The sequence below is a fragment of the Eptesicus fuscus genome, chromosome 4 (assembly GCF_027574615.1).
Source record: "Eptesicus fuscus isolate TK198812 chromosome 4, DD_ASM_mEF_20220401, whole genome shotgun sequence".
Taxonomy (NCBI): domain Eukaryota; kingdom Metazoa; phylum Chordata; class Mammalia; order Chiroptera; family Vespertilionidae; genus Eptesicus; species Eptesicus fuscus.
Window position 1 is genome coordinate 102112921 of NC_072476.1, and position 576716 is coordinate 102689636.

The following is a 576716-nucleotide window of genomic DNA, read 5'->3' on the forward strand; positions in this document are numbered from 1 at the left end:
AAAGGCATAGGTGAGAGGAAGTCAGTCCATCAAATGCTGACCTTTCACAAAGTCCTGGTTTCTCTGCCTCCCTGTGGGAGCATTAAGGAGACAGTGATCTCATAGATTTCCACTAATGTTGTGACCTACAGCTTCTGACCCACATTTCTGCCAATTATGGAGACTTCCCTATAGTCTTCAGAAGATGCTCACCTGTTTTCTTATACTAGGTTGACAGCTTGTTCACTTCCCGTGGCCTTGACCTTGGCTTTGACATCCACAGGAGGTAGGCAGACTGTCAATACTAGATGAGAATAGTGCAAAGCCCCTAGACAGCTAGAATGGGGACAACTAAGGCAGCTCCTACAGATTTCTATTTTCCATGTAATTTTTCAGCTAGCTTTCCCCCCTCCAATTCTAAAATGATAGAATGCATCCCAATGCTAGAGGGCTAATACATGTAATTAGAGAGGCGTGGTTTTTGCTATTCCCATCCCATCTGCAACAGCTTGAGTACCACTGCATTACTCATCAGGAGTCTTCAGCCCTGGCCGACAGGATACCCAAAGGGCTCAGAGACTAGGGGTGGATGACTGGGAAGGGAGCCAACACTTCTCTGACCTTGGGTGGTCAACAGTCCAAATGAGATTTCTACTTTGCATCTCACATTAACAATTTTTTAAAAGATTCCACTTTTATGTATCATTATTTTTAGCTCTGTTTACTTTTCTTACATTTTTTAATTTAGAAAACAGTATAATTGTAGCAATATAGCATAGCAAATTAATAGTTTCCAAAAAAGATTAAAAAACAAGAAAGTATGAAAATGTATATTGGAAAAATACCCTCTAGTTATCATTTTCATACTAATAATAGACACATTAATGTTCATTGGTAATAATTAGGACTAAGACAAGTAAAACAGAGTCAGAAGAACTGAGTTTGCAACCCTTTTTTTTCATTCTGGAAATGGCTCCCACCACCTCATTAACTTTATAATTTGAGCAACTTAGAATTCTAAACAAGTGAGGTGGTACATACATGAAAACAGGTGTAAAAAGATCTTTGTCTTTGAAATTCTTACTCTCTATTTAACAAAAGCAAGAATATTAACTGATTTTTATAAAATGACGAATGAATGCTTCCCAAAATGCCTCTACTCATGTTCTTAATGTTGAAGGAATCTCCCAGAATAATTTCTCAATTGTGTCATTATGCCCGAATGCTGTCGTGGTCCTCTGTCCTCCCCAAATCATCACCACAGTGATGTCTGCAAAGGAGAAATGTTGTATGGACAGAAGGAACTAGGGAGGAAGAAAGGAAGAAAGGGAAGGAGAGTGAGAATGAGGGAGAAAGAGAGACAAATAGAGAGAAAGAAAGAAAGAAGAAAGGAAGACAAGAAGATAGATGCAGAGGAAAGGCACAAAAATGGAATAGGGACCTAGCCAGTTTGCTCAGTAGCTAGAGCATAGGCCCTGTGACTGAATGGCCCCAGGTTTTATTCTGGTCAAGAGCATATATCTTGGCTGCAGGCTCGATCCCTGGCTCGTTTCCATGTGGGAGACAGCCAATTGATATGTCTCTCTCCCATCAATGTTTCTCTCTCTGTCTCTGCCCGTCTCTTCCACTCTTTCTAAAAATCAGTGGAAAAATATCCTTGGTGGAGGATTAACAAAAAACTAAAATAAAAACAAAAAAAATGGAATAGGAAAATAGTACAATGAAGTAGTTTTACTTATTTATTTTGTACACATCAAGGATTTTTTTTTAAGAAATGTAAAAGCCACATCACAAAATCACCTTTTTTCTGACCTCTTGCATCCTCTCCCCTCCAATAACACCTATTCTGGAAATTTCTTAGCTTAGTAATTAACAATATCATTCTTGCAATTGTACAGAGAGAAGACCTTAGGATCATCCTTGCTTCTCTCTTTCTCTTACACCCACATCTGCAAATTCTGTTGCTCTACAATCAAAGCAAATTTCTAGAACCTATCATTTCTTTTCACTTCTACTGATATCATTCTGGTAAAAACTGCTATAATTATATGCTTGGATTTTTTTCATATTGTTTTATTTATTAAATTTATTGGGGTGACATTGGTCAACATGAACATATAGATTTCATGTGTAGTTTTCTATGCTACAAGATCTATATATTGTACCATGTGCCCACCAACAAAAGTCAAATCTTCTCCTATTACCATATATTGGATGGATGAATGATTAGAACAGGAAAGGCTGGACACAGGCAAAATTATAAAGGAAACTTAGCTCATTTTTGCTCTTCCTTTGCCGGGGTTCTTGTTCCAGCATTAAAAAGGGTTCAGCAACCTGGAGAAAGGCTGTGTGTAACTTAAGAGTCCAGACATGAAAGATAATTTTGAAAGGCATTGGGGGTCAGAGGAGCCTGGCTAAAGAAACTAAGTTCTCCTTGTTTCAGGACCCCTTGCTTTTTATTAACACAAATTGTCCTAAGGCAAGGTGGAGATATACACTTCAAAGGGTCGGGTTTCTCTACAGAGTCCATTATCAGATTGGGGAATAGCCTATGGCTGTTCAGGTGTTTGGACAGTAGGAAGCAATAGCATGTAGATTAAGATGCCCTCAGCTGGCTAGTAGCAAACAATCAATTTAGTGTATCCTTTTCAGGTTTGGGGAAATGCCTTTAGCCATTTCCAACATGCAATAACATATGTGACTCAGCCCTTGTTGAGTCCCCAAGTCCATCAACCCTGATGAAACTCTTGCAATTATGACATGCTGGAACTGGCTTCTGGCAACCCTCTATCCTCTTTCTCTTTCTTACCCCTCCCCTGGGCCGCTGGCAGCAGGGTGAATGAAGAAACATGGGATTTAGAATCAGAAAGATTTGTAATTGATTCCTGGTTGTAAGTCATTGGACAAGTTATTTATCTTTCTGAGACTTGGTTGCTCTCCTCTGCAAAACTGGAATAATAATTTTACACCTTAGAATTGTTTCAAATACTAAATTACATTAAGAATATAAACAGTCTAGTGCAGTTTTGGCAGGTTAAGGCATTCAATTAATTCTCATCTCTCTCTCTCCCTCACCCCCCTTTTTTTTTTTTCCTTTCAGAGTCTTTTTTACTCAATGCTACTCAAAATCCCACATTGGACTTTACTGGTAGGTTGAAACAAATGCATAAACCAAATTAGAAATAGGGGAAGCTGTTATTTAATATGTAGATAAGTGTATTGGAATATAGTTTTGGTAAATCATGGGCTTAAAACAAAGTCAGTCATAACCAGGATATTTTAGAGTGAACTGTACAGCAGACTATACTTGGAGGCATCCTTCCCATCACTGTTTTTTAGATAGTAGATATAATGATTTGAGGCCTTATAAATACTAGGTTTTTCCATTAGTAAATCCATTCCTTCTGCCAAGCCACATAATTCTTCCCTATGCCCTGCGGACAATTTATTAAATGACAGTTCTTATTATGGAAACTGCATTCTATCCTCAGAAAAGCTATTTAGGGGCAAGAACGTGCTTTGCCAAGGTGTCCAGTAAAAATGTGTTCCTGTAATTGTATGTGGGGCAAGCATTTGGTGCCTGGGACATATTAGGGTTTATTTTAAACTCTCAGAATGACTGGGGGGTCATTTTAACATTTCACTGTACACTTAAAGTGAACATTGTCAGGAAAAACTAACAGTACTTTATATTTGTGGATATAATATTTGGAAACTTCTTTAAATGAAGCTTTAAAATGAATTCTGTTCCCACATTTGTCATTCTAAGTAAGTGTGTTGCTGTAGTTGTTTTAATTCCTATAAAATGGCTTAAGCATTTAGTATTTGTGGCACAGAGAGAACAGTAAAGACTGATCAGAGAGAACCACTTCCTAATTATGTTGAAAGACGGATATTGTGAGATTCAGCTTAGATCAAACACCAGAGTCCTTTGGTTATAAGCTCCTCCTTCCATTGATCTGTGATCTAAGAGGGATAAATGTATAATACAATGAAGAGGGAAGAGGATTTGAGACAAGTAGGTTCCTTAATGTACTGCTTAACCAAAGTCTGTTAATATGCATTTCATGATTTATAAGGCAATATCCCAAGTGTTACATTGAGTTTTTACAAGAGACCTAGACTGTGGTAGTTAACATTTAACAAGTCAACCGTAAGCTGTTTTTTTGTAGACAATATGTGGGATACATTCTTAATAAATACTATGAATGTAATTGCATTAACTGCGCTATCCTCATCCTTAGTAGTGATACAGTAGACAGTCTTCGTAGCTCCTCAAGAATAGGGCAATTTGATATTTTATGACTTGTATGGAAGCTGCAAAAGAGATATTGATATGTTGTATTATCTTTATCTTCGCAATATTTCTCACATTTATTAATTGATTATAGCATCTCAGAAATCCCTCAGGGGAAGAAGTGTATGCACATTTACTTCTAAGTTAGAGAGGGTGCCTTTGAGATACACAGGTAAAGGTGATCTAGTAATGAGCTAGCTTTAAAAAAATAAAATAAAATAAATAAAAAATCACGGATGTAGTCCCAGATAACATTAATCCAGAGTTCTCTCACTCTAGGACAAATCACTGAAACTTATCACCACCCAGTCTCCTCCTCCATAAAACACAGAGCAGCGACCCTCCATTCATGCTCTCCGGAGTGATGTACTTCATGTGAGGGCTGCTCAGCACACTGGGGCTCCGAGCTGGCTTTTTAATTGTGTCTGGTTTTAAATCAGGACTCCATATAAAATTTGCTCAAAAATATATATTCTACTTTAAAAAAGAAAAATTATACTACCCTGTACAAGATTCTCTCTGGTTCCTCCCTGCTCCTTGGTAGTCTGATTTGTCAAAGATCATAGAGGGAGATCGTGGTAGGTCAGACACAAAAATCCTTCTAACAAGGAGTCAAGATTTTCTATTGCACATTTGGAACTATCAAAGGAAGGTTTTTGTTTGGTAACAAACAAGTTATAATGGTTCATTTTATCAATGAGAAGAATTAGGCCCAGACAGTTTATATATCTTAATCTATTTTTATTTTTAGTTGAAATTCAAGTGTGTATAAAGCCCCACATGAGAGGCCACTTTCTCTTAAAATAAGCTTACATTTTATAAAGGTCTTGGATTCAGGGTGCAGGAGGTATACAAGGTTAACCGGAAATACCCTGCCACACCACAAAGTAAGTGAGCAAAGGCTCAAAGATGAGCAAACACTCACAGACAGCTGAAGGGTGGTGAACAAACTCTGCAGGATGCTGAAGGATGAGGAGCAGGCTGCAGAGCCATTCTGAAGGTTTTTTAAAACATATTTAATCAGAAAAAAAATGTTAAGTAGAAAAGCAGAAGTGAAGCTCTTATGCATTGCACATATAACCTTTATTTTCCTTACACATATTCTCATTTAATCATTACCACCATCCTGGAAAATAGTATTTCCTGATTTTATAAATGAGGATGAAGAGTAGCACCCAGCCAGCTGTGAGCTGAGGGAAGGGAGATCTAACCTGTGTTGTCTGACTTCAAATGGGCTATCTTTACATACATTTCATACACTTTCTCAGAGGAAAAAATAATTTCTGAGTACCAGGTTCTGAAAGCCTCATTGTACATGATGAAGAATACGGTCATCATTTTTACATTGCCAGCCCTCCCATGCTTTGCCGGCACTTACAAAAGTCTACAAAACTTGGCTCAGAAGCAGCACACACACTACAAGGCAGCAGTTGTGTTGTGAGTGTTTGGGGAAGGAGGAGAGAGCAGAAGAATGCCTCGTGGGAGGTGGGAGTGTAGACAAGGAGAAGCATTCTCCTTGTGCAGCAGAGCAAGATTCCAAGCTTCAGAAAAAGAGTGGGAGACATAAAGCCACACCCAAAGTTGATCTCTGTTACAACAACACGTAAAGACAGAGAATTCCCACCACATATCATGCTCAGATATTTTTAAAACTTATTTCATATTAGTATACTGTAGAGAGCGCCTGGGAAGGCACATGGGCATTTCTTTAATTATTGTCAGCTGTTTCCACATCCTGGAAACACGCTTTGCCAAAAGACAGGAGTGTTGTCAGCTTGACCTTCAGCCCAGGTGCCAGGGGGTGGGTTTTGTTATTTAAATCCAGCCAAGCACCAGGAATGAATAGGACTCGGGCCCACCCAAGAATGCACATAATCTCCTTTGTCTTGACTTTTAGCAAAACTTCCTGTTTTTTGCTGTATAAAATAAACAAGCTGTATTGGCTCTGGGTCACTGTCCTTGTGTCTGTCCCAGTCAGACAGTGGTCCCACCCAGCCCCAGATTTTTCCTTCTATCTCTGGGTCTGTCTCTTTCTTTAATTTTCTCAATCCCCAGCTGCCCCTACTCAGGAACTAGACCACTCTCTAGCCATGCTGAACGCAGAAAAGTGAGAAATATTTACAGTATACATACCTCTTTTTTCAGTGGTATCAACATATTTATCCATAGCCTAGAATTAAGCAAAGAAAAATAGTGGAGCCCTGGCCAGTGTGGCTCAGTTGGTTGAACATCTCACAAAGAGGTTACCAGTTTGATTCACTAACAGGAATCCCCATCAGGGCACAAGCCCAGGTTTCAGGGCATGCAGGAGGCAGCTAATGGATGTTTCCCCCGCTCTCCCTCCCTCTCCCTTCTTCTTCTCTCTCTCTAAAATTAATAAAATATATTTAAAAGAAATAGTGGATAGATTACATACACATACCACTGAGGAACATGAGATGATGCCATCGAGGTGTCCAGTATAAGCTGGTATTGAAATCAGTGGAAACCAGTCCTGGACTGCCCCAGACCCTTGCTTCTTGGAGAAGTAGCACGGGTTTTAACCCTGCATCTGCTGCTTTGTGGGATTTGGGATAATTAGACTCTGAACCTAGTCTCTAACATGGGATGATTAAAGATTAAGTGAGTGAACATATAAAAGCTCGGTGGTTAGACATTTTATGATGATGGTTATTATTTTTGCCTTTTACCTATTTGGGAGGCAAGGGGTGAATGTGGAGAAAACAGAGAAAGGAAAGAGAAAGAAAAAGTAGAAGAATGGAAGAACAACAAATAAGTACATGTAGTGTTATTATATTACTGTATCTGAAAAAATAATTCAACTTCATCCAGATGAACACAGAATTCAAAGCCAGTGATCTAACAGACCATGGGATTTTAAAAATGTACCAGATGACAGGTGTCAATTAAGGGCCATTATCTTTCAGAAATGACTAATTCTACAACATTTCAATGCTGATCAAGCTCCCCAGATGAAAATAATGCTCTATTTTCATTATTTTGTGGGAAAAGGAAATGCTTTATAATTAATATTACTGTAAATGAGTCAGTTACACTGTTGATATTTAAATGAAAATAGTCTTAAAAGCAAGAAACAGGATTAGAGTTAGTGTTTAGCTATACTTTGCTATCAGAGTTTATATCAATACCATCTTATTTTCTTCAGGATTGCTTATATCTACAAAATTTCAACTATTTGAAAAGCTATACATATCTAAGACATATATACCATACCTATGGATCAATATTCCCAAAAATGTACAAAGTTCATTTTTATTAATTATTTATTAAAATAATTAAATTATAGCCCTGGCCTGTGTGGCTAAGTGGTAGAGTGTTGGCCTACACACCAGAAGGTTGTGAGTTCGATTCCTGGTGAAGGGCATGTACCTGGGTTGCCAATTCATTTTCAGACCTGGTGGGGGCACATTTGGTAGGCAACCAATACAGGTGTCTCTTTTACATCAATGTCTCTCTCCCCCGCTCCCTCCCACTCTCTCTCTCTCTCTCTCTCTCTCTAAAAATAAATAAATAAATAAATAAATAAATAAATAAATAAATAAATAATACACTAAGCACTTGGCTTTCAGAATAAGTTTGGTAGGTGATGTCAGTTTTTTTAATATAATGAAACAATAAATAATTTCTAAAATTTTAGATTTTCCTACTAGTCAAAATATCCCAGAAATGATTATATATCTACTGTAAAGTCTTCAGCATTCTGAGAAAAATTTTCCACAAAATGCCAATTTGGTACAGACTATCCTACAGAAGAAACACTGGAAATGTAAGAAATAGTTTAATATCCAAACTTTGTTCCTTTGGAAAGTGGCTATATAGCTTCTATCAGATTTAATCACAGTATCTTTTGATGGCCTGCAATTTATTAAACATTTTTCCAACACAAAATTCAGAAAATTAGCTTCCTTCAATAAGTCAGTAAGAAACACTAAATTTGAAAACACATATACATCCATATATTCATTGCAGCATTGACAGTAGCTAAGATATGGAAGTGACCTAAATGTCCATTGATAGATGATTGGATAAAGAACTAGTACATATATATAAAGGAGTATGACTAAGCCGTAAAAGAGAATCAAGTCTTGCCATTTGTGTCAACATGAATGGACCTTGATGGTATTATCCTGAATGAAATAAGTCAGACAGGGAAAGACAAATGCCATATGATTTTATTTATATGTGGAATCTAAGAAACAAAATAAACCAGCAGAACAAATAGACTCATAGATACAGAGAACAGACTGATGGATGCCAGATGGTAAGGGGGTTAGGGGGCATTTATATAACTTTGTAGGTTATATAAATATCTAATCACTGCGTTATATAAAATAATACTAGAGGCCCGGTGCATGAAATTCATGCACTGGGGAGGGGGGGGTCCCTCAGCCCACCCTGCCCCCTCTCACAGTCTGGGAGCCCTCAGGGAATGTCCTACTGATGGCTTAGGCCCGCTCCCTGTGGGTCTAAGCCGTCAGTAGGCCTCCCTCTGCAGGAGGCAACCTGGCTGATCAGTCCACTATCTGTAAAAAGCAGTGAAAAAACATCCTCTGGTGAGTATTAAAAAACAAACAAAACAAAACAAAACAAAACACAGAATAACAGGCCTCCTCCTTGGAGATGCTGAATATGTAGGCCTGAAAGAGAATTCTTGGCTCTGTGAAGATCCTTACATGAATTTTATTAACAATATTTGGAAAATTAGCCTAAACCACACCAATGATTCAAGTTTGTGCTTTTCTGTGTTCCAGGGAAGAATCAAGTGATCTTTTGTTTTATTGTGTCAAAACAAAATTTTGCATGTGTTAAATACGTAATTCTTATTTAAATACACATTAGCAGATGCAAAAGTTCTTTTTAACTCAGTGAAGGGACTCGCAGGATGATAATGCTGTTCAAAGGAGATTGCCAAACATGAAAGCCTGAAGTAAAACTGCTAAATTAGATACAATCTGGCTAATGTCCTATAGGACAATAAAGCCATCGCTTTTTGAATTGGTTTGTTTTCTAGACAGAAATTAGTTACATCTTTAAAATCCTAAAAATTCTTTTCATCTTCTCACTTTGCTGATCATTATATGTAACTATCCAGGACTGTAAAATGTCAAAATATATGGAACTTATTCAATTGTAAATAGTGTGTCAGAATTATGTGTTTCATAGAAAAGGAAATGATCATTCTGTGGGCCTCTAATGGCCCAATTATACTGAAAGAACTTGCTGTCAACATTTTACTCTGGGCCTGTGCTCAGCCACAGAGGCTGCGGGCAGGCCCGCCCTTTCCTCTCTGCACCTGCAATTGGCCTTAGAGGCTGCGGGCGGGCCGCCCTTCCTCTCTGGGCCTTCGATCGCCCTGTCCCTGTCCATGTCTGCTCAGGCTCTGGGGGGCCGGCCCCGCTGTCTCTGTCTCCATCTCTGCTCTCCTCACCTGCATATGCCACCTCCTCCTGTCCGGTCGTGACCCATTACGGCATCCTGGCCTAATTTGTATATTACATCTTTATATCTATATATATAAAAGCCTAAGTGACCATTACAACCAGATGACCAGCCGGTAGCTATGATGCACACTGACCACCAGGGGCAGATGCTCAATGCAGGAGCTGCCCCCTAGTGATCAGTGTGCTCCCACAGCCAACCTCCCGCAGCCGGCCAACCTCCCGTGGTCCCTCCCATGGCTTGCCAGTCCTGATTGGCCCTAATCTGGACTGGATGAGATGGCCAGGCCGAGGGACCCCATCCGTGCACGAATTCGTGTACTGGGACTCTAGTATATAGATAATGTTGCACACCAACTGTAATTGAAAAATAAAATTTATTAAAAAAATAAGTCAGGCACATTTGTATATATAATCTGTTTAATATTTTCAATGTAATTACTTTTCACATATAGCACAAGTTTGTTTTTTGTTTCTCCCCCCCACCCCATTTACTGGAATGCACTTGCCAGGAATGAGAGAAACTAAATATTATTGTTTTTCATCTCTCCCCAGCATTTTTATTCTCTAGAACCTCTGGTGATCCCAGGACTGGAATTAATTAAATACAAGGGGAATGAACAGAATGCTTTGCAATTTTAGAGATATCACTCCTTTAAGAAATGCCAAAAATGCCTGGCTGGTGTGGCTCAGTGATTGAGTGTTGTGTTATGAACCAGGAGGTCAGGATTTGATTCCTGATCAGGACATATGCCCGGTTTGTGGGCTCAATCTCCAGTCGGGGGCATGCAGGAGGCAGCTGATCAATGATTCTTTCTTATCATTGATTCTTTCTCATCATTGATTTTTCTGTCTCTCCCTCTCCCTTCCTCTCTGATATCAATAAATATATATATAAAGCCAGAAACAGCAGACAGTGCAGCACAGGCAGTGAGGGGATCTCTGGAGAAAGTTTCATAAATAAATACAGAGGTATGATTCAAAATGACCTGGTTCCTTTGTGATTGTTATAGGAAGCTCAGAGCATTGAAAGCATCACTGTTGTTGTTTTAATGATGGGGAGATGGGAAATGGGAGCAGTTTCCTGTGATGTGGGAGTCGTGTGCTGAAGTAAAGGTGGAAGTGAATACCACGGAGCAGCTGATTTCTAAAGAACGAAGTGAGCTCAGTAGTATAAGAGGGTACACAGGAGCTTTGTAAAAACCCTCTGTCCGTTTCATGTGCACCTCATTATTCCCAGTATGAGTTAGTGACAAGCTTATGGGAGGTGTTGAGAGGACAGGAGTGTAGATAAAAGGAGACACTTTCATTCTGCGCTCAATGTTTCATCTCCGGAGAAAGGACAAATAGGTGGTATGCTGTTTGATACTTATAACCAGGTGGTCATCTTCCTAGTACGCTATATTTATTTAGCCATCTATTTATTTATTTACTTACTTATTTTTCAATCACCATTCATCCCCTCTATGCCCTTTTCCACCCCACCCCACCCTCACCATCACCACACTGTTGTACATGCCCATGAGTTTTCTCAATTTTTCTTTCTTTTTTGCTAAATCCCTCCACTGGCGCTGCCCCCCCCCCCCCCCGCCCCCGCCCCACCCCGCTCCACCAGAGCTGTCTGCCTGCTCTCTAACTGAGTCTGTCTCTATTTTGCTTGGTAGTTCAGTTTGTTCATTCAATTCCACATCTGAGTGAAATCACATGGTGTTTGTCTTTCTCTGACTGGCTTATTTCACTTAGCATAATGTTCTCCAGGTCCCTCCATGCTGTCACAAAGGTTAAAATTTTCTTCCTCATTATGGACACTTGGGCTGCTTCCAGATCTTTTGAGGTCTCACTTGAATTCAGGGAAGCATAATGCCATGATCTAAAGATATGGGGGAAATGAGTGGCTGCTCTTTTCTAAGTATTCACCACTCCTGACCTGGAACGTTGCTAGTATTTGATGAATGTTGACCATCTCATGGGACAGTCAGTATTTATTATTAACAACTTTCTACTTCATCCAAATACAGGTCATGGAAAAATTCAATGTTTAGAGTTTTGTTGTGTTGCTAACTACCAATTCTCACATTTTCTAAAGATTATGATTTTGGTGATAAAACAAAATAGTAAAATAAGAAAATCATGAGTGTCTTGATAGAAAAAAATGATCTGTCCCACTGGTCCTCTGCATTTTCTCTCCTTTTATTCGACATCCCTTATGCTCCTCATCTTTGATTTCTCTTCCTTTTTGAACGCTATTATTTTGAAATGTTCCCATCTTTGAAGCAGCTAGCTTTGAATTGATGCATGCAGGATATCAGTTCCAAGTTTATCAGCAAATGCTCAGCAGGAAGCTTCCCCCTCAGGAGTGCATCCCGGGTCCCTGGCAGCCACTTGCTCTGGAAGACCGCCTCCCTCTCTCCTTGGTTAAATGATGCCACTCGACAGACAAGACAAATAGCACTATCACTTCTGTCGAGTGGGGACACCCATCTTCATCTCATGCACTAAGATTTCATGAAGATATAAATCAAGCTCACGAGATAAATATCTGAGTCAGCTGTTGCTACTTCTGTATTGAGTCTAATTTAAAGGCATGAAACAAATGCTTTGACAAATTCTGTTTCATTGAAAAATTAATAAATACCAAGACAAATACTGGGAAGGTAATGGCAGCTGGAATGACAGAAGATCATTCTAATCAGAGGGGCTTCAGTAAGCCCTCCAACATCCAGAAAATCAATTTAGCTAAAATTAGCATGATGCGTGTTAAACATATTCAATGTTGAAGGATTCAAATTAGTACTATGAGAAGATATTGGGATGGATGGCTGTCAAATTGTAGATGAATCTAATGTTACAGATATGCTAAGATAATAGAGTATTTCCCAGGTGTTCTTAGTTCATGATACAAGGCAGACTGGAAAATGCTTCTGTGTAACAAAGATTATGTCATAACACAGGGGAATATGTCACCTCAAAGTGCAACAAATTACTGTGGAGCTGTGAGGCCTTCTTTAAAATAGACCTAGGAAACGAAGCATTCACTGGGCTAGCAGTAGCATATGCCAGGGGTTGTACGGATCTACTCCAGCAGGGAGACCACATCTGGAACAGCAGCTGCGACGGGAAACACCACACTCAGGAAGCTTGCAGTAACCACTTGATGTTCTCCAAGAGCCATTATTTTTGGTGCTGGACAAACTAGAGAGTGAAATTGGAATATTCTAGAACCCAATTGCCCTGAATCTTTAGTCTTCATAGTGACACAGATTCCTATGACTCAACAAAGAATACAGCACTTCTAGAATTAAATTTTTGATTGGGAGAAGGAATTCTAGGTCCTAGACTTGACTTTTCCTACAGAATAGCTTACTCTTCCATAGGCCTGGAGTCCACCAAAGACTCCTGCCTGTTGCCCAGGAGTGCTGGGTCTAGCCAACCATATGATCAGAATGCAAACTGGATACAGAAAAGGGGCACCAAGAAATAAAAATTACTTCCTTTTTCAATATTTACTTATTAACAGACAAATTCCTTTTATTATATTGTTGGATTTATAGTTCTTTCCTCAAAAATAGAATCCTACCTAATAAAAGAGTAATATTCAAATTAACCATCACTCTGCTACATCCACCAGCCACGCCCACTAGCCAATCAGAGCGAGTATGCAAATAAACCCAACCAAGATGGCTACAGACACAGAGAGCAGGAGGGAGGCTTGGGTTTCCCAGGCAATGGAGGAAGCCAAGCTTTCCGCCTGCCCTTGCCAGACTAAGCCTCCACTCAAGGCTACAAAGTTTCAATTATAGAAGGTAAACAAATCCAAACAGAAATGACGGCAGCCACAGAGCTGGAAAGAGTGGGAGGCTAGGGTTGTCCCCGGCAATGGAAGAAGCAAAACTTTCCGCACACCCTGGCTAGCCCAGGCCTCCGCTTAAGGCTACAAAGTTTCAATTATAGAAGATACACAAACCCCAACAGAAATGGCTACCGGCCATGGAGCGAGCAGGAGGCTTGGCTCCGCTCCAGGCTACAAAGTTTCAATTGTAGAAGGAAAATAAATTCCAGATACCAGGGCCTCCGCTTCGGTTGCCAGGGGGCGTGGCTGGCCTGCAAACCACCACAGGCCCCTTGCTCAGGCCGCCCCACACCCCAAGGGAACTCCCATCCTGATCCGGGACACCCTTCAGGGCAAACCGGCTGGCCCCCACCCATGCACCAGGCCTCTATCCTATCTAATAAAAGAGTAATATGCAGATTGACCATCACTCCAACACACAATATGGCTGCCCCCATGTGGTCAAAGATCCTGCCCCCATGTGGACACAAGATGGCCAGCAGGGGAGGGCAGTTGGGAGGCACCAGGCCTGCAAGGGAGGGCAGTTGAGAGGGACCAGGCCTGCAAGGGAGGGGAGTTGGAGGCGATCAACCCTGCAGGAGAGGGCAGTTAGGGGTGACCAGGTCGGCAGAGGAGGGAAGTTGGGGGCAAACAGGCTGGCAGGGGAGTAGTTAGACATCAATCAGTGGTTAGTGGGTGATCAGGCTGGCAGGCAGAAGCGGTTAGGGGCAATCAGGAAGGCAAGCAGGTGAGCAGTTGGGAGCCAGCAGTCCTGGATTGTGAGAGGGATGTCCGACTGCACGCTTAGGCCCAATCCCAGTGGGGTCCCAGATTGGAGAGGGTGCAGGCTGGGCTGAGGGACACCCCCCGCCCCCGTGCACAAATTTCGTGCACTGGGCCTCTAGTTATCTTATATAAATATTTGTATTGATTTCAGAGAGAAGAGAAAGGGAGAGAGACATAGAAACATCAATGATGAGATAGAATCATGGATTGGCTGCCTCCTGCATGCCCCTTACTAAGGATCAAGCTAGCAACCCAGGCTTGCGGCCTCCTGGTTCATAGGTGGAACCTCCTGGTTTATAGGTTGACAATCACTGAGCTACACCAGCCAGGCTAAAAATCCAATTCTTTGCAAAAATCTAAAACAACATATCTGTATGTAATATGAAATATTTATGTTGATTATATGAATCTTAAAAAAATTAAGTAGAATAACATTTATTTTTAGAGAATTTTATCAACTTGATGTGTAAATGTTTCTGTCCAAATATTTTCAACCATAGCACCATTTTAAAATAAATATTCTACAAGCTAAAATTCACCACTGTTGTATCGATTAACAATTTATGTTTTATGAGATTTATGATTTTTTCATGCTGTTACCATTTTGCCAACGTGTAGGTGCTAGAGCATCACAGAACCTCTCAATTTCATTTCATTTGTTTACAATGTCACCCTCATGACAAACATTGTGCATGTTATTGCTCTGACTTCACCCAGTGCAGCTTGGTGGACCTGGGAACCTTGCACGGCTGTGGTGCACTGACCAGGACACCCAGCGGCTGCTGGTAGCAGCGTCATTGCCTGTTCCTTCAACTCTTCCTGGCGGCTTGCAAGTGGTAGGTGTTCCTAGCCTCTCATATCCAGGCACACTTGTGTCACCAGTGAATGCCTTCAGGCTGTCCTTGAAAGGGACGTGCTAAATGCATCTGCTCTGACAACACGCTAGGGGAAAGATGCGCCTCGTTTCTGGTCAGCTGGTGGATTTAACCTTGCATTAGAGGAAGAACTCAATTTACCACACAGTGTGCTTCACAGGCTACCACATGAGGCAGGTCTGTTAAACAATTCCTGATTTATTCTACTGCAAGCATTAATAACACACTTCAGGCTTTATTAAAAATGAAAAAACCAGAACAACTTCTCAGTCTAAGAGCACACTGGAGTAATAAGTGTGACCCACTGTCTTGGGCTAACAGGAACCTTTGGCAACAGATGGGAACTGGTTAAATAGTCATATTCATGGTTGCATTGGGCCTACTGTTACATGCATTTGCTTTCAACCTCCATTTATCAGCTTCATCTTCAGAGGCAGATCCATGTTCGATGGGGCCTCAAACTTATTAATATGAAGGGCCTTTTTCTTAAGAAAAAGAAGATAAAAATACCTTATGTTTACAAAAAATAAAAATAGTGACACACTGCTGGGGTCCTCCCAGGAAGGTCTGAAGTTTTTCAAGATTATTGTAAATCTACCAGTGATCCCCTTACTACATGCATGCCACACTGACCTCAGAGAGGCCCTAAAATTGCAGAAGCTGTAATCCTGGGAGCAGTTTTCTCTTTGCTTTGACTACATGACATTAATGAAGACATTAGCAAGGCTGTTTCAGTGGGATAGGCCAAAGTTTGGGCTGCCTGTTTTTTAATTACATCTCTCTTTTTTCTTCTTTATCTCTTGGTTTATTAAGTCATTGGCTGTCACAGTCATGAAATAGGCTGTCCAATGAAGGGTAGGGTTTTAATCATTGGAGTCAGAAATGGTGCCCTAAAGCCATGCTTTCCAGGCCCCTGCCTCACACAGATTTGCTGCTGTGTGTTTTTTTAACTGTATGTACCAAAGATGGACATAGGATATAACATAATGAATCTTCATCAGGCAGCATCAATAATTACCACCTCATGGCCAATTTTGTCTCACCCCATAGCCCCATCCCATTATGTTATTGTTAATATATTTTTCCATTATCGCCCCCCCCAAAAAAAAAAAAAATAGGAGTCATCTGAATCCCTAAGAATGGGTTTATTTGGAAATGGAGGCCACAAGGAAGAGAAGGGGTCAGTGAAAGACAAAGTAGAGAAATAAGAGAAGAACCATTGTGCAGGTAAGGAGGAAAGCTAGCTGAAAAACCCAGGGGATCCAACCCCAAACTATCCAATAAGCTCCATAATTTCATCCTTCTTAAAATGTAGGCATTCTCCTTGCCATTGAAGTTGTCCAGGCAATGACTTGGCTCTCTCTGGGAATTGCCTGTGAGGCCTAGACTCTCCGTGTGTTGGCTTAAATCCGTTCTCTGTTCATCAGACCTACCTTTGCTACTGTAACTAAGATCCGTGCGTACCAGATTGTGCAAAGAATGGTCTGGAGTCCTCCCTTCTCGCTCACCCTCCCTTGATCTAGGACTCTGACCTCCAGGGGAGGGCCTTCATCAACTGTGCTGGTATCTCTGAGGGAACATGCTGGGATGTCACTGGGTGTAGAAAACCTGTAAACTGGCACACCTGCTGCCACTAGGAACCCTGTCAGTGTCACGGTGGTTGGCCATGGGTGTGTGGTGGTGACAGGAACAGAAAGAAATAGGAGCAGTGTTTCCCTTCTCCTGCTTCCAGCTCCCAGTCCCCTCTCGTCTTCCCTCTTGGAGGATCCTAACAGTAACTCAGCTGGCACAGGGAGTCACGTTTTGAGAGGCCCGGGTCCAGTTATGGAGGACCAGTTTCCAGCGGAGAGACAGGGCCTTGACTGTGAAGAGCAGGCATCCCTCACTGCTCTGGAATGACTTTCCTCCTTCCACGTGTATTCTTTAATACCCACCGCATACCAGGAAATCTAGGTTAGTGAACAACATCAGCCAAGTCTCTGCCTTCATGGAGTGTATATTCTATTGGGGAAAGACCAAAGACAGCAATTTTGACAAAATAGTGATAAGTGCTGTGAACACAAAAAGGGAGATTCCTTGTGCTGTTTACATTGTTTATAGCAATTGCTACCTGGTTGCCCAAGCCTTGCTCTCAGTGGGCATTGGTGCTGAGTGGACACAGCCCAGCACTCAATTAGCTATTTTCCATGCCACCTGGTACTGTGAGTGTCCAGTTTCCATTATAGGGAGATGAATGGGAGTTTTGGTGCTTTTAGCTTCATCCAGCAATGTGATCAGTTTCAGATCTCCCATCTCTCCCTCATGGTCTATGTCTTACTCTGTTCAGGCTGTTGTAACAAAATACCACGGATTAAAACAACAGCTATTTCTTTCTCACGGTTGGAAGCCAGAGTCCAAGATCAGGTGTAGGCATCTTAGGGTTCTGGTGAAGGCCTCGTCCAGGTTGCAGGCTGCTGACTTGTCCCTGTGCCCGCACAAGGTGGGAGGGCAAGGCAGCTCCTCTGGGACTCGCTGGTAAGGCATTAACCACTTATGACGCTTCACCCTCAGGAACTGCTCACCTCCCAAAGGCCACTTCCTAGGCCCATTGCCTTAGGGGTTAGGGCTTCCACAGAAGAATTTTGGGGAATGCAATCATATGAACCTCAGCAGTTTATATTTTCATCCCACTTCTGGCACCGTATCTGTATCAAGATCATTGGTTACAAGCCATAGAAACTAACTTTAGCAAAAAGCAAATCCACAAGATTGAAGAGAAAGCAGAAGAAATCAGTGTGGAGAGCACACAAACCAAGTATAGGCAGGATATTTTGAGGCAGGAAGAGCTTAAAAGTCTCATTCATGTGCCGTTGCTGGAATGTGTAAGCAAAATTATATATATATATATATTTCTATCCTTATGGCACTCTACTGAGGATTCAAAATCTGCGGAGAGAAAGAAAGTGTTCCTTATTCACTTGGAATGGTGAGAAGAGAGGTGTGCTTCTAAAATCCTCCCCCTTATGTCAGATTTCACAGGGGGGACCAAGAAGCTTAATGCAGTGGGCCACCAACACAGCTCGTAATGCGGGAGGTCACTTGTCAAAATGAAATTGGAAGCCCGTTGGGTGTGAGAAGTGGATGCCAATAAGTAAGAAAAAAAAAATCACTAAAGTCAATTTCACCTGTCTCCTGGTATTCCAAATAACCAGAACTGACTTAATATCACTTATTGGGTATTCCATTTATATACACACTCTTGAGAGAGTTATTACTATCTTCCTAATGAAGCAAAACAATCGAAGAGCAGAACTGCTGTGCTGTTTTGTCGTCTGTATTTTTGTTATAAACCTACATTATTCACATTTGATAGAAGATACGTATCTTCAGCAATTTTCACATAACACATTTTGCACATCTTCACCTAGAGAATCATTTTCCCGATAGGCCTGATTTTGAAAGCCATTCCTTGTCTAACCCAGATTTCCACCTTGATTATCGGCTAGTAAATCTGAAGTTACCTTTAGAAATAACTCGCATTGCCTTTGTTCTTATCCACTTTGCTTCTGAGTACATTTTTCTGGGAGCCCCCAAGAGCTGTTGCCTTTGTGCTCACAATAAGTCCACTCTTGGTGGGCTGCTGCTCCACGGAGCTCAGAGGACCTTGCAGGGAGCTGAGCTGCCTCTGTGTGGCTCATAGGGCATCTCTGGTTGGACACCGGGACTCCCACTTCCCTCACAGGGTACAGCTCTGATGCTGGGGAGCCATTATGTTGTCAACACTGCCTAGTACCATGCATTTGGCAAGTGAATAGCCGAGTCCATGTGAGTCAGTGTAGACTACAATGGGTATTTCTCTCCCTTGGTGTTACCCTTTGTTGTAAAGAGCCCAATGATCCATGCAGAAGGGTGGACAGGTACTGATGCCGGCTCCAGATCACTACGTCCTTCTTTATCTTATGGCTATTTCAGTAGTGCAGGGCCATGGTGTCTGGCTTCTTTCCTAAGAAGTTTCTCAGGCTTCACACAGTGAGCTTCTGACGACTCATTCACCAGTTTTCTAGCCACTGTTTACTATCACTTCCGATTTGTGTTTAGCCCATCCAAAGTCATCCCACACCCAAAGAAATAAGAAGTGGTTTTCATTAATTCATGACCCACTGTGTCAGTGATTTCATCTGAACGCTAGGACCAGTACTCTAGTTGCCCAAAGTTGCTTCTGGCTCTGGGAATCTGTGAGTCTGTGAGTTTCTACTCTTTACACAACTAATATGCCTTATTCCCAAGCTTTGCTATTCCTGAGTTTGGTCAAGTAATGAGCCTGTATGAATAATTTTTGTATCATTTAACAATCTCCAACAGCCGATGCTTCATTGACTCATTTATTACACAAAGACCTAAATATAATCTATTAATTTCATTAGCTTCATCAATCTATTAATGCCATAATAAATTGCCACTTCTATTTCGACTGAAATGTTACATTTTTCAAGATATTGCTCATAAATAGGACTTTCCTTATCCTAATTCTAGTTGGACCTATGTAAAAATATATCAATATCTCTTCTCCTTTTTTTCCATAAAAAATATTGTCAAATCTAAAATCTAGGGTAATATTTTTCTTGCATTAAGCACTTAAATCATTTTTTAATTTTAATGTTGACTCAATAATTTCATTGATAGTATATTATTTGGCATGAAATGACCCTGGTTCTGTAACACAATATTTCCATAGAAAATATAGATAAAAATAGAAGACACAAATGAGGGAATTCTTGTGGGAAAAATTAGGGATTGAATCTCTACATTGTTATCACAGAAAATGCAGCCAACTGCCTACTTTCTCAGTCTGTGCTGAAGAGCTCAGAGTGTGGGCGAATAAACTCCATGACCTGGCTTGAGTCCAGCATCCATACCTGTGATGGGAGGAAGGGGCAGCAGGGTACTGCAATGGGAGCCTAGTTCTAACCAGTGGACTTAGGAAAGGGCTCTAACGCAAAGAAAGGGATTATACAAAGAAAATCGACATAAGGCTCCTACCAATTAAAAAATGTTTATAACCAATATTTTTAACCAAAAAGAATAAGTTCCTCTAAATGGACACCAATTTTTCAGAATGCAGGGATGCTGTTTAATTCATTTCTCCATTCCAGTGAGGTCAATTCTTTGTCCTTTCTGGGACTGCTTACCCTATTTTCTTTAGCCAAAATTTTATCCTAATTCCTGGCCATTTATTTTAAATTAAGTCCTTTCTTTATAAAAATATTAAGAATAGGGGATGTGAATGGATAAGTGTAAAGTAATTGACATTGCTGAGGTGGGGTGGAGGGTAACAAAACAAATAGGTTAAACAAACTGGAAATTTAGAATTTTTTAATCAATTGCTAGGGATGAGAAGAATCACAAAAATTAACCTCCTTTAACCAAATTTATGCATTCTAATTGATTCAGAGGCAAAACCAATAATAGCCTCTTTTTTTGGCGGGGGGTGGTAATAGTATGCAACTTCATTTTCAAACTTTCTCTGAGATTTCCTAAAGAGGTAGAGAAAGTCATCTCTGAGACTCAGAGTTGATCAATGACATCTTTGTCATAGTACCCACCTCTTCTCAGAAATGAGTCAGGAGGTTTGGCCTTGGAAGTGAAAGGTCAAAGGGGAACATGACTTTAAGAAGGAAAATAACATTCATCAGTTCAATCTTGGCAAATTATTAACCCCATTTCATCTTATTCATTCATTCATTCATTCATTCATCTGGCGATGAGACAGTCAATAATTTTCAAAGCCAAGACCCATGTGGGTTTGAAGAACATACATATAATTCTTACTAAAATAAGTACACCATTTCAGTTAGGGTCACAGACAGCATTGAAATCAGAGAGACTGAGTAAAAGGTAGCTCTACCACATAAAAGCTATGTCAAGTTTTTGTGTGTATAAGCTCTTGATGCTAGTGTGTAAATGGAGACAGAATTTACCTTACAAAGTTAAAGTGAGCTATCTGCGGAGCACACAGCATAGGGCCCAGCACAGAGTAAGCTGGCGTTATCCCTAGAAGTTATAACACTAGTACTGCTCACAGAAAAGGGTAAAAGACACAAATCAATAACTATCATGCACTGCAATCCTCCATATAGTAGTGAAAGGAATAGTGATCTACCAAGTGAATTAATAGCCAAAAATGTATCTAAACAAAACATAACTTCCAGTAATGTGCTGAATAAAATAGTGAAAGCAAGCACCCTTGTCTTAATTGTTGATCTTAGAGGAAAAGCTTTCAGTCTTTCACCATCGATATGATGTTTGCTGTGGGTTTTTCATATAGCTAAGTGGTTTTCTTCATCACTTGAAATAATGGATTTTGTCAAATGACTTTTTTCATCATTTGAAATCACCACTATGTATGTCCTTACATGTGAAATACTACATGTTTTTCCTTCATTCTGTTACTGTGGTGTATTACAATAAATGATTTCTACATGTTGAACCATCCTTGCATTCAGGAATAAATCGCTTGGTAAGATGTATAATTCTTTTAAAATGCTGCTATATTTGGTTTGCTGTTACTTGGCTGAGGACTTATGCATCAGTGTTCATAAGAAATATTGGTCTGTAGTTTTCTCTTCATGTAGTACATTTGTCTGGTTCTTCCAGCTCTCTTTGTGATTTCTTCTTTGATCCATTGGTTGTTTAAGAGTGTGTTGCTTAATTTTCACAAATTAGTAAGTTTTCCAGTTTTATTTCTGTTATTAATTTCTAACTTCTTGCTGTGGGCAGAAAAGGTACTTTGTATGATAGCTATTTTTAAAACTCAATTGAGAACCCTTAATTTGTGGCCTAGCAAATCTCCTAGGTGCACTTGAGAAGAAGGTGTATGCTGTTCTTGTATAGAATGTTCTGTTATGTCTAATTGGTTTATTGTGTTACTTAAGTTATCTGTTTCCTTGTTTATCTTCTGTCTGGGTGTTCTATCCATTATTAGGTGTAGGGTATTGAAGTCTTCAACTATTATTGAAAACATATTCATTTTCCCCTTTAATTCTGCCAGCTTTTGCTTCATATATATTGATGATCTGTTGTTATGTGTACAAAAGTTTATAATTGTTATATCTTTTTGCCGTATTATCTTTTATTAATAAATAATGTCCTTCTTTGTCTCATAACTTTATTTGTTTAATTTCTTGATGAGAGGAAAACACCCATTTGCTGTTCCAATTATTTATGCATTCATTGGTTGATTCGTGTATGTGCCCATCTTTTCTGATATTAGTATAACTACCCCTGCCTTCTTTTGGTTACTATAGTATGGACTATCTCTTTCCATCCTTTCACTTTTAATATAATTTTTCCATGTTGACTCTGTTTTTACTTTCTAAATTTTGTTATTAACTATAATGATTATACAGTTGATTCTTCTGGGTTTCCAGGGAAGCAATATTATCAACTAAAAATATTACACTTTGCAGCCATGCTGGGTATGAGTGTCCTGCTCTGACTTTAGCAGCTCTGATGCCTCACATTAAGCATGATATTGCTGGATGCTCTCCAGATGGATAATTGAGTTTTCCTGAGCATCAGACTCACAGAGGCTGAGGGGTTGCCTTTGGTAAACTATTCTGTTGCTGTTTCTTACAGTTGCTTTCTTTAACACAGACAGAGCCAACACTATTTCCTTACATGTGAAATGCATGTTTAACCTATTTCTGTATCCTACGAAGAGGACTAGCGTGTTTTATTTTTTAAACCTTTAAGTTCCATTGAGACTTTTTCAATAAGCTGTCAAACTTCAAGTTGCCCGTCTATCTTTTCGGTCTCATTTTATACGTGCTTGTGTCTGCTGCATGATTTTATTTTAGTTTCATATGAACCTTCTGCTGCTGCCTGCAGATTTGATCTTAAGCAGAGTATTAAAGGAAACAGGGAACTGTTTAAAAGATGCATAATCCTGGGATGTCCTGAACAGCACCCATTCCGACCACTGTTGGGACATTCTCATGAAATAAATTCATAATTGATGGTTTCAGATGAGTCCTCAGAAATTAGAGCCCTCTCAAATACCAGGCACTTTGTTTGACATCATGGACATCGAATGACATAGAGTCGAACATGATGGTAGTCCTATTTCTAAGATGACTGAAAACAACAACAACAACAACAAAACAACAACAAAACCCACCACTCTCATCAGCAGACAGGGAAACATGCTAAGAAGAGGTTATCCTCAAATTTCAGGCCTGTGTTGGGCTATGTGTCTGGAGTGGGTTAGGGAAGGGAGAGGTAACGGAGAAATGGAAATGACAATGGGAAAGTAAAACTTAGGCCTGGGGCTGGAGAGTGGGATGCTAAAGGAGAGTGGAGCCTAACTTGCTCTTATCTGTGATTCTCATCTCCTCACCCCTGCTGAGCAAATGATCATCAGCCCCTGATTTCTTTCTTGCCCAAAAAACTGTTCTAATTCATTCAGTGGGTTCAGAAATAGAATAGAACAATTAAACAATGAAAGAAATGTATCTGTTCTAGCCACGGAAGTCTAGTTTCACAACTGAATCCCATTTTAAAACGTATTTGCTGATTCTGCCTGTCTCATTGTTTTCATTCTTTTGTACTTTTCACTCCTAATCTTCTTGCCAGTTCTCTCTTTTCTGAGGGAGTTTTTTTGTTTAAGTCCACATTGTAAATGGCTTTTAGTCAACAATCTAAAAGTACAGTAAAGAAACTTGACTTTTTTTATTGCTGACAACCTTAATAAATGAATATCATACACATTCCCCAAATTTTAAAAATGCGTATTTTGAGAATGCGAATGAATGAAAAGTGACCTACAAGCTGCACCTGGACCAACCAATGACTTGTGACCCTATTTAGCTCTTTCTTTGTTCTATTTTGAAAACTTGCTTTTTAGTAGTTCTGTCATATTAGTTCAGTACAGACCTTGAAACTGAGAAAAATTCTGACTAAAATAACTGCCTGGTCATGAATAAGATGAAGTTGAAATAGAACAAATAGGATTGGCTAAAAGAAAAGAGAGAGTGACTTAAACTCAGTTAGCATAACATTTTAGATGGTATAATTTTACATTATTATAACATTTAAAATTTATGTTAAAATATACATTGTTCCACTCCTGGCTGAAAATAGAGGGGTTGGAGAAGCATGCAGAATGGTCTAATAACGCAAGTGCCTGAGTGCCTGGGCCTTCCTTGGGAAGGGCTGGGCTCTAGGCATGCTTGCTTCTTCCATCCCCTGGGCTTCTCTGGCCCTTGGCATCTGCTGTCCTCCTCTGACCTTTTGCGTTTCCAAAGTCCCTGCTTTGGTAGATCACAGCACAATATTGTTCCCATTTTCCCTATTTCTTACCATTGCTATTTAGCCACCTATACTATTTCCTTAGGGTTCTGGTTTTTGGTTAGTTGAAAACATTTGGCGTCTGAGTCAGGATGGGACTCCCTGAAAGGGTTCGCATAGGCTGTGGTAAGTAGAATGGTGAGGGAAATCATAAAAAAAATTAGAATGCAGTTGGGCCTAATGGCTTCTTGGTTCTGCTTCCTCCTGCCTTGTTCTCTGCTCTCTGCTCCCTCTCTCTGCCCTGTTCACCCCTTGTGAAGGCATCCAGTTCTCTTCCTTTGTCCTTATCCTCACCTCTCCCATTGCTAGTTGGCTTCCTCTCTGTCATGCCAGGCCACTGGTGGCCAGCGTGTCACAGATTCTCTCCTTGAGGTGCCCGCTCCTCTCCCCACACAATGTGGCTGTAGCAGACAGGACCCCATGAGACCAGGGACGCTTGGTGGGGCAGGGTTTCCTTGGAACAGGCCGCGGACAGGAAGACAATGCTTGTGTCAGAAAAATGCTGACTAAAATGACTGCCTGGTCATGGCTAAGATGACGTTGAAACAGAACAAAACAGGGTTGGCTAGAAGAAAAGAGAAGGTGACTTAAACTCAGTTAAGCATGCCATGTTAGAGGGTATATTTTTACATTATCATAGCATTTAAGATTTATGTTAAAATATACATTGTTCCACTCCTGACTGGAAAGAGAGGGATGTGCTGCCAGCTCACCAGCCACTCAGCAGGGCAGCCGGGGAGCCTGAAGACTGTTTTGGGACATGCGGGGCTGCCCTGCTGAGTGACTGGTGAGCTTGGCAGTACATCTTGTTTCCTTTCGCTAATCCGGGGGGTTTGGGAGACACCGAGGGGGGGAAAGTAGCCCCGGAATGCCTCCCTCAGCATTAGTAGCACGCTGTAGATTTCATTTGAGGGTACTCTTCTCCGTCTGAAGCGGTGATTGCATTCTGCCTAAATTCCAAGTCACCTTCGCTTCCTGGCGAGGTGTAGGTGAACACTGACCCACGCACACGCCTCTCACTGGGTTTCCCTGGTTACATAACTTGCCTGCAAGATAGGTCAGCTCCGGCCAGGTCTGCCTAGCACACTTTTGTCTCAGTAAAGGCGGCGGGAAGACCTACCTGCTCGCAGGTGTGTTGGTGTGCGTGGCCTCGGGGAGAACGAAATCCCATCCCCTGCTTAAGGAGGTCTGAGAGAATAAGCAGGGATAAGTGGAAAGAGGTCAGTTGTCTGTGGGTACAGAGCTTAATCGGGGTTACCCAGACATAGTAGCTTTTGCTGTCTGCTCTCGCCTTCCAATGCACAAATGCACACACACACACACACACACATACACATACACAAACACACACTGAACTTCCCTTCTGCTCATGAAACTTATCATCCATTGGCAAATCTTACTTTCTCGTGTACATCTAGCTTTACTCCTGCATTTTCTGCCTGCGGAGCCGGCCACCCCCTGACCCTTTCCCCATCTGTAGCACCATTCAAACAGGCGGCCCAACACGGTGACAATGTCTCGGTGAGTTTCAGGATGCTTGTTTCTTTTGGGTGAACATACATCCGCCAGCTCAGCCCGTCTCTCTCCTCTTTGCATACATGTACGCCCACTCTCCCAACGTGTAAGATTAAGTGTCTCCCAGGGTTCCGGAGTTCAATGTCACGCTGGGCAGAAGTGGAGCGAGCAGCAGTGTGCGGCGTGCAGACCCTTCCGGCCGGCAGGGGGCAGCCGCGGGGCGGCGCTGCGCGGGCTGAGCGGAGGCTCTGGCTCCGGCAGCCCCAGCCCAGCCCAGCCCAGCGGCAGCGCAGCCGGAGCGCAGCCACTGAGGGCAGCGGCGGCGGCGGGAGCGAGGCGCGCAGCGAGCAGCGGGCGGGCGGGCGGGAAGCAGCAGCCGCCGCCGCCGCCGCTGCCGCCGCGACGGGCAGCCGGGCTCGCGCGCAGCCGGCTCGGCCCCCGCCCCGCAGCATCGAGCCCCCGGCGAGTGTGCAGCCCGTGCCGTCTCCCGCCCGCCGCGTCCTCCGGGCATGGAAGGCGGCTGCAAGCCCAACTCGTCGTCCAGCAGCCGGGACGATGGCAACAGCGTCTTCCCCGCCAAGCCGCCCGCGACGGGCGCGGGGTCGACCGGGGCCGAGAAGGGGCTGGGCAGCCCGCCGGGGGGCGGCGGGGCGGGCGCCAAGGAGCTGGGCAACTCCGTGTGCTTCAAGGTGGACGGTGGCGGCGATGAGCCGGCCGGGGGCCTGGAGGACGCCGAGGGACCCCGGCGGCAGTACGGCTTCATGCAGAGGCAGTTCACCTCCATGCTGCAGCCCGGCGTCAACAAATTCTCCCTCCGCATGTTTGGGAGCCAGAAGGCGGTGGAGAAGGAGCAGGAAAGGGTTAAAACTGCAGGCTTCTGGATTATCCACCCCTACAGCGATTTCAGGTACGGGCTCCGCGCGCCCCGGGGCGCCCCGTGCGTCCCGCCGGCGGCGCCGCGCTCGCCGGGCTCGGGGAGGGGCGCGGGGCTGGGGAGGCGAGGGAAGCAGAGGCGCCGGGAGGGCGAGGGTGGCGCTGTGGGAGCCCCCACGGGGACTGAGCCCGTTCTTCAACTAGTTTCCACCCAGGACGGAGCTCCGGAGGCCCGGGAACCAGCTCCCCCTTGCTTCGCCAACTTTGCGGACCCAGCGGGAGAAAAAGGCCACAGGGACCCCGGTGGGAGGATGCAAAGTTGTGCCAGGAAACTTTTCCTTAGGAGATGACACTGTAAGGAAGAGGCCTGACAGTGGTTTGGGGGGGTTCCGTGCTGTTTTTCCCCCCGAAAAGTGCGTGCCTCCCCAAAAGGAAAGAGGCGCTCCTGGGCTGAGCAGAGGTTGGGACGGCCAGTGGGGGACAGTCACCCACAGGTCCCCGCTCCTCGGGCCGCTCTCGCCCGGGGAGTGTCCATCTGTGTCCCATGCACAGGCGCTGGGCATCCTAGTGCATTTCTGCCGACCGTGGCCGGCAGGCTGGGCGCGGGGTTCTGCGCTCCACACGGCGGAGACTTGAGAGTTGGGTGCCCGGGGCGCCGAGAGGGGCTGGGCGGGAGCGTGACCAGCAGCCGAGCCCGAAACAGTCGCGGGCGTTCCCAGACTCCCTTCCTGAAACCCAGGGACACCCGCCCTTGACCTTGACTCCAAGTCTATTTCAGAAACCTCCTTCCCGTTTCCCCAGCTGGAGAACTAGGGCAGGGAGCCGTCAGCTGTCAGGGTAGCTGCTTCGGAGACTTAAAATGAAGACATTTCCTGTTCTTATGTGTCACCCAAGTGTTCATTCGCTTATGGGCAACGGGTAGAGATTATCAAATGAAGGTCGTGGAGTAGATCCTCTTATGGGCGAGCGCACACCCTCAGCCACTTTATTTTAGCTCCCGAATAAGCTGGGCTTTCCATGAAAAACACACACACACGAAAATCTAATCACCATCAGGGTGGCCTTAATTAATTAATTAACTGAACTCGTTCGAAAAAGAATCAGGGAAAGGGGTGTGCGAGCACACTAAGCCGCCTAAGCAGGTGTCTGTTAAACAGCAAACAAGTATAGCAATACGAGGCAGATTACTTTTGAGTTATGTTTAGAAGCAGCACAGGGAAATTGCCATCAACTTCAGGCCTTCGCGGGAGCTGTCCGCGGTCCTGAATGGCATTAAGCTGTGGAAAAACCCTCACTCCCGCCCCACAGAGAGCCTTGGCGTGACGGACTCACTTTGTCTGAGAGAGGTTCTTTCTCAGAAATCAGGAGCCTCGATCGTTTGTGCGTAGAGTGAATGGATTTCAGGAAGTGCATCATTTTGAAGTTCTTATTTGCAAAGACACAGCAATATCCAGAGGAGAACTTATGAAACCTAATGGTATTTATAGTCCATAGAAAATTAGAAGAGCTTGACTGAAAGAATGTTCATCCTAAAAGGATCTACTAAATATTCCAATATGTTTCCTCCACTAGGAAGACACTAACAGGAACAAACTGGTAAATGACCTTGTCAGAAAGTATGTAACGTTGTCCTGTTCTTTAGAATTTTAAAGGTCAGAAATTATATATAGGATTATATAGAGGATACTTCCTCTCTCAGTCCTCAGTGGAAATATGTTGCACCATATATTACCATTTTTTTTCATGAAAAAAAAAAACTTTATATGGCAACAGTCTTCAGTCTTAATAACAAAAGTAAGCATGGTCTTTCCTGAAATAGATTTGGTTCAGTATTTACATGCAAATAAAATGCTGAACTTTAATTTCACCCTCAATGAAATTATTTCAAAGGATACGTGTATGTTTTTGAGCAACATGTAAAGACTATATTTTTCAAAATGGTGTCATATATCAAACAGTTAAACTTTTACCACTTACTGGATAAAAATATAGGGCTATCTTTCATGAATTGTAATAGTGTGCCAAAATCTTTTGAATGAATGAAATATATGAAATTGAAGATTCTCTACATTTTCCCAAGTAACTCTTGAAAAGACAAGCTATCTAATAAAGACAAGCTATCTCTTTATTTTTTTTTAAACATATTTTTTTTGATTTCAGAGTGGAAGGAAGTGGGAGAGAGAGATAGAAACATCAATGATGAGAGAGAATCATTGAATGGCTGCCTCCTGCATGCCCCACACTGGGGATCCAGCCTGAAACCTGGGCAGTGCCCTGACCAGGAATGGCACCATGACCTCTTGGTTCATAGGTTGATGCTCAACCACTTAGCCACACCTGCCAGCCACAAGCTATCTCTTTAAAAATAAAGAAATGTTACTAAAAAAGGGAAGAAATCTAAGTCAAATGATGGAATCATGCATTTCAAAGAAATGGGAGATGACAAAGAAGTGAACGGATACTCTAAACAAATTCCATTGTGGAGTAGTTTGGAATGTGTGAATAATTGCATTGGAAAGAAGAGAATGACAGACATAGATTAATAATTACTAACTTGAAGATATCTTAAAATTGATTTTTAAAATTATAATTACAGTGCTTCTAAAGCAACAAACTAAGGAGGTAATCATATAAATGCTTATTTGAAAGACAAAATTCTGACAGTATGTTTGTGTGAAGGAAAAGCAATGGTGAGTAATCTTCAACACAATAGGTATGTTGTGGGCAGGATCTGTGCACCGCAAGGCCCTTTTCTGAGGAAGACACTTTCAGGGAGGCTCTTAGCTTTGATTCCTGCAGTGCCAACCTGACACTCAGTCATTTATCCACTGAGAACGTGACTCTAAAGAAAACATTTCCATGGGGGAGGGGTGGGATATTGGAGATAAGGATCCCCAAAGTGTATTTTCCTTGACACTTTCGTAAGCCTTCATCTGCTCTTTGGTCAGCCCACACTGCTTGCTTGTAGCCCGAGCCTGCTGCTCCAGGGCACGTCTGGACTTGAACACTGTGGCTAATGATCTGGTATCTCTCCCTTCTTGGGATGCTTTCTCTCCACTTTCTGGCCCCTTGCCACTTCCTGGGACAGTGGTGGCGGGGCTGTGCTCCCACCGAGACTCCCGGAGAGCTAGCGAGGTGCCTCTCACTGGGCCCCGGAGACCTACTGCTGTGTCTGGCAGGTGGTTCTCTCCCTCCTCAGGTGGAAGTAGAGTAGAGGCTCAGTATTTCCCTTCTTCCCCTGGAGAGGATGTTAGAGAACGCCAGAGAGGAAAGTAGAGTCAAATACTATCAATACTGTTAGGAAAACTGGGCAGGAGCTAGAGAATTGAGTGAAAAAAAATCTTAAGTTTTTGTTTACACCATGGTTTCTAATCACCCAAATGAGGGCAAATATAGTTAAAGAATAAAATCACACTGACCTTTGCACAGCGAGGGCACGGTGTCAGTCTTATTGACTTTCTTGTGAACAAAATACACAACTACAGGGTACCGCCAAACAATGTATACACACTTTAACAGCAGATAGCTCAGTGTTGACAATGAAATGTATTTTAATAAAAACTGCCTTTATATTCTTCAAAGTGTGTGTATACATTGTTTGTGGATACTCTATATTTAACTTGGAGATAAAATTTGATTTTTTTTTATTACTAACAGTGATTATATGTTTATTAGCTAAAATTTTACTTTTCACTTATTTAATTAAAAAAAAAGAGTGACACAGGCCGGGCATTGTGCTTTCACAGCCAATCCATAGTTGTGATATAATCATTGAAATGGATTGAAAGAATACTACTGAGAGTACTTTTGCGGATGGTTTTTGTTATGTGATTAATTTACTTTGGAAGACTTTATCCCCAGACTATTGGCTATTTCGGGGATTCCAACATTATTAAAAACAATACTCCTTTTCCATATATATTGCCTGCCAACCTCTTGCTTCTGGTAGGGGAGATTTCATATCTCCATGTTATTTCTTCCTCTGCTTTTCACCAATTAGTCTGGATCACTCTGTGCCAAGCTTATTGCATCATCGGGTCCACAGGTCCCTGGAGATGGGAGTCGCTTCCTGAAGAAGAGACTTTCTGGGTTTCCACCTCCCAGTTGCATTCACAACTGTACTGGTGTCAGGGGTCACTGATGTGTCCCTTAGTGAAGGGAGCCTTCACCCAGATTCCACCGCTAATGGGGGAGACCTTTTGTTTCCAAAAGCCTCTCAGGAGGAAGCAATCCCACCCTCTGGGGTTTAAGGACTAATTAGCCTATTGTTATGTTATCTTTGTTCTCCCAGCAACACTGCCCCCTCCTTTCCTTTCCTTTCCATATCAACACAGCCAAAATTAACCTTAAGAATTTACTTGTTTTTTTCTGGTAGATGTACCTTTTTATATCTTAGAAATTCAATTACATTTTTTTTTCTTCCTGGCTCTAACAACTTTTAGGCCCAATTAAAATGAAATTATTGGAAATATTTGGAGGTATGCATTTTTTTTTCAGTTACTTTTTCTTAGTATACATGGAAGTTATGCAACTTTAAGTTTTATTAAATATTTTACTCTTTAATTGAATTTATGATATTACAGTTCTATTATATTGTTAATATGTTATGAGATGTTTTTCATTTTATTTCTGAGCAACTTCCCCTTTAAACCTACTTTTAAACCTACTTGGTATAATCTGAGTCATTTGGGAAGATGTACTTTCACCAATTCATATTTCAGTATATGGAGTTGTATTTATGAACTAGAATGTTGAATAACAATGACTTTTAAAAACATTGGAACTTATTATTAATAAAGGTTTATTTAACAAAGCCAAATTAAACTATATCTGCTTGATCAAAAACATAAACCAAAAAAAACCTCACTAACACCAAAAGTCAATTTACATAGTATTTGTAATTCTCCATTATTCCACTCAATGAACCTATGTCCCAAAGTGTGAGGCAAGCAGAATATATCTGATGTGATTTTCATGTGAACATTTTGCCAGTCTGGCTGTCATTTTTGTGTTTTACAGATAATTCACTTCATTATTTAGAAAAAGAGTTGGGCTTAAGATGAGGATTTTCTTGTTAAGGACAAGGACTCCTCATGAAGACGCTTGAACATTTTCGGGCTCTGTGACAAGTTTTCATTTTATCTTTCTGTGTAAAGAGGTAGCAGACTGAATTAGGCAGACACCATACAGTTTAGGAGCAGAGCCAGTGGGAATGAAGAAAAAAATCTGCATGCACTTAGGGAAAACGACTATTTCCACTTATACTACGTACTCTTCTAAAAATAATTTTCTTTGTGAGGGCATCTTGATGTAAAGCTTATTACTGTACAGAAAAAATGAGGGGAAAATGGTGATGTTAAGTGGAATTTTCTGTTTTTGCAAAGTAAATCTTCCTGGCTGTGTGTGTGTGTGTGTGTGTGCATGTGCACATGTGCATGCATGTTCATGTGTGTACACATGTATGACATAAACTATTCAAGGGACATCTGTGTACAATTATGTGTACATAACCATGGAGAGTGGGGCAAAACTAGGTTAATATTTGTGAGTACACGAAACACAGAGATTATTCTTGTATTATTATTTATTAATTATTGTATTATTTTTCATATGAACAACTATAACCCTACTTTTGCCCCATACTATATATAGGTGTTGATTATTTTTGAGTTGAGCATGTATCTGAAACATTTCACCACCGTTTGAATGACGACAATTGATTTCATGGCCCTTTTCAAGGTTATTAATTTCCCCCTAATATTCTTCAATCCTTTCACCAACTAGCTGACCACTCAGTGAAAGCAAAAGTAGCAAAATTCTGCATGCCCTGGATTTATAGTCTAAAAGTCTTATTTCCATAGGCCTGGCTTTATTTGCCGACATTAGCCATAACTCTAAAGAAGTAAGGCTAATTAGACACACAGTGTTAGCAGCTCTTGACACATTTTGTATATCCATGTTCATTTTTGGTATTTGGTATTATATACAGTGCTGCAGCAAACATCTTTGTGCATTAGTCTTCATTATATCCTGGGCCAAGTTCAGGGAGTAGAATCACTGCCTGTGAACATTTTAGAGATTCTATCCATAGGGTTTTTACCAGTTAATACTGCCACCAGTGGAGACACCTTGTGAAAGCTGAAGAGTGATGTAGGTTCACCAATGTGGATGTTCCTGTTTGGCTATGCACAGGCAGTTCTGGACAGAAACAGAACTGTCCTCCATTCTGTTCATCATAGAGTGGCAAGACGAGTGATGTTATATAACTAGCAAAATACTCATTCTGCTTAAAACCCTTTAGAGCAGCGATTTTCACCTCATGGCACACATAAACTACTAAAATTCTGCAGCAAATGAAAAAATATATACTTTTGCCGATTTGACAAAAAAAATAGGTATACTTTTTATTGGTTTACAAATAAATAGTGATTATCTACTTTTTTTGCTCCAGAGTGACTTTTAAAAAGTCAGGTGCCTATCTTTGTTAGGATTTCTGTTACCAAGAATTAACCAATCAGACACAACCTTACTATGTAGCATGACCAATAGGATGCAACTCTATCATATGACCTATGTATTTATAGTTTAAGACGGCATTCACACCTGATGACTACTGTTGTGTTGGCTGTTGTCATTTTTTTAATTTGATAGTTTAAGAGAAAAGAGGTCAGTGCCCCTGACTAAGTAGTCAGGTATTGCATGTTTTAGAAATTCTTGTGGCACACCAGTTGAAAATTGCTGCTTTAGAAGCTTCCCATTACTGTTAGAATGCATTTGACAAACCTTCCATTAGCTACAAGACCTTGCATAATTCCAACTATCCCTGCAACTTCGTCATACTCCACCTGCTTTCTCCCTGTCTTCCAGCCACATGGGGGAATTTGCAGCTCCTACAACACACCAAGTTTTCGTCTGCTTGTTTTATGTTTTAGTGTGATTTCACCCCACTGCCTGAAATTATCTTTTCCCTTTTCATCATTCTGCATCATAGCTGGTTTATCCTTGTCAACTGTATTTCAGTTTAATCATTGTGATCACCTTCGTCACCTTTCCCTTTCCATTTTCTATCTGGGCCTCTTGTTTCAGTAAGAATTTATAATTATGTTTTATGTATCCCCCCATTAGAACTTAAGCTCCATTCATTTTTATATTCCTAATGTCTTAAACATGTACATAGTGTCCTTTTTTCCTGCTCAGCTTTCTCAGATGCTTTATTTTTAAACAGATCTTGAGATATAATTCACACAGTATGCAACTCACTCATTTAACTTGTATGATTCAAGGTTCTCTAGTAAGGTCACGGTTTGCAACCATTAACACAATGAATTTTAGAGCATTTATCATGCCGAGAAGGAACCCCATACCCATTAGCATTTATTGCTATCTTCCTCCTCTCCTCCTGCCCCTATAGCTTTCAGCAAACACTAATATACTTTCTGCCCCTATAGATTCTTTTTATTCTGGACGTTTCATATCAATGGAAGCATATACTATATAGTCTTTTCTTATGGGATTCTTTCACTTAGCATAACGATTTCGAGTTTCATCCAGGTTGTAGCATGTTTCAGTACTTTATTCCTTTTTCTGCTGAATACTATTCCACTGAATGGTTATACCAACTATTATATATGCATTCATCAGTTGATGGAAATCTAGATTGTTTTTTGGGGTTTTTTTTTTTTTTTTTTTTGGGTCATCGTGAATACTATCCACAGGAACATTCTTATACATTTTTTTTTGTGTGTGTGCAGAGATATATTTCATTTATCTTAGAAGTGACATTGCTGAGTCAACATAACAGATTTTTACAAATATTATTGAATGAATGGACAAAGAATTAGTCTCCAACCAGGGTGTGCACACCTTTAATCTTAGCATTAATAAATCCAGACAGAGAAAGCCTTTTTTTCCCCTACAGTAACACCTGGCATGCCCTCCTCACTGCCACCTGCAAGTATGTGTCCCAGCTGCTACATTTCCCTGCCCGATGTACAGACAACTGACTGGAACTGCAGCTGGTTAGCAGCGTGAATGTGGTGACATAGACGGAGTGTAAGAACTGAGCTAGGAATTCGGCCCTTCTGAGTCTTAGTTCTCACACTCCAGCTCTTTTACCTAAAAAGAATCAACACTGCTAGTATAAAAAATTCTCCAAACCTGCAGAAAAACATGGTGGAAAAAACCTAATCATTTATTTTTCCTCCATCTTGAAATCATTGCACAATAATAAGAAATAATCACAGATACATAGACAAACAGAAGAAAGAGGAGAAAGCAGAGAACAAGAGATCTCAAAAGCGTTTTGGAAAACAGAAAGCTAATGGAAATATTATTCCACTTCCACAATCCTTCACCTTGTACCCCAGAAGTGTTCAGGATGTGAAATTACTGGTTAGGAAATAGTTTCCAGGAACGCCGGGCTGGACCCAGGAGGTCTAAATGAGGGCCTCCTTAGTGAATCCAGAAGACTCATTTCTGACATGAGAATACTCTGAGTCAGGTCCATTCTGCTCAGGCAGGAAATCATAGAAAAATGCCTCCAGTGGGAGACATTACAAGGTTTTCCAGTAAAAATGTTATCTATTCCCTAATGACCTTGCAGAAAGCCTCACCTATGCACATAGAAACTGTAATCATATCTTCATATCCCATCATCTAATATGATCTGAAAAGAAAAGATTACAAGACTTTGGAGACAAATCACCATCATAAAAGAGAAAACCTAATCATATAGCAAAATTAAATCCAGAGAACAGAGGCATTTGGGATAAGGAGAAATCACAATATTAAAAATGCTCTATCAATGATATCTTTAGGAAGGCATTTTATCTATATAACTAGAGGCCCAATGCACAAAATTCATGCATGGGTAGGGTCCCTAGGCCTGGCCAGTGATCAGAGCCAATCTGCGGGGTGTCCAGCAGGGCAGTCGGGGACCCCCACTCGCATCTGCCTTGGCTGGCCTGGTGCTGCCTGCTCACCAACCCCGCTCCCTGCACCTCCCTCCCCCGGCCCCGTCTCTGCTGCTGGTCAGGGCCTGCAGGCAGGGAACAGCTCCTGCATTGAGCGTCTGCCCCCTGGTGGTCAGTGCGCGTCATAGTGACTGGTCGTTCCATCAGTTGTTTTGCCGTTCGGTCAATTTGCATATTAGGGTTTTATACAGATAACAATGTGCTATAGCAAGGGTACCCCAAGAATAAAAAAGAGCCCTTGGATAAAATACGTTGGCACATAAAGTCTAGGAAACCTTTCATTGTTAAGGAAAAAAGAGAATAGAAAAGTATAAGCAAAATAAAGGATAACTTATAAAGTTGAAATCTGTGAGAAGAGTTCCAGAATGAGAAAAAATTGTGAAAATGGACATATGAATTAACATAGACATTTTAACCAATATATTTGGACAGCAGGGAGTGAAATGTCATTTTGAGAAACTCACAGAGTGCTCAGCTTGTGAAAGGCTCCACCAAGGATCACTGCACAGACGTGTCAGGATTCTACCCAACAGGCAAAAACCCCCAAAACTCTCCAAAGAGAAAGTTGCATGTTAGGAAGTTGGAAACATACAGTAAGCTAAATGCAATGTAACACAGTCTACAAAATTCTGAAAGTGATTTCTAAAATACTTGGTACCCTGCCATGATATGAAGATTAAAGACATTCATAATTCAAGAATTCTAATCTTAACCACTCCTGTATCCTTTTCATGATGTGCTCCAGCAAAATGAGGAACTACACCAAGATCATGTGAAAACAGAAGAGGAGACATGGGCTCTAACACAGAGTAATACTGAAAGAAAGCCTGAGGAGCAAGCTTGAGTCTTGAAGGAAACCAATCTAGATGCTAGATGGGGCAGGAAAGCCGAGGGTTCTGGCAAAAGGCCTTCAGGAGAAAGAAAAGAACTGATGAATTTCAACATTTGTAAAATAATGTGAATAGGTGTTCCAGAGATAATTTGGAACAAGATATCTTTGACATTGATATAAATACCTATAGCAGTGATGGCGAACCTATGACACGCATGTCAGCACTGATACGCGTAGCCATTTCTGATGACACGCGGCTGCCTCAGCGGCCGCATGCCAAGGATGAAACATTTGCTGCTCCTGAGGATGAAACATTTGCGACTAGAGTCCTGGAGTTAAAACTCCAGGACTCTAGTCGCAAATGTTTCATCCTCTCCTATTAGACACTCTGTGCCGGAGGTCTGTAGGCCAAAACAACAGAAGTCTAGCACAGAGCGTCTAGTTCTGGGACTTCCGGTTAAGCTGGGATCTTTGCCCTCACTTCCGCCAGCAGAGCAGGGAGCAGTGGAACGCAGCGGGGGGTTGCATCTCTGGGGGCCCTGCCATTACCAGTAACCAAATAACAGTTAACCACAGCAACCATTATCTACTGTTCTGGGGTGTCATGGATTTCTAATCCATCATTACTGAGATAAGTGAGGTGGAGGCTGGGAGAGGAGAGGGTTTGTGGCATGCTATGGGTGCCATTTCCCGCCATTAGAAATAGCGGCAGCCATTTTAATTCACATAAGGAACACCATCTTGCTCCATAGTGCAGGCTCCATTTCACCACTATTACTGTTGTGCATCCTTATTAACCCATATTTCTGCTTATTAACCCTGCCCTTTCCTAAAAGACAGTTATATGCACCATTTTGTGGTTAGTTAGACTAGTTAACCCCTAATTGCCTGCAGGCCTAACAAGCTATCTATAATTCTATCTTCTGTCACTGCCCCCCTGATGGAGAACCCAAAAAATAAAAAAACTAAGGTTAAGTAAAGGAAGTGGTAGTAGCAGTGGCCAACCCTTTCAAGAGACATGGACCAAGATGTATGGCTTTATAGAAAAAAATGGCAGATCATTTTGCATTCTATGTACTGAAACGGTAGTAAGCAGAACGTGGAATATAAATATACATTTTGAAACTAATCATTCCCAGCTCTTGGAAAAAAGTGAGGATGAAAGGAAGGAATACATTTCCAGGCAGCTACACCTTTATAAGAGCCAATCTAATTCCATCCTTAAATTTATGAAAGGCTCTACAAATTTAACATCTGCAAGTTTGAGCATTGCTCACTCTATAGCTCAGCATGGAAAAGCGCTCAGTGATGGAGAATTTATTAAAGAAACTCTCCTAAGATGTGCACCAGTTCTATTTCACGATATGTAGAATAAAGATGCAATTATTAAGAGAATATCTGAGTTACCACTCAGTAGAAATATCATAAAAGACCGAATAATGAGACTGAACACAAACGTACAACATCAATTAAAGAGAGACATAAGGAAATGTAAATATTTTTCGATCTCTCTTGATGAAACTACTGATGTCACATCACATGCTCAGTTGGCCATTATTGGTCGATATTCTGATGGTCTCACAATGAGAGAAGAGTTGATAAAGTTAGTATTAGTGTCAACAAGTAAATCAGGAAGCAAAATATGTAAGGTTGTTATACAAACATTTCGTGACTTAAGCATTGGTATCTCTAAAGTTGTGTCAGTGACGACAGATGGGGCACCAAATATGGTGGGGGGAAAAAGTCGGATTTGTCAAATTGTTTACAGAAGCTATTGGACATCCAATTGTGCCTTTTCATTGTATTATCCATCAGGAGGCTTTATGTGCCAAGGCAGGATTCACCGACTTAAACAACTTAATGTCAGTTGTTACAAAAATAGTTAATTTAATAGCTGCTCGCCCCCTTCACAAGTGAGAATTTTCGGCACTTTTACTGGAGGTTGATTCCACCTACAGTGGACTGCTGATGTACAATAATGTAAGATGGCTGAGCCGAGGCAAAGTTCTTGAGCGCTTTAAGAGTGCTTTGAAGAAATTAAGGTATTTCTTGACGATAAGGATCTGGGAAACTTTCCTCAGCTTAATGATGATAAGTGGGTCAACACCCTGATGTTTTTTACAGATCTCTCTGTTCATATTAATGAACTGAACTTAAAGTTACAAGGTTTTGGCAAAAGTATTGACGTTATGTTTGGATACATAAAAGCTTTTGAAAGTAAAGTTAAAATTTTCAAGCAAGATGTAGAAACTAAAACTTATAAGTATTTTCCTCGAGTAACAAAGTATTTTGAGAAGGCCAGTGCAGCTGTACAAAATGAAATGGAACTCTTGCATATGAAGTACCATCATGTTTTAGACTCGTTACTTGACCAGTTTAGTGATAGATTTAGTCAATTTAGAAGTCTAGAACAGACCATGAAAATAATTAAGTATCCTGATGTAGTAGTCTTCAGTAGTTTGGAATTAAATGGTTTCCAATGGATGCAAATTGATGATTTGGAGATGCAACTTGCAGAATTTCAAGACAGTATCTGGGCTCAGGTGTTTGTCGAGTTGAGGTTAAAGCTTGAGAATCTGGGAAGGTGCCGCTTGGAGAATCAAAAGGAGTGCCACTACGAACAGGAAATTTGGAGTGCCTGGAACCGACTACCAGACACTTTTAGCACCCTGAAAAATATAGCAATGGCTTTACTCACAATTTTTCCCTCTACATACTTTTGTGAGGCCTTATTCTCAGCGTTAAATAATATCAAAACCAACAAAAGAAACAGATTGACAGATGAAGTTAGTAGCGCTTGCTTGGGCCTGAAGTGTAAAAAATACCAACCTTCAATTGAAGATTTAGCCAATGAAATTCAGCATCAAAAAAGTCACTAATAGGCAGGTTAGTTAAAGAATTCCCCGTCCCCCTCACTTATCTTAGTTCACGGCACCCCACACAAGCTAAATAATATCAAGACCAACAAAAGAAACTGACTGATGGATGAACAAAGAAGTCACTAAGCAGGTAAGTTAAATATTTAGTTTTTGGTTTATTAAATACAATTATATATAACAATTATACATTTATGTTACTTAAACTATAAATATCGCGAAATAATGTTTTTTCCTCAAAGTGACACACTACTCGAGTTATGCTCAGTTTTTTGGCAAAGTTTGACACACCAAGCTCAAAAGGTTGCCCATCACTGACCTATAGGGTACACTGCATACAAGCAAATGAAAGACCTTTATCAACTCCAGAATGATTTGAAGATACATAAAAGGGGGGAAAAGTCACAGTACATTGTCTGGCTCAGTAGTGAATCCCACTGACCTGGTCACCATAGTCTCAAGAAGTTGACTGATTTAAGCAAAGAGTGTGGCCTATTTATTCTGGGAGGGCAAGAGAAAGGTGCATGAAGATTGGGAGCAGTAAGAAATCTAAATCCTCATGTGCCGTACTTGGAAATGAGCAGGTTTTACAGCTGATTTATCAATTGCAAATTAGAAATTAAATAGCCAAAGAAACAATTGAGGTGTTTGAATTAAGTGTGTGTGTGTGTGTGTGTGTGTGTGTGTGTGTGTGTGTGTATGTGTGTGTAGAGTGAAAGGAATGGGGCAGGGTTTACACGTTTTTTAATAATCCTTTAATACTATTTTACTTTAAACAAATACTATAGATAGGTTTTGAGGTAACATACAGTTTTTCTAAGAACACAGACTCTGGAGCCAGGATGTTTGGGGTACTATCCCAGCTCCACTACCCAGGCCTTCGTTTCCAAACTTTTTGAAAAATGTTTCCTCATTTTCCTCCATAAAATATCTGTATCGCATCAGATTTGGGGGAAGATCTGTATTTTATATTTATATTATAAATATTTTTATATTGTCTAGATAAGTAGTGCTTAGGAATGATGCTCTGCACGTATGCTATGTAAGTGTTAGCTGTTATTATGAAAGTGAAATGGAAACAGAATTAGGGCATGTGAACTACTTGAGGAAGAAAAGACTCTTCATACTCACTTGACAGTCTTCAGAACTCCGTCAGCAGATGCGTCTGTGAAGGCAGGGCCCTGCAAGTGACAAGCTACTGTTTCCTTTATCTCCGTGGAAGTCTGGTGGCAGTTCCTGTGTGTGCTTTGTGAAGTGGGATCACTCAGGAGGCAGCTAGCCTGGGAAACTTCTAATACATCCGCTATTTGCAGTGTTTTCCAGACGTAACAGTATTATCTTCCACTTTGGTCTAGAATACCACAGCATCAAACATTTATAAATAACTTTTAGAGAAAATTCGAACAGCATTGCATGTGCTCCTTTCTGTTCATCTTTATTTTAATCAGAAAATGGCATCATTGTGCCATTTGGGATCTCATTTCAAATCAGTTAAATGTTATATCTGAGCCAAATAAGATGATTCGTAACTTGCTATATTCTTTCACCTTTTTTCTTGTCAAAGTTAATAGTCATGAAAAACAGTTATTTAGAAATATGAGTTAAGAAAGATTGCAAATTTGAAATAATGATTTTTAAATCTTTTTTTTAAACCTCATTTTAGAGTAGATGCCACTTACTGCCCTTAGAGAATGTTTCGCCTTGTTTTTTTGTTTGTTGTTGTTTGTTTGTTTGTTTTTTGGCAGAAAATACCCCTAATTAAAATTACCCAGGCTTAGTTGTTTGAGAGGCATGATCAAAGGCTGAGAAAATGAATTTTGCAAGCTTTCTGAGTAGTACCTATAGGGAATGAGTATTAGCTATCTTTGCTGTAGAAGAGTCATTCATTGTTTAAATAATTATTTTTATAAAGCTTCTTTGTTCTGAGCAATAAATTTGGCAATTGTCTTGACTAATCATGTAAGTAAATTACAAAGAAGATTAATAACAGACATTTTGCTTGGGATTTAGATGTATTTTTTATTTATATAAAATAGTAGAGATCTATGCTAAACGTACCTAGTTATGGCTGTATATGAATTAAGCAATATAAATAACCCATAATTCTGTTAAGAGTAACTATTGATTATATTAATCATTCATGGGCATCCATTTGCCTTACTTAGGCTTCCAGGCTCATGAGCACTTAAAACATCAAATGAAGGCTGCGGGCCCTTTGCCCTGATAAAGTGCATATATCCATACAACACTCTCTGTGATTTCCAGAGGTCTGGGGTTCCCTTGGAACACGTTGATTTTTGGACCCCTAGTTAAGACCGCCAGAACTATTTAATATTTGTACACAGAAATATGATACTAAAAACAATGTATGGAAGATATGGGCAGGTAGCTTGGACAAGCCATTCGATAATCAGCGCTGTAGCTAGACAGTCTCACCTTGAGAGGGAGAGGATTCCAAATCAATCAAGTGGTTTAGTGTTGAGGCTCCAGACCTTGTCAGCAGGGATGGAAAAGATTTTGGTTCTGGGCAGGTCAGCCAGGGCAACAATGCGCAACATTATAGCTAGAAATATATTTGGGATGAAAGGAGATACATTTTTTGCGTAGGCTATTTACCTACCTTAAGAAGCTGGTTGAACCAACTGAGAAATGATAGAATTAACTCTAAAGTTTAGTAAGGTGGCTGATTATAAGATAAATATATTAAAATATATCAGTAACTTTCCTAAATGTTAATAACTGTGATGGAGGATATATAATAGAAAAAAGAATTACTGGATACAAAAGCCGAAAATATAAACTATATATCCAAATTTGAAAATTTCAAACATATATGAAAATAGATGTTAGATGAGAAATAGTATTTGACTAGAATACTTGAGTAAAATCTATTTTTATGAGCTTACAACAAAATTAAATCCATATAGGTTTAAATTTATAAAAGGTAAAAAACACAACTGAAATCAGTATTCCTAGAGAAATATTAGTGTACCCTATCTAATAATAGACAAATATGCAAATTGCCCATACCTCCGACACACCCACAAGCCACGCCCACAAGCCACGCCCACCACCCAATCAGAGCGAGTATGCAAATTAACCCAAACCAAGATGGCTACAGCCACAGAGAGCAAGGTTTCCTAGGTAACAGAGGAAGCCAAGCTTTCCGCCTACCCTTGCCAGGCCTAAGCCTCCACTCAAGCTACAAAGTTTCAATTATAGAAGGTAAACAAATTCAAACAAATGGCGGCAGAATGGAGCTTGAGAGAACAGGCCAGGGTTGCCGCCGGCAAAAGGGGAAGCAAAGCTTTCTGCGCACCCTGGCTGGGCCCACCCGCTTAAGGCAACAAAGTTTCAATTATAACCCCAACACAAATGGCTGCGGGCCTCGGAGGGAACCCCAGGCTTGGCTCTGCTCCAGGCTACAAAGTTTCAATTGTAGAAGGAAAATAAATTCCAGATACCAAGGCCTCTGCTTGGGGGCGTGGCCAGCCTGCAAACCACCACAGGCCCCTCGCTCAGGCCGCCCCACGTCCCAAGGGAACCCCCACCTGATCCGGGACGCCCTTCAGGGCAAACCAGCTGGCCCCCACCCCTGTACCAGGTCTCTATCCTATCTAATAAAAGAGTAATATGCAGATTGATCATCACTGCAACACACAATATAGCTGCCCCCATGTGGTCAAAGATCCTGCCCCCATGTGGACACAAGATGGCCACCACAAGATGGCCAGCAGTAGAGGGCAGTTGGGAGGCACCCTGCCTGCAAGGGAGGGCAGTTGAGAGGGACCAAGCCTGCAAGGGAGGGCAGTTGGAGGTGATCAACCCTGCAGGGGAGGGCAGTTAGGGGTGACCAGGCCGGCAGAGGAGGGAAGTTGGGGTCAAACAGGCTGGCAGCAGAGTGGTTAGGGAGTGATCAGGCTGGCAGGCAGAAGTGGTTAGGGGCAATCAGGAAGGAAGGCAGGCAAGCAGTTGGGAGCCAGCAGTCCTGGATTGTGAGAGGGATGTCCGACTGCCCTCAAGGGGTCCCATATTGGAGAGGGTACAGGCTGGGCTGAGGGACAACCCCCTTCGTGCACGAATTTCGTGCACTGGGCCTCTAGTTGTTTAATAATATCACTATTCTGGAGAGCTGTCCAACATGGGACTCCAGACAGTCCTGGAACCTTTCCAAAGGGCAGTGTGACCCTGTATAAAAATTATTAAAAATATAAAGGCTAGTAAATTATCTTTAAAAAATGATCCACTTGCAAATACATGGATACAGGATGAACCCTATAGCACTTTTTATACTAGTAGAAACTTTTTGAACAAATATAACCCAAGTAAAATTCCAACCCTGTCCAACCCTTATAATCTAGCATACTAAATGTGTTGTTGATTCAATTTAAATTTTATATTCCCTCTTCTGTAATTTAAGCCTCACTTAAGGTGAGGTTTTTTATAAAACTTGTTTTAAACCACTGTTTTCCCAGGGCAAAATGCATGCATGACACAAAGTAGGTACTCAATAAATTGGAATGAATGAAGACATTTTGGCAACATTATGCTCAAGCTTGGCTTTTATACACAATTTCCAAGAACCAGTTGTTCCTTTTCCCTGTATTTCCTACAAAATTTTAAATTTAGTGTTAATAGCCTAATCTAATACACAGAAACATGTATTTAGAAATAACATTTGAAGATATAAATTAATATACATCCATGCTTATATTAATTTTATTTACTGTACTTCTTGTTTTTAATGTAGTTTTTAAAAAATCGGGGCTACATTTTTTTGTGACTATCTTGGATGGCTTTTGTTTCTTGCAGCCTTATATTTAAATGTCATTGCTTTTGGAATCAAAGCTATCTTTATCAAAATAGACTGGAAAATATATTTATTTGGGCAATGACATTTAAGAAGAAATGACATTACTTTCTTATATATATTATTTGTTTTTCTTTTGCCAGATTGTGCTGCCTGTTATAACAGTGCACATTTCATTTCAGGTTTTATTGAGTAGGGATGGGAAATGAGCACTGTCTTTATAGGTATAATTAATAAACTACTGAATCCAAGTTTGAAAGGGGATTGACTTTTATTTTTAACTGCGCTGAGTAGATTATTTTATTGTAGTTACCAAACTTAAAGTAAAGAAAAAAATTCCAACCAAAATCTTTCTGAGTAAACACTCTTAATTTGGTCCTTGTATTAAGTTAATGGCCAAGATAGCATAGATCTTGATACAGGAAAATTGAAGTTGACATAATTTTCTTTAAAAAAAAATTTTTTTTTTAATTTCAGAGAGGAAGAGAGAGGGAGAGGGAGATAGAAACATCAATGATGAGAGAGAATCACTAATTGGCTGCCTTCTGCATATTCCCTACTTGGGATCGAGCCTGCAAACCAGGCATGTGTCCTGACCGGGAATCCAACAGTGACCTCCTGCTTCATAGGTCAACGCTCAACCACCAAGCCTCGCCGGCTGGGCCAAGTTGACATAATTTTCAAAAGGAAAAGGGACTTGAGTCTGAGAAGACAGTGGTAGCTTAGCTTTTGCACGTAAAAAACAGATCAAGCAAATAGATAGCAAAACCAGAAACACCATGGACAACTTTTACAGTTAAATTCTTCTCATGAATCTAAAAGATGAATAGATTGGAAGAAACCTGTTGTAAGACCTGGGTTTTTGAACCTCCACCTGCATTGAAGGAAGGCAGTCGTGGGAAGCAAGGTCACCTGATTGGCCTGAGAAGAGGTGGACCTCTCATGAAACCAACAGGCATTTTCTGGAAGAGCAGCTCAGAGTGGGCTGGAATTGTCCTGTCCAATAGTAAGAGCTCTGCCATATCCGAAGTCACATAATAGTAGTGTCTCTAAAAGATAGGGTATCGCCCTAACCGGTTTGGCTTAGTGGATAGAGCATCAGCCTGTGGAATGAAGGGTCCTGGGTTCAGTTCATATCAAGGGCATGTACCTTGGTTACAAGCTCGATCCCCAGCCCTGGTTGGGGAGCATGCAGGAGGCAACCAATCAATGTGTCTCTCTCTGTCTTCTCCCTCTCCCTTCCACTCTCAAAAAATCAGTGGGAAAATATCCTTGGGTGAGGATTAACAAAAAATAAATAAATAAGTAAAAGCACCATGGTATCATGGGCATGAATTCACTCATTCAGTAAATATTTGCTGAGTGCCAAGTGTGTATCCAGGGACTAGTAGATGCTTTAGCTACAAAAAACAAAAATCCAAGTCACAGTCTTACCATTCATTTCATAGATTGTTTTAAACCATCAGAAACAATCAATACTTTTACATGTATTTTTTTTTTTGGTGGAAAAAACAATTACTCTACTGGGGTAAAAATATCTCAGATTTTTAACATTTAAAGCGTTATTAGTTTATTGTCACACTGTTGTGATTCCAGAAAGAAAAGAAAAAAAAAGATTTTCAGGCTTATTTCCAAAAAGTCAATCAAGTTGAGAATTATTTCAGAACTGTGTGCTTGAAAGAGAGAAAAATCCATTGGAAAATAGCAGAGCAATTTACTTATTGACTGAAATATGGACTGCCTCTATATTTCTCTCCACTGTAAAATGAAGCTAATTGATATGCCTTCTGTGTCAACAAACCATGTTGGAAAGAGAGAGAAAAGCTCTTAACCTACTTTTTTTATCTTCAATTTTTAACTTTATCCTGCTTGTTAATTGCCTGGGTGTCCTTTAACCATCAATTTTCATGATTCTTTCCCAGAGGCTTGGTTTAATTTTAAAAGTGCAATGTATCCAGCCCTAATTACGTGAGAGCTCACTGCAGGCAAACAGCAAGAGATAGTGATGACCAAAATGTGGTCGTCAGGCAGGGCCATGGATCTCTCGAGCATGTGGCTGTAAACATTCAGTGACTGGGAAATACAACCACATAAAGTAGTATTTTGAAGCTAGTGACATTTGAAAGTAGAGTTTCTTCCTAAAATATAACTTCACTGTGATATATATATATATATATATATATATATATATATATATATATATGTGTGTGTGTGTGTGTGTGTGTGTGTGTGTATACACACACACACACACATTTGGAATTTTATATTTTTTACACTTCTCTCATTAAGCTGAACACCCACATGGTCTCAAATTCTTTCCATAAGCAATAACTGGACATGAAATGGTTCTACTTTATCTCATATAGAATAAAGTTTGCAAAATATACATTCTGTGTGCCTAGAAATGCTGTCCATTGTTTTTTTTGAGAAGCATGCTAATATGCTGACTTCCCTGTCTACAATTGATCAAACTTGTATGCATTATCTGTCAGTTATTTTTACATTAATGTAGGGGGAAAGAATTACTGTTAAAATGTCTTGCCCGGTCAGTCACACATGGGAAAAACAACAGTCAGTGGTTTATTCTACAAAAGATGGTCAGATGCAGTATTACCTGCTGAGTTCTATGTGCCAGGCACATTCTAAGCATCTTGGTTTATATGATCTCATTGAGTTCTTACAGCAAACCTACAATAAGTGTCATATTACAGCTCAGAAAACCAGATTATGGAGAGGTTAGGTGATCAGACAGCTTCTATGTGGAGGAGCTTGGATTTGAACCTAAGGATCTGGCTTAGAGCCCAGGATCTTAACTACTATCCTTTGTCCCAGAGGAATTCAATTATACCCTGATTCAGCAACTCAGTGGTTTTCTTGAATTTATACAAAAACTGGAGGCCCTGTGCATGAAATTCGTGCACGGGGGCGGGCGGGGTGTGTGTGTGTGGGGGGGGCAGGTCCCTCAGCCTGGCCTGCACCCTCTCGAAATTCAGGACCCCTCAGGAGATGTCCAACTGCCAGTTTAGGCCTGATCCTGCAGGGATCCCTGCAGATGGGGCCTAAACTTGCAGTTGGACATCCCTCTCGCAATCTGGGACTGCTAGCCCCTAACTGCTCGCCTGCCTCCCTGATCACCCCTAACTGCTCACCTGCCTGCCTGATTGCCCCTAACTGCTCGCTGGGTGGCGGCCGGCCGGGGTGAGGGGCCGTGGTTGTTCTGGTCTCTGGTCATTCTGGTCATTCTGCCGTTTCAGTCGCTGGGCTTTTATTTTATAGGATGTTGTTAGAATTTATATGTTCTTTTTCTGTCCTATAAGAATCATAGATATTTAGCTGATAGTCTTGAGTGGGAAGTGGTGCCTCATTAACTGAATATTGGCTGAGGTTTTCTAAGAGCTTTATTTCATATTTTGAGTTCATCATGTTGGATTGGATCCTATCTGTCAAAACCCAGTTATTCCAAATGTTCATTTATTTTTCTAAAAAGCTAAATATTTGAAAGTAAAGAGTTAAGAGTAAATTTTGAAAATTGAAATGTTCTTATCCACGAAAGCAAATAAAATGAAAATAGAACTGTAAAGATTACTTTTGATTCTACTTAAGTTTAATACTCCAGAAAATGTAAGTACTAGTGAAAACAATTATATTTCTAAAAATACCTTTAATTTCCTTTTATTATGTTTTCTCATATTATTTTAATTGTTAGTGCTTACTTAGCAAAATGAACAGACTATTAAGTGAAAATAGCAATGAAGAGCTGTACTTATAATGAAGCCATTGGGAATGGGTGGAAGTAAAAAGAAGCTGTAAAACTTTAGCTACAGATATTACTGAAGATAGACATAGTTATTACACAAAAAGGTAAACATTTGCCATTAGGTTACAATCTACCACCATATAAATGCTATATGTTACATAGCTTATAAATTGGAGTTTATTAGATAACTAGAGGCCTGGTGCATGACATCGTGCACTGGGGGGGAGGGGGGTTCCCTCAGCCCAGCTTGCACCTTCTCCAAGTTTGAGAGCCCTTTGGGGATTTCCGACTAATGGCTTAGGCCCGCTCCCCGTCAGGCCTAAGCTGTCAGTCGGACATCCTTAGTACTGCCGAGGAGGCGGGAGAGGCTCCCACTACCACCACTGCGCTCACCAGCCATGAGCCCGGCTTCTGGCTGAGCAGCGCTCCCCCTCTGTTAGTGCAGTGACCACCAGGGGACAGCTCCTGCGTTGAGCATCTGCCCCCTGGTGATCAATGAGTGTCATAGCAACTGGTCATTCTGCCGTTCAGTCTATTTGCATATTAGCCTTTTATTATACAGGATAATGGGTTACAGTTACTTGGGAAAATTTCAGAAGGTTATTATAAGAATTTGAATCTACTGAAAAGAGGCATATAAGAAAGGAAGAAAAAATATGTATGAGGTATTATGTGGCAGATGCCTGAGAAATTTCCCGCAACCTACAGCCCTGTCATACCTCTGAGATCACTCCCTCTAGCTTCTTGAGGTATGAGAACAGGCTCTTCCACCTAATGGTATCCCTCCATGGAAACAAGTATGTCACTCACCCACCTTACTTATTGGGAGTGTGGCACTATAGATATAACCCGAGGAAACTAAATCCCACACAGATTTAGAAGGAAAAAAGTAAATCCTGCTGAAACTTATATGTTTAAAAATAGCATTAATTTTAAATTCTTGGGAAAATGAGATAGGTGATAGTATCAAAATTTCCTATAATAATGGATAATTACAAATGCATTTCATCACTTATTCTATCTCAGGTAAACTTAATTTCTTTATCTATAAGAAACAAGCTCAAAACACTAAACATGAAATGAAACAAACCCTTGGATCTCAAGTAGTGTTCTACTTCCATAGCTTACCTTTTACATTTACAGACATTCCTCAAAAGAGGAATTTATATTCACCCTCTCTCCCTTGCTTATCATTTCCTCTAAACGCAACATTACCTGCTTTTCATTTGAGCAGTATTCTGAAAACACCAACCAAGAAATCTTGTAAATGTTACTTAACATACTTGCTTCTAAATTCTGTGCCCACTTCCCAGACCTTATTAATATGAACCCTATTGGCACTTGGCACATCTTGACTTCTATGACCCTTCTTTCCTCTGATTATCTTCCTACATCTCTGCCCACTGTTTCTTAAAGTTCCTATCAGGCTCTAATCCTTTCACCCTTAGCTTAAATGTTGTTGGTCCTCAAGGTTTAGCTTCCAAGCCTCTTACTTACATATTCTCCTTGGTAAATATTATTCATTACCATGTCATGAGTTGTCACTACCTATATGCTAATGAATCCCTGCTCTGTTTCTGTCCAGGCCATATTCCTTTGCATCAGACCACATATCCAAACTACCTCTTTGATTAATTATGTCAACTTCGACCTGATGGCTAAATCTGCCCTCCAGCTTATGTTTCCTTAAGGACTGAATGATTAACCCTAAATCTCATTAAGTGACGTTATCCTATTTTTGTGCTTGAGTTTTTATATCTAACTAGAGGCCTGGTGCATGACATTTGTTCACTGGGTGGGGGTGGGGGGTCCCTCAGCTCGGCCTGTGCCCTCTTGCAGTCCAGGAACCCTCGGGGGATGTCCGCCTGCCAGCTAAGGCCCGCTTTCCACTGCTGCTTGCCAGCTGTGAGCCCGGCTTCTGGCTGAGCTGCGCTCCCCCTGTGGGAGCCCACTAACCACCAGGGGGCAGCTCCTGCTTTGAGCATCTGCCCCCTGGTGGTCAGTGCATGTCATAGCGACTGGTCGTTCTGCCGTTCAGTGGATTTGCATATTAGGGTTTTATTATATAGGATGGTAGAAGAGAAATTGTTCACAATGGAAAATGATCAAATTACTTGGATGCAGGTAGATGACAGGAGCCATACAGAGATGACCCTTAAATCACATTAGGCTTCCATGGCTCTTCTTTAGGGCAAAGCTGATTTAATACTGTGGGATGATCCAGGGAAAGGTCAGAAGGTACAATTGACTATAACACATGAGGCTGAGAGGAGGAGCATAAATTTGCCGGGCCATCTGGGTGTGGGTGTGTGTTTTTTCTTGAGCAGTTCAGCATCTCTGTGTACACACAGAAACTTTAGGTTGTAGCCTAGATCCATGTGTGTGTGTGGCTGGCGGATGCGTTTGAGTGAAGGATCAATTGTACTCAGTGGACTAGGGAATGAGTGCTCCAGGTGATCCACCATGAGATGTAGTGTGTTTGGGAAAGAAATAACCAAAGAAGGTTTGGATGAATGGGTGATAGCTATACTATGACTAGCAAATAGAGTGAGAGCTAAGACTTTGCTGACCTAAAATATCTTAAGGGGCAAAAGTTGGCTTCATGCCATATCTGAATCAGGAGCAAAGGTAGTATCAGATCCCATATGACAGGGGTGCTGCAAATTATCTGGAAGTATGTGGCAGTATGTCTCATCTCCCAAACTATATATTATAAAACTCAGAGTAGTAATGAGAGTACTGGTTCCAGGAAGGTTATCTAATCATATTTCCCAGGAAATTATATTACCACTTATTTAGATTTTCTAAGTAGTAATAGTTGTTTGGAAATTCTGAAGTTATGTGCCTCCTACATACAACATACAGTAAGTGCTTTTATATCCACGCTTCCCTTACTGAAAATGCACTCATTCTCTACTTCTTTTAAATCCCACAAATATTTTTAATTGTACTATAAAATATATTAAGAAAACATTATTTTCACAATGTTGAAACATTTTGTCAATTTGTAACACCATTTCCTGATCGATATGTAGTGACTAAAACACAGTTAAGATCATGTTAAATTAATTCTAAGAGGTGGAAGAGGACACAAAACTTTAATTATATCTATTAAAAACACATTGCATTAATCCTGGTATAAGTCACAAAATATTCTCTATTTCAGTCTTACATAACTTTTTTAGAGTTCATAATATAAGCCTAACATTAAATCATTAACGAATACCATAAAGCATGCACATAGAATATATTTAAAGAAGTATATTTTTTGTAGAATGCACGTTTTTCTTATTTTATACATTATTCTTTTATTGAGAAGTTTTAATAATTGCTTCCTTAGAGAGTTGTGTGGCACTTAAAAAATATAGACCTCTAAGTTCCACTCATAAAATAGATTTAAATGATTAAATTCTAAATTTTTTAGTATTTATCCCAAAGAGATAATTTATGTAACTCATAACAAGTAGCTTAATTTAAGTCAAATTTGTGTATAAGTATAAAAATTAGCATTTTAATATTAAAATTGAAAGCATAACTATATCATGGAAGCTTTAGTACTATACTTAGAGGTTTACATTTATTATTAAATGTGTTAATTTTTTGTTTCATCAAAGAAAAAGAAAACATTATTTTGCCTTTAGCATTAAAAGAAAAATCACTTAAAATGTGAAAATAAATAATGGAAAATAATTTTGGGGACTAGATGTGTTCATGTTTGAATTGTGAGTAATGAAATAAAAGTTAGTACTAGAATGATTCTGCCGTGTCTTGTGGTTGCGAGCATAAAGTCAAGTGTGTGATGGTTGCCTAGAGGTCTATTTTAGAATGTTTTTATCAGTTTCTTGTAGCTATAGAAAACTTTATTTGAAGACAAACACATTTCTCTGTCACCTCTGACCCCCAACTTGTGATGCTGATACAAGCAAAGAATTGTGCTCCTTGAAAAAGCTACTAATGACTAGGGATGCTTGGGTGGAATTTGAAAAGATAACCTACAGAGCTGCAAATGACCCAAGTTGGAACAAATTGTGCAACTAAATAAGCTAGTATGGATTTATAAGCCAAAGTATGAAATCAGTATTCAGGAGTCCATACTGATGTAAATCACTGAGTTAAATCAATGGAGAAGAGGCAAAATTCCCTGCCCAAGAATTTCAAATAATTTAAGCTATTCAGCTTCCAAGGAATGCATTGTGACTCCCCATTCTCTGATTGTGAGCTGTCAATGGTGATTTATTTCAAAGAAAGAGTGAAAATAGGACTCACTGTACTGGTGAGAAACCTGACCAACACAATAGAGCCAGGTGATCAAGGTTATGTTGAGAAGCTACATTGCTAGTTGGGAACTCGCTTGACATGACGTGATATCAATCTCTGGGGTCTTCCTCCCCAAATCCCAGAACCCCAGTGTGATCATAAGAGAAACATCACACATCTAAATTATGGAGGGTATTTTATAAAATATGTGACCAGTGCTCCCCCAAAATATCTAAGTCATCACAATCAAGAACGGTCTGAGGAACTGTCACAATCAAGAGAGACTCAGACATGACAACAGAACTGTAATGTGGTATCCTGGGCAGGATCCTGGGTCAGAAAAGGGACATTTGGTAAAAAAAAAATAGATATGGATCTCTGAATAAAGTATGAACTTCGGATAACAATAATGTATCAATATTGGTTCACTACTTATGACTAATGTAAGATGTAAAAATAGGAGACACTGGGCATGGGGTAAAGAGAACTCTGTACTATCTTTGTAATTGCCTATAAAGTTAAAATTATTCTGAAACAAGGTTTATTTATTTTTAATATTTTGTTTTTAACTTTATAAATGTGTCACATTTTAAAAAATATATCTTTATTGATTTCAGAGAGGAAAGGAGAGGGAGAGAGAGAGAAACATCAATGATGAGAGAGAACCATTGAATGGCTGCCTCCTGCACACCTCCCACTGGGGACCGAGCCTGCAACCCAGGCATGTGCCTTTGACCACAATCGAACCTGGGACTGTTCAGTCCGCAGGCCGACTCTCTATCCACTGAGCCAAACTGGCTAGGGTGGTTTATTTATTTTTAAAGATGACCAGTATAATCTTTTAGCAACCAGAGACTCAGAGACCTTAGCAAAAGCTACAGGCATCTCTAATTAAATTATCAGGTCTTTTGCATAAAAATTTTCTTTATTTTTTTCATGACATCATTTGTATTTCTGAATTGTTTAATATGGCAACCATCTGTTCTAAACAAATAGACCAAAAGCAGGTACTTTCCAGCTAAATAAATCTATTTACTCTAGTCAGATATTTTGACCTAAGTCCCTAAGCAGTTTTTAATTACTTGACACCATTCAGTTCTTTTGTTCTAAATTGGGTTGATAATAGACAGGGTGGGGCAAAGTAGGTTTATAGCTGTTCCTATGAGGAATCCTATATAATAAAAGGCTAATATGCAAATTGACTGAACAGTGGAATGATTGGTCACTATGATGTGCACTGACCAACAGGAGGCAGATGCTCAATGCAGGAGCTGCCCTCTGGTGGTAAGTGTGCTCCCACAGGGGGAGCACCGCTCAGCCAGAAGCTGGGCTCATGCCTGGCAAGCTCAGCAGTGGTGGCAGGAGCCTCTCCTGCCTTCGCTGCAGCGCTAAGGATGTCCAACTGCCAGCTTAGGCCTGCTCCCCACAAGAAGTGGGCCTAAGCCGTCAGTTGGACATCCCCCAAGAGCTCCCGGACTGCAAGAGGGCACAGGCTGGGCTGAGGGACCCTCCAAGTGCACGAATTTCTTGCCCCAGGCCTCTAGTAATACAATAATTAAGAAAAAATAATACAAGAATAAACTGTTTCGTGTACTCACCACTGTAAACCTACTTTTGCCCAGCCCTGTATATGTGTAAGCTACTATTGTTTTTGGATTTGAAGATTTTTTTTGGAATCAATTTGGTCATGTGTGTTCACTTAATAGTAATTATTGGCTGGTCTAGAAAAATTAATCAGTTGTTGTGATAAATTATCCAATTATTTGTACTCATTTCATTACTCACTTCTATACATCTGATTTTTTTTTCAAAATATATTTGTATTGATTTCAGAGAGGAAAAGAGAGGGAGATAGAGATTAAAACATCAATGATGAGAGAGAATCAATGATCATCTGCCTCCTGCATGCCCCTTACTGATGATTGAGCCTGCAACCTGGGCAGTTCCCTCACCAGGAATCCAACCATGACCTCCTGGTTCATTGGTTGATGGTTAACCACTTAAACACACGGGCAGGACTATACATCTGATTCTTAAATCAGCATCTCTGCTTATGACCGTCTTGTTGGGTAAAGAACTATGCCATGCACATAAAAATGAATGTAGTCTTTATACACATTTTATGTGAAGACAATGTTCAAGCTTTGGGAAAATTTAATATGTACACTTTCAAGATTTGGCTATTGAAGTGTCTATAGTATCACATATAAGAAATTATATTTTCTGCCAAATATTCTCATCTACAATTTTTAATCATTCAATTAATTTTCAAAGTCAGGTTTCTGCAGTTTAAGTTTTACAGTGATTCTAGCCAACTCTTGGGGGTGGGCAGAAAACAATAGCCTCATCTATAACCAAAGCTCTCTCTGTTCCCTTTGATGCAGTCTACATTCTTATTGAATTATGTGTTTTTTCCAAGGCCTGCATGCAAATTCATTCATTTAATCATCCAGCAATACAACAAACATATTGAGAGCACCTGCTATCTGCCAAGAATAAGTCAGATGCTGAATCTACAGTGTCTGTATCTATACCCTCTAGGCCTTTCCTAATCCATTTTCCCTCATCAGAAATGCTCTCTCTAGCCCCAACATCATCTTCATCTGTCAAAATTCCTGGATCAGCTAAATCCCTTCTGCAGCTTCTAGCAGTCTTCTGAACTAATGAGTTTTCTTCTCCTCAATTTCCAAAGCGCTTTGTTCCTGTTCTATTAATTGTCATCCAAATTGATCATGTTGTACCTTGTATTTTTTTGTCATTTTCATACATCTTACTTGTACTTGTCATGATGTCTTGCAAAGCATAAAAGATCAAAACTTTTATTGAATTGAGATAAAATTGTGTTGGATTGAAATGAAAATTATGCTATTACTAATACTATATTTAGGTGTATTATTCAAACAGCATTTCACACTGATGAATATAATTGTATGACAACTTGTCCTTCTTTGGCTTAGGTTATTGAAATCTAGCCTAATGACAGACTTGTACAAATATGTATTTCTTCCTAAAGTGATTTCATTTTAGAAAAGCTAAACTATCACACTGCCAAGCCCCTTCCTCCTCCTCAGAGATTACGTCTCAGCCTCATTTCCTGTTGCCCAAGAGTGGACTTGGCTCGTGACCATCACTTTGGCTCTTTGCCCTTTTCTGTGTACAATTTCTCCCTTGGAGGACTTATGTTTCCCCAGGCTTTGGTTTTCAAATCTGTACACCGACTCCTAAAGTTTTCCCAAGCTCCGGCATCCCTTCTAAGTTTCAGAAGATTACAGTTCCAACTGCCTTCTGTCATGTGAACTTGAAACATATTAAACTCATTATCTCCAAAATTGAATTGCTAATCTCCCCCACATCCACTCTCAAAACTGTCACATTATCAGTTTCTAGTTTCTTTGGCATAAGACACAGGAGCTTTATTTGACTCCTTCAACTCCCTTCTCCTGGAAATTGGATAATCGTACATCTTACCTAGTGTTCCTTCATGGGGTTCTTTACCGCCTCGTCTTCTCTGCCTTTCCCTAATTAGTTTCCATATTACATTTCTTTAAAATTGCTGCGTTCTCCATTCTTGCTTTGATACACAACAAAGCTCTTATATTTGAGAAGACTGTTGGCTCCGTTCTAGGTTCATCTTCCCCAGGGAATAGACAGAGATCTAGACTGAGGGAGTTTTCTCCTAGGTATAGCTCTAGATAATACTAATATGGGAAGCTCAGCATTCCACATCTAATCTAGTCTTCTTTACACTGTGTCACACTTATTCATAAGTAGTTTTTTTGAGTGTTTTTTTGTGTGTTTTTTTTCCCCTAACACCAAGAATTTTTTTTTGGTCAATAATAAACACAAATATGACAAAATACAATAATAGCAGACCAGTATTTTGGCTTATATGCATAACTGATGTTTTTCCATGAAATTGTTTTAAAGGAAAAAGAAATTAAGGTGGAAAATATTCTATAAAATGCCAAAATTACCCTTATTAAATAAGACTCCTGTTATTCAATAGAATGCTTGATTGTTCATAATGGTTGGAATTTAATAAATGGATTATCATCTAAGTCCAAATTATGATTCAGCATCTAGGATGTTTATGCATCTTCAGGAGTAGGTATTTGGAGTGGAGTCAGAGATGAATATATAATTTTGCATTTGTGACTATTTTGATAATTAATATTATTTTCAATCATGTCATTCCACTCTGTCCAAGGAAAATTATGCTATGTCCATGGCATAAAAATATTTGTGTACATGTATAAAATACAAATAAATACAAATCAAAATAAATGTGATGCATGACAGAGACTGGAAAAAACCCTGGGTTAGTGACTAGAAAACCCTCCTTCAAGTCTCAGATTCCACTAAACGGTAAGTCACATGTCATTGTTTCATTCAGGTTTCTCATTTGTAAACTTAGGACTAATAAAACAGTTCCTTATGTCTCACAGAACTGTTGAGGAAATACAGTGAGAATGATTACTGGGAAATTCTTTATGAGTGCTAAGGTGGTTTTGTAGCTGTTGTCTGATAAACTCTTACACCGTCATAGTAGTTTGACAACTGAGTGAGAAGGTCCAAAACATTCTAAGTGTTCTTACTGCACCCCCTGAAGCTCAGTTCTTGAGTCCACTGGGGTTTATAGGACCAGCCAGGAAGGGTTGCGTGGCTCCTCCTCCACCTTCCAACTATGCTGGTTGAACTACAAGTCCTTGTTTACTTTTAAGAATGCGTGGAGTCTGTTTACATTTCTTTAGACTTTTAACCTAGACAAGATTTCTGTATTCAGTTTTTCAAGTTGTTTGTCACAAATTAGGCTTTCCATTTCTTTAATTATCTCCCCCCACCCCTATTTTTTCGGGGCATCTTCCAGCTTGTTCACATTTTCATGATATTTGGATGCCCCAACAGAAAAATATTCGTGACAGATACTTATAGACGGGAATTGTAATGCCATGTCTTCATTTCTTTGTTGATTCAGTAGATATTTAGAGAGTTCACTGTAGTTGTAGGCAATGTGTTCTACAATGCGACATAGTGGGAAGCAGAAACAGGTGTGGTCCCTGACTACAGTACCACTATAGTTGGAGAAATAGACCTGAAACAATTGTCCACATACACTTAAAACACAAAGCATTTGCCCAGCGGGGTCTGGTGCAGTGGTTGAGCATCAACCCAGAATCCAAGAAGTCACTGGTTCAGTTCCTGGTCAGGGCATATGCCCAGGTTGTGGGCTTGGTCCCCAGTAGGGGGTGTGCAGGAGGCAGACGTTCAGTGATTCTCTCTCATCATTGATGTTTCTATCTCTCTCTCCCTCTCTGATATCAATAAAAATATATTTTTAAAAAATCCAATGAAGCATGTGTATGTGCACGCATGTGCGTGCCTGCGCTCATGAAGGAAAAGCCAAGGTCCCTAGGGAAAAGCCAAAGTACTTAGGGAGTATAACTGGGCACCGGCCCCATCTGGAGCTCATTTCTTCATTCAGTCTCTGGACACTTCTCTAGGCTTATGATGTGTACGGTGCTGTTGCAGGGTGTGAGTGTGTGTGTGTGTGTGTGTGTGTGTGTGTGTTTATTTTAATGCAGTAGAACAAGACATGGTCATTGCCCTTCATAAAATACCAGGGCATGGCTTGTGAGAGTTATGCCCACCCAAATGTGTTCTGCAATCTTGTATGAAGTGTGAGTAAGTGACTTTAGGACATGTTGACGCTTTTTATTGACCAAAAATTAAAACTCCAAGGAAAAGCAGAGTGCTGGCTAACAAAATAGTTTTACTTGAAATCTTTCTACATTCATCTTCCACATCACCCATTTTCCCTACCCCCCTTAGTCCCACCCAAAAAGACCCTTTGGAGGTGCCACTGATTGCACCTGGATTAGGCTTGATGCATTCAAAGGTCCATGAACCACAAATATTCTGAGGGAAATGGGAAGTAACCATGGATTCGAGACGCTGGGCCATGTGCTAGGGGAGTTGCTTGTCCACTTAAAGATGGAGAAAGAGAAGATGAGGAGAATGGATGAAATGTACTCCCCATAGTCTCAGGGAGCAGTTGTGCAGATGAAATGAAGGGAAGGATGTGTGTAGGGGCCATGATTGGATTAGAGTCTAAAGCTCCATGACCAGGTTGAGGATTAGTGTGAGGAAAGGTCAGAGAGATTGGGTAGGAATATGAATTTAGACATTTATATCAATTTTAAATTGCCAGCAGTTTTGGCATGATTTAATTTTCATAACCATATTCTAGAGGTTGATATTTCTTTTCTTGCTTTATGTTATTATATAACACCATATGGGTTTTGAAATAATGACTTTTGAGTTAGTCATCTCAAGATACAACAAAATAATTATTTCAAGAATTGCTGTATTTGACAAATATATAAGATCAGTTCTTGAGTCCTTTATTTTTTTTTCAATTATCTCTCTGATACCAAGAGAAGCATGAGATTTTATTTCTCCACAGGTTTTTGTTTTTGTTATTTGCTTTTTTTAGCTGTTGAAGAAACCAAACACACAACCTGTCACTTTTCTGAAGGCAAAAGCTATGTCTTTAAAAAATGAACTGGAATGTATACATCACAGAAACCTCTTATAGAATTGAGCAAATTTCAATCAGTTTAAACATTTCCTGCAGGTCACTGGGGTACATAAAAAAGAAGGCGCAACTTCCACCTATTAGTGGGATTCAGTTATCTCCTGAGCAGCATCCTATTGTGGATATATTTCTGTTGAAGCAAAAAAAAAAAAGTTTAATAAATGCCACAGAAAAAAGAGGAAGGGAGAAAAGGCATTACAATTATGTGGAAACATACATATCCATTCTTGGTAGGAACTGAAGTGAATTGAAGTGCGTATTCATTCAACTCATTTGTAGGTGATTGAAAATTCCTCATAGTGCTGACTGTTCTGCTTAAAATATGCACCAGAGTTTGTGTGAATTGCCTAGACCAGTGGTCGGCAAACTCATTAGTCAACAGAGCCAAATATCAACAGTACAATGATTGAAATTTCTTTTGAGAGCCAAATTTTTTAACCTTAAACTTCTTCTAATGTCACTTCTTCAAAATAGACTCGCCCAGGCTGTGGTATTTTGTGGAAGAGCCACACTCAAGGGGTCAAAGAGCCAGATGTGGCTCGCAAGCGACAGTTTGCCGACCACTGGTCTAGGCCCGTGTTCGGCAAACTGCGGCTCGCAAGCCACATCTGGCTCTTTGGCCCCTTGAGTGTGGCTCTTCCACAAAATACCACGTCCGGTCGCGCACGTACAGAGCGATTGAAACTTCGTGGCCCTTGCGCAGAAGTTGGTTTACGGCCTGGGCGAGTCTATTTTGAAGAAGTGGCATTAGAACACTCAAGGGGCCAAAGAGCCGCATGTGGCTCACAAGCCGCAGTTTGCCTGCCACTGGCCTAGACAACTAAAGAAACTTGGTCCTCAATTCTTAAATATTCCCTAGCAAATGTTACTTTGCTCACACACCCTTGATACTTATTACATACTAGAGGCCTGGTGCACAGATTTGTGCATGGGTGGGATCCCTCAGCCTAGCCTGTGCCCCCTCGGGGGTAGTCGGACTGCCAGATTTCGGCCTGCCTGGGGAGATCAGGCTGAAACCCGGCAGTTCGACATCCCCCGGAGGGATGTAGCAGTGCCAAAGTGGCAGGCAGCTGGGGAGGAGCCCCAGCCAAGGCCAGGTGCAGCTCCACTGCTGCTCATCCTGGCCCCGCTGTGCCTGCTGCAGCCACTGGGTAGCTCTGCTGTAGAGGTGGGAGAGGCTCCTGCCACCGCAGCTGCACTTGCCAGCTGTGAGCCTGGCTTCTGGCTGAGCTGCGCTCCCACTGTGGGAGCACACTGACCACCAGGGGGCAGCTCCTGCATTGAGGGTCTGCCCCCTGGTGGTCAGTGTGCATCATAGAGACTGGTCGACCTGTTGTTCCGGTTTTAACGGTCACTTAGGCTTTTATATATATAGATGGGAATATATGCTTCTGTGAGAAGCATTTTCTTAAATATATAGCTGCCAGTGGGGGAAAACTTCAGTGGAATTCAAGTATGGAATAACATGTTTAAGTATTGTTGTTTTAGAAAAAAACATAAACTAAATGGAAATGGTATTCCTATTTCTCCATCCATGTACAACCTAAAATTCATGGAGGTGAATAATCTTTAGCTTCAAAAGTCTACTGTTAAAATAAATAGGTAGATATCGACTATTTAAAAATATTTTGAAAAAAATAACATGGTATTATATAAAATTTATAAAAATAAGCAGAACTTAACACCTTTTAATTGAGATTCTATTTTATCTCATTCTTGGCTATCCATGATCACGATCCTTCATTTTCATTGGGAAAACAGTGTTTTAAACTATATGTAGAAAAAACACTTTACACAGCCATGGGTTTGTTTAATATGATAACAGCTAAAGTAATAATTAAAAAGGTAAACATATCATACCTTTTAACTTTCATGGCATTTCACATCTTTTCTCTCTATATTGAGGGTCTTTCTCTTGGTATTCCTAGTGGCAATCCTGGTGGGTGTCTAGTGAAAACCTGATTTAGTGCTCAGTAAATGGCATGGTGGTCTGTGTACACCAAAACAAGCTATTGTAGTGTGTAGGTTAAATAGCGACTCAGTGGCTCTATGAAGCCCTGCCCACCTCTCCCATCCTTCCCCCAAGGAAGACTCCGGCACTTCTTTGTGTGCCCTGGGAGTGATTTTTCCATCATCTGTCATAGACTTAAAATCTTTTAGAAGACATTATTGTTTGTCTTTCCTCGACCTTGTTTTCTTGAGGACTGGGTTGTATGTAAGTTTCTTTGTATGACAAGCCCAGGCAGCAGCATTTATTTGCTGATAAATTCATGTGTGTGCCTGAATAGAATGCAAGCTCGAGTACTCCCAGCAAATCCTCTCTGAATTTCCTTGATCATAGCACTTTCTTTAAACAAAGGACCGATCATTTTTCTCCTTTGGAAACTCAGATTACTGATAGTTTACTATTTATGAATATGTCTTCAATTTTGTCCTTGTCTATTTTAAGTAAAAGTCTTCACTTTCCTATTAAGTTGGAAGTTCATGAGGGAAGAATTGATGTATAATTTGTTTGCATTTCTTAGAGTGTGTAGGACCATACCTGATATGTAGAAGATAGCCAATACACGTTTGTTGGAATGTTTATAATTGAACAATTTTGAAAAAAAAATACTTGATACCAAATTTCACTCTTACTTTCTAAGTGCTTTATGCCTTTAGAGAATCAGAATCCATTTTTGTTTAAATACGAGTGGGATATCTTTGTAGCCAAAGCAGAAAGGATTCAGAAATCCTCTTTTTAATAGACAATCACATAGCTCCTTTATTTAGAAGATGCTTGGTAACACATGGGCGTTGGAACAGGTGAGCTGTCACATTGATTCTCTGGAAATGTAGGTAGACCTTCAATGTTCTCTCATATTGAAAAGCACACAAACCAAAGACCAGCCACTGAATCCTATCTAGAGCATCATTGTCTGTTCCCCATCAGGGCTCAAACTTTCCATTGTGAAGACAATTACTTTTTCATTTCGAGGGTGATGGATTATAACTGGTAAAAGTGTGGTTATGCTGCTCTACTTTGTGTGGGAATTTATTTATTTATTTAATGTTACTTTAAATCCTTGAATCATTTACTCAGGCATTGAATATGGTGGAACGAGTGTGAGTGTGCAAGTTGGTCATGGGTTTCCTACCTGCATGAATTTAAAAACAGTCCTTAGCTAGATGGGTTTCTATTTCCTCTTGTTGAATTTAGATAATGCTGCCTACCTCTTTGCCTGTTTTGAGTATTAAGTGAGACAGTGTTTACACAGTGCCTATTATCTAATAAATGTTACTTATGCTTTATTGCCCTGAGGCTGCCATCCTTTTCAGTATTCAGTGAGATAAATTATTATACAGAAATAAAGATCATTACCACATTCCAAAACTCCCTTAAAATGTAGATATTTGCAGACTTAAGGGCACACTCATATGCTTGGGCATTGATTCTGTATCTGCCATCACACCCTCAAACTAGAGCGATAGTGCAAATGAACCTTGTGGCATTGACAGATTGAGGATGAACTAAGAGGCTATGGGTTTGTTGGAATCTGCAGAGTAACAAGAAACACATGGGAAGCGACCTATGTTATCAGTAACAAGAAAGATAAACTATGATTTGAAAACAAGCCATGTCGGGGAAAGGTTATGGTAGCAACGAGGGAAGAATAATTCTGAAATTAAAATCTCCAAACTGGAATAAGCCGTAACTTAGATATGCATTTAGACAGGGAAGAATTCTGTCATCTTCCTTCTTTTCAAAATCTCAGTGGTTGGATGAAAGTAATCAGCAAATATAAAGCCCAGAGCAATGGGTAGTCATTAATTGAGCTTCACGATAAAGGTGCCTTCAGTGTCTGTGTCATGAAACTACCTATCATTAAGATTACTAATGTCAGGTTTCCTTAGTTTGTCCTTGGAAACAGTTTAAAAATGGACATGAACTTACTGGATTTTTGCCTTAGAACGAATGGTCAGAAATGCGTTTTGGTTGACATGACCACTGACAATATATTTGCTTTCCTTTAAGGCAGCAATTTTCAAACTTTTTCATCTCGTGGCATACATACATACACTACTAAAATTCTATGGTACACCAAAAGTATATTTTTTTGCAAATATGACAAAAATAGGTATATTTTTGTTTCATTCACACCATATGGCTATTGTATTGGCTGTTGTCATTTTTTTTATTTGACCATCTAAGGGAAAAGAGGTCAGTGCTTCTGACTCAATAGTTATCTATTGCACGTTTTATAAATTCTTGTGGCATACCAGTTGAGAAAATCGATGCTTTAAGGAATAAAGTTCTGAGAGTCCCAACTAGAGACTTAAATTTTTGAAAATCACTCAGTGACAAATCAAATAAAAATACTGAGAAGCCAAGAAGTAGTTTTAAATTAGATTTTTAAAGTCCAATTTTTTTAAGTAAATTTAAACAGTAGGAACTGTTTTATATATTTTCTACTTTCCTTTTGTAAGTTCAGGATTTTTATGAAAAATCTCTGTTGTCACAAAGATAGAATCCTGCAGCGCAGACCTATTCAGTCCTCAGAGAGTTCTCTTCATTCTGCATCTTTGATGAAAGCAGTAGACTTATAGAAATATATTTTGTGCATGACAGTTAGGGGTAAACAGATGTTTTGATTCAGTGGAATGAAAGTTGTGGCCTTCATTTGAAGTGAATTTCAATGACATAATGAAAATGTCCTTGAATGACATCATTCTGCTGTCTAAAGCAAGAAAATTAGAAGTTTGAAAGTATGCATCATAATTCTACCAGCAAGGAGAAATAAAAGAGGCTTGTCCTTCTTTAATTTCAAAACCATCCAAAAGGACAAATTATCATATGTATATTAATTAAAATAGTATAATATTGCAGTACATCTTCATAAGCATAAATGTCATTAATTTAAAATTTGATCATTGGGGAATTGGCAGTATGTATATTATTTGCTAGGCAATTTAAATATAAAGAAGACTGCCATACAATTAGGCTAGGAAGAAGCACAAAAGCAGTATTTACAGTCATTTTTCATTAATTGATCCCTATTGCACTAAATTATGCTGTTCACTAGTAGGTGTCTGCAATGCTTAAAATCACATAGAGAAACTGAGATTGGAGTTTGGAGAGGAGAGGAGATAAACTCCAGCAGGACTGGGAATGTGTTATAAGAGGGTGGTGGGAGGCGCCTGGCATTGTACTTGACCCCTGAAGTAATGTTAGTAAATGTGGAGGATGAGTTTGGGTTTTCGGAGAAGTAAACCCCAGACATTTGTTGGGCAATGGCAAAGATGAGGCATCTGAAAAACAGTCTTTTTGTATTATAGCTGAGGACCATGTCCACACAAAATGATGAGCTTCAAGGTAAAGAATTGGGACAAGCCAGCCATAGAGGATTTTGAGTGATTACACTTCATTTTGCAAGCAGTAGGAAGTCTGGTGGCTATAAATAGGAAGTAATTTACTGGGGCAGGTGGAAACAGGAAAATTAGTAAGCAGAACAATGATATCATAAAAACTTCTTGGAGAATGATGGCAATGGAGCAAACATGAAAAGCTGAATAGGAAAGCTGTTGTATCGGAAGGAATATAAGACTGGTTGAATGCAGGGCTGGGCCCACAGGGGAGTCAGGAATCATTTTTAAGTTGTATGCCCAGTGGCTGGCTGAAAGAAGAAAAGCAGACATGCTATAATAAACAGAAATAAAAATGCCAGGATAATTAGTTTGAGGTCAAAAGGTAAAACTGGTTTGGGTTTTAGCCTGTTGAGACAGCTATTCTACTGGGACCTCCAGAGGCCACTAACAGTACAGCGCTTAGCTAGAAATGCATGACTCCATCTCAGAGGTCAAGGCCAGGCAGAGATCTGATAACCATTTACATTAACATTTTTGGTCAGCTTGTAGGGGTTGATGAGGCTAAAGGAGAGAGTGAATAGAGGGGTGAGAACTTGGGTGAGATGGTCACGGATGCATACTTTAATGTAGGAAAAATAGGACTTAGGTAAAGGTTAAGGAAAATAATTTTTTTTCTGGTATATAAATATGAGTGAGGAGTGACAAAAATACAGAATCATAGGAACCAAAGATTTGAGAGGGTTTCTGGTAGGAGGAATGAACAGAATCGTGAATCACAGACAAGAGACCAATATAAACCATGCATATTGGGAGTGGGGGGATTACCACACAATGAAAATGTGCAGTTACAGGGGAAGGGGGCTTAGTCTAGCTCTTCACACCCTCATATGGGTTATGTTTCTATCCCATCACTCATTTTAATGAATAAGATTAGCTATAGCATAGTGTAGCTCTCACCCATCTCATGTTCTCATTTGGAAAGTTGTTATGTTTATTGGAAATCATCTCAGTGTCTTCAGTTATGATTAAACTTTGTTTTATCCATAAGTTAGACTAAATTTTCCTACAATGGGGATGTTAGCAAGGTTTCACTGTATTAGAAAAGCTAGCATATTTTCCCTTCCAGATGTCTGTATTTGAATGATCTGTGTTTTCTGATACCTTTACTCCCTACCCATCCTTGACAATGAATTTATCCTTGAGAGACATCAAGGCATTAGACCAAATCACAGACCTAAGAAAAGTTCTTTGCACAGCTTAGGGCAGGCATGTCAACCCCGGTGTGAGTATTCTGTATGTAAATAGTGAGGTTTATAAGGTGGTGAAGAGTGTCTGAGAACCCATCAGATCCAAGTTCAGGGATTGGCTGCTGAGTCTTGGCGGGTGAATGGCCACTGATGGTACTAGGAGGAGGACGTAGCATTTAAAAGAAGGCACTTCATGTCATTTCTCAAGACCTGTGCTTAATAACTGGGCTATTAATTGGACTTCTGAAAGTTGAATCAGTTTTAAATAAAATTTAAAACTTTGTTGCAAGGACTGTGTGTTTAAAAAACACATTTTATTTTTTAAATATATTTTATTGATTTTTTACAGAGAGGAAGGGAGAGGGATAGAGAGCTAGAAACATCGATTAGAGAGAAACATTGATCAGCTGCCTCCTGCACACCTCCCACTGGGGATGTGCCCGCAACCAAGGTACATGCCCTTGACCGGAATCGAACCTGGGACCTTTCAATCCGTAGGCCAACGCTCTATCCACTGAGCCAAACCAGTCAGGACTAAAAAACACATTTTAAATGAGCTAGACATTTACTCATTTATATTGATAAATAAGTAGTTTAACAAACATATGCCCAATTTATGGTTGATATCTAAAAATATAATTTTTCAGAGGGAGTCTTAAGTATTAGTAATGGGACAGGTTTGACTCATCATTTGACTTCAATCATAGCTAAAATAATTGCCACATATAAATCTGCTACATTTCAGGGGTTTAACCACAAGTCTACTTAATGACAAATATTTATTTCATCAGAGAGAGTGGAAAATAGAAACTTTCATCCAATATTTAGAGAGAAAAATTTAAATCCCGGTAGCGGAATATGGAGATTGTTTAAATCTCTTTAAGGCTTTGGATTAGAAATGTCTGACATCAGATATTTTCACCTGGAACAGGTGTCATAATAGGGCATTGAACCTTGGGTACAGTGGGGAGTTCTTGTTACGGAATGGGGATTGTCTTTATTTACCAGGAATACAAGGAGGCAGAAAGAAGGAAGCATGACTAAATTTGAATTCTTCACAGTTTAGTATCAGGACCGAATCTTTATAATGCCACTTTTTCCCTTCTAAAATCTTAGAGGGGGAAATGGATTCTGAACATAAGAATAATTTATCTATCAAAATTAACTTATTAGTAATTAAAATCATAGCTATCAATGATATATTAATTATAATTATAATATTTTATCTATCTCCTTTAAGTAGAAGATAAAAATGATTACTTAGTTATTACTTTACTGTAATTATCAAGAAACTTTCTAACAAGTTCTATACTTTGCATACATCATTGCTTATAGTCCTCCTACAAAGAAAGTAATAGAAGAAAATTGAAGTTCACTGCAGTTACCTTTCTTGTCCAAAATCATGCAGCTAATAGAACTAGAATTTGTCTGCCTTCAAAATCTAACTAAGAGCTTTTACAAATAAATCCTGTTTCTGTAGAGCAGCATGAAAAGAAGAGGGGTTTTATAACATATCAAACCAACTGTCAAATCCCAAACTGTTTTGTTTTCATGCTGACTAATCTAAGAACATATTCTTAATCTGCTTTCTTACTTATTTAATTTATTTTAATGTATTCTATGTCATAAAAACTCTCAATGAATAAAAATTCAGTGTTATATAAAAGATAAGTTAAGAAAGTATTTACTGCATTAAAGGCTCTTGTTAAAAAGCATTTCTTTATCCCCACTGAAGTGTAGCTTTCCATTAAAGTTCAATGAATTTATATTCTTAGCATTGGCTAGTCTAGATCCTGTCCACATTACTGCAGAAATTAAACAAAAGACATGATATAGTTTTGAACTTTAATGAATTTAAATCCAGTGATGATGGAAGAAACAAAAATAGTACCAAAAGAAGTAATAATAGAAGAAGCATACTGAAAATATATGTTGCTCTGGTGAAAATATATGAAACTCATCACCAGAATGGGACCTGAGGGAGAGGTGATGCTAAGAGGAGAAATGATAGGCAGAATGGAAGTAACTATATCTCCTGTTCATGGACCCAGGTGCGCTTGGCAGGTACTCTCTTGCTTGACATATGAGGTACTTGCCATAAAGTGTTAAAACAGAGGCTGGGAAGGGTGTAGGAGGCTTTATTTCTTTGAAAATCAAGGCAACTTGTTCCTATTTAATTGAAAGTAATTGATGGCTTTTGTCCTGGCAAGTTAACCCGGGCACGTGCCCTTGACCAGAATTGAACCTGGGACCTTTCAGTCCACAGGCCGATGCTCTGTCCACTGAGCCAAACCAGCTAGGCCAGTGGTCGGCAAACTCATTAGTCAACAGAGCCAAATATCAACAGTACAACGATTGAAATTTCTTTTGAGATCCGAAAACCGACTTCTGCGCATGGGCCACGAAGTTTCAATCGCACTGTATGTGCGCGCCCGCACGTGGTATTTTGTGGAAGAGCCACACTCAAGGGGCCAAAGAGCCGCATATGGCTTTCGAGCCGCAGTTTGCCGACCACTGAGCTAGGCCCATATGCATTGTTTTAAAAACAGAAGTTGCATAACACTTCTGAGTGGATATTAACTATATTTTTCTTGGCTAGCAGAGAATGAATGGATGTATGTTAACTGAAGAGTTATATTATGCAAAGTCTATTTTCAGACCTGTAGTTGTATCTGTGAAATAGAGTCAATGATATTTTAAGAGGAAATGATAAGGATCAATGGACCTTCATGATGATGTCAATATAGCTAATGGCTTCAGACCATATTAAATCCTGGTAATAAAAAGCTATGGTGTGATAAACATTATTGCAATAATAAAGATTGGGTGGCACTTTATCCTTTTCACCTCTATTGACTAAGATGGATAGAATATTATTTTTCCTTAAAAATAGCTTCTTTCTTAATGACAAAAATACAAACATGCATATGAAAGGGAGTATTTTTCAATGGGCTCCTGGTTACTCCCATAAAAATGGAATTGTTTTGGAAAGGAAAGGTAAATTAATACTAAGTAGGCCACCAGCATTGTGTCTACAGTTTATTATATGCGAGGATCTGTAATTTGTATATATTATTTTATATTATTTATAAATCTGTTCACATTTGGTTCTATAATAATCTTCATTTTACAGAAGAGACAATTTGGTATTAGAGAATTTAAGTAACTTGTCTTCAAATTCAAACGCTTTAAGAATTTCTGGTTACAGGCAGCTGCAGTGGGAATGATAAAGGGCAAATGGGTGAATCCACCTTATGTTTAGGTATTAAAACCAAACAGCCACAGTGACTGAGCATGAGATTGAGTAGACTCAGGCCCGGGAATTATCTAGGATGGCTCCAAGCTTTCTGACTTGTAAATCAGGTATAGAGTTTTTCTTTTCCTTGACAGAGGGGGCATGGGGAGTACATGTGGGAGGTGAGATGTTGAATCGGGGCCTGGTATGCTGTTTAACCAGAGTGTGAGATAGGCAAGGGGGTAGGTTCAATAGGCTGCTGGTCATGAGGCTTAAAGGCAGCAGTGGATAGAGATAAAGCTTCTGGAGTCATCAGTTACAAGTGAACCATGGAAGACATGGATGGGTGTATGGTATTGCCCAAAGAGTCTGTGTGGAGTAGAAGGTAAAAGGCCCACTATGTCTGACACCCAGGGGAACAGCAGCCTTCTGGGGAGGCCAGAGACAGGAGCCCACAGAAAAGATTTAAAGTGGCCACAAGGTGGGGATCCTCGGTGCACACTCGATTTCACACTAGAGCTCAGGGACATCACTTCCTTGTGAAATGGCTATTACACTATTTCCCATTTGTCCTTAGTATATTAAGGGACACATTTTGCATATTTCCATTGAGGGAAGGAAAAAAAGAGAAAGAGAAGGTTGCATTGAAAATGGCAGTGTATGCTTGTCCCTAAATGTCTAGATACATTTTGATGGAAAGGCTGGTAAAATCTTTAAAATGACCAACGTTTACCTTTGACCTGATCTTGGGGGGCGAGGGGTGTGTGGAGACAAGCGGGGAGAGTGCCTTTTATAGTTCTTTCTTATACTACTTCTTTAATCCAGGAGCAATTCATAATTAGGGATGGTAGAAACTTTGATAGGTTTATGCAAATGTACGCCTTTCCAAAAGTGGCTCAAATAATCTAAGTGGGAGAATTAATGTTAAATAAAAACAGAACAGAAATTTCTATGTCTCTTATGCAACTGAACTTCCAAAAGAGGACACATATGACCAGGACAAAGTAACTCATGTCTATTCAGACTTTTCTTTACTAAAGAGTTATATCAGTGCATTTGCTTTTTCATTGTTATAAGTATATACTGTCACAAGTATAAATAGTCTATTTATAATGTCAATATTCTTTGCAAGAAGACAAACGAAAATTACATAATCATCTCTGAAGAATTTAGTTACAATAGATTAACCTGGAATAACCTGAAAGTTCCTGGTTTCCTCCCAATTTTAATGAAAGGTGAGATAAGAATATTTCAAAAGATAGTTAGTAAACATAGATTCTAGTTTCAAAGCTAGAGTAGAGTCTCTTCAATTATTTTTAGCCTCAGAAAAATATTAGTTTTCCTATTTCAAACAAAAGAAGAATAAAGCATACATATTTGGAGTACTGTGAAGCTAGGGACGGTTCTAGAATTCATATTTGACCTAATCTCCTATGGATAAATTTGCAGTACTGGTATTTTAGCACACCCTGTTTATTATTGTTTATTCTAATCTATGATTGGTAATTTGGCATATAAAGTTCTTCAAAACACCTTCAAAGAATCTTACCAAAAGCATTTTTTAAGTTAGGTCTTCTGGTCTTATACTTCTCCCTAGCTTATAGGGAGGGTGTTTTTTGGGTCTTTACCAGATAAATGGGGTTATGGGTGTTTTTTTAATTTATTTCTATAACACTTGATATCAAATATTTTTTGGAATTCTTCAGTCACAATACCTTGCTTTAGGAATATGTTAATTTTACTTAGATTTAAATTTGTGGCAATGGAAGGAGTTAGTAACCTTATTTCTAAAGCCAACACTTTGTCCTCTCACTCATTTATTAACCACAAATCAGTAATAACTTTTATGGGGGCGAGAGAATGGTCTGGTTGCTGCCTGCATCTAAAAATCTGATTGTTTTATTTGTTGTAGGTTTTACTGGGATTTAATAATGCTTATAATGATGGTTGGCAATCTGGTCATCATACCCGTTGGAATCACATTCTTCACAGAACAAACAACAACACCCTGGATTATTTTCAACGTGGCCTCAGATACAGTTTTCCTCTTGGACCTGATCATGAATTTTAGGACTGGGACTGTCAATGAAGACAGCTCTGAAATCATCCTGGACCCTAAAGTGATCAAGATGAATTATTTAAAGAGCTGGTTTGTGGTGGACTTCATCTCATCAATCCCAGTGGATTATATCTTCCTCATTGTAGAAAAGGGAATGGATTCAGAAGTTTACAAGACAGCCAGGGCACTTCGCATCGTGAGGTTTACAAAAATTCTCAGTCTCTTGCGTTTATTACGACTTTCAAGATTAATTAGATACATACATCAGTGGGAGGAGGTAAGACATCTATTTTACTTTTTAAAGTCACTATGTGGTCGTATTGTTAATGATGGCTGTTTTAAAATGAACAACTGGTCTATATATGAGGTTTATGAAATTCAAGGATAAATTTTTTATTTATTTTTTTGGTACATAAGTGATATATGTGTATCTTCAAAAGATATGGTCAAATATTAGATTTGAATGAACTGAAAAGAAATTCGTGATTTTAAAACTATTGTTTTATATCAATTTAGTTTTTTACCAACAATCCCACTTTAAGCAAAAAACTTTTTATTCAAACCAATACAACCCCTCCTTCCTCGTGAATGTCTCTTTTTTATTTTTTATCTGATATGAATACATCAGGACAATATTTGACAAAGATGTGGAGTCTATTTGCTAATCTAGTTTTATCATTAGCTCTATGAGATAATCTGGTATATGGTTCCTCTAATATTGAAATTTCAGAGAATTTGTGTTTGAAGAAAACAGATTTTGGGGGTGTTTCCGAATTACATATGTGAAGAGTGATTTCAGTATATTAATTTTGCTCTTTGTTGTGCTTTGCATGTAATTAATTATGCTAGTTTCTCCCTATTAGTTCATTTCATAATACTGAAAAACAGCATACCCAGGAGGAAAATTAGTACATAAAAAACTCAAATAACATAGCGGGTAAGTGCAGTCAACCTGGCCAGTATTTTTCTGACTAGGGGCAACTTTGTTCCCAGGCAGTCTGTGGACCGGAGAGGGCTCAGCAGCGCAGTTTCTTAGATCTGAGGGAATTGTTCCATCCCACACAAAGGAGTTCATGTCCCTACTTCCAGAGTCTGTGTATTAAACATCTTAACTTTCTTTTCCTTCTAAGTCTACCTTTGTAAATTACCACCTGAGTTTTATTGAAGGTTGAAAATGCTTTGAGAGTTTCTAAGTCTGCACTCAAGAAAACAATGTACTTGCTATGGATTGTCACTTTACTCATTACAGCAATTAATTTTAGCATTTTTAGGATGAATTGTGTTTTGGAATTTAGGTTTAGATGAGTCGGAAAATGGAAATTCTGTGAGCACCAGCTCTGCTTTCTTTGGGGCCACAGCCATGTTCTGTGCGTGCTTGTCAATGGCGTTTCAGTTCCTAGGATTTCAGGAAATGCCATGTGATCATGCACACTGTGTGAGACGTTGCTGAAAAGGCTGAGAACGGATGGTTCCTAAAATATGGATATGGGTTATATTTAAAATCCAGTGAAGCACATTTGAGAGATTGGATTCATCTGTGTCTATGTAGTACATTCTATCTGAAATGCAATTAATGTTTGGTTCTCAAACTTTATTATACCAATTTGAAATTGACATCAGACCAAGATGATTATGGATAATAGCTAATGTTTATTGAGGAATTATTATATGTCAGGTAATATATTTGACTCTTTACTAAAGCTTCCCGGTGACTCTGGTAGCTCGCACAGATTCATAGTAACAGGCTGGGCTGGGATTCTAACCTTGGCAGTTCCACTCCAGAGGCAATACTCCTAACCACAAAACCCTGTAGCTTCTTGCTGTAACCTGTGTGTACTCTTCTAATGACAAATACCTTAATACCCAATATTTTATGTATTAAATACAAATTGTAGATGAATAGCCCAACTGGTGTGGCTCAGTGGTTGAGTGTTGACCTATGAACCAGGAGGTCATGGTTCAGTTCCTGGTCAGGGCACATGCCAGGGTAGCAGGCTGGATTGGTAGGGGGTGTGCAGGAGGCAGCCCATCAATGATTCTCTTGCATCGTTGATGTTTCTAGCTCTCCCTCTCCTTCCCTCTCTGAAATCAATACAAATATATTTTAAAAATGTAGATGAGTATTTACCTCTTAAAACATGGTTTCACAAAACAATATTAATGGCTAGCCTGTGTAATGAAGAGTCACTGAGACAAATACCCAGTCAGTTAAAAATGCAGTGGGCAGTGCGACTGCTTTTCAGCGTCTTGTAGTTTTAACCCAGTTACCCTAGAGAACAGCATCCGGGGGAACAGATGGTGGCCTATCGGATGAAATGGCAGGCCACGCGGGCACAGAGGACACTCCTAAAAGGGATGTCCTCCGGCGTCTGGCAGCGGTCACAGGCACCTGGCTGTGTGTACCGTGATGGTGTTGTATAGATGCCATGCTATGCATGATTCAGGCTCGCGGCCACTGTGACTGAGAAATGCGATTAATATGCACTTACAGGCATTTGGTAACCAAACACACTCCGGCCAGAGCTGCGAGTTGGCAGGTTCTTTTGTATAAATAAATGACCTTGATAATAAATGAACCATAAGCTCATTTAAGTGAAGAATGTTTCCTTGATTATATGCCACCTTCCTATGATATCACACACATCATGGATATTTAATGTCTGTTAGTGATCCTGTTAAACAGGAAAGAGACAGTCATAATTAATCCAAAATTTAATATGTATTCATGACCTCACCACCTACATGATTCAAACCAAAATCACAAAGGATCTTACATGGTTCCAGGCTGGCAAATCTCTCCCTGACTTTGATAAATGCCACAAGGATGTGTTTACCAGTAGAAATACAACAACTAGCTTGGCAGCCGTTGCCCTGGGAGGGTGTAGAATAAGACTGTGCAGGGAGATGTGAGCTCACCCACATGTCTCTGAATTCTGGGTGTTTGAGTACCAAGCTGGCTGCTGCTAAATTCAGCAAATTTGGGGAAGTAATGCGTGAAGTCTGGAAACTGCTCTTGTTCTAACTGAATCATTTGCAAGGAACGCAGCTGCCTTCTATAGGAACTGCTTTGGTCTTCAGCGATACATGTTTTGTGCGTGTGTGTGTGTGTATGTGTGTGTGTGTGTGTGTGTTTTCTGGTCTGAATTAGTTCATCTGAAAAACAACAAGAAGCGCCAAAGCCAGATAAATTAGAGAAATCGTGAATGAAATAGAGAAACTTTAAAACTTAGTCCTTATGTTACTATCGTGACTAAAGTTGAATGTTGTGGCTACTGTACAAGGAAAAAGCTGATTTGGCCAACAGATTTGTGAAACACGTGGTGTTAAGAAGTCAGGAGGGACGTTGTTTACATAAGACAATTATAAGATCAATGGCTTTAAGATGCAAAAATAGAACTCTCTCTGAGTGATATTTTCAGTGTAAAGTTTCATGAAACTGCATGTATATATCGTCAGGTGAGGTAAAAACCTGGAACAATTATTTCAATAAATCAGGCCAGAAAATGCCTCTTTCTCTCATCTCTAGAAAACTGAGGTGAATCTTCCTTGTAGTTTGGCTTTTTAAAATTCATTTCTTTCATTCAACATTGCTTTTATCATTCTATTTCAAGTAAAGTCAGTGAGCCATGGCAGAATGCTCTACTGTAGCCTATCACAGGGGTGACCCATTCTCTCTGATCCTCCTGAGGGAGACATATGGTGAGGAAATCCTTGGAAATTAAATGGAATATTAACAATTGTTAGCCCTCACAAGCCACTGAAGAGATAAAGGAAGATTAAGAGTTTAGTGGGTGGGAGATTATTCAGTTAGTGAAGGTGAAGAGTCCTAGGAACCTTGAATGCTGCCCGGCCCATTGGGTTGTTTTTTGTTTTTTTATCAAAATTGGATGATCTCTGACATTATTAGATATTGGAAATAGCAATTGAAAACAAAAATACTATTCTGTAGAGGTTATCTGTTTTTAGGATTTAATGTCGTGGGAAATGAACAAAATAGTGTGGGACAAGCATGATGCTTATATCATAACTAAGCCTTTGGAACACATATCTATAATGCTTGCTCTTTTGTTCCTCATTTACTATTCCCTCAGCCTTCCTTGCATAGATTTTAGACCCATCGCAATGAACTAAATCCATTCTGGGGCAAGAGGGAGGGCTTGTGGTTTCCATCTTTGTATACGTCTATAGCAATTTCGGATGAGTAATGTGTCTGGGACATCACAATTTTCTACAAGCAATCGATATTAGATTTTTATGCAGACTGAGAGACAAATTGATAAACAGATGATGTTTAACAGCCGAGCGTTAATCAGGAAATTTATTCCACAGGGAGCTAATTCAGATCGCAGTTTCTGTCTTTGGTTAATTTTAACATTCTATTTGGTTGATATTCGAAACGAACTCTTGCTGTAAATTGCCTATCTACAATTACACAACACATACTGTAACTACTTCCACTTTTTAAGTATTCCAAGGCTTGCCATGAGCAAGCACCGTTGTTTCTGTAAAGCTGCCCTCTGCTAGGGTGTAGAGAACTTCCCTGTTGCCTATCACGTCAAATCTGTGTTTCTTCGCTGTGCCTTCCAGGCTCCTCAGCCAACCAGCCCGTCTCAACCGTGTCACTTCCTATTTGCACCCAAGGACTCCTTTCTGATTTTTGTGTTTTGTTTTTTGTTGTTTACAATGCCTCTTGCAGAGAATGGTTCTTTCTGCTTCTGTAATTTTGCATGTGCCACACCTCAGATTTAGAAAGCCTTTCTTTTTCCATGACTCCCTTAAAAAGTAGACTTAAACTTATTTCCAGAAAACAGTTTACATTGTCAGTCCCTCTACTGTGAGCGGTTCTACTGGCTCTGCTCTTGCATTTGTTCTGCTGATTGCTTGGCTGCTGATGCTTGCTTCGATGCATGTTCCTTTTCTCTTGATGGACATAAACGTCTATGGGGAAGAGGCAGTGTCAGGTTTTGCCATTGCATCTGCTTGTGCACAGCTACAGAGTTCTAAGCACAGTGGGTTATCAGAGCCTGCCTGTCCACTAGCAGTTCTCCATGCACTAAATCCACGAAGTAATTGCAAAGGAATATCCGTTCTTCACTCTCAAGCATGGACCAAGTAGCTTCTGTTTGCAGAGATAGCACATGAGAATACAAAGCATTCCCCAGCTTTGTAGGAAAAAACAGACATAATCGCAGATGGTGTGGTAAATGGTGGCATAAAGAAGGGAGTGATGCTGGCTTGTGTGGCTCAGTGGTTGAGTGTCGATCCCTGAACCAGGAAGTCATGGTTGGACTCCAGGGCAGGGCATATGCCAGGGTTGCGGGCTTGATCCTCAGTAGGGGACGTGCAAGAGGCAGCCAATCAATAATTGTTTCTCATCATTGATGCTTCTATCTCTCCCTCTCCCTCTCCCTTTCTCTCTGAAATCATTTATTTATTTATTATTTATTTATTTATTTATTTATTTATTTATTTATATGAATATATATACTTGGAGGGAATCAACAGAGTTTTCTTTGTACAAGAAGAGAGCTTCAGACATGCTTGAATGAGTTTCAGAGCTGGAGACTGGAATACCTGGCTTGGCAAAATGGGAGCAGAAGAGCACATTCCAGGAAGGCAGCCTAGCCCAGCAGTCCCCAACCTCCAGAACCCAGGCAGTAAGGCGGTGCATTGGGAGGTGCAGACAGGAATTTGTGCTGATGGTAGACTTCCTCAGGAAGGTGTCCTTGAGGCAGTGCAGGCAGGGGATTTACATGGAGAATGCAGAGTGAGGAGGAATGGAGGCCCCTGGGGATGGAGCTAAGGAGAAGTCAGGAGAGAGTTACCCCTCACTTGTGTTTTTTATATACAGCTAATGTCAAGCAGGATACTTTTCTAGATATCTCTGCCATGTATTCTTGGCCTTGCAGTGTTTGTATAAAATAAAATATGAACAGGACATATGCAAAGTTTATTTTGTCAGCTTTATGATTTAAATATCAATTATATTTGACATTATTAATATGATATTAATATAATTATATTATTGTGATACAATTATATTTAAGTCTAGAGGCCCAGTGCATGATTGAATCATGCACGTGTAGGGTCCCCTACACACTTTCGCTTTTCGCGGGGGGAGCTGGGTGCCTGTCCGCTGGTGCACCAGGCCTTTCAGAAGCCTCCGGCTTGGCAGAGGCTTCTGAAAGGCCTGGTGCCGGAGCAGACAGACACCCAGCTCCCCCACTTTTGATGGTCCGCGGTCGCTGAGGGGGGCTACCCTGCTGTTGAGAGGCGCAGGGGGCGGGAGTCGCCTCTCAACGGCCGCTGACACCTGGCTACCCTGCCTTTGAGAGGCGCAGCTGGGTGTCCGCAGCAGGCTCCCTCAGTGGCCGCGGATCTGGTCGTTGAGAGGCACAGGGGGCCACGCCTCTCAACAGCAGGGTAGCTCCCCTCAGTGGCAGCGGATCCGTGCCTCTCAATGGCCGGATAGGCCACCCCGAGTCCCGCCCCCCAGCCTCCCGCCGCCCAATCATGGGTGTAGCGGAGTGATGGTAATTTACATGTTACTCTATTATTAGATAGGAATTAGCATTTCTAACCACCAAAATATGGTGGTGTGAATTGGATCCTATACTAGAACCTAGTATTTATGTGTGTTTATTAAAATTGTGCCTTATATTTTCTATTTAATCTGGGTGGAAGTATTTAAAATGAGTGATTCATGACTAAAACTTAATAGAACAGTTGTGAAGTTTAAATTAAATGAGATACATGAAAATTACTTGTGATACATAAGTTGATGTGTGCCTTTGTGTAGAAATATAAGATCCTGATATCATCTTTCTCTGATTAGCCCACCTACTGAAATTATCATTATGATGTGTGTGTGTGTGTGTGTGTGTGTGTGTGTGTGTGTGTGTGTGTAAATATTTTTGGCAGGCTAATATTGATTCTGCTAAAGACCACTAGATGTCCTCTATTGGTTATGTTACTTTAGGATTCTAAGATGCCAACACTGTCTTCTTTGAAATTATTCATTTATACTGCTTCATAATCACCTAATTGCTTGGCTATCGATGTCTAGATAAAATAGATGACTTCAGATGGTCACATAGGTAAAAATTATTTGTTATATCTATAATTTCTTCTCAGATGGAACACAGTTTGTTAAGTTCCTTCTGCAGAGTCATTTGTATTCTGTGAGAATTGTTTTTAGTAATATACTGTGTGTTTTTAAAGGTATTTTAGCAGATATCCTGAAATTGTAAGGTACAATGTGATGGGATCTATTTGGATGTGAAATGTTAGGTCAAGACAATTAAGGAGAAATTGATGATATTGATAAACAATGTGTGGGTGTGGGTATGTATGTGTGTTAGAAGTAAGATACATACTTTATGAATGTTCTTGGTCAGTGCCCTGAGGCAGATTGGTATAGCCCAATGCTTTTCACATGGAAATCTCAGTGTAATGCCAAAGCAATCAGATCAAATTTAAAACGTTCACACCACTATTTCCAGATTAAAATATTAGACTTTCTTAATGCGTTGTGATTGGTCCAGTTTGTGTCCCTGTTTTGCATATTTTGTACACTTCCCTGGCTCTATGTTGAAAAACCCCAGACTTATATCCCAAGTTTCAAAACGATGTAACCCAGTGCCTCCAATATTCATGGCGATGATATCCCTAGAAAGATAGCTGCTGAGCTCCTCAAGCACATTATGTTCTATTTCTTCTCAGGGAATATTGGAAGTATTACAAATGCTATTTTGTATTTTTTTTTTTCTATACAAAATATACCACATGAGGAATTGAAGCAACAAATGAATCAGGCAACATTTAGGACAAAATGCATTCAGCCTTACACTTAACTGAAGTGTCTGGGTAAATGTCTCAGATTTCCCCCTTCATTGAGCTTGCAGATTCAGCATATATTATTACTACTGCTATTGTGGACTCATCTATGTGCTACTGGTGTACAAATTGGGAATGTCATTGGTTCGTCACGATTGGACACATGATTTGTGATGTGATTCTGGTTTAAACCCTAATTCTGGTTCAACTGCCAGAATGTTTCCTAATAAGCATGTGTTACTTTAATCTCTGGGGAATGATCTCAGTTGAACTGGTCACTTGGTTGGTCTTGTATACCACCTACAAACAAGACAGGTGTGATGAGACATGACATTACTGAAAGTGGTACAGTAGTGCCCAAGAATATTTTGTTGTTATAAACAACGAGGTGATGTTAATCTCATCTCTGCAGGAACTGTTGAGTCTAATTACCTAATCATTGGGCGGGGGCGGGGAGGGGGCAAATGGGTGCTTATTGTGTCAGTTTCTAATAAATCAGTCTTCATTTTAGTTAGATCCAAGTCAAAAGTATGTTTTACTTATTTGAAATATTTTGGGAAGCAAAATTAGGCTTGCATTATGTTAAAAGTAGGAGTTGATTCATATTTCATTGGGCAAAGCATTGTCATTGAAATATATCAGAAGTTGTCACAGAAAGTGTTTTATAAAACATTGTAATTGTTATGAAAATTCAAAGAATAAATCAAAGTAGATCCTTCATTTGCACCGGGTAATCACAGAGAGAGACCTACTTTGACTTCTCTTTTTGTCTTGCTGATGTATGCACTTTAGATTTCTTATGAGAGGACTCCTGTCTTAAGTGTGAAAAGGAAATGCATTTGGTTGGTTATATAATTCTGGTGGCTATTTTGAGTTAAGTCTGCCATTTAGGCCATTTTTTTTTTTCAAGAGAGTCAAAATCTTTTTTCTTATTACATCTTAAAGTGAAAGTAGACTTTGAGGAAGGATTCTGGAAACTAGTTCCAGGGTTCCATGTAATTTAAAGCAGTTGTGAAGTAAGCCAATAGTAGCTATTCTGAGATAATCTGATTTGTCAGGAGTGGTTTCCTATAAAGATTGGTCATCAGAGGGAATGTTTGCAATAATGCTGATTATCTTAGTGTGCTGCTCTTTTTGTTCTTAATGTTGTGGAGATGAGTTGGGTGAACATATAAAATAAAGGAAATTCAGCTAAATTGGAGTGAAAGTCAGAAATACCTTCTGTGGACACTTTTCTCTCATTTTAAAAATGTGGATGATGGCTTTTACTTGGATTATATGGTTGCTTTAAAAATCGAAGAGGACATTCATTTATAGTGCTTTATAAACTCTAAAATTAAAAGTCTAGAGAACATATTAGTGTAAGATGTAATTAGACAAATTATTTTATGGATTTTTTTTTCCAGAGAAGTTTTGGAAGAATGAAATTCTCATCTTCCTCAATATTCTGGGTCAGACCAGAGAGTAAAAGGTAGCAGTGAGAGCTTTGAAATTTAGAACCCCAGAGCTGTAACTACCTACGAGGCTCTAACAATCCTGTTTGGAGAATCACTAATGTTGTGGAGGTTGCGGTTCAGCGGGAAGCAGTTCTGCCCTGTGAGAACGTGCTTGTCTCCATGACACTGAAGAGAAGGACCTTAGATAGTCCTAACCTGGTGGAGAGTTACCACCCCTATCCCCCTCAGCATATGTTTGTTATAAAAGCAAAATAACTTTATAATGACTATAATTACCAAAAATTGCTAATACATTTATTAGGAAAGAGTTATTGAAGACCTTGTTGACTTATGATATTGAAGGCTCCCATAAATTATTGACTTTAGAATAATATCAGAGCATGGATGGCTGGATTCCAAAAGAAGTATATGTGTTCACTTTCCTGACTTACAAGGCCCAGGATGTGTATTGGACTCTAAAGTCCTACGTGACTGATGAGATTTCTGCTCTCAGGCATGGTTTCTTAGGAACTGTGACATTAACAACACCATTGGGGAATGATTCTCATATGTTCTATGGCTTTCTCAGATTCAAAAGTATCTGATAGGAACTTCAAATATAGTCTAAGCCATTACAGAGATAGCATCTTAGTAGGCTATAGGTTGACAGGCAGTGAAAGTAATTCTCAAATAGCTGAGAGGAAGTCTCTGTGCAAACGAGATAGATAAATGAATACGGGTGTCCCAGCTTGAGTGAGAGGTGCATTTGTATCAGAGAGGGGTCCCACCGGGATATGAGAAGTTCAGTTGGGCTGCAGAGAAGACGCAGGACACCAACAAATGATAAAAAAAAAAAAAAAATCAGTTTTGCTAGAGACTTTCCCTTCCCTTCAGCCAAATTACCAGTATTTGCCTAATGTCAAAGATGAATGTTTCAGTGTTTCAAAGTGTTATTGCTGGGAATTTTACCAAGTAAATCATCCCTCCCCCTTTCCATTTAGGTGAATTGTTATTTCAGATGTTCTAAGAATCTCCAGTGTCTTGAAATTAATTCACTATATGGCTCCAGATGAAAGTTAGCAAAATGCTACTGTTTTTGAAATAATTCTAGTTAGTAGCACGTTTCTTAAACATACAATTCTATATATCCAGTTAAGCATTGTATATGTAATTATAGACTACTAGAGACCCGATGCAAGAAATTTGTGCACGGGGGTTGGGCAGGTTGTCCCTCAACCCAGCCTGGGCCCTCTCACAATCTGGGACCGCTCGGGTAGGGTCCCTAGGCCTGGACAGCAATCAGGGCCTATTGGGGCTGCCACTGCTTGCCATCTGTGCAGCACTTCCCCCTCCTCCCCTGCCACCAGTTGCCTCCCTCTGCAGGCAACAGGCGTGGGGTGCGATCACTTGGCTGGACTGGGCCTCCCTCTGCAGGGCGATCACTGGCTGGCCCCGCACACAGCGCCATAGCGTTGCTGGCCGGTGGCCTGGGCCTCCCTCTGCCGGGAGATTGATTGCAGGCCCTGCAGATCGATCACCCTGCAAAGGGAGGCCCCGCCCACCTGGCCAGGGCTCCGTGATCGATCACCCAGCACAGAGGGTGGCCTGGGCCTCCCTCTTTGGGACTATTGATCGTGGAGCCCCCAATTGATCACCCCACAGAGGGTGGCCTGGGCCTCCTTCTGCGGGGCAATTGTGGGTCGATGGCGGGCCCCCCAACCAATCGCATCGCACCCTGCCTTGGCTGGCCTGGTGCCAGTGCATGTCATAGCATGGTCATCTGGAAGGTCTTCCAGATGGTCATTCTGCTGTTTGGTTGTTTGGTCGATTTGCATATTACGCTTTTATTGTTATAAATTATTATCCTATATAATAAAGAGGTAATATGCAAATTGACCATCACTCTAACACACAAGATGGCCATGCCCATGTGGTCAAAGATGGCTGCCCCCATGTGGACACAAGATGGCCACCACAAGATGGCTAGCAGGGGAGGGCAGTTGGGGGCAATCAGGCCTGCAGGGGAAAGCAGTTGGGGGGGACCAGGCCTGCAGGTGAGGGCAGTTGGGGGGGACCAGGCCTGCGGCAGAAGGCAGTTGGGGGGGACCAGGCCTGCAGGGGAGGGCAATTAGGGGTGACCAGGCCGGCAGGTGAGGGCAGTTAGGGGTAACCAGGCCAGCAGGGGAGGGCAGTTAGGGGCAGTTGGGTAGGCAGGGGAGGGCAGTTGGAGATGACCAGGCTGGCAAGGGAGGGAAGTTAGGGGTGACCGAGTCAGCAGGGGAGGGAAGTTGGGGCAACCAGGCCTGCAGGGGAGGACAGTTAGGGGCAACCAGGCTGGCAGGGAAGGGCAGTTAGGGGTGACCAAGCCAGCAGGGGAGGGCAATTAGGGGCAATCGGGCCGGCAGGGGAGCAGTTAGGCGTCGATCAGGCTGGCAGGGGAGTGGTTAGGGGGTGATCAGGCTGGCAGGCAGATGAACAGTTGGGAGCCAGCAGTCCTGGATTGTGAGAGGGATGTCCCAGATTAGAGAGGGTGCAGGTTGGGCTGAGGGACAGCCCCCGCCCCGTGCACGAATTTCGTGCACCGGGCCTCTAGTAAATTATAAATAAAAATAAGAGACTATGTAGTTAAATATTTTCCTGACTTCTCATTTGCAAATTTCATATATTTATATTATCTCCAAATATAGTATTTAATATATATTAATTGCCCACCCTCTAGATTCTGAGCACTGTCCTACATGTGGGACTACAACGATGAATAATTAATAACTACAGCTAAAAGGGAATTTGTAATTTAGTGGAGGAGTTAGAAAGGAAATCAACAATCATGTAAGCAGCTGTAGTTTGGAAATCCTTGCGTGGAAGATTTCCAGCATGATTCTCTGACGACATGTCAGCTCAGTTGGAGAGAGCTCCACTGTCAGTTCATAAAGCCAACTCGTGGAGCAGCACAGGGAGTGGTGTCTGAGCCAGATATTTACCATCCTGTCATTAGAGAGTGAAACAGAAAGGGCTGTTTAATGCCATGCTTTCCTATAATGTGAACTTTGCTGAGTTTTACAAACAGGAAAATCAATTTCATTAAAAATAATATTAATACTTCTTTGAGATTACAAAATGACTTCCTCGTTTTGGAATCTGAAAACCTTTCCTTTCTTTCCAATCATCAAAATTAATGGATGATTCTTAAATGTTGAAAGTTTATTAGGAAGAAGAACAAGTATACTTAAATTTCATACGCAGTATTACATGCTGTATAACAGTAAGAGAATTTAGCAAAAAAGGACCTAGATTGTGTCTCTCTTGCTCTCTCACTCTGCATGTAGTTTGGATGCTCTTGCATGAGACTCTGAACCAGAAAATGCATTATCACAGTTACTGAGTAGACAGTTCATATTAGATAGGAAGCAACTGAGCTGCATTTAGTGACATGAGTACCAACAGCGAATCGGTTATTCTGTACCACCTCCACTCAAGATGCTTGAATTTTCTCCACATTTTGCACTCATCACTCATTTTCATTGTGCTTCCTGTTTCCAGTGACCTTTAACATGATGGCCATGGCCGTATCACTGAGGATTTCCTAGGATTCCTTGAGGAATCATATGTTGGTAGATTTCCCTGAGAAAAAAAAAAAGGAAAATATTTCCACCGGAAGCTCATCTCAAATGTCCTTCAATCTTAGGACTATTCTTTAATGTTACTTTTGTTGTTGTTGTTGTTGTTGCTCTTGTCCAGAGAATCACCAAGCAGTGAAATTACCCCAATGAATCTCAGATTACATAACAATACCTATTCTTCAAAGAGGTGAGAGGTCTCTAATCACTGCCCTCAGGAAATCAACCCTTCTCCCTGCTCCCGGAGAAAGCAAGGCCCTGCGCCAATACTGTGAGTTCCTTTTACCACTTTTACCTTTATGGAAGTAGGAAATTTTCCCTGTCCTCCTTTTCTGTCCCATTTCTCAAGAAATTTACTAACAAAGAGTGTAAGAAAATACCTATTAGTCACTTTTTTTTAATTGTGGTAAACAAAATATATGTCTCTTATCAGGAGACACAGACACACACTGTAAACCTTGGAACCCGACCCACTATGTCTGTACAGTATTTTCCTGTTCTTTCATCTGATGGCTGGGGTGAATAAACCAGTGTGATCCCTGGTTGGAGCAACACTGATCTTATCTATTCATGAATCGCTATATAATTTTACTCCTTCTTTCCAAAATAGAGGAAAAATTTGTATGAATAAAACAAAAGTGATTAACAAGATGACTAAATTGGCAAAATAATTTAACTTATAAAACCAATCAGATGAATTATTTTCCTTTGTACCTACTATACACTGAGTGGCCAGATTATTATGATCTCTGAATGCATAATAATCTGGCCACTCAGAGAGTGTGTGTGTGTGTATGTGTGTACACACACACACACACACACACACACACACACACATATATATATATATATATATATATATATATATATATATATATATATATATTAGAGGCCCTGTGCAAGAATTCATGCATTGGTGGGGTTCGGCCAGCCTGGCCAGGTCGGGGGGACATGGATGGTTGGCCGGCCTGCCTGCTGGTCGAACTCCTGGTCGAGGGGACAGTTTGCATATTAGCCTTTTATTATATAGGATATACACTGAGTGGCCAGATTATTATGCGTTCAGAGATCATAATAATCTGGCCACTCAGTGTAAATCTCCAGGTGATAGTTTATATTATTTAATTATCTTACTTGACATAGGAAGTAAATACTTCAGGTTAAAAAAATATAACTTAAATATGACAGAATTTTACAATTACTTTATAAACATTTTCCAAATTATGCTATTAAAATTTTTCTAAAGGAAAAACATAATCCAAACAACATTTTCCTTAAGAAGCAATCAAAATATTTTCCGCGCAGTTCAGTCATGGAAACATTTTACACTACAAACTTAGGGATGCAAAGGAAAATTAAAATGTCATTAAATTTGTACAGGGTTTCCTTAGAGTGCTTGCCTGTGCTGTAAGAGTTTTTAGAAACCTCATTCAGCATTCCCCAGTGTGTTGTCTGTGAGTTGTTAATGGTTTTATGAAGACAACATTTTGCTTTTGTTTTTCAGTGTTGAAAGTGTTATCATTGTCTTATCTTAGCAGCTTCCCCCAGGGCAGAGCTGTTCATTGCTCCCTCTACCTATCCATCAGTGGCAGGCTGGTGGTCCTGCTTTTTGTCCCCTCACACCTGGGTGGGGACTGACTAAGCAGCTTCCCTCTTGACCTTGTCAGTCCTTTTCACAAGGGATAAAAAGCTCTAGGGGGTCTTGATGGGCAATTAAATGATCTGACCCTAAGTGATGTATGTCACTTGTTATAACTATTTGGCCAAAATTTGTCACATGTCCTCACCCAGCCACAAGAAATCAAGAAGAGCAATCCCACCACATTCCTAGGAGGCAAAGAACTGGAGCCATTTGCTTAATAGCCCCGTTTCAGGAGTGGGAATAGTTGAGAGATGGAGGCAGTTAGGTCTGCACTCAGTCACTCAGTTGGCCTGTCACTAACTTGCATTAAACTTGAATCTATTCAAAATAAAATCATGGACCTGCTTGTTATCTCATTGTTTTTTTTTTTCTCATGGATAGTTTTGGTCAAACTATGGTGGTGCTACCACATGGCATCCCTCCTAAGCTCACAAAGTGCTTAGAGAGCTGATGGAGATGCCTTTGGGCATGAGAGAGAACTGGCACCACCCTGGGTGGCTACCTCCGAGATGTTTCTTGGATGCATCAATTATAAAGGAGTCTTTATTTTATTTAGTTTTTCTAAGTGAGCTCATACGTAATAGGAATTTAGATTATTCTACTTATGGATCTACCAATTTCCAAGCCCACAAACATCAGATTTAGGTGAGTTTAATGTGGATGGAAATTTACATAATTTAATTTTCTATCCTCCACCCTAAAATGAATTACAATGCTAATTTATAGACCTTCGCCCAATCAAATAGAGAACAATAAGTGTTATGAATTTAAAGGGGATGAGCAGATGTAGGTTTATAGTTGTTTGTATGGAAATAATACAATAATTTAATAAAGCAAGAATAAATTCTGAGTTTCATGCACTCACAGCGGTAAACTTACTTTTGCCAACCTCTGTGTGATATAATTAGGATAATTATTTTACAGGGAAAACTAATTATGCTTGAAATTTTGAGAACACTTGAAATGCAATCATTAAACAATTAGATGTTAAGAGTGACATAATATATCTATTTTCCTTAAAATGTATTCCTTTTATTTGGACTTCATTTTTCAAACACTTTAGACTTTGAAAGTACTTAAAAATCAAATACAATTTTTGGTAAATACTACTACTATTATAACTTGAATTATTTTTAAAATATATGCTTTGTTCCAATTTATTGAGCCTTGTTTAATGTCCCATAGCAGGTCCATATTAGTGAGTGTTCTATATGCGCTCAAAAGATGTGTTTTCTGCTGCTATTGTTTGTAGTGTTTGATAGTTGTCAGGACAAGTAACAGTGTTATCACGTTGTCTTGTTCTAGCATTTCTTGAGCTAGGGATGTTAAAATACCCAATCCAATAATTTTGGATTTGTCAATTCCTCCTTTCAGTTTCATTTGTTTTTATTACGTGTACTTTGAAGCCATGGTTAGGATTTTTGTATTTTTTGGTGGATTGTTCTCATAAGATGACCTTTTTTAATCTCTATAGGCAATGTCTAATGATAATATAGCCACTCGACCTTTATATAGGTAATATTTGTATGGTATAGTTTTTCCACGCTGTATTTTCAACCTGTGTATCTTGTAGACACCACATAGTTGAAACTTGCTTTGTGCTTGTGTATCAAACCTGATAAACTAATTTAAACCATTTAAATTGCTGTAGTTGGGTTTAAATCTATCATCGTGATATTGTTTTCTATTGATCCCATGTTTATTTTGTTATTGTTTTCCAATACTCATGCCTCCTTTTATACTAATTTTGTATTTTTTTTACGAATCTTTTTATCTCCACTATTGAATTAGTAACCATGTCTACATTTTTCCCCAATGCTTGCTATAAGGCTTACTATATTCCTCTTTAACTTACCAAAGTCTACATTCAAATATTATTGTACCATTTCATATATAGTATAACAAATTTGAAATACTATATTTCCAATGTCCCATTGCTAGCAAGTTTTGTTATCATACAATTTACTATATGATATAAATTACTATAAATATATTACTATATTTATATTTGGTTATAAATGCCCAAATATATGGTGATTCTTTTTGCTCTCAATGGGTAATTGTCTTTTAAGGTATTTTTTAGAGAGTGAAAAAAATGCTTTTTAAACTTGTTGCTATTGCTTTTCATTCCTTTGTGTAGATCCAAATTTCTGCCTGGTATCAATTGTCCTTCTCTCCCAAGATCTTATAGTGCTGGTGTGCTGTTGATGAATTGTCTCTGCTTTTGTATGCCTGGCTGCCAGGATTGTGTTCTGATTTTTGAGAAGTATATTTGCTGCATATAGAATGCCAAGAGGACACTTTTCGTTTAGATAAGAAGATACCACTTGATTGTTCTCTGTCTGCCTTGTTTCTGATGGATGGGAGGACTGATGTCATTCTTTTATTTGTTCACTGGACATAATATGACTTTTTTCTCTGGCTGCTTTTAAGATTTTCTCTTTATCATTGCTTGTTAACAGTTTGATTTTTATGTGCCTTAGTGTGGTTTTCTCCATGTTTCTTCTACTTGAAGTTTGTTGAGTGCTTCGGATCTCTAGGTGATAGTTTTCAGGAAACTTGTGAAAATACTCGCCATTATGCCTTCATGTGTTTTCTTTTTTTCTACTCCTTTTGGATGGTTCTTTCCTTGGCCTTTGTAGTGACTTCACAAGCCTGTGCCGATCAGTACTCAGCCAGACTCCAAGGGATCCCTCTGCTGACCTTTGAGCTTTCTCTCTGGGCAGCTCCTCCAGCTGGTATTTTCCCTTACAAATCCCAGCCAGCAGGACCTCCCTGTCTCTCACTCTCACTCTCAGCCTCACTCTCAGCTCTGCGAGATTGCTGAGCTCCCTTTGTATCCCCTTTCTCTGCACTGTGTCCTCTCTAGGCAGGGAACTGGTGCACGGTTAGGGTTCACCTGATTTGTCCTCTTCCTCTAGGGGTTATTCTTTTGAGATCCCTGGTCCCAGATCTGAAAACCATTGTTTTGTGCAGTTTGTCAGGTTGTCTGGTGGTTTAAAGCTGGAGGGGAAGCCTGGTCCCTGTTATTCCATTATGGGCAGAATCAGAGTGGTATGCCTTGTTTCAAAAATCAGATTTCATAGAGAGGCTTTTCTTTTCAGAGTAGGGTATGGTATATTTGAAAGAACAAGATCATCCTAATTTTTGCAATGTAAAGTTACATTATGTGTGGATGGAGCACAGTTGTGATCTAGGGCATCATTTGCTTTCTGCAGTATGTCTGTATAGAAGGACCAGGCAAGCAGAATAAATGTGTGCATCAGAGAAAGCTTCTTCATGGAAAAAGTGACGATCATTAAGGTGACCTTGCTTACTCAGTGGCGTGCTTAACCAGCCATGAGTGGGCTTAAATTATAGCCCTTTAAATTTTAACAACTGTAGTGTGTTAGTCCTGCCTTCTACACTGGGATCCCCAGAGCTTTGGATGAATTTCAGCAGTCAGTTCGCTCAAGGTGGACAATGTGTGTGCCAAACATAAGGCTTCCCCCTTTTGTGGACAAAGGGTTCCAAAAATAATTCTCGGCCACAATACAAAGTAACACCTGCGTTCAGTTTGTCATCTCGGGCAGTCTGGAAGAGGCCCATGACAACTCACGCCTCTTTTCCCTAAGAATACCAAACATATTCAAGTGGCCTAGAGCCTATTTTATTAATTCAAATAGCTAACAATTTTATTATATATAATAATAAAAGCATAATATGCTAATTAGACTGGACATCCTTCTGGAGGAAGCCAGGGCTGCGAGGGAAGCCCGGGCCCCAGGTGCCTGCTGGCGGCTGGAGGGAAGCCCGGGTCCCGGGTGCCAGAAGGAAGCTTGTGCCAGCAGACGGGGGAAGGAAGGCCTACTCTTGCATGAATTTCATGCATCGGGCCTCTAGTTGTAGAATAAGAGTGCATTTATTTACCTGTCACTGATCACTTTTAGAAGGAAGGAGCATGAGGAAGCATGACAGTCCAGGCTAAAGTTGTTGTTGTTTTCATTCCATTTTTAAACTGATACTTTAAAAGGATTTTTTTTTTTACTATGTTTTCATTTCTACTATCAATAAGCATTTTCAGAACAGATGTAGTTCTAGCTCATTCTTAACCCCATCCTTCTGATCCTGAGGAGAAGTAGTTCTAATCTCAACCAAATGGTTCTGCCAGTACAAAAATACTTCAGGATAAAATGTATTCAGTGAGGGTAGTGAGCATATTTTAAAGTTGTATAATAAACAAAAGGAATAATCAGAAAAAAAATATGTTTATGGATCTTGGTTAAACTATAACTACCCTTTTTGGTGCCCCTTTGCAGAAACAAATGATGAACTCATCTGAAGAGTTAAGATATATGACATTTCACATCCATGGACTTACCCATTAACAACTGTCTTAGTTTCTTCTGGAATAGCAGCTCTTTTTAAGAGTTTAACTTTTTGCAAACAAGTATTGTGAAAATTTTCTAAAAAAAAAGTAGAAATCTTGAATTTCACAGTGAACACATATACCCGCCACCTAGATTCTTTAACATTCTACTAACTTTGCTGACAATTACTGTCTAATCACCTATCAGATTTTTTCTTCTCTGCATTTCAAAGGAAACTGCAGCCACAGCCTTCCTCCTTTAAATATTTGAATCTGCATCAGATGCTCAGTATTTAACCTCCCAGTATTGTGCATACACTATGACACACAAAGCCCTTTGTTTGATATAATAGTTTGTGTGTTTTTTTACTCTCCCCCGAGGATATTTTTTCATTGATTTTTAGAGAGAGTGGAAGGGAGGGAGGAAGGGGAGAGAGAGAGAGAGAAACATCTATATGAGAGAGACACACTGATTGGTTGCCTCCCGCATGCAGGAACCCGAACCGGGGCTGGGGATTGGACCTGCAACTGAGGTACATGCCCTTGACTGGGAATCGAACCTCAACCATTCAATCTGTGGGCCAGTGCTCTAACCACTGACCCAAATTGGCCAAGGTGATATAATAGTTTTATAGCATAACAAGAATAAAAATGATTAGGGAATATAAATAATAGTATGAGCATTAAGTAACCTTGAGAAATTGTAAAACATATCCTACTGACAATGGTTCCACCATGATAATGTTTATTCAGTGACTGTCATTTTCCTTGTAATGCCTCTAGCTCTTAAATCTGTATTCATCTTTCTGAGCACATAACTGAAACGGTCTTTAGATTAGATAATATTCTTAACTCCTTTCCTCTGGTCTGAGCTCCTTCACCTCTGTAGAGAATTAGTCTGGGTGAGTAATTTCAAATAGCTTCTCCAGGCTTGTCATTGCCTGGCCTTCAATCTTCTCTTCCCAATGAGTCAGGCTTTTGATCATCTGTGAGCTCATATATGTCATGAAAAATGCTCACTGAGCCTGGCTTGTATGGCCCAGTGGTTGTCGACCCATGAACCAGGTGGTCCCCAGTTCGATTCCCAGGTTGCAGACTCAGTTCCCAGTAGAGGGCGTGTAGGAGGCAACTAATAGGTAATGTTTCTTTTTCTCTCATATCAATGTTTCTATCCTTCTCTCTTCCTCTTTCTCTAAAAATCAATAAAACATATTTTAAAAAAATGTTCAGTGACATTAGGGAGACACTAACTTTTCAGGTATTTTTAAAATTTGTTTGCTGTTTTGAAGTTCCACTCCTGGTATTCTCTACCTTGACATTATAGGGCCAACATTTATTTCACCAAGGGAAGTATAAAGTACCAAGTTTGGAAACACAAGTTGACTGGCATTTTATTGCATATTTATGCTAAAGATGTTCTGGTGCTTTTTATAGACTGAAGTGTCCAAGAAGCTGCTAGTTTGCCAGTTTTGTATCCTGGTGGCTGTCCATATGTTGTTCGTTTTGTCTCTAGCTTATATAGGTTCCATAAACAAAATGCAATATATTTAAATAACAGTATCTACCATTTCACAGATACACTGAGAATATTACTAATACTTTGTTTGTTCACGGCTTATGAAACCACGGAATGATGACTCTTTTAAGAAATACCATATTTGGGATTATGGTATGACATTACTCTGCTACCCAAACTTATGGATAATGGCAACCAGTAACCTAATTGCCTCTCCTGACACTCAAAGTAAACGTAAGTTTGATGCCATCAAGCCTGTTTTACCTAAAGGTAAACATTATTTGATAAACACACACATGGTAGGCTGGATCTTATCATGACTCTGTGCCCTCAATCAGTGGTTCCTAGATTTTATTTCGTAGATGAGGAATTTATTTTCTTCTTAAAGCACATGTGTGACATAAGGTAGATAAGTTAGCTCTTTATTTGGACACCGCAAAATTCAGCCCTCTACTATTAGTTACAATTTTGTGTCACATGGAAATGTAGGAAGCACAGTTGGTGAAAAACTCTTGCTTCCTAAGATCAGTGAAAAACTCCCCGTGGCCGTGCCCAGTCCACGGAGCAGCACTTGGAGGGATAGCTCAGTTTCAAGCCAATCAAGAGGGTGAACGAGAACACGATGTGTCCATATTTCACCATGCCCCTGGTCACATGCCTTCATTCCCTGGTTATTCTGGGAGAGAAATGACACATGTCACTCGGTGAGAGGAGCCAGCCCTGCTGTTCAGATGTGAAGCCTTCCAGTGACGTGGCATGATAGAGGCTGATTGTGCAGGCTCTGCATTTCAGTGTCAGCTACCAAAAGAAAGCTGTCATCTAGAGGAAGAACAAGATGAAATCAGAATCACAGAACTGTGTTCCTTTCTGCCTGAAGGCACAGTCGTCTTACTCAGCATCAGCTCTTAAGCACCTGACTTTGAGAAATATATTTGGCATAGAAGTGTAGGCAAATGATTATCTACATATATATTATATCTACACACACACACACACACATATATGTAGGCAAATGATTATCTACATATATATTATATCTATCTAATCTTTCCTGTGATGTTATTTTACCTTTTTTTCCAAATTGGACTTGGCCTCCTCTGAATCCTCTGATTAAAACCTTCCAATAACTTATGGTCACATCCAAACACCTTAGCATGACTACCAGGACCCTGCCCGATCTGGGCCCCACGCACCCCTCCAAACTCAGCGTGTGCGACCCTCCCTCTTCTCAGATTATCCACTGGCTTCCTTAGATTTAATTCTGTTCCTCGAACCGTGGGCGCTCCTTAGGAAGTTGTGTGTGGCTTGTGTTCTTGGTGTCCCCAAACTTTGCTCAGATGCTCCCTTCTCAGAGAGGTCCTTCCTGCACACCTTTAGCTGAAGTTATTTACATCCCTCTACGCTTACCTTCTCACTAGGACGGGCCTTTCCTTCTCGGCATTCAGAGTGGCTTTACTTTTATGCTTTCTGGTTTGTTGCTCTGTGTCTATAGTAGAACATGCACCCGCTGTATTCGTATGGAATTCTCAGAGCTTAAATAGGACCTGACACAGGGTGAGCACTCAGTCGTGATTGTTGAAGGAGGTTTTCTGGGAGCAGCCTCTGCTGCTTGTGGTATTCAGTGATTTCTGCATCAATATTCAGAACTGTTGGTCTAGATCCGTGGTCGGCAAACTGCGGCTCGCGAGCCACATGCAGCTCTTTGGCCCCTTGAGTGTGGTGGCTCTTCCACAAAATACCACGGCCTGGGCGAGTCTATTTTGAAGAAGTGGCATTAGAAGAAGTTTAAGTTTAAAAAATTTGGCTCTCAAAAGAAATTTCAATCGTTATACTGTTGATATTTGGCTCTGTTGACTAATGAGTTTGCTGACCACTGGTCTAGATAGTCATGCAATTACTTTCAATAAAGAAGTGTTATTAGATATTTATTTGCCATTGACATGAATATTTGTTCACAGTCATCATAAAATTGGTAAGGGACAACAGTGTGATGTACCCATGATCTGGTTGAAATTTTGTTTCTGCTTCTTTTGAGCTCTATAACTTTGTGAAGCCTCCATTTCTATCTCTATAATAGGGGTAATAGATAACTCTGGGGAATGTTATAAATATTGGATGAGTTATTTTATAAAGAGCCCAGGACAGGGCCTGAATACAAGGCCCGGCACATAGAAGGAATTATATGAATCGTACATACAAAATTTTTGCCTGTATCATTCCAAATTTTCTTCTTTTTTTTTTATTGTAAATATGCCTTATATGTATACAAGGCCAGACAGATAATTAATTATACAGGTGTTGTGAAAACATGGGCATAGACAAGCCTGGGGGAACCGGGGTGAGTTACCTTATAGTCGTACTTGCTGTGGAGAAGGTAAATGAATCACAATAGTGGCCTAATCATGTATTGGAATATTTCTTTATCATGTTTAGGTATTTGTAGTAAAGTAATACGTTTCACAAAGTACCCAAAACTTAGCTCAGTGTAATTTTGCAATTTTATTTTCTTTGCCTTGTATTGATATATTTTATGAACATATTATTGATATGTTTTTCCATACCCTTTTATACTTCCAAAAATCTGTAATTATGGCTCTTTAAAAAACTTTTTCTGCTTCCAAGCTGAGTGTTTTGCATTCTTGGATTTTAGAGGTAAAATTTTTAAATTGAGCTCTGTATGTTTTCCCATCTCATATCTGGTTAATTACAGAGCCTCACGAGTTAAACACACACAGCCCTATAATATGTGCAGGCACAGAGTTTGCAGAGGGTAGTGGTGTGAGGTGTTGTGAAAACATGGGCATAAGACAAGCCTGGGGGAACTGGGGTGAGTTACCTTATAGTCGTACTTGCTGTGGAGAAGGTAAATGCTCACTGATCCTACATGCAGGTAAGTGCTTATCTAATGTTGACATGTATCCCAGTGCCTCAAATAGATCAAGCATTGCCAGGACGAAAACCAAGGATGCAGCATGTTGGTAGAGAGAGCATGTGCATTTCCATCAGCTGGGAGCAGCAGGGGCTCCTGGCAGGAAGTGGCCTATTTCCTGCAGCGCTGACTCACAGACTCATCACCAGTGGGCCCGAGACGGCATCCCACAGTGTGCCCACGGCCCACTTGCCTCTGCAAAGGCAGGAAGACTCAGACTGCCACGTGCTTCCCATCCCAGATGGTTCCATACACCCACTATTCTGACTTCCTCTCCTGCCCCTCTCTATCCCCTCCCCCCCACTGGTTCCTAAAGGTCTTATCAAGGAAATGCCTCTGACCTCCAATTCTTCATTAAACATTTAATTCACTTTTTTTTTTTTCTTAAACTGAAAGCTAGTTCTCCCATGAGGGCACTTGCCCTGTAGCCCATGCTAGTGTGACTTTTCCCTTTCCAATAGTCAGTTACAGCCCTCCCCCGCAGCCCCAGCTCATTGCTTACTTGATTATTCTTTCCCACCCTGCCCATATCCAATCCGTTGGCTCTATTTTAAAATAGTTCTGGGATCTGACCATTTCTAATTAGTTCCACTTTTACCATCTGTTTCAAGCTACTGTCATCCCACCTGGGCGTTGTAACACCTCCTAAGTGATTTACTTCTACCCTTGCACCCTTTTGTTATTGGAGAAATATGTGGATGGGACTTCTCCAATGCTAGTGCGAGTGGGGTATCCCTTTCCCCACTGAATGCTGGGGGTCAGGTCCTTATGATATCTCAAGAAAAAGAATTTTCTGAGACTTGCATGGGAGGATGAGTGATTTTTAATTGCATGGAATTACATCCTTGGGTTTCTAAAGTCCCATTTCCCTTATTGTAGACCTGAAGATATACAGCAGGAGACTCAGTTGAGCTAAAAGCAAAGCCAATATCCAAAGTTTCTGTTCCATAGTGAAGCTGGATTTAGTTTAGCATCAGGCTAGTTGTCGTCCGTTAGTCCATTGTGTTACTGGGCATGCCTATAATATTTGGTTTTCCCTTTGATCCTTTCCAGTTATTAATAAATAGGTTCATTACAACAGTATCACTTTGGGCTTATTTTCCCATACAGCTGCCAGAGCATTCCTCTGAAAACCTAAGTCAGATAAGGTCACTTCATGGCTCCAAACCTTCCAGTGACTCCCAGTCCCATGAAGAGGCCCATCATGTCCTATATCTCTGACTCCCCAGTTCCCTCTATATTCTTGTTCTCTATCGCACTGCCTGTTTACTTCCCTCTAGACACACTGTCTCTTCGCTGTAGCAAGAAATTTGCTAATAATGCCCTTGACTCGTGACTTTTTCACCAGCTCTTTCCCTTTATCTGGAATGTTTTTTCACCAGATATTCTCTCATCTGTCACGTCATTCGGAACTCTACTCAAAGGTCAATTGTGAGTGAGATCTTCCATGACTACCCTATAAAACAGTGAACTTCTCCCCAATGTTATCTACCCACCCTGCTGTTTTATTTTTTCTTCATAGCACTCATCACAATTTCATATATTATCTATTAGAGGCCCGGTGCACGGATTCATGCACCAGTGGGGTCCCTCGGCCTGGCCTGTGGGGATCAGGCTGAAACTGGCTCTCTGACATTCCTCGAGGGGGTCCTGGATTGCGAGAGGGCGGTTCTCAAGTGAAGCACCCTGGAATCGGGCTCCCTCCTCTCTGGTTCCGATGCGTCACCTGAGAACCACAGCTGCCAAGTCATGGCAGCTCGGCAGCTCCTGCATTGAGTGTCTGCCCCCTGGTGGTTATTGTGCATCATAGTTCCTGGTTGGACAGTCAGATGGTCAGACAATCCCTTAGGCTTTTGTATATGTGTGTGTGTGTGTGTGTGTGTGTGTGTGTGTGTGTGTGTGTATTTGCCCCACTTCACCCAGAATGAAAGCTTTATGAGAAATAAGACTTTGTTTTAGTTATTATTTTGTCCTCTTCAACTGGAACAATGTCTAGGATTTAGTAGATTTATGATAGATTTATGATCATTATCTATTGAATGAATGTTTAAATTATCTCATCATTCTTTAGGATTTGAACAGGATGAATTCTTCAATCACTAGGAGATGTTTCTCCCACCTGCAAAGGAGAGCTACCTTTACCCAGCTCCAGAAATAATAGAGAATGGGAAGGAAATGAATGTGGGACATAAATAATATAGTAGTTAAGATGAAAGTTTCTTGGAAATCTTATGTCTATGTCAAGATATAAGCTATTTATTAAAGATTAGAATTTATATGACTTGTTGATAAAGCTTGTAATTGTAGAGGTAAAGTTGATCTTAGGGGACACTGAGACACAAAGAGGCAAAGTGAATTTGTCCAAAATAATGGAACTAACAGTGACAGGCAAGGTTGCATCTCAGCCTCATTATTCTCCATTCAGGATTCATCCATTCAACAATGAATATTTACTGAGTTCCTACTCAGGGTTTGCTGTGGTTAATGAGATAAACGCAAGATCTCCTCTGAAGGATCTTAAAGTAGCATAAGAGATACAGGTTAAAATATTAAAATTAAGCAAATACATTCTTGGGCTATGTACTCTGAAGGAGGAAACAGTATATATTTTAAAAGTATATATTTATGAGAGGAAACGGATCCAATCTGAAGGATAAATAAGTCTCCCCTGGATAGGTGTGCTCATGATGTGAATGGAGTTTTGAGTGATGAGGAAAGGTTAGCAAGAGGAAGAGGAGAGGAGTATATTCCTGCAAAAAGACTAGATGTTTAGCCCCAGAAGGAGCAGGAAGGAGCCAGTGTTATCAACTGACTGAAGGAAGGCTTAGGTGACCCTTGACAATGCTCTGGTTTTATTATTGTTCTATTGACTACTTATGAAAGCATAGCAGATATTGAGAACTGTGTAATCTCATATGCATGTTCTGTGGTCTGCTCTTTCTTTTTCAGGAATCGGTTTACCATTAACTGAAAAGTTCAACTTCTTATTTGTGTTAATGGACTTATTTTCTTTCTTTCATTTTTTTTTATTGTTGACACTATTAGAGATGTCCCCCATTTTCCTACCTCCACCTAGCCCCCCCCCCCTTCCCTGGCTGTCACCACACTGTTGTCTGTGTCCATGGGCCATGCATATATGTTCTTTGGCTAATTCCTTCACCTTCTTTTAACCATCTCCCTTTTCCCCGCCCCTCCCCTCTTACAGCTGTCAATCTCTTCCATGTATCTATGCCTCTGGTTCTATTTTGTTCATCAGTTTATTTTGTTCATTAGATTCCACATATGAGTGAGATTATGTGATACTTGTCTTTCTCTGATGAACTTATTTCACTTAGCATAATAATCTCCAGGTCCATCCATGCTGTCAAAAAGGGTAAGAGTTCCTTCTTTTTTACAGCCATGTAGTATTCCATCATATAAATATATCACAGCTTTTTATCCACTCATCTACTGATGGGCACTTGGGCTGTTTTCAGATCTTGGCAATTGTAAATAATGCTGCTTATGAACATAGGAGTGCACATATTCTTTCTGATTGTTGTTTTGGGATTCTTAGGATATATTCCCAGAAATTGGATTTCTGGGTCAAAAGGCAGTTCCATTTTTAGTTTTTTTAAGGAAATGCCATACTGTTTTCCACAGTGCTGCACCAATTTGCATTCCCACCAGCAATATATTAGTGTTCCCTTTCTCCACATCCTCATCAGTACTTGTTGTTTGTTAATTTATTAATGATAACCATTCTGGCAGGTGGGGTGATACCTTATTGTAGTTTTAATTTGCATCTTCCTGATGATTAGTGACATTGAGCATTTATTCATATGTCTTTTTGCCATCTATATGTCTTTTTGGAGAAGTGTCCATTCAGGTCCTATATGTTATTGATTTCAGAGAGGAAGGGAGACGGAGAGAGAAATAGAAACATCAATGATGACAGGTAATCTTTGATTGGTTGCCTCTTGCATGCTCCTTATTGGAGATTGAGCCCATAACCCAGGCATATGCCCTTGACTGGAATCAAACCCAGGATCTACACTCTGCATGCCAATGCTCTATCCACTGAGCGAACTGGGCCAGGGCATCCTTTGCCCATTTTAAATTGGATTTAGTACTATAAGTTCTTTACATATTTTGGAAATTAACCCCTTATCAGATGTATCATTGGAGAAGATGTTCTCCCATACTGTGGGTTCCCTTTTCGTTTTGTTGATGGTTTCTTTTGCTGTGCAGAAGCTGTTTCCTTTAATGTAGTCCCATTTGTTCACTTTCTCCTTTGTTCTCCTTGTCCTGTGAGATGGATCAGCAAAAATATTGCTATGAGAGATGTCCGAGATTTTACTGCCTATGTTTTCTTGTATGATTTTGTGACTTACATTTAAGTCTTATCCATTTTGAGTTTATTCTTGTGTGTGGTGTAAGTTGGTGGTCTAGTTTTATTTTTTTGCATGTATATGTCCAATTTTCCCAACACAGTTTATTGAAGAGACTGTTTGGACTTATTTTCACTTTCTTAGTCTTTCTTTCAAGGAGCCCTGTCTTGACATTCTAGTTCTTTGTAGCTCATGCTTTTTCATACAGCTAACTTCCTATTTTTATTGCTGAATCATCCAATCAGGCTTAATTGTCTCTCCAGCTGGCTCTGTCCTTTTGCAGAAAAATTTCTGCTACAGGTGCATTTTTTAAAATTAGGCACAGATGAGTGCCTGCATATGGATACAATTGTGATTTCAATCATGAATTCTGAAGAGAAATATGATTAGTATGTTTTACCTTTCATCATGGCAACTAATCAATTAGGACCATCCCATCACAGGCTGACCCATAGTAATCAGTGAAAATACATATTTTTTAAAAGTTCCCTTTTACATGGTATTTATGTGTTAATTATTTTCTTTCTTTTTAGCAATTGTATATAAATTTGAAATTTAATCACACAGTCTTTTTTCAAAGGAAATATGGTTTGAAGTAAAAACAACTAAAAATTGGAAGCTTTGAAATTAATAAGAATTCATTTTAATTTCCCCTCTATTGTTCATGAAAAACTAGGTTTTCAAATAAATTCATTGTTTAAAAGTTGAAAGGGGGGATGATTAACCTATTGAAACAAATGGCTTATAATTCTTACCAGATGGAAGGAAATCTTTGGATGAATGTTAAGAAAAATATGAAGTTATCATATATGTAAATTTTCTCAATACTTTGTACTTTAAAATAAACAATTGTTTTTAATATACTTTATTGGTATTCTAAAATTAGTCCTAATTAGTGAATTGTATGTTAGTTAGTAAAATAAACATTTTTTTTCTGCTCAGTTTATTCAAATACTAATGTTCAAATATTTCTGTTAAGTTAACCTGCTTGGAAAAATTTCACTTATACTGTCCCAGATGATATGTTTTGACTGGTGCAGATCAAATCAAAGATTCAGATTGTTTGATACCTTATACTTTATGGGCACAGCTTCTGCACTTATATGATATTCAAAATGTTTCCAGAAAACATCATTTATCAAATATTTAATTTCTTCCTTTACTGTATTCATATTTACCTAGTTTTACACATGACTCTTGCTCATATTTTAAATTTGACATATAAGTCTAAAACTGATAGGGAAATAGAGGGAAAACTAATTAGTATATACAGATATTTTGCTAGCATGTCCATTATTTGATTATGTCAAGTAATCCACACAATAACTTCAAAGGCAGGTATTATTCCTTTCTGCTACAGGTGGGGAAACTCAGGTTCAGAGACACTAAGAAACCTGATCATCAGAGGAAATCAGTAAAAATGTCCTTTAGGAAAAATGTTGATGCTGTGCCTGTTGTAAGTTGCATTAAGCACATACTAATGCTCCATGCTTCCACATCGCCCATGCCTCACAGGGATACAGAACACTTCTCCCTGATCGTGAGAGCACTACAGGAAAACGGAAATTAATTCAGTGTGATACATGAGGTGAAATAAGGCAAACGGGAGGAATCGGGGACTTCTATTTTCAGCTTTGTCACTATCTCATTAAATGAGCTCAGGAAAACATTTAACCTTTCGAAACCTGAGTTTCTCCTTCTTGGGGAAAAAAAAGAAGTAGAACAATTATGCGATTTATCTAACAAGGGTTTTCTGATGATTAAACAGTGTGAGTTTCAAGTTCCTGGAATAAAGGTTGCTGGAAGTAAGAGCTCTTTAAATAAATAATCATCATGATCTCAAATCACCCTTAAAGGTTGGGGAATTTTTTTCCTAGTTGCAAAGGGAACAAACACCTTTAATACATTTCTCAGTGTTTCTCCTCAAGCCAGAAGCACTGTGTGTGTTGAGAAGAAAGTTCCTGAAAAAGAGCCTGATTTCCAGTCTACTTCTGTAGTTAGCTTGCTGTGTGACCTTGGTTAAATCATTTGATCTCTGAGACAGTTTCCTCATCTGAATAATCAGGGGTTGGATTAGGTGGTCTCTGTTATATATTTCAACTTGAAACAACATCAGTGTGTTCCAGTCTCCTAGAATAAAGTTTGGCAGGTAATATATGCTCAATAAATCATAGGTTGAGTGAATGAAAGAATAGATCATTGCACTGCCTTCATTATTTGAGGCTCTGTAGAGGTGTCAGGTAGAGAAACTATAAGGTTCCAGTGTTAAGGGGGAACATTTTAATGAAATTAGTGAGTTTTCTGTCTCTGTGATCATATGTGAAGGTTGGGCATAAAATCTGCTCAATCATCTCATGTGTGAATTTGTTTCTGAGCCTGTCCCTCTTTTGATGGCAAAATGTGATATGCACAGCAGAGAATTGACTGGCCTTTGTGTAATAGTCATGCAGATTTGCTATTCTCACTTCAGTTAGTCCCTTAATGCTCTCCATAGTTTAGTTGTCTTCTCATACCAATCTGATATTTTTTTTTTTACTTTTGATTTTGAAATAATGTTTAATTTACAGAAGAGTTGTAAGGATAGTAGATAGCATTCCTACTAGTAGACAGCAGTTATACCTTCCACCCATATTCCCCTAATATTAACATTTTGCATAACATATGGTTCCCTTTTCAAAAGCAAGAAACTAGCTTTACTTCCTGGTACACTGGTACAATACCATTAACCACCAGACTTTCTTTACATTTCACTAGTTTTTCACGTCCTTTTCATATTCTAGCACCCCAGGACCCCATAGTTAGTCATCATTCCCTTAGTGATATGAACTGTTCTGTAGTTTTTCATGACAAGGACACTTTGAGGAGTTCTGGTCAGACATTTTGTAAAAATTATTTTTCTGAAGTTTTCTTGTGATTAGACTTGGATTATGGCTGAAGTGAAGTATTCTTTTCATTACATCCTATTGGGGTACATGACATTAACATGACTTATCCTGGGTGACCTTGACCTTGATCAATTGATTAAGGTGGTATTTGCCAGAGTTTTTCCACTGTAAATTTTTCCTTTTTTCATACTCTGTTTAGTAGAAGCAAGTCATTAAGTACAGTCTACATTGAAGGGGAAGGAAATTAATCTCTACCACCTGAAGGGAGGAGTATCAGAAAATCTTTGGCCAGTGTGAGTCAGTTGGTTGAGTTTGCCCCATACACCAAGGGGTTGCTGGTTCACTTCCCAATCAGGGCACATGCCCCACATTTTGGGCTCAATCTCCAGTAGGGGGTCTGCAGGAGGCAGCTGGTTGATATTTCTCTCTCATCAATGTTTCTATTTCCCCCTCTCTCTTCTTCTCTCTCTAAAATCAATAGAAAACATAAACAATTAAAGAAATCTTTGGACATGAATTCAAATTACCACATTAAGTATTTTTGAGGAACAATATAGGCTATGTGACTATCCTGTTTACCCTTAGAGTTTGGTTCACTCATTTTACCAGTTCAATTGAACTTGGCTGAAACAACTATTACTGTAGTATTCTAATGGAGAATTCTCTTATTTCTTCCTGATTTTTTATTTGAAATTACTCTGTAATGAAAATCTGTCTCTTCTCTTATTAGTCACTTATTTAACCATTTGTCTACATCAGTATGGACTCAGGAATATTTATTCTATCCTTTGGGTTTCAATCCAATACTATCGTTACTTATTTTGTTGCTCAGCTTTTTCCAACGATAGACAACTCCTTTAGGTTGGCTCCTGTGTCCTTTTGACATGTCCCTAACATTTCCCCCTGGCATTACTCTCTGGCATTACGTGGTGCTCCAGACTCATCTTATATGTTTCCCTCTGTAGCCATTGAATCTGCAGTTTCTTCAAGGAGCCCTCGCTGTTCTTATTGGAATGATAGAAATTAAGATCTGTGCACCTGATATGCTTACTGCTCCTGAGGAGTCATTGCTCTGAGGCCCTCTGAGACAGACCACGGCAGCAGTTTCAGTCTAGGTTAGTGTCTCTGGGTGGAAACACTTCTGAAGAGGCTTGCTTTCCACTTCCCATTACTTCTGTCCCTTAAAGACTTGAATATGACTGATTCTAGAGTCCCCACTGTTCTACCAATTTTTCTGCCAATTAAATGTGCACACAATTTTTAAAGCAAATATTAGCAAGAAATAAGATTTCACAACTACCTAAATCATAATAACGTTTGGATTGCACCCTAAAGCACTTCTGAGTTTCAGACTTATACGCTCAACCTCTTGCTGAATTCTCCTACTTGAACATCTGCCTGGCACTTCAAATTCAGTGTGTGAAAGGCGCTCTCTTCACACACCCTATGAAAGGATCCTTCTCCTTTTTATATATCTTCGCAGCAAGACCACAACCCAGTCATTTCAGGTGGACTCTCCATCAGCTCACCCTTCCAATCAGTAACCACGGGGTATGTAGGACATATTTGGTGACTGATTAGTCAGTGGCATTTCTTGCTGATTACATGCATTCATGTCACTGAATATTTGTAACATGCCAAGAAGTCTGCTGAGCATTCCCTGTTTTCTTTTTCATCTTTCTTAGATGACTGTGTCATAGCTTCCCGTCTGTGCTCTGCCTGCTCTAGTAGACGGAGCTCTTGAAGATGTACCAGACCTGCCCTGTGTGTCTCACCCAAGCCCAGCACAGCCTCTGTGGGGGAGTAGGTCTGTGACATATTTTGTAGTGAATGGATGAGCAGACTGCGAAGCAGGCTGGGGAGGAGGGACAATTACAGTCTTCTCAGAATGTCCTTTCTTGAATTAAATTTATATTCCTAGAAATTCATCGTGTTTGCTGCTAAGATGGTGTGTTAGTGCAACAAAGAACACTGGTTATTCTGTAGTGAATATTTGCAATGTGGAAACACTTTTAAGTATATCGCATGCACTCTTTTCAATTGACCTTCACAAAACACTACCAAGTAGTTTTTCTTCTCAATTTCACCAATGAGCAAATTGAGCCTATGGCAGAGTTTGTGGGAGTTTCTCCCAGGGCTCACAATACCTTTTTGTCCATTCTACCTAAAGAGTAGGGCATGAAGCTCAGGACCGAGTTATCACCAATGGGATAGGAGTGAAAGGAAGGTGCTTCATTTTTATACTTTCCCACACATTCCCTTCCATCCTGCTTTCCTTTCTCTGGCTAGAGATGTGGTAAATGCTTGTTGGAGATCATGGAACCACTAGATGGGAAGAGCCTGAGTCCCGGAATTCCTACTTGGAGCAGAGGCACTTGTTAATGAGGGGACACTCTTGGGCTTGAAATGAACAGGACTCCTTCTGTATTGTTAAAAACCTAAGAGTTCAAATTCCGTGGTCACAACTGTTAGCATCACCCTAACTAATACAGAAATGGGCAGTGGTTATTTAAGTTGTCCTAAGTAATAGATTTTTTAAAAATTTCTTTATTGATTAAGGTGTTACATATGTGTCCTTATTCCCCCATTACCCCCCATTTATAAAATATGTACAAATAATTAAAAGTCGCTTTGACCTGAATTTAATAGTTTACATTCTCTTAACTTATATGGCATCTCTTACTACGTGTGAATATACATTTTTCTGTTTTTCAAAATTTTGTTTAGACATTGACAGATATTTTTCTTATTCCTAGTCCCACATTAAAAGCTTTGCCATTATATCTAATACCAGCTTTTCATGGTGGTGTCTTCATTGCAGACAACTTCAAGGTTAGGGTAACCACCAGGGTATGTAGGACATATTTGGTGACTGATCAGTCAGTGGCATTTTCAGGTTTTTGTGTATTGGAAGAATGGCTGTTGTGTGTTTATGGTGATAAAGTTACTCTATTTTGGTGAAAAGGTGAAGGAAAAATGGAGCTAGCTGATATATTTTAACAACCAGTTCCTTTGAACTTATTGGAGGAGCCACAGGATGTCTTTTCATCAACTTCTCCCTTTCCCTTTCCTGGATTTTCAGTGTGAAGTAAAGATCATGGTGTTATTAATGTAAAAGACTTGAATTTTGTGGCAGAGTTCCAACATTATTGAATGCACCACTTTGAAAATGTTCTTTAAACATCTGAACAAGAGTCTCATCAATGAAAATAATGAAATCTTACTCATAGGATTAACTCATAGTATTAATGTGAGGAGGGAATAAAGGAGGGAATGTCTTTAAGCATAGAACCTAACACATGGGAGCCAAATTAATACATATCAGTATTTATCATCATTATTATTTGTCTTAAGTTTTTATTCCCTTGGGCATAGTCTCTATACTTAGAATAATATGAACTGCTCACTCTGTATCCATTATCTAACATGGTTTCCTCGTCTTCCATTATATATAACATACTAAACATTTCTGTACACGAATAAGCAGAATCTAATAGTGATGTATGTTCCATGTGTTATGTCACATGTTGTACCCCATGGCTCCGGTCATTCATTGCTTTGTGCGGATTTGTCTGAGAGGAGTTACTCCCATAGCTTATTCTTTCCTTTTAAGTATAATATTTCTATATGAAACATCAATCTTCCAATATTCAGCTATATAAGTCTTTGGAGAGAAAGTCCAATCTTTTAAAAAAATACTTATTACATAGCAAATATATCTTTTAGATACGATTGTTAGTATATTTCATAGGTATGTAAAATCACTTGGAATAATACTTTCAAAATGTCTTTAAAAAACTTTTATTTTACTTTATCTGTTTTCCCAAACCATTTTGAAAAAACATTTTTCAGTTTTTTAAATTAAATGACTATTGTTTTCAACCCATTTTACAAATCATGGCCAGAAGAGGCATTTTCAGTGAGGATGCCTTGAGGAGGGAACTGAGCCTAGCATCCTGTTTATCCTCAGTCAGCCTGTGGATGGAGGCCTGCAGGGACACAGGTAATGAGAAAAGAGCAGGTGACTTAAAGCCACTTGTATATGGCTTTAAACTGAGTTTTATGGTTTTGAGGCAAATCTTTACTTTTAAATTAGATTATACTAGTATGTAGACATGTATTATTATGGTGTTTTTTCTTAGGTAATAATAAGTCATATCAAAGGGCTTTGGCTGAGAATTGTGACAAGAGAGGCTGGACTGACCCACTGAGAATGCTTTCACCTGACTCTTCTGGTTTGGAGTCTTGCAGTTCATTCCTGCTGCCTTCTGTACGGACCTCGGCATGTCTGTGTGTTTATAACAGACCTTTCTTTATGAAATGATGAGCACAATACATTTAGTTAGCATACATCGCCTCCCGTAGTCACAGAAAAGTTTATTTCCTTGTGATGAGAACTTTTAGAATCTACTCTCTTAGTAGCTTTCAAATATACCATTGATCAGTGTTAACTAAAGTCATCATGTTGTACATTATATCCCCAGTGTATATATGTATATGTATGTATGTATATATATATATATATATATATATATATATATATATACACACACACATATATATATATACACATATACACACATATTAAAGATAGATATATATGAAGAGATATATATATATATGTATATATATCTGTAATATCTGTATATCTTATTACTGAAGAGTGTACTTTCTGATCACCTTCATCCAATTTCCCCACTCCCCTAGCCCTAACTCTGATAAACTGGTAACCACCAACCTGATTTCTTTTGGTATGAGGCTATTATTATTTTTTTAGGCTCTACATATAAGTGATATTTGTCTTTCTCTGTCTTATTCACTTAGCATAATGTCCTCACGATTTATCCAAGTTGTTGCAAATGATAGGATTTCCTTCCCTTTTTTATGGCTGAATAGAATTTATTTAATATATTTTGTCTTGAATATCTATACTAATAAAAGCATAATATGCTAATTAGACTGGACGTCCTCCGGACACCCTTCTGGACAACCTTCTGGACAAAGCTGGGGCTGTGAGGGAAGCTTGGGTCCCAGGTGCCAGAGGGAAGCCAGTGCCAGCAGCCAGGGGAAGGAAGGCCTACTATTGCATGAATTTCATGCACCAGGCCTCTAGTTGTAAATAATACTGCAGTGAACATGTGGGTACAAATATTCCTTTGACATAGTGATTTTGTTTCCTTTGGCTATATACCCAGAAGTGGAATTGCTGGGTTGTATGGGTAGCTTTATTTTAAAGTTTTTTTGGAGGAATCTCCACCTGTTTTCTGTAATGGCTGTGCCAATTTACTTTAAGTACAGAAATCTTGCATATTGTAAATCATTCTAGCTTAAAGATTCTTGATAAGAATCTTTTACATTTTAAAAAGATAAGTTTGATTCTGTTGTAGTATAGCATGGATAATATAGCATGGATAACTACTGCTTCCAGCAAAGGTCATGAATATATTATGTGCTAATTATTATGCCTAAAAGGATTGCAGGAAGTAATGTAAATACCGTGATATCAATGAAAATTGGCACATTCTTTGTGAAGATAATTATTGGGGGTAAAGTGTGGGTGAGATCGTTTGGAATGTGTAATATGGAAATGGAATAATGGCCACAGTGGAAATTCCTGTGCAGTACTGCTTATGTGGACCAAATTGCACTGCGTTGGTTCCTTGTCAGTTTGGGCCTAGCTTATTTGGTATTAAAAGGGCCAATGTTTAGGGACATAGTCAAAGAGGAAAAATCAGAAGAGAAAAGAGAATCCAAAGGGATGATTCACAGATTTGATTATCACCTTCTAAATAATTGAGAGGTGATTAGATTTGAAAGGCTTTTCAATAACAAGAAACCCTTAGGTAACCTTCAACTTCTGATCCTTACCACCAGGGAGGAGTGGTCTAGTATTTAAAGTTTCCATTTTCTCTTTTTCATCCCCTTTGGCAGATCTTATGAATGAACACCATGGCATGCCCCCAGCATGAAAAAAAAAATCTACCTAATAAAAGAGTAACATGCTAATTGACTGTACCTTCACAACACCCACCAGCCAATCAGGAGTGAGTATGCAAATTAACCCAACAAAGCTGGTGGGTTAATTTGCATACACAGGCACTGAGTGGCCAGGGTTGGGGTGGCCCGCACCACCCCAGCCACTCTGGGCCTCTGGGCAGCGTGGGAAGGCAGAAAGGTGGCTCCAGGCCAGAGCAGAAAAGCTGTCTCCAGCCAGAGCGAAGGCAGTGCCGGCAGCCAGGGGAAGGAAGGCCCATTCTTGCACGAATCTTCATGCATTGGTCCTCTAGTATTGTATACGTGTATATATACAAGAGAACTACAGTTTGTTTTAAAACATGGATATTACAAATATCTCCCTATTTTTCAGGAATGCCTCGTTATATTAGTTATCTATTGCTACTTAACAAAGGGCCCCAACACTTAGTGGCTAGAAACAACAAACATTTACCTTCTCTCTGCTTCTGTGGGTTAGAGAGCCAGGTGGGGCTTAGCTGGGGGCCTCTAGCTCATGTCTCTGCTGAGGTAGCTGCTGAGGTGCTAGCTGGAGCTGCAGGCCAACTAGCAGATGACTGCAGCCACATTCTTACACTCCTTTATCAATTCTAATGTGTTTCTGTATTCTTGGGGTTCCCCATATAGATAGTCATATTCATGGTTAATAGGAGTTTTGTTTCCTGACCATCTCTATTTCTTTTTCTTTTTTTTTTAATTTCTTTATTGATTAAGGTATCACATATTTGTCCTCATCCCCCCATTCCCATCCCACACCCCTCCCCACACATGCTCCCACCCCCCTGTTGTCCTTAACTGCTGGTTAGACTCATATGCTTGCACACAAGTCCTTTGGTTGATCTCTCCCCTTTACCCCCACCCTCCCCTACCCTTCCTCTGAGGCCCGACAATCTGATCCATGCCTCCTTGTTTCTGGGTCTGTTCTTATTCATCAGTCTATGTTGTTCATTATTTCCCCTAGATGAGTGAGATCATGTGCTATTAGAAATACACTTATAAGAACCGAAAATGAGACAAGCAATAATGGTTATGGTGACAGGCAAATGAATCAGTCTATAGTGAGTTTCTTTCTGGGCCAACAGTTCTTTTGAGACCCAATTTCAATGTCCAACAGTTCCTTATGTGTACTTGTCAGCACTGACATTTCAGTTCTGGATGGTGGACAAATGGTGGTAATGCAGGTCCGACTCTGTCTGGTTTGGTCCTGGGCAACCTGCAGTGATGCACAGCTGCTAACTGCTAGTATGGGAAGGCCACATCAGTGTCTTCCATCTCTGGACTGCTTCTCTTCTGTCTTCATGGCTGGATTAGTCCTGTCGATTCCTCTCTGTTGCTGGAATCCACATGGTCTCGGAGTTTCTATTTCTTTTAATTATTGCATGGGCTAAGGCTTAACATACACTATTGACTAGGAAAGGTGATGGCACGTATTCTTCCATTATTAGTTTGTTAAGGATTTTCCCCATATATCAGTTGTTGGATTGTATTGAATGCCCTTTGTTCTCCATCTGTTGGTATTCAGAGAGAGAGAGAGAGAGAGAGAGGGAGAGAGAGAGAGAGAAAGAATAATTATATGGAAATATAATGTGTATAGATATCATATATACATGATGTATATATATTTCCCTCTAATCAATCTGTAATGTATTTAATTAATTACATGGGGAAATGTCCAGTGTTGAGCCAGACTTGCATCTTGTATTCTTAGAATAAATCCAATTTTTTTGTGGTATCTTAGGCTTTTTTGTCAAAATCTTCATTTTTCTTTGCTATTATTTTGCCTAGAATATTTGCAACTATTTGAGGCTTTTTTTCTTAAAATGACCTTTTCTGATTTGTAATCAAGATTACAGAAGCATAAAATAGGTTATTTCTCTTGTTCTATTCTCTTAGAAAACTTGGTTTAATTGGATACCTCTCTTCCCTTTAGCCATCAGACCCTAGTATTTTTCTTCTGGAAATATTATTTTTAGTAATGAATCAATTTTCAAACTGTTATTCAAATTTTTTATTTCTATGTGAGTCACTTTTGGTCTTTTATGTTATTTTTTCAAAACATGACTTAAAGTTTTCAAAGTTGAGTGCATAATGGTGCTCATAAATTATTTCATATAATCATTTCAATATCTTCTCTTAATCATATTTTTTCATATAATCATTTCAATATGTGCTGTTAATAATATTTTTTCTTTCCACTTCCTTTTAAAGTCATTAAATGTTTGGTTGCAGTCATACACACACACAAAAAAGGTACCCAGGTATTGGAAGCATCTACATATCCAAAAACCTGTCTCAAATATATTCCAACTAATAGGAAAATATTTTCCTTCTTTTATTTCCTATTTTATTTAGATTATATTCTTACACAGTAAGATAACAGGATCTTTTATGATTCTGTTTATTTTCTCATATCTTAAGTCAGGTGCTTGATTAATTTCTCATTTTTTCTAATGTAAGCATTAAAGTCTGCATATATACCTCTAAGTACCACTTTAGTACATCCGTGAAGTTTCATGGATATAATTTTTATTATTGCTCAGTTTTACATCTATTATCTGGAGATTTAGATTATCCTCATTTATTTAGGTTAGACTTTTTTAGATTCATTCCCAACAACTTATTTTGTTATTCTCCTTTCACAACTATTTTATTTTAGTGTTTTTTACTTGTTGTTTTTGTACTTACTTTTTTGTTTTTGTTTTTATGTTGTTGCTTCTTTGGAGTTGAATCCATTTTCTTCTTTATATTCCCCCCCCCCCACCCCCCACTCTGTAGCTAACCGTTTCATCCTGTTTCATTTCAAACCTGGGCCTGATGGATAGTCTCCTTTTGTAGATTGGGTTTGATTCAGATTTACCTACTGGGAATGTGGCTCTTGTCCTGGATTTTGTGATATTGATGGATCTCTGATTCAACTTCCACCTGTGGGGGAGCCCTGAACATTTTCCCACTCCACCCACCTTTTTCACTCTGTATATACTCTTTTCAGACATATTCCAGGCCATGAGAGTTTAGCATATTTCCTCAGGATGAATTCTAGCTCCTGAGTTGACCATTGCGAAATCCTGTTATTTTCTTGTTCTTATCTTTTAGTTGTTGTTGGTGTTGTTAATATGAGCTTGGATATAAGAGAAAAACATATCCCAAAGGTTCTGCTTCCTCTCCCCCACCATCACTCAATCTGCCCTGTACTGGGTGGAGTTGCTTCTTACATGCGCTTTGTCCTCCTGTCCAAACTAGCTGTCTGTCCTGTTTCCATTTGCTACTCTCTTTAAAGCAAATGAAAACTTGCAAGGTGAGACATTTCTGGGAGGGGAAGCTTGGACAGTGGGAGAGTCGTCCCAGACCTGCCTGCATGAGAACTGAGATTGCCCTGGAGATAGAAGTTTTATGTAAGGAAATTAAAGGCCATGAAGCTAATATTTCCCATCAATGATTTTTATCTACAAATTTTTATTTTGCTTTTTATAATTTCATTGTTCACACGTCAGAAATGTGAACTATGCTATTTCCTTAGATTTAATGATTTCTCTCTGTAAAAATTCTTTTGAAAACTCATCCTGTAATCTTCACAGGGAGTTAATTTTGTTTTTATTTTTCTATATAGTTTTAAAAATATTATTTTTAAAATACAAGAGTAATGCTGCTATATTAATTTTTAAAACTCTAAGCATAAATATGCTAATAAGCAAAACATTAAAGTCTTCATATCATTTCATCTATCTCAATTCCTAGATAACAACTGTTTATTGTTTTATGTATATACTTACAGATTCTTATTTATGAGTCATTTTCAATATATAAAACTTTATAAAATATGTAAATTTTGATAATGTTGCCCATATTATTCTGAAACTACTTTTCTTCAATTAAAATATATTATGGAACATCTTTTCCTATTACTCCTAGAGCTACCTTAATATTTCAAATAATTGCACAGAATTTTATTCTGTGTTTTTACACAATATAATTAATTATTCCTTAACAGATGGGCATGTAGATTGATTCCAATTCAATGATATTAGAAACCATGCTACAGAAAGTAGTCTCATATATAGCTCACTAATCAGTTTTACAATTATTTTTGTAGAATAAATTCTAGTAAAATAATTACTGAGTTAAAGACATGCATGTTTTTATTTTGTAGAGCCACCATTAAAATGAGATATTAATGTCATTAAATGTTTGGTTGCAGTCACACACAAAAATAGGTACCCAGGTAATTTGAAGCATCTACATATCCAAACACCTGTCTCAAATATATTCCAACTAATAGGCAAATATTTGCCTTGCTTTTATTTCCTATTTGATTTAGATTATATTCTTACACAGTAAGATAACATGCTCTTTTCATTTTCAATAGCTTTTGATAAGCCTTCAATGTAAAAAGTTGCAATGTTAATGTTCACTTTTTATTTCTATGAAAATATAGTGGAAAATATATCAGAAAACATTGTAAATAAAATAATTTTGTATATTTGCTTAGGCCTGGCAAGCTCCTCTTAACCCACTGCCCAATTCAGCCAGCAAAATACTGTTGTTTGATAAATTGTAATTAAATTAAACTACTGTTTAGATGCAGACATTGGGCAACTTGCTGCTTATAAAGCCATACTTTTCTTTGCCCATACCTAAGTGATGTTTTTATTGATTTCAGAGAGAGGAAGGGAAAGGGGGAGAGAGAGAGAAACATCAATGACAGAGAAACATCCATTGGGAGCCTCCTGCATGCTCCCTACTGGGGATTGAGCCTGGGTCCCTGTCATGTGCCCTGACCAGAAAGGGAACCTGAAACCTCCTAGTGCAGGAGATGATGCTCAACCAACTGAGCCACACCAGCCGGGCTCAATTGTATCATTTTTTAAAAGTTTGATATATTTAGCTCCTTGACCATATGACATGCAATTTCTGTCCCTGTATTATTCATACATTTTGAAGGATCATTTATCAGCAGACACAGAACAGTAGTTAATAGATGTTTTGTCACCTATGTGACTGGCCCCCTAATTCCTTACAGTGCCACCATTTATTGATAAGACCTTTTTAGTGTGTCAAAAACACACTTTCTTTAGTGTTCCTGACTGGAAAATTGAATAATGTCATTACTAGCAGGGTACTTAATGGTGTGCACCTGCCCCCAGAATGTCTGTGCTAGAGTCTTGGCCCTGGCACTCACTGGCCACCCCACCTTTGAACCACTGGCTTATCTTCTCTGGGTAATCAACCGCATCTGTAAAATGGGAGCAAGGCTTCTTCCTTCTGTTCTTGTGAAGAAAGAGGAAGGGAGGGAGAGAAGGAAGGAGGGAGGGAGGGACGGAGGGAAGGAAGTTTCTTTAAACCACTTAGAAGTGTATTGGCAGTTGGGTTGATTGTAAAATTATATTTATCATTCCTTTGAATCTCTTTATAGATTATATACCCTAAATCACTCCATTTGAATCTTGAATTCATTTCAGTAATTTTGTGAACAATTATTTTGGTAAAATTTTAAGTGGCTAAATTTTTGTTTTGAATTAGCTGCTATGAGGACTTGATAACTGCTAATAAATTAAATCAATTAGTAAAAAGCAAAAATGCATTAATCATTACATATCCTTGCTTTGTTTTTTTCTTTATGTTGACTCATATATGTTCAGAAACATAAAAATGAAGGGAACATTCAATTAATCATTAATCTAAATTATCTGAGATGGTAAAATGATGAAAACAGAGAAATAAAAACCTAATGTGATTATGATTAAAATATACCTACATGAACATAGATGCTAAAATCCTCAACAAAATTCTAGCAAATCGGATTCAGCATTACATTAGAAAGATCATATACCATGACCAGGTGGGATTTATTCCAGGGAGCAAGGATGGTACAATATCCGCAAATCAATAAATGTGATACATTACATAAACAAATTGAGAGACAAAAAATCACATAATCATATTAATCAATGCAGAAAAAGCATTTGACAAAATCCAATACCCTTTCTTGATAAAAACTCTCAGCCAAGTGGGAATAGAGGGATCATATCTCAACATAATAAAAGCCTTATATGAAAAACCTACAGCCAACATCATACTCAATTGGCAAAAACTAAACTCATTTCCCCTAAGAATGGGAACAAGACAGTGATGCCCACTTTTACCACTCCTGTTCGATATAGTAGTGGAAGTGCTAGCCATAGCAATCAGACAAGAAGAATAAATAAATTGGAAAAGAAGAAGTAAAACTGTCCTTATTTGCAGATGACATGATACTGTACATAGAAAACTCCAAAGACTCCATCAAAAAACTACTAGACCTAATAAATGAATTCGGCAATGTAGCAGGATACAAAATTAACACCCAGAAATCTATGGCCTTTTTATACACCAATAATGAACTCACAGAAAGAGAAATGAAAAAAAAAAATCCCATTTACCATTGCACCAAAAAAATTAAGATACCTAGGAATAAACTTAACTAAGGATGTAAAAGAACTGTACTCGGAAAACTACAGGACATTAAATAAAGAGATAGAGGAAGACATAAACAAATGGAAGAACATACCATGTTCATGGATTGGTAGAATCAACATCATTAAAATGTCCATCCTACCCAAAGCCATATATAGATTCAATGCAATCCCCATTAAAATACCAATGGTATATTCCAAAGATCTAGAACAAACTCTCCAAAAATTCCCCAAATAAGAAAAGACACAGAATAGCCACAGCAATCCTGAGAAAGAAGAACAAAGTAGGAGGAATCATAATACCAGATATCAATAATATATATTACCAAGCCACGGTTCTCAAAACTGCCTGGTACTGGCACAAGAACAGACATATAGACCAGTGATGGCGAACCTATGACACACGTGTCAGCACTGACACGCGTAGCCATTTCTGATGACACGCGTAGCCATTTCTGATGACATGATGAAACATTTGCTGCTCCTGAGGATGAAACATTTGCGACTAGAGTCTTGGAGTTAGTTTTTTTCCTCAAAGTGACACACTATCCGAGTTATGCTCTGTTTTTTGGCGAAGTTTGACACACCAAGCTCAAAAGGTTGCCCATCACTGATATAGACCAATGGAACAGAACAGAGAACCCAGAAATCAACCCAAGTCATTATGCTCAATTAATATTTGACAAAGGAGGCAAGAGCATACAATGGAGTCAATACAGTCTCTTCAATAAATGGTGCTGGAAAATTTGGTCAGATACATGCAAAAAAAATGAAACTAGATCACCAACTTACACCATACACAAAACAAACTCAAAATGGCTAAAGGACTTAAATGTAAGATGGTTTCCCATAAAAATCCTAAAAGACTCCATAGGCAGCAAAATAGCAGACATATGCCAAAGCAATATCTTCACCAATACAGCTCCTAGGGCAATGGAAACTAAGGAGAAAATAAGCAAATGGGAGTACATAAAAATAAAAAGCTTCTGCACAGCAAAAGAAACCAGCAACAAAACAACAAGAAAGCCCACTGCATGGGAGAACAAACTAGTATTTGCCAATGCTATTTCAGGTAAGGGTTTAGTCTCCAAAATTTACAGAGAACTCATACAACTTAACAAAAAGAAGATAAATGATCCAATCAAAAAATGGGCAGAGGACCTAAATAGACACTTTTTGAAAGAGGACATACAAAAGGCCCAGAGATATATGAAAACATGCTCAAAGTCACTAATTATCTGCGAGATGCAAATCAAAACAACAATGAGATACCATTTCTTGCCTGTCAGAATGGCTATCATCAATAAATCAACAAATGACAAGTCCTGGCGAGGATGTGGAGAAAAAGGAACCCTCCTGCACTGCTGGTGGAAATGCAGACTGGTGCAGCCACTGTGGACGACAGTATGGAGTTTCCTCAAAAAGTTAAAAATGGAACTTCCATTTGACCCAGTAATCCCATTTCTCAGACTATCTCCCAAGAAACCAGAAACACCAATCAAAAAGGAAGATTTGGAAACAACCTAAGTGCCCATTAGCAGATGAGTGGATTAAAAAGCTGTGGTACATCTACACAATGGAATACTACGCCACTATAAAAAAGAAGGAACTTTTACCATTTGCAACAGCATGGATAGAACTGGAGAGCATAATGCTAAGCGAAATAAGCCAGTCAGAGAAAGATAAATATCACATGATCTCACTTATATGTGGGATATAATGATCAACATAATTTGATGAACAAAAGTAGATCCAGAGGCAAATGGTAGGGGAGGTGGGCGGGGGGGAAGGAGGGGAGGCTGGTTAGAGAGCAACCAAAGGACTCGTATGCATGCATATTAGCATAACCAATCTACACTGACACTGGGGCGGTGGGGGCTTACCCGGGGTGGGAATGGCTGGTGGGGGAGGGGGGTTCAATAGGGGAAAAAGGAGACATATGTAAAACTTTAGACAATAAAAAATATATATCATACATGTGTTATGAAAGACACCGGCACGCATGTTAGACAAATACCTGGCATTCCGTTTCCTGCTCTTTCTGTAGTGGTTAAGCTGCATCACTGTGCATTGAATTAGAGGCTGCCTCTGACACACATGTTTTTTAGTCCTGTTAGAACTGGCAGAGCTTGGTTTCCAAGTATGAGATTGTTGTCAAGCTTGCTGTCATAGAAAAATTGATATAAAGGAGAAACATAGCTTCAAAATATGTGCCCTAAGAGTCTAAAAACTACATCTTTTGCAGCAAATGAGGACCAAAGAACACACTGCACTGAATACTCTGAGTGGTCAGGGACCTGCTTCTACATCACCAATGTTTAGCACTGACAGGTGCTGGAATATAATAGCCCTCTGGGAAAGGTTAGGTGCATTATGGAAAATGATCACAGGGCGTGTGTTGGTATCGGGGTGGAGCAGCACGAATTTGGCCTCCATCTTGTTATTGTAATTGGCTGTTGAATACACACTATTGATACAAATTATTAGCACAAAAATAATTGACATCAAAGAAACACACTTTGTGCCTGGCCAGTGGGAGCGGGGGGGGGGGGGCGCGAGGGTGGTAGTGGAGGAGGGGCTATTCAGGAGGCATCTGAAGAGCATAATGCTAAGTGAAATAAGCCAGTCAGAGAAAGATAAATATCTGGATAGATGTTTCTCTCTCATCAATGTTTCTAGCTCTCTTTTCCTTCCCCTTCCTCTCTCTAAAAATCAATAAAAACACATTTTATATAAAGAAACACTGTAATGTTTACATTATAATTGTAATACTGAAACTTCAGTTACAATAGTGTTTTTGCATACAAAAAAACTGTATTAAAAGACAACCTCCTTCCTTTAAGAAAAATTAACTATAAGATTTTCTTTATTGATTATTTTTAAAACTGTGCATAGATCTGATCCTAATATTCCAGCACAGCCATCATTGTTCCCTAAGTAATTACTCTATCTTATTGGCAGTATCATAGAGAGATGACATTGGCCACTCTCAACATGCTTTTACCTGGAATTATCCAGACATGATGACATTAAGTGGTTTATTTTTATTATCAAAATAGCAATCTTAATAATTCACTCTCTTTTAAATGTATAGGAACAGTCCAAAAGTGATTTTGGAAAATGAAGAAAAATCTATTCAATAGCAAACACTATTTTATTGCACTGATCAAAGAGAAAACCAAGAGCCATTTATTTTCTTTAGAAATGCTTGGCATTGTAGCTTTAAGCAGTAACTAATAGGAAAAGTCTGTCATTCAGCTAGTCCTGTTTTGAAGTCCAAACTGGCGTTGTTTTCAGTAACTGGCGAGGTTTCATTTGGCTTTTTGTGGTTCCTTTGGGCATGGCTCTCCACAATTGATTACCACGTTAATGGCTCTGCTGGCAAGAGAGGTTTGTGGGCAAAGCTTTCAGCTATAAATTGCCTGCAGAGCGCCATATATCTGTTTTGCTCTCATAACAAATGCAATCCTTTAATGCTATACTTAGAGTCCTTTTTAAACATACTATAGAGGATGGAATATTTTTTAAATAATAAAAGCTACCTGGAAGTTGTGTGGTCAACTACTTTCATCCAGTATTCATCTGTAAGAATTCATCTGTAAGAAGCTAGATGATGTCATGTTTCAATAGCCTTTCCAAGCCTAATTGTCATATTCACATTTATCAGTGCATGACATTTTATGATTTTTTAACATGCTTTATTCAGAAAAATGCTAGAAAGGAATTGGCAATTATTCTAGCCATTAGAATAGCTATGATCCATGTAAATCCTAAGGTTTATGCTTGAAGGGATGTCTGGAAACAAAAACGAATTGATTGGGAAATTTATTTGGGCAATAATAAAGCTAGAAATGAATTCAGAGTACGTAGGACACTATGACAATATGCATTTGAGTTATCACCTAAGATATTATAGATCATGTGGCTTCTTCAGATTCTAAAAGGATGATGTAGCAAACATCATGCCACTCACATTGACCAATGACAAGTTGAGATACATCCTCACATGGCCCTTCCTTGGTGTGTGTTTACCTCCCTGGTGTGTCTGAATTTCCTCTTTTTATAAGGACACCAATCATATTGGATTAGGGCCCACACCAAGGGTTCATTTTAATCGAATCATGTTTTAAAAGACTTTATCTCCAAGTACAGTTATATTTTGAGAATTGGAAAGAGACCGTTCAACCCATTAGGACTCACATTCCATTCTTTCTCACTTTCTGTTTGGAAAAGATCGATGCATTGTCAGGACCAGTAAAGGTTCTTTTATTTTTGCCATTTTAAACAAACCAAAACTTTAGGCGGTGGTTAGAATCCCTAGATATTCTAACTATAACATAACTGGAATTCTACTGTTATTTTTAAAAGGGTTCTTAGCCACCAAAATCAATGTACTGAAATCCACGTGCAGAAGGTGACGTGTTTGACTCATAGGAACACATTTTAGGCCTTCCCTCAGATCTAGTTTATTTTTAACTTGTGTGTGTTTGTAACACAAATGACAATCCCATTTCCTGGGATTGTAGCATTGGAAAGGGATCAGGTGAGAGCAAGCTGATGTCAGCTGTCATCCCAGCTCCTGGTGTCCAAGTGAGAACACAGGCCTGGAGGTCAAGGACAGAATCCACAGGAACCCTGCCTTCCTGGCTGGCTATCCAGAGTTCTCAGATGAGCTGCTTGCTGGATTTATGATTGATTTCCAGCATTTGAGCTCCCATGGACCCTTTCCTTTGAGATTGCCTGCCCATAGTGAGGCAAGAAACTTCATTAGATATTTTTGTTCCAAACTGTAGAAGACAAAAAAAAAAAAAAATCTACTCAATAAGACAAATCCAGTGCCATAGAGATATATGAGAAAGGCCAGACATGCTTGCCTTCCACCCCAAATGGACTAATCCATGTGAATTTTCTCTACTCTCTATTTCACTTATTAAAAAATTCAGTATTTTTTTCTGACAGTTGGCTAGAGAGTAGAAAAACAGAAATCTGGAAAAAGTTCAGTTCCGTACCCATGTCCTGTACCTTGTGCTTTTGTCTCATTTATCTAGCCATAGGGAGAAATAAAGTACTTCAGTTTCACTTTTTAGATTCTTCCCATCCTGCTGCCCAGTGGTCTTGTGTCACAGGCAAAAACTTGGGTTTTAAATGCCATTTTCCCAGGGAGTGTTTCCTAGCTGCTCTAAGCCACAGAGCTCTCTTTTCTGAGTTCCTAATAATACTCACTGACTGGAATGCTGGCTTGGCATTCATCTCAGGTGGTGTGTGCCTTTTTCCTTAAATGGATTGCAAAGCTCTTGACAGCAGGGCGTTTGTTCAATATCTCTATGAATTTGCTGGTTCTCAGGCCAGGAATTGCCAAGAAAGTGCATTTCTGTCCCTTCCAACTCTTTCCAGTGTGATAGCTTTAAAGACCTCTCTTTCCAGGTGAACTGGCTTGTAGATTTCTGGGGAGATCCCCTAATGGATGGTTTATTGCTAGTGAAATTTAACATGGAAAACAACTCCTTTATAACTACTCTTTCATCACATATGAGAATTCCAATGGCTCTACATTAGTTATTAGATACTGGAAACAGCAGGATTTTAATTAGACATATTTGGGTCTATGGTGTATGGGATTTCTGGAGAGAGGAAAACATTTTTGATTCAATCAATCAAAATTCTTTTGCTCAGGACTTATCTTCTTTCTGTTGGTTTTCCAGTGACATGGAGAAAGAGAAGGAGAGAGACCAAGCAGGGTGGGAATGGAGGAAGAGGGAGGAAAAGGGAGAAAGTACACAGTAGGAAATTGTGTTTAAAACTGTAACCATTTTTATAGAGCAAATCAATATATTTATTTAATCTATCCTTTTTATAAAATGACATAGCTACACATTTAGAGAAATTATGGTAGCTACTGTTGCTAGCTTGATGATGCTTTTTGTCTTTGTCCTGAAGCCACCTGCAGCCAGTTGGTTATGAGTTGTGAGCAGATCTGGGCAAATAGTCATGATCGAATTATCATTTCTTATCATCTCACTTCTCTGTATGCCCTTTATGGGAGAGAAAAAGAAAGGTCCATGCTAAGCTCTGCATTGAGTTCAGTCTCACTTTTGTTTACGTGAAATAGCACAGAAAATAAAAAGGTTGAAAAAAGAGAACATAATACTGTGTAAGCTGCCTACAGAGACCACTTAACTGATGACACAGCCAGTTACCCCATGGCAACTATCAGCAGAGTCTAAACCATCACAAAACCTTTTTCCCAACAGATAAAAACCAAGGCACTGACTCTGATCTTCCAAGATCCTGGAGGAACTTCAAACTGTTCTAACCTCCAAATGATAGTGATTGTCTATTTTTTTTTTTTAATGGAACCTCAGTAGTTTTCATCTGAATTCTCTAGGAAGTAACTTTCTTTTTTTAAGATAAACAAATAACTAATTAGCAGCCCAACAGATAAAAATACCTTTTGCAATGAAATAAATATTAAGCACCTATTCTTTTTTCTAGCTTTTTCTCATCTTGCTACAGACATCCTTCTCATTTATTTGGCAGATGCATGAGTTCTAGAGCTGTCCTGACTTAGTTTCTCCAGACAACAGCTTTCCCTTCCCTATGTGATTCTAATGCAGATGTCAGACTTTCTTCCATGGAAAGGATCGGCATAGCGTAACCGAGCTGTGCACGTAGCTTTGTGAGACTCTGACAGCCTCAGCCCCACATTGTTTCAAAACTGTCCCCAAGTGGCTGCTGGACAAGGAGAGCTCGCACCTTCCCCCAGCTGCCTGGCGTTATTTCCTGCTCTGAAAGGGCAGCTGCTGGAGTTTGCTGTTTGCCGCTCACGTGTTGCATGCCTGTCTCCACCTGTACCATTGACTCGTGTGTGACTGTGTCCATAAACTATTTACTCCTGTTTGCTCAGCTGAATTCCTGTTGAATGGGGGGAGTCAGGTTAAGGGAGTGATTTGTAGGTTCATGTCCATGTGCCAGGCATGGCCGCTCTGTATGATTACTGAGGTACAGCCATGGAATGACTAACATTTTGATCATCTCCTGTGACCAAGTCCCTGCTCATGTGAAGCCTTTAACCTCAATGAGGCAGATGCCACTACTATCCACAAGACACTGGGGCACACAGTGCCTTTTGGCTGTTTGGTTATTATTTGTTTCCTACAGAGGTAGATAAAAACTTAAGTCAAGTGTCTTATGAAGTGATCGAGCCAGAAAGAGATGTTGGGCTAAAGGATTTCAAAGTCTATGCTCATTTCACTAAGTTGTACTTTAAATATAGCTTTGAAAATTTTACAATGATTTGTTGGTATTTAATCGTGGAATAATTAAGAAAGAAACATATCTTCTTTAATAAGATTAGAGGGTGTTTGAGCATCCACTTCTCAACTTAGGTATCCCTTTGAGTATCCTTGGAGCTCCCATCTCAGGTAGAAGCAGGGAGAAGTAAGCAGACGCCAGTACTGCAGACGCCAGGGTTGAACGTCCCCTTGTGCACCCCTGGTCCTGGCAGCTCGGATGTCAGAAGGCTTGTGGCTTTTAGCTTTGGATCCATCTGCATGTCAATGTCTGTTGGCCTCTGCTAGTTGAAAAGAAAATCACCCTTTTCCCCCTGTTACCTGTTTGATCATCTGCACTTCTCTTCCTGGGTGAACTCATTCCACATCCATAGCTTCCCCTGAAGACATTGCATGTATTTTCACCCCCCGCTTCTGCTCTGAGCTCTGATTCCTGACTACTCATATATGTTGGGACTCAGACAGTCTGTGGGCCAGAATTGTCAGGTAACTTTCCTCCTCGTGCCCAGTGAATGCCACTCTCTGTACCCACACTGATGGGACTTCTGTCCTTTCACCATGATCCAAAGGAGAGCAGGTGGCAGGGGAGGTTATTTGGAGGTGAGGGAGATGATGAGTCTGACTGGTATAAGGAGAATGCAGTTGGGGTAAAGAGCTGGCTGCTGTATTAGAGTGGTAGTTTAGAGATATAATCTATGTGCGGAAGATGTGTCTATGTTTTATGCACCTATTCCTTCTTTCCTCCCTTCCACCCTCCCTCCCTCTCTCCATTCCTCACTCCATCCCTTTCTTTCTCCTTCTCCCTCTCCCATTTCTTCTCTTCTTGTGTCATTGCTAATGATGAGGTTTAATCACCTGAGAGTCAGGTAAATACTACAGCTAAAATTCTCCTTGGCAGTCACTCCGTCTAATGGTTTTGTCAGTTGAGAAAACTAGGATCCAGAAAAGGTAAGCACCGTGGGCAATATTTAGAGCTGGCACTACTTTTCAGGGCTCCTTGTGTTCAGTAGAGAAGTCAAGAATGCCTCAGTGTCGCCCTGACCAGTTTGGCTCAGTGGATAGAGTGTTGGCCTTCGGACTGAAGGGTCCCAAGTTCGATTCCAGTCAAGGGCATGTGCCTTGGTTGCGGGCACATCCCCAATAGGGGGTGTGCAAGAGGCAGCTGATCGATGTTTTTAACTCTCTATCCTTCTCCCTACCTCTCTGTAAAAAATCAATTAAAAAAAATATATATATATAAAGAATGCCTCAGTGGGCTGGCTTCACTAAAATCCTCATTATCTGTGACTGATTCAGCAACAGGTATGCCTCTTCTTTCATCCCAAAGAGAGAGTGCCAGGAGCAGGCTTTCTCTGAATTTATAATAGCAGAGTCATTTGCATCATGATACCGTGACACATTGTGGGCCCCCTGAAAGCAAAGAAGTGCATCCTCATCAAACAATGGAGAGAACCCTTTCCCCTCTGAGTCCTGGGACCCAGGGCCGTGGGGAGAGAGGCATGGGAGCACTTCTTCTCACAAAGGGCAGCCATTTCATAAATTGACACTGGATACTTTTAGAGTCCCCTGAACAGGCTGTAAGTGCTAATATGCCTCCCAAAGTGTTTGGCCCAGACCCAGAGAAAACAGGGATGATCTTAATTTAGGGAAAATTCGTGAATAATAATAATAATAATAATAATAAATTATTCTCTCTCATCCTCTTGTAGCCATTTAGAGAGCCAAGAACACATTTTCTTTGCTCCTCTGCATCTTAGTGTTGGCAGTCGCAAGGTTAAATGAGGCTCCGTGTCTGTCTTTTAAAGATGTGGGTATCCCCGTTGGAACACTGCCCAGGTGTTAACAGAGATTGACCAGCTTTGCTGTCTTGCTAAATATGGCTCACCATCAGGGGCAAGTAAGGATGCCATGAGCAAGTTAAACTTGTAGTTTGCTAATATGAATGCAGCACACAGGGTCCCATGTGGTGTGTGTGTGTGTGTGTGTGTGTGTGTGTGTGTGTGTGTGTAAGGACTAACAAAGTCATGCCATTATTCTGAAAATAAAAAAATGTATAGAACATATTTAAAAACAAAACAAAACATTTTTGTTTGGTTATCCAAAGGATTTGAGGGGAAAACTGGTTATTTCCAAATTAGTTTTCCATTCTGAAAATGAAATACTTAGTGATCTTATCAAGCAAATCTATATTATAAAAACCCAGTGGCCCTAACGCTGTAATAACCAAAGACTGGCGTGGGTGGGGCTGCGGGCATGGCAGGGCCACGTGATTTCACGCACTGGGCTTCTAGTTTTAAAATAAAAGCTCTAGGGTATATTAAGGCATATTTATTTTCTTAATATTTTCAAAATGGAAATAGTTCGATCCATGAAATTTAAAAAAAAGAAGTCACCAGAATTTTTTGTCAGTGCCTTAGGAAATGTATGTGGAGAATCTAAATCTTCAGTAGTCTTTCTCTTCTATTTACATGGAAGTAGACACTACCTGGCATGTTTATGACTATGACATAAAACATTCAAATAATTGATTACTTGAATTTTTATAGTTATATTAAAATGAACTACATTTCTTTAAGTGCATTCATATGTATTGAGTGAAGTACACAGAAATAAAACAATTCAAGAAAAAAATGTTGAGCCTGGCTGGTGTGGCTCGGTGGGTTAAGTGTCCACAACCAATGATTCTCTCACATCATTGATGTTTCTATCTGTTTCTCCCTCTCCCTTCCTCTCTCTGAAATCAATAAAAACATATTTTTAAAAATATTGATTCCAGGAAAATTTCTTAAGCAAAATCCATAATTTTGTTTCAGAACATATGTTTTAATGAAATACTATTTATTAAAGCCATTGGACTATGTAAGTGGAAGAATTCATGAATAATTGAAAAATCAATAGCTATTGAAATCCTCTGTTATTTATTTTTATTCTTAAAGATATTTGTGGCTCCTATGGAAAAATTACAGGCTATGCTAATATTGGCAGTCAAAACACAACTCCTGTTGATGTTCCACGATCATTCTTACTGGCAAAATAGCTTCAGTCATTTATATCTACACCTAAGGATTCTTCATTCTCGTTAATTTTCTTTTTCAATCCTAAAACCTTGAAGATTTTCAATACTTCAAAAAATTTGGGACCACATTCACAAAATAGTGTTTTACTTAATATGGCAGAAAATTGGTCTAATTTATTTTATGGGGTGAACTTTTATGCAAAGTAACATGGAAAAAGAGATTCTAGATTTAAAAACAAAACAAACAAAACATTTCTATTACTTAGAATCTACCTGAAACTACAGAAGCTACCCCAGATTTAGAATTTTATAGCCGGGAGAGGTTCAAAGTACAGTATGTTATCTTTATTAAAACAAGAAAATTGGCTGTTTCCAGAGAAGTCCTGTGCGGAGGGTCTGCCAAGATGAAGGTCTCTATGCCTTCAGGGGTCTTGTTTCTCCTCGCTGCTGTGATGCAGCCTCGTGCTGGGAATGTGCATAGGAAAATAACTTGTTCTATGGACTGGATGCTGATCCGTTATCCCACATACATACTAGTACAGCCGATATCTGTATATTCGCTGATGGATTCGTTATACCTGGGATCGGGCTGTTCTGCGACTCAGATACAAACATATGCATCATGGTTTCATATGTTCTGTTTGTGATGGTGGGATCAGGACACAGGCAGTCTGAGAAGATACTCTCCTTTTTCAAAGTGAGTTGTGCTATACCCTGAGGATATGCATCAGGATTGTCATCTAATCCCTCTGGAGTGTTCTGTTTCGAGGAAATCTGTGTGGCTTACACCAGTTTCTACAGATGGAATCGAATTGGATCCCAGTCCTTCGCTTGCCAAATGGGGACAACGCCAGAAGAGTTAGGATTATTACGTTCTAATTAAACTGAATCTCTCCTTAAGGAAAAATGAAAACTTGAAATTGGTGTCATGAATTTTGTTGGAAAACATTTTTTTGTACAAAAAATAATTGGTAATCTTTTCTTAGGTATCTGATCCCTAAAAATTCCTCAGTTAGTGAAGGTCCTGATTTAGTGATGGTGTATTATTTATTAGGTATATTTAGTGATGGTATATTATTCATTAGGGCTTATTAATTTAATGTTAACTATCAGGTACTTCATATTACCCATTTAAATGTTATTTTTTTGTTCTATATAATAAATTCAACAATATGCCCTCAATGACAATAGTTTGATCTATTGATATGAACCCCTGAAAACTATTCTAAGTGTTTTATTTTAGTAACAATAAAAAATAGAGATAGGTGTAGAAATGTGCCAGAGACTAAAATTTGTGCAGAATTTAAAATTTAATACACTAACTCCCAGGAGAGACAAAGTTCTTTTATGTGAAGATGCTTTACCTTGTATTTGTTCTCCTAATTTATCAGGAAAGCTGAATCCTAAATATAATGTACAGTAATTATTGCAGAAGAAATTAAATTTATATCCTAGAATGTAAGAACCACTCTCTTAACCGAAATTTGATGCCACATTTTCCTTTCTCCCCAATATGAACCTTTTATACTTGACATAATTGTCACCCGTAACATTATCCGGTCACTTAAGAGCAGTTCATTCCATGAGCACGTTTGTGCTATCTTCTTTTCAGTGAAGAGGGAGTCTGCCAGTAACACACCAAATATCACTTCTGACTTTGGGGAGATTTCTTATACCAGTTACGAGAATTAACTGTGCCATTTGTTATTCGGTTGTTCACTGAAATGTACATTTTGAGTGCTACTCCCTTCTGAAAACAGATTTTGCTGAGATATTTTTCATTAAAGTTTGAAAAAAAACATTAAAGTGCTGCTATCTTATCATTTTCAATAAAATGTTGCTTATGGCTGTTCACTTGTCCACAAAAACCCAAGAAAATTGAAAGAGAGAAAAATACAAGGTGGAGAAAAAAAAAGTAGGTTTAGTGTTGTTCATATGGAAAATAACACAATAATTAATAAACAATAATACATGAATAAACTCTTGTGCTTCATGCACCCATTACTGTTAACCTACTTTTGCCCACCCTGTACATACAAGTGGAATAATTACCACGCCCACCCAATGGGTGATTTGTCTCTGAGGATTGATTGAGAATATTAGCCAATGTCAAGGGTGAAGAACAAAGAAGCTGCAGTGTGAAATGTGTGCCCAATGTACCCATAGCATGCATACCTACAGATCATGGAACTGTCCTGGTTAGACAACTTGTCTCAGTGTCAATTTATCACTTAAAGGACCTTAACTATTAAGTGATTTTTCTCTTCTAATTAATTGTTGACACAACCATTGGAAAATAAGAATTATTAAACAGTATGCCAGAATCTGTTGAAATAGAACTACTGGCCATAAGAAACACCTATTCCCATTCACAAGGTAGTTTAAATTCTCTAGAAAGCACATATAGAACAGACAATCCCTCCCTCTTTTGGAACTTTTAACCTCATGTTTTGCCACCCCTTTGTTGACCTAAATTACTAGAAATTGCATTTATTCTAGAAAAGCAGAGGAATTGCAGTTTGGGAAACACATGTTGTCTTAAGCTCCACGTGAGTCCATTCAGGGTCTGGGGCGGGTTGTATTTACCTGGAAGGAGTGCAAAGAGGGGGCAGCCCAGCCAGAGCATGGACCCAGGGACTGAAGGTTTCTGGGTTTGATTCCGGACGAGGGCATGTACCTCGGTTGCAGTCACAATTCCCATGTGAGAGGTGTTAGGTCCCTTTGGCAACCCTAACGGAAGGCAACTATCACTGAGCCAAACCGGCTAGGGCTTTGTTTTTCTTTTTGTATCTATTATCTAAGCCTCACAAAACTGGATTGTAGATCAGTGCTCATTTAACTTCCTTTTGTGTTCTTTGTTGCTTGTATTGAGTTCTGTCTACAGCTAAATTCTCTTCACTCTTTGTTATTTCTGTTACAGGATGTCTAAGGGACCCTGGTAGGTATTTGTAGGAGACAGAAACATGACCAAAGGGAGAAGAAGGAACTCACTTCCAGTGTGTTCCCTGAGAAAGGTCATGTGAGGTTGACTCAGTTGGTCTTGGGCCGATTTATGAGCTAGTTTACAACTTAGAACTTGAAGATGATGGTAGTTCTGGGTATATTTAATTATTAGACTAGCTTTTATACACTTATATGTAAACATAAATGATAAAGTTGTGTTTAAAAACATATCTCCTGATGTGCGAGGCGACTTCGGGAAGTTCGAAGTCATGGGATGACAGCGATGACATCTGCAGACGTTAGTTGTACATGCTCATTAGTCCCGGTGAGTGAACAGCAGGCAGGAGTGATAGTGACATGTGGCACAGATGTCACTTTCCATTCACTCTATTATTTTCGGTTTGTGTGTCTTTTATCTCAGAATAAAGAAAATATCTTAACTTTTATTTTTATTTTTTTTTTTTTTGCTCTTTTGTAGAACAGAACCAAGAATTTGGCTCCCCATCCTGTTGTTTTAATTGTGTGGCTTTGACCAAGTTAGTTTCTCTGTACCTTTATATTCTCAGTGATGCAATGGGGATAATAATAGCACCTACTTTGTGGCGTGTTGGGAGAGGCAAGTGAGTTAGTACAGGTCACCACTGAGCACAGCACCTGGGAGAAGAGAATGCTCGTGCTGCTGAGCTCCTAGGACTCAGAAGTCCTGCCGTCTCCAAACCTGGCTAAGAGACTGAGGGACAGCGCAACGTTTGCCTCCCCAGCCCGCCTATCTAATGCTTCTTCCACCTGCACAATCCTACTAACCCCTGCACCCCATACATCTAATTAAAAATAAAATAAAATGCAAAAGGGACTGGAATAAGGTTGAGAGCACTCTGAAGAGGGGTTGATGAGGTGCGTTGTCTTTATTCTCTCTCTATGGCAACAAGGAAGGAACACTGTGTGCTGCGTGTCTGGTCAAAGGCTGCAGATACTTGACTGTCAAGCCTGAATCTCAAGTCAGTTTAACTCATTGCCAGGAAGACACCCCCTATCAGCCAGGAATGTGCTGGGGCCTGGTGTTGACATCCCTGACATCCTCCTGTGAGGCGGAGCACAGGCCTTTTACCCACTGACCTGGGCTGCCATTGGAGCCTGTGTATGCCCATGGGCTTTTCAGGACCCAGCAGAGGGCCGTCCAAAGGGGAGCAGGGAAAATAGTAGCGATGAAAACAACCAGATCTTTCCTTACCCTGCCAGTGAGAGGAGTCCTTCTTCCAGGGGTTCAGTAGGCTTGACTTTACTGTAACCAATCATACTATACACCAGTGGTTTCCAGTGTGGGGCACACACCCCACGGGGAGGCAATTTGATTTTTAAGGGGGATAATTGGAGAATGAGTTATTAACAGTGAATTTTTTGCATTTCTTATGGTTCTAGGGGCCTCATATGCAGTATATAAGTATATATTGTGACATATTTATGCATTTTAGTTCTCCATTATATGTTTTGAAACCTTATTTGCTATTTTTTCATATCACTTCATATTATTATTTTTAAAAACAATTTCTTAGTGATTTCTTCCTCAGTACTTAAACTGTCCTTTCGTTCTTTTATTTTTCTCTTTCATGGATGCCATGTTTTTTGGAAGCTTGTTTAGACCAACTTAATGGCCTTTTAGGCTTCCTCCACATGAATAGGAGTTCACTTTTTGAATAATAAGAATTATATGTCACTGGGGGCATCCGGATTTTAGAGATGCTTGGGTGGGGCATGGCCACAAAAAGGCTGGGAACCACTGCTGTACACGGTCTGTGAGTCGCTTCACTTCAGCGAGTGATAAGCATGTGTTCAAATACCATGAGTAAGAAATGGGACACTTCCAACCAGCCCAATTCATGAATAATGGGATTTTGATAATTTCTAGTATTTAATACCAATTCAGACAACAATATTATTTTCTTAATTTTTAGACACCCCCCCCAGATTCAGTTCAAAGACAGATGGCTTCATATTCCTACGAATATCTAAAGAAACTGGATCTTAGCCATAAGAAAAAAATAAGAAAAATACTTTATAAGACAAGGTTTGTAATGTCAGAAAGGTTCTTATAAAGCTCATTTTATAATTTGCATATTAGTTGTCAAGGTAAATGTGAATATAACTAGAAAGTTATGCTAATGACATTTTTTTTCTGCATGTGAAGATTTGTTGTTTAGGAACTGGAGGAAAAATCTTTTGTAAAATTGCAAATTATTTATTATGTAAATAACCATTGTAATATAGCTATGCTAGGCCTATAATTTTATATTTTCTTCATTCCTATGAGGACACATTTTAAGTTATAAGATTATTCACAAATTGAAAACATGATAATTTGTGAAACCTGTTTTATGGACATTTAACCTAACACAATATGATTCAGCACAGCTAACTCTCCATCTTGACATTTTAAAATTACACCCAACCCCAAGGCCCTGCACACCTGCCAGCTCCGCTATTAAGTTTTCTGGATCAGCGCAGCCAGAAGAATTTCATCTTCTCCTGACCTCTAGCAACTTGTGCACATACCACTCATGTTGCTATATTTCCCATGCATGTTTTTTCATGTGTCACGATATAATAGCATTGAAAGAAAGAATAATAATTTATTCATTTTACTTTTCTTCCACAACACTCCGCTTGCACTAGGATGTTAGTAGTATTTGTCAAGTAAGTGCCTTCGTAGTGAGAGTAACTGCTAGTGAGCAGTTGGTTGATACAGCCAAAATGAAGATGTAGATTCAGGAGGAGGGTATTGTAGATGTGGATAATGCCAGACATTCATTTGATACACAGACATGTAAATATGTGATTTGTAACATTAAGAATACCTTAAATAGAAGAATGAACGCCTTAGCAAATTTCCTGGGGGTTGAGAGAGGTGAAGGATTGGGTTTAGGATGATTCAAGAATGGGGAAGATGGACTAATTGGGAGTTGGGGAGAATTTTTTACAGATGTAAGAGCTATGTATCCTCCTGGCATCATAAATACATAGCAAATATTTGTATTATTAAGTGGCATTGTCAAATGGAATATTACATTTAATGATCAGTTGTAAGCTGTTTCAATATGCATGTGCTAATGTCTTAAATTGACATTATAAAAACTTGTAATATTATAAGAGTATATCTTAATTGTATTTCTTATGAATGCTTATTTTTTGTTCAGAAACCTCACTTAATGATTTTTTTAAAAAAATGCAAATCTTAAAACTATTTCTTATAATGTAAATACCATTTTTTTTTTCAGAAACCTCACTTTATAATTTTTAAAATACGACTTAGAGTATAACTTCTCAAGGCTAAATGTTAGCAGTCAGCAATAACAGATATCTTAAATCAATCATCTTCAGTCCCCTTCGTCTCTTCAGAAAGAGAATATAGTGCAGGGATGGCTCTGGATGAGCGCTTTGCAAGTCTATTTCTGGAAGGCACTATTTCTGCTAGGAGCAAACAAAACTATTTTTCTCTCTTCTATTGGCTTTAGTTCTCTGGCAAAATGAGCAAACTTATAAAGACAAAAATAAAGGGAGCTGGGAGGTAGCCATATTTGCACTAGGACAATATTAGCAGTGGGATTTGGAGAGGAGAAAATGCACCTTCCCTGATGAGATAATACCCTCGACAGCCTGGGCGGGGAGTTAGAGGAAGGCTTTCTAAATGACACCCAGATTTTTGAACTGCCACACACGAGTGGTTGCGCTTCTTACTAAATTGAAGAGGAAGGAGTGGAGAAATTGTTTTGGGAGAAGATGATGAGTTTGATTTTGAATTTTTGAAGCTGAGATTCTTTTGGGAAATTTGGAGAACTTTATATACGTAGAGACTATTATGCACGTGGAAATTTCTTAAAGCTAATAAGTTAATAACATCAGCCTCCCAAGCATGAATTTCTGGGCATCAGAAATATTTTGTACAACATGCCACAGCAATAGCTAATGTAAGTATATGCTCAAATGTTGTTTTTCAGTAAGGCCTTTCCTGACTACCTTTTTACAAAAGAGCAGCTTTCCCACTTATCTCCGCACAACATATTCTATTTTGTGCATTCTCTTCATATCACTAATTACGACTTGACATTTTATATATTGAGTTTATTTATTTTTTATCTCCTCCCTCCCACCTCACTGCAGAGTCCCTTCATGAAAGCAAGGACTTGAGCTCAGTGCTCTATCCTCAACAGCTCAGTCTGTGCCAGACACAGCAGGTGCTCATAATTCTGTTGAATGAATCAATGAATACTGAGTCAGTGATTAGTCCTTGAAATTCTTTATTAATTTGTATGGACAGTGAGATTATTTCACCATTAAAAGAATAAACATGTTTCTCCAATGTAGAGAAGTAATGTGATTATGTCACCCTCAATCTTGGCTCCCCATGAGCTGCGGGCAGCACTTTGTATATCCACACATAAAAGCGACACAGCCATGTTTTCTCATGAGAAAGACTTGCAGATATTTTCTAAATGAATGAATCCTAAATATGTTAGCCCTGGTTAGACTGCAGGAGATGCAAGTGCATTACCTTTAAAGTAATATGAGCACGCCTGAAAGAATAAGTTTTAAGGCCACAGGAGGGGCTAACGTAGATGCCGTAAAGAGAATATCAAAGGACATTGAGAAGTCCCTTCCAGTTTTCACAATTCGTTGACTAGATATTCCATTTTTCTTGGTTAAGGTCTGATTTAAAGTCCCCCTTTAGAATGGAAGTCCCTCTGGAAGGGTGTATATTTATTATTAACCTTTCAACATTAATTAGTTATCCAAACAATTTCTACAGTGAGGAATCTCCGAGTGAAAAATATCAATATATATCATACCTACAAAGGAAATAAGGAGAGAGTGGAAGACCAGTCACTGCTTAGGAAAGCAACAGGCTTCTGTTCTGATTGGATGAAATTCCATTGCCTAAGGAGGAAGGACATACATGTTTTCAAATGCTTTTTTAAATAATATGCAAATGGCATAACTGGTATTGACTTTACAACAATGATATCTGTTATAAATGATAATAGGTATCCTGAGATAGGGTAGGTAAGGAGTTGATTAATTCAATGACTCAAATTCTAAAGAATGACATGTATGGAAAAATTTGAAGATGTGAAATACACAAATAGCTCTTTGCACTCTTTTATTCAACAATACAAACATATAAAATATTTCAATTATCAAGGGAGCCAGATCATAATTCTCACCAGTGCTAATACCAAGAGTGTAAAATGTGAGCAGGGCATAAAAAAGGAAGATTTTTGTTTCAGGGACAAAGAATTATCATTCAAGAATTTTAATTCCCCCTAGCAGTTTTTTATACATTAAATTTCTTTGTATATTTGTGCTAAATACATTAAATAACTCTAATGTAAGGGTAATAAAATCTCAAAGAATTAGTCTCCAATTAATCCTTTGATCTCTAAATATTTGTTAAAGCCTTAATTTTTAAAGAAGTTAAACCAACAGTGTAAGGTGTTTTTGTTGTTGTTGTTGTTGATAGCTAGGCAAGTTCAACTATTTAGTTTACAATTTAGGGCGCAAAGGATGAAGGGATAAATGTTACTTAATGATGTAAGTAATGCTTTAGACATCCAGTATAGAAGATATTTGGTCTGCTGGTTTCCATATCTCCTGTGCAATCCATGATAAAAATAAATAAATAAATAGATTGCCTTATCTCTGTTTTAATTATTGTTTCACTAAACTTTCTTTTCCAACTGCTAAGTTAGTATGCAGGTAAAAAGACAATTGCTGAACATTTTCAAAAATAGATTAGCCTTCCTGCTAAACATGGAGACATATGAAAAATGAATGTGTCAGTGGATTCCATGCTCTGGAGGACATGGAATCTAGGAAAATGTTCAGTGAAAGAAACACAAGCAGAGACACCAGAAGAATCTACGTCACCTTTTGAGATGCAATGAAAACACTCTGGGGTAGGGGAAATAGAGAATGAGATAGGGAGGGAAGAGAGAGAAGAGAGAAGAAATATCTGATTCAATTAAATAAGGGTAAAATGGGTTTGTGGCCACATAATTTAAAAAATATATAATTTTGGTAATTAAAAATAGTGATAGAACTTATTCTATTTGCACCTAATATTTTATATCTCAATTTTAGATCATTTATTTAGCAATGACCCGCAAATTCCTTATTTAGCCCATTGGTTGCCACTAACAAAATCTCTCCAACTTTCCTATTTAAACTTGGTTTTCCCAACAAGTTATATAAATCAGTCATCTTCTGTATGTTAAAATGTACTAGCATAAAATGTATTATATTCTTGGTCCCACAGCAAGTAACAATAATAATTAGACCCACGTAATCCACTTGAAAACTATAGATTAATTAAAATTGTACTAGTACTTGCTATTATTAAGCTTCAATTAAAAACATTAAGACATAAAGTTATGTCCGTTCAAAAACTGGACATTGGAATTGTATGAGAACAATCAAAGACTGAAAATTAGATAAGTCTTCTAATACTGAAGAACTTTATAATGAGTAGTTGTTTTTTATTTATTTATTATTGTTAATCCTCACCCATGGCTATTTTTTCCATGTTTTTTTTAGAGAGAGTAGAAGAGAGGCCAAAAGGGAGATTGAGGGGGGGAGGGAAAGAGAAAGAGAGAAACACTGATGTCCGAGACACATATCCATTAGTGGCCTCCTGAACGTGCCCTGACCAGGAAGCCAGGATCAAACTGAAACTCAGCACTTGCCCTTGACCTAGAATCCAACAGGAGACCCTTCAGTACTTGGGCCAATGTTCTAACCACTGAGAAAACCGTCCAGGGCACAAGTGGTTTTTATTTCAGTTGTAAAATATTAACAGCCATAACAAAAATAGGACATTTAATCAAATAAAATATATCAAATGTAATGCTACACATGGTAAATGTTGTGCACTGAAGTTTCAGAGAGTGACCTCACAGAAGTCTTGGAGTGTCGCATTTCAAACAGACATCCAGCCGTAGGTCATAGTCTTAACATCCCTGAAGTTCCAAAGTAATGTTTTACATTATAAATCTATCTTTCCACATGGGCAAAAGCTTCAGAATTATATAATTGAAAAATAAAGCATCTTAAGAAGATGAACTTAATGCTTTAAATAAAGAATTATTTGTCACAAGGTCTCTAAGAATTTGGAGCATACTTTAAAATGTGATGGAGTTTTAAAAGTTTTTATATTTTGCTTACCAATATAGTGGACCATTGAGTACTTAATATGACTAGTTTTAAAAACTAATACTAACAAAACAATTAGTAACTTTTAAAAAGTGCTTACTCTGTGCCAGAAAGTCCTCTAAACTACACCTATGAAATAATTTAATTCTCCCAGTAATAGTGTCAGATACTGTTAGTTTGCCTATTAAATGATGAAGAAACTGAGGCATGGAGGGTCATTTTGTGACCAGTACTATTTTGGTCCAATTTACTAAACTTTTTCCAACTTTTGTTCTTTATAATTCTAAAAATATGAATGTGGTATGAAGGCCATGTACCTTTCCTGGACCATCTAGGGAAGAATGGATTGTGTACATGATACAATCCTGTTTATTAAAATATTTTGGGGAAGAAAGCTTTGTTCAAAATGTTATTTTGAAAAAAAAAAAAAAATCTGATATAAAAGTAACTCAAGAAGAATAAAATGACCTTTGATATCTCTCAATGTACAAATAACAATTATAAGTAAAATAGTAGAAATAACAAAAAATAAATAAATAAACCCTGGCTACACATAAGTGTAGTAGAAAGAAAGACCTATCACAGATGAAGTTAATACTGGTTTTATGTCTTTATGGACAATGTAATTTTGGGCAAGTCTCTTAGTGAACATGTGAAATACCATGTAAAAATATCTTATTGGACATTTGAAAGTATAATAACGATGGTATCAATTTAAACACATAGTCAGAATTGAAATGCTAGCCAAGTGGACCAGACTTTTAAAATTCATGCCGAGAAGGCTGAATTCAAATCCAAGGTTCTTTTTAAGGCATGCCAAGGACGATAAAAATGGCAGTGCTGGTGGGGTTCAGAATTAGCACTCAATTTCGCCCTCATTTGGGTGACAAGGCACTGGGCTAGCTGAACTCTTGTTCCATCGATATTTCCCACAGAACATTTTCCCCCAATCCAATCTTTTTGAGAAACTGTGTTCTTTTTTTGTCATCATGCTTTTTACACTTTCTTTTGGCCGAAAATAAATACCCTCTTCTCCCTTATCCTCCATGTTTAGATAACCTCTGCTAATCCTTCAGATTTAGGTCTGTGTGCCAACATTCAGTTCTGAAGATGCTCAGAGCGACCCTGCTCTCTGCTCCCACATACCCTTCATTTCTCCAGATACTCACCACAGCATTTCATGCTGCAAGACACTGCTTCATTCCCAGTCTTCTCCATTCCTTTATATGAGAAAGGAGCATTCTTTACTTGCCTTTACCGGGTATTCGCAGAGCCAAGGACAGTTTCTGGCACATAGCAGCTGTTGAATAATTGTGGAAGAGAGAAGGGAGCTACCAAGAGAGGAAGACCCAAAGAGAGGAAGAAAATTTTGTAAGTCAGGCAGATGAGCACATTTCAACTCAATATGACTTAATTCCATTTTGATGCAATTAGTTCCTCTTGATTGTCTTAATTCTTTTGTACACCACATGTAATTTCAAAAGCAATTAAGTGAACTTCCCTTATGAATTAGGGACAATATTATTAAATTCTGAAACATTTCATGATCTTCAAGTATACAAATATCGAGCCATTCAATTCCTCTGCAAGGTGGGCCTGAGTTCTTTGTTATTTTCAACCTGTGCCAGAGAAAAAACAAAAATGAGGGGGGCAGATGGACACTTTTACTGCCTGTGTGTATCTCACCCCAATATTGAATTTTTCTTATTTAAAGGCTTTCTGATTTTGTAAAGCTCCTATTATTAGTTGAACAAGAAGCCCCCTGAGGGTTCTTGCTCAGGCATTCTCCCTCATAGGGAGAAACCCATCGCAGAGCGCAGAAGGCTAATCTTAGAGAAAACCATGATGATGGCTTCCCACTAAGGCATGGGACCTGTAGTCAAAAATGTTTTATTTTTGTCTGCTTCAGTTGTCTTCTTTTTTTCTTTCTTACTTTTCTCTTTGTGAAAAATTACTATCAATGCCTATTTTGTGATTACTGATTAGTATTGTGCCAGTATATCCTTTTGTAGTTTGGATTTTGATTTATAAATCTGTGGTTGCCCTTGGACACATAGCTATTAGACACTTATTGCAAAATTTAATAATTTAGGATATATGGTAATATACTTGTGACTTCATTGTATGCTTTAAGTGGGAACATTTTGTATACTGAAATACTGAACTACCTAGTAGCAGAAATTATTGAGTGATGAAAAGCAAGTATTTGAGTATTAACATTCAGACTTCATAAATGTAGGAGAATAATGTCAAAATAGTGTGTTTACTTAAAATGGAATTACCTTCCCCAAATTAAGTTATTACACCTATTTTATTCCTAAAAGGGAGACAGATTGTTATGAAAGGAGGTCATAGATGTGTACAATCAAGGTAGTAGTATACTGGTCAGCACTCATAGAATCTCTGAATAATAGAGATGAGGAAAAGTGAGCAATTCCACCGTTAGGATGATAGAACAAATGCTGGTTTCTGTGGGAGAGAGAATAACATTGACCTGCTGTGAGAGAGATACTCAGTTCAATAGAACCACAGAGAAACAGCATCCTTTAGGTCCCCCCCACCCCACCCCCACCCCCCGCTTATACACCACCCATTACACCACTGCACCAAGTTAGAGTGAGCATGCAATTAAATTTTATTTTGTTTCCAGAATGACAGCATTTTTCAAACTAATTTTGACTCAAGGCTTTAAATTACTTACATATGTTAATCCTTAAACCGAGCGATCTTAAATAATTAAATGCTTATTTACTGTTTTTATAACTCCTTAACAATCTCACAGGTTGACTACTGTGCAAGCACAATTACTCCTCAAGGAAACAGTCTTCTGCATCCAGCATTGCTTAGGGATGGTAGGACAGACATCAATATGCACACAGTGTATTCTATGCAGAAAATCATTTCTCTTGTGTGGGTTAGTTTTTTGAGGCCACCCAAGGCTACAGGATGAGTAAGTCCTGCTGTACGGTGGGGAAGTTGTTGTCAGCTTAATGGTGACGCTTCCTCCATTCATGGCTCCCATGGTTTCTGCAGATAAGAAAAGCTAAAATGAATTTGCTATCACTCCCTGGAGAGAACATTAGGGACAGCGGAGGATTCCAGGGATGAAAAGAGAATTTCATTTCTGTGTATCTTAACTCCTGAGTTTATTGGTCATATCCATTGGATGAGCCTTCATATCTGACAGTTTAATTTTAATGTAACTTTTCTTTGCCTTTTCTCTGATATCTTCTTCCCATGATGAATTTAGCTTCAGTTCAATTTCACTAAAATACACAGAAGATTCTTCTGACAAGATAATTACTCTGGGCTATTTTATAAGGTATTTTTAGTTTACAGGGCAGAGAAAGAAAGGAAGCGCTTACCAAATACAAATATGTGGCTGCAGTGTGCTTTACAAATCCCTTTCTGTTTTTCTTCCTTGTCTCTTCCTTCTGATACAGATTAATAACAGAGGTAACTCAGGTGGCCACCTGTCCCCTGTTTATTTGAGATTTTTTTTTTATCATCTCATACTCTTCACTACTGATAATTATGGAAAGCTTATTTTGAAATGAGTTTATCTGTGAAATATGATCCTTTATATAAAAATGAAGAGAATGCTTGGCATATTTTATTTTATAAAATGAAACCTGCTTACAGAATGTATGGTCAGATCACAATTAGTTACTATTTTAAGAACACACTCTAAAACACATGTTGACTTTTTTATGTGACATGATAAGCATTGGCTAGGTGTTAGATTTGGAAGTGAGAGTTTTCTGATGATTGATCTGCACTTAATTTTCTTGTTCAAATTGCTTATCCTACATGGGAGATGCATTTGACAGGTACCAGAATGGCATTAGTTATTTAAAATGTCTTTATGGATCCCAGCTGGTGTGGCTTAGTGGTTGAGCATAAATCTATGACCCAGGAAGTCACTGGTTCAATTCCCAGTCAGGGCACATGCCCAGGTTGTGGGCTCGATCCCCAGTAGGGGGTGTGCAGGAAGCAGCTGCTCAATGATTCTCTCTCATCATTGATGTTTCTATCTCCCTCTCTCTTCCTCTCTGAAATTAATAAAAATATACTAAAAATAAAATAAAATGTCCTTGTGGAGCAGAATGAAATGAAAGGAACTGAGTGTTAAGTTTTGATTAATCAACAAGTTATCTTTTGTCAGATAAGAAGAATTTTACTACAAATATGATTGGTCTAAGGATTCACATGGTCAAAGATACACAGTGGTGAGGCCAATACAGGCAAAACCTAGGTTCCATGTCTTTGTACATTAGCACTTAAAAAGCTGTTCTAACTCATAGGCATAGTTGGAGGAACATGTGGTACCAAATCTAAATTGGACTAACTTAGCCTGGCTAGAATGGCTCACTTGAGTTTTGACATTTTTCATTGTAACATAGAGGTCAAAATGCTTACCTTGCAGGATTATTAGTAGGATTAGATAATGATTATCAGACATATTACAAAACATATCTGGCATAGGATGAATGTTAATAAACAGGTGTTTTTTTTCAAAGAGTGCTTGACTAATTTTGACATTTTCAAATTTTGTTTATGAATCAATGTGAAATGTTATTGGAAAACTTATATTCTCTTAATTTCTTAATTTGAGAATGCTTAAGTTTGACTCCTCTAAATGTAGGAATTCCAATGTAAAACTTATATTACTTTCAACAGATGTTCAACTGAAAAGTGAAGTGATATTGGGATTCTACAATACAGTTCACTACATAAATTTAATTTTCACATATGTGAAAATTAAATTACTTACACTGGGTTGATTAAGGGATTGTTTAAAGAAAAAACATCAACATACTTAAAATGTATTCTATTATTTTGTGTCTGTGAAGCGGAAACTATGTCACAGTATAGTATTTTTCTATTCAATATTATGCTATTACTAGAGGCCCGGTGCACAAAATTCGTGCATAGGGGGGGTGTCCCTTAGCCCAGCCTGCAGCCTTCCAATCTGGGACCCCTTGGGGGATGTCTGACTGCTGGGGGATGTCTAAAACGGCAGTTGGACATCCCTCTCACAATCCGGGACTGCTGGCTCCTAATCACTCGCCTGCCTGCCTGCCTGATTGCCCCTAACCACTCTGCCTGCCAGCCTGATAGCCCCCTAACCACTCCCCTGCTAGCCTGATTGACACCTCACTGCTCCCCTGCCAGCATGATCATCCCCAACTGCCCTCCCCTCCTGGCCTGATTGCCCCCAACTGCCTTCCCCTGCAGGGCTGAGGGAACTGGGGAACTCCAGCTGGATGAGGTGGGGCTGAGGGGACTAGGGGACTGAGGCTGGATGAGGCAGGGCTGAGGAGACTGGGGAACTCCGGCTGGATGAGGTGGGGCTGAGGGGACTGGGCACCACCATCTTGTGGCTGTGGGCACTGCCATCTTGTGAGGGCATGGCAGTCAATTAGTACATTCCCTCTTTTTTGGCTGTGGGTGCCTCGATCATTGTGAGGGCGTGACAGTCAATTAGCATATTTTCTCTTTATTAGATAGGATGTAGTACTAGAGGCTCTATGCATGAAATTTGTGCAAGAGTAGGCCTTCACAGCCCTGGCTGCCTTGACCCTCCCAGCCCCAGCTTTGTCCGCAAGGTCGTCGGAAAGTTGTCCAGAAGGATGCCCGGATGGTCGTTCCACTGTTTGGCCTTTCGGTCAATTTACATATTATGCTTTTATTATTATAGGTTATTATAGATATCCTTCCTATTTTCAAATTCTAGTGTTAGATGGCCCATCACATACCTTATATATTTTGTTTAATCAAATTAATGTTGCCTGTTATTATTTGTCCATTAAGAAGATAAAATATCAGCGCTGGCACTAGGAAATCATTAATTTTCATGAAGTATGATCTATTCAAGGTGGTTTTTCATTAAGCTATTTTTACTGAGCAGTGATCTGCCTAAAGGAAATGTAGCACTTCTCCTTTGGTCTGTTTATCACTTTCACGTTGACAATTCTCACTTCCTTAATATTCTAAATCCCAGGTTTCCTCAAGGAATTACCTTCCTGGCTGTTATTTTTACCTAGATATTTATTCACACCTTTTCATTGTAGTGTGTGTGTGTGTGTGTGTGTGTGTGTGTGTGTGTGTGTGAATTATAAGTCAACATGCTTTCCCAAGACCTCTTCTCTGATATTGTTCTGCTGATGGATGTTTAGAGTAAGGGGCTTGGGAAACATACTCTGGTGGATTAGGAGGCTGGGACATGTATACAAACACAGAGAATAATAAAATAAGAAAACGACAAAATGCATGCTATTGGGTATACCCTGCAATACACTGACCACCTGGCGTGGTGTCAGATGCCATCTGTTTAAGGATGTGGGACCCACAGGAATGATGCCACTTTAGATGATATTCACTAGTTTGGCTAATCTCCTGATTGCTCTTCTGCAATTCTGACCAAATGGACACAAATCCTGGTGTTCTCATGACTCCCATCAGATTTGATAATTCATTAGAATTACTCAAATAATTCAAGAAAGCTCTATAGTTATGATTGCAGTTTTATTACAAAGGATGAGGACCAGGCCCAGCTAAATGAAGAAACACACAGCGGAAGGTCTGGTAGTCTCAAACATAGAACTTCCCTGCCCTCTCCCCATGCATCAGCATGCCGCTCCCTCCGGGGACATTGATGTGTTCACAACCAGGAAGTTTCGCTGTCCAAATTTTTACGGAGGTTTCATCATGAAGGCACGGATTATTGAAATGCTGACTCACAGCCACATGATTGAACTCAATTTCTAGTTCCCTAAGCCTCCCTGGAGGTCTAATCTTCTAGTTGTTCTTTCTAGTGATCTGGGCCCACCCTGAGTAATCTCCTTAGTGTAGACTCAGGTGTCATCCAAAGGGCTCATAAATAACGAAGACCCTTCTATTACTCAGGTTCCCTCCCAAGAACCTGGGACAAAGCCCTGTGAAATTCTTTATTAAACAATAGTGATGAATGCAGTATTAAATATAAAAGTATATGTTTCATCTTGGTAATGCACATTTTCTCTTTTGCTACCCACGAGAAGTATGGTTTACAAAATATGTTAGCCTTTGAAGAATCACTTATTAATCAGCTTAAGTGTGCTGCAAGGGTATTTCAAAGTATGCTTTCTCTAAATTTTGCTTGCATTTTGGTTAAAATTGGAAATTTTAATGAAATTATTGAACAAATGATTTTCCAATAATCAGATGGGAAACTTTTAATTAATAAAAAACTATTAAAAATAAAGCTTGTGAAGAGAAACACATTAAGATGTTTCTATAAAAATCAAGGATAACTAAACAAATTAAAAACTGATAGCTCAGAAGCTTTGGAATATCTTGCTCTGCGTGACTAACTGGATGGAATTCCTTTGTTTATTTAGATCAAGTTGTTTGTTTTTCCTACCAGAGTAGAATAAAAATGAGAAGGCCTAAGATTGCAAAACATATAAATTTGGTGAAACACTCACAAGAATAATTAATAGGCAACTAATTTGACATGCTTTCTCTTTGAAAAATATCTTGTTAAAGGCACTCTGAGTAGAGGCAGAAAGATGTGACTTGCACAAATATTTGGGCTGAAAGAATTACACATTTTGATATGCAAAATTCAGAATATCTTGAAGTTACCAGAATTTGATATGAGATTAGCGGATACTTACTACCAGAAAAGATATTTTTTCTCAATTAAAAAAATTAGTAATCTACTGAGAAAAGTTAATGAAAATGTGAAGCAATGTCATTTTTGCTAACATAAAATGAACTGTTGAAGAAAATATTAAAAAATCAATATGACTATATAGCTAGATTTATACTAGCTGAGCAATGTTAGACTTAGATACAGAAATTTATTAAAGTATATAGGTACATATCAAGAATTATTATTCTACTTAATTTTTAAATGTTAGACACACTTAATTTCTTAAATTAGTATACATGCATTATTTTTATTTGTTAGAAATAATTTTACTTTGAAAATAATTTGATAGGACTATTTTTAGTTTCATCAATACAATAAAATTAAATCATTGTCAGGATACACATACTTCAAAAAATGATAATTTTTATTATTTTTAGGGCTTACTTTCACTTTTCAAAATTGTGTTAGTTTTTGACAAAAGATACAATGGCCCCCACCTACTTACAAATGCATATTTGCAATTGCTTATATAATGGATAGCTATGAAATATGACCATTTAGGAATTATAAGCATTCATGCCTCAGTAAATTACCCAATAAAATTTAATATCTCAGTGTTTCTTGTGTGGCATGCTGTTATTATGATTATAAACTCAACAAGTTGTTGTTGACATCATATAGCCTATCCTCCTAATAGAATAAATCATCCTAACAGCTATTTATCTATCTCATTGTAGATCATTTGGAGGAAGAGTGCATTCTGGAAAAAAAAAAAAAAAACCTTTTATTTATGCGGTTGTATCTCATTTAATCTTTCAGACACTTTATGTTTATTACTTTCACTTTCCTTTTAGCGGTTGCTGAAACCTCACATTCTGTGGGAATGATGTAGACATTGGATACTTTATCCCTAAACAGATCTTCATATGCGTATCAGGTTATCACTGCTCTCATGATGACGTTGTGCCTGCTTGATTTTTCCATGCAGACAGGCTAGAAGAAAGGTGATAGTGTTACGCTTTATTGAAAGGTAGATTACTTAATTGCCATCCTGAGCAAGACTTGGAGGCCACTTGTTTTTCCCAATTGTGCCAGCCTCTCAGCAGGCTTCGACTGACCACAGTGCCAGGGCACCTTCGCCGGAGTCTGTAGTGATTGTGCTCTGAGCCCAGTTTCCAGTTCAGGGCCAAGATTCCGAAGACCCACTGCTTTAGCCACGAGCCATGAACAACTCCACATAGTCATTTCCAAGTTAGAATTTTCCAGGTGCCCCATTTTCTAACAAAGATGTAAAAGCTGCGTGTTTTTTTTTACTACTGAAAATGTAAGTGGTTTAATAATGAGGACCTTAGAGAATTTTGGGTTGTCAGATCAAGGTGTATCATATCGAAGAAACAGAAAGAGAAGGAAAAGCAAACTAAGAACAAAAACACAAAAAAATTCCCAAACCCCGAAAGGGAACATCACTTCATTGGGAAATGTTAGAGGAATTTGCTATTTTTACCTTAATGGTGGTTAAAACAAACAAGGCTTTGGACTCTCCATGACCTTAGAGGTTGTGGTGAGTCTATGGGGAGAGGGGTGAGGAAGATACCTGTCCAGAGTGTGTAGAAAGAAAGCTTGAGAGATGAGTCCAATTGCAATTTAGACATGCAATTATTAAGTAGAGATGTGATCTCCAACGATGAACTTGATCTGCCAGTGGGCAATCCATAGAAACGACTGGGAAAGGAAACTAGGGGAGCAAAGGAATGAACAGTGCAATTCAATGGATTTTGGATGAGAGAAGTAAAGGGTCTTTAGAAGTTTACATACAGTCATGGGGAGATACATACAATGAAGGGATTGAGAAAGGATATTGAGCTGTAGACAGAGAACAGTGGTCATTTTAGTGTGAGAAAAAATGGAACATTATCAAAGGTCCTCACTTTCTATGCTGACATCCAGAGTTTCTTGGAAATAATGTTAATGAAGAGAAGTCACCTAAAGATTTGAGTTAGGGTTTCTGCAGAAGCACAGGAGGTTAGCTGTTTGGATTTTAACAATAGCCAGTGTACTCATTAGCATGGTTGACCCTTGAAAATACAGTTTTGAACTGTGCGGGTCCACTTTGATGTGGATTTGTTTTTTCAATAACCACTGTAAATATATTTTCTCTTCTTTTTTAGCTTTCTTTATTGTAAGAATACAGTGTATATTACTTAGAACATGTAAACTATGCGTTAACCAGCTGTTTAGGTTATTAGGAAGGCTTCCAGTCAACAGTAGGGAAGTTTTGGGGAGTCAAAAATTATAGGTAGATTTTCACCTGTGTGTGGGTTGGCTCATCTGTGTGGTTCTAGGGTCAAATGTAATTTAAAAAGATAAAATTGCTTGAACTTCTGGACGTAGGAGAAGAAAAATTCAAAAGTCTGAATCAAATAAGCCAAGATTAGTTACATGGTTATAGAAATGCTTCTGAAATTTTCTACTGTGCCTTTAAGAAAAAATGAGAATTTCAGAATTTCCTAAATGAACATTTTGCAAGGTTTTAAGGAAAGTGATTATCAACATGTGTTTTTTTCACACCACAGTGTTTTGATGTGGGTGTTTTGTCTTAGGAACATTTTAAAGTAGCTTCATTAAAACAGCTATAAAACTGTAAAAAAAAAAAGTTTTAAAGAAATCTTTATTTTGTATGTCTGCTCTCTATCCCCATCTCTGAGTCTCTGTTAGACTCAGAAAAAAGGCTAAATGTTATGGATGATCTGAGCTGCTGATGCACATGTTAAACAGTTTGTCAGACAAGAGGACCAGGGTTTAAGGTCAAATTAGCCTTAACAAATGCACACTGCATTCTCATGGGCAATTTAACAGCTCCTCGCCCTATTTTCCTGGACTTTTTGGTTTCCTGCTGGTTGCCTAAGGATTGTTCTGCATCCCCTCAGGGTGGATTAGGTTATGGGGTGTCCAGTGAAGTAGCTTTTCTTTATTGTGTTAACCAGGTTTTGAGATCTGCTAGATGCTGTCTCTGCAGGAAAAAGAGCAATATGGTCGCCCTGGGCTGAGACCCTTCCTCCTAGGACCAACCTGAATTCCATTAGGTTCAAAGTCTGCGAGCAAGGCAGTATTACATTTGATTAATAAGAGCCTTCTGTATTACATCTTATCCGAGTCATGAGACGAGAGCATTACAATTGCAAGGGAATTTAGGGGTCTTCCAGTTCAACGTTCCTCCTAACTTGAGAGCCTCCTTTACATCTCTGACCTCTAATTACTTGTTTTGCACACTCACTGCCTGAGAGTCACGCTTTCATGAGGGAGCCTATTTCATATTTCAGTGGGCCTGTCTGTTACTGATGATAAGCAATAACTGCTCGTTCAGTCCTCCAGAACTGCAGACTTTCTTTTCCTGTCTGGGCTCTGCTGGGCACAGGTGCCATGAGCTATTAGCTGGAGTAGGAAAAGGTAAAATCAGGGGTAGGCTGGGGGTCCTGTAACTATCTGTGATGTTGGGGTCCAGTAAGAATTTGAGGTAAGTGGGAAAAAGCAGAGATGTCAAACACATAAGTGACAATATTTCTCCCTTGCCATTCTTAAAGTTAGGGTAGTTGCAGTGTACTTCCAGACATATCTTTGTGATTAATTTTATAATGCTCATCTGATCTCGTAAGTCTATATTTCACTATGTTTGTCTCCACCAGCATTAAGAGGATCTGCATTTACAGTGCCTTTCATTGTTCATATACATTATGTCCTATAAAATACATTTATTCTTGTATGAACCAAAAATCACCTCTCTTTAACAGCTCTTCAAAGGTACTAATTTTGAGGATAGACCTATAAAATATATACTTAGTATTAAAGAAAAAATAGTCATGACACTTGTTAAAGCATTAAGGCAGACTTTCTTCAAGAGGAATATGGCCATAGGTGTAAGGGGGTACCCAAATGAGGTTTGTCCATGGTGGGGGGGGAGGACAGATGGGGCTCAACAACTAAGCCAACAAGGATTAATGAGGATATAGAGTGAAAGAGCCAGGCAAGGGTCAATGGGGGAAAATTACTAAGAGGAAACATCAGGGCTAGTGGGGAATTCTGGCTGAACTGACCTAACAGGACTCTTGCTGAAAGCAGGCCAGGGTGATCAGCCATCACCTCAGAGATGGGGAGAGATGAGGACTTGGGTAAGATACTGACAGCGACCGATATGGTGGGGAATTCTGACAAAACTGATTGAGCAGGATTTTTGCTAAAATGGAACAATCACAATACGAACCTGGATGCCCAAAAGTAAGAACCTATTTAAGACATCAAATCCTGCTCTGTGTCTTTCCTTCAGTTCTCCCTTTAAAGCAAAAAGCTGATAAATAAAAATTGCTTCAGGCATGACATTCCCAGTACAAAATTAAATGCAGCGATGATATCATCGTCATGGAAATCTGTCAGTTTACTCAAGAAATATGTTTCAAGGGTTTTACTGGATTATATTACATAAAGTAATAGTATGGACATGGTAGTGTTTGGATTGCATATTTGTAAGGCATTGCGACATTGCAAAGGGACACTTCAGTTGCCCGTTGAAATAAAACACTGTTAAATTAGTTGAATGTCGTATTATTTGAGTTCATTGCTGCTTTTTTTTTTTTTTTTTAAGCTAAAGGGTGTCAACAACAGCAACTTTCTAAATTCACAGTTTGAGACGGGAGTACTGCGCAGACATTAAAGGGAACATGCCGCCACTGAAGTTAACCGTGAAGGCAGATTTAATGAAGGCTTGGCAGTTCTCTGGAGAAATGTGATAGATTTCACTACAGAAGTTATTTATAGGCCAGCCTTTCTCCCAGCTGAAGCTCAGTTACAAAATTTGAGTGTTAACCACTTCCTTGTTCGTGGATTTCTCTTGAAGACTTGCTCTGAGAGACAGCAAATCAGCGGTCACTGTGTGAATATTTTAAAATCATTTTGGATTTGGATGTGTGCTAATATAAAACCAATGGCTTTATGTTTCATAACCAGTTACCTTTTTGGCTACTTAGGAATAATATAAAATTACTTTTAAAAAATAACCAGAGACTTTTGCACCTCCTATGTAATTGAGAAATAATCATTTGTTGAAAAATGTTCTCTAAATTACTATCGTAAATTTGTGGGGGGTTTCCAATAACCATTTTGGCTTTTAATGGTGGGGTATTATACATTTTTTATACAGTCATCCTCCACAGTTATTAAATTGTACAGATAAAAAAGCGAATAGATAATGACCAGAAATAGGTACCACTGTTGAAAAGGATATATGTTAAAATAAATATCCTTAAATAATTAGATTTCATATCATGATACTATTATCTAAATCAACAGTGTCCTTTGTAAAGCAGTATTTTACAATTTTTTAAAAAAATAAAGATAACTTTTACCCATCTTCAACTTTCTATCACTTTATAATACTCCCCAATTGTTCAACAATGTAATTTCTTTGGTGACATTTGAGAGTTCTATTAGTATCTTGAAACATCATTCATTTTTATCTATACTTGAACTTATGAATATAATTCTTCATGAAACCAAAAAAGAGCAGATTTTACTAAAAATCCTCGTATGGTTTCATTTTTCGTGTTTCACATGAAATTAGATGTGTAATCAATAGGAACATGATATATTTTTTACTCTTTGATCCTGGGTTGATTAGTTTTCCATTATTGTTCCCTGACCAATTCTCCATTGTGCTACCTAACCAGGAAATTGGGCAGAAAATTCTGACAGACATACATATCCCAGAATACGAAGGGACTTTCCAAAATTAGGCCAGTGAAGTAGAGAGCTATAATGGACCATTATGGAATGCAAGTACGTAGCAGAGTTTTACTTGAGAAGAGGGATAATGAGTTGCCACTCTGTGGATGATTAAGATCTGTATGCTTAAGATGATATAATTTACTTTTTTTGTGCATGGCTTTCAAAAATAGTGTGATCCCTCTTCTCTTTTTCTAACAAATGTGAAATCCATACAAATGAAAATTAGCTGCAGCTGTGATTTTATGAATGGTTTCCTAGAAACTACACTGAAGGAAACTTCAATCCACGGATGAGTTTTATATGTTCTTCTGAGGACATGCAGATGGGAGGTTTGTGAGTTTTCACTGTTGCTACCAAAATACATAAATATATATTTGGAATGATGATGTCACATATTTTCAGGTTTAAGTTAACATTTAAATAAGTACTGTCTTTATGGGATGGACAAATGCACATGTTTTAACAGTGGAAGTTTTAGTAGTTTTACATTAAAATGAAAAACTTGTTACCGGAGAAGTGTGTCAAATTGTCCAGTCTCTCCTGGGAGTAGAGTTTGGGGGGTGCCAATGAGACAAGCATTGTCAGAGACCCCCACAAGAGAATAAGATGTGGTAAAGGACTTTATCTGCGTGGAGTTACATTCTTTGGGTTTCAAAGTTCCATGGCCAGTGTCCGAAGTGTCCACTCCGTCTTGCAGCCGGGTCCAATACAGCATCAGGCTAGATGCAGTCCATCAGTCAATTGTGTGGGTCCCATATGGCCATGAGCCACATGGACAAATGCAGGGGAGCCCACCCCTGCAACAGGAGTCAAGGGCAAACAGTAAGAGAGAGAGAGAGAGAAAGAGAGAGAGAGAGAGAGAGAGAGAGAGAGAGAGAGAGAGAGAGAAAGAGAGAGAGAGAGAGAGAGAGAGAGAGAGAGAGAGAGAGAGAGAGAGAAGAGTGAACTCCCTTTGTCTAGGAGTTTAAATATTCAGGTTTTGTGTCCTTGCAGTGGCCACGCTTATTGAGGCCACTGACTTGTTCCCATGTGTGATGGACAGATAAACATCTTACTGGACATGCCTCCCAATTGCCTTTGTCCAGTCCCTTTCCCATGGTTCAGCGGGCAACTGACTTGGAGAGTGTTAAATTGCAGCTTATTAGCAAAGCTGTATAAATGGCATGCCTACAGTATCTAATCTTCCCTTTACTCCTTTCCTGTTAAATAATAACCAGATTATTACAATGGTATCAAACCATTGTATTACAATATTTATCTATGTTAAAAAATAAATTGAAGGGTCATTGAATTTTTTTTGTTTGTTCACACAAACAAGGAAATCCCATATCATCTTGTAATGTAAGGTTGTTATCACCATTTATTTCTTTTGTTAAATCTAGGCTTATAAAGTTCATTTAGGTAAAGTTTATTCTTTGATTCTTACTTTATGCAGGGCATTGGTACTTAGTAGTCTTGGTGAAAAAAATTAAACTAATCCAGAAACATGTCTTTTTTTAAGTTTATAAACTACTTGAGGAGATAAGAAATGTGTATAAACTAAATTGATGACAGGCCCTAGCCAAGTTATTAAATACATAATTTTGAATGCTGAAAAAAGATGTTGATGTTTATCATATTGTACTACTCGAACATGTCCTATTCAAATAACCACATTTTTTCTTTGATAAAACTTTTATTCTTTCTGAACAAAGACGTAGGAAGATGTATTAAATCTGGAATACAACATAGTCCCTGATTAAAAGGGTCACCAGGCTGAAAGATATTGTCTAATGGAAAGACTCTTTTCTCATCACACCATTTTATATATTTCATAGATAAAAACATTTAGTGTTTATTTATAAAATTTATAGACCACATCCAGAATTAGGACCTAAAATATTATAGCAACCAAGCATGATTCATCGAATCAAATCAGATAGATTTTAATAAGAATTGATGTATGTTCAGCACTTTGTTTCAAAATATACTCAATTTGTTAAAATATAGATAAGCAATATGCTTATATCCATGTCTATGACCATGAACCTGAAGCAATATGAAGAAGACCCAGTAGGCAGGACGTTCTACAATAGAGGTGGGGAACCGTATTTCTGCAAAGGGCCATTTGGGTATTTATAACATCATTCTCGGGCCATACACAATTATCAGCTTAAAAATTAGCCTGCTATATTTGGGCAAACATTTAATTACCTCACCCCTAATGCTTTGGCAGGGCCAGACCAAATGATTTCGGGGGCCTTATACGGCCCTCGAGCTGGACGGTCCCCACCCCTGCTCTACAGGAAGGCTCAGCCTGACACGAGTAGGCACACTAACTTGATCTCACTAAACTGCTTTAATACATGAATACGATCTCTGCTAGTCAACTGTTTATTCAGTAGCTTATATTTCTCTAAATATCAATACCTAGCCCATATTCAGCATATTAGGCAACAAACATTCACCAACCCCAATTGTTCATTCTTCTATTTTTACTGTTCTAGTAGCTTTTTCAACCATCGTTCAATAAAGAAACTTATAAGTTGGCCTCAGTTACTTCACTCCTGTCATATAATGAGTGAATGTGTCACGTGTATTCTGTCCGTGCAGTTGTGGTTATTTAGAGCTGGATTGGAAGTGAGCAAAAATTAGCAATGTTCATTTGTTCATTCATTTACTCATGCATTTCTTCGTCTAATAATTTTTAAAAATGGTAATTGAATACAGGCTATAACATTGAGTTTTCAAAGGTGTATAGCTCAGTAAGGAGATAAAAATTTGTAACAGAATTGAAATACAAAGTAGAAATTTTAAGTGCCAAGAGAAATATATAAGTCTAATCTATACTAATAAAAGGTTAATATGCTAATTAGACTGGATAGACTGGACATCTTCCGGACGTCCTTCTGGACAAAGCCATGGTGGCGGGGGCGAGGCAAAGGCAGTTAGGAGCGATCAGGCTGGCAGGGGAGAGCAGTTAGGGGCAATCAGGCCAGCAGGGGAGAGCGGTTAGGGGTGATCAGGCAGGCATGCAGAGTGGTTAGGGGTGATCAGGCAGGTGAGCGGTTAGGAGCCAGTGGTCCCGGATTGAGAGAGGGATGTCTGACTGGTGGTTTAGGCCCGATCCCTGCAGGTGGGGTCGGGCCTAAACTGGCAGTCGGACATCTCCCGAGGGGTACCAGATTGGAGAGGGTGCAGGCTGGGCTGAGAGAACCACCCCCCCACACCCCTCCCCCCCCATGCACAAATTTCGTGCACAGGGCCTCTAGTGTTTAATAACAGTTGAAATTATATCTAAAGCAAATGATTAGTTTTTTTTTTTATTTTGAAATGGCTCCTTATTAATTTACTCAATTAAATGAAATCCATAATCATTCTGAATGTACATCTAAACTCAAAATATTCTATCTTATAGGAATAAGAAAAATTTAATATCAGAATAATGATATTGCTCTTCAGAGAGGGAGAGAAAGATGTCACTTAGCAAATTGGGAGGACGTCTTCTATTCAGCATGTAATAAGATTTGGTTTTGGTAAAAACTCCGTAATGCTTTAGAATCAAGTTAATTTGTGCCACAAAAACAGTTTGACTGGACTTATTTTGCTTTGACACAAGTTGGGGTCAAAATAATAATAATTATATTGCAAAGACATAGTACAAGTACCTTTGTATTATTTTATTGTACAGATTCATATTCAGTCAAGCAAGCTCTATAATCAGCTCAACCCTTCTGAATGGGCAGAGTCTCCAAGTGCCTGAACACACACTCCTTTACACAGCCAGGCCATTTTAAGTGATGCTGTCCAATAGCTCAGTGTAATAGCTTCTCCGACTTTCATCAAGATCTGATTTCAGCCAAGTTCTGTTGGGAACACAAACCTCACAAAAATGGCAGAAATCCTGTCACTGGAAAATACATAGGACAACGTGGACCTCTCGGGTGACTTCCACCTGCCTAGTGCTTGTCACAGCTACTAGCCGAGTTCATTAGAGGGTGCTTAGTTTCTAACGGAGCTGCTGCTAACAGAGCTGTTGTCACCACTGTAGTGTTCATCAAGGTGTCGCCTCAGGAAGAAAGCACACGGATTCATTTTCATTCTGTATTTGAATTTACAGTTTATAAATTCTGTGTACTTTCCCCCTTACTCATTATCTATAGCTTATAATTACGGATCTTCCAATCGTCCCAAAAGAGAAAAGGTAAGACAGTGAACCGCAGCATCCTCTTTCATCAGTTTTGTGACAAAAATATTTGGGGATTGTGGAGTCAAATCACATTATGTCATTTAGATTTTGTAGCTCTATTGAGTATTCAAGGTATTCTATGCCACTGCTCAGCCCACTGCCTCATGGGAATAACAGACCCAAATAAACGGTGATAAAGTGTGGTAAGTGCCATGGTTCGAAGTTCAAGATTCAGTGAAAGGACACAGTGGCCTCACTTAACCAAGTCTAAAAGGAGCCTAGAGGTGTCTTTCAGGAGTGAACAGTTGAAGCAGATTTGGGGACGGCTAGGTTAAAGCAGGGGTGGGGCTGGGGTTCTAGGGTGTGCGAGGAAAGGCGTGACTGCAGTCACACAGGGCAAGGCACCTGCAGGGCAGTGGAGAGCAGGGCTATGGAGGATGCGCAGCGGGGTTTAGCTCTGGAGATCTGTGATAGACAGGCTTTGGGAATAAGAAATGATTGCATTTTGTACAGAATTAGGATAGCATTTAGGGGAACCCTATTAACATACTGTGACACTTCCATTGTTACTTTATAGATTCCTTTCTACAATGGGCATTTCGTAGCAATATGTGCAGAGCACAGCCCACAGATTTTATTCAGTTTGTAGTAGAGCAATATTTTGGGCCGTATCCTCTTAGATTAAAAATATGTTTTGCATAGATATAATGAAATGTTTGTAGTGAACATTAAGTAAACCATATTAACAAAGATTTGTGTGTTTCATCAGAGCAATACAGACATATACACACTGTACTTTGGGTTCCAATTTTGTTCTGTTATATGAAAAGGAGTTCAGATTCATTTTGCCACTTCATTTTATAGACATACATTTCTTTTCTTTTCTTATCTTAAAATTACATGATATTAGAAATGCCCACTAGAATTAAAAGGTAAACACACAATGAAATACTTTTATCAAGCAGAATGCATCAGGTATATTATCAGATTATTATAATTAGGACATGTGGAGTTTGAACAACTCAACAAGAAAAAATAAAAATACCAATAGCAAAATGTATAAAATAAAGAAATGTGTGATATATGTATCGTGAAATCTATAGAAATAACAAAAACATGGTATAATAATTACATAATTACAATAAAATAAAATAATGATAAAAATTAAAACCTAATAAAATCATGAGATAACATGTTTACTATTTTATCACCTATATAATAAAAGGCTAATATTCAAATCAACCAAACAGCAGAATGACCAGTCGCTATGATGTGCACTGACCACCAGGGGCAGACGCTCAATGTAGGAGCTGCTCAGCCAGAACCTGGGCTCATGGCTGGCAAGCACAGCGGCAGTGGTGGGAGCCTCTCTCGCCTCTGCGGCAGTGCTAAGGATGTCCGACTGCCAGCTTAGGCCTGCTCCCCATGGAGAACAGGCCTAAGCCATCAGTCAGACATCCCCTGAGGGCTCATCCTCCGAGGGTTCCCAGACTGCGAGAGGGTGCAGGCCAGGCTGAGGGACCACCCCTGAGTGCACGAATTTTGTGCACTGAGCCTCTAGTATATTATAAAATCAGAACAGCCCAGCCAGTGTGGCTCAGTGGTTGAGCATTCATTGACCTATGAACCAGGAGGTCACTGGTTCAATTCCCTGTCAGGGCACATGCCCAGGTTCCAAAATCAATCTTTAGTAGGAGGCATGTAGGAGGCAGTTGATCAATGATTCTCTCTCATCATTGATGTTTCTATCTCTCTCCCCCTCTCCCTTCCTCTCTGAAATCAGTAAAAATATATTTTTAAAAATCAGAACAGTCAAAGATAGAATAGCTTTGTGGGGGGAAAAAGTCATTCTCACATATTTTTGGTTGTTATAAACATTTTGGCATAACTTTTTGAAAAGTCATTAAGCAAATCTACCTAGTGTCTTAAAAATGTTATACTGTTTAACTTCAATATTTGAGTTCTATCTGAATTAACAAAAGTATACAGCAAAAGCCATTTTTGCAAAGATGTTCATTGCAGGATTCTTTACAATTATGTAGAATTGGAAATAACTCAAATACCTTAAACTAGAAGAATGATTAAAGAAACTAGGGACTATCCTGACAATTAAATATTTTAGAGTCTTTAAACATAACTGTATAAAATTGGGATTTTCTTAAATTGTTAAAGCAAATGAAGTAATTATATGTTGAGTTACTTAAAATTATAGAAAAGAATATACAGTATATGTGTGTGTTGGCATGAGCATGCATGCATGCAAAAATGTTTGTTTTCAAATAATGTTGAATCATGCATATATTTTTTACTTCTGCTTTCATGTTTTCCATATTTTCTATTGTGCATAAGTTCATTTTTATAGTTAGGAAATTCAAAAATAAGTTTGTAGATAAAACACATGGATATAAGAAAGGGAGAAAGAAAGCAACTGGGATTTATGAACATCTACTATGCCAAGGCTATGGGATATCATACTTAAATCTGAGATATAGATATTGTTTCCACTTGATAAATGAGATACTAATGTTTAGAAGGATTTAGAATAACTTGAGATTTATGAGACTAGTCGTTGGTTACAAATAGAAAGAATTGGACCAGGTTTTTAAACTCCAACCTGTTGATTTAATATGCCTTCTCTTTCTATATTTCTTCTCTAGGAAGTCAGAAGTTGAGGAAAGACTAGTAATTGTTACATGGAGGGGGGAAAGAAAGCCCACTGACACAAAGTTAATATGTTGCTTAGAAATTCTATCTCACAATATATGAGACTTGGAAACTAGCAATTAGATCTAACCACTCCAGGTCTAAGCCCATCTTAAAATTGCCTCTGAGGTTTTTGATAACATTGATGTTCTTTGGTTTTTCAGTATTACAGAAATATTTTTATTATTGGTGTGTGTGTGTGTGTGTGTGCGTGTGTGTATATGTGTGTTTTATACTGATTATCCCAGTATAATTAATCACATTGTCTTACAATTGTAAAGTAACAACTGGCTTCTTTAAATCAATTGGGTTTGTTGTTTTTTACCTTATTGCTTTTTCAAAAATATTCATTGGTATTGCATATAAAGTATGTAAACTCAGACTAAGCCTTTTTATTGGGCATTTAGAAAAAGCATGGGATATAACCTTACAGTTGTGTCAGATATCAGATCCCAGTTAGGCCCCTTACCAACAATATAACTTTGGGCAAATGATTTAGATTTAAAAAACTTTATTTCATAACTAGAGGCCTGATGCACGAAATTCGTGCCAGGGCCTTGGCCCCCGGTGCTGTTGTGGCCGCCTCTGCCTCGGCCCCCGCCCACTGCGACTTTGTCCAGATGGAAGGACGTCTGGAAGGATGTCTGGTCTAATTAGCATATTATGCTTTTATTATTATAGATAAGAAACTTTATAATAAAATTTATTTCACAGGATTGCTGCAGAAATTATCATGTATGTAGAGATCATCCTAGATATTATTTCTTACTTAGCAGTTATTCAATTCATGATTATTATTCTTAATGGAGTCAGTATTTTGTGTTTTATAATAATTAACTAGTGACCTGGTGCACGAAATTCGTGCACATTAAAAAATAATTAATTAGAGGAAAATTTGAATATTGCTATTTGCCCTTTCTCTATAATAGAAGTGTCAGAGATGAAAGAAAATTAATAAAATGTATATGAAAATCTTCCTCCTGTCAGAGTCTGGGGTACGCCATGGGAACCAGAGTCATGTCCCCGCCCACCCATGTGTGCCTCGAAATCACGCGAGACCCAGACCCAGCTGGCCCCACCCCCATTGGGCTAGATTCAGACCCGGCCAGCCCCACCCCCGTCAAGCCACACCGGGTGGGTGGCACAGCCTCGGGTCACCTGGCCGGGTTCTGGGGTCCCCAGTCAAGCCCTGCTGGGTGAGGGGCACAGCCTGAGGTCCCCCATCAAGCCCTGCCATGCAGGGAGGGTGGCCTGAGGTCCCCCAGCCTGGCGCCGGGGTGAGGGACATGGCCTGAGGTCCCCTGTCAAGCCCCACCAGGCAGGAGGTACAGACTCAGGTCCCCTGCCCGGCCCAGTGCCACACAGCTTCAGGTCCCTGCTAATTGCTCATTAAGGCTCGTTACAGGAACTCAGCCTCCACTGTGAGCACAGCCATCTTGTGTTACAGGATCCCTGCCTCTGCTGTGGGCACAGCCATCTTGTTACGGCATGATGGTCAATTTGCATATTCCCTCTTTATTAAATAGGATTATACTGTGAGTTTGTAATAATTATTAGATTTTTGCTCCCAAGGTGGAGAAACTCATAGCTTACTTTACCTAAAAGTGTCAATTCAACACTTCTCAATGCAGGTGAGATGGGAATTAGTTCATTTGGATAGAACAAAAACACAGAATTTACAACACTTGCAGTATTTTGCAGCCCTTCCCTGGCAGCCATGAACTTAACTGTGTGGATTGATCTTTACTAATGTTGCATAGAAAAAAGTGTAACCTCTAGCAGGGCCACTGATTATTCTATGGCAGTCATTCCTCTTTCATGTCACAGCGCCGGAAGGTGCCCTGACTATGCCTCCTTTCAGTCAAAGACCTATTAACCTGAGAGGCTAGTGCCGTACTTTAGTGCTGACATCTCCAGTTTCCTAGGTGATTCTCGGCACATCCTTTATATGGAAGTGTCAGAGATGAAAGAAAATTAATAAAATGTATATGAAAATCTTCCTCCTGTCAGATCCTTTATATGGTTGTAGTCGATGGCCAAAGTACAGAAGGCAAGTGGAGAAAAGGCAAGCAACAGAATAACCAAAGCAAACATTCAAGCAGCAAGGGAGGAGCTAAACCACAGAGGGACAAAAGGTCTAGTGGTGCCTTAATTCAATAGAATCAATGAAACAAACAGCAAAGCAAGGCCAATGTTTTGTAAGAGAATTAAGATCTAACCTATTTGGCAAGTATATTCAGGCAGGGTTACTACTGTTCATAAAACTCAAAGATAATATCATTGAGTATCATTGAGTCAGGCTTTTACACTTAATGACTTAAATAACAATTTAAAATACTCTATGTGAACATACATGTGTTTGTGTATACATGTATGTATATATATGTGTACATATACAGTACTTTTTCCATTGTAAGACTGAAAAGACATGGGTGGAAAATGCCTTGATATGCAAAGTAATTATTTACTGGAAAACAATGAAATGTATTACATTGTACATAACATTTCTGAACATGGAATGTTTGTTTCTCTATTATTTCTCTCACCTGGGAGGATTTCATTAAGGAATGTGTTGAGACATTGTCAACCACTGACTAGATCAGGGCCAAACATGTTTCTAGGTCTGTGCTATAAAACAGTCTCCAGTTATGTATCTCAGTATGGAAGAATCTAAATATCACTCATCCTTTTGCTTTCTGTAAAGATAACTTCCCTTGTTCTCATGGTTGTATGATTTGCATTCTGTCACAGTAAAGAGATACTGCTGTTGTTCCGTTTCATAGTGCCTGGTGTAGTTTCATGTAGATTTGGGCACCAAGTAGATTGCTGAGATTTTATTTCGAAAAGATAGGAATGCTAGATCTTATTGTTTCAACTGCTCTCAGGTCCAGCATGTAATTAATGTATGTGCTTTAAAAACCATTTTCTTCATCTTGAATCTTACAGTTTGCAAAAACTGTTTCATTTGGACCAGTACGTTTTCCCAGTCTGCTCTGAAAATAAACCATATGCTTTTAACCAATTAAAATGGGCTGTTTGTTAAAGGAATTCATGGCATTCGTTTAGTTCTATTATTTCCAAAAACCATTCCTCCCACTAATTTTGCTGAACCAACGGATGCATATTGAGCTTGATTTCCATTTTTTTCTTTTCTTAGCATTTCCCTACAGGCTATTAAACTAGACCCACAACTTCATCTGCCTCCATAAACTTATCAGTTTCTTACATGCCCTGTAAGTTAGTTATGTCTTTTCCCCTTTCTGGAGCATCTTGGGATTGTTTTAAAATTACAAGCACATGTGTGGTCTTACCCCAACCCCCTGGGAAGTACACCAATCCCCACCCCAGCCATAGATTTATAACTTTCCCTTCTTAAATAAACATCTCGTAGAAAATGATGTGGACATTGGGTAGTCATCGCTAGGTGGCTGAGAGCAGAAATCTGCACCCCGTATAACTGAATTTTCTTATAAATCTCAAACATGTTTAGCTGTGGTGTTGTAAAATAATGCCAGCACTGTGCCGCTCCTTGTTCTCCCCTCTTCCCTCCACTGTCCACTCAGCAGATGGCCTCCATCCCATCGGACTGTGCCCTGCAGCACCCACCCATCACCTCAATGTCAGCTCTCCTTCTTCGCAGGGATGCTGCAGTTTGCACATGCAGAGGCCCCTGTCTGAGGGATGAGTAGGGCTGAATTCCAGCTCAAGTTCTGTTCCAGGTTCATTCACTTGGCACGCTACACAAAGGGAAGGCTTCCTCCCCTGCATTCACTGACCCAGAGAGGGAGCCCTTCTCTGGTCCTTGCCACACTCCATGTAGTTTAGCTGTGCTCCTGTCAGAGGGTGCACAGGGACTTCTGGTGAAATGAAAATTCTTTTTTTTTAATTTCTTTATTGATTAAGGTGTTACATATGTGTCCTTATTCCCCCATTACTTCCCCTATCCCCCCCCTCATGCCCTCACCCCCCTGTTGTCTGTGTCCACTGGTTAGGCTTATAAGCATGCATACAAGTCCTTTGGTTGATCTCTCCCCCTTACCCCCACCCTCCCCTACCTTCCCTCTGAGGTTTGATGGTCTGATCAATGTTTTTCTGTCTCTGGATCTGTTTTTGTTCATCAGTTTATGTTGTTCATTATATTTCATAAATGAGTGAGATCATGTGATATTTATCTTTCTCCGACTGGCTTATTTCACTTCGCATAATGCTGCTTTCCAGGTCCATCCATGCTGTTGCAAATGGTAAGAATTCCTTCTTTTTTACAGCAGCGCAGTATTCCATTGTGTAGATGTACCACAGTTTTTTATTCCACTGCTGATGGGCACTTAGGCTGTTTCCAAGTCTTAGCTATTGCAAATTGTACTGCTATGAACATAGGGGTGCATATATCCAATGGAGCTCCCATTTGACCCAGTGATCCCACTTCTAGGAATATATCCCATGAAATGAAAATTCTTATACACTTCCTATTCCCTACAATACTGCACACATTAGTGAGGCTAGCAATCAACAGGTTGCCACCCACCTGCAAAGGCAAAGCAGCTAGGTGAGGCTGTCCCTGGAGAATCCTTGGCAAATAGGAAGACGTGTGCTTTATCGCATCACTACACTCAGACATACGTGAAGTGACATTTTAATAAGGCAGTTCCCTGGCATGAACCCATTGTCCGGGATATAGGAACTGGCTTAGAGTCCTAGACTTCCGTGAGGCGATTTTGCTTTTCTTTCCTTGTGTGTGCGTGTATTGATGGTATTTTTGAGTTGCTGTGAACAAGTCAGGATTTTTATTTCGCTAACCAGTTCTATTTTAACAAATGTGTTGTGTTCACTGAAAAGGAAGACACTATGTAAAAAGGCACACATCACACACACCAATGGCACTCATTCTCCAAAGCATATTCTGCACCTGACACATGTTCGGATCGTGCCCTCGGAGACGCAGCTCTTCCGAACAGCTCCGAGCCTTAGCTGCCACACTCCCCGGAGCTCATCAGGCTCATCTGTCTCTGTCGGTGACGCTCTCAGGTGCGGCTCAGGCCAGGCTGCTTTGTCTCCCAGCCACTTCGAATAAGGCCAGTTTTCAAGAAAGAGAGAATCGATGCTTTGGAACGCACTCAATCTCAGCGAATTACTTTTTTTTTTTCTTTCTACAGTTCCATTTGTGAGGAAAAGTGCAGGTTAAGCACTGTCTAAATAAATTAAATGGCATGTGATAAAAAATCCTGTATCCAGAAAAACTCAGAATATTGTACACTGATCCAAATGAACATAGTGGAGAGATCCCGACCGCCTTGGCTGAAGGTCAGCAAAGTGTGGCCTAATCTCTGAATTCTCAGTTTAGAAGCGCCTTAGTACCATAGGTTGCGATAAGAATAAAACATATACAACACTTTGTTTCAATTCAAGGATAGATTTTTCTTTCGTTCCAAAAATAAATGGTGGCTGGAATGAATATACCTAAAGCCATGATTCATAAATATGATCTATCTCAATTGAGTTTTTATGAACAAAATAGAGTGTAAATGATTCCTAGGTTATACTAAAGTGGCTGTAACTTATAATGCCAAGTTTTAATAGCTGAGTATTAAAGGTTGGAAATGACATTCTCTTATAAAAATGGAGTAAATAATAAAGAAAAAGGCCCAAACATGCTATTAGAATGATTGCTGTTGTTTTTGAACACTTCTGTCTGCTCTGGCATACAAGGACAAACTATTGAGGCTCCAGGTTCTTGTACTATAAAGCATGGCCACAAATAGTCCAGCCTCTCCTGTTTTGTTAAGATCCGTGACATTTGACTTTGAAGGCCTACAGGCTAGAAGTGAAGAAGATGATATTTAATAAACAAACTGGGATGAGGGCAAAAAATCATATGAAAAATGTATGATGGAAACATAGAGGAGGGAGGTTGACTATGCCCTGGAAACCCAGATCAGTATGTCATATTGGAATAGAACTTGACATCTGTCTCACTTCTAACTCCTTCATCAACATTGCTTCGTCTCCACAATGCCTCCAAGGTTATCTTTGTAAGAAAGTGAACCAGTGGAGGGTTGGGATCAGGTGTGTGGCTTCAAGGAGGACTCATTTCAGTGGGGAGGCTATTTGAAAAGCCCAGAACAAGGGCAATTAGAGTAGAAGGGGTAGAAGGAGGGAGGATCTAAGGAGAGAACAGAACGAATTAGAGAAACATTTAAGAAGTGGAATTAACAGTGTCAATTAAAGGGGAAGACTCAACAAGGAGAAACATGTATTGGGGATTACTCAATTTCACTGTTCCCATAGATTATTTATATGAAACAAGTGAATCTAGGGCAGAAGTAATTTTACAGTTTTAAGCATGATGATTATTGATTATCTATTATTGTGAGTTGATGATTTTGTATGTGTATTTCTTTAATTTTAGATCAGTAAACTACACCAAATATTTCTTGACATTCAAATTCCTAATAGATGTTTTACTAGGAAAGCCCTCACTCCCACCACCAGTCTCTGTGTCCTCCTTTGGTCCCCTGCCCCGAGGGAGCTAGGCTGTCTGGATCACTCCTGTTTCCACCTGTTACTAGATGTGTAACCTTGGAAAAAATATGGAAACCTCCCTCTGTCATCAGATATGTTACCTGTCAAATGGAGGTGATAATAACAGAGCCTATCGCATGAAGTCAATACAAGGTTTACACATGAACTTCTTAGTTTATTTATGTTTTTTGGAAAACAGAATTTAATTAAAGTTAAAATTTATTATTATGACAAGTCCTTTTGGGAGTGAGGAGTACTCTTCAGATCATAGTTACCTTGAAAGCCAAGAGCCCAAGAATTCTGTGGCTATAATATTTTTTACCCAAGCATACTATTCATAGAATCCACATTAAGAGTCCGAAGTTATGAAACATTGTAAAATACATATACTCATTAATTACATGATGTCAATAGTTTTTGCCCATCCAGAAAGCACCTGTGTTTTTTTAAATTAATATTTTGTCACTAATTGAAGGATGACTGGGTAAAATTGGTGATGCCAATTCCTTCAGATAGAGAATCCCCTCTTCTCTACTCAGAAATAGTTGCTTGTTTTCTCAAAGGAATATAAAATTATTTCCCACTTAAGTCTTCTAAAACTGCTCCAGAGCACTGAGAACGGTAAATGAGAGCGGTCATTCCCCCAAAGCCACCAATTGCCATATTTAGAAATGTAACAGTAGATTATCAGTTTACTGTATAATCTGAAGGCACTGTTGTTGTTTTTTAACTTTCTTTTAAGTATCACAATGACTTGAAGTAAGCCTGTGTTGATTTTTTAGTGTATCTAGCGCTGTATGTTTTACAGTTTTTAATCATGAATTAAGTCAGTGATGTAGGAGTGGGACCTCATTTTTCTTGATATTCATAACAGGGTTCTGAGAGGCAAAAGTCTTACCCTGAGGGTACATATTCAGTAAACAATGGAGTCAAAACTCACCCCATGTACTCATATTTCTAGTCAGCATTGCTTTGTCTGCTCTATTCATCTATCAGTTCATTGGCTTTATCTGGGCTCTGCTTTGCTCTCATTATTCATCACCTCTATTATTATGTCTGCTTGTATTGTAGAAATAGCAATACAGATAATACAACTATAAGTATGATAAGAGATAAGAAAATCCAGAAAATCACCTTACCACATTCTATATACTTTTTTGTTTTTTTAGGAATCTATAAAAATAGGTTTATCTATAATGTATCACCTTAATTTGGGAAAATTTAGCAAATTTGTAGAAAAAAATAAAGATTAGCCCTATTTTAAAAATGGAAATATTTATAATTGGTTTGTAATGAATAGAGGTGTAAAATTGCAAACCAAATCTTCATAGTAACACATAAAAAGTGATTTGGCAACAGTGGAAAATACTACATTTCCTTAAGAGCCTATAAGATGAGAAAATGTTTATCTTTAGCTGTTTCTAATTTAAATGAGTGCTTTTGATTTTGCCTATTTTAATTTGGTGTTCTGCCCAACACGTCATTTGGATCTGTTTGAAATGTCTTGAGTTCAATTTCACTCCTCATTCCCGGATTTTTCCAGTCACCATTAATTACTGGCTGCCTCCTTCCAAGCTTCACAGTATTTTCTCCTTTACTTTGGCATATTTTAGGTGAACAGTAGCCTATGCCTAGAATAAAAGGCCTTGGACAATGTCACTATTAGAATGAACCTCCACAGAGACCTTTGTACTTTCCTCCATCTCTCAATAGTCTAATGAAATCATGAACATTGGCCTTATCTAGGCTCTGCTTTGCTCTCATTATTCGGTTATTTAGCTTATACATATTGAAAGAGTAAAGTAAAATATAATGTTTGGCCCTAGCTGGTTTGGATCCTGTGGGCTGAAGGGTCCCAGGTTCAGTTCCAATCAAGGACATGCACCTCAGTTGCAGGCTCCTCCCTGGCCCGGTCCCTGGTCAGGGCTGTGTGCAGGAGGCAACCAATCTATGTGTTTCTCTTACATTGATATTTTTCTCTGTCTTTCCCTCTCTCTTCCACTCTCTCTAAAAATCAATGGAAAAATATCCGTGGGTGAGGATTAAAAAAATAATAATCATCATCCTATATAATAAAGAGGTAATATGCAAATTGACCCTCACACCCTTGCACAAGATGGCCATCCCCATGTGGTCAAAGATGGCTGCCACAAGATGGCCAGCAGGGGAGGGTAATTGTAGGTGATCAGGCCAGCAGGGGAGGGCAGTTAGGGGCAACTGGGGTTGCAGGGGAGAATATTTGGGGGTGACCAGGCCTGCAGGGGAGGGCAGTTAGGGGCAATCAGGCTGGCAGGGGAGCAGTTAGGTGTCGATCAGGCTGGCAGGAGAGTGGTTAGGGGGTGATCAGGTAGGCAGGCAGGCGAGCAGTTGGGAGCCAGCAGTCCCGGATTGTGAGAGGGATGTCCGACTGCCGGTTTAGGTCCGACTGTAGAATCGGGCCTAAACCGGCAGTCGGACATCCCCTGAGGGCTCCCAGATTGGAGAAGGTGCAGGCTGGGCTGAGGGACCCCCCCCCCCCCGTGCACAAATTTTGTGCACCGGGCCTCTAGTAATGATAATAATGTTTGTGTGTTTAGTTGGCTGATAGATTTTCTTCTGCTTTCTTTAGAGCTAGTTCATAGTAAAAGATTGAAATGTTTGGGAAAGGGCTTCTTGAAGTAAGTGAACTAGAGAGAAATGATAGGACATCGGTGCGTCGTGAGGAGCTTCTTTTTCTCCTTTATGTGAGTGAAGAAAAGATCTTGGGGACTTTAAGAATCATCAGTTCAACCGGAATGGAGGTGAAAATAGATGACCTATAATGTCCTACTTTTATTTTAAACCCTCAAAGTCTATGTCAGTCTTTACTGTGCATGAATTCATTTAAGAATATGATATTTCTTGCCCCATCTGTCTCTATTAAACGTGTAGATTCCACAAACCTAATGGCACCTTTACTAACTTTTATTGTCTTTACTTTCATAATCATAAGCAATTACCTTAATTACCACACTGATTAGATTTGCCTTCAGAGCGTATGCTTTCAGTTTTAATGACGTGGTCTATGTCTTTTTACTGAGACACAAAGTCACAAGCAAAGACATTGGGAAGACTTTTCTTGTCATAGTTCCTGGATTTTTCAGGCAGTGTAGGCCCTACAGCAAAATTTTAAAAGAAGCAGTATTTTCTTTGGTGTCTTTCTGTCTCCTCCTTCTGGAGGCTTTTGCTTGTTCTCAATGTTTATTAAGCAGCACGAGCTTTTGGAAGGTTAGTTAACCTCACTGCGAATGGAGTCAACATTGATAAAACCAATATAATGATGCCCACTTTACCTTCTCTTAAACTTGTTCAAAGAGCCAAAAATTAAACTTAAAAATTCCACATTAGAAGAGGGGTATTAGTAAAACTATTTGTTAATTCATAAAGCACAGTAATGAAAGGCATCTGACCATATGGGTGCCTACAGGCTACAAGTCAGTCCTGGTCCAAAACACTTGCTATAACTTTAATACTATCCTATATAATAAAAGGCTAATATGCAAATAATTAACCAAACATTGGAAAGACCGGTTGCTATGATGCTCACTGACCACCAGGGGGCAGACGCTCAATGCAGGATCTGCCCCCTGGTGGTCAGTGCGCTCTCACCGGGGGAGCACTGCTCAGCCAGAAGCTCGGCTCATGGCTGGCGAGCACAGCGGCAATGTCAGGAGCCTCTCCTGCCTATGTGGCAGCACTAAAGACCCCTTGGGGGATGTCCAACTGTTGGCTTAGGCCCCTGGGAATGGGCCTAAGCCAGCAGTTGGACATCCCCTGAGGGGTCCCGGACTGCGAGAGGGTGTAGACCGGGCTGAGAGACCCACCCCCCAGCCCCCATGCACAAATGTGCACCGGGCCTCTAGTATTTATATAATAAACTATTGGTAATGTGGTTCACAGGAATGTTAATAGGTAACTCCCAAAACAGAGAACTTTAATATATTCAATAACTGTGAGATTTAGAAAGGAAATAAGATAGGTATTTGAAGGAAAAGTATTATTCCAGAATGCATCATATCAGGTTGCTTAAGTAGTTAATTATTCTGTTTACTGTGTCTGAGAACCCACTGGTATACAGGTGATGATTTTCACTCTTTAACCTAAATTTATTTATAAAATTAAAACACCAGACTAACCCACCTACATGCTGAAAAAGGAATAAATGAAACTAAAGAAACTTATTGATTTTATTGTTAATTTAAAATTCTTTTTTTTCTAGGATAATAGCATATTGTTGGGTTAAAAAAACAATCATCTCTAACTTTGAAATCAAATGTAGTTTGGTTTAGATCCCATCTCCACCATTCCAGGCCATGGTACTTTCACCAATTTAAGCTACTAAACATTTATTTAATGTGTACTATGTGTTAGGTAATGATGACATAAAAATTAATATAACACAGTCTCTACTCCAGGTCTTTTCACATTCTATTCAGAAAGATAAATAAGGAATGAGATAACAATGATGTAAAGGAAATTTCTGTTCCCAAAGGAAGAGTATCTGTCTCAATCTATGTATAAAAGGGTGTGAATGTAGCTTTGGCTGGTTTGGCTCGGTGGATAGAGCATTGGCCTGCAGACGGGAGGGTCCCCAGTTCAATTCTGGTCAAGGACACATGCCCAGGTTGTGGGCTCAATCCCCAATTTGGGGCATGTAAGAGGCAGCCGATCAATGACTCTCTCTCATTGTTGATGTTTCTATCTTTCTCTCTTCCTTCCTCTCTGAAATCAATAAATATATATATAAAGCTAGAGACCCACTGCATGAAAATTTGTGCACTCATGGGGGTCCCTCAGCCCAGCCTGCGCCCTCTCACAATCCAAGGACTCCTCGGGTAGGGTCTCTAGGCCTGGCCTGAGATCAGGGCCTATCGGGGCTTTCCTTCCCCCGGCTGCAAGCAGCTGGCCCCACCCCTGCCACTGCCACTGCTTGCCTTCCTACCTGATCACCCCTAACCACTCTGCCTGATCACCCCTAACTGCTTGCTGGGGGGTGGGGCCAGCCCTGCAAGGGGCCCTCTGCCTACCTGATCACCCCTAACCACTTACTTGCCTACCTGATCACCACTAACCACTGGTCTGCCTACCTGATCACCCCTAACCACTCTGCTTGCCTTCCTGATCATCCCTAACTGCTTGCTTGGGGGCAGAGCCAGCCTGGAGAGGGGCCGTCTGCCTACCTGATTGCCCCTAACCACTTTCCTGCTTACCTTATCACCCTTAACCACTGGTCTGCCTACCTGATCACCCCTAACCACTTGCCTGCCTATCTAATCACCCCTAACCGCTTGCTTGGGGGTGGGGCCAGCCCAGTGAGGGGCCGTGGTGGTTCTGGTCTCTGGTTGTTCCAGTCGTTTCACTTATGGTGGCTGGTCTTTTATTATATAGGATAATAATAATAATAATAAGGTGTGAATATTAGCGTGTATTGGGTTGGTGTGTGGCAAGCAGGGAATGAACACTTTTCAGTAGAGAGCAGAAACTCAAGTTGGGCCTTAAAAATTTTACTTAGCTTTCCTTACATTCTCTACAATTTGGAGGAAATAACACTGAGGGTACTGCTTGAGGGCAAGAGGATTAAATGAGATAATTCATTGGAAGCCTGTGACTGGGCCTGGCTGCTCAGCTTGGAACATAGGACCTAAACCAAGACCCACAGTGGGTGGATAAGGAACCGAGAATAAAGGCTTGCATGCAATGGCAGTCCAGGAAATGCAGGCACAGAATCCCCAGCTCTGGGTCCAGGAAGGAAGCTATCTAGTCCGGGAGATGAATCGAGATAGCTGGAAGATTGGAGCAGTGTGACATCCAAAAGAAGGGCTAGCTAGCTCTGGGAGAGAAGAAATTTCTAAGACCAGGGGTTCAGAACTCATGGTTATCTACAGAAGAGCTGGTTGGCAAAGCCAGAGTCAGCAGCCTGGATTAAGGGGCAGAAGTCTAGCCTTTGCACAGAAGAAGTGGAGGGATTGGAACAGGTCACAAAAAGGTGCATTGGAGGATCTAGAAGACGACAGATTGTTCAGGATGGAAAGTTTAACATACTTCATGGAGGCTGGATGCCAAATTCTGACGCTGGGACCCATAGTCAGTGTCAGATAAACAGTGTCCACTTGTGGCTATGTCCTTGAGAACTTAGCCAAAGTTCCTTCATCTTTTCTGTTTAAGGCAGTGGTCAGCAAACTCGTTAGTCAACAGAGCCAAATATCAACAGTACAACGATTGAAATTTCTTTTGAGAGCCAAATTTTTTAAACTTAAACTTCTTCTAACACCACTTCTTCAAAATAGACTCGCCCAGGCCGTGGTATTTTGTGGAAGAGCCACACTCAAGGGGCCAAAGAGCCGCATGTGGCTCGCGAGCCGCAGTTTGCCGACCACGGGTTTAAGGGAAGCACTAATCTGGAAATTGCGGTTGGGTCACGTGTGAAAGAGGGGTTTATGTGACCTCAACAATGGGAGAAAAGGTTGGCAAAACTGGGAATTAGAATCTGATAGTTTATAGCAGTGGTTGGCAAACTGCGGCTCGAGAGCCACATGCGGCTCTTGGGCCCCTTGAGTGTGGCTCTTCCACAAAATACCACATGTGGGCGCGCACATACAGTGCGATTGAAACTTCGTGACCCATGAGCAGAAGTCGGTTTTCGGGTCTCAAAAGAAATTTCAATCGTTGTACTGATGATATTTGGCTCTGTTGACTAATGGGTTTGCCGACCACTGGTTTATAGTAAATTCCTTGAATGTCTGAAGGTTAGCCAACAAGAAGACCAAGACTGAATGAGCATCTAGGGACAGAGCAGAGCAGTAATGGACTTGAAACCCTAGCCATGCAGTTACCCTCTTGCATCCTCACATTCCTCCTTTGCATTTGAACTTGGTTTGGGGGATTTAATAATTACTTTTACACATATTTATTTGTTAATGTTTATCCTGACTGTCTTCAAAATAGGGTTTAAAAGTAATTAAGCTTGTATGGGACTTAATATATTGACTACTATGTAAAGTAATACCTTCTTTATTTTTTTTTTATCATGTTACACTTACTTGAAGCAGATGTTCAACTATCTCCAACTCAGAAGCAAAACAAAATATTGCCCCTTTTTTGTATGTATTCGTTGCAGAAAAGGCCAATTTTCTTTTACAAGTTTAATTTATAACAGTAGAAAAACTGTTAGATTTTATACGTTTTATTCTTAAGTTAGGAAAAAGAGAAATTTTACCAGAGTTAGGATAATAGTGCTTGCATTTTAAATTTTCTCTTCAGTATATTAATGAAAAGAAACTCATATTTTAAGAACTTCTTCTAAATCAAAGAATCTTCTGAGTAAAACTGCTGGCAATGTAAGCATCATTAACTATCTCTTCAAATCACTTTTTTTTTTCTAAACCAGGATGCTAAGGGAATATTAGTGATAAATGCTTATACTTTGAAATGGCTGCTGATCTGTGGTTCATTATGCACAGGTTTAAAATTCAATGTGAGATTTAATTCAAATTAGTAAATCTAACATTAATTTTTATGACAGTGGAGATTTTGGCCAAAGATTTTAAAGATAATTTTTATAACTTGTTAAAATTGACACAGATATTTAATTATTTATATGTGTTGAAAATGTTTTAAAATGTGGCCTAAAATGAAGCTGATGGTAATAAAAGCAAACTGGATTGATGACATTTGTAATAATTTAGGGGAATCAAATTAGAAAGACTGTTAAGAAAGTAAATTTCTTACATTTGAAAATAATGGAAGACAATCAAGGCTTTTACTATTAGTTAAGATAGGGGAGTACAGTTAAATGAGATTTCCAAGTCATTTAGCTTATAGTCTTTTAAAATGTAGAAATAATTTAAACTGATTAAAGTGATCTCATCCATGAGCAGCTAGATTTTAAAATGTTCTTAAGACCATCTGAGTTTTAGTTATACTGAAAGGTCTCTAATACTCTGTAAAATTAAAAAATTTAAAAAGTCTCTAATACTCTGCCAAAGGTGATAATTCCCTTCTTTAATAATATAGTGGATTCAAGATTATTGAAAACCACTGGGCTCTTTTTTGCTGACATGATTATGTAAAATCAAAAAAGCTAAAAATTATATATAGGGAACTTATACAACTTAACACTAAACACACACACACACACACACACACACACGCAAACACACACACACACACACACACACACACACACACACACACACACACACAAACTCCACCACCAATCTGGTTAAAGAATGGACAGAGGACCTGAACAGACATTTCCAGAGAGGACAAACAGATGGCCAATAACCATATGAAAAAATGCTGAATGTTACTAATCATTAGGGAACTGCAAATTGAAACCACAATGAGATATCACTCATCCCTGTCCAAATGGCTACCATCAGTAAATCAACAAACAACAAGTGTTGGAAAGGATGTAGAGAAGGGGGAACCTTTATAAACTGTTGGTGGGAATGCAGATTGGTGCAGCCACTATGGAAAACAGTATGGTGGTTCCTCAAAATAATTAAAAATAGATCTACCAAAATACCCAGCATTTTTACTTTGGGAAATATATCTGGAGAAACACAAGACACTAATTTGAAGATACATATATAGCCCTACATTAATTGCAACATCTATATTAATAAAAGGGTAATATGATAATTAGACCAGGAGACCTTCCAGGAGACCTTCAAGATGTCCTTCCAGACAAAGCCATGGTGGTGGTGCCAAGGCGGAGATGGTTAGGCTGGCAGGGGGGCAGTTGGGGGTGAGCAGGCTGGCAGGGGGGGGCAGTAGGGGACGAGCAGGTGGCAGGGGGGCAGTTGGTGGTGAGCAGGCCTTGGGGGGGGCAATTGAGGGCAAGCAGGCTGGCAGGAGGGGCAGTTGGGGGCAATCACACCAGCAGGGGGATGTAGTTGGGAGTGAGCAGGCTGGCAGGGTGGCAATTGTGGGCAAGCAGGCCAGCAGGAGGGGCAGTTAGGGCATATCAGACCAGAATGGGGGGCAGTTGAGGGTGATCAGGCCAGCAGGCAGAGTGGTTAAAGGCCATCAGGCAGGCAATCAGTTGAGTGGTTAGGAGCCAGCAGTCCAGGATTGCGAGTAGGATATCTGAGAGGCCTGTGGGATCAGGCCTAAATCGGCAGTCAGACATCCCCCAAGGGGTCCCAGATTGGAGAGGGTGCAGGCTGGGCTGAGGAATACCCCCCCATGCACGAATTTTGTGCACCGGACCACTAGACCTATATAATAAAAGCCTAATATGCAAATCGACCAAACAGCAGAACAACCATTGGAACGACCGGTCGCTATGATGTGCACTGACCACCAGAGGGCAGATGCTTAATGCAAGAGCTGTCCCCAGCTCACAGGCCCCAGGCCAGCCAAGGCAGGTGCCAGTAGGGGCCCCCCAATTGCTCTGTTGGTCTGCCGGTCGCCCCACAGATCGGCCCTGATAGCTGGCCAGGTCTAGCGACCCTATCCGTGCATGGATTTCATGCACCAGGCCTCTAGTTATTTATAATAGCCAAGATCTGGAGGCAATCTGAATGTACATTGATAGACAAAAGCATTAAGCTGGGGTACATGTATACAAGGGAATATTAACCATAGAAATGAAGGAAATCTTACCATTTGCAACAACATGGATGAACCTAGAGAGTATTATGCTAACTGAAATAATTCTGACAGAGAAAGGCAAATACATGTGATTTTGTGATTTTAGAAGTGGAATCTAAAAAAAACAACTGGTGAACAAAATAGAAACACATGGATAGATACAAAGAGCCTACTGATGGTCGACAGATAGGAGGAGGTTAAGGTGATGGGTGAAGAAAATGAAAGAGATTAACAAGTGCAATTTGCCATTATAAAAATAGTCATGGGGATGTAACGTACAGCATAGGGAACATAGTCAATTGTATTGTAATAACTATGCATGGTGTCAGATGGATCCTAGACTTACCCTGGTGGTCACTTCCTAAGGTATATAAATCTCTAATTTCTTGCTGTACACCTGAAACTTATATAATATTGTAGGTCAACTGAAAATGAAAAATGAATTTTAAATTTGTGGAATTTCTTGCTGTTATGGAATGAATTGTGTCTCCTCAAACGTATTGAAGCCCTAACCCCCAGTAGCTCAGAAGGGGACCCTTTTTGGAAATTGGGTCATAACAGAGGTAATCAAGTAAAAATGAGATTCATCAGCATGAGGCCTAGTCCAGTGTGACTGAGAGCCTATAAAATGGATGATCTGGACACAGAGACAGACCTGCATAGAAAGAATGTGATGGGAAAAAAACAGAATGTCATCTGTAATCTAAAAATTCTTACAGCTAATGGGACCTAGGAGAGGGGCCAGGGACGCATTCTCTCTCATGTCATCAGTAGGAACCAGACTGCCAATACATTGATTTTGGACTTGTAGCTTCTAGAACTGTGAGAGCATGCATTTCAGTTGTTCTGAGCCACTTGGCTGCCACAGCCCCTGGAGACTAATAAACTGGCCCCCTGGTTTTTTGTTAAGTGCAGCCAATGAGAGGCACTGGAAGGTAACAGGAAAGAATGAGCAGGCAGCCTCAGGGCACGTAATCCCCTGGCAAAGACCTTGGGGTTGGCTGCACTCTTCTTTAGGGTGCCCTTTCCATATAGGGTCCCCTCTGGATTCTAGGAGCCCCTCTCCTTGGATCTTCAGGCCGTGTTCACAGGGAGCAGGGGCATGCATCGTCTCTGCCTGTTCATCGAAATCTTTTGCACACCATTTAAAATGAGCCCTTTTTGTCCTTTTATGAAAGTATCTGCCATGTGTGGCACCTCTTTCTTGGCAGGACCTTGACTGATGTAGCACCTCTCCTCCCAAACAGAACTGGTGACCGTCTGCTCTCTCTGCTACTGGACAGTGTGCAGATGCTAGCACTGATTGCATTGTAGTCTAAGGTTCGCATGAGTCTTTGCATCTATAAGAGAAGTTCCCTAAGCCTCCTCATTCTCTATTGTAAAGACAGCACCTCACACACATTTTGACATAACGTAAGGCCTCAAAATGTACATATTGAGTGGATGCATGGAGGAATATTTATTTTTAAAATCGTTGCATATCCTATCTTGTCCACAGTAAAAGAAGCTTCAGTTAGCTAACAAAAGAAAGCAACACAACACGTTTAAAAATAATAGTTGAAGAAATTAAAACTAAAGGATAATAAGTTCGGGGGGGAACATGAATGTAGGAATAAGAAAAGTACATAAAAACTCACACTATGTATTTGTAAGTGGTGGATAACAAGTATGGTTACGTGCTTTTTACAGATAATGTAATGGTAAAAGAAGGTCAGTTACATGAATCGCAGTGTCCAGAAGTTAAATACATGCTATTTACTTAGGCAAAGCACATTTATTTCAGAAATGGAGACCAGATGCAAATATTAGTCTCCAGTGAGTCCTCCTGAACAGCGAGCATGTCCTATAGTGAACAGTGGCTATAATATGTTCCTACAGATAATTAAACAGTGAGTTCCATAAGGATGTTTTGCATCATATTCTCTTGTGGCCAGTGGAATAATTCCCAAATAATGTTCCTTAAAGACTATTCCGGTGAAGCAGGCTAAGCAAATAGCACTCAGAACTGATGACCGTGAGTCTTTGCATCTATAAGAGAAGGGTTGAGTTAATTAGGCATCCGCCAAAATGAGTTCATCAAGGCATCCATTCACAGCGCCTAGAATATATGCATTGGCTTTAGTAAGGTTATGATTTATGCCCATAATAACTGTATCATCGATATTGTAGGCAGTGATTCTAAGTCTGACAAGTACTAAGAATACTGATAACATTGTTAACTGGTAAGGTGAACATGTTGTTTCACAGAAAGTCAGGCTATGAGATAGAAACTGTTTAAAAATACAGGGTGGGACAAAAGGGGGTTTATAGTTGTGATTATGCGAAACAGTTTATTCTTATATTAATTATTTATTAGTTACTGTATTACTTTCCACATGAACAATTATAAACCTACCCTGCATAAATGGACGGTCCCCGACTTACGATGGTTCAACTTACGATTTTTTAACTTCGTGATGGTGGAAAAATAATGCACATTCAGTAGAAAACATACTTCCAGTTTATATCCCTTCCCAGCTATAAATATCCTGCACAATCCTCTCTCATGATGCTGGGCAGTGGTCATGAGCTGCAGCTCCAAGTCAACCATGTGGTCCTGAAAGTGAATAATAACCGGTACTACAGTGTATTCATTGTTAGATGATTCTACCCACCTGGAGGCTAACGTAAGTGTTCTGAGCACGTTTAAGGTGGGGCAGGCTAAGCTTTGGTGTTTGGTAGGTTAGGTGTATTAAATGCATTTTCCACTTACAATAGTTTCAACTTAAGATGGGATTTATTAGGTCATAGGTTGAGGAGCATCTATATGTACCTTTGTGTGTGTGTGTGTATGCCATGTTAATTATAGGCAGTATAAAACATATTATTATAAGGAATATAATGATTCTACAAGGAGAAACGAGAGCCAAAGCCTGGATCCTGGGATTGAATGACACTGGAGAGTCAGAATCTGAGTTTTCTCCTCCAAACTCATTAAGATAATGAGAAGACCACAGACCATCCGCACTACAAGAAGTTCAAAATGCCTGCATGAGACAGGGAAGCTGTTGGGTCCAGAAAAAAAGTGTGTTTTTTCCCTGACAAGTATAGGATACCCTGTAAGTACAACACACACACACACACACACACACACACACACACAACTTCCTCACTAGAACCCTACTAATTTGTTAGTAGATAGTGGGTCATGATAATTCTGGTTTTATATACAGAGATTTGTAAGAATGGTGTTTGTAATCTTTGTGGGAGAGCAAAAGGACCTGTATGGAGTGTAAGATTTTTTTCACATAGTGTGTGTGTGTGTGTGTGTGTGTGTGTGTGTGTGTGCGCGCGCGCGCGTGCATAATTTGGTTTTGATGGATTTCTTTTTGTATTACCTCTCAGGCACCAGGATGGTTTTAGTACCCTGTGGGAAAATTATATTTATATAAATTAGACATTATATCTAAATGCTTCTCCTTGTGTCCACTTTGGGCCCCTAAGAATCTTGTATGAAGCCATTTGCTCTGTTTTTCTTATCTCAGGAAACTCCATTGTGTCTGGGACCTTATAGAGTTCTCTTATTTTTTGCTCTTGATATACCAAGATTCCCTTCCTCTTCTTCAAAGCTTCTTGGCTCAAAGTACATTATGATATAGTTTTGTTGCTTTTACTGAGTCATGATCCCCAGGTTGAGCTCTTCCTCTCCCCGCATCTCCCTCATGTGCAGTTTTGTTTTCGTCTCCTGAAGGAAATGTCTATCAGAATTATCCCTTCCTACACCTTTCTCACCCAGCAGGCCCTTATCAATCTGTGTGGATGTTAGGGTTTCTTTGCTCTTACCAGGACCTCCTCCAAGTCCTGCTTGCCTTGCTCAGAGCCCTGGTCATCCTGTGACACCGGAAGCTTTGCCTGGTGCCCAGTGAGAACCCACCAGTTCTGTGACTGAGCTGCCACACCACATGCCTCTGCCCAGAGGCTGATGTGTTGAGCAATGCGAAGTGACTAGAACTGAGCTTGAAGGAAAAGCTCTTCAACTGCTCTGTTGATGCGGATAAATGTGATGTCTACAAATGGAATTGAGATTTTGCCCATAGCAATTTAAGGTCTGCTTTAATGCCAACAGAAATAAATAATTGTCTACATTATAGATTACATTCTCAATAATATTAGCCTGAAAAAAATTAAAGAATTATTGCCAGCTGCACTAGTTATCCAAAGGAAATGTTAATAAATTACACAGAGAGCCTGTAATTTAAAGAGAAATACTTTCTGGTAAATTCTTTAAGAAAAACTTGTCTTAGACTCACTCTCTAGGCAACTGAATAAATTAACTTGCAATATGAACCTTTTAACCATGAACCAATTAAATCAAGTGTCATCAATCCAAACTGATTTCTTGGGTTTAAGAGAAATTTATCTGAAGTTCTTATTACTGGCAGTACTTAGGAGGGTGTATCAATAAGGATTGCATTAGACTACATATAGCAAATACTGTAGATTACAATAGCTGAAGATTGATTTTTGTTGCTGTTGTTGTTTTTCCACATTGAAATAAGTCCAAAGATATGCAGTAAAAAACTGGTAGGATGAAAACAGTATTCCATCATGATGCAATAATCTCCCTTTAGCTTTCTGAGCCACCTTCTCAGGGTATGGTTTTTGTCCACCTGCCTACATGATAGTTGCTGAAATTCAAACCATTATGTAACCCCCTTTTTTTAAAAAAAAATGAAAGATAAAAAACCAGAGGTAATAGGATGCAGACCATGTGAGTCAGTCCTCCTTGATTCAGGAGAGAAGATGTAAACTGAGCCTAAAATAATGTGTCAGATTTAAAAAAGTCAACCTTAGTGAGGGCACATTGTACAAAATGGCAGACAGTGGAATGATCTGTGAGTTTGTTTAATGATAAAGTAGACAATCTCATTGGATGAGGTGTATGTGATGGATATTAACATGAAATAAGAAAGTAGATAGGATACTAAAAAAATCACTGCTCTTTTCCTACATAATGAAAAGTTGATTGTCATTTATATATCATCGAGAGTTACTTTCTGAATTCAGAGATAATGTTTCTGCATTTTTAAAAAGAATTTAAAAACAATCTTTGGTGATAAACTTAAGTATTTTGAGGGGTATATATTTTATTCTGTGAAATACATTTCAACTTTGCTTTTATAAGTTACATTCCAAAGTTTATAATGTTGAATATTTGAAATCAGTAGCAGGTGCTCTCAGAATTTGAAAGGATATGATATTTCATAATGTGGTTATGGATTAACAATAGAGAAGTGGCAGGCCAGTTCTCTGTATCCACTTTATGTGGGACTTCAGTAGAACTGTGGTCTCACTCATGATGGTACCATTGAATGAATACTACATCTATTTATACATTATGCTATTCTAGTTGTTATAATAGCATATACTTGGCATTCCTAGTATGTGATAATAGCCATGAAGGCAAGAGTGGTATCCTATATAATAAAAATGTAATATGCAAATCGACTGAACAGCAGAACAACCAGTCAGCGGGGGGGAAGGGGGGGCGGAGGCAAGCAGGTGACGCCAGGCCAGCCAAGGCACATGCCATTGATAGGGGGGAGGACAGCGGCGACCAGCGGTGGCAGAGGGGTGATGAGGGGGTGGGGCCAGTCAGTGCCATCCCCTGATCAGCCTGCCTGGTCGCCTCCTGCAGGACATCCCCTAAGGGCTCCTGGACTGTGAGAGGGCGCAGGCCAGGTTGAGGGCCCCCACCGAGTGCACAAATTTTCATGCACTGGGCCTCTAATCTTTTTAATAAAGACAATGATTTGTATAGAGTAGAATTGCAATACATTTTTCTTGAGTTGACTTGAATCCTACTTATTGTTCTATGATTTTGTTCATGTTTCTCTAAGACATCAGTAGATATTCAGAAACATATGGCTGTCAGCTGTGATTTTCCTTCTGTACTCCATATGTTAAAATGAAAACTGTGTACATATGGTCTGTATACCATAATAAGGTTTTGTGGGGATACTAGTCTTCTTTCTTTTCTGTATCTTTCTCTCTTCCCAAGCCTATAAGCATGGCTAGTTGAATTTTTACGTTTAATACACATGCAGTATACTCTAATATACAACACTTAAAAAAGAGAGGCATACAAAAAAGTTATTAATCTTTACACTATCATTGGGTAAACAGAAAATAAATAAGGAATCTTATTACCAATTAAATTTACCACAAAGAACATTTAAAACACTCCAATATCAGCATAATTTTCAGGGCAAACAGATGAAAGTTTCAAGAAGATTGTTTATAATGAATTGCCTCAAGAAGCAATGAATTATTTTTAAATTATTCAGGTAGAGGCCATTTTTTCAAGAGTTTCTTACATGAATGTGGAAAATATGTTTCAAACCAATTCTGTAAACATTCATCAAATGTATATTCTGTTCAAAAGTTTATTAAAAATATTTTCCCTCTGGTTGGAAAGATGGGTAGAATTTCAGCAGCTGGGGTGATGAGGCAAAAGTTATTTCAAGTGATCAGATTAACAAGAAGGAAATAATGTTGGGAAGGATAGATTCCTGATTAAAAATGATTAAATATTGGGAGAGAAATAATCCTTGAAAAATAGATTTGAAGCAGGTCTTGCAGTCAGCATGAAATTTGGTCTTAATTCCTATTTGAAGAATAGTCCTTGAAGGTTTTGAATTACATGATCAAGTTAGTGTTTATGGAGATCATTCTGACCACAGCCATAGTTTTGTAGCAGAAATACTGTAAGTGAAGAGAACGGTAAGGAGGCTAATTTTGAAATTCAAATAGGAATGATAAGGAGGTAGGAAGAAAATAGAAGGAAAGACATGACTTTAAAAAAGACAGCACGGGGCACTGGAGGGAGACTTTTACAACATGGGCTGCTGATTCGAAAGGATGTTAAATAATAGTGTAAGATTTTTAAGCAGCAGTAACAGGATGTAGGAATATATAAAGAACCATAGTTTATTTGTTTTTAATTCTGAAGTTGAGGAGGAGAAATTTTAAGATGTTTTCAACCTGTTGTGCTTGATATATTCCCCATTTCAGGGAACAATGAACACAAAAGAGCTTATTAGCCAGAAAATAAAGAAACAAGGCAACTAATCAAAATGCTAAATATTTTATCCTTTAGCCTCGGATAATGTGTGTCTTTTAAAGAAATATTTATATTATGAGAAACTTGCAAGTTTCTAATTTTTACTAATCTGCCTTAATGTGGGGGCTAATTTTTGGAGGTCTATAACATGAGTCTGTATATCTGCTTATACTAACCTGGACAATTTCATACATTTAAAGACATGTCTTTGGGCAGGTAAGGATTATTTTGATTTAGCAATTTAATCATGTAGGTGATGTAGTTTGGGCATATTTTTTTACCTTCCCACTCTCCTTCCTCCTTCCTTTGTACAATCTGATATGCTCTCCCATAAGCTTTCACTCCAAGGCTTCTCCTGAATTGTTTATGTTATCATTTTACTCTTTGTTGTTTCTTAAATAGTAGCTATTTCCAAAGCAGAAGTAGGTGACTTATTTGGTCTCTGTGTTTTCAAGATGTAATCTGCAGTCATTATCGGGATGTGTTCAGGTTTACTGGTAATGCCACGATCTATAGCATTTGTTTTAAATAATGCCACTGCCTTATGTTTTCTTACTGCTCTGTGGACATTCCTCAGAAGTAATCCACATTATATTATATTGTAATGTGTGTTTTTTATTAATCAGGGCAGTGAATTTTTGACAGATGAGACTATACTTTATTCATCTTTTAAGTCAGTGTGTGGCGTGAGTTGTAACTTAGTAAGTTACTCTTAATAAATTCGGAAATGTTTTTATTCTATTAAATATTCTTTCACTCTTTGCAAAAGCTCACGCTCACCTTTCATTGCAAGCTCACTTGTCTATATTTTGCTAAATCAACTCTATTTTACTGCAAGTTGATACAATTAGCAGTTCTTCCAATCTTTTTTTCTAGTCCATTTAAGATTCTGAGTCCTTTGTAAGATTTAGAATATGTTGATAGAATCGTTTTTTTATCAATGTGACAATGGCCACTGTGAATTCAGTGTAAGAGCATTTGTCCTCTGAATAATATTTTTAAAAGAAAGCCAACTCAATGAAAAATAAAAATGTGTGGGACATGAGTGTTTTTTTAAAGTGTTGTCTTATAGAAAAAAATTAGATTGCACAGCTCTTCATTTTACCTAAGGTATTGACGCGATACATATCAATAAAATCATCTAATTGTCTGTATTATACTAACCCGTTAACAGCTCCATGGGCCTGGAGATAGCTTTCTAATATGGCAGTCTGAAGTAAAAGGGGGAAAGATAAAACAGGGTTTTTGTGCATAGAGAGTGAAGAGACAGGGAATGCATCTAAGAAAGGCAGCTTGTTGTTCCCACGCTGACAGGACGTGAGGACCTTATGTGAGGGTGAAGGTCTTCTCCTTAACATTCCAGGCCATGAATTAAAGTCAGCTTCTGCCCAGCCTGCGTGGCTCAGTGGTTGAGCATCAGCCTATGAATCAGGAGGTAACGGTTCCATTCCTGATTCCCAATCAGGGCACATGCCAGGGTTGCAGGCTTGATCCCCAGTGTGTGGCATACAGGAGGCAGCCAATCAATAATTCTCTCTCATCATTGATGTTTCTATCTCTCTGCCTCTCTGAAATCAATAAAAATATATATTTTTAAATTCAGATTCTTTTTACATAACCGAAACTAAGCACTATAACTTTTGAAACAAAATTCACTTTATAATGGTTTAATATTTACAAAAAATGTTACAAAGATAGAACAGAGAGTTTCCATATATCCCACACACAGTCTTCCTACTTATTAACATCTTACATAGTTGGTGCATCAGGCAAACTAATGAACCGATGCTGATACATTATCATTAACTGAGGTCCATACTTTTATTTAGATCTGCTCAATTTCTTTTACTTAATCTTCTTTTTCTGTTCCAGGATCCTGTCCAAAATTTGCATTACCTTAAGTCCTGCATCTCCAGAGGCTTCTCTGGACTGTGACATTTTCTTAGACATTCCTTGTTTTCAATGGCAGTGTTGACAAGTTTTGAGGAAAATCTATATATATAGACAAGTCTAAGCAACTGAACGACCGAACAACTGGTCGACCGATTGCTATGACATGCACTGACCACCAGTGGACAGACGTTCAATGAAGGAGCAGCCCCCTGATGGTCAGTGCACTCCCACAGCCAACCTCCCCTGGCCGGCCAACCTCCCATGGCCAGCCACCTCCCTCCCCCATCAGCCCAGATCAGGGGGGCTGGCCGGCCAACCTCCTGCAACCCCTCCCCCCAGGCCTGCCAACCTCCCGCAGTTCTGCAGTTCCTCTCCCTGGCTGGCCAACCTCCTACAGCCCCTTCCCCGCACAAGCTGCCCCCCCCGCCCCCCCGCCGCAATCAGCCCCAATTAAGGGCCAGGCTGAGGGACCCCACCCATGCACAAATTGGTGCACCAGACCTCTAGTATTATATAAAGTGTCTTTCAATTAGGGTTTGTTTGATATTTTTATCATGGTTAGACAAGAGTTGTGAGATTTGGGGAAGACGACCTTGGAGGTAAGACACCATCCATTCTCTGATGGTTCCCTCCTATCAAGGGTATAAGCTGTGACTATGACATCCCTGATGATGTTGACCTTGATCACCAAGCAGAGGTAGAGTCTTCCAGGTTTCTCCACGTAAAGTTTATTTTTTCTCCCTTTCCAAGCGGTCTTCTCTGAAAGGATGCCACTATGTGCAGCCGACACTTACGGGGTGGAAAGTCATGTTCCGTCTTTTTGGGGGAGAATTATTTGGAATTCTTCTGCAAAGGAGATTTCACTCTTCTCTGGCATTTAATTTTTGACCCAATCATGTATTTACATTATTAAGAACTCAGGGACATTTATTTTATACTTTGGATTATGATCCACTGCTATGTTATTTATTTTATTGCTTAAGTTCTTCCAGTTTGGGCCATTGGGCGATCATGGAAAATCGCATGAAAAACCAAAATCTAGACACTGGGTGTGTTCATTGCTACTGGGGGTGCATTATCATTACTTTTATAAAGTTATCTCAAAAAGTTTCATCAAACTAAGTAAGTCCTTAGAACATGTTCCCCATAGGATCAAGTCCAAACTTCATTAAACTGGGTATGGGAGATTGTTAATTGTTTCCAGTATTTTTTCCTTACTAAGACCCCTAATTGTGAACTGTATCTGGATATCAACAATAAGTCCTACATTTCTAAGCCCCCTCGCATGTAGATGTGGCCATATATGACAGTTACTGAAGACTGATGAAGTTGATGTCTTTAAGTATATCTCTCTGATCCTTAAATGGAGGAGGCATGCCCTTCTGCTCCTTCTTCTATTTGCCTGGCTAGAATGTGAATATGGGGGCGGACCCAGAGCAGCTGTGATAAGTATGAGACCATGATACAAGGAATCGGTACCTGCTCTTTATGTCGGGAGGCCTAGGGGGCCAACACTTAAAAAAGAGAGGCATAAAATTTTCTTTTTTAATCACCTTTTGTTATTTGGGGTTTCCTGCCACACAAATCTAATTCTAATTACATTTGGTATAATAGATATTTTATGGTATGAATCTTTAATACCTCTTGACCTGTTACCCACAGCTTCCCACTTTAGATGATTATGTGATTCAGCCACTTACATCTAATTAAATAAAGATTTATTAAACACCTCCTGTGAGCTAAGTTCTGTAGTAGGAGCTAGAAAGAAATTTAAAAATCAACAAGGTAAAAAGAGTCTCTGACCTACTGAGGCTGTATTCTAGTCATGTACTAGGAAGGACTTTCCTGAGCACACAGTTCACTTCTTTTGTCATGTTTGTATACATGCTTCTCCTTGAGATGCCCTTCACTTTCTGTGGTCTGCATGGACATCTAATGGTTTGTTTAGTACTCAGCTGAAGCATCATCACCTCTTCAGGGAAGTCTTCCCTGATTTCTCCAGGAAGTCTTAGTCACCCCATGTTTCCTATAAACCTTCAGTCTCAATATTAAGTAATATCATTTATCCTTTAAACACTGGAATCGCACTTGGCCCACTGTGATGCTTCTACTGTGGGGGACACGTCCACACTGAGAGGAAAGAACCTGAGCATCTGTGAGGCAGGGCATGCACACAGGGCAGCAGGGAGGCCTGCAGGGGGCCAATGCCTGGAGTCCCCTACCGTTCAAATGTTGCTTTCTCTCTCTCACCCATTCTCTCTCTCTCTCCTCCTTCTCCCTCCCTCCTTCCCTCCCTCCCTTCCTCCCTTCCTCCCTTCCTTTCTTCCTTCCATTCTTTCTTCTTTCTTCCCTGTATGTATCTCTCTTCCCCAGCCTAGAAGCATGGCTAGTTGAATGTTTAAGACACATGCGGAATACTCTAATATACAGCTGTGTAACCCAACTAACCTAAATGTGTCTCACTGCCACAACAACCAAATCCCTGGGTCACTTTCACCTCTGGGACATTGCATTATTGTGTGATAATTTCACTGTACTTGTTTGGGTGGAGGTGCTCTCCTCGCAACAAGTGTAAAAGATTGATTTATCAGACAAGGACACAGTGCCAAGGACATTTTAAATGCTAATATTAAGAGTAATAATGCATAAGGCTCAGAGAGGCTGTGTGTTGACCATGTTGTGTGCTGATCATGTTTTAAGACCTTGAAATTAAGGAAAATGTGCCTCAGGCAGGGTGGATCCTTAGTAAATATTTGAAGAATTGACTGACTATAAGAGTGGCATTTGTAAAAAGCAGGCTGAACACTCAGATGAAATTATAGCGAACGAGATGAGGATAAAACCATTTGTTCCCCAGCCGTGGCTGTTTGGACTGTTGAAAGGCTTCGACCTGCAGGCAAACACTTGGCCTTGTGAACACTGTGCATCATTCACTATTCCTAGAAAACGGCACCCTGGCATTCTCTGAATGTCTCAAATGTCCATTATAACCGGCCTTTCTCTGGTTAGTCAAGTTACATGACTGGCTAGTACTGAGTCACAGATCTGATGAAGGAACACCTGGCCTTTAATGAGAAGGCGTGAAAATGTCAGTCTTCCCATCGAGGCTGCCCTCTGTCCTGAAGCCCAGCAGTGCTGTGCTTGCTAGCATCTCATCTGATCTTTCTCTTTTTCTTATTCTTTCACAAAAGACAACGCACAACGTTGATTATAGAAACAGAGGTAGTGCTAATATTTGAGGAAAAGTTAGTCATCTAGCTTCTATAATTTAAATTATAAAAAGGCTAACATTATGAACAAAGAGAATAATTTTGATAAAACAGGCAGCAGCATCTGACTCGCCGTGGCTTTCAAAGTAGGACAGGGCACCTTAACCTGGGGTGCTTCTGTAGTCCTACTTGGAGGTGAAGAGAGACAAGATGACCTTGAGGGATGCATTTCCAAGTCATAATCATCATAGGACCCTCAAGAGGCAGCAGTCCTCCTCCCTGCCAAAAGCCTGCACAGTAGGCTTTCTGAAAAATAAGATTAGAATTCATTGATTTCCCGTGTCCTGTAAGTTTTCAGTGTTTTGCCTTATGATGGCTTATCTTTCTGCACACGGTGTTCATATACCCCCCTCCCTTCAGTTACCCTCAGAACCTATACAATTAAAATAAGTTTTTGGTGACGTTCTGATAGGATACAGTTTTCTGGAAACATGAAGGAATACTGTATGGTTTTTTTAAAATCAGGAATTAAATATTGGTAATGATTTTTAACATGGAATTATAATAGCTAGAAAATGCTTACCTTTGCATACATTCAAATATCAATGTGGCAATTTGAGAAGTCGGTTTTTAGTTATAAAGGAATTTCCAGACATTGATCTAATACTAGTGCTTAGAGCTTGTCTTAGTTAAAAAGGAATTTCCAGACATTGATCTAATACTAGTGCTTAGAGCTTGTCTTCTCCCCTCCATCCATAGAGGCCTAAAAAGCCTCCTTCATGACCTTCACCCTTTCATCAGAAAGTCTATGTCTGGCCCTGGGCTGTTGCTCAATGGTTAGAGCACCAGCCCGCAGACTGAAAGATTGCAGGTTCAATACCTGGTACCTAGGTTGCAGGCTTGACACCCAGCCCTGACCGGTCTATGTGTCTCTCTCACATCAATGTTTCTCTCTGTGTCTCTTCCCCTCCCTTCCACTTTCCAAAAATCAATGGGCAAAATATCCTCCAGTGAGGATTAACAACAACAAGAAAAAAAAGTCTATGTCTTTCCTTCCGACTATGACAGGGAGCTCCTTCATTTTCTACTTGTAGGGTTGAAATGTTTCTTACTAATACATGCGTTTCTCTATGGTGGATATCTTTTCTGAAAACTATTTCTTCCGTCACAACTCTCAGTGTGCCTTGGAACCACTTCAGAATCTCAGTGAGAAGTGTGGACGTGGAGTGCCCTCCTCCTCTTCCCGTCCAGTCCTAGCCCTCAGCTGCTGCCATGGCAACAGTTGTAGCGGGAACCATGCTCAGACTGGGCCAGATGGCAGCGTCTCTGGGAAGCTGTGTGGAGCAGGGATGAACTGAACTTCATCAAAACTGTGTCCCTCTCCAATAGAGAGGCAGGTGGAGAGGGGAGGGAAAGGGCAGAAACCATGGGGCATCGCTAAGCTGGGCAGGTGTTCACCTGAGTATGGTCCATGTTCATGTGAAATCTAGATGTCCTGCCTAGTTTTTAAAAATTGATGTAAACATGCTAATGTCTATGCTCGCTCATAAAAACACATTCCATTCTAATTGAATCACTATGAAACGTTTTCTCTAAAAAATCCATTTTTGTCCTAGCTCCCTAACCTCGCAGCTAATCCTCTTATTAACAGTATATCCTGTATTTTTTTGATGGGGACTGTTGGACTATTATTTTCATTAAGAAATGTTGCCATTAGATAACATTTTAAGGTACATGTCAAATCACTATGGTGTGCACCTGAAACTAATATAATATTGTATGTCAACTATACTAAAAATAAATTCTTGAAAGAGAAAATTCACCATTAGTTTGCAATTTTGTAGCTGCTAAGTGTATTACATTTTCTGTTATAATGATTTTTAAAGGTTTTCTTTAGCGTTAATAAGGATTTTCTATTCTCAATGAGTTTTTATGACATAATAATCAAGATTTATATTAAGTTAATGGAAAAGAAGAATAACTATTGATTCAGTAATTAAACAGATCTCTATACAGGACTGACTGCTTTTTAAAATTTATCTTTATGGTTGAAAGTATTACAGCTGTCCCCTTTTTATCCCCATTGACCCCCTCTACCCGCCACCTGCTCCCCACTCCCAGCCTTCAGTTTATTTTGTTCATTAGATTCTACATATAAGTGGACTCATGTGATACTATGTATCTGTAAAAAAAGAAAGATATCTTACCCTTTGAGATAGCATGGCGGGACCTGGAGAGTATTATGCTAAGTGAAATAAGCCAGTCAGAGAAAGACAAGCATCACAAGAACTGACTTTTAAGCAAACAATTTGTTCTCAATGGGAGTTTTTAATTGCCTTTCTAACCCATTGATTTTCATCTCTATGCAAACTCCCTTCCCATATGATTATGAAGGCAATTTCAGATATAATACCATTTAGTTTATAAACATTTTAATATATAACTTAAAATTTGGATTTTAAAATAATGAAATGTTATAAGCCTAACATAAAAACTATTTCATTTTGATTACATATTCAGTACTCAGATTTTCCCCATTGTCTTCCCTTATTTGTATGTAAAACTTTCTTCTAATCAGAATTGAAATAAAGATGTCCCCTAAATATCTTTTCATCTAAATCTAGATCTAACATTAATCAACCTCTCTCTGTCTTTGTCTCTTTCTCTCTCCTTCCCTTGTTGTTTGTTGTTTTTGAGAAACCTACTGATTTGCTTTGAGAGTTTTGAAAGTCTGCTAAGTTCAGAACGTTCTTTTCACTTGATTTCTTTTACATTGGTAGTGAGATTCAGGTTTGATTTGGGGGCAAGGCTGTACTGCAGGTAGTAGTGTGTACTTATCCCAGAAGGAACATAATGTCTCTCCCTTTGTGATCTTAGCAGCCACTACCTAAATCCATTATTTCATGAACGGTTTCAAAACTGTAATTCCAATTCACATACTCTTTATTTATTTATTTTCTGAATGCCTAACATTTAATGAAATACTCTATTGACCTGTAATAAAGTTCATATTGGAAAGAAGAGATAAACACTTGATTCTTCCCATTAACTTACTTGTTTGTTCATTTTAACTATTCTGTTTTATTCTCTCATGTGCATATGTTTTTTCTACATGCCTGGCTACCCATCACATGAAATTATTACACATTCTCCCCCAAATCCAATGAAACTTCCCATCTCACTGCTTGATGCTGTACTTGAACCTTCTTTCAGGCCTTGGAAATCCTATTCCAAATGGGAACTCAGACAGAGCATCCTTGTCATCTGTGAAGCCCATCCGCAGTGTCCCCCACGCTCTGAACTCAAGATGAACTATTCCCTCCTTGGGACTTTCTTGAGGCCTGTCCTGGGCCAGAATCAATGAGGTGCATGCCAGGCTTGTCCAATACGTCATGACATACACATACACGGTGGGGGCAGAAATGTGGTGTGAGTGGGTCTTGTGGCAGGTAGTCAGTAACTCTTTTCCCCAGCAAATCGTACAGTTAAGGCTTTGGGGCTAGAACCTATCATGACACCAACCTTGGGACCTTTGAGGTGAGATGTGAAGGCATGTGGTTACCCGATTTTCCTTACATAACTGTGGTCACAAGACTCCGTATCACATCACAGACTAAGTGAAAATACTTCAACACCAAGCATCAGGATGGATGGAGGAATAGAATAGCTATGATATTTTTTATCATATATACAGGGTTCTGGGTATGTTCTCCCAGATTCCATGGCAACCCATCTCTTTTCCAGCACAATATGACTGAAACCTTTGGAATTTCTGAATGGCTACAATTTTCCCAATGTGAAGATTATCAGAACAGATTTTAAAGATTGGCTTTTATGAATTTTGGTAGCCCCTGAAAGCATTTTAACATTTTATGATATCATGGAAATACCATATATATTTTAAAGCAATATCATTCAGAATTCAATGAAGGAACAAATGACATGTGCTATTATTTTTGTATTGCGACAGGATATAAACATTCCATGCCCTTTGGTTTATATGAATTTCTGTAACATGGAAAAATTAAATATTTTTGCCCAATGTTCCTCAATGCAAAGTATTTGTCATTTAACAAATATTTATTGAGCTACTATTAAGTGCCTTTCAGTGGTTAAGTACTTGGCATCTGTCAGTGAAAAAGATAGAAAAAATGTCCATTCTTGTGAATGTTTATATTAATAGAAAGACATGTAGAAATAAACATAATAATATATAAATTACATGTTATGAAATTAAAAGTTTTATGTAACAAAATCCAATGCAGGGCAAGAGAATCAGGAGTATGGAAAGAGTAAGAGGGGTTGGGAAGTGTTAGGAGAAGGCAGTTTTTAGTAATAAACCAGGGGGTCAGAGAGGGCCTCACTGAAATGTAAAATTTGAGCCATGAATTGAACAAGGAATAATGGCAGGCGTTGGTGTTATGTCCTGTATGCATTTACTCATATTTTGACAATTCTCAACAATGCCCCATACTCCCCAGGTAACATTATATATTTACAGTGTTGTCCAGCTTCTCATAACTGAAAATTACTTTTATCAATTAAAAATAGCAAAAATTAAGACAGTATTTCCATTTCAAGACCTGTGTGTCTTCTCTATCACCCAGCCAAGTGGATCAGGCTGTGACCTTATTATCCAGGCTTCCAAGATTAATTCACCCACGTGGTACACATGTCAGTCTCGCATTTTCTATGAACTTGGCCTGAATATGTTGATTTGGTTTTATTTACCTATGCAGATATAGTTATATGAAAGAAATAATTTTGCTAAGTTTTTAATGCATTTTCTTCAAACCTGATTATGTAACATACTTATTCATAATAATATTCCTGGAATTACTTGAAAATATAAAAAAATGTTTAAAATCATAGAACTTAAAACAAGAACATTATTTTGCCTATTTTCCTAGCAGTCATAAAAATCAGAAAATGCCCTTGTATATGCACATTTTTGAAAGTGACTTATGACAATGGATCTTCATGGTCGTGATGCTCATATTAGGCAACGCCATGACTAAATATGCCTTTTAATTGTAAAACAGCCTGCCTCTATCATAGATAGTGACGGGGCCCCATGGATGCAGCCAAAATAACATCTAGAGATGATTCTGCACAGTATCTGTCCTCTTACTGGACTTTTGAATGTACAGTGCTCTTGTCAAAAATGTATTGATGTTGAACAAGCATATTTTTAAGAAGGTCCGAGTATGAGTTGCCACATAAAACGTCCACCCTCATATAAACTCACCAAGTGCAGAGAACAGCAAAAAGCATGTGCTCACCATTTTCAAATGCTTAAAGAGCCACTGATTTTATGTACTAGGTGTTCAGCCTAAGCGGATGAATCAGAAACATTTTTCAGCATCCACAGTGATTGCTGACCACATGGTTGACAGTGACCTAAAGTTCCGAACGTCGTGACACTGCTGTTTTGGCATTAGAATGTTTCAGGTTTTCTTATATCGTTTACAGTTGTGCAGCCTAAGAGAGCAAGAAACAATTACTGATAAAGGGGATGCAAGGCACTTGATGAATTGCAGACCACTCGTGGGAGCAGAAGAAATACTCATTAGAATCAAGAAGCAGAGACTGAATTTTAAACACCTGGCCTATAGGTATATCTGCTTTAGCAACTGAAATGAATGGTTTCATTACTATTATTGGCTTCATATTTGAAGATTTATATGAATTATCTCTTAATTTTAAAAACTCATAACAATTTTAAAAATAAATTCATTTCCTCTATAATTTCTTATACTAATATACCTTTACAACAATTCTAAAATATTTCACTTAAATTACACACTAAATATTTTGTTAAGAAACTATTACACAAATTATGGGAATTTAAAAAGCAGAAATTATTTGTAATGATTCAAACAAGTTGAAAACATTTTTTTAAATCTTTATTGTTATAAGTATTACATGTCTCCTTTTTTCCCCATTGACCCTTTATAGCTTGGGTCACACACACACACTCCACCCAAGGCCTCCACCACCCTATTGTCTATGTCCATGGGTTGTGCATCCGTGCACACCAGTTCTTTGGATGATCTCTTCCCTCCGAGATTCCACACTGTGGACCTTTTCATAGCACTCAGAGAACAGTTTGGTTTGTCCTGCTTCTGAGTTTTATTTCTTCATCATAATTTTTGATAAGACACGTAATTTCATTTTGTTATTGTTTTATATACTTTCGCCATTTTTCTTAGTAATGTCCCAAGATTTTTAATTATGCACCCCCCCAGCCAAAAAAAAGAAGACAAATCAGAAAACTGGGAAAGAGATAAGAAGAGGAAATGAATGTGGTTTTTATTCAATGTTTAACACTGAACAAAATACGCCTGAGGAAAAGGAACTGGAATAATGTGTGGGTGGGAGATATTCACATAGCACACAGTCATCACTTATTTGAAGTAAACTAATTCTTTTACAGCCTGCATTGAAGGGCAAACCAATCAATTGCTTTTGGATATTTTCCTAGAACAGCTTTTTTTTTTCCATTTGTAAATGTAATAAGTGATAACATAAGGAAGCTAAGCAGACGACTACTTATCTGAGTGAAGTCTCGCAGGAAATTAGGGCAGATGTATGGGTAATGAGTTTACCCAAATTGAGTTTTGGCCATGACTCAAAAGGCCAGGCCTCGAGGTGCCGAGGTGCCACCTGTGCCCTAAATACGGAAGGTGCTCAGACCTTCAGAGCAGCTCTTCCCCTAATGATTTCTGGGTCACACTCACCTGAGCTCAGGCACTGAATCAAGACTCACTTCTGGACCAAGCCTTGACATTCACCTTGGCTGTGAACACTTTCTAATCTCTTTCTTAAAAGAAAAACATTATAAAAGTGTAAGTTCTGCCTCAGTCAGGACAGATTCAGCCCTTGTTACTGCTGACCCAGAATGACACATCCAGTCCAGAGGACCCACGCAGCTCCACGTCACCAGGGCCTCAGGCCAGTTCTCTCTGCTCCACCAACCTTCACCCTCGGCTTCCATTATGAAGGTGGCATTATCGTCACCATGTAACTTCTGGAGCCCTCACCTTCATGTCCTCATTTTATTTTATTTTTTAATATATATTTTACTGATTTCTTTACAGAGAGGAAGGGAGAGGAATAGAGAGTTAGAAACATCGATGAGAGAGAAACATCCATCAGCTGCCTCCTGCACACCCCCTATTGGGGATGTGCCCACAACCAAGGTACATGCCCTTGACCGTAATCAAACCTGGGACCCTTCAGTCCCCTGGCCGACGCTCTATCCTCTGAGCCAAACCGGTTAGGGCCATGTCCTCATTTTAAAAGGAAGATGAGGAAGGGCAAACAGTGACCCGCCCCCCGCCCTTCGCTTCACCCCCGGCCCTTCTTCACGAGCTTTCCTAGAAGCCCTGGTTCATTGCTTCTGGTAGTATTGTGTTGTCTACTCCTAGCTATGAAGGGGCACGGAAAATGTAATTTCTGACTAGAAACATTTTTGACACTATCAACATAATGTTTCTTTAAGGAAGAAAGGGTGAAGGGGGATAGAATAGGCAACGGGGAATTTCTGCCATATTTTATATTGTAAGCTAGACCAGTTACCTAACACTGTTTCAGCAAATAGGAAGAGCTAGTAGCATATATATGGCTGTGCCTTAGCTTTGGGACAGTGTGCAGACACCAATAATGCTTAAAGTTTAGTTTGTGTAAGAACAGAATGGGTGTTTGCATAATATATAGCTTTAGAAAATTCCAGTCCACGGGGCTGGGGTGGATCAAAAATGCCCTTAGGAGTCCCCTGAACTGGCCTAGAGTCACTGACGCCCCTCCCTCCAGCCTTGTTGTTGTGGAAAGTCTTCTTCTTTTGATAGTTCTTAGCGGTGCCACATCCAGAATTTCTATGGAGTTTGAGAGTGGAGCCTGAGAGAGAGGCCTATGGAGAGTCGGCAGCTGCAGAAGCAAAGCCTTTTACATAGAAGAGAGGAAATTCCCTGGTCCGCATCAAAGACCTGGACAGACACAGATGGTGGGTCTTGAGCCCCCTTTCCTGCCGTTTGCTGCCACTGCTCTTTGGGAGCCTGCTCACCTCCTGATCCCCGACATCGCAGCACACGGAAGAGCAGCAAATGTCGGGAATGCTGCCAGCTCCACCTTGCGCTTTTGTCCATCTTGCCCAGATTCCTGACACTAGTGGGTTCAGAGTGTAATTTAGCAAATGAATGATAGCAGGACAAGAGAGATGCTGATAGGATAATGGGAGGGAAAATGGAAATAATAACAAACCTAGCCAAGATCATTCATTGTCTATCAAATGCTTATCTTCATTTTTCTTGAGGATCTCAATTAATCTTCCACATAACACTTCACAACGGGTAACGTTATTATCCCCATTTTATAAATAAGGAAACACAGACCGGGAGTAAAGTAACTACTCAAAATTACAGTCAGTGACAGACACGGGGAGACTCTTACCTGTGACTCTGCACAGTGATTCTTCTGCGGGAGGGGAGGGAGACACACCAAGAAACATCATAACCCTCCTCCCTCTCCTTCAATCAAACCCACCTCAGCTGATTGGCCTGATGGAAAAGTGGGCGCTTGCGACAGGAAAATGGAATGGGTACCTAGGACAGAGCACAATCTTGGAAAGCCTGCCCTGTCACACACCTGCCGCCTCCAGACGGTTCTCCTCTCACTCTTCATGCCATTTGTTCCTTAACATCCCAGGTGATTTCCTTTTAATGTCAGTGGCTACATCAGAGTTCCCAGTCCTTCCCATTCCTCAGTCCTCCAGGCACCAGCCCCACGGAGATTTTTCAGTCACTGCAGAAATCAATCCTCATTCGTCTCCAAACTCCACCGCCCTCTCGCTGACCCTCCCAGGTCTGGTCTCCTCTAGTCTGTCACTCTGCACCCAGAGCTTCCTGCCTTCCATCTGACACATGAGCAAATGCAAGCAAGGGGCAGGTAACTAGATTGGATGTCACCTCCTGATGTGTTGACAGTGGCTCATTTGAGTTACTTCAGGGTGGTCAGAAATGTATCCTGGAAATAGTATGGAGTGAAATCAGTTAGGTCTATTATCTTGCAAGTTTGTTTATCTTATTTTTAATTCACCAAATATTTACTATTTTATGAAAAGCTAAAAATACATGTAAAATACTAGGGATATAATGAAAAGCAAACCATAGTTTTTATGTACATGGAATGTACAGTCCAAAGGAGAGGACGGATAAACAGGCAGTTAGGCCCCAGCATGATAAGTGCTGAGATGGAGCTCGAGGTGCTGTGGGAACACGAAGGGGAGGATTTCCAGTACATGAAGGGGCACTGGGAAGATTTTCCAGAAGAAATAAAGGCTGCCCTGGGACCCGAGTTTGTAAAGGAGTTAGATGAAATTATAGAGAAGGGGACAAAGCTTTAAAAAAAATGCTAAAATGACGAGATATTTTGAAGTAGTTCTACAAAAATAAGTGGTGGTGCAACTATGACTCATTGTGAATAATATTTATTGTTTTTCTTTGTGAGCTTATTCTAGACGCATAGATATGTCATCTGAAAATGCCATTTCTGTTTGTGAATATTACAGCTTAGCCCCCTTTTCCCTGAGAAAGACAAAAACTCTGTTATTAAGTGGAGTAAAAAGCTACTTTGTTTTTCCAGCTTATATTTTTATGTAAGTATAAAGTGCTGAATAAAGAAAAAAGGTTGTGCTGAACAATATAATTAAGGCTTCTTTCTGTACATTCTAATTTATAGCTGGTGTCTTCTATCATTAGGGAAAGATATATCATCCATATATGTATTATATAGGGTGTCCCAAAAATGTATACATATACTTTGAATAATAAAGACAGTGTTTATTAAAATATATTTCATTTTCAAAATTGAGCTATCAGCTGTTAAAGTGTGTATACATTTTTGGGATGCCCCGTATACAATATAATGTAAATATACACATATGTAATATCCATAATGGAATACATGGATGCCTGTACTCATTCCTATTATTATATCCTAAACTTCTATTATTATACTCTAGTTTTAGTACAGATGATAGATTTAAAGACAAGTTTTCATGGTAAATTTAAATAGTTAAAAATGAAGAAGACGCTATTAATGAAGAGCAGGAAATTATCTTTAAATGCAGAATTGCATTGTCTTTATATGTTGATTCGATTTAGAATTAAATGGAATCATGCCTTGAAGTAAATTCTGTTGTGCATATTTTATATCATTGTGTGATATAATGAAATAAAAAGCAAATGTGTCATAGTGAAAGACACATTTGCTTTTTATTTTTAGGCTTTTATTGTGACAAGTAGGATATGAGCTTTCTATTGAAAATAATTGCCCACTTGAATTGCAAAGCACTTAAGCCTTTTTCTATTAACTTCAATGAAAAGGGCTTTTTAAAAATACTTTAATAAATTTTTATGAATAATTTGGCAATTGTTAGTGTTTGTGCGTTTTTATTCTTATACTTCAAAGATAAATATTTTTAAAACTAGGTTTCAATTATAAATGCAGAGAAACCAACGTGTTAATGTGCCTTTTCCCTTATATGATTTATTGCTTTGACTGAGTAAAAGCATCGTGAGAGATTTAGCTGAAAGATTTAAGATTAATTTACACTTGTTTCAGCAAAATATAAGTATAAACCAAAAATTGTCTTTGTATTCAAGATGATCAGGGATGTCTAAGATAAAAAGATAGATTACAAATGTGAGAAAAGAATAGAAACACACACACACACACACACACACACACACACACACACACACACACACACACACCGCCTCAGAGTATGTTGAAGGTAAAAGCCAGTTGCAGAGTTAGAGAAATTGATCAGGGTAAATGGGAAAGGCACTCACGGGAGTAAAAAGTACTAGCCTTGCTTTTTATATTTGTGATGGTTAAGGTATTGATTCTCTTTGGCTTCCATTCTTTCTACCTCTAAAAAAAGAACAAGTTGATGACACCTTTGCAGATGAAGGTTGCTGTTAAGAAACTATGATTTTAAGAGATGCTTGCTCATTCAGCAGCCTGCCTAGGACTGTATTGATTATGAACAATGAGCCTACCTTTCAGCGAACACTCACCACTATCAGAGCATGTTCTGTCTCCTCCAAGCCTCACAACCCCAGGAAACACGGCTGCTGGGTTCTGAGCTTATTTCTTGTGACTCTATTGGTGGCATGGACGTTCATGTCATAGGTCTTTTCACTGCAGCTGAACCGTGTCCCTCTCCCCAGGGGCACCAGGAGCCTGATGATTGACTCCTGAACAGCCTTGCAGTTCCCCACCAGCTGAAGGATGGGACATGCTCTCAAATTCGCCATTTCTTGGGGAAGTTATATTCTTTGATCTTTGTGAAAGGTACACATGCTTTTGAGGGGTAGATGTGTTATCTACTCTTAAGAGAAAGCTTTAATGCCACACGACAAATAATTGTTCTAAAATCATTTGTGTAAATATAAGTAAAAGGTTTATAATATTCACTTAAATAGTAAACTTCTTAAATATTGACACACTTATATAGAGCCATACTTGATTTAAATATTAAAGGCTAGACTAGTACAGCTTAGTACCGCTGAGGAAACACTAGAGCTGATGTCTACTCCTGCTGCCCTTCGTCCGCTGTGTGTTTCTGCTCCTGGTTGGTCTGTGACCTGTAGACCCACCCGGTTTACAGCTACCTCCTGGCTGCCTGCTATGCTCAGGAGCCTGTAGCATGGCCCCCTGCTTCTATCTGCCCCACAATCCTGTGTTCTCCCTCACCGGGTTGTTTTCTTTCCCAGTAGAGGAGCCTGTCGTGTGTAATTTTTCTAGGGCTATTTGAATTTTAACATTCCCTTGCTTAAACCAAATTAATCAAGCAGAACAACAGCTCATCTTACATGAGAATAAATGTTCCAGGGATGTGCTGAACTTGACCACCTGCCATGCTTCAGTCCTTAGCATAGGGTCCGCCTTCCAGGCACGAATGGATGAGTAAGTGACCTTGAATCTCCTCTTTGAAGCAAGTAACACATCAGTTAGCATTAAAATTATCCCTGTTAACAGATTAAAGTGATCTCCCAAAGGCATGCTTTACGTCAACTTTATCTGCATCTGTAGATGATTTAATTCTAGAATGATGAGAAATGAAACTGTTAAATAGAGGAGATGGTTGGAGTATCAGAGTCAGATGAGCAGAGCTGGGGACATTCATTGGTTTTTCCTCTCGTAGATGGGATTCAACTACAAAATTCTAAGCAGTGTTTAAAAGGGTTCACTAAATGTTCAGTCATAGCGGATTGATTGAATAAACTTTCACCCACTTATGCAATGAATTAAGAGGCAGATATTTTAGGCATATTAGCAATTAGAACCCATATGTATTATTGAATGAAAGACTGTTTACAAAAATGGAAGCACTGATTTCGCCACTAAAAAATATTTTTTTTCTTAGGGGTGCACATGGGAGCTTTTCCTGTCCCCTTCTCCTACCTCAGGGGCGTTCCCTTTGCCATTCCTTCTCCTGAGCGCCAAGGGCCCTTCTTGTGCTTCTGTAACTTGTTTCCTGAGCCTATGCAGCCCAGTTGGTTCACTTCTACTACCTCTGTATCTTTCTAAATAAACTCTCTCTTAAAATTTTAAAAAATATGTATACATAATTATAGAAAAATGTATATTAATAGACGTATATCTAGGAAGAACTATACCCAAATATTATCAACAGTTAAATAGTCACCTAGTCCAGATATTAGACCTGAATTTGCTCTACATGCTCTGGGAGACAAGTCTATTTGAACATAAAATTCAAACAATTTTGTTAGATATTTAAAAACACATATTTTACATGAATACATAATATTCACTTAATTCTGGTTTTATTGCATACCCCTCAATAGTGGTATCACTGTAAAGTCTCATTGCCAACACGTTAGTTAAATATTTAAAGAGGCATGACTTATTTTTCCATATATTGTTTATTCAAATTTGCTACTTGAATATGCCTATTCTGATTTGAAAATTAACAGTAAAATTAATACCTCTCTATTTTAGTCAGCTCAGGCTGCTGTAACAAAATACCATAGACTCAGTGGCTTAACCAGGACATGTAGTTCTCATAGTCGTGGAGGCTGGGAAGTTCAAGATCAAAGTGCTGGCAGATTGAATTCTGTTTGCAGATGACCATGTTCTTGCTGTCTCCTCACATGGCAGAGAGAGAGAGAGCAAACTCTCTGGTCTGTTGTTGTAAGAGCACTAATCCCCGCATGAGGACTCTGCCTTCCGGACCTAATCACCTCCCAAAGGCCCCAGCTCCAGTTACCATCACCTTGGTGATCAGGGCTTTAACACGAAATTTGGGGGGACACAGTCCAATCAGTTGCATTCCCTTTTAAGTACTGGTTACCTGTGAGATTGGTTGATGGCTAACAATAAAGTTTGTAAAATCCTTAGAACAACTTTGTGGCACTGAGAATGTTTTTACCCCTTCAGGCAAAAATGCTGTCCTCACCTGCTGCTCTTAAAAATTTATTTGTAAATATTTTTATTTAAAATTTAATCCTAAAAGTCTTAGAATTCCTCTCTTTCTGGATATGTGACTCAGAAATTGGGGCCTTGAATACACCACAATACAAAAGCATTCTCTTCTGCTAACTCTCCTACTACAAAAATATACCAAAGGAATGAACTAATGTGGAGCCGGAATCAAGGCTGAATTTAGCAGACAGCATGACAGTGATTTGTGAGTCTGAATTCTGGGTGAAAGCCTGGATAATAATGATAGTAACCTTCTGGATGCCTCCATTTAGGGCTTGTCAGAAGTACTGAATTCTATTGCATTTCACTCTTGCCAACTCAATAGGAATAAGTCCAAATCTCCAATTTTTTAGAATGTGTTTTGGCTCAGGCTCAGCATCTGTTACAGGGTTAGCCTGCTAGCTCAAATTGATAAGGGATCTGGAAAATACACTTAAAACACAATGGGGTTCATGTTGTCAGATTCAATATCAGAGGAGACCAATATGTCAGTTAATTTAAAATAGTCTCAAAAACTCAAAATAGTTTGCACCATTGTTTAAAAAAATATTTCCAATCCTGCAATATGTTTTAAATTCTGCAATGATAGCGTGCATTCAGAACATAGAAACTGAGTTCTTCTATTTAATAATAATTTTATAGTTATAGAGCCTGTGACAATGAACATAAAAGTAATTAAAACTGTTTTCATACAATCGTTATGTGTAATCAAAATTTAATTAATCACTAGTTTATTTTATATGCTTATTATACAAGCCACTATAACATTACTGATACTCAGACAACAAAGAAACAGATTTCAATTGGTTTCCACTGGAATTAATAAGAAAATAAATACAAGGTGGGGCAAAAAAAGGTTCACAGTGCCGAAACCGGTTTGGCTCAGTGGATAGAGCGTCGGCCTGCGGACTCAAAGGTCCCGGGTTCGATTCCGGTCAAGGGCATGTACCTTGGTTGCGGGCACATCCCCAGTGAGGGGTGTGCAAGAGGCAGCTGATCGATGTTTCTCTCTCATCGATGTTTCTAACTCTCTATCCCTCTCTCTTCCTCTCTGTAAAAAATCAATAAAATATATTAAAAAGGTTCACAGTGCTTTGTATGGAAAATAATATAATAATCCTATCTAATAAAAGAGTAATATGCAAATTGACCATCACTCCAACACACAAGATGACTGCCCCCATGTGGTCAAAGATCCTGCCCCCATGTGGACACAAGATGGCCCACAAGATGGCCAGCAGGGGAGGGCAGTTAGGAGGGACCAAGCCTGCAAGGGAGGGCAGTTAGGGGTGACCAGGCCTTCAGGGGAGGGAAGTTAGGGGCAAACAGGCTGGCAGGGGAGCAGTTAGGCATCAATCAGGCTGGCAGGGAAGTGGTTAGGGGGTGATCATGCTGGCAGGCAGAAGCGGTTAGAAGCAATCAGGAAGGCAGGCAGGCGAGCAGTTGGGAGCCAGCAGTCCTGGATTGTGAGAGGGATCGGGCCTAAAAGGCAGTCAGACATCCCTCGAGGGGTCCCAGATTGGAGAGGGTGCAGGCTGGGCTGAGGGACACACACCCCTGTGCATGAATTTCGTGCACCGGGCCTCTAGTTTATAAATAATACAAGAATAAACTATGTGTTTCACGTACTCACAACTTTTGCCCTACCCTGCATGTCATTTAGAATAGATCACTTAGATTTTTGAATTGGTTTTTGTACATGGGGACAAACTGTAGTCTAGTTTCATACCTCTGCATGTGGCTTTCTAATGTTTTCAGCACCATTTCTCAAAGAGGCTTTCTTTATTCCTTTGTATGTTTTTTAATCCTTTGTCAAAAATTACTTGCCCATACATATGTGGTTTTACTTCTGGGCTTTCAATTCTATTCCACTGGGCTGTGTATCTGTTTTTCTGCCAGTACTATGCAGTATTGATTATTGTAGCTCTGTAGTATAATTTGAAGTTAGGTAGTGTGATACCTCTGACTTTGTTCCTTTTTTCTCAGGACTGCTTTGTTATTTTTTTAATTTCTTTAAAAAATAAGTTTTTATTGATTTTTAAAGAGAGAGGATGAGATAGGGATGGAGAGATAGAAACATCGATGAGAGAGACACATTGATCGGCTGTCTTTTGCACAGCCTCCCACTGGGGACTGAGCCCCCAACCTAGCTAGGTATGTGTCCTGACTGGTAATTGAACCTGTGACCTTTTTGTTCCTGGGTCAGTGCTCAACCACTGAGCCCACACCAGCGGAGCTGCTTTCTTATTTTTAAGTAAGTGACACCTGGATGACAATCTTTGCCTGCTATTTATTTTATAGAAACATGAAATTGACTTAATATTGACAGGTGGTAGATTTCACACATTTATTATCCAATTGTTCAACATATGTTTATCAAAATTAACCCTGAGACTGTTCTGAGAAATTAAACTGCTTTTAAAGCAAACTCTAGTTTTTTTATTTAAAAAAATTAACCCTGAGCCAAAGACCTTGAGAAATTAAGATAGTTATATGTGATTCTTCCCGTTATGTTTATATTTTAATGGAGACAGTAGAAGAGAGAATCATAAAATGTTCAACTATGCTGACCAAAAGTAGTACATGTAGAAGCTCATGTTTAGGAATGAGATGGCAGACAGTTAATCTTAGAAGAGACTATTACTATGGGAATGCAACAGAGAAGGGAATTGACAATTTTGATAAGACATTGGTTGAAATAATGGCTTTTTGTGTCAGACCAGATAAGGAAGTGATAATGAGCAGAGAAAAAAAGAATGGAAGAAAATAGGACTTTTCAAAGATTAGCCATCTCAAACCAAAAGACAGTTTGGGAAGAAGAAGACAGTGAAAAATATAAACTAGACAAAAATAGATGTGTTCAGAGAAGTAAGTTTTGGTGATAAAAAGCTTGAATAAGTATAAACTACAATGATGAAAAATGTCTATATGAACATTGGTCATGTAACCAGGGTATGAAAAAGAATGACAGATGTTTTGGAATTAAAGGATACTAAAATCACAAACAGAATTTGCATGTAAATGTATTTCATTGCAGATACGGATTTGGATTATTTTCAAATCAGAATCTCCATTCTGTTATCACAAAGAGTATTTGGTAAAATATATAATAATCCCAAAGGTTCCCATTTAGGAAAATGTACCACTTCTTTCTAAACTGGGAACTAACTTCCCTCCCTCCCTCCCTCCCTCCCTCCCTCCCTCCCTCCCTTTCTTTCCTTCCTTCCTTCCTTCCTTCCTTCCTTCCTTCCTTCCTTCCTTCCTTCCTTCCTTCCTTCCTTCCTTCCTTCCTTCCTTCCTTCCTTCCTTCCTGAAAGAACATGCAGTTAGCCATTGGAGTTGAATAAGTCTTTTTATAATAGGGTTGATAATGCAAATAATTGAGGAAAGGATGCATTATAACTTTGCCAAAAGTTGTTTATTTTCTGAGTTTTTGGTTTCTTTTTGAGAAGTTGCAGTAATAATATGGTGTGTCTTTTCACTTACTGGGTTTTGTCAAATGTCAGAATATGGGACGGATTCACTGAAAATCGTCCTTCTGTTTTACTGTCTTCGTGCCCACAACACGAACCTAGTGGTTTCTTCCAGACGGCATTTGCCAGCACCACTCCTTCTTCCAGAGCATCTCCCACACACATCCACTCGAATAAATTAGTGTTTCAGGCTCAACTGACCCATGTGGCCAGCGCAGCCAGGTGGCATGCCAATGCGTGATGTAAGTCTGCTGGCCATGGCTAGAGGATGGGGGCAGTGCTGTTTTCATCTTAGCTGTATCTTCAGAAGAGGGCTGTCCTTCCTCTCGCCGCTCCTGGAGCCTCCTGGAGAAGGCTGCCACGTGCTGTTTTGCACCCGACTTTTCGAGACTGTCGATGTTGAGAAAGACTAGACTGGGCAATTTGTCCAAATATAATGGTGTCTACTGTATTTTATTTTACTACATTTTATCTGATGACAGCTGTATTATGAAGTTTTATTTATTTACTTTGTTAACAAAGGTTTAGGGACATGATTTACATAACCTAGTGTTTTACCTCTTGTGTACCTTTCAACTTGTGTGTGTGCATGTTGGCTTCCTTGTGTTTTCATTTCTTAACATTGTACTTTTTTCTTATTAAAATGAAGGGTGTGACTTGCTATAGCTCCTTTCTTTTCATTGAAAAGCGAAGGGGAAATTTTGGAAACTGATTAATGCAGAGTCAGGACCAGAATGCCAGTCCCCTGGTTTCAGGCCATGTGTGTCCCCAGCAGACAACTTTTGAAGTCCTGACGTGGCAAAATTTCTTGTTTGGTGCCTTTTTATTTCATGTGAACTTTGTTTATCTCTAATATTAAAAAAAGAATTGCTCAAAAATTAAAAAGATACAAAGGGTGTCCCAAAAAGTGTATGCACACTTTGAATGATTATAAAGTCAGTGTTTATTAACATACAATTCATTTTCAAAATTTGAAATAATCTACAGAAATGAATACTTTTTTTCAATGCCTTTTTTTCAAACTAATGACTGTTCTGGTCCAGGCACTACTGATAATGTGAAGCAATGGATCCACAAACATCAAGAATCATTTTGTTCAGTATTTGTGTGCCCTTAATCTGTTGACTGTTGCCGGTTTTGTACAGTAAACTTTATCTTTTATATATCCCCATAAAAAGTCTAGTGGCAGTTTAGGATAAATTTTCTTTATTCAAAGCTTAGTCTGGCTTCACCCATTATATCAAATCAGTTAAACCTGAAAAGGAATGAAAATTCAGTAAGTTATCAGCTGTTAAAGTGTGTATACATATTTTGGACACACTATATACTATGTAGTTAGCAATGTAATGTTTAATTAAAATATAGGGTGTACCAAGAAAATGTATATACACACTTTAAATAGTTATAAAGGCAGTGTTTATTAAAATACATTTCACTTTCAAAATTCAGGTATCAGCTATTAAAGTGTGTATACATTTTTTGGGACACCTTGTATATATAGCTAAATTTAAAAAATTTTTACCACCCTATTAACACTATGATTTTCAACATTTTAAGTAAAAAAAATTAGTTGAGGTGCCAAATATTATCATTACCTTTGTATTTAACAAAGTTTATGAATATGACACCTAAAACACTGGAGTGGATTCTTTCTCACAGAATTCATATAAAGTAGAAGAAATAACAACATTTGGGGTATACTTTAAAAATATGTTAGCAAGAGACCACCAAAATATATTATGCATTTTATATATGTCTTAGAGACAATTCAATAGAATTTGGTTAACTGAGGATTAGTGCAAAAATCTTTCTAAATTACATCTGAATGGAATGGAAAAATATGGCATATGCTTACTTGCTAATTTCAAAGCAATTACCAGATACTTACTGACTGTATATCTGTCAGTCTATAGGAGAACAATTTTCAGAGTACATAAAATGTGTTTAAACATCCTCTGCTCTGTGTGCTTTGATAGTTCAGTCAGAGCTTGGAGAATGAATTCTCTCTGTTTTAAGAGCATTCATTATTTAAATGAATTAAAAAATACAAATTGATGAAGTGAATTCTCCAAAGTAAAATATCTCTTCTTACCAAGTTTAGGTGCATTTCTCCATTCTGCAAATTTATGTGATTGGTTTTGTATACTGAGGAAATGAACTAGTAACAAAAACTAGAATAATTACACTATCTGTAGCTCAAAATGTAGAGATAACTAAGTTTGTACTTATTGGAGCATGTAACATTACAAATCTGATGAGACAGCAGTTATACAAAAGAGAGCGAGCAAAAGATTTGCATGAAACTATAAAAATACTAATGAGACTATTGTTAGCAATATGTTATGTCTAAAATGAATTATTCCTCAACCCTGTCCCAAAAACACAGTGTTATGTAAATATCATTTGAAATTCATTCACAAGACCTATGCAGAATTCATAAGCTATTGCTGATATGGTTATTTTCTTTTTTTACCCTCTTTCTCTACACACAGGCACACATTCACACATACTTATGTAGCCATTTCTGGTTGGTTTCTTATTTTCTACTATGTACTAAAGAAGGAAAGAGATTATTAAATTTTATATTAAAAAATTTTTATTTCTAATTTGAGTTTTCAAGATAAGATTTGCCAAAGAAGAATTTCAGGAAAAAATAGTTATATTTATTAAATCAATATTTTAGTGCTTACCTTAACCTGAAATTGTGTTTGGGGTAAAGCTAGTGTAGAAAAGTTAATGGTTCTGACAAAAAAGTAATGAAGTAATTATAGCAATTTGCTCTTGCCATCACCTCCAGTAGTATAATCAGTAGCTAGTATTACATCACGTTCCTTTTTTAATTTCATTTTCATATTGCTTCATTTGTACTATATTTTACAAAAGTGTCTGCCTATCTACAACAGAGAGGGGGGATCCTTTGGATTGAGGAACTCTGAACTAATTGTTTAGGTTTTTTGGGGAAAATAAGATCAGGTTAGTATTAAAAATTAAGAGGGACTTGTTTTAAATAGAAGACATACTATTCTGAGATGAGGAAAAAAAATAGTAAGAAAAGCTGCCGATATCTGTTTGTTTGAAGGGGTGGGAGGGCAGAGTTGAAGAATATTAAACATTAGAATGCCTCTTTCCTCTAGGAGAGGTAAAACTATAAGCCAAAACTGAGCACAACAGTCATGAGTTTAAGGGAAATGGAGAGAGAGAAAATATAGGATAGATGGTGTTAGAAATGGATCATAGCCAGGGGCCTCAAATAAGATTGCTACCCTTAAAAAAATGTTAGCAGCCACAGTCTACATTTTCTCTCCAGTGATCTTCAGTAGCTCAGGTACAGAAGGTGACTGTTTTGACTGATCAGAAGTTGACATTCTGATCAATGGTAAAACAGTCCTTAATAAATGGAAATGTGTGGTGGGTGGAGACCGAGAGGTTGATAAATGCCAGGAATGAGGTTATGGGTGGAATAGCCAAGTAGAGGAACACTAAAGAAAGAGGATTTTTTTTTTTTTTTAATACAGCAAGACAAATAATTGTCTGAAAGTGGCAAAAGGAAGATGGGAAGATGAGGGCACTGCCATCAGAAGCTAAAGCTGATGAAATATGAAAGAACTGAACCAACTCTTTAAGAAAACTACTGGAGTATCTTTGGGGAGACAGTGAGGGGGACCCACAAGCCAAGAAGGAGAGGAAGAATTTTATTAAAAGACTGGGGGTGTTGAATGTTAATAAATAACGTAAGGGAATTTTTGGAAGGGACAATGGAACAAAGAACCCAGGATAAAAGCACCCAAAAGCATGAGGCCCTGACCATCAGTATGTGAGGTTGGGGAGTGGACCATTGCATTCGGGCATTTACAGAGGCTTCTAGAGATGAGAGGCCCGAGTAGTTGACTTTTCTGACGGTATGGGTTGGCCGTTCCTAAGGAGATCCCAGATGAAGCAGGTGGCTAAAAAATTAGTCCAATGACGGCAGTCACCGGTCAGTGTCCACAGAGGTGACTGTGGAGACTGCTGTTTTCTTGTTTACCAAGTAAACCCCTTAATAAGGTTTCATCCACTCTTTGTACCTAAAACCTGGTAAGATAACCTGGATCATTTTTAAGCTTAGAATTGCAGAAAGTGCCGTAGGACTTTTACGATATTGATTTTACCATTGATTAGGACAATACATATTGAATCCTAGGTGGATGTTAGCTGTGAAACAGACTGAGTAGCGAAATGTTTATATTTCTTGCATTCTATTGTCAACATGGCATATAGCTGCTCCATCAAAAAGATATGTCAAGTAATGCAGGTATCCTATCTAATAAAACGGTAATATGCAAATTAACCATCACTCAGTCACAAAGATGGCAGCGCCCATAGCCACAAGATGGCGGCATCCAGTCCCCTCAGCCTGTCGGAGTGCCCCAGTCCTGGGGGGGGGGCAGCCACTGAGAGCAGGCAGCATGAGCGGCCTGGCGGAATGCTTGCTTCATCGCCGCGGATATGAGGCAAGCATTCCGTCCCCACTGCGGAGCAGCCAGGGCCAGACGCTTGCTTCAAGGCAAGCATCCCACCCCAGCCCCGGAGGGCCTCTGGGCAGCGCGCGCGCGCGGCCTTCTGCATGGAAGCTCAGCAAGCACGTCCCTCCTGGGCATCCCTTAGGCTTGCTGCTTAGGTTGTCTTTCCTCCTGTGTCTGGAGGGAGGCTGAGGACCTGCCGTTGCTGGGTATTGCTGTCCCTGGGGGCGCTGGCACCCTCCGGAGCTGGGCGCTGCTGTGGGGAGCAGTGCCCACTCTCTGGGATCCACCTGCACCTGGCATGTTCAGGGGAGGCAGCTGGGAGCAGACAGATCCTGGGCTCGGGGAGTAGGGGGTGGAGTAAGGAGCAAGCAGGAGGAGAGGAGGTCAGGGCGATTCATTCCAATGGATCTCACTCCAAGGCTTCATTCAAATGCAGAAAGCTCTCCAGTGATGTCAGAGCCTTGGACCTCAACTCAGGCTTCTCTGACTCCCCCACCCTTAGGCCGCAGCTCACCAACTTCAGGGAGGGAGGATGTTTGAGAAACCAGCCTGTCTGGGTGGAAAAGAGTGCGGGAGCATCCCTCTCTTTGCTTCTGTCTGTTCTCTCTCTGTAAATCCCATTTTCTACACTCTTTCTAAGGGTGACCTGGCTTTTGACAGCAAAAACAGACTCCTCTACAGTTTCACAGAAAACCTCATGGACTGATTCTGTTGCCTCGCCCTCAGAAACCAGCAGGTGTATACATTGTGTTCATGTAAACATTAAAACCTGTAGAGAACTTTTATGAGTTTACTTGACCAAACTGTCCACACTTGCCGGGAAGCAGAATCTCAAGGGGATGGGACAATGATCCAGAGAATGGCTGTTTTTTGCTTTGTTTTATTCATTCATTCTTCTTCTTTTTTTTTTTTAATTTAATATATTTTCATTGATTTCCAAGAGGAAGGGAGCGGGAGAGAGAGAGACAGAAACATTATCAGTGAGAGAGAATCACCGGTTGGCTTCCTCCTGCAGGGCCCCAACTGGGGATCAAGCCCACAGTGAGGCAAGCATCCCACCCTGGCCGTAGACAGCCTCTGGGCTGCAGAGAGCCTCTGGGCAGCGGGCCCGGAGCAGCCAGGCCCTGCAGAGAGCAGAGAACCACGGGTAGTGGGCCTAAGCCATCAGGGCTCCTGGATTAGAGAGGGCTCCCCTGAGGGCTCCCAGATTGGAGATGGTGCAGGTCAGGCTGAGGGACCCCCCCCCCCATGCACGAATTTTGTGCACCGGGCCTCTGGTAAATTTATAAAGAGAAACCAAAGAACATAACCATGTTTTATACCTTAACAGTAAGAATGTTCTTTGTCAAGAGAGCCATTCCTGGCCCATTTTATTTTCTTAACATTGCTTTGATTAGAATTCTGATGGTATCTTCAAACCCTTGACTAAATTTTGAGATCATAGAAGCAATCTAGCCTATAAATGGTCCCCTTCTGGGAAGTCAAAGACTAAGGGCAGATCACTGAATGCTATGAAAAGTGTTACATTGCTCTTCATAATTGTTGTGGTTAGGTAAAACATAGTAGATCAAATAAATAGTTAAGGATTGATTAAGGCCCACTGACTTCATAGGTGGTTTATTAGAGTGAGAGTCACCTGAAATCAGTGTATCAGGAAAGAATGTGGAAGCATTTGTAAAGAACTCACTAATTTATGAATATCTGCCAAATAGCAGTTTGGGATTTGGCCTTTTAGAAACAGAATGAATATACATTGCTCCTGGGAAAAATTTTACATATGGTGAACAATTCTGCAAACATTAGGGCAGGGTTGGGGGTTCTGAATTAAATTATCTTAATCAGAGCATTTTTTAATTTTGGAAAGTTGATTAGCTATCTTATCTGGAGTCATTGGACTCCAACTAGGCAGAACTCTAATATTATTAAAAGAATTGAGGGGGGCCCAGCTGGCATGGCTCAGTGGTTGAGCATTGACCTATGAACCAGGAGGTCATGGGTTTGATTCCCAGTCAGAGCACATGCCCGGGTTGTGGGCTCGATCCCCAGTAAGGGGTGTGCAGGAGGCAGCTGATCAATGATTATCTTTCATCATTGATGTTTCTATCTCTCTCTCCTCTCCCTTCCTCTCTAAAATCAATAAAAATTAAAAAAAAGAATTGAGGGGGGATTTGAGACCAGATCTATTCTTTCACTGAGTCATATGAACAACACAGAGTTCTGAGCTGGACAAATGTAAAGCAAGAGCCTTCCACTGATAGGTTTTGTAGTCTAGTTTTTAATGAAAAGGAAATGAAAGAGTTGCTTGTAAAACTTATTTTAATTCTTCTTTTTATCCAGTCAAGTCTTATAAATGCCACTTAAAAGCATATTGTTAGTGGTCAGAACGTCCTATCTTTCTGCCACCCACACCCTGAGCATGCAAATCAGGTTTTAAGTCAGATCAGTAGGAAGATAGAGAATAATTAACTTTTTAATTCCCTGATTGAAAGCACAGAAGCAAATGTCACACTCTTAAAATCATAAGCAGTTACTTATGCTCTTTCTGTTAAACACCTGCAACATCCTCATTCATTCATTCAACAGTTTACTGAGCGTCATCTGTGGTGTTATTTTTGTGTGAAGTCAAGTTTGCAGGAAATAGTATTAAAATAATTGATTTAGACAGGAATTTATCACTCCACAATAGATATTCACTTCGTAGATGGGGAAAAAAAACACACCAAAACACCCAGAAGCTATTGTCATCAATGGTATATGGTGCTTGACCAGAGAGTCCAGTAATGTCGCACTTAGATTTACGCCACACGCCGTACTTAGACACTGAGAAGTTGTGGCAATGCACAAATTATGTCAGATGTTTATGTCCTGGGTTAGCTTGACTGTCTACAGATGTCTGAGCTCCATAAGAAAATGATCTTCTCAATCCAAATATTCCATGAGCAAGGTTTTAACAGAGTCATTAATAATCTCAGCAGCTGGCCCCAGGTGATTGATGACTGTGCCTGTCAGAGTGGATGAATTATAGGAGCTCAAGGGACAACCAGGTGGGGCCCTGGCAGGCACTACACACACTCATGTGTGTAAACATCAAAATGAGCACTGTGTACATCGTGACGTTCTTCTGACAGGTAGATAAATCAGGATGGAGATACTTGGACTTGACTATTTGAAATTAGCCTCCAATACTAACCAGTGTCAAAATAGCCAGCTTGCTTCTGCCTCTTCTAAACTTAGGTAGTCCCAAAAAGTGGTATCACATTTGAACATATAATGTTAAAAGCCAAAAGGGGAGACAGTTTACAGTTTATGAAATTAATTATGTGAATTATTGCTGAGCGCTCTTTATAGTAGACTTAGTATATAAATCTTGGACAAGTACCGTATGCTAGCTTTGTGAGGTTGGGAATGGAAATGGGGTAGAGGACAGACTTGATTCTAGGGATTTTCCTGATATAGTAGGAGTTCCTTAATCACATGTAGCACCAAAAATAAATAAGTAAGTAAGTAAATAAATAAATAATAAATAAGTAAATGGAAACAATGTGTTTCTAATATGTTATGAAAGGCCTTATTTTCCCCCCACAACTTCCTTTATAAAAATAGTGCTTATGTTTCTCTGGAAAACATTTCAGAAGTAATAGGGTTTTTCTAAAGGCATTGGTGGATATTAGCATATGTTACCTTTAATTCACTAAATAATCCCTGAAGATTTCACAGAGAAAATCAAATTCCATAAAAACAAAATGGAAAATTCATGAAAGTCAGCTTTACTAAGAATGGCACTAGTCCCTCTAACAGCCCTGATCTCCCTCCAAGGTCTGTAACTGAACAATGACTGCTACCTGTGTGCTCATAATGTACAGACTTTGGCGAGGATTTCACATAGTTATTGTTTACTTCAAGGAATCCGGTTGAAAGGTAATTAGTTTCTTGTTTGCTCCAGAGTTCATATTCTGTAATTTTACCCTATTTTCCAACAATGCACAAACGTTAGATTGAACTATTTTGGCAGGAAATACTTAGGTATAAATATAGACTTCTATTACTAAACAACAAAATTTTAATCCATGGTGATTTTTTTCTACTTTAATAGTAGTAACCTTTTTTACTATGTTTTACTATATTACTTTTAATGAGAAATTTTTGATGAAAATGTTATACAATTTCTATTTACAAATTCAGTGACCAAGAAATATTACAGGCGATAACATCAAAAGGACTTTTCTATGGGTTTGCCAAATACAAAAGCAAATTAAAAATAACTTAAGGGAAAATAAAATTCTCAGTGTCTTAATTAAATTATGTGTATAGCTGTCTGAATGTCAAAATACATGAGCTGTTGCCTTTAAATCTAGGACCCCAAACTTACTTTGAAAGGAATTCAGAACAGTGCGTACATTTCCACAAAGCAAGATTATTTTATTTTGCTCACTGTAATTACTGTGTCAAAAAGGAAGATTGTTTAAAGGAAGAATTAGTGGCTAATAGAAATGGAGCAAGGTGGAAAACATTTAATTGAAGACAGATTTGGTAATTTTATAACAGAAAAACTCCAGCGATCCTGACATCTTACATCTATTAAGAATTATAGAAGTTTCCTTACAAAGATCTGTTTTCTAAATCAAAATACAAATTTTGTGGGGCTTTTTCTGTTCCTCAATTTTGCAATACTTGTCCTTCTTACTTCCAAAATAAGTTATTCTTTTGAGAATTATACAAAATGTGATTCTATATATCTCCAGGTGCTGTGTCTTTGCATATGTAGTGTAGCCATATTTATTAATTTCTTAAAAAGGTCAATTAGAAAGATTCCTAGAAAAGGGTAGCCTGTACCGTGCAAGCAATATAAATGGAAATAATGATTTTATTCTTTGTTAAATGTTGCTCAACTGTTTTTTTAACCAAATCCAGGGAATTGTTATCTCAAAGGCTACTATTTATGTTCAATATACACAGATAAAGAATTGCACTCATATAGCTAAAAATTAACTGCAATTAATTCTCAGTCTTTATATTTTACAATTAAACTCCCCTTGTCAGTGGTCTTTAGTTCTTAGCTTATTACTACTACTACTATTATTATTATTTTGTCCTTCAGTAAGTTCATTATCTTAACAAGGAATGAGACAAAAAAGAGGGTTGTTAGCACTTGTCAATTTTGCTATCATGTTTTAAAGCAGCTTTGCTGAAATGCCCAGAAGAACATAAATGAAAATTACTTGCAAAACCAATGTTTGTTTAAGTATGTTTTTATTGGTTTTCAGAGAGAAGAAGGCAGAGGGAGATAGAAACATCAATAATGAGAGAGAATCATTGATCTACCGCCTCCTGCACACCCTCCACTGGAGATCGAGCCCACAACATGGGCATGTGCCCTGACTGGGGAATCAAACCATGACCTCCTGGTTCATAGGTTGATGCTCAACCCCTGAGCCACCTTGGCTGGGCAAAACCAATGCTTTTTAAACGTGACCCATACATTTGATATATCTCTGTTATCTCTGTTCTTTGCGGAGGACCCACAGTCATTTGTAATATTCAGAAAGCGGAATGCCCGGTCTCAGGACAGAGAGAAAGAAATGGGATTCTGTTTCTCTTTGTAAAAGCCTTCTCATATGCTTATGAAATGAGTACTTACACTAGCTAATATCAATGACTACTGACATTGGTAGTATTCTTGACTTTTTAAAAATTTTTGATTATAAGAACCGACTTTATATTTTGGTCCCAGATTTTCCACATGACCTACGACCTGGCCAGCGCGGTGGTGCGCATCTTCAACCTCATCGGCATGATGCTGCTGCTGTGCCACTGGGACGGCTGCCTGCAGTTCCTGGTGCCGCTGCTGCAGGACTTCCCCTCCGACTGCTGGGTGTCGCTCAACAAGATGGTCGTAAGTCCCTCCTGTTATGTCCCACTCCTCGTTTGCAATGCCCTACCAAAGAGTTATCTGTTTCTGTTAGACTGATCTCATTTCCCCCCACCGATGTTTAGAGAAAACTTCCTTTTGCTTCCATGGATGGAAAATCAGATGTTATGTTTCTTTTCTACAACAAAATTTCATCTACGTGAAATGTTCCTGGGGATGTACTAGTATATGTTACAGCCTCTATTTTTAGTTATCTTACTCTGGTATCTTGAGGCATTTTATTTCAAAGGTACAGGTACAAACATGCACACAAGTAACCATAGTACAACATTCCTTTTAAAATGCCTACTCCTGCCTGAACCGGTTTGGCTCAGTGGGTAGAGCGTCGGCCTGCAGACTGAGGGGTTCCAGGTTTGATTCTGGTCAAGGGAACATACCTGGGTTGTGGGCTTGATCCTCAGTGGGGGACTTGCAGGAGGCAGTCGATCCATGATTCTCTCTCATCATTGATGTTTCTATATCTCTCTCCCTCTCCCTTCCTTTCTGAAATCAATAAAAATAAATAAATAAATAATAATAAATAAATAAATAAAATGCCTACTCCTGCCCTGGCCAGTGTGGCTCAGTTGTTTGGGCATCTTCGATTCCCAGTCAGGGCACAGGCTCCGGTTACAGACTCGATCCCTGGTAGGTAACATGATGTTTCGCTCTCACATCGATGTTTCTGTCTCTCCCTCTCCCTTCCTTTAGCTCTAAATTCAGTGGGAAATCTTTTTTCTTAAATGCCTACTCTTTAGAATAACTTCTTTCTTTCAACTTGATTTTAGCATTTACTATATTCATGACATGCAATTCTAGGCATTCTTAAACATACAGAGACATGTGTCTTAGTATAAAAGCAAATGAGCTGGTTATAAGGTGCAATGGTATTTAAAACAGTAATTCTTTCTAGGGAAAACTTCATGGCAAAGGTAGCATTTAAACTTTGCCCTAAAAGATATGAAAATGTCTTTAAAATATGTGAAGTATACATTTGATTTATAAAGTTAAATATAACCATATTCACATTAAGTCTAAGAGCATATGTTTTGCTCTAAATAGTGCAACACTCACAAAAGAAGTGAAACAATAGTGAATATTTTTCATATATACATTTGCAAATATTTGTTCTACTTATGTTAGTTCTCATATTTTCTTCTAGCATTACATTTTATTTATTTCTGTGTTTTCAATTAAACTTATTGGGGTAACATTGGTTAATAACATTATATGAGTTTCAGGTATACAATTTTATAATACAGTAGAGGCCCGGTGCACGATATTTGTGGACACAGGGAGTTGGGGGGTTCCCTCAGCCTGGCCTGCACCCTTTCACAGTCCGGGAGCCCTCGGGGGAGGTCCGACTGATGGCTTAGGTCGCTCCCCACAAGGAACAGGCCTAAGCTGTAGTCGGACATTCTTAGCGCTGCCACGGAGGCAGGCCGCTGCACTCGCCAGTGGCTGAGCAGCGCTCCCCCTGTGGGAGCACACTACCACCAGGGGGCAGCTCCTGCGTTGAGCGTCTGCCCCCCGGTGGTCAGTGTGTGTCATAGTGACCAGTTGTTCCACTGTTTGGTCGATTTGCATATTACCCTTTTATTATATAGGATTGTTTGTGTATTCAATTTTGTGCTCACTACCCAGTCGAGTCTCCTTTCATAACCTTGTATTTGACTGCCTTTACCCTTTTTATCCTTCCTCTTCCCCCCTCCTTCCCTGGTAACCACCATTCCGTTGTCTGTATCTATGAGTTTGTTTTCTGTTTCTTTGTTTCTTCATTTATTGCATTTCGTTTTACATCCCGCACATGAGTGAAATCATATGGTTCTTGTCCTTTTTCATCTGACTTATATTACTTAGCATGATACCCTCTTTCAAAAAAATAACAATTGTCTTTATTAAAAGGGTATTTTTGGGTATCCATACAGTCTAAATAACTGTACAATTATAATGTAGGGCAATATACTACTTATTATATTTAGTGATAAGTATATTTAATGAAGAAAATGTTAATGTTTGGTTTTTCTTTAGATTGGTCTGCATGTTCTCCTTTGTGTGTGTGTGTGTGTGTGTTTAATCTCACACCATCAAACCTTAATTATGGCCTAGTTGTTGTATAAAGTGTGTTTCCTGAGTTTACAATTTGCTTCTTGGGTCTTTTTCTGGCTGCAGGTTTACTTGTGAAATTGGATTAATTTGTTTTGCAATTACTTAGCATTATTTCTATGTTTAACTCAAACATAGAGGATGGGAAACATTTAAGTTGGTGTGAAAATTAAGCTAATTTTCACACGAAAAAATATCTGAAATTGTGAATATTGGTGATAGGAAAGAGATAAAACCATAAAAAAGGCATTTTTTACCAATAGAGAATCTTGATGGTGTCATTTACCTTGGAGATATTATTGTCTGTTCTAAAGCTTTTGTGTTCTAGAAAACTTTCCATAAAAAGTCATAAAGGAGAAGTGAAAATCTAATGTATGAAAAAAACTCCCTACATTTGTATGTCATGCTTAATATACATACACAATATGCTCTCTTATTGGTCCTCACAGCAACAGAGAGAGGTAAGCACCGTCCTCCCCTATTTTTAGAAGTTAAACTAATTATCCAATGTCACATCATGAGTATGGATTGTAGAACCAAGGTTAGAATGCCTATCTATTGATGCCACGATTTCTGTTCTAAACCACACTAGAATATCTTGTATGGTACAGATTACAAAGAACAGTTAGAAGTAATTATGAAAGCCGAGACAGAAGGCTCAGTGATTGAGTGTCGGCCTATGAATCAGGAGGTTGTGGTTCGATTCCCAGTCAGGGCACATTCCCCAGGTGGGTTGTGACTTGATCCCAATGAGGGGCATGCAGGAGGCAGCTGATAAGTGATTCTCTCCTATTGTTGATGTTCCTCTCTCTCTCTCTCCCCCGCGCTTTCACTCTGAAATCAGTAAATATATATATATATATTTTTTTAAAAGGTAATTATAAAAGATAGAATCTTTGGTCACAACACACAAGTAGCAGTAGAAACTCACTCTAAAATCAGCATTTGAGCTGTGAAACTAAAAAGTGGCACCTGATATGAGATGTAGATATAGAAAAACAAAATCAAACTGGGAAGGCAAACTTAAGGGACCAGACAAGGAGGAGTGCAGATGACACTGGTCATTCTTGGTTATTGGATTAAAAGTTATGCATTGTCCATATGACATTGATATTAAATTATTTATGAGAAAGTTTAGTGAATTCCTTGTGCCTTCCTTCTTTTCCACATCTTTCATTTTAAATCATTTATATCCTTAAATATTATTTTGAATCTTTCTTAACCATATTTGCATTTATAGCTATATTCTTATCTCTCTATATATATATTTTAAAAATTCTTCTTAACCACATTTGCATTGTTATTTATATCCATATACAAATATTTTTTTAAAATTCTCTTTAACTATAATCACATTCATATCTATATGTTTATGTATACCAATATATCACTAACTAATTATCCATATATGTCCTATGATGAGACACTCAGAGTTCATATTATAACTATTCTGTATCTTTAATGGGTAATTTATTCAATATATTTTTTCTTATATTAACTGTTTCTAATCTGCATTTCATTCCATAGAAGTAGGTTCAGTCCCTCTAAGCTATTTCCTTTGCAATCTTTATTAATTCATCACTAAAATAATTATTTAAATGTGTGTGTTTTTTAAGTCAGTCAATACCATGGTGGATTATTTGAATTGCTGAAATAGGAGATTTGACTAGCAAAATGCTTCCAGAAATGGAATTAATCTTGCTTTGCATTTGTAATATTTGCTTTTGTTTTATTCAAGAAATGTTTGAATTATAAAATTCTAGCTGAATGAAAATCTTATATTAGTGTGATAATTAATGTCTAATATAATTAATTTTTAAAATCTTGTCATTCCCATGGTATTTTGTGACTATGATTTAGGCATATCACACTAACATTGTCTTAGTTCATTATTCAAGGGATTAGAAGTAATGGTTTTTGGTTTAAATTACAAATATGAAATATTTATTTTAAGAATCTAAGAACATGAAAATTATGACAAATTTGAACTAACATTTTAATTTTTATGGCATTTAGGGAATGATTTTCTAGAATAAATAGAGAAGGATTTGTAGCTAAATAATACGTTCCTAGGGTCATGTTTCTCTCCTTGAAGTCTGCAAGTTTACTCTCAGGGATCCCACAAGTTTCCCCCAGCAATCTCGTAAACACTGGCAGTAGTTAGAAAAGTTTCAACATGAGCATATTATGAACATAGGGTCAGCTAAATGACCTAACTATGGAGTCTGGATTTGCTTTTGTTGAAGTGTGTTGTGTCATGAGGTGTTATTTAAAATAATTCTGGCTTATGGGTAAATAAATAAACAATCCATTTATACTAAATAAAAGCTAAATGATATATTAAATGTGGTACAAAATTTTCACTGGAGTCAAAAGGAGAAATGAGTTGGAAAACTTAACCATTTGTTATATAGCCCACGGTTGTATTGTGTTAAACTATACACTCTACAATAATTAGTGCCATAACAGCACTGTGTTTACACTAGAGGTTCAGTGCATGAAATTTGTGCATGGGGGGGGGGTGTCCCTCAGCCCAGCTTGTATCCTCTCCAATCTGGGATCCCTCTCACAATCCAGGACTGCTGACTCCCAACTGCTCACCTGCCAGCCCGATTACCCCTAACTGCCCTCCCCTGCCGGCCTGGCCGCCCCTAACTGTCCTCCCATGCCAGTCTGGTTGCCCCCAACTGCCCTCCCCTGCAGGCCTGGTTGCCCCCAACTGCCCTCCCCTGCAGGCTTCAGTCCCCCCCAACTGTCCTCCCCTGCAGGCCTGGTTGCCCCCAACTGCCCTCCTCTGCTGGCCATCTTGTGGTGGCCATCTTTGACCATATGGGGGCGGCCATCTTGTGTGTTGGAGTGATGGTCAATTTGATTATTTCCTCTTTATTATATAGGAGATTGTATGCAACTATCTGGTTTCAGCAAAACAACATCATCCATCACAGTAGATTTGTACTAAGATACATTTATTATTTTTTTTAGTGTTTGCTTTATAAATTTCTTTTTGTTTTTATTTTACAAGAGCTATAAGGATAAGAAATGTATTTCTAGTTTTATACTCATATTTATTTGAGAAATATAATCAATATATTTTAAGCCAAGTCAAGGTCATACATTATGTTTTATTTTGTTGTGATTTGAAGGAATCTACACACTATTTCCATCCTGCGATGCCACTCTAGAAATCAGGTAATATGCCTTATATGTATCCAGATATCACACAGATCCGATGCCAACCTTGCCTAGGTTGCTAACAATAAAATATTCATTGTTTATAATCAAGTGAGTAATTATTAACAGTATTTGAAAATGAGTTATTATATTACTTATGCATTTTCAGTGTTCTTCTTTGGATGACTTTTGCTTTAATAATTTGTACATCAAATTATATCTTCAAAAATAAGTAGTCACTTGACCAACTCCTGGGCAATATACACAAAATTCATAAAATTTTAATGCTCTTCAGTTCTATATACATAAGATAACAATATATTCCAGAAAAAAAGTAAGATGTGTGAGCCATATTAACTACGAATATCAGAGAAAAAAAGAGATATAAAATGTCTGGAGAGTCTAATTAATAAAACCTATGTAGAGAAAAGAAAGGATTTGGTTAGAAGATCTAGGTAACAATCCAATTTTGTTTTCGTCTGAGAGAATGTGTCAGGGACACTTACTGACAACCAAACAGTCACACCATGCAATCTTCCCAGCGCTCTTCCAGCTGAATGGGGCCCTCTGGTCAGTATGTTCAAGGGTCTCTGAATGGCTGTGTCACCTTTCACTTGCAGGTCTAGGCATGAAAAAGCTGGTGTGCAACCCTCCAGATCCTCTCCAGAGGCATGCGTTTTGTCACACACTCCCTGACGTAGCTAATCCATCCTAACTCATAAAGACGGCAGACTAGAAAGGGTAAAAGCTGACAGAATTGAGTGTAGAGACGTGGATTCCAGAATTGCCTCTACCACTGAAACATCGGTGTTTTCAGGCAAAGCACTGAAGTTCCTGTACTTCAGCTCTGAAACGAGTGTGTGTGTTTTATTCTTTCATTTAGGTAATCTCGAGTGCTGTCTCCCTGAGTGCCATCCTTTGGCCAGGCATGATCTTAAGCCCTGAACACACAGTAGGGAATGAGACGCAGCCCCTGCCCTCACCAGTGCTCACATTCTATACGGCTTCGTTCAGACCACTTCTTTCTAACTGAAAGCTAAAATTAAGAGATTATCAACATGTAGGCTCTTCTCTGAAGGAATTTATAAACAAGTAGAATAGGAAATTCCATGCTAAAGTCATTAGTACCAACGTGAATTGAGGTCTCTGAAATGTGTGCATAGCCCAGAGACTCCTGAACCCGGGACTAGCCCTCTCTCTGCCTGCCAAGCCTGGGACACATGAAAATTCAGCCTTTCAGACAAGCCTCTTTTTATCATTTTTTTCTAATTTAGCCACCCAGACAGTACTACTTCTCTTCACTTCACAGAGTGGTATGTCAGTGGCAGCCTCCCGTGGCCTAAGATAAAGTCTATGCATAGTATAAACTGAAGGTTGGGGGACACAAAGTGGGTAGACATTTATTTCAATGACTATCAGCTAGTTTGGGATCAGGAAATTTGGACAAATGGGGATTGAGACACGTCAGTCACTTCCAGCTCAAACACAGGTATAGTCACCACACGCACACTGGGCGCTAGAGTAGGAAGAGTTGTTTGTTGGTATCTACTTTAAGGGAATTATTTGGGGAAAAAGGAATATATGTCATTCATTTGCAAGTTTCCATACCCAAGCAGAATGTTGAAAACTAGGATTATTATATTATCTATTCATACTCTAGCAAATATACAAAGACAAAGTTAAAATTGGTTCACTTTTTCTTTTACAGAGCCCAGTGAACTACTTAGATAATGATTGATTGAAATAATATAACGGATTATATAACTAAACATGAAGCTAAAATATCTTAATTGAAAATATATGTCCTCTCTTGAGGTGTAGCGATGTATTGTAGATCTGTAATTCTATAAATTAGAAATTGTGTTAATACATTGTTGATTTTTTTCCTAAATAGAATGTATTGCCACAGACTTTTTTTAAAGTCCTGATAAGAAGTAACTAATTTGCTGACAAGTCACTATGTAGCTCTACTGGGGAAAAAAATGCATTCATAGGTCCTATGAGTTATAATAACAAAGTAGGTTAGCAGCCTGCTGAGTGCTGTAGTTCTCCTTCACCATCCAATTTCCTATTTCTGCCTAATAGGAAAACCAGCCTGGTGCCAGCTCTCTATTGAATAGAAACCTCGTCACAGAAGAAACAATTCGCCTACTGTATTCTTCCTTCTCAGACATGTACCCAGTTATGGGAACAATCCTATGGAAATGAGTTCTAATCTGGTCTTTTGTTTTCAAATGAAATATGTATGAGAAGAAAGTGTTAACATGAATTATCCTTCCATCTAAAGAAGGATAAAGGGTATTACTTAAATTACATGTTGGCTAAGACTACATTAAGTGGCCTTACCAGTACCAAGACCAATACAGAAGTTTCAAACGTGTTTGTTCTTCTTATGTAGACCAGCTCTTCCATTTTAACCAACAAATGGCTAGAAGCAGCACCATTCATGCCAACTAGCATAGCCAATTTATCAGATAAGACCTTGGGAATATGTAGTAGAATCATGAGCTGGTCTTCTCTATACTTTAAAGGCATAGAGATGGTCCAGTAAGACCAAAGTTAAATACTCTTCTAGCATCACCAGCCAGGTGCCTCAGAAACTCGGCTGCATCTCAGTGAGACTTAACACCTGGCCTCCCTGTATAACCTGTTGTCTCCTACTCCATGTATAGAGCTATGAGCATATCCATCTGTGGGCTCTAACCATTTACTTTAATTGTCTAAGGTAGATAAAAATGAAAGATTGCAGAAGAAAATTTGAGAATTCACCATCATCTTTGTAATTCATAAAAAGATATATAATAATGAACCACTGTATAGTGTATATATTCCAATATCATTTTCTAGAATATATTATAAGATCAAAAAAAGTTTTCTCTAAATATATTCTAAAGATAAAAGTAGATATTGATTATGATAGCTACTTATACTGACCACCAAAGCAATCACATACATACCGAGCACCTGTGTTAGCCTTTGCCATTGTGATCAGTGTGGTCACCTAAGATCCTTTTGCCTGCAAGTTAGGGAAGGGCTTCAGGTAGAAAAATCTTTAATTTCAGTTGTATTCAAATGAGAATATAATTCAGTTTGATGATCTCAATTTGCATGAACTGTATTTTTGTCCTTTAGATGACTTTTAAAAACAAATTGTGTCCTAAGTCCAGCTATTGATTCATATTCGTAAAAACTTATTTAGCTAAATGGAATTATAAGATGCTTGGGAAAATACCATTTCAGGTGGTTCCCATTCAGTGGTACCCATTGCTAACTCCTCACTACTCCCAAGTTGAAACTAAGTAATTAAAGCTCCATTAAATGATGATTATATTCTGTCTAGCACTTTTGTAATTCAGCTCTCAACTATCTTATCAATTCTTAAAAAAAAAAAAAGGGGGGGGGAGAAGTTTGGCATAGGTCAGTAATCAGTAAATATTAGGCAAATGAAATTAAAGATTTTATTAATCTTCAACTTTTAAAGATTTTATTCATGACTTCTCCTGAAGGTACTTTTATATGCAAACACCAATGAAAACATACATTATGAATTAAGAATGAGATATTCAACTCATCTGTCTAAGATCAAGCAGGAAGTTAGTGACAGAACTGGATCTAAGATAGCATCTAAATAACCTTTAGAGCGAGGGAAACATTGATGGCATTTAGCAATAGTTGGAGCAAAGACCAATAAATGATAGAGTGTAGGTGGAATACCTTCAGTCTTGTGTAAGGATGTCTTCTGTGAAGGTGAACTGAGTATACAGGGATAAACTCTAGGGAAATTGAACTCAAAGTCACTACTTTGGTATTCCAGGTGAGCCCAGCTCCCTGGCCCATGTGAAGTGCACCTTAAGGTGAAGATATCGTGAAGAAGAGATGGTGGGCTAATTGCACAGGATCTTTCACAAACTGAAAATTGGGATGAACCACTTGTCCATGGGGTAGGTAAATAATGTGTGAATTTATAGAGAGGACAAAGAAATGCTGCAAATTACAGCCTGATACATTGGATGTTGATTCCAAGCAAGACTCCGCATCCTATATAATAAAAGGCTAATATGCAAATTGACTGAATGGCGGAACGACTGGTCGCTATGACACACACTGACCACAGGGGGCAGACGCTCAACACAGGAGCTGCCCCCTGGTGATCAGTGCACTCCCACAGGGGGAGCGCCATTCAGCCAGAAGCTGGGCTCATGGCTGGTGAGCACAGTGGCGGTGCCGGGAGCCTCTCCCGCCTCCACAGCAGCACTAAGGATATCCGACTGCTGGCTTAGGCCCGCTCTCCATCAGTCAGACATCCCCTGAGGGCTCCTGGACTGCAAGAGGGTACAGCAGGCCGGGCTGAGGGACCCCCCCCCCCCAACTGCACAAATCTCGTGCACCGGGCCTCTAGTTAAATTATAAAAGAAATTATTTTTGAGCACTGAGATAAGGTAGTGTGTGGTCAAAACAAGCATTTGTTTAATAAAACCAAGTCATAACCAATCTGTCTTTTTTTAAATTCTCTCTTCATTTGTAGATAGCTTATCATGGGAGGAAAAAATATTGTTGAAAACTTTATGTACATATACCAGTGCACTTTTTTTTTCCTAAAATGATCATTAGACTAATACAAACAGTTTATACAATGCTTTCTACAGATTCTTCATCATATCTTATCAAATATTTGGATTAATAGAATATTTAACTGAGTGGGTTAATAGCTGGTTGAGTGAGTGTTGTGTGTTTTTTTTTTTTTCTTTCACACCCCAAAGTGCAGATTAATAGATAGATATCAACATAGAGGATGTTTAGTGTACCTCTGTGGGATATGACATTTTTCAACATAATAATCCAATGTCTTTTCAACATATTAATAACCCCCTGGTTGCAGTCACTGAAGATGCAGCTAACAGAAATCAAAAGAGAATGCTGGGTTATAGACTCATATTCAAGAAGGTCTTGTTTAAAAGAATGATGAACTGAGTCTAATAGAATGGAATTTTTATGTGGCAGAACAAAAGGTCTTTAATAATGTCAGAAAAAAGGGCAAGGGACAAGTACGGGAATCAGGCAAGGATGTGATAAATACATAGGGTTTTAGTAGCTGTAGTTTCAATATCCTATATAATAAAAGCTTAGTATGCAAATTGTCCTCTCAACTGGGAGGTCATCTGGGAGCTTGACCAGGGGATGGGGCCGGCCAGGGGAAGGGAGGGAGGCCCCAGGCTGTGGGGGAGGGGGAGAGAGGGGGTACCTGGCTGGCAGCCAGCTGCTGCTAGGGACCCTACCAGTGCACAAATTTAGTGCACTGGGCCTCTAGTATATCAATAATTAAGACCCATGTTAACTAGAAAATTCTAACCAACAGTATTTTTATAAGAAAAATATTTAGTTTAATTTGGAGCCTCCAGTTATAAGAATTTTAATTCTACAGGCAATTATTTTCTGACCAAAAGGTACCTAATTATCTCTTTGAAAGGTAAATGCTCACTGATTATCTACTTTTATTCCTGATATGATGCTTTTAAACTAATTTAGATCCACTTATAAATTTATTTGTATATAAGATAAATTAAGGACATTGTGACATGTCAATAATTAACTTGTTTTTCAATAACCACTTTTTCTCAAAGAACTCTCTTGATTATTTGACAGAGTATTTAGGTATTAAGGAAGCACTAAAGTGTGCCTGCAGATTGTAAAAACCCATGAAGAGTGTGCCAGGAAGAATGGAATCCTGCCAGATTGAACAAAAGAGATGCCATTATCTTTACACAGAATCATTTCAATTGTATAAACAGGAAAGGGGCTCATTGCTTTGCAATGTGTTTTTCTTTGCAGCACATCTCTGAAGGTGTAGCAGAACTTAGTTCTTAAAACTCTATCCCTCTTTGTGATAGGTCACAGGGATAAACTCCCCGAGAAACTTAGAAGTGTGTGGCCCTCCTTCAAAAAACTGTTAACATCTTATAAGTATTTATTCTATTTTTATTTATTACTAGTAATAAGAAAAATCTTTAAAATTATAACAAAAGTATTATTCTGGATTAAATTCATCATTTGCCAAATAGCACATTTCTCCGTGCTATTGGGAGCACAGAGAAAAAGATGGACTTACTGTTTAACTTGCAGGAAGTGAGAAGTTGCATATTTCACACTTGACTTCACCCAAAATAATGCCAAACCTTACATTGTGATGCAGCTGCTTGTAAAGTTGCTGATTATTTTCATTGCTACCAAGTTATGGAAAATTGAACCTACAGCTTCCCAAAAATGCTCGTCTTTATTTAGAGATAAAATAGATAATAAATAAGTTAACTCATTCTCCCTCTATAATTTGTGAAATTACATTTTCTAGAAGATCCAGAGCAAACCTTAGTGAGAAGGGTTAAATCTCTATGAAATAAACAACTGGTTAACCAAACATCTGTAACACATCTGATTAATATTAATAAAACACAATTAATCAAAGCCTTAAACAGCCTTACTTTTTTTCACTTATTTCCCAATAGCTTGGTGAAAAAGAGTTCAATGGCAAGAGAAATGGGGAAAGTGTCTGAGATTTATTCTAAAAAATAATTCTAGTACAAAATTAATGCAGGTTTAGCCCAACCCAGTGCTCAAGACTATGCTGCTTTGTAGCATAAAACAGCTGAATATTCAATGGTGATCCAAAAAAATCTTAAATGTCAAATAGTTATTTAACATTGTTTATAATATTCCACTTATCATGACAGAAAAGAAAAATCTTTCACCAACTTTTGAAACCAAAAAATACCCTATTACTAGCAAGATCTACTAAGTTAATAAAAATAATTAGAAAACGTTATTCTCTAAAAAGACTATTTAATATATAAATTTGACTGCACATAGAAAATTCTTTCAAAGGCTCTTGACAACTTGAGACTATCAAATGAAATTAACTTTTGAAAAATATATTTTTTAATGAAGTCCAATTTGTTCAAAGGGTATTACTCAACCATTGTCTGACCTAATTAAACTGATTTCAAAATGGATAGCAAACTTAAATGCCTACAGGAGCCAATCTAGTGATACTGAGGTGTGAATTAGACCAAGCGTAAGACGAAAAGCAGCTGCTTGCCTCTGGTGACCAAGGGACACAGCTGCTCCTCAAATCGAGCTGATGATTATCAGGTGGAAATTAATGCCCAATGGTGCCCAGCAGACCTTCAGTTTCCAACTTCTGAAAGTGATCAGTTAGTTCATAAGGTGGAAACCAGGAATATGGGCTTTGTCACTACAAGTATTGGTCTCTTCCTTCAGACTCAGGCCCGCACAGAATTTCCCATTCCTCCCCATTTACAAAGGAGAAAAGCAGTTAATGAAAGGCACCAGGAAAAATGAGAGAAAGGGGATTTGTCCACATTCGTGGCTCAGTCTGGACTTATCACACCGCTTACATGATTTCAATTTCTTTTACATGAATTAATTGGTTTGACAATTTCTCTAAATAATATGATAAACTATCAAAAGGTTATGATTTGAGAAAACTGGCCTTGACAAAATACATAAATAAAATGTAAAAAGGAAAGACCATTGTTAATTCAGCACTGTTCACGAGAATTCCCGTTTCACGGGAAAAATAATGCAATTTTGGTACGAAAAACAGTAAAAAAATGACCACTTGGATTCTGTTGTGAAGGGTTTTCTCGAAATTAAAAGCTATGGTCTTCACTTCCCCCGTTGTCTACTACCGAGAAATACCTGGTGAGCAACCCATTAATTAATAAATCAAGACCTAGAACTTCCCTGCAGCTAGGGCCATGGTTACCTGACTCAGGGGACCTGCAATTCAAGCTTTAGACTCTAAATATTCCAGATGAAGAAGAGCTTTATTAAGGATGATTATGAAGCATCATCCTTATGCCAGTAATAAAATTAAAAAATATATCCAGCATCTTAACTTTATCATAAAGAAGATTCCTTCCTTTGTAAGGATGTAGTGTTCAGGCTGGACTGAAAAAGACTTGGAGAAGTGTATTGTATACGCGATTAGGTGTAATCCCCCTCACCCCATACTGCGGGACTAATTTGTACCCACCTATTGTCATTAACTTGGGAGTATTTACGGATTATCTACTTACCTACCCCCCCCCCTTTTTTTTTTTTAGTGACTATTTTTGTACCTGCTGATGTAGTGGGAAAACAGATTGATAATAAAACAATGTCTTGCCCTCATGGTTGTCTTTTTTTCCAGGAAAATAGAAAATAAACAAAATAAAGAGCTGTAAAGGATAATTCCAGACAGCACAAATCCTATTAAAAGAATCTAAAGCAAGAGAACAGAACACAGTGACCTGGGTCAAGCAGATCTATTTAAGACAGCATGGTTTTTAGATGCCACCTCTGAAAAGATGGCATCTGAGCCAAGAACTCAAAGAAATGGAAGAATGAGTTATGCAGATATCGGGAAGGCGAGACATCCAGGAGGAGGGGACAGCCTGTGCAGGGCTGACTGGTGGCTGGAGAGACGAAGTTGGAAGGGTACCCCTGGGCCAGCCAAGTCACAGCGGGCCTTGGAGATTTGGGGACTTACGCTCTGTGACAGGGGGAGCTCAATGAGACCCAGTTTTCTGAGCTGTGAGAGCCCCTTCCAGGGCAGACAGGACCCAGAGGAGGGAATCCGATGTTCTTATTTCCCAGGGGAAATTAGAGTGCCAGGCACCGAGGTGCAAGTGTGGGAGCAGATGTCCTAGGAAGTCGGCATCAAGCGAGTGGTTGGGACAGAGCAGCGGAGCCCGGAGCAGCGCAGACTGGGCTGTGTGTGATCGAAGCTCAGGCAGGTGGGCACAACACCAGGTGGGCAGCAGCCCGTGAGCTTGACCTGAACTAGTGAGGTCTGGCAGTGGGGCAGCAACCGCTGCCCCCTGGGAGGGCAAGGAAACACTGTGAACTGCATACGTAAGTTAGACTGATTTGAGAACACGTGACATTCCCTGGCATTGGGGTAAGAAGACAAGCCTAAGTGTCTTGGGTCATGAAGTGGGGAGGAACAGTACTTAATTTAGATATAAACATTATCAGACCTCATGCTATTCTAAGGAGAGATCATTCTGGGAGATTCATTATTTCATTATGTTAGGCAGTCAACAAATGTTTCCTGATTGTCGGCTCTGCACCCAGCACTGTGGTAGGTCCATTATCCTGCCCTGGGAGTCCTATGTCCTCATTGAACTTGGTGCTATAAAAGGAATAAATGAGGGTAAGCTTGATTTCTTCAAGTATCACGTTTAGTGAAGAGAAACCAAAACAAATGTTGGATGTGTAGCTGTCTCGAATCTCCAGTGATGTTTGAGCTCTTTGATTTATGTTTTTGTTATTAGTATTTGAGAGTCTCAACCGTTATTCCAAACTGAAGCTGATTCTTAGTCAACATGTATAATGATTTTCAGATGTTAGTATTTGATTTTTCTTTTTAATCTCCTTTAATATCCTGTTAAAGAATTCAGTGTACTTGCATTTATATCAAATGAGGCCTTTGAAAACCCATTCTAAAATGCTGCTATGATGATAAAAGCCATATCCTGTTGGTTTCCTGGTGATCTGCTTTAACTGGAGAGGACCTTCCAGTCCCTGTGGGCCACATTCTCTATCTCGTCTGCTCATGTATTGCTGCAGGGTGCCCAGAATAACGTCATGGAAATAAAATGGAACTCTCGTTTAAAGGGAGATTTCAATTGGACTTGTTTCCCTCTAAAGAGACAAACGATAATATTTGCACTATTTTCCATTTTAACATATTATATTTCTCTATTTTCATGTGATAGAAAAGAAAACTTACTAAAAAAAACAAACAAACATTAAATCAAGGTCTTTAATTTGAAGGCTAAGGTATCATTTGGCCCATTACATTTCCCTGATATATTTTCCTTATCTGAAATTTGATTTTTAGCAAATATGCACTATAGCCACCTGATGTGTCTATGGAATTGTATTCTGTGTGAACCTTTGTAATTGCAATAGTGTCGGGGCAGATGTCCTACAGAGCGGATTACATGTGTCTCTAGGGATGTTGCAAAGAGAGAGAGAGAGAGAGAGAGAGAGAGAGAGAGAGAGAGAGAGAGAGAGAGAGAGAGAGAGAAAGAGAGAGAAAGAAGAAGAAGAAGAAGAAGAAGGGAGGAGGAGGAGGAGGAGGAGGAGGAGGAGGAGGAGGAGGAGGAGGAGGAGGGAGGAGATTTGAGCATCATAATTCAGTTCAAGGAAAGAAGTTACACTCAGGCCCCCTTTTGGTGTTTATCTCCTCCCTCCATCACCTGCCACTTGCCTGAGGAGGGGAAGCTGCACTAAACTGAGAAGGAAGCATTCCGTAGTGACCTTGCAGTGAAGTTCTGATGGACCACTGGTAGCTGAGTACATAAAATAATCAATATGTCAAATGGAGAGAGTGCTTTATAAAAATGTAATGATGTGGCAAGAAGGCACAGCAATTATCCATTGAAGCATATCTTCTAGTCACACAGGAGAGTTAGTTTCCTGACCAAGGCAAGATGCTCCTGAACCTGAGAAGTTCAGAACGTCACAGAATTCTCTCCTGTGATAGCTGTTGTATTAGGCATTTGGTGCTGTGCATGGTGATTTTCACGGAAGCTGCTATGAAAGAGACATCACTTAAAGGCACATCCTTCCCAGGGCTAGGACTAGAAGCATCATATTAGTCCCTATTGTACGCCAGATTGAAGGGAGTGCTCTTCTGCTGTGTGGTGCTTTACTTGGTAACGTGCTTGCTGTTTGTTAGGAGCCCCTATGTGCTCCTGATGTCATTCAGTCCTCTCCGACTCCACAGGGCCCATTGCAGATCCCAATTTTCCAGCGAGGCAGCTGGAGCTCGGAGTTGTTAATGTCGCCACTGTACATTGCAGAGCTGAGGTTTAACTCTGTGTGTCCAATTCCAAACCTCCAAAGCTCTTTCTGGGCTTAGCTATTTTCCTCAACATCTGGAACTCTGTCAGATATTCAGGGTCCTAGTCTGCTTAGCCTGCCATAAGAAATGCCATGCCCAGGGGGGAGGGGGAGGGGAGGAGGTTTAAACAACAGGTATTTATTTCTCACAGTTCTGAAGGCTGGGGATTCCAAGATCAAGGTGTCAAATTATAGAAATAATTCATAAGTTTTACATTGCACAGTATTTCTGACTGGCCTGATGAAATCTCACTGTCCTGCTTCGCCCCGCCCAGGATGGGTGTGTCCAGCTTATCTATAGTCACTGCCCACCAGTCAATCACTTAGTCACCCACCGTATTGGTGATCAGATCCACTGTCCTGGCACCGCCCTACTTGTGGTTAAGTAGCCTTTGTTTTACTTAATAATGCCTCATTCACCTAACTTCCCTTACAGTGTATCACTATAATTGCTCCATTTTATTATTAGTCATTGTTGTTAATCTCCTACTGTGCATAATTTATGAATTAAATTTTATCAGAGGTGTGTATGTCTGGGAAAAAGCAGATGATACATACGTAGGGGTCAGTGCTATCTTTGGTGTCCAGCATCCACACAGTGGAGCACACTTCTGCTGGTACCTGGGGATACTCTATATGATGGAGCTAACACTTCATTCTTCTTCTTTTCATGGTTTCAAAAACTCAGTGATGCCCACTCTGTTGGGTTGTTGTGATATTTATAAATGCTGTCTATAAATGAGCACATCTGGCAGCGTCAGCACTCGAAATATTAGCCGTTAGCAATATGGTCCTGTAGACCAAACTGTGGCAGAGCTGGCTGTTTTAAACCCATCCTTGCTCTTTATCATGGTTCAGACTTTGGCCAAATACCTCTCTCACCCTACACCGCTGCAGACTGATGATCTTCTCATTTAATATATCCTCTGGAAAATCTCAACTCTCTGCCTCCAGCCTATCTGTAGTTGAACTTCTGTTTTCTGTAGATCTGAATTTTGTTTCACTTTCCCTCTGGATTCCTACTGACTAAGTTCTGTTCAATGTGCAAAGAATAACAGTCTACTTCACCTCCAGTGTGAGCCTTTGGAATTGACATTGTGCCGGGCAGATGTGGTGCAGGGCAGACTCCCACTGTCCCTCTAGAGAGGTTACCAATAGACCGTAAACTTGAAAACTTTTAGAAAAATAAAAATGCTACCACTTTCTCCACAAATCATTACTTTGTGTCACAAGGCTCCAATATTAAATATATAAATCTCTCATAAGCAACTTAAAATTTATTTTTTTATTCTCTCCGGAGAAGTGAAAAGCACCTGATGCCTGCTGAATGCACCTCGTAGGAAGCGAGGAGCTCTCCCTGTGGTACTCGGTCACGGGGACACTGGGACACCACTCTCAACCGTCAGCTAATGCACCGCCTGGGTTAACGCTCCCCCCACCCAGATCATGTTGGTTAGGCTGGAGGGTGAACCAACATATTTCATAATGTTCTCCTCTGTGATATTATTTTTTCCAATTTGAAGTCAGGCGTTGGACAGACATTAACTGGGCACCTACTATGCACCAGGCAGGTGGTGTCTTACACGCAAAATGAAGAAAGACATGTTTTCCATTTTAGCTTCACTTCAAGTTCGGAAACCAAATCATTTGAAAAGTGTGTTTCCTGAACATTTCAACCTGCAGCAAAGCACCTAAAAATTGCATGTTTCACTGGCTAGCCACAAAAGAGGAGGTAGGAAGAGAAAGAAGTACAGGCGGCTACACCTTAGTGCCCAGAAACAATACATTGACTAAAACATGGCCTCATCAGCAAGTTGTGCATAAGGGATGTTATTGGGGATGTCATTGTGATCTGAGCTTTTTTAAATGAAAACTTCCCTAGCTATAAAACAGATTTCAATAAACAGAGTTTAGTCTATTATACTCCTTTAATTATCCAGGGGTAATTTACTCATTCCTGCCTTTATTTCTTTCTCCTGTATCAACCCCAGGCAAAATTTGATTTTCAAAAGCTGCAGAGCGGTAATAATGCATGAATTTAACAATACATGAGCGATATTAAATCATTACAAACCATACACAATGTTTAATATAAAAATGTACAATTGCCTTCATTACTAGTGAATCAAAATTAATAATTAAATCTTATACAAATCAGCTGTTAACCACTCGTTATACAATGCATAGTAATATATACATTTTTGCAAGTTTGATAAGGAGACCATGGTAAATTAAAGTGACTTGAATATTTTTTTTAAAAATGAATGTTTCTTCATTGCTTTAAGTTAGCACTAAAGTGATAAAAAAAAAAAAAAAGCAGATATTCTGACCAGAAGGGAAACAATGGCCTGCATGACTCTTGATAAGATTAACCAAAATTTTAAATTAGAGAAAATTCAAAACGTATTAGCACTAACCGCAGAAATGCATCCATAGCAGAAAATTTGAAACAGGCTAAAACGATTTCAAATATTACAATGTCACTTCATTTTTACAGAAGGAGACTTGTAGAATAGTACTCTTGTTTGTGGTATCCACAAGTTATGTTTCCTCTGTGTTCCAGGAGCTTTGCATGTGGTATCTATCTCTTTTAACCCTTGGAGTGACTCTGCACATTTTACGCACAGTCTGATAAAGGACAGCACAGGCCCTCGGGGAGTAAATGGCCTCCTCACTGTAAAACAGCTAGCGAGAAGCCCAGCAAGAATTTTACTTAAGAACCATCTCACTCCCAAGTGCATGCTCTTTCCACCATAATTTAGACTTCACAGGACAAAGACATAATGTTCTCCCTCAGATAATGCCCAGAAATTTTGAAAATGGAAAGTGATCAAGTACTACCTCCATACAGTCTTAGAAAAGCAGGATTTGTTCGCAGAGCCAAGGGCTCATAGAGCCAGAACATGAAATACTTCTTTGTACTTCAAATGACTTAGCAACAACTCCATCACATGTTGTACCATAATTTTAATCAGGTAGTTTTATCAATGGTAACGAATCAACATTTTTGTGGATTAATGATTAACTTGGAAGTGTTACCAGAGAGGAGAGGTCCTCATCTCCCTTGGTTGCGAGTGGGGGTGGATTTCTAGTGATATCCTAAGAAAAAGAATTTTTTTCTGAGACTCTTATGGAAGGATACCATTTTGTAGAAAGCTTTATTACTGTGGAATCAGACCTCCACGTTTCCAAGGTTTCACTTCCTGCCGAGGAACAAGTCCCATTTTGCCTTTAGCAGGGCTAAAATCAGAGCCAGGGCCCAGCATTTGCTTTCCATGTCTACATGGTCCAGTTCAGCATCAGCTGGTTTAATTTACTTTTCCCCACTGCTGTCCATCAGTCCATTGCACGTGGGGCCTCAGGGATTAAATGGCCTCCTCGCTTTAAAACATCTATGGAGGAAACATGGGTGAATGCGAGGAGACCAAGAGCGAGCCAAGAGCACAAAAGCAACATGAGAGAGAATTCTTTTGTTTAGGAGATTATGTATTCCCAAATTTTCATGGCTTTGCAGTGACCCCACCCATTGTGGCCAACCATCTCTGTCTCCAGGTTTGACCAAGTGTCAAATACCTCCCTTATGTCACCCCAGCTTCTCTGTGCATTCATCTGTCTCCCCTTTGTTGGACCCCTTCCCACAGGGATCTGCAGGGGATGGGCCAGTATTCCCTGGGGAGTGTGAAATTGTAGCTTCCTGGTGAAGCTACCCAAGTGACATGCCTTAAATGCCTGGCCTTCCCTTTACTCCTTTCCTATTATTAATAACTAGAGGCCTGATGCATGAAGATTCATGCAAGAATAAGCCTTCCTTCCCCTGGCTGCCGGCACCAGCTTCCCTCCTGCACCAGCTTCCCTCTGGCACCCTGGACCTGGGCCTTCACTCTGGCTGCTGCCTTCTGCCTTCACTCCAGCCGGAGCTGCCCTCCTGTAGCTCCCTCTACCCCATCCTCCCCACCCCCCCTCCCCGCCCATAGCAGGCATCCTGCCCTGCCCCGGCTGCTCCACGCCTGTGCGTGTGTGCTGCCCAGAGGCCCAGAGCAGCCGGGATGGGGTGGAACGCCTGTGTCATTGCCATGGCAATGACGCAAATGTCCTGGCCCGGCCGCCACCATCTTTGTCACGTCAATTTGCATATTCCCTCCTTATTGGCTGTGGGCACCGTCATCTTTGTCGTGGAGTGATGGTCAATTTGCATAATCCATCTTTATTAGATAGGACTAGCCAATTATAATTATAGCATAGTGTTTTCTAGTTTATATATCAAACTTCCAGATGATCTACATTCTTTACAAGCATGTTATGCTTTGTTTTAATTGTAAAGATTTTTAAAAATAACTTGTAGTCTGTATGCACACATAAAAATAAAAGCAAGTTAGTGGAACCATACATTTGCTATACAGGTTCATATCTTAGAAATATCTTAGTTTTGCAACACCAGTAATTGAACCAATGTAATGATTAAGACAATAAATTTTGTTCACAAATGATGTCTTCAAAAACTATAACTTGGTCAGATCTAACCAAACACCTGGTGTTTGCAAGCCAATTTGCAAGAGAAAGTAGGACTATCTGAAATGAAAGGCTGAATAGATTATAGAGAACCCAGAAATATTCAGATATCTGAAGAAGAAGCAAAAGAATGTCTCTCAGCAGAGCAATTATAAGGCTTAAATGTTAACCCTGAGCACAGCAAATTGTGGAAGGTTTTTACTTAATGATTCCTTTAACAAACTAAAAGCTTGAGACCACTGTTCACAAAAATTCTTTTTTAAAGATATGACAGTGAATAACATTCTGGGGACAGCCAATAGGTTTGTGTGGGTTTGTTTGTTTGACATTTAAGGGTAGACAAGTGTGATGTATTCAACTCTTGGTATCTTGGAAACAGGCAGCTGTAAAAAGCAATTTAGGAAGAAAAACATGCTAAGAAAAAATAGAGCTGACCACTGTGTAGGAGTCAGCTCAGAAAACACTGGTATGAGAAGCACACCCAGTATGAAAAAAATGAATGAATAGATGGTAGCCATAGAAATTATTATTCTTTTGAGTTATTTATTTAATCTTATATTGCATTTGTTAATTGAGATATAAAATGCTAAAGCTATACTTCTGTATTTCAGATAAATTTTCAACATCATTAGCAATAAACAAAGAGAAATATGTATTCTGGGCTTATGTTAAGTTTATTAAAGAAAACAAATCCCCAAATGCAGTTTGGAAAATAATTTAACAATATTTTTAATTTAACAGTAACATTCTACGCCATGTGACACAGTCCAAGTAAACATTTTCTCCAATGTTTGGAACATTTTGGTAAATTTGTGTTTTCCCCTCTAACTTTTAGGTGACCTTACTCAGAAGATAAATATCAATTTCCTAATTTCAACAAAAGCCATTAGCACTTGTTTTCTTGGTGTATTCATAAAAGCAAGGGAATTACTATGTTGAGGTATTTTTAATCACAATTTTAATGTTTATTTTTATCATTTTAAAGTACATAAGCAATGAACTTGGCCAGGTCAGGGAATTAAGTGATAGATAGACATAGTTTGAACTTTAGCTGGGAAAATAGAAGCATGCAATTTACAGAAAAGCCCAGCAGATCTGTGGAGGATGCTTTGGAGTCAGGCATCAGAAACTCTTACTGAAGCTGTGGTGGGCCAGATCCTACATAAGTCCTGGCAGACAGTGGCGAGCAAGTGAATTTTTCTTTACAAATAAAAATTATTATAGGAATGGTAAGGAAATATTGTTAAGGAAGAAGTGAAAGTTGAGCTGAATTTTGAAAGATGGATAGGATTTAAATTTTCAGAAAGGAAAGAGAACCTTCAAACATGTAGAATGTAGTGACCAAAAATATCCCTTAGGAGGAATGTTGGTGCCTGGAAGTGTAAGGGCTGGTAGGAAGTCAGAGCAATGTGATTGGGTGGAGAGTTTGTGGGAAGTGAGACAGAAAGTGAGAAAACCAGGCTGGAGCCTCACTGTGGGGTCCTGAGTGCTGGGCTGGGCGGAGCTGAGTTAGAAGATAGAGGACTCACTGAAGGATTCTGAGTTTCTTACCCTTATACCACATGCAGTGATCTTGCCTAGCCCCTGCATCTGAGCCTAATGGTCCTTCCATTAACATCTCAGCAACGCAAAGGAGGCTGGCAGGCACCCAAAGGAAGTCATGAGCAGCAGAGTTGTCAATCAAATTGTTTCCATGTCTAGAATAATAGAAATATAAAATCTTAGAGGAAAAAATAAGCCTGAGATTCCAGAAGTCTGCATTGGCTTGTTACAGACAAACAGATGCCCAGACTTGGAGTTGGTCGAATTGTTAGTGACTGATCTCCTGAGAAAACTTTCCTCGTTCTCGGCTAAGTGTATTTCCGTTTCCCCACGTGGATTCTCCTCTCGCTGCCCAAGGCCTGAGAAACACTACACAGGCTGGGACCCAGCAGAGAACAGATGGTGATCTCCAATGACAAAGTTGAGGGAAGGCTTAAAAGAGACTGCTTACCCAGCTGTGAGTGGGATGTTGGGGACCACAAGGGATAGCAGGGTTCCCAGGGAGAGTAATCCCAGAACTGTTAGTAGCATTAAACCCCAGAAAAGGGGAGTCTGTAGGTGGGGCTGCATCCACAAGAGAATAGAAAACCCCCCAGCCAACCCACACTGTTCAAAGTGGAGCCCAGAATCCTGACCACATTCCCCCTCCTCCCTCTGATCACCTGTCAGGGTCTCCCTGTGGACTGAAGCCAGCTGAAGTCAGTGGTAAGAGGACCTGTTGCTGCAATGTATTCTGGTCAGTTTCCTGACCAAAGAGCAGAGAGTGAAGGACGGGAATGGAGGCCAAGCACGTTTCTAGGAGGGGGCATATTCTCAGGTCTCCAATAGAAACCCTCACTCACGCCACTGTCTTATGGGACTTCTGGCTTTGATTGCTCCAGCATCCTGATCATCAGCACACCTCAGGGCTTCCGCCTGGCATCCTGCTCTTAGCTTCTGCATCTCTCATTTCTCATGATTTGAGGGTGTCACCTCACCCACAGAATCCTGATTTCTTGAATTGGAAGTCCTGTCTCCTAGTTGCTGCATACAAGTGCTAGGTCAACAGCCACTCTGTAAACTGCTGCAGGGTCTCCAGGCGACCCTCCCTTCCTCAGGACTTTGCCATATGTAATAATAACTCGGCATCCTTTAGGCTTATTCAGCACGGGAGGCTGGATAGTGTCATAGAGTACCAAATAAATCACGAGATATTCGATCCTCTTAAGGAAGCCCAGACTGCCTCAGTATGATGCTCATCCTAAATTCCTTCAAGTGTCCAAGATATGCTTGCAAAAGCATTAGGTCATCATTCACGTTTCCTGACATAAAGGGACACGTATGCAAAAGAAGCCCAAAGAAGCACTGGTTTCCTCCCCATATTCTCTGGTGAAGAGCATTCACTCCAATGGAAATGTGTCATTTATGCTCTGGTGTACTTTGGGGTCAGGTCATGCCAACATCATATAGCAGCGGCTGTTAAGCTCCCAATTTAAATAAAGTGCTTTTGCAAGAGAGGAATTAGAACTCCCTACTGGCGAACTGCTTTGATTGATACCTTCTGCTCCGAGAAGCGGTTCCCAGCTGGCTGATGTCCGTAAGCGCAGGCTTTGCCTCCATTTCCACAGTTGTGCTTCTCTTTCCACATCTGTCTTTAAGCCTGGTGCCCAGCTGCTGACAGTTATATGGACTTATCAGCGTCAGAGTCTAAATGGAATCTTACTGTTATTTTCCTCATGGGCTTGCCAGCCTGAACACATGACCTTTTTCCTACCATTACTTCGTTTAGCAAAGCTCAGATTGCTTGGGTTTAAAAGCTGCGTGCAAAACAATCTTAAATAGATTAGACTGCATGAATGCTACTAGAATGTATTATTATTTTTTTTTTGGCTCAGATGAGCTCTGTGATAGGTTACTGCCCTTGTTTCATATATGCATACATAACATGTATTTAATTATATATTTAAATAAATGAAAGTATATAATAGGCAAACATGGTTTATCTTTGTTTGCCTATTATTCAATAAGTATAGTTTAATGAACATGTTTTCTCACCTTTGCTTGAATTTTAACAGAATACATTATACTCACTTTCATTCTATCATTCTAAGTGTGAAAAGATAGGATTAAAAAATGAATAGGCAAATGCATTTTTATCACTTTGTGAAATCAACTCACAGACCTTAGTTGGCTTTTTTTTCTGAGATGAAGTGCACATGAAACTGCCACGTTAGAATACTGAGGTGCCCACTTTTCCAAACGCAGGTTTGTGTATTAATAACTCCATATGCCACCCTGATAAGAGGCAGCCCATGCCCGTCTCCAACCTTGTCAACCTTACTTTGTAAAACTATACATCCCGGTAGATTTAGAATTTCTGTTCTCTTCCATCTTCCCATTTGTCCAGTGGTCTAAATGAGATTTTGAGATCTGTCTGACAGTTGTTCCTCTTGCTTTGGGTTTCTTTCCTGTGAGGTGTTTGGAGGATTAAAATTTTCCACCATGAAGTCATACACCGTAGCATGACCTTCATTTCCTACCCTCTGCACTAATGAGACCCTGGGTAGCTCTTATTTAAGGAAGCTGCTTCTGTCTGCTCGGCCAAATTAAATTGATCATTGCCGACAATGAGTAACCTATTGTTTTACATATTTACATTTTTTAGTACATTGAAAAGGCCTTGAGAAAATTCTTAGTTTTGTTTTGGGGTGTCGCAATTAAGATTACACTGTATTCTCTTCAGTCACCTGCTGGAGGCAATGACCTTGTATTTATGTTGGCGATGAAACTGGATATGACGAGATCCCTTGCTCTGCAATAGGTGCGGCATTACAAATCAGCAGTTTAAAAGTCAAATACCTCGGAAGCCCAAACTACATAGATTCCACCCCTAACTCTGACCTTGACCTAAATACTGATACCGATGTTTCCCCTGATCATTGCTGTTTTTTTTCCAGACAATAAAATATTACAGAAACATTACGTTAACATAGGAGGCAGAAAAGTAGATTATTAGTGGCAATTTATCTAATACTAAATGATTAGTGGTCATTTCATCCCTCAGGCCATCCATCAAAAAGTCAGGGCACTGATGTTTAATGGCTACACACTACATGCCTGCCAACGCACCAAGGAAAAACTCACCTGAACATTCTCATTACCTTCCCAGTTCTGAGTTCTATACAAGGTCAAACCAACTTAGGGGTTGTTGGCAAAGGACATCCGAACTTCAATGTATTTAAATGCGTTCTCCATTATTTGATTGACACATGGGAGTGATTCTGGGAAGCCCTAGAAATTCTAAGATTAGGCAACTCAGTATTGACATTGCCTTTATCCCTTTTTAATGTGTGATGGGTAGTGAGCAATACTAACCATTCAGTGTCCCTGTTCACCAAAGATTCATGGCTTATTTTTATACAGAGAAGTCTCTGCTGCTTGGATTATCTACCCTAACCAGAAGATTGGAGCAGATTGAAAACAATCATATCTGATTAATTGTGTTTTGGAAAGGAAAAATAGTGTTGTTGTTGTTTTATATTTTGTTTGGGATATACACAAGAATCATCCGCCTCTGCACAGTAGACCACACTTCTCCCCTCAATGCCAATGTTAGATGTGGCATCCCCATTTGAGGGAAGCCAGAGCACCTTCCGGTAGATTGTCAGTCTCTGTATGTTGATAATGTGTTCCAGTGTTTCCTGAAGGAAACGTGTAAAATATGTTATTTGCACAATTAGAGTGTCTTTCAAATTCAACTCTTGACACTTGGAGCCCAGGACATTATAAAGATGTCATTGTGGAGGGACCTTTGACTTCATTCTGGGAGAAAACTTCTGAGGAGGGAAATATATGACAGTGTGTCTGAAAACCAGCCATGGATGCCACTCCATAGACAAGGCTCTCATGAAGGAAAGAATGCCAAATGCATTTGAAAGACTTCGCATTATTTCAGTTTTTATAACAGTTTTTAAATATATGCTGAGTTGTTTGTGCCATCTGCTGTATAGATATCAATTGGGAGAGTAGTTGCTCCAACTGCTAAGGGCATCTGTTTGATTTAATTTAATTTAAAGTTCACATCACAATCACAGTGGAAATGCCCTGAATCTTAAAGAGAAATTCTGGTTTCCTTTGTGGTCCAGGTGCAGGCATGTGGCTTTTCAACATCTAACATAATTCAAGGTAGCTATGGTAACATGATAGAACACTGTCACCAAGTCATTTACAGGGTGGGGCAAAAGCAGGTTTACAGTTGTCCCTATGGAAAATAATACAGTAATCCATATATTTAAAAGCCTAAGCGACTGGCTGATCGGCCGACCGGTAGCTATGACACACACTGAGCACCAGGGGCCAGATGCTCAATGCAGGAGTGGAAACCACAGGCATTGAAACATGGAACAGACTGATGAATCTCAGAGGGAAGAGGGGAGGGGAGAGGGCAGGAAGAGATTAACCAAAGATCTTATATGCATACTAGAGGCCCGGTGCACAGATTCGTGCATCGGTGGGGTCCCTCTGCCTGGCCTGCACCCTCTCGCAATCCGGGACCCCTCGGGGGATGTCGGAGAGCCAGTTTCAGCCTAATCCCCCCACAGGCCAGGCCAAGGGACCCCCACCAGAGCATGAATCCATGCACCGGGCCTCTAGTTAATAAATAATAATATGAAAATAAGCTCTGTGCCTTGTGGACTCACAGCTATAAACCTACCTTTTCCCCTCCTTCTATATTTTTCCAAGATTTTATTCATATAAGTCACTGCTGTACATTTTTGATACAAGGATGGTCATAGTTCACTCAATAGTAATAAGAATATACAGCAAATATCTGCTTAATCTAGTGAATAGTGTCAGAACTGCGGTGATGTCTTCTGGTTTATATTTTGATATGATAACAGTGGACAATTTGATATAAGGGTTTGTTTCCTGGAACTTCTTGCTATTTCAAATGGCCTAATTTGTTAATATCCAGAGTGTACAACAAGGCTCGTTGGTTTTCTTAAATTTTGAAGACAAATTATTGGGCTTTGAAATACATGAATTCTGCGTTTAGCTTAGGTTGAGTGAGTTGTAGTTTATATTCATAGGGATTTTTTTTTCCTTTTAGCTTCTTAAAGAGATACTTTACCATGAACTTATTTTATAAATATTTAGTCTAATTAGTAGATGATTGCCTTTCAAAGTGCCTTAGTTCACTATCAAATTTGTCTTAAGAAATGTTTTAGTGTGTTCTGAAATAATTTATTTCCCTGTATGGTTAATGCTATCAAGATCACTACTCTAACCCAAATGTCCTGCCCCTTCCCCTGTGATTATATTGCCATTCCAGATACTAAATATTCTGCTTTTTTTCTACCTCTCATAGTTCTCTAGCTGACTTTGTCAAAATACCAATTCATCTTACTTATGCAATAATGTGTTCCTGCATAGTGTAGCTAACAAACTATGAAGAAAAATAACCAAAATCAATTATAAATATCCTCAAATTTGCAGTATAATTGGGATACACAGGCAACCATGTCATTGCTAATGTGTAGTGCTGACTAATAATATTAACAGTAACACTGTCGTTTATTCTTTCATGGCACCTACTGCTTTATAACGAGTGTCACTACATTTCACCTCTTCAGGTAAAGCTGCCCTGTGTTTCAACAGTATTCATGTCTAGTAAGTTTATTGAAATAACTAAATTGAAAGATTTTAATATTTTTCTTTCTGACCTCTTTTGATACTTCTACCCCCCTTGCTCGGATTCCACCTTCATCTTGCATAATCAATGCTCTGGGATTTACTCTTTTGTGTGTTACTCATTTACTCCTCTAAGTTTCTCTAAGCTCTTCTATTCCTCATATGGCAACCGACCTGATTTTTCACCCTTTGCCAACCTGCTAGCGTAACTCCCTGCTAATCCAGCATGCCACTTCACTGTAATAGAAGAGAGCATGGAAAGGAATTCTGAGAGCCATTTTATTTTCAGTGATAGCTAAAGGCAAGCCATGGACACACCAAATCAACAGCAACCTGCCTGCAGCCCTCTTATATACCTGATACACAATGACTCTAATTTTGTCTCTTTTCAACTGGAAGGTCCTGCCTCTGATATTTTCTTTCAAGTTTATGGCATTCAATCCCTGCCTTTCCTTAAAAGAAAGAATTTGTTAGGGATGCTCCACATGCTCTATCCCCCCTGAGCCAGCCTATCTCACCCTGTTTCAGAGTCTTGGGAGTCAACCCTGAACCCTATTGGGACCAGCCAAGGATCCTATAGGCCTTGGCAAGAGGATGTTTGGATACTGACTTATAGGTAATGCACAGGCATTTCAACTGTGACCTTCCAGAGACAATGCCACTGACCTGACTTATGTAAAACAGAGACTCAAAGGACTTTCTAGCCACTTAGAAGGTAGGAGAGAGATTTTGAGTGGGCCAATCTTTATCTTAATTCTCTTATTGGAGAATTGGATACTCTCTTCCCCGTTTTCATCTTGAGTGTGATTGAAGTCACCTCACTGAGGTTTACTGCTTCTTCAGTTTCCACTATCCAGGGGCCAGGGATCACACTGCCCCCATGGACAGCACACTGGTGGTGCATAGGGAGACCGCTATGCTTCACCTTTTCTAAGCAAGCCTGGGTGGGCATACACATACACCCATATCCAACTACACAGAGATGATTTGTTAACCTATGTCACTTGTGTCTAAAGACACGTGAGGGTGGAATTGGAGCAGATCAATCATTTTAGAACCAGCTTGGGAAAATCTGGCATGAGTCATGGAGGTGGTGCACAAGAGAAACCATTAAGCTTTGAATGTTTGCTTCTTATTTCTGAACTGTGCCTATGGACTGACAGCTGCATGCTGCTAATTGTTAAGGCACCCTTGGCTTTGCCAGTAAGCCGTCGTGTCATTTCCTTCCATGTCTCATGAGGTGAAGGAAGACAAGTGTAGGACCTGTGTGGATGTGTTCCTGAAGGTCAGCCAGCCAGTGTGCCGCAAACCTGGCATTCTGCCTCGGATGGGATAGGTCAGTCTTCTATAGGACTTGCACCAAGCAGTGTCAGCTCCCCTCAGAAAACACCAATCGTTATGCCTCACACCCAAGTGGTCAGAGCTGCAGGAGGGGTTGGCAGTAGGTGATATTAGAACTGGACACAAAAAGGAATTCTACCAAAGGACTAAGGGACACCCCGTTTCTGGTAGCATTTGCCTTTTTATTATGATATTTTGTATCATGCAGAAATAGCGTGAAAAAAACTGCTTCTCTCCTAAAAGTACAATAACCTTCGTTTTCTTTTCTATGCATTAAAAAATTTATAGAATATCCTCATCAGCGTGATTTCAAATTGAATCCACTGCAGTTCAAAGGGAACTTGCTTTGCCCTGGCTGGGTGGCTCAGTTGGTTGGAGTGTTGTCCCGTAAACTGCGAGGTTTCAGGTTTTGTTTTGTTGTTGTTGTTGTTTCCATTTTATTTTTTTAATTTATTTATTGATTAAGGTATTACATATGTGTAAGGTTTCAGGCTTGATTCTCAGTCAGGGCACATACACAGGTTGTGTGTTTGATCCCTGGTCAGGGTGGAGGCAACCTATCAATGTTTCTCTCACCTTGATGTTCTCTCTCTCTCTCTCTCTCTCTCTCTCTCTCTCCCTCTCTCTCTCTCTCTCTCTCTCTCTCTCTCTCTCTCTGTGTGTGTGTGTGTGTGTGTGTGTAAATCAATGATGGAAGCATATCCTTGGGGGAGGATTTAAAAAAAAAAAAAACCACCTTCACATTAATATTTTCTTTCCATGGCAATGTCATAGTTGAATATGGGACAATTATCCATGTATTTTTGTTTTAATTTTAATTAATTGAAAGGAGCTTATCAGAATTGGAAATTATGTCTGAATCACCATTGTTTCAATCTTCTTGTAAGTTGATAGAATTAAAATCTGGAAGATGCCTGGTTCATGTGGCTCAGTGGTTGAGCATCAACCTATGAATCAGGAGGTAACTGTTCGATTCCCACTCAGGGCACATGCCCAAGTTGCGGGCTCAATCCCCAGGTGGGGACTTGCAGGAGGCAGCCCATCAATGATTCTTTCTCATAATTTATGTTTCTATCTTTCTCTCCATCTCCTTTCCTCTCTAAAATCAATAAAAATATGTTTATTTATTTTTATTTATTTATTATTTTTTATTTATTTATTTTGTGGTTGTTTTTAATCCTCACCCAAGGATTTTTTTTTCTTTTGATTTTTAGAGAGAGTGACAGAGAGAGAGAAACATCAATGTGAGAGAGATACATCAATTGATTGCCTCCCACATGCACACTGACCAGGGCCTGGGATCAAGCCTGCAACCGAGGTATGTGCCCTTGACAGAAATGGAACCTGGGACTCTTCAGCCTGCAGGCCAATGCTCTATCCACTGAGCCAAAGCGGCTAGGGCCAATAAAAATATATTTTTTAAAAGAGCTAGGAGAAAGGGAAAAGAGAGAGAGAGAAAATAAGGGGTGGAAAATGTCATTTTGAATTATTTTCTTTCTGTGTTATAGTTTCCTTTCTTATGAATATCCAAATCAGTCTATATTTGAATTCAAGGATATGGCTGAAAGAAGATAGTCTGAGTCTTAAAAAGCAATCTCTCCTCTCTCTCTCTCTCTCTCTCTCTCTCTCTCTCTCTCTCTCTCTCTCTCTTCCTCTCTCTCTCTCTTTCATTCACACACACACACACACACACTCACACACTCCAATGTAATGTGAGTGGAGAATTGATTTATCAGAGACAACTGAGACCCTGGGGATTTAACCTTTCTAAGTAACTTTACTAATAAAAACAGTATTAGGTTTGAGTCTACTGATCAAGGTGTTGCGTCTTGCCTCCCTTTATGATATTTTAATTTTCTTTGAAGTTGTACCTGAGATTACGGAGTCCACACATTGTAAACTTCTGTGTGTATAAGGCTTATGTGAATCTAGAAGTCAAAGAAAAATATTTGGTCAGAGCAGTACCTTTGACACAGAAGCCATACCACTAATACAATGAATGCACATCATAGGATAAGAGCTCTAAGTTGGAGGCTAGGTTTCTAAAAATAACTATGTAAGTGCTCGATACTTTCTGCGTCTTACACAGCCTTACACAGTGGAGGATTTCCTAGGCTTATCTTGTTAGATTGCATAATCAATACACCATGTTCTAGCATGTAATTGAAGGCTTGATTTGCTTGTCTTCAATGGAAGGTCAAGCCTCTAAAGTTAAGTATCATGTACCGTTCCTGATTTGTATGTTTATTTATTCACTCTAAATAAGAAGAAGAATTGTAAAAGTATTTTCTAATGTAACACAATAATTTTTCCTGGTAAACTAGTGATTGAAACAACTTTAGCCTAAAGCACCAAGAATTTTAACTGGTATGCGGCAAGAATTTTTAAACATGCAATACCTGACTGTTGAGTCAGGGGCACTGACCTCTTTTCCCTTAAGTTGTCAAATAAAAAAATGACAGCAACGAACACAATAGCCATTGGTGTGAATGAATCAATATTATACCTTTGTATAATTTTTTGGTGTGACACAGAATATTAGCAATTATTCTGTGTGTGCCAGGAGGTGAAAAAGGTTGAAAATCACTGGCCAACTGGGATGTTTTTATATATACTTAATTAGCCACTGATCTAATAAGAGTATATTTGCCTGAAATAGATAATTCTATGCCAGTGTTGAGCAATACAGAGAACAATAGAGTGGCTGTCTGCATCATTTTACCCAAAAATCCTACCTAATAAAAGGGAAGTATGCAAATAACCATCACTCCGCTACGCCCACGATTGGGCCGGCGGCAGGCTGGGGGCGGGACTTGGGGTGGCCAATTGGGCTAACAGGATGAGCGGGGGGCAGGGACTTATGAGTCCCCGCCCCCCATTCTTCCCGTAGGCCCCAACCGGCCAGCACTGCAGAAGGACCCATGCGGCCGGCAGAAGGCGCCGGTGGCGGAACTCGGGGTGGCCAATTGCGTAGCTGCCAGCACCAGTTTTCCACCAGCAGCAGTTTTCCTCTGGCTACCCACCGATCGGAGCGCCTCCCAATCGGAGTTCCTCTCGGGGTGGCCGATCGCACTGGCGGGATGAGGAAAACTGCTGCTGGCGGAAAACTGGTGCTGGCAGCCAGGTGAAGGAAGGTCTATTGCACGAAACTTCATGCAACGGGCTTCTAGTATTGTAATAATTTAACTTGTACTCTCACTTCAGAATGGAGATGGTTTCACCAGACCTTGGTTGATTTTTCCTCTTAAATGCCCATATGTGTACAGCGTATAGGATAGCCATTATGAAGGTACAGTTTAAAAGTGTTTTCACAATGGGCCAATGGAGAGATACCGCTTCTTACCATGAGGCCATGGGCAAATTAAGGAAACTTTGAACTTCATCATTATTAGTGAAATGAACATAATGAAAGCTGTGCTGGCTATTATAAGGTTGTTGTGATGATCACCAAGTCCTATTAGATTCTTATTGTAAGAGATCTACATAAACTGAACTCATTGCTTTTGCTGGTGGTGGTTTTATGGTTATTACTGTGATAATGCAAATAAAATTAAAGTGATACTGTCAGGCATCTAGCAATACTAAGATTTGTTTTTCAATTCTTAGACAAACCAGACAAGTCCTTAGGTTTATTGTTCCTTGCTTATTAGATAAAAATGAAGTTGGATGCTTTGAATATATATATGTATGTATATATTTACTTATGTATTTATTTTCATCTTATGATCATGGGGATTCTGAAACTCAGCTTGCTCATAGAAAAATCAAATGCATATTTGCTATGATCTCTTAGAGTTCCAAATTTCTATGAATGTATGAATAAAAGTCAATCTACTATAGGAAAACAAATGTTTAGTGCAGTGGTCAGCAAACTCATTAGTCCACAGAGCCAAATATCAACAGTACAACAATTGAAATTTCTTTTGAGAGCCAAATTTTTTAAACTTAAACTTCTTCTAATGCCACTTCTTCAAAATAGACTCGCCCAGGCCATGGTATTTTGTGGAAGAGCCACACTCAAGGGGCCAAAGAGCCGCATGTGGCTCACGAGCTGCAGTTTGCTGACCACCGTTTTAGTGGGTTGATTCTTTTATTTCATTATCCCTTCTTACCTCTGGTAGTGGAAAACCAGGCACAGTGGCAAATCCAAATCGAAAAAGAAAAGGAGGAGAAGTTTGTTTTCCATAACATCAAAAATACATGGATATCTAATAGCTTACAATTTTTTCTTTTCTTTTAATAAATCTTTATTGTTCAGATTATTACAGATGTTCCTCTTTTTCCCCCCATAGCTCCCCTCCACCTGGGATAAGCATTGAGAGAATGTTTATCTCCTAGTCTCTGCTTTAAAAAAAAATTAGGGTCAGGAGTGGGAAGGAGGGGGTCAATGGGGGAAAAGGGGACATTTGTAATACTTTCAACAATAAAGATACATTTAAAAAATAAATAAATTTATATTTTTCCAATTACAAAAACAAACAAACAAAAAACCTACATGGATATGTTCAATACTAAGGGCAAATTCTACCATTAAAAGGGAGGATTTCAGAATTTGTAATGGGTGAGAGTTTGACTTTGTGATAATGGAAAAGCTCTTTTGAATCTCAGTGTAAATAACCAAATATTAAGTGAGCTTGTCACCTTTCACATTTCTCTTCTCCGTGGTTTAAATTTTTCTGTATCATAGTTTTGCCTAACTCTGAACATTGGATTTTAATAAAATTCTTCAAGATTTATATATTGGTAGAGGTTGGAATTGTACCTAGCAGTAGAAACTACTGCTCTAAACATGTCTGTTAAATTAAAACACACACACATGCACACTATTAGTAAGTATAGACCCTCGTTTACAAAACTACTTTAGGTGGAAAACACTATACACATCACATTTAGTAGCTTTTTTATTTACAGCCACTTTATATAAAGCCTCTCAATTTATCTTCATAAAAAGTATAAATTCTTTCTACATGACACCATCTGTCCTACAAATTGACATGTAATTGGCATATATGCAAATTACCTAAAAAATCTAGTGCCTCATTCTTTTATCATTTTGTGTGTGTGTGTGTGTGTGTGTGTGTGTGTGTGTGTGTGTGTTAATTCTCACCCGAGGATATTCTTCCCATTAATTTTTAGAGAGAATGGAAGGGAGAGAGGGAGGAGGAGAAAGAGAGAGAGAAACATCGATGTGAGAGAGACACATTGATTGGTTGCCTCCTGCACACACACCCAAACCTGAAACCCAGGTACATGACTTTGACCAGGAATCAAACCCATGACCCTTCAGTTCAGGGGCCAATGCTCTAACTACTGAGCCATGCTGGCCAGGGCAAATGCCTCACTCTTTTATATGGTAACAAACATTTGTAGAAATAATAAGTAATAACAACCACCCAAGGGTTCCAATCAGGCTGAAAAGATGTTCTTATGTCTCCCGCTCCTCTTTCGCCTCTGGTGCTACCTTCTTTACTAAGAACCAAAGTTTGAGCCTGGCAAAGATTATGGTTCTTTGTTTTCCCTTTAATTTCAGTAGTTTTTACAAGGCTAATATGCTAAAGCCTCGTGATTTAATGAGCAGAGGTAAATTATTTGAGAATGCTATCAAAAGAGATGATCCACTAATTTGTAGCTCAGCAGTGCAGAGCTGTTTTACTAAAATCCAGAAAATTAATTTAAAGTGCAGGTTAAACAATAGCACTTGCACGACAGGGCATCCCGGCTTAGTTTACTTTGGCCAGGCGTTGAGTGAAAACACCCAGACCAACTGTGTCACATGCACCTTCCATGGTGTCTGGAGGATTAAGCCTCAGGCAAGGATTTCCTTCCAGAGCACTGTCCCCACCAAATGACAGGATAGGTGGCTCCACCCCAGGCTTGGGGAGAGGAGGGAAGGAGGAGAGCGCTCTGAGAGCTCTCAGCTAACAGGAAAATATAAACATGAAATACAACTGGATGGCCGAATCATCTTATTGACCTTGAACTCTCCAGAGAATTTTCCCTTAGAGGTTTTCTCTGATGAAAACCTGAGATAATTTTTCGTCTAAATTCCCTAACGGTGGAGCAGAGGTTCCCTTCTCTTGGTTGAACTGAAAACAAATACTTGAAGAATGTCTGTGCGATGGTTATGTTCTTAAAATGCTTGACAATACTGCATTGTAATTATCATGGATTTTACTCATATAAATGTTTAGTAACTATGTGGCTGTGATATTTGGAATGGAGAGCATTTATATTTAGTTCCAACAGACCTGTGATTGAATTCCAGCTTTGGCACCCAAAGTGTGTGGCTTTCAGTAATTTTTTTAATTTTTCTAAGCTCTGCATTTCTTACCTTAAAGAATAATATCGGGTTTTGAGAATGTTATAAGGAGCAGTGAGATGATGTAATATTATTTTGTAAGGAGTTAAGTGTTCAGTGTATGTTACTAACTTCCATTTTTTTAAATATTTATGCATTATATAAAACTAGAGGCCCAGTGCATGAATTTATGCACATTGAAAGGAAATTAATTAGAAGAAATATTTTAGAGGCCAGGGAGGGACCACGGGAGGGCTCCAGGGCATGTCTGGGCCATCTTGCCCAGTCCCAATCGGCCAGACCCCAGCAGCAAGCTAACCTACCAGTCATAGCATCTGCCCCCTGGTGGTCAGAGCACGTCATAGTGACCGATCGGTTGGACACTTAGCATATTAGGCTTTTATATATATATATAGACTAGAGTCCCGGTACACAAATTCATGCACAGGTTGGGTACCAAGGTGGGTGGAGGAGGCCAGAATGTGATTTGCCCTCCGGGCGGACAGTAGGATGCCCTTGCTGGCCTGGGATCTGGATCCATCCCGCTGACATTCGTGCCGGTTGTCGGAAGCCACCTGGCGGCTGCTTTTATATTGTTTCTTCCTTGCGGAGCATCTAGGGAGGGGAAGTGACTGCAGTGCCCGAGGCTGACTTCCAGGAGGCTGGTGGCGCTGTTGGAATCGTGCCAATGGCGCTGGTCCATTGGTGCCTGGCCCATTCTCCGGAGATTGGACCTGCAGGACTACTGAGGGAGTGAGTGGCTGCCAGCAGGCTGGTGGGCCACCAGGACAGGTCTCAGCTGAGCAGTGCTCCTGCTGTGGGAGTGCACTGACCACCAGGGGGCAGCTCCTGCGTTGAGCATCTGTCCCCTGGTGGTCAGTGTGTGTCATAGTGACTGGTCATTCTGGTCATTCGGTCACTTAGGCTTTTATATATTATAGATATGTTTATAATACTTACATGTGCAAAAATATGTAAAGTATGTGTGCTTATATTTACTTGTACAAATAAGAAAAGAGATAACAAATGAAAATATTTTGCTTAAATGCTCATTGTAATTGAAAAATTAACTTAAAAATCTTAAAATTGTGTCTGATTTGGGGCCTTTCTATAATAAGTGTTAATGGACGCTTAGTATAAAAATATGGGTTAATATATATGCCAAATTAAAAAATAATTTACTGATTATTTCATTTTTATTCTAAAGTATTACACTAACATTAAGAGAAATATGGGAAAAATATCCATTATCTCAAGCATCATTAAATTTTAATTTACAAATCTACTTAATGCAAATTTTGTGTTTGATCATCATTATTGAAGCAGGAAAGAGTACACTTAGAACTTGAGGGATTAATTGACCAGAAAACAAGTCTAGACTAAGCTCTAAAGACCAGGCCAGACATCATTCTTTTTATGGCAACAGAAGTTTAGTTATGCACCAACTTTACATTTTACTTCTAAAAACTGTGTGAACCCTCCTGTAATGAAAAGGGATTGGTGCCACAGGTACAAATGTTTGTAAGCAGGTCATAGCACTACAAATAAGAAAAAGAAATTACTCCAACTGAAAAATAAAAGTATGTAATTATTATTTTAAATAAATTTTATTAACATTTTAATATATTTTTATTGATTTCAGAGAGGAAAAGAGAGGGAAAGTGAGATAGAAACATCAGTGATGAGAGAGAATCATTGATTGGCTGCCTCCTGCACACCCTGACCTGGAATTGAACCATGACCTCCTAGTTCATAGGTCTACACTTAACCCTGAGCCACACCGGCTGGGCAACATAGAAATCATGATATTTAAATTATTTGGAGATATGCTATCAAGAATATATATATATACATACATTCCAAGAATAAAAGCACTTCTGTCTTATGAATTGATGGAAATAATTCAGTACTTCCTAATAGATTTTTAAATATAGTACTCATATGTAACAAGGTTGACAGATTGTGAAATCCAAGAAAGTGTAATACTGGTAGGCTCTCTTTCTTCCTGCATACTTTGGAGTTAATGCTTGCTTTGCACAGCACTATACTATGGGAAAGCCATATATATTTCTACTGAATAGGAATGCTTGTACTGAATAATATTCCTGCTGAATAATTCAATTTAACATGGCCTCATTGAGATGACCTCCACTTTTCTTCCCATTGACATTACAACTTAATATGATCTGTAACAAAAAGTCACAAATAATGTTTCATTCAGCTAAGATACAAATATTCTCAAAGATATTTCTGTTCATAATAAATATATGAATCTAATAATTCTAGGGGATATATTTCAAAGAATAAACAAATCTCAAATTAATACTTAAAAACAGTAGTAATTCTCTTTCAATCGCTAATCAGTATAAAGCTTGCTCCCAAAGTCTGTATTCATGGTTGTCATACTTTATCACTGTGAAATTGATAGAAACCAGCTGTTACTATCCTCACTGTTCTCTTATATACAGACATACAGACTGGGGGTAGGGGGGTCCCTCAGCCCAGCCTGTGCCCTCTTGCAGTCCAGGACCCCTCAGGGGATGTCCGACTGCTGGTGGGGAGCAGGCTTAAGCTGGCGGTTGAACATCCCCTGAGGGCTCCTTAGCGCTGCTGCTGTGACAAGGCAGGAGAGGCTCCCACCACTGCCGCTGCACTCGCCAGCCGTGAGCCAGGCTTCTGGCTGAGCAGCGCTCCCCCTGTGGGAGTGCTCTTGTGTTGAACATCTGCGCCCTGGTGATCAGTGCACATCATAGCGAGGTCGTTCCGCTGTTCGGTCAATTTGCATATTAGCCTTTTATTATATGGGATAGTCATTGCATATTCAATGACTGGAAACTCTTTGGGATTGGCAACCTGTTATGCTATACTTTTTTGTGTTTTCAGGCGGATTCTGCTCTGCTCTGTTCCTTTTCTGGAAAGCTTCTTAATGTAACTTTTATCTGATTGGTATTGCTGTAATTGATATTGGTGATAAATTTATTCAATGATTGAAGAAGTAAATTGAACAGAGTGATTCAAAGTTGGTAACCTAGCTCTGCAGGGCTCATTCTCTCCCTGGCTTTCTAGTTCCACTGCTGTGTATCTCTCTGATCCTTTCAGAGTCAGCAGTTGATGCATAGATGCTGAGCCGCTAAGTTTTATATGTTAGATTGTGCTAAGATTTTACCTACTTAACATATTCATACTTGCATTTGCTTTCAATTGACAAAGAAGAATTAATTCAGGTATTCAATAATAAAATATGTTGGCTACAAAATTAACAAAATATTCAGTTCAAGTGAAAGATGATGAACTGGAGAACTTTTGTTTTCATGGTAAAGATCTAAGGGCACTCTAGAATAAATGTTTTCTTTTTTGTTATTTCTTTTTCTTTCTTTCTTTTTTTTTTTTTTTTTTTTTGCCAAAGCCCATCACCCTCACTCAAATTCAATCACAATACAAGCAAGGTGTCAAAACAGATGCCTAGAAAGTATTTTAAGTTAAACCTTGAGAAAGCTCAAAATATACCTTTTTTCTACATGAAAGATCCCAGATGGGATAATCAAATTTACCTATGTATGTTACTGTTAATTTGGCTTAATATGTCTTCCTCAAAAAGTAATTAATTTCAATGATGCCTCAGAGAAGTAATGAATTAAATGAGTGAACACTTTTGAATAATAAGAAATTGATCTATAAGGAACAATTTGTTAATAAAGCCTTACCTAAAATTAAAAACAAGATAAACCCTAATTAAATCAAGATTCACAGGTAACTTATTCTTTACTTTTAATGGGATCCAAGTTGTATGTAAGTGGGTAACATTTAGATGATATCGTAAATCACTTTGAGTATACAGTCTCCCATGTGTGTTATTATTATTGATGTAGACTAAAATAGGATAGAGTCCATTTTAAAAGATGAAAAGAGAACAGCAACGTAGTAAAAGAAATGTGGTATATTGGTAATAGAAATGTCCCTGAATTTTCATAAAACCCTCTCAGATCCTAGCTTTTCCTCCTTTGGGTCCCTCTTTGCTTTACTTTAGTTTACTATATTAAATGAGAATTTAAATGTGAGATTTGGGCTGAGCAGTTAATTTCTCAGCCTTAATATTTTTCTTGTAATTATCAGTATGGTATGGTTATAAAACCAAGAGCCATATCATGTAGTGGTTAGTAGCATAGTCTTTAGAGCCAGAGCGCCTGGGGTCAAACCACAGAATCTTCCGCATACAAACTGGTAACCGTGGCAACCTTGTCTCCACAAAGTTATCCTCGGTGGAGAACCACTGCTCAACAATTCTTCCTGATCCATCTTCCTGAAGTAAGTTCAGTTGATATCCTTCCCTTCTGAGAAACTTTCAGCGGCCTCCTGGATTGCGTTGAAAAATATTCTCACCCCTCTGACTCTGGCCTCCACTCTGTTTCCTAGTGTATTCCTTATTCTCTTACATATCTTCTCTATAATTTAGAATGGCTGATCTATGAGAAACTCTTCAGGTAGATAAACGGACAGATAAGTAGATGGATAGATAGATAGATAGATAGATAGATAGATAGATAGATAGATAGATAGACAGACAGATAAATGGCAGCTTGACCTCATTTTAGAAGTAAAAAACAGTGAATTTCACTTTATGAAACTTAACTCTTTCAACCAAATGGGATTTGTTATTTTTGGCAGCATCTACATGCAAGTCCAAAGTTAATAAGGTTGGGCTTTTAAAACTTATAATGTTCAGTTATTTAAATTAAATTTATTGGGGTGACACTGGTTAGTAAGATTATATAATTTTCAAGTGTATAATTCTATGGTACATCATCTGTATATTGCATTATGTGCCCACCCCCCAAAATGAACTCTTCTTTCATAATTATAGAGTTGACCCCCTTTATCTTTTACTATTCTCCACTTCCCTTCCCTCCGGTAACCACCATACTATTGTTAGTGTCCACAAGTTTTTGTTTGTTTGCTGTATTTGTTGCTTTCAGTTTTATATCCCACATTTGAGTGAAACCATATGGTTGTTAATATATTCTGACTTATTTCACTGAGTATGATATTCTCAAGATCTATCCATTTGTCTCAAATGGCAGAATTTCACCTTTCCTTCTAGCTGAGTAGTATTCCATTGTAAGTATGTACCACATCTTCTTTATGCAATCATCTATCAAAGGACACTTTGGTTGTTTCCAAATGGCCACCAAAACATTTTTGTTACTTATCAGTTTGTTTATTGGGTTTCTAATTGACAAGCTTTTTTGGAACCCTCCAGAGAGTAAAGAAAGATACACGGAAGAATGAGAAGCATGAGCTCGGGGAATCTAATATGTTAACACACGAGGGCACACTTGGTGATGAACGCATGCCACACATTAGACAAGTCAACATTATTTATTTTATTGAATGTATTGGAGTGACATTGGTTAATAAGATTAACCAATACATGATCTGTATATTGCACTGTGTGTCCATCACGCCCAATATAATGTGCAATTTTTATATTCTATAAATTTGATTTTGGAAAACCCCATTGCAATATGAACAAAGTACCCACATATATTTAATATTTTTAAAATAACTTTAAACATCTCTGATCATGCAAGAGCTATTGACTGAGGCAGGAATGGCTTCCTGGGCGTGTGGGTGGGGTGTGACCTTGTAGTTGCTCAAGGACACTGTCAGCAAGACCCTGTGTTTGGTTTAATGCTCTGCTGCTACTATCTTGAAATTCTTAATTGTTTTATTTTTTATTTTATGTTTTGCAAGTGCAGTCCCCTGGGACAGTGGGACATGGACATGATGAGCAGAGGCTGCAGGGGGCAGCTGGGCACACACAGGGCCGGGCCTGCAGGCACAGGAGGCAGTGCAGAGCCAGCAGTTGGCCAGGCAGCAGGCTCACACAGGCATGCCTCAGCAGTCTGGGATGCTGTGTTCCCAGTGCCACCAAAGCAGAGCTCACCAGGCTAGCAGTGGCAATGGCAGCTGCAGCAGCAGCAGTGGCCGCCAACGAGATAGGAGGAGCTCCCCCCAGGTGGACGGGGAGAGAACCCACGGTGAGAGGCCAGCGGCCTGTCACTCCCAGGAGCCTATTCCTGCAGTTTCTACATAAATATTAAATCTTCTGCCTAAGTTCCAAGGCAGTGTCTGCGGAGCTCAGGCAATAAACTCTGCCAATAAATTATTACAAAAGAGAGAATACACATGGACATTGTAATAAAGCATTTCAGGGAGTTATTAGAATTCTTTATTGCTTACAATGCCCAGTTTTGAAAACAGCTGCAACATTGCAAAGCAAATATCCACCAGCCTAGAAATACAGAATAAATTCAAAGATCATCACATTTGATGGAACATAACACTATTTTCATGTGAAGCTCTAAATGAGCTAATTATTAACAAGGGAGATAATTTTTTAAATTAAACTATTTCTTATAATTGAAAATAAGGAGAAATAATATATAAACAGGAATTTTGGGTTATATACAAATCATAAAGCTACTTTTGGTTTTCTGTATGACTTCAACAAGTTACCAGAAATGTTAGAGAAAATATTAAAATACCATTGAGACATTTACATCAAATTCAGTATAAAGGCAGTAGAAGGAATGCAGTTGTTCTGTATCTTAACTGTGTTGATTAATACATGGACCTACACAGACAATAAAATTGTATAACACTAAATACATACACATATGAGTACATGTATATTATTAAAATGTGGATGAGATCACTGGATTGTATCCATGTTAATTTCCTGACTGTGACATTATATTATAGATATAACCTTTGGGGAAAACTGGTAAAGGGTACATCTCTATTATTTTTGGAAAGTGACTACAGTGTTTGGACAGGTTCAAGCCTCGGACTAATGAGAGGGCACGATCCTCTCATGGCAAAGCCATGTGCAAGTCCCAGCACAATTATAGCCAAAGGCTATAGTTGTAAGCTTGACCTTATGGTCCAAACCTATGGTCCCACATGGCTAAGTGATATGGGCTGCAGGAGGTGCAGCAAGTAAACAAAGTTTGATCAGGTGCATGTAATTGAGTAGATTCCAAACCCAGTAGATTCCAGGAGAACATTGTAAACATCTTGACCATGCCCTTACTTTGCCTAGTGGAATCTGGCTATAAAATAAAGACTTGGCTTGCAGCCCATGGCACTGTCTCTCTAATCAGAGGGCAGCATCCCACCTAGACCCAGCTTTATTCTCTTGTCTGGCTTTTCTAATCCTTCACCACCACCCCTCAGGTTCACCCATGGCCATGCTGGCGTGGCACAAGTATCCTATATAATAAAGAGGTGATATGCAAATTGACCATCACCCCAACACACAAGATGGCCGCCCCTATGTGGACACAAGATGGCCGCTACAAGATGGCCAGCAGGGGAGGACAGTTGTGGGAGATCAGGCCAGCAGGGGAGGGCAGTTGGGAGGGACCAGGCCTGCAAGAGAGGGCAGCTGGGGCGACCAGGCTGGTGGGGGAGGGTATTTTGTGGTGACCAGGCCAGCAGGGGAGAGTAGTTAGGGGCAATTGGGCTGGCAGAGGAGCAGTTAGGCGTCAATCAGGCTGGCAGGGCAGTGGTTAGGGAGTGATCAGGCTGGCAGGCAGAAGTGGTTAGGGGCAATCAGGCAGGCAGGCAGGTGAGCGGCTGGGAGCCAGCAGTCCTGGATTATGAGAGGGATGTCCCAGATTGGAGAGGGTGCAGGCTGGGCTGAATTTTCATGCACCAGGCCTCTATTTTTTTGTAATTTGCATTTTAAACTATAATTAACATACAAAGATTAATTTTTTAAAAATCGCATTTACACATACATGAAACTGACTTGTATGAAGTGTTTTATCTTTGTAGATAAATTCTTCTATGAGAATAAGCTCCAGCGTACTAATATTTATATGTTAAAATAATTATCAGAAATTTATCCCAATATTATCACCAATGAATACCCTTAATAACTCCAGGAAAAGGTTGCATTAACAAAAAGATCTTTCTTGAAATTAAAAAAAGCATCAAGAATTATTTGTGATCTTGTTAGCCAAAAGCAACTGATGCCACTTTTGATTTTATCATTAAAAATGAAATTACTAATTGAATGAATTTTGATATAGGAAGTGACTTTGCAGAAAATAAACCAGAAAAAGTGTGTGACCAATCAAGATATCACAATAATACAGTATTATTATTTATTGTATGATACATAATCATACCACAATATTATTTTTAAATGTATACCTTTATGTTGTTACTAATCAGTCACTATTACCCCATTAAGATCTGTAATAATATATTTTAATGGGAAAATATTTATATATTTTATCTTTAACAATGTTTTGTTTTGTTTTTCTGAGTTCTGAACTAAAACGTCCAAACTTTCAGTTTATAGTGGGCTTCGTAAATTATGTAAGTCCGGGCCTAGGGACTTTGATGCAAATTAAACAAAAAATAATAATTTTATCAAAGAGTAGATAAGTTATATTGAACAACTTATTTTTGGAGAATTGAGCTTGGAATAAACTTTTGAAATGACATCATAAACTGCACCTAATAACTAATCTCAGAAGTCATCTTTCTTTTTTTCTCCAGAGATTTGCCAAGATATTATTTGCTTATTTTAATCTATTTTAGTATTTTTTAAAAAGCCAATGAGATTCATCATCAACCCTAACATTTGTAGGGAAGTCTTTCCATTTATCAGACTTGTATTTCAAAATGCTTATTTTCTTATTTAAGAAATATAAGATTAAGGACTTCAAAACTATAAGAAATATGAGATTAAGGACTTTAGAAAGGCCAGATTTCCTGGAAACTTTGAAATGAGCTCATCAGCATTCATCCTTGGCATTTTTATGTGGTGCCCACACCATTGTCCCAAAAGTGATTTTAGTTTTAAAAACAACAAACCTAAAATTGAATAGAGAGGCCTGTCTGAACAGTGGACTAGTCTAGGTCATAGCGCCAGGCAGGCTTGGAAACCAGCAAGTCAGTCTATGAGCCATGAGGAGAGACACCTGTGCAAATGCTGCATTCCCAGGTGTCTCCACTGTCAGTGACTGGAATACTTCTGCGTAAGGCCATGCTCACGTTTTACTCTGCTCTCCTGCTGGCTCAGCCCATGTTCTCTTTCTCCTCTGTTCCAGAATGACTCCTGGGGAAAGCAGTATTCCTATGCGCTCTTCAAGGCCATGAGCCACATGCTGTGCATCGGGTACGGCGCGCAGGCCCCCGTCAGCATGTCGGACCTGTGGATCACCATGCTCAGCATGATCGTGGGGGCCACCTGCTACGCCATGTTCGTGGGCCACGCCACGGCTTTAATCCAGTCTCTGGATTCCTCCAGGCGGCAGTATCAAGAGAAGGTAATGTGTTTTCTCTCTAATATCTCCAACCAGCTAGTTTGTAAATTTAACTAATAGCGTTCAAGATAACGAAACCATCTCCTCTTTCAAACGTGTAATGAGATAAAATGGTTAAAGCAGGGAAACACAATCTGTTTCGATATTTTGAGGTTTTGTCAAGATGGCCCTGATAGCTTTCATTTGTTTCCAATTTCTCTCTTGAATGATAATTAAAAAAAAAAAAAGAAAGAAAGAAAAGAAAAAGCCTCTGAATTTGCACTCACAGGTAAAATAGTTACATGTTTCAAAATGTCTGAAGCTGATTTAAGGTGTTATCAAGGTTCGTGATCTTTCGTATTCCCTCAGTTAAAATAATTGAAAGCCTTCTCTAGTATATGTTAGAAAATGTTGGCTGATTAAATGGGGACAGGCGTCCATTGGCTGTGTCCCTCTGTGCCCCTGCGTATTGGCATCGTAATTCATATTACAATCCGTATGCTTAGCTCAACATATGTTGCCCTTGTGTCAATCTCTAGTCTTAAACATGCATATTAACAGCTGCTATCATGCATTCATATACACCATCTGTTAATTAAAATGATTGCCGCTCGAAATTGCTCAAAAGAGAGAGTAAAAGTAGATATATGCAATTATTTATTCTGGGATTTATTTTTTTTTTTCATGTGCTGAACAACTTTGGCTGAGGCTAGACCTTGGACTATCAAACAGTTCTTACATTCCTGACTAAACATCAGTAACGCTCTGAGAGATAAATAAGAATATTTCATCACTGAAGGAATAATTTACTCTCTAGGGGCTCTGTTGAACCTGAGAATATGTAGTATACACCTTGCCAAAGAGTATTTCTGAAAGTAACAGTTAAGAGAGTTCCAGAACACTACTTCTGGTGAGAGACCACGGCTTAGATTTATAATTCCTTACAAAATAGTCAAAGGTCGTTTCAGTTTCATTTGTGAAAGTTTTCAACACTGTACTCACACCATAGGAGAAAGGGAACCTGGGTACTTTATTTCTCCTGATGGTAATTACATGGCCACCCACTGTTATAAAAGCAAGTGGTATTTTATTACTAAAGCAATGAAAAAATGAACCATCAGAATTGCTTTGAGGTTCATCTATATATATAAAAGCCTAAGTGACCAGACGATCAGCTGGTAGCTATGACGCCCAATGACCACCAGGGGGCAGACGCTCAATGCAGGAGCTGCCCCCTGGTGGTCAGTGTGCTCCCACAGCGGGAGCGCCACGCCGCGCAGCTGACCATTGGGAGCCAGAAGCCGGGCTCATGGCTGGCAAGCGCAGCTGCAGTGGCGCTACCAACAGCCTGCGGGAATCAGGCCGAAACCGGCAGTCCGACAACTCCTGAGGGGTCCCAGATTGAGAGAGGGTGCAGGCCAGGCTGAGGTATCCCACCAGTGCATGAATCCATGCACTGGGCCTCTAGTTTTAATATAAAGCCTCCAATTAAATTGTAAAGAACAAAGCCCAAAATGATGGACAAGAGAAGGAATACAACTGTGAATTTGACTGAAAATTGTACCTTAAAGGAATTGGGGCTAAATTTATGGGGATTTAAGATAAGACTACAACACAGTGTATGTTTCTATTAAGCTCTTTCTTTTTCCCTCTTAGTTGATACTGTTTTTCATAAAAATGCTCTTTTCCTACCTCCTTTTTCTCCACAACATTACAACATATTTTCTCAAATACAAAGGAGTCTCCAAATTCCAGGAAAGCATTTATTACCATTATATTGCATATTAAGTGGGCTCACCATTTCTGTGTGTTTAGATCTACTGTATGAACCAGGTATAACTTGGAAACCTAATTCATTCAATGATGTAATCATAGACATTCACAAAGAAAGCTATTATGATGTTTGCCATAATTTAAATGATCAAGTTTTGGGTTTTAATGAAATGTATTGGAGTGATGTGGGTTAATAGGATTATATAGGCTTTGGGTGTACAATGCTATGACACGTCATCTGTACATTGCATTGTGTGCCCACCACCCAAAGTCAAATCTTCTTCCATCACCACATATTTGACCCTGTTTAACTTTTTACCTCTTCATCTTACAAGTGCTTAATAGAGGGCAAGCATACTGAGAGTGGAATTTCTGGGTCATATCATTATTCTAAGTTTAACTTCTTGAGGAACCTCCTATTTTGTAGTTATCAGAACCATCTGCCATGAATGCCTAACAAATTAATATTGATATTATTTTCACTGCCATATATCCATTAGTAACGTATTTTTTTATGTAAAAGAAGCAAGCTCTAATGAATACCTTTTATAGTCGCCATTAAGAATGTGCTGGTGTTCAGCGTTCACTCTGAGGTTTAAATTGGCAAGCCATCAATCCTTCGTCTTTCCTTGTAAATGAAGGACTATAATCAGGACTATCACATACATTTCTTATTCCGTAGAAATCATTTTTTAAAATCAGTCTAATCTTCCAGATTTGTAAAAAGCTAATGGTATAACCAGAGACAAAGGCTGGCACCAAGCTCTGCTTTCCTTTTCAATCCACTCAAGTCCTGTTTGCAATCAAGCACACTTCAGGCCATTGCAAATAAAGTGATTATGGTTAATATACTTGTTTCCCCCGTAATAAGACCTTCAGGAAGAATTTGGGTGGATGTGGAGTGGTGCCAAATCAACTTTTAAACTGTCTATTTTCTAACCAGACAATTATGATTATTGTTCTCTCCACAAACAAGATGCTTCTGACTTGCCCCTCCTTTCTTCCTAACCCCTTACATGCTTGTACTCCTGTGACTGTCTGATGCAGATCAGAACCTCATTGTCCTGAGGGGGTAATGATTAAGGGAGTGAATGTACAAGGGAGAAGGAGGCAGGTGAGACAGGTGCTGAATGAGGCCAGCTTCAATCAAAAGGAGAGAAAGGAGAAAAGGTCACATTGAAGAAATGATGTTTCTGTTCTGTCCTTCTCTCTGGAAGGCTGTGACGTCTTCCCTGGTTATTCCAACCCATAGTAATGTGTTTGTTGTGTATATTCTATCTGCCCAGAGGGGAATAAGCACTGTGGTGGCCAGATCTGTGTCTCTGCTGATGTGAATTTCAGCCCATGCATAGTAACCTCAGTACAGTGATGCTGAGGATACAATAGTACTCACATAGGATCCTGAGGAGTAAGAGTGACTACGGGTTGTCCAGCCTTTATTCTAGCGTAAATGAGAAGAAGGGGTCATAATTCGCGCTTTTCTGAATGCTGTTACTTGAGTATACATGACCGCGTCTTTTACAAAATATATTATGTATTTTATTGAGGCATATGTAAACATGTTGCCTCAGGGTTTCCAGCAATCGATGGCAGGTGTAAGTATACATGTGTTTGACATAAACACATCACTTTAGAAATTAAATTTTCAATATGCTTTTCCCTCTGGAATTCTGGCCTTGATTTCCCTGTAAGTAAGAGGTGTGTTATTATCTAAGTGTCTTTCATCGGGGGTGAAGGGATTTCTTAGTTGCTGGGTTGATCAGGAGTGTGTGTGTCTTTAGGCCATGATGGACCCACTGTCTCAGGAAGGTGGATGGGGGAGCAGGTTGCTGCTCTCATGTAATTGAGTCTTTAATTTTAAAAAATATATTTTACCAGAGTAATGGCAAAGCAAAGGGGAAACATCTGGAGTGACGGCCACAACGGTCTATAAATAATCCGATTCAGTTAAGAAGACAAAAGCAACAGTGACCGCCTGTTTTGCAACCTTTCTTCATTATATCAAGAAATTTAGCTAGTTGAGCTGCTAATTTGGTTTATTGATTTGGAGGCTCTGATAGTATTTGTCTTCAGAGAACAAAGGGGCTTTGATGTTATATTGATCTTGACCTTTGGAAAATCATATCGACCCAGAGCTTAAATGAAAAAGAGCTTGATACCTCATTTTCATGGGCAGCATTGTTAGGGGGGAGACTCAGCTCTAAATCCATGTGCATTCAGCAAACTGTTTCCCTTGCTTTTCTTTATTATTCGCAAAAGCGTCCTTCCTTCCTTTACAAATGAGAACGCCGCCAGCACAACTCCCACATGGCTCCTTAATTAGTTGGAAAGATTTCCGATTCTGCTATACCATATCCTTTTTCTTCCTGGGAGCTGAATTTATCCCACTCAAAGTGCTAGCTAGTGCCACCACGCGTTCTCTGGCCAGGAAGCTCCGAGGACAGGGGCTGTCTGTGGGATTCTCTCCTCGGGAACAGTGGTGCGGTAGCCCTGGAGTTAGGATCATGTGGCCACTTGAGTTGCTAACAAATTAGGCTCCTGGCAGAATGATGACAGTTTACATTCTCAGCTGGGAACTTATTTTTACATTAAGTAAGTACTGTTATAGAGTCACAAGTAAAGAGAGGGAGTTGGAAGATGTTAATTTAACTCAGGAGAAAAATATAATTTTGCTAATTTTAAGTATCTTAAACTACTGATTTTCTGCCTTTATATTTTAACTAGAAGCTCAATGCACAAAGATTCGTGCTAGAATGGGCCTTCCTCTCCCTGGCTGCCGGCACCACCTTTCCACTCCGGCCCAGCCCCAGAGCCGCCTCTTTCTGCTCCAGCCTGCCTTCCCATGCTGCCCAGAGGCCCTGAGAGACTGGGGATGGGGCGGAATGACTGCGTCGTCACTATGGCAACGACGCAAGCCTCCCGCCCTCCCCCCACCCGTTGCTCAGCACCTGTGTATGCAAATTAACCATCATATTTGTTGGGTTAATTTGCATACCACTGCTGATTGGCTGGTGGGCGTAGCGGAGGTACAATCAATTTACATCTTTGTCTATTATTAGGTAAGATATATCCCACTGAGAGATACGGTATCCCTTTTCGTGAAGTGATACTTTCTGTACCCATGTTCTCTGTTATATGTTGAAATTTCCTACATCTATATTGTAGGTATTCATGGTTTCAGGTGTGTGCAAAGTGCTAAAGATTCATCCTTGCCAACCCTTCATTTGGTACTTTACAGTTTACACTTAATCATGTATTGCACATCTAACAGATTCTTGTAATGGCTCATTGCATTTTCCACTCTTTTATTTATTGATTAATATGTAGATTTAATTTTTTAGAAATGTTTGAATTTTCATTTGAATCTACTCCCTGGAGTTCTCTTTCAAGTGGGTTTACTGTACTGTATTGATGTCTTTTGTGTCATAAGACATAAACATACTGCTAAACACATTCATAGGGCAGAAAGCCGGTCAGGGATCCACTAATCTGACAAGAATCAGTGCATGGTTTGGTAAGCAATGGAGAGCCCTTGGGGCTTTGAATTATGAGGCCTGACTCTATAATAAGATAGATGTTAGAGAATGGGCAAATATATAGAGCAAGAGGTGATGGAGAAATAAAATGGAGGGAGAACGTATGTCTTCCATTAAGCTCTCTGTTAGTAAACGTGGAGTGCATTATTGAGAATGCCTCTTATGTACTGTGTCTTAGCTGTCAGAGTAACAAAGACTCTTTAAATAAACATTAGTGAAGTCAGACTTCTTTTTCCTTCCAAAGAATGTATGAAATGAGGTAAATTACAAATTTTTAACCAAGTATGTTGAGAGTGTGGCTTAAAATACAATTTGATATGCAACTGAAGCAAGTATCAACCATTTTTATTTTTCTTATTTTTCAATTACAGTTTATATTCAATATTATTTTGTATTAGTTTAAGCATAGCGATTGGATAATCATATACTTCGCATAGTGTTCCTCCTGATATTTCCATTACCCAAGTGGCATCATACAGAGTTTATACAATATTATTGACTATCTTTGCCCTGCTATACCTTACATCCCCATGACTATTGTGAAACTACCAGTCTGTACTTCTCAATCCCTTAACCTTTTTCACCCAGTCCACCAATCCCTTCCCCTCTGGCAACCATCAGTCTGTTCTCTGTATCTATGAGTCTATTTCAACTTTGTTCATTTGTTTGCTTTGTTTTTTCAGATTCCACATATAAGTGAAATCATATGTTTGTTTTTGTCTTTCACTGACACAAAATATTTTCATCTTTTTATTCTGACTATACTAATATTTCACTTAAAGGAAAGAAACATATATTCAGATGATAATATGAGATAGGTGACTATATTCTCCATTTACCAATTAAGCTTTGCCAAGTGAAACTACGCTAGATTAGTATACTCATTTTTAAAGATTTCTCACTGTCCTCCTACCTCACCAAGTTATTATTAAAGTTAATGAGCTAAATTTTGAATGTTATTTAAGAAATTGGGGGAAAGCTATTATTAAAGCAGCATTAACATATTTAATGGAAAGTGATCTTTAACTTCAGTATCATAGTTTTATTAAGTGATGTTTAGAGAAGATCCAAGATGTGTTTTAAATGAGGCAAATAGATTATTTAACTTTTTCCCCAATGAGAACATAAAATACTGATTTCATTTTAATGTTGTAATTTCTTTTTTCATTTCCCAGTAGTTGGCTGATCATGAGAGCACTGAATTATTTTTTAGTTATTGACAGAATTCTCTCTCTTACTTGCAGCCCAGATTGCTAGTGGTAATATCTTTCTGAATCCTGAATTAAGATTTACCTCCAAATTTAGTGAAAAAGAAACATGTTAGAAGCAGAAGCAGAGCTGCTAAAAGCAGATGCATAGTGAGAAACAGCATCTACAAGCAAGAGCAGGCACAGGAAAATATAAAAACCACGTTCAGCAGCTAGAAAGCCTGCCACGTGGCACGAGGCAGTCTAGCGGTGTAGGAACACACCTCATCGGCACAGCTGGCCATCCCGCATCGGAGCCCCACCGAATTTTGAACAATTTATAAAATGTATTTTTAATTCAATGAGAGTTCCTTCTGTTTTGGTGTCATCTGGCTGGCAGATTGTACATCTGAGCTGGTCCTACAGACAGGAGAACTGTGGGTAGTAGGTGCTGTAAGAGCCGAGGAGGCCCCAAATCACACAATCACTGTACCCAGAAGAGGATGCCCAGCTCAGGCTTCCTGCAGGGCAGTGAGCATTCGCAGACCATGTGGGGCTCAAATGGAAGATGATAACTGTGCCATTTTGTTTCCAGTTTACCTAAACTTACCTTATTTTTAAAAAATTACATTGCTGTTTAATTCCTCCATATTTTTCATCCTAACTTTTTAGTACTTCGAAACAAACACAGAAATCCTGGCAAACACTGAAAGACACCTTTAAAAATGTTGTGAACATTGCTTGAAATATCAGGAAAATTTACAAGTGATGTAAGAAATGGTTATTTTGAAATATACTTAAATGCTTTCAAAAGGCGAAAGGATAAAAGCCTTAATTGTCTGGAAGTTTTCTTTTCTGGAACACTCTTCTCTGATTGGATGACTCATGCTTCCCAGCTTCTTGGCAATAATATCATAGCCTCCTAGTCATGCGAGCTCCAGGAAGTTGTATGTTGGAGAAATCACAAAATTTAGGAAATTAAATCTACAAATCAGTTCTCTCTTCTTTTCACAAATGATTGAGGTGACTATATTCCAAACTGCTAAAATTTAATAAAGTATTCTGTAGGCAATCACAGTGATAATCCCTTCTATTAGGAAAATGAAAAACCTAGAAGAATGCTCCAGCCTGGCCGGTGTGGCTCAGTGGGTGAGCATCATCCTATGAACCAGATGGTCAGTGTTTTTGTTCCAGGTCAGGGCACATGCCCCAGTTGCAGGCTCGATACCCAAAGTGGGGCATGCAGGAGGCAGCCAATCAATGATTCTCCCTCATCATTGATGTTCCTATCTCTCTCTCCCTTGTAATCTGCAATCAATTTTTTAAAAAAATGTTTTAAGGTCTTCACTGGTTCTATTCCTGGTCAGGGTACATTCCCATGTTGCAGGCTCAATCCCCCAGTGGGGGGTGTATAGGAGGCAACCAATCAGTGTTTCTCATCGATGGTTCTATCTCTCTATCCCTCTAGCTTCCTCTCTCTCTAAAATCAATAAAAACATACTTTTTTTTAAAACCAGAATGCTCCAAATTTTATAAAATATGATAGAACTAGAGGCCCGGTGCACGAAATTCGTGCACTGGGGAGGGTGTCCCTCAGCCCAGCTTGCACCCTCTCTAATATGGGACCCCTCGGGGGAAGTCCAACTGCAGGTTTAGGCCCGATCCCATTGGGCCTAAACCGGCAGTTGGACATCCCTCTCACAATCCGGGACTGCTGGCTCCTAACCGCTCACCTACCTGCCTGATTGCCCCCTAACTGCTCCCTTGCTGGCCTGATTGCCCCCTAACTGCTCCTCTGCAGGCCTGATTGTCCCCAAATACCCTCCCCTGCTGGCCTGATCACCCCCAAGGCTTTTATTAGTATAGATAGCATCCGATTTTTGTGTTTTATTCATTATATGAGTAATTAGAAGCTGAATCCAACACAAGTCTTTTACAAAGAAAATAACATTCTGAAAATGAGTGTCCATGGCACTCACCAGTATTAGAGCAGATCTGTAAGAACACATCCGCATTTTAAATGGCCAATTACCATTAAAATAATTAATGCTAATGTTAACATGAATATTTTCATAGCATAAAAGCTGCTGACTAAATTGTGTTGAAGTTTCCAGCAAGGGAAAGAAGAAAGATTTTTCTGTGTAAATATCCTTATTATGACTTTACTCTAAATTAATTCACCTGAGAAACAGAGAGATTGAATCATATTCCACCTTCGCAGGTCTAACTAGCAGAGTGGCAGAGAGACAAAGCACCATTCTTATTTCCCAGCTCTGTGCTTTGGAGAGATGCTCCCGTAGCTAAAGAGGATACAATGTGCAGAAGTAATTTGCAGGTTGGCCTCTGCATTTTTCTTCCAACCTCCCAAAATTACTATTCCAACATTGCCGCATTTGTAGAAACCATGTTCTCTGAAAAAGATGATACTCAAGTCAAACAATGAATGAGCAGATTAATTGCATTGCTCATTAGTTGAGTTCTTGTATTAGTGTACTAGATTGCCAATGGGCATTGTTTCCAAATATAAATAACTTTTCACTTAAAAAAATTATTTTGTCAGTGCAGTTTAGGTGCTTGTTGGCTTTATAAATACTGAATATACACTTTAGAAAATCAATTTTTATGATTCTTAATTACTGAATAAAATAGCACCCTACAGATTTTATATTGTTCCCAAAGTTTTCCTTTGGCTGTATTTGATATAGGCATAATTGAGATGTCTGAGAGAGTTATTAATATTTTATTATGTTTGTCAATCAGATGGATACACAAACCTTGCATTTATCTGAAAGCAAATGTACCTGCCACTGCGAACATCCTTTCAAAACTCTGGTACTGCCTAGAGATCTAACGGGAAACATGAGGCGTAATGCAGCTGTTTGGCATTTATCACTAAAAGCTCCCAACAAACTTTTAAAGGAGTCATTTTTCTTATTTAGTAGTTGGAGAAACTGGTATAAATGAATCATAGATTTTATCTCCAGATGCAGAGCATTTCACTATTTTAGAATGTGAGTAAATAAGTCAATTGATGGGTTTTGCTAGCAAATGTTCTATAAATTCTATTTTTTTTCTGGAGCAGAAGTATATGGAAATACTTCTTTTGTTGGTATTTTTATTCTTTTATATGTTAATATTAAAATGATGCTGACATTAATCATTGTTGACATTATCTTGATATACCCCATTACTGTTTTAAATGTTTTAATTAACTTTATTGGAGTGACATTGGTTAATAAAATTATATAGGTGAGGTATACAATTTTTATCATCTTTATATTGCATTGTGTGCCCACTACCCAATGTCAACTCTCCTTCCATCACCATATATTTGACCCTATTTACCCTTTACTACCTCTCATTCGTACCCCCTTGCGCCCTTTTCTCCTGGCAACCATCATACAGTTGTCTGTGTCTATGAGTTTTTCTTGTCTGTTTTTGTTCATTTGTTGCTTCCAGTTTTATATCCCACATATAATTGAAATCATATTGAGTTTTTCTGTCTGACTTATTTTGCTTAGCATGATATTCTCAAGATCCATCAAGATAAGTAATAACAAGTGTTAGAGAGGCTGTGGAGGAGAAGGAACTCTCATTCACTGCTGGTGGGAGTGTAAATTGGTACAGCCACTAAGGAAAACATTATGGATGTTCCTCAAAATTTTGGATTGGATAAAGAAAATGTGGTACATATATACAATGGAATACTACTCAGCCATCAGAAAAGATGAAATATTGTCATTTGTGACAACATGGATTGATCTTGAGAATACCTCATTATTTTAAATGAATAAAATTTAATAGTTTTATTAGTTCCTCATGGATTTTAAACCTATTTGTAGATTTTAAAATTATGTATTCATGTTTTAAAATAATAATTCTTTTTTTCATGAAAATTAGTACCATAAGTTGCAATGGTTTATAAGAAGAAGTGGTGGCATTAAACATACAAAAAGTATTACTGCATAATAACCTGTAAAAAATTACCAGGACATTTGAGTGATAATATTGGCTGTGGTGTTTCACAATATTGGGGGGGCGGGGGAGAAACCCTAGGATCTACTGTTTCCTTTATAAACTTACCTGAAATTCTTACAGAATAGATGGGATTCTGTGACTTCAGATAATTTCTTTCTGATTTTTCGGAAAAATATTAAGATATCGTCAAAGGCATAAGGTTATATGGGAATATAGCTTATTAATAGGCTATGTTCTTCCTTTCTGCACTTGCTAATCTTATACTTATTAAGACTCTTACATAAATTGATTGTAAGAATTACGTAAGAAATGTAGCTTTGTTCCCTTGAAAAAAAGCTTTGCGATATGATAACAACGCTTCTAATTGGAAACACCGTGTGATTTAGTGCAGCTGAAGATAGCTGCTCATAATTACCATGCTCACAGCACACTTACCCTTACTCTGCCATTTACTTTGGAAAAGGAAATAACATTTTATAATTTTTAGTTGTATAAAAAGTGAGGGAATTAACCTCATTTTGAACAAGTGGCAGGATGTCTTAATCCCTTAGTCCCAGGAATTTCCTGTGATGTAAGTGACAAAAAAACAAAACAAAAAACAAACAAAAATCACCTCATGATCCTCTGACATCAAAATATAACATTACTGTATCTATAGTATATGAAACATGTAAAAGGAGGTACAGGTCTAACAAGAGCACACAGTGTACAAGGAATTCGCTGGCGTGTTAGCAAATGTCAGGTTAATGAAATTTTGTGCTCGGTAGTTTTTCCTATTTTTGGTGGTAAAATATATATAACATAAAATTTATCATTTCAACTATTTTTACACATATTATAAGCATATTTAATAACCTAGAATGCAGCAAGTTAGAACATTAATTAATGCCCCAATAACATCACCCCAATATAATTTACATTCTTCGAGAAGGGCATAGTAGTGTGCACTAGCTATCCACAATATACAGGTGGGGCAAAAGTAGGTTTACAGTTGTTTGTATGGAAAAATACAAAATAATTAATAATAATACAAGAATAAACTTGTGTTTTGGGTGCTCACAACTGTAAAGCTACTTGAATTCACAAACTTTAACTTGTTCTTCAAGTTCTTACATTTTCACTTAATATATTTTGAAAATATTTCTAGCCCTGGCCAGCTAGCTCAGTTGGTTAGAGCATCATCCCAGTATGTCAAGGTTGCAGTTTGATACCTGGTCAGGGCACAAACAAGAATCAACCAATGAATGTGTAAATAAGTGGAGTGGCAAAGGGATGTTTCTCTCTCTCAAATCAATTAAAATTTTCAAAAATATACATTATTTTCTTTTTATAAATTTCATTGTTATAAAAACACATGTGATCTACCTTCTTAAATTTTTGAGTATATCCTACATTATTGCTGACTGTGTACAGCAGATAACTAGAGCTCATTCATCCTGCCGACTGAAACTTCATTCCTGTTCATTAGTAACTCCCCTTTTCCTTCTCCCTCCAGCTCCTGGGAACTACCTTTTCTTCTTTGACTCTATGAACTTGACTATTTAAGATACTTATATAACTGGAATCCTGCAGTGTCTTTCTGTGACTGGTCTTTCACTTAGCACAATGCCATAAATGTTTATCCATGTTCTTGCATATTGGAAATCTTCCTTATTTTTTAAGGATAAATAGTATTCTATGGTGTGTATATACCACTTTTTTTTATCTATTTATCTATTGATGGACTTTTAGGCTGTTACTAGAAATTGTCGATTGTGAATAGTGCTGCAATAATATAGGAGTGCTAATATCTCTTCCAGATCATTAAATTAAAACCTCCCTAAATCTTAGGCAAAACATTGTCAACATATAGGTATAAGGAGTGGTTGCATTCATTGCCTTCTCAAATACTTAACATCTCTTTGACTGGTTTTACCAAAAACCATTAATTTTGTTCTGGGTTAATTTGAACTGGAGTCTGACAAAGGCTGTAAGGACTTGGCTGCAGGTGATTGTGTGCAAAACAGACCCCTAAGTATTTGGAAAGTTACAGATAAAAATGGATCCTATCACAGGAAAAGAGCTAGAGCAGCATCGGCAGCAATTGGCAAGGACAATTTCATGGAAAGACAACAGGCCTACACATCTTGGAGCCACTGAAATGAGAAATGAATTAAGTAGAAGCCTCAGGAAAATGCAATACAGAAATATGGAAAAATCCAGGCAGTAACTACTCTACTAAGTATAGTATGGAGGTGTTATTCATATTGATTACCATGAGTCATCAAGGACCATTTAAATGGGATTCAGCATGGTTAGAGCACATTTCAAAGCACACCCAGTACGCTCTGGCCATGGAGTGCAGGGTTGGAAAATGACCTACAATACAAGGTTCTAAAGCTGTTTGAGTTATGGAGTGCAGAGATCTCCAAATTTGAGATCTTTGGGAAGACAAAGAAACACGTTTATGTTCCTTTTTTTAAAAAAAATTGTAATATGTTTACGTAATACTTTAATCTTGTACCCTTTCCTATTTGAAGTTCCTTGGCCATATTACACGCGTGTCATTGTGCCAGTGCAGGACATTGTCACTAGTTAGGTCAGACATATATTAGGAAACTAATATTTACTTAGCACCACTTATTTCATTCTCAGATTTGGTTTCTGTAATTTCTGTTTTGGAGTCCAGTTACTAGTTCAAGGCTATGTAACCCAAAAACAACAGAGCTGAAATTTGGATTCAGATCTGAGTGTCCCCAATGGGAGAGTTCTTTCCAACATATGCCATCTCTCTCCTAAAATACCCTTAAATGGGGACATGCATATTGGCATGATGGAAACACATTTTGGTCCATGCAAACACATTTTGTCCTAAAATTTTATAAGGCAGTATCAGTTATTTTTAAATGAGAACATTTTTTAAAAATTATTAATAAATAACAAATGCACAAAATTTGCAGTAATCACCAAACTGAAGAATGGAAATTAGGTTCAAGATAAATGAGAAAGTATAAAACTATCTCAAAATCTTAGTGATCTCTTCTTTCTCTTAATTTTTTCATGATTGGTTTCCTCCATGTCCTCCTTCCATAGTTGTCCATTCTTTACTTTCCTCAACACAGAGGTTACCACCTCATAGAGCACACATTTATTTTGAAATTAGAGGCCTGATGCACGAAATTCGTGCAAAGGGCTCGGCCCTCGCAGCCCTGGCTGCCTCAGCCCTCGCAGCCTTGTATCCCCACAGCCCTGCGGTCCCGCCCACTGGTCATTCGGGAAGGTCGTTCCTCCATCCGGTCTAATTAGCATATTAGCTCTTTATTATATAGGATGTTTGAGTTTGATGAACATCAGGCCTTCCATTAATGTGGCATCTGTCTCTAGAGTTTCTAGCTACTGTCTCTGGTTCTGCTGTGACTAGGTCAAACCCTGTCTCTCAATTGCTTTCTCCTCCAGGGTAGCATCCTGCCTTCCTCCAGCAGTTCTCAGAGGACCTATGTTCCTCATGTTACAAACTCCCGCTTGCTCTCTTCGTATTTTAAACCGGCAGTTCTCAACCTGGGCTGCACGTCTGAGTCCCCTGGAAGCCTTTAAAAAATAGTCATGTCAGGAAGTCAGAAGAGATTTTTACTGCTTCGTGAGCGATGTGCAATACAAAATTCACAGAAAACATGGGCATATGTTCAGTGTGTGAAGCACGTGGTTGAGAGTCCCAGCCCCACAGTGAAAGTACTGTTTGGCCTCAGGCATGCTATTTCCCTCCTATGAGTCTCAATTTCTCATGAAGATACAAGCATATGCAAGCCTGCCCTGCCTGCCTCCTGGGGTTGTTGGGAAGAACAAACGTTCTTTGGAAACTGGAAATCATCCTGGGAATGTTATCATCACTACTATCATCACCTGTTTAATTTTTAAAGCTATAGATTGCTTTCTAATAATGCTGTCCACATATCAGCTTACTCAGTGTAGTGCCTAACTTCTGTACCTTTTCTAGCCTTGAGATATTCTTTTCCTCATTATTTATTTAGATAAAAATAAGACATCCCAAGAATTCCTCAACAACTAAAGACACTGAAGGAGCATCAATAAAAAGGAGAGCCCAAGTTCTTAAATGGGCCAGTCATCACTCTGCTGCCCTTTATTTCTTTTACACGGTATACATAGGAAACAGTATTTATCTTTAGCATTTTTATGTGTTTTGTTTTTAGCTAAGAGCACAAATCTGCAGTCGAGAGAAAAGTATTCTAGGCTTTGCTCTGTCACTATCTTCTGTGACCTAACAGACTTGTAGAGAAAGTACTTGGAGAAGAATAAAGAGATGTATGACTATAATGAATAGTAAATGTTAGTCCACTATAGGAAAAAAAATTATAATTATAAAAACCTTAAATTAACAAGAATAATATATGTAGGTGCTACTACTTAAAAATGTGATTTCCATTTTTAGTTATTTATAACCTTCTAGTTATCTCTTCCTTCCACCCTTGATGCTAAAGTGCAGAAAAGATGTGAAAAATTTATATATCAATCATTTTTCTGATCTGAGCTGTATTATGTTGGAAATGTATTCAGTATTTTCTGAAGCACTAAAACCATCTGCTTTAATATCGAAAATATATAAAGTGCTGGAATGTTATTTTAAGGTAGGAAAATTGGGAGTCAGATGTGTCCAGTTTTTTTAGTGAAAATCTTATTAATCCCAAATTTATTTTCATTTTCAGGGGTTTTATTTGTATCTGCTTTTTTATTTGTTCAATGATATTAGAGGAATATATTTGTTATTATTCATATGTGTGACTAGTTGATTGCTTCATATAAAATTTTATCTGTTTGAAGAACTAAAACAGTCTTTTGTTTTTCACACTGTAGTGTCTTCAGACACTCGATTAGCGGTAAACCAGAGCCAGGGATATATTTTTAAAAGAACTATAATTCCCATACCATTTTCATTTTCTCCAAGTAAAACAGGGCTGTGTCTGTTTGAATTCCACCCCATGAAGGAACATTCCCGTCACACCAGAGTCCTCTTGCAAAGCATGGTTTGTTGCCATCATTGTCGTTGTTGTTAAAGACTTGAAAATTCGATTTAACAAAATACAGAGCTAAAATTATCCATTCTTAGAGGTTCGCCTACGTCGGTCTCAGCTCAGCTAACGCTGAAATTAAAACTCGTCACGCTCATGACCCAAAATGATCAAGTCCCTGACTTTCACACTTCTTTACCTTGTGCGACTAAAATGCAGAGAAATGTAAACACACACTGGAGTGTTCTGGGGTATAGGCCAAAGCCACCTGTCTCAATATGAAGTTAAACTTGTACACGATGTTCTACAATTTATTTTATTTAGAAGTTAAACTTGTACACGATGTTCTACAATTTATTTTATTTTAATGTCACAAGGCTTTCTATTTATCTCCACTGAGGGAAACAGGATGCAGGAAGATGTGGTGTATTTATTCCCTGTCTTCTCTGGGACTCTTGTACTTCCTGATACGCTTGATATTCTCCTGTATTTCCAGGCGAAGGACACCAATCAGATGGGAGCTCAGGGAGCAGGCAGGATAGTAGGAGAAGGTATAGGGAGCACGCTCACATGTGGCCTTGTAGGTTATTGAAAGATGTACATGTTTCCTCTAAGACTGTAATACTTGGAAGGTTTAAACAAAAGCATGGCATGGGCAGACTTACATTCTAGAAGGATAACACTGGCTCCTGGGCTGAGAAGAAATTATTAGTCCAAAGGAGAAGCAGAGAGATCCAGTGAGAAGGCCTTTGAAGTCACCCATATAAGAGATGATGATGACTTGGACCAAGTTTTCAGGAGTAAGATGGCTAGGTGAATCTATAATAATAAAAGCATAATATGCTAATTAAACTGGACGTCCTTCTGGATGTCCTTTCGTCCTTCTGGGAGAAGCCAGAGCTGCAAGGGAAGCCTGGGTCCCGGTGCCTGCCAGCGGCTGGAGGGAAGCCCAGGTCCTGGGTGCCAGAGGGAAGCCAGTGCTGGCAGCCAGGAGAAGGAAGGCCTACTCTTGCATATATTTCATGCATTGGGCCTCTATTATATTATAAAAGATCCAGAAATATTACTCAGCAATAGAAACATTACAAGAATATATACTGATATATGCAACATGGATATATCTTGGACACATCATGCTAAGTGAAAAAATGCCAGATGCCGAAGATTGAAGATGATATTGTTCCATTTATTTACAATTCTAGAAAAGGCAAAGCAAGTGACACAAAATAGATCAGAAGTTTCCTGGGACCAGTGTTGGGGAAGTGGGATAACCACCCAGAGAATGAGGGAACTTTGGGGAATGATGGAAATGTTCTAAAACTTGATTGCTCATGAAAATGTACACTTAAAATGAGAATTTTTACTCTATGTAAATTAAACTTTAACAAAGCTATAAATTAAAAAATATGTGCACAGAATAAAATTCACCGACAGAAGTAGTGTATAAGAGAGAGATATGGCAAAAGCAATGTTTCTAATCTCAGCTACTGGTAGAAAGTCATCATTATGTGATATGCAGCCATGAGCTATTCTATGGTGATAGGTGGTTTGGGGGAGGATTCAGCCTTGTATGTGTCAACTGTCAACTCCTTATTACACATCCAAGAGGAGATACCAATTGGGTAATTGAACATAAAGAATCTGATTGAAAGAGGTCTAGACTGCAGATATACTTTTAAGACTTCTCAGTGAATATATCCTATTATTGAAAGCTAGGAAACTCGAAGCTAACAATGTTCTCCATCGACGACTGTTGATTATGAAGAGAAGAGGGGCACTAGAATATTTTTTCAATTCCTCTATCACTTATCATTTCTATTGTAATGTCTACTTCCCAACTAAACTGTAGGAAAATGGCTGGCTACCCATCTAGCTAAAAAGATACCCATTAGCAATGACTGTTGATCAAGTGCGCCTCCTTAAGGTCATTCAGCACAAGAAAAGAAAAGAAAACCATTGAAGTGTTACCATCTTGAAGCCTCAGTTTATTTTGAGAAAATACAACTTAAGGCCATAAATACTTACCAAGTGAAACAAAAGCTGTACTTGTCCTATCAAAATAAATTAACAAAAAAATCTTGCTGATTATTAGAAGCAATGTGAACCTCTGGCCCCTTACCTACCATATGATAGAGTGGAACAGGATTCGAAACTCCTTCGCTTTGCTGTCTCTGCTTACCTGGCTTTGACTGTGGGTATCCAGTGGCTCATTGGTCCCTTTCTTGGATCTACCTCTTCACTTTCCTTGGCCAGTAACAGCCAGTCCATTCCCTGCCCAATAACACATAGGTCTTGACTCATCTTCATATGGTGGCTGACACCGCTGGCCTTGCAGAAGGTGCCTTATATTTTAGTGAACAGCTGCTCTCACCTACTGCTAAGGTGTTTCTCTTGCAAGCTTGTTTTATACTCTTGCTAAATAGTTCTAACTTTAACAAGGCACTTTTGAATTTATGCTAGTTAAATTGGAAGGTGTTGTCTTCTCTCAGCACTCCAGGAAATGTATGGTGGAACTTACGATGTCATCCTATCTAATGCAAATTGACCATACCTCCGACACACCCACAAGCCACGCCCACCATCCAATCAGAGTGATTATGCAAATTAACCCAAACCAAGATGGCTACAGCCACAGAGAGCAAGGTTTCCTAGGTAACAGAGGAAGCCAAGCTTTCCATAGCCGTTGCAGGCCTAAGCCTCCACTCAAGCTACAAAGTTTCAATTATAGAAGGTAAACAAATTCAAACAAATGGCGGCAGAATGGAGCTTGAGAGAGCAGGCCAGGGTTGCCGCTGGCAACAGGGGAAGCAAAGCTTTCCACACACCCTGGCCAGGCCCACCCGCTTAAGGCAACAAAGTTTCAATTATAACCCCAACACAAATGGCTTTGGGCCTTGGAGGGAGCCCCAGGCTTGGCTCTGCTCCAGGCTACAAAGTTTCAATTGTAGAAGGAAAATAAATTCCAGATACCAGGGCCTCCGCTTGCGTTGCCAGGGGGCGTGGCCAGCCTGCAAACCACCACAGGCCCCTCGCTCAGGCCGCCCCACGCCCCAAGGGAACCCCACCCTGATCAGGGACACCCTTCAGGGCAAACCAGCTGGCCCCCACCCCTGTACCAGGCCTCTATCCTATCTAATAAAAGAGTACTATGCAGATTGATCATCACTGCAACACACAATATAGCTGCCCCCATGTGGTCAAAGATCCTGCCCCCATGTGGACACAAGATGGCCACCACAAGATGGCCAGCAGGAGAGGGCAGTTGGGAGGCAACCAGCCTGCAAGGGAGGGCAGTTGAGAGGGACCAAGCCTGCAAGGGAGGGCAGTTGGAGGTGATCAACCCTGCAGGAGAGGGCAGTTAGGGGTGACCAGGCCGGCAGAGGAGGGAAGTTGGGGGCAAACAGGCTGGCAGCAGAGTGGTTAGGGGTGATCAGGCAGGCAGGCAGAAGCAGTTAGGGGCAATCAGGAAGGCAGGCAGGCAAGCAGTTGGGAGCCAGCAGTCCTGGATTGTGAGAGGCAGACAGAAGCTGTTAGGGGCAATCAGGAAGGCAGGCAGGCAAGCAGTTGGGAGCCAGCAGTCCTGGATTGTGAGAGGGATGTCCGACTGCCCGTTTAGGCCCGATCCCAGGGGTCGGGCCTACACGGGCAGTCGGACATTTCTTGAGGGGTCCCAGATTGGAGAGGGTACAGGCTGGGCTGAGGGACAACCCCCCTCCGTGCACGAATTTCGTGCACCGGGCCTCTAGTATTTTATATTAACCCATGACTACTAGTTTCATAGTGTTTGAGTTTATAAGGTTCAGATCCTTTCCTTTTACTATAAATTCCATGACTGGTTTTCTGAAAGTATCTCTTTTCACTAGTATTATTAATCGTAATGTTATGATGCTGGCACTAAAAACCACTTTGTACACTTATATTCAGGAATCATATTTCTGTATGTTGATAAGTATATTCATAAAATACAAACATATATATTTATGTTTGTGTGTATTTTCTTTTTAAATCAACTGACAATATTCACCTTTTGTTAAAATTTGACCTTGCTTAAACAAGACCTCTATGCTTCTTCTCATTATTATGCAGAGTACTTAGCACTTTCTTCTAACATCCCTTTATTCTCTGGTGATATTTCCCAAGGTTATTAGAGTTAGTACATATTGTAACTTCCCCCGTGGGTTAACATGGGTTTTAAATTGTTCCATGTGAGACTAACACCTGATCAATACTCAGGTCTGAAATGTGGGTTTTGACTGGCTGTGTTTAATATACGTTTGTAATGCTTCATTGCTTCTTAATAGCACATCCTGTCAGACATGATAAGTACTATAATCACATCTGTTTCAATCTTGTTATATATTATGCTCTTAACAAAAATTATGCTTTTAATTTGTATAGATGGGATTAGTCTTTGTTAGAATTACTCACTTTTGAAAAACAAACTAATACAGAGGAGTACTCATTTTAAGTATTGTAAAAGCTTCTTTCTTCATCAAGTATGTTGTTGCTCCATGGCGATGAGTCTTTAATTCATTGTCATCTTTTAATTATTCTCCAGATGATATTTACTCTTAGTTATTATTGTTTATCCTCAGATATGCAATTGCTTTAAATTTGGAAAGCCATGGACAGTGAAATAGAAACAGTTATATTAAAAAACAAGAGACTTTCAAAAGCAAATCAAGCTGTTACTAATGCTAAGAAATATTTTGACCAAAAATAATGAAGCATGTCCATGATATTTTTAATTACATCCTTAGTTTCAAAGTATTAATGTTTTTAATGCACATAATTATACAGGGCTTATGTAAATAACTTACCACCCATCACTGAAAGCTTAAAGAATTGGTTGAGGCCCAGCTGGTGGGGCTCAGTGGTTGAGTTTCAACCCATGAACCAAGATGTCATAGTTCGATTCCAGGTCAGGGCACATGCCCAGATTGCAGGCTCAATCCCCAGTAGGAGTTATGCAGGAGGCAGCAGATCAGTGATTCTTCCTTATCATTCAAGTTTCTACCCCTCTCTCCCTCTACCTCCCTCCCTCTGAAATCAATAAAAACATTTTTAAATGGTTAAGGGTATTGGTAAAAGAAACGTTCAGTTCTAGTACAGAGAGTGAATATATCTTTCCAATGTACAATTAAAAACTAAACTACCATCTTTTCATTGAATAATTTTACACACACACACACACACACAGGATATAATGTGACAACATTGAAAGCACACAATTTTTAAAAACTGTATACCATTTTAATTACACTAACCCAAATTATTAGTATAAAAACTGTAATTATGGGTAGCCTATAAAATTTAACCTTGGTGTGAAATATTACCTCTAGATTTATGACTAGCAGACTTCATAGTTTAGGAAACACTTTGTCCTTCAGCATCTAATTTTTTTTAAAATTAAATGACAAGTCATTTAAAGTAAAGTCAATTAACTAAGTTATAGATCTTTAAACTACTTCAAATAAGGCATATTATACTCCTGAGGAGGAGGGGGGATAAACATTTTGTCACAATAGGTGTTTGATTTTTCTTTCTAATGAATAATTAGATATTTTTAAAAAAGAAGTAAGGAATGTAAATGTTTTACATATATTTGGCCTTATCACACAAAACTGTCTGATGTCATGTTGGTAGTACTTCAAAATGTAATTTAAATCTGTTTCCCAATCAAGACTAAACAATATAGTTTACAAAAAAAGAATATTTTAGAAAACATATAACTAATCCAGCAAATATTGAACAGCTACTATTTGTGAGTCACTGTATTAGAAAATAGAGATACATCAGTGAAAATACAGTTCAAGATGCTTGTGGTCTAGTGGAGAATATAGAAAACTTAATAAGCAATTATGATAGTGGGAAAAGAGCCAGGGTGTAGGCTTGGTGTGGAGGGATACTAGCTGGTAAATGGCCCACCTAATCTAGTCGAGACCGCTCTACTGTGAGTTTCTGATAACTGGCATAAGCATCATCTAGGATATTGTTAGAAATGCCATGTCTCAGTTCCAGCATCACCCATCCTGAATAGGGATCTTCATGTTAGTGAGATCCCCATGTTATCTGAATGTTCATTAAAGTTTGAGTCAAGCCAGGTGGCAGGGAAAAATACTCAGAGAAAGTGGACTCCAAAAGTGGCAATGGGGTTAATGTATGGAGAATAAAGGTAAAATACATTGGAAACAGAGAGATGGTTATCCTCTAAACCAGATCTACAGCTTAGGCTGTTGGTTGGACATAGAAGGTGTGGGGGAGAAAGGAGATGACCTCAGTTGGGGGCATGTTGTGTTTGATGTGCTTTGAGACATGTTTTAAAGGTGGACAGATGAGTCTGGAGATCAGGAGTTAGTTCTCTGCCGGGGTTATTGATTGGAAATCAGTAGTATATAGTCAGGTGAGGGAAGGCTTACTCAAGGAAAATATGTGAGCTCAAATATGTTTAAAAGTCTGTAAGGATAGGCCTTTGAAACACCAACATATAAAGAGACGTCAACAAATAAGACTACAGAAAGCAGCCAGAGAGGAAAGAGGAAGCAAGAAGAGTATATAGATGGAGAAGCCAGGGGCTAAGATGCCTTCTGGAGGAAGGGATCAATAATAATGTTGTCTTAATTTAGGTTCTCCTAAAAGAGCCCGAGAAAAGGATTTGGGCGCAGGTAATTTATTGGGGAATAATTCCAAGAAGCAGAATACTCCATGAAGCAGAATGGGGAGCACAAAGAGTAAGACTTGGGTAAAGCCAATGAAGTATATTTGATTGAGTTGTTCTCCAACATGGACAAGTGGACTTGGTCCCACTGATGCCCTTGAGGAAAGATGCAGAATGCACCTGAAGGAGGGGAGGCTATGACATAAATCTGGAGACTCCAATTTCTCATTGATTGAATGTTACTCTGGGTAGTGTTACCTACATTTCCCCTATTCCCAAACTTCCATGCAACTCTACCTTAAGCTGAGCAAGTTTTCTAAATTTCTCAGAAAGTTCTCAGGCAGAAACCCTGAGATGGACTATCCAGCATAGGTATAGTTGAAGTTAGAGGTGGCTACCTGGCAAAGACAGGGGTTTACATGGGGCATCAGCAGGGTCAGCTACTAGTGTCCATTGCTGTTCATACCAAATAAGAGTATCTTTACAAAGCATCTAATTATCATGGTAATCATTGGGAAACCATTTAAATGTAAGAGTATTAGTGGAGTAGAAGGAATGGAAACTATGATTCTGTGTCTAAAGTTCTAAGAGGGATAGACAGTGAGATAATGAGTATAGACCACTTTTTTAAGAAATTGGTTGAGAAAGGGAAGGAAAAAAAATTGGGTGGTAGATTGAGGGTTGCTTATGCTCAATTGAGATCCTTTTTTTTTTTTTTTTTTTTTTAAGACAGGAATATCAGGTAATGAATAAGAACACAAACTGAATCCAGATGGCCTAGGTTCAAATCCTCACTTCAACTCTGATTAGCTGTGTGACTTTACACAAGTTATTTAAATCCTCTGTGCCTCAGCTTCATCATCTGTAAAGTGAAGATAATGGTACAATCTTATAAGGTTGTTGTGAGGATTAAATGAGTAAACTGTTTAGTTGAGTGCCTGGAAAATAGTTTGTAATATCTAAGGATTACTTATTATTATTGTTGTTGTTGTTCTTTGAAATGAAAGGCAAGTATATTTGAAAGCTATTTGGCTAGAACCAATACGTACAGAGAAAGATGAAGTTGTAAGATAGATACTATAGCACACAGGGTAATGTTCCTGAGGAGGGCTAATCTTTTAACACAGTTGAAAGATTAACTTCAAGTGAGAGGAAAGACACTTTTTTCATAGTTATAAGAGCAAGAAGAAAAAACAGGTATCTTTCTAAATGAGTTAATAGATGTTCTTGTTGGAAAGCTTCTACTTCTTTTTAAAATTTTAGGTAAGGTCATCATCTGTGAGTGAAAGAAATTGTTGGGGTGTTAAATAAGAGTGTTTAAAGGAACCTCCATACTGTTTTCCATAGTGGCTGTACCATTCTACATTCCTGCCAGCAGTGAATGAGGCTTCTATTTTCTCCACAACCTCTCCAGCACTTGTCATTACCTGTCTTGTTGATAATAGTCATTCTAACATGTATGAGGTAGTGTCTTGAAACCTACCTATTATGATCCTATTAACCAATGTCACTCCAATAAATTTAATTTTAAAAAAGAGTGTTTAGATAGCACATTATGTTTTAAATGATCCTATTGACAAATGAGAGTGTGATTAGGTTACCACAGTGTGTCAATCTGTAAATCTGTAATTAACAATCACAATAACTTTCATACGCACACACACTTGGAAAAAATGCAATAATAAAAATCAAAGCCATTTAGAGCAGTAAAACACTCTAAAGGATTTTAAAATACTCAAGCACAGATTTAAACTCTATTATAATGATAATGAATGTTTCAATTTCTAGCAATCATCTATATCCTTGACTTTTATTCTAAAACTAGAGGCCTGGTGCAGGAATTCATGCATGGGTGGGGTCCCTCGGCCTGGCTGGTGATTGGAGCCCATAGGGGCTGTCTCACCCAGTCCCGATCGGGGCCGATCAGGGCCGGCTGGCCGGGGGGAGGGACCATGGGAGGTTGGCCGGCACGGGAGGTTGGCTGTGGGAGCACACTGACTACCAGGGGGCAGCTCCTGCATTGAGTGTTTGCCCCCTGGTGGTCAGAGCGCGTCATAGCGACAGGTCGACCAATCGTTTCATTTTATATATACATAGATTACTAAAAATAACTTTCTAAGAGTGTTTTATAGGAATAATTTATTTACTTGGTAATTAAGTATTTTCTTCTAATTCTTAAATACACTGACATGTCATTATTTTTGTTTTTTCAATTACTTGCTTAGTTAAGTCTTAAACAGAGCTACCCTGACTTTTGGAAAACGTTTTGGAATCTGGTCATTTTCAAGGCAAGCTAAATAATAAAAAGAAGGAAGTAGTCCAGTCTTAGGTTACCAGGGAGCATTCACTGTCATCTCCAAAATCTTGGCTGCTCTCTGCCAAGGAGGCTCATTGGTGGCAATGACCTGTAATCATTGTTTCTAGAATCATTTGGAGTCTCCCTATATAAAAACTTTAAAAAGTGATGCAATGACAATTATTGTTGCCATCTCAAGTTACACAGAGACATCCCACAGGTTAAGTGTTTGCTGTCAGCATGGGCTACATTGTAAAAAATCTCCTGAGATTCCAGAAAGCACATTGTTGTACAGTAATGCCATGCATTCTGAGAGACAGACTTCAGTAAAAAGTTAACTACTTCTGTGAAATGTTTTATAGATTTGAAGACTAGAGTTAGAATCATAAACTAAGAGCTCCAGTTGACTTAACTTACTAATTTTTATTATTATGTCATTTGTTCTTGTAATAAAATTAAGAGTATAACTTGTGATTCCTATCTTCTAGTCATCTTCAGTGTATACAATGATATTTGGGTATCAAAAGACTATGCTGTTAGTTCTGAGGAGGATTACTACCTCATTTCCAAATTCACTGGACAATGTCCATTACCGCTTTAACTTAAGGCATATTCCTTTTGAGCATTCCTCTCAATTCTTTGTCCTTCTTTTGGTTCTGCTAGTCCTTTTTATTGGGTTCTGCTTGCATATCCTGCTGGCAAATGTCAGTTCCCTTACCTTGATCAATCTCCATGACTCCACTGCTTTTAAAATGTACGTTCTACTTTTTGTCTTTTCTCTCCTTGTTTGACCCCTTTTTCCTTAGTGACCCCTGAGTCATCAACTATGTGTATTTTCTGTCCTGAGTATCTGACCCATAGGTATGCATTAGGATGGGCCATGGGCATCTTAACCTTAACTTGTCAAAACTGAATTTCTTTTCTTTCCTGACTCTCACTCACAGCGTTTCCTTATGTCCTAAGATAGCACAGTAGTTGGCATATCGAAGTGGTTCTGATATTTTAGTGAATTGAGAGTCTGTTAAAACACAAACTGCTTAGAGTTTGCAATTCTAATTCAGTAGGTCCAAGTGGAGAATACAAATGTGCCTTTCTAATGTCCCAGGTGGTACTGGTATTTGACAACTGCCCTCTTGAGAACCATTAGCATACAGCAATCAATTAACATTTGTTAGATCAATAATTCCCATGTCAGTGTATGGTTAAAATGCATAGTATAGGCTCAGAAATCAAACTTGGCTCAGTATGAATAAATGACAAGAAATACCTATAGAAATTTTGTTCTGAAGGAACAAGGTAGATCGTTTGGCCTAACACCCTTTCGCTGCAGATTAGGACACTGAAGCCTAAAGGGATGCAATGAATTTTGTAAGGAAAAGAACTGGATTTCAACCAACGCCAACTTGCCTTAAAAATAAAATAAGTTTCACATGTGATATTTGTATGCAGCTAATCAAGGATTCGTTTTCCAATTCCAGAGACAGACATGGAGCAGCTAATTTTTCCTCTAGTTGACTAGGCCTTTGCACATAGATGCAGATTTCCTCCAAATGAATACCTCATGGTTAAATGTTAACACTGCCTCTTACACCCCTAAGATGCGAACAAAGAATTGAGAAATCTAGAGCTCTGTGTTCTGAGGTTGAAAATTCTCACCACTCCAAGCAGTGTTTGGGCAGGAAGCTTGTTGAGAAGGGTAAGCAGAGACTGCTGGACACCGGCTGGTAGTGAATTCTTTATTTGGCCAGAACGGAAAGGACTTTCATCACTGTAGTCAGTGTCCAAGCTGTAGTGGTCCTATTGTCTGACGCTGTTTTATTTTCCCAAGTCCGGGTGTTTGACAGGACTCATCAGATGCCAGACTTGCTCATAGGAGGCTTTTGTTTAAAAGCAAAGGGACCACACAGCAGAGAAAGAGACACAAATAAGCATCAGAAGCCAACGCCTTTCCCAGAGTGAGCTCCCTGTGGGTGAGCACCTGGGGTGAGCTGTCTCTGGTTTCTTCCATCAGGATCTGTGCAGGGAGCCTTGGTTTGGGGAGCGCTCACCCACAAAGCTCCCATAGCTTTTGATCTAGTTGAGCCAGACTAGTTAAACTGTTATCAGGGAAATTAGGTGTCCTCTTCCCCACTGGGTGCTGAGTGTGGGGTCCTTATGATATCTTGAGGAAAAGAACTTTCTGAGACTTGCATGGGAGGATGAGTGGTTTTTATTTGTGGAATTACACCCCTGGGTTTCCAAAGTCCCATTCCAGTCATAGAAGTGTAGCTGGGGGTTCAGTAGAGTTAAAAGCAAAGCCAGTGTCCAGAGTTTCCATTCCATGTTGCAGCCGGGTCCAGGTCAGCATCAGGCTACTTACAGTCCATTAGTTCAGTGTGTGGGGGTTCAACATGATCATGGGTCATGTAGGTCAGTGTCAGGAACAGGAGCAATAGAGCCCCACAAGGCAGGAGTCAAGTGTTACACTCCACGAATTCCAATGTGTGACAGATTAAATATCCCAAATTTCATGCCCTGCCATGGCCACGCCCATTCTGGCCAATGACCTGTTTGCAGGTGTGACTGACAGGCAAATACCTTCCCAATGCCACCCCAACTCCACTGGGCATGTGTCTGTTCTCCTCCTCCTGCAGTTCCTTGCCCCAGCGATCTGCAGGGAATAGACCAGTGGCTCCCTGGGGAGAGTAAAGCTTTAGCTTCCTGGCAAAACTGCCCAAATGATATGTCTATCATATTTGGCCTTCCCTTTGCTCTTTTCCTGGTATTAATAACTAGGTTAATTACAATGGTATCAAAATCAAGTAAGTTAATTGTAAGTCATTAATGCAGAAGTTAACCGTGGGGGTCTCCAGTGGCATTTTAGACCTGAAAAGTCCATCACATATTCCACTGCCCCCTTTTTGTCTAAGAGTAAAAACTAGGCACAGAAATGCCTCCAGAAATAAAGATAGAGCATTTCCAGATCAGTTGCAAATCAGCTTCACTCTCCAGAGTGGTCCGTAGAGAAGGCCATGGGAGTTGCTTTCCTATGGACCAGCTGGTGAGAGTCCCGCAGACCGAATCCAGGTTTCCAGAAGTGAGCTAGCATACAGAGGTTAGGCAGGAATATGGATTGTGAGCTCTTTGGGAAATATTAACCCTGTACTTCTCAGGTACATACTAGAAGCCATTTATAAACAATGGCTGTGACAGCATCGGTGCCTAAAATTCAAAATGCTTAAATCGTAATCTAGTTGCTTCATATATATATTCATTTGTGGGCTTTAATACTTCAAGGGGATAATCTGGTGACCAAATAAAGGAATTCTCATGACAAAATTGTATTTCATTAGATGATACTAATCTCTCAAAGGGAACATTCAAATAATATGAACTTTATATGTAAGGGAAGTATGTGGGAAAATTGAAGGAATTCAATTGCTGTTATTCATTAGCTGTGTCTGTTATCAATTACAATTATAATCACAGTAAGTGCAGACAAGGAGGCAGAAGACCCAGATTTTCTAGACTGAACTCTGCTATCTGGTAGATCTGAGAAAAAACTTTCCATGATAATACATCAAATGTGTTTTGTTTAAGGGAAGAATCATATTCCAGTATCTTTATCTGGTTTTATTACTTACTATTTTATTTTTATTATCAATTTTATTTCTGTACAACGAAACTAATTTTGAGAGCTTTAACTCTTTTTTTTCCAAGTATGGCATCATAACTACCTGTTTTTGAAATATTAAAGGCATTTTTCAAATGTAAAAGTGATGAGTCATCTGGGGTCCTTTTAAGATGTAGATGCTGATTTCATAGATCTGGGGTAAAGCCTGAAATCCCCTTCTAATAAGCTCCCAGGTAACATTGGTGCTACCATGTCCTGTTTAACTAGCAGGGATGTTAAAAAAAAAAAAATAGTGACTCTGTGTGTGTATGTGAGCATGTGTGTACAAGAGCCTGTACATCAAGGGAATCATCTCAGAGTTAAGCCTGAAAATCTGCATTCCCAAAGAACAACAACCCCACCTAAGTTTATAAATACCCAAGTTGAAGAACTTCTTGGTTAAATGAACTTAACTGTCTGAGTTAACTTCCTGCTATGAAATTAGGTGGATCTAGTCTCACCCTCATGTTCTCCTGGGTCCTAAATTGAAGCGGAACACATTCTCTTACTTTGCAAGGCATCTGTTTCTTGACTTGCGAACAGCTGCCAAGCTCTCTGCCTGGATGTTCGAAATTGAATTAGGTCTGCTCTTTCCCTGTAAGGTCTAAGATAAAACTTTTGTATTGTCCAAAGTTACCAGATTCTTTCTCCAAATTAAGACCCAAAGAGCAACTTCATACTTCTTTTGGAACTCAGCTAAAAATGAAATTTAAAAAAAAAAAGAATGTGTGTGTGTGTGTGTGTGTGTGTGTGTGTTTGTATAAAAATTTTATTTTTACCCCATCACTGGCTTTTCCGGGGCTATAACCTTAAACTCACTCTGAAATCCTTTCGTGCCTTCTCGCCATAACATCTCAAGTTATTATAGGAAAGATTTACCTAAATAAATACCTTCTACAATATGTGACACAGAATAGTGACATTAAAACCTAGTACATGAGTTCCTTGCCCTTAAAAAATTACTTCTTTTTGTTATTGTTATTCAGGTGTTATTGAATATGGCAAAGTAACATGACGATTTCTCATTCAGCCGAACAATGGTTTTTCATCTTCTTTTTTCCTTTCCTTACAGTATAAGCAAGTGGAACAATACATGTCATTCCATAAGTTGCCAGCTGATATGCGTCAGAAGATTCATGATTACTATGAACACAGGTACCAAGGCAAGATCTTTGATGAGGAAAATATTCTCAATGAACTCAACGATCCTCTGAGAGAGGTAAGGTTTCTAGTCCTGGACCTCCTTGGTGTGTGGTCATTGTCTGCTTTCTCTGTTCATGGGAAATCCAGAGGTCCATGCTATCACATTGCTCAAAAGAAATATTAGAATTAAATGATAAGACATCATTTTTTGCCCTTATTCTTTATTATTTTTTCCCATACACGTTTTTCATTGTTAAAAAAACATACTGGAAATTGCCCAGGCGGCATGGCTCAGTGGTTGAACATCAACCTATGAACCAGGAGGCCACGGTTTGATTCCTGGTCAGGGCACATGCCCAGGTTTCGGGCTCAATCCCCACTGTGGGGCATGCAGGAGGCAGCCGATTAATGATTGTCTCTCTTCATTGTTTCTATATCTCTCTTCCTCTTCCTTCCTCTCTGAAATCAATAAAAATATATTTAAAGTAAATACTGGAAATTGTTTTAATTATGATTCTCAGAACTGTTTATTTCTGTATCCCCTGTTATGAAAATTCCTTCATGTGTCCTGGTTGTCCACATCTTCCCAATCTTCCACCCTCTTATATCATTACTAGAGGCCCAGTGCATGATTGAATCATGCACGTGTAGGGTCCCCTACACGCTTTCGCTTTCGATCACGGGGGAGCTAGGTGCCTGTCCGCTGGTGCACCAGGCCTTTCAGAAGCCTCTGGCGTGGCGGAGGCTTCTGAAAGGCCTGGTGCCTGAGTGGACAGGCACCCAGCTCCCACACTTTTGCTTTCAATTGCGGGGGAGCTGAGTGCCTGCTGCCTGAGTGGACAGGCACTCAGCTCCCCCGCTTTTGATGGTCCGAGCCACGGGACGTCAGCTTGCTGCCCCAGAGGCCCCTTCTGTGCAGCAGCACAGACATGGCACAGACGCTGAGCTCGTGCCGCTGCTGGCGACGCAGCTCAGCGTCCCGCCGGCCCAATCAGCTACCCCGGCCACCCCGAGTCCCGCCCCCCACGCCTCCTGGCCAATCGTGGGCATAGCGAAGGTACGGTCAATTTGCATATTTGTCTATTATTAGGTAGGATTACATAATTTCTTTATCTTTCTGATTTCCACTCTTTTTCCATGTTTATTTTTCCTGTTCATCCCCTAGATTCACTCACAGACTCACCTCACCTGATGCAAGTAATTTCTTATAACCTCATTACAACACTTCTTTGCTTTGCATCTTCTTTCCATCCTTCCCCAGAAATCTCCCCTCTGCCTACTAGAATGTTCAGGTCACCCCTGGACTGAAAGAATATTCTCTTTAATGTTCATATTTCTTACAATGCTTTGCTTTATTTTCTTTCTTTTACTACCAACCTTGTTAAAAGATTCCCAATATAATCCTTGCATTGTGATTTGATCACATCTTTACCAAAACTGTTCCTTTGAAAGTTATCAATGAACTGTTAATCAAGGCCTTTGCTTTTGAGCCCTTGTTGGTAACATTTAAACTATTAACAAAATACACATCTGAGTTGTGTGTGTGTGTTTTTTTGGGGGGAGGAGCAACTTAAGCACTGAATCATTACTGAGCCATTGACTTGACATTCTGCCTTTCTGAATGTACTCTTTTCTATTTATTTGACCTCACATTTCCATTCTGTAAATATGAGCTCCAAGGTCTTGCCATAAACTCCAGTTTCTTAAAAGCTACATAATATCACCCAGCCTCATACGTATGATAAGCTATTTCATAAAGTAATGTAATCATTCAATGCTGAGACAATTATCTTTTGAAATCTCTATAAATGTTTTAGTCATTTTCTCACGTTCATGTGGAATATAAAACTTTGGTCCTTTCTTTGAATTTTTTTCCGCTCTTCACATTCAGTCAATCACCAAATGCTATCAGTTAACTGTGGTAAACATCTTATGCGCAGACCCTTGTCTCCTTTCCCAATACCATCACCCTAACTGTGTTCCTCTCAGAGGGAGTAGCTGCACCAGAGCTAGTTGCCTTCCATCCTTTAGTCTGTTTTCTCTACCACTGAAAATTTCACCAATGCCAGATTAATCTTCCTTTATGGTTACAAGCTGGTCATTTCTCTGCTCTGAAACTTTGTCTTTCCATTCCAAATCAAATCACATAAAGCCCCCTAAGCTCCCATCCTAGCCCTTCTGTGCAGGATATCTGCTATGCTAATGATTAGCTTGTATTCTCAATAAAATCCTCAATCAAATAGAAATATATAAATCTTTTTGCATTGGGAAACAAAACTCAATTATTTTTATATTAAAAAAAAGTAAGATATTATTTGTTTGTTTTTAAATCTCTTTACATGCTTAGCTTTCTCTCTTGGTTGGATTTCAGAATTTGTATTAAATCCAAATCCCCTTCACTGAGGGACAGAATCTTAGGACATTGGAAGCAGGTTGGGTTCTCTGAGGCCTGGAGAGATTCCAAGGAGGGTGGGTCAGGCCATAGCAGGGAGATACAGGTAATCCCAGAGACAGTATCAGGGATGAAGACAGATCAAAACACAGGAGGCTACAATAAAACTAAGGATTTATTTTAAATGAGCAGGGACAAGTAAGGATTCCAGAATCAAATGTTATGGAGGAAATACAGAAAGACGATAGAAAAAGTGAGCATAACATAAACCCTAAGAACTTGAATGCTTAAATGCAAAGCATTCCTCTGTGCTACAAATTCTCAATGTAATATAAAATCAGGATAACAAGAAAATGTTCCTAATCATGTGTTTTACTAACTACCTGCTCTTGCCATGCTTTCATTTATTCTGATCTTCAGTAGAAAATATTCCACTTTCATTTTCCCTCATAATGCCATCCACAGGCATAATTCCCATTTCCTCATTTCCTGCAACTGTTCCATCATTAAGTGGTGATGAATTGTTTTCCTTGTATTTTCAAATGTCATAGTTCAGGGTCTCAGCATCTTTTACTTCAACTGCTGAAGTGCACTCTCAACTTTTCTCCCTGCCTTTCATCTATGCGGAAAAAAGTAAGGCTACTATAGACTGATATAAAACTCAAGTTTAATGATCTTCCTCTGTTCTTAGAACCTGATCATGACCTTCTATCCATTGCAAGAAAAGTCCAACTTCTTGACATGGCACATAAGGTGCTCCATGGCATGAGTCATCTTCATTTCTTTACATTCTTGCTTCATCAGCTGAGAATTGTTAATAATTTGGGGGAGGGGTAGAGGGGAATGCTATTGATTGCCCCTTTGCCTTGCTTCATGCTACCCTCTCTATCTTCAATCCCTTCTGCTCAGCTTACCTTCTTCTTTTCATTAAACACTCTTGCAGGGCACAAAATTCTTCCTAAATTCTCCCTGACCACTCCTCTGTCACTACCCTTGTCTGTCAGTTTGTCTCTTTTCAAACTATGAGCTCCTACTTTTTATTTATTTTTTTTAATCCTCACCCAAGGACATGCTTTCCTTGATTTTAGGGAGAGAGAGGAATGGAGGGGGAGAGAGAGTGAGAAAGAGAAACATCAACGTGAGAGAGAAACATTGATTGGTTGCCTCCCCTATGCACCTCAAGCTGGGATCAATCCTGCAACCTGGTTATGTGCCCTCCCCAGGAATCGAACCCATGATCTTAGGTACATGGGATGACCATACTGAGCCACACTGGCTAGGGCAAAACTATGAGCTTCTGGAGTGCAGAGACCATATCTTAATATATTTGTCTCTCTAGTGACCACTACATACTAGGAACTCATTAAATATGTACTGAGTGAATGATCTTTAATAGAATTAAGAATGAAAAACAGGGTGAGAATCAAGGCTACTTAATAAAATAGAGATCCTAGAAGTGGAAGCATGAAATGCTCACACACTTAACACCTTAAAAAGGTGAAAACAATGTTCTCCAATTGTTTATTTGCTCCTCAGCCTTTGCTTTTCTGGCATTGGACTCACACAAAAGCCTAAATTTAATGTTATACTGAATTAAGAATTTATTAGCAAGGAAGCAGGATGAGCAAGATAGGAAAGTAGGGAAAGGCATCCACAGAGACATAGAAGTCATTATTCAAGTACACCTTGAATCTAAACAAGCCAGACATGTTTTCTGAAGAAAAGTTCAATAAGAACAATGGGGAATATATCTTGCTCCCTATTACATTGGAGTGCTATGTACCAGCTACCAGTATATTCAACTCATAGTGACAGATCATGAGACATATTTGGAAAATAGTGAAACACATTATTCCACCTTCCAAAAGCTGCATTCCAATTGGAAGATGAGGCACAAACTTTTGCAAAGGTGTATCTTGGTCACTGTTGTGCCTCTCGTGTCAGAAGGTACCTGGCACATAGAAGACATTGAATGATTGATACAACAAATGTCAGATTAGTGTAACTAGGACACGCAGAAAGGGAGAGTTGGATTCTTTGATATATGTCCTGTGACAGAAGGTAAAAATATATGATGTGCTTGGTATACACATACACACACCATGTACAATTGCTGATCGTGTCCGTACAGTTTTGAGTCAAAAATCATCATATTTGTAATAAGACTTTTAACTTAAAATGCTTTATTTTCTGGAAGGCTCATTTTTATGAAAGTATTTCACATAATTTCAGATCCTAATGCATACTTAAGAGCAGTGATTTTTGCTAATACAGCCTGGATACTCAGGAATGTATAAAAGTGAAGGTAAAGTCCTACCTTCAGACTCTCCAAAACTTACACAAAAAAAGCCTATTGCTTAAAAATAGAGAAGCTAACATGCAATGCTTAGGAATATGAATGTCATTCTATATTTATAATCAATTAAGTTCACATTATGTTTTATACCCAAGGCTTTATTTTCAATGTTTTTGAAGACTTTTAAGTATGAAAAAATTTTGAGTGTATAAAATGGCAGAAAGAATTATGAATGTGTGTGACCTTATAAAGCCTTGAAAAAGTCTTATATCATGAAGTTGCAAATGAATTCAGTTAGTAGATATCTCAAAAGCACTGCTTTTTTGAAAGCATTCTCCTATTTCCATTTCTGTGGCACAAACTAGATGCTTTACCTTATTCTTACGTTGGAGACAAATTGCTGAAATGCCCTCAACCTGGCTCATTTTTAATGCTCAAATCTCAACACAAATGTCACCTCCTTATAGAGGCCTTCCCTGAGAAGGTCATCTAAACTAGTTCCCCGCATCATTCTCATCACATCAGCCTTTTTCTTGTGTACACATCGCTCTATTGTCTTGTGGTCCCTTTATCATTATTTCTTAATTGTTCATTCTGTTATATGAACTCTGGACCCCAGAAAGCAAGGACTTTTTCTTAACTGCCACCATAATCCCAGTCCCTAGATAGTACTTGTTTAATAAATACGTGCTGAATAAATAAACAAAGGAAAATTAAATAAGGATCTCACACTTGGCAAATCATCTCAAAGAATCATTGACTGTTAGAGCTTGGAAAGAGCAAATACGGTGCTAGATGGCTAAGAAAGTGACACCCACAGCTATGCAGAGCTGTGCATAAAACTGTCTCGGTATCACTTCAGATTATGCTGTGGGCGGTGTTGTTTCTGACATCTAACAAACAGATGCTGGCATCTGTAGAGTCCTCTGTGATTTTGTTTGATGTAGGCACCGTAGGCCAGAAGGTCCTATTTTGCATGTGGTTGTTTGTATTTTCTTTTGAACTTCCTCTAGTTTTATGCATTAGGGATTTATTGCAGAGTTAGCGTGGGGCGTGAGGGCTACTTCAGTAGAGCACCATTGTAGGAGGTGTGTAAATACTCTACCCAATCTTTATAACCCAATAGAAAATGATTTCTTTTTCTTATATTGCTATGCCCGTCTGACTAGAATATTGTCAGTGGCTCATAAAACAAATGTTCCTGGTTTCACCATCCATACCTGAGTGTGAGCCACCTGATGGTGGTGAGGATTCTGAGCAGCAGGTACATTTGTGTGTTGATCTTAGGGCTAGAGTATGCGACCGACCGGCACACCCGCTCCAGGAGGATCGGCAACATTCCAGAAGGTGACTGTGATGTCATCTTAAAAAAAAAAAATGACCCTCATTCCACTGTGCACTAAAATACATGGGCCAGAAAGTAGAGGAATAACTCTAATTTTCTGAGAAAAATTCTTAAGATAGTACCAGAAACTTGGCATTGTAAATTATAGCTCTCACTTTGTGATGTATTATCTAGAATCTGGAATCTTCACTGTCAAGTTCTCTGTGTCTGTGCTAGTCAGAATTCGGAATCTGCAAAACTGGACTCCAGGGCCATCTAGAAGGATGGGCTGATATTGAATTGGATTACCTGACCTGGCTCTCCCTGGAGAGCCTTCCCCCTTCTCCTCCATCCATTTATAATACACTCCTCTTTTCCCCTGGCTGCGCAGAAGTAGTCAAAGGTTTATGTTTTGAATGGTTTAAATCCCTTTTGTGATATTCTCAGTGCCATCAATAGCTATACATATACTTCCAGTTATATAATAAATAATGAATGGAACCTACTAGGGAGGGGCTGAGAGCATGGCCCTGAGTCCACAACTTACTCTATATACGACTTTGGACTATTTCATAACTTACATGCATCTCATTTACCTCTTCTGCAAATGTGAATGATGATGATAACTCTCATAGCATTGTTATAAAGATTAGATGAGCAAAAATATATAAAAATTAGAAGAGTGCTTGGCACAAAGTGAATACAGGTAAATGCAGTTCTTGGTTTTGCTATGATTCCATGAAGAACAGGGTACAGCCCGAGTCCGCATGGCCGCTACACCCTGCCGAGAGACAGAGATCTAACTGAGCATCCATAACCGTGTTGTCAGTGCTGTGCGAGGATCCCTCAGAGGGTGTCCGGCCCACCCAGGAGGGACACCAAGTCTAGCCTCGTCCTGGCTCATTTCTGCTGGAATTTATTCAAACAATCTGCTTCTAAGCTCTCCCTTCATTTCAGCAGCCGGCTTTTAGGAGGCAATGTCTTAGCATTAAAACTTGGCATTGAGTCCTAGCCAGCTTGGCTCAGTAGGTAGATAGAGCATCAGCCTGCGGACTGAAGGGTCCTGGGTTCGATTCTGGTCAAGGGTATATACCTGGATTGTGGGCTTGATCCCCAGTAGGGGGTGTGCAGGAGGCAGCTGATCAAGGATTCTCTCTCATCATTGATGTTTCTATCTCTCTCTCCCTCTCCCTTCCTCTCTGAAATCAATAAAAATATATTTTAAAAAAAAAACAACTTGGCATTGAAACGTTAGGCTAATGAGACTATGAACACTTTAATGAAAGCAGGCAGGACAGTTAAAACTAAAAACCAATTGGACCAATTCAGTGAACTCCACAGGGCTGCTCATGGGAACCTGTTGGGATTTGTACAAAGTAAAAGTCTATTTTTAACACGATCAGATTTACACTGATTCGAGTAGAGCAAAACGGCAAACTTAACAGCGGAGAGAGAGGTTAATGCCCTCCTGAGCCTGTCTCCAAAGTTCAGAACTGATCTATTTTTAAACAATGAGTGTGAAGAGCCAGGGACTGAAAATAGGTTCCGATCATGTGTCCCGGGAGAATATAGGGCGTCAGTATATTTCATTCTCACAGAGCATGAATCGGGCTGAGAGCATAATACTGTCCTTCTGACCTTTACTTCTCCCAATAGACTGTCAGGGAAGACAGCATAATTTGCATGCGTATTTATTTAGTGCAATTCTAAATCATTTTTAAAAGTACATATTGATATTTTTAAATACTTTCTAAAAATGTGTTTAGTTAAAATGAACTAAAACAGGCTAGAGTCATAGTGCTGTAAAGCTATACAGAGATATTATAAATTAGCAGCTACTCATACAGCAGTCAAAGTAACAAGAGGCTAGAAAAGCTATGTAAGTAGCCTGGTCATTTCGTGGTCACATGACCGAGCAAAGAAATTAGGTCTTCATCTCTCTTCTGGCCAGAGCTTTTCTCCTGCATCCCTTGTTTCTAGAAAACAAATAGATTTATTAATGTGTGCAGGACATCAATCCAGGTGCGATGGGAAGGTAAATAATAAAATGTCATTTCCAGTCTCAAAATTCTTACTATATGCTTGTGGAGACAAGATATAAAGACATTAAAAAAATATGAAGCAAAGTTAAAATGCATTACTAAAAATAGAAGACATGTAGGAAGTCGCCTATGACTCATTACCAGAGAAATGCAGGTACTATATACTAAATTTCAAAATAGATTGAAGAGCCCTGAACGGTGTGGCTCAGTTGGTTGGATGTTGTTCAGTGCACCAAAGCGTTGCCAGTTCAATTCCAGCTCAGGGCATGTGCCCAAGTTGCAGGCTCGATCCCTGGTAGGGGGCATGCAGGAGGCAGTTGATCAATGTTTCACTCTCACATCAATGTTTCTCTCTCTCTCCCTCTTCCTTCCTATTTTTCTAAAAATCAACAAAAAATATTATAAAAAATAGATTAAAGACTTAACCATCTTGACATGGGTCTTGGCAATTATTTTTTTCTATATAAAACCTAAAGCACAAACAAGAAAATAAAAAATAAATAAGTGGGCTTACACCAAACTCAAAGCTTCTGCAGAGGAAACGAAAGAAAATGGAATGGGAGAAAACATTGGCTTACCACACACCTGATAAGGGGTTAATATCTAAAATATATAAGAAGCTCATACAACTCAATAGCAAGAAAACAACTAGTGCAATTAAAAAATGGACAAATGACCCGAATTAACATTTTTTTCCAAAATTCAAATGACGAGCAGGTACATGGAAAAGTATTAAACTTCACTAATCGAAACCCATGAGATATCATTGCAAATGATTTCACCAAATGCAAATCAGTGCGATATCACCTCACACCTATTGAATGGCTGTGCTGAAAAAGACAAGAGATGACAGGCGCTGGTAAGGATGTGGGGGAAGGGAATCATGGAAACTGGAAGGGAGTGGAGAACTAATTACTGTAAGGAGGGAGAGCCAGACTACGGGCCTTTTCCTTGAGTTTTCCTACCATTGCTTCATCACTGCCTTCACCCCAGTATTCCTCTGAGTGGCATTCTTTATTACTAGGACTACAAAACCTTGCTAATATGTATAATTTCACTTATGTGAGATCCTGGAATAGGCAAATTTACAGTAACAAAAAGTATAACAGCGGTGACCTGGGACTGAGGGGCGGGAGGAGGGAGTTCTTGCTGAATGGCTATAGAGATTTTGTGGAGGAGGGTGAGAAGGTTTTAGGTACAGACAGTGGCGATGGTTACACATTATGAATATGTTCGTGAAGTGCACAGCTAGGAATAGTTCAATAGGTAAAATTATGCATATTGTTATATATATTTTAGGAAAATTTAAAAATCAACCTTATAAAATAGCACCCAATCCTACTTCACTCCTCCAGCGCCATTTCTATCCACGTGCCGCTCTGGTCACCTGAAGGCCCAAAGCTTCACAGTACCAAAGTAAAGCAAAATCCTGTCTTCGTTTGACAACATATTCTTTTTAATTTCTTCCCCCTGGATTTGGAAGATCTCAGAGGCTGAAGTGTGTGGTTGTGTTCCACACCCCGCAACCCCCAGCCTCACCTTCAGGGCTGCTGCTGCTGAATCTGAGTGGATACCCAGCAGGGGAAGCTCCATCCTTCAGCCACACCCACCAGCCCAGCCTGTTCACTTTCCGGGAACAAAATACAACAGCCAGCTTCTTTTCTCACAGTCTGGAAGCTGGAAGGTTAAGGTCAACGTGTTGGCAGATTTGGATTTTTCTGAGGCCTCTTTCCTTTGCTTGCGGGTGGCCGCCTTCACCCTCAGTTCTCCCATGGCCTCTTCTCTGTGCCCACACACCCCCCCCCCCCCGCCCCTCGGAGTCTCTGTGTGTCCAAAATTCCTCTTTTAAAGGTACCAGTAACATTGGATCAGGGCCTACCCTAGTAGCTTTCGTTTAACGTAATTACCTCTTTAAAGGCCTCTCTCCTCCAAATGCAGTCACATTCTGGGGGGCATTGGCCCTTAGGCCTTCAGCATGTGAATTTGGGGGGAACAAACCCTTGTCAGCGCACACAATGCTCCATTGGAATCTAACTACCTCTACATCAAAGTGAGTGTTGAGTGGTCTCTGTCTCCGGACACCCACCTGCTTCCCGCCATCCATGCACATGTGCCTGTCTTGTTAGGCACAGGTTATTTCTATCCCTCACCTGTTAGTGATGAAAATGAATTTATGTGGATTATATGAAATTTCAAATGTAGGTTTTTGTCAAATTCTCCAAATCACCTTCTCTAAGAATTAATTCACTCTACTGTCCGCTGGTCCTGTTTTAAGAATTTTTTTTTTTTATTTTAACGCACTGATGGCCACCTTTGTGTTGTGTTGGACAGTTTACATCCACCTGTTTTTACTCTGTCAAGTGGGCTTAACTCTGTCAAGTCGAAGCTTGCTTACAGCTTGCAGGCTGCACAGACCCTTGTGTGTGGCTCAAATACAGTCCATAACAAACACTTCCGTTGCCGATATGCAGTTTTTTGATGTAGCCTTTTGTTCTTTTTCTACCTCTTTTTGTTCTTCTTTTATGATCAAATTTAAGTGAGTGCTATGAGAATGTTGTGTCACCTGCTGTAATCCTGCGTGGCACCTAACAAAGCAATATGCTCCTGTGTTCTAGGAAGGCAAACCAGTAGGACTAGGCTAAGGCTAAATTCATCTCAGACTTCCTTTACATTCACACTGGAAGGTTTAAATGTGAGTTCACTCCTCAAAATCATAGTAGATGCTTATGAAAATTGCAACTACAGAAAACATTAATACCATTGAATCTCTAAATTAAGCTCAAAATTCATCTTGTTCCCATCCATCTTTTACAAGCAGGCCGATTTCACTTAAGCCACTTAATCATAATGGGCCATTTGTATAGGCAGAGATTTTAGGCTAATTACTTTTTAGCTCATAATTTGAAGAGACTATTAATCTAGCAATTAATGATATAGGTGGGTTTCAAAACAAGTTATGGTGAAAATGCTAAAGGTTGCCAATGTTGAAGAGGCCACTGTGTATTCTTTATAGCTATTGTATTTTTCTTAATGTAACTATGAGTAATGCAAGATGGAATATTCTGTGGCCATTGAAAAGAATGGCAATGAGACCCAAGTCTTATAATGAGAAATATTTAATGTTATAAAAGTGTAGGGGAAAAGAAGCAAATACTGAATGTATATTGTGATAACTATATTAAGGTGAATAAAAGATTATTTTAAGGGCATACATAAACACATTAAATTACTTTTATTAAGGAGATGAGAATACAAAGATTTTTTTCTTTTTATGTATTTTAAGAAATGTGTGTATATTACTTTTGTTTTCAAAGATTAAAAAAATACAATTTGTTTGCTAAAACAAAAGTACTTTAATAAGATGAAAAACTATAATAACTAAGAAGGAGGTACTCTATGTTAATTCAGCAAGTCTTCCCTTCTATCACTAACTCCTTTAATTTCCCCAACATAAATACAGGGTGAGACAAAAGTAGCTTTTTATTCTTGTATTGATGTTTATTAATTATTGTGTTCTTCCCATACGAATAACTGTAAACTTACTTTTACCCCACCCTCTATTAAAGGGAAATACCTCTTACCTTTGAAATTCAGTACATAATTTTTGATACTCAAAATATTTAGAAGTTGCAATAAAAGTTCCCTTTACAAACTAAGACAAGATGATCACAACTAAAGAAATAGCTTGTTGTAAATGCTCCCTGCTAGGACACAGAAATCTAAGGACATGCTTTGAGTTTAGGAAATTGAAGTAGTGCCTAACTTATAAGTCAATGTTCAGATAAATGTTTAAGCAGTACGATCTGCTTGTATGGCTGGATTTTCTTATACATTCAGTCAACATCGTGCAATTTAGAAGACAAACCACCAGATCAATATAATCCACTTGGGCATGCTGAGGAAAATCTACTTCTTAAATTATTTCTATTTGTTTCCTTTTTTATTTAAAAAATGAAATGTGTATCTAATTTACAATTCACTTTTCAAATTTATTGTATCAACAGGTCAGCTTTATCATAAGAATCCTGTATTTTATGCCTGGATTTTTGCCAAAAGGGAGTTTTATTTATTAAGAACATCTTGTCATTTCTTGGCACCCACCTCAACTTTGGTCTTTAATACAGTCCCCAACTCAACTTTTTTTTTTTTTAATCAGACCTATATCTCCTTACTAAATTACATTGAAATCATTATTTCTTTGAAATTTTATAGAATATATATTCTCTACCATTTATTTGATCTTAACCAGATATTGTTTAATAATTATGAGGTTAGTAAAAGAGAACATTAAGTGAACTTTGTTTAATCATGGCAGTCATCTACAATAGAGTTGCTAGTGTTCCCTCTGGTTTATAGATGAGAAGGTTAAGATTTCTAGAGTTCGAGTCCCTTTCTGTGGATACAGAGCAAGTTAGTTTTGGAATTAGGGATTAAGGTCAGACATGGAGGGAGGGTGGGGAGGGGGAAGAGAAACTAACCCATGTTTATTTTATTCTTTACAATTATCTTACACAGAATATACATACATACATATATATGTGTATATACATATATCTTCCTCAACTAAATGTAAACTCTCAGAACTTCTCTATTTTAGGAACCATAGTTTCCACACCACCTCTTATAACTTGGAATGTGTTGCTAAAAGTAGAGATTTTGACTCATATCCCCTAAAGGTTTATATTCAGATTCTCTGAATCTGGATTGAAGCCTGGTGAACTGTATTTTAGAAAAATACCATAAATATGTCCCCAGGTTTATCATCTTTCTCAGAAAAATACAAGAGAATGCCACCATTGGCAGGCCATTAAAGCCATTTTTGTCTTTATTGATGCCATCTCCATGTGAGAGCCATGATGAGGGTGAGGTCCCACAGAGTAATGCTGAATACGTTGTGCTATTTCCCAAGAACGGTCCTGCATCACACCCACAAACCTACACTTCCCCGCCTCAGTACCATCCTCTGCACTGGACACTCAAGTGCTCTCTCCTGGGACGCTGAACAGCTGCTCAGAAGCTGACAGGAAGGTTTTTGTTATATTTATTCTTTATCACCTCACATGCTTCATGTATTATTGCCTTAGAGCTTTCAGGGAGGTCTCTTAAAATTAATTTTAGCCGTTTCCAGATACTGACTTACTCTTCTCAGAAGCTTTGTGATCTCAGTCTTGTCTTTTCCAGGGTCCGACTAAATCACATTTTACTATGGAAGTTTCACAATTTGTTTTCACTAATCTCTTCAAGGTGTAAATAATATTGAAAATTTATACTTTGTTTCTCTTGCTGAATTCTTCATTAAATAACATTTAACATGAAGCTTTAAAACAAATCTAGAAATGCTTTCCATATTCCAAATCCGCTTCCACATGGCATCATGTTTGTATGGCAGCAGACCTCTGTCCAGTGGAAATGTAATGCAATTCATAAGAAATGTTAAATTTTCTAGGAATTACATTAAAAATAAAAGACCAATTTAAGTTTAATAAATTTTGTTGTGCTGACCAGTGTGGCTCAGTTGGTTGGAGCGTGATCCGGTACACCAAAAGGTTGCTGGATTGAGTCCCAGTCAGGGCACATACCCAGGTTGCAGGTTCAATCCCTGGTTGGACATATGCAGGAGGCAGCCAATGATCATTATTTCTCTCTCACATCGATGATTCTCTCTCTCTCCCCCAATTCCTCTAAGAAAATCACTTTTTAAAAAAAGAGATGGAAGCCACCAAAAAAATTTTTTTAATAATTGTTAAAGTAGCTATATTTCCATAGCAATTGAATCACAAAATAAATACAAACAAGGTCATTTTTGTTTACTTTTCAATCTAGACCCATGTATTGCACAACAGTAAATGTGTTGCCATTTAATAATCTGCCCTGAAAATATGTACATTGAATAAAATGTGCCACTCAAATTGATTAAAGCAATAGATATTGCTCTGACATGGGTCAAGTTTTAGATTAAAAGAGTTATACTAAAAGTGACTATGTTTTATTCTAAAGCATAGACAATGACAGAAATATAAGGATGTGGGTGCTAAGTTCCTATGACTTTGATCCAGGTAGAAGGGGGCCCCAGGTGGGGTTGGTTGCTCAATGGTGTGGGAGTCAGATAAAATAGTCTCTCTAGAGATACTCTAGCATCATGGTCTGGGCAATGGATTTCTTCCCTCTCTAAGCTCCACTATCGTCTTTCTTCTGTAAATGTGGGGAAATAAAACAAATTCAGGTTTATTCTTTGGTTGTTTTCTCCCAGGAATAAATTAGATATAACATGTAAACTATCTGCTTAACATGGGTGCTTAATAAATCGTGTTCCCTTCCTCTTTCATCGCACTTCCTTTTCATGTAAAGAAATTAAAGTATGTTCCTTTGGGGGCTGTGTAAGGAGAACCAGAGGTGAGTGGCCAGAAGCATTTCTTAGAAAGGGAGAAGTGAAGGGCACACTGACCCTGGCCTCACAAACAATAGATACTCGTCCCACGCTCTCTTCTTGCACTCCATTGCTTTACATGCAAAGGTCTTAAATTCTGTTGATTTAAGAAGCCAGTCAGATCGCCTAATTGTATGAAGTAAAAAGATATTAAATACAGACAGTGTTTTAAAAACTGTGGCAAACGAGCGTGCATGCTACACATGAAGATATTCTGGTTTAGATATTTTAAAATATTTGTGGTAAGGGGAATAAAAACAGACTAAAAATAATAATAAAAAAGTGTAACGCCATGAGTTTGTCATTTCAGTCAACAAATATCCATGTCACACTCTCAAAATGTGTAAAGTTCAAAAGAACAAATTTAGAGTTAACATCAAAATCTTCAGGGTTGGTGGCGATTGGAGATATGTGCAAAGGCAAGTGGACTTCTTATACTCCATCAATATCCTAAATTAGGTATCGGGGCTGCCTGACAAACCACAGGTCTTCCTCTTGTGAATGTGTGGTTTGGGGCAGATAATCCATTATCTTCTTCAATACGAGGTAGTAATAATAACTAAGGCATAGGATTTTTATGAGAGTAAAATAAATTAATACTTGTCAGTATTTAAACCCAGCAAAAACTCAGCTTGTCTCTTATTTTTAGTATGTTCATTCTTCAGATTATCCCTGCCTTAAAGAAAAAACCCTGAGGTATCTAATTACTCTGTTTTGATTGTAACTAGTCCAGGTCACTAAATTGGGGAGAAAATAGGGCAACATCAGCAACAATTCATTTTTAGGATGTTCTTGGTGACAGAGTACCAGTTGATATAGATTTGACCAAATGTACTTATTGTTTCTAATGCTTGGATGCCATTTGACTGTCCATCTGATATAGTTCTTAGAAGAAAGCTCTTCTGTGCCTGCACCATGTAAAATACAGAGTGTGTTGGGTGCAGGGGTTTGGTAATGTCACTGCAGCTCTGTTTCTTTAAGATTACTCAGTGATTCGTTCTTGTAATGATGGTAATTATATTTATAGCTATCCTGCTTAAACTTTTTTAGAACTATACTGTGTAGAATAAATTAATGCAGAATGGAGGGAAACTAAATGTTTCACACAATGGAACTTTCTATAATAATACTTAAGTTATCAATAAGGAATTGTAGTGTAAAGGGAGCCTTAAAATATTGCTATTTATTTTAATTATAACCAAACAATATTGCTGAAACTTTCTCCTTGTCTCAGTCTGCATGGTTCCAAAGCACAAATTATTTGCTAATATAAATACTCCTTGAAGCCATCTAAATACATCAAATCCCATTTTTCCTGATTGACATAGAGTTAAACAAATTGCCAATAAGACAATAGCAGTAAAACATTCCATTGAGAATGAAAAGGCTAACCACAGACAGGGAGAAGATATGTGCAATGCATATCCCAACAAAGAACTCAGTCAGGATGCTAAAAAGAACTGTTAAGATGGAAAAATTAGGGGAAACTCTTGACTGGGCACTTCACTGAATAGGTACTCATCTGACCCATAATGAGCATAACAATATTAATCATTGTTATATAAATGTAAGATTAAACCACCATGAGAAAAGGGGAAAATAATATTTCTTCATGCCTGCTAGTGGCAAAAATTATGATAACATCAAATTCTGTCAAAGGTGCAGGATACTGGAACTTTATATGTTGCTGCTATGTGAGGAAAACAATCATTTTGGAAAACTGTTGGCAGTGTCTACTAAAGTAAATACATGCTTATCTGATTACTTAGCAATTACAACATGAGGTAACTATTCAAGAGAAAGCAGCCTATAAGCCACTTCAAGAATGTTCATAACAGCCTGGCCAGTGTGTTTCAGTGGTTGAGCATGGACCTATGAACCAGGAGGTAACAGTGGTCAAGGCACATGCCTAATCCCCAGTAGAGGGCATGTAGGAGGTAGCTTATCAATGATTCTCTCTCATCATTGATATTTCTCTATCTCCTTCTCCCTTATCTCTGAAATCAATAAAAATATATTTTAAAAAACAATATTCATAATATGTGGGATCCCTTGTCACGTCCCGCGTGTTTCAGGGTTCCCGTTCAGGTCCGGTTTCTGGAGAAGGCCGCAATCAAAATGAAAAGACGCTAGAAAAGAATCAATTTGGGTAAATGGGGGGCCAGGCGGGAGCCCACCTCTAGTGGGAGGACTACTACTGCTCTGGCCTTTGCTATCCCTTTTATTGGGGTTCTGAGATACACCCATTGCCCTTAGGCAGGTAATTCCAGTAACAGACAGATTATCTTATCAATAAGGATTTACATGATTATTTGGTGGGGAAGTTGCCTCAGTTACTATTGTCTCAATTAGATAGGGAGTGGTTTGCTCTGACCTTTAGCTTCAAGGTTGACCAGCCTTCCCGGGTTCCCTTTTCACATAACTACCAAGTGACAATGTTCGGTTTCCGGCAATAATAGGTTTATTGTATTGGCCTAAAACTGGAAATGACCCACTGGTCATAAGGAATAAGTGGATAGATTGTGGCTTAGTCATCAATGAAATGCAACCTAAAATATGAAAAGGAGAGAAATGCAAAGAAATTTGTCTCGTTTAATTGTTTCCTATCAAATACTTGTTAGAATTCACAGTTTCAATCAGATAGTGTTTACATGGAAATAAGAGTTAGAGAGAGAGAGAGAGAGAATGAATTCCTTCCAGCAATAGTGATAATATGAAATTATCTAGCAATATCATACTCTAGGCACTTCCAGCAGGTGTCCCTGAATATGCAATGAATCACAGAGGACTTATTCAGATAGATAAACACTAGTGTAATTGTTTGTAAAATAAACTTTCAAATATTTTTCTAAAATGAAAAGTGAGAGAACAATTAAGAGAAACATTTGTAGAGTTGAAATGAAAGAACATAGGTGTAAGGAGTATATTATTTTTGTTTGAAACTCTTATTTTCTCTGCAATCTGACTTATTTTTCCTTTCCCCAACAGCACTCTTCTGTGTAATTTTCATGTGAAATAAGTACCTTTTAAACAATCAACTCAGTCATTTTAATGACATACCTTTGTTTCTTTTCATTCCATTTCACCATTTATCTTCATGTGGTTTTTGTATAGAGGTATTCTAATACTAAAAAACATATTTTTTTTATACACATAACACTTGTTTCTCAAGTTGGCTGCTTAAGAAAGCATTGTAAACGTTTTGGGTACCTGTTCCCAAGAGGAATAAAACTGGGCTTTGTGAGTACTTTTTTCTACTGATGAAAGGCCAACTTCCTACTTTCCTTTTCATCTTCCTTTCTCCTTTCCATTCTTTTCACCTTCTTTCCTCCCATCCATCCATACATGCATGCATGTTTATTGAGCACTTACTATGTGCTAAACCTTACTGTAACCCCAACACCCACCACAACTCTTTAGCACCAGTTAAAACTGTCTACAAAATTGTCCTGGGATGCAGTCCCCAATGCAGTCAACTGTCATTATGAGGTCTTGGATGATGCCACACCAAGTGCCACATATAACATCTTTCTTTTGTTTGTTGTGCCATGTTCATTTTCTGCTTCTTGCTGCTGATTTTTAAATACTTAAAACTCTCCATGAAGCTCCACTATTAGAGACATCTCTCTGCTCTGCTAAACTCATGAGATCTTGTTGAGGATGCATGACCTTCTTTTCCAGGGTGGACCCCAATTTCTGTGCCCGCTGTATCAGCTGGAATTCTTTTAACCTATCCTGGGATCATAGCAGTTCATTTCATGAAGCAAGACTAGAGAAACCACCTTTCCTAGTCTTGGAATTCAGAGTTTTGTATAAGTTACTTCCCCAAAGCAGGGAATTCAGATCTCCATTTCTTTTTGCCCTCTATCCACTTCTTCACTGAGGTTACTTAAGTTATTATGTGTCTTAAACACGATAAAAAATTCAGGCCCTACCCTTTTCTTTTGAGAGCTCATTGAAGAAAACATTTCTGAGAAATGGCATTGTGGTAAATTTTAGATGCCTGTTGTTTATTCTGTTACATATCTGACTTGCAAGATTAAAGCTGGTCGGTCCCTGTTTGGTTCAGAGAGATGACATATCTAGACCAGAATCCACAGAATGAAATTAAACATGTAGTTCTTCTAGCTTAGAATTCCTGCCCAGAAATAAAACAAGTCAGGAAAAGTGGACTCCCACCTCTCTCCAGTCCAAGGCTTCCAATGGAAACAGGAGAGGCTTTGAAGGAGGGGTTTTCTGATCTAGCCTAGAAACCGGCCAAATGTACAAGTAGCGATTAGAATTAGAAACTCCTTTATGGAACCCATCTCTGCGCTCTCCGTGGTTCTCACTCCGACATGAATAATGTTAAGGGAAAAACATTGAAAAGCTGTTGTCTGGCAGTGGGCCCCATTTCAGAATTCCTATTGGTAGGCGTGAGTTAGATCGTTCAACACAGTGGAGCACAGAAGCAGTCGTGATGTAGCTAATAGGCAATAATGTGGCCTCCTTTCTTCATAAAAAAGATAAGAGAGACTAAAATTCTCCCACATTTTAGAAGTTCTCATGCTACATAAAGAATAATAAATGCGAAGTGGTAAAAGCTGAGACTTGTATATATTTAATTAGCATGTACTGAATATGTAATATATGCCTGTACCACACTGGGAACTGTGAATACAAAATTCCAACACGGCGATAAAATGAGCCCTGGTGTTGCAGAGACATGTAGATGATTAGAATTTATGTAGGTTTGGGTTCTGAATTTGAATTATGATGTTATGTGATATATATAATTTTAGTATATGCTTTCTTGCTGATATGAATAATATCGCTCCTAATGTTGGTTTACTCTTTCCATCTCTAGGAGATAGTCAACTTCAACTGTCGGAAACTCGTGGCCACGATGCCTCTGTTTGCTAACGCTGACCCCAATTTTGTGACTGCCATGCTGAGCAAGTTGAGATTCGAGGTGTTTCAACCTGGAGATTATATCATACGAGAAGGAGCTGTGGGGAAAAAAATGTACTTCATTCAGCATGGTGTTGCTGGAGTCATCACAAAGTCCAGTAAAGAAATGAAGCTGACCGACGGCTCGTACTTCGGAGGTTAGTGCCAAAGAAACACAACCGAGATGACATGAAGTTGCTTCAGTATGTGTCTTCCTTAGAATTCTGGAGGTGTCAGAATGTTGATTTGCTGGTTTGGAATATAAATTCTATTGGAATTCTGATAAAAAGTGTCTATAATGGCATGTTTTTTTGTTTATGAGGCCTTGTCAAGCTTAATGTTTAAACATTCCTCAACACCAAAAACTGGAATGTTTTCTTTAGAAAAAGGCAATAAGTCTGCCTTCCAATATCTGCGATTTATCCTGTAGGAGAGAATTCTAGTGAAACTCTTTTTTTATTCTCATCAGTGAGGTGCTAAATAAGTTCTCCTTATTAAGTGGTCCTTGTTACTTTCTGTTCATCCCTCACAGACATCATCATTTTCTACCCCTTTTGAAGGCTTCTCCATCTGAATCAATGTATCCCAACTCTGTGTCTCCATGGCACTTCTCATAGCTTTGCAGAGTCTTGGTCAAGTCCACTTCATGCTGAAATTAACAGGTAGTTACCTGTCTTCCTTCAGGTATCAGATGGCAAGTGTGGCATCAGAGAAGCCATTTAAAAGTCAAAGATGCTCAGGCTCCAAATGTCAGAGGTTCTGATTCAGGAAGTCTAGACTGGAGACACACTTTTATTTGTTTGTTTATTAGACAGTAACCAACCAGTTATCAGATGGGAGGGCTGGATGAAAGAAGGTGAAGTAATTAGCCAAGGAACATAAATGCATAACCCATGGACAATAGACAGCAGTGAGGTGATGGCCAGAGGAAAGGTTGTGGGGACTGGGTAGAGGTGAGCAAAGGGGGGTAAATGGGGAACATCTAGTGTCAATAATAAAAAAATCCATAGTTGCATTTCATCTTGCCTCCTTCTGAGACCAGCCTTGCAGCCAATAATCCACCATCCTTTAACCCTTTGCACTCGCTTGCTTTTTTCTCGATTCCTTTATTCTAATGCTAACCGTGTCGAGTCACACTCAACATCCGAGTGCAAAAGGTTAAAGATTGTTCTCATAACTGCACAAAAATGACATAACTTAAACGAAGTTATAAGAAATAAATTTATTTAAACAGAAAAATTTCCATAGTTATAAAGAGAAATTATTCAAATCAAATTAATAAGAGTTGAGAACCAATCAACTGTATTTTATGATACGATAATCCTATCTAATAAAAGAGTAATATGCAAATCGACTGTCACTCCAACACACAAGATGGCTTCCCCCATGTGGACACAAGATGGCTGCCACAAGATGGCCAGCAGGGGAGAGCAGTTGGAAGGGACAAGGCCTGCAAGGGAGAGCAGTTGGGGGTGACCAGGCCGGCAGAGGAGGGAAGTTGGGGGTGACCGGACCTGCAGGGAAGGGCAGTTTCAAGGGAATCCAGGCCTGAAGGGGAGAGGAGTTGGGGGGAATAAGACCTGCAGGGAAGGGCAGTTGCAGGGGAATCCAGGCCTGAAGGGGAGAGGAGTTGGGGGGAATAAGACCTGCAGGGAAGGGCAGTTGGGGTGGACCCAGGCCTGCAGGGGAGGGAAGTTGGGGGCGAATGGCCTGCAGGGAAGGGCAGTTGGGGTGGACCCAGGCCTACAGGGGAGAGCAGTTGGGGGGTGACCAGGCCTACAGGGGAGGGCAGTTAGGGGTGACCAGGCCTGCAGGGGATGGCAGTTGGGAGGAACCAGGCCTGCAGGGGAGGGCAGTTGCGGGAGGGGGACCAGACCAGCAGGGGAAAGCAGTTAGGGGCAATGAGGCTGGCAGGGGAGGGCAGTTAGGGGTGACTAGGCTGGCAGGCAGAAGCGGTTAGGGGCAATCAGGAAGGCAGTCAGATGAGCAGTTTGGAGCCAGCAGTCCTGGATTGTGAGAGGGATGTCCGACTGACCCTTTAGGCCCGATCCCTACCTGGATCGGGCCTAACCAGGCAGTTGGACATCCCTTGAGGGATCCCAGATTGAAGAGGGTGCAGGCTGAGCTGAGGGACACACACCCCATGCACAAATTTTGTGCACCAGGCCTCTAGTAATAATAATAAGAGTTTAAGATGTTTTCTTCAATAACAGCTAAGAAATAATTATTAGAAAAGGTTTATAATTGTATTAAATGCTTTCGTTGAATTTATCAAAATAACCATAAGGTTCTTATTCATCAATCTATTGCTGAGTAAAACATACAACTCAAAAAATTAGCTTCTTTGACTTCTGCTCAACCATTAAGGACAATTTTGAAGTTTCTGTCTTCCCTTGTCATCCTACCCTTCTTCCTTCTTGTGAGTTTGTGTTGACAGCCCTTTAGCCTTTTGTAAAGATTGTGCTAAGAAAAAGGAGAGGATTAGGAGAATCTAAGAATCAAAAGGGGTCTTTCATGTTTGAATGAAGAAAAAAGAGAGAGCAATTGAAAGATGTGAAGTAAGAAGTAAAAGTATAGCCTATGAGCCCTGTTTGGCAGAAGATGGTGTGGAGGTAAAACGTTTTTGAGGCAATAAAAGGAGGGGTGGTGTTATAAATGTCATAGAAAAGTTTAAAAAGAAGTTTCTGGAAGTTTTATTATGCATTTAGAATGTACTTCTACATTTGATTCATGTTTTGTGCATTCAAAGAAGCTTTTAATTACTATACTGTTGAGTGTGCTGATGTGAGTAAGATTGCATACACAGCTGGGACATTTACCTCCCTGGATGTATGTGGGTGAAACTGTTAGTAAAGTCGATTAAATTGTCCTTGTGCCAATGAGATCATTTTGGGGATTAAAAACTACTTTGTCCTATTGCATTATTTCTTCAACACATTGTAGCATCTCTATCTACAAGTGACGTTGGTCTGTAATTTTGTGGTTATGTTGTTCACTTTGTGATCCCCTAGATGACTTTGGGTATCTCAGGATTTCCTCATTTCTAAAAAGAGTAAGAAAACTTTTCTAAACAATATATTCCCTATTTTAATTTTAAGCAATCTCTCTTTACACACACAATTGATATTTATTTGATTTAAACACCAAAGGAGATAATGAAAGGCAGTTAGAATCTAAGAATAATAAATTCTACTTAGCATGTTAAGGTTTAGAATTCATAACTCTTTCAGAATCTAATATGAGATTTTGAAATTAACAGAGCAGACCTTTGTATTACACTCATTTTATATTCGTGTAAACAGAGCTTGGCCAGTTCACAGGGCAGTTCAACAGAAAAGCCAGGGATCAGCTGAGCAATGCTCTTCCCACTTGGCTAAGATGTCCGGATTAAATAAACATAATTAGTACACAAAACACAGTGTCCCAAGTGATAAGGGGACTTATTCAAAGAAAGGTCAAAATCGGAGTTTTGTATTTTGTGCCTAACCTGACTTTTATTTCTACAATAATACAGAACAGTAATTCTAGATTAATACTTTTTTTTTTTTTATATAACTCAGACAGGTTTTTGTGGTTGTTTTCTGTCTCTCTATGCTGAGGTGGGGGAGGGAGCACGGTAGGTCAGCACATGCGCGGTGGCAGTCAGTGTTCCCCAGTTCAGTTCTAGGGGAGGGAGCGCAGTAAAGGAGCAGGCACTGTGTCCACTGTGTGTTAGGAACGTGCCTAAGGCCCTGGGGAGACAGCATTGAGGGAAATAGACAGGATGTCCCAGTGTGGAGCTTATTTTTTTAGTAGGTACTTAGGTTTTAGAAAGAAAAATTTAATAAGGCGATGTAGAAATGACTGAAGTATAAGCCACATTATCAGATGTGTTGTCAGCCCCTTAGCCTTTTGTAAAGATTGTGTTTGAATTATGGTGATGGTGACTGAGCATCCAGTGTCTGCTGAGACTGGTCCTCCTGGCTGGGGCCAGGTGATGGAGACACAATGAGTTTGGGAGCTAAGGGAGGCTCTTGCTTGTAAGAAAGGGCTCCTGGACTCCCTCTTGATTTCTCCTGTGAAGGAAATTGTATTTATTTTTTAATCCTCACCTGAAGATATTTTTTCCATTGATTTCTAGAGAGAGTGGAAAGGGGGGATTGGGCCGGGGAAGACATCTACATGAGAGAGACACATCAATTAGTTGCCTCCTGCATGTGCAACTCAGATAGGTATGTACGTGACCTTGAGTGGGAATGGAACCTGTGGCCCTTTGGTCTAACCACTGTCCAGACCAGCCAGGGCAAAGAAAATTTTATAGTTCTCCTTTTACGTATGAGGAAAATGAGCCTCAGAGAAGTTAGACCACATGGCCAGGGGCATGGAGCTGAAAAGGGACAATGCCTGGTTTCAAACTCAGCTGTGAATCTGAACCCACAGCTTGTGTGTTGTCCACCGTTCTCACTGCTTTCCAAGAGAGACATGGTGATCCTCTAGGGTGTAAACGTTGAACTGTTTTATAGTCTACTAGAGGCCCGATACACGAAGATTCATGCAAGAATGGGCCTTCCTTCCCCTGGCTGCCGGCACCGCCTTCGCTCCAGCTGGAGCTGTCTTTTTGCTCTGACCCGGAGCTGCCTTTCCGCCTTCCCATGCTGCCCAGAGGCCTGGAGTGGCTGGGATGGTGCCTGCGTATACAAATTAACCTGCCATCTTTGCTGGGTTAATTTGCATACTCACTCCTGATTGGCTGGCGGGTGTCGCAAAGGTACAGACAATTTGCATCTTACTCTTTTATTAGTGTAGATTTGTCTGCTCACCTGACCCTCCTATTAATCATATGATCAATATATTATCCACTAAGAGAAAATTCTGTTGCATTGATATACCTCATTAAAATTGCAAATGATGCTTTTTTTATTCAATAGTTCATAATTTTAAAGAAAATTTTCTGTTTTCCTAATGGAAGGTGTTTCATTGTTAGTATCTCTACCCACTCACCTCTTAAGGGGCGTTTTTCTTTTCACACGAAAGTGTTCTAATTAATTCCGTCACTTAATTGTCCTGATGTCAAAATACGTTTTTCTGAAGGTGTGGCCATGTGAATAAGCCTACCAGCAGGAGCCCACTTCCGGTGTCAGTTGTTGTGATAAACCATTTGGCATTAAACGCTGCTTAACTGTGTCTAATGTTTTGCCAGCCTCCAGGAGACCGCCAAGTACTTTATACACCTAATGTGCATATTTAGGATTTTTATGTCCCAAATGCATGTGACCAGATAAAGATCATGTGGAATTTAAAGTTGAGAGCCTCAGATTGAACAACCAGACAGGCAACCCCTCCCCGGGGGCTGTGCATGGTTTGTAGGAGACCAGGGATCTGCTGATTTCTAGCTTACAGTTCACTGCGCCTCTCATGCGTTTCTAAAAGCTGAGGCTGATTTTCTAGAAGGTGTGAGGATTCAGTGGATGGTATATTCACAACTTGATTGGCCCAATGCTCCTATTATATTTAGGAGAAAGAGGAGGCAGCAGCAGAGAATAACAATGAGTCTTGGAGATTTTTCTCTCTCTTCCTCATTTGTTCTGCCCTTAGGCCAGGCTCATGAAATAGTTGCTTCAATGCTGTCAAGTCAACTCTGACAGATCTTTTTGCGGGTGTTAGCCCACCTAGAAATACCAGATAATGTACAATCCCTAGTTTAGCTAGGTTATTGGGTGGGAGAGATGTTAGCATCTGTATCCTCACCTCACAGCCCTAGGATTCTATAAAGTCGTGTATAAGTGCATCCGTGTAGAACAGATGAGTAAATCCAATGTCTGCGACACTTATGAAGATCAGGGGGAGCCTTAAAAAGACATTTGATCAGGCTGGCTGGTGTGGCTGAGCATTGACCTATGAACCAAGAGGTCACTGGTTCGATTCCCCATCGGAGCACATGCCTGGGTTGTGGGTTCAATCCCTAGTAGGAGGCAGCTGATTGATTATTCTCATCATTGATGTTTCTATCTCTTTCTTCCTCTCTGAAATCAATAGAAATATGTTTTTTAAAAAGAAGGCATATTTTGAAGCTATCATGCATGGTCTCTTTAATAAAATAGAAAAAGAGGAAGAGAAAAGAAAAGGAGGAGAAAACTAAAAAGTCCTTATTTCAATTCTTGGTTCCCTTGTATTCCAGTGATGTTCACCCAGACCTTTGGGGCTTTTTATAATTAGAGGCCAGGCCATAACTTGAACCTAATAACATAAAATCCCCGTGAGGCAAATATACTTTCTCATCTTTATGTGTAATTCTAATTCATGCATTTAATTTTTTACAATGTGCCTCTGTCTAGTTCTTAAATTTCAGTATCTATTAAAAAACCCCACCAGTTATGGGGTTTTATAGCAGCTGAAATAAGTCTATCAGATTATGATTCATTTTAGGATATAAAATTGTTTGAGTAATTTTCTAATGATATTTCTCCTTTTGAAAACAAAAATTGCTAAATTGTGATTACTGATACTCTTTGGTATTTACATTTTACTTGTGTTATCCAAATGCTTCTTTTTGTGGTGATAAACTTTGCATGTGCTGTTAAAGGAATTTCTGGTAATGAAGAGCAGATGGAGGATTTTTTTTTTCCATTTTGATGCATAGCTCAGGGGTTGAGAGAATCAGGGTTTTCTATCAAGCATAGCTGGAGAACTTTCAAAGCATGTACATTACCAATAAGCATAGTCTAAGAGAAAACCATCTCCCAGATCAATGTTTTCCTTAGGCTTCTCCTTACAGTCAGTCTGCATGAGTGATTTGAGAGTCAGCAATGGGCCCCTTAGCCTGAGGCTCAGAATTTCCCTGTCTGCCTGCAACCCTGGGTTCCTGGAGAGGAGGCTCCTGCACTCTGCTTGCTCTCTGTATTTATATTCACTCCACAGCGGTGCCTCTTGCAAGGAGGTTCATCTAAATTGTGCCCCTTATCCTTTATATGAAGAATAATACAATCCAAATCCTTTAACAAAATTGCCCAAGCCCTGTACAATCTGGCTCAACCTATTTTTCTAATCTCAATTTTAAATTTTCCCTTCAGACACCCTCAAACCAATACCCCCAAGACTATGTGTTCTTACTTAAGTAAGCAAAGTTTGCCTTTGCAAAGATTGACCCCCTTGGTTAGAAAAACATTTTTTTTTCCTCCAGGCTGATGCTTTGCTTCTCATAATTCTTAGGACACCACTCGAATGTTATTATTTTATCTCCCCTAGACAGATGATTTTTTCTTTCTGTTTTCGTAGCACTTTGACCCTAACCTGTGATTGAACAGTTTCATTATTATTTTGTCAATTTTTATATTACATTATGAATTTTACAAGCTTAGACACTGTGATTTCTTTCCATTTAAACCTTCAGCACCAAAGCACAATTCTTGAACTATCACAGACACTCAGTAGGAACTTGTACAACAAGCGGATGGATGGATGGATGGATGGATGGATGGATGGATGGATGGCATATATTTTCCCTCTTCTCTACTCTTTATCTCTATCTCTTCTTCCTCTTTCCCCAGCCCTAAAAGAGGAAAGGCAGTGAAGCCTCCTATTCACTCTGTTAAATTCATTGTCTATATTTCAAGATAGGAAGTCAATACAATCAATAATGATAAATTACAAACTACACTAAATGAAACACAAGGCAGTTCCTGTATCTAAGAAATTCGGTGTTAATGCTTTAATTACTTCCTATCTAATTGTAATTAATCTCACTATATTAGTGATTCAATATATAGCTTTAGAATTTAAAGCAATAGAATCTAGACAATGCTGTCTAATAGAACTTTGTGGGGTGATGAAAATGTTCTCTACTCAACACTGTTCAATAAAGTAGTTACTAGCCAGATGCAGCTATTGGTGTTCATGTGAATGAGGAGTTAGCAATTTCATTTTATTGTAATTAATTTGGATTAAATATGAATATTCACAGGGAGTGTAGGTGCCTACTCTATTGGATAAAACTGTTTTAGATTGCTAGGATGGGTGAAAAGTGTTTATAAGGCAACTGTATCCAGAATGGTATAAAGGGCTCTTGCTTTCTCTATTCTTCCTGTAAATTTCCCAACCTTTATTTCATGCTAAGTCCCAAATAGCCTTCAAAGTTAATTTAACCCATAAATGAATCAAATTCTATATTTTCCTTCCTTAATTTCTTCCTTTTTCTCTTCATCAATTAAATATTGAAAATCTTCAATGTTTCAGACAGAATTCTAAGTATTTGTCATATAGTGATAAATAAGATATAATTCTATTTAAATAGTCTATGCGATTGGGGAGGCACCAAGTAAACAAAAAATAAATGAATGCATGTAATAATTTTAAGTCATAGTAGATGCCATGGAAAAATATAAAGCAGGGTAATAAAAGGACATTGTGGCAGAGACCTTAATAAAAAGAGTCAACTAGTCATATAAATATCTGAGGGAAGAGCATGGGGAATAGCAAGAACAAAGTTTCTGAAGTCTGCGCAGACATGGTGGGTCTGGGAACAAGAGATTATCAGTAGAGCAAAGAGTCATAGGAACTGAACTCAAAGTGGTGTCCAGAAAAAGGACTTGTGGACATACACAGACCATGTTGCATCTATAAGCCACCCCATGATAGACCAAGCACTCTAACTTAGTTCATGTGGAAGGTGGTGAGCAGTGGAAAAGAAGTAAGGTTAATGAATTGGAAATCCTGATGGGGTAAAAGACTTGTTGGAGTTAGAGCAGTAGAATAAATTGAGCTGCAAATACAAGCAGTAGTGACGTGAAGTTGGGTAAGCTGTTGGATGATAATAAGGAAGTCTAGGAGATGACCACTGAAATAATGGCTAAACAAAAATTTTAAAATGAAAGATAATATTGAGCTAGTTAGAGAACAATGTGTTGGATGAACCATTCTAAGCATCCTGATGGACACAATGGTCATATGCCTTAAACGTTATGACAAGAATGGTCTGCATTTCAATGAAGGCCTACTTAAACTAAAGTAAAACTATACTTTTTTAAAAAATATATTTTTAATTGATTTTTTACAGAGAGAAAGGGAGAGGGATAAAGAGTTATAAACATCGATGAAAGAGAAAAATCAATCTTCTGCCTCCTGCACACCCTCTATTGGGGATGTGCCTGCAACCATGGTACATGTCCTTGCCCAGAATCGAACCTGGGACCCTTCAGTCCACAGGCCGATCCTCTGAGCCAAACTGGTTAGGGCAAAGCTATACTTTTAAGATGATTTGTTCTTTCACATATTATTTACACTCTTTTTCTATTTTCTCTCCATCTCTAATTTTTCTTCATGATTTATTTGCAAATTTTATATAAGATGCACAGAAACTACAGAACTAAAAGATTTATATTATGTTGGAAAGTTATAGATGATCACTTTATGATTGCATGTGCATTCTCGCCCTTAGCACATTCCCTAATATGTCATTTTTATGGAATAAAAATTTGTGGCATTGAATCTAATTTTGGAGTCATCTTTAATTGAATAGCATTTCATATCATTAAGTCAGTTATCCAACTTGTAACAAATGATCTCTATTTGTATTTTTTTCCATTTTCCAACATAAAATGTCTACTCTCTTGTTTCGCTTACAAGGTCTTAACAGAAGTTTATAGGAAAATAAATGTGAACAAACTCATTAGAGTTAGCATTTTGGTAAAACCTTACTTATTGCTGAAGAGTGGAGCAAGATTCTCTTTTGGTTCCTTCTTTGGCTGCTCCTGTCTTTTTCTCTCCAGCCTCGCCCCGGGCTTTCAGAGTCTCTGTCCACCATCGCTAAGCTCTTGCCTCAGTTGAGCAGATCTGCTCATGGGCCATCCCAGCTGGTGTGACACATGAGCAAACGTTAGTAAACTGCTTCGAGTTCTTTGGATAAAAGTTGTGCAAAGTATCATTCTGCTGTGAGGCTTTCTTTAAGGACCAATATCATACTTCATGGTATTCGTGAGTCTAGGCGAGTTTGGAAATGAGGGAGAAGTGTGTATCTGGGTAAGCATTCTGCAACCAAGTGTGCAAGTACAGGCTCTACATGGGCAACTCTGGCCTTCGGGTTTTTATTTTTAATATTATCTCCTCCTCTCACCTCTGCTAATCTATCTACTGTCAGCCCAGAGTGAAGTGCAGTGAAGTAAGACCATTTTTCTGTGGGGAGAAGTGTTATCTTGAGGCACTAAGTATACGTTTGGAAGTAGTTAATTTTTTTTTTTTGATGTTCTCAAGGTCACATTTGAATCCTGTAGGAGAGGTAGCAGATATGCATAGGACACATGCGGGCTCATTGTCATAGTGTAGCACGTGCATGTAAAACCCCCTGAAGGGCTGATTTGAGAGATGCCCCCAGCTCATACTGTGTAGGATCTGAGCAGTGCACTCTGCGTAGGTTCATCCAGGCGGCGGGTGGCGTCCCGTGGTTACTTCATTGCCTCACTGCTGGGGACAGATGGCTGCTTCCTCCTGTGTCCTCATTTCAACTCTGTCTCTTGCTCGCTCCCTTTCCATGCGGCCTTCCCCGGGTGCTAATAACAGAGGCTTTTATTCTGGGCCCAGGTTTTACATGCTCTTAAATTTCAACCTTCCACTTACGTCTGAAGGTCCACATTGCCAAACCATACAACCGTACAGAGGTCTCCCTGTGAAACTAGGCACCACGTGCAATTGAGAAGTTATGCCTATATTGTTGCTTGATGGTTCTCCGCTCATAATGTTGCAAATTAATGATCAGATTCCGTCTTTAGGAACAAAGCTATGGAATGATTAGGAAGCTGCATGATGTGGCAGAGGGTGCAGCATCCACAGAGCAAGGATCCTGTCCCATCTGTCAATAGGACCCACCTGCATGTCCCCAGGCTTGATTAACACCTAGGGGCTTGGGAGCATCGTCTGCAAAGTGATTATCAGGCTAGAACCTCTACAGCCTTCCAGCTCCGTGATTCTGCAGGAATGGGCCTCTTTTTTTGGGGGGCGGGGGGGGGGGGGTTAAAAGCCTTTTTGCCAGCTTGCTTCTTTTAAAGTTTGCTGAGCATCTAAAATGAATTCTTGCCTATTCTAAAAGCCATATTATTTTTTAAGAAGGCTGTATATTTGAGGATGTTTTCTAGGACAAGACCCTAGATTTTAAAAAGGAATTGGGGGCAGGTTGTGTTTAAGATGATTCATGTCCTCTTGGGAAAAAAAAAAAAAATGAACTACAACTCACTTTTGAAGGGTAGTGAAAAAAATAGAAAGTGTCAGGGGCGGGTTGTGAAGTTCTTCAAAGTGTGACAGGAAGATACAGTTAAGGGTGTGGTTGTCAGAGTTAGATCTGAGAGGCTGTTGGGCCTCGAGAAAGTCACTGATCTTCCCCAAGCCCCTGTTTCCTCATCCGTCAAATCAGGATTCTAATCCCTACCTCCTCAGGCTTGCCGAGAGGACTGAGAGATTCTAGCCTACATAAAGTGCTCAGCACAGCACCTGGGGCACGGTCTGTGAGGCGATGTTAGTAGTAATGGAGGCATAGGGGCTGGTGTAGTATAGAGCAGCAGGTACGCCTATAATATGTTACTGAGGCCCTGGCCAGGTGGCTCAGTTGGTTGGCGTGTCGTCCTATACTCCAAAGGGTTGTGAGTCCAATCCCAGATCGGGCCCCATACTGGAGGCAACTGATCAATATTTCTCTCTCACATCGATGTTTCTTTCTCTCTCCCTTCCTCTATCTCTCTAAAAATTTAATGGAATATATGCCTGGGTGAGGATTTTTAAAAAAGACATTATTGAGGCATTATTGTTGCAGTGCTCACATCAAATAATTCAGCGCTGGAGAATGCGTCCATCTGTGTATCTCCTGAGTCAGTGTTAGTCTGAGCCCAGTAGCAATGGGATTCACTCAAAATCAATGTACATGAGTGGTGAAGGCTGGGCTAGACTAAGTTAATCTCAAAATGTTTTAAATTGAGGATCATCTCACCTCTGAAAATTCTCATTTCCTCACTTTATACACACGAGTGTGGGTGTACAAACACCACCGCCAAGAAATAGCACGTAGGATTGTCCAAATTCTCCAAGTAACTCATGCTTAATGTGCCAGACGTTGTACTAACTAATTTTACATATTTGATATAACACCATATTAGATTTAAATAGCTGCAAAAATATATAATCTTTAGCATTTTGAATATCAATTTCCAAAATCCAGTGAGATGGAAGAGCAAACATATGCTTTTAAGAACTAAATTATTCAGAAACATTCTTGTAACATTTAGAACGAGGAGGGATCTAATCCTTGTACAAACGAGGGCCGAGGGCTGCCTGGGCCACAGAGCTCCGCGGTGACAGGTGGGCCAGCACCTCTGGCCACTGGTCTTCCTACCGCAGCAGGCGCAGGTTTTGTAACTTCTCACCTGTGGTGTTTCTTCATGGCATTTCAGAAAACAAGGATTCTTTCCTCTTCGACTGAATTACGAAACACATTGTGCACATATAAACACACATAACTTATTTCAGCCTGTTGTTAAACAATCTGAATTTAGTAACACTCCAATTAAGTGTGACTGTCTTGACCTGTCTATTATCCATGGAGATAGGTCTCTCCACGGTTGGATTTACTTAGTAGGAAAGAGTCAAATTACTGGTCAGAATAGTTCATCAAAAAGATACTGAAGTGGAAATAATTTTGGTGCTTTAAATTGCCTCTCATCACCTATTGTGTAGGTATAATACATTTAAGGAAATGTTGGAATATCCTCAGCAAATTTAAAATGCCAGAAGTCTTTTAACAGCTTCCTTGTCCCACATACATACTGTATGTGGCAAGAAGCACATTAACAACACAATGACATTTCAGTGGCATATCATGAATGGTCCCCTCTGCTAGGATATGTATGTGTGCCCCAAAGAAAGGAATGGAAGGTTCCTGAGATGTGGCTAAATATTCTTGATGCTAGGAAGTCAGTTAACAGCCACTCCCACTTACGCAGTTATACTGGACATGAATGAGAACATTAATTAAAGTCAAACAAATATCAGACTCTGTAGAGAAATAGCATTTGAAATCTTAATTGAATTCATTGAACAATGCAGTGGTTCACTTACTAATTCAGTACTTACTTTCCTGTTGTAAGGACTTACAATGAGCACATTAACAGTTCTCATTTTCTGGGAGTTTATAAGATATTTGTAACTATAGGACAACCACCAATTCACCCTGCCTCAACAAAATATTGGAAATATTGGAACAATGAAATCTGAAGTTATTTAAATACTGAAAATACTAATTAAATACTGAAATCAGTTCTATATGCATAATGTACGTGTTTGTGCATGTACTGTTACAAGTTGGAAGAGAGAATACAATATAAATATTTAGGCTTGAAATTCCTAATAGGTTATCTTTGTAAAGAAACAATAGGAATAGGTGAAGATATCATTATTATTATCATTATAAATTTTCCAGTGAGAAACCAGAATAATACTTTCATATATTGTTTTCTATTCATCTCCCCTTTTCCTTCTCTAATTAGAACGGAAGTGATCCAGACAAATGTTGATTCCTCGTTGCTGAGAATCTTGGACCTGGTGCAGTTGTTTTTTTGTGTCAGTGCCTTTAGTGCTAGGGCGTCTGCTATAATGCACAGTTCAGAGGGAGAGAAGGGACTTCATCTAATCATTGTATCATCCTGAGCCTGATCTTTCTGATTGGACTTTTTTTTGTGTTAAATGAAACACACAGGTGCCTGATCACATCCTTGCCTTGTGTGACACAGTGTTACCAAGATAGTGTACTGTGTAGAGGGAGATTAATTTTCTTACAGACTGGGTCTCTTTAAGCCTCAATAAAATCCGCTGAGGATGGACAGAGGATGTTAAAGAAAAGAATAGTATGTACTCTAGGACTTCACAATGCTTATGCTCTGGGCAGGTAATCGTGAATGGAAAATTCCAGGCAAGCTAAATTAGGAGGAATGACTCTACTTGAGCCAATGCATTCTGAAAGTGTCATTGTGCATCTTGGGCTTTTATTACAGAACGTATTCTTGCTTGAGCAACCAGCAAAGTAAATTTTAAAACTTAATCATAACCCCTCCCCTCAAAATCTGAACTTTATCCAGTAAAAGTTTACAGTTGCCTAAAACCTTAGGTGTTATTAAGTTTCTTAACTGTGTGTTGTGTCAAACCTTAAATTTGCCTTTTGTATGTCTTCCCAAAGCAATAACGAGAGTTTATCTGAAAAGATGGGAATTGATGGTGTATGGTGCCTTAAGAGTAAGAGAACTGTGTAGTGTTGCTACAAGTCCTAGCTCGGGTCTGGTTTTCGGAGCCCCTGGAAATCACTCATTTGTCATAATGACCATGTGGATGGAGACTTATACCTTGAAGGTCTGCTGGAGGGCGTGTATTGTTTTAGGAAAAACAATCAGCATCCCTGCCTTCATTAGTTGGGATTTCTTTGAATCAAGCCCTTGTGTCTCTAAACCTGTGAAGAGAGGAGAAACTGGTGATAATTGGTCTTGGTTACCTTTCCAGATAACAACTTGAGATTTTTCTCAGGGACCACAGGAATGAATAAGAAGCTTAGTAACTGAAAGCTGAAAAGAGCCACAGATGTTTATATGGAATTCCCTATTTTTAAAATATGTTTAGGGTTTTGGAAATACCTAAGCATAAACCTAACTCCCACCGGCTTCTGAGTGAGAAGTCCATAGTGATATCAGAAGAGTGAAAACGAGACAAACAAATGGCATCAGGGGAGGGGAGATTTCATTTCCAGCCCAGAGAACAACATTTTAGAACGATGTCTTGGATTTAATGTTCAGTGCTTTGCATTTGCTGTGTCATTGGTCCGCTTGTGCCTGAACCAAATGCCGGAGGCCCTGAGCAGCCAGGGAGAAGGAGGAACTGCACAGAAAAGAAAGAAGTGATTATTCCGTGAAAAAGGCCCTCCGAGGTTTGACTCTGCCAGTGAGTCTGAAGGCGTGGGTATGCCATTCTCACAAAAGGTCCTCATTGGTAACTTAGGGCATTGCCAGGAATGGGACTAGAATTTGCTAAAACAGCACCGAGGAGAGGATGCGGTTGTGAAGGATATCAGTGTAGAACTTGCTACTGAAATCAGAGCTTCAGAATTGCTACATTTTTAACTGAGGAAATGAAAATCTTTGAAAAAAACCTAATCATTAAATAAACAAAAAAAATTATTCAAACAGATTAAAAAAAAAAGGCCTTATACATCAGTAATCCTATGGGTATCATGTTCTAGACATGCACTATCCCTCTGATATGTTCCCTGGTTTTATTTTCCTGTAGCAGGTGCCATTATTCAAGTGTAGTTAGGTAAGGTTTTCTATGCCATTCCCAGAATGTGAGTTCCACGAGAGTAAGGAACTCATCTTACACCTGAGACACCTAGAATGGTACCTGACACCTTGAGACCACAATATAAAGTTCTTGGATGGAGGAACAAAGTCACATCGGAGCTGAGCTGTGAAACTGAACAGCAGTGTGCCAGGTAAACGTTGGGGCAGGAATGGCAAATGGAAGGAGAGAAATAACATGGAGCCACTTTGGCTTCTTCACCTCAGGAAACCCACTGCCGATGGTCTGTGATTACCTAGCTCATCCCGAAGTAAAGCGTGACCCTCACTGTGCACTTGGAAAGTCGATTTTTCCCTTCTGTTATGGACAGAAACTTCTGGAAGTCCCGCTCAGAGTGTGAGAGATTGAAGGTTGACCTAGATTGTTTTCTCCACCTGAAATGGACCCATCACTCTTATCGGGCACAGGAAAGAAGGAAGAGCACTTAGGAGAGAGAAAGAAATCTCCATCCCTCCAAACGAATGAGTGTGCCATCAAATGGTTCGCAGACTTAACGGTGTGATTTGAAGGTCTCTCCTCTGCAGAGAAACTGCCATCTGGCCGGCACTGGGGCCTTCCCAGTGCGCACAGTTTAATGTGCCTGGTCCATGATGAAGCACCAGCTCCCGGCTGCGAAATTAAAGCAGCGTTCAGCGCCTCCCAGCAAGAAGCCGCCGCTTGATGTGTTCTGTAAACTGGGTTCTGCGGGAGCCAAGGGGAAGGGCTGGCGGAGTTGGGAAACACAGTCGGACTTGTGAACACAAGCGTTTCTTGCACAGATGCTCCGGCTCCGAGCTGGGCTTTGGATGGCTTGGCTCCTGCGTAGCTATCAACTGAATGTATTTTTGTTTCCGGTTCCTCTTAATTTTCATCTTTGCAGCAATGTATTCGAAGGCAGTCTTCTTCCTCAAAGACATTTTGCAAATGTTCGTTGGGAAAGAAAGGGCTTCCAGTGGAATAAAGTAGTCTCGTTTCTTTACGGGGAACATTTTCATCCGCCCAAGACAATACCAGGAAGGTGGTTGGGGGTCCTGCTGGAATAAGAGTGAACTCACAGGGACTGGGGCTTGAATGAAGGCCCTATTACCAACTAGTTATTTAGCTTTAAGTAGGTTAATCGAATTCTTTTAGCTGAGTGCAGTCGTCTGTTAAAAAAAAACGATAATTCTCACTCTGCAGGGCGGTTGCAAGGCATAAATAATTATATATGTCTGTGTGGGTGTTTATGTGTATAATGCCAGACTAGCTTTGGTAAAGTGGATGCAGGCACAAATCAAGCATTCATTTGCTGCAGTAGTCTATTTCTCTATCAGCATGTTCACAAACACCTATGTATCTGTTCAGTAAATATTTGCCTGAGGGTGGTGTGCTCAGAGCCATTGGCCCTGTCTTTCAACATCTTTCCATTCTCTCAAGGTCTATGATAACTCTGAAAAATATCCTTTTCCAGTGAAATTCTCTAGGTGGATCTCATAGTCAAAGCTGATAGACAGATGGTAACATTTTCACAGATGGCAAACACTTTTCTCTCCTCTCCTTAACTTTCTGCCTTGAACTGCTCTTCAAATGTTCTCCTCCAATAGGCCTGCTCTGAACCTGCAGCCTGGCCCTTGCTCTCATGCACTATCTCCTCTCTCTTGAGCATTCTCAGTTATTCTCTTTTTTAAAGTATATTACAATGAAATCATCTGTGCTTGCCTACTGGACTGAATCTTCTTAAACTTTGTAATTCTGGTCCCTCGCTCAGGGCTTTATAGGTTTTCTATCATGTGTGTCACAATAACCACACACACACACATACAGGCCCATAAACAAAATGTTCTGTTTCTCATTCATCATTTGCTTCCCTATTCCATATCGATAGCGTACTAATTGATCTACTGACATAAAAATCATTTTCAACCTATTATGTACTAGGCATTAACATTATATATGGACTAGAGACCCGGTGCATGAAATTCATGCACGGGGTGGGCGGGGCCCCTCAGCCTGGCCTGCACCCTCTCCAATCCGGGACCCCTGAGGGGATGTTCGACTGCCGGTTTAGGCCCAACCCCTAAACCGGCAGTCGGACATCCCTCTCACAATCCAGGACCGCTGGCTCCTAACTGTTCACCTGCCTGTCTGCCTGATAGCCCCTAACCACCTAACTGCCCTCCCCTGCCAGCCTGATAGACCCAATCTACCCTCCCCTGCTCTTGATCGCCCCTAACTGCTCCCCTGCCAACCTGATCGCCCCTAACCGCCTCTACCTCGGCCCCCACCACTGTGGCTTTGTCCAGAAGGAGGACTGGATGACCAGAAGATGTCCGGTCGACCCAGTCTAATTAGCATATTACCCTTTTATAAATATAGATTATGTTATGACTAATATAGGCATCAACTAAATATGAACAGTCCATGCTTTGATTAATGTTTCTTACTCAACGAGCTTTATGGAGACTTTATATGCCAGTCGCTGTGTCCTGTAATCAGTATGTCTTCAAGAAAGTAACCATGTAGAAAGTCAAGTAGACACACAGATCATGAGAACTCAATGCATTAGGAGCATAAGATAAAATCACAGCAGCTTAAGATGTAGGAATCTGTCCATAAAAATAACATCTCTGAAGGAGGTGACACCTAGTTTGAGCTCTGATGGCTAAATAGGAGGCAGCTGAAGAGGGGACTTTTGTTGGATGACCATTCCAGATGGAAGGAGCAGTGAGTGTCAGAGCAGGGGTCCAGGAAAGTGTGCTGGTTTGGGGAAATGCACACACAGCACTCCGGATGTTTGGAATGTGGCGTGGGAGGAAGGCAGGATCACTGGGGAGGCAGTGAATCCAGGTCTATGTCTTTGCAAGAAATTAGGATTCCTTCCTGCTGGTAATGGGCAAGAACTAAAGATTTTCAAAATGAGGAATGGAATGAGCAAATGTATGTTCAGGAATAAGTATTCTCACAGAGGGAGGCATCTGTGTAAGCAAATAGGCAGGAGGGTCTTAAAATAACCTAGATATCAAATTATGATGATTAAATCCAATCCCCAGCAAAGGATTAGAAAAGATACCGATGGAGAAAGATCCATGGAATTTACAGTCCAGCTACTTATGGAGAGTAAGAGAAAGGGAGGGTTCTCTTTTGTTGAATGCAATGCCATTTAGCATGATAGCGAATGTAGATAAAGCAAGTTTGCAAGGATGAAGGTGAGAGGGAATAAGAGATGACTTGGGTCTTGGGCTTGCTAGACTATACATTCTAAAAATGCAAGGGTCATATACTAGTACATTTTGTTTACAAGTGCATCACCAGCATCTGCCACACTTGCAGTTGTTTAATGCATATGTTTGTCCAGCAGCTCTTTGTGGAACTCATGACTGAGAGCCTGTGGGACAGGCAGCTTGCAAATGTCCAGGAGCATCAATACTCTGTTTGTAGGATGAAGGTTAACATGACTCTGGTTCACAATCCATTAGGAAAATTAATTTTCCTTCGGAAAGCTGGCACTAGCACAAGAGCAGAAAAGGTGATCCACTAGCCTCATAAACAGAAATTCTCACAAAAATTGTAAGAGTCCATCTTTGTTCCTATAATTGACTTATTCCTCGCCCAATTTAGTCTATTACTTCCCAGCCCTTCGGAACCAGATCCGAGAGGGAATTAAGCCCTATTGTCTTGAAGTATATATTATAATTAATGTATTGATTTAGCACCTATGCATCTAGACTGGTACTGCTGATGTACCAACCTTGTGAGAATTCAGAACACCACTGAAATGATTTTCTGTGTGTTGTGGTCCACATGAGGAGCCCTAGCTGAGAAAGTCCTCCCTCCTCCTCCAGGATTAGGACAACCTAAAGGGCATCTATGTGGAAGAGGAAGAAATCCATTTAAACCATATTTTTTGTAAAGGACCAGAGAGTAAATATTCTAGGTTTTGTGGGCCATGTATGGTCTCCACCACATATGTCTTTATATTTATTTTTTAGAAACCTTAAATATGTGGAAACTATTCTTAACTCAGTACAAAAAGCAGTAAAAAAAATGTGATGGTTGGATTTGTCTGTAAGACTGTTGATAGAACCTTATTTCAAAGTTAGTCTTTTCTCAAAATTTAGCTCATTCTGAATAAGATAATACAAGCAGAAACATTCTGTAAGATATTTCCCTTTTCATTATTATCCCTTAATACATTTTACCTCTATTAATTGTGCTATTAACTAAAGTAATTACTGATTTGGATTATTGTTTTTTTTTATTTGTTTTTCAAATATTTTTATTGATTTTATAGAAGAAGGGAGAGAGAGAGATAGAAACATCAACGATGAGAGAGAATCATGGATTGGCTGCCTCCTACATGCCCCACACTGTGGATCAAACCCACAACCCAGGCATGTGCCCTGACCGGGTATCGAACTGTGACTTCCTGGTTTATAGGTTGACACTCAACCACTGAGCCATGCTGGCCCAGCTAGATTATTGTTGCTTATTAATACTAGTATACGATATACTTGAGACTCTATACAAACTGAAGTTCTGACTCACAGGACAGATATCTCTGGTGATTTTTTTAAATGAAGGTTCACAATCACAGATGCCTCATTACCTTTCACGTTCTTTTGAAATTTCTTTTACAGTGATTCTTCAAAGAGAATACTTCTGTTCTGGGTGCTAAGCTTTATATCAGACAACTCCCCATCGCCTTGTACCCAAATATTACCAAACTGGGCTGCGCCAGCACAGCCAAGGGTTCGGCAAGCCTGAGGGAGGGCCGGTGAAGGATGAAGAAAAAGACAGACAAGAGAAAAAGCTGGGTCTAGGTGGATCTTCTGTGCCTTGCTGAGGCCACAGAACAGACCCAGACTGCAAAGCTGATGCTTTATTTATAGTCAGGGACAAACAAGGTAATTTACAATGTTCTTGTGAGTTTCACTTGTTTTGGTAGCACTTGCTGCCCCTCCCACAGCATTTTGCCAGCAAGTCAGTCCGAGGCTTAACCCTATAACGGCTCCCTACACAAACCTTTACAAATTTGTATTTTAACTGCTAAGAACCTCCCTCTCAGTTCATTTTACAAGCCAACAGTAAACTGATATTCTTGTGTCATAAAGCAAAAGATTTGAAGGAGAACACATTTACCGCCTAGGGCAGTGATGGCGAACCTATGACACGCGTGTCAGCACTGACACGCGTAGCCATTTCTGATGGCACGCGGTCGCTGAGGCGGCCGCATGCCGAGGATGAAACATTTGCTGCTCCTGAGGATGAAACATTTGTGAAATAATGTTTTTTCCTCAAAGTGACACACTACCCGAGTTATGCTCAGTTTTTTGGCGAAGTTTGACACACCAAGCTCAAAAGGTTGCCCATCACTGGCCTAGGGAAAGAGAGGTGGAGTGCCTTTCCCATATACAGCGCAATACTTAAAGGGCTAGAACACCCACTGCATTCCACATGACCTCCTTTCCTCAGAGGCACAAATTCCCTCCTGAAGAGCCTTGCAGTGACACGGCAGATCAAGACCAGACTACTTATTCATGGAGGAATATTCACTATGCCTTATCAAGCTTCTGTGACCCTGAGGCTGCTGTTCTTACAATTCCATGAAACCCCTTCCCAAACTCTTCTCTGAGCCTATGCTCAGGATCCTATTTCACTCTATCTTCCTCCCCCCACTTCCTCTTTTCCTGTTCTCTCCATCCTCATGGCAAAGCAATGCAACTTCTACACTTCCCGCAGAGCCGAACCACGCCAAGCCCCTCATGCCACCACAGGTGTACAGAACTATACTATGATGAATGCTGTATTATCTGGACTTTAAGATTTTAATCAACATTCAAGTCACTAGCAGACAATTTAGCTTTGAAATTATTCTCAACCTTTTTTTCCATATATAATAGGCTTGAATTTTTAATAAATTGTAAACTCTGTGAGACAGGATCAGTCAGTGTGCTTTCATTTATTTTGTATCCTCATATTTTCTTCCAAGGTGCTGGTTATAGTAAAACCATTTGTTGACTTAAATTCATACTGTCACTTAATTTCCATTTCTTTTGCCACCTTTTCCCAGTTTCTCTTAAACAAGGAAACCTGGTGTAGATGTAGGTCTGGCAGCTACAACTTTTCATTTACAAAAAAAGCCTATCCTTGGCATCACCTAAGAACCAGCTAGAAACGCAGTCTCGGGCCCCATTCCAGACTAACTATATCCTAATCTGTGTTTTTAGCAACATACCCAGGTGAATCTTATGCATATTAAAGTGTGGGAAATGCTGCACTAAAGAATCCAGTCTGAATTAGTTGAGCATTAACTTTTACATTAAATAAACCAAGGAAATGTCTACTTAAATCTCCATTTTATTATTCATGCGTGAATGTGCATACGTATGTGTGTAATGAAGAAAAAGAGAAAGCCAGAGAAAAATTGGGGAGACTTCTTCTTTTTTTTTTTTCTGTAGTAGACTCACCTCAGAAATATCTAGTGAATATATTTTCTATTTAGACTATTATTTCTGCTGTACTTTCCTTTTTCGTTTTGGGTAAGCATATTAAACCACATAGGAAAACAAAGCTGTCAGGATATTACTTCAGAACATACACACACACACACACACACACACACACTTGAGGTATCTAAGAGCTGAATTCATTTGATGAATTTTTTAAAAGCTGGCTGCTTTTTAAAGGCATTTATAATTCAAAGTGTTTGATTAACTTTTAAAGAGTTGAGTGTTGGTAGACGTAAAATCAAAAGGAAAGGCTTGTAGTAGTCTGGTGGATTTTTAGAGTTGGATAGAAGTAGGGAAACCATGCTCTTACCCTTCTTAGCTTTGATATTTTTGTGTGATTTCTGTTCCAGTTGCTTAACAGGTCCTCTTTAATCTTCTTTTTATCACATGGTCAGCATAGGGCTAGTAATGTTTCCTACCTGCTCAAAAGGTATTCTCAGAATTCCTGGGATAGTCCATCAAGTATTTTAACTTGCCAAGGACAAGCCCTATGAATATATAGTAGATAACAGTTTATAAATAGTAGTTTGTAAAGGTGATCATATGTAGACATTAGACCAGTGAAGGGCAACCATTTGAGCTTGGTGTGTCAAACTTCGCCAAAAAACTGAGCATAACTCGGGTAGTGTGTCACTTTGAGGAAAAAACTAACTCCAAGACTCTAGTCGCAAATGTTTCATCCTCAGGAGCAGCGAATGTTTCATCCTCGGCATGCAGCCACGTGTTATCAGAAATGGCTACGCGTGTCAGTGCTGACACGCGAGTCATAGGTTCGCCATCACTGCATTAGACACTTGAAGAAGTCACAATGGAATTTTAAGACACAGACCTCTTAAGGTAGGGAAAGGGATGAGAGGTTAAAGGGTGGAATGTATAAACCTTAATGGAGACATTTACATATCCAACAGTATAAAACAGTAATGTATTAAGCAAATTCATAATCTATAATAGATAAATGATAAGAGCAATGTGACTTCTGGTGGATAGGGTCAAAACTCCTCAAAATGATATGGCTATTTGGAATGTTGTGTTCAGATGTGAGCACCTCATTTTACGAAGAATATTTCAACCCTGGTATAAGTCATTCTGCTTTACGTTTGTTGATTGATTCATTCCTCACTAACCCCTTTGCCAGCCTGGTCGTAGGCAGCCATCTTGTGAGGGTGTGTCCCTCAGCCCAGCTTGCTCCCTCTCCAATCCAGGACCCCTCAGGGGATGTTGGACTGCCAGACATGCCTCTCACAATCCTGGATCACTGGCTCCTAATCGCTCACCTGCCTGCCTGCCTGGTTTCCCCTAACTGCCCCCTGCTGCAGGCCTGATTGCCCCTCACTGCCTCTGTGTGCCAGCCTGATTGCCCCTAACTGCCCCCCCTGCCAGTCTTGTCTCTCCTAACTGCCCCCCCACCAGCCTAGTCGCCCCTCACTGCCCCCCCTGCCAGCCTAATCGCCCCCAACTGCACCTCCCCTGCTGGCCTGTTCGCCCCTAACTGCCCCCCCTGCCAGTCTGGTCGCCTATTGCCTCCCCTCCCGCTGGCCTGGTCACCCCCAACGTCCCCCCTCTGCTGCTCTGGTCGTGCCTCATGGACCCCCCGCCAGCCTGGTTGCCCCACACAGCCTGCTGTTCAGTCATTTGGTCATCCCTCACTAACCCCCCTGCCAGCCTGGTTGTCCCACACAGCCTGCTTGTTCAGTCATTTGTTCGTCCCTCACTAACTCCCCTTGCAGCCTGGTCGTAGGCAGCCATCTTGTGAGGGTGTGAGGGTTAATTTGCATATTACCTCTTTATTATATAGGGTATTTTGGGAAGCTACGTTTCAATGAAGAGTTCTCCCTAGAAATTATTTAAATAGGACACCCTCAGTGCATATGGAATAAAAATTGTATACTGATCTTATTGGAAATACTAGAGGCCCAGTGCACGAAATTCGTGCATGGGGTGGGGTTGTCCCTCAGCCCAGCCTGCACCCTTTCCAATCTAGGACCCCTCGAGGGATGTCCAACTGCCCGTTTAGGGATCGGGCCTAAACAGGCAGTCAGACATCGCTCTCACAATCCAGGACTGCTGGCTCCCAACTGCTCACCTGCCTGCCTTCCTGATTGCCCCTAACTCCTTCCACCTGCCAGCCTGATCACCCCCTAACCTCTCCCCTGCCAGCCTGATTGATGCCTAACTGCTCCGCTGCCAGCCTGTTTGCCCCCAACTGTCCTCCCCTTCAGGCCTAGTCACCCCTAACTGCCCTCACCTGCAGGCCTGGTCACCCATAACTGCCATCCCCTGCAGACATGGTCTCCCCCAACTGCCTTCCCCTGCAGGCCTGGTCCCTCCCCAAATGCTCTCCCCTGCAGGCCTGGTGCCTCCCAACTGCCCTCCCCTGCTGGCCATTTTGTGGTGACCATCTTGTGTCCACGTGGGGGCAGGATCTTTGACCACATGTGGGCAGCTATCTTGTGTGTTGGAGTGATGGTCAATCTGCATATTACTTTTTATTAGATAGGATAGAGGCCTGGTGCATGGGTGGGAGCCAGCTGGTTTGCCCTGAAGGGTGTCCCACATCAGGGTGGGGGTTTCCTTGGGGCATGGGGCGGCCTGAGCGAGGGGCCTGTGGTGGTTTGCAGGCCGGCCATGCCCCCTGGTAACCCAAGCAGAGGCCCTGGTATCTGGGATATATTTACCTTCTACAATTGAAACTTTGTAGCCTGGAGCGGAGCCAAGCCTCCTGCTCGCTCCTTGGCCACAGCCATTTCTGTTGGGATTAACGTATCTTCTATAATTGAAACTTTGTAGCTTTAACCCTTTGCACTCGCTTGCTTTTTTCTCGAGCTGCTACCAATGCTAACCGTGTTGAGTCACACTCGACATCCGAGTGCAAAAGGTTAAGCGGAGGCCTGGGCCAGCCAGGGCTGCAGAAGCTTTGCTTCCTCCGTTGTTGGAGGCAACACTTGCCTCCTGCTCTTTACAGCTCAGTGGCTGTCGCCATTTCTGTTTGGATTTGTTTACCTTCTATAATTGAAACTTTGTAGCCTTGAGTGGAGGCTTAGGCCAGCAACGGCAGGCGGAAAGCTTGGCTTCCTTTGTTACCGGGGAAACTTAAGCCTCCCTCCTGCTCTCTGTGGCTGTAGCCATCTTGATTGGGTTTATTTGCATATTTGCTCCTGATTGGCTGGTGGGCGTGGCTTGTGGGTATAGTGGAGTTGTGTCAATTTGCATATTACTCTTTTATTAGGTAGGATAGGAACTACATAAGGCATGCCTGTAATGCATTCTACTGACGCAGTTTTGCTTCATCATAGGACTTTCTAAGCCAATGTTTAGGCTCATTTTGGTTTCTTTCTATATGCTACCATTTGCTTTATGCTTTCCATCACTGGAACGGGACCAGGCTCAGAGCACATCTGACTCAGGCCAGCCTAGTGTGTGGGTTCTTAACTTTGTACAAGAATGATTTCACAACATGAGTCCAGATGATTTTGAGAACATGTTTATTAAAGGTGGTGATAGTGAAATAAAGGAAGGGATTATGAAAGAAGAGATAACAGGAGAAAGCAGAGGTGCTGCTCTGCCTTGGTTCTCTAGAAACATAGGAAAGAAGTGAGCCAAGGCAGGGCTGCTGTTCGCTCAGTGAAAAGTCAAAGGAAAGGGGGCCTCGGAGACAGGTTCAGGGGGTTAGCCTAGGATGCCAGCTGCTCCCCTGGTTGCAAGTCTCACCGAAACGCTTAGAGTTTAAGAGAAAAGGAAGTAAAATACACTCAAAAAAGGAGATACCAGTGGACTTGCTTCAAAGAGGATGCATACACTGTGTCCTTGGTCTTGAGGGCTTTTATCTGGAGGTCTCAGGGAAGGATCTCAATATTATATTTATTAGCTTTCCCAGGTGTGTCCTTTCAGGATCATGGTGTCTATTAAAATAAATTGACATTTACAAAGTAGGGGTGCCATTAGTCATCGCAGCTGGTCCTGATGTCAGCCATGGCATCACTTCATCTGGCTTTGCTGCTTCTCTGGGCCTGGATCTGAAAAACAACTGAGGCCTACATGATAGCTCTGGGGCTTATTGCTCAAGAGAGTGGTCAAGCGAGGACTTCTATGGGGTTCCTGTGAGGCTATCTCTGGCCTCCATTTCTCCTCTAAGGGGGCTCTAACACCACATGACTAGCAATATTCCAGGGGAGGAAAGGTCAGGGGAGGGTCCAAACCACATGACCAGAGATATAAAAGTCAGGGGGTCTAAACCTCAGGACGAGTGCGTAATACACGGGGGGAGGAACGGTCACCCTGGAAGCAAAGTTCTTGTTTTCTCAGTTTTGCCATTTGCCAGGCACTCAAGGGTTTCCACCCCGGTGACCTTGTGTATCTGGCTGTAAATTGCTCAACCAGTTTGTTCAGCTGTCTCTTTCCCCATCCCACGTGCCAAGAAATTTTCCTAGTTCTTACCATTCTGCCTCACTTCCAGAATTCATAAAAAACTTCTACCTCAGCATGGCTTCTTCCTGTTTTCAACTCTGTTGTGCATTTAGTATTCCCTCCCTGCATCTTTGTTTGTTGTTGTTATTTCAAGGGGAATGGAATGGGGACCTGAGGAAAGATAAATATGTCTCAGCATCCCCTTTGAGCCAAAAGCTTCAATTGTTTAAAAAAGAAGACGAATATTTTAAGATTGAGTGTTGGCAATTGGATACTTTTAATTGTCAAAAGGAATTAGCTGATAAAACAGAAGATGCTGCTAATCATTGGTTTCTCACACCAGGCGATTCTACCTTTAATTTGGGGAGGCCGTAATGGCCTCTAAAAGAAAATGACCAAACCAATCTGTCCTTCTTGATTTTCTAGAGATTTGCCTGCTGACCAAGGGACGCCGCACTGCCAGTGTTCGAGCTGACACATACTGTCGTCTTTATTCACTTTCTGTGGACAACTTCAATGAGGTCCTGGAGGAATATCCGATGATGAGAAGAGCCTTTGAGACGGTGGCCATTGACCGACTAGATCGGATAGGTACTCTCTTTGGCTTTGTCTTCTTTATGCACAATTCAGTTTTAATCTAGTGGGCTGATACATATTTGCAGTCATCAGTCCCAGATGCTAGTTCACAGATTGATTGTTCAATCGCATAGAAGTAGCAATTAGCTGTAGCCCTATTTCTCGAAAGATCTGAGGCTCTAACTTTCTCTTCTCAGTGTTCTAGGTTTACTTATTCATGTCTATTTTTACTAGCTACGCAATCCGATTTCCCCAGTGATGCCAATACAATTTGAATTTTCAGGTAAAAAGCAATGATAAAAACTCTACATAGCATTAAAATAGAATTTAAAATGCCAATGTCTGAGTCTACATTACAAACCAAAGTTACCACAAGGATTTTTTTAAGGTTCAACTTCACATTTTATCCTTATATTAAGAAATGAGAACTTGTGTTAAATAACTGTCTCAGTAGAAACTTCTGGAAATATTTGTAATGCAGACTCAAGCAGAAAAAAAGCCTTGCTAGAACTGTCCTACATAGATGCTTCACTTTGCAAATATCAATTTATTTTAGTCTTCTCTGCTCTGAAATAAAAATGTATAAATTAGCCTCATTAGTTACACTAGTTCAAAGAGTTGAATACTTGCCATAGTCAAGTTACATTAGATTGGCTTGCAGTTAACTTCCCAAGATCTGCTGGGACACTGTGACATCAGAAGTATGCATTCATTTACACACCCAGATACTCCTCCCCATCCTACCATGCTCTGCCCCTTTTCTCTGCTTAACTCTACTAGTCTTCCTCTCTCAGTTTAGACACCCCACCCCCTGATAGGCTGAGTACCCAGGTATGTTCTCCCATATCCCTGGGAAGTTCCTCCAACATAGCACTGCTTTTAGTGTTGTAATTGCACTAGAGATGCTAAGCTTTGTAACTGCAGAGATCATGTCTAATTCACTATTACATCCACAGTACCTGGTGCACAGTGAATTTTATTGACAAGAGGTAGGGTGGGTTGAAGGAATCAATGAACTCAAAGGAGATGGGGTTGGGATCACTTGAAAGTAAGCAAAGAGGTATTGCAACTGCTTCACTCTTATTAAGGTAAGGACTTGTGATTGATGTATGGATATGTGAGCTTTTCTACTGCATTTCACACCTTTCCTTCCACCAATGCTAATAGGATAACAGACTGCATAAGGATCTGAAATTAGGTCAGGAGAAAAAAGATAGCATTTGGATATTACCATTAGACTTAACACATATCTTAGAGACTCACAATGACAGCGTAGAGATTTAACAGGGCATAGTGCCCATCAAAGAAGTGAGTACTCCTCAAAGCATCTTTACTTAATTTGAAAATAACTTCCCTCATTGTGGTGCATGAATGTTCATGTAGAACTAGAGACTAATTTCTGAGCATAGAAATTCTTTTCCTAAACCAGCTCCACATCTTTAATGAAAGCATTAAAATTAGGTTATTTCAATAGGAAATATCTCTTTATCTGATACAGCTTCATTCTCCTCTAATTTATTGCAGTTTATGTTTATAAAAGAGGTTTGCATGACATGGTTCGTAATTAATAGTATAGGCAATGAAATTGCTAGTAAGCACCAAACATTTGCATTTTTATTTATTTATTTATTTATTATTTATTATTATTATTTTTAACACTGTCTAAGTCTGTATAACGGCTTGTCTCATAGAGGAGAGCACCGGAATAGGTTAGACTTTGTTGCTATAGCAAGCTCAAATTGTGTCAGACAGTGTCGATTATCTGCCACAGAGTGTTGCTTGCAATAACATTTGCATTTTTAATTCTTACAAAATTCTAACAGTACAATAAAAGTCATAGTATTTTTCCACAAGGTCACAGATGTTAGATTATGAAATGTCGCAAAGAAATGCAATCCTTCTCAATTGTCATCATTTCTTATAAATGTATATTATAATTAGTTAAGGAAATATGCTAAATTTGTATTTACATTTATTCCTAACCTAGAGGTGTTTGTTCTTTGGGAAGTTAGGGCAATTCTGAAAGGAGAGATAGGTAGCTATCCATTCTGTCAGTCATTTAAAATGATTGCAACCTGAAACTAATAGGATGTGTATGTCAGTTGTACATCAATAAGATCAAAAATAAAATGAAATAAAAATGATTGTTTTTCTCAGCATCGAGTAAATTTTAGCATATATTTTCATTCAAAAATATTTCTTGTCCCTTTAGATATCATACTTCATTAAGTGATTTGGCAAACTGATTCCCTTTTTAGTTACCATGTTCACCTGGGTATGAATGATGTCATGGAAAGTCACCGATTTCCCCCCCTTTCATCAGCCTACTCCTGGTGCTCGTGGTTATTCTGCCACAGAATGTCTGCTAACTGCAGAGCCCTGGGGAGACCGCGGCAGGAAGGAGGGGTGATGGTTATGGTGACTGAGTTCTGGAGTGAGCTGAGAGCCCACCACACTCTAGACCAGGCGTCCTCAAACTACGGCCCGCAGGCCACATGCGGGTGTTTTTGCCGTTTCGTTTTTTTACTTCAATATAAGATATGTGCAGTGTGCATAGGAATTTGTTCATAGTGTTTTTTTTTAAACTATAGTCCGGCCCTCGAACGGTCTGAGGGACAGTGAACTGGCCCCCTGTTTAAAAAGTTTGGGGACCCCTGCTAGACCCTCACAGCCTTTCAGAAGAGGAAGATTGTGACGTGGTCCTCAATGAGGGCTGTGCAGAAATCCCCCTGGGAAATTAGCTGTTACGGTGTCCAAACCTGGACCCCAAGTCTGCTCATCCCGATTTAAGTGGTAGAGTACAGATGGAACTCCGTGTGTTTTAAAGCCCCAGAGATGAGATTGATATGCAGGTAGGGTAGAGAATCACTGGTCGAAAACACTGGTCGAAAACAACGTCCTTCGCTTCTCGAACGTGCATGGGGGGAGCTCAGTAAAATGCCGCTTCGGGCTGAGCAGTGGGTGAGGCCCAGGGACTGGGGTCCAGCATTCCCGTGAGACAGGTGTGTCTGGTTAGCTGAGGATGACACATCCATGTCACATTTGCTGTTTTCCCTTCCCAGCCCTGTTACTCAAGAGCCCCATTTTCTCGGGCATTGTCCTCACCCTCCCTCTGCCTCAAAGAGTGAGGTGAATAAAATAGACCTACCCACGGCCTCTTGCAGGGGAGGGTGTCTGTCACTAGTAGGCGATCCACTGTCCTTTCTCGAAAAAGAAGTGATCAACTCAAATCTTGATTCCAGGCCCCTCCTGGCCCAAATGCCCTTTCTTCCCGGCTCTGCCCCGGAGCCCTCCTGTACACCCGCTCCATTTCTTCTGTAAGATGGCTTTTGCCACGTTACAGTTTTTTCAACTTGACCTGGATGGGAGGTGGGATTTTTCCAGAATGATGCAGGAAGCGCCCAGGGCAGGACCCCGCTTCTGTTTGTGCAGGTGAGTACTGGGCTTCGGAGCTCCCCACCCCGCAGGGCGCACTGACGGACTTGCTTTCAGGAGCCACTGCCCCCGGAGTTGCCGCCTGTCGTGGGTAGGCGTTCTAAGCGCTTATTTTTCTTTCGCTGACAGGCAAGAAAAATTCAATTCTTCTGCAAAAGTTCCAGAAGGATCTTAACACTGGTGTTTTCAACAACCAGGAGAACGAGATCCTGAAGCAGATCGTGAAACACGACCGGGAGATGGTGCAGGCCATCGCTCCGATCAGTTACCCGCAGATGCCGGCCCTGAACGCCGCCTCCGCTGCCACGCCCACCTCCCGCCTGCGGACCCAGTCGCCGCCCGTGTACACCGCCGCCAGCCGGTCCCCTAGCAACCTGCACTCCCCCAGCCCCAGCACGCAGACCCCGCAGCCCTCGGCCATCCTCTCGCCCTGCTCCTACACCACGGCCGTCTGCAGCCCTCCGGTCCAGAGCCCGCTGGCCGCCCGAACTTTCCACTACGCCTCCCCGACGGCGTCCCAGCTGTCCCTGGTGCACCAGCCGCCGCCGCCCCCCGCGCCGCAGCCCCCGCCGCCGCCGCCGCCGCAGCCCCCGCAGCAGCCCCCGCAGCCTCAGAAGCCCAGCGGCAGCTCCACGCCCAAAGCCGACGTGCACAAGAGCACGCAGGCCCTGCACAACGCCAGCCTGACCCGGGAGGTCAGGCCCCTCTCCGCCTCGCAGCCCTCGCTGCCCCACGAGGTGTCCACCCCGATTTCCAGACCGCACCCCACTGTGGGCGAGTCCCTGGCCTCCATCCCTCAGCCCGCGCCAGCCGTCCCCGGCGGGAGCCTGCAGGCGGGGGGCAGGGGCACTGTCCCCCAGAGGGTGACCCTGTTCCGACAGATGTCGTCGGGAGCCATCCCCCCCACCCGAGGAGTCCCGCCCGCACCCCCTCCGCCGGCGGCCCCTCTTCAGAAAGAGCCTTCCTCCGTCTTAAAAACAGACCCAGAGGCCGAAAAGCCACGGTTTTCTTCGAATTTATGATCCCTGCCGATTGTCACACAGACTCGACTAAACCGAGAACATTCTCAGATCTTATTTTATTCTATCTCCTGACACATCCCTATAGCCTATTATGAAGAGATATTTTAGACAGCTCTGGCCTACACGCAAAATGTAAAATATATATATATATATAATAAATATATATACATATACTATTAAATATATATATATCTAAAATCCCAAGAGAAATTCAAAGACTTGTTTAGCATTCAGTGTTATATATGTCTTCCTTGCTTTAAATCATTAAAAAAAGATTTAAAATGTTGTTGTAAGATTATTTATTTTTAACCTGCTTTTCCTGAATTCCTTTGATATATGTATTTCTCTATTTTAGGAAGAGTTCTCGGATTCGATGCAAACAAAACCCTGATTTTAAAAGGCAGCTCAAATGAGCTACTGAATGGCACCAATCAACACCTCCTTCATTAGCTGTGTCTCTGCATCTAAGTCGTGAATCATTCGTTATGGAGGGTGAAATAGCAAATCCCGTTTTATAGATCTAAATTGTCATTTGGTGCTTTCCATTTTGACTTAGGTTAAAGAACAGTTGTATATGCTTGGCCACAGTAGGAGACTAGCAGCCAGTGTTAGGAGTATCTCTAACCTCAAACATGTTCATTGTTCATTCAGAAAGCGAGGGGATATTTCTCTTCCTGTGTTATTGGACTTTTACCAAGACTCAATCCATGTTAGTTGTAAATAATCTTTTCAGCCCAAATAAAAAATAGCTATTCTGTGCTGAATGAAGGTCAAAGTCATCACTTAAGAATTTAGTTTTATTGTTTCACTTCAAAATCTAGAGTTTTAAATTTTACAAAACCTAATTGTGACAATTATTCAATACTGTAATGCAATGGCTTGCAACCTACAATGTTATTTTAACCTGCAATGTTTTATGCAAAATTGTATGCTCGATTCTACAAATCGCTTGTATTACACCAAGAACCATCACTTTTCTTCCTTCTTGCCATAATCAAGCATTGGAAAATACCCCTGCATGCTTTTTTTTTTTTTTTTTTTTTGGGGGGGGGGGGGAATAGGTTAAAAGCAGTCATTGTAGGGAAAGGCTTACAGCATTTCTCGTTTCTGGAAAAATTTTATTAATTGCCTATCTTAAAATTCCTATAAGTTTGACTCGGATGGAACTCTATCTTAAGACTAGAAGTGAGGTTTTCACTTTCTTTTAATATGATTACTATTATTGTTATTATTTAAATAATGACTTGTAAATCACAGCTTGATTTGGAGTTGCCCGTGTGTCCTGTCTTCACTGTAGTTGGTAGTTTACTGTCGTGTTGATTTAAAGAAAGAAATGCTCATAGCAGCATCATGTCTGTTGGGAACACACGCTTCGCTCTATGTATATTGTAACTGAGTGGTTAGGAAATCTTAAAGGTATATGGTGTTAACATGGGCCTTGGACAGGAAGTGTGTTGTTTTAAAAGTGCTGAGAAAAGTTTAGACATGGTGATGGCAAGCAGGGTGGGACTGAATGTGAGCATTGTTTGTGTATTTGTCTGTTTCCTTAACTCTTTCAATGATCCGGGAGCATCTTCTCCCTCTGAAGGGAGTCCCTTAGTAATGATTTGTGCCTAATGCATCCCAGGAACGTGGCGGGTGACTGGAACACCACTGGAGGATCCCTGGTTACCAACTTCTGTAAATAACCCAACTTGAGAGAATGGCCTAGAGTGGAGGTCTTCAGTATTGTTGACGCTGGTGACACTTTGAAGAACTTAAGCAAGATCCCACATTAAATGGGGAGGGCCCCCAGATAGACTTGAAGACAGAAAACAAAACAAAAGCAAAAACTCTAAAATGGATCCATGCTGCCTGTTATGCCTTTTGTGGGAAAAATATCTATAATACCAATATGAGTCATTGTGTTTTATTTCTGACAGATCCCAGCTTGTGTGGATCAACAGTGCTAGTCAATGTAATGTTATCGGTACCATGCTGATAACATAACAGGATGGCGTGTCAGGAATGGTGTAAGTAAGGGGTTGTTCAGTCTACCTAGATCCTATGGGAAAACTGCAAGACCATTTACATATCAGTACAAAACTCCTTTATTTTATTAAAAGATGGAGAGTTAACGTCAATTTATTAAGATCATGTATTGATCCTTTAAATTATTAAAGGTTTACATTTGATAGGACAAATGGGTTTGGTAGTGAAATATTTTTATACAATAGATACATTTTTGGCTTTTTATTTCGAGGACTATTGGGAAATGTGAGCAGGGTTGAATTGTATGTTCTTTCAGTGCAACCAGAACATTTTTATTCTCTTTGTAACAGAATGGACAAAAAGCTAAGGCTTGTATGTTAAACTAACAGTGGTGCAGGGTGAATTATTTACATCTATGTATGAATCTATATACTTAGGTGAAGAAAAAAAAATGACTCACATTCCTGTAACGTAAAAGCCAATTGCTAGTTGACAAGTGACCTCTTTTCTCTGTACCTAGGTAAGCCCATGAGTATGGAGTTTTAATCTGTACAGAAAGAAATGTATTATTGAAAAGATTGGTCTTTCTGCTGCTGGGGAAATAGTAGACTAGCTGATTCTTCCAACAACTGTATGATCAGGGACGCGGTAGAGTATTTCTTTTGTCTTTGCTCAAAGCCATACAAATATAAATATATAAAGATTATTAATAAATTCAACAAAATAAACTAAAATCATGAATATTTTATTTTATCAACATAACTCAACCTTTTGTTTTATTACTGAGTACAGATTTGACTCTGTCTTTCTATCTTTACATCTAAAGGTTTCCAAGAGGGCTTATACATGATAATCATAAAATTAATTATAGATATTCTGTAAGGGTAGAAAGGAATTGAAACAACATAAGCTCTCAGCTAGTTCTCTATTTCACCTCTTCTGTGTAGTACACATTGCGTTTTCTCTTTTTAATTCTTTTCTCTGTCATTCCTTAGCATATGGTTGTCCAACTTCAATACACAGACATTTCTCTGGTATTATTGGATATGGGGATTAGAGATAATTAGAAATAAAGCCTGTAATTTATATATACACACCCATTTTATGGTAGTCTTGGGCCTCATTAAGACTTTGCTTAAGGATAGAACCTCCCTACACAAGTAGATTTGGAATGAGATCTAAAAGCTCGAGATAGAGTTTATTACAGTGAGTGAAGGTGTCCTGAAAACTGTAAGATAAATGGCAGGGCAGGAGTATTCATCAAAGAAATAGCCTGTCCCCAGGCCTCGGTGACCACTCTGTAGGTGAGTGATTCCCTCCTGGATGCTTGCTTGTTTGTAAATGGCTATGTTGCCATTTAGGAATGAAATGAGCATAACCTCTGCCGGACACTGCACAGCACCATCAGGCTGCCAGAGTCACTCCTGAGGGTCTTGGGTGATTTAGACAATGTGACGTGTTTTGCATTTTAGACGTGTGCTTTCAAAGCCTGAGTTATTTACACTTCCAAGTACCAACATCTCTATTACCTTTCAGACTTACCTGTAAAGTCTCCGTGTCTTCCTTTCCAACTTAAGTATTGATAGTTGGTAATTGCACTATGCTGCTTTGTTTCTGTGGGCCTCACTTTCATCATTTATGACATTAAGCTGTTTGAACAAGATTGCTCCCCCTTGGACCTCTATCCTCTAGAACAGTGGTTCTCAACCTTTCTAATGCCGTGACCCTTTAATACAGCTCCTCATGTTGTGGTGACCCCCAACCATAAAATTATTTTCGTTGCTACTTCATAACTGTAATTTTGCTACTGTTAATGAATCATGATGTAAATATCTGTGTTTTCCGATGGTCTTAGGCTCTACAGCAGCAGTTCTCAACCTGTGGGTCGCGACCCACAGGCTGAGAACCGCTAGCAGGGTCGCCTGAGACCATCGGAAACACAGATATTTACATCACGATTCATTAACAGTAGCAAAATTACAGTTATGAAGTAGCAACGAAAATAATTTTATGGTTGGGGGTCACCACAACATGAGGAACTGTATTAAAGGGTCACGGCATTAGAAAGGTTGAGAACCACTGCTCTAGAACATGTGCCATGAAACACACGTGGTCCTTTTGTTCAAATGCACTCCACCTAGCAAAGATTCTACACGTGTTCTGCCTATTTGAAAAATGACTTATGCCCTTTAAATACAAAAGAAATGTGGCCCTTAAAGAAAATTTGGATGCTGTGCATCAATAGCTATTTTGAGTCCTGAAAGAAATGGTAAAACTTGAAGCAAGTGAGACAGGCTTCAGGCAATGAATCACCAGCTCAGTTCTATAATTTTATTCAATATGTCCCTTTTCCAGGAAAATAGGAAGGAGCAAGGACGATTTACTGTTGTATTCAGGGTCAAGTGTACCTGCTACCGGCACTTGAAAGCAGTGACTTTCATAAGCAATGTTGATCCTTTTAAAAAATGGCATCTATATTTCGTAAACTGGACAGCCATGAAGTCCATCAGGAAGAGAGCCACTGCTTTGAAAAGAGAACGGGAGAAAATACAGATTCCCTTGCCTAAATCCTTAGGAGCAAACCTGCCAGAGGACCCACATTCCTCCCCACCATTTTGGAGTTTTTGACTGAAGGCCACATTCCTTCCTTCTCCGGGAGCAGTTGACATTTCCATTAGCCTTTGTCATTTTGTTCTTCATCGTTTCATTTAGAGCTCTAGGGTTTGAAACGCATGAGCTTCTCTAGCTAGAGAAGAATTAATGACATATTCACAAATTTGTTGCCGGAAAAAGACATTTTTATTATAATTGTTTAGAAGAGAACATTCGTGATTTTTGTAATGCCTTTCAAAGCAATAGGACTACCCTCTCAGTCCTATTAAAAAGGTGCAATTCCGAGTTTCTCAAAGTAGGATATCCTGGTATCTGACATGATAAGTATTTCATTTGAGAAATATTACTGTATTTTCCGGCATATAAGACGACTGGGCGTATAGAAGATTTTCCTGGGTTAAAAAGTCGTCCTTTACGCCGGAAAATACGGTAAATAGTATTTAATAAGTGATAGGTTTGAATACATTATATAGAATCCAGTCTCCATACATCTTCATACCAAGAATCAGATACATATTGAATATATTGGCTTGTAAACAAACACAGAAAGATTCAAGTGATCCCTCTCCTCACAGAAATTGTCTTACAAAGCTAAACACACATCCCAAAGACACTTGCATGAATCAAAATCTGTTTGATCACCCAACTCAGAGCAGCCGGTAGGACCTGTAGCAAGATGAACTGAATATTCTCAACTGTGGTTTCTCTCTACCTTGTAAGAGTAAGTCCTATTTGGGAGTTAACCAAAACTCATTGGAAGATCTATTAACACAATCTAGTTTGGCATCACTGTTTGCAATCGCAAACCAAATGTGGGTATTTTCATGTGTGGCTCATGATTGTCTCTGAAGGTCTGCTAGACATGTTCTGAGAGCCTTTAGATGTGAACAGCTTCCCAACAACTCAAACTCTAAACATTCTAAAGATCTGCAATGTTTATCTATAAAGATCTAATAACTACCCGGCTGGTGTGGCTCAGTGGTTGAGCATTCACCCATGAACCAGGAGGTCAGGGTTCAATTTCTGGTCAGGGGACATGCCCAGCTTACAGGCTCAATCCCTGTGTGGGGCATGCAGGAGGCAGCCGATCAATGATATTCTCTCTCATCATTGATGTTTCTATCTCTCTCTCTCCCTTCCTCTCTGAAATCAATAAAAACATATTTTTTAAAAACTTAAAGAAAAAAGTCTAATAACTTTATAGCTTTATATCTAGCTGTTTTTTACACTCACAGAAGAACAATGGTCAAATGCATTGAGTTGGGCTTCTTTTGCATAGTTCTTTTCAAAGGGGTGATTATTTACTTTACAACACATTCTGTATTTCTATGAAGAAATGATACTGATAGCCAATCTAAAGTAACCCCTGCCCTTACCCCAGCAAAACATATTTCTCAAAGTGCATGTTTCTGTGATGGCAAAAAATAGCAAGGTTTGGTGCAAGAAAAGTTGTGACATTTCTAAAAGTGTTATATCCCCCCCAAATTATAAAGTATTTGACAGGCTGGTGCTATATAAGAAAACCATGAAAAGTGGCTGTATTTATTTATTTTACATGAAAACCATCAAAATTAGGGGGATTAGCCACCAGCCCAAGCAAAGTCACTTCACATCTCAGTTCTTAATGATCTAGTCTCACCTTTTATACATAAACACAATTCCACACATCTACCTCCGCACCTGACCAGGAATTGTTTCAGCATCCACAGGGCTACAGCCTGGTCCTCACAGGGAAGCCACTTTGCTGACAGTCTACATTGAAAAAACAATTCAAGAGCAGTGCATGTTGAGAGGGAAGGTGACATTGAAGGAGATCAAACACATATCTGAGAGGGCTTTCAATATTCACTTTGATAGTGGGGATGCCACAGTATTCTAAAGAACAAAGGGGAATCTGACATTGAAACGTTTATGAAGATTTACTTCTAGAAAATAATGGATATAGAATTCCGTTTATTGTGGAGGGGCTGATGTTTACCATCACTTTGTACCCCCTTCTCCTTACTTTCCTTCTGGTATATTTTCATAGATTCTTCAGTCTCTTTAAAGATATTTCTCATGGACATTATTTTGCCAATGTACTTAATAATCTCTTTGCTATGACAAATCCTGTTGAGTAAGCCTGTGCTTTTGTTTATAATGGAGCTAAAAATGTGTGCCTTAAGCAAAGATATGCATTTCCAATGAAGCCATAAAATCTTCCTTAATTGCAATTTAAAAAGTGAGGTGGGATTAGTTTACAATGTCTGTGGGAATGGGAAGATAAAAGGAGAAGCCTTAGGTTATAAAAACTCAAGTTTCAACAGATTAGAAATATAGGCAATCTTGGGAAGGAGGGGAGGTTTCGAAAAACATTCAGAGACATTTTTAGGCCTTCATTTTTAGAGCGAATCTTACTTTTCTGACCTGGGAGATATTAACAATAGCACCAATATTAAAGCTGGGCCCTTTGCTTCAAAAAGAATGTGACTAATTTGGAGAGGGGAAGGTGTGGATTGTATTAAGATTGTGAAAAGACCAGAAAATGTGGCCTATTCAGAAATAAGAAACAAGCTAAGGCAGCTTTTCAAACGAGGGAGAAGCAACCCTTCTAACAGACAAAGGATGGCTCAGCAGGAGGGGGATCTGGTGCTCAAGCAGGAGTGGGGCGGGCCTCTGCTACTCCAGAGCACCCTCAGCACGGAACAGCATCAATGTTTCTCAGAACTTAGACGGCAGAACCCACCTGATACCAAGTACACGCATACCAGCAAAGCTCTATGTCTGCTTGTGTACTTACAGTAGCAGAATTCTTTATGTAAAGAGTTCCAACCAGCAGGTAACAATCCCTTCAGACTGTGGGTTGACATGGGGGAAATGAGAATTTTTAAAAATCTGATATCATTGTGTACTAGTATTTATACATTATTTTTTTATTTTACTATAAATACCTTTTGTTAGATCTCATTCATATTTCACAAAAGATATTATAGGTATTCATTTATTTTTTTAAATGTTATGCTATCAGGCCCTGGCTGGGTAGTTCTGTTGGTCAGGGCACATACAGGAAGCAACCAATGAATTCATAAATAAGTGGAACAAGAAATCATTGTTTCTCTCTCTCTCTCTCTCTCTCTCTCTCTCTCTCTCTCTCTCTCTCTCCCTCCCCCTTCCTCTCTCTCTCTAAAAATCAATAAATAAAAACTTTAAAAAAATATTATCAATGACTTATCATTTCAGGAGAGTAAATGGGGCTAGTATAAGATATTAGGTATAAAAAGAGGGCATTAAAAGGGTTAACAACCATTGTCCTAAGTGCTGATGTGAACAGGGATCTGTGCTGCGCTGGGTCATAGCCTTACTGCTGAGCAGACACTCTAATTTGTAGATTACAGTGCTTTTTATAACCGAAAGCAAGCATGTGGAGTTAGGGAGAATAAAAGTGCATAGGAAGAGGCAGCAGCAAGGAATACTTACCAAATTAATTAAGAAATAGTTTAGCTTTATAAAATTTGAAAAGCAGCATATGGCAATTAAAAATAACCTAAGAGTAAAATGAAGGTGGACCATAGTTTGCAATAATTAATTAATTACTTGGCCTTGCAGACTGCCCAGTAGTAACTGATTCGTTGAGCAGCCAGAGAGTCAGATGGATGGTAATGTCTAAAGATGCTTATTGGCCCTTTCACCCCTATTTCCCCAATGTGGCCTGGAATTTATGCTGTTTATTCACTTTGTGTCTATTTTATTTTGTTATACATGTTACCTTAGAGGTTCAAGCAGATAAAGGCATTGTTAGTTTGACATATAATTTAGATGACCCATTAAGTCATTCAATTCATTCCTCAAGCTCCTATGGTGTATAAATAAATGTTCTAGATGATATAGATGTGGCTGTGAACAAGATGGGACACATGCCTTTGAGAAACTTATATCCCTCTAGGAAGAAGTACATGATAGATAATAAATAAATAAATAAATAAATAAATACAAAATGGTGCAGATAGTGAAAAAAATTATTTGGAGGAAACCAATGGAAAAAAAGGGAATGTCAAGAACAGGGATTGGAGAGCATTTTCTATTTTAAGGATCATGAGCAGGAAGGGCTTCAGTAAGTTCATTTTTAAACAACTAGAGGCCTGGTGCATGAAATTCGTGCATGGGTAGGGTCCTTAGGCCTGGCCTGCAATCAGGGCCAACCTTCCCTGCCTCCTGCTGCTGACACTGGTCACCCTCTGTGTGTGGGGTGACCAGCGGGGCGATCAGGGCCCTGCTTGCTCATACCCACCTTTGCCTGGCACCACTGCATCTGCCACCACCCACCCCCGGTTCTCCATTTCCCATTGGGTGATCAGAGTCTGCTGACTGGGGGGAAGGAATCAGAGGTTGGCTGTTCCCGCCCGCTTTTCGGCCCTACTCCTCACTGCTGGTCACCCTCTGTGTGGGGGGCAACCAGCCAGGCGATCAGGGCCTGCAGGCTGGGGGCAGCTCCTGCGTTGAGCGTCTGACCTCTGGTGGTCATTGCACATCATAGTGACTGGTCGTTCTGCAGTCTGGTCGATTTGCATATTACGCTTTTATATATATATAGATGACCAAAAAGTATAACATAGTGTCCTCCTGAGCCTCGCTGCTGAGAGTGTTTGCACCTGCAGCATCACCTCCAAGGGTGTAAGTAATGCAGAATCCTGAACTCTACCCTACACACTCTGGCAATATACCCATTTTAACAGGATTGCTAAGTAATTCATATGTAAATTAATTTGTGAGAAGGATATACAGTGCTAGTAAAGTCCTAAGAGATTTCAATAAATTTTAGGGGCATTTTAGGTAACTTTCAGGTGTAAGGATATTTCTGGGATGCCAAGTTGATATTGGGCATCATAGCATGAGTGTCAAAGAGAAGCACAGTTGGACGCTTGTGAAAGCCAGTCAGACAGACTATATTCAGATGACTTCAGTAAGGGGTGAGAGACTCAGTGTAGACTGAGCTCAAATCCACTGGGGAGGTGGAGGGGGATGTGTTTAAATAGGGGGTATGCTAGAGAAAGGTACTAGGGTGTTTGGTCAATGTGATTAGGACATATCGATTGTCATTTATCTGGTAGAGAAACCAAGTTTTCATATCTTTAGGAAGGAGGTAGTTTTGCACATTGGAACAAGGTACCCACCAGAGTTAGACTCAGTCCCTCTCACAGGGACTGGGAGACAGAGAGTCTCTCTGGATGTTTGCATTTCAAAGACATGGCTCCCAGGTCCCTGAGATGTTTCTGATAGTGCAAGCTCTTCATCTCAAAGGAGACAGAAAGAATTTATAACTGCATTTTTTAAAATAAAGTAGCTAACCTAAGAAAAGTGAGATTGGAGATAGGGGGAGGGATAGCATCATGTTTTGCCAGTAACAAATAATACTTTTAGGAATGCTGAGTTTTCTCAGGCAAGGGTTTTGAGGGCCTAGTACCATCCTAGGGAGGTAGTGTTGGACTGATAGTAACCACGCTAGAGTTTGGTCGAGACTCTTAGCCATTCATGCTGAGAATTTTGAAGTTCTTATGAACATGAAATTGATGACAAACCATCAATTAATAATTTACCTTGAACCATCCCTAGACTTACTCTTAGTCGTCTGCCTTTCCTAGCCTGCCTCCTGGCACTTCCTACTTCGAAATGGAGGCGGGATTAATATGTGTTAGGTGTTACCAGTTTTTTACTGGGGATGAATCTTGATGTCATAGCCAGCAATGCTCCTTAATCTCACATCAGTCCAATATATCTATTGCTTTTTGTAACATTTTTAAAAGGCTAACAGTAATAAACTGTCATTGTAAAAATAAAGAATTTGGTCAGTGTTTTATAAATGGGCTTCTATCCATCGACCATGTCTACACATCTGCAGTGCTTAGAAAACCTGGCTTAAAATCTGGCTCTACCACTCACCAGGTAATCATGGTGGAGTTACATAATCTTGTGTTTCAGTGTCCATGAGCCTACTCTTAATATATAACTTGTAACAGTTAATTAATAATTAATAATGAACATCAATTAATAATTTACCCTGAAGCCTTATGCACTGGAGGAGGTAAAGCTCCAGATAAGATGACACACTTGATGATAAACATTAGATTCAACATAAGAATCTTCAGGAGTGGAGTAATCACTATGTAGATGTAGTTGACGATGACTAAAACATCGCATGTGCAGGCACACACAGGTTTGGTTACACATATGGAGCCTTGTTTTTATGACTTTTAGGAAGAGGCCGGTTTCTGAAAGACATCACACACACACACACACACACACACACACACACACACACACACACACACACACATACTCCTCTTTGAAGTACAGAACTATTGAAGTGTCCAGTGACTATGTGATGTTCTGAGAGTAGTGCGACTGTGTAGCTGAACCTCTGTAAGTATCTAAGTGCTGTTGAACTCCACGGGCATAAAGCAGGCATCCTGCTTCTAACAGCTGGACCTTCTGCCTTGCCCTTTTCTTTATCATCAGGCTTCTTGCTGAAAAGCAAGATTGTGGGAGGAGATATAGGACCATTTCTTAGAACTGATGCTTCAAAACCACCTTCTACAATTAGTGTCTTTAGTATCTGTGAGGCTTGTAGGTTCATCTAGATTCAGTTCTCAAAACTTGACTTTCAGCAGGATCTGAGATCTAAACTTCTCACTATTACTTTGTGATTTATAGAAAAAATAGTCAGAAAAAACCACCCACCTAAGTAAGGTCAGGGGAAGTCAGTGCCACTGTGGTGAACATTATTGTTTGAGATCTATAGGCAGGTGATAAAGTATGGAACTAAAATCATCAAAGAACTGTGGAGTTTAAAAATTGAAGCTTCCAGGAGTTTAATCAGATGCTTGGTCCAGAACTGTTTATTTTTATTTTGGGGGAAGGTTTAACATATTTGGGGAGGGGGAGAGATCTTTGTTATGGCAGGAAATTTGCCTTTAAATTTACTTTTATTTTAACATTAAATTTGGTTACCTCATTGTATAGGTTATATAATAAGGAAAGGGTCATGTAATTTTTTTAAGGAAGGTAATTTATTACATACACACACCAATCTTATTATTGTATGACCTATTTTTGTCTTAAAACAAGATGGTTCTGTAGTTTACCAGTTTAGCTTAACCTAAAATCTGTAGACACAATTCTTGACACTGGGCATGACATGAAAAGCTTACATGTTTCCAATGCTCTTAATATACCTGATTCTTCTAGATTCTGGCATCTGATTAACACCCTAGTCCTTTCTTTTAGCAAGCTTCTCACTTCAGTGACAGGTTCCTTCCTATCCTACAATGTAGGTTTTAGTGTAGTTATGATAAAAGTGAATTCATCCTTTGAATTCATAAAAGCAAATCATCTTCAACTACCTTTTCATTATTACTTCTTTTTTTAAACAATCCTTCAGTTCTTTACCAAGAATAATATAGAGCTGATATTGCTGAAAACTTCGTGTGAGTTATTAGCTCTTTAATTCTTCCAGGAGTATTTAACTGGAGGCAAGAGATTTTATAGAGACAACATTAGATTGAGGAAAAGCTTAATTATGACCCTAAAAACTATCAAACTTCACTGATGGGTAAAAGCCACTGATGGCATTTTAGTAGAAAACTAATGCGATGTACTTCTAGATATCATTTTAATGGATAGATTAGATGTCAGGAGATGGAATCTTCCAGAAAAGTTAAGATTTGGGTAGAGCTGCTAAAGTGAAGTTCAGATTTCAGTCTGACCTTCAAAGAGGGTGGTAATTTATACAGAGGAGAAGGTGGTCTGTACAAATCATACATTCTAAAAGGTGAGGCATAGTGTCAGCCATATAGGAGATACTCAGTTGAACAAATGAATGCATCAAGTATAATCTTCTTAAATACCCTACTGAAGACAAGAAAACTAAATAATTTGGTGTCTACATTAGGAGTTGTTCCTTTCTCTTAAATAATAATAGGAAATATTGCCATTGAGGCTATCAGCTATGAAGCCAAAATTCTTTGAGCTAGAATACATGATTATGTATTGCTAAAAATTTTTGACAACACAACTGAGCTTCCAAAAATTTGCATCTGAAGACATAGGCAAAACTGCGGGTAGGTGTTTTATAAATGGCTGTGACCTGATCATCTCAATAATAATAATTGTTGAACCAGCTCACAGTTTTGCAGCAAAGAAAACATTCATTAGCTAGATATTACATATGGCTTTTACATGTCCCCAATTTGGAAAAGTTGATTACAGATTCATATTTCAGGTGTACAGCTTAGTGGTTAGGTAATCATATACTTTACAAAGTGTTCCCCCACTTTTCAAGTACCCACTGACATTATACATAGATACAGAGAATAGAATGATAAATGCCAGAGGAGAGGGGATTTGGGAGACTAGGTAAAATGGTGAAGAGATTAAGAATTGCAAATGGATAGTTACAAAATAGTCACTAATAGGGATGTAAAATAAAGCATAGGGAATATGGTCAATAATCCTATCTAATAATAGAGTAACATGTAAATTACTATCACTCCGCTACGCCCACTATTGGGTGGCAGGAGCTGGGTGCCTGTCTCCGGCTCGGCGGAGGCTTCTGAAAGGCCTGGTGCACCAGGGAAAGGCACCCAGCTCCACCGCGAAAAGCGAAAGCGTGTAGGGGACCCTACACGTGCATGATTCAATCATGCACTGGGCCTCTAGTCTATATATATAAAAGGCGAAGTGATGGACCATATGTCTGTTCAACTGACCAACTGACTGGCCGGTCCATATGATGTGCACTGGCAACTTAAAAATAAAAGTTGACTCACACATGTGTGATACATATAAAGCTCTCGCTGGTGCCAATTGCACGCATGTTTTAATTTTACAATACTATATTATATATACTATTTTGACATGTAATTTTTTTGCAGTAACATAATTACCACACCAATCTTTCTTCTAATTAATTTCCTTTCAATGTACAGGATTCCATGCACCAGGCCACTAGTTTTATAATAACATATTGTCTAAATTCTTAAAGAGACTCCAATATCTTTTAAATTTATCAGGTCCTATGATACCAAATGGTAATCCCTCAGTCCTTATTGCAATACTTACTACAAATCATTGTAACTTTTAAAAATATTTTTTTCTTCAGGTTTATCTTAAAACACCAATTAGAAATCTATTGTCTCCTCCCTACCCCCTACAAACACACCCCACAAACTGTCTCCATTCTTTGATTATGATCCCTACATTTTTTAAAATTCTCACCTGAGAATATGCTTTCTTAATTGTTTTTTCAGAGATGAGGAAGGGAGAGAAACATTGATTTGCTGCCTCCCACACATGCCCTGACTGAGGAACCAGAAGGTTGGTATGGTGGCCAATGCAACTAACAATGTAATTGATCGAGGTGTGTGTCAGGAACAAGGAAAGTGCTAACAGCATATTGCTATCGGACGCCAGTGCGAGAGTGGAACAACCAGAAATGCTGTGTGTTGCATTAAATGTAAGCTCTACTGAATCAGCAAGACTTCTCACTCTTGTTCATTAGTTTCCCCAGTGCCTAGAGCATAGGTGCTCAATAAATATTTGTTGAACAATTGACAATCATAGTGTACTAGAAAGGTTTGTCATAAATGGTACTGTCTCACTTGAAAATTTAGATAAATGGTAGGGAGATTTATGTCCTTAAGCATCTGCAAGATAGGTTTACTTCCCTTAGCTCTAGAGGGCAGAATTATAAAATTCTGTCTAACCTTTTGTTATCCTGTCACTCTGAATATCCAAGTTTTGTTTGTTTGTTTTTTTCCCCCATGGGGGACCTGAATCTTTACACTAAGCTGCTTAACTACATCCCACATAGGCCCTTACCTTATGCCCATGAAGTGTCATCTTGAAAAAAACAATGAGAACATAAACAGGTCTTCCCCCAATAAATACTGCTCTAATGGCCACTGTTTTCTATACACACACACACACACACACACACACACACACACACACACACCTATGGTAGTGAGGCTGACAGTTTTAACTCTAGTCATTTTCACACAGCGCATATGAACCCTTGGTGGATATTCAGCCAAGCTGATTATCTGGTGCACACTTGCTAGCATAATAAAGGCTAGGATATGATGTTTTGTTCGTTTACTGAACTAATAATAGCTTAAACCAAGTGTAGCATCAGTGTTTCAGTCAAATGTCTTCAGGTTCTTTGCATATCATCCTCTTATTAAACCAAGCACTGCTACCTTAATTGAGGAGTCCTTTTTCCTTCATGCTCTCAATTAGTGATTCTAGTAAAAAGTGTTATTGAGAGCCTGGCCAGTGTGGTTCAGTGGTTGAGCATCGACTTATGAACCAGTGTTGTAGTGTACCCCGAATCTAACAAAGGACGCCTCAAAAAAGTCGAATTATGGAGTCACTTATTAAAGGCCGGCGGCTACAGGGGGCAACATGCTCCAGATCTCGCTGTCCCAAAAGGCTTGCCACATATGGCTTATATTGGCAGAATATCACAAAGGTATCGATTACATCTTTGGGTTTGGAATGAGGAACCTGGTTTGCACAAAGCAGTTACAGAAGCGAAATTAAGCAAGTTATTTATCTATAAAGATTAAGCATAGTTTTGGGTCTACGGATCACTGAATCAACAGAAACACATTATCTGGGGCCACTGAGGCAATTTAGACTAAATGTGCTGACCTGGTCTTGGGACCACTGAGTCAACCGGAACGCATTATCTGTAGCCACTGAGGCAATTTAGGGTAATTGTGCTCTTCTGGTTCTGGGATCACTGAGTCAACCGAAACTCATTATCTGTAGCTACTGAGACAATTTAGGGTAATTGAGCTGTCCTGGTTCCCAGAAGAATGTGCTTCGATACCAGTGAGATCATAATCAATGGGATATTCAAACCACCATCCATGGAGTATTCGATCAATTGGTAGAAAATACATAAGTTCAGAAAATCAAAATAACTTTTCTATTGTTTTAGCAAGCAAATAAGTACAGAACCCAAAACAGCAGGGTTAAAGTTAAAACTGCAGTTTCTACCTGAGATGATTGCTATCATACTTCACTAGGAGGTCACAGTTCGAGGTCAGAGCACAGGCCTGAGTTGTGGGCTCGATCCCCAGTGTGGGGCATGCAGGAGGCAGCTGATCAATGATTCTCTCTCATCATTGATGTTTCTATCTCTCTCTCTTCCTCTCTGAAATCAATAAAAATACATTTTTAAAAAGTGTTATTGATATTTCCAGGCTAATCCTTTAATGTTGTAATAGGCAAAAATTCTACATAATTTAAGATTTATTTCTGTGCAAACACACACATAATTCAAAATGCTCTAGCATTCAAGTTCAGATTTAAAAAACCTGTAGAAATCCCCGCCTCAAATCATGACTGGCAGTACCTTTCTGAGAAATCAATCAGGAGCCGAAAACCAGGATTACAGGCTTTATTAGGGGAAAGAGACCTGCTGGGCTGTCTAGCAAGGGGAGAACAGCAACACATGCAGAAGTAAACACGCCTTTTGAGGGAAGGAATGGGAAGGAATGGGGGCTTAGTGTACTCGGCACACGCTGATTGGTGGCTTAATGTATGGTCATATAGGAACAAGGGCTTAGGGCAGTGGTCGGCAAACTCATTAGTCAACAGAGCCAAATATCAACAGTACAACGATTGAAATTTCTTTTGAGAGCCAATTTTTTTTAAACTTAAACTTCTAACGCCACTTCTTCAAAATAGACTCACCCAGGCCGTGGTATTTTGTGAAAGAGCCACACTCAAGGGGCTAAAGAGCCGCATGTGGCTCGCGAGCCGCAGTTTGCCGACCACGGGCTTAGGGTATTTGGCAGGTGTTGATTGGTGGTTCAATGTATAGTTCATATAAGGTGCCTGGTTAGGTACTCAGGTATTTCCACACCATAGGTTATGTCATACTCCACCCACCAGTTGGGGGAAGGGAGGATCTATCACTTTCCCTATGGAATCAATCCACAAACCTTACATGTTGAGTATTCTTTATTTAGACATTTAAAAAAGAAATCAGAAATCTTGCAGAAATACCAATTTTGCCACACCTCTAACAGTTTCTTCTCTTTTTATTCCTAAATCTCCAAATTTTCCTCTCTACTCAGGAGTGCTCCTGAAGAAACAAGTCCACTTTCTCTCTATGCTCTTATGTTTTCTCACTTGCATTCTCTCTCTTAACTCCCTTCATTCCATGAGCTCCCATTGTCCTGTCTTCACTGTTGAGAGACTTTAACCTTTTGTTTGTAATAAGAGTGATTCCTTTAGTCACCTTCTGATTACCTTAATCTGATAAATGTATGCTTGTACATGAATACGTGTTCCATTCTGAAGACTAAAAAGAGCTAATTCATGAGTCTACAATGATGCACAGTAAGCATATAAAGAGATAAGTGAAATCCAGGTGCAAAGGAAGCAAAAGGATCAGGGGAAATTGTAGGAGAAAAAAATGAGTCAGCAGATAGTAACCCAGAACTGAGTTAATGAGGCTCCCCGTGAGTCAGAGGGTAGAAGCAGTCACTAAGGGGGCAACTTATATATTTATATGGAAAGCTGGGACATTGAGAGGAACCTGAAGTGTACAATAAGCTGTAAACTCAAGAGAGGGAGAGAGCAACATGATTTTGACAAAATCTCCTAATGAGGGCAAAGTATTTTTTTCAGTCCTTCATGGACAAGGGGAAGATGGAAAGCAGAGAAAATATTTGTACAAGAAACATACTTATTGTTATTTTTATCCATGGTTGTGGTTGGCATTTAAGAAAATGATATTTAACTCTTCCAACCACTCTCTAAGGTAATGATAGGGGTCTGTTAAATTAATTAAACAAGAAGGCCATTAGACTGGGGTGGGACTGTTCCTGTAGGTGGCAAAATATTAATAAAGGCAGGAAGCAAAGGGAATGAGACATCAAGAAGCCTAACCAACTGGGAGCTGAGTAGGACACCGAGCCTGCTGCACCAGGAAGTTGCAGCATTCAGAGGCTCCCCAGGGGACCTAATCCCTGAAACGGGCAGGAAGGATCGTTGCCTGTCATTAGCCTGGATTACTGATGGAAAGATAAAACAGCTGGAGAAATTTCTCTGCTGGGCGCATGCCCAATAGAAGCCAAGCTGGCGAAGGGGAAGGTAAGCACATGTGCAGTGGGAGTCCAGAGGGTGACCATAGAGGCCTGCCTGTCTAGCCTGGGAAAAGGGTCAGATTGGACAAAGAACAAAAGACCCCCAGATCTAGGAAACAGATTGATTAGGGGGAGGACCCATCAGAAGCCCGGAAAGATTGGGAGGTTGACTGGTTATTTTGAAAAAGTGCCCGGTCCTTCCCAAGCCAGAGTGAATATAATCCAAGCTTAACAAGAGCTCTCATGTAGTTGGGAAATTCTCCAAAATGTAGAGAGAGTTTTCAGAGGATGGGCAGACACACGTTCAATTTACCCCAATTATTCAGTTCACTTGCCTAACGCTTTGGAAAGCCTGTCTTACTGATACCGGATTTTTGGACTAGAACTTGTGGTGTTCCCCTGGGCAGGATGGTTCCCTGGATTCTTTGTCAGAAGGATTCAAAGAATGAATCCAGGTGTGGACGAAAGGGGCCACATGCTAACCTGACAAGCTCAGGGAAGGCCTGCTTGGCAGTCTTGCAAACTCAGAGACCTAAAGTAACCACAAAGGATGGTCTGAAATTAAGCTTTAACTAAAAGCAGTTATGGTGGGCATTACGTCCTAGGCCGGTATCTACACTGACAAGGTCAACCTTTACCTTAACTGAGCCTACTTCTCTTTTTGCATCTATGACAACATACCCTTGAAGTGTCTGGGTAACTTGTAACTTCCCTTTTTCTGGACCCCCTGGGGCACAACCAAATATGCTGGGTGCCAGGACAGATACCACAAATTCCTTCATTATCATCATGTTAATTGCTCCTGCACCCATCTAAGTATGTGTCCATCATTTTACTTTTTATCCAATCCCAGGGGTTTCCCCGTTTTGCTTTCTCCCACCTCTCTAATCTATCACCAGTGGATTTCATGTAACCCACCTATGTCCTTTCCTTTGATTTCAATATATAAATACAAATGTAACCCGCCATTCTCTGGAGCACTATCTCAGTTCGTTGAGGTTCTGCTTCCCGGCATATGTCAACAGTTTTGCTCAAATAAACTCACAAAAATTCTACAGGTTTCAATGTTTTTACGTTAACACGTGGATGGAAGATGGTATAGCAAAGGTGGAGATTTATTGAAGAACAAGCACAGACTACCACGTGGGGAGGGGAAAGAATCTCACAGCCTAGACTCCCACCGAGTTCCTGTTTCCATGGTTTATAAAGGCTGCAGTTCTTGATGCCTTGATATCCCATCTAATTGGTCACTATTCCCTTTGATTTGGTTGCTATAGTAACTCCTGAGGCCCTCCTCCCTCATTGTTCTCCCATTCCCTCTGAGCTTTCTTCCTCCCTCTTTATTTTGTAAATATAGACCTCTTGTTACTCCCAGTTCCCTTATCTTATGTAAATGTAACTGTTGCCTCTCCCTTGTCTTATGGAAATGTAGCCTCTGCTCTATAGCCCTGTGTGTTGTTGTTTTTTGCCCTGGGCCCCCAATTCTAAAAATTCCTAAACCTGCTTATTGCATCCCTAAAAATTTCTATTTCATTAGGTTCCTTCAGATCCTGTTACAAGTTTGTCTTTCCTCAACTTCTTAAATTGAGGCCCCAGGAATCATAGACTGTATGTTGAGAACATTTGGTTAGAATCTGAATTTTACCTTCTCCCGATAAGTCAGCGATATCCTTAGAACAGAGATTGTAATGCACAGAAGTGGAGCAAATATAAAATGTTCTATTTTAAACTCAAGTGAGATGACCTTAGCTATGTTCCTACTTAGCCTTTTTCCATTTGTTAGGTCAAGCATAGAAATGGTAATGAGCCTACCTCAAATAGGTATTGATTAGTTAATGTGGTATTACAAAGCTATTTAGAGAAACCTCTGAAGAGCTAAATATAGATGTAAGACACATCTGAGTGGTGGTGGACAGAAGGAACATGAATTGTGACTGTAAGATTAGGTCCCATGTCCCAGACATTGCCATTTGAAGCTCTAAATGTTTTATAGACTGAATATTTGTCTCCATAAAATTCACATGTTGAAATCCTAACTCCCGTGGGATGGTGTTAGGAGGTGGGGCTTTTGGGAGGTGTGTAGGTCATGAGGGTGGAGCTCTCATGAATGGAACTTGTGCCCTTTTCGAAGGGACCCCAGAGAGCTCTGCTAGTCTTTCCACTACGTGAGGACACAGTGATGTCAGCAGCCTACAACCCAAAAGACAGCCTTCACCAGATCCTGACCATTCTGGCCCCCGGATCTCTGCCTTCCCAGGCTCCAGAACAGTGAGAATCCAATTTCTGTTGTTTATAAGCGAATCAGTCTTGGTAATTTATTATAATAGCCCACATTGACTGAAATAGTATGTTAACAAATCCAAGGAACATGGCAAAAAAAAAAAAAAAGGGAAATAGTACATTGCTATGACATTACTTAAGCCCTCTTGCCTAAAGAAAAAATTTAAAAATAATACACAGAGAATTTTATATATAGTTAATATGTATAGAAAATATAAGTATATCATAATATATTTATTAAATTGATACCGAATTTTTGGACTGGAACCTGGATTCTTTGTCTGCCAGAATCGAAGAATGAATCCACAGACAAAAACTGGTATAGCAAAGGTGGAAATTTATTGAAGAACAAGTACTTCCACATGGGGAGAGGGAAAGTCCCACAGAACTGACTCCCATGTAGGGAGGGGGAAGAGTCCCACTGGGGTTCCCTTTCCCTATGGCTTATATAGGCTGCAGATCCTGGTGCCTGATATCCCCTCTGATTGGTCACTATTCCCTTGGACTGGTTACTATAGTAACTCCTGGGCTCAAAGGTTGAACCTCACATGGGACATGTGAGGTTCTCCCCCCTCCTTCCTTACTGTTTTCCTATTCCCTTTGGGCTTTCTTCTCCTTCTGGATGAAGGGCTTTCTTCTCTTTATTTTGTAAACATAGACCTTTCTTGGCTACTTCCAGTTCCCTTGTCTTATGGAAATATACCTGTTGCTGCTTCCTTGTCTTATGGAAATGTAACTACACCTGGCTTCCTGGTGTTATGGAAATGTACCTTTTCCCAGTCTGTGGCCCTGTGTTTTTTTTCCATGGACCCCAATTCTAAAAAATCCCTAAGCCTGCCTATATCCCCCTAAAATTCCTGCTTCAAAATGTATCTATCTTTCTCTGTATTTTTTCCATCCTGACTAATTGTTTTCCAGATAAATTGCCCCTTGCCCTCTACCATTTTCTAATCTCCTCAGTTATTGATTTTCTTGGGAGAAAGAGCTGTAATGTATGGCTCCTATGATACTTTTCTTAAATGACCTGAATAAGGAGCTGATTATTTAACTTAAAGGGGGCAGCAAAGTAACTCAGAGCATTTTTATCTTGTTTAAATACAATCTATGAGGACTTTGAACTAACTACCCCACCCCCCACAAAATTAATTAGGATGACATAAAAAATTAGATGAAATGATGGATGGATAAAAGAATGGACAAGTAAATAGATAACTTTATTTCAATATTAAATATTAAAAAAGTATAAAGAATTCTAGAGCTAAAAAAAGCTTTGGATTTCATATAGTGCAAATTCTTCAGTATTTGGAAGATTATTGCCCTCATAAGTAATTTGTATGAATAAGTGGAATGAATTAGACAAATAAAAACTCAGGGTGAATAAGGGAACTGCAAAATGGCATAGCTGGTCAGTAGCAGAGTCACAGCCTAATTCAGGTTTCCTGACTCCCGGATAGGTGATCTTGTTTTTTTAAATTATTAATATGTATCTATAAAAAAGCCTAAGTGACCATCACAACCAAATGGACGACCAAACAGGCTGTGTGGGGTGACCAGGCTGGCAGGGGGGGCAGGGAGGGGTGATCAGGCCAGCAGGGGGGGCAGGAAGGGGTGATCAGGCAGGCAGAGTGGTTAGAGGTGATCAGGCTGGCAGTGGGGGCAGTTAGGGGTGATCAGGCAGGTTAGGGGTGATCAGGCAGGCAGGCAGGTGAGTGGTTAGGAGCCAGCAGTCAGGAGCCAGCGGTCCAGGATTGTGAGAGGGATGTCTGACTGTCGGTTTAGGCCCGATACTGGGATCGGGCCTAAACCAGCAGTCGGACATTTCCCGAGGGGTCCTGGATTGGAGAGGGTGCAGGCTGGGCTGAGGAGACCCTCTCCCCATGCACAAATTTTGTGCACTGGGCCTCTAATATGTTTATATTTAGATAACTAATGCTAGTCTCAGACATACATGTGCAAGAGTGTTTATCAATGTTCTAATGGATTTTGAAAAATGTGATCATTTCTAATATATGCTGACTCTAAATCTGACCTTTAGCATTTCCTCAGTAGGATTTCCTCCTGCTGTGTATGATATGTCCTGGTAGGTGTAAATGTTGGGAGGGGCGGAGTTAGCTCTCCTCCTGTTCCCTTTCCTACATTAACAAGTTACATTCTGATATTTGAAAAGTTTGGAATTCTGTCTCACAATTAAGAATATTTTAGATTTTAAAAAGATGCATTATGCATATGTGCATTTAATATGCATACACCTCCCAAGTGGCTTGGTGGTGCCCATAAGCAAATAAGCTAATATATCCAGTGAAATATATGGACATTTACAACAAATGGGGTGAGTAAAAAAAATAGATAACCTTACATCAATTCAAGTCAAGTGTTTCTCTTAGATAAGGAACAACAAAAATTTCAGAGCTCTTAAAATGCATAATTGCAGATGACAGATTATGGGTCTAAACTTGCACTCTCGGTACCTTAAAGCTCTGATGCTTGGGAAATGAGGATTGTTTCACACATGTGCTACATTAACTTCCGGTTTGCTGAATTCTCTACTTTGTACAGAGGAGAAAATTAGAGGAGATTGACATAGATTATAGAAGAATTTAGATTAATAGAATATAGTCTTGTTTAAATTTCTCCCACTACCCTAGCAATTCTGTAGTGTTAAGCAGCATGCTTGGCCCACAGTATGTGCTAAAAATTTCAGTGTGCAAAAAATGGCATGAGTGATTTACCAAAGACACTCTTCTTTTTCAACTGGGTGACCACTCTATATCATTTTAGGATCAGTTCAGATGTCATTTCCTCCAGAAATGCTTCCTTCTTTCTTCAGATGGGGCTAAGTGTCTCTTGTTATGTAGTATGTCCATAACAATCCTTGTCAGCTTGCAATATCCCACACTTACCCAGTATTCTTACCTGTTTCCTTATCTGTCCTTTACACTTTGATAACAAACACTGAAACTTTTAACCTATATTTGTTCTTGGCATTCAGTAGGTTCTTTATTATTGAGTGAGTCAGTAGATTTACATTGAATGAGTGAGCAGATAAACTGTTCATTGAGTGGGAATACTGGCGAATGTAATGGCATGTTGATATTCTTAGATTAAGTTAAATGTTAGTCTCTTCATGACAACAGGCAGAGAGGAGCAGGGCACACGCACTCAGTGGATAAGGGTAAAGATATCATGGGACTGGCCTTGCTTCCAGATCTGATAAGGATGGAAGTCCTGCATCAGAATACAATGTGCATGGGCAGGTCTCAGCTTTAAATCCCTGCTTCCCTGGACACTCGGGAACTTTTGCAACCACCTCTAGATAACCTGTCTCACTTTCTCTCAGCTTCATATTTCTCCTCATTCCTGTCTTCCAAAACATCAAGATGTTTTGCTATCTCTTTTCTAGAAAACATTTTTTGCCTTGGTCTATCTTTAATTGCAAACATATATATGCATGTATCAAAAGATAAACATCATATCTTGTGCATAGTTACCAGTCAGTACTAAGCACTTCCATTTAGCAAAGTTGTTATGAGAAGCAAGCGGCTCTATGGAGAAGAAAGCGTTGCCCAACCGCCTGAGGTGTAGCTCAGTGTTAGAGACAGGATAGAAAAAGCAAGTGCAGCCCTGGCTGGTTTGACTCAGCGGATGGAGCGTTGGCCTGCGGACTAAAGGTCCAGGGTTCGATTCCGGTCGGGGACACCTGCCCAGATTGCGGGCTCAATCCCCGGTAGGGGGCATGCAGGAGGCAGCTGATCAATGATTCTCTCTCATCATTGATGTTTCTATCTTTCTCTCTCCCTCTCCCTTCCTCTCTGAAATCAATGAAATACTTAAAAAAAAAAAAAAAAAAAAGCAAGTGTAGAGAACTACTTCTGGCAGCTATGACTAGATTCGCTGAGCATAATAGACTCTCTAGAGTATAGACTTACATGACGTGATTCATTCTTCCTACCATGATTGCACTAATGCAATCCATTATTGTCTCTACTCGCTGATGCCCAACCACTGATTAACACCCGCTTCAGCCTGGCATCCCATTAGCACACATCAGTCAGTTCAGAGTTCAAAATAAGGTTTAGTAATGCCTTGCGTAACTCTTTAAAAGCACCAGATTACCATTTCAAGAATTCTAATTAGGATAAAATAGCAATCAACCATCAATGATAACAGTCATCATCACAATTAAATTTTAAATAATTATTAAAGTACTAAAAGCTCTCAAAATTGAGTAAGCAGACTGACTGGTCCTCTGCCCCCCATTATGAAGCACATCAAATACCATCATAAAAACAGACAAGTAAAATATTTTCTGATACAAGTACAAACAAAACACACGAACAGAAACAGGGCCCCCCTGTCTGGAGCTAGCTCCTAACTTTAAGAAGACTTGAGCCTTTTATCTGAAAGGGGCTTACACCTTATAAAGACCACTGTGCCTCTGACTTGTGCCGTCTGATTTGTGAGGCTGCAGGATAACACTGTGACTCCTGTGTTTGTTTGCCTTTTTCTCAGATATGAACAGACTGCTCCCTGGTAACCTTATGGTTTTATTTTTATTTCATGCTGTGTGTCTTTTTTTTTTTTTTTTTTTTTTAGGGGAGTGGAGGGAGTAAGCCATCTTTGGAGAAAACAGCATAAACCAAACCATAAAAGGTGACATGCTCAAAATGTGTCTGGTGTCTCCTTTAGATGAACCATAGGTGTCATGTGGTAGCAGAAAGAAATATTATAGTCACCACAGATATCAGGGCACCACTGGTGTTTTATACCAAACAGCATTAACAGACACTCAGGCTAAGACGCAAGTGCACATATTCATATCATGTAAATAACCTTAGATATCTTTTGCGATTGGTAGTTTCCATGTTCAAAGCTTCCTTAGAGAAGATTCTTCGACATCTAAGGAGCTTCATTGTATAATATATAATCACTACTTTTTTCTCCCCTTTGCTAACTTTCACAATGAAATAAGAAAAACCATACTTATTTCAGTTGTTGTTGTTTTCCCCCTTAGAAACAATGCAAACTGCAGTGGAAATATGGGGGCAAAGATTGCTTACAGTGGGCCTTGCTGTTTTCAATTCTGTTCCACAGCTCACGCTGAGATGAATATCCTGTATGAGTTTCAAAGCGAAAATATAAAACCAATTTATTTCTGTGTCACAATATAGTGATTACATATAAAAGTCGGTTATCACAGCCACACTGGATAATACATGCATTTCAGGAATTATGTACAGAAATTATGTATCTGCCTCCCACCTCTCCTGAGGGAATGGGTTCCCCTGGCATTTACTCCCTGTAGAGTTAAACTCAGATATGTTTCTTGATGTGGATAAGTATTCACTGTGGTCCTGATTACCACCATCATCATGTGTTATTAGCCAACGTGAAATTACCAAGTTACATAATGATAGCTGGCACCACTTGCTTTCACATCCTTACTTGAAAGTATTTTCTGCAAATAAAAAGAGTTTAAAATTGAAATTTGTCCTTTATGCAAAGAAGACACGGTTTTATGGTGTCTGTTTAAAATAGTGCATATGTATTATGTGTTACATACGATAATGACATTCTTAAATTATTTATATTGTTTTTCCAAAGCCTCCATCAAGTGTAAATAATTATCATTGATTTACTGTGTGATTAAGTAGAATTGTCTAGGATGATGAAGCTCTAGAAACCAACTTGGCTAGTCTTGGGGATAATTAAAAGAGTGATCTTTTCAGAATTTCAATTTCAGATTTTTTTACTGAGGAAACTATAAAGATGCACTGTGGGGAATGTTAAGGAAGCAATGAGGCCTTCATTTCCATATGTCAGATTAGCTTTTTCCGCATGTACTTATGTCAGAAAAGGCTGTGAGCTAATTTCTTGGCTCATTCAGTGCAGAGAAGAAGACCCTGAACAACCTTTTCCAATAAAAGCACAAGGAGAATGTCATTGCCAATGGAGTTGGCCTCCAGAGCATCGTCCATGCTCACCATGATTCTGTAGGGTCGTTTGCGTGCATTCACGCAAATGGAAAATAGGCTTGTGCAAAAGAAAACCCATCCTTAAAAATGACATGACGGTGTCTTTCCACACCATACAGAACTTCTACTACTGTCGATGCCATTTACCACATCAAAGATGTGGAAAACGCATTTTGAGTGAACCTACTTTTTATTGTGTCTTTGTCAAACTGCTCCTTACATTGATGAGCACCAGATCTCTCCAACTGGATAACTTCAAAAATTGCTATTTTAGAATGAGAGTCTAAAATGAGAGAATATTATTTTGAAATAATCTGTAAATGGCCTGCACATACTATACACCCAGATGGTACAGCTGGTACCACGTGGGGGCATCTTATAGGCCTGAATGGTCTCAAAGGCCTGCACTGCATCACACTCATCATTGCATCTTTCCTTGTGTCTGTGTGGGATACTAATCACATGCTCCTGGCACCTTCTGGGGTCCCATTTGCTCTACTACTGGTGATATTTTAGAAACTAGTTCATATCTCCATTCTATTTCCAGGTGTAGGTACTACTTTGTATGAATCGAGATTTTGTTTTCTAAAGTGACGGGTTTCGCTGATGGATAACTCAAACTTAACAAGGAGTCCCTGCCATTTCAATAGGAGTAACCTCTAATTGATGGGTCTTTTTGTGCCCCTGGCCACAGAGTTGCCAGCAGCATCTCTGAACACATCTACCAAGGCCTCAAGCTAGTAAGAGTTGATCAAACATCTAGGCTTTGTAAAATAGGCTTTTCAGCACACTGTGTGTGCTTGGTGGAAAATTATTATTAATACCGTAATATCTATAAGATTTGGAATATTATATAGAAAAATGATAATACTGAATATGCATAGGGCTATTTAAGTTTTATGTGCAGAATGGGCATGATAATCAAATTTGGAAACTAATGGGGAAAGCATTTTTTCACTTTAAAGGGAGAATAAATATAGAACTTTCAGATAAAGATGCTCTTTATGTTTATTCCAAAGATTATTTTGGTATCAATCAGCTTTAGAATAAATGCATTTAAAACAAACTGACCTTCCATTCCTGAATTCACACAGTACCCACGAAAATTCATCATTCAAGTTTATAAATGGATTAAAGGGGCAGTAAAACACACTTTCCATAGTGCAGAAGACTTCAGATACTGCATATATTCCATCACTTAAATCATGAAAATCATAAACTTGCCAAAACAGTGTATCACTTACTTTGAAAAACCTAGAATAGACTTCACCTTAAGAAATATTTACAAAATATACTTAATTTCTCCTTTAGAATAATTTGTGATTGTAAAGCCTCCTAAAATTGAGAAAATGCTTTATTTTTTGTAGAAGTTGAATTCAGAAAATAACTTAAGAAAACAATTTTGTCACTTTCCTTGTATCTTTTGCTATGTTTTGAGCCACTGTAATGTCATTGTCAAGGGAGACAGGACAAGGAAGCCAGTGATCCCTATAGAAGAAGCAGTAAATTAGAGCTGATTACTAAGAAAGCAGATATACAGAAAACTAAGTACAAATTAAATTGATTAATAAGCACAATAGAGGGAATGGAAAATAAAGAAAAAATGTCTCAGTCAGTACTCATTAAAACTCAAATATAACCCTAACTTTAGGGATTTAATACAATTACATACCAGTCAAGTTGTATGGTAATACATTGCCCTTTTAGTTAATGCATTATTCATGTTACTCACCATTAACAAAGAAAAGAACAAAATTTTATTCAAGGAAACACTTCACTTCTGTTAACTTAGTTAATTCTCTCAACACTAACATAATATCATCTCCATTTTTAAGATGAAGAAAACTAGGAACCAAAAGTTATTTTGGAAACACGTGGGAATAGAAATGCAATTTCAGGGCATGTTCATCTAGTGTTAAAGTGTAGAAGAAGAATATTGGAAGCAGTATAAAGAGTTAAATCAGAGATGTGAAATGGTGGCAATTGGGTCTAGGTTACTAGGAATTATAGTTAGGATGAGTTTTAGAAGAATTTTCGAATGGACAGGACTGGCTAGTGGTTTAGACGTTGAAATAGGGCAGGGAAAGAGAGAAAGATTTTCTGACATGTTATGTTTTCTCAATAAATAATTTATGAACAAATGGATGGATGAATGCTAGAATGAAGTGTTGGGTGCTATCAAGGAACTTGCCTGGTTGCCAGGCATTTAAAAGCAATCTACACTAAGTTTGGCAGCCTCCTCTTGATTTCTTTCCAGTTAGTAGCTTAATTCTCCAGCCAGCTGAAGGTTCACCTCAAAGTTGAGTTATTGCATCTTTATAAAGAGCAAGAGACCATTCCTTCTCTCTCTCACACTCACCTTCCGAATGGGTTGTGCACTAACCAGAAACAGGGATCCACTTTCACTTTAACCTTCAGGTCTCTTTGGCTCTTAGCTAAGTACTTATGGACAACGACTCTTATTTTTTACTGAGCTTCTAATATATACAAATATATACATACTAATATACCTAATATATTCTGGTGTGTATTAGAATACATTAGGATCTACTGTAAAATATCTTTAAATCAGCTTGTAGGCATGAGAGATAGAAATGAGTGCCTTTGATAAGTAGAACCACATCTATGGGATTTTCCTAATGAAATTTAGGAATATGGATGAAATTCACATAAACAGTAAACTTTTTTATTAAAGACTAGAGGCCCGGTGCACAAAATTCATGCACCTGGGGGTTGGAGGTCCCTCAGCCCAGCCTGCACCCTCTCTCAGTCCGGGAGCCCTCAGGGGATTAGACATCCTAAGTCCTGCTGTGGAGGCAGGAGAGGCTCCCACCACCGCTGCTGCGCTCACCAGCCGTGAACTCGGCTTCTGGCTGAGCAGCACTCCCTCTGTGGGAGCACACTGACCACCAGGGGGCAGCTCCTGCATTGAGCATCTGTCACCTGGTGGTAAGTGTGCATCATAGTGACCAGTTGTTCTGCCATCAGGCCAAAACTGGCTTTCCAACATCCCCTGAGGGGTCCCGGATTGCCAGAGGGCTCAGGTCAGGCTGAGGGACCCCACTGGTGCATGATTGGGGCCAAGGAGGGATACATGAGGTTGGCCAGCCGGGGAGGGACCATGGGAGGGGTCCAGGGCATGTTCAATCCCGATCAGCCGGACCCCAGCAGCAAGCTAACCTACTGGTTGGAGCATCTGCCCCCTGGTGGTCAGTGCATATCATAGTGAGTGGTTGAGTAGCCTTAGCATATCATTAGCATATTACACTTTGATTGGTTGAGCGGATGACTGGATGGCCGGACACTTAGCATATTAGGCTTTTATTATATAGGATAACAAGTGTGGTGGCATTGAATTGCTCTATAATCAATAAAAATGTGTCTGATTGGGTTTATCAAAAGGTTTACAAAGGCTTCTTTTAGATGTGAAATTGGAGAATTTTGGCAATTGAAATTCATGAAATGACCTGATATAACATTTCTTACTTTAGAAATGAGGTGATAATTTCATAATCTCATAATTTCCTGAAATTTTAGAATAAAAATGTGAGTTGATAATGACTGTAATGGACATTTATATTATCCTTCTTGATTTATCTGACTTATTTAGAAAAATATGTGACTAATACCTGTTAATTTTCAGAGTAGGATCACGGAGTTCTAATGTATTATAAATAAAAAGAGTAAAATACTCTAAAGCAGTGTTGCCTGATAGCAATTTAAGATGAACCACATATGTAATTTAAAGTTCTCTGTTAGTCATATCAAATATAAGTAAAAAGTGACCTGGTGACATTAATTTTAGTTATACATATTATTTAATTAATATTTCCAAAATATTATCACTTCAACATCAAACCAATATAAAAATTATTGAGATATTTTATACTCTCTTTTGCAGAATAGGTAACTGTCTTCAAAATCAGGTATACGTTTTATACTAACAGCACATCTCAGCTTGCACTAGTTTCATTTCAAATGCTCAATAGACACGTATGACTAGTGACAACTGTGATGCCAAGTATAGTTCTAGTGCATATTTAAGAGATGAAGAAAATCAGATCTTCAGTAAATTAACCAATGTGTGAGAACTTTACACTGTCACACATCTCACTCTTATAACGTCGGGCTTATGAATAATAATTGTTGATTCCTTCTGAACATTTATCATGTTCTAAACACTGTTCCAAGCCCTTAGCATTGATTGACTCATTTAATCATCATAATGATGAAGGTGCTGGTTAAGTCTGACCAAAGGCACCAGCTTCTAAGTGGCAGAAAAAGTATTTGAGCCCAACGAGTCTGCCTCCAGTTTCTATTCTTGACCATGACAATTTTCTGGCAAAGGGTACAACAAATAATTTTATATTTTATAGTTGAAAGCAAAGTACAGAACAACACCGTCAGTCAAAGGCTGTATGTCCCTTTTGTTTTCATCAATAATAATGTTTGTTGTACTCAACTGAACTCAAAATAATGTTCCAGGGAGCTGAAAGCATATTTTTCAGCAAATCCCCTGCATTGTTGGCAAAATACATTGTTTTGGATGGAGTGTCTGGTACCCTTTCCAGATGAGCTTCAGGATAGCTCATCTTCTCTGTCTGATTTTGTTGATTTGGTGGATTTCTTTTAATGTGTTGCTTTTGTTATTGTTTGTTTGCTTGCTCTGATATCACTGTAGGAAAACAATGGATTTCTATTTCTCAGTAGCTACAGATGCAAGGGAACTAAAGACATTTGTTGAAGGAACGAAGTCATTGTAGACCACGTCACTGCCAGGCAAAGACTCCACTTGGTTATTTTAAGTCAAAGGACTTTTAATACAATTCCTTCATTTTAGAGAGAGCTCAGGCTGCCACAACTAAGGAATGGAATTTTTTCCTTCAGTTTTAACTTGAAAATAAAATGATAGTAATGTGTGGTTTACGTTTTCTACTCAAGCCTTTCTGTCAAAAGTCAAGCATACACTGGTATTTTACAATGGTAGCTGCACAGATGGCAGTAATTTCCCTGGTCATTTCACAGTATCCCAGCGTGGGGTGTGCAGACACAGCCTATGTCCGCAGACTCACCACGAGCATTCCGGATTGTACCGTAGGAAGCCTTGTGACTGCCCTGTCCCGACTGAATTGCATTTCCCTGTTATGGCTTTTAAAATTCTTGTTCCTGCTATGTTGTATTTTATAGGAACAAAAATAGCCTATATTTTGGGGAAAATCAGTATATGCTCATTACAAATGCTGAATGGCAGATCAAAGCATCGTTACTGAATAATAAGTACTACCATTCTTTCTTTTAGCTTCATTTGACTCCTTTTCTGTTAGCATAGTACTCCTATTCTTGTCCTGAAAAATGTGAGTCCTGTTTATAAGAAAAATAAACCCTAGCTTAAAACTGCATTGAAATGTCAATTTATAGAGAAAAAAATAAAGTGGATTCTAGGATATTTTTATTATATTAGAGGTACTTTTTTTTAATAGGCCCCTCTAGGCTTAAATGTTAGAGATTTTGTTTGAAAACTTTCAGTCTTGGATACTGTCGAGAAGTCTACATTTAAAAGACCGTTATTGAGCTTCTTAAATATTTAATTGTAACAGTTTCTTTAATGTTATTGTTATAGTTAATTAGATAAAATACAGAAAATATATTTATTGTTATTATTATCTTATTAACAGTACAAATAAAGCCCAGGTTTGATCATGTCATTTTCTGATCAGAAACACTGTGTCACTCTCCATACACCCACAGAATGAAATATGAATCCTTTCAGCTCTGTTCAAGGCCCCCATAAAGTAACTGGAACTCAGCCACTTGGTTTATCTCCCTGTTATATTCCCTATTACACCCTGGTCAATCTTATTCTTAAAAATATTCGACAATAAGTCTCAAGAGCCTCCTTTGGTAACTTGTGTTCCTATTAAGCATTCTTATCTTAGTCTAATTTCTTTCTGCTATCTAAGCAGATAGCTAAAATGTCCCAAGTAAATATCCTGCTTTCATTCAAAGCAAAGTAAGATGTCTTAAAGAGAACAGACTACATCCATATCATCCCCCTGTTAAATTTGCAAATAAAGAAATGCATTGTTACTATTCCATAGAGAATCCCCCACACATATGCAATACTGACACCATCAGAATAGAGTCTATTCTGAAAGTATTTCTTTCTTTGAGACAGCATGGTGCTCACTCCCTCTTCACCCCACCTCTAGACCGGCACTTGTCATGATATACTTATTCCTTGTGCCATATGAAGTCCACCCTGCATGAGATGTTAGGCTGATTGAGAGGATTTTAGTGATTGAGTTTTCATTTATTTATTTATTTATTTTTTATATTTATTTTTTTTAAATTTTATTTTATTGTTTAAAGTATTATACATAGTAGTACATATATCTTAGGGATTGAGTTTTTAGAATAGTAGCTTAAGTGCTTTAAAAATAATATTCATAAGAGTATGCCATAACAACAACTACACACAGCAAGATGAATTATTTCCTGTGTAGAAAGATTTATCTTCCCTGACTTCTTTCAGGCCTACCTGGTTATATCAATCTTGTCCTGGAATACATGTCTTCACCTCAGTATTATTGATTGCCACATAATTCACTGAAAAACATAATTGATGGCCTTTCTCAATTAGCAAGGGATTATGTTAACATACAACTTTAATATTAACATCATGAATTCCTTTCAAAATAGAATGATCTCGTTTATAATACCAGTAGACTTGAAACCATATTTCAAGTGGTTTTTAGAGGTGATGCAATAGCCTACTGATCTATAAGAGTTTGGAATACTGGGCCCTTACATCTGACATTTCTAAACCTATCAAGGCAGGAAAGATGCTTAAGTGACTTAACTCCTTCTGGGGTCCCTCAAATGTCATAGAAGGGGGAGACTGTTTGCATGCAAAGTTATCCAGGAGATACTAGCAATCCTGAAGCACAGTGACCTTGTGACTGTAAAAATGTCATGATTAATCTCCAGCTTTAATATCATCACCAGCATCTCAGGCAAGAATAATCAGTCCCTTTTCTGAATTCCTATAGAAGTTTGTTGATGTCACTGCATTATTGGCTACTTTAAGTGTTTATCTTACACCTGCCTAAGAATTTCTGGATCTCAGAAACTGTTTTATTCATTTCTGATTTCCAAGCACTAGCCTCACAAATAGTAGGTGCTAATGAATGAGTGTAACTTTTCATCCTCTGATTTTCTAAGTTTTTTGAACACTTTTGAGAACTAACCAGGTATTTGCCTCTAGTTGATGCTTAGTCATTTAATGTAGATAGCTCCTTAAGATCAAGAGACTGGTCTCATTTCTTTTTGTACTCCACTCAATTTTCCAAGCATTGGAAAAATCACAGATATAAAACTATTGAGTGATTTTCCATAATTAATTTATTGTTTTGACTATTTATTGAAGGACCACTGTGCCAAGACCGTTTTAGTGCTCAGATTAGGATTATTTCTTAAATAGATAATTTTAAGCATCATTCCATGCTCACTAAGCCAGAAATTCCAGGGAAAGAGCTGAGAAATGTGTATTTGAAACCTTATCAGTGATACTGATAATCAGCTAAGTTTGGATTGTTGAACTAGAATTTACCAAGAGTAAAATTAGAAAGCATGAGACTAAGGATAAATGAGACACAGGTTGTCCCATCTCAGTCTCTTGCCATTGCTCATTGCCCGACCAGTGAATCTGGATACAAAGAACCCACCACTAGGACTCAAAAATTAGAACAAATGCCCCAAATCAGAAAATCTTGACAAATGAGATATCAACTACTTGTGAAAATATGTGGTATATGCACACATATGAAAGTTCTAGACTGTGGACTGGTTTCCTGAGACTGAACTATAAAACTGAAGACCTGTATTTTGAATGTGGTATCAAAGGAGAACAAAATATTCATGCCAATACATTCCAACTGTTTAAGGAGAAAGAGAAGCCTAGATAATGGACTGAGGAAATGACAGAAATGCCTCTTCATTGGAACAGTGGTGTATCAGTTTGATCCAGCATTTCATGGGGCCATAGAAAAATCAAAATGTGTTTTAGATTCTCATTCTTGGGTTGAGAGAAAATTTTCCCTTTGAAATATTAGGAACTGTGTTAGGCTAATCTCATAAGGCAACCCTGTGAGCCCAATATACTACTAGAAGCGTAAAGCTGGGGGTAACCTGCTCTAAGCAGGCAAATAGTTTAGATAGGCGTCATCCATCTTTTATCAGAAAGAATAAATAATTTGACATTCATGCAGGCAGCTTGGGACAAAAAATAAAATTTCTCGAGAAAATCAAACCTGTGTGAAAGTACACACATGAGGACTGATGAAGGTTTTCACTGAAGTATAAGTGGTTATCACATAATAAATGATGGATGGTTATTTTTTAATGGTTGTATCCTCTCCAATTCCAGATGAAAATATACATCCTCTGTGGATCTGATTTCCTGATAGTCTTAGCTGAAAGAGAAGACCCCCTAATATTACAATAATTATTAATGGGTTAGTGTCTGAAAATAGTGTTTTTAAGGAATATTTATCATTGGGTGTTCATTACAGGGCTGCTGCATGTTCATAAGGTCTTCTGAGCAGTTCATTTAATTGATCTGCAAATGGATGGCATTAAGAACATCCAGTCAGAGGCCTAGAAGGCTGTGTGATAAGACTTGCATGTACATGGTCAGGTTGCCGATGATACAATAATAGTGTTGACATCCTGAACTCACGGGTGTGCTTTTACCTTCAGCGGACCAAGAGGCAATTTCAAACCAGTGATCCTTCATTTCCCTGGTTTCTACTCTAAAAGTTAGAGTAACCTTGAGACTAATATGTGTGATATATAAAGTGAAACCATAGGAGACATTACATGAAACAGAGAGGCCAGTGAACTTGATTTACTTCCCACCACCAAGCCTGTTTCCCCTCCTACCCTTCTGCTGTTTTGATGATCTAGAGCCCACAAAGAAGCTCCCTGCATTCTGTTTTCTTCTGATGGCGCACTGTGACTTCCTGCTCTAACTTCTTACTTCATAAAGACCACGTAAGACTTCTAAGGACCAGAGATGAAAAAATTGGAAATACACCTTTCACTCTGACAAGTCAATATTGTTAAATCAATCACTTAAACACATAAATCTGTTAACTATACTACGTTAGCACTAGGGACAATATGGCCTCCTCTCAATGACCTGTAGCTCAAATGGAGCAATGATATGTTTAACCATGAATTAATTGATTAGGTAACTACCCAAAATAGTATCTGTTTAAGTGTATCTTGTATCTCAGTTCATATCAGATATCAGGTACGTGGGAAAAAAGAACAGAGAAGGAGATTGGGGGTTAGAATGCTAAGGACCTGTGGGAGTAGACACTTACTAGAATATCATGCTTCATGCTAATTATTAAATTTCCTCCCGTTCACTCTGAACTTATCATAGGGAAGCCTTTCAGGTAAGCTCCAGTTCCAGGAGCTCTTAAAGTGAGAGGAAGAACAAGTGAGAAATGGCAAGAAATGTGTAGGGACTGACACGTGACTATCTTTGTTCTATTGTCATTTCCCCCCTGAGTTATACAATGAGCAGTACTTAGATAGCTAGAAGACAAAAGGCTCTATAAAGACTGATAACAGGTAGGTCTCGATGGATGGTAAATTAAAGACACTGAGTCCCAAGAGGTGAGAGAATTAACTTTAGCTGTGGCTTTGCTGAAAACTTGGCTACCATGAAATTCTTTTTTCTACAAAGGTGAGGCCTCCTCACTCATGACACCTTGAGGAAAGCATAGTGAACTGAGAAAATATAATACGGTGTACCTCTGCATCTGAGTCCTTCAGGAGAAATGGCTAGACCCAGAACCAGGAGCTCCTGGAGCATTCTATGAGGACTGATTGCCTGGTCTAGACTCTCCCATTTTGAATACAGCAGTCACAATTTCTATCTTAACCTTTCAACACATAAACAAATGGGGATTATGTTGAATAAGCCTGAAAGAAAAATCGGAGGTCTAAGGTTGCTTATTTATTTCCAGGAATGATTGTCATATGTGTTTGCAAGCTAGTTTGTACAACTTTTTTTATGCATTTCCTATAGAGCTATACATTCACATGCCATTTTCAAAAAGTGCTCATGCTTACTGTATCAAATTAGGTCAAAGAATTAGATCCAACAATGTGCAAGAGCTGTCGAATTTACTGATTTTTAAAGGGAGTTTTATGCCCACGGATACTAAAGTAGAGAAGTGGATGACAAAGTAGCTTTAAGCTCTCACTGGATTATAATTCAAAATAATGCATGTATACTGCCAAATTCTTGATCGTTTCTTGGACAAGCACTTTTTGCAGAACTCCTTGCAATTAATCTTGTAAACTTCCCAATTAGTCAGACTTATTTTGGGAGGAAATAATAAGTGTTCTTCTCATTAGTGTGTCCAACTGTAAAACAGGAAGAATTTGATAATAACCAGGTCAATTAAGGTGAATTAAGGTCAATGCTTGCAGCTTTCAAATAAGTGGTATATCTTTTCCTGAGACATCATTAAAGGAGTATTTGTTAATGTAATCAAAAGCCACAGGCATAATGCTATCCTGAGGGTGGGGGCTCATGGGGTGAGATGGAGAAGAGAAAGGAGAATCAAGCTTGTGACAGGATTTCTAAACTTGGCTCCGCATCCATTATCTCAAAGGTGACTGTGTCATAATGACAGATTGCGGGGGGGCGGGGGGATGACGAGCCAGGGGGGTGGTGGTGGTTTAAACACAGGCACAGAATGCTCATTAGTTACATTAATCTTGACCTAATGGAAGTCTTGGCTTAGGAAGGTGGCACTTACATGAATGAGACGAATGTTCTAAATTCAGGATGCTGGCAGAACAGAAAGTAAGTTACCAGAAGGTCATGGGCCATAATCTCAATATTCCGTTTATGGATTCTGAGAGGTGAGTGATGAAAAAATCAGCATTGCTTAAATAATATTTGGTAATAAAAGCTGATTTCAAATGTCATAACACACAGGCAGAGACAGGGATAGAGATAGGCAGAAAGCATATGTAGGTATTATATACTATACATTATATATTTTATATGCTATGTCTTATAATAAGTATATATGCACATTATATTTTTATATTACATATATGCTTTCACGAATTACTAAAATAGAGTGAGAAAAGCATGCTAGCTAAAACCATTAATTAAAATTAAGATGAATCACATTAGCTGTATTATCCGATTTTAAAAATCCTCTTTCAATAAAAGGGGTGCTTAAGTAAGGAGAAATTTGTAAGATGGGTGACCCCATAAACAGATGGAAACAGGGCAAGATGACCTCTGCTCTGAATAAGTGTCCTCCAGTTGGGATCAGTAATCTATTCTCAGTGTAAGGATGTGTCCATCTGCAAGTAATAAAACACACAACACAAATAAGATAAAACAAAACAAACAAAAAAAGAAAATTTTGGCTGAAATAACTTTAGTCAGGGGTTTCCATTTTAGGGAAAGACTCGATTCAATGGAATTAGTAGTAACTGTGTCACCAAAAACTGGATTTCTTTCTGTCTTTCCTTTTTTGCTGTCAGTAACATCAGTTTTTTACCAAGATGTTTGCAAGATGCCTTCCAGCAGCAAACATGACTCACTATTCCCCTTGTTCTTGCTTGTTCCCCTCCAGTAGGAGAGAGAGCATCCTAACCACCAAGCCTTAGACGTTTCCATATTGAATCGGACAATAGAGGCAGATGATTGCATGCAGTTGTTGCTTCAGGACCATTAAAAATATCACTAGAGCTTGTGATTGGGTCAACCCCTCCCAAACCACAAGCTGCTGTACAATGGAGTGAAAAAGCACTGCGTGATACAAAAACCTTCAGTAATACACAGAACACCTGGTAATCACTGCACGTGCCCCACTGTGTCTATTTGAAAGCAGAGGAATGGGGGAGGTACTCAATTACTGTAGCTTCTGAAACATTCGCATATTTCCAGGTTAGAATTCCATGAACATCCTCTCTTTTCCTTAACTTGAGATGATCAGGCTTCCAATAACTACAGGGCTCTTTTCCTTTGAGCCAAATTGAAAACTGTATTTTAAGTCCTCTCCTGAACCTGTATCGTTTTATTATTGTGCAATGGACAAAAGAGGTGGGAGAGGGGAGAGAAACTACACAGGTGTTCTGATGCTTCTCCTTTATTTCCTAAACTCAAAGAAAATTGGAGATAAGATTATCTGTTACAAAGAAAATGGGGTAATAATTTAACATATTATTAAGACACTTAATGTATTTTATGTTAGAACCAAACGCAATTCTTTCTTTCCACTATGGCAAGAAAAGTGGGAAGTGTGTCATTGGTTTAATGATATGACATTTCCAAGTTAACTTGTCCTGGGATTCAATAGTTTCAACTTTTCTTTTTTTCTCTTTACGTCAAGTTATATGACTGTGCAGTGTGTGGGGGGGAAAAGTTCGCAGAAGTGAAAACATTTATTTTGACACTTTTTGTTTTTAATTTCTTATTGGTAAATGTGTCTTCTTATGCCTTTAAACACATGGACACACATACACACAACTAAAAGAATGATAATTGTGAGGTATAATCTGCTAAGAGAAGAAAAGTCTCATGCATGGGAAAACACCATCACATTAGGGTAGGTTGATAAAAATGAAAATAAACTATTTGTGAACCTTAAGGGAAATCATTAGTTTCATCAGGAATGGTAAAATAAATTGTTTGTGAGCCTTAAGGGAAATCATTAGTTTAGTCCGAAATGATAAAATCACATACTGTATGTGGGAAAAGGAGGCGCTTTTCCCATCACACTGACTAATTGATGGGGAAACGAAGCATAAATATAATGATCATTGTGTATTTGTTTCCATGGTGCTTTGTTTGAATTAATGTCTCCAAGAAATAGACAATCCAGTGAAATCAGAATAAAGAACATTTTTCATGATTTTCAAAGTCCCACATTGGCATTAAGTATTTGGTCTTCAGAATACTGCTCTTCAAAACTATCGTAATAAAATTATCTTTGCTTTAGGGTCACATTTTTATTATTTGTTCACTGTTTTGAATATAGCAAAAGCTCCCCAAAGAGAAAAAAAACACACACCTGTGGATGAATTTGCTAATTAAATTCCTTAAAATAATATAAGAAGAACAAAGACTGTGATTCCATCCTGAGTTGATGAGTGGAGTCTTCCTAGTCCACTGCACAATGTTAGGGAGAGGGGACGGAGGCTTTTGCTTCCTCATAGGCAGTAGACATGTTTGTAATAAATAAGATAAATAAACCCAAGAAATGTTAAGACCCATATGGATCTCACCACCATCCCTGGGGGATGATGGAGCCTGTGGAGTTGGGTGGGTGAAGGAAGGAGTCAGAAGCTTGTGCAGGAGAGGGAAGAAGTGAGCTGTTGTGCCAGCTCCATATTATTGCTTCCCATAGAGACTGTCCAAATGGCGGGCTGGGTAGACAGTTTTCAGACAACAGTGGGAACTTCTGGCTAGATGGTAGTCTGTGCAAGCCCATACACTGCCTCTGGAAGCCAGAAGCCTGGCATCCTGTGGGAATCTGAAATAATAAATTATTGGGTGACACACTCTAGGACCTTTCTTCTCTCTCTCCTCATTTCCACATGACAGAGTGGAGAATTTGCATAGAGCTTGACAACCAGCAATGCTACAGGATGGTGATGGCCCAGGGATACATTGTTTTATTGCTGGGATTTTGTATGTGACCCCAATATGCTCATGACTGATGGTCTAAGGGATATATATTAAATACAAATACCCTTTTCCAATTTCCCCTTTATTAATATAAAGGAAATTGTGACCAAGATCACATCATTAATGTACCGTCAACTTTCAGGTATTAAGAAATCATTATTATAGGCTACAGTAATAGATTGCTTCTTTCTAAGTAAATAATGTTGTAGCTCTTCATTCAGATTTGAGTACCACAGATAAGCTACTTCTCATCAAAGGAGAATGACAGGATGAAGAAGAACATGGGTAATGTTTCAGGAGTCATTGTAGAAGAAAATGGAAATGCTAAAACTCAAGAAGAGAAGACAGAGGAAACTAGAAAAAAAAATGATCTTCAAACATTTGTGTCTACCTGTCAGTTAGAAAAGAATTAGTTGTAGATCTAAGAGTTTAAGCCTAAACCAGCAGAAAAAAAATTGAGTTGAAAACAGACTTGAATTGGATGTTAATTGGACTTATTATAGATCATTTTGCCATGTGTACAAATATCAAATCATGTTACATGCCTGAAACTAACCTAATGCTGTGTGTTAGCTGTCCTTTAAAATTATTTTTTAAAAACAGATTTGATTCACTATGTGAAGTAATTTTGTTTTTTAATTTTAAGTTTTGAAATAATTAAATCAATAGATGTTTCTAGAAATTTTGAAAAATCGACAGACATTGAAAGGAAACTAATTTCACACAATCCCAAGGATGCAAAAAACTTTGTCCCCCAGACACTACTAAATAAACATTACTTATTATATTTTATTTCATTGTTAGAGTCCTCTCAAATTATTTAGTTCTGATACTCAGTTTTTTCCTTGAATTTGAGAACAAATGAGAAGATGAATTCAAGAAATCAGGAAAGTAAACAAAAATGACAGGGGCATTTGAGAACTCCCACAACAAGTGTGACTAACCTTATCATCTTGTCCTATCAGGATGGGGTCTGCTTCGTTGGGGTGAGAATTATTTTGCTCCTGAGTATCATGCGATTGGTGATTACTGTCCCTCATTACCACTAAGAAATAAAAACTATAATTTTGTGCTCTCTTAAGATCTGTCAATAATGCTGTATAAAATATATCCTTTATAAAATACTTGATAATTTATAACAGAACTTGAATGCTCTGTGGTTAAGTGCCTATTTTTGGTTAGTTTAAAATAAAGGTGATGATTATGTAAGCAGAGGCACCTCCCAGCCAGTCATTAACCAAATGGCATGTCACTTACAACTCTCATTGCTTCAGTTCACGGGGTCCACTCTGAAGGTACTCATGTGTTAACTGAGTATGACTTCTGCCAGTAAAGCACCAGGAGCCCTACGCAGGCAAAGCAAACAAGTCATTTCTTAGATGCTGAACTACAGGTTCTTTGCTTAACAGACTCTCTTCTTGGTGACGATACTGGGAATCATTCAGGAGGAGGTTTTCTGCTTTTTGTCCTTTTACACCCATTATCTTGTTCCATTGCTATCTTGACATGTTCCCTTCTCACAGCTTTGATTCGGGAGACTGAGATAATAAATGAGTTTAGGCTGTGTTTGGAAGAGACGAGAAATTCTCAAGAATGACTGTGCTCTGTGGAGCTTGCGCCGCTGAGCTCTGCCCCCACCCGGCTCTGCGGGCTGCCCAGGGCTGGTGTCCTCTGACCAGCACCATTGCTTCTTCCCCAGAGTTTGCCTTTCCTCCTTGGACAGAAGAGGTAACCCTTGGGCCAAACATTGCTACATAGCAGTTGGGTCCATTGCTCCTAGGAATTCTCTGAAGACTGAGGCAGGAACGTAGCTAAGCCACGCATGACCTTGCTGCATGCGTCCTTAGGAGCAATTCCTGGAGATCAGGACAGGGTCTCACTGCTTCCCGTCCTCTGGGCCATGTCACCTTCCCTAGTCAGCCATTCTAAAACGGGATCTCTTTGACCATCCTTTCCCCCCTTATCCTGCTTTAATGTTCTTCTTAATACTTTCAGCATCTGACCTACTAGTATTATACTATATTTTGTTATTCAGCTTTTGTTTGTATCCTATGGAAGGTAAGCACCCTGAAAACAGGCACTTTGCTTTTGTCTATTACTGCAGCCCCAGTGCCAAAAAACAGTTCCCAGACCGTCACAGATGTTCAGTAATATTGGTTGAACAAATGATAAATAACCTTGCTGGGAAGATGGATTATAGAAACATCTGAAGATATGATGGTTTGCTGTGTCATAAGGCTTGATTTTTTTTTTCTCCCACAAATAGACATATGCACAGAAATCTAGAGCGGCTGATAGCATCATCCTACTGTGTGATAAAGGATGCATACTCATTAAATATTTGTTGATGAATTGATTTCATTAATCCATTAAATGAGTTCATTAAAGCATTAGTTTGGCAATGAGTCAAACCATTGTTGTTGTTGCTTTTAATTTATTGTTGAAAGCATTACAGATGTTCCCCTTTTTTCCCTCATTGACCCCATGCATCCTGCTCCCACTTCCCTCCCCAAGTAAAGCACGGAAAAAATAATCCAGGAAGAAAAGGAGAAATGAGCAAGTGAAACAACCTCATTGTACTTTCTTACGTAATGGTGGGATGTTCTGAGAAAGGCTCTAAGCTTTCCCTTCTAATTGCTAATAGTGATTTTATGAGAAAACCCTACGTGTCCAAATAAAATATGAAGCCACCGTGACCCACTGGCTGGTAAGTAAGTTGAAATTTAATAAAAGAGTTAGCAATAAAGTCTTCAATTTGCTCCTCATTGCACTGGAGACACAATTTTACCTGTTTCGACAGAGGTGATCAAAATTTCCCATCAAAAAGGCACAGCTAAAGGGAGCAGCTAGGCCTGCCATAGTGCCTTCCATCTCCAGGTGCAAAATTCAATAATGACTTCCTGTCTCCTTTAAAGATATGGGAACCATGTTCGGAGAGCCCCGAGCAGGCTCCAGCAGACATAGACATTTTCCGTTCATTAATAAACATGGACTTGACCTGCCATTTAAAAACTGAGAGAGTTGCTCCCAGGATACTTCCGGCTGGCTGTGTATCATCCGGACCACGAGGAGGTCCTGGGACAAAGGATTCGCTTTTAGTATCTCAAGGACCTGGTGGTACCTCCTTGCCTTCCAGCTCCTGAGAGAGGCTTCTTGATTGGGCACATGTGTAAACATATACACGCTCTCAGCAGCCTGGCATGGAGCCCAGGCAGGAAAAAGTGTTATGCTCCTTTTCTGCCATTAAAAGCCGCCGGCCATGGCCAGATTGAGTTATGAGATGCTTGGAGGCTCTTTGGCTTGCTTAATGTGCCTTTAGTGTCAGTAGAAGGCTTCTCTATAGCCATTTCTCAGTTCCTAATTTACAGCCAGTGCAGTTTGGGGAAGACTTCCCCTCACACCTGATAATATTATGCTAAGTGAAATAAGCCAGTTAGAGAAAGACAAATAGCAAATGATCTCACTCCTATGTGGAATCTAATGAACAAAATAATTGTTGAACAAAATGAAACTGAAGCATGGATACATGGAGCAGACTGGTGGGTGCCCAGAGGGGAGGGGGATGAGGGTGACTGGGTAAAGAAGGTGAAGGGATTAGCTAAAGGACATACCAGTATATGCAATCCCCATGGACATGGACAATGGTTTGGTGAAGGCCAAGGGAGGAGGAGGAAGGTGGAGATTGGCAAAGGGGGGTTAGGGGTACCCCTGCAATAATGTCAACATTAAAATTTTTAAATAAAAATATACGAAAACCTATATTTTAGAATGCTGATTTTAAAAAACAACAAAAACAAATTCTATATACTTGCAATGTTCTGCCTCTATATGGATCTCTTAAAAGAAACCACTCCAATTTTTGACAGCTTTCTGTGGATAGTTTCCAACAATAATTTTCTTCCTTTACAAGAAAGAGAAAATTTCAACTCCTTTTGTTTTTAAAAATCGTACCTTTACTTTTTTCTTTCTTACATTTATTCTTGCTCATAAAGCAGACCCATAAAGCCATCCATTTACCTTGGCGAAGAGTCCCAAAGAGTTCCATCAGACCAAAACACTCGGCGCACTATTGGTTCGTTATTAGTTTTGGTGAATTACAAGCCCCCGACTGTCATAGACCATATTTTATTCAGAGCTCAGTATCAAGGAGCAGTCGTAATAAAAAGGAATTACTGCATTAGTTGAGAGTTTATTATGGGCCAGGTACAATTTCAGATACTTTACATGCATCAGGTCATTTAGTGTTCGCAACAATTCTATGAGGGATCATTATGTTCCTATAGGTGAAGGACAGACTCACAGAGAAGTTATATCATGTGCCTAGGACACTGGAGTGGAGAGTCAAAAGCATGCAAATGTCACGAGTACTCTCATCTACAGTGTGTATCACTGGCCCTTTAATATCTGCTGAATAAACAGTTGTTTACCTGTTGACTATAGAGCTTAGCTATAGAGCTAAGTCTCCTGTTGACTTAGGAGACTTGGTATAGCCAACAAGGTCATGTGCCTTCCAAAATAATTCTGAAAACACCCATAGTTTGTCTAATTGGTATTTCCAATGCCAACCTGCCCCAGTGGTCGCCCAGAAACATCAGTGTCTTTACCACCCTGTTTTTTTTTAAAAAATTCTTTATTGTTTAAAGTATTACATATGTCTTCTTTTCCCCCCACTGACCTCTCCCCAGACATTCCCACCTCCCAGTACATGCCTCACCCCCCCTAGTGTCTGTGCCCATTGGTTATACTTATATGCATGCATGCAAGTCCTTTGGTTGATCTCTTAACCCTTTGCACTCGCTTGCTTTTTTCTCGATTCCTTTATTCTAATGCTAACCGTGTGGAGTCACACTTGACATCCAAGTGCAAAAGGTTAACCTCCACCCCCCACCCTCCCCTGCCTTCCCTCTGAGGTTTGATGGTCTGTTTGATGTTTCTCTGTCTCTGGACCTATTTTTGTTCATCAGTTTATGTTGTCCATTATATTCCACAAATGAGTTAGTTTGTGTGATATTTATCTTTCTCGACTGGCTTATTTCGCTTAGCATACTGCTCTCCATGACCATCCATGCTGTTGCAAATGGTATTTTTTACAGCAGTGTAGTATTCCACTGTGTAAATGTACCACAGTTTTTTAATCCACTCATCTGCTGATGGGCACTTAGGCTGTTTCCAAATCTTAGCTATTGTAAATTGTGCTGCATATATCCATGTTTTGCATATATCCTTTCTGATTGGTGTTTCTGATTTCTTGGGATATGGGAGTTCCATTTTAAATTTTTTGAGGAAACTCCATACTGTTTTCCACAGTAGCTGCACCAGTCTGCATTCCCACCAGCAGTACACGAGGGTTCCTTTTTCTCCACATCTTTCCAACACTTGTCATTTATTGATTTGTTGATGATAGTCATTCTGACAGGTGTGAGACGGTACCTCATTGTCGTTTTGATTTGCATCTCTCAGATGATTAGTGACTTTGAGCATGTTTTCATGTCTCTTGACCTTCTGTATGTCCACTTTTGAAAAGTATCTATTTAGGTCCTTCGTCCATTTTTTGATTGGATTTTTTTATCTTCCTTTTGTTAAGATGTATGGGTTCCCTATAAATTTTGGAGATTAGGCCCTTATCAGATATAACATTGGCAAATATGTTCTCCCATACACTGGGCTTTCTTGTTGTTGTTTTTTTTATGGTTTCTTTTGCTGTCAGAAGCTTTTTATTTTGATGTAGTCCCATTTGTTTATTTCTCTTTAGTTTCCATTGTCCTAGGAGCTGTATCAGTAAAGATATTGCTACGACATATGTCTGATATTTTTCTGCCTATGGATTCTTCTAAGATTTTTATGGTTTTCCATCTTATTTAAGTCCCTTATCCATTTTGAGTTTATTTTTGTGTATGGTGTAAGTTTGTGGTCTAGTTTCATTTTTTTTTTTTTTTGCATGTGTCTGTCCAATTTTCCCAACACCATTTATTGAACACACTGTCTTGACTCCATTGTATGCTCTTGCCTCCTCTGTCAAATATTAACTGAGCATAATGGCTTGGGTCACTTTCTGGGTTCTCTGTTCTGTTTCATTGGTCTTTATGTCTGTTCTTGTGCCAGTACCAGGCAGTTTTGAGAACAGTGGCTTAGTAATATAGCTTGATATCTGGTATTGTGATCCCTCCAACTTTGTTCTTCTTTCTCAAGATTGCTGTGGCTATTCAGGGTCTTTTTTATTCCATATGAATATTTGGGGAGTTTGTTCTAGGTCTGTGAAATATGCCACTGGTATTTTAATGGGGATTGCATTAAATATATATATAGCTTGGGTAGTATGGACATTTTAATGATGTTGATTCTACCAATCCATGAACATTATATATTCTTCCATTTGTTTATGTCTTCCTCTATCTCTTTTTTTTTTATGTCCTATAGTTTTCTGAGTACAGGTCTTTTACGTCCTTAGTTAAGTTTATTCCTAGGTATCTTAATTTGTTTGTGCAATGGTAAATGGGGTTGTTTTTATTGTTGTTGTGTTGGTGTTTTGTTTCTCTTTCTGTGAGTTCATTATTGGTGTATAAAAAAAGCCATAGATTTCTGGGTATTAATTTTGTATCTTGCTACATTGCTGAATTTATTTATTAAATCTAGTAGTTTTTTTATGGAGTCTTTAGGGTTTTCTATGTACAATATCATGTCATCTCCGAATAATGACAGTTTTACTTCTTCTTTTCCAATTTGGATGCCTTTTATTTCTTTTTCTTGTCTGATGGCTATGGCTAGCACTTCCAGTACTATGTTGAACAGGAGTGGTGAGAGTGGGCATCCCTATCTTGTTCCTGTTCTTAGGGGAAATGGTTTTTAGTTTTTGCCCATTGAATATGATGTTGGCTGTAAGTTTGTCATATAAGGCTTTTATTATGTTGAGGTATGATTCCTCTATTCCCACTTTGCTGAGAGTTTTTAATCAAGAAAGGGTGTTGGTTTTTGTCAAATGCTTTTTCTGCATCAATTGGTATGATTATATTATTTTTATCTCTCAATTTGTTTATGTGATGTATCATGCTTATTGATTTGTGGGTATTGTACCATTTACCACCCTTTTTTCTGGTGACTGCACCCCAGGCCAGATTGGGCTGGTACCATTGCGTCTAGCCATGGAAGGTCCTATGGGACTGGCTCGAAGGTGTGCTCTGGTGGAAGTTTGCGTGTGTCCTGCTCATCTCCCTTGCGCTTTAATTCATACTACTTAGTTAAATCCTATTTATATCTATGCCCTCATCTGGTATTGTGAAGAGGTACATAATTTTTTCCCTGACATTCCCTACTCTTGGGCTATGACAATTCACACAAAATCTATACTTTTTTCCTGATAAAATATCTTGCCCAAGTTCCCAGTCTGATCTTCAAAGACACACAACCAGAAACCCTATTGCATGGGAAAGGTCAGCTCAACATGGGCTAAAAGACGCAGACAGTTCATGGTTTGCAGCCCTAGAGCTGAGTGAAAACAGCTAGTTCCCAAGGAAAGATGACAGAAGCCTCCAAAATGCTTCACGTTCCACCAGCATGAGAGTTGGCTACAAAGGTTAGGAGCTCAGAGATACCACTGTGACATTGTCACACTTTGTAATGTTTTGAAAAGTTGATACAAATTACAAATATCAGCATTCATTTTCCTATAACCATCAGAGTTCTTAGAGTGGGGCCACCCATAGCGTCTTTTGTAGTTCTATATTTTATGTTAGTGGTTGAACTATCTATGGTCACTTCAAACCACACATCTTTAAAGTAGCCTAAAGAGAGTAAATGGCCAAGCCCATCTACCTAGTAAAAGAGTAACAGGCTAATTTACCGTACCTTTGCGACACCCACCAGCCAATCAGGAGTGAGTATGCAAATTAACCCAACAAAGATGGTGGGTTAATTTGCATACACAGGCGTCAAGCATCTGGGGGCAGGGTGGGATGCTTGCATTGTCTCCATGGCTGCAACGCAGGCATTCTGCACCACCCCCAGCCACTCCTGGGGAGCATGGGAAGGCAGAAAGGTGGCTCTGGGCCAGAGCAGAAAGGCAGCTCTGGCCAGAGTGAAGGCACTGCCGGCAGCCAGGGAAAGAAAGGCCCATTCTTGCACGAATCCTCGTGCATCGGGCCTCTAGTCCATAATATGAAGGCCAACCTAGCTGGTTTGGCTCAGTGCATAGAGTGTTGGCTTGCAGACCAAAAGGGTCCCGGGTTTGAGTCTGGTCAAGGGCACAGACCTCGGTAGCAGGCTCCTCCCCAGCCTGGGCCCTGATGAGGGTACATGCAGGAGGCAAACAATAACATCATATTTCTCTCTCTGCCTTTCCCTCTCTCTTTCATTCTCTCTAAAAAATCAATGGAAACATAGTCTTTGGTGAGGAATAATAATAATAATAATAATAATATGGTAGTGTCACCATAACACTACCAGGATCTAATGTTTCTTGAGTATTTACAGTGTGCAGGCACTTTGCATATGGTGCTACATTTAATACATAATTACTCTCTGAGACAGTTAGTAATATTATCCTCATTTTGCATGTGAGGAAATGGTGATATAGAAAGCAACTTGCCCAAGGTCAGTGGAACTAGGATTTGAACCCTATATAACTATGGCAGTAGCCTGTGCTTGTTTCACGTAAGCTTGGAGAATACCCCTGGGATGTATTTGGGTGAAAGGGGCAAAAATATAAGACTGGGTTAATAATCATTCATCATCTTGGGGCATGTTCTCAGGTTTCAATACTTGAAATTCTGGCAAAGACCTTTGGAGATGTGGCAAAGTCTCTGCTAAGATACTTCTTAGAGGTCTAAAGAAGACTTGACTAATGCTGAGCAAAGTAGAATGGCCGAGTTGTTCTGGAAGATGGCAGAAAAAGGAATAAAATAGGTTAGGGGAAGTAGGTATGCTGGGATAGACATATTATGCAGATTAAGAAAATCCCCCAGAGGATTGTGTGCCATGGAAGGACTCAGAGAACACACTCTTTACCAAATCTATGAGAATTAATCTGGTAAGAGGGGCGGCAGCATCACTAAGAAGTTCAGGAGTGGCTTTCTGCAGATCGGAGCTACTGGTAGGGGAAGTGGTTACATACTTGGACTCATTAAAATCCATGGGAATTATAAGGCCCTGAGGTAATAGAGGCAAAGTGGTGGTACTTAACTGCCAAGCAATTTTTGTAATGGCCATCAAAGCTGAAGATGCAGCAGAGGCCTTGATGTCTCTTAGACATAAAGTTGTGGAGATGGCTAATAGAACATGGCATCCCTATAGAAATGTAGGGAAGTTTTATTTGTTTGTTTGTTTTGGTTTTGGTTAATATCAACAACAAAAAAGGATGCAAGAATAGAGGAATAGGAGACTGACGGTAATACAAAGTCAAAATCACTTGCTCAGATCCCAGACCTAAGCCCATTTTGAAATCCAGAACCCATTGACAGAACTGGTTGGTTCAGTCAGAGGAAGCAACATGAAATACCATGGCAAGGATATACTGTGACTATTCCCCCAGCCCTTCCCCAAATCACCTGTGGCAATTTACTTAGGTGATTTTACCCTGAGGAAAGAATACATAGACATAGCACAGACTATTGGACATAGTGTCTGAATTGATAACCAGAGCATCAAAGTATCCTTAAGACCACCCTGTTGGGCTTATAGGGGCCAGGTGATAAAGGAATTTATGGTGCCTATTAGTGCCCATGGCCAAGTGCTCTTTCTCTCTCAGGGCCCAGTTACATACTACAAGCTGTCTCTCAAAAGTTTTATACTCTAGCAACGACAGCACCTTTGGCATACTGGGTGCAACCAAAGCTTCTACTTAGTTAAGCCTGCTCTAGTCTACAGTCACTATCCTGGATTCAACTAGATTCTCTAGAGGCAGAATGGCAAGTTGAATCAAGATTTGTGTGATGGTGAGTTTATATGTCAAATTGACTGAGCCATCAGCACCCAGACATTATTTCAACATTATTCTTGGTGTATCTGTAATGATGATTCTGGCTGAGATGAGCATTTGAAAATGTAATATTAATAACTGAGTAAAACAAACTTCCCTCCCTGATGTGAGCAGGTACCGTACAATCAGTGGAAGGCCTGACTGGTTGGCTGGGATATTGGTCTTTTCCTGCCTTTGGACTCCAGCTGAAACATTGACTTTTTCAAGTCCCCACCTGGCCCCAGACAATATTATTACAGTATTATTGACTATGTTCCCTACACTGTAATTTATCTCTTTGACTGTTCCATAACTACCAATTTGGGTCCTTTGACGGGCAACCTTGGCTCAAGGACTTCTTATTGGCTTTGTCTAAATGTTCTTAGAACTGTGCATCAGTTTAAGATTTTTTTAATTGGACCTTTATCACAGTAGTTAGGCTCCTATCATAGTCTGTCAGCTGACAGCTCCCCTTACATCATAGGTATTTTCCCATCAACAATGAATAAAACTTGCTCTACATTCTCACCATCATTTGGTGTCATACAGTTTCACCCATCATTTGTTTTCAGTGTTCTGGATTTTGGCCATTCTAATAGGCATGTAGTGTTGTCTCATTGTTGTTTTAATCTGCATTTCCCTGAGGACATATAATGTGAAGAATCTTTTCATGTGCTCATTTTCCATCTTTATATATTCTATATTTTTTCTTAGTTCATGCATTGAATTATTCCTGCCTAGCAACAGACCTTTCATTAGAAGGTAGTTGGTGAATATTTGTTAAGTAATTGGATTTGGCTGCAAACAATGTAGAACCCATCTCATACGTGACTTCTCAATGTGCAAGGTAGTTACAGTCCACTGAGGACCTGTTCTAAATATTTAAGTCCTTAGATATGTAAACAATCAAAAACTTATTTAGAATGCAGTGAACCAAGTGGCCTTGCAGGGAACACTTCCAGTAGACATGCTTTATAGGTAAGAGTACTATAAAGCATACCATTAAATGAAAAAAATAATTTTTCAGCCTTTTCACTACTATTTTACAGTTGCTCAGAAATCTTTGAGGGCCTTCACCCTTCATTAGATGAAATCCCAACTGGGCCATTGTGATGTGACAAGTAATTTGGCCTCTTCAACCCTGTCAACACAGGTAGGAAACTGGATGAAAATTGAATTATTATATATCAGTCTCTGTATCTCAGTTTATTTTCCCTGGGTAAAGGACAAGTAAGCATTTTCCTTTTACACATAGTGAAAGAATACTTCATTGACTTGATTACAGGATTCTTTACTAATTAAGTGCTCCCCAGAGTCACCATTTTCAATGTCTAATGATGATTTGGTACATGTTTAGTACTGATCCAGAGATGGAATGTACTTATCTGATAAGGAAAGAGCTTGAACTGTGCATGCTTTAATCAGGAGGTCATGGCATTTGCATTGCAATTTTACCCTCACAGGTTAGAATGAAGAAATAATTATGAATATGCATGACTAGAGATGTGGAAATGTCTTTCTTTATTCAGTAATCCTGAAAAAAAAATTGTGATTCTCAGTGCATTCTATGACCTCAAAAATAATTGAGACACCTTGTTATGTATAGCAGATGTTTGTTTTTATATATCAAATATTTTTTCAGAAATTCCTGGATAGTCAATGGATTGGAAATGCTAATTATTTTTAGTACTTCTTGAGTTTTATTTTGTGATTTTTGTGGGTTTTTTTTTTAAACAGCTTTACTGAGGCATAATTGATCAGTTTTATTTATTAACTATAGGCCTGGTGCATGAAATTCGTGCATGGGGGAGGGGATGTCCCTCAGCCCAGCCTGCACCCTCTCCAATCTGGAACCCCTTGAGGGATGTTTACAGGGATCGAGCCATGGGGGTGTGGCCAGCCTGGGTGAGGGGCTGAGGGCTGTTTTCAGGCTGGCCACACCCCTTTCAGGATGGGGGTCCCCACTGGGGTGCCTGGCCAGCCAGGGTGAGGGGCTGATCGCTGTTTGCAGGCTGGCCACACCCCCGGCGACCCAAGCTCCCAGCCCCTCCTTCCTTCCTTCCTTTCTTCCTTCCTTTCTTCCTTTCTTTCTTTCTTTCTTCCTTCCCTCCCTCCTCCTCCTCCTTCCTTCCTTCCTTCCTTCCTTCCTTCCTTCCTTTCTTTCTTTCTTTCTTTCTTTCTTTCTTTCTTTCTTTCTTTCTTTCTTTCTTTCTTTCTTTCTTTCTTTCCTTCTTTCTTTTTCAGCACCTCCTTGAGTGGAGGCCAGGGCCAGTTGGCAGCAGGTATCTGGGGTTTATTTATCTTCTATAATTGAAACTTTGTAGCCTTGAGCGGAGGCCAGGGCCGTCCAGGGCAGGAAGCTTGGCTTCCTCCATCACCAGGGGCAATCCAAGCCTCCTGTTCAATCCAGCTCCATGGCTGCCGCCATCTTTGTTGGGTTAATTTGCTTACTTGCTCCTGATTGGCTGGTGGGTGTAGTGGAGTGATGGTCAATTTGCATGTTTCTCTTTTATTAGTGTAGATACATTTTTAAAATTTAACTATAATTTTAGGGCTACAGAAAAGTTACAATGATGTGCAGAGACATCATTTATAATTCAAATCCAGTTTTCCCCATTATAAACATCGCATATTACTATGGTATATTTGTGAAGTCATAGTGATACATTATTATTATTATTAACTAATGAAGTGATAGTGATACATTATTATTATTATTAACTAAAGCCCATGTTTTCATTGAATTTTCTTATTTTTGACTTAATGACATTTTTCAGTTTAGGATCCCATTCAGGATAATAATCAAGTCTCCCTTAGGCTTTTTTTTTTTAAATCCTCACCCCATGTTGAGAGAGAGAGAGTGAGTGAGAGTGAGAGAGAGAGAGAGAGAGAGAGAGAGAGAAACACTGTTGAGAGAGAGAGAGACATTGATTGGTTGCCTACCATAGGCGCCACTATCGGAATAGAATCTGAAACCTAGTCATGTGCCCTGACCCAGAATTAAATCCAAAACCTTTTTGGCTTTTCTTGACTCTGACAGTTTTTAAGGGTTTTTTTAGTTTTTTATGAACTTGACAGTTTGAAGTACAGATCAAGTATTTTGTAGAATGTCCCTTAGTTGAACTGTCTCTCATGTTTTCCCATAATTAGAATGAGTTGCATGATTTTGTGTGGATACAAAAAGTGTTATGCTCATCCTACAACATTAAGGTTGCATATTAGTAGCATGACATCACTGCTGATATTAATATTGTTGATCCTGGGGCTGGTCAGGTTTCCCTTCCTGTAGCTATCTTTGGAAGGAAGTCACTATATATTGCCCTCACCTAAGGGTGGTTATGATCCACCCTATGAAGAACAAATCATCTACACAATTACTTACAATTTTTCTGCATGGGAATTTTGTTTATTCTCCCAATTTATTTATTCAATCATTTATTTATATAAATATGGACTTGTACTTATATTGCACGCTGGGTTATAATTTATTACTTCTATATTTATTTTATTTCTCAAATTGTTTCACCTTTGGCCAGTGGGGGCTCTTTGGTTGGCTCCTGTGTCCCTTTGACACACCCTACCACTGTAGTTTTCTGAGCACTTCCTGACTGTCAGACACTATGTAATGCTCCAGGCTCATCTTGCATCTTAGTTGCTTCAGCTCTAGAATCAGTAATTTACTCAAGGAATCCTGATTTATTTTTTGGAGAATATTAGAAAAAAAATTTTGGATGCTAGATGTGCTCATTACTACTGAAGTTGTTGTTTCTAGACCCCTCAGATGGCAGAACAAAAAATATATGTGTGTGTATACTAACCCATGTCTATAAATTTTTCTGTATGTATTCATTTGAAGCTTCCTTAAGCTCACGGAAGTTCATACTGATGTTTCCCTCTGCAAATTATTATCAGATATACATTTTTACTTTTTCCCTTGCTCGTCTATAACTTTCCACTCTAACAGTGAAAATAATTATCTGCTATTTACTTATTGTTCAATTCCAGACTTTGGAATTCTCATTCTTAATTCCTATGGGAAATAATTTTACCAACTAGAATAAGACACCTTTGCCATTCGTTTCACAAACTCCACCCAGTTTCAGAGTGACCTAGATCAGCAAGTTTTCCTCAGTTCCCTCAGCTAGGCGACTTTATACATTTGTCATACAGGTTCTTTTATCATCATTTACATTCTCTTTACTTTTAAATTATTTTATCTTTAGTTGATATATTCTAGATTTTACTTTAGTGCTATAAAAATCTATGGGTTTTTGGTAAATCAATAGTGTTGTGTATCTATCATTATAGTATTATATAATATTATATTATCCTATATAATAGGTCGTCCGGTAGGTCATTCAACCAATCAAAGCGTAATATGCTAATGATATTCTAAGGCCACTCAACCACTCGCTATGACATGCACTGACCACCAGGGGCAGACAGTCGACCAGTTTGTATGACGTGCACTGATCACCAGAGGGCAGACGCTCCAACTGGTAGGTAAGCTTGCTGCTGTGGTCTTGCTGATCAGGACTGAGCAAGACAGGCCTGACATGCCCTGGAGCCCTCCCACAGTCCCTCCCCAACTGACCAACCTCCCATGTCCCTCCTTGGCCCTCATCGTGCACCAGTTGGGTCCCTCAGCCTGGCCTGCACCCTCTTGGAATCCGGGCTGAGGGACACTCCCCACCCCCAGTGCACGAATTTTGTACACTGGGCCTCTAGTTATATAATAAATCATTACTGCAAAAATTCCCTGTGCTTTACATATTCAATGACCTTCTTCCCCAAAGCCCTGGCAACCACTAATCTGTCTACTATGTCTGTAGTTTTGTCTTTTCTAGAATGTCACATAAATGAAATCACACAGTGCGCAGCCTATTCAGACTGGCTTCTTCTACTTAACCATATGCATTTACAATTCATTATTGGTTTTGTGTGAACCAATAGCTCATTTCTTTGTACTGAAGAGAAATCCATTATACAGATGTACAACAGTTTGTTTATTCATTCACCTATTGAATGGCTACTTGGTTGTTTCCAATTTTTCTCAATTTGAATAGTGCTACTATAAATATTTGTGTTCAGGTTTTTGTGTGACCATAAGTTTTCAAATTAGTTGTGTTAGTACCTAGGAGCATTACTTCTAGATCACATTTACCTGCTCTGCCAAAGCAGGCCATTTCATGACAGGGGCAAGTACAGACATGCTGACCTTTCAGTTCCTTAGAGAGCAAGCGCTTCTTCCATCCTGAGAGTCATTTCATATCTGCTTCTCTCTGCTCAAAAAGCCTTTTCCCCTTATTTAGTTAACTCTTACTTAACCTTCAGATCTCCTGAAATGCCATATCTTTTATGGTACCATTTGCAATGACCTATTTGGATGAGCTATAAGCCCATAATGATAGGCCTAAATATGCAGGGTTGGTGGCTTCCATCATATTTAGTTCACCATTCTGGCCTTTACAAAAAAAGCAAAATAAATAAAATAAGCATTACTAATTCTGTTAAGTAGTATCCCCAATTTATTTTATACAGATTCATACATCAACAAAGTAATATCTCTATTTAATTGATCATATAATTTAGCTAGAGATTGGATTATTATACAGCTGTGGTATTTTCAATTTTTTTCAAGAAAATCTTCTCACTTAATTTGGGTTGCATTCTTTTAAAGTTGCATTTGTTTTATATTTGTTCAATGATATCTTATACTTTTTTGCAATGTCTTCTTTTTTCCAGTTTTTCACCTTTTATTTCTTCTTCATTTGCAGTACTCACTCCCTTCGTATTTTCCCCAATCATTTTTCTAATCTCTTTTCCCTTTTATTTTTGTTTCTATTTACTAAAATCTTGAGATGAATTCAGTTTAGTGAAGTTACTAAGTGAAAACCTTCCTTCTTGTCTCTTGAAAGAATGATTGATGCCCTAACCAGTTTGGCTCAGTGGATAGAGCATTGACCTGCGGACTGAAAGGTCTCAGGTTCCATTCCAGTCAAGGGCATGTACCTTGATTGCGGGCACATTCCCAGTAGAAGGTGTGCAGGAGGCAGCTGATCAATGCTTCTCTCTCATCGATGTTTCTAACTCTCTATCTCTCTCCCTTCCTCTCTGTAAGAAATCAATAAAAAATAAAAAATAAATGTTAAAAAAAAAGAATGATTGAAATATGAAAAGCTAGAACTCCAGAGGAACAAGTGACTATCATAGACTGCATGTGAAAACTGGTGGACTAACAAAATAAGTCAATACATTAGGTGATAGCTTCAGTGGTTACGTACAGTTTAATGACAGTTTAAGAAATGAAAGATGCTCTACTCCGTATCACTTCTAGAGACTGCAAATAGCAAGCTGCACCTTACCCGCTGTTGATGTGTATTCCTGCGTTGTGAGCATTGACTTTGTAAAGCAAAGAATAGCTTCCATTTTAGCATCTGTATGTGTGCCTGACATGCAGTAAACAAGTTTATTTATCTTCCCTCTAAATTAGGATGAAAAAATGCTTAGTAATTTTTTCTTCCTTAAACTAGGTGGTAGTTACATGTGCTTTATTATACTTCTGTTTTTATGCTCTTTTGTATGTCTGAACTATTTAATAAAAAAAAAAGAAGAACTGTGTTAGCCAATTAAATTACCTTTGTAAGTCCGAAAATGGTAACAGCACAAAACACAGACGGTTCAATGACTGTGAAATCATGTGAACAGTGATCAAAGCTGTATATTTGATTTCTTGGAATTACTGTGATTCTAGACCCTTTTGAAAGTAAATCATTGCGGAGGAAAAGATAAGACTATAATCATGTTAGAGAGATATGAGCGTCTGCTAGAGAAAAGCACAGTGCTTGTAAGATAAACCTGAGGAATCCACTTAAACTTCTAGAATAGCACAGCTCTGGATAAAATGGAAGATTCCTCTTTGATTACTAATGAGAAGGTTTCTGAGTGATTTTGCCAAAAGATTATTTGCTAGTTAGAACCAAGTGAAATTTTGTCTATGGGGTTCAGAAACGAAGAGAGCTGCTGTTACATTAGAATGCCTGTAAGAACAGCAATTGCAGCAGCCACAGGCAGCCATTGGTAGGTGATGAGTGTAGATACATCAAATTTGTATGCAACTGATTGTATTGTAGAATTGCATCCCTTTGTAAGACTGAATGTAAAAATAATCTTTCCAAAGTAATATCTTGTTTCCTCAGCTTTATTGAGGCATAATTGACAAATTATACAGACAAATTATAAATTGTGCTAATTCATGGTGTACAAGATGATGCAAGATAAACATACATGTTTTGAGTTGCTTACCACAATAAGGTTAATGATTGCATCCATCACCTCACATGGTTGCCTTCTTTTGTGTGGGTGGTGAGAACATTTAAGGTTTACTTTACAAGAAAATTCAAACAGTATTATTAAACATAGTCACCTAACTGTATACTATATCCCAAGAACTTATTCATCTTATAACTAAAAGTTTGTGCCCACATCAACACCAATATCAGAGCAACATCCCCCACCTCCTAGCCATAGGCAACTCCCATTCTATTCCGTTTCTATGAGTTTTACTTTTGTTCTTTCCTTTTGCTTTAATGCAAATTTATGTTATTTAAGGCATTCTCCTATGGCAGCCTGAATAGACTAATACAGATTTGAATATGAAGTATGTATTTTTATGTTGACCTCTCAATGGAAGCAAAAGTAAAGAGTTATTTTCTAGGTGTCTGAATATTCTTATCTGTTGGGAGAGTGAAAGGCTTTATGATTTTTGGATTCTCATCCACTCGGGAACTGCTCCAGCACTGGAACCTGTGAACAATGTGTACACAGTGCTCACCTCAATCCTCTTTATCCCAGGAGCTTGGCCAAAGACCTAGTTTTTCAGCTGTATTTTATGGTGGCTGACGGGTGTTGATCAAAATATTTGTCTTATTAAAATAGATGAAAGTTTGCCAAATTCTCTATTTGAAGTTGTTTTAATAGAGGCCTTCAAAAATGTGAGAAATCTATTTGAAGTTCAATATTGTCTTTTAAGACTTGTCCTGGAGAATGAGAGTAAACTAAAATCTTGAGATGGTTAGTCAGTAAGAGCTTCATATGCTGAATTGATTTTTGATAAAACCATTTAAAGAAACAGTGCTGATGAATTTGATCAATTTCATGATAGTTGATGACATTTCTCTCAGATATTTTGGCTGTGGTATTAATGCTAATGCATACTAACATAGAACACAATAAAACTTGATGTGTTGCCAAGCACTACTAGGGCTTCATCTGTATAGAGTTTCCAAAACTTTGCCTGAGTAGAGGTTTCACATTGTCAATAAATCCTTCTCTATCACAAGGACACTGTAGACTTTGCAGCTTTTACAAGGGCTCCTATAATTCGGGTCTTTTTGGACATCACCATAGTGAACATAATAGGTAAACACCAGTATGTGACCAGACTAAAAGGCTACATAGGTTCATATTTATGAAAGTTGAAGGTAAGTCACGTAGCTCTCTGTTCTTGTAGCCATTATATAGCTGGCCTTGTTCAGTGTATTAGACAAATATATTACCAATTGTGGAAGGAATGATGTCATCCGCCTGCAGAGTTGCTTAATGCTTTTTCCTCTGCTCTTAGCCATAAACAAAATGGACCATTTAGGATGCATGTGCTTCATCACGAATCTACATTCACCCAAAGTAATTTCCCAAGTATTAACATAGCAATAATATGAAATTATTTTAGTCTCTGTTTTCACATATTTCAAATATACATTAAACTGTTCAAAAAATTATGCACTAATGAGTTCATCCGGATTTTTTGTTTACAAAAGACTTCCTTAGAATACTAATCTTGAGTCACCGTGTGGGGTGGTCAACTAAAGAAAACGTCTGTAGTTCAGCCAATAAATCTAAAGCATTTCTTAGACTCCCGAAGTGTGTCAGACTCCCGGTGTGTTTAGAACAGGTGCTCTAATCCAATACTTACCTCCAGGTTACAAGTGGGAACTATATTCACTTTTACAAGATCCAACTAAGTGGTATGAACACAGTGAAGCTAACCAAAACCATCCATAACACCATTCAGTTGTTTTAATCCCATCAGGGTATTAAGCACACAATCTCCATTTCCTTGTCAATCCCAGAGAGGAAGAAATATTTGGAAATTCAGGTTAGTTCTTCCATTGATAGATTTATGTGTGAGCCGAAATAATGATTGCTTTGGAGCAGCTTTAAAAAAAAAGAAAGAATAACAAGTCATGACCTGTGTTCTACTCTTTGGCTCTATACTTTTTCTCTCAAATCTTATGAATGACCTATAGCTACCGGTGTCTGTAGAGTGACCACATGAAACTATATGCATTGAAGAAAGATTGCTATTTATGGCCATCTTTGTGAAATCTTTAGGGAAATAGTTTAATCCTCATATACTTAAAAGGCAAGTTGTGAGCTGTAGCTACACTTTTTTGAACTAGAGTATCTCTGTTTCAGTAGTAATTATAGAAAATATTCTTCAGGCAAAAGAAGAAAAAAATGGTGGTGAAAACCACCACTGTGTTTAATTGAAGCTGGGCAGGAATTCTAAAGGACAACAGTTGCATTGGATTTACTGGAAATAGGATCTTTCTATCTCTGCCCAGCATGTGGGTAACTCTCATATTGAATGTTACAAATACATGTTAACATCAAGTTGTGCAGTGAAATGGACTTAACATTTGGGAAGACAATTCAACTCAAGTGAGAAAATATTTTTTTAAAACTCCACTGTGTTGACTTCTTCTGCAGGTAAAGTGTTAAATCAAAGACAAGATGAAAAACCATGTGTACATGTGGGTTTCCTTACTTGCTAGTGTCAGAAGAATAAAAAGATGATTTAAGATTACAAGTTAATCAGAGATATCCTATATAATAAAAGCCTAATATGCAAATTGTCTCCTCCACTGGGAGTTCGACCAGGGGGCGGCAGCAGGCAGCCTGGAGAAGGGAGGCCCTGGCCAGCAGCTGGCAGCCGCTAGGGACCCCACTCATGCATGAATTTCTAGTAATATTATAAAGAACTAATGTACTATGTGCAGAAACAAGAGACAAGCTTATGATAAAACTACAGGTGAGCAGGATTGTTACAGAAGATTGAAGAAAAACCAGCCATGCTTAGAGAAAGGGATTTACATTTTATTATGCACAGGCCCAGAGAAAAATGTGTCTTTCAAATTCTGGGCCCCCCAATATGGAGGAAACTTTTTCTATATATATCTTTTCTAGCTCTTTTGTCTTCCAAATTTGGAATGAGACTTCCAGGCTTTCTGGGAAAGAAGGCCTGCATGCTGGGAAGGGGCCATGAGACCATATCTCAAGGTCTGGCCGGGTGTCAGCACTGACAACTCTGTGTGGGGTATAGTCCACAGCCTCTCTGGAATGGGGCTAGTCTTATTTTTCTTATTATTTAAGCAAGCAAACGTTTACAGAAGCCAAAATAGCAAGATTAAAATTTCAAACGGCAGTTTTTATATAAGACTAGAGGCCTGGTGCACGAAATTCGTGCATGGAAGGGAGTGTCCCTCAGCCAAGTCTGCACCCTCTACAACCTGGGACCCCTTGAGGGATGTCCGACTGCCACTGGGATCTGGCCTAAACAGGCAGTCGGACATCCCTCTCACAATCCAGGACTGCTGGCTCCCAACCACTCACTGCCTGCCTACCTGATTGCCCCTAAACACTTCTTCCTGCCATCCTGATCACCCCCTAACCACTCCCCTGCCAGCCTGATCAATGCCTAACTGCTCCCCTGCCGGCCCAATTGTCCCTAACTGCCTTCCCCTGCTGGCCTGGTCACCCCTAATTTCCCTTCCCTGCCAGCCTGATTGCCCCTAACTGCGTCCTGTACAGGCCTTGTCCCTCCCAACTGCCCTCCCCTGCTGGCCTGATCTCCCCTAACTGCCCTACCTTGCCAGCCTGGTTGCCCCTAACTGCCCTCTCTTGCCAGCCTGGTCACCCCCAACTGCCCTCCCCTGCAAGCCTGGTCCCCCGCAACTGCCTTCCCCTGCAGGCCTGGTCCCCCACAACTGCCCTCCCCTGCATGCCTGGGTCTCCCCACAACTGTCCTCCCCTGCAGGCCTGGTCCCTCCCAACTGCCCTGCCCTGCCAGCCATCTTGTGGCATCCATCTTGTATCCACATGGGGGTGGCCATCTTGTGTGATGGAGTGATGGTCAATTTGCATATTACTCTTTTATTAGATAGGATGGATGCTTCAGGATCATTCATTTTGGTGGCAAATAGAATGAGAAGGTCTTCATGAAGGAGATAAAACTTGGCCTGGATCCTGAGGAATAACTAAATTTTCCCTCATTTCTTCCTATTTTTAAAAGAATTCAGAGTCAAGTATAACAACATCTATCTACCGATAGCTAGATTTTAAAAACAACAACAAATAACATAAAATCTGAAAAATAGACATTCAACAGAAAACAAACCAACATGCTAGTGTGAAAATGTACAGCCTGTGCAATTATGAGCTCTGGAGATGAATATACTATGTCTCACAAACACTATTGACCTGAACTATTCAGCCCAGGGGATGTAGGTAAGGTGTTATATTACATGGAAAATGTCCCAGGCTCTTAAGTTAAAATCTGGGATTAAAGAGTGCATTCAAAGTCCTCCACCCAGTGGGATGTGGAGATATTAGCTGTCTATGCTGATGGAAATGCAGCATTCGACCTCACGAAGCCAAGGCTCCCTTTATTAAATTGCTGGGGGAAATATTTCTGAGCTGAAGGCATAGTGAGATATGTTAAGAAGACACCGAGGTGGCTGCTGTGAACATAAGCAAGTTAGAAGGTAAGGCTAAGGAACAACTTCTTATTTTATTACCCTGCTGAGTGAGGAGCGGCCAGCAAGCAACAATGGGGGTTGGGGCCTGAGGGATGGTGGAGGAGATGTTAGTCTGATTACAGTGTCCGGAGGGAATGCCTTTGCTTACTATTCTCCTCTTACATTGTATTTATTTTTGTGATATCAACATTGTTTTGCTTTTATTTTATTTTTTAAATATATTTTATTGATTTTTTTACATAGAGGAAAGGAGAGGGAGAGAGAGTCAGAAACATCGATGAGAGAGAAACATCAATCAGCCGCCTCCTGCACACCCCCCACTGGGGATGTGCCCACAACCAAGATACATGCCCTTGACTGGAATCAAACCATGGACCCTTGAGTCCACAGGCTGTCGCTCTATCCACTGAGCCAAACTGGTCAGGGCTTGTTTTGCTTTTATACTGACCTCCTGCTTTATTCAGCACTGGAGAAGTTCAGAATGTGGAGGAGTTGAGAGAGGGCATCAGAAACCATGAAACCAAAGGCTTTGTGTTATTGCAAAGCCAGCAGAAGAAAGCTGGGTGGGAATGGATATTTCCTCAGGGTCAGAAAGGTCAGGAGTTTTTCTTGGGCATTCAGCTATAATGATTCCAGGTCTTCATTAGAACATGCTCAGTTTGACTCTGCCTCGAAGGGTCTTCATGCTCTCAGGGTGTCTGTATTTCAAGGTTTGGGGGACGGGGATCCCAGAGGAGGCAGCAGCTCTGAGAAGGCTGAGAGCCTCATAAGTCCTGGAGATGTTGCTTGAGAGTAGGTGTGAGAGAGGACGGTGATGCAGTTTGTTGAATGAAGAATGTCAAGGACCTCAAATGCAGGACTAAAGGATTTAAGACTTTAGTCTTATAGTCCATAAAGAATTATTAATATTTTATGCACGGAGGTGATGAGATTTGTGTGTCATCAATATCACGTCAATGGCAGCTGCAGGGACAGATTAGAGTCAGGGAACGGGGAAGGGAAAGGAAAAGGCATGGGCATGTTCCCTGGAGGGAGAGCACGCTGGGTCCTCCATCCTAGGGATTTTAAGGGTGGAGATTTTAGGGGAGGTCCCAGGGAAAGATGTCAATAGAATATTCAGCAATTTTCCAGGTGTGTCCTTTCAGGGTTGTGTTCTCCACTGATTGATTGGCTGGCACCAGGGCAGGGGGTCATTATTCAATGCAGCTGGGCCTGACATCAGCCAGGGCTAGTTTTATTGCTTATCTCGGCCTTCAGCTCAAATACAACTGAGGCCTAGATGTTATCTTTAGGGAGGAAAGGCCAGGGGGTCCAAACCGCAAGACCAGCAATATTCTAGGGCAGTGGTCGGCAAACTCATTAGTCAACAGAGCGGCAAACCGTGGCTCTCGAGCAGTATGTGGCTCGCGAGCCGCAGTTTGCCGACCAATGTTCTAGGGGAGGAAAAGTCACCCTGGGGGCAAGGTCCCACCCTACAATTGATTGTTCATTGCTAGGCACATGGGGCTTTCCATCCTGGTGACTTTCTGTGCCTGGCCCATCATCCTTGCTCTGCTCGTGTCTGTCTAACTGCCTACAGTACTGTCATTCTGCCCAGACATCTCTTCCCTCATCTCCTGATGCCACTGACTGTCTCAGCCTCTGGGACTGAGGGCTGGGCTTTAAAATGCCTGCATTGCTGTCACTCAATGGCACAGAAACTTCATCTTTGAAATCCAAACTCACTTGACCTATAGAGGCTCTTGTTTCTCCATTGGCTGCCTGGAGGCACAGACAGTGTAGGAGAACTAAGGCTCCATGGAGTGAACTTTGACCAATGGGAGATAGGAAACCAGAAAGAGCCATCTGGTAAATTGCTTGCTCTTTATCTTCTAATGGACTGTTCTTAGCTTTAGAGGTTCCATTTACATTTTAAGGGAGGTCCCATGAGACCTGAGAATAGCGATATTTTCTCAAATTCCTTGACTTGATAAAAGTGTACAATGCCTAGTCAAGAAGAGGATCCAAGCAGAAACTTGCCAAGGTATTTTCCCCCCAAATATATTTGTATTGATTTCAGAGAGGAATGGAGAGGGAGAGAGAAATAAAAACATCAATGATGAGAGAGAGAGTCATTGATACGCTGCCTCCTGCACGCCCCACTCTAGGGACTGTGCCCTGACCGGGAATTGAACCCTGACCTCCTCATAGGTCAACACTCAACCACTCAGCCACCGTGGCTGGGCCTGAGGTGTTTTCTTTAGCTTCCTGTAGCCAATGAATGTATTCTCTTTTAATGAGGGAAACTTGAAAATTAATACCAGAATAGTCTGCATATTATGAGCAGCTCCTTTTATGTGTAACAGAAACATGAGAATAAAAAGTGTGTTTACAATTTCTTCCTCAGCTTTCAAAGGAACGCGGATTCTGAGGACTCCACTTGCTGCTTTAGGGAGCAGTGGTGGATGGGATTGCAAGTGAGAGAAGCAGCTAGAGCTTCAGGAGAAAGGGCCCAGTGGCCCAGAGAAGCTGAAGCTGCGGAGAGAGGATGAAGAACGACATGCATGAGAAGACAACTACTTTAACCCTTTGCACTCGCTTGTTTTTTTCTCAAGCAGCACCGATGCTAACCGTGTTGAGTCACACTCGACATCCGAGTGCAAAAGGTTAAGCAGCAGCAAGGGCAAGTAGAACTTTATGAGGAAGAGGAAATACCCACAATATTCTAGAAAGTTTAAAACATTTCTGTAAACTCCACCCTCAGCATCCTAAATAGACCTTCAAGGAAGAGTTTCATCACTGTGTAAGGGGTGGTGTGTCATTGTAATGTAACACCATTCTAAGGGCATCTGGAAGCAAGAGCAGGATATCTGATTCGGTTCAGGTACCACACAGGAACACCGCTCATTGGTTAACTCTTCAGCGATCTTTGCATACATAATTCATTTAATAGTGTGAGCACAGTTACTCTCTACGGTTGAGTTGACTGAGACCCCAGTGGTGAATCCTAATGATACCCATTCATCCTCAGTTCTGTAGAGGCATTCATCTCTGCAAATTAAAACTCAACCACACAGCTTGTAAAGCTCCAGTAACACAGATGTGATATACCCTGTACATCCAGGTGAGCTGACACAGCCCCGTCTCTACCCCAACCCTGAGTCCCCCCGCAGGTGTGCTCTTGTATCTCACCTCAAGTCTGTGCTGGACCGCCACCCCGTGACTTCCCTGAGCCTTTGTTCTGCCTGCCTGACTTCCGTCTGCCCGGACACCCACAGGTAGGTGTGCAATCCCTGGTCCTCCCTCTGATCTCTCTCCCTGGGAAGCAGAACTCTGCTGGGCGTTGCTTTGAAGCCAGGAGACTGGTGGCTCCGCGTGACCTCATTATTAGGGGGCCTTTACTTTTGTCTTTTGATGTTAATTCATCCAGAAACTGGATGTGAGAACTCTGGCAAGTTCCATTGTCATAGTTGTCTGTGTGGATTAAGTTCAGGGTATACAAAAAGCACAGACAATGACGGGCTCAGCGCTGTGGAGCAACACATTCCTAACAGCGTCAGGCCTCAAACCAGGCAGGTGGTGAACAAATAGAAGTCAAATATAAGAGAACCATTAAAACCTGCCTTTTTTTCAATAGTGTCCTTTCACATCTACTCCCCACCCTTATCTACTGCACTCTGTTGTACAATAGACTTCCCAGACTCCATTGTCCTCTGGCTCTCAGCTAAGTTTGCCCAATGGGAGGCACTGGCAGAAGTTGGAGTGCTTCTGTTTTGGAAGATTCTCTGGAAACTTCTAAGCCCCCTCTGTGGCTGCAGCTCCTGCCTTATAGACCTGCAGTGGCTTCAAGTTCACCAGGTAGACCACCTCCTGGGCTGCCCTTCTCCCTCAGTCCCTCCAGCCTCAGGGTCACTACCAATTCCTTAATTGTGCTAATATCTGGCTTGACTCATCAGCCTTTGTTTAACTTTCAGCTTTCTTCACATGTAAAGTTATCTGTGCTAAATTTACTGTTGAAAATATCAACTGATACCTGAGCTAGAATTGTTTCTACTCCTTCAGTACCAGGAGCATAATTGTCTATTCCTGAAAGAATGCTCTTAGTCAGATCTAGGTGACATTTGATTTCTAACCATGTCCTGTTTGGGCCATAATGCTAATTCTCAAATAAATGTTTGGTATGCAGCAAAGAAGTCAAGATACTTCTGAAATTTTTGCCTTTTTTTTTTTATTACTTCATGAAAGGATTATTGGGCAAAACTGGCTACTATGTTCATCTAGATTATCACATTTCCTCAATAATAGATGCTATATTAATCTTCAGACATTGATAAGTTGCTTCTTGTCCAAATAAAAATTGATTCTTTGTAAATAATGTGCTCTTGCCTCAAAATATCTCTATGCGTATTATTATAAGTATTTGGCACCATAAAGTCTAAACCTCATATTTCTGTACTTCCTCTCTTCAAAGTGATTAATGACATGCTCTACCCTGCCATCTCCACTCAAAACAAATTATCTTATGAACTTATAGAAGTATTAGCTTTTAGGAACAGACAAAAATTATATCCAGACATGCCCAGCCCACACACATGCACTCTCTTGCTTCCCAACACAGATCTAACGACTGGGTTCCTTCCTTTTGTGGAAGTTGTGATCATCCGTAGAGGCAATCCTGAAAATGAAGTTGCCAGAATTTTCTGGAGGGGTTCAGACTTAAAGCAGTGAATTCACTACCCTCCTAACACAACTGCTCTGCAGGTAATACCTTTACATTGATGATGACAAATGCACAGGCATGGTTTGCAGGCAGAACTGGTTCTTCTTATGGGTGTTGCCAAGTTTATTGATGGGTTGAGGGTGCAGAAATGAAATTCTGCTATTATAGTATCTCAAAGAAACTGTGTAAGGAAGCTGCATACTGGTCAGATATTGAGACGGATGCTATAATGAAGAAGACAAGATTTCTTTGAGATGAAGGAAAACTGGAAGGTTGGCCCTGACCTTTCCTGTCAGAGTTGACTTTGGTCTATGCACTTTAGTCTGAGTTGCTGTATTTAGTCTGTTGTCTCCTGTGTACTCAGGGTTGCTAAGAGAACCCACGCAAAGCCGCTCACACCATGACTGACATGCTGGGAGCACTCGATACATTTCCGTTTCCTTCTCTTGACTAAATACTTACTCCAGTTAAAATGAAGATGATTTTTCTTCTTTGGAACAGGTGTTTTAAAAAATCAAATGCTTCACCCCAGGAATTAGGGTTTTCTGAAAACTGTTTTAGAATCTGAGAATTAGCAATTAGCAGGCCTGTCCTAAGCAATTCACACTTGACTGCAGCATCTACAAAAGGTTGGTTTTGACATGATAGTGTCTTCAAGAATGATCCCTCATCCCCTGTTGTACAAATATGAACACTGGAAAAAGTAAGGTGACTACAAATCCTGGAGCTCTAATTATTTTCCAGGGGTTAAATGGCCTAGCAATTCAGTTGAAGAAAATCCAACCTATTCCAACAAGTAAATAGCCCCACCTTCACCCCAGAAATCAGGGCACTTTGGATGACTCCAGTTGGGGAACATCCGTATGGTACTGGATGGATGTGTTCCTTTCTAGAAAGATCCATAGACATAGATAGAATCACTTCAAAGCCATACTGCTGTCCACTGTGGGAAATACAAAATTAAGCCATTTTTACTGAGTTTTCTCAGCACAAGTTTTTTATAGTAATTTTTATTCACATGCGTAATTTCTCTTCACAGGCAATACTCTTGCATCTTTCACCTGAACTTGCTGTACCTATTCCAACAAGCTACCCATATACACATACGAATACCTTTTTTCTTTCTACATAAATGGCAGCATGCATTACATAAGAATCTGCCTCCTGGTTGAAATGTCAGGTCCCTATCAGTGTCTACATTATCTGTGCTGATTGGTTTTGTATTGATTAATTGTCATTGATAGGTATTTGTATAGGTTGTAGTAAAATTATAATTATAATGGCCATGATTTTGAAAGCTATACATCCAAAAATAGTAGAGCAGTAGAGCCATGTTTTAAATAAGTATCTTTTGGTTTCAGAGTAAATGACTTTAACCAAAAAAATATGTTCATTTTGTTTTTATAGCTCCTGACTATTACAGATTAATTGATTTTGGAGTGTTTAATCTTTTGTCAATTTTAAATCTAATGTTTTATTTCCTAATATTTTCTAACTGGTTATTTTTAATTGAGTTTAAAATATTTTTAATTATAGTTTCTAATATTTTCAGTCACTTTTCTTTGTCTTTCTAAGTATCATCATCATCTGAAAATAGTGATGATTTTTGTCTTCAGTATATTTACCGCTTATGTATTTTCTTGTCAAATTCTATTAAGTAGCACTTCCAGAAAAATATCTACACTAATAAAAAAGAAACATGCAAATTGACTGTCCCTCCACTATGCCCACCAGCCAATCAGAGCAAGTATGCAAATCAACCCAACAAAGATGGTGGTTAATTTGCATACGCAGGCGCAGAGCGAAGACTGAAGACAGCATAGAAGGAAGCCAAGTGCTGCAGAAGGGAGTGAAGCTGCGGAGAAGCAAGCGGGGTGGCAGAGACGGGAGGGAAGCAGGCGGGGTGGCGGAGATGAGAGCGAAGCCCACCAAGGCAGGCTTCGCTCCCTTCTCTGCTTCACTCCGGCCGCAGGAAGCCCTATTCTTGTAGGAATAGGCCCAAGGAAGCCCTATTCTTGCAGGAATCTTCCTGTAACAGGCCTCTAGTTAAATAATAATGGTGGTAGTATTCATCTTTGTCTTGTTTATGATTTAAAAAAAACTATTATTGTTTTTTATATTTGGAACACTCTTCTTATTTTTATTTTTAAAATTAATTTTTTTAAAAATTTGAATGTTGAAACTATTGTTTTTTTTTAAAGAAATTCTAATCCTATAGAATAAAGAGGTAATATGCAAATTGACTGTCATACCCTCACACAAGATGGCCACCCCCATGTGGTCAAAAGATGGCCACCACAAGATGGCTGGCAGGGGAGGGCAGTTGTAGGTGATCAGGCCAGCAGGGGAAGGCAGTTGTGGGTGACCGGGCCAGCAAGAGAGGGAGTTGGGGGGGACCAGGCCTGCTGGGGAGGGCAGTTAGGGGCAACCAGGCTGGCAGGGGAGGGCAGTTGGGGACAACCAGGCAGGAAGAGGCAGTTAGGGGTGATCAGGCTAGAATGGGAGAGCAGTTGGGGGGACCAAGCCAACAGGGGAGGGGAGTTGTGGGTGACCAGGCTGGCAGGGGAAGGCAGTTGGGGGTGACCAAGCTGGCAGGAGAGGGCAGTTAGGGGGGACCAGGCCTGAAGGGGAGGGCAGTTAGGGGCAACCGGGCTGGCAGGGGAGAGCAGTTGGGGGCAACTGGGCAGCAGGGGAGGGCAGTTGGGGATGATCAGGATGGCAGGGGAGGGCAGTTGGGGGTGACTGGGCTGGCAGGGGGAGTGGTTAGGAGGTGATCAGGCTGGCAGGCAGAAGTAGTTAGGGGCAATCAGGCAGGCAGGCAGGCGAGCGGTTGGGAGCCAGCAGTCCTGGATTGTGAGAGGGATGTCCAACTACCGGTTTAGGCTCGATCCGACAGGGTTCGGCCTAAACTGGCAGTCAGACATACCACGAGGGGTCCCAGATTGGAGAGGGTTCAAGCTAGGCTGAGGGACACCCCCCCCTCCAATGCATGTATTTTGTGCACTGGGCCTCTAGTTGTTATATATTAGGAGTCAAGAAAACAATTAAACCTAAAATATATACCACTCTTTTTTTTATATAAGTTTATCCTATTTTTTCTGCTGAAATCTACTCAGATAATGCTTTACAATCCAAATAGTAGTTTATTCTATCTCACTTCTTCAGAGATTCCATTGTAAGTTGAATCTCAACTTGCAATCACTAGAGAATTTGATGTCTAAGTTAAAGTAAAATGTCTTGGGAATAACACATCGCTGTGTGAACCTCATACTGACAAACGTCCCTTCATTTTCTTCTCTAACACAAGGGACACATCAAAAGAACTCACAGGTGTTTCTTTCAGCTGAGCACACTTAACCTCACAGAGGCGATGGTGTCACTTGGCACTGCCACAAACCATCCTGTTAGGCAGATTAGAAATCAGGTGCTCAAATGCACTTTGTGTCCTAAATATTGTAAGGTTACTGAACCTATGTGTATTTGGCATACATTTTAAAACAGAAAGGTACAGTATGTTTAATTATTGTGTTTAAAACATTTAGCCTGATGAAAAATGTCTTGTTTCCCTTTACAGAGGTTGGCAAATAAGCAACCAAGCTCTCCCCTGGTGGCCAGTTCAGGTTCACAGTGGCTGTGGTCTCACCCTGCCCCACCCTTCCTGCTGACCACATCTCACTCAGGATGGAATCACTGCATACAAGGACAGCGGTTTCCTGGAGCTGTGTCACCTCACAAGGCACCTGGGAGTGAAGAGCAGCAAGCACGGGACCCCTCGGACTCTTCAGTACCCACTGCAGCAGTTATACTTGACTAGAAGTCCGATGCACAAAGATTCGTGCCAGAATAGGCCTTCCTCTCAGTGGATAGAGCATCAGCCTGCAGACTGAAGGGTCCCAGGTTTGATTTCGGTCAAGAACACTTACCTTGGTTGTGGGCACATCCCCAGTAGAGGGTGTGCAGGAGGAGGCTGATCGATGTTTCTCTCTCATCGATGTTTCTGGGTCTATCCCTCTCCCTTCCTCTCTGTAAAAAATCAATAAAATATATTTAAAAAAAAGAAAAAAGAATAGGTTTTCCTTCCCCTGGCTGCTGGCACTCAGTGGGTTCGCTCCGGCAGCCTGTGCAGCGGTGGCAGTGGTAGCAAGCCCTGTGCGCTCCAGCGCCACTTCCTCCTCACCCTCCTTCTCTGGAGAGTTCCTCTGTGTAGCGCTGGCGCTCCTGGGGAGGCACGGAGGGAAAGAGGTGGGGGGAGTGAGGCAGGTGGGGAGGACTGGAGAGGTTGGGTGCTCTAGTGCGTTTCACTTTCCCATTGTGAAAATGGATGCAACTGGACGCCTTCCTCATCCTCTTCCTCCTCTGCCCTCTGCCTCCTGCCCACCCGCCCTCCCTCCATGCCCATTGCCCCTCCCCTCTTGATTTGGTGAGATAGGGAGGAGGGAGATTTGATAATTTGGGTTACTGTGTAGTTGGCCTCTTTTATCTATTCAAAACAAAGCTGAGCCACTTGCTGCTGCCTCCACGGCCATCACCATCACCCCTTGGCTGCCCCAGGGCTCCCAGGGCACGCTAACTGTGCACCAAGCAAGCTCCTGTGTGCATACGCACCCACGGGGCTACTCCAATGTTAGGGTTTTGTTTACCAGAGCAGTGGGGCAGGGGTGGGGTAGAGGGAGACACCAGACACTGGGAGCTACAACCTCAGGCACCAGAGGGTTGCCTCTGAGGCTGGGGGCTAGGCCACATGGACGCTGCAAGGACAGTTGACAGGTGTGGAACGCAGCAGGGAGGTCCTGAGGAGGTGCACTGCCCAGAGGCCCGGAGTGACCAGGGGGCGGGGCCACCTACATCTTTGCTGGGTTAATTTGCATACTCACTCCTGATTGGCTGTGGGTGTCATGAAGTGATGGTCAATTTACATATCTTCTTTTATTAGTATAGATTATTCTCCCTCGTTGTTAAATACTTATCATGTTATTTATCGAGAGAAGTATGAACTATTCATTTCAACAAATACCTGAAACGATATTGACTTAAGTGTTTGATTACACCATGCTTTTAAATTATACATTAGGATTAGAGAAGCAGTAGATTAAGCAGTCTTACTTTACAGAACAAGACTATCCGAGGAATTAAGGCCAAACTTTATATATTGAAAACTAGCAGAAGAGAGAAAAAGTTTTTTTCCTATGTTCTGGTGCATCACAATTTTGTCATAGGTATTTTTCTCAATGCTGAAAAATTATCTTCATTGTTAAGACTTACAACTGAAAAAATATTCATCACTCAGGTTGCAATTAGTAGCTTCAATTTAGCCCTGACTGGTTTGGCTCAGTGGATAGAGCATCAGCCTTTAGACTCAAGGGTCCCAGGTTGATCCCAATTAAGGGCATGTACCTTGGTTGTGGGCACATACTCAGTAGGGAGTGTGCAGGAGGCAGCTGATCGATGTTTCTCTCTCTCATCGATATTTCTAACTTTATATCTCTCTCCCTTTCTCCCTGTAAAAAAATCAATAAAATATATTTTAAAAAAACTTCTATTTAGAAAGACCTAAACGATGATTTCACTGACATTGCCATATTTCCTCCCATTTTCATATTATCAACAAAATTTATGTTATATTTATATGTAATGAAAAATAGAAATAAATAGTCATAAACAAAAAACCTGTTTGTGTACATACAAATGCCATCTTTTTTGTTTGTTTGTTTTGTTGTTGTTAATCCTCACTGGAGGATATTCTTCTGATTTTTAGGAAGAGTGGAAGAGAGAGATAAAGACAGAGAGAAACATCCATGTGAGAGAAACACAACCATTGGTTGTCTCCTGCAGAGCACTGGTCAGGGCCCAGGCAGGGAAGGAGCCTGTAACTGAGGTACCTGCTTCTGAATCTAACTTGGGACCCTTTGATCTACAGGCCTATGCTCTATCCATTGAGCCAAACTAGCTAGGGTTGAATGGCATCTTTTTTTAATGGTGCTAATACAAACTTTAATTTACTGAAAGGTAAAATATTAACAGCCCCCAAACAATAGTTAACTAAAAATACTAATATGCAAAAAATACACTCTATGCTCTTATAAGACTTAGCCCATTTTATGTTACTGCTAAACAGTAGGGACTTTGAGAAAAAAAAAGAAAATTTAAAGACCTTTAAATAAACAGGTACTATATTTGGCAATTTAAGTGCAGTGACACATACACTGCCATAAATAATCCTTGGAAATAATATTGTGTTTTGATATTATTCAAAATCCTGAACAAAGAATAAGAGTTTTGAGTCAACTACCTGGTACTACTGGGTGAGACATTAAACCTAATCCTAAACCTAAACAGAAATCCTAACCCTAACCCTCGATCCTTAACCCAAAACCAACCCTAATCACAAACGTAACCCAAATTCTAAATTCCAACTCTAACCCTAACACTAAATCCTAAACATATCCCTAAACTTAAAGCTAAAAATTACCTCAAACCCTACACCTAATCCTAAACCTAAATCCTAACCCTAACCCTGACATTAAGTCCTAACCTTAACCCTAAATATCAACCCTAAACCCGAACCGTAAAGCCTCACCATAACACTAACCTTAAATTATAACCCTAGCCCTAACCCTATGCCTAAATCCTAACTCTAACCCGAACCCTAACCCTAACCCTACATCCCAACCCTAACCAACATCCTAAGCCTCACTCTAAACATACCCCTAAAGAGTAACCCTAACCCTAAATCTTAACGCAAATACTCGCCCTAAATCCTAACCCTAAACCTATTCCTAAATCCAAAGCCTAACACGAAATCATAAAATTAACCCTATCCTTAAAGTCTAACCCTAACTCTAACCCTATCCCTAAATCCTAACCCTAACCTTAAATCCTAACACTATCGCTAACCGTAAATCCTGACCCTAACCGTAAATCCTAAACCTAACCATAAATCCTAACCCTAACCATATCCCTAAATCCTAACACTACCCCTAACCCTAACCTTAAATCCTAATCCTAACCCTAGCCCTAGCCCTCACCATAAACCTAAATACTAACCCTAACATTAAATCCTAACACTAATCTTAAATCCTAACCTTAAATCCTAACCCTAACCCTAACCCTAACTCTAACTCTAACCCTAACTCTAATCCTCACACTAAATCCTAACCCTAATCCTAAATCCTAACCCTAACCCCTAACCCTAAATCCTGACGCTAACTGTAACCCTAACCCTAACCCTAACCTTAAATCCTGACCCTAAGTTTAAATCCTAACTATAACCTTATCCCTAAATTATAACCCTAACCCTAAATCCTAACCCTAACCTTAAATCATAACCCTGAACTTAAATCATAACTCTAACCTTATCCCTAAATTATAACCCTAACCATAACCATATCCTTAAATCCTAACCCTAACCCTAACCTAAATCCTAACCCTAACCCTAACATTAAATCCTAACCCTAACCCTAACCCTAACCCTAAAAGCTAACGTAACCCTATCCCTAAATCCTAAGCCTAAGCCTAAACCCAAACCCTAACCCTAAATCCTAACCCTAACCCTAACACTAAATCCTAACCCTAACCCTAAATCTCAACCCTAATCCTTAACCTAACCCTAACCCTAACTCCTAACCCTAAACCCTAACCCTAACTCCTAACCCTAAACCCTAATCCTAAATCCTAACCCTAAACCTAAACCTAACCCTAAACTCTAACCCTAACTCCTAAGCCCTAACCCTAACACTAACCCTAACCCTAACCCTATGCTATTTCCACTGCACTAAAAATATTTTTAAATGTAAAAGTGTCACATACATTTAACATTTTGAATAATATTATTTCTTCAAAAGTGCTTTTTCCTCTTCCCCATGATCCAACTCTGGTTTTCCACCCCTTCAAGGATTATGCTTGGTCAAGTCTTTTTCTTCCCTTCCTCTGTCTTCTGCCTCTCCTCCACTCACTCTTTAATTTATCATTTCAACACCTTCCTCACTTTTACTAGGACTAATAATTTTCAAACTGTTAGTGGGACCCCTAGCTTCAAGGAAATGCACTGAGAAAAATACCAATTTTTTGGGAAATATCCTAATATATAAAAACCCAGGGTCTATAACAATGGACGAAGGCTTGACCAAACACCAGAAGTCAGTCCTGCAGTCAGTGCTGGTTTGCCATGGCGACCCAGCATTGACTGCCAGCGGTGCAGGCGCAGTGACCCAGCACTGACTTCCAAGGGGGGCTGCGAAACAGGCCCAGAGAGAGGCCCAAAGAGAGGCAGGGTCTGATCCACAGCCTCTGTAGCAGCTGTTCATCAGCCATTGCCTCTCTCTTTCTCTCTAGGCTTCGCCAGCAGCCACACCTCTGTTTCTCTCTGGGCCTCTGCAGGGGCTGCTCATCAGCCCTGCCTCTCTGAATAGGCCTGGAGAAGCTGACTGGCATAGAAACTGACCAATCAGAACCAAATCTGGGTGCACTGTGAGGAGCCAATGGCTGGATAGGAGGTGGAGCTTTTGATGCTGACTGGCATAGAAACCCACCAATCAGAACCAAATTGGCTGGCAGGGGAGAGCAGTTGGGGCAAGATCAGGCCTTCAGGGGAGGGCAGTTGGGGGCAAGATCAGGCTGGCATGGGAGGGCAGTTAGGGGTGATCAGGCAGGCAGAGGCAGTTAGGGCTGATCAGGCTGGCACGGGAGAGCAGTTGGCGAGATCAGGCCAGCAGTGGAGGGCCGTTGGGGGCAAGACCAGGCCAGCAGGGGAGGGCAGTTGGGGCAACCAGGCTGGCAGGGGAGGGCCTTTGGGGGCGAGATCAGGCCAGAAGGGGAGGGCAGTTGGGGGCAAGATCAGGCTGGCAGGGGAGGGCAGTTGGGGGTGATCAGGCAGGCAGAGGCAGCTGAGGGCAAGATCAGGCATGCAGGGGAGAGCAGTTGGGGGTAAGATCATGCCGGCAGGGGAGGGTACTTAGGGGTGATCAGGCAGGCAGGCAGAGGCAGTTAGGGATGATCAGGCAGTCAGGCAGAGGGGTTAGGAGCCAGTGGTCCTAGATTGCAAGAGGGAGATCTGACTGCTGTACATCCCCCAAGGGTTCCCCGATTGGAAATGGTGCAGGCTGGGCTGAGGGAACCTCCCCTCCATGCATGAATTTTGTGCACCGGGCCACTAGTGTAAATATAATTTAGAATGAAATTGTTATATATTACTAGAAGCCCAGTGCATGAATTCATGCATGGGTGGGGTCCCTCAGCCTGGCCAGTGATTGGGACTGGTGGAGAAAGCTGGCTTGGGGGAGGGACTGCGGGAGGTTGGCCACTGCCTCCCCCCAATTGGGGCTGATTGGGAGGGCTGGCCAGTAAGGGGAAGGGACCATGGGAGATTGGCAAACCGGGGGTAGGAACTGTGGGAGGTTGGCCGGCCAGCCACCCTCCCCATTAGGGCCAATCGGGGTGGGGGCTGGCTGGCCATGGGTAGGGACTGCGGGAGGTTGGCTGGCTGCAGGAGGTTGGCTGTGGGAGCACACTAACCACCTGGGGGCAGCTCCTGCATTGAGCATCTGCCCCCTGGTGGTCAGTGTACGTCATAGCAACTGGTTGACTGGCCATTTGGCCATTCAGTCGTTCAGTCACTTAGGCTTTTATATATACAGACTAGTGGCCCAGTGCACAAAATTCATGTGCCCATCGCCCATAGGCCCTCAGCCCGGCCTGCACCCTCTCTAATCTGGGACCCCCTGTGGGATCAGGCCTAAATCGGCAGTCAGACATCCCTCTTGCAATCCGGAACCGCTGGCTCCTAACCGCTCACCTGCCTGCCTGCCTGGTCACCCCTAACCACTCTGCCTGCCAGCCTTCTCATTCCCAACTGCCCCTCCTTGCCAGCCTGCTTGCTGCCAACTGGCGCCCCCTGATGGCCTGCTCACCCCCAACTGCCCCCCTGTGCCGTCATGATCGCCCCCAACTGCCCCCCTTGCTGGCTTGCTCGCCCCCCACTGGCGGCCTGCTCACCCCCAACTGCCCCCTCCCCCCTGCTGGCCTGATCACTCCTAACCACTTCCGCTTCGGCCCCGCCACCATGGCTTTGTCCGGAATGACATCCAGAAGGTCTCCTGGTCTAATCAGCATATTACCCTTTTATTAGTATAGATAGAGGCCTGGTGCATAGGTGGGGGCCGGCTGTTCTTCCCTGAAGGAGGTTCCGGATCAGGGTGGAGGTCCCCTTGGGGGATGGGGCCGGCCTGGGCGAGGGGCCTGGGGTTGTTTACAGGCTGGCCACACCCCTATAGGGGTGGGGGTCCCCACTGGGGGTGGTGCCAGCCTGGGTGAGGGGTTGAGGGCTGTTTTCAGTCTGGCCCACACACTCTTCAGGGTAGGGTCCCTGCTGGGGGGCGTGGCTGGCCTGGGCGAGGGGCTAAGGGCTGTTTGCAGGCTGGCCACATCCCCATTGGGGTAAGGGTCCCTGCTAGGTGTGTGGCCGGCCTGGGTGAGGGGCTGAGGGCCGTTTGGGGGCAATTTGCAGGCCGGCCAAGCCCCGAGCTTTGTCCAGAAGGATGTTCGGAAGGTCTCTGGCAGGTCTCCCGGTCTAATTAGCGTATTACTCTTTTATTAGTATAGATACTCTTTTTTTAGTATAGATAGGTACTGCATACAAACAATAATGTTTTTCACAGCTGAATTTGAGGTTTTTATTATTTCAAAATTTTGTTAACTGACATCTTTCATTTAGACCTGTTTTCTCATTCCTCATTTTATTTTATCCTGTAGAGCTAAATTAAACTACAAAGACCTTGTTAAAGATGAAATAGCTGATGCTCTAAAATTATTTTTCTCATGTACATATTATTAGAAAATATTGAATTTGTTTTGTGTTAAACTTAATTTGAAATAAATTATACATAAATGGGATATTAGTTGTTTTTTTTTAGAAATCAATTAATTATTTACTCATATTAAAAATAGAAGACATTTTTATTTAGTTTGTAAAACCCCTTGGCAGCAATGTGATATAAAAATGTAGCTGATATTATGAAGGTAACTTTTATAAATATAATTCTAATACTATCCCTCAGCACTTACCAGGAAAGTGAAGTTATTATTATAGGAAGAAAGTAATTATATAACACATGGACACAGACAGCAGTGTGGTGATAGCCAGAGGGGAAAGGGAGCGGAGGCAGGTGGAGGTGGGCAAAGGGGTTATAAATGGGGACAGAAAGAGACTTTGCTTTGGGCGATGGGCACACGATGCAGTGTGCAGATGATGTTTTGTTGAGTGTACATGTGAAAACTGTATGGTTTTGTGAACCAATGTCACCCCAATCAATTCAATAAAAATACTGTGTTCTTGTTGCCAGAATTATAATAACAAATCTTAGTTGCAATCATAAAACTCAACTAGTCGTCTCTAAAATGTGTCTCATATAAATCCCACTATTAAAGTGTTTACTTTTCAATATACTTTCAGTAAAATAATAAAATCTAAAAGGAGTCAATTATATGTAAAATTTTAACCAATTATCAATAATCCAATAATTATATTACCGGCTTCACAGAACTGTTATAATAATAAAATGAAATGATGAAACTATTGTTATTATTCTTGCGAATAAACAGAGATTATTTCATGATTTTGGGGGTGGAGATAAATATTTAAAACGTGAGTGCCATAGATATAATGAGAAAACAAAAGTAAGTTTAGAAAACAAATGATTTATATTTTGGGTTTCACTATGAACATTAGGCTAGAATCTTGTGGAGTAACTGTGAGCTTACATAAAACCTATGGCTGAGTTATACCATCAAGAAGTGAGGGACATGGGATACTCATTGATAATTCCCATCAGTAACTTATTGATGACTGCACCTGGAGGCTTTAGTCAATTCCCTGGCATTCAGGCAAAGACTCCAGGATGCTGGCAGCTGGAAGTCAGGCTGGGCACTGTGGTATTTGAAGGAATAGGTAAGACATTGATTGCACCTGTCACCCCTTTCATTCTCACTCCCAGATACACACTTGGGGAATTCATGTTTCTCATTTGCTCAACTTGAAGATCTTCCAAGTTAAAGATCATGATTCCCAGGGGGGAAACCTTCTACTAGGTGATACAGTGAGGGCTCCACTTAACCTAGTACCATAGGCGTCCTTTTGCCAGTTAAATGGGAATTACTTCACTGGCAGTAGTAACTGACCCTACTTTTCAGAAGTAGAGTGGTGATGGGGAGTATGTCTGGAATTCAGGGAAGTCTAGGACAACTTTTGGTGCTTCCACACCTGCTTAGCCATGAATGGACAATGTTAGCAATTACCTCTTGACCAGGTTCTCAGACTCCTCAGTGATTTTCCCGTTCGGCAAGCAACCTAGACCAGCAGAAGTGATGTTGAGGCCCAGAGAATCTAGAATGACTGGCGGAGGAGGCAGGGGAAATGATCTTGGCCTTTGACCCAGCTGAGGAGTGAGGAGTATCCCTTCAATCCTGGTTTTGTTCTTGTTGTTGTATAGACAGAAATACAGGAATCGACAGTGTAAGTATTAGAAGTGTAAGGTGTCAATATGAATAATTGAAATAGGCCACAAAAGGGAAAATGTTAATGTGGTCGTAATAAGCAAAATTTTGTTTTATTAATATAGGAAATGTTATCCAGACAAAATTCTTAAATAGCACTTTAGTTAACACATTAGCTGTTATAAGACTAGGATAGAATCAAAAGTTTACATTGTATATTTAATAAATATAATAACACATGACCTGCTATCTAAAAAGGTCAAAAAGCTTTCCATTGCTATGGGGTAACTGAAGAGATTGCTCTAAGCTAGAGAAAAAAAAAAAACATAAAAATCATATACTCCACCACTGTCTTACTGTTAATATAGTCTTCATGTTTGACAACATATCTTAACTTCAATTTTACTCTCTGAAATTATTATAAAACTAGAGGACCGGTGCATGAAATTCATGCACGGGGGTGGGGGGGTGGTCCCTTCAGCCAAGCCTGCACCCTCTCACAATCCTGGACTGCTGGCTCCTAATCGCTCACCTGCCTGCCTGCCTGGTTGCCCCTAACTGCCCGCCCCCCACTGGCCTGATCACCCCTAACTGCCCCCCCCTGCCAGCCTGGTCACCCCCAACTGCCCCCCCACTGGCCTAGTCACCCCTCACTGCCCCCCCTGCTGTCCTGGTTGCCCCCAACTGCCCCCCCACCAGCCTGGTCACCTCTTACTGACCCCCCTGCTGGCCTGTTCACTCCCAACTGCCCCCCCTGCCAGCCTGGTCACCCCTCACAGCCCCCCCGCCAACCTGGCCGCCCCATGCAGCCTGCTGTTCAGTCTTTTGGCCATCCCACGGGCCAACTCTGGGTGGCTGGGGGGCCAAGGGGACTGGGAGACTCGAGAGGCAGGCGCGAGGAGTGGCTGGATATGCCTGGGGGCGGGCCCAGCTGTGCCGCATGCCTGCCACCCCGGCGGGCCTGAGGGGACTGGGTGCCGCCATCTTCTGGCTGTGGGCGCCACCATCTTTGAGGGTGTGGCAGTCAATTAGCATATTCCCTCCTTATTGGCTGTGGGTGCCGTCATCTTTGTGAGGGCGTGATGGTCAATTAGCATATTCCCTCTTTATTAGATACTAGAGGCCCAGTGCATAAATTTCGCACGGGGGGGGGGGTGTCCCTCAGCGCAGCCTGTACCCTTTCCAATCTGGGACCCTTGAGTGATGTCCAACCACCCGTTTAGGCCCGATCTCACCAAGCGGACATCCCTCTCACAATCCAGGACTGCTGGCTCCCAAACGCTCGCCTGCGTCTGCCTGATTGCCTCTAACTGCTTCTGCCTGCAGCCTGATCACCCCCTAACCACTTCCCTGCCAGCCTGACTGATGCCTAACTTCTCCCTGGCTGGCCCGATTGCCCCTAACTGCCCTGCCCTGCTGGCCTGGTCACCCCTAACTGCCTCCCCTTCAGGCCTTCCCCTCACTAACAGCCCTCCCCTGCAGGCCTGGTTCCCCCAACTGCCCTCCCCTGCAGGCCTGGTCACCACCAACTGCCCTCCCCTGCAGGCCTGGTTCCCCCAACTGCCCTCCTTTGCTGGCCTGGTCACCCCTAACTGCCATCCCTTGCTGGCCTGGTCTCCCCCAACTGCCCTCATCGGCCGGCCTGGTCAACCCTAACTGCCCACAACTGCCCTCCCCTGCAGGCCATCTTGTGGTGGCCATCTTATGTCCCCATGGGGCAACCATCTTTGACTACATGGGGGTGGCCATATTGTGTCTTGGAGTGATGGTCAATTTGCATATTACTCTTTTATTAGATAGGATAATTACTGGTAATTATGCATAATATATATTGACTTCTTCATAATAAATCAGTGCCCAAACCATATTCATATATGTAGGAGCAAATACAAATGGATCATGTTTATAAGATTTTGTAGTTTTAAAGTATCCTCTCATGGATTTTTCATACCTGGCTTATTTGCTAATTTCATACCTCCATGGGGAAACTAATATTAATCTATATGGAGCTTGACACAGCCATCTGGCAAAATAACTAAATCAAGAATCACCTCTGGGAATACTTTCGACAAGAATTATTTCCTAGAATGATGTAATGTTATTCAATTGGCCTTATACATTTTGCATGTGATATTGTGATATTAAATTCTAACATTGTTAACACACACTGTCACCTTCTGTCTAATATAAAATAAAGGATAACTTAAAAAATTTACATTGAAGTTTAATGTCCAGTTTATAAATTCACATATTCAAAGATGATCAACTGAAGGGCAACTGATGAGATTCACAAAATTCTACTAGGTTACCTAGTATTGGGTTTGTGATATATATTTCCTGAGGTACATTTTAAAGCTGCCTTGTACTTTTAGAAAACAGGTATGACATAAATTATAAATATCTTAAAATTTAATATAAACAAGATTTTATGATGGAGAGATTTCAATAAATCAGACATCAGCCAGATAGCATATGCTGAGGATTCACCAGGGATGGCATATCTTATGAAGGACTGCAGAGAGATGGAAGAAATTAATTCTTCAAAAACTAGACATACAAAGATAAAATATACTAATTTGCCCTCGTCGAGCACATGGTCTAGTAAGTAAACAATACAGTATAAGATAAAAACAATACAGTATAAGAAAAGCTTTTTTTATAAAAATAAATCTCTATTGTTGAAAGTATTACATATGGCCCTCTTTTTCCCCCATTGCCCTCTTCCACCCGCCTCCCTCCCCAAGCCTTAACCACCCACTGTCTGCATCCTCGGGTTATGCATATACACATATGAGTTCATTGGTTGATCTCTCCCCCCGCCCCCACTCCACTCTTCCATACCTTTCCTCTGAGGTTTGGTACATCTATACAATGGAATACTATGCAGCTGTAAAAAAAGAAAGAACTCTTACCACTTGTAACAGCATGGATGGACTGAAAGAGCATTATGCTAAGTGAAATAAGCCAGTCAGAGAAAGATAAGTATCACATGATCTCACTTATATGTGGAATCTAATGACCAACACAAACTGATGAACAAAAATAGACCCAGAGACATATACAAAAAGCTTTAAAAGGAAAGTGCATAGGAAGCTGTGGGAACCCAGAATATAGTTATGGCTCCATCTAGCTGGTCAGGGAAAGTGTTTGAGAAGAGATGAAGCTGGTTGTGAGTTTTACAGGACTACAAGTTGGCCAGAAAAAGATTCAGGAGAATGATATTCAGTACTAAGGACTCACAAGGTAAGGACTTGGATTTATGAGAAAAGGAAAAGGCATATTTAGGAGTTGAGACATCCTCTGATATGATTGAGGCATGGGTACCTGTTAGGGGATTAGTGGAAATGAGTCTGAGCAAGCAGTAGGAGGATTTCTTTGTAAGATTCTTCCATCATCTTTAAAAAATTATGTGATATTTGAATTCTTCTACCTAAAATTACCATTTTGATTGAATATCAAACTAGTTTTTTTTTAAATATATTTTATTGGTTTTTTTTTTACAGAGAGGAAGAGAGAGGGATAGAGAGTTAGAAACATCGATGAGAGAGAAACATCGATCAGCTGCCTCTTGCACACCCCCTACTGGGGATGTGCCCGCAACCAAGGTACATGCCCTTGACCGGAATCGAACCAGGGACCCTTGAGTCCGCAGGCTGACGCTCTATCCACTGAGTCAAACCGGTTTTGGCTCAAACTAGTTTTTGATGCAAATATTTGACTCAAATGAGAGATCCTCTGAAGATGTGACAAGTTCCTTTGACTATTTCAAACATATACTTTATATTTCCATATGCCCTTGAGAGCCCGAGAAGCAGAAAAAATATGATGAGAGGTTCAAAATAAATGAGGACTCCTAAGAGTTACTGTGATTAGTGGTAACAAAATTTACCACTGGACCTTTCTGGCTATGTCTATAGACTGAGAATTCCTTTTACCTAAGTATTGTATAAAATGGGATTCTGCTGTTGATTTCTCAGCGATTGCCTCAGTAACTCTAAATTAGTTCCAAGCATATACTTACGTCATGGAGAGCTTTTTATATTCTAGGGGGGAAAGTACATATTATGCTAGGAGTAACATTTCTGGAATGACGTTGGTCATAATATAATGCAATTCATTTCTTTCCGTTGTCAAAATACCAAAGTATACTGTTTACAGGGAAAGGATAAAAGTGCATTCTGTTCTCAGAATAAAATCAGGATCTGAACAATTTTTCTTGTTGTTGTGGGCCAATAAACAATAGGCTTTTGAGAACATTTATTTTGCTGAAAGGCTAGAGGAGTTTAGTCAAATCCATTGTGTCACTGAAAAACTAAAATGTTTGTGAAAATGCATGAGGCCAGGAATTCAGGTATCCAGCCATTTTCTTCAACAAACTAGTATATTTTACTATTGGATTTTGTAACTAAAATAATCACCCTTGTGTATTTTCTCAGCAAGCTGAAAGGGTTGACATTATGGTCACTCTTAAAAGAGTAATAAAATAGTCTCAAAGCCTATTTTCAAGTGGAGATAAAAATTCTTGATACAAACTTGTGGAGTTGATTATATATCTAACTCTTGAGATTAAATTTTATATTTAAATATTTTCCTTATAGGAAAATAACATATTTTCCTATAAGGAAAATATTAGATAATAATTAAATTATTAAGCTTTTAAAAATGGCATTAGAGGAAGTTTTTGACATTTTGTATTATCAGAATAAAAATGCATGGCTGTATTAAATTCCAGGAACATTGGTGCCCGAAGGGCCATTTTTGGAAGCACTGAAATCTGAAAAGACCCAGCAGACAATCTTTGAGCTGCTCTAATTCTTCTGAGGACACTTGCAAACACAGATAATTGATTGCTCCACCATTACAGTCTGTCCAACCAACAGATGTCAGAACAGCAATACTATACCAGAATCCATTTTTTTTTATAACAGCATAACTGTTAGAGTTCATGTCATGAAACATGAATTGGTATTGTGTAAGACTACAATAAATAGCTGTCTTCTTTGTCATAATGGCACTTAATCAATCTTTTCATTTTCAAATTATTCAATCAAACTTATGCCAACATAATCAAACTGACTAGTCCAGACGCTTAATTTCAATGTATGTAGAGAAGACGTTAGTGATTGAACAGGCTCACTTGCATTTTGTAGTAGGTACAGTGGTGAAAATTAGCGGTTAGCATCCTCATTGATTTTTATGGTTCAGGCTATGATGATCCATGCAGAATAATATGATTCACAAAAATGTAGGGAATAAGATTTATACTCTTCAGGAAAGGTAAGTATGCTTTTATTTTCTTTACGGTGCACTGAAAAAAATGGGACTAGATAAATGGAGTTCAATTCTCATTTTGTAACTCGTGATTCATATAATGTGATGATTCACATGGTCATTCGTTCAGTCCCAGCAAACTTCCTGCTGGGTTTGCTGATGGACTGTCACTATGCTGAGTGCAGAACAAAGTCAAGTTAGTCAAGGAGCTACTCTGTAATTAGAGCTTACTTAAACTTACCAAGCCTCAGTGTTCTAATCTGTAATGTGAGATATTTTCTTTTCCCTAGTAATAAGGATGTTAGCTATCTTTACTATATTAAATGTGGTGAAATAAAATGTATTCACATAAACATGTGAGTGCACACACACATGCACACTCAACATATAACTTCTTTCTCCAAAGTTTTGAGTTCTATAAAATAATTTACCTCTGTTTTTAACCAGTTAAAATTTTGCACATGCATTGGAAAGAAAAAATTATGTTTAATGGTATCACAAAATTTAACTTCAAATCCAGAGTAGGTAAATTCACAAGAGTTGGGTAATCACCTTGGTTGTTTTTTTGTTTAAAGGTAATTAAACAGCCTAGCTGGCATGGCTCAGTGGATGAGCATCAACCTATGAACCAGGAGGTCATAATTCAATTCCTATTCAGGGCACATGCCCAGTTGTGGGCTCGATCCCCAGTGTGGAGCATGTAGGACGAAGCCAATCAATGATTCTCATCATTGATGTTCCTATCTCTCTCTCTCTCCCTTCCTCTCTGAAATAAAAAAATTTATATATTAAAGGTAAGTAAACATGTTTGATGTATGAAATTAGAATTTTTTTCCTGAGAATAATCTGTTACAACATTGGAACTGAGCCCCCTCCTCCTCTGATAAATAGACAATAGTTAATTCACTCTAAATTCACAGTATCCAGATTTATTCAAAGCTGACCTAGTTGTCAGTTGGGACTTTCAAAATGGATTTATGGTTGAAAGTGGATAAGAAACCAGAGAGAAACAAAGTGAGTCATTATGGCCCTTGTGAATAAAATAATTCACACCTATGGGCAAGAGATAAAACTAGCAATGTATAGAGAGTGCTGACTCATAGGCAGCTGTTTGAGTCATCCTGTTGGCTAATAATAGTTAATCAAAGCCTCCCAAATGTAACCTGCATAAGACAGAAGAATGGATATATGAGCACTGATGTGGAAAACATTGAGAACCTTGACTTCTGAAATATTACCTAAGCCTGGGTTACAATCAATGCTCAACAAAATAGATCCATTTCCAGGTAGATGTTCTTATCTCCTTTTGTCTTAGAATAGTAATATAAAACTTTACCTAATCTATAATAATAAAAATGTAATATGCTAATTAGACTGGACAGCTGAACCACCTTCTGGACGTCATTCCAGACGTCCTTCCTCATGAAGCTGCGGTGGCGGGGGCTAAGACAGAGATGGTTAGGGTTGATGAGGCAGGCAGGCAAGTGGTTAGGGGTGATCAGGAAGTCAGGCAGAGGTGGTTAGGGGTGGTCAGGCAGGCAGCAAGTGGTTAGGGGTGATCAGGAAGGCAGGCAGAGGTGGTTAGGGGTGATCAGGCAAGCAGGCAGGGTGGTTAGGGGTAAACAGGCAGGCAGGTGAGTGGTTAGGGGTAATTAGGCAGGCAGGCAGGCAAGTGGTTAGGAGGCAGCAGTCCCAGATTGCGACCGGCAGTCAGACATCCCCCGAGGGGTTCCAAATTGGAGAGGGTGCAGCCCAGGCTGAGGGGCCCCGTGCCCCTCATGCACAAATTTCATGCACCAGGCCTTTAGTTTAATATAAACATTAACAGTAATACGTCTGATATTATATGTAGTCTATAGATTGAAGGTTATCCCTACAGTTACCCTGATCTCTCTACAGAATTCCTCAGACATTGCTACTTCTAAAACCTTTCTTATTTTACCAGTTTCCATGCCTATCATTTTATATTTTCTACAGATGATATACCATCAATGGGTGTGGTGACCCCCACTAGTCATTCTTCAAATATCGCAAGAATTGCATGTATCTCAAATCCATCATTCTAGTCTGATATTCTTTACTGAGCCGAGGATTCGGATTTTAAACTGCTCATGGGCAATTTCCACAATGATGTCCAAGGAGCATTACAAATTGTGTCTAGAATTAAACAATTTGAGTTCACCACCCAAGATCTTTCTCTTGTTGATTTTTAAAAATTCACTTAATAAAAATAGGTATGATACAAATGACCTATATCAGTAACTACACTCTATCATCCATGTATCAATCCTTAAGTATTTAGACTTCCTAATTCCTAATCCTTCCTTGTCTATATATAATGTTTCCTAATTTTGCTTATATTATGTTCCTGAAATACAATTTAGATCACATATTACAACTAGACTCTACAATCCTGGAATACTGAGTTATGTCCCTTAAGATAGCCTCAACTTTAAGCATTGTCTCAGACACATAGTTAAAAACTGGTAAATGCTATTTTAACAAATTAATCTACCTTCCTTAGAAATTTTTAGTGTTATGAAAAGGTCAAATCCAGATGCTTCATATTCTGCCTCAAAAGAAGAAAAGAAAAGGAATATAAAATTAATACTTTGGGATCTGTTTTCTTGACTACTGAGTATGAAATGACCCATTATTGGAACCACCAATTTCATTAGAATAAGCAAGGAAGAAATTGAAAGACTTGGTATAAAAGGAAGATCTGCCCTCTGCACTAAGAAAATAATTTTGTATATCTTTCTAAGAAAAATCAGACCCATTATAAGATTGTTCCATAGAATAGTTTGTTATTAATAGACATTGAAGACATTGCCTCAGATGAGTCAATGAATAAACATCTTCTAACTTCAATTTTGAATAGACTTCATTGCATATACTCAGCACTCTTATAAATGCTCTACTTATGAAATATGTATTTATAGGCGATGTAAGAGAATTCATCTTCTCTTTATGTTAATTAAGGAAGCAAAGTTGAAGTTAAACTAAATCTGATTTGCATGACATATTACTTGCTACATCTTGAAAAAGGTACACAAACAAAATGTGATCTTAAAAAAGGACCAGATTACGACTCTCCAAAATAAAGGAACAGCCTTAGCCAGGTGGCTTAGTTGGTTAGAGCATTGTCCAGATATACCAAGGTTATGGGTTCTATCCCCCATCAAGGCACATACAAAATGCAACCAATAAATGTATAAATAAGTGGAACAACAAATCAATGTTTCTCTTTCTCTCCTCCAATCAATAAATTTTTTAAAAATCAAAAGAAAAGAACAGATTAAAGTGTGACAGTAGTCAAACCATTGAACACTTTAATGACCAAACTGATTTTGTCCTTTAAAGACAATTAATTAGATAGTGGAAGTGATGTCACATTTGTTCTGGCCAGTGTTTTTATTCATGATTTCATACAAAAATATCTGCTACTGCCAAGAGCTAGTTTCAGATATTTTCTACCCATTTGTCTCTTCCTCAACATGCCCTCCACATCTTCAGGGCTGTTTCTCTGCTATTTTGAAAAGATATTATCTCCTCTCATTACCAGGTTAATACTTTCTCAGTATTTATAGGGAGATTTGCTCCTGAGATATCTGGTATGATGGATGGGAATAGACTAAGATTCGAAGGCTAAAGGAAAATCTTTTATGAGCCTTGCCTTCTTGGAAGAATATCCTATATGATAAAGAGGTAATATGCAAATTGACCATCACTCCAACACAAGATGGCCACCCCCATGTGGTCAAAGATGGCCACCCCCTTGTGGACACAAGATGGCCACCACAAGATGACCAGCAAGGGAGGACAGTTAGGGGTGACCAGGCCTGCAGGGGAGGGCAGTTAGGGGCAATTGGGCCAGCAGGGGAGCAGTTAGGCGTTGATCAGTCTGGTAGGGGAGTGGTTAGGGGGTGATCAGGCTGGCAGGCAGAAGTGGTTAGAGGCAACCAGGCAGGTAGGCAGGTGAGCGGTTGGGAGAGGGATTGTGAGAGGGATGTCCCAGAGGGGTTCCAGATTGGAGAGGGTACAGGCTGGGCTGAGGGACACACCTCTCTCCCCTGTGCACGAATTTTGTGTACCAGGCCTCTAGTAGTATTATAATATAATATTAGAGGTTCATTGCACGATATTTGTGCAAGAATAGGCCTTCCTTCCCCTGGCTTCACTCCCAGCTGCCCAAGAGCCAGCAAGTCCCAGCTCCCAGCCCGCCTGGAGCCAGCAAGTCTGTGGAAGCCAGCCAGTCCTCGCCTCTGTCCTGAGCACAGTTCCGGTAGTTCCCTCCGCTGCCCCCCTTCCCCTCATAGCAGGCCTCACGCCCCTCCCGGAAGCTCCATGCCTGCATATGCAAATTAACCTCCATCTTGTGTTGGGTTAATTTGCATATTCACTCTGATTGGCTGTGGGCATAGCAGAGTGATGGTTAATTTGCATGTTTCTCTTTTATTAGGTAAGATAATGAAATAAACTATAAAAATATATACCATGTGGTATAGTACCTAATCTTCTGAGAATGGACCCAAACTTATTAAAAGAAAGTCTTTTGGGGCAAAATCTCTACAGTCCACCAGTGACCTCATGGGGATGCTCCAAACCTGGGAGATGTACATGGAGGGAATAATGAATTGGAAGGTGAACAACATTCCTTGATAAATTGTCAACCTCATGCTTTGAGGAAGCATTTTGCACATTTTGACCATTAACTGAATGGTCAAGCCTTGTGGTTAAGCAAGCAACAACACAACACAACAAATATAAAAACTTAGGAGGACATGCAGCCATTTCTTTCTCATTCTTGAAACTCACTAGTGTTTCACTCCTGATCTGTCTCCAATCTCACATTCTCTCTGCCCCAAGTGAGTGGGATCACCGACCTGGCTGACTAGTGGAAGGAGAAGCCTGGCCCTCATGGCTCAGTCCGCTCAGTTCTCTTCCTCTGGGAGGGAGCACACACTCTGCTGCAGGGGATGTCAACCTGTCGCATTGAGAGGTCACTATGGAGGAGCTCAGTTGCTCACAGATAAAAATAACGCCTTTCTCAATAAAAAAACTATTTTTATGCTTTATCTGTCTTATATCTCAGTTGGCTCAGAATTTTGGCAGGTAAGATAAACAATATAATTTGGGGGCTCTACACTTCACCTTTTTCAATACCTTAAAGTTTTATTTTTAGTGCTAAAAGAAAAACTTACTGAGCATTAAAAATGAGATAAATCATAAAGTGCTTAGTACATTAGTATAGTACCTAGAACACGGTCATGCTCTTTTTCCTTCTTTACCTCCAGGTCCTACTTTTGTTGCTGCTATTCAGTAAGGCTCCTCTACTTCTTTTTCTTCGGCTACTACTACTACAGCCGTTACTATTATTACCACAGCTGCTGCTACCATAGAATAAATCAGACATAACTTTTCAAATTGGGCATTATTATTTTATTTTACAGTAGGTCACTAGGTACTACTTCTAGAGAAGTGTCCTTTCAGTTGCTTTCAACATTGAATGCTGGGCTTCTGTCTAGGTCAGTGGTTGGCAAACCACGGCTCGCGAGCCACATGTGGCTCTTTGGCCCCTTGAGTGTGTGGCTCTTCCACAAAATACCATGTGTGGGCATGCACATACAGTGCGATTGAAACTTCGTGGCCCATACGCAGAAGTCGGTTTTCTGCCTGGGCAAGTCTATTTTGAAGAAGTGGCGTTAGAACACTCAAGGGGCCAAAGAGCCGCATGTGGCTTGCGATCCGCGGTTTGCTGACCACTGGTCTAGGTTTGTACTGTAGGCTACCTGTCCAAACTTCTTTCTTGCTTCATGATTGCCCTTACTTTTCAAAAGCCTCTCACATTTCCAGTTGTTTTAAATGTTTCCAAACGCACCAATAAATCAGCAAAATGTGTACTGTTGCATTTTAAAATAAAGTAAAAGAGATTTTGAATGAAAAGTGTGTCTTGGCAATGGAGCCTGAACTATATACCTTTATGCAATCTTGTATGTGATCATCTCGACCTTCAATTACGTAAAGCCAATAAATGTCAAACACATTGAATAGTTTTGCTGACCTCTCTCAAGGTGATTCTATTTTTTCCCAAAAATAAAAAAAAAGAAAAGTGTTATTGCCATAAATTTTTAACATAGGAGCAGCATGCTCTCCAGAATCTTGCTAAAATGAAATGAAAAGCTAAGCTGTGGTTATATCATTTGGATAGTCTGGCTTATAAGTAGCCAAGTTAGATGCTTTTCTTGATTTATAAACTATGAATAAAGGTAACACAGAACATACAGCATGGATTATTTGTACAATTAAATTTTGCAACTCCCATGGTGAAAAGTGGCACAATTTTGCTATTCAGCATTCATTAGTGATAAGTTTACTAAAAGCTCATTTAATACATTGCATATTTGTCCATAAAAGCTCCATTTTTCACTTGTTTGACTGTATTTTATTATTGAATTTGCAGGCCGAGTCAATAAGTGGTTTGGTTCAACATCCTAAAGAAAGCCTCTTACTTCTGTTGTTCAAAGTAGTGCATTCCTCTTTTATCATTTTAGGATTCAGTTTATTGATTAAGGGTTACAAGTTCATTAATTCACTTATTCAACAGATTCTTTGTTAATACCTCATATGGTCAGAGCCCTGTCACAACTGCTAAATGCAAATATACTTAAAATAAGGTTTTTCATAACATAAAATTTATGTCTTTAATTCTAATGAATATGCTGTAAAAATTCTAGTTATTATTTTAATGAAAGTGTGCTTCATTTTAAAAGTACAAACAAAGGGACATGACTATGTATATAGCTGGTGATGTAAACAAGATATACTAGTAGCTTGTGTTATATGACTGGTGCTAAAATAAGTCATAAGAAAAGTTTGGAAGAAAGATGAGTCTACTGAGGAAAGTTTTTGTGTAGAAGGTGGTACTTATGGGTTAGTAGAGTTTCTATTTTTCATGATGATACTATGCAGTGGGGGGGGGGGGTGAACAGGGGGATGTAGTCAAAATCCAAGAATTAGCCTGTGAAAGGCAACAGAGTCATACAGATTATATTACTTCAATTGCTCTAATTGACATTGCACCACTTGGAAGTAATGCAGTGACTGAGTCATTGGTGCCTAAAAACATAGCTATTACCTTCTTAATGATCACATATACAGCTATTCGAGTTTGTTTTTATAGATACTGAGGTGGCTTTATGCTACTAGAGGAAAAAAACCACTAAATGTGTTCAAGTTGGTTATTTTTAACATACAGCATCAAGTATGCTATAAGGTTATGCAGACAATTAGAAAGCGTATAAGCTTAAAAATAAATTTAGTTCAGTCATCCATGAATACTCAAACTCAATTTAACACATGACACTATTCATCAGGAATGAACCACTCAGAAAAGTGCTAGTGGACATGGGCCAATTTTGCCAATAAATGCATAGGTAATTCATCTCTATTCTCACTCCCTGATATTTTCAGCCAAGAAAAAGTGTTTAAATGGGCTAGGAATCAATCAATCTCTTATCTTCAGCCACCACCTCCCATCTCAAATTTAAAAAAATCTTATTTTCAGTATTTGGCAGTTTAAGGTCTTTTGGACAGAATGAAAAGGAACTATTGAGCCGATTGTGGATTGATTTCCTCCCTCTTTTTCAAAGTATTGCCTCTGATATTACTCAGTTTCTTGGTTACCTTTCCACAGCATCGAAATAAACTCCTTTAGGAAACTTTAAGATTATGTTCCTTTTTAAAAATATATTTATATATAGTTTTATTGATTTCAGAGAGGAAGAGGGGGGGGGAGAGAGAGAGAACATCAATGATGAGAGAGCATCATTGATCAGCTACCTCCTGCATGCCCCCCACAGGGGATCTAGCCCACAATCCGGGAATTAAACCATGATCTCCTGGTTCATAGGCCAATGCTCAACCACTGAGCCATGCTAGCCAGGCTCATGATTATGTTCTTGGACTCTTTTTATTCTTTAGAGGAAAGGACTCAAATAATTTATGGAATTTCCATTCATTGTTACAACATTTTACAAGTGTTTGTTGTCAGGAGTGAGAGTAAGAGAGGTCTGGAAACATCCCACCCCAGAGTCTGCCCAAGATGAGGCCTTAGCTAGAATGCCTCCCCCTTAAACTGTGACTCCAAGGAACTCACCCTCAGGCAAAGGGAGAGTAGAACCACGTCCACCACTTTTCCCAGGTGAAACGCAGAGAACATTCCTTGGCATTGAGCTGAACAGGACAGAATGAGAGGTTGTAAAGCAACACCCAGGACTTCAAAATATACTGTTAATATAGCATTTTTATATATGTCCAGCCTTCTAAGCACCCTCTGAGGACTTACATGCTTTTACTCTGTAATGAATCATTAGATTTGGAAAAACTTGGGCCCCAGAGAAGTATAGGCCTAAATAAATGCTGACATGGGCACAAGTATTGATATAGTTTTGCTTCCAGGAATATTTATTGGCAATGACATCTAAACATTTTGCTTTTCATAGAAAATTACTCAGAGTATTTAAGATGATATTAAATGTTAAATCTTGATTTACCAAGCATTATTGCTTCAATCCAGTCAGACATAAAATACAAAGATAAAGAAAGCAAATTAATGATAGCCAGGATATAAGAACTAGAATCTTGAATGCTTTCTCTGCCATTATGTTCATTACCTTAGGGGGAAATGGAGTTAAACAAAATAAGGGGCTGGATTCCTCTATTGTCCCCACCTTGAAATGACTGCAGTTTGTCACAGTCCACAAAAGAACATCACTGCTTTTTTGAGATTGAATTGACCTTACCGGGGTAGAGAACACCAAACTACTACCTCTGCAAAAATATACAGTCTGGCCCTAACTGGTTTGGCTCAGTGAATAGAGCATTGGCCTGTGGACTAAGGGGTCCCAGGTTCGATTCCAGGTCAAGGGCATGTACCTTGGCTGTGGGCAAATCCCCAGCATGTGCAGGAGGCAGTTGATCGATGTTTCTTTCTCATCGATGTTTCTAACTCTCTATCCCTCTCCCTTCCTCTCCATAAAAAATCAATAAAATATATCTAAATAAAATATATATATAAAAAATATATATATATACATATATAATTTGTTTGGTAACATGTTTTAAATTTTAAATTTAAAACAAGGAATTATTTTACTTTTTAGTTTCATTGTGGGCTTTGCTTCTTAAAAAAGACCTATTTCATCTGTCAAGAAACTCATGTCCTACACTATTGTTGAAAGATGTTTAGCAGTGCTTATGATTGTACTAGTATAAGTTGTCACAAGCTTTATTCCATAAGGTGCATCATTTATATTGAAGGACCCATTTTGCAAGAGTTAAAGTCTTATAAAACCTTAAAAAGACAATACTAGTATCATCATCCTTATCTCTCTTTCTTCAACACCTTTGCAAACTATTTTTTTATTTTGATTTGATTCCTTATTTTTCATTCCTTCTCATATATTTAGAGTACTCACAGTTTTAGAGAATCAATATGCATTTAAGGGCTTTGATAAAAAGTTTTTGTGTGTGTGTGTCTCCTTGCTTCTGAGGTATTTCCTCAAAGCTGTGTTCTCATGGTAGTAGCACCAAAGTGGGTAATTAAGTAAGGAGGTAGTATCATTTAGCCTCCCTGGCTTGATCTTCCAGCCTCTGGCCTTGCATATTTCTAAAAAGGCAGTTACACAATTTATATCAAATTGAGGGAGAAGGAGGAGTGTGCTGGGCCACCCGAATATATTCAAAGGACAACGAAAATTTATATACCCTGCTAACATTTCCTCCATTATTTTTTATCTTGTTACAGTTGAACTTTCATCACACAAACTGAGGCTGTTCTCTCTTGATACCACTAAATCAAATGGAAGTTTTGGTTTTCATCAATAGGCAATGTAAGCAATTTCTTAAGCATTACAAAGTGGAATCAATCATCTCTCTCAAGGTCTTAGTTGTCAAGGTCTAGTTCAGTATTTATGGTTTCAGTAAACACAAGTCCCATGTAAAGCTCTGATAATAATAATTTAAAAAAAGCACAGGGAAGATGTCTCTGAATTTTAAAAGTGAGATAAATCAGAGAAATTGTGCCTATAGCATTTTTCTGAAATTCCCAATGTAGATAGGGCTATTAAAGGCTAACACACACACCTTAGATGATGATAGATAGATAGATAGATAGATAGATAGATAGATAGATAGATAGATAGATGATAGACTAATATTCTGTGGAATTGACTTTTTATTTTATTTTAAAACCATATGGTTTTATGAACCGGTGTCTCCCCAGTAATTTCAATGAGAGAGAGAGAGAGAGAGAGAGAGAGAGAGAGAGAGAGAGAGAAAGAGAGAGAAAAAAAAGAGACAGAGAAAATGAGGACCTTGTCACACACTAGGAAACCCTCTTTTGAATGATCCACCCTCTGATCTGTGAACAACTGTACTTGAAATAGAGTTTTTCATGAGAGTTGAATATTCTTATAACTCCGCATTTTCAAATGAATGAGTTTCTATATCAAGTGGTAAAAATTAATTGTAAAATATATTTTTATATCTTCTACTTGTCCTAAAGAGTGTTCTTGTAACTACTATAAAAGTGTTGTGACATATATGTAAATACATCTACTTACGTATTCTACACTTTAGTCAAAATTGTTGTTACATCCTAAAAAATGTCCCTACTCAAAAATAAGATTGGGAAGAATCCAAAGGTAATAAACTATGATTTATTGAAGGCTATTTTCAGATGGTTTATATGCTATTATCATATGTAAATTGCTTCACTCTGAGAAATCACATAAAACAAACTATATTTCAATCTAGCTATTTATTTTTATTTGTTCAAATGGGGATTTGAAAGTAATATTATTCATATAATCACTATTGAGCATGCATCATTCCCCAAAAGAATGATTGTGCTTTCAAAGGTATTGATTTCCTGTGTGAAAGCAATTTACAAAGAAGAAAATCCAAGATTTTCTACCACAATACTACTACTAGTTTTTTTTTAACTTGGAGGATATAGGTGTGCTCTAACAAGAAATGTTTTTTTTTTATAAATTTATCTTTAATTTAATCCTGCTGGCAAATTTACCCAATAAGCTGGGTAACATATTGCTAAAGACAATATACAGCATACCCAAACTGAAGTAAGTACTTTTGTCTTAGTGTTCTGTGTTTCATGTGCTTTAGTCACCAGAATGATGAAATAGTAGAAGTGAAGTTGAATCGACCATGGCCATGTGTCTCACAACTGGGCTGAAGCCTGGCCTTTGTTAAGCGAGGATGACTGAGCCAACATTTTGTAATATTATTTTACTACACATGAATTTAAGCATGAACATATACACCAAACTGCAAAGAATGTACAGTGCGTTCCAACATAAATGTTCATATCCTCTTCACTCAGACACCGGTGAGAAATTGTTAAACAAGTTGGCCAAGACAAATGTGTTTTTTGCCCAGTTTCTTACTGTTTTATTGTCCAAGTTTTTCTGATCATCCGTAGTCTTACACTGTCTCCTCTGGGATTGATTTATTTACTTGTTGGGGGCCATTATTTGCAGATTGTATTCTTTCTGAGAGTAATATCTTTCTGAACCCATTCTAAAAGACCTTCTTCAACTTGGTAGAATTATAATATCTGAAAAATGTCATGCCAAATACTAAGAAGTAGTAATTACAAACAGAACTTTTAAGATATATTTTTTTCACAAATTTGGAAAAATACAGGCATAATACATGTATATATGATGCATGAGAAGCTGGGGGAGGGAATGAGAAATGAAAAGAATAAGCTAATTAGAGAAACAGGTCAAAAAGGAAAGTCCAGAGGCAAAAGGGGTACATTAATCAAGCAGAGATCCTTACTACCCAAGGCAGTGAGAAGACATCTGTCTGGCTCTTACATGAAGATCATGGGTATGGAGAGGCATGAGCTGAGTTAAGAGAGAAATCAGATCTCACTAGCTGAAGATACTGAGGACAATTATTGTGCTTTCAATTGTAAGTTAATTGGACACTATTTATACTCACAGATTTCATTAGTAGAGCTGAGTTACTTTATATTCAAGTGTGAAAAATGACCTTTTCTTTAAAAAACAATGCTGGGGGGAGAGATCAACCAAAGGACTTGTATGCATGCATATAAGCATAACCAATGGACACAGACAACAGGGGGGTGGGTGGGGGAACATGGGTGGGGGGAAGGACACATATGTAATACCTTAATCAATAAAGAAAATAAAAAAATAATAAAAGTAAATAAAAAACAATGCTGGCCTTAAATTTCTAATATAGGATTCTCTTATGTAAATGATGCATTCTGGGAGCAAATTAACTTGAAATCTTCAAAAGGTACTATTAGTGTAAAATATCCTACTCCAGAAAGTTAGATATTGTTGCAACAAAATGAACAATTAAAAAGGATTAAATTAAATATCTCTTATTTATGGATTAAGTTCCTAGTATAGAACCCATAAATTAATCTAGCTATGAGAGTTTTTAAATGATGCTTATTATTATTTTTACTTTTAATTATTTTATATGTTTCTTTTGAATTGAGAACAGACTGTACTTAATATTTCACATCAGTATCTGTGACTATTAGGATAAACATAAGTCAGTAGTTCAACAAATAGCTAACTGTAGTCCATACTTTTAAGACAGTAGAAATTTTTACTCCTTTGGAATAATTTGATATGTATATATGGCAAAGTGAATAGATACTGAGAATCTGAGAATCTAATTAATACAATATTTAATACTTAACCAATGCTTCAGTTGTATAATATGCCAAAGTAGTTAATGAGAATACTTTTAGAAATTTGGTACCAAAAAATTAACTACAATTTAGAAAGTTAAAGGCAATATATATTTTAATATACCACAGAGTTTGCTTCACTGATCTCACGAGAGAAAGCTCAGTGTTTCGTAGTCAGCCTAGTGGGTTCAAAGCAAGACAAAAATGGGTTCTTTGTAGATATCTACTAAATACTTACACAAAGATGTATTTGTACATTTATTTAATAGATTAATGATAGCAATGAGTGTTCATAAAGTCTGAACCAGCTACCCTGTTGCCAAGCAACCAGCATGCTCAAAACATTGTAAGTTTACAGGCATTTATCTCAGCTCTATTATTTATCCAGAAATAAAAATGTTCTGAGATGAGTATTTGAATGTAATATTTTCAATTATAGGAGAAAGTAAATCATAGTGGAAATGTCATTAATAAACTACTTAAAACTTCAAATGAAAGAAAAGGTATTTAAGTAGTTTAATACATATGCAATTTGGATTCAGCAATACATCTCTGTGTGTATATATTTCAAAGCTATTTTGATCTTTCTTCTCTCCTCCCTATATGTTATTTAACAACCATTTATATGTCACTTTCTATGTGACAGGCACTGTTCAAAGTACTTTGCCAACATTAACTACATGAGTTCTATTCACCTCTTAGTTCAATTATTCTACTATGTCTCTTTTATTCATGATTATAAAAGCTAATAAACTGTTCAAAGCATAATCTTAAATTCAACAATAAGTACATCATGGAATGCACTTTATATAATATTCTTTGCTATACTGTAACCTATTTATTGTCAGTATCTGTAACATTTCTGTGTGGAAAGTTGACCTTGCTTAGGTAGTCCCCAAGGACTTGCTTAAGTAGAATGCCAAGTCTGTGCTTGAACTTCCTGCAGTCCTTCCCTTAACAATAGTTTTTACTATTGCCTATTGGCCAGACCCTTAATTGCATGTAGCATATCAAATAAATGTATCATATATCAGTACTTCCCAATGCTGAACCCACAGAACACACTAGTTGAGGGATTCTCTGATAAACAAACAAAACAGTTTAGATATGGCATCATATTAGCAATAATTGTATAAGCTATTCTGTTAGAATATGCAATCTAAATGCCAGGAGAAATCTGGCTGTTCCAAACATATTTGACTATAAAACCTCCTCCTCATCTTATTTTTTAATAACACCTTTACCAATTCTGAACAACTAGTGCTCTAGAGAAGACATGGTGAGCAACACTGGTCTGCACCAGGTTCAGCAAAAAAGTTTGGCTTGTGGTTACCTTTCCTTATTTTTTCCAAGGCAACAAAGATGGCTTTATTTTTCGTTATTCTATCAGCAAGATTTCCTACTATATGAGAAGTCATATATTTTACCTGATAAAAAATGCAGTTGCAAAGCTCTGAATAAATCAGAAACTATGCTAAATGCAGCCATTAATGCACGGCAGAGAGGAGTCCAGGAGAGCATGTAGATATGGAAGCATTTCATCGTCTTGGGCTTTGTCCAGGTCCCAAGTACAAAAATAAAAACAAAAAAGGGAAGTTGAGCTCGTGTCTAGACAGTATGCTTTATAGGTGAATCGGAAATCTCAGCTGTATTACCATGTGATAATTGATCAGACAAATCAGTTGGCATATTGAATTACCTGTCCTGACAGTCATAATAATATCCTGTCTAACTTAAAATATCAGCTTAGGCACTTTCAGTTTTTTCACTGTGAACTTGTTTAACTTTGAAATACTTTTTATGTGATCAATGTGTTAAAGTTTATTAAGATATATTTTCTTACCTAATTGTAAATTTTAAGTATACTTTAATAAAAATTATAATGCCTTCTTCAAATTCAATCAATATAAATCTAATTATTTTGGCTTTTTTGGTACCATTTTTATTCTTGACAAAGGATAGTATTCTCTGGTTTTGCATATAAATGGCCTGGCAATCAATAATAATTTAGCAAAATCAAGCCCAAATAAGAAGTAGATTTGCTCCTAGAGAGGCAGTAAGTCCACTGTAGAGACCACCAGTCTAAGAAGTGTCAAGAGGAATTTGTTCTTAATTCCACCTTTATTATATTATGTGACTTTTATTAAGTAATTTAATTTCTCTACAACCTCTGGTTTCTCACCTTTACAAAGAAAAAATCATATACTTTGAAGTCCTTTCAACATCTCAAATTCTACATTTCCTGCATTTTTAAAGCTTATATACACACAAAAACAATGTATACACACTGTGACAACTGATAGTTCAATTTTGAAAATGAAATATAGTTTAATAAACACTGCCTTTATAATTATTCAAAGTGTGTATATACATTTTTGGGGATACCGATATTATTACAATAGAGCAAAAGGTTATAGACTTAACTTGAGATATTGGTCAAATATAAGTATGGTACTTTTTTATTATTTAACTAGGAAGTCATGTTTAAAGCTCAAATATACCTTTACAACATGCATTCTCCCTTCCGCTCTCTCTGTCTCTCATTGTTTCTCTCTCTCTCTCTTTAACAAAATGATATTTTATTAAAGACATTACTCTGGAACTTAATATTTCCTACCAGTTAAGTATGTATAATAAATAGTCCTTCTGTTTAGTACATAAATATCTACCACATTCTTTGTGATCTGGATATATGATTGATAGCATTGTGCTGCTTTTGTTTTATTATTATTATTGATTTCAGAGAGGAAGGAAGAGGGAGAGAGAAATACCAATGATGAGAGAGAACCATTGATAAGCTGCCTCCTGCATGCCCCCCCCCCCCCCTCCCCCCGCCACACACATACACCGGGGATGGAGCCCGCAACCCAAGCATGTGCCATGGTCCAGAATCAAACCTGGGACCCTTCAGTCTGCAGGCTGATGCTCTATCCACTGAGCAAAACCGGCTAGGGCTTCTTCTTCTTCTTCTTTTCTTTTTTTTTTAAGATACATTTTTATTTATTTCAGAGAGGAAGAGAGAAGCAGAGAGAGAGAGATAGAAACATGAATGATGAGAGAGAATCATTTATCAGCTGCCTGCTGCACGCCCCACACTGAGGATCTGCCTCCTGCATGCTCCACACTGGGGATTGAGCCCGCTACCCAGGCATGTGCCCTTCCTGGGAATCAAAACTTAATTGAACAGTGACCTCCTGGTTCATAGATCGACGTTCAACCACTTAGTCATGCTGACTAGGAGGTGGTATTGTCCTTTTTGATGGGCATTTAGCCTCAGATTTTTTTCCAGTGTGTTGCAGTTACAAGCAAAGCAGTAATTCTTGTGTATCAATATCAGTACAGCGCTGGTCTTTCCACATTAATAAAAATGATCTTCAAAAAATGTACTGATGAGACAGGGTATATTTGTGGTTTACATCTTAATGGATATCATTTAATATTTCCAAAATAATAATAGAAATTTATGCCACCATTCCAGTGTCCAGGCATTGGCCAGAGTTGGAGTCTTATCCACCATTTTGAAGGTATGGGGCTGGTGGGAGGTGAGCTTACAGTAGTGACACATCCATTTTTCATCTTGAAAGATGACCAGGAATATTGAAGAGATGAACTAAAATTAAGACAGCCTGAAGCCAAAAAGAATCACAAAGAAGTGTTGAAGAGTCAGAGTATGATAAAAATAAAGGCCTGAACTAGGACACTACAGAATGATGGTAGAGAATAGTCATGGGGATAACTCACAAGATGGGTGTGCACTAATGTTGAAGGTTAGGTCATAGAAAGTGACCAGGTGAATGGATATGAATTCAATGGGTTCAGCTTTCATCTTTTCATTCATCCCCCAGCAAATATTTATTGAGCACCCAAAATATGTCGGCCACTAGTCTAGGCTCCAGGGAGACAACCCTGAACAAAGTCCCTGTCCCTATTAAGCTTAATCTCTACCGAGGGGAAAGAGATTAAAAAATAGAGAAGGTAACAAGTACACTAAAGAAAAATAAAATAAGTAAGAAAAAAAGAGAGTAATAAGCTTGGAGCTGGGACATTTCAAATGAGGTATTCAGGCAAAGCTTCTACAGGTAGTAAGATTAGAACATCAATGTAAAGAAAGAAAACACTGAAAACGGTATATATAAAACCAGTACATCCTCAGGAACCAAAACAATAGTGACAGAAAACCTTATTGAAGTTACAGTTCTAAGAATCTGAACATAAAGAGAAGATGATTAACGGGAAACCATTTGGCACAATCCACAATGGAAACATTTGGGAAATTAAAAAAATAACACACTTTCAGACCCTGTTACTTAAAGATGCATTCTATTAAATGTGTTAGGATTTTGTCATAAGAAATGATCTTCAGGCAAATTAATAAATGACCCCATTAGGACAGAGTTTATGAATCTGCCTACAAAAGCAAGTGCTTTTAAACATTACAGCCAGCTCATTAAAATAACGATGCTAATTCAGAGTGTATTACAGAGTTCTCTGTGCTCGGCAGCGATTCTGGGCCCTGCCCTTGTGAGGACGTCCTTCCCTTCCTCCTGGGTTATTTGGGCAGAGCTGCTTCTGTCTGGATGCATGTGGCGTAACTGATTTCATAATGCTATGCCATGCCCTCTGTGGTCCTTGTTGCATAGGTAATCAGGGCTGTATTTAGAGGGTAGAAAGCAACAGATAGCAATTCACTTGCACACTGCGAAATCTAAGCCTTCCAAGGGTTGATTAGCCAGAAATTGTTTACTCTTGCTCGGCCTACAAACTAAGAGTTAACAAGACATTTTGAAAATGAACATAATTAAGCCAGTAAAGAAACATGTGTACTTTAACTGTAACACCTATTTCTTACCATCTTGGAAAATTTTAGATGAGGCATTTCAGTTTATGTTTTAGCAAACTCCCTGCCATTATTTTTGACCCAATGGGAGGGTTTTCTTTATCTCTTCAAAGTGCATATATAATTGATATATTTATTCATTCTACTGTTTAAACTTTATTTGGGGAGTATATTTTGCAATATTTTTATTATAAGCACCTTCTGAAGAATACTAACTGGTTATGTGTTGCACAAAGAAATTAACCATAAAGAAAAGAGAAGGGGATCTTTAGATATATTCAATAATAACCAAGGAATTTGGTCAGAAATTGAAATTTATAACTAAATCTAAGTCAATTTCTAACTAAACTGTTATAAGCCACAGATGCATAAAAATTCATTTACCACCATATAAGATAATATTTAAATATTGCATTTATTTCTATTTCAGTGAACACCCATACATTGGCACTATATAAAATATTTTATAAGATTTTATTTTGTTCCTAACAACTATTTGTAGTTTACTTTGAACTTGATTTTTTTCTTATATCCTTTTGCTAATATTTTTGTACTGGCTTAGAGGTCACTATTTACACAATTTCAACTTTCTCCCTCATTAGTATTTTCAAACACCTCTCATCCCCCACCTTCAAAGGGTTTCAAGCAATAACAGCATCATGGTCTGTGCTAAAGATGTCTAATAGTGTAAAGAATTAAATAGTGACATGCAAATCATGCTCAGTGTAAATCCATTATAGAAATAACACTATAGTTTCCTTTATCTTGAAGGAATATGTTACAGAAAACACCTGCCTACAAAACTAGTGTAAACAAATCCAGTCAAAGTTCACATTGAAAGATCCAAAACATTCTGACCCCAATATTCCCTCCCATGAATATTTATAAAGACAAATTTCTGAGTGTGACACACTCTCCTTCTTAATGGGCTGAGTGGGAAGCATCATCCATGCTAGTTTTTCATAATATTTTTTGTCTCAAGTCAGAAAAGCCTTGTTTTCCAAATGATGCAGAAAGACATGATAAACTAAATAGCTATTTTATGGTCAAATGTGTGGATGTCCAACTAATTAAAACTCTTGTACTTTGAGAGAAGGGTGAAAGACAATCTAGATTTTTGAAGAGGAAAACAACAACAAAAAATTGCATCCTGAAGGAGATATTAAAATGATCAGAAATATGTTGCTCTGCTTGTGAGAGAGAGAAAATAATCAATCAGTAATTTTTGAATTCTATTTCTGTGGTGGCCTGTGATTCATAGCTTTAAAATAATTGTATAATAGCTTCCTATCAATTATGCTTACTACAGATCAGCAGAGATGAGAGAAGATAGTCTACTAATATTGGGGGCACATAGAATTTTACAACTGGTGAAAGGAGTTTAGATCACATCTCATCTAATACTTATTTTATATTGAGTAACTTATTAGGTTGTCACTATAGTTCTGAAACAGATTCACTTTTGTACCTTAGATGGTGTACTAACTTCTCCAAGTCACAGAATTAGAATTTAAGGATCTTTAAAAATACTAGTTATGTCTAATTTACCCTAAATTTATTTGTGTGATACCAATGTGTATCTATCATTGTTCAATCAACAGTACATATTCATAAATAAAAGCTATTTGGAGATAACTTAGTAATGCAATACTTAGTAATTAAGATTGCAACTAAAATTTACTAAAATTATATGAAACATGCATTGCTACTTAGAATCAAAACCTATAAAAGTTTATGCTTATGAGGGTTTAGGTTGAACCACCAGTTGCTCCTCACCTGGTGGTTCAGGGTGACAGTTGGCATCACTAGGCCTGTGTGCCTGTCTTTCATCCAGTAAGAATTGAGGTGGATGGATGCTGAGGAACAAGTACAGCGGTGGCATCACACAGACCTAGGTTGGATTGTGATTATGTCCCATATTAGATCTGTGTTCTTGAGTAAGTTCCAAATCAGACAACTCTCAAGTACTCATTTATAAAATAAATAGCACCTACCCTACCAGAATTTTTATAAGACTAATTAATGATAATAGATACAAAAAGCTCAGGAGTTCATTAGTCATCACTTCATAACAGACTGGTCACACTCAAATCCTCCTGGACAAAATAGTCCTATATAATAAAGAGATAATATGCAAATTGACCATCACTCCAACACACAAGATGGCCGCCCCCATGTGGACACAAGATGGCTGCCACAAGATGGCCAGCAGGGGAGGGCAGTTGGGAGGGACCAGGCCTGCAAGAAAGGGCAGTTGGGGGGACCCAGGCCTGCAGGGGAGGGCAGCTGGGGGGGACCAGGCCAGATGGGAGAGGGTGCAGGCTGGACTGAGGGACACCCCACCCTGTGCACGTATTTTGTGCTCTGGGCCTCTAGTCTTATCATAAAGATACAAATATTGATTAATGCAAAATTGAGAGTCTTGCAAAATAAACTCTTGCATTTATGGTAAGTTTATTTTCCACAAGAGTGCCAAGAAAATTCTACCACAGTGCTGCTGGGACATTTGGATATCCACTTGCAATAGAATGAAGTTGGATATCTACCTCATGCCATATACATAATGCAACAAAGCGGATTGTGTGGGCTAAAACTATTAAAGTGTTAGAAGAAAACATAGGCAAAAATCTTCATGATCTTGACTTAGGCAATGGATTATTAAATATGACACTAAAAACACAAGGACAAAAATATAAATAAGTTAGATTGCATTAAATAAAAAACCAAAGAACAGCATCAATAAAATGAAATAAACAAACCAAAAAATGGGAGACAACATCTGCAATTAATATATCTGAGAAAGATCTAGTGTCCAGAATACATAAAGGATTCTTATAACTCAATAACATTAAGATTTCAGTAAGAGAGCAGATGCTGGGGGTCTGAGATGGCCAAAGAAAGAATCACAAAGCAATGGTGGTTGGATTACGTCTCAAAGAATGAGGAAAGAAAGATTTCAAACAAGGTAACTGTGCATCACACATTTGATCAATCAGTTGTTCGTATGGAAGATAATGCAGTAATTAATAAAGAATAGTACAAGAATAAACTATTTTGCATACACACAACTGTAAACTTACTTTTGTTCCAGTGTGTGTGTGTGTGTGTGTGTGTGTGTGTGTGTGTGTGTGTGTATTTTTTGCATGTATATTTCTGATTATCTCTCAAGGACATTGGAAGTGATACTCTGTGTTATTATATCCCTCATAGTGGTTGTCCTATCATAGTGCTTATCAGATTCAGTGACTGATTAGACAAGAAATATAGAGAAATAATTTGCATGTGGCAAACATTTTTCATGTACACTAAGGCTCTTAGAAGTAACACATTTTTATCCAAGTGATAGAATTACAAAATGTGTTACTTGCACATTATATTTTCTAGCTTTATTGATTCCTTTTAACAATGGCAACCCTATTTTTAATGAAAGCAGGACACATGGTGTGACATGTAGAAGAGAAAGGCTATTTTAAATTGGAAGTAAATGGACATGAGCCAAATGTCCCATGTATAATAAATCAAAGTTAAGGAAGCTGTGGTGGCCCAGAGACCTGGCTTCTGGACTTGTTCTCACCCTTATTAACTATTTTATCTTTGAGCAAGTTACTTAATCTTGCAGGGTGTCATGTTCCTCATCTATAAGTAGAGGAAATAACTGATGTAACATCACAGGACTGTTGTAAAAAATAAAAAGAGAAAATCCTGCTAAAGTCAGAGACTTTGCATTGGTCTGAGTACAAAGCAAGTGGGAAGTCAGTTTCCGCCCTCATCATCACTGAGCAACTGTGGAACAGAATCATCCACGTTAAAGGTAGGTCTTTACCGTAAGCCGCTTTTAGACATGAATATCAGAAAATGATCATTTAAACTTGCCATTGGTGGAGTACATTGGTCATCTCAGGAAGTGTCTTATTGAAGGATTCATGCCTTTTACTAAAAAGTAAAATGCCAGACAGCTGTCCCCAGTGTGGGAGTGCAGAAGCTTCTCTTGCAGTACATTCTGTCCAGTCCTGAAAATGCAAGTTGACATGCCATTTCCCCACTCAATATTTGGCCCTTTGACAGACAAATCTACTAACCAAATATAAAGAAGGATGTTACCCCCTAAAGATTACGAATAAGAAAGTGGAAATGCGAACCAGGAGACAGCTTGAGCAGAAGGGGCCGAAGAGTTTAGGAGAGGCTCTAGTGCCCCCTAGTGTTCAGTCTCCTCTAGATTATATTTTTAATAGGTGTTTTACCAAGGGATTTTAAAATTTGAAGCAACTAGGCTTTGCTCAAAAGATCCCTTTATATCACACTACTTCAAAATGCACATACACACAATTTTTCTAAGACAGAAAGGCGTTAAGCTCTACAAATGCACACTATGGTTATTTCACCAAAGAGAAGCCAAAGCACAAATGAGAGAGACATATATTTAGCAGAGGAAATAAATTCTGTATTTAAATATGTTCATTAATTGAAGCAATCAGGTAATCAGAATATGCACATTTGAGTTTAGTATTTAAGCCTCAGGAACTCTAGCTGAAGCAGTATAATGATGGACGCTAGTTAAACTCCTTACCTAGGCTATTTTTTAATGGAAATGCTGACATCCTTAATACAGAGATCTGGACACTTCTATTCTAATAGTATATGCAGCCTGCAGACAAGTCTCACTAAAATATGCTGACTTAACTTCTCAGGTTTGGGGCTTTTATTTCACAAGGGCAGGATATTAAATGCATGACCTTCAAATGTTCTAAATGATTGTAGGTAATCACTGAATTAAATAACAAATTTTATTTTATAGTTATTAATAGCATTGAAGGACTCTCAAAGTTATAAAAATTTAAAATTACTTTTATAATTTAGTCAAAATACATTTGGTATATTTGCTGATTAAACTTCCTCTTCAACTCCTGTTATTAAAGGGGGGCAGATAAGAATTTAAACTATTTTAGAACAGGTATAACTAGCTAAATAAACCAAAAGAGGTCATCATGAAGAAATATTTCATTGACTCAATTTCAGTCTGACTAATGTTCCTGCCAATGTGATTATATTAGAAAAGATTTTTCTTCTTTGAAAAGAAAACTACATTGGATGTAAAGCTGGTCTTAATAAACCTTGAGTTTATTTAAGATATTTTTTTCTTTATTTTATACAGCTCCTCCAAAATCCTGGGAAGGATTCTTGCACTGATTTTAAAGACTGTTTTTGTATCTTAGTGTTGCTCTGATAAGAATAATTCTCAAGTTTAATTTTTTACTTTTAAATTATACCTCTACAATTTGAGGAGGGCGTGGTGAGCTGTCATCAGAGTGTTGAGAGCCAGACTTATTCATTAAACACTTTAACCACAGTGTTTTTCTTCCCCATAACTTCCCAGCACAGTTACTCTTTGTACACTGTACTCACTCTGCTTGCTGACTCCTCCCCAAATCATTCTCACAAGACATCTAATGTCTTTTCAGCCTGGTCCTTCTATGCCCCTTAACGCAAGTGCAGAGAGTTTAAGGTCATGCTATATTTGATGAGCATCTCCTGGGTGGTGAGTTCCATTAGTAAAGAGTGACAGTTTTTTTTTTCAAGAACAGATACTGAAGTAATCGGTACAACCGAAAACACCCTTGGTAAGAATGTCGACATACATACCAGAGAGTTTTATCAAAAATAGGTGCTTAGATTCTTGAAAGTAAAAGTCCAATTATATTTTCAACTGGTGGCTTATATATTTAATGTTTTTGCTTAAAGAATCAAATGGGTACCATGAAGTTTTGCTACGCACGTCATTCACATGATTGTATATGATAACCTCTGAAATAAGATGTAAAATAGTTTCACATCAATGGGACCTACTTGGACTTATTTTTAAGGGTATTTTACATTTAAAAAAAAAACATTGAATATGGATGAGACATTTTAGTAGCTCAAAGTCATAGCAATTAATATGGAAAGAAGAGCCCATAGCAGGCACAGTGTATTTAGTCTAAACACAATGCGAGAATTAGAGGTGCCCGTAGAATAGGAGGGAGTCTGGATTTTGAATCCTGGTACAAAGTCCCAGGTTTTTGTTCTCTTTTGCTTTTCCTCCAATGCCTTTCCTAGAGAGCACAGTGGGCCAAATCAATTAAATGAGAACCTGGACTGCTAAAGCAACACACAAACACTATCACACAAATGGGGCATGAAGTACCTAATCGGGTCTATGAAGTGAACTCATCACACAATGACCTAAGCACCACATGCTTATAAAGTCCACAGCAGTAAGAAAATATAAATTTTTAAAAATAATCACACCCCCAAAAAAGGATATATCTTATTTAAGAATTGGAGACTCTGTCACCATTATCCACAAGTATTAATAAATATATGTGAATATCTTTGGGGTTCACTGGAAAACAATGAACAGGTAGTTTCTGCCCTTTACAGAGTTATAGCCCAAGCCAGACACCATCCAAGCTGTGAACAGAAAATACTCGGGGAGCTTCCTGCTCAGAGGCAGGCGGCTCCCACTCAGCAGGTGGCTCAAGGGCTTGGGATAAGCCCCAGGACTGGAGGAGGGCTCAGTTTCCAGTAAGCTAGAATCTTGGGTTGGACTCGTCACATTTTGGCCACCTTACATATTTCCCAATCTAGGTCCTTCCACTCTGATTATCCCACTTTTCTGGACCCCCGGTTGCCTATTCCAATAGCAGTTTTTGACACCTCAGTCCTGGTTAATGTCACTCACTGAGCTGCCTTTCCAGGTTGTGCTCCTGGTGTAACTCCTCCGAATTAGCATTGACAGGGCAGATCTAAATATCTCACCCCAAAGGATGTATGCATTACTTAATTATATCATGTAGAGGTCACAACCAAAATGACGGAAATCTACACAGTGTCAGGGTCAAGATTCAGAAGGGTAGCCATGAGGGTTCCAGGTCTTGCACTGAAAAACAGTGAAATATCAAGAGGCACAATGTTCGTGACTATGGTGAACTGTGTGGCCATGCAGAGTCCTTTTCTTCTGTGTACTGGGTGGAAATATAAATGACTAGAGGCCCAGTACATGAATTCATGCACAGGTGGGGTCTGGCTGGTCTGCCCCAATCGGAGTGAAGGGGGGCGGTTGGGGGTGGGGCCGGTGGGGGGGGAGGGGCTGCAGGCAATTGGTGGGCTGGCCTCACCCGCTGGTCAAACTTCTGTGGAACTCCCGGTCATGGGAACAATTTGCATATTACCCTTTTATTATATAGGATGAGTTTTACTTCAGGCTTTGCACAACGCTGGGAAGAGAGCAAGTCCTCAATAAATAAATAATGAACTATGGAGGGAAAAGCGAGGGAAGGAGGGAAAGAAATGAAAAAAGTAGGAAGGAAGGTATTGTTGTGACTACCCTAAGTCAAACTGGAAAATCAGCAAGTAACATAAGCAGGGGTCATAGGCCACATACAAGTTTGATAAGCAGGGGTCATAGGCCACATACCACCCTTATCCACAAAATGCCTTCCAAGGGATATGAAGCAATGCAAGTGAGGGTTAGAACAAATACTGTTGAATCACTAAAATTTATTAACAACCATGCAAAATAAAATAAAATGCCAGTGATAGAATCTGCTCCAGTAAGGTCTGGAAAACTCCACTTTGTCCTCAGACAAGCACCTTGCCTCAGATGTGCATGCTGAGACAGACACAGAAATATTCTCTAGTAGGCACCATTTTACCTGAGTCAGGCCAGAGTCCTCCATGAGCCCTAGGATTTGTCTGCCTTGTAAACCTTATTTATGCAAGGAAGCCATCTGCAGAATCTTGCTGGGCAACCACAGGTCATAAACACCACTCATTTTTATCAAAGAAAATACAATGTTTTCTAATATATCTAATGTTAATTATTCAACCTCTTGATGTAAATTTTGATACTTCTGTTTGAATATCTTCAAAGTGCAGAATCTTGATTAGGACATTTCAAATACTAAATCACTGCCCTTAAAGAATAGACTGGGACTCTATCCCACATTCTAAACACACACTTCTGCCAACATATTATAGTAGAATATTTCAAAAATAAATTATCATATTGAAAGTAAAAGAAAAAGGAGAGAGTGAAGGATGGAAGGAAAGGATGGACAGAGAGAAGGAAAAGGAGGAAAACCAACCACTCAGCTCTCCTCTGGTGTATTTACTCTTCCAGCCATGTTTCATGACTTGTCTTAAATACATTTTTGCCATGACTTTGGATTGGGATTTCGTCTACTGGGATTTCTCCTCTTACTTCCAACTCCCCCAAATAATATCCTAATTTAACCAAATGGTAAAATTTTCATGGACATTAAAAAACCAGGTGCTTTTAAATTTTAGGTAAAACCAATTCCTCCCTGTACTCCTTTCTCACTCACAAAAAAAACTACACTAATCCATTTCTCAGAAGGTGTGTGTGTGTGTGTGTGTGTGTGTATTAAATTTTCTTTTTGTTATTTTTTGTTGTTGTTAATACTCACTCAAGGATATTTTTCCAATGATTTTTAGGGAAAGTGAAAGAGAGAGGGAAAGACAGAGAGAAACATCAATGTGAAAGAAACACATTGATTGGTTGCCTCCTGCATGAGCTCCTACCAGGGCCCAGGCCAGGGAGAACCCTGAAACTGAGGTACATGCCCTTGACCAGAATTGAACTCAGGACCCTTCGTTCCTCAGGCTGATGCTCTGTCTACTGAGCCAAACCAGCGAGGGCTGTGTGTTTATTTTAGATTAGGCATAGCTGTATCTATATTCCCTGGTATCTTCTGAGCTCCTTAGCTCTTTGTAATTTTTGGACCCTAGTAAAGCACCTATAATGTAACTTTTTCAGGAAATGTTTGATTAACTGCATTTTGCATTAAAGATGTCCTCTATACTATGACCTACTACAATATCAATTTCAAGTATTAGTTTCCCATTTAAGTATGAAATAAACTACTACAGAAGAAGGAAATGCCAGGCAAGTAGACGGAGAAATGATACAAATGGACGAAGCCAAGTCAGAGTAGCATTTCACAGTGATAACAGAAAATAAAGCCAGCAGGTCAAAAGGTCAGCTAAGAGAACAAATCACCTTTTGAAATCCAAGTTGGAAAACCTTCTCCAAAATGTCTGTTTTATTAAGTGTCAAATTTATTTCTTGGAACATTTTCCAACTTTTAAAATTTAAGTATAACAATTTAATTCATGTTTTGCACTAAAGTATTCATTTTTTATCCACCAATCTTAAATATTTTAATCATTAAGTTACTTTCAAGTTCAAGGTTCAAACCTATCTGGATTTAAGAAAAAGTGATACAATGAGAGTTCCCAGTAGTTGGCAACCAGTGTAAAGAATATTTTTTTCCCTTAATTTTATATTTGGTAGAACATTTAATAGGGTCAAGGTTATGTTTTAGAATCTGTTTAACATTTCCTGATGCTTAATCACAGAATACTGTTATGATCCTCTGAATTTAAGATGAACCAAAAAATATACTTTTCCCCGAAGGAAAATTGATGGGTGTCTCTGCAGATGGGATGTCAAAGTACCATTCAACTAACCTGGATGTAAATTTGGGGAGTTTGAAATTTGCAAGTTATAAACAATCAGAAAGAATCCATAAAATACCACTTCCCTGTCACTCAGTCCCCTCTAGGCAAAACAAGCTACTGGGGACTTTTTAAAAACAGAGGTGATCAAACTTCAGCTCCATAGCATCTCACTTGATTTGCCTGTGGGAAGGCCCAGGTATTAGTACTTTTATAATGCATCTGTTTTCCTAACGTGTTGCCATTATGCCTAGGATGCTGGAATGGGTTGGTAGCAATGCCTTCAGTTGTATTGCTCTGTAAAGAATGACAATTGCCCAACTGCTACATCCTTTATTTTAAAACAATGCAAATAACCAGGCTAGTGTGGCTCAGTGGTTGAGCGTCGACCTATGAACCAGGAGGTCATGGTTAGATTCCCGGTCAGCGCACATGCCCAGGTGTCAGGCTCAATCCCCAGTGCAGGGAGGTGGGGGAGCGGGTGCAGGAGGCAGCTGATCAATGACTCTCTCTCATCATTGATGTTTCTATCTCCCCCTCTCCCTTCCTCTCTGAAATCAATAAAAATATATTTTAAAAATAAATAAAACAAATAGCAACCTCATATTTAAATTTAAAATAGGTCACAAATTCCATCTCAGCATTAGCCACTGAGAAATTTTTTTCTGATGCATAGTGTATTTTACTACCAATTAACTCCACACTGGTCATCAATTAGAAAGGTTTAGCTACAGTTTAAAACAGATTTTTTTTTCCTCATTTATATTAGAATAATTAATCTCAAAGAAGGCTGGCAGACTCAATTTATATTATATTCATTCAGGACAGTTTGTGACTGCAACTCTTTGTTAAAAGTCATTCCTGCTACACATTAATCAACAAATTAGTGAAATTAGTTGCAAGCACAAACAATTGCAAGCATGCATCATTGCTATACTTGATCAACGCTAGATTCAAATGATCAATAGCTCTTTTTCAAGATATTTTGATTATATAAATGTACCCTGTTAGACCACATTTAAATAAATTAATTTCTTTACAATGAACTTCTCTACTTAGCTGATAAAATTTAGAGTTCCAATTTTTGTAACTATAATACTGATAGTTCATTAAAATAGCATTTTATTTCTCTTAAATTTAAAATGATTGAAAAATGACTATAACTTGAAGACTCATAGGATTGATGAACAATACATAAACTCCTGATGCACTGGTTTAAAATAAATTAAAATTGAAATATATTAAAAATAAAAGATAATCATACTGTTGGCCCAATATTTCTAAGGTTTTGATGTTAGCACTCAGTCATAAAATCATCATCTCCATAAACACTGAAAGGTGTTAAAAGAATTGAAGGCACGTCACAGGCATAGGCATTTTTCATGAAGAGCTTACAAGATTGATTTGAATATGACTTTTAAGTAGGCAGCTTTCCCACCTCAGCACCTGCCATTATTTTTCACTTCTCAATACCTCAGGAAGTGGGTTTCAGGTTGGAAACTGAGATAATTTATGATACGAACTCACTCTGCTTTTTCATTCCTGTAATGGCATTTATTATAGAAATACTTTATCCAACTTGAAGATCTCTATTAACTAAAAACAGACTGCTCTGAAAATGCTTTTGGCAGTATATATTTCATCCTCTACCCCCTTCAGTTAGAGAATCTTTCCTCATCTAGTTGCCAGGTGTCCTTATTCTGCTCACTCCCTGCTCAGAGCTTCCAGGATTCAACTTTATGAATGTGTGTCCCCCTTGCCCACACTATGCTCTATTGAGAATGTACCCACCCAACTCCATCAAGAGTTCTCTGACTTCTTAATCCAAAGGAATGGGGAAAAATACTTCAACCCAGTGATAATGATGCTAATAAGTAGGTTAACATATGCATTTTCCCTTCTGCAGGTCAGCGATAGTGCTATAAAAAAAAATAGCTCCTTTAATATTGCAGTTTCTAATTTGTATTAACCAAACTTTTCAATGGTTGCCCCACTTCACACACACAAAAATGCATCCTTGCTTAAGCCACCTACACACAGGACAACCAATGACAGACAGGGAGTCTTGACTATTCATAACCAAACCTTGCCTTTGCCCCACCTCTGCCATAATTTTACTCTTTCCTCACTCTCTATCCATCCTTTAATGTTTAGCTCAAGTCTTTCTTAGCTTATCCATTATTCCTAAGACCAGCCTAGAACACAGTAGTTTTGCCTTCCCAGAAAGACAAACAATGCCGACTGGATGAGTTTTGGGTGTTGGCATAGAGAGCCTCTCAATTATAATTTTAGGATACACATTGTAGAGGTTTTGCTTCTATACTGCTTGATAGATGTCATCAGTTCCAATGAACTTAAAGAAGAAAGAGTAAATAAAAAAATTAAAAAAAACCCACCACACCATGTTTCCTTTCATTTATTTAAAAAACATTCCATAGAAACATAACCATCTCATCAAAAGAGGGTCATATCACCCAAACAGGAGTTGCTATTACATGAAATTTGTGTCTAAGGGAGTGTATTTTTCTCCATCCAAATATCAAATAAACAGGTCAAGGAAATTTGTTTAGCAGGTAGAGTGAAGGCATAGGTTATGTGGCACTTCAGGAATTATTAGGGCCCTTTGCACTTAAAATCATTAATGTAAAACATTAACCAACATTTTGGCATACATAGATAGATAGATAGATAGATATAGATACCTTACCTAATAATAAAGATGTAAATTGACCATACCTTCGCTATGCCCAAGCCAATCAGAGTGAGTATGCAAATTAACCCAACCAAGACGGTGGTTAATTTGCATACATACTTGGGTCCGGGGAACCTCCTCGGCACCCAGGTCACTCCCAGCCGGCCATCAGGCAGATGCTTGAGGCGTGGGAAGGGGCTGAGCCTGCCATCGGAGGGGCGGGGATCCCCTTCCCAAGCCTAAACCTGGGGTGTAGGCTTTAGGCTTGGGGAGGTCCTGGGGGGAACCCCTTCCCAAGCCTAAACCTGGGGCAGAGGCTTTAGGCTTGGGAAGGGGCCGAGCCTGTGATTGGAGGTTCTTGGGGGGGGGGGACCCCTTCCCAAGCCTAAAGCCTGGGGTGGAGGCTTTAGGCTTAGGAAGGGGCCAAGCCTACAATTGGAGGTGGGGGGGAGAACCCCTTTCCAAGCCTAAAGCCTGGGATGGAGGCTTATGGCTTGGGAAGGGGCTGAGCTTGGGATCGGAGGGAAGGGGAAAATATTATTGGAAACATATCCTCAGGTGAGGATAAAAAGAAAAATAAAGAAAGAAATGTCATATCCTATGAAAGACACATCTTGAAAATGCTTAAAGAAAGTTGTCATTTTTTCATGGTGAAGGGACTGGAGTCTGTGTTGATGAAAATACCTGGGTGGCTGCGGTGACTGGCAGTGGCTGCAGCAGAGGGGTGATGGGGCTGGTGCCTTCCCCTTATCAGCCCAGTTGCCTCAAGCAAAGGTAGGCCAGACTGCGGCTTAGGTCCACTCCCAATGGGGTGTGGGCTTAAGCCATCTGTAGGACATCCCCTGAGGGCTCCCAGTATGTGAGAGGGGGCAGGCTGGACTGAGGGACCCCTCCCCAGTGCACAAATTTCATGCACCGGCCCCCCCCCTAGTGTGTGTGTGTGTGTGTGTGTGTGTGTGTGTGTGTGTGTGTGTGTATATGTATATATATATATATATATATATATATATATATATATATATATATATACTTTCTTTGTAAGACATAGGACATATGAACCGGGGTGAGGTTTTCACCCCACAGGGGCATACTTGGCAATATGTGAAACAATTTTGTCGCCATTTAAGGGGTGCTGCAGACATCTGGTAAGTAGAATCCAGGTATGCTGCTAAATATCCTAAAAAATGAAGGATAGTTCCTCACAACAAAGAATTATCTCATCCCAAATGTCAAGATTGCTGAGATTAAGAAGCCTATTCTGAAGACCTAACAAAGGAAATGTTTCACCTGCATATCTTTCTTTTTCATAGTCACTAGAAAAGTAGCTTATGTGTGGTCCTATGGGGGAGGGGAAGTAAACACAAAAAGAAGTCTGGGAAGCAGAGCAGATAAACACAAAGTGGGCTAATACTCATCCATAGTCTATTTCTGGAGGATCTCAGTGTTATGTTAGTACGATGAGTGCCTTTGATGAGCAGCCCCCCTTGAGGGGCCATGCTTGTGTTCTTCCCAGCTTACAGTCCTCACCCACAAAGTACCAGCATCAACCTCTTAAATCCACTCAAAACCTTTCAAGGGCCTTCAATCATACTTAACAGAGGAAGTGTATAGTGATGAACACCTACATTAAAAGAAAAGATCTCAGATAAACAATATAACCATACCTCAGAGAACTAGAAAAAAAATTGAACCCAAAGTAAGCAGAAGGAAGGAAATAATAAAGGCCGGAGCAGAAATAAATCAAATAGAGCATAGAAAAACAACAGAAAAATAAACAAAACTAAAAGTTGTTTTTTTGAAAAATAAAAATAAAAACAACAAACTCTTAGCTTGGCTAACTAGGTTAACTATTGAGAATCTAAAATAAATAAAATCAGAAATGTAAGAGGAGACTTTTCAAAAAATGCCTCAGAAATAGATGATAGATAGATAGATAGATAGATAGATAGATAGATAGATAGATAGATAGATAGATAGATAGATAGATAGATAGATAGATAGATAGATAGATAGAAGATTATAAGGGACTGTTATGAACAATTTATACCAACAAGTTTGATAACGTAGAAGAAATGGATAAAATCCTAAAAACATACAACTTACCAACATGACTCAAGAAAACATAGAAAGTCTAGACAGATCAATATCTTAAATAAGGAGATTGAATAGAAAACCTCCCAATGAAGCAAAGTCCAGCACCAGTTGTCTCCAAGACTGAGTTCTATCAAATATACAAGAAGAATTAATACAAATCTTTTAAAAATCTTCCTAAAAATAGAGGGAATACTTCCAAACTAATTTTATGAGGCCAGCATTACTCTGATACAAAGTCCAGACAAAAACGCCATAGGAAAACTACAGGCCAATATTTCTGATAACGATTAATGTAAAAAATCATCCATAAAATACTAATAAACTGATTTAACAACATCAAAAGATTGTACAAGATGACCAAGTAGAATTTATCCCTAGGATGCAAAGTTGGTTTAACATAACTAAATCAATTAATGTGATATACCTAGCATATTAACAGAATGAAAAGATAAAAGTCACCTGACCATCTCAATGGATGCAGAAAAAGCATTTGTCATATCCATATATAAAAAAGTAGTTGTTACTCACTTCTGATGTTTTATTTCCTTCATAGCACTTTTCCTTACCTGGCATTTTTAAATCTTTTTCTTTAAAATTGGCTTTATTTGCTTACTAGAGCCTCTGTGCACAAATTCCTGCACGGGTGGGTTCCCTTGGGGTGGCCTGCGGAGATCGGGGCCCAGCTTATGCTCCCAGCCTCACAGCCCTGCAGCCCCACCTGGCACCCCACCTTGGCCTGGCACCGCTCCCTCACCTGCTCCACCATATCGCCTGTGGGGCGATCGATCGGGGCGTGGCCCCCTGCCCGGCTCACCATCTGTTTTAGGTGAATCACAAAATGCTAAAATGAAAATATTTCTAGTTGTGGTAACATTTTTCATAGAATAGGAGCTTTTACTAAGTGATGTGTCAGCCAATAGCTTTCCTGTTCCGCAGTGATAGGACTCAGAAAGACTTACTGAGCTTGATGCCTGTCATCAGTCAGAAGAATTTCAATCACAGAGATGACAGCCAGTGTTTGTGACTGGTGGGTGAAGTTTGCAGAATTCCTTCCCTAGCATCCATGAGAAATGAGGAATTGTTACCCAAGTGATCTCCGTGGCCTGCCTCCTTTATGTTGGATGGTTTAAGGGGAAATTACAGTTCTTTTATCATTCTCCTCAGAGTGGCCTCTTTTTATTGTCCATGATTGATTTGATGCCAGATTTTTAAGATAAACAAAACCAGCTAAAATATCTAACAGATGCATCAGCTTAAAGCTCTTACAGAAAACCTGTAAGTTTCTCCTGGGAGCATTCTTAGGAAATGATTGATTCATAGAACTGAAAGTGAAGAACAAACTCAGGTATTGAGGTAAAGAACCAGGCCAACACTAACCAAGATCAATTATATTTTATATTGAAATCCCAGGGAAAATTGTGGAAGTATCAACATAAACCCATAAAAAAAGTACTGCTGATAAATGACTAGAACACATGACCACCTGCACATAAAAGTAAAATCTTATATACATAAAAAGACCAACTTCCTGTACTTGGGAAATTTGTCTTAAAAAGGGTGAAATGAGATAATCTTCACACTTGTTTGTGAAGCTAAAAAAAATGAGAGTAATTGCTCATTTTTAATGAGAATCTATGATTTTTTTTCCTCCTTATTAGATTTTACAGAGAATTAATTCCCAACATCACACTGTACTCTTGGAAGAGTAAATTCTCTTTGTCTCTATTTTTCACATCTAAAGTGCTTACTTAGTATGCTCTTTGGATTGTGTGGCTTGAAAATTGTCACATATGAAATTAATGAAGATCGTGGCTGCAGAGAGCTAACAAGAGTGATATTGCCATAGTCTATACACATCCAACATTGTTAAATCCTATAGGAGATCGTAGTCACCATACTTGTTCCTTCTTTTTACATCATATAAATAATACCTATATTTATCCAGTTATTAAAATTTCAAAAAGAACATAGAGTTAAAAAAAGAAATATCCTGTTTTGATGTGGGAAAATCCTATCTAATAAAAGAGTAATATGCAAATTAAACATCACTCTGCTACACCCACAGGCCATGCCCACAAGTCACGCCCACCAGCCAATCAGGAGCGAATATGCAAATAAACCCAACCAAGATGGCTACAGCCACAGAGAGCAGGAGGGAGGCTTGGGTTTCCCTGGCAATGGAGGAAGCCAACCTTTCCACCTGCCCTTCTGACCTAGGCCTCCACTCAAGGCTACAGAGTTTCAATGATAGAAGATACATAAATCCAAACAGAAATGACGGCAGCCACAGAGCTGGAAAGAGCAGGAAGCTAGGGTTGCTCCCGGCAATGGAGGAAGCCAAGCTTTCTGCACACCCTAGCTGGCCCAGGCCTCCGCTTAAGGCTACAGAGTTTCAATTATAGAAGATACATAAATCCCAACAGAAATGGCTGCTGCCACGGAGCAAGCAGAAGGCTTAGCTCCACTCTAGGCTACAAAGTTTCAATTGTAGAAGATAAATAAAACCCAGATACCAGGGCCTCTGCTTGGGTCGCCAGGGGGCGTGGCCAGCCTGCCAACCACCACAGGCCCCTCGCCCAGGCCGCCCCACACCCCAAGGGAACCCCTACCCTGATCCGGGACATCCTTCAGGGCAAACCAGCCGGCCCCCACCTGTGCACCAGGCCTCTATCCTATCTAATAAAAGAGTAATATGCAGATTGACCATCACTTCAACACACAAGATGGCTGCCCCCATGTGGTCAAAGATCCTGCCCCCAGGTGGACACAAGATGGCCACCACAAGATGGCCAGCAGGGGAGGGCAGTTGGGAGGGACCAGGCCTGCAAGGGAGGGCAGTTGGGGGTGATCAAGCCTGCAGGGGAGAGCAGTTGGGGGTGACCAGGCCTGCAGGGGAGGGCAGTTAGGTGCAAACAGGATGGCAGGGGAGCAGTTAGGCATCAATCAGGCTAGCAGGGGAGTGGTTAGGGGGTGATCAGGCTGACAGGCAGAAGTGGTTAGGGGGTGATCAGGCTGGCAGGCAGAATCAGGAAGGCAGGCAGGTGAGCAGTTGGGAGCCAGGAGTCCTGGATTGTAAGAGGGATGTCCAACTGCCCGTTTAGGCTCGATCCCACCGGGATCTGGGACCCCACCGGGATCGGGCCTAAATAGGCAGTCGGACATCCCTCGAGGGGTCCCAGATTGGAAAGGGTGCAGGCTGGGCTGAGGGATAAACATCCCCCCCCGCTGTGCACGAATTTCATGCACCTGGCCTCTAGTATTAGATAAAGTAAAATACTGATTCATACTTTTTAAAAAATACTGTTGGAATGAGAATTGAAGTCATTAACCTAATAGAGGTTATCTATCAAAAATCTATAACGAACATCATCATAGAGATGAAAACATAGAAGCATTTTATTCAGTATTCATTCTCACTGATCATTTTCAACATTATACTGAAAGTTTTAAATATTTCAGTAAGAAAAAGAACTAAAATCCTATATAATAAAAACCTAATATGCAAATCAACCGACTAGCAGAATGACTGGTAGAACGACCAGTCACTATGACATGCACTGACCACCAGAGGCAGACACTCAACATGGAAGCTGACCCCAGCCCGCAGGCCCCAGGCTAGCCAAGGTGGGTGCCAGCGCCTCCCCCTTCCCCCCGCAAGATCACCCCACCGGTCACCACACAGATTGGCCCTGATTGCTAGTCAGGCCTAGGGACCCTATCCGTGCACAAATTTCATGCATCAGGCCTCTAGTATAATCATAATATTATAGAAATAAAGTATCCTTGTTCACAAATGATATGGTTGTCTAAAGACTACACATGCAGCCTAACAGGTTATGAGCTGACCAAATCTAGGAAGCACAATTTGAGATCTGTATTTGTTTTACTAGGGCTGTGTAAAGTGCTACTGACTGGGTGGCTTAAATAATAGAAATTTATTTTCTCACATTCTGGAGGCCAGAAGTGAGACCAAAGTGTTGACAGGATTGGTATCTTTTGAGACTTTTTTCTTGGCCTGTCCATAGCCATCTTTTCCATGTCTTCACATGGTCTAACTATGTGTGTGTCTGTCCTAATTTCTTCTTATGAGAACACCAGGCATATAAGATTAAGAGTCACTCAAATGACCTCACCTTAATTAATTTATTTGAAGACCTTATGTCCAAACACAAGTAGTGGGGAAAGGACTTCAATGCATAAATTTGGGGGAACACAATTCAGCCTACAACAAACCCAAACTGTATATAAACAAATTATTAGTATGAATGAAAGTGTAGCAAACCTGCTGGATATTTTTAAAATGACAAGAATGATAAAAATAGAAAGTACCCAAAAGTCATTCTAAAAAAAGATTTCCATAGCCATTATGTAGACAACTGAGAAGAATGACAGGGTACAAGGCAGGAGGGGAAGGGAACCAGGGTATGGAGTCTAAAGAAACTCTGACATAGACACAAAAACACATTCACAAGTACATTAACAGAAACCATTGTATTAGATACTAAAAACTGTAAATAGCTTACATTTCTCTTTATAGCAGAGAGAGAATCAATGAACTAAAGCTTTATGAACATATGGATAAACCTAAAATTATAATGTTGAGCAAAAAAAGCAAAGAGCTGAAGAATGAATATGAAATCTCTATAATAATAAAAGGGTAATATACTAATTAGACCAGATGTCTTCCGGACATCATTCCCAATGTCCTTCCTGACGAAGCTAGGGCCAGAGGGAAGCCAGCCAGGTCCTGGGTGCCTGCTGGCGGCTGGAGGAGGGAAGCCTGGGTCCCAGGTGCCAGAGGAAAGCTGGTGCTGGCAGCAGGGGGAAGGAAGGCCTACCCTTGCACGAATTTTCATGCATCAGGCCTCTAGTAAATAATAATCAAATATATAAAGTTTTAAATGATACATAACTATATGTCTAAAATACAGTCATATATATATATATATATATATATATATATATATATATATATATATATGTGTGTGTGTGTGTGTGTGTGTGTGTGTGTGTGTGTGTGTGTGTAAAGTATTAAATAAATACATTAGGGATAGTGACTATTTGGGCCTTATTGGGGAAGGTAATCTTGGCAATTTCATAGAGGGTGTCAGCTGAAATGACAAAATTGTATTTTTTATTAAGGTGAGTGTTGGATTTTTTAAAAGGTTGTTTTATTATGTTTAAAATTATTTAGTTTTATAAGTTTAGTTATTTAATAGTGCTTCATATTAAAGCAGTAAATTTCATAATAAAGCAATATTAGGAAACATTTTATTGGATTTTTTTATTCATTCTTTAAGCCTATCAGTGTCTGAATCTGTGTGTTTAAACTTTGCAGCTTTCCTAAAATTATCAAATGATAAAACACAAAATTAGATCCTTTTCATCAAATCTTTTCATAATCAAATGGTGCTAGAAGTATGGATCTGATGCAAAGACTGCTTTTGGCTGTGACAAAACTAAATAATAAAAATAAATTAGCAACTGAAAAGAAATGTTATGGGCTATAGGGCAATAAAGAGGAACCATCTCAACTTAGATTTTTGCCAGGCACTTCAGTGGATGTTGGGGAAACACTGACTATGCAGACAGACATCAACTCTACTCTCATAACAATGTATATACAGTTATTAGGGAAAATAGAGACAAATTAAATAATCATGAAATTAAAAAAACATAAACCCTTGATAAGTTCTCCTGAGGAGAGGCATATGGCTCTTGGGTAAAGGATATACCCAAGAAAATTGACCAGAGGTTAGAAATGGCCTCTCGGAGGGAAATCAGCTGTGTCTAAGGCAAAGGAAGGGATGAAGAGACATTTCCTAGAAGAGACAAAAAGTAAGTTCAAACACCTTGTGTCCAGAGTACAGAGAACATGGACTGTAATCAGGTTGGAGGATATGAGAAAAATAGGAAAAAAGAGAGGAATTCGGTTATTGCTCATTTTTATCTTGACCTGACTATCCACTCAACACTCTAGTCATTATTATTAAAATAGCAGTTTTTATTATTTTATTCAACTTTAGTCTTAGACTATTTTATGAAAAGAGACAGGAGAAAGGCTAGTTATGTAAGATTGCAGCATCCACATAAAGCTCAGTTACTGCAAACCATTACTAATGTCTGAAAATATTTTCAACAAATAAAATCTGTGTCTGCAATAGTATTCTCTATGATCCAGTTATAGCTTAATAAATATTGTTGATTTTTATATCTCCTTTCTACTCTTTTTTTTTTTTTTGGTGGGTGGAGCCTGAAAGGAGTTGGGAAATTGTTCCCACTAACATGAAAAGGTAACTAACAAAAGATTGTACAGTACTTTGTGTCTTTTCTAGATTAAAAGCATGTTATTAACTATCATTTAACTCTGATTTGTTAGACTATAGAACAATTGATATTTTTAATATTACAGGAAGAATTATCTTTAAAAAGATTCTCATTCTAAGGGTTTCTACATGACTAAATTACACCAATTTTCACCAGTCAGTATGTGATGGCATAACAATATAACATTAAATATCTTTCAAGTATAATAGATGACTATATGGTGATCTAACAATAAGTAATCTATCATGTATTTTTTAAAGAAAAATAATGATTGGTTTGGTTCTATTCTTTATAATCTTTAGTAGTCTTATTCTCTCCACATCACTGTGCAAACGAATGATTTTTGTAATTTTATGAACACCATCTGGGACATTATGTGTGCTACATAATGGGAAAAATTAAAATAAGTCACATAAATAATGTTTATTGAAATTGAGTACATTCTGTTTTGCTTCTACTCCTATATTTACCACATATAATAGAAAGAGCTTCAGACCTGGAGTTAAAGTATGGTGTTTATACTTTTTTTCTTCAGTTCATTTAAAAAAAATTTAATTTTATTGCTGACTAGAGGCCCAGTGCATGATTGAATCATGCACGTGTAGGGTCCCCTACATGCTTTCGCTTTTCGCAGTGGAGCTGGGTGCCTGTCCGCTGGTGCACCAGGCCTTTCAGAAGCCTCTGGCTCAGCGGAGGCTTCTGAAAGGCCTGGTGCCAGAGCAGACAGGCACCCAGCTCCCCCACTTTTGATAGTCTGCGGCCGCTGAGGGGGGCTACCCTGCTGTTGAGAGGCGCAGGGGGCAGGACTCCCACCCCCTGCGCCTCTCAATGGCCGCTGAGGGGGGCTGCCGCGGACACCTGGCTACCCTGCCATTGAGAGGCGCAGCTGGGTGTCTGCGGCAGGCCCCCTCAGGGGCCGCAGATCTGGCCGTTGAGAGGCACAAGTGCGCCTCTCAACAGCAGGGTAGCCACCCTCAGTGGCAGCGGATCCATGCCTCTCAATGGCTGGATAGGCCACCCGGAGTCCCGCCCCCCAGCCTCCTGCCACCCAATCGTGGGCGTAGCGGAGTGATGGTAATTTATGTTACTCTATTATTAGATAGGATACTATTATAGTACTCTTCCCTCCCACCCACCCTCTGCCCACCTCCACCCAGCTCCTGCCCCACCTTCCCTCTGGCCATCACCACACTGTTGTCTGTGTCTATAGGTTATGCTCATCTGTTCTTTGGGTAGTCCCTAATTTAACATGTAGGAGCTAATGGCACATTGTGTCCAAGATTCTCAATCAGCAAAGTTGGAATAATACTACTACTTTATAGGTTTTATGGAAGAACTAAATAAAATGCATGCATACAAACACAACTTGAATCTTCCTGGAAGTATAGATTATGTATTAAAGTTTAGTGTAGTCTTAGTAATATGTGTAGTATTCCCTTGCAGCTAGAATATGCTCAATTTACATAGAAAACTTTGATTTAATAAGTTATTAGGATTAAAATTTCAAAAAAGCTTTACTTTTTAAGTAAGTTGAAGGGATAAGTGAAAGGTAAACCTTTTTCCCCACAAAGTTATCAAGAAATTTCACAGAAGTTTTGAGCAACACAGGAAGACCAACAGCATTTAATTCCTATCTTTTCTGATAGACCTAAAGACATTTCATACCTCACTTAAACTGCATGTCTTTGGAAAGAAAATAGCTTGGAGATATATGTTGGGTCATGATTGATCATGGAGAGGATTAAATTGGATTCATGTCAAGAAAGCATCCTTGGAGAAAAATGTAATTTTTCTGGTCCTTTAGTTCTTGTAAAGACAGGATGTAAACTCTAAGATGTCCTTGGTCTGCTTGATTTTAGAGAAGAGTGATACACAGATTTGAGTGAATGGAATACTTTTAAATTAGAAAATAATGAAAACCTGTCATTTATTTCTAAAGCAGAAGCAGCTGCTACTATACACATAACATTTTGAAAGCCTTGGTACTTTAAAATATTTCAGTAAAGTTTTTCATATATACAAATCATTGGTATATAGAGATGTTGAATTTTCTACTTAGCAGTCATTTGTATTCAGATAAGTACAGTATCAGACAAATGAGACATCTGGTAGTCTATAAGAAAGCATAAAAGTTTGAGGATCTAGGGGAAATTCAGAACAGAGAAGCATAATAAAACAGTAAAAATAAATCTTATGTTGCTAATGATTTAGAATGTGAGAAGCATTTTTTGAAAGCTGAGTTATATTACACATGAATTTAATTTGTTTTCTGAAATTCAACGCTTACTGTGATGATCAAAATGGATAAATTTTTTTCAAATCTGACAAGAGAGTGTTTTTCTCAGGGACACTGTGAAGGTGACTCCTAGCCATCTGTCCCTTCATTAAGCAGAGAAGAAGTGTGAATTAGAACAAAGATGGCCCCAATCAACTCTACCTTGCCTTGTGGCTTTGTTCAAAGTCTCCAAAAATTTGAATTCACTATACTCCCTTAAACAAAATTTCCACAAAATGATATCCTATAATAAACACTACAAGCTGGGGTGAAGACATTAAAACTGTAGGTGCTGAAAAATCTTAGAAACTATAAAATTGGTGGTTGAAGAGACCTTAGAGATTCTAAATAGTAGCCTTTTTATCAGTGATCTCCTGACCTCCAACATAAAAATTATGAGGATATCTGTTAAAGAGGACCCACATTGACCTACTGAATTAGACTGTTTATGTGAGAACCTGGAATCTATACTTTTAACAAATTCCCCAAATGACTATAAGACACCCTAAAGTTTAAGAGTCAGTGATGTAGGAAAGTATTGTCTGAGATAGCAGCCATAGTCAAGGGGGCTATTGAGTTTCTGAAATAAGGCAATTGTCATGCTTTAAACATAAAATATATGCTGGATTTTGAGGGCTCATAAAAATAATACCTTAATATTTTTTATATTGATTACATGTTGAAACTATAATATTATAGATACACTGAATTAAATTAAATATATTGAGATAAATTTCACTCATTCCTTTTTTCAATTTTAATATGGCTACTAGAAAATTTTAAATTAATCAGATGTAATTCGGTGTTTCTTGCTTAATGTAAAAATTTTTCAGGACTTTATCAAGAAAAAAATATTTTTCTGTTTATCTACTTTGTATGGCCACTTTGAATATCAGTTTGGACTTGTCTTATTTTCTTTTTTGCATCTGTGCTATTTTTTTAACCACCGAAAAAATTTAAGTACTTGAATAGAATTCACAGTGTGATATAGTAAAGAGATGAAAGAGAGAAAATGCAATTCAGACATCTTTTCATTGTATTTTTGTGTGTGTGTTTTTTTTTAACTTTATGGATCATCTTCCTGAATTGTTATTCATTAAGCTCTTATTTTATGGAAGTTTGATTTAGGCCCAACTTCAGTGATTTCATATAATTTTCTACATCAACAATGCAATTGAAATAGACCCTCCCAGAAGGAAGCAAATAACCTCTTGGAGAAAGAAATAAGTTATAGCACTATATTCCCAGCCCTTGGTTTTGACTATAAAGTAATCAGACAGCACATAGAGGAGGCAAAGGATAAGAAAATTAGTTTCAGTTGAATGACTTCCTTTGAAGGACTGAATTCTAATTTGGCAGAACTCTGGCTTGATTGCTTGATTGTGTCAATTTGATCAAGGTAGAAACAAAACAAATATTTACATTAGTTCTATCATTTACATAACCTCCATTTAAATTTTATAGCATGTTTAATTTTTAATCGAACATTTTATGTTATATAGCATAGACAAATTTAGTAAGAATAAGCCACCTTATACATATTTTAAACCGAGCTTAATTTAAGACATAGAATCTTGTGATATAATTTTGTGCTCTCTCTTGTTATGTAATAATAGTTGATCTTATGGTTTTTTTTTCCAACATTAAAGAAAGATTATGAGTCAACATTGCAACAGCCTCAGCCACAATTGCAGTTTTGGATTTTTGCTGGTCCATACTCAGAGTGTTCTGTTACTATCAGTGGTATCCCCTTTTGTTCACATACATGTAATAGGGAAAAATAAATAAATAGAAACTGAGAATTTCCATGAGGAAAAGTGACGAGAGGCCTTCTGGATCCCAATTTCTAGAGAAAAACAGTTCCCATTTTGTCAAGTCAGCTAGAAGTTCCTGAAGAAGTCAGAGTATTTTTCATGAAACCGTGTAACTATACCAATCCATAAGAAACTCAGCAGTTTCAAAATATATGCCCATCAGCATTTGAACATACATCCCACTTTGGCTTTGAGAGTCCCCATTTGCTCTGACCTTGACACTCCTTACCAACTAGAGGAGCATCGAAAGTGCTGCCCTCAGTCCAAAAGGACTCTATTTTTGCCATAAAAAGTTGAGTAGCCAACAAAATCTGAACTTATTGAAGAACTATAACAATATCAGGAGTTAGTGAAGGCTGAGAAAGACTATTGCTTATCATTAAGAAGGCACCTCACATGTATTCTTCCATGGAAATACACTAAGTAGTCAAGACACTTCAATATTCACGGGAAAGTATTTTGACACCAACAGCCAACTTATGACTTTAACATATATTGATGAGTATAGTTGAAATAATGTTACTGATGCTTTTTGCTTTATTCATTTCACCATGCCACAGTGTTTTTATTTATTTTTTATTTTTTTAATTGTTATTGATTTCAGAGAGGAAGGGAGAGGGAGAGAGAGATAGAAACATCAATAATGAAAGGGAATCATTGATCAGCTGCTTCCTGCATGGCCCCCTACTGGGGATTGAGCCCACAACCTGGGCATGTGCCCTTAACTGGAATCTAACCTGGGATCCTTCAGTCCGCAGGCCAACACTCTATCCACTGAGCCAAACCAGCTAGGGCCACAGTGTTTTTAAATAATATGTACGTATATCTGTTGAGCACATACCATGATATCTCTAGGGACGACCTTGGGGGAATACGAAGGAACAAAATCAACTACGTGGTTATAGGGATCCACACACCCCAGAAAAATACACGATCCAGAAGTCAAGTTTATGAACTACAGCAAACTTTCAGAACACGGAGGTATTAGGATTCCATCATCCTTTGGCTAGAAAGGCTCAAGGAGTTTTCTTGTGGCAGGAAGATTCCAAGAGCAGTTCGTACATCAAGGCCTTTCAAGGCTGCTGTGTGTCAGACGCATCTGTCTAGAGAGATTGATAAGGCTGCTCTGCTCTTGATTTCCCACTGCTCTGTTTCTCTGATATCAATCTCCACAACCAGGATGGCTAAGAGCAGGCTAGTGACAGTGTGACATACTGCAGAGACACCTCCTAAAACCAAGCAGATGGATTGTGCCCATTCTTTGGAAGAATCCCCAGCCTCTTGGGAATCTTTAAATAAAATACACAGAAATTCTTCTCTCTCTCTCTCTCTCTCTCTCTCTCTCTCTCTCTCTCTCTCTCTCCTTTCTCTCCCCTCCCCCAACTTCAAAGTGCTGCTTTCCCATTGTCTATTTGTAGGCTCTACTAAAAAGAGTACTACTTTTCTATCAGTTTTTTCTGTTAATTTATCTTTTCATGTTTTATATATATATATATTCTTGTTTAATTTTCATCTTTTAAATTTTTTCAATTACAATTTACATTCTATATTCTGTATTAGTTTCAGATGTGCAGCAAAGTGGTTAGAAAGTGGGGGGCTGGGTGAAAAAGGTGAAGGGATTAAGCAGTGCAAATTGGAAGTTACAGAATAGTGACAGAGATGTAGATTACAGCATAAGGAATATAGTCAACAATATCATGACAACTATGCATGGGGCCAGGGGAGTACTGGAAGCATCAGGGGAACCAATTTATAAAGTACATGATTTTCTAACCCAATATACATACGTTGAAAACAGTTCTGTATGAGAGTAACAGTGTCCCCACTTACTTACAAGGAGCAGTGTTAGATTAAGGCCAACTGAAGGGCTTTTAGCTGTTGAAATGTTCACATTAGACAGTCAGTATCTGTTTCACAACTTTCTTAAGAACAAGACTAAGAAATTCAAAACACTACCTCCTGCCGCACAGATAGCATTTTAAATTTGTAATGTTTAGGCAGGTTCTGTGTATGCTACATTTTAAAATTTGCATGACTATACAGTTAATTTTTCTTCGCTATAATTTCATCTCTTCCCTATATTTGATTATTTCAGCAATAGTAAAAAATGACCCTCTTTTCAAGCATTCATTAAGGTATTCTATATAAATATTTTATGCACCTATTACGTGCCAAGCACTGTATGAAGCATGAAGGCTATTAAGAAAAGTGAGCAAAATAACTCTAGATTTGTTCTCGGAGATTTTATAGTCTACTCTACAAGTCACACATGAATCCAATAATCCCACAAAGTATTTGTTCTAGCCAGCTCTGCATTGCCAACGGTTCTCTGATGATGTAAAACAGTGACCTGACCTAGTTTGGGAAGTCAAGAAAATGCTTGCTAGAGGAAGCAAAAGGTGAGCTGAGATTTGAAGGATGACTAGAAACATTGATTTCTATTATTTTTGTCAAAATAAATTTGTTGTCATTATGAAACACAGTTTTCATATGATGTATGTTTCTGGTGGACCCTAAAGGTTCCCAACCCAACACCCATCCTTGACCCATTTCTTTCTTGCTTCAGAGACTTTGATTTGCTTACATTTACCCTCCCTATGAGGATGAATATGAGGATGAATGTTGTTGTCTAACTCACTTATAGTAATTTTATTCTTCTTGCAAGTAATTTGTTTAGGCATATCATGAATTGTAACTCTGGTCAATGAGAAATCAGTGGAAGTCTCTGGGCTTCTGGGAAATGCCTTATAAGGAGATATGTTCGGGAAACTTCCATTTCCGCCTTTAAACGTTAATGAAAACCTGATATATAAAACAGCTATAACCAATTTGTAACCAAAGGCAAGGGGAGGATGGGAACCATGGATGGAGCACATGTGCTTGCTGATATCATCAAACTCTCGGGTTGACGTTGGAGTTCCTGCCTCGTCTCTGGACCTGATGTGTAAGATAATAAACAGATATTTTTAAGCCGCTGTTTATTACGGAAGCCAAAATTATTCCAATTAAAAAAAAAGAAAGTTATAGCACTTGAATTTGGTAGACTAATTATAAAATGAATAAAATAACAGAAAAAAAAAAGATCTGGAGAGATCCACACAATGGTGAACTGCGGCGAGGGAAGATGAGCTGGGGAGGAGAGATGAATGACCTAGACAAGTTCCCAAAGGGCATGTATTCAGCTATAGTTTTTGTGATTAAAAGTTTTTTTAAAAAGCAAAAGGACACATAAATTTGCTCCCTTGTTATAGAAATTAAATTTTTTTAAAGTGATTAAAGCTACTCTTAATTCCTATCAGTGTAAATATACTCTGTGGAGGGGCGCTGGCAAGCACCGATAGCAAAATTTTGATTATTTCTAGTTGTTTTTCTTTCACCCCTGTACTCTTGAATATGTTTGATTCTTGGATTGACTTCATTAGAATTATTTTCTAGACCAATTATTCTTTCCCTTTGCCTAGATTTTTCTCTGAAATTTATTCATTCTTCATTCATTTTTAAAAATTTAATTAATTAATTTATTGTTGTTAATCCTCACCTGAGGATATTTTTCCATTGATTTTTTTTTTTTTTGAAGAGAGTGGAAGAGAGAGGGAAAGACAGAGAGAAATATCGATGTGAGAGAAACACATTGGTTGGCTGCCTCCTGCAGGAGGACTGACCAGGGCACGGGGGGAGAGGAGCCTGCAACCAAGGTACATGCCCTTGACCGGAATTGAATCTGGAGCCTTTTGGTCTGCAGGCCCACCCTCTATCCACTGAGCAAACCAGCTAGGCTTCATTCATTTATTTAATAGACTAGAGGCCCAGTGCATGATTGAATCATGCACGTGTATGGTCCCCTACACACTTTCGCTTTCGATCATGGGGGAGCTGGGTGCCTGTCCGCTGGTGCCCCCGGCCATTCAGAAGCCTCTGGCGTGGCTGAGCGGCCTGGTGCCTGAGCAGACAGGCACCCAGCTCCCACACTTTTGCTTTGGATCGCAGGGGAGCTGGGTATCTGTCCACTGGTGCACCAGGCCTTTCAGAAGCCTCTGGCATGGCGAAGGTTTCTGAAAGGCCAGGTGCCTGAGCGGACAGGCACCCAGCTCCCCCGCTTTTGATGGTCCGTGGTGGGACATGAGCTCGCTGCCCCAGAGGCCCCTCCTGTGCTGCAGCACAGCCATGGCGCAGACGCTGAGCTCTAGCCGCCACTGGCGAAGCGAGCTCAGCGTCCCGCTGGCCCAATTGGCCACCCCGGCCACCCCAAGTCCCGCCCCCCCCGTGCCTCCTGGCCAATCGCGGGCATAGCGAAGGTACGGTCAATTTGCATATTTGTCTATTATTAGGTAGGATATCGCTGGGTACTTTAGAAAGCTGGATATAACGATGAACATAACAAAAGCCTAGCAGTTCTGACACTATATGGAGAGCATATTTATTTTTAATGAATAGAGACACACACTAAGCCAGTAGTAAAAAAAATAAACAGTATACTTTCATATAGTAATAAGGGCCTTGAAAGAAGTAATGCAGCTTCAAGGGTAGGAGGTGAGAAAGCGCGGGCAAGGATTCATGACTTGAAGGAGAAATTAACTTAAAACTCCAAAGAGAGAGCACCCAGGCAGAGCGCAGAGTGCACTGGAAAGGATAGGTTTGGCTTCTTTCAGCAGCAGAACAAATGCCTGAGAGTCTGCAGCAGCATAAACTGGACTGGGGTTTGGGGAAGGGATATTGAGGTGAATGAGAAGGGGGGTCAGGTCAAGTAGGCCTTTCTAAGCCACAATAAGGTTGCTAAATATTATTATAAGTGTAATAAGAAACCATCGAAGGATTATGTGCCAGAGAGACACAGTTTAATTTGTAGATGGTCACTGCTTGCTGTATGGAGAAGAGATGGTGAGGGTTAAGAATAGAATCAGAAAGACCATTTAGAAAGAAGGCAATTGCTATCAATCACGCGGCAGACAGTGACGGCCCGGTGCTGGGAATAGAGTGAGAGAGTGGAATTGGTGCTCAGGCCCCTCCCAGACCTCACCCTGTGCATCTCTTCACCTGGCTGTTCATCTGTACCCTTTCCCATATCCTTTGGAAAACTGGTCAATGTAAGGAGGTGCTTCCCTGAGTTCTGTGAGCCACTGTAGCAAAGTAATCAAACTGGAGGAGGGGATTATGGGAACCTCTGATCTGTAGCCAAGTCAGACGAAGTTGTGGGTCACCTCGGGCAGACTACTTGTGATTGGCATCTGATGTGGGGGTAAGTCTCCTTGGTATCTGATGCTATTTCCAGGGAGATAATGTCAAAATTGATTTAAATTGCTGGTTCCCCAGCAGGTGTCATAAATCGCTTACTGGGGAAACCCCCACAATCTGGTGTCAGATGGGTTGTGAGTGTGGCAGTAGTGTGAGAGTAAAGGAGAAACCGAAGCAGGGCTATTGTGCTTCTCTGACTCACTTGTTGAATGTGATTTATGGCTTAGGTTAATCATTACAGGAGCAACATTAAGAATTGATGGGTAAGGTACTTGAATAATCCTCAAAAGTTGCATTGTTTTTATCTTGGTCTAAAGTATGCATCAGAGATTAACTTCAGGTAATTATGATCATTTGCTTTTCAGTAATTGAATGGACAAACCATTAGCTTCACATCTAGAAGGGTCCAGCTGCTAAGATGGTGGCTCAGAATCATTTGAACATCAGGAGGCATTTGAAATGAAGACTGGAGGTAGAATTTTATAAATCAAACCTAAAAGTAATGGAAAATATTATACTCAGAGCTCCATGTGTGTCAGAAATCTTGAACATGTATTATCTTTAGGTTTCTAGGGATAACTTTATGAAATAGTTGTCTCTCATCTGTAGAATTGCTTCCAGCTTAACATTTGAAACTCTTTTCATATTCTAGTTAAAATGCCCAGGGGCTACTATAAAGTGGAATGCTTGTAAATAACCAGGCTGTTGAGATCTTAATTAAATTAGAAGAACACATTTGTAGGAAAGTAGTGGGAATTTAATCAAAGTGCTGAAATGCTGGGAAATAAATCAGTGAGCAGTAGTCATTAAATATTGGAAATTCAAAAATAATCACTATCAATCAAGCCAACCATGCTAAACAAGGACAAACGAGCAGAGGACAGAAGCAGAATTTTTGAAAACAATGCTTCCCAGTCTTGTAGAGCAGAGATCGCATTTTCATGAGCAATCTTTGGTATTGATCTGAAATTCCTCACTAGTGCCCTCTCCCCTTTCTGGGAAACCAGGAGTGGAGCTGACACATTCAAGCTTCTAATATTGGCTTATTCTTTGTGGTGACCAGTCCCATCCTGGAGCCCACCCAGAGTGACCTCATTAGAACAAAATCCACATCTATCACCCAGGAAATGCTAGGGGCTTTAGAAATTATGTGTACAGGACTGGAATCAAGGACCAAATATTAGAATAAAACATGTTCCTAGGGCTCTTATCACTAAGGGTTTTAGGAATGCTATGCCAGGAACTGGGAGTAGATACACGTATATTATACATATATAAAATCTCACAACAAACACATATTCTGAATACACAAACACACTTGTATTCTACTGATCCATAATTTCTTGCTAATAAAAATGCACATAAAACTGAAAGGAATTATTTAAAAATCTTCTAGTAGCTACCTTTGAGTCTTGGAATTATTGATTTGTAGTTATTTGTTCTTTTTCTATATCAATTATATAAGTGGAACACATTATTATTATCAGAAAAAGAATTTAAAATATATTTTATATTCTCTATATTCTCCTATATAATATGCCTTTCCAAAAGTCAGATTACAAATTCCACCTCAGCAAAGAAGGCCTTTTTCTCCACTATCAAGTTCTTACTCATCATTTTCCCTATTACTGTGGAAACTCAATTTCTTCAATCTTTGAAGCCTTTATCTTTGTAACTTCCTTTGTCTTTCTTCTCTCCCTCATTGATTGTCTTATAATATCCTGGTATTTAAAATCTAATCATTCTTTTCTATCTCCATAATCTCCATAGTTCAGCTTCTCAATTGTACATTAAACATCTGAGGGTTTTAAAAACATTTTTTTTTTACCTCTGTCTATACTTACGAGTGAAGTAAATATGTAAGGTATTTATCTTAATAGTGACCAGATAAAATTGACAGTAAATTAGGGCTAAAACTTTACCAACATCTATCTCATTTCTGTCTGACTATTCAGAAAAACTTCATAATTAAGAGGGCTTCTACCAGGCATATGTATTATTCTGTGGGAAGTTACTGTTCTGAGTAACTATATTTAAACATTATTAATTTATACTATGGATGCAAATTTTTCAAATTTCCTTTTTTGTTGATCTGATTATGTCAGTTTCTCAGCTCAGTACCTAAATTGCTTGATTTATGCTCCAGGAAAATAATCTAATAACACTATCAAGATGTATTAATTTGTTGGTTCTTTTTAAACCCTGAGCATAGATAAATTTTTAATGCCAGAGAGTTCATCCATTATGTTCCTTAGCCCTGTCAACTTCTACAGTTTCATAAAATACTACTTCTGATTAAAAATAACTTTTCAACTTTTTCTTGTTAACAACAACAAAAGACTCATGGGAAAAAAATGGTCATAGGTCAAACTGCACATACTTGTGTCAAGGTCATCCATCATGGCTTCATGACATTTTGTAGTTCTTTAGTCGTACCCTTCAATGCAATACCAAAGTGAAATAGACCCTCAGAGAAGAGGCTTTGTCAGAGTATTCTTCATTATTTTCACTCTTTCCCAGTTTCCTTACTCGTTATTTTTTATTTTCTTTATTTATTTTTAGGCTCCCAGATTTAAACTCAATCCTGCTTTGATTCAAGGAACACTTGGGCTTCTACCTTGCTATTGTCTCGAAATCCCTAACATGGAATCCAGTTCATCAGTAACAATGTTTGATACTGCCTCTCCCCTACCACCACCACTATTCTGAGACTCCCATGCTCCAAATCAAGCCCAGAAGCTACTCACTCTAAGGATGCATCTCTCCCATCCACTGTCCCTGGGTAGATCAGGTCCAAAGGACCGAGCATCAATTTGGATCCTTTCCCAAATGCTAATTAATAATTTATCTAAAACTGTAGTTCTTTTCAAGAGTATAAGATCTTCCCCTGAGCTTTCATACAGGGACTAAAGACCTCCTAGCCAAGGAATAATCTCTAGACAATGACCACCTGCCTGATAGAAATTCCAAATAAGAAAGCAGCCTCTAGAGCTCCACACCAAGCCGATACCTCTAAATCTTTCTTATTAGGGTAATCTACATAATGCTGAGGTCATAGGGAGATCCTAATTCCCCAGGAGCTGAGATCAACAATACATATGCAAGTAATACATATAGATGTGAGACACTGATTACACACTTTTTAAAACAATTGAAGTAAAATTGAAATCTACTTTATAATGAGTTTTTGTATTACCTTTTTCAATAACAAGCTGTAAGACCATGGGTTGACATTTTATCACTTTGAGCCTATTTCCTTTTAAGCAAAATGAAAGTTTTGGGCTAGGTGATATTTATGGTTTCCATTTCAGCTAATATTCTTCAGTCACTTTTTCATTTGAAAACTTACAAAATAGATTTATCACATGAAGACTGTTCTCATTGTTAAAGGTTATTTAGCAAGGAATTAAGAGAAGTACGTTATTGAACAAAAATGCAAGTTTTGGAGTTAGATATACCTGGACTAAATACCTTCTCTAGCACTTACTAACTGTATGCTTTTGGATGTTAATGATTACCCTAAGCCATAATTATCTAATTTGAAGTACTACAGGGTTATAAAGATTACATTAAATCATTTTTCTGGGTTCATATTACACAATAACACATGCCAAGGAATCATGAATATATTTCAGGCTCAACACTTGTCTCTTTTTCCCTCACTATTTATGAAAGGAATCACCACAACATTCTTTTGAATTTTGTAAAGCCTCCTGGTCTGTGGTATTTTTTTTATGGTAGCCTGAGCTAATACAAGATTTCATTCTTAAAAAACACTAATTTGGAAAAATAAAGTCAAAGAAACCCTGTTTTTTAATGTAGACATGTGACTGCTCTAAATGTATGCATTTAAGTGACAAGATTTTAATGTAAATAAATGATTGAGAAAAATCTGGCATCGTCATAGGAACTTCTAATTAGAAAGCATTGTCAAATATAAGGGTTCCTTGCCCTAGCTGGTTTGGCTCAGTGGATAGAGTGTCCGCTTGCAGACTGAAGGGTCCCAGGTTCAATTCCAGTCAAGAGCACATGCTGGGGTTGTGGGCTCGATCCCCAGTGTGGGGTGTGCAGGAGGCAGCTGATCAGTGATTTCCTCTCATCATTGATGTTTCTATCTCTCTCTCCCTCTCCTTTCCCATCTGAAATCAATAAAAATCTACTATATATATATATATATATATATATATATATATATATTCCTTAAGTGTATTTATTTTCCCCTTTCAATTAAGAGCATTTAATTCTCATCTTGATTTCTTTTATCTCTAACAGAGAAAGGGAAAAATAACAAAAATGCCAATTAAATCACCAGATTACAACACCCATACATATCATGAGAAAAGAGCACAATATTTTAATTATTTTTACCAAATTTATTCGCAAAACTCTATTTTATAACACCTATGTTTTACAGCTAAAGAATAAGTGCTGGCTAATTTGTATCCGCAGGGAAGAACATTTATCTAATTCTAATTTATAGTTTTGTTTAACTTTCTATTGTAAAAATTAATTATTTGTCTGAGTAAGAGTTTCTGCCCTAATAAGTCATTGGTGATGACAATACAATTTCAAGTTTATGTGTGCTTCCAGTTCACAAGCTTTATACCCCTTCAGGATTTTTGTGAATGTATATGCCTAAAAGAACTAAGCAATCCTTAAATTTTAAATCATGGCCAGCAGAAGCTGAAATAAGCACCAAAGAAAACCATAACCAAGTCACTTGATTTCCAATGACTCAAGTATGTGGCCAGGACTGCAAATTATTAGACTTGTCATTTAAATGGCTCTATGTGAAGTGAATCAAGAAAATATTTTATTCCTATTCTATTACCTAATGGCTTGTGGACTACCGTCCGTAACTAAAAAACAGCCCCTATTTCCATTATTCCCAGACCATTCCTGTGTGTCAAACCAATTCAACATCCAAGACTCAGAACTAAAAATAAAGGGCTGGAGAAATATGGAAAAATGAGCAAATGATGGCATCAAATATCTTAAATCCTTACCTTCTGATCCCCGGCTACCCTGTTTATTCATCTGGGATAAATGTGATCTAGCAGATGCAGAGCTAATAGCTCCCGTTAACAATGACTCAGCTATGTGGTTCCCAACTTTTCTGCTCTGGGGAGATCCAGAGGGGAGTGTTACCTTCCAAAGAGAGTGGGCTGACTCAACTACAGTTTCTTGTTTTATAAATGTGTGCTGTTCACAATAATGCATATTTCCTTGAACTCTGATGAGGATCAAGCTAGATAATGTGCTTCCTTGCAAACTATAATGGTACTAGCAATTGTTTCGTTATGTTTTAAATGTCTTGAGGTTTTTCAGAGAAGTGGGATGATCGTGGTGTAGTGTCAGTCACGGAATACGTTAAAGTTCTGTGTTCTGCAGTAAAATGAACTGAAGTGTTGATTTTAATTTGCATATAAAGACAATCAAATGAAACAGATAATCTTTGTAGATACAGATGATTTTACCAAAATTAGTACATAAAGGCACATTGGGGCTTTAGGATTACTTGGGTAACTGCTGATGCTATTAATATATACACCCAAAAGAGAGACTTGCATTAAAGAATAAGAATTCCCAGTCGAGAATCACTTAATCAAACCTTATTTTTAAGACTGGCATTTGCTTATTTTATTGTCTTCATTCTTCCCATTTGTATAACTACTAGAAGGAAAAATTACATCAATAATTAATATTTTTAAACATTTAGAAGAAATCGTCAGTAGATATAAGATTTTTAAAGACATAATAATTCACACTATTTCAGCAATCCCCTGAAGCTGCTTGTTCACTCCCACTGCCTACAAATCAAAGAGAATTGTTCTTTAATAAAACAATAACAGTAGGAGTGTGTCACTTTAACCTGCCATTGTGAATTGATTATGCATTGCTTTTTATTTCACTTTTGTTTTAGAAAGTGACACTTCGGGTACATTCAATAATCTCTCATAACTGTAACTCACTTTTCCACATTTCATTGTTGGAAGGAAGATATCTGTTTCAACCCAAGGCCTCCAGGTATTTTCAGTTAGGACTGAGCATATTTGGGTGAACTATTGGTGAGCCAGGAATGGCATGGAGAATTGAGAAAATACCTGGGGGAAAACTCAGCTTCTATAAAGAGAAGCAAAATGCATCAGCCAGGAGGCCCTGCCAATCTCAGCCCCATTCATCGCTACAGCTTCACTTCCTCACATTCCAGGAGTTCGCTTAGGCTTTTAAAACAAAATACCATTGAGTGGGTGGCTTCAACAACAGAAATTTTTTCTCATAATTCTGGAGGCTGGAAGGTCCAAACTCAGGTCCGGAAGGGTCCAGTTTCTGGGGTGAGCTCTCTTCCTGGCTTACAGAAAGCCACCTTGTCAGTGTCCTCACATGGTAGAAAGATCAGGCAAGCACTGTTCTTGTGAGAGTACTAATCCCCGAATGAAGGGCCCACCTTCATATTCTCATCTAAACCTAATTACCTTCTAAGGGCTGCATCCATAAAACTCATCACACTGAGGGTTAGGGCTACAAAATATGGATTTCAGGGGATGCAATTTAGTCATAGCAGCCAGTTCATTCTTCTCAGTGTTCTAGCACATTGCCTGTAATTCATTCTCACCCCTGTATGTCATCACTCCAGTTCCATTGCCCTTGCTGCTGGCTACACAGGGATTCAGCCAATGCCTATTCACACTGGAAAGCTCAACCCTAAAATCACCTGTTCCTGGAAGATTTGCTTCACCTTTTTAAGAAATGACTTCCTTTATGACTTTATACCATTCCTTATACTAGTACATATTATTGCATTTACTATCTAAATCACAAGTAGCTATGCATTCCCCGCCCTCCCCCCCACACACACACACACTAGCTTGTAAGTTCCTTAAAGATAAGGAATAGGTTTCATCCATCTCTCTATCTCAAGAGCCTAATACTTGGTGGGACATGGTGGGCTCAGTAAGATGTGTGTTGGATGACTTGATATCTGAAAGGAAAGAAAAAGTGGACTGAAGAGTGTGAGCCAACCTCAAAGTGAACGGGAAACATGCAGTGTAGCATATTTCTCAAACTGAAGCCCATGCACAGACAGAGGATATAGCAAATATGCAAAACCACCAGAGAATATGGGAGGAATTAGTTATTATTGTTGTTTTTGTATTTGTCTTTTAATGACTGTGTTCTTAATTTTTTTTCACATGTATAAAGAAGCAAACTCCAGAGAATAACACTTACGTTGTTTTCTCTTTTTTATTCCTTCTTTTTAACTCCAAAAGTAAAGATGTTGACACACAGAGTGATTCTGGTGTGTGTAGTGTATGGATAATTGTGTGTGCGTTTTATCAGAGAACTCGCAGCTATGGTGCTGTTGTCATTCACAGTGCAGTGGATGAGATACTGTTCTTAGAACTCATCATGATGAACTCCTCATCAGTGGCCCAGCAGCCAGCCCCAGCCTGGTTAGCCAAGGAGCTGGTGTGAGTGTGATTCCTGGCGCATCTCTGCAACCTACAGGTTGGTTACTTTAAAATGGTCTTGACATTTTTTTCCCTTCTGCTTCCCTCAAACACACGTGCACACACACTCACGCCCACAAATCACTTCAATTTTCTGTAGGTAAGCTCTCCAACGTTCAGAAGAGCTCATCCCTTCCTGTGCACTTTGCCGCCCATGCACTTGCCTTGCATCACCAAGGTGGCCAATGCTTATTTGTGATAGTTTAGTATGATTAACATTTTTATTTGATTTCTAAACTATCATAATGTTTAGTTGCTTAAACTAAGGATTGAGACTGGAGGTTAAAAATCGAAAGTTTGAAGCATAAAACTTGAAGCCAGAGCCATATGCAAGAGGATGGGAATTCAGAAACCTGAAATCAGTGAAGACCAAGATACCTTTAAGACATCATGATGATGACTGTGGCCATGGTATAGTGACACACTGTGTTTGATTATTTATCCAGTGTTTCTTTCAAGGCAGCCTTTTTCCTGCTGCTTTTCATTGTTCTTCTAGCTCTCCATGCCCATAATGGATGAACTCTCAGGCATTAAAAAATTATCTATGTTCAGGGTTTTATAAAAACAACAAATTGATACATGCCCATTTCTCCATACTTTTACTGTACTTCTGACTCAACAAAACAAAAGTCAATTACATATTTACATATATTTCCATAGTTCCTTCACCTTTTATTCTCTTAACCAACACATATTTAGTGAATATCAAGTATATTCCAGGAACTATTCTAGGCAATGCAAGAGGAATAAAATTTGGTCCTGCCCATAGTCCAGGGAGGGAGCCAGATTTGCAAATAAATAATTAAAATGAGTAATTTATGTGTTCATAAGGATGTCAACTAGAAAGTACATTTCTTGAGGGAGGAGACCATAGGTATATTTTTTCTTTAAGTCCCCTGAGCAATTATCTTATCTAATAATAGACAAATATGCAAATTGACCATACCCCCAACACACCCACAAGCCACGCCCACCATCCAATCAGAGCGAGCATGCAAATTAACCCAAACCAAGATGGCTACAGACACAGAGAGCAAGGTTTCCTAGGTAACAGAGGAAGCCAAGCTTTCCGCCTGCCCTGGTCAGGCCTAAGCCTCCACTCAAGCTACAAAGTTTCAATTATAGAAGGTAAACAAATTCAAACAAATGGTGGCAGAATGGAGCTTGAGAGAGCAGGCCAGGGTTGCTGCCAGCAACAGGGGAAGCAAAGCTTTCCTCACACCCTGGCCGTGCCCACCTGCTTAAGGCAACAAAGTTTCAATTTTAACCCCAACACAAATGGCTGCTGGCCTAGGAGGGAGCCCCAGGCTTGGCTCCACTCCAGGCTACAAAGTTTCAATTGTAGAAGGAAAATAAATTCCAGATACCAGGGCCTCCGCTTGGGTTGCCAGGGGGCGTGGCCGGCCTGCAAATCACCACAGGCCCCTCGCTCAGGCCGCCCCACACCCCAAGGGAACCCCCACCTGATCCCAGACACCCTTCAGGGCAAACCAGCTGGCCCCCACCCCTGTACCAGGCCTCTATTCTATCTAATAAAAGAGTAATCTGCAGATTGATCATCACTGCAACACAATATAGCTGCCCCCATGTGGTCAAAGATCCTGCCCCCATGTGGACACAAGATGGCCACCACAAGATGGCCAGCAGGAGAGGGCAGTTGGGAGGCACCCAGCCTGCAAGGGAGGGCAGTTGAGAGGGACCAACCCTGCAAGGGAGGGCAGTTGGAGGTGATCAACCCTGCAAGAGAGGGCAGTTAGGGGTGACCAGGCCGGCAGAGGAGGGAAGTTGGGGGCAAACAGGCTGGCAGCAGAGTGGTTAGGGGGTGATCAGGCTGGCAGGCAGAAGCGGTTAGGGGCAATCAGGAAGGCAGGTAGGCAAGCAGTTGGGAGCCAGCAGTCCTGGTTTGTGAGAGGGATGTCCGACTGCCCGTTTAGGCCCGATCCCGGTGGGATCGGGCCTAAACGGGCAGTCGGACATCCCTTGAGGGTTCCCATATTGGAGAGGGTACAGGCTGGGCTGAGGGACAACCCCTCTCCGTGCACGAATTTCGTGCACCGGGCCTCTAGTATTAAATAAATGGTTGTGGTGAAAATTATTAAGATAGTTATACCAAGTAGTGTTCTTATCTTATGATAGGTCTAACATAAATTGTTTTCTAAAATAAAGAATGCTGAAGCAAGGTGGTTGTGAGATATAAAATGACAGTGATATGATCCAATGTCCTAGAAGTATAACATTCAGTGCAGATGTTTCCACCCCATTCCACAGAGGGTGATCACCTTTGTTCCTCCCAAGGTCTCCAGGGATTCAAGGGATGCCGGTGAAAAGGGAGTGCTTAAAAAGGGAAGAGGAAGAGGGGTGGGAGCCAGCAGCAAGTAAACAGGGTCAAATATATGGTGATGGAAGATTTGACTTGGGTAGTGAGCACACAATGCAATAGAGATGATATAATATAGAACTGTACACTTGAAACTTATGTAATTTTATTAATCAATTTCACCCCAATAAATTTAATTTAAAATTGAGGGGAAGAGGCAGCTTTTCTACTCAACTCTGGCTCTGAATTTACACTTCAACTAAACTAAAGTCTTGTGTAGTTATCATCCTGTGTATGTACCCCACTTTTCAAATGGTAATGCTCTACCAATTTCTTTTTTACCCAAAAACACTCATTCCAGAAACAAGTGTTGAAGGAAGACTGTAATAGAACATACAAGGCTTACACTTGCAGTTATGCACAAAACAAATATGAATATTAAACATATTTATGCTTCAACATCTCTAGACAATTTTCTTATACAGAGGAATCTAGCCCATCTTCCACTGTATCCTCTCCTCTCTGACCCTCCTCCAGGACCCAACTCTTCATACAGAATGGTCATTCAGGGTGTGTTCCCCAGCAGAGCCAGTTCTGTCCTTAGGATAAATACCAGCTAAGTCATTTTAAAATTATGACTATAAAACTTCAGTTTTGTGAAAATATCTTCGAAGTCTTTGGAAAACTGCATTTGCAAATTTTTGGTTTGCACAATTATCTTTTGTAAGTTGACAAATGCTGAAAATCTATTTAAACAGAGGCTTAAAGAGAATTCATTCCAGCTCTGCAATCTCTTTGTGATTGCCCCTGGGATGTGGAGAACAGGGTGACAACTTCCTCACATTACTCTCCGAGAAGGCAGTCATCAAGGGGTGCTACAAACCAAAGCGTAGGCGGAAAGAAAGCATCATTTTTAACAAGAAACATTCTGGTGCAGATAAACAACCCTGAATGATAATGAATAAATGGTCATTTATCATCAACCTCATTATTAACAAATATTCACTAAGTCTGTCTATAGTGTTCAAATGCTTTGTATATGATTCCTTCATTTCCTGGCAGTCTAAAGTCCCTGAAGACCCTCAAAAGGAGGAAAGATTTATAAATATCTTAGAAATAAAGAGAGGTTATTATTGATTCAGAAATTTAACATTTAACACTCCAAGTAAGCCAGAACTGTTTCTGGCATATACACAGTGGGATGTACATTTTTTAAATGAAAAAAAAAAATAAAAGGCAGCAAGTTTTCTAAATTTATAATTTAATTAACAAGCTTTATTCAATATATTTTTGTTGTTGTTTATATTTAACTTTTCAAGACAATTTATTTTGTTTATTTGATTTGGATTGATTTTGCTTTGTATTATTTAGTCCTGCAGTAAAGGATTACCACTTAGATGGGTTAAATTAGTCAAGTTTACATGTAATTTTGTGTGTTTTAATAACTAAACCAGAGGACTATATTAGAGTACCAATCAGTTACAGAATTATTACTTAACCCATTGTATAAGATGGAATTTATAGAGTATTTTATTCACCTTAGACTAAGTGGAATCCAGGCCTAATATTATGCTTAGTTAATGGTAGAGAACAGGTAAGCATTTAGATCCTAGAGTGGAATCATTTTTTTGAAGGGATAGTCATAGAGCAAAGCTGGGAAGTAGTGGAAGAGAAACTGAATTACAGATTTTGTTCAACACAAGTGAATCATATTCTTATCAAATATTCCCTTCACTTTTTATCATAAAGAAGGAGACCTAGCTTTCTATTTACTTGAAAACATAGTTTAAATCATATTGAGAAAAAAAAGATCGTTACATTTGGAGTCAGAAGATCTCAGTTCTATTCTTGCGTCTATTAATGTAGCCAGTATTAGCTTAATTAGACAAATCCCCGTAATTTCTTTGATCCTTACTTTCTCATCCAGAAAACCAGGGGTTGGATTGCTTGAGTGTTGTGTAGCTCTGCTTAGGTAGAGGCCTCTTTAATGAGACAAAATTTTATGTGTGATCAGGACCTTTAACTTGTATTTATTTATTTAATATATTTTTATTGATTTTAGAGAGAAGGGAGAGGGAGAAAGAGATAGAAACGTAAATGATGAGAGATAATCATTGCTTGGCTGCCTCCTGCATGCTTCCCAATGGGGATCGAGCCCACAACCCGGGCACGTGCCCTGACTGGGAATCACACTGAGACCTCCTGGTTCATAGGTCGATGCTCAACTACCGAGAGGAAGGAAGGAAGAGAGAGAGAGAGAGGAAGAGAGAGAGAAATATCAATGGTGAGAGAGAATCATTGACCAGCTGCCTCCTGCAGGGCCCCTACTGGGAATCAAGCCTGCAACCCAGGCATGTGCCCTTGACTGGAATCGAACCCAGGACCCTTCAGTCCGCAGGCCGACACTCTATCCACTGAGCCAAACCAGCTAGGTCAAGACCTGTCTATTATCAGCTTACATCAGCACTACAGGCCTGGACAGAATACAATCAGTAGGCCTCTTTCTGGTTCTTTTTTTTTTTTTTTCCTTTAATTTTTTAGAAGGGGAAGGGATGTTCAGTAACCCTAGAGTCCTTAATGCAAAGTAAAAATGGAGACTGGAGAATAAACAGGTAACTTCTCATCAACACTTGTACCTATAAATCAACCCGAATCTCTAATTCTCTCAGATGCTAATGGTCAAAGAGGGATCAATGGCCAGGGATGTTGCAGCTCTGTTCACAGAGAACACCCATTCTGCTTCACTTTGAATTCTTATCACGTTTTCTTTGACTTTTGACTTCTTGCTTTCCTAAATTTATCCCTCAGTTTTTTTCTATGATTTTGAATTGGTCTCTTTCCTTTTGTTGTTCTTTCATTCTCTAAACCTCTATCTAAAATACAGATCATTACACCAATAGAGATAATATTGTATGGATGCCTTATACCATCACAGAGACAGACACATACCAAGTGACATAATGCAACATATATTAACCACACAGAGTCTCCACTCCCCAAACAAATGTGCAGCTATTTCTGAATGAGAGCACATGGTCAAAGTGTAAAGACAAGCACACAAAGAGTTTCCACATCACTAGGCATCGGGGATATTAGAATCAAAACCACAGGGACGATGACTCACACAGAGTCTGACCTACTGGAACCCCAATTTTATGCAAGGATGGTATTTTTTGGGAAAACATTTCTTAAGCACATCCAGGCAGTCTGATTTACTAAACAGCTTTGTCTCCTATTGCTGAGTAATCCTACTATAAATGGGAAAAGGCACCTAGTGAACCAGAGTGACTTATGTGAAAGTCAGGAGTCCCAGTAAATTAAATAACTAGGAGGGTTTTTTTTTGTTTTTGTGTGTGTTTTTTTTTTGTTGTTGTTGTTGTTGTTGTTGTGTGTGTGTGTGTGTGTGGGGAGGGTGTTTGTTTTACATTTGGTTGGTTGGTTTGCCTTAAATGCTCAGTTGCTTTGGTCAATGAGTCTAGACGTGAGAGCTGGAGCACGGTATAGTACTGGAAGAGGCATGGAGACATTTCCTCTCATTGAGTCTTTGATCAGAAGAGCAGCTGAACTAAGGTTTGTTCCATGGTAACTATTTCCATGTGGTATTTCCAAAATATGGTATTTGAGCATAAACATGATGAAACAGTTAAATGCTAGAAATAGTAGCAATGGTGAATTGAATGCCATTTTAATTATATTTTTGGATTACAAAGAAATATATGTTGATTGTAAAATAAATCTGGAAATAGAAAACACTAGTATGAAGGAAATAGAAATTTGAGTCTCCAAAGATAATTTATTTTCCTATTACAAATACAATATATATTTCTATACGAAAATGACTTAGAAGCTACAGAAGATAGAATGAAAAGAGTTATTTGTGATTCTTACAGATCAAGGACTAACTGTAGTGACTGTTTGGTCACCTGATGTGATTAATTTTGTTGAATGAAGGACATTGAATGTTTACTTGTTAATTCTCATTAAAATCTTGAATTTTAATTAACCCCAGCCTAGTCAATACTAAGATAGGATACAGCAGGTCATGCAATCATTTCATATTTTAAACATATGTATGTAATGCTAATGATATTCGAGGTGTCTTATGAATCCTTATGGAGTCAAATATAAGAAGCACAGTTCAGCCGAAACCGGTTTGGCTCAGTGGATAGAGCGTCGGTCTGCGGACTGGAAGGTCCCAGGTTCGATTCCGGTCAAGGGCATGTACATTGGCTGCGGGCACAATCCCCCATGGGGGGATGTGCAGGAGGCAGCTGGCCGATGTCTCTCTCTCATCGATGTTTCTAGCTCTCTATCCCTCTCCCTTCCTCTCTGTGAAAAATCAATAAAAAATAAATATAAGAAGCACAGTTCAGTACCATAAATAAGAAAAAGATGTATCTTACAGAGTCCTCCACACCCAACCAAAACCACATATGACCACTTTCAAGACCCCCTGTTTTCACTGCCGAATTCTGCATATCCAGCAGCAGTGGTTGGCAACCTCTTACAACTGAAACAGAAGTAAGTTTCCTTTCCCCTCTTCAGACTCTTAGTACATAATTCCAGTGGACAAGTTTTGGTCAGTCACACTACAGCCCAGCCCAAGCCTTCCACCCCTGCAGAACATCTGTCTTCCTAAACTGAGAACCCAAACTGAGAACTTTCCTCCCCTCAGAATGTGGGAAAGGAGAGACATCTAGTTGCAAATAACTGAGTGCAGTAGGAGCTGGAGAAAGGAGAAACTGAGCACTGTCCTCTGGCAGTCTATTTTTTCTTATCATATGACCAAAATTTAACATTTTGTTGTATTCAATTTGCCATGTCCTATTTGAACTATGAAGTTGAGGCATGTTTTTTTTATTATGACCAAGGTATTACAAAATATTTAGTGAGCCACATTAAAACATTGCAAAATAGTTAAATGTAGGTACGTGTGTGTGTGTGTGTGTGTGTGTGTGTGTGTGTGTGTAAATGTGTCATTATACATATTAACAAATAAATAGTGATCCATACAGGGTTAAAAGGGAGCTTTGGAATTTAAATAAATAAATGTATTGATTCATGTTTATCAAGAGCAGAGGTGCCCAGGGTATTTCTCTGTATATTATTAGAAATCTGTCAATAGGCAAGGAAAATCTCATGAGAATGGACTATAGTGAGTTATAAATACTTATTCAAACAAAGAGACTTATAATTTTGAAAACTAAAAATGAAACAATATGATAATAAAAGGGAAGATAGCAATTTTAAGTGAAAACTTCACACACATACAAAAAAAGAACAATACAAATACTGGAATTTTATGTCTTCTATTATCACATTATATGGAGTGCAGACTAAAAATATTTAGAATTAAATTGTCAACTAGCTGAATTAAATGCATGCTTAAATAAGTAGTATTATAGCTTAAATTATCATTTATATTAACTCTCCTTAATGAATATCAGGGAGATTCCTTTCATGACTGGAAAAAAAAAAGACAAAATTTCAGATGTATAAGGAGAAATTTTAATAAAAATATTATGCCAAGAAAGATATAGACCAGAGAACTACCAAAATTATAAGCTTTGTTGAATTATTGCAGGCCAAAATTAATTTTCTGTTCTGAAACACAGTGAATTATCCTATTTGACTATCCACAGCGGTACGATTTCATACGCCTGAGTCAGCTGAGAGGGATTCTTATTGAAATGCAGATTCTCCCTCAGTAGGCACGCAGGGGCTGCGATTCTGTCTTCCTAAGGCCCCCACACTTGCTGCCTCTCTCAGTGCTGTGGTCCTGCTCCTGGGCCACACCTGGAACAGCGGTGCTTCCCAGCCCATCCGTCAGCAATTTCTGGAATGCTGGGAGGGTTCTATATTGCAGATGGCTCTGAGCGCCTGAAGAGTGGCCACTATGACTGGGAATTTGTATTTTATAAAATTTCAACTAAATTTATAGCACCACATATTTGACTGGTAGCTACCCATTGGAGAGTGCAAGACTCTACACAACGATTCATCAGAAAATTGTACGTGTGGATAAATGCACACTGTCTGTGAATGTGCAGCACCTGGCTATGGGACAATACCCTCCTGTGAACTCTTCGGGCAAGTTGAGTACCCTCGTAGGTAGCTCTCCTCTCTGGGGATGTTTACTCCACGGGGTTCTGAATTTCACCTGCTGAAGACTAGAACATAGGAAATGGGTCATCAAGAAATGTTGCAGATGACCAAGGATCTTTTAAGGCAAAATACATTTTTCCTGTTTTTCCTTTCTCTTTCAACCGAGTGAAACAGCCACAGAGAAGCAAGAGCCGAATGCAGTCAGAACCCTAGTTTGCCAAAATGATTCCAATTTCAGATAAGCTTGAATGCTATGATTATTTCCGACAGGATAATGGCAACATCAAAGTCACTTATGAGCCATGTGACAAGGAAGCTCTGTGTCATGAACCTGAAATGCAGACATTTGAGTCACAGACTAAATTCTGGATTCATCCCTTATCTCAGCCTTGGGCAGGATGCCTTTCATCAGAATATTCAGCTCACAGGCATAAACAGGGAAAGACAAATGGTGACATGAATATTCATTGCTCAAACAAGAATACTCATACTGATACCAATAACGGTGGTAAAAATAAGAATATTTACCCTGAAAATTACTTTGGTTTACAAAGTATTATACATGAACTTATTAATTTTGAGTTAAGATAGTGAACACAATGCCTTAAAAACAGCTAAGTTTTTTTTATTTCTTTTTGTTAATATGCTTCCAGACAATGCAATAATATACTTCCAGCTAATAGCAAGCTCCCCTGGAGATGTGCTTTGCTGCTTCACAGGTGCCATCCTCTCCTTCTCTCCCACCCCTCCTCCTACTCCTCCTCCTCAGCAGCAGCAGCAGCATTTTCATTTCAATGACAATGTACCTAAAAACTAATGTAGAAATATCAGAATTTTTCACATCTTCTTGAAAGTCAGTGATGTTTTATTGCAAGAATAAAGGTATCTTCCAAATGAATTGTTTTTCCTCTTTTAAAAGTTATCCCTTACAAAAGACCTTTCTTGATTGGGTTAAAGATAATTACCTTTCAAAATCAATAAGATAGGAAGAAAAATCAAGGGGTACTTTAAATGAAAGTAATATTAAAAAAAAAAAAAATAGAAGCAGCCCAGCTAGTGTTGCTCAGTGGTTGAGCATCGACCTATGAACCAGGAGGTCACAGGTCGATTCCTGGTCAGGGCTCATGCCTGAGTTGCTGGCTAGATCCCCAGTGAGGGCTTGCAGGAGGCAGCCAATCAATGATTCTCTCTCATCATTGATGTCTCTCTCTCTCTCTCTCTCTCTCTCTGTCTTCAACCTTTTCACTTTTTCAGAAATGATTGTTTCCAATATCTTACACTTGACTGTGTGTGGGTTTATTTTTTATTAAATATGCCTGGGAAATTTTGAAATCTGGTATTACCCAGGAACTTTGGAACTTATAAAATTATTGTCCCGTTAAAGCATTATAGTTCTTGAAATCCATAAACCCTGCAATAACAGTTTTTTAATAAAAGCTGGAGTCACCAGAATACCACCATTGTCAAGTCACACATAAACAGAATCAGACCAGTTAAGGACAGCAGTCCAAACCTAGAAATTCCAAGAAATTGGGAAGTAATTTACCTGAAGGAAGACTATTATTACTAATTCCTTTTGAAATGCAAACTATTCTCTACATTCAATATTTTCATTAGTTTTTAAAATGTCCTACTGACTTTCTCAATTCTCCAAGCATATACACACGTAGGCAGCAGCAGTAATTCATCAGAGTTTTCTACAGAAAACTTTAGGTCAAGGGTTTCTGAGTTTTGCAAGTAAAAATATAAATTAAATCTTGAAAATAAAAATTGATCAGGTTATTATTAAATATCAATTGTTATTTTTCATAAAAATATATATTCATATATGTTCCTATAGTCCTGTTAAGGCTTTAAACTAAAACTTTCTCAGCAGTAGTAAAGGGTTGAATGTTGCTAAAATACATGCTATGGGTTTTGAACTCAGTTTCAGCAAGTTATAAAACTTGTGTCCGAGATGTTATAAAAAATTGAAGTGAAGTAGCTACACAGTAGTGATATGTCTTTACCTGTTATTTTCCAATTCTCCAAGTTGTGGTTATTTTTCAAATCAAAGTAATCACATGAGACATACAGAAATTTCCAGTTTTGTAAATTAAAATACACTTTAAATATCCAGTTTTGTAAATTAAAATACACTTTAAATATCCAGTTTTGTAAATTAAAATACACTTTAAATATCCAGTTGCTAATGCCAAAAGCAGTTTTATATATAATCCACATTGGATAGTTTGGTACTGAAATTAAGATTTTAGGTATTTTTCATGTCACATGTAGATGCCTGTCTTTAATTCTATAAACAATCAGCTACAGTCTTAGTTATGAAAATTTTAAATGTGAAATAAAGGAGAAGCTATTTTTCAAAAGCTAACATCACTTTACATAACATTGTTTATTACATTGAGACTAAGGTACAATAATTTGGTGTATTCTAAAATTCCTGGCTACTTAACATTTCTTAAAATGAAAGGAGAGACTATTTCCCTAGGGTACCAGTATCACCCACAGAAATGGCCTCAGGCTGTGAAAATTAAAAATTAAATCATTTAAGCCTGGCCGATGTGGCTCAGTGGTTGAGTATTGACCTATGAACCAGGAGGTCATGGTTAGATTCCTGGTCAGGGCACATACCCAGGTTTCAGGCTCAGTCCCCAGTAGGGGGCATGCAGGAGGCAGCTGATCAATGATTCATCATTGATGTTTCCATCTCTCTCTGCCTCTCCCTTCTCTGAAATCAATAAAAATATATATTTTTAAAAATTTAAATAATTTAAAATTATAATTTAAATCATGGAATGAGGACCAGTGACAGGAAGGGCTGGGTTCCAAGCTGGCGTGCTTTACTGTCCACTCAGTCTCTGCCCCTTTCGCTTCATTAGATGATCTTGGGAATGAGTTAGGTGGCTGTCCACAGTCCAAGGCAGCGATTTCCAACCTTCTCAACTCTGACACACATGACCTAATTACTAAAATTCTGTGGCACACCAAACTATATGTTTTTTGCCAACCTGACAAAAAAAAAAGGTATAATTTTGATTCATTTACACCGGAAGGCTATTGCTGTGTGTTGGCTGTTGTTATTTTTTTATTTGACAGTCTAAGGGAAAAGAGGTCAGTGCCCCTGACTAAATAATCAGGTATTGCATGTTTTATAAATGTTTATGGCACACAGGTTGAAAATCGTTGGTCCGAGGCCAAACAGTTTTCAGCCAGCCATTCAGGGTAAAAGATGGAAAAGAGGATATGAATAAAGAATGTGAGGGCCAAAGGGTTTAGTAAGAGAACTGCTGAGGTCATTATGTCTGAAATCCAAATGGCTGAATGTGTGAAACAGGCAATTTCCAAGCGTAATAATTTCACTTCCATTTGAATTTGCCTCAACAGGATATTCAGTATACAAGCAATTAGTCCTTAAATACACAGCACAGTCTAAAAATGAAAGTTAGATTATTTTACCTGTCTTTGACTTTCTTTTTAGAAAGATTTATTTTTAGCTTATCTAAACATTTGTGGCATTTCCTATTATTAACAATATCGATTTTTTGGATAAAGGTGTAGCTTTTTATAACTATTATTGTATTATTTTTACATATGCATGTGAATTTACAATGATCTCAAAACAGAGTTTTAAAAGTCATAAATGTTGTCAAGAGAAAAGAAGGGAGAATAAAGAAAATTTGATGGAGGAGGTGGTTAGAAGGAAAACTACCCTAAGTACAATGAGCAGCCATAAAGCTTTTTAAGCAAAAGAGTGATTTCTTTTGGTATTTGTTTTATGAAATATCTTCAATTTAATTATTCTCCTGTAATGATCCTGAAGATTTTTTTTTCCCAGACAAAAAGAAATAGCTACCTAGCCCTAACCGGTTTGGCTCAATGGATAGAGCGTCGGCCTGTGGACTAAAGGGTCCCAGGTTTAATTATGGTCAAGGGCATGTACCTTGATTGCAGGCACATCCCCAGTAGGGGGTGTGCAGGAGGCAGCTGATCAATGTTTCTCTCATCAATGTTTCTAACTCTCTATCCCTCTCCCTTCCTTTCTGTAAAAAATCAATAAAAATATTAAAATAAAAGAAACAGCTACCTAACCATCAACAATTTCAACTTTTCTTAAATTATTCTATACTAGAGACCCAGAGCATGACATTCGTGCACTTAGGGTGGGGAGGGGGGATCCCTCAGCCTGGCATGCGCCCTTTAGCAGTCTGGGAACCCTTGGGGGATGTCTGACTGACAGCTTAGGGCCACTTCCTGCAGGGAGCAGGCCTAAGGCGCAGTTGGACATCCTTAGCACTGCCACTGCTACCGTAGAGGTGGGAGAGGCTCCTGCCACCAGCAGTCAGCCAGGCTTGTGGCTGAGCGGCGGTCCCCCTGTGGGAGCACACTGACCACCAGGGGGAAGCTCCTGCTTTGATTGTCTGCCCCCTGGTGGTCAGTGGGTGTCATAGAGACTGGTCATTCCACCATTTGATCATTTTGCATATTAGCCTTTTATTATATAGGACTTTTCTTATTTTTCCAACTGTAATATAAATTTTAAATTCTTTTTTTGTTTTGTTTTATTTATGATGCTGTAATCTCTTCCATTAATCTCTGGAGTTCCTGGAGCACCTCAAGATCCTAATCCAGGCTGGCTCTGACCTCCTGCAGGTCTGAACAGCACACTGGTAGGTTTGAGATTTCCAGATCAGTTTCAGGAATCAAACCGAACAAAGTTCATCTCCCACTTCTGCCCCCAGCTTTTACTTTCACTGAATATCTTAATCCTACCTTGTCAGAAGAATATTATGAGAAGCAGGAGTAATCTTATGAGTATTATCTTTGCCCTTCATTTAAAGATGTGTATCATGAAGTCCCTTTCTAACCTCTCCTTCTGCACTTGTGGCTTCTTAACACACTCTGCTTAAGGCTGTTGACTTGGGCCCTTCCTTTTCCAGCATGGGTAGTTTGGAAAATGACTCTTTTAGGCTATGGTTTCTACATGTGAACTAAAAAAGCTTGGGGAAAAATACTGGAAGTACTGGGTAAAGGAATCTTATTTTAATATGAGTTAATGTCTCCATTTAAAAGCAAAGGAACCTAGTACAAGAGAACAATGGGGAAGAGGTATTAACCAGAGCGGTTCTGACTTCACACCTAAAATAGCCCTGTTCATTTCCAGCAAATTTTGCAAACCTCAGCTCGTTATAGGTGTTGACCTTCCTGCACTATTCTTACTGATCCATGCTCCATTTCTATATTTAGAGATATTTGTCTTCCTTTTCGGTTGCCTTTCTTCCTTTTCATATTCTGTGCATACATTTTTACAATCAGAACACGTAATAAGGTTCTCTGGATAGCTATGTCATTTTCTTCCATTAGGAGACTTCTTATCTTCCTCATTGAAATAGTTTGAGATTTGCATTGTCAGTTATATCATTAGCATTTTTGCTGCATTTCTGAACTTCTTAGTTTTTCATGTCTGAAATTGTCGCAACCTTCCTTCTTAAAGTCAAAAGTCCCTGTCCAATGAATACCATCCCAAAGATATTCCAAAGTCTAAAGTGACATGGTCAGCTTTTCCAAAGTCTCCTGTCATTGGTGCTTTGTGAAGCAAATTGTCCCTGCTGGTCAAATTAAGCCCAAAATGTTAGTTCTTGTAATCACTTCCTTTACCCTTCAGGGCATGAAAATGTCAGGAAGACCAGGCAAGAATGTTTCACTTGGTTTGCTTGTGTAGAATAGACTTCCAGAAATGAACAGATCATTGAGGTTTCTATGTCACGTCTATAATTCATATTATAACAGTTTTGTGATTGTGTAATCACCAACTAATTTCCTTAGGACAGGTAGTCATAACTTTTTGTCACATCCAAATTACTTTTCCTATCTTTTTCTCTTTATCTTACTTAAATAACACTCTGCAACCTCCAATAATAAGGTTTATAGATGTCTCTGCTCAGTGCACATTTTCATAGTGTACAGTGATGTTTATCTTCCCTTTTGATTCCGTGATTGTGAAGTTTGGGGAGTTTCGTTAAGTACTTATAACCTAGAGTGCTACCTGACACATAGCAGGTGCTCAATAAACCTTTGTTGAAGGAATATCACACTCTGAGGATGATCATTTTTATCATTAGGAATTCTCTCTTTTTTAGAATATATTTTATTGATTTTTTACAGAGAGGAAGGGAGAGGGATAGAGAATTAGAAACATCAATGAGAGAGACTCCGATTCAGCTGCCTCCTGCACACCTCCTACTGGGGATGTTCCTGCAACCAAGGTACATGCCCTTGACTGGAATCGAACCTGGGACCTTTCAGTCCACAGGCCGACGCTCTATCCACTGAGCCAAACTGGTAGGGCTCATTAGGAATTCTCTTGCACCTCTCTTGCATTCTCACCATTGTGTTTCATGTCATCATCAGCCAGCAGTGATGTACCTCTCTAACCATCCCTGAAGACTGAATTATTGAGGGAGTTGGGATGGCTGAAGATGGAAGTCCCTGTAAAAGCTGTTGCAGTTGTTTGAACTCATTATTTGCACAAAGCTTTTGAAGTGGTCAGAGCAGAACACACGCTCTGGGTAGATGACACAGAAAGCAGCAGTAGAACATGGCCTTGGTTTCAATGAAGGATTATAGAACAGAGAATTGTTCCCCTCTTATTCCCAGATTTATGGGATGGTCAGTGAAGTGGCCTGGTGTAGAATGAAAAGACTAGGAGTTTATTTTTTAGAAAACCACATTTAAAAAATATATTTTTGTTGATTTCAGAGAGGAAGGGAGAAGAAGAGAAAGATAAAAACATCAATGGTGAGAGAGAATCATTGATTGGCTGCCTCCTGTACACCCCCCATTGGGGAAAGAGCCCACAACTCGGGCATGTGCTTGGCGGGGAATTGAATTCTGACCTTCATGTTCATAGGTCGATGCTCAACCACTGAGCCACGCTGGCTGGGCTTATAAAACCATATTTGATATCAGGTATCAGGGACAGCTGACCAAATAAACAAAATTTGCAGCTTATGATGCACATAAATTCCTCTCTTAGGTACAGAGTTCTCAAATGTTCTGACCATGGATGGTTTCATTTACTCTAGAGAGAGAATTCAGATTTCATTAGGCAATTATGTTACCATGATTGGCAATAACAAAGTACCTGTGAGTTAATGAAGAAAAATGAATGAATCCTGTAAAAAGTTGTAGCACTTCTAAAACATTTGACAATTTTAAACTTTGGTTCTGTAGAAATGGAGGTTCATGTTTCAAAGTGGCCTTCAAAATACCCATTTTTGGCCATGAAAATAAAAACAAAGATCACACATAGTGGGTACTTTATCTGAAGTTAATTATGAGCTTCAATAAAATATGCTATGGTGTTTACTCCTATGTTGTCTATTATATCATTTGACAACTTCTATAAAAATTATATGTGGAAAATAAATGCCTGGAAAATTTACTTTCTTTGAGAATATGGTATGTTTTCTCATGAACTGTGAAATTTATATTAATGGTTATGTTGTCATTTTAACCTTAATGACTATAAATCTCAGGATAAAATATACTACACAAGTCGAGTAAATTTCTAGAATTCTGCGGTATGTCCATCTGAATTCCTGATTTTCCATTCTAAGTTACATTTCCACAGGCATTTGACTATATTTTATTCTTTATACATTTAACTTTTGTGGAATATTCTATGCTATTTTAAATCTGTTCTAAAATGAGACAGGGTTTAAGGTGGAAAAGGAAGGAAAAGAGGAAGAAAAAGTACAAGCAATAAGCATATACTGACAAGCTGTGGATAATTTAAGAAAAGTAGTTATTGAAATAGTTGGACTTTATGGCCATGAGAGGAAGTTCAATATCACTATAATTAACTTCTACAAAAAATGTCCCACTGTGTCCATTATTCTGTTCATCAGGACATACAGGAACTGCAACTGCACATACAAAGGTAATCACAAAGGAGTGGCCAGAGTGTAAATTATTTGCATCAATAATGTGTTTCTAGAGTTCACTCAGAAAAAGTTATGAATGCAATAACAAAAATAATCATCTAAAACTAGTAACTGCATGTTTAACACCAAGGAATAAAATGCATTGGCAATCCGCTACGTTTCCAGGTTTCTTTGCACTTCCTCTTTTGTAGTTTAGTAGTTACTGCATTGGGAGTTTAAAAATCCCAAATATCCAGTAAGAAATTACTTTAGAATTTAACCCTAGGTTTTAGTTAATTCCAAAGTCTGCCAGCACCAGTTTCCTTGCTCAAAACCACTACACTGTCACTCCCTTCTTAAGGGAACTCAAATGGCTTCTTTAAAGATGCCTGAAATTCTCTTCATTTTCGATTAATTTCTTAGTCCTCCTGTTCTTCCAACCTGTAGATTTTTAAAAATTTAAGTTTCTGTATCATTGAATAGATTGAGCTCTTTAAAACAGGGACTGACATAACTTTTCTGTTTCCTGGAACTATCATAAGGTCTGCCATGTAACAGCTATCCAGTACATACCAAAATATAAGACTTAAAGGACACTGTTTTCTAAACTTGACAATATTAAATAAATATAAGATATGACTATGATATTTAGGTATATTTTATTACCACTCAAAGAAAACTAGGCAGAAAATAAATGAGTTATCCACATTGAAAAGAAAGAAGTAGAATTAATTCTATATATATTTGATAAAAAGATTTCTTGCTTTTTTTGGTTAGTATTCATATAAAATAACTTTCATTATTTCTTAATTTTCATAATTTATTTTGTAAGGCATAATCATTCACAAACAACATATGGCTATTTGTTTACTTTTAAATCAAACCTTATAGTCTCAGCATTCCAAAAAGTGATTAATTGATTATATTTATTCTGATTACTAATATATTTAGATTTATTTCTACATCTTATTCCAATTTTTAAAAATTTACTATCCTTTTCTTAGTATCTCCTGTTTTTTTCTTTTCCTGCCTCCTGCTGACGTGATAGAAATTTTCTTCCTGGCTTAGAAATTAAATGCTGTATTTCTATTGTTTCAATAGTTCTGTTTCCTTTAAATTTTTAACATACACATTTAACTTTATTTCTATCTAATAATGTCTAAAGTAAATCAATATCACTACCTTCTTTCAAGTGATTCAAAGACATGTAACAAATAATATTTCCTTCAGTTACTCCTCTTTAGTTATTTTAATTACTCTTCAGTATTTAAGTTCCACCTTGTTTTAAAGCCATACAAAAGTAGTTATTATTAAGAATCTTAATAATTTTAGTATTTATAAGTTTGTTAGGTCAATTGCTTTGTTCACTATTTCCTCTCACTTTCCAAACTTTTCTTATCAACTCACTTTCTTTCCTGCTAAACTACATCCTTTAGTGTCTTTCAGTGGAGGGTTATTTTTTAATGTGTAGGAATATCTATGTCTTTAATCCTTATTTTGAACAATAGTTTATCTAGGTATAAAGTTTTATTCCTCAGCAATTTGAAAATGTTTCATTGTCTTCATGCACATATTATTCCTAATGAGAAATGTAATATCTACCCAATTATGTCTCTTTGTCAATAATCTGTCTTTTCTCTCCAGTGTCTTCACATCTTTTTTTACCTTTAACATCCTATAGTTTCAGAACACTGTGTCTATTTAGAGGGACTTGCTATGTTTCTTCCAATCTTAAAGTTTGCATCTCTTCAAATCGGAAACATTTTCCATCTTGTCTGAGTTTGAGTTGAGGAATGATGGATAATCCTATATAATAAAAGCCTAATATGCTAAGTGTTCGGTCATCTGGTCAGCCGTTCAACCAATCAAAGTGTAATATGCTAATGATATGCTACAGCCGATCAACCACTCGCTATGACATGCACTTACCACCAGGGGGCAGACAGTTGACCGGTCGACCAGTCACTATGACGTGCACTGACTACCAGGGGGCAGACGCTCCAACCAGGAGGTTAGCTTGCTCCTGGGGTCCAGCTGATTGGGACTGAGTGAGACAGGCTGGATATGCCCTGGAGCCCTCCCGTGGTCTCTCCCTGGCTGGCCAACCTCCTGTGTCCCTCCCTGGCCCAGATTGTGCACCGGTGGGGTCTCTTGGCCTGGCCTGCACCCTCTTGCAATCCAGTACCCCTTGGGGGATATTGGAGAACTGGTTTCAGCCTGATCTCATAGGCCAGGCCAAGGGACCCCACTGGTGCACAAATTTGTGCACCGGGCCTCTAGTACAGTATAATTCCTTTCTTGAGGATGATTTCCTCAAATTTGTCTTACTAGTGTTTTGTTCAGTTGCATATTATTTAATCCACATGAGGTTTTGATTTACTCATGAACACATGATTTTTAGAATTTCTGTATTTTCTTTTTTGTACACTTTCCTTTATAGAGGATTCAGCTTGTGGCCCTGACAGCAATCACTGCTCATTGACATTTAAATACCATCCATCACTTAAGAATAAATGCTTTAAATGTCCCCAGGCACTGAAACAGTTTGTCTAAAACTCATTTCTTCAGCTGTAAGTACCTCCAACATTCCTGCCACATTGTACTTTTGAATTTAATTGTCTTAATGTTTTTATAATTTATTCAACTTTTCTATGTGTTTTGTGAGTTCAGCAATCCACTAAATTTCACTAAAATTACCCCACAAAGTTTTTAAGATATTTTTCTTTTTTATCAGTCATCCATATTTTCTCATAAGGATATACTATTATCAATATTTATAGCTCCATGAGTCCTAACCTGAGTATAGGGGTATAATATATGGCCTAGAAATCATTTTTATCTAAGACAAAATCAAGCAAAAAAAAACAAAACAAAACAACAACAACAAAACAGCAAAACAACTATATACCTTGAGCTTAAAGAATAAATTAACCAATCAAGTTAGTACAAAATTCTACGTGGGTAGTGTCCACTTATAATCAAAAGTTTAAGATGAGTATGATTATTTTGTCATTTCTCTTTATCCAATCTTATTTAGGTGGGTCTCTTATTATATAAAATTGATGATAACTTTATAGAAGTCTTTATTTTGTTAGGGTCTTCCTTTTGATGGACTAAGAAACAATATTAGAATATATTAAGATCAAATGGATTGTTTCAGTATGCAAACAAACCATAATGATAAGTAATTATTTAGTTAAAACATTACTGGCATTTTAAATTAGTGAAAAAAGCTAATTTATTTAGTGCAATTTATGTAAAGAATTAACTATAACCACATTTGGTAAACATTGAATTTTATAAAACAATCCTAAACATTTTTATTCAAATAATTGCTCAATACCATGAGTACTTCTATCAATTACTTGTTAATTTACTAAAATGGAACTAAGTAACTATGCCATCTGTCACCAACACTCATTCCTAAAACCAGCTGACCCCTTAGTGTTAAATGCAAATTGACGTGTTCATTCAACTAGTAAATTTCACATGTTTGAGTTAATTTTGCCACTTTGCTACTCTTTTATACTCACCACACACCTGGACTTATTTTTGCCATTGCAGGAATTATGTCAATAAACATACAATTTTATATCATCCAATTATCATCCTCCTCTTCACTTTAAACACACCTTCAAAATACATTCATTTGACCCTTAGAATTTAGCCATATATTATTTAATAGTCAGATGAACTCTTTCTTACTTAAATTTATAACACAATTAACAAAAATATTTTTAAATACCCAAATTTGGTACTCATATAGTTGGAAATCTATTAGGAATAAAACAATAAAAATATGAAAACTCTTCAATGTCATTTCGATAAAAGCTCTGTGTATTCATTTAAAGGCTGAAATAAAGAATAGTTCCAAACTTAACATGTAGAAGTGTTTCTATTCTTTCACTAAAACATGGGATTCTGTACAAATTATTCTCATTAAAGCTAATGATAATCTTGACTCTAAACTTCCCTGGGGTCTCAGTGGTAAATTAAAGGCTGGTATTTCTGAAGTTATCTAAAGATAAAGACAACACCGCTATCTGCCACTTACAAGCCATTGTTAACTTAAATGGTCGTAAGGCTCTATGCACCATACAAGTTAATCACCACTCACTACTGGCTTTACAAAAGTCAGATATCTCATTATAGTGGATTAGTGGCCCGGTGCAACGGATTCGTGCACATTGAAAGGAAATTAATTAGAATTCCTGGGGCGGCGCCTCAGCGAGAAGGGCTTCTGGGGCGGGGGCAGGGGGGCGGGGGGGTGTGAGGAGAAAAAGGAAGAAAACTCACGCTCTGCTCTTCTGGCTCATGGAGCTGGCTCTAGTGCAGGGACTAATGCAGGTAGTCCCGGGTGGTGGCAAGCGGGGTGGGACTGGGCAAGATGGGCCAGACAGGCCCTGGAGCCAACCTCCTGTGGTCCCTCCCCAGGCTGGCTGCATCTGGGGTGGTGCCACAGCTCGAAGGGCATCTGCGAAGGGAGCAGGGTGCCTCCAGCAGGTGGGGTCCCTTGGCCTGGCCTGCAGGAATCGGGCTGAAACCAGCTCTCTGACATCCGGGGTCCCGGAGTGCGAGAGGGCACTCTGCAAAGTTGCTGTTGTACAGGGTGTGGAATGCAGACGCAAGTGTGCAGTAAACTAGATTCAGGGCTGACAGTGCCCCAGCAACAACATAACCCACGGCCAAAGTTAGAATCGTGCAGCCCCGCAAAGAATCGGGATCCCTCCTCTCTGGTTCCGGGGTGCATCACCTGAGAACTGCCGCTGACAAGTCACTGCAGCTCGGCAGCTCCTGCGTGAGCGTCTGCTTCCTGGTGGTCAGTGCGTGTCATAGATATTGGCCGGTCGGACGGTTGGATGGTCACAGCCATATATATATACACACATATATATGTCATGTGCTGCTCAGAACTTCTCGTCAAGGACTAAAACACTCATTTCTTCCATTGCTGTGAATGCTGATGGCCAACAGCTTTCTCATTAGCTCTCTCCAGAAACTGGCCTCAGCAAAGAGAGCTGACTGGCCCAAGGTTCAGCCTCTCCCCAAGAGCAGCCTGTATTCAAAGACTTGTGATGGAGGAGCAGAGAAGCCTGGCTCCTTGCCTAAATACAAAAACTCAGGAGGGATATCCATGATTGAGAGCTTCCTTCAGGACAGTCTGAGGCTGTCGCAACTGCTCATAACTCACCTTCTTCCCTTCTCAGTATGGTCTCCACCGCCTTTCCTAATTGCTCCCAAAACACACTTCCTGCATGGCAACCTCAGAGTCTCAGGGTCTGTTTCTCAGGAAAACTGTCCTCTGGCACTAATTTCCCTGACTTCAGTGATGTTCAGTGGAAGCAATTTAACATCTCCTGATCTAAAGGTCTTCACAGTTCACAGAAGGAGCTAGAGGAAAGAACAGAATGACCTAGGGACCATAACCTGGCCCACTGGGGCTACTTGGTCACATTTTCATTTGTTAGCAGGAATTTGTTTTAAAAGCATTCACAGAAACTTGTTTTGTCAACACAGAGGATGACATTTCTACTAAGGAATGTGGCAATACTTCAGAACAACTGAAAATGAAAATGGTGAATTTTGCAGTAGCTTTTAATTCACTATAGAATATGCACTTCCTATGAATAATGATAACTTACCAGATAAATACTTCATGACTGACAAAAAGGGAGGGAAGAAATACCATATGCAGAATGTTAATCGAAACACTTAAGGTAGGATAACAGCTATATAGGAATCCACAAATACAAACAACTTGGGCTCTAGCAGTGAAGTAAGGTAAAGATAAAGAGAGTTAAATTAAATCTAAGTTCACTGCATGACAATTGGGTCTCCATCAGGGCTGTTGAAATATTAGATCATTTTTGTACTTGCTGAAATGGCAAAGAAAAATAGCAGATTTATTAGAAATTCCATTTAAAGAATCCTGGATTCTGGGACACTTCAGCACCTGCCTCCTGCCCAATTTGGGAATCCCTAAGGAGAGAGCTTATTTATACCACCTAAGCATTGCTTCAGTCATAGATTATGCAACTGCAATTTGTTACATAAATGAGGTCCATCAAGCCCAGGATAAACATATTTACAGACTAGAGGCCTGGTGCATGAAAATTCATGCACTGGAGGCGGGGGGTGGAGGGGGTCCCTCAGCCCGGCTTGCCCCCTCTCACAGTCCGGGAGCCCTCAGGAGCAGTAGGCGACCCTGCGATCAGGGGAAGGTGACACCCCATAGCACCTCTGCTGCTGCCACTGCTGGCAACGCAAGCCTCGGCCGGCCCTGGTTACCTGAGCCTCGGGTGGCTCTGGGCGGCTGGGCAGCCACCATCTGAGGCTTGCCTGCACCTGGGCGGCTGGGGGGCTGAGGGCAGATCCGGCCGCACCATGGCCGGACCGTGTACCTACTGTGCCCACCCCCTCCCCCGTCTGGGCTGAAAGGACTGGGGGACTCCGGCAGCAGGTGCAAGGAGCGGCCGGACCCACCTGCATGCCTGACCCAACCCCCACTCCCCCAGTGAGGCTGAAAGGACTGGGGGACTCCGACAGGGCTGAGGGGACTAGGCGCTGCCATTTTTTGGCTATTGGCGACGCCATCTTTGTGATGGCATGACAGTCAATTTGCATATTTCCTCTTTATTAGCTAGGATGTTTCACTGATTTTAGTCAGTGGGAGCTCCTTAGCAATAGCTCCCTACTAGTAAGTTAGAAACTGATAAATCAGCATTACATGTGTTCAAAATTTGTTTATCAGATCACACACACAAAAATCATTGCAGCTTTGCTCTTCTGAGGAGTACAGAACAAACACACTATCCATTAGAACCTGTGATTAATCACCAACAGCTGTGCCTTGTGCAACTCTGTCTATGAACCAGCAGACACCATCTCTAGAAGCTCAGCATCTCATTAATTACACTTAAGGTCTAGGGGTGTACTGAAGAATGCATTTATGCTGATAAGCAAATATAATGCACTGAATTTGCATCCTACAGCAGAAGTTTGCCTTACTTTCATTCTTATAGTTAGTAAAGAAAAAACATATAGCTTGATGAAAAGCATTTGTATGTGAATTCATTCTATACATATGAGCAGTTACATTTTACTTCTAATGTATCTGTTCTATGTATGTGTGTAGTAACCTCAGATCTATCAAAATTGAAGTGATATAAAGGCCTATAACTTATACTTGTCATTGACATTATTTCTTATATCAAATTAGAAGGCGCAATCAGAGAGTCAATTATTCTTGAGTCAGCAGATGGCTAAACTAATGCTGTTAGCCATAATGACAACCAGCAAGAACTATGATTGGGGGCATATAAATATATATTACTAAAAAGGGAATATCAAACACAGACCACTGAAAATCAAACTTAGTGCTAGACAAAATTCATCTAGTAAGAATGACAGCAAATTTTGTGATAATTATAGAATCATGTGATCTCACTTATAGCACTAATTTTCAGACTTTACTTTTTTTTTTAGGGCATTGCCTTCGGAAGATCATATTTGCAAGTAATTCATTCAAGAGGGATGTATTTCAGCTCCTGCTATGTGCCTAGCATTATGTTGTCATGGGGGATATTAAGATGATTAAGACAAAATCTTGCCCTCAGGGAGTTTTGTTGGGAGGAGCAAAGATAAGTCAAGAAATAATGGCAAATAAAATAAGAACAAATGCTATGACAAGGGGAAATTAATTCTACAGGTCAAGGGAAGGTGTGACGAAGGTTAAGACATGTGAAAGGGAGAATAAGTAGAATTTACAGATGGTCAAGAGATGGAAGGGGATTCCAGAAAAGGAGCACAGGGGGCTAAATTGTGGAGGCATGAAGTGTATGGCAAATTCTAGAATTAACCTGGGGAAAGTGGGTGAAAGATGAGGCTGGAAAGGTAGCCTGAAGTCTTGTTGTAGTAAAATACAGAAATGTTTAAAAATGCTTTAAAAATGTCTAAAAAATGTTTAAAAGGTTTTAAAATGTTTGAGTTAATTTTCCTGAAACTGAAAGTGTGATATTAAGGACACATTCCCCACTGCCCTGAAGCGTGTGTACCCCATAGATAAGGATTTGAACTTCAGTTACTGACTCAGAGTGACTTGCTAAGATAACCATTTGTGTGCGTGCTGTACTCTCCCTAGATAACCACATGTAGCCCCTCGCCCTGTTTGAGATTAACATGTGTGCATTGATGTAATTCATTGATAGCCACCTGAACTGCTGCGGGTACGAAACAGGCTTTAAAAATAGGTCCTGGCCAGCCAACAGGGCTCGCCTGTCGAGACAGCCACAAAGGCACGGCCTTTTGCAAGTCCAGCAAGGGACGCCGCTCCACGCTCCTCTTCCTGCCAGACGACAGAAGAATGGCTAGTACCTCCCGATCCAGATGCCACCGAGCTCTCGGGTGAGGAACACGGGCCCCCTGCATCCGGACCGGACCAGCCCAGATGCCGGACCCCAGAGGACAGCACCACTGGGATCCCCAATAAGCCTGTACCCACAGCATTAGGAACTTTTGTGAGTAATAAAGTGCTGTGTGATTTGCAACTGCATATGTTTCATGTGGTATAATTCCTCTGGCAGCTAGTTGAATCATTTTGTGTACGCTTAAAATTGAAATGAAAGCTTCTGATCTTTTTGGTCCTGGGCCTGCCCTTGGTCCTGCTTGCGTAGAGCAGCCTCTTTGCTAGCAACTACTTGAATGTCCCACACCTGCACGGTTAAAGTTTATCTCAAGGGACGCCTTAGATAAACACCCCAGATCCTTTCCCGGAATCTACTTGGGACAAGTCTATATTGAAGTATAGTAATATCTATGCTCCTACATTTACTCCATCTTTCAACTATCCATGGCTTTTATATTAAAAATAGTAACACTCAATCATGCACTGAAAATCTTGTCTGAGTATTTTATCCACTGGCTCGGGGGAAAAGGACGTGGTTTTCTGGTTAGGTGAAGGAACAGACACATCGGATCAGCTAAGGTCTTTCTACAAATTCTGCATAACCTTAAATAAATGGATAAACAGGCATCTGATCCTCTGTCACAAACACACTTTCCTGTTCCAAACACAAATGAGCATTTTGTCTTGAAACTTTCTCATCTTTTCTCTTTCTCCCCTAAGTTTCTCCAACTTCTACTCTTTAGGCAGGTCATGCTCTAAAGTACATTAACTCGTGAATTTTAAGAGGAGTGTGGTTTCTTTCAGTCAACCTAAAAAAAAGAAAAAAGTTCCCAAATAAGTATGCACTTCAAAGAAACTCTTTTAAAATCTCTTGAACAAGAGAATCTTTTCCTTTTTAACTTTATGTCAGGTTGACATTAAAATCATAAGATTATTGAATTGTTTTTCCTGTTTGGAGCAAGTCCTCGGCCAGCAGTCACTAACACAGTTTGTTTCAAAGACTTCTGAGGCTAACAAAAGAGATCTATTCAGGATAATTTCCTCCTCCAAGGACAATCTAAAAGAGTTTGCCCAGGGACAGTGGGCAGTGCCCACATGAAACAATGGCCATCTAACCTGAGGGCAGGAAAAGGAGTGTGGTCATGCTGAAATAATCCATCTGTAACCCACTGTTTTAATTACTGGGAACTGCCTTACAAATGACACAGATAACAATGTTATAGCTTAAAAAGGGGAAAACTGATAGTTGACTTTGGTAGAATTTCTGTCTTAAAATAGATGACATATATCAATTTACACAGTCAGTATTAACTGTGTTCTAATTAGAATTGTTCCCACAGGAAATTGATAGTACACATGTCATAATAAAAAAAAAACACACCTTAAAAACAGGTTATTTGACAGATTGAGTTATTTATACTGATATTTTATATTCATTCTACTTATTATTTTCCTTAATTCATCTACTTTAATCAGTTCTGACTTTATCCTATAAAAATTCCCGTATACCTTGACCTTTTATATTCAATGCACACTTAAATTTTCTTTCTCCATTTCTATTTCCTTTCTTATGTTTTTAAAGGTTTAATTATAACATATAACTTGTTACCGCATTATCCAAAAGAACAAATGATTAAGAATGACATTATATAGGCAAAAAAAAACCCCAAAAAACTGTAATAGGTAGTATCACTTACAATAAGGGGACGGCAAGCTTTTTCTGGACTAATCAACATCAGAAATTGAATCACTATGATTAAATTCTGTTGTAGCACCAAAGTGCAGCCACAGACAATAAGTGGCTGGTCTGTAATCTGATAAAATGTAGTGACAAAACCAGGTGGCAGACTGGCTTTGGTGGTGCCAGTAGATGTCTGTCTATCCCAGACATAGTCAGCAGCTGGAGATGGAAAGGTCCCTTAGAAATAGAATCTTGCTATGAGCACAAGGAACGAAGTGCAGATGGAAGGGTTTTCTTCAGCCCTCTCAACAAAGCTCAGTGTAGTACTGGCTCATTTGCTTACAGAGCTTTGTCATGCTGTTATTATGAATAAGAAAACCTCACCAAGCTGCAAATGCTTCTTCAACATGTTTAAGTGTGTCCCCACTCGATGTCAGGTTAGGAGCCAGGGAAGAAGCAGAGGGGACTGACACCACACCAGCTTCCTTTCCAGCCAATATACAGTAAAGGCTGCAGTCTCCTTATTCAACATCAGCATCCCAAATGCATCAAGTCCACGAAAGGCTTCTTCCAAAACTCTGGTTAGCAAGGAAGGTGACACTAGAAAGAAAGAAAGTCTAGTTCAAAGACGCAAGTGAGACTTAACGCCCGGGAGCTCTGCTTTACTCTCTGTGGAATACCCAATCCAAGTGCACACCCCTGGCTCCACCCCTGGAGCACAGTGCACAGGTTGGCTTCCTCCAAAAGAGGCTCTGATGGAAGAGGTCACATGTGTTAAATCTGCATTTTTATTTTCATGGCTGGAAGCGTATTGGGAGAAATGGGTATTTTCCTCTGCTTCCTATCTTAAGCATAAGCAAGGCTCAGGAGCCTTCTGGAGATAGCTGTTATTCTCCTTTCAACAGATGGTTAATCTATATATATATAAAACCCTAATATGCAAATAGACCAAACGGTGGAACAACCAAACGACCGAACAACCGGTCGCTGTGATGTGCGCTGACCACCAGGGGGTGCGTGTGGAACATGGCGGGCATCGGCAGCAGAGCAAGGAACATGGTGGGCATCAGCCATGGCAGGATGGTGGACCAGGTGAGTGGGGGCGCCAGACCAAGGCAGGGTGCTGGTCACTGTCATCGGGTTGAGCCTCTGGTGGTTACTGAAAATTCTTTGCTCCCGCGTGCCATGGTCCTGCCCAGCACTTGCACCAGCTGCTGGTGCCTGGTGCTGGTCCTGATCACTCGGCACTGTCAGTGGGTGCGAGCAGCAGATGAAGGCCCCAATCACCCCTGAGGGCTTCTCCCCCCTGCTCCTGAGGGGCAATGGGGGCAGCAGCCACCACTCACACCCACTGATGGTGCTGGCCCCAATTGCTCCACGCCATCAGCAGGTGCGATTGGGGCTGGCGCTGTCAGCCTGTAGGAGCGGCAGCAGCAGCGGAAGCAGGGCTGCCAGCAGACAGGGACCAGAGGCCATGGCAGGAGGGGCCGGGTGGGGACACGGAGGATGGGTTGAGACCCGCCCCTGTGCCCACTGCAGCCTCACAGCCCACAGTTCCTTTCAAGGTGCAGGAATTCGTGCACTGGGCCCCTATACTATAATAATAAAAGCATAATATGCTAATTAGACAGGACAGCCAAACGACCTTCCGGATGACCTTTCGGACAAAGCTGGGGCTGTGAGGGCCGAGGCAAACTGCCGTGGCTGTGAGAGCCGAGCTCCTTGCACAAATTTCATGCATTGGGCCTCTAGCCTTGTAATAAATAGAAAATAGCATTTCCCTTTGATAAAGGAGCTTTAAGTGAGAGTACAAAGATGAAACCAATTGTCTTAAATAAATTATAGTGAAGTTTTTTATTTAAATGCTGTTTCATCAGACAACTTTAAAGGAATGAGAAATCTGTTTCTTTGGTATCACAAAGTATAAAACATACCACAAAATGAAAACACCTTGATGAGAAGTTAACCTGTCCTCCATAAGTCTAAAAAAATTTGAGCCAAATACTCCCATCACTTATATGATTATTTCAATATCCATTTACCTTCCTACACTCTTTATTCAATCAACATGACTCTATTCAATACCTACTATGCCTGGACACCTGTTGTGGTGCTGAGTTACAACATAAGGGCCCCAATTGGAGAGGGTGCAGTCGGGCATCCCCAAGGGGTCCCCAGTTGGAGAGGGTGCAGGCCAGGCTGAGGGGACCCCCCCCATTGCACGAATTTCATGCACCGGGCCTCCAGTCTATATATATAAAAAGCTAGCGACCGGAATGCCGGAACAACTGGAACAACCGGTTGCTATGACACCCACTGTGGCCAGCGAACTTACCCGATCAGGAGTGGGGGCAGCCGGCCAACCTCCTGCAGCACCTCCTCCCAGTCGGCCCCACCCCAGATGGGCCCCCACCACCCTGATCAGGGGCAGGGCCAGCAGGCCAACCACCTGTGGCCCTTCCCCCTTGGCTAGCTCTGCCTCCAATTGGCCCTCCCCACCCCGATCAGCCCGCCGCCCCTCCCCTAGGCTGGCCCTGCCCCTGATCATCCCCCGCCCACTCCAATAGGGGGCGGGGCCAGCCAGACAACCTCCTTCAGCCCCTCCCCCTGGCTGGTCCCACCCCCAATGGGTCCCCACCACCCTGATCGGCCCATGGCCCCTCCCCCCAGCCAGCTCCGCCCTTGGTCGGCCAATCTATACCAATCGAGGGTGGGGCCCTCCGGCCAATCTCCCACGGCCCTTCTTCCCAGCCAGGGTGGGCCAGCCAGCCAAACTCCCGCCGTCTCCTACTCCCAACAGGCCTGGCCCTGATCCACTGATTGAGGCCGGGCTAGCCAGACCCCACCTGTGCATGAATTCGTGCACTGGGCCTCTAGTAAAATATAATTTAGATGTATTGTATTGTTGTCTTTCTATTTTAAATGGTTTTACAATGCTTCCCTGTTTCCTACCTTACACAAACATTAAACAAACACATTTTGTTGAACACACCCATATTAACCATTGTTCTCCACTCCCCCTTCTCATTAGATTCAAAAGATGAAACATGCAACCTAAGGCAAGAAGGGAGGGGGAGATAAAAAAGTTCATCAGTGTGGGAACCACGCCAGAGATGCCAGATAGTCAAGGCCTTGTTCTTAACCCTTTGCACTCGCTTGCTTTTTTCTCGATTCCTTTATTCTAATGCTAACCGTGTGGAGTCACACTCGACATCCAAGTGCAAAAGGTTAAAATGCTGGATGGTCAAGGCCACTCTGAACATGGGGATCTCAATCAGAATGCCCAAAGACTACACAGCTATAAGGCCACAGTGATCTCACAGTTCACGGTGCCCTTCTATAACCCAAAAATTGATGTCACTGTTGGCAAGAGGCCTCTTTTGTCTAAGTGGTATAATACATGACTGACCAGCCTGTGTGCTAGGAGCGCAGGAAAGGCTGGAGAGAGGGGAGAGGCCAGAGAGGCCAGAGTGAAGAGCTCAGGTGCCGCTACTGTGTGAGGGGGTGTGTCTGGGGCAGAGTGTGGCTGCTCAGATAATAACTGTGGGTACAGAGACTGATGCTGCTTTGTGGGAAAGATGTATTTGTTCACCAGCCAGTGTGTGACTGCTTGTATGGGACTTTGCTATGAAGAACTGCTTTGTCTGATGGCTATATGGCCACTGGCTTCTGCAATAAAGACTCCTTCTTATAAACCCACAGCTTCTCATGGCTTCTCTGTCTACCACCAGGCGTCCAAGAAGGTCCAGCCCCTGGCAGAGGGGCTCAGACCCTACAGTTAGTGTAGCAGGGCAGGGTCAGGACCTACACTCCCACACCTGGACCCTTGGGCAAGATGGAGCAGTGAGTGCTCTCACAGCAGTGCTGTGAGCAGGATTTAGGAGTGAGCACTCCCAGAAGAATGAGGTCCTGCCCTGCCAGTTGGTGCAGTGGAATGGAATTTAGAAGAATATGTGGACTCAGGGCAGCTGTGCTTTCGCTGCTCTGACAATCAGAAAACAGAATGGGGGACTGGATCATAAAAAGAAACACTTTAAATTGTTTTCCAGACCATTGTGTGAGTTTGTTTTTTAAGCTTTGTTTGAACCCTGATTTTGGAAACTCTATTTGAATGTGGTTAGTGGTTAAAAATAACAAATACTAGTAAGAATTAAGAATATTTCAACCGTAGCCCTTTCTTGACCCTCAGTATACAACAATCAAAGATGTATTTGGCCATTGCACTTTACATATAGCAAACAAAAGTCTTGCCTGTGTCACAGGCCCAGCACATTTCTGCACCCACTGCCCATCATTCTTTTTTTTATTTTTTAATATATTTTATTGATTTTTTACAGAGAGGAAGAGAGAGGGATAGAGAGTCAGAAACATCGATGAGAGAGAAACATAGATGAGAGAGAAACATCGATCAGCTGCCTCCTGCACACCTACTGGGGATGTGCCTGCAACCAAGGTACATGCCCCTGACCGAAACCAAACCCGGGACCCCTCGATCCACAGGCCGACGCTCTATCCACTGAGCCAAATCGGCTAGGGAAGCCCATCATTCTTGATAAGTTAACATTTTACTCTTACGTGACTGCGCTCTGCTTGCTCATGCCCTTCTCCTCCAGGAGGCACAGCTCTCCTTCCCCCACCATCCCAACATCTGCTTATGTACCTGCGTATTTTTGTGAAATCTTTGATTCTCCCTAAATTAGGTACCTCTCTCTGAGTTCCCACTGCTCTTATTATTACCACCTTTCAAATGTAGAGTGTATAAAGTCAAACTGTAATTCTTTGCCTTTTTTCCTTGCACTACTCTGTGAACTTCTAAACAGTGATCATGCAATCTAAACAGCGTGATTGCAATTTCTTTTGCGTGCCAACACAGAAAAACGGCAGGAGAATAGTAGCCCCTGAATAAATACTAAATAAGTAATTAACATAAAAGTACACACTATCAAGGGAATAGACAATCTTTTCTTAAATTATTATGCAGATAGTAGGATCCATTAGTTTGTTTAAAGTCCTTTTCTTTCTTTTAAAAATTCAAACAGGGAGCTGTTTTGTTCTTTTAAATTGATATAAAACCTTTGCCTATCTTTGCTTCCCAATGGGTTAGAATACATCAAAGGAATTAGCCCAGATTGTCTCTTAACCTTTAAATTTAAAGACAGAATTGGGTGTTTTTTTTTACATATACTATATAGTATATTACATTTATAAATACATGTAAATAAATGTAAATGATAGTGAATTTTCACTTTTATGTAATAATGATAAGAAGTTTTTAATCATTGCAATTATCATCAGAAGCTCCCCAACACAAAGTACAATGAATTTATCTAAAACATAAACGATAACATTGTAACTGTTCTGCCTTTGAGGGTTTGGTTATTGTTGTTTTTGTTCTCTTGGTCTGAATTCTACCTAGCAGAAATGTTTAGCCTTAAGACTATAGACCACAAATAATTATTTAAGTTGTTGCGTGAATTGCTTGCTGGGAATTTGTCAGCTTCCTTAGAGGTTTTTCCTCCTCAGTGGCAGACAGGCAGCTATGACGGGTCCTTGAAGACCTCTGGTGGCCAGAGGAAGCATTGCTCCTTCAGGCACTCAATTCATGAAAGTCAATTTTTCCTGGCTGCACTTCTTTTTGAGCTTGTGTTTCTATTTTGCCTAGAAATAGACCACTAACTTAAGGTGACCAGATTTTAACATTGGTAAAGCGGGACACCATTGACCGGGGGGGGGGGGGGGGGGGTCTTTTCTTTCTTTCTTTTTTTCTTTAATATATTTTATTGATATTTTTACAGAGAGGAAGAGAGAGGGATAGAGAGTTAGAAACATCGATGAGAGAGAGACATTGATCAGCTGCCTCTTGTACACCCCCTACTGGGAATGTGCCTGCAACCAAGGTACATGCCCTTGACCGGAATCGAACCTGGGACCCTTGAGTCCGCAGGCCGACGCTCTATCCACTGAGCCAAACCGGTTTCGGCCGGGGGGGGGGGGGGGGGGGGGGGGGGGGGTCTTGATTAAAAATTTGGTCTATATTGTAATCGCTTTTGTTTTTTTTAATAAAAAGAATTTCACTTCTTAGATCATCGTTGAATTTGCATCCTCTTTTCTTACTCATTATGTTAAAAATCTAAAAAAATAATTTAAAATTATATTATAAATTATTATATACATATTGCTTAAAAACACAGTAAGTAGGTACATAATTACATGAACATATTTTATTGTTAGTTTATAAATTAAATTGATTTGATTGTTATAAAGTAACTATATTTTTAAAATTATTTTAATCCTATATTTCTTTCTAAATAATAACAATACTAACTTGTATTATTTTTCCTCTGAATTTGCTGTAACGTAAGTCGTAAGTGTCACTTTCAAGGCCGGCGCTAGACTTTTTGCCGCCACTATAAAATATAAATAATACGAGTACTGTCTGCTAAATTCAAGAAAATTTATGTATTTATGAAATAAATAAATAAATTACTTACCTAAATTATCTGAATAGCTGATTTGTAATGACATCACTTGTTGAACTAGCTTACTAGCACGCAGTACGATGTGTATCGTCTGAGAGGCAGTTACAAAATGTTTTCGTCGTTGCCAATCCCCAAAAATGCCATTGTTCATTAAGTCCCAACAATGGTGGTCGAATTCTAACAACTGATCAACAATGCGAACTTTGATAAGCAGTTCTCGATAATCAGTTCTCAACAATTATTTGTTATTATTAAAGATAACATAAAATTAACAAAAATAATATAAAACTCATATCCTGGCTAAATAGCCACACGGCCGCCGAAAACCGTATATTCCCTTCCCGTTCTCCCGCCGTTTCCTAGCTTGTCGTGCATTCTTTCCAAAAATCGGGACTTTTTTAAAACGCCGAGGGACGCGGGACAAATTGTTAAAAATCGGGACTGTCCCGCCAAAAGCGGGATGTCTGGTCACCTTACACTAACTAATAAAGCTTCCCAACATATGTACTTCTGTTCTAATAATTACTTTAGTCCTAGCCTTTTTGACTATAAAGCAAGCTGACCTAAACAAGCACAACAAAAATACCCAAGCACTAAGAGTGAGAATTCTCTAACAATTGAGGCAACCCCCAGGTTTGAAGATTTAGCATAGAAAGGAGAGGCACATTGATTCCATATCACTGCTAAGTGGAGGAGATGGACCAGAAAATTGTAGTTCAATGTAACAACCTGCTCTGCCAACGCGGAAAGGAGCATTCACCCGCTTGAACATTTTAGCTCTAACTGGATAACTGTGTGCTAAGGGAGCTGAAGATAGAGTTGGTGCAGATCATGCCACCTCTGCAGGCTCCCTCCCCTCAGAATTTCAAAATTTTCCGTCTGCAATTCAACCCAACCTTATAAAATATTCATATTAATAGCATGTCATTTATACGAGCCATAACAGTTACAAAACTAGTTTTGCATGTAAATTTAGGTAAATTCCCTTCTTAAGTTATCTCCTATGCAAAAATGAAGAGATGGTGGTAGACTAAATGCCTGAGCATGAGAATTGGATATGACGCCATACTCACTGCACCTGAAGCATCCAGGAGGGATGTTTCCATATCACAGGGCTTCCACCATCTGTTCTTCCTGGAAGGCAGCTGGCCCGGCCTTGGCTACACAGGGTCCAGGCCTCAGGTACCACTCCTCGGAGAGTGGCCGTGAGCCTCTGGGAACTCGAAGGTTTTCATTTTAGCTTCCCTGCCCTAATCCAGGTCATCTCTTTGCCCACAGCCTCTGGAGTAGTGTTTCCCAGCCTTAATTGATTATTAGGATCATCTGGGGACTTCATTAAAAGTGAAGATTCCCAGAATCCTCTCCTGGATAATACTTGTCAGGGGTGACCTCGGGGATCTAATTGCATTTACAAGGACCACCAATGACACGTATGACCACCAATCATCCTTCTGGAAAGGCCTGGGAGACACCTGCAGACATAGACAGGGAGCCCGTCAGAAATCCAGGCGCCCGCCCCCATCCCATCCTCACCCCTATAGAAGTTATGCTAGTCGTGCGAAGATGACTTTCTCAGCACCTCCAACAGCACATCTTACAAGAGCAGAAGAAGGGAGATTATTTTTAAAGTAAAAGGCAATTCCAACACTCACTGCCAGACATGATGGTGACTGGCAGCAGAAAAGGTAAGAAGTAAACACATTGTGCAATGCACCTTAATAACATACACAAAACATTGGATTTGGGTTTAAACATGTAAAATGTGTGTGTGTGTGTGTGTGTGTGTGTGTGTGTGTGTGTTTCTTCCTTTATGTTAACATCATGGTAGATGCCATTTTCCTTTCATTTTCCAAATTGTGGGGTATATTTTACAAGTAATATTTTATTTTACTCTTATTTTTTTCAAGATAGTTATACTCAGAATCATAAAAAACACAAAAACCAAAACCAAACTTTTGTCACCACAATGTATAATGCTTACAAGAGCCAGTTCTATAAACAAATCACCAAACACCATGAGTATTAGGACTTGGTTGGGAAAATGCCATTTAAAAAAACTGGCTACAAATGATAAATCTTCATATAATGCACATCTCCATCTCATATATGAGAAAGAAATATTATTTCATGACCCAACAATTATAAGGGTAAACTGATTTTTTTCAAAAGTAGAACAGAGCACTGTTCAAAAATTGCCATCATCTAACTACTTATATCCCTTCAAAATTAGCATATTATTATACAAATAGATATTGCCTTTCCTATAAGCAAATGTAATGATTCAGAAATTAATATTAAAAATGTTGCTATTATTACATAGGTCACAATGTTGAAAAATCCATTATTTTAAAACTAAAATGTCTGAATAAAAATGTGTCTAAAAAAAAACACAAAAAAAAACAACACAAACCACCAAACAAGCAAAAACCTAAACTGCACACATATAAGGATTACCCTTTGGTTTATGGAGACAGATGCAGGTCTTAGTGTCAAATCTCATTTACAGCTTTACCTCCCAGCATCATGGTTTATCTGATGATGTCTAATAAAAATGAGTCACATTCTGTAATGGGTGCTGAACATTGCTAAGTGCTGTGTATTTAATGTATTAGATTAGGCAGGGTTGGCTGGGAATTTCCAACTCACAAAGCAAGAGAAATTAAAGGTGATCCTATGCCAGACTGAGTGATAAGACAAAGTTTATCATACTCAAGGCTTAGTTGGTCTGTCTTTACAATCTGCAGCCAAACCCCACCTGAGGTTAAAATGAGAAAAGCAGAGGCAAGCAAGCATAGCCTAGAGGCCAGGACATGGGCCATATAATCAACTAGTGGCCCAGTGCATGAAATTCATGCATGGATAGGGTCCTTAGGCCTGGCCGGCTGCCAGCCACAGCCTCCCTTCGTTCCGTGCCACCCCCGGTGGTCAACACATGTCATAGCGAGTGATCGAACTCCCAGTCTCCCGGTCGAACTCCTGAGGGGACACTTTGCATATTAGCTTTTTATATATGTATAGACTAGAGGCCCAGTGCACAAAAATTTGTGCACTGGGTGGGGAGGGTCCCTCAGCTCAGCCTGCACCCTCTCATATTCCGGGAGTCCTCAGGGGATGTCTTAAGCCACAGTCTGGCCTCCCTCTGCAAGAGGCAACCTGGCGGCCCGATCAGGATCAGGGTCACCCCACTGCGGCCTCCGCCCGGCCTTTCTCTGAGGGATCAGCCCGGCGCCACCCTCATCATCCTGCCATCGCTGGCCTTTCTCTGCAGGATCGGACCAGCACTGCCCCCATCACCCCACTGCGGCCTCTGCCCGGCCTTTCTCTGTGGGATTGGCCTGGCACTGCCCCCATCACCCCACCGTGGCCAAGCTAGTGGCCTCCCTCTGTGGGAGGTGACCAGGCAAGCCTCCCAATCGCCCCTCCACCACGGCTGATCGCCACCGCCCCCACCACCCATTGCCATTCCCTCCCTCTGCCTGCTGGCAAGTGCCTTGGCGGGCCTGGTGCAGCCTGCTCGCTGGCCCTGCCCTCCACCGACTGGTCATTCTGCCATTCAGTCAATTTGCATATTATGCTCTTATTATATAGGATGGACTTAGTGACTAGACTTCCCATAATGCCAGTATCTCTGAGAAACTGGAGCCCTGAACCTTAAATACAAGATCTAGTTCTGGTCTGGGAGTTCTAGGGAGTCCATAAATAAAACTATTCAGATAAATACTGGCAATTTTTATTTTCCTCCATTAGAAAATACTGACTTTTGAATATTAACAGGAATTTGCTCTATTTTGAAATATGGAATGGAAAAAAATATCTTACAAGTGGGAAATTATCATTACAAACTAGATGCTATTTTAACATCTACTCTGAATCCCTAGTCTAAAATATTAGTACTATTTCATCTCTATTCTCATTTCTATTCTAAAAAATAAAGGACAAAGATAAATTCTGAAGGTAAGAAATATCCAGCTCCTTCTAGCTATCTACACAGTTACCCTAGTTTCCCCAAGGATACTTAGACTCCTCCCTATAGTTAGTATCCGATTGAAAAAAAGAAAGTATTGTTGCAAAGTAATCAAGGTGTTTCATTATCACCTAAACTGGTGTGCGCAGTTACCAATACTCATCTTCTTTAGAAAATGACTCTCTCTGATTGAGAGGTACAATAGTGTTGACTCTGATGAGTTGGTTAGTTGGTTGTCGTTGTTGTTTTATCTTTTCACAAAGACAACAAGTCATTTTGGGGACATAATTTGTTGACACATTAGACTGGTCCTGAAATAAAATTTTTGGAACACCATTCAAGTTCTGTACCCTTTCACAGTTCGTTCCTGAATAACCAAAAGATTCATAACTACATTTAATCTAGTCACTCTCTGATGGCAATTTCCACATGCAGGTGTAATCACATTTTGAAATTAATTGACAATGTAGCAATATAAACGAATTTATCTGAAGTTGGCTCCCTTCTTAACTCGCTTTTTCTCTTATTACTTTGGTACTGAGGGACATACATAGAACCAAAGTGAACTGTGACTTGTTTATTGTACTTGTAATAACATATTTTGCCAAGTCAGTGTGCACACATTTATTCCTAATTACATTTTATTGTTAATCATATTGAGGTCCCAACTCAAAACATGCTGAAAATTCTAAATAGGCAGCAGAACATTATGCAAGTATAGCGCAATTAGCATAACCATGCTGGGCAATAAATATATCCATACATGTGTTCTTTTCTAAGGATTTTCTTCTGGAATTGGATGTGCCTTGTCCTCACTCTATTCTTTCTCTGTGCAGGAGCCTCCTGGCTGCACCTCAGTCCCCGTGTGTTGGCTCCCTCTATTGCTCTTAAATTCCCTTGCTCCATGCCTTGCTAACATGTCAAAACCTATGGCTTAGCATGTGGAAAATCTTTAGACCAGGGCAAGCACTCAGGTGCTGTAGCCTGAGTCACCTGTTGTATAGGAACAGGCTGAACCTCCTCAGTGACCTACAGCATCCATCCCTCCTCTCGTTGGTTACTACTAACATCTGTCCTGCACTGCCCCCCTGCCAAGGTCATTCTGTCTCCCTGCCAGGCCTGGGGACCCCAATGCCAGCTCAGACCCAGTGCTGACATAGTCAGCAAACCTCTACTCTTGTCAGAGAATACAGCACAGGAGGGGAAAAATGCCTTTTATGGGCTGGCTTTCATGTTTAGGAAATCTCATTGTATTCTCCCACAGCAAGATGGGTTCAATAAACCCATTATACTCACAACAATAAAGGGGAAGGAGCAGGGGAATGAGGCAGAGGAGGAGGAGGAGGAAAAGGAAGAGGAAGAGCAAGAAAAGGAGAATTAAAAGGAAGAGTTATATGAAAGGCTGTCATTAGAGGTGAACTGACAGAATTTTCTCAGAAAAAGGTGTTAGAAGTCAACCTCCCTTTTGCATATTGAGGGACTGGTCCTGCTCTGCTCCAGTAGGCAGACGGGAAATGAAATGCCGAAACTGACCCCAGCTGTCCAAGGAGCTTGCCCTGTTTACTCATGATTTATTGAGGAAAGGGCCAATAGCCCTTTTCAGTTTCCAGCTATTATTTCTACAAATAACAGCGTGACCTCGCCTGAATCCAGCGCCCCAGACACAAAGGAAGAGCAGTTCATCAGCCTGCCTCTCTGGACATCATGTCCCAGCCCGGTCCCTCTGTGGACAGACTGCCAAGCTGGGACGTACAGAATGTTGGCCACTCTTCCGCTGGAATTTACTTTCCTCACATGAGAGTATTCCACCTCAGGCATTTAGCAAATTATATGTATTTCAAATGAAGAAATCTGCTGTTTTTATATCATGTTTGCTGCTTAGTTAGGGGTCCATGGCTTTATCTATAACTTTCTAGATAATTATTTTGATATTGGCTATTGATAAATATTAACTTTAAAGTACTAAATCAATTATAACTATAATATTTCTCTAAATCATATAACCCTACACTCTATAATAAGAATTTTAGACTGCAGAATATCAGAGGGAAAGTGAGGGAGGGTAGGTGGGTGATAAGTAATCAACCAAAGAATTTATATGCATATTTGCATAACCCATGGACACACAATAGAGTGGTGAAGGCCTGGGGTGACAGGGGACGGTGGGGGCGGGGCTAGAAAGGGTCATATGGGGGAAAAGGGGGACATATAAAATCAACAATAAAGATTTAAAAAAAGGAATTTTGTCAATTCCCATTACTATCTCTGGGAAATTCCACTTGGCTTTATTTAAGAAAAATTTGTTTTAAAGTTTATTAATAGGTTCTATTTTCCTAAGAATTTGAACCATCTTAGATGGCTTATAGAGTCATAGAGAAATGAAACATGCTAATGATAGAAATAATAAAGCTATAAAAAATGAAAGATTAGGGATTGTTAAACCATAGAGGAATGATTAAATGAATTATGGGACATCAACCCAGTAAAATATTTTGCAGATATTTAAAAACTATATCTGTGAGAATTTTATAATAATATAGGAGGGAAAATGACATGTTAATTGAAATAATTTTGTTGAACTCATATGATCACACATATGAAGCTAGACCTAAATATCTTACTAACTGGCATGCTGTATATTAGTATTCAAAATGAGAATTTTGTGTACATTAGGACAACTCAGATGCCTTTCCAATGTGAAATTAAGATAATGAATAAGGAAAAGCTAGAAAGTAATGAAGCAACAATAGATCCACTATCATGATGGGCTATGTAATAAAATTGAGTTTCTCAAACTGAGAATTGTACGTTACCTCAGGGGTTTATGAATTTTCTGAGAATTTTAAAAGTGTACTTTTTCATTTTCAAGGGAAGCCCTAAAACTAATGTTGATAGAATTAAAGGCAAAACTACTCTTTTTTCAGTGATAATTATCCTATGCAAGGTATTTTAAAAGTATAATCCTTTGTCTCCTAAATCAGTGTTTTTCAAACTGGTGGATCTTGGAATTATCAGGAATTGATGAGAATATTTCTATATATTTACATGAGGCCTGTAAGTCCCAAATTTCCCCAATGGTAGGAATCATGCGAAGTTCACTAAATGGTATATAACTAACTTCTCAGGCCTCTCTCCTAGAGAAGTTGAGAGGTTTGGGGGCATTTAGATCTATGGATCTGAGTATTCAGACAGAGATAGGGGTTAAAAGTGTAAACCGGCATCCTTGGTACATACAGAGATAATGCCAGAGACCAGAGGAAGAAAGGAAATAAGCCAAGGAGAATCAGCAGAATGAGAAGACATGAAGGTCAAAGGACAAACTCTGAGTGTACATGGATATTGGCACTGACAGAAACACATAGGAACTCATGCATGAGGGGGTGGCAGGCTTAGCGCTTGCTAAAAGAATGAAAAATTTCCAGGGCACCTGCTAAAGCCGTTTGCCCATAACAGCATGATGTAAAGTAGAACAGTTCCCTTGGCAAAGTCGTGCGCTGGATGGAGGAGTTGGAATAAGGCCAGAAGCTACTACCTTCTGAATACAGTGGGTACCAATATATCACAGCCTTTCATAACTACTATTCTGTAAGGAAACAAAACAAAACTGACATTTACCGAAAATGTGAAATTCTTTCCTTAGCAAAGTCAGAATTATCCATTTAATTTGGTGGGCTAGAAAAATAGAAAATAAGGTAATACAAGTTTTCATTCAGCCTGCTAATGTCTATGTGTTGTCCTCATCCAAAAGGAGTCTTCTTTTTCTATAACTACCTACACTTGAGCTGTGAAAGTTACGAAGGTAACATGTTCACTAAGTATGTGCAAATGTTTAGGCCCCATGATTAAAGCATTCTAATGTTAAAAGGCCTGTGTCTCACCCCCAAAACCCTCTTCTACTCTAAACCACCATATAAGAAGTACGGATATTTATAATAATGGTTAGAAGTGAATCTAGAATTATTTCTTAAATGGGATTTGTGAATAAGAGCAAGGATTAAGATTTTAAATAAAATTTAAAAGCAGAAACATAGAAACATGGAACAGATTGATGGATCTCAGCGGGAAGGCAGGGGTGGGTGGGAAGAGATTAACCAAAGAATTTATATGCATATATGCATAGCCCATGGGTACAGACAATAGTGTGGAGAAGGCCTGGGGGGTGTGTGTGTGTTGTGGGGGGGGGGAGGTCAATGGGGAAAAAATGGTATATCTGTATTACTTACAACAATAAAGATAATTTAAAAAAAAATGAAAATAAAATACAAAAAGCTACCTGAGGAAAAAAAAAAAAATAAAGCAGCAGGCTGTTCTAATTTATATAGGACTACATTTAAAGACATTTTATTTTAGTGAATGTAGTTTAACATTGACTTTTTAATGATCATACCGCTTAGCTTTGCATATTCTCCATTCTTTTCATCTCCTTGTTCTGATCATATAATCAAGTCAGTTAGTGAACAACTAATAAACCCCGGGTTACACAGTGGGATTCTAGCCATGCCCTCAACAGTGTGTCTGCTCGTGTAGGAGGCAACGCCAAGTTCATCCAGTCCAGCTCCAGCTGGATTTCTGTGCTACTTCACTCCATTAGGGTTTATCTTGGCAGATTAAACCTCTCAACCTAGTCCACCTTCTGACAAAGAGCCTTATCCTAACCCAGGGTGTTATCCTGCGTTCCCCCTCCACCCCTAAAAACAGGCAAACCCCCAAATCTATCAGCCTGTTCTGATTCTGCAACTAGTTCCATGTAGCATTAAGCAGCTCCTTCAACATTTGAGTTTTTCATTATTACTCCTGGCTCAGAGAAGAAAAATGTCTTTTGAGAGAAAGTAGCATTGAGTAGGACTTGGAAAGAAGAAAAGAGTTTGGGTTCATTTCCAGCATAGAAAAAACACGAGGACAGGCGTGCAGATCTGCCCTGATGAGGCGGAGCAGAGTCACGTGAAAAATGTTTAGACAGGGCCAGCACCCGGGGGGCCCATAGGGAATGGGGTGCAATATAGATACTTTAACTGGAGTGAGAGCCTGGATTTTAGTAGACTTTACTACAGTGGTATATAACAATGGCTCCTTTGTATTGTGCGGTATCTGCTTGGAAGCAAGCCCAGCACTTAATATGTGATAACCTCATTTATCCACAGGACTCAGTGGAGTGAGTGCTATAATTAGCACCACTCTATGGAAGACGAAACTAACACTCAGAGAGCTGAAATCTGAATCCAGCTCTTCTTACCCCAGAGCACTTGCATGTACATTAAATTGCTTGGACAAGCCCTGACACCTTCTGGCACCTTGGGAATCTAAGTCCCATTTCTCACATTGCTCCCACAGGAAAATAGGTTATAACTCCCCCAAAAATTAACTTTCAAATGAACTTCTAGAACACGGGCTATTTATAACTACATGGAATTGTCTATGTGGCTTAAAATGCCTTCTTTCCTCATGCAAGATGACGTTTCCTACAGAAACAGCAAAACCGCAGACATGTGACCTTTCAGGGGGAACATGTGTCCTTGTAGAACTTTCCAACTCTAACCTGTTTGGAAAATGCAACAACGTCGTTTAGGTATTTTTCTTTTTCGTTAACTCATATTTCTCCAAACTTATCTTGACAGGTAACAATGCCTATGAAATAAACTATCCCAAAAGATAGTTACCTATATGAAGTTATGGTTCACATTAATTACCATTCATACCCAAGATTGGGGGCTGAATTTCTTTTGTTTTTAATAAAATGTATTGGGGTGCCATTGGCTAATAAGATTACACAGATTTCAAGTGTAAATTTCTGGTACACCATCTGTATAGCTCATTGTGTGCCCACCGCCCAAAGTCAAATCTTCTTCCATCACCATATGTAGTTGACTCGTATTTGAATTTCTAGTAACCTTTTAATTTCAAAGCCTTTGCCTTTTAAACCTTTGTTTTAAAAACTTTTCTCCACTTGATAAAGCATGAATAAGTCTCTTTCATCCCCAAACCACACACACACACACACACACACACACACACACACACAAACACACACACACACACACACACAAAGTATTTCCATTAAGCAGAGTTTATCTATCCAGCACATGTTTATTGAGATCCTCCTATGTGCTAGACACTGTCAACTAGGGGAGTGGAGTGCTTGATGCCAGATGCAGGATGTATGTCGTCGTATGTGATTCAATAGAATCACACACTCCCTTTAAGTTAAGACCGTCTTCTCAATGAGACAATTATCTCCTTAGGCACAAATCTTTCTTGGACACAGCTACACTACTTAAAATGTGAGACTTCATGTTTCTCCTGTTCTCCTGTGGGTGTTGTACAGCTATTGATTTAAATACACAACCCAAAACAGCAAATGTTTGAGAAGGTAGAATTAAAAACTGTGAACACCAACTACTCCAAAACAATATCGCCAGGGATACTGTCAAAAGAATTAGTCAAGAATAAACAAACCTACAACTTTCAAAGGGAAAATACACTAGTCCAATATTGCCCCTTAATTATCAGTACAACATTTTGTTTTAATTATATACCATTTGTATAAGAGCTTTAGTGAAATTTTAACTGTAGTTTTTTTGTGATGGTTATTTCTCTAGCACTGAAAATAAGCACTAAATTTTAAGAACTGTATATTAATAAAATCAAAGGGATTCTATTCAACAATGAAGAAAACAGAATATTGACTTCTTTACTATTAAACAATAAATGTAAAATTTACTTCCAGAATATTTCAAACTCCATGTATGATACCTGAAAGTTTTTGATCATTGATAACTTAAATGTAAACATAATTTTAATTTTAATTTGGAGCTCTCAGTGGTTTTTGATATGAATGTAAACTCTCTGCTTTGCTGATTTACTGCAGAAGGACATCACTCAAGTAACTCACAGGACCTAAGCTTTTGCTACACTGGGAAATGCTGCTGAGACACAGGGCAGTTGTGCTCACTGCACGTGGAGGAAAAGGAAGCCAAGGATCCCAAACAGAGAAGCACTGTGGCTAAGGATTGGGAAGATAGAAGGAGACTAACTAGAGTCAAATAACGACATTACTATGTACTAGCTCTGGGTCCATGGACCCCATCTTCAAAATGAGAATGGTAAGATATAAAGAGAAAACTCAAGTAAGGCACTCAGCCTAGTGCCTGGCAAAAACAGGGGCTCAGTACAAACAAACAACCTATCACAAAATAAACTTACGTTGCTGACAACATGCTAAGCATCTTACATGGATTAACTCATTTAATCTTCATTGTAACACTAAAAAGTAGGTCCTCATCTTATATGTGGACTAGAGGCCCGATGCACAAAATTCGTGCATGAGTAGGCCTTCCTTCCCTCAGCTGCTGGCACCGGCTTTCTCTGGCACCTGGGACCTGGGCTTCCCTCACAGCCCCAGCTTCATCAGGAAGGATGTCTGGTCTAATTAGCATATATGCTTTTATTATTATAGATTATATTATGTTAAAGAAAGAGAGAAAGGAGGGAGGGAAAGATGATCAAGCTTCTTAAAATGAAAAGATTAGCATGGAACAGACTGAGGAATCTCAGAGGGAAGGGGGTAGGCAGGGTGGGAAGAGATTAACCAAAGAACTTATATGTACTATACTAGAGGCCTGGTGCACGAATTTGGGCCAAAATCGGCTCTCTGACATCCCCCAAGGGGTCCCGGATGTGAGAGGGTGCAGGCCAGTCCGAGGGACCCCACCAGTGCACAATAGGGGCTGGGGAGGGGCACGGGAGGTTAGCCAGCCAGGGAGGGACCTTGGGAGGTCTCCAGGGCGTGTCTGGCCCATTTCACTCAGTCCAGATCAGCTGGACCCCAGCAGCAAGCTAACCTACCAGTCAGAGTGTCTGCCCCCTGATGATCAGTGCATGTCATAGCAACTGGTCCACCAGTCGACTGTCTGCCCCTGGTGGTCAGTGCACATAATAGTGAGTGGTTGAGTGGCCTTAGCATATCATTAGCATATTACGCTTTGATTGGTTGAATGGACGACCAGACACTTAGCATATTAGGCTTTTATGATATAGGATATGCATAACCCATGGACACAGACAATAGTGCAGTGAAGGCCTGGGGGGTGGGGAGAGTGAGGTTGAAGGGGTCAATGCGGGGGAGGGACATCTGTAATACTTTCAACAATAAAGACAAATTTTTAAAAAAGATTAGGTGACAGAAAGCACTTGTGTTAGCCTGTGTTTAATAATTCGGGATGTTATAAAAATATATAAGCAATTAGCTGAATATTCTTAGCATTTAATTGCAAACACTTCTCAATCATTCAATGCCAAATTATGAAGCCTATTTCTCATCTGGAAATTTTATTGCTTTTCCTCTCCATCTATTTCATGATACATATAGTTGCTGTCAGGAAACTAAAAGCTAAGTCAGACTGAAGAGCAATATAGAGCAATAGCACATATTTAGCAATTTACATTCATGGCACTGTGAATGTCCCTGCTGGGGGGTGGGGTGTGTGCAGGGGGGCTGGGGACTGAACCAAGGAATAATATTGTTAAGGATGTGGGTGACTGAACCAACACACCCAGGTGGGGGAAATTAAAGAAATGTGCTCCATCATTACAAATAATCAAGGTGAGTTTTTAAAAACTTAAAAATAGTTAAAGCTTTTAAGGAAAACTTTCATTTAAATAACCATTCCCAGATTAAATACATTTGTTCTATTAGCATTTCCTTGGGTGTTTTTCTTTCCTACCACTCCTCATGAGCTCCTTAAAATTTGTCTGCATTGTTTTGTTTCTCAGAACTGTTCCTCCGGAAAATTTTCTGTGCTACATCTCCAAAGTCAAATAGAGAGGAAGAATGCTTCCGAGGAAAATAATAACTTTTCCAGCCTCATTAGTTAATCTCTGCTCACACTGGCTTAACGCTGTAGGTTGCTTCATCTCACACATGCATTTTTTTATATATATTTTTTAAAAAATATATTTTTAAAAAAACATATTTTATTGATTTTTTACAGAAAGGAAGAGAGAGGGATAGAGAGTGAGAAACATCGATGAGAGAGAAACACCGATCAGCTGCCTCTTGCACACCCCCTACTGGGGATGTGCCCGCAACCAAGGTACATGCCCTTGACCGGAATCGAACCCGGGACCTTTGAGTCCACAGGCCGATGCTCTATCCACTGAACCAAACCGGTTTCGGCTCACACATGCATTTGACTAATTTATCAATATAGGTGTGGAAAAGAGTCTGTGTACACACCATTCTTTTACTGTTCTATGAACCTCACACTGTGTCCTCCTCATAGAGCTCATCTCTGTATGTTTTTATCATGTGTATGGTTTTAGGAAAAGCAGTGGCCTTAGGACGAGAAACCTTTGGCTTTGCATCCTGGGGTTTCCCACATTGACTGTGTGGCCTTCCACACATCATTTAATCACTCTTACATTTAGATTCTTCTTCTCTAAAATGATCCTGGTCATAATTATCACATAAAATGTCTGCAAAACCCAGGTATATGTTATTTTAAAAAGTAAATCTATGGTATTATTATACTATCGCTGATCCTGATGTACTTTATTTTATCTCTAAATTTAGTCTTAGAAATAAGAGGTCTTTTCAAGTAATAAATAAAATGTGAGTTGATGGTCATGCCGTTGGAAGTCTCAGCTGTTTGAAAACTCGTTCCCACTAAATGCTTAGCCAATGACCCCGAGAGAGTAAATAGCATCACACTCACACTGGATTTAAAGGCATAACTATCTTATTTGCACAGAATGAAGAAGCTTGTCAGGACACAGAGCACCTGCTGCTCCCAGCCCATTTCTCCAGTGTTTGGGTGCAACAGACCCAGGAACTCTGAACACCCTCCAACCTCCTTTCCAGTCCAACCTCCTTTCCAGCCCAACCTCCAGGACCACTTTTCAGCGGGTCCCTAGCATTAAAGATCAACTAATACCATTTTTGTGGTTAACTCCTGGTAGCCACCAATCATGAGCTGTCAGATCTACCACGATTATTCTGCCACCGTGTAGGCCACTGTCAACAGTCTTGTCCACCTGCAAATGCAGGCCTCCTACACCTACGTCTCCATGGGGTTCCATTTCCACCTCAAAGATGTGGCCCTGGAGGGCAGGAGCCACCTCTGGGCAACCAGCTCATCAACCCCCACAGGCCTGCTGGCCCCCATTGGGCAGGGTAGAAAGGTCACCCTCAAAAGCCTTCCTCATTCTGGAGCCTATGTAAAGGCATGGACCAAATATAAACAACAAAATTTTCTTTTCTTTCAGAGGTTATTCATTAAGTTATTCATTCATTAATTTGTATCTCTCCAGGGAAAATAATTTATTCCAACTTGAAAAATTGTAGAAGGCTTCCCACAATTAGCTGGATTGATTCTTCATTGATTCCAAGAAAAATTCCAAACTTCTTGCAGTGGCATTTAGAAAATTCATCACTTTTCCAAAAATATATTTCTAACCTTTATTTCCAATTATATCCTGTTTCTAAACTCTTATGCCCTAACAATGTAAAGTTACTGAATTTCCTACAAACAAAACCTACACATCAATCTCTAATTTATTCATGTTATTCCTCTAACCAGGCATGGCCTTCCTTCCCTTCTTCATCTACTGGCAATTTAGTCCATTTATAAGACATGGTTCAAATACTTTTTCCTAGATTTCCCACTTCAACCCATTTCTCTAGATTAATGTGGAAGGTCAATGGCTTGCTTATCAAACACTTTATGAAAGAGATTTCTTCATAAGGCTAAAAGTTAGACTAGATCATTTCAAAGGCCCTTTGTGATAGACTTAACAAAATGCTTCCCAGCTTAAAAGGAGCAAATGCTCAGCATAATTCTGACTTGTATACTGACCCCAAGGCACATAGCAGTTGCAGTTTGGCCCATTTTGAAGTTAGTATATTTCCAAAGTGACAGTCACTTCCTAATTGGGACCCAAAATTTTCATTTCAGAAAATCCCAAGACAACTTATTCTAAAAAGTTATCTAGATTTCTCTCTTTTTGATTTTTATATGCATTCCATTTTAGCAGCAAAATGTATTTTTCATAACTTTTAATGTCTAATTCTAGGGAGCTTAATAATCATGGTGCCATTTTATTTTATGTAAACTGGAAAGTTGTTTATCTGTTCCTGGAATCCCAACTCTGTGGGAAAGGAATGCTGAGCTGTCACAACTTCTTATTCTGGCAGGGGAAATATTAATACATGAATGGTCACAGCCCCTTTCACTCTCCCATCCTTCCTTGGCTTTTGGGCCCCTCATTAGATTGGCCCTTAATGTTGGTCAAGATATGGTGTAGGTATCAATTGGCAGAGTCCAAAAAATTAGATTACTTGCATTAAGAAAGGCAAAATCTATTCTTGTGGGAAAAGAATAGATTTGGGGAAGAAGGAAAAATAAGTAGAGAAGAATACCAAGAAAAAAGATAAATTTGGGAAAAAAATAAAAAGGAGAAAGAAATAGAAAAATAGAAGAAGATCAACAAATTTCATAGAGAGTTTTGGGAGAGGGAGAGACAATGCTGAATGTGAGCTGGAGAAGACTAAGGGCAGTGACCTTACGATTGATTGGGGCATGATTGGGTACAGCAAATTTTTAGCAGTGTTTCATGTGATAATCACCCCTGGCATTTTTTGGAAAACATACAAAAATAAGTAAAGTTGATTTTCTTTTTAATATATTTTATTGATTTTTTTTACAGAGAGGAAGAGAGAGGGTTAGAGAGTTAGAAACATTGATGAGAGAGAAACATCGATCAGCTGCCTCCTGTACACCCCCTACTGGGGATGTGCCCGCAACCAAGGTACATGCCCTTGACCAGAATCGAACCTGGGACCCTTGAGTCCGCAGGCCGATGCTCTATCCACTGAGCCAAACCAGTCAGGGCAGTAAAGTTGATTTTCAGTTTTTAGATTGAGTTTCTCATGCATGCCATACCCCTGTGTGACAATATCCTGTTGAAATGGCCACGTGGTAGTTCATCTTGATTCAGGGTACCTACTATGATATTTATCATCTTACTACTGTCTCTTCAGTGGCCTTTCTTATTAGACTATAATTCCTACGAGAATAGGGACGATGACTTAATCATTTTGTATCCCCATCATCTAACACAGTATCTGGAAGTATCAGGTTTTCAATGAACATCTACTGAATGAATGAACATGATGCTAGAGGCCTTGTACCTACTTTAGTCACAGCAACATGGAGAAAAAAAGTCTTGACATAAGTTTTTTCAAAATTTAAAGTCAGTGATGTGACATTTTTTCCACAAAAGCAGGAACAACACTATATACATTATTCTCCAGCAGCAATTTATTTTTTTTGCATGGACAAATTACACATCAGAGCACCCACATTCAGTGCCTTGGAAAGAGAACGAATATGATACACAAAGTATTCTGCTGACCGTAGAGGAGAAAAGACACAAAGTGGACAGTGTTGAAGGCTCTAATTTACTGCACCTATGAGGTAATCTTCCATAGATGCAAACTGTATGTTCCCCAAAATTGAGATACTCAAATCAGATAGTTACATTCTTAAAATATTCTGAATGATTATGAGTGGAGCAGAAGGAAATTCCATATATTTGTAACTCCAAAATTAGTAAGTCAAATTCTATTCCAGTCAATTATATTTTAATTGCTTTTGCCGAGGATTCTAATTAAAGTGATGCATTCATTCATTAGCCAGATAGTTAAGCACTATTAGCCTCAGGCATTGTGCAATGTAATAGAGACTGAACAAAGGACAGATGTAATCCATATCGTCAAGGAACCTAGAAACGATGAAATACAATGAGCATATAATGTTAGTGCATATGGGGTCAATGGGTGGAGAGCTCAGTCTGATTGAAGGGTCCCAGGTTGGACTTTGGTCAAGGGCGTGTACCTTGGTTGCTGACTTAATCCCCAGTAGGGGGCGTGCAGGAGGCAGCTGATCAATGTTTCTCATTGATGTTTCTGACTCTCTCTCTCTCTCTCCTCTCTCTCTCTCTCTCTCTCTCTCCCTTACTCTCTGTAACATCAATAAATGAAGACCAGAAGACCATAAGGGAATAGGAGACAAGAAAAGTGACAAGCAACTTCAGACTGAAGAAGACCCTTGGCACCTAACAACTGAATGCCGCATGTTGTCCAGGTTGGATCCTGACCCAGGAAGGAAGAAGACATTAATATGATGTTTGATAAAATTCAAATGAGATTTATGAATTGTAAGATAGTGTCATACTACTGTTGAATTGCTAATTTGAAAGATTATATGGTGATAATGCAGGAAAACTTATATTTGGGGTAATTCATCTTGGAATCCTATATAAAAAAAGGCTAATATGCAAATTGTCCCCTTGGGAGTTCGGCTGGCAGACCAGGAGTTCAATCCCTCGCTATGATGTGTGCTGACCACCAGGGTGTGGCGCAGAACATGGTGGGTGACTGGAGGCGGCGGGGTGCTGAGGGAGAGAGGGAAGGAGGAGGCAGGGAGACCGCGAGGCAGGTAACCTGATCAGCCCTGATTGCCGGCTAGGCCTAAGGACCCTACCCATGCACGAATTTTGTGCACCGGGCCTCTAGTTTAAATATAAACTACATGCTAAAGAAAAGCCTCACAATAAAGCATGAAAGTGACCAGAAGGCCATGTTCTCTGTCTGGTGCATATTCTAAGCATGAATCTACCAGGGTCCAGGGGGAGGCAGGTGCACACTTATATTGGGAATTGAGGATTGCTTAATGAAGTGAATACTTTAAAAGATGTGGGGATTATGTGGAAAACAGTGATGGTGTGATACTCTCAGTCTAGGACTCGCAGGATTCTTTGTGGAAAGGTTCATTAGTGATTCTGGAGACACGCAGGGAATCATTACCGTCTTTCTTAGATTATTTTTGACTCTAGTGATTTCAATCACATCCCACATTTCCCTGGTGCTAGATATCTCCAAAATCTTCATCCCACATTCACTCAGAAGCCACGTTGACAATGCTAGAAGGCTGTACTTAGAACCTGAATCCTTGCTTTATTTTACTTCTTTCCTTTTCCCTGATGCTCATATGCTATCCTTAGTTCATGGCTCTCCCTGCCAAAAATTGAACTGGCCACTGGCATTGTTTCTGACACTAAGCAACTCAGTTGACAAAAGATTATTTGAGTGGCCATGCAGAATGTTAAGAGATCCCAACTGTTGGCACCTTAATTTGTAATGCAGAAACCAACATCTGTTCTGATAATCTGCATGAAATTGTTGCTGAACTTTTTTGGAAGTGCTTCATGATTGTGCAACTAACTCCATCCAGTGTTACTGCTACAGCAATCAACAGAAACACTTTGACTTTTATCTTTGGATTCACAGATAGCAATTTAAATAATGTCTCTTTAGGAACATAATTGATTTTGAATAGACTGGCTATGGGTATCAACCCAATTGTTACATACGGCTGTTACAAGGGTTGTTGCTAACACATCAGCTTTTTATTTGCATCACTTACTGTTCTTTGGTACTTGTTTAGCATTTGCCTCCAATTTTGCCTGGTGTCAAAATTCAAAAGTGGAGGACATGGCAAAGATACTATAAATACAATCAAGTCGCCATCTTGACATATTTTTCAACACTTTGTTCCCAAACCCAAGTACTTGAAGAAGCATATGTTTCAAAGCAGGACTTTGGAGCTCACTATAATATAAATAAATAGTTGTCTTGATTTAGACAAAACACCAAGCCATTTTGTTTCACTGCACCAATATTGCCTCATTTTTATTTACGCGCACACCATGCATGTGTGTGCATGTGGGTGTGTGATAAGGGGGGCGGGGGGGGGAAGAAAGGGGTGGGAAGAGAGGAAAAGAGGAGAAAAAGAATATTTAGATACAGATATAGTTTAAATACATATGCCTAAACATACCTGAGCAGAATATGGTGAGCATCAAAATAAGTAAGAGTAACAAGATTATATTCACGGCTTTACAGGCCATTCCCCACACCATTCCTGTCCCCCACACCAATCCATGAAGTCACAAACTTCATGGATTAAAATACCAGTAATCTACTCTCTCACAGATCAGAACCCAAGAGTCCAAAATCAGTTTCACTAGGCCCAAATCTAGGTGTCAGCAAAGACTATTTTTTTGTTGTTGTTTTGTTTTTCAAATGTCTGTTTCTCAAACATACATGTTCCAGGGATTAGGACATGCATATCTTTTGGGGGCTATTTTTTAGCCTACCACACCCACCAACACACATTCCAACCACTCCCCTTCCACCATTACCAGATGTTAAAACTTGTAAACGTTTTTGGGTTTTTTTTGGACACCAAGAACTAGATCAGTTTGGGGAAAAGATGGAGCCTGAAGTGATGAGACAGGTCTAAGTTGATTACCTGTGGAAAGTGAGTCATAGGAGGAAATAGTTGAGCCTTTCCACGCCAGTCTGAGCTCCTTGCACATGGAGTCTCTCTTGCTCTCTCCAGATCCTCCGTGCTCAGCCCAGCGTGTCCCACACTGCAACATGCAATAAGAGTCCGTGAATAAGCAAACAAACATGTGAACTGTCTCCCCACTGTTGTCCTGAATCTCTTCTTGGAGAATCCATGTGTCCTCCTCATGATAGTTAGCAATGGAGCTCAGGGCTATGGGAAGCTAACCCATGGGCTCTCTAGTCCCAGGCTCTGTACCGCTAATCCTCAGGGCCTGTCTTGTTCCTTTTCCCTGTAGTTCTTCTGGTCCTTTTTCATTCTGTCTCTTCCTCAGTCTCACAAGCACAGCAGCCAGACTGGCTCCTTTCCCAGGGCTGTTGGCTGCAGCAATGTACCTCTTCAGCAGAGACCGCGCAGGTGGTGATCCGTCAAGGGTGGACTTTGCTGTCAGCCAAGACGCCCTGTCAAACCCATGGTCTGCCTGCCTCTGTGTCTGGTTTCCTTCTGTTACATTCTTTTCTAAAACTAGGAGAAACTCTTTTTTTTTTTTCTTTCTTTCTATAAATCAGCAAATCACACAGAGTATATTTAGTCAGGGGAGTTTTGCAAAGCTCTTGCCCTGCTTTGAATGCTATATTCAGAAAATTGTTTCGATTTCTGCCACGATTCCACTGACTCATCGTGATCCCCACACTCACTGTGACCCCCAAACTCACCACAACCCCTACACTGAGCTTCACACTCAGCCACATCATTGCTTCTCATACCTTATGTTTTATTTCCTAACACTGAGGACTTCTTTGGTCTTTGTTTGCTGATCCCTCAACTCTGTCTGCCACCCAAAGAAAAAGAATACATTCAGCTATGGGGCTGGGGGAGAGAGAAAACCAAAGTTGAAACATGTCACACTTGAGTCACATGTTTGCTGAAAAAGGCAAGTTTTTTGTCCTACTTCCTTCCCAGAGAACTGTAGGATTTGGGGTGCCAGTTGAGCAGCTGCCATCTCCTTATTTAGGTTCACATTTCAACCCATGAAAATTTCCAAATGACTGACATGTCTCCTACAATGGCCAAGGAAAAAAAAGGGGGGGGGGCGTTCCTAGTAGAAACAGAAATCGCCTAACTTCTCACTTAGAATAGACAGGCATCTTGTAGGCAAGAAGAGATCATTTCTCAAAGATCTGTTTCACTGACATAAAAAGGACACCAAGGTCAGCACTATTCATGAAAAATATAAAGAACTATTTCATAGGGAAAAACTAGTAGAGGAAAAAAACCAAATAAATGAAGAAAGGAGAGTGAGGCAAAGGAAGGACTAAATATAAGGGCAACTACTTGCCCAAGACCACAGAACTAGCACAGCAGTAGACAGGACTGGAATTCAGATCTCCACAACCCTCTACCAGAGTTACTTCCTCTACCAGAGTTTCCTAATCAGCATGTCCAGAGAGGGCTAAAGGTATGGAAATACTGATTCCTTTGCACAACCAGATGGAGCCTGCGGTGGGAGGAATCATAGCCAGTTGCTGCTGATCCAAAATAGCCCCCTCCCATTTACAACAGTGTGCTGAGTAAGCATAAATTGCCTTGTGTTCTAGTACATAGACAACAGTTTGGAAGCACTGTGGAATCCTCTCCATGGTGAGACCGGAGACAGTGTTCTTGACAAAAACATCTTGCTTCATGAATATGAGAGGACATTGGACCTGCATCTGGAATCCCAAAGCCAGTTCCCCCCCGAGGTTTCATGGAAGGAGTAAGTGTGTCTGGGATCCTGAAACCAGGAGTGAGTGGCGGCATAATGACAGGTAATAAGCACTCCACAAAGACAATATTATATTGAGGAGACCTACATTAAGGAAGGCAATTCCTTGAAATTAGGCTAAAAACAGCATTGACACCTGAAACATCTTTTCATACATCTGTCATGAAAGCAGGAAGCCTCACTTTGTGCTACTCCCTTCTAGCAAGTCACAGAGACCTTTTCACACGGCTGGTGTGAGGGGTCCTGCCAATGAAACGTTAGTAAGTAGGCCTTCCGGAAACAGGAATGGGCAACTCGAGAAGTCTCTAAAGCAGCACTTGGAGAGCCGGCAGCAAGCACAGTAATTAGAGCCACAGGCTTTCCACAGGAGCCCATTCTGGCCCACTGAGCAGCAGTTCCTCTCATCATCCTTTTCCTTCAGTTGTCCTCTTCTCTGATTTTGGTGGCCTTCAACCCATGTAGCCTGATACATGAATCCAAAGTTCTTTTGATATCCTTGCCATCAAGAAGTGGGGTGCATGCCACCTTCTTCTGAACCTTGGTAGACTTCTAACTGCCGTGACTGATTGATTAGGTGGAGGTGATGCTATGGGGCTGCTGAGACTCAGTCAGAAAAGGCCCGCAGCCTCCGCTAGTTCTTTCTAGGCACTCTCTTCTGGACACTGGGTCCATCATGGAAAAGCCCAACTACCCTCAGAACGCCATGCTGTGAGGAGGCCAGGCTATGTAAAGAGCCCAAGGATACACGCTCTGATCAACCAGACGCAGCTGAGAACCCAGTGAACAGCCAGAAGCAATTGCCAGACACATGTATGCAGATGATCCCAGTGCTCAGGTGTTGTCACTCCTATCATTTGAGTGATACCCAGTGAACCCCCCGACATCATGGAGCAAAAATAAACCATTCTGCAGTAGGCCTGTGCAAGCTCCACAGAACTGCACACGAGCACTCATTCTGCCTCCCTAGGTAAGGCTGATGCTGATTCCAACTCTGCAGATGCCAGCTCCCACTCACATGTCTGGTCACTTCCCCCCATGTCCAATGTCCCACTGTTGCCGGTGTTTTACTAGTTTCAAGTGGTCAAACATTAATGTTGAAGACTTGTTAACGATTCTTCTTAATAAGGATTAGTTAATAATTTCTCACCATGTATCTCTGGATCACTTAGCATTAAAATCCATTTTCAGATGGAGAAATGACACACACCAAGTACCGATGCAGATAGAATAGCAAGAATCTAGTTCCTAACACCCAGCACGGTGCTCCATCCCCAGGGAATGCTTAGTGACTATGAGGACAAAGAGGACAAAGAGGATGGGTGCAGTGAATGACCTCCATCCCGTGTCACTCCTTTCAACGCTTCCATGCTCAGTGCTTTTCCCAGAGGAAACAATTTCTTTACTAAAAATATAATGCTGTGTCCACAAAATCTATGTGGTTCCACAAGATACTTAACAACTCTGGAAATGTTCCATTTTTTTGCTAGTCAAAAGTCCATTCATCTAGCATGTCAAGCAATGATAAGATCATCTGTATTCTAACATATTCACTGAACATGTTATTGCCAGTGATGTGAATGCTCTTACTGTTGAGTTGGCTCTGACTCCTGGAGACCCTGGGATGAGTGATGCCCACTCGGTCCTGTCCTCAGTGGCCCTGCTCAGCTCCTGCACAGGTGCCTATGCACCTGAGAGAAAGTACATTTATGGTGCTGAGCTGCAAGGGCCACTGCTATGTCTCAGGGTGTGTTTATCTTCAACTGCACAAGATACTACAGAAAGCGGCAACCCACAGGGGTTGCACCTATTTTTTAAAAATATATTTTTATTGATTTCAGAAAAGAAGGGAAAGGGAGATAGAAACATCAATGATGAGAGAGAATTGATTGGCTACCTCCTACATGTCCCCCAATGGGGAGTGATCTCATAACCCAGGCATGTGCCCTGACTGGGAATCAAACCATGACCTCCTGGTTTATAGGTCAACACTCAACCACAGAGCCACTGCGGCCGGGTGGGGTTGCACCTATTTTAATGTTGGCCTGCAGAGTGTGAGAGCTCCCTTTCCCCCACATCCAAAATGATATGTGGTATTTAGATATTCTAATTTTTTCCCCAATCCAGTGAGAATGAATTAGTAATTATTTCATTTGCATTCCGTATACTGATACTGAGGTTAAGGGTTTTTATAGTTTGTCTCCCATTTTTTGGCACATGACTTCATTTTCTGAGAACTGACTTTCTTCTAGTTCCTTCTATGGACAGAACTGTCCCTTGGACTTGACGGATTGTAAGTGTAGTTAGGGGCTGAGCAGTTTAGTTGTCTCTAGGCTCATCTTTAGCCATGTTCACAAGAGAATATTAAAACGCTCACCACACAGCCCACAGCATTGGACCTTTAATACGAGGGGGAAAAAATTACACAAGCCCACAGGAAGATCGTTAAAATGTACTTGAAAATGATGAAAAGAAATGGAGAAGATACCCAAACAATCTTAAGAGATGTATCTAAGAAAGTATAGAGAAGATACCAAAAAACAGACTGGCACTCAAATATTGCCTAGCATCAGTACAGTTCATTTCTGTAACGTGGCCACCTTGGGAGGTAATAAACTCCCTCCATTGGGAACAGAGGGAACTGAGAATTTGTGCAAGTGCTTCAGAGGTAAACTTGATGAGCATTAAATGTCCTTTATTCTCCAAGTTTATGAGCCTAGCCTCAGGGGATACTGCCATGAGGAAAAATGTATGGAAGAGAAATATCACAAGTGAGAAAATACAGTGAAAGGGCAACCTAAACCCGCACATCTCTCCAGCTCTTAAGAACTTCAGCATTTTGTCATTTGGAAACAGTTTTACAAAAATAAAAAATTAAATAATTAAATTAAATAATGTTAATGGCAAAAGACATCTGCCTCCACAGGCTTAGAATAATTCATCATACATTAGAGTTAGGAGGGATTCTGAAGGTCTTCCTGCCCAACCCCTTCAACTTATTAGATGAAGAAACCAAGTTTAAGAAAAAGTGATTGGTTCTAAGTCACTAGCTGGTAATGACAGAAGCAAGACATCAATCTAGATGCAACTGTCAAACTGATTTTCATACTTGTTTACATTTTCAGGTAACATGAATTCGACTGAAGGAATTTTTTGGGCCTTGTTCTTTCAACAGACATTTAAAAGCCTAGGTTTTGAAGTTTGCAACAAATTACACTTTACTAGAGGATAGTTGTACATATATTTTTACTACATTTAGGCCTTTCCAAATACACAGACCATTTATATTCCAATTATGAATCATACCCAGGTAGTGAGATATGAAAATCTTAAAAATATATTGAAAGTCAAGATTTAATCATCTGTGTACTTGTGAACTAACTAGTCCAACATTAAATATATTTATGCCTACATTAGCTAATCTTAAATAATTATCCTGTTTGAGTTTCTTTTATAATTGAATATGCTGTGATTCTTTTTTCCCCTATAAATAATGCAAACTTATGGAAATTTCACGTTAATGTATTTCTCTTTTAGTGTGTATTACTGTTACTTCTCAACCACCTTCTGAATACCCCAGTAAAAAACTATTTAAGAAAATAATATTCTGGGAAAGTGGTTATGAAATAAAAATGTAAAAACATGTAACTACGGTATAATCTCAAAACATAAAATATCAACTAAAAATGCACAAATAAATGTTAGCAGCATATTACCTTCCTCTCTGCTTTTCAAATTTTCTATAATAATCATGTATTTTATAGCAACAACAAAAATAATTGATATTCTGCAGATCAAAATGAAACTAAAAAACAAAGCAATATGAAATTCTGATTTTCTAAACTAAATTTAAAGCTTATCCATTCTTCACCAGAGTGGATACAATTTTATTAATACATAGGATATGCTTTGATATATACAAATAAATTCATAAACCTTATTGGATGCTCCTACCGAGGGTGGTTATAAATATTATTTATCTATGTGTCCTTTTGGGTAGTCCATGATAAGTAACTGCACCTCAACGAGTTTCCAGTAAGTATGAATGGTGAATGTTGACTGCTGCAATGCTAATGTAGTACCTGGCACTCAGCAATTACTCCCCATGTACTTTCCCTTTCCTCCCTAGATTCCTGTTCATCTATTCAAATTATAAGGACAGTTCCTGAATCTTACGCATCACGAATCCAGCTGGAGATCATTTTCAAACTAATATGCAACAGATATGAACATTAAATTTGCAAATTCTTAAAATAGAGAGATATAATGACAGATTATATAGGACTTTGCTTACCATGATTACAGGTAACTTGGTTTCACAAACTGCTGTTTCCTGTTCAACTGTGCCTGTTGAAAAGGGTGTTTCAGACACAGTAATGGTTTATTATAAAGAAACTAGAGGCCCGGTGCACGAAATTCGTGCACTGGGGGGAGGGGGTATGTGCCCCTCAGCCCAATCTGCACCCTCTTCAATCTGGGACCCCTCAGGGGATGTCCAACTTCCAGCAGTCAGACATCCCTCTCACAATCCGGAACCGCTGGCTCCTAACCACTCACCTGCCTGCCTGCCTGATTGTCCCTAACCCCACTGCCTGCCTGCCTGCTTGCCCCTACCTTGATCTCCTGCCAGCCTGATTGCCCCTACCTTGCCCTCCCCTATCAGCCTGATCACCCCAAACCGCCTGTGCCTTGGCCCCCAGTCTGGCCTCCCTCTGGAGGCACCACCCCCATAACCCCAATGCTGCTGCCACTGCAGCTGGTTATGGCTGCCTGAGCCTTGGCCTTTGTAGCCACTGCGGCTTTGTCTGGAAAGATGTCCGGAAGACAACCACTCTAATTAGCATATTACCCTTTTATTAATATAGATTTGGGGACCATTACAACCACGCAGAACTTGAAGAAAACACATGGCCCTGGTCAGTTTGGCTTAATGGAGAGAGCATCGGCCTGTGGACTGAAGAGTCCAGGTTTGATTCTGATCAGGGGCACACATGCCTGGGTTTCGGGCTCAATCCCCAGTAGGGGGCCTGTGGGCGGCAGCTGATCAGTGATTCTTTTTTTTTTTTTATAATATATTTTATTGATTTTTCACAGAGAGGAAGGGAGAGGGATAGAGAGCTAGAAACACCGATGAGAGAGAAACATCCACCAGCTGCTTCCTGCACACCCCCACCGGGGTATGTGCCAGCAACCAATGTACATGCCCTTAACCGGAATCGAACCTGGGACCTTCCAGTCCGCAGACCGACGCTCTATCCACTGAGCCAAACCGGTTTCGGCTGATCAGTGATTCTTATCATTGATGTTTCTATCTCTCTCTCCCTCTCCCTTTCTGAAATTTTAAAAATATATATTTTTTAAAGAAAACACATGATCTTCACTTTGGGCTTTGCCATCTTACAATGTCCTTTGTGCAGTGTTTTAACTTCCCTCAACTTTCCTTTACCCACCTTTAAAGTGCAATCTATTTTGGGGAAGATGATCAGGAAAGTGATTCCAGTGGGTAGAAGTTTTTTTTGGAGGGGATGGGTCATGAAGATATTTAAAAATTGAGCATGGTGATGGTTGTACCACTCTGAATTTACTTTAAAAAACCAGTTCATTGTACACTTTAGGTGACATGTACAGTATATGGGTTATATCTCAACAAAGCTGTTCTTTTATTTCTTTTTAAATAAAGACCAGTCTTATAATCAGTTGCAGATGTTTTCAGAGGCCCCTCAAGATTTGCTTACCATGTCCCAAATCACGGCTGTGATTCCCAGTTGCCTCCAGTCCTGGTGGATCTGGATGGTGTGGTTTGCAAAGGAGAAGGTGGCAAGAGGCTTATGGAATTTCGGCAACCCCATTCCCCCGGTCTCCTCATAGGGCACCAGGGCCATTCCCACTGTGCCAGCTCTGCTCCCTTTAACCTGTTGGGCAAAAGAATCCTGCGTGCTCTGGCCAGAAAGTGCATTCTTTCTTAGGTGGCCCGGATGCTTTTTTTAAGGTCGTTTTATGGATTCAAAAGAATAAACAGAGATGTGGAAAGCTTTTGTCAAAATCCTTTTACATGGTTCTTCCAGTCTCGTGGGAAATGAGATGTGGCTCTGAATTCATCCCAAAGTGTGTCTTTGGGCAAAAGCACCCAGAACGGCACAACTCCTGCAGAATGCCCCACACACTTTGCTGTCAGGACTCAGGGGGGCTTGAGGGTGAGCGAGGCGGCGGTGCCAGCACAGGACCTGGGAGAAGGTAGCGCTTTCTACACTGCCCAGGCCACGTGGACTACAGCAGTACCCGCCCAGGTGGGCAGGGTGTTTCTGCTGTTTTGTTTTGGTCTGGCCTCCACCCCGTCAGCCACGGACCTGTGCCTGCACTGAGACTGAATGGTTTGATGGCCCTACTTTTTGGTGGACAGTGGATGCACTCCCAGAGACTGGCAGTTAGACTCTGGCGGCTTCTGAGTCCCTTGCGGGGAGAGCCCGGCCCTAGGTCAAGAACAGACTGAGGCGTCCTCGGCCAGGAGGCCTCCTTGGGCTAGGGGCCGCCACAGTTTGAAGGCTGGCCATGACCCCAATCCTGGCAGGGGTCTTCTCTGGGGTGCTGGCAGGCCTGGGCTAAGGCTGCGGGTGGTTTGGAGGCCGGTCACACCCCCGATCCTGGTGGGGGTCTCCTCTGGGGTGCTGGCAGGCCTGGGCTAATGGCCGCCCTGGTATAGAGACTGGTCAAGCCCCCGATCCTGGTGGGGGTCTCCTCTGGGGCGCTGGCAGGCCTGGGCTCTGGCGCCGCAAAGGGAGAGGTTCCTGAACCTGCTTCCCACACACCTAGGCTAGGATACATCTTGTAGGAGGCAGCTTCAATGCCGGGGGTCGGTGACCAGGTCCTCCGGAGCCTCGCTTTCTGGACTGCAGTCCCACGTCTCCCAGTGCCCCAGCCTCGGATGCGCCCCCGCAGTTGCCCCCACCACCAGCCACCTCAGCGCAGGCCACAGCAGCTGAAACCAGCCTCTTGGAAGCCAGGCCACCACACCCACCACCTCTAGTCGCTCTCTGCTGCTCGCTCTCTGTGCCCTGTCCACTGGGGTGGGGGAGTGCTCCCAGCCCAGAGGCCCTCCCTCCCTCCGCAGCCTGGCTTGGGAAACTGGCCTCGTGCTGGGGCTACGATGCCAGCGTCCCCACTCGGCCACTATGGGTGCGACGCGGACCCACGGAGGCCAACCTGGAGAACTTGGACCCGAGCTCTTGCATCCGGCTGCTCAGATGCCCTCGGTGGTCAACTACCACCCGCTCCTTCCGCCGGCCCCATTGATCCCTCTCAGCACCAGCCATTTAGGCCAGGGTGGCGATCGCCCGGGGACCCCCACCTGGGGAGCGGCTGGCTCAGCCTGGCCACGCCCCCCCCGGGTGGCGATCGGCCCCGGGAACCCCCGGAACTAAGAGGATTCTGCCCCGCCATTTTGGTCTTCTCAACTGCCAGATAGGCCACCCGGAGTCCCGCCCCCAGCCTCTCGCAGGCCCAATCATGGGCATAGTGGAGGTGCGGTCAATTTGCATGTTTCTCTATTATAAGGTAGGATCCTGTCAACATTAAGGGGATTTTCCATTATAGCTAAACGGAACAAAGACAGATCACCTGTGAGATAAATTAAAACCGGCTCTTGACCTGCATTATGTCCTGTTGTTTTTAGGACATTTAAACTATCGATTTACTGAGATGTATGCTAACTTGAAATATAGTTACAAATATTACCCTCTTGCGAGGTAATGGCCAATTTTAAAATGAACACCTATTTGTTTAAGAAAACTGTACAATTCTCAGAAATAAATATGATGAGTGCACCTTGAAAATCCTGAACAGAAAATATGCAAGATAAAATAACATGCACTAGCTATTAGTTTATAGACACACATTCCCACTGATTATTCTCTGGCATGATGTTAGTAATCAACATTGAAAATATCAACTAAGCAACAAATTACGTAGAGCTTTGTACAAAGACTGCTACAGATTGGTATCCACAACCTCTAGTACAGGAACAAAGGGAATTCCTAATACCTAGTTTGATCCTTTGTTTCTTTTCCCAAGTTTCCTTTTTTCTAAGCTCCTACATTCAGTTAATATACTTCTTTACCTTCTCTCCACACTACTTCCATTGTTTAGTTTCCAATGCTATGCTGAAATTCTCAATGTTATCTCCTTGAATATAATATACATTTAATAAAATCTGTCTCACAATCCAAATATTTGGTGCCATTTTGGGTGTTTCTATTGTATTGTTTCTGCCAGTTTTCATGCTTGCTTTTTTTCTCCTCTTGTTCTGTTATTATAGGAAGATACTGTATTAGAAAAGCTGTTTGTAGAAATAATGAGGCCTAGAAGAACATTCTTTTTCAAGATTTGCACCTTTCAGATCCCTGATGCACAATAATCCACATTGAAAATTCCAGATTTTTCTGAGCTATGCAGCTGACTCAAATCTAAGCTATATTCTATGTGAATGGTTTACTTTGGTTCACCCTTAGTCCAAGGATGTGGTCCTTCAGGGTCTCAAACCAAGTTGTTCTACCAGAGTCCCAACCTTGGTGGTCTTATATTCTCATCTTCATCCTCCCTAGGTGGTCCTATATTCTCACATGGCTGTTAAATGCTATTGGTTCTCTCAGCCTCGATTTGTCTTTTCTTTCCATTAGTCACTATCTTGTTAGCTCTCTAATGCTTCCAAGTTGATGTTTCCAAATACGGCACCTAGTCCATCATTTAAGGAAGAAGTCCAAAGTTGTGGGGTTTTTTTCCCTTTGTTTGTTTGCTTTTGTTTTTAAAGGTACCTTGCAGCTTTCTGGCCAGTCTGGTTTTGAATCACTATTTGGGCCCTTCCTTAAGTCTGATGGGCTCAACTTGCAAGAGGGCACAACCTGTAAAAGCATCCCGACCTTCTTCCACAGCTGGGGAGTGTGGTGCTGGAGACAATCTGACTTAGGGTAGGAAGGGAAACTAAATACGCAGTGTAGTTCCAAATATTCTCTGGGTGCCAATTTTAGTTCTATAAAAATGGACAAAATTCCTCCCAACCTCCTAAGTAAACTGTCAAAACAAAAGTCAGGATTCATTTTGCCCTTTATGCAGAAGAGGAAGGGAGCAGACATTCATTATTTTGCCAGATAACTTTATATATCATCCTCCAGCCTCAAAGTCAAGTCTCATCTGGTTTAATTAACACAAAAGAAATTGACTTCTTCTGAATTTATCATTACTATATTTGTTGCTGGAAAACAGGTTTCTAATACCTAAAAAGAAATTGTAAAGGTTGAGTTTTGCCACTGGTATTACAAGTTCTTAATCACAAGCTGGACCTCAGGTGTCATAAACTCAAGGCCTCAGAATAAAACATTTCACAGAAATTAGTGAAGTACGCCCGACGATGTTCACCAAGTAGAGAGAAATAAGAAGTCGGAGGACTGGGATAAACTGTAGGGACCCAGTACAATTTCCAGTTCCTGTCCATGTTAACTTGCAAGAATGTAAACCTGGAGTAACCAGATCTTACAATTTTTCAAAAGAATCTGAAATATGGATGTTTTATAGTCTCTCTTTTCATGTTAACAATTAAAACAAAAACCCACACTGGGTGGGGTCAGGTGAAGGTATAAGCCAAGATCAGTTGCTACACTAAATGACCCCGATGCCCCTTCCAGCTCTAAATCCCACCACCTTCATCATCAGTGCTTTTCACCAGGAAAACATGTTGAAAGTCTGTTGAAGATCCTAACAAAGTGCCTACAGCATAAATATATTTAATTTACAAACGAAAGTTTCACCTGGACTGATGATCCAAAGAAATACTTTCCAAGTGGCTAAACATCACAGGAGCTTTCAGGACGGTTTTTGTCCTTCAGACCTAGAATTACAATGATAATCAAAGTACAGCTTGCTCATTTATAAAGCTCTTTGGGATACATATTGCTGCATTACACACCTGAATAATGTAAGGTCCTAAGTCCATAGCAAAATGAGTGATTCCCGTTTATATATATGTATCACAGCTAAAAGATGCTAGATTTGTGAATATGTTTATATCAACACAATTTTCATTAAAATACATTGAAGATTCATGTTTCAATTAAAATATTAAAGCATCAAATTTATAATCATTACACACTGATTTTTTTTTAAGGATGGTTACTTTCTTCTGTCTTCAGTTTTCCTAAACTGGCTGATGTATGAATTTTTGCTGATTAAGTCTATATATCACTAAGCAAGCACTAAGGTAAAACTTCATTTCTTTTGTTCAAAAATTAAAAAGGTAAAAAACAAAAAACAAATGAGGTCCTATTTGAATTTATCAACTTGGATTTCCCATCAATTCAGTTCTAAAGAATGTTACACTTGCATTTTAACTCCAATGGCAGTTCCTTTACATATTTTAAAAAACAAATCAAATTATCTTCTAACTATAACCTTTTAAAAATGCAAAAGGTCAAAATCACAACCTACATATTAAACCTCAGACTTACGGACAAACTATTATGTAATACCAATCCATTACTGAATTTCCATGACTAACTCTACCCTATTAAGGTAGATTCTTTTCATTACTGTTGAATTTTGGCATATTATCTTTTTATTTGGGATTTCTGAATTTTATACTGAAATGTATATTTAACCCATTGTTTTTTAGTAATTAAAAAATTTAAACAAGCTTATAAAATGATTTGGGAAGCATTCATAGGTTTGTTTCATGGAAATTTTCAAGAATTCATGGATTAATTGTATTGCTCTGGCCCCTTGTGGGAGGTGTCTTAGAAAGTTTTTCATTTTCGGTATGGCCCATGTAAATTTAAATGAGTTAAATATAACCAGCTTTGGGACAGCAAGGACATTTGAAATGAATCCCAAATATTTTAATTACATAGCATTTTAAAAGCACTTTCACATGTACTAGCTCATTTAATCCTTACAACTTTATGAGATTATTTTGTTTTATGAAAGCCAAAAATCAAGGCTGGTAACTCAAATTGGTCAAAGTTCAATAAGTTAGAAAGTGATAGCCAAGCTTATGAGATATCATTTTACTTGGAACTTGGTAAGGTTGCGCTCTATGCATCATTTTTTCCATTAAGGACTAACGGGAATGCAACAGGCAGGTTGGAACAGACAGGACAAAGGGTAGAGAACAGTAGTCCAAGCTTTGGAAACAACTTAAGTAAAAGAATGAAATGCATTACAAAGCATCCTGGGTAACTGAAGTAGTGGGTGAAAGATGAAACACAGCACAACACCTTGCAGAGTAAACTCTCAAATACTGTTCCTTCAGTTTAGCAATCACTTGTGACAACTATCCCTAGGCTTCTGAAGCTTCAATCAATGTAACTGTGACCTTTGTCTTGAAAGAAAGAAAGTGAGGGAGTGAGAAAGGGAGAGGAGGAAGAAAAACCAATAATTTTTTGTCATGTGACTGGAGTACTAAATGGGGTAAATATTCACAGTAGCAGGTTACATAAAGTGAGAGGTATCAGCATGCTTTTTTTTTTTTTCTCACTAAAAATGTTTTGAATTAACCTTAATTCTCAGCGTGATTAACAACAGACAACTAATTTGGGAACATAGCAGACATAGTCCTAATCTTAGAGCAAATAACACTAACTGAAATATGTGAACATTACTGCTAAGAGCTAGCACCTAATTGCATATAATTCATCCATTATGCTGTTAATCATGTCAATTTTAGAAAGGTCACCCAACTGTCCTGGGACTGAGTTTCCTGTATTTGCAAAATGATGTGTATGTTTTAAAGGAGTTTGACTAGGACTCTGAAAATTCTATTCTCATGTTAACAAAATACATTTGAAAAAGGAAAAATATTAACAAAATATCTATATATTCATAAGCATTTGAACTAGTACCCTTATATTACCTTTACAATCACTTGCAATACCAGGATTGAAGAAAGCTTAATCAATCTCATCACTTAGTCATATATAAAGTTACTTTTACATCAACACACTATATCTAAAATTAAATCTTTCACCATGTTTTGAGCAGAATGAGAGATCTAATCACAGGTTAACATTAAGAAATACTTGTCTCAAAATCAGTGCATTTAATATGTGGCAGACACAAGTTATGTCATTAAAATTCTTTTTATTGTTGCTTCAGTAAAATGTGAGGGTTCCCAAAGTCCTGAGTCAAATGTTTCTTCTTATTTTTCCAACCGCGGTGATTTGTCTTCTTTCGGTCTGTTCAGTAGAAAGTTAACTATCTGTAGTAGAACATCATCGTTAAAACCTTTCACATCATTATCTTCGATCGTTTCATAAAGAGGCTTACTTTGCGTCCCCCAACATATATTTTTACGACTGTTATTCTGATCAGCTTGTGCCGTCAGTGCCAAAGTATTTAACTGGTAGCAGAAAAAAGAAAAGTATTTTCCATCTGTGATCACGGCCTGAGAGACAAAAGGTCGAGTGACATCTGCTTCACTCCAGAATCCTAGAGAAGAAAATTATACTGAAATTTACACTAACATAGATTTAACCCAAACAAAATATGTGTATTAGAGGAGTATCAACTACTAGATATTTTACCTGCCAATTTCCTAAAGATCTCATCAAAAATTATTCGTCACATCTAGTATCCTTAACTCAGGATACATCTTTTCAACAACTTCTGTCTTCAATAGCTTTCAACCTTAATTCACTTCTTATAAGAGCAGCTGTATCTAAGCAGATTTCCCTGCATCTGCTATTAACTACATCATTGCTCACCATACCAGTAACATTTACCATCCAATAACTATGAAGGCCATTTATTTCACATCTACCAAAAAACCCCACAAAAAACCTTAAAAACAAACAAACTACCTTTCTAAGGACTTCAACTAGGTCCTCATACAAATTCTGTCTCTTCCTTTATGTATCTCAGAATTGATTTTATGAGTTGCTGTCATTTCACTTAGTGAGTCTTATGTGGTAAGGATCCAGACTGCCTTAAACTTAACTACTCAATTTTCCAAATGCTTCTTATCCAGGCTGACTGGCTTCAATACTTTAAAACCCTAATGCCAGGACCAAGCATAGCTATTTCCCCACACTTATTTTATACCAGCTGCAATGGAGATGGTCAATAAATAATGTTGCTAAAATATGGAATTATACTGCAAAAAGTACTTATCTTTCATGAGTAAACAAATCTTCAACAAAGATTCCTCTCCCGTTTCTATTATAGAAACGCAAGTCAACAATTGTGAATATAAGGTTAAAATATATACATAAAGGAAAAAGGTGGGCTTGGCAATAATTAAATCTGTATTAAAATTCCTCCTGGGTATTTATATAGGATTAAACTCATTATATATTATATCACTTCAGGTTTTAAAATGAAATCCAAATGCCTCAAATGGGTTCTAAAAGTCCTATGTGAAATGGCTCCTCCCTCTCTTCATCAGCCTTCATGGTCCTTAAACACCTCGAGTCTGTTCCGCCTCAGATATGACTTGCCATTCTGCCTCAAGTGTGTTTCCTCAGAGTTTACACTTGGGCAGCAGCCCCTCACCATTCGGTTTCTGTTCATAGTCATCCTTCTCGAGTCCTCCTCTGAATTATTATGTTTACAGAGTCCTTCTCTGAATTACTATGTTTACAGAGATTCTGCCCCATATCTCATTTAAACCTGTGCCTCATAAATCATTCTAGCCCTTATCTACCTAGTAATGTTCTTTGCAGTATTACCACTACCTAAAAATCTTACCTGTTTATTATCCTTTATTCTCCTCACTATACACTCCAGAAGAGTAGGATCTGCCTGTCTTATCCAGCACTTTATCTCCAAGGCCAACAGTGCTTGATACATAAAAAACATTCTCTATTTACTGAATGAACAATCCCCTAAATCCACATCCTAGATATGGCCTTCAAATAAACGATAAAGAATAGCTAGGACTTAACCTAACACTTAATCCACCACAGCATTTCCTTCCTTAGCTTCAGACAGCTGCTGTCATCTACAGAGCTGACTAGCGGGCTCTAAAGTCTTTGAAATGCTCGGCCACACCATCAGAAAAAATACAGTCACACAAAGTTGTCAACATAACAGATCAGATCACTACCCAAGTGCCACTGGACAACCGCACATGTAAAATACTTAATTATGGGTTTCCAAACAATGCTTTGTGGCAATGCAAGTTTTCGAACCGTTAAGTCTCAACCAAGGAAATGAACTATTAAATTTTTAAAATGTCAGATATCTTCCAACAGTACCATCATTTTACCTTGATACATAGCTTGTGCTCCAGTCCAAGCAAAAAGGCTTGCCATAGCATTAGCTCTAAAAACAACTTCTATCTGGTCAGCACAGTTTTGCCTCAGGAGCCTTTCCCTTTTTAATTTTTCTGGTAACAGGTGAAACTGGGTATGACCATAACAGTACGGATCTGCTGTCTTTGAGCCTGAAGAGCAAAAGAGAAACATGGGACATGAAATGACATGAACACCTGGAGCACATGTGCTTAGTATTTCTCTAAACCCACCCCTCCTCTACCCATCACGTGATCAGTATTCAACATACACACGGGAAGGTTAGTTTACGTATTTATTGTAATAAAGTTACATTTCACACGAAAGTACAGTCTGCTAGCTGTCATCAAGTCGCTCACTATGAACAGGATAAGTAAAAAAAGTATATGTAAAATGGATTAAAAATTCCTATTATTTCAGTTTTTCAAACACATTAGTCATAACTAAGGAGCTTCATTATTGTTCTTATCATATTTAGCAAAGGAGATAAACACTTCATGACTTTAAAAACTTACTTTATTTAATTTTATTTTATTATTACTTTTTAAGCCTCACCTGAGGATATTATGGGTTTTTTTTTTTATTATTATTATTGATTTTTAGAGAGAGGAAAGGGGAGAGAGAGAAACATCAATGTGAGAGAAAAACATCGGCGGGCTGCCTCCCACACCTTCCCCAAGCAGGGATCAAACCTGAAATCTAGGTATGTCCCCTGACTGGGAACGGAACCTGTAACGTTTTCATGTATCGAATGACACTAAAACCAACTGAGCCCCCTGGCCAAGGCAAAAACTTATTTTATTATTTTAATATAATAATTACATAGCTTGTTCCTAATTTTAAAAATATAATTGATTCTTATACTACATTTTAAATTAAAAAAAAAAAACCTTTTCACCCTACCATGCCCTTTACTAATATTTTATAAAATGCTGACATTCTTGACTTTAGTGGTAAAGTCAAAAGTCCCCCATTATTCACTCTCTAAGACTTAGTGACAGAGAACAGGCTGATAAAATAGGCCTGGAGAATTAGTTTAAGCTGCTTTCTTAAAATGTTCTGCAAGTCAGCTAGGAATTAATAGCTGAAGGGGAAAAAAAAAAAAAGCAAAATAAATAAATAAATAATTAAACTGCAGAAGGGCAGATGTCAGACCTTTTTTTATGTTTCTGGTGGTTATCACACTGTGAAACAAACAGCAGACTTTTGTAAAAAAAACAACAACAAACATTCACTGCCTCAAGCCCAGTTCTAGACTTTTTATTTTTGAAAAACAAAAAAAACAAATTACTTTTCCTATAAAATACATCAATAAAACCCAACAAGGATAACTATATTTTAAATTTAAATATTGCTAATTCAGTAGAAACAAGTAAAATTTTAAATGGTGAGTTGAACAAATATTTTCTTTACAATTTTCAGGCATATTGCAATAACCTGAGACTATGAATTACATTGTTGATAGACTATCTAAACCTTGGGTTATCAAGAATTATGCATATTTGTACAAGACACCTAGGACACATTTATGACCCAATACATCAGAAGAGAAACTTACCAATAAATATGGCATTTTCATATTGTCGTTTGAATAATGGAAGTTTGTCTGGCTTACAATTCATAACAGGAATTTCTATAGGTACAGAATAATCCAGCGGCACAAACTTAAAAGAAAAAGCCATAAGTGAATTCACAGCAACACTAGTATATACTTTACTCACATTCATAATAGACTTAAAAATCTGAAAATGAGATGATTTGCAAAATCACAGGCCAAATCCAACCAGCCACCTATTCTTACAAATGAAGTTTTATCGGAACACAGCCATGCACATTCATTTTCATATGGTGCGTGGCTATAAGAGCAGAGATGAACCAGTTGTAATAGCCTTATGGCCCCCAAAGCCTAAAATATTTACTATCTGTATTTTTAAAGGAAAATATGTACCAACCTGATATGAACACAAAGACAACACTAAAATATGCTTTTCTCCAAAAGAACTGTTAAGTACATAAAATGACCAGTTTATAACGGCAATAAATGCCTTGATTTGTGATTAGGTAGTATAGGTACTGTAAATTATAATCATAAACTATTATCCATTTTTCATATTTTTTATATTAAGAAAAAAATAAAGACTTGTATGTTCCTGAAAACTGATGCCTTAACCTCACTTAAAATGCTTATCTGACCTTTGGGGAATACATATACTACAGCAGGTTAAAAAGCTGAAAAGGAATTTCAGGGATGTATTTGAGTGAGACTCAAAAGGCACAGGATCCATCCAAACCTCTTTACCCCACCACGCCCTTTACCTAGCCTGCCTAGGACGTTTCCACATCAGATTATCAACAGGTACACAGGCAGTAAATCCTCACCTCTGGGAGTTGCTTGGGTATTCGAATCTGGTTGTGTGGTTTATCATTTATTTGGTATCTCACAGCATCAACTCGACCTTTCCGATGACCATGAACAATGATTTCTTCACCACGCCACCAGTAAAAGTGAACCGGGCGTTTACAATCTACCAAAAGATATTCAAAACTTTCTTACCACTTAGATACATTTGGTTATTATCAGAATACTAAACTCAGCAATATAGAACTCAAAAATAATTGTGCTAATTAAAAGCACATATATCAAAATTACTCTTTTAGACAGTCTGGATTATGCGGTAATTTAATGATCATGACTTAAATGTAAGACTCATCTAAGTGTTGTCTACTTGTGCCATCGCCGCACTAAACACTGTAACTAAAGAGTTTCCTCAATTGCAAGAACAGGAGCAGCGCACACCGGAAAGTTTAATAGGAGTCAGAGCTGACTTATGAAGACTGATTCAATCCTCACAGTAACGCTGAAAGGTGTGCACAGCTGTTATCATCACGGTTTTAGAGAAGAGGAACCTGAGTCTTGAGAAGGTTAAGTTTTCCTAGGCCTGTGGTCGGCAAACTGCGGCTCGCGAGCCACATGTGGCTCTTTGGCCCCTTGAGTGTGGCTCTTCCACAAAATACCACGGCCTGGGCGAGTCTATTTTGAAGAAGTGGCGTTAGAAGAAGTTTAACCTTTTGCACTCGAATGTCGAGTGTGACTCGACACGGTTAACATCGAGATTAAAATTACTCTTTGAATGTATCAATAATTTGAAATATAAAAAAATCCAAATAAATAAGTTTGTATGAAAAGAAACTCCAGTTTTTTATTCTACTGCCGCACTTTGTAAAATCTGGGGTATTTAAAAAATTAAATCCCGAGTAGAATAAAGGAATCGAGAAAAAAGCAAGCGAGTGCAAAGGGTTAAGTTTAAAAAATTTGGCCCTCAAAAGAAATTTCAATCATTGTACTGTTGATATTTGGCTCTGTTGACTAATGAGTTTGCCGACCACTGGCCTAGGCCCTCAATCAGGAGCCTAAGTCCATGATGCTTCCCCGAACACCACTTCCTTCCCAACTGAGAGGGGAGTTAAGGCACTCAACAAGATTCAGGGGGCACACACCTCCAGGGACAACATCAACTGTGTGGTAGACACAAAACGATGGACACGTCAGAAACACTAATTTTTAAAACTGTCTCCCCGTTAATTATTTCTCATGCCTGCACGGAGAAGTTGCTGATTGTTCACTGGAAACCCAGAATGGCTGGGTTTGACTCCTGACCTCCAAATCTAGCCTAGCAGCTATAGGCTCTTTTGAGTAGGGAGATTTTACTACATTTCTGCGCCTGCTTGAGTTTTGATTTATAAAACCATGCCACCTACTGTAAACAGTTATTGCGAAGATCAATTAGTTGGCTCATTATCACCTGTAGAACGGGGCCAGGCACACAATTACATACCGAATACACGGACACGTTAGGTGTTTTAATCAATACTGCCTTTCATCTTTTCAACCCCAGGACAAAGGACTCTGACCCTAATTCTCATTTTGGAAATGAGAAAGATGACGCTAAAAGTGGTGCATACGTTGCCATATGCTCAGGTTAACTTTTTGGTGGGAGAGCAGAAAGGAACCCCTTGGCTGAGCCAGCACAGCTCTTCCACGCGGTGGGACGGTCAGCAGGCGGGACCCTCCCCGGGCCCAGCCAGGACGCGCCCCGCAGAGCTGCAGCGCCCAGCCCAGGGCTGGGCAATCAGGTGGCAGCGCCCCGTCTCCACATGCCCTCCACATGCCCGGCGCAGTGACTGCTGCCGCACCACGCTGTCCCCGCTAGGAGCGCGGGGACTGGGAAAACACTGGCAGAGAAACGAAGAGGGGGCGAATCAGAGGCGGAGTGGGTCCCCGACATCGCCCGCCCCCCGCGCCCCGCGTGGCAGGCCCGGGCTCACCGAGGGCGGCGGTGGCCAGCACCGGGTTGTGCGCGCTGAGCAGGCCCATGAGGGCGGCCACCAGCTGGTCCAGGAAGGGCGAGGCGACCGCCTCCACCTGCTGGTACACGGGCGCGCGCCCCTTGCGCCGCAGGTAGAAGTGCTCCTGCAGGAGGCAGTCCAGCGCGGCTGCGCGCAGGGTCGCCAGGTCCGGGACGGGCGGGGACCCGGGCTGGGCCGGCGGGGGCGCGGGCTCGGAGGGCGGCGGGAGGCCCGACAGGAACACGGTTTTGGTGAAGCCCTGGTACCAGCGGTCGGCGTTGAGCGCGAAGGTCTGCGGGTAAACCACGTACTTCTTGAACTGCATCTTGGTGAGGATGCGTATCTTCTCGTCCACCGTCTGGGCCGCGTGCACCCCCGCCTGCCAGCGCTCCACTCGCCGCTGCCGGGCCGCCTTGCTGTTGGCCGTCATGGAGGCCACGATCGGCGGGTAGCGCGCAACCGGGGCCGCCGCCCCCTCTGCGCCGGTGACATCCGGAGTCCCCACGGCGGCCTGGGCCGCGGAGTGCAGTGACCGCCCCGGACCGCGGGGCACCAGCCGCCACCACCTGGCCGCCGCCATCTTTGCCCGGGGTTCCGGCCGGAGGTGGGTTTCCGCAACTAAGGACCAATCGGAAAGCAGGATCTGAGTCCGTCTTAGAGGGGCTGGCTCTCATTGGGCTTGAGAAATGTGCGTCACCTATGTCTTAGCCAATCAGATCACTTCTCCAACTTCGTTTCTAGTGACCCAAAGCCTGGGTAACTGAGAGGCAGAAGTCCTGTGCCTATAGGTGTCCCCACTCCCACCCCCGCCCCCGCCCCGTCTGGCGCGTGGGAATTAAAACTTTAAACAGGAGATCTGGCCGCCTATGTTGCTTCTCCCATCCGGACAAGCTTCTTGCCAGAAATCATAAAGGAACATTCTGCACAGAAGCTTCTAGCGCTTGGCTAACATTACTGGTTTCATTTCTGTATTAGTTCTTTTCTGTTTTAGTTCTCCGGCTTGGAACTTATTATTAATAACACTAGGGGCCCCGTGCATCAGTGGGGTCCCTCCAACTGGCCTGCGCCCTCTCGCAATCCAGGACCCCTCGTTTTCGGCCAGATCCCTGCAGGCCAGGCCAAGGGACCCCACAGGTGCACCCGGGCCTCTAGTAGGCATATAAGATCTTTGGTTAATCTCTTCCCACCCTCCCCCACCCCCTTCCTTCTGAGATTCATCAGTCTGTTCCAAGTTCCCATACCTATGCGTTGAGCATCTGTCCCCTGGTGGTCAGTGCGCATTATAGCTACTGGTCAAAATGTCGAACAGTCGCTTAGGGCAGTGATGGCGAACCTATGACACGCGTAGTCATTTCTGATGACACGCGGCCGCTGAGGCGGCCTCATGCCGAGGATGAAACATTTGCTGCTCCTGAGGATGAAACATTTGCGACTAGAGTCTTGGAGTTAGTTTTTTCCTCAAAGTGACACACTACCCGAGTGATGCTCAGTTTTTTGGCGAAGTTTGACACACCAAGCTCAAAAGGTTGCCCATCACTGGCTTAGGCTTTTATATATAGAGACCCGATGCACGAAATTCGTGCAAGGGGCTCGGCCCTCACAGCCCCAGCTTCGTGTCCAGAAGGTCGTCCGGAAGGACATCCTAAAGGTCGTTCCACTGTCTGGTCTAATTAGCATATTACACTTTCATTATAGATACTATTCTTGCATGATTTTTGATAACACATGCTTATTTTTTAATGATGCAAGCATCTCTCATGACCACTGCTAAATCTTGGAGAAAATACATTCACATATCTCTATGCTAATTTGTTTTATAGATAATTTGTTTAATGATAGAATTTACAAAGAGAGGACTATGCTTTTACTTGCATTTAACTGAAAAAAGGGAAATGAACTACAAAAGATTTATGTTCAAATTTAAAAATGCACTGTTATTTTTACATGACTTGATCTCTAGTAATCTGTGAACACTTTGAAGTAAGAACTTTCATTTTTTAATCCTCAGTAACCAATCAATATTTGTGCACTAATTCTTCAGAGCATATTTATGTGTGAATATTATATTTGCATATATTTTAATAAGAAATTGTTATTATTAAAATATACACAAAATAAACTGTTATTTTCGGTTTAAAAGATGGAATCCAGAAGAAAAACACAGGAAAGGATGTCATTTTCATATAGTAAGCTGTCTGTCCAGAAATCTAACCTCTAGTTGCCAGGACCGACTGTGCTGATCACAACTCAGCACCAGTTTCCTGGGACTCTGAGCTAGCCAGGGCTGGCCACCTGCAAGGGATGACCACTTTTCTCTGTGCTTCAGTATGACACAAAGCTCCAAAGCCTACATTTATCTCATTCCTTTTCTCAAGGATTATAATTCTCTGAGGAATTCCTTGCATTTCTGTCTCTGGAAATTCTGATTGAAATACAGATGTCTCCGGAATGGAAGTACAAACATCTCTAGACCAGAAGTACCTATACTACCAACTATTGGATTTAGTAATGGCTATTTGTTTTAAAGATAGTAACATAAATAACTTAAAATGATCTTGAACCACAAGTAAAAATTATAGAGACTTCTGCCAGTTTTTGATGCAGTGCCAAGCCCTTCTCTATAAATATGAATTTATAGATGCTTTTATTTTTGTGTAAACAACATCCATACTATATCATTTATGATTTCCATTGTGGTTGGAACATACATTTACAAAGCAACCTGAATATAGATTCTTCCCTGGTTTTTATATTTCCCTTTCCTTCTTCCCCCATATTTTACCAGTCTCAGATGCAATTAATTCAATAATACAGTTTTTGGACAACTCACACAGGTGTATTTTTTTTAAAGCTTAATTTTCACCATTTTAAAACTTAACTTTCTCTCTTTTCATACTCATCCTTTATCATTTTAAGCAATTTTATTTAATTTATATAGCTACAATAGTAAATAAAACTGGTATGAACAGGTCTGGGAACAAATTGATAAGCACATCTGGGCATTGGAAGCAGAGGTGTTTTGAGTTTGTTCTACACAATGCTGTACATCTTGCAGAATAATAGTCTGAGTTAGTCTTCAGTTAAGTGGAGGAAATTTTTGAGAGATTATGTTTTAAATACTTATCTATTAACAGTAGAGATAAGACTTGCAAGATTTAAGGAAATACGTCTTGCTGGTTTAGGGAAAGAGTGATCAATACTGCGAAGTGTAGTGGTTAAGAACATGAACTCTGGAGTCAGGTTATCTAGGTTATATTCCCAAAACCACCACTTTACTACATTCTGTGACTCATGAAGTTCCTTAGACCCTCCTCCTTACTTCACCCTCCTTATCTGTAATATGGAAATTATTATTACCTGTTCTGATTTCTCACAGGGTCACTATAAGATAAAAATCGAATAAAATGTACTTTAAGCATTACGTTTTTGTTAGTATTTTTATAAGAAGAGGATGTACATTATTACCCCTAGAAACTAATTAGTTTTCAGGATATAGCAATTTCATTTTTAAAATACCAACAACTGAAAAAGCATTTAAAGTTTATTTGGTATCAGCACTCATTTAATACTTGGCTTCTATCTTGAAGAGTTATTATTGAGTGAATGATGAAGAATTCATCAACTGCCAGAGTGTCACTCTGTATTGTTCGGACTACTCCATTCATTTATGTTCTCATGAAAGATTTATTGAATGTTTACTGCATGTTAAATTTCAGGCATAGAAATAAATGCATACAACTTGTGCCTATCCTTGAGGAGTTCAAAACACTGTGAAACAGGTTCATAAAGAAGTCATTGGAATGCAACATAGTAGGTGTTACCTTAGGAATGCATACAAATACTGTGTAAAATAGTGTTTTTACTTGTACTTGAGATTAACATTCCTATAGCTTCTCATCTATTCAATTTTGATTCCTTGGAAGAACATGGATTATGGCAAATACTCTTGGATCCCAAGGATCATCCCATTCTTCCTTTTCTTCCTAACGGCAAGAGCCTTAATTATGTTCTGGGATTTACCCTTTAGTACAATCTGTAAAGATGACACTTCCCCCAGTCCATGGGGGTGGGTCATGATTAGCTTGAGCCAATTGTAGCACTTCTAGCCACTTCTCAATGATGATTCAGAAATGGCCCTATAACCCAATCCTGGTTAATGAAGTAACCCAATCCTGATTAATGAAGGCTAAAGGGGAATTTTCCCTCTGGCTTCAGGAAAAGTTGTTTTTTTCTTATTTGTTTGTTTTTAATAAAAGGAGACACCATCTTCCCCAGAAGTTATAGTTATTGTCTCCATATGATGCTTGAAATTGCTTTAGCCATTTGCAACCATGAGTGGCAACATCACAGAAATGCTAAGGATGACAGAATGGAAAGATGGCCCTAGCTCCTTTGATGATATTATCATGTTGTTGAATTAACGTGTAATAAAGGGTTAATTGATCAGGCTTGGAGTGTTCAAACCATGAATATTCAAAAAAAAAAAAAAAAGACTGGCCCTGGGTGTACCAGGGACATAACTTCTAAGCCCTTGGAATATCCTTGAGGAATGTGTTCTTTGTGTCACTGGGGGCTTGGGCCATGCAACATCAGCTTGGCCTCTGGAGAGGCTAGAGACTGAGTAAATAAGGTCAGGCAAGCAGGCACTCTGTGTCCAAGTGACTGACCTCCAATAACAACCCCAGACATCGAGGCTCAGGTAAGCTTCCCTGAGTATTGGCTACACTTCATCACATATCATTGCTGGGAGAACTAGGCATCATCTGAACGACTTCATTGGGAGAGGACAACTAGAAGCTTGTACCTGTTTTCTCCTGGCCTCTAATCTCTCTATCCTTTTACTATAAAAACAAACAAACCCATAACCACAAACATAACAGCTTTTTTTCAGTTTTGTGAGTCTTGGCAAATCACCAAACCTAATAAGGTTGGTCTTGGGAATGCCCAAGGCTACAACCCTGAAAACATTCACCTCCACCTTACTTGTCTGAATTAGGGATGGGCCAGGGAAACTTGGCAGACATTTCAAACTGTCAATTCGTATTAATTTTCTATCAAACTAACTCCTATGTCTTCTCACTTGAACCACGACTAAACTACAGCCCCTACTCTCTGTTTACTACCATTGAAACACAAAGTCAACCCTTAACATTTACCGCATTTGATGTCATCTTATTCAAGTCAAACAATTCTATCTTTTCATGATCTTTTTAGGTCCTGATTCTGTGTCCAGAATTTTTGCTACTATTCCTTCCTTACTATTTGCCAAAGTATATGAAATGTCAACATTCTTGATCATAACTATGCATCTCCCATAATGCTTGTTCCATGACAGCAGGAATCTTGTCTGTCTTATTCAAAGCTACTCCCCTCCCCCAGCACTAGAATAGACAATTGGATAATGGTACATATATATAATGGAATATTACTCAGCCATAAAAATTGTACACTAATTCTTCAGAGCATATTTATTAAATTGAATCTTACCATTTGTGACAACATGGATGGACTTAGAGGGTATTATGCTTAGTGAGGTAAGTCAGTCAGAGAAAGACAAATACCATATGATTTCACTTATATGTGGAATCTAAAGACAAAATAAAAAAGCAAGCAAAACAGAAACAGACTTATAGATACAGAGGTTGCCAGATGGGAGGAGACTAGGTGAAAAAGGTGAAGAGATTAAGAAGAACAAACTGGTAGTTATAAAATAGTCACAAGGATATAAAATATCAAAATTAAATAAAGGCAGAATCAACAGAAGCATAGATCTCACAATCTACTCATAGTTCAGAAGTTCGTCACACCCCCAGCCCCAGGCTATGCATACGATTCCTCCTTAAATATGACTGGTGAGTTTCTCCCCACCTTTTACTCTTTCTGTGCATCATTTCTCGTCCTTTTTCCCCAGTAAGGACTTTGAGGGATATTAATGAATCAAATATACCTTTTGGATATAGGACCAGATTTCAAAATGGCTTAGTGTCCTGCCAAAATGATTATACTCCAAACATGGGGATATATATTTTCTTATTTCTCTGTCATTAAAATATGAACATGTATGTGATATAAATTATCTGAAATTCAAGCATATATTTCAAATGCTCTTTCAACTTACACAGTACCATGTTCCTTAACTTATGCACATGGCAGTAATCTATTCTATTTAGAACATATGGCTGCATTTGATATTTTAAATGTCTTTTGCAAGTGAAGTCATCATCCCAGGTTTATGGAAACTTGTCTGCAATATGACATAGGAGAAAAACAACCATTTTCCTCTCAGTATTCATTTGATTTCCTTTAATTCACATCAATATAAGTTGGCCTCAAAGTTATTTTTTTCCAAAATAACTCAAGTAGTTAAAATAGCCTCAAATGACTTATAAATAGGCATCAAAATATGATATTCACAAAGAGAATAAATTGTTACCACCTTTCTGGAGTACTTTGGTGATATAGTTCAGCCTTCTAAAATGCCCATTACACCTATCCCTGAGGAAATAACTCATGTTCAGTCAAAGAAAGTGATTCAATGTAATTTTAGAAAATAAAAAATACGTAAACAACTTGTAATACTGACAATGGGTCAATTGCTACCACTCTCCTAGGAAAATAGTTTAGTTTCATCCAGGTCAGGGTGAAAGGCTCACCTTCCATAACACCATCATCCAGCAGATCTAAGTCCTGACCTCCAATCAGCGATGCTTCAAGGTCCCAGGACTGCTGACTGCAGAGGGGCAGTCTTCCTTCTAGGACTGCTTGCCTGGGAATTCTTCCACAGAGCTTCCTGGTCCTTTTCCAAAACAAGAACCGACTAAGAGAAACAGAGAGTGAAGAGTTGGTTACCAGAAGGGAGGGAGTGGACGGATGGTTGGAAGAGGTGAAGGAAAATATAATAATATAGTGATGGGTTTGCATGGTGACAGATGATTACTAGAATAAGTGGGGTGGTCACATCATAAGGCATAGAAATGTCAAATCACTATATCATAGAGCTGAAACTAATATAACCAATATAAGATTGTATGCCAACTATAAAGACAAACACTTAAAAATAATTAAAATTTTAAAAAAATTTAAATTGTTTAAAGTTTAAAATATTTAAAAGTTTGAAAAGTTAGTGTACCCTCTGTCTCTTCTTTCTCCCATGCACTTGAGTCACCATTTTGCCATGTCTCATGTCTTCCCTTTCCTCTGGGCTCAGTTTTACATAGTCATCTTGTGGGAGAGAAAAGGGCCCTGAGAATATTTTTAGGGTTCTATGAGTCACTGTTTACTCCTCAGTGTATGAGGCAGAGAAAATGGCATTGGGTACAAGTGAGACGAGTGGGGGGGAGGGAAGACATATCTCATAGTCGAAGATTGTTTAAATAAATTATAGTACATTTAAATTAAAAACAAATTTAAAACCTTATATTAAAATGAGTATAAAACTATTTAAACAAAATTTATAAAACACTAAAATGTTTTTGAAATAAACATAAATTAAAAAAACACAGATTAAAAATAATCTGCATAAACTGTATGCTTGATTAATATATATATATATATATATATATATATACACACACACACACTAGAAAAAAAACAGGACAGAGTATAATAAAATGGTATCAAAAGTTGAAAGTCAGTGATAGAATTATTAACATTTTCCCTCCCTATAATTAATATATATACATATATATATACACACACACACACTAGAAAAAATATATACACTAGAAAAAAAACAGGACAGAGTATAATAAAATGGTATCAAAAGTTGAAAGTCAGTGATAGAATTATTAACATTTTCCCTCCCTATAATTAATATATATATATATATATATAAATATATATATATATACTAGAAAAAATATATACACTAGAAAAAAAAACAGGACAGAGTATAATAAAATGGTATCAAAAGTTGAAAGTCAGTGATAGAATTATTGACATTTTCCCTCCCTATAATTTCTAACTTATCTTTACCATATACAGATTGTTTCTTTCTTTTACAAGGCAGGACAAAACTTAACTTAAAAGTATGAGGTTAGGAAGGAAAGTAACATATCACCAGAATCTGAACAGATACATTTTATGTTATTTCATCAGATGGCCAATTACTTTCTGAATATATCTGATTGTATAGTAGAATTCTAACTCAAAGTGACTTCTGCTTTAGATTATATGGATATTCTATGCCAAATTCTAACAGTTTGCTCATGCAAGTTCAAATTTGGAGAGGACCCTCGCTGGTTTGGCTCAGTCAGTAGCCTGCAGACTGAAGGGTCCCAGGTTCGATTCCAGTTAAGGGCACATGCCCGGGTTGTGGGCTCAATCCCCAGTGTGAGGCATGCAGAAGGCAGCCGGTCAATGATTCTCTCTCATCATTGATGCTTCTATCTCTCTCTCTCCCTCCCCCTTCCTCTCTGAAACCAATAAAAGTATATTTTAAAAAAATCTGGACAGGATAAAAGCAGAAAATTCAAGTGCTCAGAATTAGAAGAAACTATCAGATACCTAAAGAAATGTAAAGATCAACATGTAGAGACTATACTGAAAGAAAGAAGCCATGTGGAATCAGACCAGCGAGCTTGGAAGGAGCTCACTGTTAATTTAAGTGCAGGTTCAATGGCCTACAATTTGAGCTGATCAAACAAGCAAACAATCAAACAAACAAACAAAAATGGTTGCAGAGGCTTCCCTGGGAAGACTGGTGATGGAAAAAGGACCAGGTTAAAAGACATCACGTCCAGGACAGTCTGCTCTACATTGATGGGAAACTAAACAGAATGTTAGACTTATGCCCAAGAAGTGTCATTAGAGAGAAAGTGATGTCCTAGACAAAAAGCTTCTTTCTTTATAGCTGTACTTCCATGATTCCCTGAGCCCATCAACTTGGACTGGCCCGTTTCATTGGTCTTCAGATTATACGGTCTGATGTGAGCTGAAGATTTTGGACCTGAGTTTATCCTTTATATTGCAATTACTGTGTCTCTCTGTAGAGTGTTGATATGCTGTATCAATGTTGCATATGATCCTTTAGGGGACAGGTAACCATAGTGAAACTATGAACAGAGAAATGATTGCATATGAGAAAGGTAGCTCTGATGGCAGCAAAGATAAATGTGATAAATGGGTCAGAATGGAGGTATAGAAAGCATTAATATAGTTACTGCAATTGTCAAGAGAACATTATGAGGGTCCAAACCAGGTTGGATGAAGTGGTGAGGAGAGAGTCTACAGGAGAGACAATTTGAACATATAATCAACTGAACTTGTATGTTAGGAATAAAGGAAAGTGCAAATATTACAGAAAAACTCTGAGAGAAACAATATGGATGGCGGAATCATTTCCCAAAGGTATGTTTTGGTGGGGGGAGATGATGGGTCTGGTTTTGGATATCATGTTACCAACCATTAGATACATGCCAATGGAACTCAGGACCAAAGTACAGGCTGGAAAGAATAGATATGGGACTCAACAAACATGTGGCAGGTTGAAGCCATGGTTATAAGTGAGTTTGCCTTGAGACATTATTGAGACTGTGGAGAAAGGAGTTTGGTGACCTTGATGAACACCATTGTTCTTTGCAGAAGTAAAGGAGAAGAAACATCTTCAGAGGCAGGGAGAAGGCAAGAGGAGAGTAATTTTATAGAAATCATACTAGAGAATCACAAGTAGTTTTGAACCCAAAGAGAACTTAAATAAGAAACAGACCATTTCTATTGATTTTAGAAAGAAGCTATTGGTGACATTAGTGAGAATGAAATTGTTGGGTAAACTGAGGACTAGTTTGCTCTGGTTGTACAGGTGATGAAGTGGAGCCCATGGGTCTTTCAAAAATTGTAATTTAATATTGAATACATGTGAGATGATTTTGATAATATGTTCTAAAATTTAAAGAATAAAACAAAGTAAACAGCCATGTACCCATCACTCAGCTCAAGAAGTAGAACATTACCAATAGCTTTGAAGAATTGCTGGTCTCATCCTTTCTCTCCACCAGAGGTAGTCTCTATCCTGAAATTTTTAATTTTTTTCTTTGTCTGTACAGTTTTACCATCAGTGAATATTCTTAAATATGTATTCTCTGAGTGCAGCCCTGGACTTGTGCAGTGAACAAACTGTGTGACCATTCAAGACTGTCCTGACTATATATATACATACATATATATATATATATATATATATATATATATATATATATATACATATATTTTAAATATGTTTTTATTGATTTTTAAATATATTTTATTGATTTTTTTACAGAGAGGAAGGGAGAGGGATAGAGAGTTAGAAACACTGATGAGAGAGAAACATTGATCAGCTGCCTCCTGATCACCTCCTACTGGGGATGTGCTCGCAACCAAGGTACATGCCCTTGACTGGAATAGAACCTGTAACCCTTCCGTCCGCAGGCTGATGCTCTATACACTGAGCAAAACCAGTCAGGGCTCCTGACTATATTTTGCTTAGTGTTCTATGTTTTTTTTAACTTTTTACAAGTTCAAAATGAATCATGCTATGTATTTTCCTATGTTTTGGGCTTAATTATTCAACTTTAAGTTGCTGAGATTTCTCTACATTGAATTTTATGGTTGTAGTTTGTTCACTTTAGTTACATACTATTGCTTTTTATGGATAGACTTCAATAGAATAATCCTCCTGCCGTTTAACATTGCATTGTTTCTCATTTCTGGCTATTTCAAATAATCCTCCTTGAGTTACCTTTTCTATGATATATGCTAGAAGTGGAATGGCTGGATTATCTTTAGTAGGGTGCCAAATATTTTTTTCAAAGAAATTGTTTCTACTTATTAGGAATTTATCAACAGCAACACTTGATATTGTCATACTTACATTTTGCTAATTTTGTGTGTATAGAATACTTTTTTTGTGGTTTAAATTTGCATTCCCTGACTACTAATGTAAATTTAAGCATGTTTGAATATGTTTACTGGTCATTTGTATTTACTCCGCTATGAAACACCTATTCAGGAGTTGTTTGCGTGGAGTTTTTTAATGATTCACAAGAACATTTTCCAGTTTGTGGCTTGATTTTCATTTTATTGTATCATTCAATAAACATAATTTTTAATAAATTTAATGTGGTTATATTTATGTTCCACTCATTTAAAAAATCTGGGTGAATAGGTACTGCTCAACCCTATTGATATAGATATATTATCTAATACTAGTGGCCCGGTGCATGAAATCTGTGTGCATGTGGCGGAGTGTATCCCTCAGCCTGGCCTGCACCTTCTCCAATCTGGGACATCCCTCTCGCAATTCGGGACTGCTGGCTCCTAACCGTTCACCTGCCTGCTTCCCTGATTGCCCCTAACCGCTCTGCCTGCTGGCCTGCTCACCCCCAACTGCCCCTCCTGCTGGCCTGATCGCTCTTAATCACCTCTGCCTCGGCTCCGCTACCATGGCTTTGTCCGGAAGGACATCCAGAAGGTCTCCTTGTCTAATTAGCATATTACCCTTTTATTAGTATAGATTATGTTCTAAATTATGTATTATTTGTGATTTTACATTTTTGTTTTTAATACATCTGGGATTGATTCCTGTGGATGGTGTGAGATTAGGGTCCATTTTATGTTTTTCTCTGTGACTAATAAGCCTTTTCTTCTCTACTACAGCAGCTGAGACCAATGGTGGTAGCATTCCTATCATACCTGGATTTCTGGATTTCCTGAAAGCAATCTTCCTCCTCTATTTCCTGCATTAAAACTCTTTCAGCTCTAAATATCTAGGCTGAACTGTGACTGTTACAATGTTGTTGAGGGAATAGCAAACTTAGAAATTTGAATTTTCTGGCAGCAATGCAGACGATTCTAATTCTTTTCAGCAATGGAATAAGACAACAATTGGAGATTGCTCAGAGGGTATGTAAAAAGTCAAGAGGAGATGAAGCACTAAGGTTCATAGATTCAGTGATTAGAACAATGCACCCTGGGTCCAGTTTGGATAGGAGGAAAATTTATTCACACATGCCCGTGTGAGCATACATATGTATGGACACACAGTGGCAACCCTCAAAACCTCATGTCCAGTTTTTGTACATTATTAAGCAAGTCTTAATATATTCAAATTGACTTTTGTACAATGAATTTGAACTTTATTCTATTAAAAAAGAGGATAAACTTCCATCTCTAGTTCAAAAAATAGACGTCAGAGATCCTTAGAATCTATAGCACCTAGAAATCTATGAGAATCTGTCTATTCAAGGACCTAAATGATTTGCATGTTGAGTTCATAAGAAAATATCATGTCCACAGTGAGGTTGTTTGGAAACTGCCTTTCCAGTTGGGTTTGTTTGATATTTTCCTCATGGTTGCTCTGGGGTGATGGGTTTTGGGGAAGAAGAACACAGAAGTCAAATGTCTTTCTCATTACACCCTGTCAAGCACACACGCTATCAACACAACTTATGTTTTTGTGATTTTAAGCAACTAATTTAACATCAATTAAAGTAGATTTGTGTAGTCGATAAGCACCACAAAAATATTTGGAAGTGTAAAGAGGATTTGGATATTTCTGCCATAAAACAGAAGGATATATTTTTGTACTTTGCATATATACACACATAAATGCTTTTCTAAAAGTAAAAACTGACCACAAGATGTCACTGTTAACTTATGTATGGGCAGGAAGTTTCCCTCCAAAAGCAGGTTTTTCTGGGCATATGTGGTTAGAAACCATTATTTAAAAACTTTGGCAATAATAAACCTCCCATACATTTCACTTTTACAAAGAACTAGACTATTTAATGTTTAGGTTGTTAAAATATTTTCTTTGAGTTTTACAAAATAATTTCCCTTGAATTCACACCCAAGCATATATATTTGGATATTTAATTTAAAATGATATCATTTGCTAATGAAATTGAATGTGTAGTTAAATAGAAAACAAATCCACAGAAATTACTCTGAGTTTATATAATTCTCTTAACCGGAAACAATAGCTTAATTTGAACTAATAAACATTTCTGCCAGAAAATATTTAACAGAAGGTGAAAAACAGAGCATCCTAAGAGATGCTGTACATGACTAGGATGGGTCTTATTCCCAACAAGGGCTTAGAAAGGGAGGTATTAAATTTGTACCTCTTAAATTTGGTTTTACTAAATAATTTTTAAAATTACTTTCCAGGTAAAGTAGAAAGAAAACTATTTTTAACCCCCACTGTTGAGCATATCTATATTGAAACCTTCCTGGACGTAACAGCTTGGATTTCCAAAGTGGGTCCCCTAGCTCTGACCCTGTTACAGTTTTGCCATTTTACTCACTCTGCTTTTTCTAGTTTTTCTCTTCCCCCTCGTTTTTCTTCTCCTGCCCTTGGCAGTACATTTCATGTTTCCCCCATTCTTTGTGAATGTAGGGAAACCTCTTTTATTGTTTTGTAGTAATAATGACTAGAAAGTTCTTCCTGGTTGAACCAGATATCAACTTCTCTGCAGCTTTCCGCCGTTGGTTCTGATTCTGTCCTTGGGAGCCACACAGAGCTAAGTCCTTTCCTGATTCTCCATAACAGCCTTTTCAATATTGGTGACAATTGTCATTTAACTCCCTAAGCTTCTCTTTCATTTTCCTAAACTAGCCCAGGTTTTCTGGTTATTTTAATATTAGTACTACTATTAAATAGCCATCATCTTGATGCTCATCTTTGATGTAATAGACTTGTAATCCTCCTCTTCAAATGTGATGTCCAGAACTGAAATTCAATACATGGGACATAGTTGGAGGGGCCAAAAATACATTGGAACCATTGCTTTCCAAAATTATTTTGGTGGCCTAATGCCATTCATTACTCACTTTCTTAATTAGTCAACCTTTTATAAATCTTCTGCCCAGGATATACGGCTACCAAGGTTCCTGCTGGTCTGATGAGAGTGTGTGTGTGTGTGTGTGTGTGTGTGTGTGTGTGTGTGTGTGTATCTGATCCCTACCTGCCTCTCCAGGCTTACCCTGAATCTTAAAGCTTCTGACATCTAGGCTACAGATAATTAAACAGAAAAAGAGGTTTATCCTTTCAACTTTATTTCTTCTCTTAATAACACAGACTAAGATGTATATGTTTGAAATATAACTTTATGAATATACTAGAGGCTGGTGCACAAAATTCGTGCATGGGGGGGGGGGATTGTCCCTCAGCCCAGCCTGCACCCTCTCCAATCTGGGATCCCTTGAAGGATGTCCAACTGCCCGTTTAGGCCTGATCCTACTGATAGGATCGGGCCTAAACGGGCAGTGGAACATCCCTCTCACAATCCAGGACTGCTGGCTCCCAACTGCTCCCCTGCTTGCCTTCCTGATTGCCCCTCACCACTTCTGCCTGCCAGCCTGATCACCCCCTAACCACTCCCCTGCCAGCCTGATGCCTAACTGCTCCCCTGCCAGCCCGATTGCCCCTAACTGCCCTCCCCTGCAAGCCTGGCACCCCTAACTGCCCTCCCCTGCAGGCTTGGTCCCCCCCAACTGCTCTCCAATGCAGGCCTGGGTCCACCCCAACTGTCTTTCCCTGCAGGCCCGGTCGCCCCCAACTTTCCTCCTCTGCTGGCCTGGTCACCCCTAACTGCCCTCCCCTGCAGGCTTGATCGCTCCCAACTGCCCTCCCTTGCAGGCCTGGTCCCTCCCAACTGCCCTTTCCTGCTTGCCTGATTGCCCACAACTGCCCTCCCTTGCAGGCCTGGTCCCTCCCAACTGCCCTTTCCTGCTTGCCTGATTGCCCACAACTGCCCTCCCTTGGAGGCCTGGTCCCTCCCAACTGCCCTCCCCTGCTTGCCTGATTGCCCACAACTGCCCTCCCTTGCAGGCCTGGTCCCTCCCAACTGCCCTTTCCTGCTTGCCTGATTGCCCACAACTGCCCTCCCTTGCAGACCTGGTCCCTCCCAACTGCCCTCTCCTGCTGGCCATCTCTGGTGGCCATCTTGTGTCCACATGGGGCCAGCCATCTTTGACCACATGGGGGCAGCCATCTTGTGTGTTGGAGTGATGTTCAATTTGCATAGTACTCTTTTATTAGATAGGATACTACTTATTCAGTGAGTTCTTATTTCATTCATGAGGAATCTGTCCATAGAATTATCAGTGGCACAGAAACAGGGATAGTCATATTTGGTGGATTTCGTGAAAGCATCCAAAGCAGGCCAGCTATCATTGGACTTGAAATCCCAAATGTCTGAATTATCTAAATTTAAAACCTACAAGCTAAATTAACCTGTGAATTAACAAATTTGTTTGGGATATGTGTTTAGACACAGAAAACAACAGAATAGCAGTGAAGAAAGGGATAGGCTGGTTCAAATCTTGTGTCTCTCACTTACTAGCTATGATCCTCTGGGCATCTTACATACTTGATTTGATACCTACTCCCAATGTTAGTGTAAAGGCTAACTGAGATGAGGTACATAGTCTCTTAGCATAGCTCCTGGTCCAGAGGGCACACTCCATAAAATATAGCTATTATGATTAATAACAAACAGTTCTCAAATACATGTGTACTTTCAGTGTATACAGAATTGACATGTATTTAAAGAAACATGTTGATGGATTGACAGTGATACCAGAGTACCTGGCCCTTTGTGTGATCCACACACAATCAGTGCTTATGGAACAGAATTATCCTTAACAGGATTGATGTCTAACAGAGACTTGATCAGGAGTCTAACCCAGTGGTCGGCAAACCACGGCTCGCGAGCCACATGCGGCTCTTTGTCCCCTTGAGTGTGGCTCTTCCACAAAATACCATGGCCTAGGTGAGACTATTTTGAAGAAGTGGCATTAGAAGAAGTTTAAGTTTAAAAAATTTGGCTCTCAAAAGAAATTTCAATCATTGTACTGTTGATATTTGGCTCTGTTGACTAATGAGTTTGCCAACCACTGGTCTAACCAATGAATCAACCTCTTTTCTTTAGTGCAGCAATGATCATATTTAGCCTTGTTTCCTTGGACCACCAAATTGTAATCTGCATAGGATTATGATGGAGAGGGTAGCTAAATCTCTTTTGTGTCTCTCCTTACTACCTTTTTAAACTCAATTCTGGATTTTCTTTTCAACTTGGGCTCTCCAAAACCTGAGGCAAAACTCCATATGATATACCACACTTATTCCCTCGGAATTTTAGAAAACGATTATACTGAAATCAGGGTCTCCGCATTTGTTATTCTAAATGAGGAAAGTTTGGGAGATTTCCAAAGGCTTTCACCATTACCTCATTCCCATCTCATGGGTGCTTTTAAGTAGCCAGTTGGGCAGGAAGTCAGATGACGACTTTCTCATTACTGTGTAATAAATGAAAGATTCACTGACTCGCCTCCCATGCTCAGGACCCACTGCTATCCATCTTTCCACAAAAAGTCATCATCCGGGCCAGGTCTTACAATATTTTGCTGCAACACAATTTGGCTGAGGCACAGTGACAGTTTTCTCTTCATTGAGAATCTAATGATTTGTTCCCATTGAGCTCTGTCAAAATGATGGTCCTAAAATACCTTGTAATTACAACATAGATAAACTATGATAAATGGTGTCTATTACTGAGTTATCAAGAAAGCAGATTGAGCCTCCCACCTTTGAATTGGGGCAATTTTAGAAAATGTGTGGGTCCTTCCAGCAATTGATTGAATTAGTTCAATCTCCACAAGTATATTGTCAGGGAATCTCAAACTTGGACTCACAGACTCCTTCGCCTCTGGTTGGTGAGAATTAATTTCACCTTTAAAAGGAAGCTATACATTATCTTGAGAAGCAATACCTCCAGTGCCTTTGTGAGTAACAAGCTCAATCTTATTACATTTTCCGTAATTTAATTTCAATGATATCGATTTTATCTGGAAGACACATTATTCTTTATTTTTCTGATCCTCGAGGCTGAGCAGAAATGACTGTAAACCCCCATTCCCTGGCCTCTTGCCTCAGAGGACAGTCAAGGTCAGCGATGTTGGGTGTTCCAGGACATGGTCCGGAGGGAGAATCAAAGGTCCCCAAAATGCTTCCCCTTTACTTGTCTTTGCGTATCTGGGAGACGTGGGGGGAGCTGTCAGCCAGCGTGGCTGCTGGCTCCCAGTCTCCGTATGGTCTCCCTGGAGCTCAGCACCATCTGGGCATTGGGACAGGATCTCTGTGGGGGCTGGTGCAAGCGCACCACTCAACAGTGCGCTCATAGACCGTAACCGTGCCAGGAAAGCATCCCAGAGCACGGGGCCTATTGACTACATGGCCCCAGACTCCCCATCAGGTCTCCTTGACATAAACGAAATAATATGAGTTCTAAAACATGATGCCTTTGCAATCCAATAAATCACTAAACAATTTATATTATGATGTTAACTCAGTTTCCAAACTTGAGTAATGAATACCAGGAGTGGTGTGCTGACTTAGAATTGAGAGGCAGATCTAGTTTTGCTTCATGTTTGCACGGTATAAGATAGCTAAACAAAAGAACCACAAACGTTGACACGTGAATATGAAATGGGTATTTGCATCACAACCTAATTATGAATGACAAATCTGTGGGAAGATGAAGGGTTATGATGATTAATTTCCCCTCGTGCACATGTCTCTGTAATGTTAAAAAATGACATGATTTTCTAAGGAAAGTATATTTTTCTTCCTGCTGAGCAGATAGCTCGGGCTCTGCTCATGTATGCACCATGGGTCCCAGAGGGGAGTCAGACTGGGGGAGTCTGCTCCAGCCTTTCCCTTACTCTGCTGTTCATGCTTTTGAGTCAGGATATTTCCTTGAAATTGAAATTGGAGCTGGGAACCCAATCATCAGCCAATGTTTTGAGTTTAGATGACCCATTGGATTTCTAAGGGCTGATAGTTCTAATTTGTACCTCCAATGATTTCCATGGACCACTGTGAAGAACTGTGTGGTAAAACTGCCACCTAAAGCCACCTACCCCCGGCCTGGATGACCAGCCCCTTTAGGAAGGTGGGATGGATTGGCTGTGGACTTGCTATTCCTATATCAAAGCGGAAGCAGGGCGCTCCGACAATGGCAGCTGCAGCGCGCCCCTGACCTTGCCTGTGTTAGCACCCCCAGCGATCACACAGCCGAGGACTTCAGTCCCTCCTCGTTCCCGGGCATCTGCCACATGTTCACCTTTCACCAGCACTTAATTCTCTATCAAAATATTTTTCCAAGATGAGAAAAGAACCAACTTCCAGGCAAGAAGGGAAAGAGAATGAGTGATTCTAGTTAATGACTTCCAGATAAGAATTTGCTTATTTTCCTAGCGGCCTACTGTGTTCTGCTCTGGCCTCGCCGAACAAGCAGAGGAGAGAGCTTTAATGGGAACACTGCCTGAGGACCTCCGCACATCAGCACTTCTGTCTGCATAAAATATTTTAAAAAATAAATAAACTAATGGGAGGTGCAGACCAGTAAAATCTACAAATAATTTAACTGTCTTTAAGCAAAATATTTCCACAACCTGTGAAATCAATAAAAGTAAAATCTGTAAAGACTAAATGTGTAAATTTTTTTTGTTTGGTCTACCATGAAAACAATATTTCTTTTTTTTTTTAATGTATTGGGGTGACATTGGTCAATATGAACATCTACGTTTTCAGGTGTGGGTTTTTATGCTACAAGATGAAAACAATATTTCTGCCTTAAGAGAGTATGGAGCCCTGGCGGGTTTGGTTCAGTGAATAGAGCATTGGCCTGCAGACTGAAAGGTGCCAGGTTTGATTCCGGTCAAGGGCATGTACCTTGGTTGCGGGCACATCCCCAGTAGGGGGCGTGCAGGAGGCAGCTGATCGATGTTTCTCTCTCATCAGCGTTTCTAATTCTCTATCCCTTTCCCTTCCTCTCTGTAAAAAAATCAATAATATATATATATATTTTAAAAAGAGATAGTGTGGAGAAAGATGTGAGTGTAGTGAAAAGGTATTTCTTTATTGGAAGGCAACATTGGGATTTCCAGCCTCGGCCAACCTCATGCAGATGTCCCTTCACTGTTTCTTTGCCATAATTACCAGAGGTACATCTCTCAGAGCAGCCGCTAATATGAAACCCCTGCTAAAGGAAATGTAAACACTGAACCAACAGTAATGATGGTCTTTAGTTCGCCACAGTGGTCTGACCACATCAAACCTGAATGAGTTGGTGGTTTCCAGAATATTGTCAAATAACAGAAAACAACCTGTTGCTGGAAATAGCATGGGGTGATGGGGAGGAGACCCCCAAATTGTTTTATCCTCATCATAATAAATGAACTAAGTAGTAATAATAATAAAAACAACAGCAGACCAGGGATATCTTTGAAGGAAAATATTTTAGTGTGTTTTATTAGAATTCACAGTTAGTGAGAGGAAAAAGCAGAAGATTGGGAAGGGACTATGGTACCATTTTCAGAAATGCTGTGGCGTGCCTCACCTGCCTCCAGGAAAACATTTCCTTTTCACCCTGTTTTTATCAATCTGTAAACAATGCGGGGCGTGGGGGGGAGAAGTCCTACTTTAAAGAGATATTGTGTTTAATGTTTGTAGTGGTTTGGTTGCTTAGAAAAAAAAAAAGTAAAGTAAGGAGTATTATTATAGCGTTTGCGGCATTTAAACCTATGATTAAGGTGACTAAATAGTTTCCATAAGCCCCCTTCTATTCAGTCCTTTAAAATTTTTTGCAAGTTTATAATTTGAAGCTGAAACTTTCCACATTCGACATATCAGTAAATATGGACATCCTGGAATCACTTAAAATGTATTCAAACAAGTTTGATTTTGGTCATTTGTCTTTTCTTGGATAATTTGAAAGTCACTGATGTTTCAACATCAAGCAAGGAGAATACTATAGTTTATTTTGGATTAGAGCTGAAAATCAAATGTAGCATACAGGGAACCAAAAGGAGCTTATGGGAAGTTGGGAAATAATAGTTAAATGCTAATAATGTCATTCATACATTAAGGGCATGATCTAAAAATATTATATTGCAAATTTTACATTGAAAATGCATTCTTGTAACTTGAGTTCTCCTATCATTTGACTAATTACTTTATCCACTGATTGTTCGAAAGTTGTGCAGAAAGCTTAGAATATAATAATTTTATATATTGCAAAAAGTCGTATTTCTAGAAGCAGTGTATATTCCAAATTTTTTTCAATATTATACTTCCCTTCACTATTTAACAGACACAGTATATATACTTCTGAGATGAGTTACTATCTTATAAATATATCCTATAACAAAATTTAATCATAGATTAATTATATTTTAGTTTTAGCTCTCCAATACTTAGTCGATAGATTTATGGCACAAGGGATACAGGATGAGGGTGAAGAGGAAGAAGGCGAGGTCTTGATAATCTTTCATTTTACATATTATATATATCTTTTATTTGCTTAAAACCCAGGAACCAGAAAGTGCAATGGGCTAGGCTGTTCACACTGCATTATAAATGAAACAAGCGGATGAAGATTTGGTGATTTTTTGGGGGGTGTTTTTCTTTTTGTTTGTTTTATTTAGTTGTAGCTCAAGAGGTTTGGTAAATAAAGGATATATGCACCACTATGTTCATAGCAGCACAATTTACAATAGCTAAGATTTGGAAACAGCCTAGGTGCCCATCAGCAGATGACTGGATCGGAAAACTGTGGTACATCTACACAATGGAATACTATGCTGCCATAAAAAAGAAGGAATTCTCATCATTTGCAGCAACCTGGATGGAATTGGAGAACATTATGCTAAGTGAAATAAGCCAGTCAATGAAAGAACAATACCACATGATCTCACTCATTTAGGGATAGTAAAGAACATTATAAAGTGGTGAACAAAAAGATAGATACAGAGACAGTAAAGCATCAAACAGACTTTCAAATTACAGGGGGAAAGTTTGGGAAAGGTGGGGGAGTTTTGAAATCAAACGAAGGACTTGTATGCATGCATATAAGCATAAACAATGGATGCAAAACTCTGGGGGGGGGGAGGGCATGTGTAGGTGTGGGGTGGGGGGGTAATAGTAAGATATGTACACATATAATACCTCAATAAAAATATTAAAAAAAAAAAGAGGTTTGGTAAATATACTATCATATTTTATACACCTAAATTGAGAGCACAGGCCATTCCTTATCCATTTATTAAGAGTATTCTGTGCCCCACTTTATCAGGTTAAAGCACTATCAAAACAATTAGACACAAATAGAGAGTTGTTTCGAGTAATTGAGAGGAACACAAAGTAATTTCAATAACGTGGCCATAGAAGAAAATTGGCAGAGCTTTGGGATCCGTGGGGAAGAAAGTCACGGACAGTTGGCAGCTTAGAGATTGGTGAGCTATCCCCAACTTAGTCCTCCGCCTTCACTCTGCCTTCTAGTCAGTCTCCAAATGCTCTGGAATTTAATGAGCTCCTTGTTTCTCAGACTGTGATCCATGACAATACTGGCATAACCTGGACGCTTGTTCACATGTAGAATTTTGGGACCCCCAACTCAAGCTTACTAAATAGGGATCTGCATTTTAAGGAGATTGCTAGTGATGCAGAAGCATATTTATATATTTGAGAAGCAGTGCTTTAGATTCTGTCTTTTCCTCTAGCCATGCAATGCGTTTACTCTATGCAGAGAGAATGGGCCCAAGATAACTATTGACTCCATTCCCCATGGCCTACATGTGAATGGAAGAACAAGTTCACAAGTTTCCTGTAGTCAAGGGCATGTAAACGTGATAATAAGAGATCTGCATACACATAGGAATCGTTCTGGGAAAGCACTGGGTACATGGGCCTTTGAGTGGGGGTGGTGGCATGCCATGGGCAATAGCAACAGATGGCAGGGCTAGAGAGAAATGGACCCACCAACAGTAGCGACCAAAGGACTTGGAAGATAGTTGTTGGAAGAGAGGCCCCTCCTGTTCTACTCTTACAAGTTTCTCCTTACGCTCTATAGCTCCCAGGGGAGCTGAATAAGGGGGTAGTGTGGGTGTCCCTCTGAGAAATAGGGTGGGGGCAGCCTTGCTTTGGCCTAGCTAACCTGAAAGAGACCAAATTCTAAACTGAAGTTTCTGTTTTTCCCTCCATTAGCAGATATTGGGCTATGAGCAAAAATGTTTTAAGGAAAATAAAATTTCACTTCTGCACATCTGATTGACAATATGACAATTCTAAACCACAATGTAAACAAGATATATCTTTATCTTTGCTTAAAATCCTCAGTGGCTCTTTCTGGCTACCAAATTATAACTTGGCACATACCATTTAATTTGGTTCTTGCCTACCCCTCTAGCATCATTTCCTGAAGCCAGCAATAGAAACTAGAAAAAAAAAGTAGTCAAAGAAATAGAAGGGAGGGGGGAGAGAGAGAGAGAGAGAGAGAGAGAGAGAGAGAGAGAGAGAGAGAGAGAGAGAGAGACTCCTTTATCAGTTAACTCTGACCAAAATAGTGTTGCATTAAAACCATCCCCAAACTGAATGGGAGTGAAAATAGAGGGCCCAGTGTATCACTTACATCAGAACAACATAAAAAAAAAATTTAAAGCGTATTCTTGGAATAAAAATGGTTTAAAACATGGAATCATTTATTCTTAGACATCTACACATTGGCTGAAGGCTGCATAAGCCTGGCTTTTTTGGATGGCTCTACTGGTTATAATGCGCTCACTCATGCTTCTGAAGCCAGCTGGGATCAAGCAGGGGTGGTCTGCCCCACCATCTTAATAACCTCCTGGTGGAAACAGAGGCTGGCCTGAGCGTGTCCTTCTCATTGTGCTGACAGAGCTTCAACAGTACAGGACCAACCCTGTAGGGAGCGGTTATAGGGTTAAGCCTCAGACTGACCTGCTGGCAAAGCCGCAAACAAGTCCCAGCTTAGAGGGCACAACCCTCTTAGCATAATTAAGCTTGACCTTATGACGCTCCCTAGATCCTTCCTGGGTAGCTAATGTGCTGTGGGAGGTGCAGCAAGTGCTGCCAAAACAAGTGAAACTCACAAGAACATTGTAACTATGGGGACCACTACCTTGTTTACCTCTGACTATAAAATAAAGGCTCAGCTTGCCGTCTGGATCTGTTCTGTGGTCTCAGCCAGGCACAGAAGATCCACCTAGACCCAGCTTATTCTCTCTGTCTGTCTTTTCTTCATCCTTTGCCGGCCCTCCCTCAGGCTTGCCAAACCCTTGGCTGTGCTGGCACGGCACACAATCCTGTTACAACTTCTTTTTATGTCACATCCCACTGACCAAAGATAGTCACATGAAAACACCCTGGCCTTTAACCTGCCAGCTAAGGGTTGGGAAAGTCTGCTCTGCCAGCTAGAGGGAAGCACTGAAGGTTACGTGCCATGGGTGGATTTATAGTTCAATGACTGTGGATGTTGAAAAGAAAGGAAGAGTAATACACTCCACCACAAATCTCCTTTTAAAAATAGCTATCACCATATCATTAAGACTAGCAAGTAGAGATGCAAAGTCTGACCCAAATGGGAGTTAATTTCTCCATAATATGATCCTATAATCAAATCTTGTTTGCATTTTTTATCTTGTAGAAAATATTATTTACAATTTTAAAATTGATTGTATAATTATGTTTCACAACTTACACATTTATAAATTTGAGGGTCTCACTTTCATGTATAAACCACACCCCGTGGGCCACACTGGCCCACCCCCTAACTTTGTAAATAAAGCTTTATTGAAACACAGCCAGTGTTCATGTGCTTACTTGTTGCCTATGGCTGCTTTCATTTGACCACAGCAGAGTTGTGTAGTTGTGATCGGGACCATATTGCCTGCTGCAATATTTACTGAAAAGCTTAAAATATTTATAATCTCGCCCTTTGCAGAAAAGTTTGACACCTCAACTTATCATATTTAAGACATGTACACAAGTTAATTCCTGCTAGATGTCACCAAGGACCTATTTCCTTAAAAAATAAAGTTATAATAATTATTAGAACCAGGACCTGAATGCACCTCTGATTCCGATAGTAGTTCGAACCACAAATGTGAGCCACAGATGCAATTTTAATTTTTCTGGGAGTCTCTTTTTTAAAAGTAAAAAGAAAACAGGTGAAACCAATGTCAATATGTGAAGTAGCCATATTTGAAGTATTCCATAGCCACATGCTCCTGTGATGGGACAGTGCAGGTCTACCATCCTTTGTATCCTAAAACATTTTGGACTGAAGGGTTGGTGAAACAGTTTAATGAGTGGCAGACATTGGAGATGTGAAATGGTTGGCAGGTATGGACCAGGACACTTCATTTAGTGAGGCTTTTTCAATAGGATAAGGCTATACAGGAGGTTTCCTTGTTTATGCAACAGAAGCAATAGCAAATGTTCACACATGGGTGCACGCGTACACACACACACACACAGCGCTTCACTAGGCTCATCAACTTTTCTCATTCTGAACAAAGTATGAATAAAAGAAGTTTAAATTTAAAGGCCAGGAAACTACTGTTTCAGAAGATAGATGTGGGAAGGCTCCCATTGGAAGCAAGAAGAGTATCATTGCTGTAGGAACTTTAGAGGCGAGCAATAGGAGAGACAGAACATCTCCAACTGCAGGAAGAGAAATGGAAAAAAGGAATATTTCATTGTGTGATATGAATGCGGTCACCTGCTTTACCCATGCCAGTGCCTTTGGTAAAGATTTACTAGTAAATCACTCTTCAACTTGGTGAGATGCTCTGTTGACGGTTTTTAGAATGTGACATGATACCCATATGGACATTGAAGCTGGCTAGGTTTATTTGGGTTACATTAATTTTTTTTTTATCCTCACCTGAGGATATTTTTTTCCATTGATTTTTAGAGAAAGTGGAAGGGAGAGGGAGAGACAGAGAGAAACACCGATGTGAGATTGACACATCAATTGGTTGCCTCCTGCATGCCCCCGACCAGGACCGGGAGCCTGCAACCAAGGTACGTGCCCTTGACAGGAATCAAACCCAGGACCCTTCAGTCCTCAGGCTGATGCTTTATCCACTGAGCCAAACCGCTAGGGCTATTTTGGTTACATTTATATTCACAGGGGTTAAGTGACCAATGACATAGCGTTATTTCTTTTTAATGTTTAACCTGCTTGTCTCCAGTTATATGGTGTACACATTTGTTTATACTTGACAGCAATATAAATAAAAGTTGCTGTTTTGCCTTTTAAAAAAAAGAATAGCTGTATAATAAATAGTCTTGGAAGGTAGACATTATATCTCCCTCTGGAAGAAAAGCCTGGTATAATACAGTTAATGTCTCTTTCCAGAGCAACATCAAGCAGGCTTACTGCCCGTGATAAGGGCCCACTACATGAAGCAGTAATTCCAGAGAAATAAATTGATTTATCACATGTAAAGAAAGTTATTTAAGAATACCCCAATTCTCCCAGATAAGAGAAAAACAACTTCCTTATCAGGAAAAGCTTTGATTTTTGTGAAAGCTCAGCCTATAATAATGGGGATTCTGAGTAGTTTCCTACTGCTACTGTAACAAACTATCACAAAGTTAGTGACCAAAAACACCATACATTATTCTCCTTATAGCTATGGAGGGCAGACGTCCAAAATCAGTTTCTCTGAGCTTTCAGGGTCTCAGGGCGGGCTCAGTTCACTTGCCCTTTTCAGCTTCTGGTATTCCTTACCTTTGACCTGTGATCCCAGCCTTCCATCCTCATGTCATGGATACATCCAGGTCTGATTCTTTCTGGCCCCTCATGGAAGGACCTTTGTGATCACATCAGGCCACCTGGATAACCTCAGTCTCAAAACCCTTAAGTTCATCACACCTGCAAAATGCCTTTAGCCTTGTAAGGTAACATCGTGGTTCATGGGTTGACACTCAAGTACAAGTTCTGGATTAGGATTTGGACATATATGGTGTCACTAGTTAATCTACCACATCAAGATACGAAAGGATTCATACTAAACTAAAAGTATACACACTATACTAAATTATACATTTTTTTCTCTCTCTCCTGCTCAATTTTCAGAAGATGTTAAGGTTTAGATAGTTTTAGAGATGGTAGCAGGGACAGAAAAAAGAGATAAACTACAGATATTTGTGAATTTTGTTTTCTGAGAATCTAAATCTTAAGTGAATTTAAAGCAAGTGTTTTTAATTATTTTTCTTTATTGATTAAGGTATTACATATGTGTCCTTATCACCCCATTGCCCCCCCCCCCCCCACTGATGCCCTCACCCCCTGTTGTCTGTGTCCTTTGGTTAGGCTTATATGCATGCATTCAAGTCCTTTGGTTGATCTCTCCCCTGATCCCACCCTGCCCTACCTTCCTTCTGAGGTTTGACGGTCTGATTGATGCTTCTTTGTATCTGGATCTGTTTTTGTTCATCAGTTTATGTTGTTCATTATATTCCATAAATGAGTGAGAGCTTGTGATATTTATCTTTCTCTGACTGGCTTATTTTGCTTTAGCATAATGCTCTCCAGTTCCATCCATGCTGTTGCAAATGGTAAGAACTCCTTTTTTATAGCAGTATAGTATTCCATTGGGTAGATGTACCACAGTTTTCTAATCCACTCATCTGCTGATGGGCACTTAGGCTGTTTCCAAATCTTAGCTATTGTAAATCGTGCTGCTATGAACATAGGGGTGCATATATCCTTTCTGATTGGCATTTCTTGGGCTATATTCCTAGGAGTGAAATCACTGGGTCAAATGGAAGTTCCATTTTTAGTTTTTTGAGAAAACTCCATACTGTCCTCCACAGTGGCTGCACCAGTCTGCATTCCCACCAGCAGTGCACGAGGTTCCTTTTTCTCCACATCCTCACCAGCACTTGTCATTTGTTGATTTGTTGATATAGCCATTCTGACAGGTGTGAGATGGTACCGCATTGTCATTTTGATTTGCATCTCTGAGATGATTAGTGACTTTGAGCATGTTTTCATATGTCTCTTGGCCTTCTTTATGTTTTCTTTTGAAAAGTATCTATTTAGGTCCATTGCCCATTTTTTTTATTGGATCATTTATCTTCCTTTTGTTAAGTTGTATGAGTTTCCTGTTAATGTTGGAGATTAAACCCTTATCAGTGATAACATTGGCAAATATGTTCTCCCATGCAGTCAGTGAGCTTTCTTGTTTTGTTGATGATTTCTTTTGTTGTGCAAAGCTTTTTATTTTGATGTAGTCCCATTTGTTTATTTTCTCTTTAGTTTCCATTGCCCTAGGAGCTGTATAAGTGAAGAAATTGCTTCGGCATATGTCTGAGATTTAAAGCAAGTGTTTTTAAAGAAGATTCACATATTAGGACAATGTGCCTTAGAGAGGTCAATGGACGGGGTGTCTATCGAGGGTGGCAAAACTTCCCTCCAGAACAGAGATCCCCTGAGCTGGTAAGGGAGGATGAAGTCTGTGTGTTATGGCCTCACCAGGCAAACAGCAAGATGCCAGATGTGAATGAGAGATGGGTGCGTTGACAAGTCAGAAAACATTCCCTCTTTCAAACCTGGCATAGAAGCAACAGGCCTGAAGTGGTTTTGCAAGCAGGCAAAAGGTGACTGAATGATGTCAATGAATGTCGCCTAAGGCCCTGGCTCAGGAAAACAGCCTGGTGTCCAGGTCACTGGGACACCCAAGAATGGTGACAATTGATTTTTTTTTTAACCAGGCAGAGAAAATGGAGTTTCAGAGTTTGAAAGTAAGTTGTAAAAATTACAAAATAAATAAAGATAGTTCTTAGGTATCTGAGTTTGAGGGCCAAAAAGTTTCATCACTGCTCTCTCTCTCTCGTTGTTTCAAATATATGCAAAATTGCCATTACTTTAATGCTATATAAAAAAAGGAATATTATAACTTTGGTGTATGAACTTTTAGAACACAAGCATAAACATACCCTTAGAAAAACACTTGTCACCCACTCATTGACCAGTGCTCTTTATTGGCCATGTCAACTAGTGTATTTTTGTTTTCATTCTGATAAACAGTGATGTGTTTATTGAGTTCCAGAGACAAATGTCACAATTTCTCACCCAGATTTTAAGTATCTTAATTCCATAATCTCTTGTTAATAATATTCATCAAAAGTATTACATTTACTTTTCTAATTGTTACTCAGGGGAGAAAATGTACAGCTATATCTTCTGATTGTCAAATGTTGCCTCTTAAGACATACCAACAATGTTAGCCAAGAGTCCTTCCCAGCGAGGATAATAACTTCAATTTTCTGATGGTTTCTATATAAATCACCCCATTTGATTTTCACAAGAACATTAGATAGCATGGCAGGCATTTTCATGTACATTTCACTAATTTAATTTTTTTTCAGAAGCTCATGTGGACTACTGTGGGGGACAGAAATAGAAATGAGAAGGATCTAACATATTCTAACTGCTCAATACATGGAAGCCATGTCTATATTAGTTTGTGCACCTGAGATGGGAGCTTCAAAGTGATTCTGGCCTTGCCCCAGGACCTCTGACTCATCGTCCCAAATGTCATCCTCAGAGCCTCCCAGAGATTCCCAGCTAATTCTCCCTTCAAAGACCGGGGATTGATTTAACAACAGAACAACCACAGGAATGATCCCACAGATTGTATTCCACCTGCAGAACCTTCAGTTTGCAGGCTCAACAGTTACTTCTGATCAAAAAGAATCTGCTAAGTCCCTGATCCTCTCAACCTCCGTCCCCCGCCCCCATACACACACCACACACACACACTGTGTTTATCTTTAAGGAGGAAAAGAAGGAACCCCTCAGAAAAGGTCTTAGTCCCTTTCTCTTCAAGGTGAGGAAAAAAACACCTTTTGAACGATTCTTGCTGTCAGAGCTGGGGCCTTGGTTTGTGAAGCCTGCTCTTGCAAAAGCACTAAATCAAAGTAAAATGGGTTTACATTTGTAAACGCTGTTTCCACTTAATGGGATTAAGAAGATCACTCACATAAAACAAACAAAAACATCAGTTCAGCATCAAGACATATAGAACAGTACATTTAACTGTACACAAGCTCAGAATCTCAGTGTGAACAGAGGCCTGCAAATGTTAAAAGAGTTTGAGGGGTCAAAAAATTCCCCAAGCCTATTCATATGTTTTCACATCTGCTCTTTATATGTGTGTGTGTGTGTGTGTGTGTGTGTGTGTGTGTGTGTGTATACTGAGTGGCCAGATTATTATAATCTCTGAACACATAATAATCTGGCCACTCAGTATATATACTATATAACAAAAGGCTAATATGTAAATTGTCCCCTAGACCAGGAGTTCAACCAGCAGGCAGGCCGGCCAACCACCCATGTCCCCTCCCCCTGGCCAGGCGGGCTGGACCCTACCCATGCATGAATTCATGCACCAGGCCTCTAATATATATTTATATACACTGAATGGCCAGATTATTATGCGTTCCGAGATCATAATAATCTGGCCACTCAGTGTATATATACAGTATACTACAGGCCCAGTGCATGAAAATTTGTGCACTTGGGAGGGGGGTCCCTTAGCCTGGCCTGTGCCCTCTTGCAGTCTGGGACCCCTCAGGGGATGTCTGACTGATGGCTTAGGCCCGCTCCCTGAGGGAGCGGGCCTAAGTTGGCAGTCAGATGTCCCTCTGGCATCCCAGGAGCCCTTTGGGGATGTCCACCTGCTGGCTTAGGCCCGCTACCTGGGGGATCAGGCCAAAGCTGGCAGTCAGACATCCCTCTAACAGCCCAGGAGCCCTTGGGGGATGTCTGACTAATGGCTTAGGCCCACTCACCTCAGGGAGTGGGCCTAAGCCATTAGTTGGACATTTTTAGCGCTGCTGCAGAAGTCAGTAAGGCTCCTGCCACCGCTACTGCGCTGGCCAGCCATGAGCCAGCTTCTGGCTGAGTAATGCTCCCCCTGTGGAAGTGCACTGACCACCAGGGGGCAGCTCCTGCATTGAGCGTCTGCCCCCTGGTGGTTAGTGTGCGTCATAGTGACCAGTCGTTCCTGGTTGCTCCACTGTTAGGGTCAATTT

General features: G+C 39.6%; 2 protein-coding genes, 1 long non-coding RNA gene and 1 other non-coding gene across 6 annotated transcripts; 1 reads left to right on the plus strand and 3 right to left on the minus strand.

Moving 5' to 3' along the window:
• The first annotated feature begins 26573 nt into the window (after positions 1–26573).
• HCN1 (hyperpolarization activated cyclic nucleotide gated potassium channel 1) lies at positions 26574–335305 on the plus strand. Its single transcript, XM_054715271.1, has 8 exons — positions 26574–26971; positions 70777–71200; positions 210253–210414; positions 255100–255318; positions 284450–284596; positions 303848–304088; positions 330579–330743; positions 334293–335305. The coding sequence occupies exons 1-8, from the start codon at positions 26574–26576 to the stop codon at positions 335183–335185; spliced, it is 2649 nt and encodes an 882-aa protein (XP_054571246.1). The 3' UTR covers positions 335186–335305.
• Positions 271111–290672, minus strand: LOC129148884 (uncharacterized). The gene is made up of 3 exons (XR_008555903.1): positions 290429–290672; positions 271437–271590; positions 271111–271255 (listed from the first exon to the last, which is right to left on the minus strand). It is a non-coding gene; the product is annotated as an uncharacterized LOC129148884 (long non-coding RNA).
• On the minus strand, positions 332386–332509 carry LOC114235215 (small nucleolar RNA SNORA28). Its single transcript, XR_003621390.2, has one exon. It is a non-coding gene; the product is annotated as a small nucleolar RNA SNORA28 (small nucleolar RNA).
• A 205001-nt stretch (positions 335306–540306) lies between the features above and the next one.
• MRPS30 (mitochondrial ribosomal protein S30) lies at positions 540307–547456 on the minus strand. Of its 3 annotated transcripts, XM_054715272.1 has the most exons (6): positions 546803–547456; positions 544856–545001; positions 544035–544140; positions 542790–542834; positions 542452–542628; positions 540307–540674 (listed from the first exon to the last, which is right to left on the minus strand). In XM_054715272.1, the coding sequence occupies exons 1-6, from the start codon at positions 547401–547403 to the stop codon at positions 540385–540387; spliced, it is 1365 nt and encodes a 454-aa protein (XP_054571247.1). In that variant the 5' UTR covers positions 547404–547456; the 3' UTR covers positions 540307–540384. The 3 variants fall into 3 exon arrangements, with proteins under 3 accessions (XP_054571247.1, XP_008149895.2, XP_054571248.1); XM_008151673.3 differs by lacking the exon at positions 542790–542834 and having other exon boundaries at positions 546803–547454; XM_054715273.1 differs by lacking the exons at positions 542790–542834; positions 544035–544140; positions 544856–545001.
• Positions 547457–576716: the final 29260 nt, after the last annotated feature.

Excerpts from the sequence above, each read along its gene's own strand:
- MRPS30 (XM_054715272.1), bottom strand. The coding sequence starts at position 547,403 with ATGGCGGCGGCCAGGTGGTGGCGGCTGGTGCCCCGCGGTCCGGGGCGG. Across the intron at positions 542,835-544,034 it reads TGAAAATGCCATATTTATTG|TGAGCGACTTGATGACAGCT; the intron begins GTAAGTTTCTCT and ends TCCTGTTCATAG. Across the intron at positions 542,629-542,789 it reads ACTGTACTTTCGTGTGAAAT|GCTCAAAGACAGCAGATCCG; the intron begins GTAACTTTATTA and ends TTTGCTCTTCAG.
- HCN1 (XM_054715271.1), top strand. The coding sequence starts at position 26,574 with ATGGAAGGCGGCTGCAAGCCCAACTCGTCGTCCAGCAGCCGGGACGAT. Across the intron at positions 26,972-70,776 it reads CACCCCTACAGCGATTTCAG|GTTTTACTGGGATTTAATAA; the intron begins GTACGGGCTCCG and ends TATTTGTTGTAG. Across the intron at positions 304,089-330,578 it reads CGACGGCTCGTACTTCGGAG|AGATTTGCCTGCTGACCAAG; the intron begins GTTAGTGCCAAA and ends TTGATTTTCTAG.